Source organism: Manis javanica, chromosome 10 (assembly GCF_040802235.1).
Source record: "Manis javanica isolate MJ-LG chromosome 10, MJ_LKY, whole genome shotgun sequence".
Taxonomy (NCBI): Eukaryota; Metazoa; Chordata; class Mammalia; order Pholidota; family Manidae; genus Manis; species Manis javanica.
This window is the reverse complement of record NC_133165.1, coordinates 101,325,008-101,800,707: the sequence shown is the minus strand read 5'-3', so window position 1 is coordinate 101,800,707 and position 475,700 is coordinate 101,325,008. Positions and strand designations below refer to the sequence as shown.

Below are 475,700 nucleotides of genomic sequence, written 5' to 3'. Positions count from 1 at the left end.
TGGGCCCTATGGAGGGACAACAGTTTCACTATCAATTTATTATTTGGCTCCTCTCAATACACCAAGAAGTTTAAATTTTATTTCAAGATGTGAATTATAAAAACAAATTTTATTCTAATCAAGGACTAATCAGTTCTAGTTTCTAAAGAGAATGCTTGGCTGTTGGCAAGCCAAGACCTAGTTGCAAGACTCAGACATGGTGTGGACAGGGCCTGGCATTAGGACCTTTTGTTTACTGGTGAGGGGAAGAAGTGGAATTTGAAGGGAAAGTGGAGCAAATGTGAAAGGTATCATTTGATTTCAGACTATTGGAAAAGCAAGTATAGATGCCTGTGTTAACTCTTACTGCTCTCTTTTGCTCACTAGAATACTGGACTTAATTCTCTCAGACCATGTAAGGCTTATTTTAAAATTTAGCAATAGGAAGTATGCACTGCACATTTATGGCTTATTCACATGTGAGGAGATATATGACTTTCTTGGTTTTATGACCTAAGAAATGAGCCATGGATGTGCTGTCCCTCTAGAAGATGACATGGTAAAGAGACCACCAGACTAGGGATCAGACACCTGAGCTGAAGTTCCGGTCTCATCATTGATTGACTGACAAAGTCATTTCATTTCTCTGGGCCTTGGTTCCCTCCTCAGTCCCAGGTGGAGGCTGACCTGGATGAGGTCCCTTCCAGCTCCAACATGCCAAGTTCCTTTGACTCCAGGCCATTCATATATTCTTAAATATTGATCCAGTTCCCCATTTTTTATAGGATCAAGGCCAGAGTTTTTCAACTGTTATTCACGGCCCTCTAGCTTCTGACCTCCCTTTAAAGCCTCACCTTTTAACCTATTCCTCCAATGACACATCTTCTTTCCTGCCACCTATTCAGATCCAGTTCATATGTAAGGTCAGCCCAAAGTATGACCTCCATTCTGAGACCTCCTTGACTACTTTTTCTGAGAAAGATCTCTACCCTTCTAGAGCTGGTGGCCATTACTGTGTTCTTGGCTATATCCACTTACTGTAGAATACTCTTAATTTTTGTTTCCCATATAGGTGTTTATTTCCACAAATATACTGGTAAGATCCCTGGGGACATTTTTTTTTAACTTATAACTTAGTAATTAAATGGACATAGAGGAAGTTTGTTAACTGAAGTTTTTTGGTTTATTTGTGATTGAATGATTTCCTGTTGCTTTTAGCCATAATAATGAATTAAGTCACATTCTAACTTGGGCCAATGTATTGATATAGGATTTGTCTATTAGGTAGTTTGTGGAATCAAGAGTAAAGCTGTGGCTATGGAATAGCAACAAGCCACTTGGCTCAGGTGAACCTCTTTAGATGCCTACTCTTGAAAAAAATGTTACCATCTCCTTATTATACCTAAATGTTCTGTGCATTCTATCAGATTCACCAATGCTTCATGAATGTATCTCATTCACTCCTTACAGTCACCCTCTGCATTAAGGATGATTTTATAGATTAAGACATCTTGTCAAAGAGATATTTAAGTAGATTTCTTTTGGTCCACAGCTAGCATATAGCACAGCTGGGATTTGAATTAGGACTTTCTGGGTCCAGGGTCAAAGTTCTTACCTGAAGGAGTCAGCAAGAACACACAATAAGAAAGCTTTATAAGGTACATATCATACCCAATATGCTATAGAAAGTCTACTCAGAATGTTCTGATTTCTAGGATTTCTCTTTAGTATCTGACTGGGCCAGCTAAAGTCTTATTTCATTGGTCCACTGTGGGCAGAGAGTGATTCATAACATGGGAAAGTATCGTTTTCTACTTTGGAAGGCTAAGAGAAATGCTGGTGGGAATGCTGATAACTTCAGTCTGTAGGAATCGGTGTGGAAGGGAGAAGGGATCATTAGAGGTGGCAGGGCTGTACCTGAAGGCTGGTTTTAGGGACACAGTATTACGGCAGAAGAAACCATGTCACAGTGCCCTGCAGTAAGTGATGAGGCCAAAGAAACATCAATGACTGTCAATGTGACCTTGGGCAAGTTACTTAACCTCTCTAAGACTTATTTTCTTCAACGGTGGAATAGACATAGCCACCGTTTTTTGTGTATTAGCTTCACAAATTTGTTGAAAGGATTAAATAATGTAATTCACTTAATGAACATATATGCACTGAGTGCTTATCATATATCAGACCCTCTTTAGATCTTGGAGATTCTACAGGGAACAAATTAGACACAATCCTTGCTCCCAGAGATTGTCCCGAAGAGACAAATGATAAATGAAATAAATAAGTGAACTTTATGGTATGTTTGACACTGACAAATGCTAGGGTGAAAAATTAAGCAGGGAAGTGGAGGAGGGGACGCTAGCAGGTTAGGAAGGCTAGGAGAGGACGGGGAAGGTCATGCTGAGCGGATCACACTGGAGCAAGTCTAGAGGATGTGAGGGAGCAAGCCATGCAGTCAGGCAAAGAAAGGGTGAGCATGAGGGCCCCGAGGAGGAGCAAGGATGCTGGCGTGGCTGAGCAGGCAGGCGAAAGAGAAGAGCAGTTGGAGGTGAGGTTAGACTCAGTGAGACCTCACAGCTGCTTGTGAGGACTTTGGCTTCCAATTTACTCTGAGCCAGGTGTGGACCTTTGGAAGGTTCTGAGCAGAGTCGTGCCAGGATCTGAATGTTCAGCCCTTAGGTCCAGAAACTCAGGTCTGAACAGCATGACTTTGGCTGCTGTGTGGAGAACAGACTGAAGGGACCAGAGGGGAAGAAGCAGGGAGACCATCAGGTTGTGGTAATAATCCCAGCCAGAGGTGGGGAAGGCGTCATAGCAGCCGCACAATGATTTCCCCCACTGTGTTGCGTGGATGCCTTCCAAGCATACCCTAATCTCCACTGGCATCAGGGGGTCTGTGGGGACAGACTGCCCTTCTTGTTTGGCTGAGGACAGATACATAACCCCAAATACCAACAGCCATAGGCCAAATAAAGAAAGTTCTCTGAGCCAGATAGCCATTGTCAAGACATGGTGGCTTCAGAGGCCTCCAGTCAAAGCAGGGAAGATCATGTCATTGTGTGGAGGGACCACACCCAGAGGGAGGCTGGCCCAAGACTTTCTTTCCCTGGGGCTGCGGGAGGGGCTTCAGGTTGTTCCAGCAATCAAGCAGATCACATTATGGATTCCAGGTTCTCTGAGGATCCAGGCTGGCCCTGGTATCACTGATGCAGTGCATCCTGAGATGTCCTGACTCGATCACTCCTGGGAGCATAGTTACTCGACCACAGAAGAAAACATGTGCAAGACGGCTTCCAATGTAATGAAATTCTCTGTAGTTATGTAGACTTGGCTCCTCTGTTTAGAAGCAGGTGTAAAGTTTTTTAATGAAATTATTATTAAAAAATGTTTCAGATTACCTTAAATAAGCATTGGTCGATGACTGGCTCCCTCCTACACTGCCCAGCCATCTGGTCTGACCAAGTCGTTCCATGCTTTCAGCTGGACATACTTTGCATGAGGTCTTTGACATGGCAGCTACGCAGTTGGCTTTGCCAACCCCAAGAGAAAAGCTGGGCAAGCTTACCCTGTGTTCCCTCGGTGAAGCACTTCATTTAAGGACTTTGGTGAGCAATGAAGCCTGTCCCAGGTTATCCTGGACCTAGCAACTCATAACCACGCAAAAACAGAGAGGCTCCCCCAGAGGCTTCCTGCAACAGCTCCATGGCCAAGTGCACTATTGGCACCTAGAATCACAGCGTTGTACTGGAAAAGTTTGCTTGCTACCCACCCTCTAAGAGCTGGGAAATAAGGCCAAGGTTGTAGGGAGGCTATACCCATTGAAAAGCAGCCATCTCAACTCTCTCCCAAAGGAGTGAATGTCCAGGAACTGAAGTCCGTATGGCACAGCCACTGGTCTGTCTTTCCTTTGGGAGCCATCAGTCTCCTATCTCACTTTGAAACAGTTGCCATGCTGATTGGCCCTCTGTAGCCTCTGTAGGATGGGGTGAAGTATGCAGCCCTGTTTCTGGGACAGCAGCTCTTAAGGAAAAAAAAAGCTGGATTGCTTATGTGTCCATGAATGTCACTGGTAAGTCCAGTGGTTAGAGCGATGGCAATACTGTGTTACTCATTCAGTAGAAGCAAGAATAGCAGCATCAGCTACAGGGTTGGGGGATCATTCTAGAGCACGTTTGTTCTTCCTATGGAATTTTGCCCCAATAAAAACCACAGATGACCTCATTTTGAATTCTGCTTTCTGGCTTAGCACACCAGCCTTTAGAAGTCTCACTCTAATGTGCAAAACTAATGCACAATAGTTTTGATGTTGCCCTCTGCTTCTAGCTTGCACACTGAGACTCCTCACAAGGTCAAAGTATGACTAATCTCCACTTCTATAGAAGCCTCTCTTCTGTGCAGATTATGTGACTAAAATTTTTCAGTGTTTCCAATTCAAAGCCCTTGACAGAAGATATGTTATTATTTTTTTTTAGGATAGCTGTTACATATTAGCTTTGCAATGCAGACATTCTACTGAGTAAACTCGAGAGCTGACATGCCCATCTGTCCAAACCCGATTTCCATCCTGAGCTTACCCATTTTAGAACAGAAATGAACTGTGCTTTGATATCAGACAGAACTGCACTTGAATCTTAGCTTCTTCACTTACTACATGGGTTACTTTGATGGTTTATAACCTTTCAGGAACTCCTCCTCTGTATCTTAAGAACAGTAATACCTATCATTTTGAGTTGGTTGTATTAAAATGCTCCATATATGTCAAGTGTTTGGCTGAATGAATGGATAATTAGGTACTCAACAAACCTTATAATAACATCCAGAGGTGAGTGGTCTTTAAGAATTGTTTAATAACCTTAACAAAAATAATAAGTGTGCATATCAAGTTCAAAAGTAATTACCAGAGTATTACATTAGCCATACTAAATTACAAAAGTCCCCAGGGGATTAATAATGAAGAACTACAGATTTGATTATAGAAACCAGTGTCCAAAGTAAGATGATTGATGGATTAATATCAATGTGGAAGCAAGTTTCTAAGGCTACATGCATGTAAATGATTTGATTGAAGATGCAGAATGATAAGAGAATGCATGTTTATCAAATCTATCAATGGCTAGATGCTAGGAGAGAGAATAAATATTTTGGGTAACAGAATCAGAATCAATAAGCACCTTTAAAGGTTAACTTGATAGGCCAAGATGAAATATACTAAGGACCAGTGCAAACTCTCATACTTGGTTCCAAAAAAATTAAAAAGGTCCATCTATGTTGTTGCAATTGGCAGGATTTCCTTCTTCCATGTAGCTGAATAACATTCTACTGTGTGCATGTGTGTGTGTGTGTGTGTGTGTGTGTGTGTGTGTGTGTGTATACCACATCTTCCTTATTCATTCATCTATCAATGACACAGGTTGTTTCATATCTTGGCAATTGTCAGTAATGCTACAAAGGACATGGGAGTGTACATGTCTCTTCAAGAATCCTGGCTTTATTTCCTTTGGATATATGGCCCAAATTGATATATATTTGCTGGATCAAATGGTAATTCAAAACCTCCATCCTGGTTTCTCTAGTGGCAGCACTACTTTGCATTCCCACCAACAATACACAAGCTTTCCCTTTCTCTGCATCCTCACCAATACTTGTTTTCTATTGTCTTTTTGATGGTAGTCATTCTAATAGGTGTGAGATGATATCTTGCTTTTGTTTTGCTTTTATCTCCCTGATGATTAGTGATGTTGAACACCTTTTCACGTATTTATTGGCCATTTGTACCTCTTTTTTGGAGAAATATCCTTTTAGGTCCTTTGCCCATTTTTTAATTAGATTATTTGTGTTTTTTTTTAAATATTGAGTTTTGGATTAGCAAACTTTTTTTGAATCAATTCCTTATCAGATAGATGATTTGCAAATAATTTCTCCCATTCTGTAGGTTTTCTTTGCATTTTGTTGATTGTTTCTTTTGCAGTACAAAAGCTTTTTAGTTCGATGTAGTCCCACCTGTTTATGTTTGCCTTTATGGCTTGGGCTTTTGGTGTCAAATCAAAGAGCTTTATCCCTTTGTTTTCTTCTAGGAGTTTTACATTTTCAGGTCTTATGTTTAAGTCTTTAATCCATTTCAGGTTACTTTTTGTGTATGGTGTAAGACAGAGGCCCAGTTTCATTCTTCTACTTGTGAACATCTAGTTTTCCCTGCACCAGTTATTGAAGACACTATACTTGCTTCACTGAGTATCCTTGGCACCCTTGTCAAGTATTAGTTGACCATACATGTGAGTGTTTATTTCTGGGGTCTTGATTCTGTTCCACTGGTCTCTGTGCTGATTTTTATCCTAGTACCATACTGTTTGGATCACTGTAGCTTGGTAGTCTAGTTTCAAATCAGTAAGTGTGATTCTTCTACCTTAGTTCTTCTTCCTCAGAATTACTTTAGCTATCCAAAGTCTTCTACAGTTTCATAGAAATTTTATAATTAATTTTCTATTCCTGTGAAAAGTGCCATTGGAATTTTGAAAGGGATTGAATTGAATCAATAGTTGGCTCTGGGTAGTATGGATATTTTAATAATATTAATTCTTCCTATCCATGAACATGGGATATCCTTACATTTACTTGTATCTTCTTCAATGTGGCATTATACTAGGTGAAGTAAATCAGGAAGAGAAAGGTGATCACTGTATGATACCACTTGTATGTAGGATCTAAAAAAGTTAAACTCACAGAAACAGAGATGAAAAGGCTGGTTCCAAGGTTGATGGGGATAGGGGAAGTGGGAGATGCTGGTCAATGGGTACAAACTTACAGCTATAAGAGAAATAAGTTTTGGAGATCTAATGTACACCGTAAGTATTACAGTTAACAATACTTTGTTTTAGATTTGAAATGCTTGGAGAGTAGATTTTAAATGTTCTCACCACAAAAAAGAAATAATAGCTATGTGATGGAGATGTTAGCTAATGTTATGGTGGTAATCATTTTGCAATATATAGGTATATCAAATGAATATGTTGTACACTTTGAACTCATATAATGTCAATTATTTCTCAATAAAGCTGGGGGAAAAGGGCATTTGTTACTGGAAAACAAAACATAAAACAATGAACAAAAAGGGAGAGGATGATAAAACAACATGTGGATAAAATAAGGCTTAAGGATGTTAAGGACCAGTGAACTCTTTAGAAATACACACAATAGCTTGAGTGCCAGGAAAGCTAATGAAAATACATATTGTATTAATAAAATCAAGCATATACAATGAGAGAATTTTATGAGACTGGCCTCCTCAAATCTAAATAGACATATAGACAAGTTGGTAGCAAATAATCAGGGTAGTAAATTAATTTTACATAATGTTAGATGTTTGAAAGTATTGAGATGCTGGTTCTGATGAAAAATGTGGTTTTTTTTCAAGTACTATATATAGTAATCCCCTCTTTTCTGTGGTTACTGTTACCTGAGGTCAACCTCAGTCTTGGAAGCAGATGATTCTCTTTCTTATGCATAGTTAGGAGGTCAATAATGTCATTCACCTCACTTCATCACATGGGCATCTCACCAGAAGGGTGAGTACAATACAGTAAGATATTTTGAGAGACCACATTCACATAAATTTTATTACAGTATATTGTCATAATTATTCTATTTTATTATGAGTTATTGTTGTTAATCTCTTACTGTGCCTAACTTATAAATTGAACTTTATCATATGTATGTATATGTAGGAAAAACATCATAATATATATGGGGTCTAGCAGTCAGTGGTTTTGCAGTTTCAGGCATCCGCTAGGGGTCTTGGAATGTATCCCCTGTGACTAAGGGAGATTGTATAGAGAAGGGAGATGTATGATATTTCCCAAAATGAGATAGCCATACCACCATTAATATACTAATCAACATTAATAATAATGTTGATTGATAATATATTAGAAAAATAATACATATAATTAATAATACATTGGTAATAGAATTACTATTTATTAGAAAAAATAGAACTAACACATCAAGCCTATGATTTCACAGATATTATTGCCAAGTAAGTGTGTGGTACGACAAGTATTATAAGAGCAGTATGACTACACTAATCATGTGAATAGCAAATCAGATTTCTGGGTGACACCAAAATTAAAACCAATGAGGAGAAGCTTCCTGAAGCAGGTTTCAGCTCAACATATAGTTGCCTTTCCAATCAGTTCATTCTAAAGAGCAACTTGGCTTCCCCAAGCATGAAGGAGTCCTCCAATGCTAAGGGTGTGGGAGTATAGGCTAGTGGGCATGTGGGATGGAGTAGAAGGTAAATAAACAGTGTCAGGTACACAGTAGGTGACTTTCAGGCTCCCTCTGGCCCTGTTATTGTATGACCAAGTTCTGCATCAAGTCCACTCAGCACAAACACTCTTGGCCTTTGGGTGTTAAGGAAATGTGTTGTTTGTTCCTCTTTATTCGGAAAATGTTGGAAGGAAGTCAAGACTGCATTATCAGGGATGCCCTGGGTTCACATTAGGCTGGTGCTGCTAACGATTGCACTAATTTCAGCTAATAGTCATGGTACCCATCTCCAGCTGCAACACATTAGCTAGAACTCATCCCCTTATTCATTCTCACTTAGTGTAGTCTGGAAAAGAAGACCATGTTCCCCAATAATGAAAATGGGATCTGTGGAAAGAATGAAATTTCCCTGTAAAGGAGAAGGAAGGTATGAGTGCGTCCTCAAACCACTTGTTCCTTTACTATCTGTGCTTACAGTTTGAAGCCCGGGACAAGTTAATCTCCCTGAACTTCATTTTTTCTCATCTCTAAAATGGGAATGTGATACCAAATACTCTGTTGCTGGGGGACAATGATTATAAAGTACACAATGTCATATTTATCATGTAACAGGAACTCGTTGATCCCCTACTTTTCACTCATGGTTACCATTTATAGAGCAAATGCAATTTCAGCAATAATACTTCTAATTAATTCTTCCACCCATTAATCCATTCAGCAGGCATTTCTGAAGGTGCCTATGAAACCAGGCACCATGCCAAGTAAACACAACATTATTCTCCACTCTGGAGATTGGAGGCCAAGTTGGACAGTAGCACTGTTGATGAGTTATTAAATTATAATAATTCTCTATGTTCACCAGCCCCATGTGTCACAAAATGTATTCACAAATCATAATTTCATTTAAATCTTCTCCCACATCTTCTCCCAATCTTTCTGTGCCCCCTCTTTCTGGGACACAGAAAACTCCAGAAGGGCAGAGACCCTATCTATCCTTTTTATTACTATGTTCCCTGTCCCTAGCACAGTCTGGCACATAATGGAAATTCCATAATACTGGTTGAATGAATGAAGGAAGGAATTGATGAATCAATGAATTCAGCTAAAAGGAGAGTTATTGGTAGCATTGTTTTACAGGTAGAAAAACAAAGTGCTGTTGGCTTTGCTATTTACCAGTCATTGAGTAAAGGAGTAATTATACCAACTAAACTACTCATGGGATAGAGGCCATCTTACCCTTCTGTTTTCTTGGACAGCAAAATGAGAATAAAGTTTAGTCTGGAAAAGAAGACCATGTTCCCCAGTAATGAAAATGGGATTTGGGGAGAAAATGAAATTAAATAAATGTAAATAAATTAATTAATATAAATAAGTAAATTATATTAATGTAAATAAACAAATGTAATATGTAATAGCAATAGTAGTCATAGCAGCCACAACAGCAGCTAATACCTATGGAGTGTTTACAACGAGCCAGGCTTTGTTCTAGGAACTTCACGTGGTCATGTGAGAACCCTGTTGGATGTGTTCTACAAGACGACATATCCCCAGCCTACTTTGTCTTCATCTGTTGAGGTCTTTCTCAGAATGGAGCCTGTCTGGCTCCCTCTTCACATCTGTCTCCCGGAAAAAAGAACTCTTTGTTTTTTTCAGATGTGTATTCCTAGCACTATGCTGTGCACATAGCAGGTGTTTAATACACCTTTGGTCAATAAATGAAAGGGTGATCTAATTGAAGGTCAGAACAGGAGACACTAAATGGGGCCTAGAGTCATGAGAAAATTTGAAGAAGGGGACATTTGGACTAAGCCTCAGTTTCTCAGCTGACCTTTGATAGAGAGTGAGATGGCCCTTAGGAGAAGTGTGCGAAGGTTATGTGTCCTGCGTAAAGACTGCAATGGGGTGTGGAGCTGGGTGGGGTGGGTGACCTCTCTCTTCTCGTGGGATCTTCCAGTCCATGGCACCATAGACCAGCTATTGGTTTCAGTCATCACCCTGTTCTTTTGTCCATGTGTGCCTTAGTCAGCTCTGTTGGTTTACTCTTGAGTTACTCTTGCAAGTCAAGCAGAGCCATCAAAGCCTATGGGACAGGCCTTCTTTCACTGTATGGGGAAACTTACAGTAAGAACCTTTGTATTTTTTCCTTTAGCATTGTCCAAAGTATGCTCCACAAGCAGTTGTCCCAGGAGATGACATGGATTTATGGGAAAACAAAACAGAAAAAGTTCAGTGGTCAGATATGTGTGAGAAACGGAATTTCATTGCTGCATAACTTCCCAGATCTTTTACTCTTCAAGCCTTTACTAAACACTGTGATTCTGTAACAGGAGCTTGGGGAACATGGTGTGCAGAGGCCTCCTAACTTACTTAACCGTGGGCCCTTGGAAGGGCTGTGTGAACAGTTATCTCCTGGGACTGGGGCTTAACAGAAACGTATATTCTATGGGAAGCACCGTCTTAGACCTTTTTATCAGGGAAGCATTTTTGTCTATTTCTTAGGGAACATGGATATTCACTAATTTATGGGCCTTCTGCAGATTTAAGACTTGAGTTTCTTTCCTTTCACCTTTCTTCTCCAGTCTTCAGCGGGCGTTGTCACGAAAGCTCTCGGATTCCCGTCTCTGCCATTTTGCCCACTAGAGGGTAGTGTTGAGCTATTGAGAATTTTCCCACGCGGGACTGAGACTAACTACGATGAAACTGCCCTTCTTTTTACATAAATCAGGGGGACTAAGTACCCAGAAACTGTTCCTTTTACTGTAAAAACCATTCTGATGGGCAGGATTTTGTTCAAAATTCCTAAATGCAGAAGTTCTTGAAAACCACAGGCCAGTTCCCCTCAGAAATTTCTCTGTACTTCTGTGCCTCAATTCAGGAGGAAGGCCTGCATCTGGCTCCTCTAGGAGTTTGTGGGTGCAAAATAGTGACTGAGTATGCAAAACCAAGAAAAAACAAAACAAAAAGGTATTTCTCTGTTTAGACCTGTAAAGGTTGTATTACAAAGGTCGGAATGAAATGAAAACATCCAATAGCGTTCAGTCACATAGATGCTTCTAAGCCTCTCTTTGGCTTCTGCACAAACTCTTTGTCTTTCTGTAGCTAAACCCAATCCCAGCCTTCCCATCTTGTACTCAGTCTTCAAGACTCAGCTCAAACTCCACTTCCCTTTCAAAATATAAAACCTTGAGGGAGTCACCATCTCTGCAATCAACCCTAGATTCTTAAAGTCTTTGCATGATCATTTAAGAGTTTTCATATATTTTCTTTTTTTCCATCAACTATATCATGAGGGTCTCAGCAATCAGGGCTATCTATTACTCTTGCCTATATTCCCCAGGAAGGCTTCAGATGCCTGACTGCAGGACACAGTCATCTGCTGAGTTCCTGCCATGGAGAGCAGGCACTGGGCTGCGAATTCAACTCCCACAAAGTCGGCTCCCTTTCACGAAGTTGTAGAGTGTCTCGGACATAACAGAATACTTAGGTTAACCTTATGTCCTAGTTTGCCTACGCTAGTCCTGGTTTCTGTCTGTTGTCTAAGCATAATTATGAATAGTGTCTCACTCTCAAAAGTGTCCCAGCTTGGTCCATGAAGACTATGGGCCTTGGAGTCATACATTTTGGGCTTGGAATCTGGCTCGGCTACTCACTAACTATGTGTCTTTGGGCAAGTTATGTAACTTCTCTGGGCTTCAGTCCCTTCATGTAGAAATCAGGGGTGACAATGCCTTCCTAAAAGGGTCACAGTGAAGATTAGAGTTAATATGGTATGGGCTTAGGTAAATGGCTGGCACACAGTAAACACTCGAAATGACAGTTATGATTGTCACAATGGAAAGCTCCGAGTAACTGCTGTATGAAGTGACTGGGGAATGCAAGTGAAGCTAAGGTCTAAGTACTGCTCTAAGGAGAAAGAAAACATGGTAGAGAGTGAGCAATGCACTATAGCAGTGGCTCTCAAAGTGCTGACCGGCCCTGGACTGGCAGCATCAGCACTGCCAGGGATCCGGTTAGAAGTGCAGATTCTCAGGCCCTACCTCAGACCTCCCAAGTGAGCAACTTTGGGGGTGGGGCCTGGCCATCTGTTTTAACCATCCTTCTGGGTGGTTTTGATGTGTGCTAAAGGTTGAGAGCCTGACAGCAATGAGGTTCCCCTTTATTAGAGCTGGAGGGCAGTCAGAAACTTTGGATTTTCTGGAAAGGAACAGGAACAGCAGAGAAGCTCCAACCAGTGACAAAACAACTATCAAGCCAGGGAGGTTGAGTGTCAACATATCCCAGAATCACTATGCTGTAGGCAACCCTAGCGATCCCTAGTCTTAGTCTGGAGGTTGCAAATATGGACTCATGGCCTGAATGGGACCCCTGCATATATTTGGCTTGGCCCCTTAATAAAGTTTTACCTGGAATTTAAAAACCAGAAAAATTTACATAAAAATCCAGATTTCTGGCATTCCTGAAAAATTCAGAGTTATTTGTCATCTCAGGGTGGCATGCCCACCCAGCCACAGTTGACTGTGACAGAGAAGCAGCTGTCCCCTTAATCAGAATATGCAGCCTCTAGCCTCCCCTAATTTCCACCAGGCTGGCTAGTATGTTACCTATACCGTCCCTGTTCCCATTACTGGCTTAGGTGCTGTCTCCTGCTTTTAGATGAGAAAGTGTATGGCTGGAGAGTTGCAGTGATATGTGTCAGCATATGGCCGAGGCTCTGGACATGACACTATGTGTTGAGGGTGGGGAGTGTCTGATCTTTTGAGCAGGGTCTTGAAGAAGAAAGAATTTGGGAAGCCTGAAGCGCTGGCCTTAAGTTCTCATACTGTCCTGTGGATCAGAATCATCTGGGTCAAGGGCTCAAAATTTTAGTAGCTTTCCAAAGCTATTTTAACATGGGATCCTGACCTTGGATGGAGTGGGGAGGGGTCAGAAGCACCGGATGAAATCTTACAGAGAAATGAACAGAAGGCAGAATCTTAAAGAGTTTAAGTGGGGCTCTAATAGCCTCAGAAAGCTTTTCTTTTATTGAAATTTGACATCTAACGTTACTTTACTGTTAAGTAAATCACTATAATTACTATACATCTTAAATTTAAGTTGCACAGTGTGTTGACTTCAAACATGTATATACTGTAATATGATTGTATTGTAGTGATAATTAGTACCTCTACCTGGTCACATAATTATAATTTCCTTTAGCCAAATTTGTAAAAACAGAGAATAAGCTGGTGGTTACCAGGGGTTGCAGGTGGGGGTTAGGACAGATGGGGTACAAACTTGTGATGAGCAGTAAGTGAGTGTGAGAGGTCTAGTGCATAGTGGAGTGAATACAGACAATGGTATTATAATCATCAAACTTGCTCAGAGACGAGATCTTAATTACTCCAACCACTGAAAAGTTGTTCCATAAATTGGCATTTACCATAAATTACCATAAAATGGAAGCGCCCCTGAGCCAGACTGATGGAAAGTGAAAGAAATACTGGGGCGAGATTTCATGGTGAGAGTGGGCAAGGAGTTATTAGGGGTAAAGGGTGAGACCAAAGGTGTTAGTTATGTGCTTCCTATAGGACGTAAGGGGGGTACTTTGTAAATACTCTTTGAAGGGTGCTTCCACCATCCTTGAGTATAAGGAACCAAAAAGAAGGGTGAGGTCTGACCTGGGGTCCTACTACCCTCTATCCTTGCCTGACTTTCCACCCTGCTCTTTTCCATTTACTTACAATTGTATTTCTTTTTCTTCTTCTTTCCCCTCTTTCTTTGTTTCTCTGTGTATCTCTCTCTGCTTCTTTCGTGCTCTCTCTCGGCTCCTTTCTCTCTCCTGATCCCCTCCCAATATGTAACTCACAAACCACACAAATAGTCAAAGTATCAAAAAATATTCAGGAAGAAAACATCCATCAGCATGCAGGGGGAATCCAGGGGAAGAAACCAAACCCCTGAACAAAGTTCCTGAAGTTATAAGTCCTTGTCAGATTCCAACCAGTCTGGGCCTCCCAATGGAGAGACAGAGGTATTTTTCCCCTGTTTCAAATGCTTAAGCAGCAGCCCAGAAGCCCAGAGAGCAGAGCTTTTTCCTTTGACCATTGCTGGCAAATGTGCTTTGTCATGTCATTTTAGCACCAGGCCTGGCGCATTTCTGTATAGTAAAAGCTAATGAACCGTTAAGGCTTTTGGCAATGTTGGACACTATACCTGCTCCATTTGGAGCACGGGAAGTCCTTGGAGTCTATAGCTGCATGAGCAACCTCGGGCTATCCCCTGTGCGCCATGGGTCTGTAAGTATCATAGCTGTGGTCAGTGCTCAGAATTATTAATATTCCAGAGGCCTGCTTCGACTCTACCCCCTACAGAGCAGGCTTGGGTAACACACAGCTTCACATTGGACCCCATCCAATTGGAATTTATGACTGGAGGTGGCAGAAGGCCGGCATTATAGCAATGTCTCACCTTCAGTTTCCTTCACAGCTTGCACCCCAAGGACAGCATGGTATTTATTAAATTCAAAACCCTTTTATTGTACTCCTAATATACTGGACACTGAGTTGAGATAGAGAATTGACAAAGACCCAAACCTGCCCTGAAGAAAGTGACCTGGTAAGAGGAGAGGGACTTGTAAATAAGGTCCCCGTCTGCTGGTAGATTTCAGGTACAGTCCTTAGCAGATTTTAGAGAAAGGCCACCCATTCTTTCATTTGTATCCCCTGAACCTTTGCTACCCAAAGTGTGGTCCCCAGAGAGCTACAGAACCTTGGAGCTTTTTTGGAAATGCAGAGTCTCAGGCCCCATTCCAGACTGAATCAGATTAAAGTTTGAGATGTCCTAATCTACAGAAGGGTTTTCCCAACCTGAGTAGGTTCAAATATCACCTGGTTTTACCATTTTTATTTTTAAGTGCCAGGAGAACTTCTTTCAGATACCATTCTTGGGCCTCACCCTTAGACATTCTGACATACTAGGTCTAGTGTAGGGCTGGAGATTACGTTTTTTATTATTATAGTATAATTGAGATACAACATTATATTAGTTTCAGACATACAGCATAATGATTTGACATTTGTATGTGTTACATAATGATCATTACATGAAGTCTATTTATCTTCTGTCACCATACAAATTTACATGTTTTTTTCTTTTGATGAATAAATAGGACTTACTTTCTTAGTAACTTTCAAATTTGCAATATAATATTATTAACTACAGTCCCCATGCTGTACATTACATTTCCATAACTTACTTATAACAGGAAGTTTGTACTCTTGATTTCTTTCACTCATTTTGCCCACCCCCAACCCCCTCCCCTCTGCCAATAACCAAATGTTCTTTGTATCTGTGTTTTTTTTAAGATGTCAGATGTAAGTGAAATCATAGATTATTTGTCTTTTTCTGTCTGACTTATTTCACCTACCATAATACTCTTGAGGTCCATCCATGTTGTCACAAGAAAAAGATTTTATTCTTCTTAATAGCTGAGTAACATTTCAGTGTGTGTGTGTGTGTGTGTGTGTGTGTGTGTGTGTGTGTGTGTGTGTGTCCCACATTTTCTTTATCTATCCATCCACTGGGACTTAGGTCATTTCCATATCTTGGCTGTTGTAAATAATGCTGCAATGAACATAGAGGTGCAAGTCTTTTTAAATTGTATTTTTGTTCTCTTTGAATAAATACCCAGAAGTGGAATTGCTGGATCCTATATTTATTTTTTTAATTTTTTGAGGACCCTCCATACTGTTTTCTGTCGTGGCTGCAACAATCACATTCCCACCAACGGTGCGCGAGAGCTCTCTTCCTCACAGCCTCTCTGACACTCGTTACTTTCTGTCTTTTTGATACTAGCTATTCTGACTGGTATCTCATTGTGGTTTTGATTGCATTTCCCTGATGATTTATGGTGTTGAGCATGTTTTCATGTGACTTTTGGTGATTTGTATGTCTTTTGTTGAAAAATGTCTGTTTAGGTCCTCTGCCCATTTTTTAACTGGATTGCTTAGTTTTTTTGTTATTGAATTGTTTGAGTTGTTTATATATTCTGAATATTAACCCCTTAATGGATAAATGATTTGAAGATCTCTTCTCCCATTCAGTAGCTCGCCTTTATATTTTGTTTACTACCCTTCACTGTGCAGAAAGAAGCCTTTTAGTTGGATGTAGTTCCATTTGTTCATTTTTGCTTTTGTTGTCAATTATTTTGGAGTTAGATCCAAAAAGGTATCACTAACAACAATGTCAAGGCGTCTACCACCTACCTGTGTGTCCAGTTTTCCCAACACAGTTTATTGAAGAGACTATCTTTTCCCCATTGTATATTCTTGGCTCCTTTGCTGTAAATTAATTGACCATATACGGTTATATTTATTTCTGGGCTCTGTGTTCTGTTCCATTTATCTGTGTCTGTTTTTATTCCAATACCATACTGTTTTGACTACTACAGCTTTGTAATATAGTTTGAAATCAGAGATCGTGATGTCTCTAGCTCTGTTCTTCCTCAAGACTGCTTTGACTATTTAAGATCTTTTGTGACTCCATGCAAACTTTAAGACTGTTTGCTCCATTTCTGTGTAAAATGCCCATTGGAATTTTGATAGGGATTGCACTGAATCCATAGATTGCTTTGGGCATTATGGACACTTTAACAATATTAATTATTCAAATCCCTGAACACAAAATATCTTTCCACTTATTTGTGATGTTTTCAATAACTTTCATCAGTGTCTTAATAGTTTTCAGTGTATAGGTCTTTTACCTCCTTGCTTAAACTTATTCCTAAGTATTTTATTATTTTTGATGCAATTTCTCTGAGAGTTCATTTTTAGTGTATAAAACCACAACAAATTTTTGCATATTGATTTTGCACCCAGCAACTATTGAATTTCTTTATCAGTCCTAACAGTTTTTTGGTGGAGTCTTCAGGGTTTTCTATTTTAAAAAATCATGTCATCCATGGCAGCGACAGCTTTGCTTTTTCCTTTCCAATTTGGATGACTTTTTTGTCTTTTTTCCTACCTAATTGCTCTGGATAGGACTTCCAATACTACGTTGAGTAAAGGTTGCAAGAGTGGGCATCCTTGTCTTGTTCTTGATCTTAAGAGAAAAGCTTTCACCTTTTCACCACTGAGAATGACGTTCACTGTGGGCTAGCCATACAATGGCCTTATGCTGAGGTATGGTCCCTCTATGCCCATTTTATTGAGAGTTTTTATCATGACAGGATGTTGGATTTTGTCAAGTGCATTTTCTGTATCTACTGAGATGATTATATGATTATTATTTTTCAATTTACTAATGTGATTTATTACATTTATTGATTTGCATATGTTGGGCCATCTTTACCTTCCAGGGATAAATCTCACAGAGCCATGTTTGAGTCAGAACAAAACTGGAACCAGCATCTTATATTATGAAGCAATAGCAATCAAAACAGCTTGGTACTGGCATAAAAACAGACACATAGACCAATGTTACAGAACAGAGAGCCTAGAAACAAACTTAGTCATATATGGTCAACTAATATTTGACAAAGAAGCTAAGAGTATTCCCTGGAAAAGGATAGTTTCTTCAATAAATGGTACTGGGAAAACTGAGTATTTATATTCCAAACAATGAAATTGGACTCCTATCTTACAGCACACAAAAAAATTAAGTCAAAATGAATTAAGAATTTAAACATAAGACCTGAAATCATAAAACTCCCAGAAGAAAACATAGAGAAAAAGCTCCTTGACATTGGTCTTGGCAATTTTTTTTTGGTTTGACACCAAAAGCACAAACAAAAAAAGTAAAAATAAACAAGGGAGACTACATCAAACTAAAAAGCTGCTCTTCAGCAAATGAAATCATCAACAAAATGAAAAGGCAACTTATGTAATGAGGGGAAATATTTGCAAATTGAGTATATGGTAAGAGATTAATATCCAAAATATATAAAGAACGCATACAACTCAGTAGGAAAAAAAACCAAATAACCAGATTAAAAAGTGGGCAAAGAATATGAGTAGATATTTTTCCAAAGACATTCAAGTGGCCAGTAAGTACCTGAAAAGGTGCTCAACATCACTAATCATTAGGAAATGCAAATCAAAATGACAATGTGATATCACCTCACCCCTGTTAGAATAGACAACTATTGGCAAGGACGTGGAGAAATGCAAACCCTCATGCACCATTGGTGGGAATGCAATTGGTGCAGTCATGGTGGATAACAGTAGGGAAGGTCTTCCAAAAATTTAAATAGAGCTACCATATGATCCAGTAATGCCAATTCTAGGTAAGTACAGGTATCCCCAGCTTTTTGAAAGTTGGTGTTATGGCACTTCACTTTTACAGAAGACCTACATAATGCCTGTAGTTGCTAACTGAAAGAAATCTAAAGAGGATTTTCACTTTTATAAGAAAAGGTAAAACGTGAAAGTAGTGATCAGCATTTTGTTTTGCAGTGAGCCTTTACAGAGACAGTGCCCCGCACCCCGAACAGTGGGAGTGGCGCCACCAAGCTCCTTCCCTGGGACCTGCACTCAGCATCTCAGCACCAGGCTGCCATGGCTTTGAACTGGGGTCTGTGAGCATCTGTTCTTTATCTTGATTTATTCTGTGAATCCCTAATGGATGTATCCCAACGTGTCAGAAAAACTGAAGACAGGTTATTTTTTGGGGTCTGGGAATGTTAAATATTTTTTCCATGTAAATTCATAGCAATTGTTTGCTTTATGTCATTTTGGCATACAAAAGTTTTCATAAGAACATTCCACTTTCTGATAGCAGGGGAAACCTGTATCCAAAGAAAATGAAATCACTATTTCATAACAACATCTGCACCCTTGTGTTCATAAAGGCATTATTCACAAAAACCAAGATAAGGAAGCAACCTAAATATCCATTGGCAGATGGATGACAAAAGAAAATGTGGCACATATATACAATGAACCATTATTCAACCACAAAAATGAAGGAAATCCTGCCAACATGGATGAACCTTGATGTCATTATGCTAAGTGAAGTGAGACAGAGGAAGATAAATACTATATGATCTCACTTATATGTGGAATATAAAAAGCTGAAACTCATAGAAACAGAGTAAATTGGTGGTTGACAGGGGCCGGGGGTTGAAGAAAATGAGGAGAAGTTTATCAAAGGTTGGAAATTTCCAGTTACAGGAGGACTGATTTCTATGGATCTAATGTACAGCACGGTGACTATAGTTAACAATACTGTATTATATACTTGAAAGTCACAAAGAGAGTAGATCTTAAATGATCTCACCGTAACAAGAAATAAAAATGGTAATTCTGTGAGATGAAAGATGTGTTAACTGACTTCCTTGTGGTAAATATTTTATAATAGGTGTATCAAATCATCATACTGTATACCTTATGCTGACACAATGTTATATGTCATTAACATCTTATTGGGGGAAAAAAACCCACACACAGAGCCCAGGGTGCCACCATAATACCAATTAGTTCAGAATCTCTGGGAGTGGGCTCTAGGCATCAGTACCTATTTAAAGATTCCTGGGTGATCCCAATGTGTATCAAATGCTAACCTCTCTCTCAGAAAGGGGCAGGGCACTGTGGGAGAACAATGAATAGGTGTCTGTTGGTCTTGAACTTTCTGCATGAGAGACTTTCTACCCGGAACTTCTTCACCTGGGTAACTACTAACAAAGATTCTCTCCTTGACCAAACTTTAAAATGGCTCTTCTGAGGCCTCTGTTCCACCAGGCCTGACTTGAGCTTCTGTCTCTATCTTTATAGAATCTGCTTTCAGCAAGAATCCTGCCAAATCAGTTTTGCCAGAACCCTTCACCCTCAATACCTGATCACCTCCCTCAGCCCCCACAACCCCAAGGTGATATCTGATCACCTTGGCCTGCCTTTGGCAAGAATCCCATTTGCTTCATTTAGTAAGAATTATCCTGCCCTCCTAGTGATTTTCCATCTACTGACCCCCAGCCTGCTCCTTGGCTATAAACCCCCTTCTTTTGGGAACTCAGATTGAGCCTAATTTCTCCCCCCTACTGCAAAACCATTTCTTTCGAGAAAAGTCTTCCTCACCATCTTTAACATGTGCCAGAACCATTTTTTTCTTTAACACTGCTACTCACCCTTAATGTCTCCTCTTAAACCTTTAGCTTCCTTTCCTCTAGGAAGTCTGAATTAGGTGCCCCTCCTCTGTGCTAGCAGCACCCTCCTGTGCTCCTTCTAACAATGCTAATGTAATTTCCTGTGTGGTTTTCTTTGGGTCCCATTTGACTCAAAATGTTATGATGCAACACGGCATCCACCTTGTTCAACACGAACAGCAGCAACAGCCATTACCACCCATTACATCGCATACAATGTGTCACTCTCTGTGCGTATTATCTACACCACTCTTACCATCTCCATTTTACAGGTCATAATCTGAGGATAGGAAAGTTAATTAACTTGCCTCAGGTCACACTGCTAGGAAGTCCACAGTGCCATAGCAAGGTGTTCAATAAAGATTTGCTGAGTGAAAGAATAAATACACAAGTTCTCTCCTTCTCCAGTCTGCCCACACCCTCTCTGGAGGGACTGAAGCCACACTCCTTCCCCTGCTCCCTCCCCCTACCCCATACTTACTAAGACTCAGCCTTGACTTCTTCCAAGTGCTTCGCTTCAAAATAGATGGGCTGAGAGTCCCGATCTTCATATGGCTGATCAGCAGCGACTTCTGATGAAAGAGCTGGTGTCCCAGCTTGTTCAACAGAGCATATTTAAGTGAAAAATAAAAAGAGAGGAGACCCCATGTGTATAATATTCACGAAGGGTGTAGTTTCAGCTTATAGTCCTAAACTGTTTCCCATCCTGGAGGCTGAGGGCCCAGTGTGGGAGGAGCCGAGCCTGGGGTTGTAAAAGATCCTTAAATCCTTAGACACGTCACGCTTTTTCTGAAAATGGAAATAAGCATTAGTCTCCACTTCCAGATTGTTATTGGATTGTAAGCTGTCATACCAATAAAATTATTGAATCCATGCATGCTTGGATGCCCACTCTCACAACTCCTATTCAGCATAGTACTGGAAGTCCCAGCCAGAGCAATAAAGAAGAAAAAGAAATAAGACATCCCAATTGGAAACCAAGAAGTCAAATTGTCTCAATTTGAAAATGACATGATATGTATATACACATATATTTATATGAACTCAGTAAAGGTTTAGGACTTAAAATCAACAAAAAATCAGTTGTGTTTCTATACAATAACAACGAACTAGCTGAGAAAAAAAAAGAAAACAATCCCATTTATAATAGCATCTAAAACAATCAAATACTTAGGAATAAATTTAACCAAGGAAGTGAAAGATTTATACACTGAAAACTATGATAGTCATGAAAGTAATTGGAGAAGACACACATAAATGAAAGATAGCCTTTGTTCATGGGTGAGAAGAGTTAAAATTATCACAATGTTCATATTACTCAAAGCCATCTATAGATTCAATGCAATCCCTATCAAACTTCCAATGACATTTTTCACAGTAGAAAAAAAAAAGTCCTAAAATTTGTGTAGAACTGCAAAATCCCTTAATAGCTCTGGGGTTTTGGAAAAGCTTCCCAGGTGATTCCCATTGTGCAGACAGGACTGTGAGCCACCAGGTCTGTTCACACCTAGGATGGGACCTTTGCCTTTAGGATATCAAGCTTTTACCAACTTGACATTCATTACCTCCTGAGGTACTGAATTATTATCTCTTTTGGAGAGCCAATGATAATCATACTGTCGTGGCAGAGTCTATGCTCCTTAGATTTACAGTGCATAGGATTTACCTGGTCATCTTGTTAAAATACAGATTTCTGATTCAGTAGGTCTGGGGTTGGGCCTGAGATTCTGAATTTCTAAAAAGTTCTCAGGTGATATTGATGCTATGGACCTCAGACTGGAATTTGAGTAGCAAGGATCTACTATCTAAAGCTTTTCTAGTTTTCCTAAATTTGAAATATTATATTTTTAACTATATAGAAAACATAACAGAGACAGAAAATTCCTAATGAGTGCTGGAAATACAAAGACAATGGAGTTTGGTACGACTAACAGGGTTAGATTCAAAGACATGCTTTATTTTAGAGAGGCCACTTACTAGTAAGTTGGCTGTAAGATGAATAGCTCTTTAACAAACGTGGTTTGGGTTCTTGGTTTTCACTGAAAAGTGAAAACATACGCTTCAGGGAATAGCTCCCCACAGAATGTTTTGCACACTGCTGAAGAAGAAGGGGTCATAGTTCCAGCCACAGGGAGACCCATATAGCATAATTAATACAAAATTTGTCTCTAGAGTCAGACTCCCTGGATTTAGAACTCCTTCTACCATTTTCTAGCTATGTATCCTGGTACAAGGTAATAAACCTCTCTGTGCTTTAGTTTCCTCACTTAGGAAATGAAGAAAATAACCTATGGAGTTGTGAAGATTGATGACATAAACGTCTGCTGGAAGCTGAGAAGAGTGTGTCTCTGTCACGTACTGTATGATCACTAGAAGTCAGCCGTGACTCACTGGCTCAGCCTGGGTGTATTTTCACTTTGGTAAGTAACAAGGCTGTGCATTTTGTGAGTTCAATGCTGGTTCATTCTGTCTTTGAGACAGCACTCTGCCCGAGCACCCCTGTATTGTGGCTGCTTCACTCTCCCCTTCTTCAACTCTTTGCCACATAGCTTTTCATTCAGCTACTACTTTGTGCCAATCACTGTGGTAAGCCCCAGGCTACCAAAGACACAGCTGGAATCAAGAAACTCAGATGGGGAAGGTGAAATGACAGCAAGAATAATCATGATGATTACCTGGGATGAGAGCTATCAAACAGGAATGGACAGAAGGTTGAAAGACCACAGAGCAGCTACTCTTTCGACTGTATTTAAGGATTGCCTTTGACTTTCCAATTCAGAACTGCAACAACACTTTATTATAAATGTTTGCCATTTGACCTGTAAACTCCCTTTATTTGTAGTTTTGGGTTAAGTAAAACTAAACAGTGTCAAATTTTATTAATACTATACCATTGAAGTCCTGTATTTTTAGTCTACTGAAAATGATGGATATAAGCGAAGACCCACAGTCAGAGCATAATTATATTTTCTCACTATCAGATAAGTCAGGGATCAGCAAGCCTTTCCTGTAAAGAGTCAGATAGTAAATATTTTAGGCTTCGTGGGTCGTACATCTATCCAGCTCTACTCACAGACAATCCATAAATGATTGGGTGTGGCTGTGTTCCAATAAAACTTTACTTACAAAAGCAGGCAGCTGGCTTACAGATTGTTGACCCTCCCATTTAAGTCTCATATTCCTTGACACTTTCTTCAGTTAAGCACTTAAGACAAAATGGTCCTGCACTTCCAAAGCTAAAATGATCCCACTGCTTCATTTACATTTGTTATCTTCACTTATTCATCAAATGTTTATTTACATGAATCTATAAGTTGACTTATCTATAAAGTGGTGTTTTCATCATTATTTTTAGTGCTCTAATTTTCTTTAGTATCTACAGCTATTTCCTACAGTGGCCAGAAAAACTGCAGAAGGAAAACCTGAAACTGTGTAACGGAATTCATTTTTAACTTAAATAAGGAAGCCACAGAAAGATCACTTACCCTGACAGGGCTCAGAAAACAGTGGCTAAGAATATGAACTTCTGCTAGACAACCCAAGGTCAAGTCCTGGCTCCACTGTTTACTAGCTCGTGCCCTTGGGTGAGTTTTTAACCATTCAGTGCCTCAATTCTTCGACTACAAAATGGGGACAGAAATAGTTCTTACTTCATAAGGTTATGGTGGAGATTAATCAGATACTGTGTAATATGAAAGGAACTGTGAAAGTAAGAAGCACTCAACAAACGTAGCTATTGCTTTTGTTCTTTTCACTTCTGCCCAGGGAGGGCAACCGTTCCTCGTGCTTGTTTTTCTGCCAAGAAATATGCTCTGAAGATCAAGAGGACCTTTGCAGCGTGCAGCATAGTTGTGTTGGACTCAGTCTAGAAAGCCAAAATGATCCTCAAACAAATGAAAGCAAATTTGTGATTAACTCTGCTTTGACCTTGAAAACATCTCTTAAGCTTCAGCTACACATCAGGGCTAACTTTCTTCTACTCTTAGATTTTTCCAAGGCACTTAAGTGAAACATTAGAAGGGTCATTTGCATGTTAGTAAAATCCCACTTACACTCTTCCTCTTTAAAGAATAAGTCCTTGATGGCTGTCCTTAGAGGCTTGTCCTTGATTCTACCTCATTTCTACTTTCATTGTTATCTTTACTGAGATGGGTTTTGTGTTAGAGTCAAGTCGTGTCACACATGAATTTGGTGTCTCTTAACTAAAGGCCCAGAAATCCTCACTTTTGTACACCCTCAAATTTTCCAGCAATCATCACTCTTTGTAGACTCGAGCCAGGTTAGAACACTGTATAAAGAGATAGTCTTGTCCAAGAGACTGTGAAAGGTTGTTCCAAGAGTGCTGGATAGACAGCCCCTCAGTGAAGTCCTATATGTGAAAGTGCTTTGAAAACTGTGAAGCAGGAGTCAACAGTCATGTTAAAGTACCTACTTCGGGTCTGGCATATTCAAGGATGGCACTAGTCCACATGAATGGAAGTGTTCTATGTCTTATGTCTGTGCTGCCCAATACAGTAGCCACATGCCCCATGTGACTACTGAGCCCTTGAAATGTAGCTCATGTGAATGAGGAACTACAGCTTTAATTGTATTTTACTTAATTCATTTCATTTTAATTGGCCACCGTGCAATTACAGGGCATGTTGTATGTGTTAACAAAACAACATTGTAAAGCAAATGGCATACGCTTGTCCTCCTTTATAAAAGAGGGAGAAATCTTAGAGAAGTTATGGAAATTTCCAAGAGTCTCAGACTAGCAAGTAGCTAGTAGTCAAGCAGGATCTATTACCCACCCACTTCTGATGCCATGGCCAGGGTTTTTTCCTCCATACCAAACTGTATAGCACTCTGTTGTCTTATGATAATATAATATAAAACCATTATTATATTATATTATATTATATTATATTATATTATATTATATTATATTATATTATATTATATTATGTTATGTTATGTTATGTTATGTTACGTTACGTTACGTTACGTTACGTTACGTTACGTTACGTTACGTTACGTTATGTTATGTTATGTTATGTTATGCTATATTATATATTGCTATTATTCTTTTGAAATCTATCATTATGTCAACTAAATACAGAGAGAATCACTCTCACCTGTTCTGTCCAGTAGAACAAGGTTAGCTAACATGACTTACTCCTATGGGGAGAATTCACAGTTGCCTATGGATAATCCTGCATCCTCTCCCCTTGCAAGACACTTCAGAGTTGGTCTGACCCTTGTTTTTCCATCCTCACCACTGAAACAATGGATGAGGACCTCAAAAGAACAGTTAGTTATCACAGCAAGCTGGTAGTTTGGGGGCATCAGCTCATTTCTTCCAGCAAATTTACACTGAGTTGATTTCCCAACTCATGTTTATAGATGTGCTCTCCTGAGTTCCACACACACAGAGCCATTTCCCCTTTCAACAGCTTGTCTGGTTACATCTTGTAGTAATTTATCTGCGTGATCCCTGCCAACTGGTTCATAGGGAAAACATGTTTGATGCATAACAATAGATCATTTGGGGATAAATCACACTCTTAATGAAGTCCTGTTTCTCTTCAGCAAGGCATTTTGCTCAGAAGAGTCTCTCTTGGGCTCCAGTAACTTGAGGAAAGGGACTGTAAGTGCCCTAATCTGCAAGATCAGTGAGGTGCCTAGAAAACTGATTTTCTCCAAGACTAACGACATAGCATCCCTGGGGTCTTGTCTCATGGAGTCCAACTGAAACCACCGAAGTTGGATTGGAAACTAGAGCCTGGAGACAGTTCAGATTAGACCTATGTTTGGAAGAAATGAGAGATCTATTTTGCCCAAAGCCTCACACTTTCCTTGGAGGAATGCCACGGCCGCCCACACACCCTTGTCTTTCCCAGTTCCTGTAAGGAAAAAGAAAATTACAAGGAGATAGAAGGTAGAAAGAAAAGGAGGAAAGAGAGAAAAATGGACTGAACAGAGAATCTAAAAGAAAAAGGAGGAATAAAAAATGAAGTAGTAGTGGGGAGTCAGTGAGTGAGAAGAATGGAGAAAGAAGAAATACATTAAAAGTTTCTACTGAAAACCATATGTATCATAAACATTGCTACTAATTAGTTCTGGTTGGAATCCCTGCCATGTGCCAGACACTCTTCTAGGTGTTTCTAAACACTGCTAAGAGCCAAGGGAGGCTTGGAAAGCTTGAGAAAGCAGTAGTCAATTCCGGCAAACCCCTCATGTTGACAATCTACACCACACATACCACACGTGCTGCTAAGGAAGTAAACCATCTGTCTGTCTGTCAGCCATTTGACCCTGGGTGTCCGGAAGAGGAGGGGCTGGAGGCTGAACAGTGGAATGAAAAGGCACAGTGACAGAGTCAGAATAACTGATATAAAAGTTTTAATCATATCGGTCTGTCCTTATTTGAGGACATGCATCACCCACATGCATGCTTAAAAGCCAAGTAAAACACATCTTGTGCTTTGAGTCTGAACTTGTGAACTCCCTGTGGGAGTCTTGCAGGGGCTGGTATAGGCTTTTCATGGAGTTGGGGGTGCATTGAAAGCTAAATTCTATGCTTGTTTTCTAAGGGGAAAAATGAGCTGCGCTGGTGCTTTTCTTTAGCGAGTGAGGAACTCTTTCAGCAAGTCAACCCGTTTCCCCGATCTTCTCTGGCTCCTACTGCCTCCAGGATCAAGTCCAAGCTCCCTGTCCTGAAATGCAAGGCCTTCCACTGGCTGGCTCCAGACAGGCTTATCAACAGTGTTTTTCCAGCACTTTCCACTGTGAACTATCAGCTCCAGTAAGGCGGGTCACCCCACTCCCCTCTCCCGGCACACACACACACACACTGCCCCTGAAAGGGCAGACAGGCTCCTGCACTTTCCTGTGCCTTTGTGCACATGGTTCCTTTCCCTGGGAATGCCCTCACTGCCTCTCACCCTCTTCCAAATCCCATGTAAATGTCAAAGCCCCACTGCAGGCCAGTCTCCTTGGGAGGGATTCCCAGACCACACAAGTCCAAAGTGACGTCCTCCTCCTCTGCCCCTTCGTGACATTCAGTCTTGGTGTCACTGTGATGGCCCCGAGTCTCTTTAAAGGGATTATTCTCTCTGCCTGCTGTGCTTCCAGTTCTCTTGTACTCCTTGTCCATCTCCTTCCTTCATGTCCATCAACACTGTGCTGTTGTCAGTGCCCCCTGTAAATTGCTCTCCATCTATCACCTCTCTTTCTCATTTGCTAGGAAACCAGATTACCAAGATGTCTCAACCCCAATTAGAGAGAATTGCTTCCTCCCCTCTCTTCCCAAAGGACTATGAGGATCAGCAGGTGTTTACTGTAGTGTTTATTTCATTCTGTTGTTACATTATAGCAATTCAAGTACATTTTCTGTCTTCTCCATTAGATTGTAAGCTCCCTGAACATGAAGATCGGGTCATCTTTGTTACCCTTTCAGTAGATCGTATACAGACGATACTTACTAAATGCTTATGAAGTGTGTTTTCATCATCATCATTATTGCATTTCTTACCTATGCTTTAAATATGGGCTAATATGCTGAACAAAGGCTTAGAGAGCAATCTTTTGAGTACAGCCATTTCTGAAGAAAAGGAAATACCTGGAAGATTTAGGGTAGGGGTCTTCTCTCTCCCTTTCATAGGCTTCGTTCTCAAATGGGCTTCGTCCCCATGGTGGGCCAGTTCCCTTAAAGAAATTCAGAGTATTATTTCCCTAAGAAGAAGGGTGGTTATAGGACAAATGGGGCAAGTGTCCCCTAGTTTGTGGACATCCAAGGATTAGAAACCCAGCACATCAGGTCTTACCAGGACTAGAATTGAGGATGATATTCAGGGGACAAAGTGAAGTTCTCAAGCTTTCAGGGACACCTGGTGTCTAATCACTGCCTCTTTCAGTACACAAGACATTCTCCTCTCTCAGTGGGTTTTCTCTACCGCACAACTCAGCTTGCACAGGGCTTTGTCTTGCTGTGATGCTAAGTGCATTTCACAATCTCTCCAGTTTTCTCCTACACTAGCTGGCAGCCGTTGCTTAGTTTTCTAATTCCAGCATTCTCAGTGAAGAATGTAATTACCCTTGCTCACTTTCCTCGCCAAGCCAGAAGTCCCTGGCATGCTTCAGGATGGGCCACCTCTGAATCGGCTGCCATCCCTGGTGGAGTCAGCCATGCTGACAAGTAAAGGGCTGGAGGGTGAGGTAACATCACCAAAATTATGGCTGCCTCGGCCCATCCCATCAACGGGGCCCAGGGAAGGTACAACCTCCCCTTCCACTGGACTTGTCTATGAAGACATTCCTAACAGTGCAGAAACACAAATTCCGACTTCAGAGAGGCGATGCAAATGAGTACAGCAGGCTGATGTCAAGTGATGGGGAATGGTGGTTCAGGCAAATGTTAACGTGTGGAAATGTTGCCAGATCTTTCCGTTTTTAAAGAGAAGCCATAGTAGGGATTTTAGTGTGAAGTTCCTGAGTTTTAAAACATTTTGCAAGCCAAACCAAACTTCTCTGAGGGCCCTAGGGGGCCTCTGGACTGTCAGTCTATCGGCCCTACTTTAAAACTGAGGTGCAGGCTCAGGTCTCCTGAAAGTAAGGTAAATGAAGGAGGAGCAACTGGCCCGTTACTGTAATCAATTTCTTTTCATTATAGTTAGTTGCATATTGATCCCTCAGTTCTTGGCCTTGTTGACACAGCATTTGAAACAGAATCCAGTAGGCCTCGACCTGAACATCTGAGGAAATGCAGAGCCAATGCTCCTGCCCTTGCTCAAGGGCCCACCTCTGCCCTCCCTCCCCCAGTCCTCTTCACACTGTCTTAACATTCCTCCAACTCCCTCATTATTTAAAGATAAACTCCATCTGCTCCCGCCCACTCAAGCCTTTCTCGATTACGCACCCCTTGTTTACAGTCTGCCCGTTGCAATTTCTATAGCACTTCCTTGGTATTAGAGGTCACCTAAAGTACTTGCTAAAATTAAAAATTTCTGGACCTCCCCCCTCCTGGGAGGGGTTCTGGGGATGCTGTGTGGTTTCCAAGTGCCTCAGTTGTTCTGATCATCCTGGGAATTTGGGGAACAGCCAATACCATAAAATTTAAGAGAAATAGATAAAAGCAGTCCCATGTTATGACTACTCCAGTTAGGGATAATACCAAAATATGACTGGTCCCTCATTCAGCTCCGCTAACTATTCTCCCCCTGCTAATCCCTCCTCCTGTGCGCCCTCAGCCCCAAGAATTTCACAAGATGGAGGTCTTAGACATTTCACCTGTCAACCACCCAACTGGACAGCTAGTTAGCCTCGTTGCACAAAGTGCAGTCCCTGGACCAGCAGCATCAGCAATGCCTGGGGACTTGTTAGAAAAGAAGAACCTCCAGGCTCCCCCTGGACTTACAGAACTCATGTCTGAAGTCTATCAAGACCTCCAGGTGATTTGTATCTACACTGAATTTCAAATATTACATGTCCCAGAGAAACTACACCAAATGGCCTGGCGGAAGCCCAGGACCTAAGCAATGGAGAAAGGACAGGAGTCTTCAGTTGGAGTCCTAGCTCTGTGGCTAACAGGAAGGTACTTAGTTTCCATATCACCTAAGGTCATCTGTAAAATGGGCTAATAATCCCACCACATGGAGATGTTATGAGAAGTCATGAAGTAAGTCAAATAAAATACCTGCTCCATGGTAAGTGCCTGCCCACCGATAGCAATTTGCTTCCTACAGGCTCTGGACAATAACAAATGCTTGAAATGCTGTTACTACTGCTGGTCTTGGAGGAGGTGGTCTAAAAACATTAGGATTATTATTAACTTCACAGATCCCATTCTAGGAGAAGGAGACAGGCAAACACATAAAATGTTTAAAGAAGATGAGAGATTATTATTGCAAAGGGATCCTTCTCCAAGTTAGAGGCCCTAAAAGAATTAGAATTTTAAGAATGTAAGCATTGAATATATTTCAAAACAAATCCCCTAACATATCTAAGCACTAAGCTTTTGCCAAACATAGATTTAACATTATCTCATTCCTTATCTGTACTCGACTATGAGATAGATATTATTAAAATGACCACCCCCCTTTTACAAATGAAACAATTGAGCCCCACTAGTCTAAGTTAACTTGCCCAAAGTCACCCAAATGTTAAGCAATGGAGCCAAAATTTGCTCCATTAAATCCAGAACACATACTCGTCATGTTGATGATGCTGAACAATTTTCTTCAAGTGACCTAAGTTTCTTCAAAGGCAAGAGAAACCACTCTGGCTGGAGTGAGTTGAGGGGCTTCACAGAGGAGACTAGGATTTATCTGGAGCTGTACAGATTTGGTAGAATTGGACAGACAGGTGTTGGAGAAAAACACATACTTAAAACACTGGCAACACCTTAGATACATAATTATATCTTAGTTCACAAGCACTCATTCAGGGTTAAAATGATGGAATATAAACAGTCCCTGCCTTGACAATCTTAATGTCTATAGCTTCTCATTTAATCCTGCAGCTACCATATGAGGTTGGTATTACCTCCATTTTGCAGATAAAGAGACCTTCAGTGATTCACGTAAGATAATGGGCATGGTAGGTGGTGATGCTGGAACTTGAACTCAGTCTCAGTTGTTCCATTAGAAAGATATGAAGTGACCAACCGTCATGGTTTGATTAAACCAAAAGGTTTACTGTGCTATGGTGGAGCATGCCATTCTCACCAGTCAGAGACCCAGTACCCCACACTGTGCCCATGACCTGCTGCCTACATATTCCCCAGTCACATGACGTCTACAGCAACAGGCGTTCCTCTTCTGAGCACTGACTGCATTCCAAACTTTTCTTGCTACTCTGTTCTTCCTTCTGAACTTGCTGCAGTAGGCATGTAGTGAGGGTAGACCAGCACTTCTCGATCTGTAGTGTACGGACAGACCATCTGGGGGGCTTGTTGAAAGGCAGATTCTGACTGATTGGCTGAGGTGAAGACCCAGACTGCATTGCCAATAAACTCCTTGATGAGAATTCCACTGGCTCACAAACCACACTCTGCGGAGGAAAGAACACCCAGTTTGAAAAAGGGTCCCTCAGTCTTATGTAGTGTGTAAGTTGGGTGAATCCAAGTAAAGAGCTGATTTCACTCACCTCTGAGATCTTCCCCTGGTGCCCTATGAGCACAAGCTCAGTATCACAAATCTGGATGCGAATCTACCACTCACTCATTGGCTTACTGAGGCAGGATATTAATTTTTCTGAGCTCCACGTCCCTCACCTGTCAAGACAGGTTGTTATTTTTCTCATGGTCTTACGTGAAGAGTAAAGATACTGTCTAATAAGTATGAACCACATTCCCAAATAAACATAGATTATTCTTCACAAAAAAATTGGTGGTTAGTGTTACTATTATAAGTTTCCTGGGTCAGAAGGATGAAATAAATTTCTAAAGTCCTTAGTGCCATGAGCTGGGAAGGTCAAAAGTGTTACCTATTTCTCAGGGATTATTGCCTCAAACCTCCAATGACTCAAAGAAACACATCTCCAAATGGGAGCATTTCTGGTTCCTTCATCCATATTCTGCAAATATTTTCTAAGGCATGTGAGGTGCAAAGAGAACGTTGAGGAGAACAAGGAAGATCTTGCTTTCACAGAGCTTACTTTTCTTAGCATGGCTTTAAATTTTTCAGGGGTGTGAGGGACTCTGGGAGAGGGAAAACGCCTTCTGTCATATTACAAAGGCTTTCTGAGACCTGCAAGTAAATGCTGGGTCTAAGGTTGGGGAATCCCTTGCATAAAAAGGCATCGTCCTTGGGCTGCTTCATGGCCTGACTACTGAACGCTCCCACAGAGAGTCAATAGGCCAAACCTTTACTTTCACCGTAGATCACAATAAGTGTGAGGAGAGTATAGCATCTTACCATTGCTGAAAAGGGCCTGTGTCTAGAGAATCTATTCCTTGGGAGCGAATTCTTTTCTCAGCCCTCACTGGACAACCCAGGTGTACGGGCATAACAGCTCTTGCTGGCTGCGCTTCTGTGTGGGAAAGAGCGGGCTAACTAGTTTACATGCTACATGTTGCAGGTAAGCAGCGGGTACAGGCAGGGCATGGTGATAAGAACCCAGCAGAGAAGTCAAGCTCCCTTGGTTCCTCTGCCTCCCCCAGGAGCTCTGGGCTTAAAAATATGAGTCCCACTTCTTCATGGACGAGGACTGAATGGTCAGATTCACACACCATGGGCAGCAGCATGAGCAGACATCAAAAAGGACTCATCCCAGCAAACAGGGACGACCCGTTTCAAGTTCCATGACCAGCTGAAGCTTGGTGCTCCCTGACAGCTGCATTCCAGCTGGTTGTGATTCACCAGACACTCGTGTGTGTGTGTGTGTGTGCCTGTGTGCATGTGTGAGCACGTGTTTATGTATTCGCATGTTAAAGAAAATGCACTAGGCAAGCAAGAGAGCTCGATTTCCTCTTCCTTTAGCTGCAGACCTAGTTCCAGAAGAGAAAGATCCACTGAATGTCAGAGAAGACTGTAACTACAGGCAGTCCAAGGAAATGAGGTAGGTAGCTGGCTTTTGCACAAGGGAATTTAGAAGATTATCAGAACACCTAATTAGAAGAGATTCTGTTAAGTTTTTCTTGCCAACTTTCCTATAGATAGTGGTTAAGCTGTGGGGCCCTCCTCCAGGCCACGAGGGAAGCAGGCGGACATACACTTCTCTCGGCAGGACACGTCCTTGAAATTCGTGGAATCAAAGTAAACAACTGATTTCGCTCATCCTGGAGGCCTCCCTCAGTGCCTAATAAGCACAGGCTTCCTCTCAGCTTTTGCCTCTTGTCCACGGCTCCCTTATGAAATGTGATGCTGGCTGTAGAGTTGGAAGGACAAGGGACTGAGTATGTGTAATTTATTATCCAGGATTGTTTGCAACCTTTTTCCAATTATACACATTTTTCTTTTGGCTTTGGCAGACCTGGGTTTATGAGGCTGTTCTTCTGGTCACTAACGGGCTGAAAAAATGGGCCCCAACTATTCCTTAAGGGATGTGTTTCTGGCCTTTAGAAATTTGCCACAGCATTAGCTCTGTTGAATGGAGTTAATTAAAGCGAAAACCTAATACTGACTCCTGCTTCTCCCCCGCCGTCTGCCCTCCCACTCTCCATGTACACCAAGGCGTAACATGGGATCATTTCATTTAGGGACCAGAAAGCTGTCAGGCCTTGGTTGCTGGAAGCCTGCACTGGCCTGCAATGCTTTCCCAGGGCCTTGCTTGCTTGTTCTCACCTGCTGGGGAGAAACTAACGAGCTTAGGGAAGACAGAGGGCCTGCACCATAAAGCTGTAGGGCACAGGGCAATGGACTGGGGGGACAGGACCCTGGCTCATGGCCCAGCCTGGATGCTTGTTTGATGTGTGACTTTGAACAGGCCACTTGTCACTTTGTATTTCAGGTTCCTGACCTGTAAAGGCGGGGGTGGGGGTGGAATGACACCCACCTCCTGTCTGTTGTATTGGTTGTGCATCAGATGCTTCTTTCTTTATCCCACCCACTTTACCTACGGGCATTCTCCAGGATTCCGGGTGTGCGCTCCATTCTCTCTGTGTCATTTCTCAAAGCTCTCATTCCTCCTCACAGCTTTAGATCTGGCACCTATGCAGGTAACCACAACATCTGTATCACCACTTTTGAATTCTCTCCCAAGTTCCAATATTACACAGAAAACATTAATTGGACACTTTCTGAAGAGAGGTGTCCTGTGTAATTTATTATCCAGGATTGTTTGCAACCTTTTTCCAATTATACACATTTTTCTTTTGGCTTTGGCAGACCTGGGTTTATGAGGCTGTTCTGGTCACTAATGGGCAGAAAAAATGGGCCCCAACTATTCCTTAAGGGATGTGTTTTGCTTTATCAAATTTACTCTTCTCCTATCTGAACTCACCCAGGCTGCACTTCAATCTTTATGTAAATACCACACATATGGCATGAACAGGTTATAGGCTTTGAGTTCCAACCTTATACTCATAACTTATACTTCTGTGACGTGGGTGAGCCATTCCTGTATACCAAGCTTGAACTGTGATGGTCACACTACTGTGTGTGGAAGAGCCTTGGCAGACTACCTGTTATATCACAGACATTTAATAAGTAATACAAGTCTTTCTATTCTTTTGGAATTTCTATAATGTCTTTAACTCTCAAATTATCTTTTATGTCTATCACACAAATTTTCCAAGTGCAGAACCCTGAAGTACATAAAAAGTTGACTTTGTAGTAATGTTTTTGGTATTGAGCCTTGTTTTCTTATGAAGTTCTATCATTAATTTGAAAATAATTTCTTTTAGAGACAAGAATAACTTATCTCAAATCTTTATGTAAGAATGCAACAGTCTTCACAAGCACAGAAGAACCCTGAATGTTTTATGATAAAATGCTAGTATTAGCATTCAAAAATTCATCATTCCCATAAAAGCAGATGGCAACTTATAAAATAAATAAGTCCTGGGGATGTCATGTACAGCATGGTGACTACAGTTAATCAAACCATATTGCACATCGTAAAGTTGCTAAGAAAGTATACCTTAAAAGTTCTCATCACAAGGAAAAAAATTTTTTACTATGGAAGGTGACTGATGCTAACTAGACTTACTGTGGTGATTATTTTGCAGGGTATACAAATACCAAATCATTACTTGGTACACCAGAAACTAATATAATGTTATATGTCAATTATACCTTAATAAAATATATATAGAAAGAGAGAGAAAGAAAGAGAGCAATTAAAAAGACCAGGTCTAAATTGTGGAAAACAGTGAGGTGTAGAAGGTTCCTTCTGATCAGATTTGGGTAATTTTCCTATCAATTTTAAGGTGGTTTAGCTCTGCTGGTTTTATAGCTAATCAAGGAGTAGTTTATTGATACCAACTTTTCCTTTAAGGCTTCCTTAAACCTGTCAGAGTAATAATGGCCTCTCTTCAGAGACTGCATTTATACTTTTGGCCACAAGATGCAATAAAGCAAGCAAACAAACAAAGCAAAAATTAAGGACCCCTGAGAAATGAGTTCAAGAAAATCAAAATGCAGAGTCAACTGGAATTAGTCTGTAAGGCTTGGAACAGTTGCTCAAGTGAAATTAAGTATTAATTCCTAATTCTCACCTGTCCTTCCTAGAGCCACTGCTGGGAACAAATGCCTGTCCAAGTGCTCTCTGTCTTTGTTACTATTGTCCCGTTGTGTTTTCAGAACTTTTCTTTGCAGAAGCTCAGTAATTCAGCATTGGCAGTAAAATGAGGGTGAACTTATTTCTTTCCAAACAGGCTCTACTCTCTATTGTGTATGCCATGTTATAGTAAAAATATAAGTCCTGAGATTTATATTTTATGTGAACCAATAAGAGATGCTGATATCATAATCTTTGAAATATCTCTATGGGAACTAGAGAAGATACAAATCAGTCCTTTTTAGAAAAACTATGAAAGGCCAGTTATATTTTTTATTCACAAGAAAAATAAACTTTATGAGGCCTCCTTCAGGATTGCCTTGTCACTAGGCTTGACTGGGGCACAGGGAGCCATAATTTTCCTGTGAGAAAGAACAGTACATGGTACACCCCCCCCCCTATACACACACACACACACACACACACACACATTCCTAATTTAGTTATGATGGCTTAAAGGAAGAACTGATGGGACAAAGCAGATCCTCAGTTTGTGGTAGATATCTTGCTTCTCTAAGAGATGAAAGAACTTTGTACACTGGAATGTTCTAACTTTAGAAGTTCTATGCAACAGTGGGCACAAGAGCCATTCAGCATACTGCAAATAGACTGGAACCTCTACATCAAGGCAAGAAGATGGGTGTTCACAGATTCTGCAGAGTAGTGGCTAGCCAGACATTGTTAACTCTCTCTTTCTCTGCATTAATGAAAAAATGCACCTTTGGAAATTTGTACTAAAAACCTCCTGTTTCTCTTGGATATGGTTACCATTGCCAGTACTTTCTTATATTCTGGAAGATGTTTCAAGAGTGGCTGGATATTGCCCAAGTGGTTCAAGCGCCAGGAAAGTGACTGGGTTAGATGAACTTGAAGGTCTTGTTACCTAAGTCACTGTGATTCTAGGACTTCCTCTACTTTTTTCATACAGCTGTGATGAGAGCCTTCGTACTTCCACAAATGTCTTTCCTTTAGCACCACAGCAAGTGAGAAATGTGTGTGCATGTGTGCGAGCTGGTGTGTGTGTGTGTGTGTGTGTGTGAAAGTCATTGAGGGGAAAAACAACTAATTTTTACATTCATTAGAAAACATTTGACTAATAAACTAATTTCACTTGATATTAGAACATTCAACTCCATAGGACACTGTGTAAACCTAGCCCGGTGAGCACTACCAAAAACTATGTGTCCAGTAGAAGATGGCCAGAATCCTGTGCAACTAGAAAAACAAAAACTAGAAGGGAGAGTCAAAGGTGAAGGTTATATGAGGTTTTTTTGGTATTTGTGTTCCACAATTTTCTCAGTAAATTCCCTTTTCTTCATGTTCCACTATATACCGGATTTGTTGACAAAGAGCATTTAGGGCCAAAATTTCAGATTTCATGGAATGGTCTTCTTGACAGCATGTGGGGAACCAGGACAAGATAGATGTTCACTATAATTCACAGGAAGGTAAACAGTCTTTTGAGTATATTTCAGTGTTATTTATATTTTGTCCACAAGATGGTAGCGTACACTTTCCATTTAATGTAAAGTTAGCTTGGGATCCTAATTTCCTGTAGAGAATAGTTTGTGTTGAACCAAAGTCAGCCACTCTGGATATCATTCAATATTCTTTTTTACTGTGATGAATTGTTGATTTGGAGTATATTTAGCTCTGTTAGAGCAAGGTGGGGATTCATCTGAAATAAAGAAAACCCAGAAATGCATTGCATTCCAGCTTCTTAAAGGGAATTTGAGAAGTGGGAATACTTTGGACATCTAAAAACCACACATCAAGGATCAGATGCTGACATTTTTCAAAATAGTACCTTAGTACATCATGCAAAAGACATTCAGGATGTCAAATTCAATTAATCTTGGGTGAAATTTTGCACAGCAACAAAGTTCCTTCCATGAAACTAGTTCAACTAGGCTATAGGTGGTTTTCCCTCAAATCCAGGGGGGTAGTTAGACCTTAGATGCTTTGGAATCTTCATGAGCTAAATAAGAGGGCAACGTCAGCAAATTAGCTTGCTCTTCCACTCCAGGTCTCTCTCCTTCATTTAGCCCCCATGCCGAAGGGAGGAGACACAGATGGGAAAACCATCTGGCTCCCTCTGCCTCCACTGACCAGACGGCCTTCTTTGAGGTTCAGGTCTCAAGCTAACATTGTTTTCTTTATTGAACTCTTTTTAAAATGAGGAGCTCAAGTGGGATTTCTTTTCATCTTACTACATTATTTTCAAATTAGGTCTAATGCTCTGTATCAGAAGCACAAAAGCAAAGCTCTGGGGCCTCTAAGTGGTTTCCCATTCTGTTATCCAGGACAGCTGGGCTCCCCACCTCCGGGCACAGGGAGATTAGCCAGGGCAGAAGTTGGGACATGATAATGGCAGAAGGGCAGGAGGGAAGTCCCTGCTGTTGTCACTGTGTGGTTGTGTTTCTGATGGGCTGCAGACCCCAGTCAAGACTCCTTGGCCCTCCACTGTCCAGCCCCATCCTAGTTATCCATTTTATACCCTCTACTCTCCAACAGGCCTCCCGTGATTTACCCTAGAGAGGCCACCTCACTGTGTCTGATTCTCACTAACTTCATCATCGTTTACAGTCTTTTTGGCTCCAGTAACTTTGACCTGAATCAGAAACCCCATGGCTCCAATGTGCACAGGAGAGATAATACATCAAACTTTCTCTAGAAACAAAACAAATGGTGAAAGTGATGATTTTTTTCCAGGAGATAGGACAGTATAGAGTGCTGAGTAAGGTAGAAAGAGAAAACAGTAAGACACAGAAATAGGCCACTTTCAGACTAACCAGGCTAATGACTAACCCTTCTGTTCTCCTTAAAAACCGGGTATCTTCTCTTCTAGGTTAACCCCTTTCATCATTGCATCTACTCAATTTTATGGCAATCCAATGTAACCTAATGGAGTTTTCTGTTCTACTTACTCTTAATGGGGTGTTTTTTTTTTAAGTAAAAATAATATCTTGAAGTATATGTGATGGACTAAATATTGGCAAGAAGATGATGCTTCACTTTCAATTCTCGGGAAGCCCTAAGTCTGCTCCTGTGGAGGATTGTAAGAATCTGTTAATGTCAGGGTAAAACTGGAAAGCTGCAGAGATGTGTAAGGGGATGGAAAAGCAATGGAGAAAAAGAGGAAAGAAAGGGGGGGGAACCAAAGGAAGCAGGGCTGCCAATGACTCTCAGTGACTCAATGCATGGACTGAAGGGAAACAATGGCGTTGTACATTATGTGAATTCCTGCACTTTTGTGTTTGAGTAATAGTAGGATTGTTTTCCTTCTAGAAATGCACTATCTGCTTGTCTTTCTAGGTAGTATAAGGCAAAACAGGCTATGGAAACACAACTCTTCAGGGTGGAGTTAAGTGTGTTGAAGCACTCATCATCCCTCAGGCTCTCTCACCCTGTATCTATCTATCTATCATCTATCTATCTATCTATCTATCTATCTATCTATCTATCTATCTATCTATCTATCATCTATCTATCTATCTACCTATCTATCTATCTAATCTATCTATATCTATCTATCCATCTATACCTATCTATCTATACCTATCTACCTATCTTTATCTATTTATCTATCATCTATTATGTCTATCTATCTAATCTGATTGTACATATATCTTCTTACCTCCTCTTTATTTGACTGAAGTTGTTTGAAGATGGAGTAAATCATCTCAAAGAGAGTGTCATCTCCTTGCCCATGGAGAAGTGAAAACATAGGCTAGATCCCACATTAGCCCTGGAGGGGTGATGAGGCCACACCTTCCGACTCCAAGAATCTGAGACTCCAGTCAAGTGAATGAGTATCCACTTGCCCAAGCTGGAGCACGGATGGGGAAAAAGCAGACAAGCAACTTGACCGAGAGCTGTTGTTCAACCCTTCTAAAATTGTGGACTCTTTCCCATTGGAAAGGGGATCTTGGTTTTATGCTCAAAAAGGCAACATGCACTTGGTCTTATAGTCACCTGTGCAGGCAAATATCAGATGAACTCAAATTTCACGCAAAATATGTATGTGTGGCAAAGCAGTACTACATGAGGCCCACATTTAAGATTCACAGATATTCTGCACATAATATCCTTCCTGTGTGTGGTGGAAATGAAGAAAATGTTCGTTTCTTAACTGAGAGTCTGGGTGGAGTCACCCAGCAGGAGGACTGGTCCAAAGAGAGCCGTGGATGTGGGAGGTGGCTGGTGCCCGGACCGAATCACTTGTGTAAAATAATGACAGCATAATTAGGCTCTTTGTGAAGGTCAAACAGATTCTAAATCTTATTACTATTATTACGTGCCCTCATTCACTCTTGCACCTTAAATTCTGCCGTTTTCATTAAAATATCATTTTCTTCTGTAGTTCTTGAGGTGAGACATGAAACAGGAAATCATAGATTCTCATTGGTCCATCCTGCCATTTCCCTCAAGCTTCGTGCTGAAGTGGGACAGAAGCAACTTAGAAAGGTTCAGGTAGGGACTGTTTGCACTCACTCAGGAACTGGGAGGGTGGGTTAAAGTACCAAGAAGAATGAACCAAAATGTGCCTCCTGCCACCACCACCAGCCTCTAAATCTGAGCTCCAACTCAAATCAGTATTTACTAAGTACCAATTCCACGTCAAGGACTGCTCCTGACTTTATATTTTTCTTCCCCAACCCCCACAAAATTCGTATGTTGAAACCTCAGACCCTAATGTGTTAGGATTTGGAGGTGGGGCTTTTGGGAGATACTTAGGTTTAGATGAAGTCATGAGGATAGAGACTGCATGGTAGGATCAGTGACTTTGTGAGAGGAGAAAGATCAGAGCACGCTCTCTCGGTCTACCATGCAAGGATACGCCAAGAACACAGCTACCTGCAAACCAGAGGGAGGGCCCTCTCCAGATGGCAAATCTACCAGCATCTTGATCTTGGACTTCCCAGCTACCAGAACTCTGAGAAATAAATGTTTGTTACTTAAGCCACCAGTCTATGGTATTTTTATCATAGCGACTTGATCAGACTAGAACAAGAACTATGCTAAGAAGTGATCATCAAATGATAAATTCATTTATGTATTCAGTCTACAGATATTTACTGATTGCCTATTGTATGCTACGCACTATAATGGACATGGGGGAGAAAAGGTTGGAACAAACAGATACAGGATCTGTGCTTTTCATGAGCCTTTCAGTCTAGCAGGCAATACAGATGTTAGAGTGGAAATGCCTCCACATAACACCAAGTAAGAGCGAGCTAAACATACTCCTTAAAACTATGCCGAGTCCTTCAGATGGGGAAGCCCACCTATCAGGTGAGAGAACAACATGGAACCTAACTTATTCCAGAGGTGGGGGTGTGAGCAAGGCAAGATTCCTCATCTCAGGTCATTTGCAATTTCACTAAGAGGAAGAGAGAATCCTAATAAAACACTGAGAGTAAATTCTGTACTAGCAACACAAGTTAGGTACACAAGGGGCCTGGGGGGGTGAGCAATTCATATTTGCTCACCATTGTTTCCTGCTCTTCTAAGTACATCTCTTACTCCTGTTTTCTATAGTATTAAGAAACAACATTATGCAGAGACTGTCTATTGAGAATAAGTCAATTATAATGTAGAGATTTCACTCATATAAGGGACAAATTCCAAGTCTGGGTATTTGGCTTCTTTTGCTTATTTAGTGTTTTGTTTTTAGATTCCTTGGTTGCTAAGAAACCACCAAATCAACTGAGCTTTATAACATCAGGTAAACAAAATCCTAAATCTACCCAAACATGCAAACACTGCTGAAAATAGTTCTTAAGATCAGTTTTTTTATTATAAAATCAGTATGTATTGGTTAACTATTTTAGAAAGTGTAGGAAAGTTCCATCATTCAAACTCATCCATGGCTATCACTTTGATGTATGATTTCCTTTGCTTTTATTTATTTTTTCTTGTGCACAGTTTATTTTGCTTTCTTAGTGGTTTTGTTTTGTGTGCATAACCACTCTCAGTTATCCTCAGTGGATCGACTGATTTTTGGATTGGCTATCATTAAACCTATGATAAGTAATCTATGAGAAAATATGAAAGCCATCACAAATCAGTGAAAAACTTTATTCAACAGAGAGCTACTGAACGCCTCTTCTGTGCCAAGCTCCTAACTGCAGAGGGGTGAGCTGGCACGCATGACCCTAACTGCCCATCTCCCCCTCACCTACCTGGGGAGAAGCCAATCCTGGGTAGAGGCCCCTCTGCCCCCACACTCCTACCCAACAAGGGTTAATGGCCCAACAAAGGAAACAGAAGAGGCTCTGCTTTTTATAAATGCAAGGCTGGAGATGCAGGGGTTAGGTGAAAAAGAAGAGAGAGGGACCATACCTCAATCCCACTCCAATATGGACAAAACACAGATAATAATCCCTTTATTTCATTGGGATTCACTCAATCCCTGACCATCCCCCCACCACCAAACAATTAATATGACATGATTCTCAATTTATAACTTTAAGCATTTCAGATAATACCTGTTGAATGGTAATTAGATTCCTAAATGTGGAATGGAATTTTAACTAGATAAATTTATGTTTAGTCCATTTTGTATATTCTGTGGCCAGTGTAGCTTCAGCTATGATTTGAGGGATCTCCATGAAGTGCTTTCCTAGAGCCCCAGATGTCAGGGTTATCGGGAGCTGGCCACAGTTTCAATTGTTAGAAGAAATTTTCTTTTTTTCAAAACAACTTAACAGTATTATGACTATTTAAGATGCTACTAAGGTCTCTTCCTAAATAATTAAAACATAATGTTAACATTATTTCTGGTACCAAGATAATATAGGCTCATTATAGGTAATTTTGGAAAATACAGATATAGTGATCTGTCTGGTGAGGTGGAATAAAATTAACTTTTTATTAAATGCTATTGTTTCTCAAGTGAAAAATATTCCTGTTTAGAGGCTGAAGATTAACGAAGAGGGAAGAAAATTTGTAAAGGGTCTTAATGTAAAGATCAAGATTTCAACCCCTTCTCCCAGAGATTATAATTTATCAGTACAGCCCAGGGAGGCCCAAGCTGGCCCCAGAGACCCAGAAGTGGTCCTGGAAATGGGACTCCACAGGGATTCCAAGTTAAGGAGACTGTGGGTGCTGATGGATATCTCAACAACCAGTAAGATTTTTGCACTCTAGTTCACTGTTAGGGTCATTTTATTAAATTGTTCCCCCCCTTCCCCCAAAAATCTCATTTGAACTTTAATCTGATTTATATGAACTCTATACACTGATTTGTAGCATTTTTTTCCCAATATTTACTCTATGACCCTTCCTTATCCAGAATACAAACTCTTAATTTATTCACATCTTTTCATGCCTCCCAGTTTGTGTTTGCAGTTTTCTTTGTCTAAATCCCTCTTGGTTCATAATTGGTATTTTATATAACTAATGTTTTATAATTATATCTATATAGCACATTGAGATATTATATCCTATATATACATGGATATATACGGATATCATATTCCCTAATGTGTACATTTATATATTTATATGGAACAACTGATACATTCTTCATTACAGTTTCAGATTATTAGATATTGAAAGGAATTTTGATTATGTTATATCTACTTTTTAAGCTACCATTTTTCAATTAAATTTTTTGTGATTTTTTTTAGGTACAGTATCAAATCATCTGTAAATAACAGTAATATTCTTTGTAATGCCTCTGCCTTATTTACTTCTACTTCAGGTCTCATTTCTTTGACTAGAACTCTCAATATAGAATAATGATGGTGATAAAAATATACCCCTTTTGATCTTAGTTTTAGTGAAATACACTGGTATTAAGTGCTCTTTGGTTTAAGGCAGTTATTCTTTACCATGTTAAGGAAATAGTCTTCTGGTATTAGTTTTCTAGGTTTTAACAGAAATATACATTATCATTTACAAAATACATTTTTCACTATTGACTTAATGTTTTGTTTTTTGATTTCATGTATTAATCAGATTTATAGTATAAATGATACTTGCAATTTTTGTATAAATCCTACTTGGTCAAAGTGGAACAGTGCTATAGAATTAAATAATACTTTATACTTATGTACATTAATTATATATTAATTTATTATTTATGTATTTATAGCATCATTTGTGAATTATAATTTATAACTTAATTATAAACTATGGTTAAATTTATAATTATTTGCTCTAGTTGTTATATATTAATTCTTCATATATATACCTGCTCCATATTTATAAGAAGTTGGTTTATAGTTATTTTTCACTGCATTGAGATCAGTTAAACAGTGGGTCAATTAAGCAATTATTTTAGACAACTATTTTAAATACAATTAACTGCAGTGTCTAATTGGATACCTCAATTACTTTTATTAATTTTGGGCACCAGCTCATTAAATTGTACAGATCAATTGGGAAACTTCCCACTTTCTTATATGCTTAGAACTTTTTTTTTATAATAAGAGAGGCATTATCTTTTCTTTAAAAGTTTGAAAGAACTTATTAATAAAATTAGTTGGCCTTTCAGTCTTTTGTGACAATTCTTTGATAACTTCAAAATCCTCACAGATATTAATCTCTGAATGATTTCTATATCATCTTGAATCAGTGTGTTAATTGATGTTTTTATGAAAACATTGTTTATATTTCACTAAGGTATTTAATGAGACATTGCATTTAATTGTATTTAAAGTAGTTGTTTAAAATAATTATTTGATGAACTTACTGTTAAACTGATATTAATTTTTATCTCCAGTGCTTTCTATCGCATTTAACTCAAGATTGTATTTTTAATTTTGACTCACCTCTCAGTCAGTTGACATCAGTTATTTGGGATTTTTTTTTAAGAAGTGTACATAGGTGGTATATTTTATAAACACTGATATATTGGACAATGTCTTTTGTTGCATCTCATCTCAATTGTGACCTCACTATGTATAAAATTATAGGTTACTTTTTTTACTCAAAAATTTAGGGACATTTTTCCGTAGACCCCTGTTATTTCACACCCTAAAACAAAGCCAAATGTCAGTATGACTTTTGCAGATTTATAGATGTAGCACATACTGCCGATTTCTGACCCAATACTCATTCACCTATCTTGCTGACTGACCCCTGATTGAGTTGGGTGTAGAAATATTCACAGCGAGAACTACATTTGCCAATCTATTTTGCAGAGAGGGTAGCCATATAATATGGTCTGGCCACTGAATTAATTATAGGTGGAAGTCACCAAATGGGGGCTTCTCAGAAAGGTCCCTGAGGGGGAAAGAATCAGCTGACCTGTGTCCCTTTTGCCTTTTCCTGTTTTGCTGCCCCCACACAATGGCTGGAGTCCTGACAGCCATCCTGAGAGGATTCCCTTAAGGATTACAAAGGGAAAGCTAGAAGATGCCTGGGTCCTTAAGTGATATCACGGACTGCTGTTCCAGCTCAGAACTACCTATCACCAGACTTCTTTTACATGTGAGCCAAATAAACCTTATCTTTGCATTAGGCCATTACTACTTGGATTTTTTGTTTTAGGTAGCTTAACAAATCCCTAACTAATCTTGGTTTTATTGTCATGTTCCTTGCCAGATTTTTATTTGTACTTGTATTTTTCCCCCAAATGTTCACAGGCGTATATTATAAAGTTCCAGTACCAAAATCCCAAAGTAGCCCCCCACCACCCCCTAAATCTGAGGCTCTCTATATAGGGAACAACTTCCTTCTGGCACCCAGATTCTTTTATCAAAGTCAACTTTCTGGAAGAGAGCCAAAAGTAATCATCGTGAATGTAACACTGGCTGAGAGCTGATAGTTATTCTTCCATTCCTTCTTCTTATATCTGCATTTTGATGGCAACAATGTTTTAAACAAAGGGATTGGATCTTTTATCCTGGGATTTCAAGGCTTCCTGGAGAGTTTGTGAGTATATGTAGGTCAGGCAAGAATTCTTTCTGGCCCTTTCTCCATACCTTTCCCCCTTTCCTGCTGAATTCCTATCATACAGACATCTATCAATAATGCAGACAACTAAATTTGAATCCTGGTTCATCCATATTGCAAGAAATATGTTTTCGACAAATTATTTAACCTATCTCTGGACTTCACTTTGTGCATCTGTGAAATTAGTAAAAATTAAACTAAGTAAATATGAGATAGGCATATCCAGTCCCTAATGCTATTCTTCATCTTGAGTGATAAGCATTTATTTTCCAGAAATGAATCAAATGATTCTAATCTCTGTCCTGCACCCAAAATAAAACCATGCTTACAGCCCTTCATTTGTTTCCCCTCCTGCAGGCACCAACAGTTTGCAACATATTTTAAATTGCCTATTGCAAGAAATGAAAAGTGATTACCTTTGGGATATTAGGCATAACTTTAAAAAAATCATGATCTTGGATTATGTTTTATATTTGTTTACTTGGAATTTAGTGGGCCTTTTGAAAAGATGGTTGAAGACTTCCTAGGCAAAGAAAGTTTTAATTATTTTTGGTTTACCAGTTCTCTCCTTCCATATCCATCATCTTCGTTTTAAAGCATAACAGGAGTGCATTTAATTGGCACAACTTCCAGCCAATGTCTAGAAGGAATGCCTTAAGGACGGTTCTCCTGTTCATGATAAAAATGTGTCCTGCCTCTGCTGTGTAGTTCTCTGACAATACTCAGAAGAGATAAAAGAATGAAGTAGATCCATTCTGCAATTCTTTACTAAGAAAATGATACTATTTTCAGGATCAGTTTGTAATAACAAACAATTAGAAATCATTGCAAGAACCAGTCAAGTATAATTCAAATACAATATGCTGAATCTTTGTAAATTACTACGCTTATGATTCTATTGAGATCGAGCAGGGAAATGGGACAGGGTCATGCCATTGTAAAGTCTACTTGGCCTGTGAAAAAGACACAGCTTAATCTTTGACTTAATCGATAGGCTGTTCTTCCTCTTCTTCCAGCCTCTTAATCAATTGACTTTGTAACCATGATGAGACAGACCTGCAGAGTGTAAATGAACCTATATGGGTAAAGAATGCTAAGATCCAGATCAACACAGTCACCTAAATAGCCCTATTCTTAAGAGAAAACAATTATTAATTACCTATATACATTATGCCTTATATTGATCCCTACCCCAAAGACCCTATAAAACCCCAAACCCTGCACCCTTAAGTGAGCCTCCTCTCTGAGGTCACTGTACTCCATCTGAGTACATACTGTCTCATCAAATAGACCTTGTTGCATAAGCCCACTGCCCTTCATCTCTGAACTCTTCCTCGTGATAAAGAGAAGAGCTCGCCAACCTCCACCTCCAGTAGTAAGTGTCTTTACCACTTTGCCACTTCTTTCAGCTTTCTACTCTTAAGGCAATCCTTTTCTCTCTCCCTGTTTTATTTCAGGCAGGTAGGGAAGTAGAAGTTCTCCGAACATAATCTCACTCCATCCAGTGCTCCACAGCTCCCCTAAATCCTGGGGTGGTAAGGAAAAAATTCTGGCACCATGCAGATCAAGCAGGCACCGGACACCAGGTGGCCTTGGCCTTAGGAGTTAGCAAGGGATCTGCCCCATTTTAAGTAGTTCAGTGAACTCCCCTTTTCTTCCTCTGTTCTTCCTTACTCTCTGCTGCCTGCATGGCTGCTGCCATTCATGACATTCAAGGCGTTAATGAATTCCTTTCTTGCTGGCACTTGTTTGACCTGATGGAGAATTCTTTCCCGATCAGAGGCAAGAGCCCTCCGCATTCTGGGTTAAGGTTTCACCTAGGGCTCAGGGAGAGACCTCCCCAGATGCAGCTGCCCAGCAACACTGTACCAGCTCATAGAGTTTCTCCCAACTTTTCTGAGTGCCCTCCCCACCTCAGCTTTCTTCTGTCAACAGAACAGCATGGAGTTTGCATTCATCCATGACCTGAGTTCAGAGTTCAAGGAAGGAGCAGTCAAGAAGACAAACTTCAATGAGAAAAGAATGCTGAGAAGAAGAACATCTTTTCTGTGAACCATGTGAGGGGCTTGTTGCCCAAATTTCCCCAGTAAAAAATCTGTTCTTGGAATATCCCTTCCTACAAACAATTGGTGTTCTCATCTTCTATTCAAAATTCACTTACTGGTTATTTTTGTATGACTATTAGGCGGGTTTCAAGACATTTTCCCCCTTATCTTTGTATTCTCCCTTGTGTTGTCCACACTGTGCTTTGAAACACAGGATTTCTGTTGCAGTGAATGGTGAACAATCCCAGAGGATTTTTCATAGTTCCCCAATTATAAGACATAATGTGGGATGAAAACATTTTTACAAAGACATAAATTAGGAGGCTAATGTCACGATGACCCATCCACCTCCACTCCTCTCCCCATCTTTACATGGTTAAAGATAACAGTATCAGTTGTAAAAAAAAAAAGTGAGTCATCCAGAGAGCTGCAGCAGCTTAGATGAAAGCTACAAGATAGAAAGGGGTTCCCACATCATCATTAGAGGTTGGGTTTTTCTCTCTCTCTCTTTCTAGGACCCACCCACCATTAGCCTAACTTGCTCCTTCTGTTCCCCCCACTCACCAGATGCTTCAGCTGCATGGGGGAAATTAATGAGTGATTCCCAGACTTTCTGCCTATTTTCCTGGCTTCTTTGATCACACTAAATCTTCATTTGAAATACCTTCTTCCTATTCACAGAGCAAAATCTTACACATTGTGATACCCAACCTAAAGTTCATCCCTTCAAAGCCTTTCTGAAAACCTGATAGAGAGAATTAACCATTTCCTCCTTTATAATCTCATTCTCATAATCATTTACACAATTAGTAGAGAAATGTGTCCACTATATGGGGTTATTGTTTCCTCTTCCATCCCTCACACTCGCCTGTAAACTTTTTGAGAGTAGGTGTAATGAAGTAGGCATCTTTGCAGCCTAAACAAAGGGTCAGCAAACTTTTTCTGTAAAGGGCCAGATAGTAAATATTTTAGGTTCTGTGAGTCATATGATCTCTGTTGTAAGAGATGAGTATAACTCTGCTGTTATAGTACAAAAGCAGCCAGTATGTCAACACAAAAGCAGCCAGTATGTCAACAAATGGGTGTACTACTTAGAATTTTGTAACAGCCTGGAAAATCAAGCCAACTTATATGCATCCTTTTTTGAAATTGTGAGTTCTAACTTAGACTAGACTATCCAGAACAGGGCTGATAAAAAGTCAACTTGAAGATGGCATTCTGTCCATGTTACAATGCTAAGATAGATGATTTGAAAGTTCATAAGGAGAACATTTTGGCATTGTGGAGACCAGCAACCATTCCTGCTTGGTATAGGAAACCAGCTCCCACATCACTGAATAACAATAATGATATTAATAATTATTGTGGCTATAGGAAACAGTTATTGAGTGCTTACTACATGCCAGGCACCATTTAAGCACTTTGCATGCATTAGTTCATTTCATCCTCCCAAGAAACCTTTGGAAAACATTTTACTTTGATTTCCATTTTACAGGTGATATAGGCTCAGAGCGGTTACCTGACTTATGCAGGGTAGTACAGTTAGCAAATGGTGATTCTGGCAATCTGAAATTGAAGGATCAGTGCATGCACTATGTTGTGTTCTTAAATGCAGTTCCTTGGCCTGGATGTATATATAAGAATCACCTGAAGAACTGATACAGACACCTAAATGCCACCCTTATGAATGCTGAGTCAGAAAACTCAGGGTAAAATTAGGATCTCTTATTTTTTAAAGAGCTACCCCTATGATTCAGATGTGTAGCAGTAGTGAGATGAATGGTGGTTCCCAAAAGGATATGCCCGTGTCTTAGTTCCTGGAACCTGTGGATCTTACCAGACTTGGGAAAACAGTTTTGGCAGATGTCTTAAGAATTTTAAGAGAAGAAGAACCCTATAGTATAAAATTGGCCCTCAATCCTATAATAAGTATCCTTATAAGAGGCACACAGAGGAGACAGAGATAGAAGAGGAGGAGGCAGGGTGGCCATGAGGCAGAGATCAGAATGATGTGGCCACAAATCAAGGAATGCTGACAGGCATGGGAATCTGCAAGAGGCAGATAATGGATTTTTCCCCTAGGACCTCCAGAGGGAGTGCAGCCTGTCAACACCTTGATTTTGGACTTACAGATTCCAGCACTGTGAGGAAATAAGTCTCTGTTGTAAGCTACCCAGTCTGTGGTACACTGTTATCATAGCCCTAGGAAACTAATACAGAGCCACTCCCACTTTTGCTTCTTAATTCCTGAACCATGTATGTGGACAGTGGGGAAGACCGCACACATAATTGTTCTCTGATTTGAAGAGTCTATCACATCATGTAAAACAGACCCCCATCCCTTCAGGGTTGTCTCTCAGTTGGTGCTGAGTCTTCAGTAAGCTGACTATCTTTCAATCACACCAGCTGGTTCCAGATGATAGAAGTATGCAGCGAAGTAGTTAATTTCATGAGCATGAGTCCACTGCTGCATTTTGTTTTTAGTTTTGCTGTGAAATGAGGTTCTTTATCAAACACCATGCTATACAGAATACCGTGATAGTGGTAGATAAGGCATTCTGTCAATTCATGGATGATAGAACTGATAGAAGCTGAATCCTTATCAGAATATATGTGTGTTCCAGTGAAGGCAAGTCTCTGCCATTTCTGTGATGTAAGAGGTCCAGGGAATCTATCAATCTGGCATCAGGTAGCTCACTGGTACCTCTGGGAAGGTGTCATATCAGCAACTCGGTGTTGGTCTCTGCTGTTGGCCGACTGACACAACAGTATGTTATCTAGGTTAGCCTTGATAAGGGGCAGTCCATGTTATTAAGGCCTATTCCTGTCACCATGATTACTTTGTACTCAGGTCCGATAAGTAAGCACTGGGACAGTGGGAAAAAATCTGACTGATTTACACAGTATCATTTTGTCCACCAGATTATTAAGCATCTCTTTTGCAGTGGTGACCTGTAAACATTCAGATGGAATACAAATATCTTCACAGTCTGTGCCCATTCAGAGAAATCTGTCTATATACTTTTTCCACAGCCTTCCTTGTCACTACTATTTTGATCCTTTTCCTTCTAAGTCCCTGACCATCCAACTGCCCATGACTCAATATAGATCCATACTTTTGGCTATTTCTCACTCTGGGCTGGTAGAAAATAATCATACTGTTCAAAGTTCTTCCCACTAGTGGGATTTTTCTCAATCACTGCCCTATCATAAGAACTGTAAATTTTCTCTTTTGGTAGTGGGGAGCCACAGAGAATTTTAAACAGGGAAAAGACTGAGCCAATTATTTTATGATAAAATAAAACTTCCTGGTATTTCTAGGAAGAAACGGGCCTCATCTAAGACATAATTCTGTAAAAAGAAAGCATTTTTTGGGGCTGTTTCTTGCCCCTTCTGGAGCAGTAGACCCTGTGTACAATACCAAGCAAAGTCTGCTTAGTTTCAAAAATATAGAAAACAATGCATTAAAGTTTATATGGCTGGAAATTTTGGAGCGTAGAAAATTCACTAGGAATGTCTAATACCACCACCAGTAACAAGAACTCTTACGCAATGAATTATAACAACATGGCATTCAGAATGCTCTCGCAGCACCGTTTAGCATCTTCTTATGATGCAGCTTGTTAGAGGTCTTAGCCAGTGTGGTTCAGGGGATAGTTCTCCAGGATTGGGTCCTTTTCTTCTATGTGTTCTTACTGTAATGTTTGCTTCTTGTTTTAGGGTCCTTATAATAGTTTCCTACTGATGTTATAAAAATTATCACAAATGTATTCACTAAAACATCATAAATTTATTGTTGTACAGTCCTGTAAGTAGTCAAAAGTCAGTCCCACTGAGCTAATGTCAAGGTTTCAACTTGTCTCCAATCTTATTTCTTACTACTTGTCTTCACATACTCTTTGCATCAATACACAGCCCGCCAGTTCCTGTCCCTGTACAACTTGTCACACTGTTCTCTCTTCTGAAGGCCATCCTCTGTATCCACTTTCCATGTGTCCTAATCCTATATCCATCTTAACACCTAATACAAATGTCACAATCCCCCAGCTGAAAAGAATCTTTCACTCTTCCCAGCTGTCACTTAAACCTTCTCTAGGTCTTAGATTCTAAATCTCTTGAGGGTGGGAACTTCACCTTATTTATATATCTTGTGTCCCCTAAAGCTGGACTACCACGGATGGTCATGCAAGTTTTATGTGGTGGCTCTGCCATGCAAAACCTAGCATACTGCCTTTTACGTGAGAAGCACTCACTCAATAATTCCTCATAAGTGAATGAATGACTGTGAATTAATTGATATTGACATTATCCTCAATTACCAATGTAATGAACTCTGAAACATTTTAAGGTGTTGATACACTGAAACATTTGAAGTTAGAATGTAAGGAGAAATGTGAAAGAGAGATAATATTAAATAGGGCTGAAATCCTTCGCCAGATGAACTCTGGGGTCTGGACTTTCTTTTGAAAGAGAGTCTGATGAGAGCACACCTCTGTCATTCACACACACACACACACACACACACACACACACAGAGCACATAGTTCCTCCCTAACCTTGCAGATTCCCTGCTAGGAGGACCCCTGTGAATGCTTATAGCTGTATAGCTGTGCATTGCTGTGTCTGCAGCAGCCTCTGCCTCACCCTTCAGTCATCCTGCTCCCTAATCTACCCCACCCACGCTCCCCTGCCAGGATCCCTTTGGTGTGTGTGCATCTTACCATTCAGTCCCTATAGCCAGTACTGGGAAAACTGCTACTGGAAATGACATCCAATGCCAACACCATGGCTTCTTTTCATGGGAACCTGTAAGAAGAGAATGAGTTAGAACATATCATAATAACGATAATGCTGGGAGTCCCCATTGCCAAGAGATCAGATCTCAATACATGGGCTGTTTTGGAGCTGGATGGCTGCCTTGAAACACAACTTGCTTATTCAACAGAACAGAACTCTGCCCATGAATAGGTATCACACTCAGCAGGGGGGGCAACCTAGGTAGATAACAGTCCAGTGCTCTCCAAATGAAACCAGACCCCTGACCACTTTCATTAGCATTTATGTAGCCAACCAAAGAGTAAACAAACCAAGGAGCCCTGATGGAGTATGGGTGTCACTTCATATCCAGATGGCCTGAGTAGTTAGTGCCCCATCTCACTCATTCACTTGCCGGCCTCAGTGCCAGAATTTGGGGCACATCTACCCATGGACACAAATTTTGCAGAACCCAGGAGATGTTGCTTAGTATTGCAGATTGCCGGTGTGGCAGCTTACAGACTTGGGCCTGAATTCTGATCCACTGCTCATGGGGAAAGCTAACTTCCACTCATCCACATTCCACCATTTGCGGTGTGCAATCATGTCATTCGGGGTAGGCACTGAGCTAAATTTTCCTTCGTACTCACAGGACAGAGTGTGATTACCGGTACTGACTCTGAAGCCAGACAGGCCCAAGCTCCAATCCCAGCACTGTCACTATACACCTTCTCTAAGCACCAGTTCTCTCATCTGTAAAATGGGACTGCTTATGAGAGCACTGAATTCAGAGGTTTCTTGTGAGGGTTAAATATATTAATGTTGGCGAAGTATTTGGTACAGAGTAAGTCCTCAGTGAATAATAGCTACTATTAAGGAGGAAAAATGACATGCAGTTAAATAAACTTCTTTTCCTGAATGCTACCAAATTACAGCCTACATTGATTTTTCTCCTTAACCCTTTTCAACTAGGTATTTTTATTTTAAAAAGTAAATAGTCTCTGTCTTTTCTAAAATTCCTTTTCAGCTCACATTTCTTGTGTACCTGCATACCTACTATGCACTTAGTCAGGTAACACATTTAACATGTGGAATCTCTTTTAGTCTTTACTGTGGTTATAGGTCTGTGAGGCAGCTATTATTATTCCTACTTCACAGTCGGAGAAACTGAGGCTCAGGAAGCCTAGGTGACTTGCTAAATGCATTAAGGAGATAAATTTGAATCCAGGGGTCCTGACTTTGCTGTTCCCTCATAGCCTAAGACTAACATGTTCCAGCAGACGTAAGGGAGCCAAAATATTGACCTTATCAATGCCGCCAAAAAGCGGTATTGAGGGTACCCGGTAAATGGCATTGGGGAACCCAAAATGAGTCTTCTTGCTCTCTTTCTAAATCCAGACCTGGACACTTCCTGTAGCAGGAAGTGGGTCTACAGGTAGCCCCAACTTACATTTCTAGGCAGTCCCAAGCCCACCTTGCTTCCCAGCCGACCCCAGGAGACAGGTCATTTTGCCCGTTTCTCTGCTCTCCACATGGGGATAGGAAGCAAGGCTCAAAGGCTCAGTGCTTGCTGCAACATCAGTAAGAAACAGCGCATGATCAAGGACCTTGGACAGTCACTCTACCCACTTAAAAAAGGTGGCCTAGGTTCTCTTCAACCAGATTTGCCACTACTCCCGTGGGATGCGGGTGGGTGTATGAACAAGCAAGTGCAGAAAACAACCAAACAGTTTAGCCAAGACTTGTCATTTCTGTGGAAATCTGTAGGAGAAAAAAGGGAGGTGAATAAGGATCTTTCCTAATGATTCCACTTCCAAAGCTCATTCTTCTGCCATCACATCTGCCTATTATAGGAATATATCCTTCTCACCAGATGCACCACTTCCTTCTTGATATTTATACAGCTGGCAACCTAGCTGTCAAAGAAAATAAAGCCCCATCTTGGTCAAACCACTCCATGGGCTTGCCATCAGTCTCCTGACAAAATGTGTAAAGAGAAGAAAGGGAAAAGATGATTTAGAAACACACACACCCAACAGTGTTTCCATCCCCCTGGATTCACCAGATGGGAGCCCTGTTATCTCAAAAATCTGAGATCTAGATTCCTCACCTCAGATTATGAACCCTTCAGTATGGTGGCTAAACGTATGGACTTTGTTATTAGAGAGAGCTGGGTTTACTCTGACCGTGTTGCTTAGCCATGAAGCGTCATTCTTTTTCACTGCTACTATTTGAAGTCCCTTTCAATGGTTGGAAAATGCCTTCTGTACATGAGTCTCCATAGGAGGTAAGGCCTACCTCCCAGGTTGGAAGCCAGATTCCATCTCCCCAAACTCCCTTACAACTGCACTGGGATCAGGAAGTCTAGGATTTGTATCACCTTTAATTTCTGACATCACTGTCTTGAAATATTCAGTGTATAGATCTTCCACATTCTTGGTTACATTTATTCCTTGAGGGCATTATTTTAAGTGAAACAAGTCAGACAGAGGATGACAAATACTATCTTTGATTTATGATCTCATTTACATGTGGAATCTAAAAAACCCAAATTTACAGAAAAAGTGAAGAGATTGGTGGCAGTCAAGGATGGGGCAGGGGAAGGAAATAGGTGAACTTGGTCAAAGGGTACAAACTTCCAATTTTAAGATGCATAACTTCTGGGGATGTATGCATAGCATGGTGACTCTAGTTAACAATACTTCATTGTATATTTGAACATTGCTAAGACAGTAAAACTTAAAAGCTCTCACAATACACACCAAAATTGTAACTATGTAAGGTGATGGGTGTATTGAGTAACCTTATTGTGGTGATCATTTTGCAATATATACATATATCAAATCATTATGTTGTCTACTCCTAGGAGTTTACCCAAAGAATACAAGATCTCAGATTCAAAAAGACATATGCCCCCTATGTTTATTGCAGCACTTTTTTTATAATAGTCAAGATATGGAAGCAACCTAAGTGTCCGTCAGTAGATGAATGGATAAAGAAGATGTGGTGCATATACACAATGGAGTACTATTCAGCCATAAGAAAGAAACAGATCCTACATTTGCAACAACATGGATGGAGCTGGAGGGTATTATGCTCAGTGAAATAAGCCAGGCAGAGAAAAACAGACACCAAATGATTTCCCTCATTTGAGGAGTATAACAATGAAGCAAAACTGAAGGAACAAAACAGCAGCAGACTCACAAACTCCAGGAAGGAACTATTGTTCATGAATGGGAGGGATGAGGGAGGGCAGGTGGGAGGGAGGGAGAAGGGGATTGAGGGGTATTATGATTAGTACACTGGTGTGGGGGGAATCATGGGGAAGACAGTGTAGCACAGAAAAGACAAGTAGTGACTCTGTGGCATCTTATTACACTGAAGGACCATGACTGCAATGGGGTGGGGGGGGGCTCAATAATAAGGGTGAATGTAGTAACCACATTGTTTTTCATATGAAACCTTCATAAGAATGTATATCAATGAAACCTTAAAAAAGAAGAATCATTATGTTGCACACCTTGTAAGGCTGAGAGCACTGACAGGAGGAGCAAGCACGTCGGGCCCTGATGACGTGTCAAAGTCCCCGGCTGTTGCCCCCTCCCAACCTGATATGTTAGCCAATCCTCACACCGCTGTAAATCTAAGCTCTGCCTCCCCCTACCTTCTTTAAAAACTCGCTGCCTGTCTGCCTACGTGCGTGAATTCCCCAGCCTCTATTTCTGTAGACTGAGGAAATCTTGCCCGGGTGTTTGCGTTCAAATAAATTACCTGGCCCTTTGTTGCCTCTCTTCGCCTGCTTATTTTGGCTAGAATTTATCTTACATTTGGCACCGAAACCTGGGAAAGAGTGTGAGTGCGGGGCCCCGACCGGCCACCGGCAGCCCCGCCCCCTCCTTCCCCGACCTGGGACCTCAGCCTGCTCTACACTGCGTGGACTATTTTCTGGTGAGTCCCTCAGTTTCCCCCAGTCTGCTTCCCTTCCTAACTCCATTTCACCTGGTCCGTCCGAAATCGTAGCTACGTCCAGGTCTGGGCATTCAGCCCATCTGTTGTGAGTACCCGGGATACTCGCCCCTGGCCCTGCGGTGTGGGAGTCATCCCTCACACAGGCTCCCAGGCCGCCTCCCCTGACTTGGTGTTCTTGGGACACTGGGTGCTCCTCTCAGCGGGATTTTTTTTGGGAAGTGGGAGCGGACATGGGGAACCAGTCCTCCAAAGCAGAGGCTCAGGCCCCACTGCAGTGTCTCATTTCTAATCTGGCTAATCTAATTTGTCCCGGGAAATTCGCAAACGGAAGCTGGTCTTCCTTTGCTCTCAGGTCTGGCCTCAGTATCCCTTGGACAATCAATCTCGCTGGCCCCCTGAGGGAACTTTTGATTTTATCCTCCTCACCGACTTAACTAATTACTGCCACCGGGGCGGAAAGTGGAGTGAAATCCCATATGTGTAGGCTTTTTGGACTTTTCACACCCATTCAGATCTATATGTTAAGTGTTCTCCTTCCCAAGTTTTGTTGGCCCAGGCCTCCGCCAAAGACCGCCGAGCTCTACCACTCCTATTACTGGGAGGCTCTTCTCTGGTGGACTTGGCAGAGGATCTCGGCTACCCCCCTTTCCGCTCCTCCAGGCCCACCACGGGGGCCAGCTCCCTTCCTCATTGTTCATGTCCTCCATCTTGTTCTCCTTCTCTCCCAGTCTCTCCTCCACCTTGCTCTCCTTCTCTTCCAGTCTCTCCTCTGCCTTGTTCCCCTTCTCTTCCAGTCTGGACACCATTTTACTCCACAAGTGCTGACTCCACTTCAGATAAAACTCCCCCATATTCTAGTCTCCTGCCTTCAAGTTCTACACCAATTCCCAGGTTGTATCCCCCACTACCAAAGTCGCCTCCTCTATCCCCTCCTCCAAATCCACCACCGTCTTACTCTCCGCAGCTGGCGCCCAAATGCTCTAGCCCTCCTGTAACTCGCTCTAAGTCACAGTGGTCTCAAGCTCATGTGATAGCTCCTCTGAGAGAGGTGGCAGGAGCTGAAGGAGTAGTGCAAGTTCATGCTCCCTTTTCCCTGGCAGACTTGTCCCAAGTAGAACAGTGATTGGGATTCTTTTCCTCCAACCCCATAATGTTTGCTAAACAGTTTAAATATCTTATTCGAGCTTACAAGCTCACCTGGCACGATGTACATGTAGTCCTCCGGTCCACTCTAACCACGGAGGAATATGACCGTGTCACGGCAGCGGCACAGCACTGTGCCAATGAAGCCCATGCCACGGATGAGCGGGAACCTATGGGCAGAGAAGATATTCCGCTACAAGAACCCCTGTGGGATTATAATTCTCCCGAGGGTGAAGCATGCCAAGATCACATGATTCGCCACTTATTGGCAGGTATGAACTCTACTGCCCAAAAAGCTATCAATTATGATAAGCTTAGAGAAATTACCCAGAAACCTGATGAAAACCCATCAGAATTCCTCAAGCGCCTCAAAGAAACTCTAGGAGCTTTCACTAAGATTGACCCAGCCTCAGTGTTAGGTTCCTGTCTCCTAGCCATGCATTTTATAACTCAGTCAGCTCCTGACATCAGGCGCAAGCTTAATAAGACTGAAGATGGTCCCCAAACCCCTCTAGGAGACCTAGTAGATTTGGCATTTAAAGTTTTTCATGCCCGAGAGGACGAGAGAGAGAGGAAGTCAACTGCCTGAATGGCAGAACAAACTCGTGCCATAACAGCTGCTCTGCGGCCGGCTCATAGAGTTCATCGGGGTGTCCCTGAAGATTGACTCGAACCTCTGGGCCCTTGATTTCCATGCGGTAAAGACGGGCACTGGGCACGGAAGTGCCCCAACCCACGCAAACTGACCAAACCATGCCCCAGCTGTGGTAAGCGAGGTCATTGGAAAGTAGACTGTCCTCTAGAGGGTGGTCCTCCCCCAGCGGAAGAGTCCAGTGGGGGGCAGACACCCTCAAAGGACTACCCTTCAGACCTGCTAGGCATCCTTGAAGATTGAAGACGCCTGGACTCGGACACCTCGATCACCCTCGCCGAGCCCAGGGCTAAGCTGTGGGTAGTGGGTAAGTCCATCTCTTTCTTGGTGGACACGGAGGCTACCTACTCTGTTCTCCCCTCCTTTAAAGGGCCTTTATACCCTGCCAAGGTCTCCATAGTTGGAGTCATGGGAACCTCTTCCAAGCCTTTGGAGATGGGCCCAGTAGCCTGCACTTTTCAAAGCATCCCGTTTACTCATTTCTTTCTTGTCATGCCTTCCTGTCCTACCCCTCTGTTAGGACGAGATTTGCTCTATAAGTTAGGAGCCTCTATTTCCCTCCCACCTTTTAAATGCTTACAAAATTCCAGAAACTCCCTTGTTGCTTTAGTCGGCGAAGGAGAGTTAGACTACAGAGACCTAAGTCTCCCAACTCCCTGGACTGCTGTCAATCCAGTTGTGTGGGACATCTCCATGCCCGTGGCGGCAACCCACCACACCCCAGTTTTAATACGCCTTAAAGACACTTCCCGCTTCCCCTCTTGGCCTCAATTTCCTATTTCACAGGTTCTCCAAAGGGGAATACAGCCTATTGTTAATTGTCTACTCTCGTAAGGGCTTTTAGTGCCAACTAACTCTCCATGCAATACTCCCATCTTGCCGGTAAAAAAGCCTTCTGGAGCATATCGCCTTGTTCAGGACCTTCGAATAATTAATGAGGCTGTTATCCCTCTACACCCAGTAGTGCCTAACCCATATACTCTTCTGTCTCAGGTCCTTCCGGTACCTCTCATTTTACTGTACTAGACCTTAAAGATGCCTTTTTCACTATACCCCTCCACTCAGAATCGCATGTGGGATTTGCCTTCATGTGGGAAGACCCTGATATCTGTTGATCTAGACAACTGACCTGGACAGTTCTACCTCAAGGTTTTAGAGATAGCCCCCATCTTTTTGGACAGGCCCTGGCAGAGGACCTCTCATGACATTCAACGGGCAAGAGTACTCTCCTCCAATATGTGGATGATCTTTTACTTTGCAGCCCCTCAAAGGAGGCCTCGGTCCTAGACACCACATCCCTTCTCAATTTCCTAGCAGACCTGGGGTACAGGGTATCCCCGGCCAAAGCACAGCTGTCTCTACCTCAAGTTACATACCTTGGGCTGACTCTAACTCCCACCACTAAAGCTCTGACGGTGGACCGAGTAGTTGCGATTAAAGCTCTCCTGCCACCTACTTCAGGAGCCGAGATACTATCCTTTCTAGGATTAGTAGGGTTTTTCAGACACTGGGTGCCTAACTTTGCCCTTCTGGCCAGACCGCTCTATGCGGCTGCTACAAAGACTCCTACTGGGCTACTAACTTCACCCACTGAAGTAGCTTCTGCTTTCAATCAGTTGTGGAATGCGTTGCTCTCATCCCCCCTATTGATGCTCCCCGACCTAACCAAGCCCTTTACCCTATATACAGAAGAAAGGGCAGGAGTGGCCACTGGAGTGCTGGTATAGCCAGTGGGGCCAGGGTGCCGTCCCATTGCATTTCTCTCCAAACAGTTAGATGCCACTGCCCGAGGGTAGCAGCCTTGCCTCCGAGCCCTGGCAGCTGTGGGAAGTCTGGCCCGAGAAGCCCTGAAATTAATGCTCCAACAGCCCATTACTGTGTATTTCCCACACCTGTTACAAGATCTTTTGAGTCATAAATCCCTAGCCTCCTTGAGTCCTTCAAGAGTACAAGAATTTCACCTCCTGTTCATTGAACATCCACAGGTAACCCTACAAGTCTCTCCACCCCTTAACCTAGCTTCCTTGCTTCCCGTCAGTGATCAGGCAGATCAGCCCACTCATTCCTGTGGAGAGATTGTAGAAGCTCTTAGAAAACCTAGAGAGGGCCTACAAGGCATGCCCCTTGAAAACCCTGACTTGACCTTTTTCGTAGATGGAAGCTCAGTGAAGGAGCGTGATGGGGTGTGAAGGGCAGCCTATGCAGTGGTAACTCTGTCGCAAGTGATAGAAGCAAACCTACTCCCATCTGGGACCACCTCCCAGAAAGCCAAATTAGTAACTCTTACCTGAGCATTACAGCTGGCAGCCGGGAAGAGAGCCACAATTTATACTGACTCTAAATATGCCTTCTTGATTACACACACTCATGCAGCAATTTGAAAGGAAAGGGGCTTCCTCACCACCAAGGGAACCCCAATCATCAATGGCAGGGCTATTGGCCACCTGCTACAGGCCCTACAGGACCCCAAGGAGGTGGCCATCATGCATTGTAAAGGACATCAAACTGGAAACGATCCAGTAACCAGAGGTAATGCGTTGGCAGACACCATGGCCCGACAGTTTACATCCGGGTCTAGCCCACCCTCTGTGTTTCTTTCCTCCTCTCTACTGCCCCAATGCCCCAATGATGAATAACAACTGCTCCTACATCAAGGGGGAGTGTTAGGAGATCAGGGATGGATATATCTCAGGGGATGAATTGCCCTCCCCCAAGCCCAAGGCAGGGATGTCATATCCAAAATTCATCAGTTTCTACACATTGGGCCAGAAGCCATGCACCAGTTTCTCTCCCCCATATTTGCCCCTTATGGTCTCCGCAAGGCCATAGATGAGGTATACCAAGGCTGCACTATTTGTCATTGCATCTTGTCTCAAGGTGCTCTAAAAATCCGGATGGCCCTCCACCAGATGAGAGGAACCATCCCTGGACAGGACTGGCAGGTTGATTTCACCCACATGCCTAAACATAAAAAACTCAGGTATTTACTAGTTCTGGTTGATACCTTTTAAAGATGGATTGAAGCCTTCCCCACCAACCCAGAGACAGCTTCGGTGGTGGCACAGACATTGGTAGCACACATCATCCCTCATTTTTGCCTGCCTGCCTCGCTACAGTCGGACAACAGGCCTGCTTTCGTCTGTCGGTCACCCAGCTAACAGCTGAGGCTCTCAATATCACCTGGAACCTCCATATACCTTAACACCCCCAATCGTTGGGTAAGGTCAAAAGGGCTAGCGGTCTCTTAAAAGACCAACTAACTAAGTTGTCTCTAGAGGTAAAGCTCTCGTGGCCCAATCTTCTCCCCATTGCTCTCGCTGGGCTGCATGCTGCCCCCCGGGGACCAGCTAGACTAAGTGCATTTGAGCTGATGTATGGCAGGCCCTTCTTACTGAACACAGGCCTGCCCACTACCTCTCCTCCTTTGGCCTCCTATCTTCCTTACTTTACACTGTTGAGGCATCTTCTTAGGGAACACGCAGACCAGCTCCTACCCCAACCTACGTCATCCAGCAACCAAGGAGACGTAGTGATCCTTCAGCCAGGAGATGAGGTACTCCTAAGAGAACTCCAGCCAAAATCTCTCCAACCCCACTGGACAGGGCCATATGCAATAATCCTCACTATGCCCTCAGCAGCCAAACTACATGGGCACTCCTCCTGGTATCACCTTTCCAGGCTCAAACGGGTACCCAGACATGATGAGTGGGTGTCTTGTGAAGTGGGTCCTCTTAAGCTACGGGTTAGTCGTGTCAAGTACAGCCAGCCAAATAGATGACCCTAAAGTCTCCAGGCAGAGCTATTTGGCATGGAAATTCAGGCTTAACCTAACCCTTCCTCATGGAACTGAGGCCCAAGAAGTAGGCACTCAAAGCTGCCTGCGTGCGGGTTGTCAGGCACCGGTTCAAATACCTATATACACAGACATCTTAAATACCTTCTCAAACCCAACGCTATGCTTCCCTTATGACCAGACCTCTAGTACATGTGTATTCCAGTCCAACATGTATGGAGGATGCCATCCTGAAGCAAACAAGTGTAAAGTCCATACAGTAGGAGACACGACAAGGGGAACCAATGACAAAATGTTTACCAAGATACAAAATAGGCTATACATTACCGTTAGTGACCCATGGGACCAATGCTGGGAAAAAGGAGTACAGGGCAAGCTGTAAGAAAGCGGTCAAGCCTTTCCATGGGGCACGATGGACACCAAAAGAGAGTGGACTACTGTAAACCCCACTCTCATGGAGGTCTTAAACACCCAGGCACAGGTATCAAGTAATATTTTAAAAACAGAACAGGCACTAAAACAGAGGATCCAGTCAGGCCCCTACCCCCACTCTCTACGACCAACAGGAACACAACTTACCTGGGCCAGAGTCATTAGAGAAACAGTGCAGTTTCTTAATGCTTTACATATCCTCAGCAATGTGTCTGATTGTTTCCTCTGCACCTCCCTCCAACACCCCCCGGTGGCTGCAGTTCCCATTAGTTTTTTCCAGGCTCAACCAGTAAACTCTGAAAAAGACCACGGCCTCCCTTTAAGCGAGGTACTGATGTGGAAAACAAGCCTTGAGCCCAAAGCTCGGCGTAAGTCCAGGGTCACCAGAAAATGGCACAAAAAGCCATCGTCCCCGCTAACCTGCTACCTGACCTAGCATTCCACTATCTCAGAATGGCCATTGGGAAGCCAATGCTGACAACGGGTAACTGTAGACACTCCAATTTCCCTTCAAGGAGGCGGATTCTTCTCGTGCAATAGCACGCTTACTCAATGCATCAACAGCACCACTGTAGGACCCTGCTTTTCGGTAATGCTAGTGCCCCAACTAACTCTGTACAGCAAACCTGAGGTAAGACAGGCACTAGATGAATGGTCTATATATCAAAACACTAGACAGAATAGGGCAGTTTTTCTACCAGTGCTGGTGGGAGTGAGCCTAGTTACTTCAGTGTCTGTGGCCGCCACAGGGGCAGGAGCGTTAGGCCATAGCTTAGTCAGCTCTCAAAGTCTAGCAAGTCAATTGGCAGCATTAGATGATAGAGTGAGCCTAACCTTAGGAGAAACCTCAACCTCCCTTATTTCCCTCCAGCGACAACTTACTTCCCTTGCCCAGGTTACCCTTCAAAATCGGCGGGCCTTAGATCTGCTTACTGCAGAAAAGGGTGGAACCTGTATTTTCTTGCAAGAAGAATGCTGCTACTATATCAATGAGTCTGGGGTCGTAGAGCAAAGCGTAAAAAAACTGCAAGAATTACAAAAAGACCTCCATAAAACACGAGTATCTGAAGGCAGCCCTTATGGGTGGCTTCAGTCTCCCATAATGGCCTGGCTAATGCCTCTGCTGGGTCCCTTAATAACAGTTTGTGGTTAACTCTTAATCGCCCCATGTGTTTTCGAGTTCCTTCAACAGCGCATAGCAGAAATTTCACACAAAAAAGTTAATCAACTGTTTCTGCGCAACTACTCGCCCCTCCTGACTGAGCCTCCAGCCATCAACCAGCCTTAAACCCCCCCACATTGCCCCTCCTCAGCCGGAAGTAGCCAGATCGAGTCAGCGTCCATTATAACCAAAAGGCTGAAATGTAAGGCTGAGAGTACTGATGGGAGGAGCAAGCACATGGGACCCTGATGACGTGTCAAAGTCCCCGGCTGTTGCCCCCTCCCAACCTGAAAAATGTGCCATATGTTAGCCAATCCTCGCACCGCTGTAAATCTAAGCTCTGCCTCCCCCTACCTTCTTTAAAAACTCGCTGCCTGTCTGCCTACGTGCGTGAATTCCCCAGCCTCTATTTCTGTAGGCTGCGGAAATCTCGCCCGGGTGTTTGCATTCAAATAAATTATCTGGCCCTTTGTTGCCTCTCTTCGCCTGCTTATTTTGGCTAGAATTTATCTTACACTCCTTATACAATGTTATATGTCAATAATATCTCAATCATGCTGGAAAAGATAAACAATAAAATTTTAAAATAACAATAATGACAAAAAAGGCAAATACGTATTTGGCTAGTTTCATATGGCATGACCCTTGTGTTTATAATTTTGGGATAAACAAACCCCAAAACTTATTTTGCTACTATGTTCTGGGACTATGTCTCTTACCAGTAGTTTATAAATGTACATATTGTTTCATTTTCCTTTCATTTTTATGAAGCATCCAAATTTACACAAAGATTTCCATATAGATAAAAATAATGGATCAACTAAAATGCTTTCTTTCTGCTGCAAGCAACAGAAAACAGCAGCTTTAACCCATGAACATATGCTCTTTCTCATACTGAGATGCCAGGAAGAAGTTTGTGTAGGGTGATATAGTTGTCCAACAGAGCCATCGTGAGTTTAATCTCTTCCTATCCTCTGCAGCCCTGCCCTTAAAGTCATGGTATCATGGCTGTCACCTCATGGTCATGAGTTAGCTGCTGCACCAACCAGAGTAAAACCCATCTGCATTTCACTTGGTAAGCAGAAATTGGAAAGAACTAAATGCCAAAGGTGATATATGAGTTATAAGAAATACATATTGGTCATTCACATGACCAAATATATATTTCCCAGGTATATTTGGTTTTCATCCACAGTTCCTACAAACACTGAAGAGTCTTAAAAGTGAAACAGGTGTCTTGTCATGTTAATAAGAGACTTTTGGAACCCCACCCAAGGGCAGGGACTGGAGACTGAAACAGCCAATGGCCAGTAATTTAGTCAATCATGACTATGCAGTGAAGCCCTCACAAAAACCCCTGAGAAGAGCTTATCTTTCTCCACTTCTGGATCCTGCTTCTCAGGCAAGAAGAACTTCTATGCCTGGGGAACCAGAACACCTCCACATGCCTCCGAGCCAGGCTCCAAGCTCCGTGAGGATAGAAGCGCCCTTATTTGGGACCTTGCCTCATGTATTTCTTCATTTGGCTGTTAACTTGTATCCTTTAGGATATACTTTATTAAACTGGTAAAGAATAAGTGTTTTCCTGGGTTCTGTGAGCCACTCTTGCAAATTAATCAAACCCAAGAGGGAGGTCATGGGAAACTCCAATCCATAGCTGGTACGTCAGAAGCACAGGTTAACTGCCTGAGGCTTGCAACCAGAGCCTGGAGTGGGGGAGGGAGGCAGTTTTGTAGGACGGAGCCCTTAATCTGGGGAATCTGGTGCTGTCTCTGGACAGATAGCATCAGAATTGAGTTGAGTTCTCCAACACCTTGCTGGTATTCAAGAACTGCTTGGTGTTATGTGTGGGAAGACCCCCTCCCACATACTCACACATGCTGGAATCAAGTCTGGGAACCTGAATGAAATGATACTATTATTACTAGTGTGCATAATATAATTATTGTTTTATATATAAAAATAATATATATATATAAACACATATATGTGTGTATATGTGTGTGTGTGTGTATGTGTGTGTGTGTGTAAGAAAGGAACACATCACACCAAAGAACCATGTTTTCTGGATACAGTTCTTTGAAATAGCTTTTCTTAAGTCCCATCTAGTGGCTTCTACTTGGAGCTCAGTCACATGTACATACCTAATCAATCTGCTGAGAGCTTCTAGGACAAAGAGAGTTGCATATGGGCTGTATCCACAACCCTTCACTGTCTGCCATGGATGGTAATATGGTTAAAACTGAGCTACATAAATGACATAAATGGTGTGAGAAAATATGTGTAAGGGAAGAAGGTTTGGAGCCTCCATTTATAACTAAGAAGGCTAGGTACCATGTATGAGAAATAATAATAATAAAAATAATGTACTATAGCTAGGAATGACTACTATTTCACCAGACACTGTTTAAAACACTTATATGCATTACTTCATTTAATCCTTGAAACAACTTTATGAGGTAAATACAATTAGTATTCATTTGTCTATGAGGAAACCAAGGCCCAAAGAAATTATATAACTTGAAGAATGTCCCTCAGTGAATAAGTGCACAAGCTGCAATTCAAATACAGCGAGCAAAAAGTCTAACCCCGTTTTGCTAAGAGATAAAAAAGAAAGGGATCTTTTGTTTCTTTTATCTTGTCCTTTTAAGATTTTCTCTGGAAGTCAAAAAACATTTAACAACACATGTGAGTCTGAAACTTAAATTTCCAAATTCACATGACCTAAAATCTCAGAACAAGAATACCAGCCAGTCTATTATTTAGCATAGAACCTGTCCAATTTGGTGTTGGTTTTCCTTAATAGTGGTCTCGGGGTTGATATTTGCCTTGATAATAAAATTACTACTGCTACTAATATTAGTAATATTCCATGCATGGGCCCTTTATATCTACAGGTGTGAGGACATTTTGGAGCATAGCAGGTGCAGTGAAGGAGATGTCTTATGGAAGTGGTCTGGAGTGTGTGGTCGTCTGTTCCGCCAGAAGAAACAATCCACATACCCCAGGGAACCATAACTCCCTTCAAACACCACCAGCAACAAGAAGTCCAGATACAAGCTCACCTCTCATTAGTTTAAAGCAATGTTTCTTAACCTTTTTTTCATTACTGATCCCTAAAGAGCTTATGTGACATTTTTTCCTAATTGTCTCCACTATGACATTTAAATACCACAAATATATCCTATATATGCTTATATAGTGTGGTTCTTAGGAGGGCTAAAAGATCTCAATTTATTCACCCAGAAAACCAATTTTCATCCCCTTGGGATAATACTGTCCTTGTTGAAAGTGATTGATCTATGACTTTAAAAGTCATTCTGAGAAATGGAGCTGCCTCTTGGCTTCCCCAAAATTCTAACAATGGACAAGAAGCCCTAAAAGACTTCAACAAAAGCCTTGCTGTTCTCAGTGTGGTAGTCATTATTTCTATCAATATTTCTGGAGCACAAAGTAAGACTGCACACCTACCACCAGGTGGTTTGGGGAGGGCTACAAGTCTAGTTCTGTCCAGTGACTTGTAAGTGAAAGGGTCACCTATCACTTCCAGGCCAGAATATTTTATTGGTATTGGGGAACCTACAACTCTCTTTTCCTCTCTCCATTGCTAAGCAACATTGAAGATGGTGGCTGCTTTGCCAGCCTGGGTTCCAAAGTGAGGAAACATGGAACAGAGCCCCTAGCTGATCTGCAGTGCATAAGAAATACACCACTAAGATTTGGAGGGTGCTTGTTGTTGCAGCTCAACCCAGCCTATCCTGACTGATACACACAATCATTCATTTGTTCACTTAAATGAATGAGAACCCATTATGTGCCAGACACTGTCCTAAGCACTCGTGGTAGAACAATAAACTAGACAAGTGCTTGCCTTCATGGAACTTATATTCTAATGGAAGAATCTAGTAAAACCACATTCAGCAACTCTAAAGCCCAGGAAGGAAGGGAAACATTGTACAAAAAAAATTAACCCTTCCTCTTTAAGAGAAAGCTAAAATTAGAACATTCCATGCTGTGGATCCCCTCAATGATCTTCTCAGAAATAAAGCCAGATCCAGAGGCTATGGATCCTTCTGCTTCTCCCCCAGGACACCAAGGGGATGTTCAAATCTATTTTAATTTTGAATTTTGAAGTTAAATGATATAGGAAATTATTTACAGAAGGAAATCTTTGGGGAAAGAGTAGGATTTGGAAAGTGTAAAGTTGTGAAGAGGTTGTCTAGACTGCAGAAAACAAAAGGTACAAAGGTGAAAGTAGAAATACTTCTTGCTCAGACCAAATGGACCACAGACGCACCGAGTTACAGGATGAACTAATTCATCAAAACATCAACTTGAGCTCTTCAAAAAGTGATTTCATTTTGCCTAAGACCCTATATTACACAGACATGTTCATTTCCCACAGGATGAAGCCCATTCTTCCTTGAGAGGAATCCTGAGCAGATACACAAATAATTAAACTGAAATAGACCATTTTAACCCCCGCTGCAGTTCAAACACCCCAGCCATCAAAGCTCGCCAGCCAAAACCAGCTGCTTAAGATCATCCTTTGAGGTTCAATGAACTAGGGCTTTGTTAGACCAGGAGTGAGAAAGGATTTCAAAGACAAGGGCCCTCCTTGGGAAACGATTTCCTGATGACCTCTTCAAATTACATGCTTTTTCTCATAATACAGTTAGGCCCCTAATCCTTATTCCCTCCACTGTGAATCTCTCTTAAGCCCCTCAGCTAGTCTAGAAGAAAATGATGAGAAGAAGGCCACATCTCCCCAACCCATGACAACCCTAATGAACCTTTCATAATATAAAATGTATAGGAGACACATTTTCCTGTTTCTGACTCTGCAAGTTCTGGATAACCTGAGTCTGTGTGTTTATATAATGGTTTAACTTGAAAAACAAAAAGATGCTAAATTTTAAACCTTGTAATTATATCATTTCCAGACACCAGCATCATCATTACTGTCTACTTCAATAGCTCCGTCTACGACTACTTCTGAAGACTTCTAATACTTTTGTAATTCTGTTTTGATTTTTCAGCTAAAAACAAACATACATATCTGAGTTTTAATATTAGGTATGGCTTTTTTTTCTGTAAAGTTAAGATAATTTCTGAAAGGATACACATGCCATAAAATCAGCTGCCTCATTTGACTAACTAATATTATTGCTCAGAAGTTTATCAAAGGGCCTTATACCTGAAGAGTTCATGGTACAATACCAGAAGAAAAGGGAATAGAAGGAAATGAATATGAATCGGTTCCTAGAAGCACACACATATACTAGGAATCAAATATCAATTATGTGAAGAGTGTTCATAATAATCTGTTATTTAAAAAAAAAGTGTGCCTAGAAAATAGGATTGGGAGTGGAAAATCTGTTTTCTGACATTAGCTAAATTGGGTGACCTCAGAAAAGTAACTCTGTGCACTGACTGTCTGCCAGGCATCATACAAAGCATTTTTCTCATGAATTAGCTCATTTACTCTTCATGTGCTAACCTTTGTGGCAAGTATTATTATTATCCTCATTTATGAGATAAGGAATATGGTGCACGGGGAAGTTAAATAACCCAAGGTCACAAGTTTCAAAAGCAGGTCCTTGCTTTTAACTCCCTCACCTCTAGATGTTCTTTAAAGTTTCATACAGATTTGGCCCTTCTAAGCTTCCAAAATCTTCAGTTCTAAAGCCCCACTCCACAGCTTCATCTCTAAAATTATGTATAATTCTAGCAGTGACTCTATGTTTTACGTGTTTTTTCTTTTAAAACATTTTATTTTGAAGACTTCAGCCTAAAACCTTAAATGAAATCTTCGGCATGAGTTAAAATATTAAAAGAGAAGATGAAGGATGAGGAAGGGAGAAAACTCCACCAATTATTTCTTGAGCATTTGGCCACAAGGAAGTCACTTTTAGCTCTATGGTTAACTGTCATGGACCTTATATTTTTGGGGTGGGGTGGGAAGGGGGCAGATACATCCTGTCCTCAACTACAATACAATAGGATAAGGAGATATTTGAGTTGAACAATATGAAATTGTCATTTTTGTAAGCCAAAATAGTTAAAGAGAAACAATTTTATATTATATGGATTAAAATGCTCAAAGAACATAGACAAGGGAGCAATCAGTTTTGCTTGGAGAAGTAAAGAAAAGCTTCACAAAGAAGCTGAACCTGATGGAGCCCTGCAGGGTGAGTTAGACCATCACTGATCAGAGAAATGGATAGATGATATTCAAAGGGGAGAAATACCAGAGCAAAAGCAGTAGGGCCTGAGAAACCATGACTAATAGACTCTTATGGTCGAAACTCAGAAACCACTGGGGGGATGCCAGAACTGAGACTAGAAGGAACCAAATTAATAGCTACCATATTTAGCTTGTTCACATTCTGACCTCAACGTTGCAAGAGGAGATATTAGTGGTTTTTAAAGAGTTAAGAAGGCATATGGCATAAGGAAAAGAGTACACATGGATTTTGGTGCCACATAAACCTGGTTTGAATCCTAACTCTACTAAGTGAGTGAACTTGGCCAAATCACTTATCTCCCATGAGCCTCCATTTCCTTATCTATAAAATGGGTTCAATAAGACTTACCTTGAAGGATGATTGTAAAGATTGGAGATGATGTATATAAAGCATTTAGCAGATTAACTGACACACTAATGATTTTCAATTAAAATTCACCCTTATTAGAAGTATTATTAATGTCTTAGAGGGCTCAATGTTTTATAGAAACATTTACTGGCAACTTGCAGGGACTGGTAGCACTTATTATAGCAAGTCCAGGAAATTAAAAGTAAATACTGCAATTCTCCAACCAGAAGACTTTGAAAAGGCCAAAAACTATTATGCTCAGAAGATGCCTAATCCAGAAAATAACTATATCAATTAATATTTGCAAAGCAACTTTCCATATGTGAAGCACTTTCCTATGGATTAATTCATCTGTTCATCTCAGCAGCCTTGTGAGACAAGTTGATCCTAATGCCTCCATTTGAGAGGAAATAAACTTCAGAGTAGTCCTTGCTCAAGGTCCCATGATGGCAAGTGTCAGAGTTGGGAGTCTCAATATAATTGAAAATGTAGACTGTGTCTTTGTCCTTTCCTTAAAAGATGGAACACAGAAGTTGTTTTGAAAGCTTAGGAAGTTGAAACCTGATGGTCTCAATTAAGAATGATAATGTGGGAGATTATACAATCATAAAATTTTGTGTGGGGTCCATCAACCATCATCTCTCTTAGCCTTCTCGTTTTACAAAAAAGAAAATGGAGAAAAGAACAATTAAATGACTCTTCTGTAGTCACTTTGAAAATTCATGGCTGTGCTTCTAGTTAAAGATGGCAGATTTAACATATGCTTTGCATTATATTCCATATCCAAAACCCACTAATAAACAGTAAAATCGATTTTAAAGACATTAACCTATAAGGACAAAAAGAATGAGAGGGAAAACAGCATTTTGTTAAGATAGAAAGCAGACAGTTGAGTGGTAACTGGCTTAGCAGACCCATGAAGCTGAAATTCAAATTGACAATCGGGAAAGCCCAGAAGCAAGCTGATTTGCACTGCAAAACCCCAAAAAGCCTCAGCAATTGACAACCAGAAGTACCTCTGAAAGTGGGGGTGCAACTGAATCTGAATCTGATATAGGATTTGCTAAGTCTGTTTGAGAAGCAGTAAAAGAGTGAAGACTTGCTCTCTGGAGAGGGCATATCAGAAAGATCCTAGACAGAGGGATGCCAGGCATTACAGAGGACAGAGGCACTCTACTGAAAATAGGGAGATTTGTTAATAGCATGCATTGTAAATGGTGAGAACCCCAACCTCCTGTCTCACATTGGGTCCCAGAATAATGACAGCCAGCCATGCTTTTAGGCTGAAGATTGAATGATTCTGGTCTGGGTACTTTGACTAGCCCAATAATAAGACATAAAGATGCTAATAGCAAAGCATTCCCTAAAGAAATGCCTCAGCCAGGTGACCTTAGTGACGCTTAGGAGTCAATAAGTCCTATCTGTGCACACAGATTTTCTTCAGCTGCTTTACGCTCCTATCTTAAGATGGCCAGATTTAGCAAATAGAAATATGATTATTTGGGACATACTTATACTAAAACTGTATTTATTGTTTATATTAAATCTAAATCTGAGTGTTCCATAACATTTCTGGCAACTTTATCCTCCTTAAATACGAATGACCATCCAGAAACACCAAACATTTGAGAAAAGCTTCAACATAAAAGACAATGACTAAAACATACTAATGTGAGACAAGGAACATAAAGACAAAAAACATGTGAAATAATCTCAAAAATAGTATATTTTCAGAGAAGACAAGTAGTAACTCTATAGCATTTTACTATGCTGATGGACAGAGACTGTAAAGGGGTATGTGGTGGGGACTTGATAATGGGGGAGTCTAGTAACCACAATGTTGCTCATGTGATTGTATACTAATGATACCAAAATTTTAAAAAGATTGTGCATTTTGTTTTCTCAGAAAGTTAAGAAAGGATACTCTACCTCTGAAATAAGATTAGTTTGTTTTAAAAAGAAATAGAGAACATTAAAGAGCTATTGTTGAAGTTATGATAGTAGAAATGAAAAACTCAATAGAAGAGTTTGAAGGAAAGCAGAGTTACAGAAAAATAAAACAGGAAATGGAGGAAAAGAAATGATAGGAAACAGTTTAAGAAAACTTCCCAGAAATGAAGAGTATAAGTTCCCAGCTAGAAAAGATCCTTTGAGCATAAAGGATGACAAAATGACCTCAGTAAAGGAAGAGAAGGAAGAAGGAAGGAAGGAAGGAAGGAAGGAAGGAAGGAAGGAAGGAAGGAAGGAAGGAAGGGAGGGAGGGAGGGAGGGAGGGTGGGAGGGAGGGAGGCAGGGAGGGAGGGAGGGAGGGAGGAAGGAAGGAAGGAAGAAAGAGAAGGAAGAAAAGGAAGGAAGGAAGGAAGGAAGGAAGGAAGGAAGGAAGGAAGGAAGGGAGGGAGGGAGGGAGGGAGGGAGGGAGGGAGGGAGGAAGGAAGGAAGGAAGAAAGAGAAGGAAGAAAAGGAAGAAAAGGAAGGAAGGAAGGAAGGAAGGAAGGAAGGAAGGAAGGAAGGAAGGAAGGGAGGGAGGGAGGGAGGGAGGGAGGGAGGGAGGGAGGAAGGAAGGAAGGAAGAAAGAGAAGGAAGAAGGAAGGAAGGAAGGAAGGAAGGAAGGAAGGAAGGAAGGAAGGAAGGAAGGAAGGAAGGAAGGAAGGAAGGAAGGAAGGAAGGAAGGGAGGGAAGAAGGAGTTGAGCTGAAATAGATGTCTATTTTAGTTCTAGATCAGGTTAAAAGCAATTTGGTTATACTAGCCCTGGTCTAGGATTAATATGGGAGTTTAATAAATGTACCAAGTTTTAAGAAATGAGATCTTATAATAATAATGATATACAAGAATAAGCATGATGTAGTAAAAAGAACTCTAGATGAAGACTCAGAGGTACCCATTCTAATCTTGTTTCTGCCCCTGTATGACCTTAAACACACCACTTCATGGTCCCCAGTTTTATCATCTGAAAGCTGAGGCTTTAGATTATAAAATTCTATTTAATAATTCTATTTAATTTAATTATTATGAAATATATGACATTAATGTAGTTGAGTACATAATTAATTTTAAAACTCCACATTCCAATACTTGCTATGTACATTAACCTCCTCTTATTCAAACTGCATTTCCTCCTATTTTTCCTTAGATATATCTTATTTTATTTTTATATAAGAATACGTTTACATTTTTTAGAACTCCACAGGTTTCATTCATTCATTCATTCATTCATTCTCAAAATTCTAATTGATGATATTTACAAATTCAGGGTATAGTGGTGAATTATACAGTCATGATGTCATGATATGGAGCTTTCATTCTAGAAGACAGTTCAGAAAATTTAAACAGTAAACAAATAACATTTTATATGGGTTAAATGAATGAAGGGAAATAAGTTTTTAGTGAAAGAAAAAGCAAAGGGAATTATTTTTAGAGATGGTGGTTAGCAAAGAAATTTTTGGAAAGTGGATTTTAAATAAGAATAAATAAGAATTAGGCAGGTGAGGAGTAGGAGAAATTGCTTATCAGGAAGAGGAGAAAGTATGTGCGAAGACCTTGAGAAATTGAACTTTCAAGGATATGAAAGTTGGCCGGTATGGAGGCATGGGAATCGTCAGAAGGAGAGGGGTGTGAGATGAGACTGGCTGGGATGCAGAGGCCAGATTACGCTGGGTCTTTGAAAAAAGGCTGGATTTTAATTTTAAGAGCAATGGGAAGCTGTTAAATTATTTTAAGCATTAAACTGACCTCATCTAATTTACAACAGATGATCCTTTTAGCTGTTATCTTTTTTGATGTTTGATACTATGTTTGAGATAAGAAATGCAGATCTATACCTCATTGTTGAGGAAATGAAGTACAGAGAAGTGGTTGCCTTGTGAACAGGTCCAATGGTTACTTAGGATTTTGCAGATTCAGATCATGACTTTGTGTTTTCCGACTCCAATTACTTAGTACTTGGTCTGACAAATAATAGAAACTCAATAAATATTTGTTAAATGAATGTACATCATATTAGGACACTCTAGTTACGGAGATCCATGTGTCTTTTGGGAAAGAAAAATGTGCTAAATCAGCCACCAGAGGGAGTGTATACTTCCCCCATGTAATAGAAACATTGACCTTGGCAAAAACTACTGGCAGGAAAAAAAAAAAACCTTTAACTGAACAAAGTGCTTTCTCCAGTTTATACCAAAAAAGATTTCATGAAATAGAATTGGCACCATCACAACAGACCCTTTGTTATGTGTTTGAGCCGGCCATCTGTCCGTGAGGCTCAGCTATGGACAGCCTCCTGACAGAGTATTCCTGACTTTGTTAAAAAGAAAAAGAAAAAGAAAAAAAAAAGTGGTGCCTCCAAAGAAAAGTCTAATAAAATGGAAGTAGCAATATTTTCTGACACGATTCAAACTGTACATGCTGAACAAAAGATTTCCTATTTTTTTCACCCAACCCTGCTGTTTTGAAATTTCTTGAACTTGCTTAAAATAAAGGTTGGGAAGAAGAAAATTCTGCCTGTGGCACAGAAATGGTCCAAGATGGCTAGAGGAGCCTGCCTGTTGAAGAGGGCTCCAGTCACACTAAGTGAGACAGGGCTGCTTGCTTCTGTTCTGAAGCCAATGCAAAATGCATACAAGTGCATCTGGAAACACACACACACACATGCACTGTAAAAAATTGCTTTAAAAACTTATATCTCACCTACCAATCACGTTCTTTCTCATTTAACAAAGCATGAATTCTGCCAAACCAGCTGTTCAACAAAATGTGGTGTGGTGAGGTCTCAGCCAATACGTGGCTCTAGATACAGATTTGGTCTGCACATGTTGTCAGCATTCACCTGAGTTGAGGGATCAAGGAAAATTTCCAAAAGAGTCCCTTAAAAAATATATCAACTATTAATAATCAATCAGTGAGGACTGATTGGTCATCACAGTGTGCTCAGAAATGGATTTAATCCTGTGGGAGAAATAAATAAGGTATTGACACGTGGTCCCTGCACTCAGTAACCAATTTTATTTTGGTTAGTAGTTGAGGGCATTTTCCAAATATTTCTTCTTTTTAAATATGAAGAGCCAACATCTAGGGATATATAGGGTCATGAAAAAATATACAAACATCAGTAGGTGACCCTGTTAAGGTTCTGTGGTCAGGTGTATCACCTTGCTATTTGTCTTTCCCTGCATCCTCTTACAGACAGAACATAGGAAAGGAGCCTTGAGTATTAGGAGAGGGTATAGGGGACTTTGCACTTAATACCTTGAATGTCTCATTATTATAAAGCTTCGGGCATTTTTTAAAAATAAGTACCAATTCCATAACATCATGGTCCAGAAACTTCTGAGTGTATTACAATCAGATATTTATTTTCTTTTCCACTAAGTTATCTAAATAGGAATTCATGATCACTCTAAAAATGTTGATGAGAACAGCAATCTTTGAGAAAAAATTAGTTTGTTGTGAGAATGTTTAGGTGAGGTGACTGGTTTCTAGTATTTTCCAGTCATTAATTAAAATAAAAAGTAAATAGAAGAAAAATTGTAAAACCTTTCTACAACATAATGCAAGAAAGTGATTATAAAGTTTCTAAGAATATATACTTTCATCCAACATTCAACATTTTAACCTCAACATTCAAAAAATATATTGCAGTTGACTATGTAGAAGGCACTAGCCCAGGTGCTGTGCAAGATTCTAAAGAAATCTATGATATACTCTTAAACCCCAAGGGTCTTACAAATTGGAGAGGAGAAAAGGAGAGAAGTCAGGCACTCAAAATAGTCAATATTAAGCTGACAATGGTCAGGGTCACAAGGAAGCTTAAACTAAGTTTCGTAGGGACCAAGAGAAGGGATATTTGCATTTGAGCAAAGTATGTTTGGGGATGTTAAGCGAAAGAAAGAATATAAACAAAGAGACAGAAACTGGAAATCACTGGGCATAACTAGGAAATTTTGTCATGTCATTTGACTAGAAAATAAGTTAAATATAGGACAGTACTGCGAACTAAATCTGAGAAGATCTTTTAGGACCAACATATGGAAAATCTCAAAAGGCATTTTGAAGACTCCAAATTTAATTGAGTAGAGAGGTAAAGCCATAAAAGACTTTTATTGGAAGTAGGCTTTGGGGAGACTGATTTGGCTGAGGCGTGTGAGTCAAATAGAAAAGAACACAAAATCATGGAAACAACCACCCAACAGGCTATTGCAGGAATGTAGACAAGAAGAGCACATGCAAATTTGGGTGATAACACATGCAGTGGGAAGGGGGGGTTGTAACCAGGAGATAATTCACAACCAAACAGAACAAGCGAGTTAAATAAATGGGGTGAGGCAGAACAAAGAATCAATGTGTTTTGTTTGCACGACTAAGGTAATATCTGCACCATTTACAAAAACTAAGAGACCAGGAGGTCGAAAAGGTTTCAAGGAGAACAGAATGATTTTGATATTGAAAACTCGGTGCTAAACTGCCAGCAGGTTATGTAAGGAGAAGTCCCACAGGTTGTTAGGATTCTGGGTGTGGAATCTGGGAGGCAAGAAAGTTCCAGAGGAAAGGATTATGGGAGTCGGTTCTGTAGAGGTAAGGGGAAGCCACTGAGGCCACGGCAGTGGATGACATTGTTGAGAGAGATGAGGAGGGTGTGGGCAGGAGAGGGGAAAGGGGGGTGGCAGAAAGAGAGGGAGCAGAGGAAAGGAATCTTGGGAATGCTTTTCTTTGTCAGCCAAGGAGAAGCCATTAAGGAAACTTGAGAAAAACTGTTCATTTTTGCTGTACAAGAACTACTATTTCTGTAGAGTACAGGGGACATTTCAAGAAGAAAGGGGATTTAGCAGAGTCATAAGCCCTGGACGGGGTAAGGGAAGGGTCCTTCTTACAATACGGGAGAGTTGCTATTGGAAAGGATGAGACTGCCCAAGAGAGGAGAAAATAACCTGACAGGTCATCGGGAGGCAGTCTGTCATCAACCCAGGCATAAGCCCTTCCTCTTGAGGCCTGAAATAAGGAAGAGAGAGTGGCTCAGGGTGTAAAGGGACCACAGGACAAAGCTGAGGTGGGGAAGAGTGGTGTGTGAGGAAAAGGGACTCCCAGTCAAGTGAGTGGGGAGGGCAAGTCTGAGGATTTGAGGATCACAGAGAAGCGTTGCTTCAACCCCCAGGGTGGGGTCGGCGACACAGTGGAAGTAACAAATGTGACAATAAAGGACTGCTGAGCAACGGGGGATATTTTCTTTCTGGGTTTCTGGACCTCTGGCTCCTGTGGGCCTTGACGTTCAGACCTGCGACTGCTCACACCTGCAAAGCCACAGGTTGGCACTCTTAGCTCCGTAATTCTGGGCATTAAGACCATGCATGACACCTGAGACTGCTGTGAGGCTTTCCCAGCCCCTTCTGCAAGAAAAGGGACGCCAGGGAACAAGGCAGAGATGTAACATTGAAAACAGGATTGGACCCCAGCCATCTCTTTACCAGTAGCTGCGCTAACACGTCGGAATCAGGGGGATGCCTGACCTTGTTTCTTGGGAAGAGTGAAGTATCTATCAAAATACAAAGATCCTACAAAGCTCATTGTGAAGGGTAGAGTCCTAATAATTTGTCTTTTGATTGCTTTTAAATATTTTTAAAGCGAGCGCTTCCAGGGGTAAAGTAAAGAGTCCCATTTTGCGGGGAATTTGATTAAATTCCAAACATATCAATGTTCCAGGGTGTGCCCGAGTCTCTGATACCTTTTGGCAGGTTTGCCAAGAAAGTGAAAATGGGAGAGGAGCCCCAGAGAAACAAGGAAACTATTCTCCGAGTCACAGGTTGCAGGGCAGTGCACAGCAGAAATGCTCAGACTTTCGTCTCCACGGTGAAGAGGAGATTAGGATGGAATAAATTAGCGACGTGGGCAAGAGCTGTTACTATATAACAATAACACTTTGTGCTGCCTTCAAAGAACGCCAAGTCCTCTGACAGGGCTCTTTGGACTCCAAGCAGGCACTTGCTAAGTACATCGCACGTGGGGAGAAGTGTGTCTCCCTGCCCGCTTATCATATTCTCTCTCTCTGCTCCCCAACTTCTTGCCCTCGTTGCTCTTCCACCCATCTCTGCCTGCCCTTCATCGCTGTGGAGTCTGCTTTTGCCTGCAAGGAGACAAAACTATATTGAGCCTCCACTGTACAAGCAGCCAAGGCATTTCCTTATTGAAATCATATCTTGATCATCACAAAAACTGTACAGACAAATGATGGTCAAAAATATTTAGCAGTTGGTGGATTTGAGGCACGCACTGTGCCAGGCATTCCCCCCTAGTCGCTAAAGAGTGGAAAAGGTCCAGCAAATATGGACAAAAGTTAACATAATTAGAAAAATGAAAGAACATGTAACTGATGATCTACCAGATACTTGGAGATTCGTGAGGGAGCCATGGCCAACAGGAGACCTAGGTCTTACTCTTCCTTCCTGCTGCTTACCCCAGGCCCACCCCGCTCCACGGGGTCACCAGACCCATGGAAGCCTCTCGCTCCTTCAGGGCTCAGCCACATCACCTGCATGTAGCGCCTCGTTGTCTCTTTTTGTTTTTTTAAGTGAATGCCTGCAGGGAATAATTTTTGTGGCGTATACCATCTGGCACAGGCCTCTCTCCCTCACTGAGTTCAAATATAACACTTAAAGGACAGAAAAGACTAACGTCCATCCACCTAACTATGGAGAACGCCTGCTCACCAGCTCCGGCTCTGAGGCCTAGGGAAGGTGCGGGAATTAGGTGATCAGCTGATCAGTTGCCATCTTTTTTCCCCTCTTTTTACCTAGTAAGTTCCCCAAGGATGGTTTCTGGAACAGCAACATAGCATCACCTGGAAACGTGTTAGAAATGATAAGTTATTGAGTCCCAGACTCATTAGAATCAGAGTCTCTGAGGTCCAATGGTCTGTGTTTTAAAAGCCCTCCAGGTAATGCTGGTGCATGCAGAAGTTTGAGGGCCACTATTCTGTTACATCCTATTGGTTTTCTACCTGAGCTAGAGAGTCCCCTCCTGTAGCAACTCAGGCCTGCAGGGGCCCCTCTGCTCACTCAGTCCCCTACTCCTTCTTCTCTCCACATGAAAGCCTGTAGTCTTTTTAATGGCAGTATTAATTTACCTCCCTGGAGTAAGGGCTGGACTTGATGATCTACTGACATTCTTTCAAATCAAGAAGCTCTGATGTCTCTAAGTGAGACACAGCTAAGCTAATGGCCTTAAAGGAGGCACAGGCAGACTTTGGCCCAGTGAGCTTCCTTTTGCTGCAGGCTCCAGGGCTGGAGTGAAGTGAGGACATGGGCCAGTTGCCAACTCTTAGTTACAGCCCAAGGAGAGCTTTGATGTTCTCCCCTTGCAGTCTGGGGTCCCTGTTTTCAAGAATTTATCAGAATGACCCGGACTTAGCAACTTGCTCTATGTATCTTGGACAAAATAACCGCTGAGTCAATTCTGTGAGGAGTCCCTGATGGTCAGCCTAAAAACCTGTTCATAGTTGACTTCCTCTGGCAAACTGCTATCAGATGCAAAAAATAGTGCCATCGGTTTGGCATATACTGGCTCATTCTCAGCATTTGTTTTAGGTAGATAGTCAATGTCAGAACAGGCAGCAAATATAAAAAAGAAATAGTCTGGTCCTTGACTCCGTATGTCCCTCATCGCAATGCTGCCCTTCTTTCCAAATCCCTACCCTGCAAAAGACAACCTGAGGACTCAACAGGAGGGTGATTTATCCACATTCTGGAAATTCTGACACAGTTAAAGAACTCAATCCCTGTTCAGTTGCTGGGTTCTGATATGCTTTCTTGTTTTAAGCTTCTACCATCTACTGCTCATTGGTCCATCTTGTCAAGCAGAAAAAAGACTTAATTCCAAACCTTCGTAACTTTACTGTCCTGCCTCTTCTGGGTTCTTCAAGTTAGGAGAGCATAATACATGAATGGAGAGATGGTCGAATAAGATAAGGCAAGAATGTTACAAACTTCCAAGTGCGTAAAGGTCCTGGAACTGGATTCACAGGACTCAAGTCCCAGCCAGGGACTAGTGAACAGGGAGATGGTGGCAGGTTTCAGCCCCACTGTCACTGCAAAACAAGGGGCTTAAGCAGAACAGATCTCGATGCTGTTTTTCAACTTTTTGATGCTGGGAGAAGGCAGGTGTGACATAGGTACGTCCTATTTAGGGATTTTATTATTCTTGTCTAAAAACAGCAGGTAGGACAGCAGGTAGACTTCAACTAATATGCCAATTTGATCAATGGGTATTAAATGTCTGGAATGGGGGAAAGGGCGCCAAGACTGACTGAAGGTTCTGCCATGGGCATGATAGGGAGAGATGCGAGGGCCAGGTAGTTACAGTCCTGGGGTCTCGCTTACTTCTTTCATAGCTCTTCACAACTAGTGATCATTTTACATATATGTCTGTTTAATTGTGTCTTGGCTTCCTAAAATATCATCACATCATAGAGTACGTACCTGTATCTGCCTGGTACAGAACCTTGGAGGTGCTAATATTTTTTGGAACAAGTGAATGAGTCTAAATAATTTAAGGGCATAGCGAGAGCAATTGAGCAACAGAAGGAAAGGATGACATGAGCACTGGACACAGGGAGTGAGAACAGCCCCTTTGCATGTGTTTTCTAGGGAGCCTTCCTAACTCCGATTCTTATTTTCTCTAAGCCGGAACATCAGTCTTTCAACTTGATAGAGGAAAGGCTAATGGTGATGAGAGGAGGAATTTTACTGGCATTCAACAAACACTTCTTTCTGATATTGCATCTTCTTTTTTTTTATTGTTTTTATGGAGAGTTTGAATAGGTAGCAATTAGCTTGAGAAGAGATTCAAAAAAGAGTCTAGCTATTCCTTATTGCTCTGATTTTCCAACCACCAGGTGAATTTTTCCTGAGTCTTGAAGACCTCACTCTGCTTCCCTTCACTCTTCATTTGTGTTGAAGGGTACATTTTATTATAGTTGGGTATTAGACTTCATAGAAGCCTGGGAGAGAAAGAGGCTTTCTTGGTAAGCTTGGCTCTGTGGCTTGGCAGTTACACAAAAAAATGATTTTATCCCCAAACCAGATGTTCAAGTTGTTTTAATAATATCTTATGATTCTCTCCTCTAAATAAAACAAAACTCACTTTATCAGAATGTTCTCTGGGATTAGAAGTTCCATCTCTGCTATATCTGGTTTTACCCACCAGAGTAGCACCAAGACAAATTTGCAATAAATCCCTGGAAAAAACTCAGACTTGGTTTGGGATGATATGCTCTGGATTCCATGTAAAAGTACCTGAGAACATCCAGGTAAGTCCCCAAAGCCCCCCTGAAGTTTCTAGGTAGACACTGGTCTCTATTAGCAGGAATAGTGTTGGGACATTGTACGAATCTTCATAGGCTGAGAGTGATTCACATTTTCCTTGCACAGTTTACCTGGAATCTTAATGTGAGCTTTTCCAGTGCATGGAAAGCTAGATTCAGTGGTTATCAGGATCTCTTTAACACAAGGATTCCAAGACTTTTTAGAGAATAACTTACTGACTTGTGTAGGCTTTCCAAATTTGCATTCAATCGGCCTATCATCAGTAGCAATTGACTCAGGAGCACACCCTAGATAGTCAGAGGAGGACCCACTTGACCCTTTGGGAAGATTGTGGGTTTCCTCTGGGACCCAAGGACTCTTCTGCTCAGTTTTATATTTTCACAGGGTGCCCTGTGCCTTTCTCCCATAACAATGTCCTGACTTGTAATGAGACGATTCTGATTAATATCTAGACCCCTAATAGTAGACTGTCAGCCTGTCAAGAACAGGAACCATGTATGTTTTCTCACCACTATGCTGAACACATATAGATCCTTAATAAATATCTATTGAAAGAATGAATAAAACAGTGAATGAAAAAAAAAACAGAGCAATAAGCATTCTTATGGTAAGGCTCTTTAGAAGTAAATCACTAACTTTTTCTTCATTAATTAGTATATTAATTAAATACATATTTCCTGAGCAATAGGCTTAGGTGCTAAGAGATGAGTTTCTGTCCTTCCAGAACCCCAGACTTATGGAGGAGGCAGACAATAAATTGGTGACACGTGAACCAAAGAGCAAAAGGTTTTATAGAAATACAGAAAGCAATATGTGACTCATTCTGGAAGAGATCAAGGGTGCCCAGAGTGGGGATGCCCAAGCAGGCAAGAGACAGTCAGTTCAAGGAATGTCTCTACCAACAGTTCTTCAACACAAGAGGTGAAGCATGTCTACCCTTACTTGTGTGTACACCTCCTGCAAGATCAATAGGCAAACAGGAGAGATGAGATAGCAGGCAAGTTCAGAGCACAATTCCTGGAGGCAGACTGCCTAGGGGGAATCTTGCTTCTACCCTACCTGTTAAGTGTGTGACCTTGAGCAAGTTTCTTCAGCATTTTGTGCCTCAGTTGATTTCAGAAGGTAGTAGTATTTAGTATTAGCCTCATGGGATTGCATGAGGAACAAATGAACCAAAATATGCAAGGCACTTAGAATAGACCTTGACACAGGGAAGGACTCAATAAATATTAGTCATTATTATTATCATTGTCATTGCTGTGGAGTACTTCCTGGATGTGGTGTATATTGAGGGCATGGTCTGGGGACAATAGGAGAGAGAACAATGAGTTAGGAAAGGACCACACCAATTAAAAAAAAAACTGTATCAACTGTGTCTAAATAATGACCATGAATCTTGGCCCAGCTGCCAGTCCTCCGTGGAATGGTTCTCATGTCATTGATTGTCTGGAGAATGGGTCTCAATGTATCACTTTCAAACCTTCCTCCTCAGTTCCTGAAATAGATTGGGAAATTTAATCATCATCATCATTGATAAATATGTAAAAAACAATCTACCTTTTCCAAATTAAATATATGTTGTCCAATTCATTTAATCAACCTTTATCAAGCACCTTCCATATGCATAAGAGCCAGAGATGATTGTGACATTACCCCTGTCTGCAGAGTTCAGAACCTTCGAAGGCAGACAGATGTGTACACAGAAAATGAGAATATCATAAATGCGGCGAGTGCTGTAGGTGAAGTCTGCATAAAGGGCTCCCGAGGCACAAAGAGCAGTATGTCCGCCCAGGAGTCAGGAAAGTCTCCAGAGAAGATAAGGAGGGATATGTTGAGAAAACATGGGAAAGACACTGTTTGAATTCACTTTGATAAACCCACTAAGCTTGGGGAAGTACCTTGTCAGAAAGATGCTTAGTAAATAGTCAGAACATCACTGAATGGATGAATAAAGAGGTTAGTTTCTCCGCCTCCTCTCAGCCACATCTTCCCATGCGTGCCTTTCAACCCCACGGGAAACCTTCATTTCATTACTCATCCCTTTCACTGCCTGGTCTTTTGCAAACCTCTCGAACGCCTCCTCTATTGTTGCTCAACAACCACAGGTGTCCTGGGTGAAGCATACAGCATTTAAATCATGAGGAATGCCTGATACAAAAGAGCATTTCCCACTAATTTTTCACTGGAGAATGTGAATGCCAAATCACGGGAGGACAGCATGTACTGTGTGGTCATTGCAATACTCATGCCACGAACCCACCTGGCCTTTTCTCCTGAAGCCCCCCTGTACTGATGAGTGTCAGGTCTGCCGGGTTTCATGTGTACATACACAGACACAAATACAAGTGTGCCAAGAAGGCTACACCCCACTTGCCTTGTGTCTCCACACCACCTCATCAGAAAGAAAGGAGACCCTAAAGGAATCTAGGAAAATGAGACCTCCAAACCATTTCACAGCTGCAAGCAATGTAATGCTTCAGTCAGGGCCAGGCCTTGCATCCTGTCTAATCCATCCTTCTACTTTGCATCAGTCCCAGCCCCTCTCATCCTTTCTGCACCCAGCTTTTATTCTCAGCACTAGACAGCCAACAGTCTAAAAGGTCTTCCAAACGAACAAATCACATTTCCGCCTCTTTTTATTCCCAGAGCATGGTGTATCCAAACCACGTGGCAACGTCACTCCTTACAAATCAGTTGTTTAACTGACAGAGGAAGGCATTTGTTTAGATGCTCATAGAACTCAAAATTTCATATGACCCATCCTCCCCAAATGCCCAGAAGACCTTGATAGCCTATTGTTCTTCCCCAGGAACTTTGCCATTTCCATGGCCTGGAGAAGGGTCAAGTGCCTGCGCTTCAATTTTCTCCCTGTTTCTCTGGCCTGAGAAGACAAGATACCATCTGGGATTTGTGGTTGAGTATAACCTGTGTGGCCTCTTTGCATGAGGATGAGATGGAATTTTTGGATGAAGAGTTTTTTTCTTATCCATAGATTGCCCACAATCCTTGCAGAGGACTCTCCAAGTTTTGGAGTAAAAACACAAAACAAAAAAACTTTCAAATATTTGAGGAAGCATTTTAGAAAGTGCTGGGGGAATAGGAAGTGGTAAGATTACAGAGAACAGGAAACAGGGAGGAAGAGAATTGAAGCAGAAAGAGGAAAAGGAGAACATGAAAATAATGAGAGGAGGCTAATTCCAGAAGCTTCTTGCTTTGAGCCGATTGTCCACTGAAATGCAATTCTAAGTTCAGGAGTGGGGAGTGGGTAGCCAAAATATGTGCACTGATTTCTGTAGGACTTTTTAGAATGTCATGGAGTGAGAGGGCATCTAAGATGTGAAAGGCAACATGTTTTTGGGAAAACCCTGATATCTTATAATCAGAAAATGTGGCTTGTTTATCAATTCTGCTGTTTAGGAGTTCACCTGGCTGGTCTCACCTGCACATCTTGTATTCCAGCTCAAGTCCAACCACATCTCACCACCTCCCCTGGGTTCACTGTGGTCTTCATCACTGTAATCTTCCTCCTGGGAGATGGCAACAGCCTCAGAAAGGACTGGAAAGATTGTTGACCCAGGGTTCTCAGTCCTGGACACACAGAATAACTGGGCAGCTTTAAAAAATACCAACACCTGGGCCTCACCCCGGCCCTGTGAAATGGTTAAATGGACATCTCTGGAGCACGGCCCTGGGCACTGCATCTTTGAAAAGTCCTCTGGGCAATTCTAATGAGCCTGCCTGGGCTGAGAATCACTGTTTCAGTCCAGTCTCTGAGAAACCACTTATTCATGTATTCAAAAGATATTCCTGAGTGCCTACAGGGCACCAGAGACTGTGCTGCGTATTTAGCAGTGAACATGAGAAAGTTCAAAGCTGTTTTATATTCAACTGGAGGAAGTAAGATAATGAAGCTCAGAAATAAACCACATCATTCCAGGTAATGATACATGGTAACACAATGTAATAGAAGGTAATGAGAGGGGTACCTGAGTGGGCAGAGAAGGTTGCCCTAAAAGATGATCTTTGGGCTGTGAATTGAATGAGAAAATGATTCTGCTAGATCCTAAGGAAAGAACATTCCCAGAGGAACTGCCAGTGCAAAGGCCCTGGGGTGTGTGGTCAAGAGACGCAAGGCCAACATTGCTGGAGGACAGTCCCTCCATAAAACAGGGATGGTGCTCCCGAATTATCACATTGCTATGTGGCAAAGATATGTTGAAGTGTCAGGAAGCATTTGGGAAAGAAAAGCCCAATAAAAAATATACAAAGGATGTATTCATGTTATTTTAATGTACTCAGTGGCCCAGATACCAGGTGACAGCCGGTGCTAGCCTGATGACTGAGGGTGGAGCCCAGTCATTGCACTGTGATAGGACTGCAGAAGCAGGCCTGGCCTCTTCTGGGAAGTCCTGGACAGATTTTGTAGGTAGGCAGCTATGTACCAGGAGTCTGTGATAAAATGCCGGGACAGGTTTCCATTAATTAGTCTCTACTCTCCTGGCATAAGAAAAATGTTCAGAGTAAAAGCTGGAAGTCCTTAAAATGTGCCCAAGGAACATGAGTCACCATGCTGTTAAACTGAGTAATGGTAATGAGTTACCCAGAAGGCCTCGTCCCAGGGCAACCTGACGTCTTGCCTTTTGTGACATTCTACCTTCACCCAGAGATGGGAATAGAGGAAGTCCAATCACATTATCCCTTTCTACTACCCCTGAGAAAGGTGCTTTGGAAAAATAACCTTAATTTTTTTTAGTTAAAATATGTTTCACTTATGTTTTTAATCAACTTTAATCACACAAGAAATACATGCTTGCATTTGCCTTATTATAAAACTCAAATATTATAGAGAAGGCAAACATGTGTTTGATCACTATCCATGATCTCCAGAAGTAATTACTATTAACAGACAGTCTCTACACATTTATGTACCTCTAAACATGTGCCCTTGCTATGGAAAATGTGAAGATTATTTTTCTTTTGACATTAAGTGGCATGACAGTGAATGTTTCCAAGGAGGCCTGCACAGGATGCTTATCACACACTGGCTGTCAGTAGGGGAAGAGTCGAAAGCACTGTCGTATATTCAAATTACAGCTCTAGGCAGCTGTTTAAAAGAATGATGCAGCTCTAAATGCACAATTAAAGCTTCAAGAGGTGTTGCTGAATTTCTTTAATTTCTTTTGGACTCGACGTGCTGTTCCTCCTGTCAGGACTTAGGACTTAGGGATGTTTGGCCAGCATCTGTGGGAGGCAACAGGAACAGGCCCCAGACTTTCCCAGAGAAGGGAGGTGGGGAGACATACCATCCATTATTGCATTTATGTACATATATATGTATTTATCATCAAACATCACCTATGTGTTAAGCACCATTCTAGGTACTGCGGATACAGCAGTTAATAACTAAGACACAATTCCTGTCATGATATAAACACACAAATAACATATTTTCAGAGAGTGATAGGAAGGACATTTTTGTACTATCTTTAGTGTAGTTCCTCTCAAACTTTAATGTACAAAATAGTCACCTGGGGTGGGGGTGGAGGGTAAATAAAAATTCATGTTCCCAGGTCCTAGTCCCCAGATCCTCTGAGAGGCAGTTCTAGAGTGGAGCTTGGAATCTGTATTTTAAACAAGCACCTCAGATCGTTATGAAGCAGATGATCTTCTGCTTCGTACACACATGTAAGTCTGGGGAAAGGAAATCCTGGGGCAAAATACCTCTAAAAACCAAAATCAATCAAAGGGAGAAATACAGTTTAAAATCTGTTTATTGCTCACAAACTGCAGTCCCAGGATGCCTCTGTTCCTGCTCCAGCAGAAGCAAAATGGGCCCTTCCCCCTCACTTCTTCCAGGTACAGATCAGCCCTCTGTTGCCCAGGTAATTACCCATTGACATGGAGATGAGCTTCTCTCCACCCCTGAGGAATGATGCAAATGCACTAAAGCCATACTTCTTTGCACCTCTGAACGCCTATTGATATGCAGATGTACTAAAGCCAGGCGAGATATTCTGGAAATATTACAATTTTACCTACAACACAGAAGTAGGGTTTCAAATATTGGGGAGCTGAGCCATAGAGGGAAGGCATATCAAGGGTTCCCAAGAGCAAGGTGCCTTCTCCGGAAAACACAACCCACAGTTTAAAGTAAATGTTGCATTTGCTGCTTTGATTCATCCTGTCCTTCTTGATAGTACCCACCCCCACTATGTATTATGGGTGGGAAATGTTATGGAGATAAAGATCTGGAATTGGAAGATGATTGTAAAAGATGGTTTAATTTGGACAGAAGCCCAGTCTAGGTACAAGTGGGCTCTGAGATGGCAAGAGGCAGCTCGAATTCATCAGAGTCTTCTAAGACTCAAGCCACACTGGGTTCTGTCTTTGCTATATTCCCCCCAGCTACTCCGTGAAAACAGAGCAGAGTAGATCCCAGCAGTGGTAATGGAGCCCAAGAAAGGAACGAAGCAGAAAGTCCTACTAAGTGCACTGTGAGAAAGGAGATTCAGGAATGGGGCTGGGGCTCTGTTATTCAATCTAGGGCTTTAAGGTAAAGTTGGACAGGCTTCCTATGACTATAGCCACATTATCCTAGCCTCCGTCTTGTCAACCCATTATCCATCATAATATTACTCAAGGGATTCCTTTCTTGTTCAGTCTTAAAGAACAGTGATCCTCTCCCCTGAAACACTTGTCTCACATCTTTTTAGTGTGGTTAATTGATTATTGTCCATTCCTGCCTAGCAGGTTGAAAGCTCCATGAAAGCAGGAGGCTGTCTGAATTTTACTTCACCTATTTATCAGGCTGCTTCACTGGCGTTACAATAATAAGGTGCAAATCCGCAGTTACATCTAGATGTGAATAGGTCACACCATGTCTGCACGGGAAAAGAGAGATCAGGTTTGAAATGTACAGAACCAGAAACCAGTCTGAAGGCTTTTTGAATCATCACACACACAAGACTGTAGGATTCAGTGGTCATAAATCTACTAAAAAAACTTGAAAATGCCACATGCATTCATTATTTTTCTTTTTTTAATGGAAAAACGCAGGAAATAGAATGTATCATTACACCTATGTTTATAGAGTGCAAACCTGTATTGGTACTGTAAATAAAGTTTGATACCCAAAAAGACATTTTCATTTCTCTTCGCAGAAAATATTACTAAACTACTGTCATACAAAGCAGAAAAGAATATTCAGTCAAAAATTTTAGTTAAAAAAGATATCAATGTGCCAGAGAGCTAACAAGATTTTTATTTTGTGGGATATGTGTGTTATCAGCTTTAAAAAGTCTGTAATTTATTGTGATTTATTTTCCTATAATCACAGTTTTATATTCTTTTTCTTAATGAGGATCCCCCAAAGCAGAATCTACCTGTGGGCATGCTCTCATCTTGTGCACACTTGTACAAATATTTATACAGTTATATGAAGTTGAGAACATAATCTCAGTTCAGAAAGTTTAACGAGAGTCTAGGATATTATTAAGAAATCCCAAATGAAATGAAAACTGCAGTCAGAAAGGGGAAGGTTGGTTGATTTCTTCTAGGTTTTTCTACCTTCTGCTTTTCTTCTTCACCCCCTCCCTAGCTGGCCAGCACTCTCTGACCCCTCCGAGGTCAGAAGCGGGGGTGGTGGTAAAGAAAGGTCTTAATGGAATCACATCGGCTGGTTTCCTATTCTCTGAGCCTGGCAGATTCTTTCTGCGGGGGTATTTTGATATGCTCTCAGGAAGTTCACCACTGGATTCCTCTCTTCAAAGATCCCTTGACCTAAGAAGATGTGGATACATGTGTCTTTTGAGTGGTTGCTTTTGTCTCTTTGCTCATCCAAGGTATTTACCTCCAGATTCTTATTGCGGGATCCCTCTCTACCTCAAGGATCAGAAACAACCCATCATCTCTCCCTCCCTCTCTCGGTTGGTCCACATTTGATCCTTAAGAAATCTTTTTGCATCCCTGGCTCCAACATGTCCTGGGAGTACAGATCGGTCCCAACACAGCGGCTCTCTCCTGACTCCAGTACCAAAACACTGGCTGGATCTTTCTGTTACAGATTCCCCAGGCAGGGGTCAGACTCTGCTCCCACCTGCACAGTGGTTTCTTCAAAGTCTTCTCATTAGACTAGAGGTAAAGGAATAGTAGATGATCTCTACTCCTTCCTTTAAATAGTCTTGACTTGGATTAGGAGTCAGAAATTCATCTACTTGTTCTTCAAGATCATTTCCATTGATTAATATGTAGTTGGTGACTTGGTACCTCTCTTGAAATTTCCTATCAAATATATTTTTAAAGCATGGTCATAATGTCAATTTAACATCCTATTACACTCTTAATTATCTTCACTTCATTTCTTGGTATACTGATCCTTTGGAGAAGTAAGTTGGCTAACTGTGAAGAAAGGCATGGTCTTTTAGAAATGTTAGATATTATGTGTTCAAATTAGCTCAAATGTCCTCTCACATTTGCTCATTTTTAATTCCTTTGGAAGGAATCTAGTTACACTGAAATACTTTTGCCTGATGGCCTATATAAATACAAAATTAATTAGCTATTTCCTTTAATATCAAATATACATTGAGTGTTTTTTTGGTCAAAGCACTCTGCTAGGCACACACACAAAAAATTCAACACACAATGGAGATTGTGTGGAAGCAGACTGTGTGACTTATTCTACATCTTATTATCACCTCAACTTCACCATCTTTTCCTGCCCACAGTCTTCCAAAACCCAGAGAAGTTGAAGCCAGCCTGGTAGGAGGATATTGCTAATGACACCCTTCAATGTAGTATTAGCCCTGAGTAGAATGGCACTGAGAATCTGTCTCCCACATGTCCCCAAAAGACATTTCCCATCTTAGCTTTTGTTTATCATCTCACAAGCACTAGATTCCAGTGCAGTGGCCCTTTTGCCCAGGAGGGCAGCATTACACATCCCATGTGAATTTCCATTTCTCCCTCATACCTGAATCATCTCCTCAGTCTCCCACCTGGACTCTCATTTTGAAATTGGTTTTTTATGAAATTTGGCCCTTTAGTTTGCATGATTTGATGGGATTCTTCACAGGTCTGATTGCTAATACAAGTTGGCGACTAATCCCCAGGTCTTAGAAAAAGGACTTTTTCTGTCTTGGGGTTGAGTTTGGTTGGCAAGGATCCTTTACAAGAGCCCTGAAAGAAGACAGAATCCTTTTCTCGAAGTGTTAACTTCCTCAATCAAGACAAGCTCTGTTGAGAGTTGGACCTCTTCCCCAATACTTATTGCTTTAGATGGGGGTGGAAGGGAAGGGGGGAGGAAATAGCTTTCCTGGAACCCAGGAGAATAAGGAGTGACCTTGTATGTCTCCTCCCAGAGACTTCTGGGAAGAAGTTGCAGCTGCCATTTTAGTTTTCTTACAGACAGTATCCTGTGTCTTTTTTCTTTTTCTTTTTTTAATGGTTTCAAGGAGTAAAATCAAATATATCTTCTTTATGACCATGCCAGGTTCTGTATTTTGCTAAGCACTAAAGGTTTTCTTATGTCTTAAAACAAGTGTCAGGGGTTTTAATTCTATAAAAAAGAAAGAACTGGATGTTCTGAAGGCAGACCACATGGTCACCACTTAAAAGTACAAGTTTATAGCATATGGCTGAAACTTTCTAGTAATGCTGAAATGATTTTGTATAAGGGTACTGTTTCCAAATATTTTTCAAGACTCATTTGGGAATGATTAAGCTAATGTTACATCTTTTCAGTGTTATGAAAAAGATGATTTTCAATTGGAGAGAAATTTCAGCATATCACTAAGGAAATAAAACCAACCTGGTCTTCTTCTCTTCTTGGTATATGGAGGAAATGGGCTTTTGTTGTTAGGGCACCTCAGGACACTCTGAATGTCTGCTATGTATCCAAAAGAATGAAGAGCATGCACTCTCTGGGGCTCCCTGGGGAGCTCAGTAGTTAAAGCAGGGTATTGCTATCATGCCCATGACAACCTTGGAACTCTCAGAAGGCATGCCACCAATTTGCTCTGTAGTGCCAGCAAAGATATGCTTCATTGCATTATACAAATATACAAATGAAATGAAAAGGACTGGTCAGAACCATCTGGGAATAGGTCAAGAGAGGAATCTGCAAGGCATAGCCAGCCAACAGCTGACTGGGTGTTGTGAGGACAATGTGCCTATTGGGGGGGACCACTGCATGCACTTGGACAACTCCATGCTGACAGGGAGGTCTCCTGAATGTTTTATGTACTGGCTACATTCCCGTGAATGCTAGCCTGAAGTCACTGATACATGATGGAGAGACACAGCTCACCTAAGGTAAGATCCAAAAGAGGAAAAAGGAAAGCAGATGCTGATAAAGGAATTTATAAATCTCTGGACTGGTGCCCTCATTGGTTCAAGGAGGGAAGGCTGGAGAGGAAGGTCCTGGATTGCTGGAAAACAATTTTAGGTTAGTGTTATTTACTATAGTAATCCAATTCCAACTTAATATGATCATATAACTCTTAAAGACATGCTACTTTATAAATCATATAAATGTGTGTGTGTGTGTGTGTGTGTGTGTGTGTGTGTGTGTGTGTGTGTGTTAAGAGATTTATTATAAGAAGTTGGTTCACACAATAATGGAGGCAGGCAAGTCCCAAGATATGCAGGGTGAGTGGGCAAGACCCAGCAAAAGCCAGTGTTTCCGTTTGAGTCCAAAGGAAGGAGGAAAGCCAACATTTTAGTTTGAAGTTAGTCAGCCAGGAAGAATTCTCTCAGAGGAGGTCAGCCTTTTTGTTCCATTCAGGCCATCAACTGATTGGATAAGGCCCACCCACACAGAGAGGGAAATCTGCTTTACTCAGTCCATCAATTTAAATGTTAGTCTCATCCAAAAACACCCTCATAGAAACACCCAGAAGAATCTTTGACCAAATATCTGGGCACCCTGTAGCCCAATCAAGTTGACACATAAAATAAGCCATGACAACTTTACCTATTGTCAGCTTTATACCCACATTCATCTCCTGAAACCATACTTAATCTCCAAATGAAGACAATAACAAGGTCATAATTCCACTCAACATGATACACCTATTCTTTAAACAACTGGAATGGCACTAACTCCTTCCCAAGAATAGGAGGTAAAATCCTTGAATGATGTTTACTATTTCCCTTGATAGACCATAACTTAAATACTATGGCATAAAGATAACAATACTTAAATACTATGATACAAAGTCAATACATCTTCTGTTACATGATAAGGGAATAAGAGAAGAAAGAAAACAAATATATTTAAATATAAATATACAAATACATGCACACATAAACATACTCATGACAAAATAAGGAGTAAATATGCATGATACCTCATTTCTGTATGTGGACACATAGTTGTAGCTGACATGTGTAACTACCATCACCTACTACCTATTTCATATTTCCTTTGCCTTCAGCAAGCATCTCAGCTGATCATGGTTCTTTACCTGGTGGGATGACTCAAACTATTATTCCAAAGGTCTGGGCCATCAGCAGTCCTGCTTGGATTGAATTGCTGTAGTTTTCCTTTGACCTTAATCACAGGGCATGGTAATACTAGGAGATGCCCTAAGGGAGCTCCTCTATTCCAAACATACCCTCCCTTACCTTCATTGTGGAGGAGTATGCTAATTTCCCCTCTGTAGTTGAGATCAATCACCAAGTCAGCCCAGTAACTCCAGTCTTTGCCTCTTCATTCAGAGGCATGAGGAGCCTAAAGTGGCCAGGCAGCAGTCTTCACTTTTAGTTGGATAGAATCATATTTATGCCTCCTAGTAGAGGTATTTCTCTCTTTGGAGCTAAGACCTGTAGGACAATAGAGCATGAGATCACAGAAATAGGAAGCAAAAATTTTGCTAGTGTCACGAGGGGTAATAGTCAGTGGTACCACTCCCATTCCCACCCTTAATTCCTGGACCTGCGAATCCTGGCTATCAGAGAAACAGCACCCTATATTAGGTGCTTATTCAAGGCATATACAACCTTCTAGAGAACCTTGTTCCAGCCCTATTAGTATTCCCAGCTAGCTCTCACTGTAACTGAGTCTTCAAAATGCATTCCACCATTCTATCAAGACAGTTGTTTCAGGATGGTGGGGAACACTAAGACCAGAGGATGCAGAGCATGGGCCCATTGCTGCACTTCTTTTGTTCTAGAGTCCCTTGATCAGAGGCACTGCTGTGCAGAATATCACAACGGTGGAGGAGGCATTCTTCAAGTCCATGGGTGGTAGTTTTAGCAGAAGCATTGCATGCAGGGAAGGCAAATTTGTATCCAGAGTAAGTGTCTATTCTAGTCAGAACAAAATGCTGCACCTTCCATGATGGAAGGGGTCCAGTGTAATCACCCTGCCACCAGACAGCTGGCTGATCATCCTGGGGACTGGTGCCAGATCAGGCATTTAGCATTGGTGACTTCTGCTGACATACGGGCACTCAACAGCAGCTATAGCCAGGTTAGCCTTGATGAGTGGATGTGCATGCTGCTAAATCCATGCATAACCTCCATCCCTGCCACCATGGCCACTTTGCTCATAAGCTCATTGGGCAATGACAGGGTGGCTGGGGAAGGAGGCTTGCTGGTATCCACAGGGTGGGTAATCCATCTACATTATTAAAATCCTCCCCCTCTGAGATTACCTTTTGGTGAGTGTTCACAAGGGACACAGATTTCTTCATGGTTTTTGCCCATTCAGAGAGGCCTATCCACATATCTCTTCCCAAGATTTCCTTGCCCTAATTTTCCAAGCATTTTCTTTCTAAATCCTTCACCATCCAGCCAAGCCATTGGCCACAGCACATAAATCAGTACATAATCGCATGTTTGACCATTTGTGCTTCCAAGCAAAGTGATCAACCAGAGGCCCTGCGCAGAGTTCTTCCCAATGGTAAAATCTCTCTTCAGAGACATCCCAGAGAGGGACTGTAAGGGTGCAGCTATCCATTTTGGGGTGGTGCTGGTCTATCATGCAGAACCATCTATAATCCAGGTCCAAGTCTTTTCTTCCTCTGTCAACTGATCACAGGGAACTCTTTTGAGGTATAGGTTCAGGCTGGGAAAGCAAAGGTAGTACAGCAGGAGTGGGGACCATGGGCATTTGGCCCACTCTTTTATATAACTTACTCGTGTTTTCCAGGCCTCTTCAGGCCTGATCACATACATACCACTTCCATTTGATGCTGGAGTGCAGTCTGTGCATGTCCAACCTTATGGCTTGGTGGGTCAGGTAACATCCACTTCGTGATGGGCAGCTCAGATGGCATGGTAATTTGGTGGCCCATGGTTAAGTGCTCAGTCTCTACTAAGTTAGCGGGCCAGGAGCTGTTTCTCAGAGGGAGAGTAGTTATCCATAGAAGATGGCAGCGCTGTACTGCAGTTCACATAGAGGGGTCTGCCAAGGGCTCCGGACAGCACCGCTATGTACAGCTGACACCTCAAACACCACTGGATGGGCTGCATCACGTGGCCCAAGTGGCAGAGCAGCATGCACAGCATCCTGAACCTGTCGCACAGCCTTCTCTTGTTCAGAGCCCCATTCAAAACCAGCAACCTTTGAGGTCAATCCATAAATGGGCTGAAGTAGTAACACATCCATGAGAAATATATTGCCTCCCACTTACCCTACACCTCCAAGGGGTATCTTGACATGCTTCACACCTTTGGAGCCCTAGAAATTCCACCGAGGTAGACAGCCCCTGAATATTAGTCAGATTTACTTGCCATCCTCTGTCTTGTGAGCATCTTACCAATAAGTCTAGAGTAGTTGCTACTTGTTTCCCTCTAGGGCCAGTCCACATAAGTCATCAATGTAATGGGTCAGTGTGATATCTTGTGGAAGGGAAAAGTAATCACAATTCCTTAAGACCCAGTTACACATAGCCTGGAGAGTTGATGTGCCCGAGACATGACAGTGAAAGTGTATTACTAGCCTTTCCAGCTGAAAGCAAACTGCTTCTGATAGATGTATGGACAGGAATGGAATAAACGACTTTTGCCAGATCAAGAGCTGTGCACCCAGTGCCAGAGGCTCAAGTGATGACAAACACATGTGGTACAACAGTGTGATTGGGGTCATCACCTGGTCAAGCTTATGGTGATCCACTGTCATGCTCCAAAATCCATGTCTTCTGCACAGGCCAAAGAGGCAAGTTGAATGGGGATGTGCTGAATTACCACCCTGCATCTTTCAAGTCTCTGATGGTGGCACTGAACCCTGCAATCCCTCCAAGAATGCTGTATTGCATTTGGCTTACTGTCTCTTAGGTGGAGGCTGGACTGATAGATTTCACTTACTCTCTTCTACAATAATAGCCTCACTGCGCAGTTCAGGGAACCAATGTGGAGATTCTGCCACCTGCTGAATATGTCTGTTCCTTTTATGCACTCCAGAACTGGGGATGAGTTCAGGGACCCATCGGGCATACTGTTATCCAGATCTGAGCCAAAACTCCACTAACCACCTCACCTACATAAGCCCCTGCTCTGACTGCTGGGCCACAGTGGCATTTTGGGTTTCCAGGAGTCAATGTCAGTTCAGAGCCAGTGTCCAGTACTTCACCAAAGTTCTGATTATTTCATTTTCCTAAAAGAGAGGTTACCCTGGTAAAAGGCTGTAGGTCCCTCTGGGGAAGATTGAGAGAAAGAGTAACTGCATAAATTTTGGGCAGTGTACTGGGTCTTCTTCACTACGACCCAGCCTCCTCTTCATCGAGGGTTCTATAAACTGATTCAAGTCATGGAATTGATTGAGGGTCTTCAATTCTGTGTTTTTATGATTCAAGCCAGACTTTTATTCACTTGACATTGCATCATTCTTGGTGAAACCAAGAAGTTTCCTTTTTATATATTATACATCTTGGTGTTTTTCTCCCTATGAGTTGTGTTTGCATTTAACATCTGGTGATCCTACCAGCTTTCCTAGTATCACAGGAGCAAGCATTTATTCTGTGCCTACCACTGCCAGGCTCTGTTCTGAGTGTTTTACCTCTGTATCATTTATTCCTCACCTGTGTCTATAGAGGACATTGGTAGTGTTGCTGTTACATTCATTTTGCAGATGAGGCAACTGTGGCACAGAGACATGAAGGAAGCTGCCCAGAGCTGTAGGGGCAGTAAGTGGTATAACTACCACATGAAACCAAAGGGTCCGGCTGCAGAGCCCAGGCTTTTACCCAGCCTCTTTAGGCTGGGCAGGATAGAGGACAGAGGGAGAATTAGGAGTCCGTAGTTCCTAGGACCTTTTGTTTTTTTCTGGATAGTGTCAGAAAGGCCATCTACTATAAGGCAAGTTGGCTGTTTAAATTTCAGTTAGGTTGCTTATTTGTATCAGCTCCCATCATGCCCTCATGCCCAAAGGAGGAAGGCTTCTCCTTCTATCCAAGGGTAACTCCTTTCTATTTTACTAAATCCCATCACCTCGCTCCCTCAAAAACAAAACAACAACCCTCTTGCCTGTATCTTCACTTTCCCTGTCTCTCCTAATTGTTTTCCCTTCTCACAGGTCTGCTCTACCTTTAAAAATGAAACAAAACAAAAAATTTAGCAGAATGCAAACAACTTACCTCGAGCTGATATATCTCTAAGTCCCAATCTAGCTTTAGCACTCCCCTTTGCCAACTGAATAGCCAGAAATAAGGGTATACACTTCCTGTCTTCACTTTATAACCTCCCATTTCCTCTGTAACCCACTGAGACCTGTCTTGTGCCCCTGCTTAACCACCAGAGTAATCCTGCTCCTGCATTTACAATTTCTTAGTCCCTAATCCAATGGTCTTTATCTTCACTTGGCACTGTTGAGGGCTTTCTCATTCTGGAAACCCTGCTCAATCTTGGCCTATCACACTCCTTTTTCCTGGTTCTTCCCTTCTCTCTGCCTGATGCTTAAGTCTTGGTGTTTTCTGGGTTTCTGTTCATAAGCTTCATTTGTTTCCATTCTTCCTGGTAAACCTAGGTAATGTCACCATTGTTCTGGTCTCCCTCCAGTCAGCGTCCCCATTCCACAGCTCTTCTTGACTCTGGACTTGGGTATTCAAGTGCTTCTTGAACATCTTCGACTAGATGTCCCACAGACACCTAACATCAAATCCCTCATCTTCTTGCCAGCAAGTCACTTCCTTCCCATTGATCTGCGTGCCCAAACCAGTAACCTAGGAGAACCTATGAACTCTTTCCTCTCTTTTGGGCTCAAGTGATATAAATTTTACCTCTTAAAAAATACAGCAAGCCGACAGAGATGCAGAGAAATACGCAAAAGAAATGGGATGAAGTCGGAAGGGAGATCACAGATGCCAGAAAGGAGATCACAGAAATGAAACAAACTCTGAAGGATTTATAAGCAGAATGGATAAGATGCAAGAGGCCATTGATGGAATAGAAACCAGAGAACAGGAACGTATAGAAGCTGACATAGAGAGAGATAAAAGGATCTCCAGGAATGAAACAATACTAAGAGAAATATGTGACCAATACAAAAGGAATAATATTCCTATTATAAGGATACCAGAAGAAGAAGAAAGAGGAAAAGGGATAGAAAGTCTCTTTGAAGAAATAATTGCTGAAAACTTCCCCAAACTGGGGGAGGAAATAATCGAACAGACCATGGATTTACACAGAACTCCCAACAGAAAGGATCCAAGGAGGACAACACCAAGACACATAGTAATTAAAATGGCAAGGATCAAGGACAAGGAAAGAGTTTTAAAGGCAGCTAGAGAGAAAAAGGTCACCTATAAAGGAAAACCCAATAGGCTAACATCAGACTTCTCGACAGAAACCCTACAGGCCAGAAGAGAATGGCATGATATACTTAATGCAATGAAACAGAAGGGCCTTGAACCAAGGATACTGTATCCAGCACGACTATCATTTAAATATGATGGTGGTATTAAACAATTCCCAGACAAGCAAAAGCTGAGGGAATTTGCTTCCCACAAACCGCCTCTACAGGGCATCTTACAGGGACTGCTCTAGATGGGAGCACTCCTAAAAAGAGCACAGAACAAAACACACAACATATGAAAAATACAGGAGTAGGAATAAGAAGGGAGAGAAGAAAAGAATCTCCAGACAGTGTATATAACAGCTCAATAAGCAAGCTAAGTCAGACAGTAGGATACTAAATAAGCTAACCTTGAACCTTTGGTAACCAAGAATCTAAAGCCTGCAATGGCAATAAGTACATATCTCTCAATAGTCACCCTAAATGTAAATGGACTTAATGCACCAATCAAAAGACACAGAGTAATAGAATGGATAAAAAAGCAAGACCCATCTATATGCTGCTTATAAGAAACTCACCTCAAACCCAAAGACATGTACAGACTAAAAGTCAAGGGATGGAAAAACATATTTCAGGCAAACAACAGTGAGAAGAAAGCAGGGGTTGCAGTACTAATATCAGACAAAATAGACTTCAAAACAGAGAAAGTAACAAGAGATAAAGAAGGACACTACATAATGATAAAGGGCTCAGTCCAACAAGAGAATATAACTATTCTAAACATATATGGACCCAACACAGGAGAACCTGCATATGTGAAACAAATATTAACAGAACTAAAGGGGGAAATAGACTGCAATGCATTCATTGTAGGAGACTTCAACACACCACTCACCCCAAAGGATAGATCCACCGGGCAGAAAATAAGTAAAGACACACAGCACTGAACAACACACTAGAACAGATGGACCTAATAGACATCTATAGAACTCTACATCCAAAAGCAACAGGATATACATTCTTCTCAAGTGCACATGGAACATTCTTCAGAATAGATCACATACTAGCCCACAAAAAGAGCCTCAGCAAAATCCAAAATATTGAAATTCTACCAACCAATTTTTCAGACCACAAAGGTATAAAAGTAGAAATAAATTCTACAAAGAAAATAAAAAAGTTCACAAACACATGGAGGCTTAACAACATGCTCCTGAATAATCAATGGATCAACGAACAAATTAAAATAGAGATCAAGGAATATATGGAAACAAATGACAACAACAACACAAAGCCCAAACTTCTGTGAGACGCAGTGAAAGCAGTCTTAAGAGGAAAGTATATAGCGATCCAGGCACACTTGAAGAAGGAAGAACAATCCCAAATGAATAGTCTAACATCACAATTATCGAAACTGAAAAAGAAGAACAAATGAGGCCTAAAGTCAGCAGAAGGAGGGACACACTAAAGCTCAGAGAAGAAATAAACAAAATTGAGAAGAATAAAACAATAGCAAAAATCAACGAAAGAAGAGCTGGTTCTTTGAGAAAATAAACAAAATAGATAAGCCTCTAGCCAAACTTATTAAGAGAAAAAGAGAATCAACACAAATCAACATAATCAGAAATGAAAATGGAAAAATCATGACAGACTCCACAGAAATACAAAGAATTATTAAAGACTACTATGAAAACCTATATGTCAACAAGCTGGAAAACCTAGAAGAAATGGACAACTTCCTAGAAAAATACAACCTTCCAAGACTGACCAAGGAAGAAACACCAACATTAAACAAACCAATTATGAGCAAAGAAATTGATGCAGTAATCAAAAAACTACCCAAGAACAAAGCACCCAGGCTGGACGGATTTACCTCAGAATTTTATCAGACACACAGAGAAGACATAATACCCATTATCCTGCAAGTTTTCCAAAAAATAGAAGAGGAGGGAATACTCCCAAACTCATTCTATGAAGCCAACATCACCCTAATACCAAAACCAGGCAAAGACCCCAACAAAAAAGAAAATTACAGACCAATATCCCTGATGAATGTAGATGCAAAAATACTCAATAAAATATTAGCAAACAGAATTCAAAAGTATATCAAAAGGATCATACACCATGACCAAGTGGGATTCATCCCAGGGATGCAAGGATGGTACAACATTCGAAAATCCATCAACATCATCCACCTCGTCAACAAAAAGAAAGACAAAAACCACATGATCATCTCCATAGATACTGAAAAAGCATTTGACAAAATTCAACATCCATTCATGATAAAAATTCTCAACAAAATGGGCATAGAGGGCAAGTACCTCAACATAATAAAAGCCATATATCATAAACCCACAGCCAACATTATACTGAACAGCGAGAAGCTGAAAGCTTTTCCTCTGAGATCAGGAACTAGACAGGGATGCCCACTCTCCCCACTGCTATTTAACATAGTACTGGAGGTCCTAGGCAATCAGACAAAACAAAGAAATACAAGGAATCCAGATTGGTTAGGAAGAAGTTAAACTGTCACTATTTGCAGATGACATGATATTGTACATAAAAAAACCCTAAAGACTCCACCCCAAAACTACTAGAACTGATATCGGAATACAGCAAAGTTGCAGGATACAAAATTAGCACACAGAAATCTGTAGCTTTCCTATACACTTACAATGAACCAATAGAAAGAGAAATCAGGAAAACAATTCCATTCACCATTGCATCAAAAAGAATAAAATACCTAGGAATAAATCTAACCAAAGACGTGAATGACCTATACTCTGAAAACTACAAGTTACTCTTAAGAGAAATTAAAGGAGACACTAACAAATGAAAACTCATCCCATGCTCGTGGCTAGGAAGAATCAATATTGTCAAAATGGCCATTCTGCCCAAAGCAATATACAGACTTGATGCAATCCCTATCAAATTACCAGCAACTTTCTTCACTGAACTGGAACAAATAATTCAAAAATTCATATGGAAACACCAAAGACCCCAAATAGCCAAAGCAATCCTGAGAAAGAAGAATAAAGTAGGGGGGATCTCACTCCCCAACTTCAAGCTCTACTATAAAGCCATAGTAATCAAGACAATTTGGTACTGGCACAAGAACAGAGCCACAGACCAGTGGAACAGACTAGAGACTACAGACATTAACCCAAACATATATGGTCAATTAATATTTGATAAAGGAGCCGTGGACATACAATGGCGAAATGACAGTCTCTTCAACAGATGGTGCTGGCAAAACTGGACAGCTACATGTAGGAGAATGGAACTGGACCATTGTCTAACCCCATATACAAAAGTAAATTCAAAATGGATCAAAGACCTGAATGTAAGCCATGAAACCATTAAACTCATGGAAAAAAACATAGGCAAAAACCTCTTAGACATAAACATGAGTGACCTCTTCTTGAACATATCTCCCCAGGCAAGGAAAACAACAGCAAAAATGAACAAGTGGGACTACATTAGCTGAAAAGCTTCTGTACAGCGAAAGACACCATCAATAGAACAAAAAGGAACCCTACAGTATGGGAGAATATATTTGAAAATGACAGATCCAATAAAGGCTTGATGTCCAAAATATATGAAGAGCCCACACGCCTCAACAAACAAAAATCAAATAATCCAATTAATACATGGGCAGAGGAACTGAACAGACAGTTCTCCAAAAAAGAAATACAGATGGCCAACAGACACATGAAAAGATGCTCCATATCACTAATTATCAGAGAAATGCAAATTAAAACTACAATGAGGTATCACCTCACACCAGTAAGGATGGCTGCCATCCAAAAGACAAACAACAACAAATGTTGGCAAGGCTGTGTGGAGAAAGGGGAACCCTCCTACACTGCTAGTGGTGGGAATGTAAATTAGTTCAACCATTGTGGAAAGCAGTATGGAGGTTCATCAAAATGCTCAAAACAGACCTACCATTTGACCCAGGAATTCCACTCCTAGGAATTTACCCTAAGAACGCAGCAATCAAGTTTGAGAAAGACAGATGCACCCCTATGTTTATCGCAGCACTGTTTACAATAGCCAAGAATTGGAAGCAACCTAAATGTCCATTGGTAGATGAATGGATAAAGAAGATGTGGTACATATACACAATGGAATTCTACTCAGCCATCAGAAGAGGGCAAATCCTACCATTTGCAGCAACATGGATGGACCTGGAGGGTATTATGCTCAGTGAAATAAGCCAAGTGGAGAAAGAGAAATACCAAACGACTTCACTCATCTGTGGAGTATAAGAACAAAGGAAAAACTGAAGGAACAAAACAGCAGCGGAATCACAGAACCCAAGAATGGACTAACAGGTACCAAACGGAAAGGGACTGGGGAGGATGGATGGGTAGGGAGGGATAAGGGGGGGGGAGAAGAAGAGGGGTATTAAGATTAGCATGCATGGGGGGTGGGAGAAAGGGGAGGGCTGTACTAGACAGAGAAGACAAGTAGTGATTCTACAGCATTTTGCTATGCTGATGGACAGTGACTGTAATGTGGTTTATAGGGGGGACCTGATATAGGGGAGAGTCTAGTAAACACAATATTCTTCATGTAAGTGTAGATTAAAGATAACAAAAAAAAAAAGAAAGAAAGAAAGAGAAGGGGGATTACTCTCTGATAGGATAAAACTAACTGTAAATCAACGATTAATGCATGCTTTAAGTATCCTTAATTTTGATCACTTAAAGGGTGTCAGATAATTGGCTATGGATGTACACTTTCTTGATAATATTCCTTTCTCTTAAAAAAAAAAAAAAGCAGTTCCTGTGTGGTGACCTCCAATGAGTTCTACATAATAGTATAAAGGGCATATCAAAGTGTGGGAAAAGGGTCTGTTTGTGTTTATACAGAGGATCAAAGCCTAATTTGGCTACCCAGAAAATGAACTAAGATATGATATGAAGAAGAACTTCCAACATCACCACTCTCTGGAAAAGACATACCAGAAGATGATCATCAAAAAATCTCAACAAAGATCCAGGTGATGCTGCAGTTGTAGCTGCATTCATCCCACTGGTTCCTGGACTTGCCATTGCAACGAAGAAGGAGATATCTAAGCTGGCCTGTGCATACAGTAAAACAGCAAATTTGACTGGATCTATACTGGTGGAACGCAACCAAGAATTAGGAGAAGTGCAAGTTGTAGCGCTGCAAAATCTTACGACTACAGACTATCTACTGTTAAAAGAACATATGGGATGTGAACAGTCCCCAGGAATGGGTTGTTTTAATTTGTCTGATTTCTCTTAGACTGTTCAAGTACAGTTGGACAATATCCATTATATCATAGACATATTTTCACAAATGCCTAGGGTGCCTAAATGGTTTTCTTGGCTTCACTGGAGATGGCTGGTAATTATAGATCTGCTTTGGTTATGTAACTGTATTCCTATTATGTTAATGTGTGTGCACAATTTAATTAGTAGTTTAAAACCTTTACATGCTTAAGTTATTCTACAAGAAGATATGTCAAAGAAATAATCAATCTTCCCATGTTTTCTTCCATCTGCTACCTCTATAGCTTTTCTTCTTCCTTCCTAACTACAACCCTTAAATAGAATTTGTGCCTCATATCGAATTCACTGAGAATCATAACTCCTCCAAGTGGTAAAGGTACCTCAAGACAAATGCTGGGCATAGAAGCCAAAGGGCATAAATCTGCAAAGAAGTAAAAAGCTAAGCTTTTCAAACAGTATGGCTTCTCTCTCACTTACCAACTTTACATTTCCCTGTATGGCCCCGGAAGATGGCTGGTTAGCCAGAGACGGGTAAGATTCCTCAAGGGAGGAACAACCTAAGACAGGCACAGTCGCAGGGGGGCCATCAGGTGAGAAATTGGGGATCAACAGAGGTGAGGCTTAGAACCTCACCCCCCCTGTTTTGAGAGAAATCTTCTGCATCCATGGATGTATTATTGCCCTTGTCTAGCTTGGATTAACACATAGTCTACAGGCACACACCTGATCATCTACATTTGCTCTCTTACAACACTAAACTATGTTTTCTACCTTTATCTTGCATCTACCTACCACTTCAGCATTTTATTTAAAAAAATAATAATAATAATAAAGGGAGAAATGTGGGATTCACATATAAATCAAGTATAAAAATCAAATGAATATTCATATTTGACCTGATTGTTTATAGTTCATAATGAGTGATCAAAACCAAAAGTTTTTGTGATGACTGCCCTTGTACTGTTCACCATGTAAGAACTTACTCACTATGTAAGAATTCGTTCACCATGTAAGAACTTGTTCATTATGCTTCAGAAGATTGGAGACTGACGAGAGTTAGGCTGGGGGTCGATTAATGATTGTGCATTGAGCATTGACTCCCCTATACAGAATTTTATTGTTGTTAACAACCATTTGATCAAAATTTGAGATGCCCTCTCAAAAAAAAAAAAATACAGCAAGCCTACCCTTTCACATTCCACTGCTCTGCTGTCTCTCCTCTGTCATTCACTGAGCCACGACAATGATTTCCTTGTCTTTCCCTCTCAAATCTGTCCTTTAGAGGAACTTCTCTAGAATATATTTTGTCACCTCCTTGTTTGTAACTCTTCAGTGGCTCACCCATTGCCTGTAACATAAAACCTACTCGTTAGTTAAGTCATCCAAAGTCATTCATGATCTGTCTTCTACCATTTTGCCTAATCATTCCCTACCAACACCTGCCATCCTCAACTACTTACAATTCCTGGAACATGCCATGCTACCTTACCTCTGTGTCTCCTTTGTCATACTAGTTCCTCTGTCTGGAATTCCATCATTCATGCATTCATTTGAAAACTCAAGCAACCTTCAAGCCTCCACTCAAGTGTCACCTCCGTAGTAATGACTTCCATGGCTACGTCAAGCTAAGGCCTTCCTTCTTCCATGCTTTCCTTTCTCTCACAGTTATTTTTACATCTGCAATCTGAGAGGGCTGTACAATTTTCTCATTTATTGATTCAACAAAAATTTCTTAAGCTAGGTACTGGGTAAAGTACTGGGGCCACTGCAATGAAACAACGATTTGAAGCCTGTCCTGAATGCTTACATTCTAGTGGGCTGGGAAGATTTACATTTCAATAACTGGCTGCTGAATGAAGGATCAAACATTTCCACAATTTCACTTTCAGAGCCTTCCATAGGAGATGCTACAGATCTCAGCAATTCATCTGAGTGTTTCAGTCTCCCTCATTCCCAAGAAGAAACCCTACAGAATCCTCAAGAACATTTTCAACTTGGAAGTCTCCTGGCTTAGTCAGGTTTCCAGATACTTAATAATGTCACTGAATGTGATAAGGACTAGTGACCCTGGTGAAGAAATTAACCAAGTAGTTGTGAATGTAGTAATATGAACTCAAAGCCACTCTGCCTGAAAAAGACTTGAATTTTCAGAATTCTCCAAAACAGGGAGGTAAGGGTGAGAAACAGGGAAGATGATCCACATGATAATATTGGCCAGTTGTGAAATATTAATAAAGAAATAATATGTGGTATGCAAGTATAAGTAATACAAGGAGGGTCCGTTTTGTTGCAATGTGCCCTGCTGATAGGCTTATATCCTGGACCAAAAGAACATGGTAAATCAAACAGCCAAAGGAAGACTTTAAAAAATAATCTTGATCAAGAAGATATTGGTGTGTCTATCGTGAGGTGGCTCCACTGTAGGTCTGATGCTCTGAGATGAGGGAGAGATGTTCCTGCCCAACAGGAGCCTGTGGAGCTCAATTAGCAAAAGCAAAGATCCCAACACAAAACAATTGAGAACCTACATTCTATCTAATGCGTGACACCTATACTTTCCCTTGTTACTGGAATATGAGGTAAGGATCATTTATGCTCAATTTACAAATGATGACACAGAAGTTCATAGAGATAAGTAACTATTTGGGGTTCACTTCTTTAGCAAGTGGCAGAGCTTGAATTTAAACCCAGGCCAACCTGACTCTGAACAAAATCCACGTGCTGAGTCATTGGTACAGTCTGGATAACTTGAAGGTTTGGGCATTTCCAGACTTGAGAGTGTGGTGGTCCATCTTCTCTGAGCAGGCATTTGAGCCTTCTTTCTCCCAAAGGAACTAATTAGGCAACTGTGAATTTCTGGAGATAAATCCATGACCAGAGTCCCTTGTTTACTTAATTCACCTAATGTGCATTCAATTGTTTTATAAAGAATTTGAACATGCAAAGACTTTGAAAACAATAACAACAAGAAAAAGTCCTCCAGCCCACACTTACACTTGGCAGACTGAGCCCTGGTCTCAGGCAAAATGAGAGAAAAAATATAATTAGCATCCACTCAGCCATAGATTCTCAGGACACAATTTCTTACCCTGGTATTCATCAGTGCGCATTTAGCTCTAGCCAATGTACACAACCCCAGGCTCACAGCTTCTCCCTCTTCTCCTCCCACCCTCTGGCTCAGACACACAGTGGAGCTAAAAAGAGCTTTCAGGTAGAGCCCTGGTACCATTAGCTCACTTCATGGCAAAGGCAGGGGAAAGTGTTTGGAATGGCAGGTTTTCCAGCCCTTGGGGAATCCAAATCCAGACAGACACCCAGAAAACAGCCAAGCATTCTTTGGTGGGGAGGGTTCCAGCAGGAAGCTTCCTAGCTTGGTAATTGCACATGTACCACAGGAGGCCCTTCTGGCTGAGCTGGGGCTCCCTAGCTACAGCCATACGGTGATCTCCTCCAGTCTAGACAGAGGGAGCAGACAGTCCCTCCCTTGGGGTGCTCTGGGAACGCAGCACCCACAGAGCCCAGCCACAGGCAGAGGTCCTTAACTTTTTTGTCCCCTCTGGTGACAATGTTTTTAAATGCTTAAAATAAAGTACATGTGATTACAAAGAAAGCCAGTTATATTAAAATAATTATCAAATTTTTGAACAATCTAATTTGTCATGTAATGATATATGCACTTAATTATGTGTTTAATAGTGAATTAAATAATAAGATCACCCAATCCTTTTTTATTTAAACCAGGATTAAGTTTCAAGATCAAGGAAATTAATCTCAATAAACATAACTCCACCCAGCATTGTGTTTTATGGTGGTAAGGTTTTAAGCATTTCACTGTCTTAATGATACATAGTTCTGTTCTTCCATACTTATCCTTTCATTTATTCATTTCCTATTACTCAAAAACATGTGCTGAGCAAGGCATTATGATCATTTCTGAGGAGGGAAGGGTCATCATCCTCCAATGTCAACAAAATATTCTTCTATGTTACCTTCTAGAAAGGTCATTATTTCACCCTTCACAATTAGATCTACACTGCTCCTGGAACTGACATTTCTATACAGTAAGAAGAGTGAGAACTTTATTTTCTTCTCTATGGATAGCCAATTGATCCAGTGACATTTATTGACAAGAGAAAGCTGCAAGGGAGAACCCTGGAATGCTCATGTTTGGGAGGTGGGGGGAGATCCATGATTTACAATGGGGGGAGCGGGACAAGGAGACTAACTTTCATTAGCTAATGCCCATGCCAGGCAATAGCTGGTGCATTGTCCACACATTATTCCTCTAGTCCTTTCAGAAATGTATAAGGTAGGCATTACTATTCTCACTTTATAAATGAAGACATGAGTCTCAGTGATGTGAAGCTTTTTGCACAAGAGTACAAGTCCAGAGAACCACAACTCTAACCTAGAACTACTTAACTCCAACCTTCGAGCTCTTCCTACTGTTTGGAAGTGGAGATGTGGGAGTTTTACACTATGAAAGACTTTATTTTTTTAAATGCTGTCAATAAAGACCAGAATTACAGCAAGCTGTGAAATTCACCAGTATCCCCATTTCTAAAATAACTCACTCCATTGGAGGGTTATAGAATTCTGGGTTTGAGTCTTACCCACTTCCATCAGTAGACTCTCACCTGAAAGTCTATGACAGCATCCCTGGTACATGTGGCAGGACTCCAAAATGACAACAGGATGTCAACAGGATCGTAGCTAGTGGATCAGTTGTTCTGCTCTGATTATTTATAACTTTATAGTTACCCCATAAAACAGAGATTTAAAATTCAGCTTGCCAAATGGGCCCTCAGACAAAATTTTATCTTTAGGAAACACACATGCCCCATCTACCTTCATTCTCCACTTCCCTCATTAATACAATAATACATTATAATCTATTCGTACATTAATAAAAGCCTTCCCTCATTAATGTAAGACTATCTACAAAACATCTACAAAAATGAGCTATTGGATTATGTCTGTAGAATACTGAGCACAGGGCCACTTCATTCATTCATTCATTCATTCATGTATTACATGCATGCATGCATGCATGCGTCCACACATTTGTTACTTCAAGACATTTATTAAGCACATATAAATCAGGCCCACGATTAAGTGATGGGGAGACCCCAATGGGTAAGATGCAATCTTTGTTTTGTAAAATTTATCTGGAGACGTGCAAGCAACCGTATCACTAATCATGACCCAACTAATAGGTTCTCAAGAGAGGAGTGTGCAAGGGGCTAGGGGAACACTGAGAAGGGACTGGTTATACCAGCTTGTGAGAGGGAGAGGCAGTATCAGGAAAAGTTTCACTGAGTAAGTAACTTTTAATTGGGCCTTGAAGAGTGAGGATGATTTCATCCATTACCTCTTACCTGAAGGTCTTGACCAACCCTTGCCACTCAACGCCATCCACACAGCAGCTGTGTGATCTTCCTAAAACAGCTCAAACTGTGCCTTTTTTGCTCAAGCTCTTCAATGGCTTCTCAGTGAATTAGAATGAAATCGATATTCCTTAGATAGTCTTCCAGATCCTACATGATGAATGAAGCTCTCAGCTGCCTCTTTCTTCGTTTCACTCCAGTCCCACCCCCTCCACCCTCAGGACTACATTTCAGCTACTCTAGTTTCTTTATCTGTTCATGTATGAGTTATTTCTGGATATCATATTTAGACTAAAATAAATCTTTAGGCCCTCATAATATTTATTGTTGAAAAAAGGATCCAACACCCATAACATGAAGTCAATGCTTTCCTGCTTCTTGTCTTAGGGCTTTTATACTTCCTATTTCTTCCACTTGAACTTCTCTGCCCCAGATCTCTGCAAAGACCTCTGAGGAGTTTTCCCTAATCATCTTTGCTAAAATACCTGCCCCCCAGTTGCCCCATATACACACAAACTTCTCTGCACTTCATTGCCCCATTTCTCTTCTTCATGACCTTACTCAATACCAGAATCATTGTATTTACTTATTTTCTACACCCACTCACCTTCACAATTAGAATGTAAGCTCCTTCAAGTTAGGGACTATGACTATTTCTCTTTGCTTTTTCCCCATCACCTAGAATATTCTTTGGCAAGTAACAAATCATGAACATTAAATGATCAAGTGAAGAAGGGAAAAGTATACAGTAAGAGTTCTTAAAGATGTTGCTCTTATTATCCAATCATGCAACACATTTGTTTTGTTGGTAGAAAAAGTTTTAGGGAAATAAGTGCTCAAAATATGCAAACTGTTACACAAGCCCTTCAGGCTTTACTGTTTTAGATGACATCAGGTAACTGGAATGGATGGGGATACAGGAAACATTTTCCCCTGTAGATCAGTAAAAATATCAAAGGTAAGTCTTGACTTTTTGGTCAGTTTTTATTGAAATTCCTTGATTTTAACAGCCTTCCTACAAAGCATTTGAGGACAAGAGTATGATGTATTTAGGGAACTGTCAAAATGTAAATTGATTAAAAAATATATAAATTGATGTTGTCGTAGGTTTTCAGCAGTCAATCCCTATAAAGCAGTAAAAGCCATGTTCACAGTTTAGATGTCAGAAACTCCAACCAATACTCTGCTGTGTGTCTTGTAAACCTTAAAAGGTCTTCTACCAGCTTTAAGTATGACCCTATGGTCTTATAATGTTACTATATGATCCCCAAAGAAATCATAAATATGGTGAGCTGCCCTCCATCTGCTGAGATTATCACAGGGTTTTCCTCTAGTACTGGTCCTTTCAAGGTTCCTAGAGCTGTTTATTTTCCCTTATGCCCCCATCCACAGGAAAAGGTTCTGGTGTCTTTACAATCTAGGCAACAGATAGCTTCAAATTTGGGGTAAAGGGGAACAGTGTGAGCACGGATTTTGGTTTGAAAAATATCTTCCCAATGGTGTCTCCAGTTTCACTCATAGCTCAGGGGTAGAAAGGAATTAACAGATAAAGCCATTCATGAGAAGAGTAAATGACTAAGCTATAGAAAGTGATCGGCAAAACGCTGGGCATAGTAAGTTGTGGGATTCACATATAAATCAAGTATAAAAATCAAAGAAATAATCAGTCTTCTCATGTTTTCTTCTGTCTGCTAATTCTATAGCTTTTCTTCTTCCTCCCTAAATACAGCCCTTTACTAGAATTCATGCCTCATACTTGAAATTACCAAGTATCATAATTCTTCCAAGTGGTAAAGATACCTCAAGACAAGTGCTGGGCATAGAAGCCATGGAGCATAAATCTGCAAAGGGGTAAAAAGCTAACCTTTTCAAAGAATATTGCTTCTCTCTCACTTACCAACTTTACATCTTCCTGTATGGCCGCAGAAGATGGCTGGTTAGCCAGAGACGGGTAAGATTCCTCAAGGGAGGAACAACCTAAGACAGGCACAGTCACAGGGGGGCCATCAGGTGAGAAATTGGGGGCCAAAAGAGGTGAAGCTTAGAACCTCACCCCCCCAGTTTTGAGAGAAATCTTCTACACCAGTGGGTGTTTTGTTGTCCTTGCCTAGCTTGGATCAATACGTAGTCTATAGGCATGGACCTTCTTACAGCACTAAATTATGCTTTCTATCTTTATCTTGTGTCTACCTACTATTTCAGCATTTTATAGAAAAAATAAGGGGGAAATGTGGGATTCACATATAAATCAAGTATAAAAATCAAATGAATAGAGGGCAGAGCCAGGATGGCGGTGTGAGTAGAGCAGTGGAAATCTCCTCCCTAAAACACATAGAGCTATGAAAATATAACAAAGAAAAATCTTCCTAAAATAGAGACCACAGGACACAGGACAACATCCAGACCACATCCACACCTGCAAGAACCCAGCGCCTTGTGAAGGGGGTAAGATACAAGCCCCGGCCCAGCGGGACCCGAGCGCCCCTCCCCCCGGCTCCTGGCGGGTGGAAAGAAATTGGAGCGGTTTTTTTTTTGGCGAGTGCTTTTTGGAAGCCTTAAAGGGACAGGGACCCCGGGGCTAGGGAGGCAGGGTGGCGGGACCGGTGAGCAGGTGCCGGGGACCGGCGCCTGAGGACAAAGAATATCCCGCGTTTCTCCCTGCGGGACCGGTGGGCGGATGCCTGAGACCGGGGCCTGAGGACGGAGGAAATCGCGCGTTTTTCCCCTTTTTTTTTCTCTTTTTTGCGAGAGCTTTTTGGAAGCCTAAAAGGGACAGGGACCCCGGTGCTAGGGAGGCAGGGTGGCGGGACTGGTGAGCGGGTGCCTGGGACCGGCGCCTGAGGACAAAGAATATCCCACGTTTTTCCCTGCGGGACCGGGGGGCGAGTGCATGAGACCGGCACTTGAGGACAGAGGAAATCGCGCGTTTTTCCCCTTTTTTTTTCTCTTTTTTGTGAGAGCTTTTTGGAAGCCTAAAAGGGACAGGGACCCCGGTGCTAGGGAGGCAGGGCGGCGGGACTGGTGAGCGGGTACCTGGGACCAGCGCCTGAGGACAAAGAATATCGAGCGTTCCTTCCCTGCGGGACCGGTGGGTGGGTGCTTTTTGGAAGCCTTGAAAGGACAGGGACCCTGGTGCTAGGGAGACAGGGCAGCAGGACCAGTGAGCGGGTGCCTGGGACCGGCATCTGAGGACAAAAAAAAAAAAAAAAAATCGCGTGTTTTTTCCTTTTTTCTTCTTTCTGTTCCCTCTTTCATTGTTGCTGTTGTTGTTTTGGTTTGGAGAGTGCTTTTTGGAAGTCTTAAAGGGGCAGGACAGGTCACTTAGACCAGAGGCAGGGAATCTGGGGATCTCTGGGCACTCTAACCCCCTGGGCAGCAGGGAGCACAGAGGCCCCTTACAGAGATAAATAGCCTCCCGGCCACTCCCCCTTCAACGGGGCTCCACCATTTTGGAGGAACAGCCCCAGCCAGGCCAAGCCCACAGCAACAGCGGAGATAAACCCCAAAGCAACTGGGCAGGAAGCAGAAGCCCTGTCTGTGCACAGCTGCCCAGCACAAGCCACTAGAGGTCGCTATTCTCCCAGGAAAAGGCCACAAACCAACAAGAAGGGAAGCTCTTCCAGCAGTCACTTGTACCAGCTCTGCAAACTATCTCTATCACCATGAAAAGGCAAAACTACAGGCAGACAAAGATCACAGAGACAACACCTGAGAGGGAGACAGACCTAACTAGTCCTCCTGAAAAAGAATTCAAAATAAAAATCATGAACATGCTGACAGAGATGCAGAGAAAAATGCAAGAGCAATGGGATGAGATGCAGAGAAAAATGCAAGAGCAGTGGGATGAGATGCAGAGAAAAATGCAAGAGCAGTGGGATGAAGTCCGGAAGGAGATCACAGATGTCAGGAAGGAGATCACAGAAGTGAAACAATCCCTGGAAGGATTTATAAGCAGAATGGATAAGATGCAAGAGGCCATTGAAGGAATAGAAGCCAGAGAACAGGAACGTATAGAAGCTGACATAGAGAGAGATAAAAGGATCTCCAGGAATGAAACAACACTAAGAGAAATATGTGACCAATACAAAAGGAATAATATTCGTATTATAAGGATACCAGAAGAAGAAGAAAGAGGAAAAGGGATAGAAAGTCTCTTTGAAGAAATAATTGCTGAAAACTTCCCCAAACTGGGGGAGGAAATAATCGAACAGACCATGGATTTACACAGAACTCCCAACAGAAAGGATCCAAGGAGGACAACACCAAGACACATAGTAATTAAAATGGCAAAGATCAAGGACAAGGAAAGAGTTTTAAAGGCAGCTAGAGAGAAAAAGGTCACCTATAAAGGAAAACCCAATAGGCTAACATCAGACTTCTCGACAGAAACCCTACAGGCCAGAAGAGAATGGCATGATATACTTAATGCAATGAAACAGAAGGGCCTTGAACCAAGGATACTGTATCCAGCACGACTATCATTTAAATATGATGGCGGGATTAAACAATTCCCAGACAAGCAAAAGCTGAGGGAATTTGCTTCCCACAGACCACCTCTACAGGGCATCCTACAGGGACTGCTCTAGATGGGAGCACCCCTAAAAAGAGTACAGAACAAAACACACAACATATGAAGAATGGAGGAGGAGGAATAAGAAGAGAGAGAAGAAAAGAATCTCCAGACAGTGTATATAACAGCTCAATAAGCGAGCTAAGTTAGGCAGTAAGATACTAAAGAAGCTAACCTTGAACCTTTGGTAACCACGAATCTAAAGCCTGCAATGGCAATAAGTACATATCTCTCAATAGTCACCCTAAATGTAAATGGACTTAATGCACCAATCAAAAGACATAGAGTAATAGAATGGATAAAAAAGCAAGACCCATCTATATGCTGCTTACAAGAAACTCACCTTAAACCCAAAGATAAGCATAGACTAAAAGTCAAGGGATGGAAAAACATATTTCAGGCAAACAGCAGTGAGAAGAAAGCAGGGGTTGCAGTACTAATATCAGACAAAATAGACTTCAAAACAAAGAAAGTAACAAGAGATAAAGAAGGATACTACATAATGATAAAGGGCTCAGTCCAACAAGAGGATATAACCATTCTAAATATATATGCACCCAATACAGGAGCACCAGCATATGTGAAGCAAATACTAACAGAACTAAAGAGGGAAATAGACTGCAATGCATTCATTGTAGGAGACTTCAACACACCACTCACCCCAAAGGATAGATCCACCGGGCAGAAAATAAGTAAAGACACACAGGCACTGAACAACACACTAGAACAGATGGACCTAATAGACATCTATAGAACTCTACATCCAAAAGCAACAGGATATACATTCTTCTCAAGTGCACATGGAACATTCTCCAGAATAGACCACATACTAGATCACAAAAAGAGTCTCAGTAAATTCCAAAATATTGAAATTCTACCAACCAATTTTTCAGACCACAAAGGTATGAAAGTAGAAATAAATTCTACAAAGAAAACAAAAAGGCTCACAAACACATGGAGGCTTAACAACATGCTACTAAATAATCAATGGATCAATGAACAAATCAAAATAGAGATCAAGGAATATATAAAAAACAAATGACAACAACAACACTAAACCCCAACTTCTGTGGGATGCAGCGAAACAAGTCTTAAGAGGAAAGTATATAGCAATCCAGGCACACTTGAAGAAGGAAGAACAATCCCAAATGAATAGTCTAACATCACAATTATTAAAACTGGAAAAAGAAGAACAAATGAGGCCTAAAGTCAGCAGAAGGAGGGACATAATAAAGATCAGAGAAGAAATAAACAAAATTGAGAAGAATAAAACAATAGCAAAAATCAACGAAACCAAGAGCTGGTTCTTTGAGAAAATAAACAAAATAGATAAGCCTCTAGCCCAACTTATTAAGAGAAAAAGAGAGTCAACACAAATCAACATAATCAGAAATGAGAATGGAAAAATCACGACAGACTCCACAGAAATACAAAGAATTATTAAAGACTACTATGAAAACCTATATGCCAACAAGCTGGAAAACCTAGAAGAAATGGACAACTTCCTAGAAAAATACAACCACCCAAGACTGACCAAGGAAGAAACACAAAAGTTAAACAAACCAATTACAAGCAAAGAAATTGAAACAGTAATCAAAAAACTACCCAAGAACAAAACCCCGGGGCCGGACGGATTTACCTCGGAATTTTATCAGACACACAGAGAAGACATAATACCCATTCTCCTTAAAGTGTTCCACAAAATAGAAGAAGAGGGAATACTCCCAAACTCATTCTATGAGGCCAACATCACCCTAATACCAAAACCAGGCAAAGACCCCACCAAAAAAGAAAATTACAGACCAATATCCCTGATGAATGTAGATGCAAAAATACTCAATAAAATATTAGCAAACAGAATTCAACAGTATATCAAAAGGATCATACACCATGACCAAGTGGGGTTCATCCCAGGGATGCAAGGATGGTACAACATTCGAAAATCCATCAACATCATCCACCACATCAACAAAAAGAAAGACAAAAACCACATGATCATCTCCATAGATGCTGAAAAAGCATTTGACAAAATTCAACATCCATTCATGATAAAAACTCTCAGCAAAATGGGAATAGAGGGCAAGTACCTCAACATAATAAAGGCCATATATGATAAACCCACAGCCAGCATTATACTGAACAGCGAGAAGCTGAAAGCTTTTCCTCTGAGATCGGGAACCAGACAGGGATGCCCACTCTCCCCACTGCTATTTAACATAGTACTGGAGGTCCTAGCCACGGCAATCAGACAAAACAAAGAAATACAAGGAATCCAGATTGGTAAAGAAGAAGTTAAACTGTCACTATTTGCAGATGATATGATACTGTACATAAAAAACCCTAAAGACTCCACTCCAAAACTACTAGAACTGATATCGGAATACAGCAAAGTTGCAGGATACAAAATTCACACACAGAAATCTGTAGCTTTCCTATACACTAACAATGAACCAATAGAAAGAGAAATCAGGAAAACAATTCCATTCACCATTGCATCAAAAAGAATAAAATACCTAGGAATAAACCTAACCAAAGAAGTGAAAGACTTATACTCTGAAAACTACAAGTCACTCTTAAGAGAAATTAAAGGGGACACTAATAAATGGAAACTCATCCCATGCTCATGGCTAGGAAGAATTAATATCGTCAAAATGGCCATCCTGCCCAAAGCAATATACAGATTTGATGCAATCCCTCTCAAATTACCAGCAACATTCTTCAATGAATTGGAACAAATAATTCAAAAATTCATATGGAAACACCAAAGACCCCGAATAGCCAAAGCAATCCTGAAAAAGAAGAATAAAGTAGGGGGGATCTCACTCCCCAACTTCAAGCTCTACTACAAAGCCATAGTAATCAAGACAATTTGGTACTGGCACAAGAACAGAGCCACAGACCAGTGGAACAGATTAGAGACCCCAGAAATTAACCCAAACATATATGGTCAATTAATATTTGATAAAGGAGCCATGGACATACAATGGCAAAATGACAGTCTCTTCAACAGATGGTGCTGGCAAAACTGGACAGCTACATGTAGGAGAATGAAACTGGACCATTGTCTAACCCCATATACAAAGGTAACCTCAAAATGGATCAAAGACCTGAATGTAAGTCATGAAACCATTAAACTCTTGGAAAAAAACATAGGCAAAAACCTCTTAGACATAAACATGAGTGATCTCTTCTTAAACATATCTCCCCGGGCAAGGAAAACAACAGCAAAAATGAGCAAGTGGGACTACATTAAGCTGAAAAGCTTCTGTACAGTGAAAGACACCATCAATAGAACAAAAAGGAACCCTACAGTATGGGAGAATATATTTGAAAATGACAGATCCGATAAAGGCTTGACGTCCAGAATATATAAAGAGCTCACACGCCTCAACAAACAAAAAACAAATAACCCAATTAAAAAATGGGCAGAGGAACTGAACAGACAGTTCTCTAAAATAGAAATACAGATGGCCAAGAGACACATGAAAAGATGCTCCACATCGCTAATTATCAGAGAAATGCAAATTAAAACTACAATGAGGTATCACCTCACACCAGTAAGGATAGCTGCCATCCAAAAGACAAACAACAACAAATGTTGGCGAGGCTGTGGAGAAAGGGGAACCCTCCTACACTGCTGGTGGGAATGTAAATTAGTTCAACCATTGTGGAAAGCAGTATGGAGGTGCATCAAAATGCTCAAAACAGACCTACCATTTGACCCAGGAATTCCACTCCTAGGAATTTACCCTAAGAACGCAGCAATCAAGTTTGAGAAAGACAGATGCACTCCTATGTTTATCGCAGCACTATTTACAATAGCCAAGAATTGGAAGCAACCTAAATGTCCATCGGTAGATGAATGGATAAAGAAGATGTGGTACATATACACAATGGAATACTACTCAGCCATAAGAAGTGGAAAAATCCAACCATTTGCAGCAACATGGATGGAGCTGGAGAGTATTATGCTCAGTGAAATAAGCCAAGCGGAGAAAGAGAAATACCAAATGATTTCACTCATCTGAAGAGTATAGGAACAAAGGAAAAACTGAAGGAACAAAACAGCAGTGGAATTACAGAACCCAAAAATGGACTAACAGGTACCAAAGGGAAAGGAACTGGGGAGGATGGTGGGCAGGGAGGGATAAGGGGGGGAAGAAGAAGGGGTGTATTAAGATTAGCATGCATGGGGGGAGGGACAAAGGCGAGGGTGGGCTGCACAACACAGAGAGGACAAGTAGTGACTCTACAACATTTTGCTAAGCTGATGGACAGTAACCGTAATGTGGTTGTTAGGGGGGACCTGATATAGGGGAGAGCATAGAAAACATAGTATTATTCATGTAAGTGTAGATTAAAAATTTAAAAAAAAAAAAAAAGAAAGAAAGAAAGAAAGAAAGAAAGAAAAGGGGTATTACTCCTTAACAGGATAAAACTATTGGTAAATCAAAGATCAATGCATGCTTTAAATATCCTTAATGTTGATCACTTAAATGGTGTCAGATGATCAGCTATGGAGGTACTCTTTTCTGATAATATTCCTTTCTCTTAATTAAAAAAAAAAAAAAGCAGTTACTGTGTGCTGACCTCCAATGAGTTCTGCACAGTGGTACAGAGGGCATGTCAATGTGTGGGCAAAGGGTCTGTTTTTTTCTATGCAGAAGATCAAGGCCTAGCTTGGATACCCAGAAAATGAACTAAGATACGATATGAGGAGGAGCTTCTGGCATCAGCACTCTCTGGAGGACTCATGCCGGGGGGATGATCATCAAAAAGCCTCCACAGGGATCTGGACGATGCTGCGGTTGTGGCTGCATCCAGCCCACCATCTCCTGGACTTGCCATAGGAATGAGGAGGGAGATGTCTAGGCTGGCATGTGCATACAGTGAGACAACGAATTTGACCGGATCTGTACTGTTGGAACTCAACCAGGAGTTGGGAGGGGTGCAAGTTGTAGCACTCCAAAATCTCATGACTATAGACTATCTATGGTTAAAAGAACATATGGGATGTGAACAGATGCCAGAAATGGGCTGCTTTAATTTGTCTGATGGTTCAAGTACAGTTGGACAACATCCATCATATCATAGATAAATTTTCACAAATGCCTAGGGTGCCTAAATGGTTTTCTTGGCTTCACTGGAGATGGATGGTAATTATAGATTTGCTTTGTTTATGTCACCGTATTCCTATTATGTTAATATGTGTGTGCAAATTAGTTAGTAGTTTAAAACCTATACATACTTAAGGTACTATACAAGAAGATATGTCAAAGAAATAATCAATCATCCCATGTTTCCTTCATATGCTACATCTATAGCTTTTCTTCTTCCCTCCTAATTACAACCCTTAAATAGAATTCGTGACTCATATCGAATTTACCAAGTATCATAATTCCTCCAGGTGGTAAAGATACCTCGAGACAAGTGCTGGGCATAGAAGCCACAGGGCATAAATCTGCAAAGAAGTAAAAAGCTAACCTTTTCAAACAATATGGCTTCTCTCTCACTTACCAACTTTACATTTCCCTGTATGGCCCCGGAAGATGACTGGTTAGCCAGAGACGGGTAAGATTCCTCAAGGGAGGAACAACCTAAGACAGGCACAGTCACAGGGGGACCATCAGGTGAGAATTTAGGGATCAACAGAGGTGAGGCTCAGAACCTCACCCCCCCTGCTTTGAGAGAAATCTGCATCCGTGGATGTCTTGCTGCCCTTGTCTAGCCTGGATTAATACTTAGTCCATAGGCACACACCTGATCATCTGATCATCTACATTTGCCCTCTTACAGCACTAAACTATGTTTTCTACCTTTATCTTGCATCTTTTTATTCATCATTTTATTAAAAATAAAAATAATAATAATAATAGGAGAAATGTGGGATCAACATATAAATCAAGTACAAAAATCAAACGAATATTCATATTTGACCTGATTGTTTATAGGTCATAATGCATGATCCAAACCGAAAGTTTCTGTGATGACTGCCCTTGTACTGTTCACCATGTAAGAATTTATTCACTATGTAAGAATTCGTTCACCATGTAAGAACTTGTTCGTTATGCTTCAGAAGATTGGAGACTGACGAGAATTAGGCTTGAGATGGATTAATGATTGTACATTGAGCGTTGACCCCCCCTATACTGAATTTTATTGTTGTTAACAACCATTTGATCAGTAAATATGAGAGATGCCCTCTCAAAAAAAAAAAAAATCAAATGAATAATCATATCTGACTTGATTGTTTATAGTTCATGATGCATGATCAAAACCAAAACAGTTTCTGTGATACGACTGCCCTTGCATTGTTCACCATGTAAAAATTTGTTCACTATGTAAGAATTTGTTCATTATGCTTCAAAAGATTGCAGACTGTTGAGAGTTAGGCTTGGGGTTAATTAATGATTGTGTATTGAGTCCCCTATACAGAATTTTATTTTTGTTAACAACCATTTAATCAATAAATATGAGAAGTGCCCTCTCAGCACCACTCTTGCGTGGTTAAGCCTCAAGTCCCCTGGCTGGTCCTTTCAGATCTTTGATATCTCATCATGTCTCCTCCCTTATCTGCAGGTCAGAGGCAGGGAGGGACCGATAGTAAGTTCTCAACAAATGGTAACAATTAGCTGTAACTGCATCTATATCCTGCCACTTAAGCTGTGGTGTTTAAATGTAGTTATGTGCCTATCTCCCATCAGACAGGAGACTGAAGGTCAGGAGATTTATTTCTGTGATCAGAATAAAATATATTAGTCACTCAACTTATGTTTCCTAACCTAGTCAGAGCACTGTTTTCTGGGCCCCACTCTATCACTGATTAACTGTGGAACACTGGGTAACTGCTTAGGCTTACCAGGTCTCACTGTCCCATTTGTAAGAGGAAGCGATTGGATTTTATGGTCTCTAAGGCCCTTTCCAATTCCAGCATTCCATGGCTCTACTACTAAGCTAAGGAAGGTTATTAGGAACTGTTGGTGCCAAGTTCCATTTCCCTTTGCCTGTGCTGACTACATCCTCTACAATGATGACTTCCAAGCAATCCAAGTGATTATGTTGCCATTATTAAGATTCCATGCTAGACTTTTAGGGTTTATTCCAATCCAGAAAATATGGCAGGAGGTGGAGATGGATGAAGCAAGTGTTGCCTGGCCACTCTGCCCCACTCTACTTCCTAACAGTTTATGTACGGTTCATGGAAGCCCATGGTCTCACTTAGCAAATAATTATTTAATAGTTTAAGCAATGGTTTAATTTTTTTAGATGGTTTCAGTTCAGCAAATAATTGTTGTATGCCTACTGTGTGCCAGGCCCTGGTTAGATTCTATAAATACAGAATAAATGAGAGAAGTCAAATGTATTATGATTAAAGAATGCTATTTGCAAGACTGATACTTACTCACAGCCAAGTTGGACATATTTTATTTTTTTCATATAAAGAATGCTAGATGCAGAGCTCCAAGGCCAAACAAGTTAAGTGATACAATGAGGGAAACATAAAAAAGACAGGTCTCCTAGGTTCCAGATGGTCACATGTGTAAATGATTAGTACAGAACCTAGAGTTCAATAAATGTTATTTTCCTTCTCCACTTTGTGCAAGTTGACACCCAGAAGTCATTCTGCATTCCTCTGCCACTCACCCAAGTTGTCAAGTCTGCCTTATTAATATTGCTGGATTTAATCACTTCTCTACATTCCAATCTAAAACAGCCTTCAAGCTTCTACTCTCTCTTTCCTTGAATCAACCTCCTAAATTTTTCTATTTTTGTCCCCATTAATCTACTGTCTACACTGAGGCTGCAGTTGGTTTTTCTGGAGTTCAGATGTACATTCCAACTGCTTAAATGAGAGAGAGTGAAGATGGGACAGAACTAAGAAATATTTAGAGATGTAGCAATTAATAATTGGTAATTGAGAGCATTTAGGACAAAGGGGCAAAAGTTATGGAGAAGGGGTTGGTAATGACTTACACTTCACAACTTCATGGCATAGATGGGTGTCTGTGCCACCAAAACAAAAAGAATGAAGGAAGAGCACGTTTGGTGTGAATGATGATATGGTGAATGCACTGCCCAGAATTTAGACTTTCTTTCTCCCAGTTACAGGTGGAGCAGCTGCTGCTGGCTCATTCTGAGACTCTCCCCAGGAACGGCCATTGTCAATTATACCAGTACCTCTCACTCATCTCACACCTGTGCCTTCATGGGAATTCCTTTTGATCAAGTAATGGAGGAAGAAAAATGCCAAACTAGGTTCGTAGATGGGTCAACTCAGTATGTGGGTGCAAGCCAAAAATGAAATGAGTCAGGAGCAGCCCTAAAAGATAGTGATGAGGGAAAATCAGAACATTGGAGGTTGTATCTGATCATCCACTTTGTGTGGGAAGAGAGGTGGCTTGAGAAAAAGGTATTTATGGATTCATGGATAGTGGTCAATAATGTGTCTGGTTGGTCCACGACCTAGAAAGGGAACATCTGGAAGATCAAGAAAAAGAATGTCTGGGGAAGAGGTATATGGAATGATTTATGAAAGTGAAAACAAAATGTAAATAATTTTTATCATATGTTAAAGGCCCACTGGAGAATATCCATAATAGATTTGTTTAAACAAACCAAGTAGACAGGATGACTCAGTCAGTTGACATCAGCGATTGGACATTCAAGTGATGGCCCAAATAGGACCATGAAGAGTACTTCTGCCATGGTGACAGGTACAGAAGCTATGCACAAGCTAACAGCATGGGGTTGCACGCACAGTCTGATCTAGCTATCATGTTGCAAATGCCCAACCTGCCAACACTCGAGCTCCAACACTAAAGCCCCAGTGTGGTACCACCCCTCGAGGAGAACAGCATGTTGGTGGCAAGCCAGCTACATTGGATTCCTTTCACCCTGGAAGGGGCAACAATTCATTTTGACTGGAATTGACTCATCTTCCAAGTATGAAAATGGAATCTGAGGAAAACATCAAAAAAGAGGGTAAGGAGATAAGAAGAACCAAGAGAGAGTCTCAGGAAGAAAAAGGCTGGGAAACAGTGGAATTTTGAGGTCCCTGGTGACCTTAGCAAGAGTTATGGCAGTGGACTTGTATGAGCTGGACACAAAAGTCTGGTGAACCAAGGGAAGGATGGGAGGTGAGGAGGTGGTGATGTTGAGTAAAGACCAGAGGTTGGAGATACAAATACTCAGGTGGGTCAAAGAAGTGGAGTGAAAGGGTAAACTAAGATAGTGCATTCACTAATATGTGTCCAGACCTCCATGTGTCAGGCACTAAAATACACATAGGGGTTTCCAGTAGTGATGGGAGGGACAACAAAGTAGTAGTAATGATGATTTTAGAATTCTTTGAAAAATGAAGAAAATAAGAGAGGGAAATGGAGCAAAGAGTAGTAGCAAAGTGAATGGGTGGGATTTTAGACTCTGAGGAGACAACATTGACACTCATTCCTGAAATAGAAAAAAGCCAGCTGTGCAAATATTTAGCAATTCTAGGCCAAGGGAACATAGTAAGTACAAAGATCCTGCAGCAGGAATGAGTTTGGTGTGATGAAGAGGGACAGTGCGTCTGGGAAGTGCTGGCAAGGAGAAGAGAATTGTTAACAGATAAGGTAGGCAAGCTAGACAGGAGGCATTTCAATGCAGGCTAGTTGGTCCTGGTAAACACCAGGATGAAGCGCACCTTGGAAGCCATGTATCAACAAGAATGAATTGTGCTGGAGATGCTAGAAGGTCGTGTGGACTGTGGCCGAGTGGGGAGCTATTGTCTACCTTAAAGGACAGCACCTGGTCCACATCCACATCACCTCCTCAGCTCGAGAACATGGTCTCAGTTTCCCAATCTCCCAATTAAAATAAAAAGTAGAAATCTAGATTCTTAAATAGCATATTGCAATTTCTAAATGATGACATTAAATTCTGGTCTTGTTTTTTAAACAATGCTGTGCAATATGCTGATCAAATGACAAATCTGAAGGTCAGGCCTAACCTGCAGGTTTCCAGTTTGCAGCTCCTGATTCTCTACACTGTTCCAGCATTAGATGAGAAGAGGAGACAAAGTGTGGGCAGCAGCTAACAGGAGGATATGGGGCCAAAGGAGGTTCCATTTAGAGTTGAGTTTACAGTCTGTGGAGAGTCCAGAGTGAGCAGAGCAGGAAGCCACAGGAGATAAAGGGTGTGGCAGGGTTAGCGAGACTCCAGAAGCAGCAGGAAAGGACAGGGTCTCGGAAGGACTGGCTTTGAACAGGAGGAGGATTCTCCCACCTTCTAGAACAGGGGTTCACAAACTACCACCCACAGGCCAAACTGGTGTTGTATGGGCTCTAGAGCTAAGAATGGACTTTCCATTATTGTATGGTTGAGAAATAACAAAGAAGAAATAATATTTTGCAATACATGAAAATTATACGAAATTTTAGTATCCATAAATAGTTTTAGCAGCACACAGCCAAGCCAGCTCATTAACATATTATGGGGGCTTTCCCACTGCAATGAGGGTAATGGGCTGAAAAGTCTAAAAAACCTACTTCTTTAAGTTCTTCCTTCCATCAGGAAGGGTGTGAACAAAGGCACGTTGACAGTATGTAGAGTGCTTGTGAGATGCGGCACGGGCCCCAGGTAGGCTGCAGCAGCTGAGCCTGCTGGGAACCGCACCAAGTGTGCTAGGGAAAGGGGCTCCCACGAGGGCTGAGGGGCAGCACTGACCCCTCATGAGATACTAGCAGCAATACTGGAAGGATGTCCTATGTAGGAAGGTGGGTCAATCAGAGATGTGGACCCAAATGAAGTACAGACACCTGTATGTTTTTGCTCATAAAGAAGTCTCAAAAAAAATGCAAGAAAAGTCAAATTCACATGCTCTGTCTTTAGTTGTTTGTTCATCATACAGAGAGGGGGAAAAAAGGAGGAAAGGATAAAAGAAAAAGAAAACTACAGTCCAATCTCTTAGTGGGTACCATGAAAAACAGTGCTTCTCAAAACACAGCCTGAAGACCATATGCATCAAAGTCACTCAGCGGTGCTTCCAGGTCTACTGAACTACAACTCCCACGGCTGGGACGGGAATATGAACTTTCAACAAGTCTCTTCGGTGATTCGGAGATACATTAAAGTTTGAGATTTATTTGTTAGAATAATAAATACAATGAAAAATGGAGCAACGATAGCAATATTCAATCTTAAAAAAATCAATCCAATCAAATCTGTTTGAACATATAATGCAGGGTGATGTAAGTTAAACTTATATCTAGGAAATCCACTGAACTGGAGAATATAACAGTCTATAACACCATTTTAAATGGTCTATCCTACATGTGGACAATCATCATAAAATTCAGCGGGGTGGGAATGAATTTGAGTAGAACAGGAAAGACGAGGTTTTCTGATCTGATTTAATTCAAAATAATCAAAAGAATTGAAACAAGCCAGATCTTCAGAAACCAGTCTTATTTAAAAAAGGAAATGATTTTTTTCTCTTCATTGTGCACCCAATAGATTTTTCTATTCTGAAATGAATTCAAAATCATTTCATATATTTTAACTGAAAAAAACTAAAACCTCCCCAAAAGGATTCATTTTGCATTGCCTACTCAATTTCCACACTTGTCAGAAATAACTTTCCAATTATTTCATAACTACATATTCTTTGATGACAGCTATTATAATGGCAAGGGAAAAAAAACAAATGGTTATTTCTGCCTGAATAAATTATTATTGTGATATCTAAGAGGCAAATTACATTATAACCCTCCTTTAAGTGGCTTAGAATTACAAGGTGACTTCATGACCCAGTAAAGTCCTGCAGCCTACTGTATATCGCTGGTCAATGTGTATGAAATGTCATGAAGCTATTAGTCAGGGCTTTAAACACTTTGGAGGGGAAGCACAACGTAGAAGCAATACATTAACCTTCAGCCTCAGTGCAATTGACATTTTCCTACTCAAGACTTTTTTTGTTCTATTAGGCAGACAGATGTTTTCAGTGAATGACACAGAATTAGAAAGTGGTAGAAACCAGAGAATTGGCAAAAATAAGGATAGCAAGGGAGAGTCTACAATGATTGACAGACTAAGGGAAATTAAAACTGGCCTTAACTTGATAAGCATGGGACTTCTTAACTGCACAATACTGATTAGAATTTGACCTTAGCTGGATGGTGGTCCTCAGAAAATCCTGTGACAAAATTAACAGTCAATATTAAGAGAAATAAAAGAGGACACTAACAAATGGAAACTCATCCCATGCTCTTGGCTAGGAAGAATTAAATATTGTCAAAATGGCAATCCTGCCTAAGGCAATTTATACATTCAATGCAATCCCTAGCAAAATACCAACAGCATTCTTCAACGAACTGGAACAAAAATTCGTATGGAACAACCAAAGACTCCGAAAAGCCAAAGGAACCCTGAGAAGGAAAAATAAGGTAGGGGGGATCTTGCTTCCCAACTTCAAGCTCTACTACAAAGCCATAGTAATCAAGACAATTTGGTACTGGCACAAGAACAGAGCCACAGACCAGTAGAACAGAATAGACTCCAGACATTAACCCAAACATATATGGTCAATTAATATATGATAAAGGAGCCATGGACATACAATGGGGAAATGACAGCCTCTTCAACAGCTGGTGTTGGCAAAACTGGACAGCTACATGTAAGAGAATGAAGCTGGATCACTGTCTAACCCCATACACAAAAGTAAATTTGAAATGGATCAAAGAACTGAATGAAACCATAAAACTCTTAGAAAAAACATAGGCAAAAATCTCTTGGACATAAACATGAGCAACTTCTTCATGAACATATCTCCCCAGGCAAGGGAAACAAAAGCAAAAATGAACAAGTGGGACTGTATCAATCTGAAAAGCTTCTGTACAGCAAAGAACACCATCAATAGAACAAAAAGGCATCCTACAGTATGGGAGAATATATTCATAAATGACAGATCCAATAAAGGCTTGACATCTAAAATATATAAAGAGCTCATGCACCTCAACAAACAAAATGCAAATAATCCAATTAAAAAATGGGTAGAGGAGCTGAACAGACAGTTCTCCAAAGAAGAAATTCAGATGGCCAACAGACACATGAAAAGATGCTCCACATCGCTAGTCATCAGAGAAATGCAAATTAAAGCCACAGTGAGATATCACCTCACATCACATCAGCAAGGATTGCCACCATCCAAAAGACAAGCAACAACATATGTTGGCGAGGTTGTGGAGAAAGGGGAACCCTCCTACACTGCTGGTGGGAATGTAAATTAGTTCAACCATTGTGGAAAGCAATATGGAGGTTCCTCAAAAAGCTCAAAATAGAAATACAATTTTTGACCCAGGAATTCCACTCCTAGGAATTTACCATAAGAATGCAGCAGCCCAGTTTGAAAAAGACATATGCAGCCCTATGTTTACTGTAGCACTATTTACAGTAGCCAAGAAATGGAAGCAACCTAAGTGTCCATCAGTAGATGAATGGATAAAAAAGAGGTGGTACATATACACAATGGAATATTATTCAGCCATTAGAAGAAAACACATCCTACCATTTGCAACAACATGGATGGAGCTAGAGGGTATTATGCTTAGTGAAATAAGCGAGGCAGAGAAAGACAAGTACCAAATGATTTCACTCATATGTGGAGTATAAGAACAAAGAAAAAACTGAAGGAGCAAAACAGCAGCAGAATCACAGAACCCAAGAATGGACTAACAGTTACTAAAGGGAAAGGGACTGGGGAGGATGGGTGGGAAGGGAGGGGCAAGGGGGGTTAAAAATAAATGGGGCATTATGATTAGCATGTATAATGAGGGGAGGGCACGGGGAGGGCTGTACAATACAGAGAAGATAAATAGTGATTCTACATCTTACTATGTTGATGGACAGTGACTATAATGGGGTTTGTGGCGGGGACTTGGTGATGGGGGAGTCTAGTAAACATAATGTTTCTCATGTAATTGTAGATTAATGATACCAAAAATAATAATTAATTAACAGTCAATAGTCAAAAGTACAAAAAATGCATGTGCACTGTGCACTCAGATTACAGTGAAAAGCTGGCTTGTTGGTGGCCTTAGGTTAGCCATGTTTACCCTGGTTATATACTGGATCTGTATTCTAATAAAAAAGAAAAGAAAATTTGCCTTTTTGTAGATGTGCAGAAAATTAATAGATGAATAAGAGGCAACCTCTGCAACAGGTTTGCTACAGGCCAGGCACTGTGTTGAGAAGTGTGCTTGTGTTGTCTCATTTATTTATGCTACTATTCTATGATGTCAGTACTATTATTATACCCATTTTTTAAGGTAAGAAATCAGAGGTTTAGAGAATTTAAGAAACTTTACCAGTTTACTGGCTAATAATAGCATAACTAGACTTTAAACTCAGGTCTGTCTGATTCTAGAACTTTCTCTGTAAATCAGTATGCCAGGTGATTATTGGGACAAGTTAGAATTCTCTAAAATCCCCAACAGACTTAAGATAAATTTCTGGACCCTTAAATCCTCTCCTCCAATTTACCATTTGATATATACAGGAAAACCTCATGTGCCCACTATTCTTTACCCAGAATCCCAGTGATTGGCACGTCCATGCATATATCTTTATAGTTCAGCAGTAAGCACCTATGAAGCCTCTAAGAATCTACCAAGCCTTTAAGAATCTCACACCTGTATTATGAAGATTAATTGAATGAGCAGATAAATGGGGAACAATACAAAGGAGTTATGTGACCGAGCTTAATTAAAGTCATAGATGGCTTGGTTAGTTCATGAACTAACACACTGCTATTTCCAACACATAGACATGTTAGTCAAAATATAAGGAGAGAAAATAAAAAATATTTAGCCAAACCATTAAGAAAACTGAGAAACACATTTCAGTGAACTTGAAATGGAGCAGAAACACTAAATAATAAATAGACTCTCTAGGCTTTGAGTCTAGAAGTAACTGACTAGAAGTGTGACTTGTGTGGGCTAATGAGGAGAAAAAGGCTTCATGTGAGATGAGGAATGAAAATTAGCCTTCTACTCATAAGCAATTTTTGAAACAATTTGCTGTCATCTACTATCTAGTGCACTAAGCTTGTAAGACATTGAGGTCCAAGGCAAGAAAAAGGGCATGGGTGTGACTTTACCATAAGAGGTAAAAAGACATCCAAGCTTGAAGGCTAGATTGAGGGGGGGGGGCACTAATACCACAGTATTAAAAACACTGCAACCTCACCAGCAGACCTACTTCTTTAAGTCAGGAGCTGGAAAGGACTCCCTTGATAAGAAGGGGTGACTACATAGGGAGAGAAAGATAAAATACTGCCACTCAAAAGGAACCTGCAAATCAATATTTCAAAATACTTAAAGAAATCAAATGATGTAAATATAACTGTAGAAAATACTATAGACTGACTTCCTTAACATCTATTCCTAACCTCTCTTTTACTTTCCTCCCTCTACTATAGAAACTAGAAAAAGAAATACCCACTATCCCAGCTTCACTTGCAGCTATAAAAAATGGGGATCACAGTTCTAGACAGTGAGATTAAAGCAGAAGTTCCTGGGGAAAACATTAATTTTTTCCTGAATAAAAAGACAAAGCCTCGAGAGCCAGGATGGTGGCGTGAGTAGAGCAGCGGAAATCTCCTCCCAAAACCACATATATCTATGAAAATATAACAAACACAACTCTTCCTAAAATAGAGACCAGAGGACACAGGACAACATCCAGACCACACCCACACCTGCGAGAACCCAGCGCCTCGCAAAGGGGGTAAGATACAAGCCCCGGCCCGGTGGGACCCGAGCACCCCTCTCCCCGGGCCCTGGCAGGTGGAGAGGAGTCAGCAGGGAGGGAGAAAAGGCCCAGGACTGCTGAACACCAAGCCCCAGGATTCCGGACCAGAGCGCAGACACAGTGCATGCGTGGGGTCCTGGATACTAGAGAAACAGGGCGGCAGGACCGGTGAGCGGGTGCCTGAGGCTGACGCCAGAGAACAATGAAACGGGAGTCGTTTTTTTTTTTGGTGAGTGCTTTTCAGAAGCCGTAAAGGGACAGGGACCCCAGTACTAGGGAAACAGGGCAGCAAGACTGGTGAGCGGGTGCCTGAGGACAAAGAAAATCACGCGTTTTTTCCCTTTTTTTTTTTTTCTCTTTCATTGTTGCTGTTGTTGTTTTGGTTTGGAGAGTGCTTTTTGGAAGTCTTAAAGGGGCAGGACAGGACACTTAGCCCAGAGGCAGGGAATCTGGGGATCTCTGGGCACTCTAACACCCTGGGCAACAGGGAGCACAGAGGCCCCTTACAGAGATAAATAGCCTCCCGGCCGCTCCCCCTCCAACGGGGCTCCACCATTTTGGAGGAGCAGCCCCAGCCAGGCCACACCCACAGAAACAGCAGAGATAAACTCCAAACCAACCGGGCAAGTAGCTGAAGCCTTGTCTGTGCACAGCTGCCCAGCACAAGCCACTAGAGGTCACTATTCTCCCAGGAGAGGAAGGCCACAAACCAACAAGAAGGAAAGCTCTTCCAGGGGTCACCCATACCAGCTCTGCAAACTATCTCTATCACCATGAAAAGGCAAAACCCAGGCAGACAAAGATCACAGAGACAACACCTGAGAAGGAGACAGACCTAACCAGTCTTCCTGAAAAAGAACTCAAAATAAAAATCATGAACATGCTGACAGAGATGCAGAGAAAAATGCAAGAGCAATGGGATGAGATGCAGAGAAAAATGCAAGAGCAATGGGATGAAGTCTGGAGGGAGATCACAGATGTCAGGAAGGAGATCACAGAAGTGAAACAAACCCTGGAAGGATTTATAAGCAGAATGGATAAGATGCAAGAGGCCATTGAAGGAATAGAAACCAGAGAACAGGAACGTATAGAAGCTGACATAGAGAGAGATAAAAGGATCTCCAGGAACGAAACAACACTAAGAAAATTATGTGACCAATCCAAAAGGAATAATATTCGTATTATAGGGGTACCAGAAGAAGAAGAAAGAGGAAAAGGGATAGAAAGTCTCTTTGAAGAACTAATTGCTGAAAACTTCCCCAAACTGGGGAAGGAAATAATCGAACAGACCACGGAAATACACAGAACCCCCAACAGAAAGGATCCAAGGAGGACAACACCAAGACACATAATAATTAAAATGGCAAGGATCAAGGACAAGGAAAGAGTTTTAAAGGCAGCTAGAGAGAAAAAGGTTACCTATAAAGGAAAACCCATCAGGCTAACATAGGACTTCTCGACAGAAACCCTACAGGCCAGAAGAGAATGGCAGGATATATTTAATGCAATGAAGCAGAAGGGCCTTGAACCAAGGATACTGTATCCAGCATGACTATCATTTAAATATGATGGCGGGATTAAACAATTCCCAGACAAGCAAAAGCTGAGGGAATTTGCTTCCCACAAACCACCTCTACAGGGCATCTTACAGAGACTGCTCTAGATGGGAGCACTCCTAAAAAGAGCACAGAACAAAACACACAACATATGAAGAATGGAGGAGGAGGAATAAGAAGGGAGAGAAGAAAAGAATCTCCAGACAGTGTATATAACAGCTCAATAAGCGAGCGAAGTCAGGCAGTAAGATACTAAAGAAGCTAACCTTGAACTTTTGGTAACCAAGAATCTAAAGCCTGCAATGGCAATAAGTACATATCTCTCAATAGTCACCCTAAATGTAAATGGACTGAATGCACCAATCAAAAGACACAGAGTAATAGAATGGATAAAAAAGCAAGACCCATCTATGTGCTGCTTACAAGAAACTCACCTCAAGCCCAAAGACAGGCACAGACTAAAAGTCAAGGGATGGAAAAACATATTTCAAGCAAACAACAGTGAAAAGAAAGCAGGGGTTGCAGTACCAATATCAGACAAAATAGACTTCAAAACAAAGAAAGTAACAAGAGATAAAGAAGGACACTACATAATGATAAAGGGCTCAGCCCAACAAGAGGATATAACCATTCTAAATATATATGCACCCAAAACACAGGAGCACCAGCATTTGTGAAACAAATACTAACAGAACTAAAGAGGGAAATAGACTGCAATGCATTCATTTTAGGAGACTTCAACACACCACACACCCCGAAGGATAGATCCACCGGGCAGAAAATAAGTAAGGACACACATGCACTGAACAACACACTAGAACAGATGGACCTAATAGACATCTATAGAACTCTACATCCAAAAGCAACAGGATATACATTCTTCTCAAGTGCACATGGAACATTCTCCAGAATAGACCACATACTAGCTCACAAAATGAGCCTCAGTAAACTCCAAAATATTGAAATTCTACCAACCTATTTTTCAGACCACAAAGGTATAAAACTAGAAATACCAAAAAGGCTCACAAACACATGGAAGCTTAACAACATGCTTCTAAATAATCAATGGATCAATGAACAAATTAAGATAAAGATCAAGGAATATATGGAAAAAAATGACAACAACAACACAAAGCCCCAACTTCTGTGGGACGCAGCGAAAGCAGTCTTAAGAGGAAAGTATATGTTGATCCAGGCACACTTGAAGAAGGAAGAACAATCCCAAATGAATACTCTAACATCACAATTATGGAAACTGGAAAAAGAAGAACAAAGGAGGCCTAAAGTCAGCAGAAGGAGTGACATAATAAAGATCAGAGAAGAAATAAACAAAATTGAGAAGAATAAAACAATAGCAAAAATCAACGAAACCAAGAACTGGTTCTTTGAGAAAATGAACAAAATAGATAAACCTCTAGCCAAACTTATTAAGAGAAAAAGAGAATCAACACAAAACAAACAGAATCAGAAATGAGAATGGAAAAATCATGACAGACTCCACAGAAATACAAAGAATTATTAAAGACTACTATGAAAACCTATATGCCAACAAGCTGGAAAACCTAGAAGAAATGGACAACTTCCTAGAAAAATACAACCTTCCAAGACTGACCAAGGAAGAAACACAAAAGTTAAACAAACCAATTACGAGCAAAGAAATTGAAACGGTAATCAAAAAACTACCCAAGAACAAAGTACCCTGGCCGGACGGATTTACCTCGGAATTTTATCAGACACACAGAGAAGACATAATACCCATTCTCCTTAAAGTGTTCCACAAAATAGAAGAGGAGGGAATACTCCCAAACTCATTCTATGAAGCCAACATCACCCTAATACCAAAACCAGGCAAAGACCCCAACAAAAAAGAAAATTACAGACCAATATCCCTGATGAATGTAGATGCAAAAATACTCAATAAAATATTAGCAAACCGAATTCAAAAGTATATCAATAGGATCATACACCATGACCAAGTGGGATTCATCCCAGGGATGCAAGGATCATACAACATTCGAAAATCCATCAACATCATCCACCACGTCAACAAAAAGAAAGACAAAAACCACATGATCATCTCCATAGATGCTGAAAAAGCATTTGACAAAATTCAACATCCATTCATGATAAAACTTCTCAACAAGATGGGCATAGAGGGCAAGTACCTCAACATAATAAAGGCCATATATCATAAACCCACAGCCAACATTATACTGAACAGCGAGAAGCTGAAAGCTTTTCCTCTGAGATCAGTAACTAGACAGGGATGCCCACTCTCCCCACTGCTATTTAGCATAGTACTGGAGGTCCTAGCCACGGCAATCAGACAACACAAAGAAATACAAGGAATCCAGATTGGTAAAGAAGAAGTTAAACTGTCACTATTTGCAGATGACATGATATTGTACATAACAAACCCTAAAGACTCCACCCCAAAACTACTAGAACTGATATTGGAATACAGCAAAGTTGCAGGATACAAAATTAACACACAGAAATCTGTAGCTTTCCTATACACTAACAATGAACCAATAGAAAGAGAAATCAGGAAAACAATTCCATTCACAATTGCATCAAAAAGAATAAAATACCTAGGAATAAACCTAACCAAAGAAGTTAAAGACCTATACCCTGAAAACTACAAGTCACTCTTAAGAGAAATTAAAGGGGACACTAACAAATGGAAACTCATCCCATGCTCATGGCTAGGAAGAATCAATATCATCAAAATGGCCATTCTGCCCAAAGCAATATACAGATTTGATGCAATCCCTATCAAATTACCAGCAACATTCTTCAATGAACTGAAGCAAATAATTCAAAAATTCATATGGAAACACCAAAGACCCCGAATAGCCAAAGCAATCCTGAAAAAGAAGAATAAAGTAGGGGGGATCTTACTCCCCAACTTCGGGCTCTACTACAAAGCCACAGTAATCAAGACAATTTGGTACTGGCACAAGAACAGAGCCACAGACCAGTGGAACAGATTAGAGACTCCAGAAATTAACCCAAACATATATGGTCAATTAATATTTGATAAAGGAGCAAAATGACAGTCTCTTCAACAGATGGTGCTGGCAAAACTGGACAGCTACATGTAGGAGAATGGAACTGGACCATTGTCTAACCCCATATACAAAGGTAAACTCAAAATGGATCAAAGACCTGAATGTAAGTCATGAAACCATTAAACTTTTGGAAAAAAACATAGGCAAAAACCTCTTAGACATAAACATGAGTGACCTCTTCTTGAACATATCTCCCCAGGCAAGGAAAACTACAGCAAAAATGAGCAAGTGGGACTACATTAAGCTGAAAAGCTTCTGTACAGCGAAAGACACCATCAATAGAACAAAAAGGAACCCTACAGTATGGAAGAATATATTTGAAAATGACAGATCCGATAAAAGCTTGATGTCCAGAATATATAAAGAGCTCACATGCCTCAACAAACAAAAAACAAATAACCCAATTAAAAAATGGGCAGAGGAACTGAACAGTTCTCTAAAAAAGAAATACAGATGGCCAACAGACACATGAAAAGACGCTCCACATCGCTAATTATCAGAGAAATGCAAATTAAAACTACAATGAGGTATCACCTCACACCAGTAAGGATAGCTGCCATCCAAAAGACAAACAACAACAAATGTTGGCGAGGCTGTGGAGAAAGGGGAACCCTCCTACACTGCTGGTGGGAATGTAAATTAGTTTAACCATTGTGGAAAGCAGTATGGAGGTGCATCAAAATGCTAAAAACAGACCTACCATTTGACCCAGGAATTCCACTCCTAGGAATTTACCCTAAGAACGCAGCAATCAAGTTTGAGAAAGACAGATGCACCCCTATGTTTATCCCAGCACTATTTACAATAGCCAAGAAGTGGAAGCAACCTAAATGTCCATCGGTAGATGAATGGATAAAGAAGATGTGCTACATCTACACAATGGAATACTACTCAGCCATAAGAAGAGGGCAAATCCTACCATTTGCAGCAACATGGATGGAGCTGGAGAGTATTATGCTCAGTGAAATAAGCCAAGTGGAGAAAGAGAAATACCAAATTATTTCACTCATCTGAGGAGTATAGGAACAAAGGAAAAACTGAAGGAACAAAACAGCAGCGGAATTACAGAATCCAAAAATGGACTAACAGGTACCAAAGGAAAAGGAACTGGGGAGGATGGGTGGGCAGGGAGGGATAAGGGGTGGGGGGGAGAAGAAAGGGGGTATTAAGATTAGCATACATGGGGGGAGGGAGAAAGGGGAGGGAGGGTTGTACAACACAGAGAGGAGAAGTAGTGATTCTACAACATTTTGCTATGCTGATGGACAGTGACTGTATTGTGCTTTTTAGGGGGGACTTGGTATAGGGGAGAGCATAGTAAACATAGTATTCTTCATGTAAGTGTAGATTAAAGGCTAAAGAAAAAAAGGAAAAAAAAGAAAGAAGGAAAGAAAAGGGGGATTACTCCTTGATAGGATAAAACTATTGGTAAATCAAAGATTAACACATGCTTTAAATATCCTTAATTTTGATTACTTAAAGGGTGTCAGATGATCGGCTGTGGAGGTACTCTTTTCTGACAGTATTCCTTTCTCTTAATAAAAATAAAAAAATTAATTAATAAATTTTAAAAAAAGCAGTTCCTGTGTGCTGACCTCCAATGAGTTCTACACAGTGGTATAGAGGGCATGTCAAAGTGTGGGCAAAGGGTCTGTTTGTTTCTATGCAGAAGATCAAGGCCTAGCTTGGCTACCCAGAAAATGAACTAAGATACGATATAAGGATGAGCTTCCAGCATCAGCACTCTCTGGAGGACTCGTGCCAGGGGATGATCATCAAAAAGCCTCCACAGGGATCCGGGCGATGCTGCGGTTGTGGCTGCATCCATCCCACCGTTTCCTGGACTTGCCACTGGAATGAGGAGGGAGATGTCTAGGCTGGCATGTGCATACAGTGAGACAGCGAATTTGAGTGGACCTGTACTGTTGGAACTCAGCCAGGAGTTGGGAGGGGTGCAAGTTGTAGCGCTCCAAAATCTTACGACTATAGACTATCTACGGTTAAAAGAACATATGGGATGTGAACAGATCCCAGAAATGGGTTGCTTTAATTTGTCTGATTTCTCTCAGACTGTTCAAGTACAGTTGGAAATATCCATCATATCACAGACAAATTCTCACAAATGCCTAGGGTGCCTAACTGGTTTTCTTGGCTTCACTGGAGATGGCTGGTAATTATAGATTTGCTTAGTTTATGTCACCATATTCCTATTATGTTAATAGGTGGGCGCAAGTTAGTTAGTAGTTTAAAACCTATACATGCTTAAGGTACTCTACAAGAAGATATGTCAAAGAAATAATCAATCCTCCCATGTTTTCTTCCATCTGCTGCCTCTATAGCTTTTCTTCTTCCTTCCTAATTACAACCCTTATATAGAATTCGTGCCTCATATCGAAGTTACCGAGTATCATAATTCCTCCAGGTGGTAAAGATACCTCGAGACAAGTGCTGGGCATAGAAGCCACAGGGCATAAATCTGCAAAGAAGTAAAAAGCTAACCTTTTCAAACAGTATGGCTTCTCTCTCACTTACCAACTTTACATCTCCCTGTATGGCCCCGGAAGATGACTGGTTAGCCAGAGATGGGTAAGATTCCTCAAGGGAGGAACAACCTAAGACAGGCACAGTCGCAGGGGGGCCATCAGGTGAGAAACTGGGGATCAACAGAGGTGAGGCTTAGAACCTCTCCCCCCCTGTTTTGAGAGAAATCTTCTGCATCCGTGGATGTTTTAATGCCCTTGTCTAGCTTGGATTAACACAGTCTACAGGCACACACCTGATCATCTACAATTGCTCTCTTACAACACTGAACTATGTTTTCTACCTTTATCTTGCATATACCTACCACTTCAGCATTTTATTAAAAATAAAAATAATAATAATAATAAAGGGAGAAATGTGGGGTCCACATATAAATCAAGTATAAAAATCAAACGAATATTCATATTTGACCTGATTGTTTATAATTCATAATGCATGATCAAAACCGAAAGTTTCTGTGATGACTGCCCTTATACTGTTCACCATGTAAGAACTTATTCACTATGTAAGAATTCATTCACCATGTAAGAACTTGTTCGTTATGCTTCAGAAGATTGGAGACTGACGAGAATTAGGCTTGAGATGGATTAATGATTGTGCACTGAGCATTGACCCCCCTATACAGAATTTTATTGTTGTTAACAACCATTTGATCAATAAATATGAGAGATGCCCTCTCAAAAAAAAAACTTCATAAAATAAACATTTTAGATATGTAAATAAGTAAATATGAATAGAAGTTCAAAAAAAAAAAAAGCCTCACTGGGAGAAAGCCTTTTGACCATCACTGTTTTTCATGTCTGAAAAGCATGCATGATGCCTGGAGGCACACACCCATCTTGTGAAAATGAGGACAAAAGATTATGGCATAGAAAGACCCAGTAGAACTGGATCATTAATGGCATTTTTGAGCAGCTGCATAGCCCTTTACTGGCTTCCCTGAAACTTCTCATTACCGGGAACAAAACTGTTCTATATACCCTCTTTCCACAAATACACATACACAGCCTCCCTGTCAACATCCTACACCAGTGTCATATATTTGTTACAATAAGGGAAGGTGACAGATCATTATTGCCCATGATTTACATCAGAGTTCACTTTTGGTGTACATTCTTTAGGTTTTGAAAACTATTTAGTGACATGTATCCACCATGATAATATCAAAGTAATTTCACTGTCCTAAACATCCTCTGTACTGCACCTATTCATCCCTCCCTTCCCCCAACTTCTGGCAGCCATTGATTTTTTTTTTGTCTTCATAGTTTTGCCTTTCCCAGAATGTCATATAATTGGAATCACATAGGATGCAGCCTTTTCAGATTGGCTTCTTTCACTCAGTAAAATGCATTTGAGTTTCTTCCATGTCTTTTCCTGTCTTGAAAGTTCATTTCTTTTTAGCACTGAATGATATTCCAATGTCTGAATGTGTACCAAGTTTAGTTATCCACCACCTACTAAAGGACATCTTGTTTGCCTCAAGTTTTTGCAATTATGAATAAAGCTGCAATAAGCATCTGTGTGCAGGGTTTTGTGTGGACATAAATTTTCAACTAATCTGGGTAAATATCAAGGCATACAGGCACTCATATAGTAAGAGTATTTTTAGTTTTCTCAGAAACTGCTCAGCCATCTCCCAAAGTGCCTGTACCATTTTTCATTCCCATCAGCAATGAATGACAATTCCCGTTGCTCCACATCCTTGCCAACATTTAGTGTTGTCAGTATTATGGGTTTTGGTCAGTCTCATGGTTATGTAGTAGTATCTCATCATTGTTTTAATTTACATTTCCTTTATATATGGGACCTACAAATCAATATGATGATACAAGTAATTTTCATATATTAATTTGTCATCTTCATATCTTCTTTGTTGAGATGTCTTTTGCTCATTTCTAAATCAGGTTGTTTTCTTTCTTATTGTTGAGTTTTAAGAGTTCTTTGTACATTTTGGGTAAACTTTTTATCAGACATGTCTTTTGCAATTATTTTTTCCCAGTCTGTGGCTAGTTTTCTCAACTTCTTGCAAGATGAGAAGGCTTGACAGGGGGGCCCCACTAACACCCCCCTATTTTAAAATGGAAAATGTCATTGAAATTAAACACACACACACACACACACATACACACACAACACAATGGATGGCTAATCAATGGTAGAGACACAGTAAACACAGCTGAAAACAGTACTAGCAAATTGGAAGACAGATCTGAGCCAATAACCCAGAGTTGGAAAACATGTAAGTGCTATTAAAATACATGAAACAAAGAGTGAAAACTCAAACAAATGTCTAACAAGAGCTCAATAAAGAGAGAACTGGGAAAATGGGCCAGAGGTGATCATCTAAGTAATAATAGCTAAGAAATTTCTGGAATTGAAGGAAGACATAACATAAAATACTCATCTCAACGCACTGTGGGAATCTGCAGTATCAAAGACAAAGAAAATACTAAAAGAAATAAAAGATTTTCTACAGATGAATAGGTTCTATAATTGACCTGTAAAAACTTCTTAGCCCTAAAATTTGTCAGCCCTAAAATGAAGTAATGTCTTTGAAGTGATGAGGAAAATGATCTGTGAGAGTAGAACTCTATATTTAGCTAAACTATTATTCAAGAGTATGGGTAAAATAAAGGTTTATTTTTAACATGTAAAAACCAGAAAAGCTACTAATCACATTCCTTAACAAGAATTACTAAAGGCTACAATGCAGTGATTAGAAACAGAAACTAGAAAGGAGTGGGAAACCAGACACAATGGTAAGGAAAGACATAAGCATTAACTTTAGAACAATATCTTGCTTATTTGGGGGAGAGGGAGGTGGTGAGAGATGTTAAAGATCTAGTGGAAATATTCTTTTTTCAAACAAATAGCTAAGTTTTCTAACACTTTATTAGATATATTATGTTCCTGATAGAACTGAAATATCCTCTTCTTCATATATTAAATTCCTACATAAATGATTTATTTTGGACTTCCTAGTATCTTCCCAGTGAGCAATTTGCCTTCTGGCAACCCAGGACCACATTATCTTGATTATAGTAGCTCTATAATAGATTTTAAAATCTGCTTGAGGAATTTTATCCTTTTTTATTTTATTTTTTCAAAATTTTCTTGGCCACTTCTATTACTCATTCTCTAAACCAGAGGTCAGCACTTTCTCTGTAAAAAACCAGACAGTAAATATGTTAGACTTTGAGGGCATACAGTTTCTGTCACAACTACTCAACTCTGCCACTGTGAAATAAATCATAAATAATATGTGCATGAGTAGACATGCCTAGGTTTCAATAAAGTTTTATTCATAAAGCAAGCAGCAGGCTAGATTTGGGTGGTTGGGATGTAGTTGACCATTAACTGCTCTAAACCATTTCTGACTTTCAATTTGTCTTCAGTACTAATCTGGCTTTACCAAATGCCTTCTGAGTTCTGCTTTCAGGGTTTGTTACTTTGTCTAAGTGTCAGTTTTCCATGCGGTCTTGGATATCTTACCACAGTTATACCATCATATACTTTGGAAGTCCGTGTATGGGACTTAACTAGTTGATGGCAGGGACAATCCCTCTCTAGTCTTTATGACTTCAAGATCTAATAGAGTATTTAATACAGAGCGAATACTCAATGAACACTGTCTGAAGAAGGTAGAGAGAGAGAAGAATCTGGATTCTGTTCTAACACTCGTTTGACTCTGGGGAAACATACTTGCTCAGATATTTAAAATGAATGAATGACAAAGTAGAGAGACAAGTGAAAAACTCATTGAGGCATGGAAAAATAAGGTATGGACTGGAATTAACAGAAGTTGTATGAAAGCTTATGATTGGCAGGTGGAGAACAAAGAGAAAATCGTGCATAAGCAAAAATCTGAAGGATGAAAGGAATTCACTAGGCAAGAAGGAAAGAAAAGAAGAATGTTCCAGAAGGAAGGGGAGGCACACATAAAGGCCTAGAGGTGAGAGGGAGCATATGGCTGATCTGCAACAGTTCAGTGGGGCTGGAGCCTGGGGAGAGAGGTGGGTTGGAGAGGTTAGCAGAGATAAAATAATAGATTCGTGTGAGGCAAAGGGTAGGGAGCAACCTGTAACTGAAGTCTGGGCTTAGGAGGCAAGCTCTTTTACTTAATAGACATTTCCCAGGTTGATCAAGAGAAGCTGTAGATGAAATAAAGGGAATGGGTGTATCTAAGCAAAGAAAAATACTAAAGTCGTGGGCAAATTGTGATGAGCCTGAAGCAGAGGAATGGGATGAAGCACTGGAGTAAGGGGCCAGAGAAAGAACAGCCAGTCAGCCAGTTGAGAACATCTGTTCACAAGTGTAGTGGGAACAAAGGGAGGAGGAACGGACACACACCCAGGAGCTCTCCTGCCAAGCAGTCATCAGCATGTGAGTCTCTCCTTACTGCTCATACTCTCCTGATCAAACGCACAGCAGCAACACAATGTGTTCTCTGGGGCAGAGAAAAGTTTCAGCAATTGGGGAGTCAGGGGAGTGGGGGATGAGTGGGAACATCTGCTCTGTGAAGACGCTTGAAAAGTAATCTTCTAATTGCTTGGGGAAAACATCTGGGCTGCACACCCCAGACCACCAGTGACGCGGTGAGCAGAGAAAGGTTGAGGGAACTGATGAAGAAGGAGGCCGAGTGGATGCAGAGTGAGCTGCCAGCTAGAGAGGAATGACGTGGGCTCGGGGACAGTGATGTGGCCTCTCTGGGGAGGCCAGTCACTTGGAGACTCTGTTACGCAAGGACCAAAGCCAGATGTTTTCACCCACCAAGCTCTCTGAAATGGCTCATGAGGTCCAGGCCACTTGAAAAACCATCCTCAATGCTTCAGTCTTCAGAGTGTAAAACATCAAGTGGCAGACAGCTACCACGGGAAGGAAAAAATAAAGCTTCTAAAGGCCTCACCTTTTAGGAAGGTGTGTGTGGACAGGGAAGAAAAGAGCCAGAACAATTTTTGAGATGAATAGACAGAGCTCCTTGAATTTGACATGTATCTCATGTATTAGCCTCCATCTCCAGTCAACCAATTAATTTGGGAAATTCAACCTGAATTACTTAAGGTGGGTTATTAGAACATCATAGCCTTTCTTCAATTCACCTAATGACAAACATATTATTGATTTCTATCTTTTTTTAAGGTCATGCAAGGCTCTGAAACTAATTAAGAGGAAGAGCTTTTAATCACTAGGAATTATATAGAACTTTTCAAGTTTTAAAATCTGGGAATTGAGGAAAATGACAGAGAAGTCAAATTACTTTCAAGGATCATATGACTGGTAAGGACTAGTTCCTGGACTAGATAGGCTAGGTTTTCTAACTTAAATTCTGGCATTCTTTCTATGAGTCCATATTTTCTTTCCTATGTGGAAAGGCAAAACAAGGTCCTTTCTTATTGGAAAGGTCAGATAGCCAAGTAGGGAATAGCTAGACATAGCAAAATCTGGAAGAGTGTTTTAAACCACGTGCCCATTTGACACTGAGAAAAGAGAGAGACCAGTGGGGAGATGAGAAGGGAGGAAAAGTTCTGCTTAGGCTACAGAACCAATTAAGAGGAAGAGCTTTTAGTAATTAGGAATTATATAGAACTTTTCAAGTCCTATATAAACCCTGGAGTATTTAATACAAGAGTATTTCAAGTCCTTGCATAACTGGATGAGGGGAACAGGGACGGTCTTTCCCACAGGTGATAAGCTCCAGTTCAGACTTTGTGCTCCTGCACAACAGGGCACCTCCACACACCTGGGGCCAGCTGCCGTCATGAGAAGTAAATGCTACAAAAGAAAATTGTGAAAGGCATTGGACAATCACTGCGGGAAGACACTATTTTAGTTTCTTTATGTTTTCCTAACAACCCTCTAAGGTGGGTGTTAGTTCCCTCAGTTTATGAAAGAGGAAACTGAGGCTCAGAGAGACCATACATCTAGTGAGGAGAAAGGGAAAGCTAGAAGACAGCTCCAACCTTCTCATGTTATGGATGCTTCACACGACCGGGGTCTACAGTTGGGGTCCACCCTGCTGGAGTTCATTGTATATGGCTTATTACAGAAATGCAGGCTTGAGCCACTTCACATCATGTTGCCCACATGTTACCATGTTACCCCTATTTCTCTACCCAATATTTTAATATGACAAATCAGATTAAAGTGAGGCAACGAAGGGCAGCAGAAGCAAACATATCCCCCAAGGGCAGCCTGGTATGTATCTGAGCTGATCAGCATTGCCCTGCTCATTGCAGCTGGCGGTACAGATAGGTAAGCATGCAGGGACTTGGAATCAGAACCATCCTATTTGAGGAGAGCAGGTAGGAAAACAGGTCCAAGTGTAGGTGCTGCAAGGGAGTTCAGTTGCACGTGCAGAACAGCACCTTGAACGAATGGCAACAGACATAGGTGGTGGATCAGTAAAACAGTGGGCATCAGAGAGGTCTGAGGCAAAGCACAGCATGTCCTGACCCACAGAAGGAACATTTTGAAGGGGAATGTTGGGCATATGCAGGCATACATACTTGAACTTGCTTGACTAAAGGATAGATTTCTGCCTAGGCACGCACAGCTTCAAACGAGACACATTTGGAGCAGGGAAGGAAACAAATTAGCAGAATACAAAAACAGGCTACTCTAGGAAACTCAAGCAAGTGGGCAGAGGCGGCTGGAACCTGGAGAGCAGAGGCCCACCCCCAGAGAGGATGGTTCTAGTTCTTGGAAGCGATTGGCACAACACTGCAAGGCCTGCAGCATGGATAGATTAGCAGGGGAGAGGTTCACACTCTGGAACAGAATTCAGTTCCCTAGATGACAGTATGAGCCTGCCACTTTACCTGAATTTAACCCATTCCCAAAATCCTGCTGGAAATCAAATGGTCAGGTAGTGAAGACATTTACTGTCTTACTTTAAAAGAGACTAATAAGAATAATAACATATTTGTGTCCTACTTTAAACTCCAAACAACATCTCTACATGTCACTAAGCAGCCATATTGCAACCCATTAAGGATTTCTGCACAAATATGCCAACAGTATTTTTATAATTATTATAATTTTCTCATGCATAGGAAAATATGGTATGCATAGTAGATGAGGACAAAGTTATGATAATCATATTTTTTAATGCAGTCACCTTTCTCTCTATATTTTATATCTTCCCATCTTTCTTCCTATAAATGGACTTTCCAAAGCATCTCAGGCTTTTCCATCTTCTGGGGCAACACTGTCATGTAATGACAGTAATACTGCATAACATGTTGAAATCATGAGATGCAATTTTATTAGAACAACTAAATACAACTGCAACACACTGTGTATGTTCTCTCACCCATAATCACAGGTAACCAAAGCAATTTTGCTGCTATATTTATGCTGACGCTTTTTGCTTGATAAATATTTGAGTTGTAAGAGTTCAGACAGCAAAGGAGTCCTGAAAAAGGGAGAATGTCTTAGAAAAAACAACAGTAACAGATAAAACTGTGATTTACAATTTTTGAGTCCTTTTTATGTGCAGGACACAGTAAAAACACTAAAATCTTATCATTCGGCTGTAGTAGAGTCCAGAGGATTTGTAAAGTGTTTCAGTGTTAGAAAGAGCCTTATGTAGCCAACTTGAACTCCTATGTCCAGGAATCAATCCCCAAATATCCAAACTCGAGTGTGGCGAGTAACCATGGGCTTTTGCCATGAAAAAGACACTTTACTGTCTCCATGTTACAGGTGAGAAAGCAGCGGTCAGATAGCTAATAAATGGCAGCACCTGGGTGTAAATGGTAGGGCCCAAAGTGTGCACTTACGTGAGTTAATAAGCATTAGGTAATAGTTAATAAGCATTTTATTAACTCCAATTAGTAAGCTTTTGATGGCTGTATCAGTGTTACTTAAACTTGAGAGATGGAAAGCACCTTGAAGACAGGGATTGCCTAGTTTTTTGTAAAGGTCCAAATATTAAAGACTTTAGACTTTGTGGACCATTTTTTTCTGTTAAGGCTACTCTGTCTTTGTAGCCAGAAAGTAACCACAGAAGATACATAAACAAATGGATACAACTGAGCTCCAATAACACTGAGCTTACAAAAGGAGAGGTAGAGTTGGGTTCAGCCTGTGGACCAGTGTCTGCTGCTTTCTCTTTAAGGGACAAAATTTCTCTCTGATACCCACAGATTTATTTTAGGATCGTCAGAGTCTATGGATTTGAGGTTTAAAAATTCTGACTTGAGAGAATTCTTATCTATGAACATACTTTTGATTTATCAATGAAAAAACAATATTTTTCTAACTGGTAAAATAGTTTTCTTCAAGGTTATCCTTGAATGAAAGAAGCAATTAGAAATTCTCTTATAATCCATGTTCCCACAGTCCAACTGACCACAGCTAAAGAAGCACTGTTCTAAGTTATTTCCATACTCCTACCCTGAAGGGGAGGCAGGTGGGTGGGGACACATAAGACTGGCTTTTGATACTATTGGGAGGCACAAGGCTTGAGATGGGAACCAGAGGATACAATACGCCGATGGGAAGATCAGAGACTTTTCCATTTATCAATCGTCGTTTACTTACCTCCACCATTCACCACCCCCATCAGAGCTGAAGACCTCTCACAACTGTCAAGTCCAGATGCTAAAGACCAACCTTCTAAAAGGAACAGGAACTGACCCCGTGGCAGGACTAAGGCATTAAAATCTTAAGTCCTCCAGGAGAGAAGCCTAGCCTCAGTCTTCGATTGCCTTCTGATGCCCATTATTGCCCCTTTTGCTGTTCCTGCCAAGCCACATGCTTCCCACTCATGAGGGAAATACTGATAATCCTCTGCCCCCTTTCATATATATCATTCAGGTTATGGGTGTCACGCCTTGTCTGGTACCCTCCTTTCCTTGTGTCTCTATCCACTCTTCCACTGTCATGTCTAATTTTGCCCAGTTTAGAAAAATAAGTGACTAATACATGCTAATTGTCATGGTGGGAATGTCTCTAAAGCAAATAGGACTCCAGACTCCTTGGGTGGTAAACAAAATTTCTCAATCTTATCTTCCACCCCCTTGGGCCTCAAATTCCATTGTTCTTTTACCATCCTTCTTTTCTTCCCCACTTTCCCCACACATTTTATCTGAAGATGGTATTACTGTTGTATAACTCTTTGATTAGGGTAGGACTTTTTACCATTGTGGGCCCTGGGATACGCTGCTTTAGTCTAGAATGCCCTTCCCAAACCCTCCTGCCATTTTTTCCTTGGCCAACCACCACTCATTCTTCAAGATACAGCAGGTACTGCTTCCTCCCTAAAGTATCCCTTAGGTCCTCGCACTTCCTACACTGCACTGCAAGTTGTTGGTTTACTGTGAGCTCCCAGAGAACAGGGATGTGTCTTACTCATCTCTGTTTCTTCCAGTTCCCGGTGCCTGCTAATACGGAGTAAAGATTGCCTGATTGAATGAATGGATATGTTGTTCACTCGGACAGTGTTGATATGAAAACCCCATGAAGGTCCCCAAACCAATATTCCACTATTTATCTTGGAGTTGATCCCCTCAGAACATCATTCAGAAGAATCATTGCGTGTGGAACCCTTTTCCTTCATTCATCCATACTTCTGGCATCCGTTTGGAACCCTGATGAGCTTAAGGGTGCTCAGGGCATACTATCTCTTCCTCCAGGAGAAATTTTTTTGGACCTCTCATGGCTTCCTCAGGCATACCTTCTCAAGAGCCGTAAAATGCTCTGGTAACAGGTAACAGATTCAGTCAGCCAGTTACTCTGCTCAGTACACTTAAAAATTGCAACCACTATTCAAGTGGTCCTGTTTTCACATTTTCTTCCCCAGTTCTCATTTCTACTTGTGAGTGAGTGTGCGTGTGTGTGTGTATGTGTGTGTGTGTGTGTGTGTGTGTTTTGTCATTTAACAGCACCATTAATTAAACTTCTGTCTTTGAAGGTCAAAACACAAAGATGAACTTTATGTCCCCTAAGTAGTTCAATCATTGCTGAAGAGTGCTTTTCTCCTACCCCTTCCCTGCAAAAGACACAATAAACAGACAAATACAAATATCACTGCTTTAGTTTTAAAATGTTTGTAACTTCTGGCTGGTCTAGACTACCTCTTTTCTAACTAAGCATTTATGAGGCACCTAGCACTTTGCTACCCCAGGTACTGGGACAGAAGTATTATATTCCTTCTCTTTCTTGCAAAGAAATTGTATATTTATTTCTAATTTGGCAACACACATACACAACAATGGACCTTTTACACACAGGCACAGGCTGGTATACTATTTCTGATCTGTACTTTCAAAACTGCTCCCACAGACGTGGCAAAAGCATACAAAGAGGACAAACAGATGATAATGAAATCAGTTAAAATCACCTTCTATCAAATCCCATGATTAGGGTTGATTTCAAACCTTGGTATTCTTTATCAATGAGACTCATTAGAATATTAGATTCATCAATTCTTTAAAGGCATAATGGGTACCTCTTTTGTTCCAGGCATGCTACTGGCACTTGGATACAAAATTAAATGAGACAGTCAAAATCCTTGAAGAGTTCTCAGTCCAGTGAGAAAAATAGCCAAGAAAAGAGGCAGTTACAACCCCCTGGGGCAAGTGCTGTAGTCCAGACATGCTCAGAATGCCACCGAAATGTGGGAAATTACACCTAAGCCTGACTCTGCAACTGGGAGAGTGAAGGAAATTTTATTTTATAATACAAGAAATGTAGTTGAGACAAGTATACTAGGAAAGAGGGTATATTTGACCTCAATGGCTGAAAGGAAGTCACTACTGGTAGCCTTTTCATCTCCCCAAGCTTTCGTTCAAATATTATGTCTTAAATAAGTCCTTCTGTGACCACCATACCGAATTCTAAAATCCTGCCTCACCACCACTCTTCAACTCCCCTTAACCTGCTCCACATTTTCTTTTTATTGTATAAAATACTTTTCACTTCCTGCCATATTATATCACTTGCTTTTATATTATGTTTCGTGTCTGTCTCCTGCCTTCCCTTTGCCTCACAGCTAGAGTATAAGTTCCACAGACAGGGCTATATTTTCATTCACGACGGTATCCCAAGTACCTAGAACAGTTCATAGCACAAGTAGGCATTCAATAACGAACATTAGAGAGGGAACTCACTGAAAGAATACGAGAGTCTGGTGCTTTGTTCTGGGTGAAAGTTTAAAAAATACCATGCTGTTCTATAGCTTAACAACCTCTCACTGTCATGGAACTGAGGAATTCCAGAAAAAGAAAACTTTTCCATGATGAGCAGCTCTGTGTGCCCCTGCTTGTCAAAAATAACTCTAAGCACCTTCCTAGCTGGGCTGTGTGGCTCCTCTGTTTTTGCCTCATACCCTTCGATTAATTTGACCCCTCATAAAGCTAACATCTTAAAAACATTTTTAAAGTGTCCACTTTCTCCATGCAGCTGCCATGAGGTCTAAGCCATCACCATCTTTTAGTAACACTAATAAGCAGCTCACTAAGTGGTCATTCCAGCTCCAGCCTTGCCCACCTCCAGTCCATTCCTCAGTCTGAATCATTGTAAGTCACAAATCTGTTCCTGCTTAAAAACTTCAAATGTTCCCCATTTTCTTTATGATAAAGACCAAATTCTGAAACATGGGTTGTGAAGCCAGCTTCCCCTGGCTCATGAGAGCTATTTGTACATCTCTTCCCGGCTCTGTGATTAGTAGCTTCACATGGGTAGCTTGAAATTTGCCATGGTGGGAATATGTTTACACCATGGAAATTGGCAAATGCAACTAATCAGAGCTTTTTTTCATCCAAACAACAGTTAGTTAAACAGCATACCACTAGACAGAACTCAATATCCTTTTTTGAAAAACAATAAGGCTGGATTTGATGTGCTAATATTTTGTTGAGGATTTTTGTACCTATGTTCACAAAAGATATTGGTTTATAATTTTCTTTGCTTGTGTCTTTTCTGATAAACTAAAGCAATGTTGGCCACATAAAATGAGTTGAGAAGTGTCCTGTTACCTTTGGTTTTCTGCACAAGTTTGCATAGAATGGGCATTCTGTCCTCCTAAGATGTTTGGTAAAATCTGGCAGTGAAACCATCTGGCCTGGAATTTTCTTTGCTTGAAGGCTTTTAATTATAGCTTCAATTGAAAAAATAGATATAATATTCATGTTATGTATTTCTTCTTGTATGAGTTTGTGTTTTCCAAGGAGTTGGTTCATTTCCTCTAAGTCATCAAATTTTGAGGCATAGCATTTTTATTAATGCACTATTTTAATGCCTTAAGGTCTGTATTGATACATCACATTCTTGATATTGGTAATTTGTGTTTCTCTTTTCTTAACGTTTATTTTTTCAGTTACTTTTTCTATTTTTTCCAATAATATTAATTTTTTTGGTCACTTTTTCTATTTTTTCCAATGTTATTAATTTCTCCTGTTAATCATTTCCTTCATTTTGCTTTCTTTGAATTTGATTTGCTCTTCTATGTTACTTTCTTAATGTGTTAGCTTGGATTATTGATTGAAAAGTTGTATTTTCTAATATAAGCATTTAATATATATTTCTCTTAAAGTACTAGATTCAGCTACATCCCATAAATTTGGTAAGTTGTATTTTCATTTTCATTCAGCTAAAAAATATTTTATAACTTCACTTCAGGCTTCTTCTTCAACCCAAGTGTGTTCTCTAATTTCCAAATATTTATAAATTTTCCATCTATCTTTATGCCATTGATTTCTAATTTAGTTATTTTATGGTCCCAGAACACATTCTGTATGATTACAATTCTTTTATATATGTTATCTTGCTATTACTGTTGTTCTTCCAATGGCTCAGAATATGTTCTTTCTTGGTGAACGTTCCATGTGCAGTTTTCCACTATTTTGGAGCAGATTGTTCTATTAATGTCAGTCAGGTCAACTTAACTGATAGTGTTGTTTGAGTCTACTATATACCTGCTGATTTTCTAACTGTTTTATCAATTATTGAAAAAACATTAAGGATTCTTATAATTGTGAATTTTTCTATTTCTCCTTTTAGTTCTATCAGTTTTTGCTTCATGTATTTTAAAGATTTGTTTTTGGTGTATGCACATTTAGGATTATTATGTCTTCTTGAGTAATTGACTCTTTTTTCATTATGTAATGTTCCTCTTTGTCTCTAGTAATTTCCCTTCTTCTAAAGCCAACTTTGTCTGATATCAATAGGTCTCTCCCGCTCTCTTTTTATCTGTACTTGCATAGTATATATTTTCTATCCTCTTACTTTTAACCTATATATATTATTATATTTAAAGTGAATTTCTTATAGATAGCATATAGTTGTATTGTTTTTTTAAAAATTAAAAAGTCCATCTTTCCTTCAATAAACTTGGAATTAATGCAATTATTGATATGGTTGAATTTACCTGTCATTTTATTTTTGTTTTCTGTTAGTCCTCTTTAGTTTTTTGTTCTGTTACCTCTTTCTTGCTTTTTTAAAAATTATTTGAATACTTTTTATTATTTCATTTTAATTTCTCTATTGGCTTCACACATATTTCTCTTTGTATTATTTTTTAGTGGTTGCTTTAGAAATATTAAATATTGCCCTAGAAATATTATTTATTATCTTTTTTAGTGGCTGCTGTAGAAATTAGAATTAATATTCATTCATAACCTTTCACAGTATGCTTAGAATTGACATTTGACCATTTCAAGTGAAATATATAAACCCTTCAACCAAAAAGATCCCTTTACTCTCCTCTTTCATGTTACTGTTGTCTTTTGTGTTACATTCTACATATATTGAAAATCCCATCAGACAGATACTATATATTTTCCTTCCAACAGTCATACAAAGTTTTAAAGAATTTTAAAAAGAGAAAAAAAGCCCATTTACCAGCTATTTACAATTTCTGTTGCTTTTTCTTTCATACTGAGGTTTCAAGTTTCTAGTATAATTTTCCTTTAGCCTGAAGAATTTACTTCAGCATTTATGTTAGAGTAAGTCTGCAGGTGACAAATTCTGTTTTCCTTCATCTGAGAAGCTTTTACATTGTTTTCACTCCTGAAGGTATTTTTGCTAGGTATCAAATTATAGGTGATAGTTCTTTTCTGTCATCCCTTTAAAGATGTTGTTCCACCCTCTTCTAGTCCCTATGTTGTCTGATGAAAATTCTATAGTCATTTGAATTGTTGTTCTCATAATCTTTGTATTTTAAAGCCACTGGATTTCGAGGTAGTTTGTTAACCACCACCCTCTTCTAGTTGTTAGACCCTCTTCTAATCTCTATGGTGTGTGATGATTATTTCATAGTCATTTGAATTGTTGTTTTCCTAATCTTTGTATTTTAAAGCCACTGAATTTTGAGGTGGTTTTTACAAAGCAATAAATAACTGAAAGATCCTGAAACTCAATATTCTAGTCACTATGAACTTCATTTAGTTCTTTGAAAGCCACTCCCTCTTTCTTTGCACTTTGTACATGCTGCTCCCTCTTCATGGGAACTACTTGTGTTTCCACATACACACACACACACATGCACTCCACTGCACTTACCCAAATGCGTCATAATATCCCCTTATCTTTCAGGTTTCAGATTAACTGTTTTCTCCTCCAAAAGGAATTTCTTTGATCCCCCAACTCTATAAGTCTAGATAAAAAGTCCCTCTTACACATTCCAATAACACAAACTGTGCTTTCCATATCATTGCTATAAAAAAAAAGAAACAGGTATTGAGCACTAACTATATACTAGGTCCTGTTCTAAATGTTTTGCATGAATCTATGAAACCACCCTGTTATTGCTTCTATTCTCCCTATGAGGAAACTGAAGAACAGAATGGATAGTTTACCTACCCATAATCACAGAGTACAGTTAATTAGTGGCTGAGCCAAAATTTGACCCAGACAGTGGCTTCAGAGACATGTCCTTAGCCACTATTTTAAGCTGCTTCCAACTTATCCTACTGTATCATAATAACCCTTATACTGTTCTGTATAGCCAACAAGAGTCCAAGTTTAGTACAGAAAAGAACTATGCCTATCTTGCTCATTTTTTGTATCCTTAATGCTTAGCCTAATCCATGACACATAGATAGCAATCAAATATCTATCAACTGCATGGCATCAAAACAGTGTTTTTTATTTCTCATGTGATGTGTGTATGTTGCCTCTGTACTATGAGATTCTAGAAGTTAGAAACCATCAATTTTCACCTATCTATCTCTAGATTCAGAAGCCTATAATGTGGTAGATTCTCAATAAATATTTCATGAGTGCATGATTATTGAGTGAAGAGGCAATATGCGGTGCAGAGGGTTAACCTGTCCATGGATCAAAAAAAGGTTCAGAGACCCTACTTAGGGAAGCCAGGAACTCAACATCAGTAGAATATAAATAAAGATACAAAAAAATAGGGACCAGGATTTCTGGAATCATTTCTCTATCAAAAGTAATAAAAGTCACATTAACCCAAGAACATACCATTTTTTTTATTTTGGTATCATTAATATACAATTACATGAGCAACATTGTGATTACTAGATTCTGCCCATTATCAAGTCCCCACCACATACCCCATTACAGTCACTGTCCATCAGCGTGGTAAGATGCTATAGAATCACTACTGGTCTTCTCTGTGCTATACTGCCTGCCCTGTGCCCCCCACCCCCACTACATTATGTGTGCTAATCGTAATACCCCCTTTCCCCCCTTCTCCCTCCCTTCCCACCCCCACCCCCAGTCCCTTTCCCTTTGGCAACTGTTAGTCCATTCTTGGGTTCTGTGAGTCTGCTGCTGTTTTAGAACATACCATTTTTGATCCACTAAAATGTTCTCAAATTTACTTACTAAAATATTATCCAATTGAAATTAATGATATACAATGGGAGCAAGGATATAGTGAAATAACACTAGCATCATACTTGTGGAGACTTAAATGGGCATTTTTGTATCAATAATCATTAAAAATATTTATATGACAGAGACTCTAATTTCTTACATGAGAATCTATTCCTTAAGAAATATGAACTCAGATTCAGGTGCTATATTATTTAAGTCATTAAAAAAGTCAGAATCAACCAAAATTATATAGCCATTTTTTTTTATTTAGAAAGATACAGAGATATGCTTACCATGTACATGCATACCAAAAAAAAAAAAAAAGAGGCCTGTGAGAAAATATTCTAAAATGTCAACAGTGATTAACTCTGGGTGATGGAATTATGAGTGATTTGAATTTTCATTTTTTTATATTTCCCTATATTTTTCTTTTTTTCAACCATTGGCATGTATTTTTCTTTAATCAGATGAAAACAATAAGTGTTACCAAAAAACTGCAAACTAAGTTTGCAGCTGACCACAAGGCCCATCATATAAATAAACAATCTAAAGCAAGCCATTTCAAGAAAACAGACGTAATAACTGACAGGGTGGTGGGAAAGCATGCAAGCCAAAGGCCCTTCCCCTTCAGCAAAGATTATGTTGCTAAAGACATCCTGGGAAAGCAGCGCAAGCATCAAGGAGCACAAGGATCCAAGAGTTGTTGGAAGGAGAACATATAGGTTTACATCTGCCTATTAAATATGTCTTGGAGGAAACTTTAAAGCAAATAAACCCCAGCTCTCCAGTGGTCTAAGTGAACTGCCAATCCACAGCCAGAGCCAATTCAAGCTTTGAACCCTTGACTAGAAGGCTCCCAGTGAGAAAGTAATTGGAGACCCTAAAAACTTAATTCAGAGCCCACACCTTTTCACTGCACTTTGCTTGGCCAGCACTCTACTTTGATGGCCTGCTTGGGTAATAGTTTCAGGTTGTTGACCTCCCTCTCCAATGCTCTGATTGTGTCTTGTCACCAGACATGTAGGAACTGATGCAAGAGCTCTCTCTAGTTTCCATCTTTGCCTTTGAATTGTTCTGCAGGAAACATATTTCCACACATCAAAGACTGATGCATGAAGGAAAGTCAGGATTTCATCTCTTCTTGACCCTGTACCACAGTCTGACTAAACCATGGATATAATTCTCCACAGCTATATTGTAAGAACAATGTCTAATATTTTAGACACTTAGACATTTAGACCTCTTCATTTTTCCTGTGATGTCAAGCCCAACTCTGGCAATACTTCATCCAAGTGATAGAAGAGGATCAATAAGTATTCATTGATTGACTGACTGATTTATAGTTTTCCATTTTTTATAGATGGGGTGGCAACTGCATTCATTGCACTAGAGCTACCATTCTTCCTCCAGCACCATAAGTAATATCAAAAATCATTCACAGTACTGTCTCTGAAATGCAGAAGGGACCTTATAAAGCTCCCCACATGGAACTCCAAGCAGATACTACCAATGTACTGACAGACAGACAGAAGTCTATTTGTCATCCATTCTACAGGATAATGTCCAAACTTCTTAGGCCCCAACAATCTGACAAAAGTACGTCTCCCACTGCAGGACCACATGCCTCCTGACCATCAATCCATCCCCTAGTAATCATCACATTTTCTTCCCTCTCAGTCCTAAGTCAAATTACTCCTCCTTTTCTGCACTTAGCAGTTTACTTTTAGTCCACTTACAGTATTTGCTTAATTCAAACTTGAATAGTCTTATCCATAATAGTACTCATTTTTGAGAATCAAAATTCCTTTCTTTAACAACAAAAACTTTCAAAGGCTCCCTCATTATAGAAAGGCAGGGACTTTATCTGTTTTAACCACACCTGTACTTCCAGTATGCAACATAGTACCTGTCTACCACTAGCTGTTTGGTGAATATTTATTAATGAGCAAATGATATCCATTAATTGAAAATTACATAATAACCAAAAGCTACTATGAATTAGTTTTCTCAGGAATTTTCATTTTATAAATTACTTCAACACCTACATATCTTTTAAAGAAAAATAACCAGATTTGAAATGATAAATTTTCTCTTGAGGAAGGGGGTGGTTCTGGTTATTAAAATACTTAAAATAGCTTAATGTATCTATGTGACTCAAAGATTACTAACATCCAAAGATTTCAAAGACAATAAAACAGACTTAATACTAAACTTAGAGTGAATGTAATTTCAATTTTCTTTGATGATTCATAAGGTACTTCATGACTGAGCAATACTCCAGGGCCATCATTATGGATCAATTACTCTTCCAAGCGATAATTGTTGATAGAAGTTTCTGGTAGCTAAATGCTAGAGTACCAAGCTGTGCCTGCCTTTGGAGCCCATGTGAACACAGACTGTCAACCCCAGACTGAATGACTTATTTCTTGAATCTATCTCTATAGAGTTTTCCCAGTAGAGTAATTCAAAGTCTAATTGCACTGGGGATCATGTCAGTTGGTCTCCAGCATGCTCAGTTTCTACACCTGTCTCCAACTAAGATGTCATTGACTTAGCAAATCACAATTGGCATTGGATTCAAATCCCAGGCTCTACATTTTGTGACTGTGTAGCCTTAAGAAAGTTACTTAACTCTCTTGTGTGGTTCTCTCATTTTTTTTAATTTAAAATTCTTTATTATTGCTATTATAATTGTTATCATATCATTCTTTTATCTTTCAATAGGGATAATCCTAGTACCTACCTCTTAGTATTATAGTAAGGATTAAACATTTTGAAAACACTTGTCAGATAATGATAGCACGTAACTATTATGATCATTGTGATATTGTTTATTCTCTGCCCAACACTGAATAAAACTCTCAACCAAAAAGCACTATCTCCTACGCACCCAGGAACACCTATTTACTTGTTCAACTTATTCAGCATTTGAATACCTCCTGTGTTCCTGTCTGAGTCAAGTATCAGGAAAATAAACAGAAAAGAGATTTAGTATCTGCTGTAAAAGAGCTCATGGTCTAGAGGAAGAGACAGACATGTAACCAGACAGTTCTAAAATAATGTTTTATGTACACCCCCCAATAGAGACAAGGCTAGACTGATCAAGCTCAGGAGAACTTTCTTTGGAAATGACACCAGCAGAGGTTCTTAACAATAAGACAGGAGGCAGAGGGAGTGCAGCAGGGGATGACCAGCTTTTACTGGGAAGAAGCCATTTCAGTCAGAAAGAATACAAACGAAAGCAGAGAGATAAGAAAAAGCAGGGGTTGGTTTGGGGAGAATGGGGTCATCAAATGGCTTGAAATTGGTGGAATATAAAGTACAAGGCAAGGAGTGGTAAGAGTGGCCAGCAGGGACTGGATCACAGAGGGAATTTTAGATCACAGGCCACTGAAGGCTTTAAGCAATGACTTGAGTCAGAACTGGCACCTCCCACAGCACTGTTGTCAGAGTTCTCCTGTCCTTTACCAGGGTTCTGAAGACAGTTTAAAGTTGAACCAGGGCAGCTGGCCCAAGGCATAAAAAATAGCTTGCTCCTTGACTAATGAGTACTAGTAGTAAGTCTTTGTGAGTAGACTGGGTTTAGGCTAAAACTCTCAAGAATGGAGGATTCCAAAAATGTCCATTTGACCTGGACTATCTCCCTCTTTCCTGAGTTAAGCCCAAAAGTTGGTCAAATAAAAGTGTGTAGATAGTTGAGTCTCTAGATCTTTGGAGAAGTCCAGAAGAGACTCTTTGCTTCATGGAAGCTATGAGTGAAGGCATGACCTTAGTTTACCTACCTCAGTTGTACTTAAAAGCCACCAGAGCCTCCCCTGGGCTTAGTCTGTAGTCAGTAGAAAGCCAGGGTTGTGTGCTTACAGACTAGCATGGACATCGTGCTCACAGGTGCTTCACAGGCCTACATCCCATGGCTTATAGCTTTCTGTTCCAAGAAGTTCAAAATACCCACAGCTCAGCCAACAATGGTCATAAATGTCCCCAGATCAGCAAATAAATTCTACACTGTGGTCAAGCCAACAGCAGCTGCTTCTGAGAATATGATGGGTAAGGAAGAGACACAGAGTGCTTTGCGAAATTCTGTTTGTACAGGAAAGTGGAACAAAAATGAATTAAAACTCCAATGCTGGGTTTTTCATGGTTAGTAACCCTTAACAAAAGATATATACACCCTGTATTTATGCAAAGTAATGTGGAGAATTGAGTTCATGATCTAGATGATCTCAGACCAAAATTTTTTTAACACATTCACCAAAACTATTTGAAAAATTGAGTTAAAACATGATTTGCCACTTGAATTATTTGAAATTCTCCACTCCACTGGGCTATATAGACACAGTTCTGAATTACATTTTTCCATGAAATTCTGCCTTGAGAAAAAAGCTTGACATTTGAGGGGAGGAATGCTCCTCCTTGAAGCAGTCCAAGACTTTTTTTCTTTAAAACAGCTTCAGAAAAATCAACAGGCAAGAAAAGGGTGATATGAAATGCTTTAAACTTTACTTTCATCTTTGAGTATGTACAGATCCCCCATCTCCATGAAGTAGAAACATGCTCCCTCAAATTCAAAGCAGACTACCTGAATGATCACAGTTAAATCCTATTTAATCTGGAAGAATGTGAGCAATGTGCCTGCCAGGATAACAATAATGAATTTGGTCACTTGGGCCTAGAGTAAGAAAATCATGCAAAATTGAACAAGGATGGAGTCTTTGAAGGTAGCCCTGATGGAGCCCATCACAGTGTCTTAAGGATCTCAGAAGCATTTGTCTAGAAGAAGCCAAAGCACAAAAGAATTTGAATTTTCAGAGAACAAATAATCCTACAACTGACTGACATCAGCTCAAAGTCTGTCAGGATGAAAGCCAGGATGGTAACCATTCTTCTCTTCTTTTTCAGTGTCATTCATTTATCCCAACATTTAAGTAACCTTTCGAAGCCTCAAGCATATGCATCTTAGACACAGAGTTGTCCAGACACCAGGGAAGTATCCTTATGGCAAATTCTCTGGTCTTATATCTCTTCTATACTTAAACTACCCCAGTAATATATTCACTTACCCATACACGCCAGGAAATACTAACTCTTATAAGTCTTTTGAAGCTTATTAATGGATTATACCAAAGTATAACTCTATGCTTTTGCCCTCCAAAATCTGGAGGGACAGTCAGATTGGGCTTTCAGATGCCTGGCAGCTTCACAGTTCTCTACATATTAAATCTCAGGATTGATTAATTTTAACTGATCTATTTGTCTCTTAGAGTTAAGTTTCTCCAACCATACTGGAAGTTCCTGGAAGACAGAGACTGCAGTTCTATCCTTTGCTTGTTGCCACCATAGCAAAGCAATAGTCATGGACTGGGCTTAATGAATATTATAGGTATTGAATTGTATTGAATTGTAATTGAATTGATAGGTAATGAATATTGATAGGTATTGATAGGTATTGATAGGTATGAATGTGAATTGATAGGTACGCATAGAAACACATTTGTTTATGACATGATCAGACCAAAGAAACTAATTTAAAAAGATAAAGGGTTTAACAATGGCTTTTGTAACTAAGGAGTTGGCATTTTGAGAGTAATTACACATCCTTGGTGATGAAGGGACGTGGCTGGGGTCACTGTAGCTCTTAGCCCCAGTATAGTTCATGCCATACTTCTAGCTCATAAAGACATGGAGCTCAGAGCTCAACTTCTAGGAAGTGAGTAGAGGGGCCCTCTCAGTTCTAAAGAGCCGATTTATATTTCCTATCTGTCAATTTTGGCACATGTTACTATGAGAACATAAGTTCTGAAATCCCAAAAAAGCCCAGAGGATCACAAGCTAATTGACAAAGCAGAGCTGGCTTTGGTACATATAAAGGGATACATCCCAGGGAATTTTGCAAAACTTGAATATATGGAGTAAGCAGCTCTGGTGATTTCAAAGAGGCCAAGGGAAACAACTGAGGCTTTATTTGGGGTTGTATAAAATGAGACCATGTCAGAGACATAAATCACTGGAGGAAACATTTCAACTCCAAGGTAAACCATAGCTAAATGTTCTCTGTCTGGACAGCTTGCCCTGCAGGAGATCTGAATATATCCGAGGTCAAATGGAGACCAAGGTCAGACGCAGGACCTGGACTACAATCCTTATTCCCAATGTGCCGGCTACAGCTCCAATCCCGGGCTGAGGATTATATCCAAGGCTGAAATAAGCATTATATCAGAAATGTGTAAGCCTTGAGAAAATGAAAGGAATTCACTGAAATCATAGAAATCCATCTTTGAACAACTGGCCTAGAGGGTTTGATGAGCTGGCAGGGTAAAAATGAGGTTACATCATGGGTGTGATGTGTGCGACCCCTGCTGAGGTGTCTTTGCAGGGAATTCCTCAGGAATGGGCAAACCACCTGCGGGTATGATGGACACCATAGCTTAGGATACTCAGCAGCACACGTAAGCCAGGCAGATCCCCACGCTGATCTGAAGAATGAACACTGAACAAAATACATGAAAATGGTTTTCCAAGTAACTGAGTGATACCTGGATTTACTGCTCAAAGCTGGAAATGACGAATGCTACTGAAAAAGAGGTTTTTGTTTTTTCTTTGTGAAGACCTCAGAAATTGCCTCATCAAGTGAACCTTAATGGTCTTGACAGAGCCCATCTTGATCCTAGACCCCCCTTGGCTATTCAGAAGAATCTGTCTTAAGAGACACTGCTGAAAAGTAGAAGGAAAGAATATGGACCCCCTGCCTTTGCAAAGAAAAGGAGCTTAGGGATGATGTGAGCAGGAAAGACACGCAGTCTGATTAAAAATGAAGGGAGTGAAGGGAGGCCCTTTCCAGATTGAAGACAATTGATCACCTAAATTATCCCAAATATTGATTATCTATAATAGCAGCCTTTAACAGTCTATGTTCTAGAAATCTCTCATTCCGTGGTCAAATAATTTGGGAAATACTGAATGCTTTACTCTCCTCCTAAGGGCTCACAATATACTTTAGCATATTAAAAGCACTGAGAAATCTGCAGTATGAGGACCTGTGTCACTATTACAGCATTTAAATTGGCAGAACTGGAATTCAAACCTGGTCTCTTTGAAATGAATTCTCTTAATTGTATGCTCATTCTAGATAAGTATTGTGTTTTTTTCTTGACTTTGAAAAGCTTAAATAATACATAAAAAGAGCAAATAATAAAACAAACATCCATGTGTCTACCAGAAATTAACAAATCTTAACCTGTTGTCATGTTTTTTTCTTATTTTTACATAAGGGGAAGATTACAGATAAAACTAAAGCCCTCTTTGCTCTCCTTAGTTCATCTCCTTCTTCCCTAGAAGAAAACTCCATGTTGAAATTGGTATATATCCTTAGAGTCCATGTTTTTCTATTTTATAACATACACATGTTATGTATATTTGCTAGATAAATAATATCTAGCATAAATATGTATCTAGATAAATAGTATCTGGTATCTATTAGCTGTCTAATATCTAAATATAAAGCATTGAGCATTTCACTTTTTAAAAATGCTACATAAATGCTATCGTGCAATGTATATCATTCAAAAATTTCTTTTTTCACTCTGTATCACATTTCTGAGTACTAACCTATTATTTTTAACTGTTATATAACATTTAATCTTATGAAAAGAACATGGTTTATTCATTGATTCTCCTACAGGGGACATTAAGTTGCTTCTAATTTTTCTATTACTAAACAATGCCCCAATAGACATTCTTGTTCCCGTCTTTATGTACCTGTAGAGAGATCCCCCAGAGCATATGCCTAGACATAGAGTTAGTGGTTTCACACATTTTCAGTCTTGCACAGGATATTGCCAAATTACTCTCAGATAACCTTCTTATCATTACTCTGTTTAGTCCACACAGTCTCCCAAAGCACCCAACACCGTGAGAAAAGGAATTGGATTTTACAAAAAGTCAGCAAAACCCACATTCTTAAGTTCTAACCGTGGCCCTAAAGCAGTTCCTAAAAATTTCTGAGTCTTGGTTTCCTCAGCTGAACAAACAAAACAGTGATAGTGAATGAGCTTTGCAAATTAGGAAGTACTGAATCATGTGAATTGTTTGTTATAATCACAAACACATAAATCAGTCACCTTCGTTCATTTAATATCTGAGTATGTATTGTGTAACAGGCACCAGCTGAAGATTTAGTCCTACTCAAAAGAACATGTAGGTTAGTAACTATATTTAATTTTTTTCAAATTTGTAAGTACCATGATGCTAAATATTTTATGGTCAACTCCTGGTTGTTTATGATTCTAAATTCATTTGTCAGCTGATTGTATGAAATTCTAAGTTTTCGAAGGGATACTATGATCAAATGATCTGTATCGAAGCTTGATTATAAATTGCTTAAGTATGAGGGAACTGACGTATATGGAGTACTGGCTACATGTTACACAAGTCGTGTTAAATAGTTTTGTATATATTATAAAACATGTTCTCCTGAATAACAGTTGGATGTAAGCTTTAATAATGGCATCTCACAAAGAGGGATCTTAAGATACAGAGAACTTAATTAACTTGCCTGAGGTCACACAACTAATAAACAGTAGAGTCAGGATTTGAACCCAGGAGTGGTGGTGCTACACGTTCGTTTTACTACTTCAATGTGTATGTGGCACTACTCTACCACATATAACACGAAGTCTACAGGAAAGTGAATGACAGTGAATGGCAAGAAAAGATGGTGGTAGCTCAGAGAAGGTGTGCGACCCTGGCCAGAGCCACCTCAATCTCCCACTAACTCATGAGCAATAAATGTGGCAATTCAAACAGTTCTCTTTCCAGCAATGGTCCCAGAAAGCATTGGTAGAGAAGGAGTTGTAGAGAAAACATTTCCCTGAGACCAGAAACAAAACTGTTTCCCAATCCTGGAAAAGCAGATTGACTATTCTTGTAATGACTAACATCTGTATAGTTCTTTATAGCTTACATACAGAGGTATCTGTAAAATGTAGAAAGATGAAAGGGAATCTTGATGTATGATGGTTGGGACCTCAGAGACTGTTTTCTCATCCTTTTTTTTTTCTTTCCAAATAAGACACTCATAAATCAGGGTATATGTCTACACTATAAAATTACTAAAAACCTGAAGCTATGAGAGAACTATTGAAATCAAGCATGAGACTAAATAAATCTCTTCAAGGACAAAGTCCCTTTCTATCAAACTCCATTAAGTTGTGCTGATGTCAGAACTATTTTAAATTGTTAGAATTTTATTTGAAGTAGTGATAACCAATTAGAACAAGTAATAGGAAGAATGTTCCCATTCACATTCACAACAAAAACTATAAGCTACCTATGAATAAAATTAACACAAAAACAACAAAAGGAAGAGTTTTCAAACCTCACTTGTGAACATAATTTGGTTTTGATATTGTTGTTAAGTTAGCCTTACAAAAGTGTTGGGTAGCTTACCACCTTTTATATTATTTGGAACAGTGTGCATAAGATGGGAATTATTTGTCCCTCGCAGGCTTGCTGGAACTCACCCATAAAGTTATCTGGGTCAGGTGCCTTTTCTTAAGAAAAATCTTTGGCTTCTGTTTCCACTTCTTTTATGTTTATTGGCTTATGTTGTTGAGTTCATTTTGATGATTTATATTTTTCTTAAAATATTCTGCTTATTTAAGTTTCAAATTAATTGGAACAAAGCTGTTCATAAAACTTTTATAATTTCTTTTGATTTTTAAGCATTTTTTATATCTACGTTTTCATTTCAGGTTCTATCTATTTGTGATCTATCTTTTCTTATTAATGTTTTCCTAGAATATTGTTTATTTTAAAGGATGTGTCAAAGAATCAGCTTTTGGTTTTGTTAATTGACTCTGCTTTTGGTATTTGTACATTTTCCTAATTCATTAAATTTGCTTTTATCTTTATTTTCTATCTTCTATATTCTTTGGGGTTTTTGTAGATTTCTGGGTAGAAGCTTTAGTTTATTTTTTAACTTCTTGTTTTATAATTAGCCACTGAAGGATATAAATTTCCCTCTAAGTGCCACTTTGGTTAACACCTTATAATTTTTATTTTTATTTAATTCCAAATGTTTATTTCCATTAGATCCATGAATTAAATTGATGCATTTTTGTTTTAATTTCCAGATATGCAGTCTTTTGGAAACTATATTTTTGTTGTTGATTTTTAGTTTTATTTTTCTGCAGTCAGTGAATACGGCTAATATAATATCAGTGTTGATGAGGCTTCCCCTATGACATAATATTAATCAGTTTTCCACCTATTCTGTCTGACCAAAAGCTGTGTTTCCTATTTATTGAATTCAGAGTCTATTACTTGGTACTGAATCAATCTTGTTAAATGTAACTTAAACTACTACATACTTCATTACTAGTATTTTTACATTTTGTTTTTCTTTTACCATGTCATTGTATTATACAGAATAATTAAAGTGGAAGAGAGATACTATTTGAAGAACTCACCAATTGAAAACCCAGATAGAGAAGAGAAATTTACACTTAGATTGTTATAAAACTTTAGAACAATGAAACATCGAAAAACAATTTCTAACAGCTGATAGAGAAAGGTCAGATTACCTGCAAAGGAATAGCTATTAGTTTAGAATCACTTTTCATTAACAATATTGGAAACAAGAAGACAATGGAAAATATTTTCAAACTGCTTGAGGGAAAATATTACTGAATCTGGAATTTGATACACATGCAAACTTTCATTCAATAGTAAGGATAAAATAAAGACATTTTCAAGCAAGCAAGGACACATAACGTTTACCAACTAAGGACTCCCTTAGTGAGGTGGGGGAACCACTAGGACAGCAAGAAGAAAAACGAATCTAAGGAAATAGTAGACTAAGTGTTGGAACTTTTGGATCCACTCTCTTGAGACTCAACATTTCTTTCCTCTTTCTGCCTCTTTTTAATTTTCTATTGTATTTTAGTTTCAACAATTTATTGATCTCATCATCTCCTTTTCTCATTACCTTCTTTATTCTTTTTAATTTTTTATCATATCCTATTATATTTCATTTTATCCTCGTAATTTCATTTGGTGCACTTGAATTGCTGCCTGCTCTTCCCGAAGGATCTTCTTGTATCTCTCTGCATAGAGCATGATAAGAGTTACCAGTTTCAAGCATGACAGTGAGGATGGACCACTAACATAGTGCTATTCAAAGTGCGATTTTTCATGAAACTGGGGCACATACTCCTAAAATTTGTATGGAACCACATACAAATTTGAATAGCCCAGGCAATTTTAAAAATGAAGAACAAAACTCAACACCAAAAAAGCCCCCAGTAATCAATACCACAGTGAGATATTGCCTCGTAGCAGCTAGAATGGCTGCTATCAGTGAGACTAGAAATAACAAGTGTTGGTGAGGATGTGGGGAAAAAGGAACCCTCATACACTGCTGGTGTGATTGTAAATTGGTTCTGCCACTATGGAAAGCAGTACGGAGGCTTCTCAAAAAAACAGAAATAGAAATACCATATGATCCAGTGATTCCACTTCTGGGAGTTTACCCAAAGATAATAAAATCACTAATCAAAAAAGATACATGAACTCCTATGTTTGTTGTCACATTATTTATAATAGCTGCAATATGAAAACAAATTAAATGTCCATCAATAGATGAATGGATACAGAAGATGTGGTACATATATACTATGGAACATTACTCAGACATAAAAAAGAATGAAATCTTGCCATTTGTGACCACATGGATGTACCTAGAGGGTATTATGCTAAGTGAAATAAGTCAGAAAAAGACAAATACCATATGATTTCACTTACATGCGGATTCTAAAAAAAAGAACACCAAAAATGAAAAAAGCAAACAAAAGTTAAATAGACTCATAAACACAGAGAACAGTTGCCCTACAGGAAGGGAGTGGGGGGATGGTTGAAATAGGTGAAGGGGAAAAAAATTAGAATGTTTGGTATCTTGATCTGGATGATGGTTACATGAGTGTATGTATACACATGTCAAAATGCATCAAGCTGTGCGCTAAGATTTATGCAATTTATTATATGTACCTCAGTATAAAAATTTTTTTTTAATTATAAAAAAACACAAAGTGTGGTACATAGGTACAATTTCAAAACTGTTACTGGTCAGTTATAAAATAGGTAGTTTACCTCCAAAGTAATTCACTGTTATCAGTGCACAATGAGACAAGATAAACACTGTCAATTTCTGTACTTGTCTTATTGCTGACTGGTGACAAGAAGTCCGAAGAATAGTGCTTGTCTGAGCCACCCTTTGAGTGGCATTGCTCTAGATGATTGCTGAGCAACAAGGTAGAAGGCCTCTCTCAGAGCTGCTTTCTCATCCTTGACCATCCTGCCTCTAGACCATTAAATGAAACAATAAACTTCTACCACCTTCTTTGAAACACTGTATTGGGATATCTTTTTTTACAGCAGTTTTGTCTGTACTTTATCCAGTACACTGTGTTAGATTATTTTCAGAAATATGTTCTTCCCTTGAGTCTTCCAATACTTGTCCCTTTCCCTTATTCTATGTTTTTCATAAACCCTGTATTGGCTTTTTCCATTTTTTTCATTTTTAATCATCCTTAAGCATAGAAAAATGCTTTCAGACAGAGTTTGTCCACAGAGGGTGCATAGATTGCTTTGGGCTTATACTCTGTTGTATGATGAAAAGCTCTTCTGTTCAGCTGTACAGCGTGGCGGGGGGAGGTGGTATGCGGGGATGAGGTTAGGCGCGTTTGCGTTACTCCAGTTCAATCCCCAGATTCTTTTACAATTTCACTTAACACAATGTTTCCTATACATCTTATTCTCTGACACTCAGATCTGATAGCATTTATCAAAACTCAGTTTCTGTCATCCATTGCTATTGGAGCTCTTTATTTCAGAGCCTGCCTCTTATAATACACACACTCTCACATACACATGCCCACAAATGCACAAAAAGGCTTTACATTTTGCAAGGACCTGTGTGTTGGATGGGGGAAGGGTGTGAGTTCATAAGGATTGTGAAAGAGGACACAGGAGGTAGAGGAAGCTTAGAGGTTAATGGCGCTAAACCAAATTTCAATAGGGGCCCCAGATATTTTCTTCCCATCTTCACAAGAGGACTTGGTGACTGATTAGATATTAAGGAGAAAGGAGCGGGAATGTTTCAGCATAATTACCAAGTTTCTAGTTTGAATGACTGGGAAGATAGAGAAGGTGGTATTTATTGAAGGGAGGGCAGATTTGGCTGCAAAGAGAATGTTTTGTGTTACCTATGAAATGCTATAATAACATCCTAGTAGAAATTTACAGTAGGCAGATCTCTGTATACTATGGCAGGACTGAGCATTTAGACTTCGAAATCATCAGCATATGGGTAATAACAAAAACCATGGGTATGAATGGGTCCATAGTGAGTAGAGTGAGAGAGAAGGTGGCCCAGGAATAACCCTAAGGAAACCACTAAAGAGTCAAGCAGGGAAGGAGGAACAGGAAAAACAGACAAAGATGTTGCTGGAGAGGTATGAACACTATCAGAAGAATATAGTCATGGGAGCCAAAGAAAGAAAATGCTTCAAGAAAAAGGGACCAGCTCACAGGGATAAATGCCATTGAACGGTTATGCCAAATAAGTACTGACACTATCAACTCCCTTGATTCTGGAATTAGGCTGATTACCAGCCCAAATTTTCAATGTTATTGTCAGTTGTTCCTAAATCTTTTAATTTGTGTCTATTTTTGTGGGAAATCAAGAAATTCTACAGTAGAAGCAGTGCTTCAGCTAACTTTCAAAACAGAAGTCTACACTAGTCTTGGTGTTTTGTTTTGTTTTGTTTTATGTATTCTTGTAATCCTTTTTTGGTCAAGGACCATTTGGTTGCAAATAATAGTATCCCATTCAAATTAGGGTAAGCCAAAAGTGGAATGTTTTTAAAATAATACAAGTGTAATTCATAGAACCCAAAGTCAGGAAGTCTAGTGAGGCCTCATGGGAGACTGGAATGAGGAACTGGAAAGTTGTCAGGGACCAAGATAGCTACTTTCTCTCTGTGTGTGTCTCTCTCCAGACTCTGTGGTCTCTAGTCTCTGCTTTTCTTTGTTCATCTTCTTACTTCATTCCTCTCTGCATTCTAGATGTCTTTCTCCATGAATAGAAAGAAAATGACCCCAGGGCATTCTACATGTCCTTTCTCTGACAGCACCATCCAAGCCTGTAAAGCATTCCTGGGCCCCTGTTCTAATTTTCTAGGAGAAAGAAATTGATTGGCCAAGTTTGGATCATGTGTCCACCCCTGGTCCAGTCAACTGCAAGCAGGCCAAATCTTGTGTCCTCCCCCTACTCTGAGAACGAAGAGTAGGGGAGCTGACTTTGAGAAAGGGGAGAGCAGGTAAATTACCAAACTGGCTGCTGCATCTTCCTTATCTCACCCAGGTCCCTTTTCTGCTTAACTTATTGTCCTCACATTTCATCCTGTTGTGTTTTCATTTCAGAATGTTCTCTTCTCGTGATTCTCTGTTCTTATCTTTAAAAAGCCTGTATCTATTTGTATCTTATTAAAAATTTTTCTGGCTCCCATTAAAACATCATTTTTGAACATAATGATCTTCACCTTCCAATCCTCAGAAAAGTGTTCCCTTTTTTCTACTATAAATTTTTATAGGCTTAGAAGATTCCTCTTTTACAGAGTATATTTTCATACTCCTCAGAGGTTTCGTTCTTCTTCTCCTGGAAAGAGGAGAGATTTATAATTGATGTTTGCTAATAATAGGATATGTGACTTGCATTTGTCTTCACTCACAAGGCTTGGAAGAATCCCCCTATCAAAATACCTTGTGGCAGGGAAGGAGGGCACAAATTGATATGAACAAGTTCTTGCCCAAACACCGTTGTCTACCAGGAGTCCTTTTGATGTTGCTCTAATGGACTGAAAGATGAATTTCTCCACTCTGGTGCCCTTATTCTCTAAACTAATCAAGGGCTAAAAAAATCTATAATCCCCAACATGCACTCCATTATAAGTTCCAAAAGATTAGAGCTCTCAAGATACTTTATCTTTAATCTGTCAGATCTTCAGAGTGTATTATAGATATTCAATAGAGATTTGAATTTGACTCTTTCTAAAATGCATATTTGATTACATCAGTTAGCTGCCTGCCTGTAATCGTTGACTGTGTCTCTGAATGCAGAGAGAGTTCAAGTTTCTTAGCTGGCAATTCCAAGTCCATAATAAATTGGCCTCTGCTACTCCCACTCATAGGAGAGAAGCTCTAGCTATAACCTCACAGGCATCCTAATGGGTCATCAATCGGCATACAATTCCACTAGACACAGTGCTCTCTCATGCTTCCTGGTCTGTATTGCTGGCATCATTCCCTCTGCCTCGTCTTTCTCCCTTCCTCATTCTGCCTGCCTGATAAATGCTCACCGACCCTGCCAGCCTCTGGTCCATCATAACCTCCAAACGCTTGGGGCACATGTTAGAGTTAGACTCCCACCCTCCCTTCCCTCACAGCACCTGCCCCTCTGCCTCTATTAAGGCACCTTCTTGGAATCACTTTTTTATTTTGCTAACCAGATGGGGAGCTCTTTGGAAACAGGGACCACATGTTTTTTATCTCTGCATATTTAGCCTTTATTTAGAAGCAGGTTGTAACTTCATGAATGGTTAATGAGCAAATCAATTCATGCCCAGATATTAAGCTTGAAGATATAAAAACAAAAATACCTAGGTTGGGAAAACAACCCTAAGTCATTAGTCAAATATTAATTAATTGACTAGTTTTCAAGAAGCTTGAGTAGTTATAGAACCTCTTAATCCTAATCCACAATGACACATCTGGATCCATGAGCACCAGCCAGCTGTTAACTATGTGCTCAGAGACAGGGAGGCATATGTAATGCGCATTCACTGGCAAAGCTCTACAGCCTTCCCTTTGTCACATGATCAAGACAACAGTGTATCTTTCTTGCAGTTCATAAGAGAAATACTAATCCTCTGTCCTTTTGTATAATATTTTGAAGCTTACAAAGTGCTCTCACATCTCATGTGACCCTTAAAACAATCCTGTGAGTTAATTAAAGAATCATAAGCCAACTTCATAGATGTGGGCATCTTCAAGGCTCAACAGGCAAAAATGGCGTACCCAAGGGCACTCTGCCAAAAGGCAATGAAAACTACTCAAACTCACATCTTCCTCCCCTATGTTTAAATCAGCCACTTGTTTCATATACTCACTGGAGAGACCCAAGCTACATTCAACAATTTGGTTCCCATACAACAAAACCAGTAACCATTTTTTGGGCTCACAATATACATGCCATTCAGAAGGTTTCAAGTCCTTTCATTCACCTATAAACAACCTTGCAAAGTCGAGTGGACAAATACTCTCACGCCTGTGTAGTCGTGGAGAAGCCTGAGGTCCAACAAAGTAGGCGATTTTCAATGGGTTATTCAGTGAGTCAGTGACAGACCTAATTCCAGATTGTTTGCCCTATCCATGCCCCTTGTTCACCAATCTTGATATATTTAAAAGGCTCAACAGTTATTAGAGAGTTAACTCACTTGGAGAAATCAGGAGAGATAAACAGAAATAATTAGCTCATGCCTAGACGGCTCTAGACTCTTCTCAGTGGCAGTAATGGCCTATGATGCAGGCCCTTTTATACTGATTCCTGAGGGGAGGGTCCAAAACAGATCTGTCATACCTCCAATTATGCTTTATTCACAATAGCTTAATGTATATGAGACTCATTTCTATTTGACTGGAAGTCCTATACCACCAGTCTAGGGGAAATTTAAGTTGTTTATCTTTTAGGGGATGTATTTTCAGCTCTGGGAATTCACACCTTTCCCTCAATTGAACTTTAAGCCTGGGATTTAAACATTTCTTCCTTCCTCCCTGAGTACATGTACTCCCCCAATTTATGTGCTCACTTCTGTGATTACACACACAGACCATAAACAAATACACACATGACTTTGCGTGATTATCTTATGTACACACAAACTTTATTTACACACACACACTCCCCTTCCCCAAGAGAAGAACACACACAGACACTTAAAACACACACATATTCCTTCAGATAATGTCTCTCCCCCTACTCATACCCTATCCAACACTCATTTAAGTCAACATACCCAGGCATGTGTACTCACACACAAACTGTCTGGTTTCACAATGATCAAGAGTCAGGTGTCAAGTTTCAGGCCCTGAAAGTGCCTGATAAATTCTTTGAACTTCACCCTAGGGACTGAGATTGCTGTTTGGGCTGGACAGAAGGGAAGATTTACAGACTGGAGTATGGAATATTAGGGCAGAACAACTGGAATGTGAGATGGGAGACTTCCCTATCAATAAAGTCAAAGGCCAGAAAATAGTCCCAATCTGCAAATATCTTGCTGATTCAGATGTCACAATACTCTAGAAAATTCTCCCAATGAGCTCAGTTTGGACATCCTTCGGGTTCTCGTTTACCCCAGAAAAAGTCCACGTAGAGTACAGAACGGACAACTGAACATTGGAAACAGAGACTTAAGTTTGAAGCCCAGATCTGTCTCTTCAGCTTCTGACCTTCACTTTCCTCAAGTGTAAAGAGGAAATGAAATACTGACCACTTAGTGGTGTAGTGTGAATTAAATGAAATGCAGCAATATGTGGAAAGTACCACTCATAGTCTGACAAATAGTAGGCTCTCAATTAATTATAGGTCAAATGTTGTACCCTAAACACATGAGATGCTACACAAAGCCAAGTTGTCTAAGGGATACATGTAAAAGGGGTGCTTTTATAACGAAATGGCATTTCAGCTGAATTCCTCCTTGCAACATTAACAAACTTGGGAGGAAAAAACAAAATTTGGATTCTTGATAAAAACTAGTCAAGGATTGAGGAATTCTTCGCATGAGGTTTTGGTTTCCAAATGGCTAGAAGAAAAGATTTTTGCCTTGCAGGGAGAGGTTCAACTTAATCATGTAAGTTTTGAAAGAAAGAAAAAGCCCAGATTTCCCAGCAGAGATGGCAAGTGGAAACCAAGAATCTGGAAATGTGAGCTCTTTTTTAAAAAGGTAGTGACCTGAAGATGAGCGTAGAAAGAGTATTCACAAGGCAAATTGGAGTGTGCCAACAAACAGCCAATGTGATTATAACCTCAGAATGCATATTCTCAATAGTTCTATGTTGTTTATAAAAAAATAAGAAAAAGACCATCAGATCACCTGTCAATGAGATCCCTGTGACACAGTGAGAAATAAATTGGACTTGGAATCAGATGCATGGGCAACTTATAAGTTTTAGTTTCCCCATCTATAAAATGGGGTTTACTGTTACTACTAACCTAGTACCTTATCGTAAGGATTAAATTAGATACTTCGTGTTAAGTGCTTAGAACAAGGCTTACAACACCTTGTAATGGTAGTCATTCTTTTTATCCATCTCACAGGTTTATTGGAATGGTGAAAGAAGTACACAATAAAATATTATTTTTAGTTTTAAATCATATTTAATATCAGTTAGATGTATTCTGAGTGAGAGGAAGGACTCTTAACTCAATTGTTAACTTTTACCCAAAGTGGACCTCTATGAAGTTTTTTATTTTAACTTATCTTTTGCATCTAAAAATTAGGATGTGGAGCATGTTCCTTCTGCTAGTCTCCACTCCCTTCCCCTCATCCTCACCCAGCTCTACTGTGCTTCATTACAGAAATCCACTCCCCACCTACCTCCACAGAATGCCCAAAGGAAACATGATTTTACCCAGAAACTGCTTACCAGCAATATTTGCAAAACATTTGTACTCATCTGTCAGGCTTCGTGGCCAAACATGGCCATTCCTACAAAGATGTAATAAAACATGAAATAAACCTTTCCATAAAACATTTAATAAAGCTATAAAAGTTAAATAGCTTATAATAAGCAACCATATAAAAGTATGCAGCCCAACTCTTGATCATTAACTTTCATTAGGGCTTGGAGGAAAACCCAGGCCATTCTTCTGAACTGCCCAATTTACAGTGTGGAATTGAATCAAGGGTATTGTTCCCAGAATTCCCTCCGCTTTGAAGCCAAAGGGATTTCACAATTGTTTCACTGAGTTGAATCTAGGATGATCGAATTCCTCTCACCAAGGTAAAATTCATTTGCAAAAGGACTTATTGAATTTCTTGGAATCCCTGCATTAGGCTTGAGAAGAGAATGGAATTTTTGTTGCTTATTTCTCTAAGGGTGGTATTAAGCAAGAAGTGGATATTGGTTTTGGCTGCTCAGAATCCAGTTCTCCCTCTTAACAGTGCCCTGCTTCCTTCAAGTAGATGCCATTATATGGATTGTTGGAGGTGTTGGGGAGCCCCCAAAACAGGCCCCTCCTTTCCTCAGCCATGGAAGAAGCATATGACCAAGCTATGCGAATAAGCCCTTGCATCCCAGATCTACCACAAATCTGCTCAGGGTGATAGCACAGGAGGAAGAAGGGAATAAACGGTTGCTGCTCCCTGCTTGTCTCACTCCACAGCAGCACGCTGATGGGTCTATTCAATCATTCCTGCTCCCAACCCCACAGACTGGCTCAGATTCCTCTATTAATGAGAGCCTAATCCTCTAGCCCTCTCTTTGATTTTGTAAGTACCCAGTAAATTGTTTTCCTGCTCAAGTTTTCTAGAGTTCTTTACTATTGCTTATGCCAAAGGATCCTAACTGTTACAGAATATCAAGTAATACTTATCATCGATTCTTATTTGTTTTCAAGAAAAGAAACACACATGGTGCAGAAAAAGACCACCAAAAGAATTATGCAGTGATAATTTGTCTACCTCACCATTCTCCCCATCCAAAAAAAAAAAAAAAACAGAACAGCAACGAAGGTTCATCTATTACAAATTTACCTAAACGAAATTAAATCAAATTGCTGTCAAAATTACAGAAAGTATTTCGACAAAAGTAGAAGCATAAAATTCATATAAAAAAATTCAACTGAGATATAGACAAAAAATTTCTATTCCACACAAAATGACTTGAAATTCCCTAATAACTGAGAACTTCATATAAATATTTGCCTAATGGCCTGAAAGGCACTAAGAAATGAAATCCCTGTGAGTGGAAGCCTTATAGATTACAGTTGGTGGCTCCAAATAGTTTGAGGTTAAAAGGATTTATGATTTATAAAAGACTAGTATTGTTAGCCCTTGCATAAAACAGCTACACCTCACAGGCTCATTTTTACCTGGAGCAGCTCCCTGGAGCCAAAATGATATACAAAATGGAATGCCAGCTTCTATACTTTGTTCGAATCCCTTCATCTTTCAAGCCAAGTTATCTTAAGTGAAAAATATCAGAAACTTGGGAAGTAAACTGGTAGTTCATACAATGCCATCAGATCCTTTTCTTTTTCCCTGAAGCCTTACTCACTGAAGGAATCTTAATTAAGAAGAAGGCAGGGAATTGTTCTAAATTCATATGTGATGTATTAAATACCTGATAGACTGTACTCTGACCTCCAATGAGACAGGGGCACAAGGCTGTAACCAGGCTCAAGGGCAGTTTGAAGCCATCACTGGCGAATCATGGCTGCTGTCTTTTTAAAACTCTCAGAGGTTCACACAGCAGATTGCCTTCCAGTTTCCAGTGGTATGAGAGACACCGCCAGTATAAATCTTGTTGTCACAAAAGAACAAGTTATAGTATATATTCAACCACACACACAAAACAACTTTCAAATAACATTAACTTAAGCCCACAAAACCAAGGAGAGTCAGAAGCAAAGCTGAAACTCTGTCCTTAAGTCACCCTCAGTGTGTTTAGATCTTGAAGAATACCAAACTCATCATAGGGTATCACCAGGGCTGTGTCTACACAAATTGAAGATAATAAGTCAAACTGGCTTTAAAGAGAAGAAGAAAAGAGAAGACAAATCTCATAGTTCAGATCTGTTGACAAAGAAAATACAAATCAGCCTCCTTTTATGAATTTCCACCTCAATGTGTGGACCTAAACAGCCTGCCCCACTGCCGCAGAGTAGCAGATGCTGGAAGACAGGAAAGATGACGCTGCTGATGCTGTTTGTTGGTTTCTTCCTTGGCAACATGGGTTCTAAACAGAGCTTTTTACAAAACAGGTGTTACTAATATTTGGTTCAACCATGTATATCCGCTTGATTCAATCATGAATCAAATCTTCTATTTTATCAGGGTTACAAGATCTGAATCAGGTGGGACAGTTGGGAATCCACCCTGGAGAACCACAAGTAAATCTGGCAAATGGTGTTTGTTAGGCAGGAAAGCTTGGTGGTTAAGGGCCCCAGCTTTAAAGCCACAGAGACCTTGATTTAAAACCCATTCCAGCAGTCGCTTAACCAGCTGTGTGACCTGGGGCAGCCAGTAGACGTAGGTACTCTTATTGTGATGTCAGTCTTTGAGAGGAGAAGACCTGGGCACAGAAATGAAGTGACTTTCCAAGTTTGCCCAGATAATCAATGGCAGGACCAAGATGCAGCTCCAAAGCCCATGTTCTTAACTGGGTTCAATACACTGAGCTGCCTTTCAAAAAAATATTTCCTATATGAGTGAATAAAATAGTCATAAATGGTCAAAGGCCAGCATGCTCGATTATGTTGCCATAATTTCACCCCCCATCATTCTTTACTGAAACTACTGCCCCACTTTGCAAGTAATACCCCTGTTTCTACTTTCTTCCTTCTCAAGTCACCCTCCACATGGCCTCCAGATGTGTTTTCAAAACACAGATCTGATCATCGTATTATAGGTCTTAAACACTCAAATTCCCACCTTGGCACAGCAGCCAACATCCTCCACCCTGGACTATAAGCTCCATGTGGGCAAGCTGTACCCTTAACAAACAGGCCCTTAGTACCCTCAAAATTCATCGTTAACTGAATGAATGAAAAAAGGAAGGAAGGAAGGGGGGATCTGGGCCAACTTTCATTCCCAGAGTGAGCTCCTGCTGCATCCCCCGCAGCGCTGCTCCACCTCTCCCCCTGCCTCACCGCCCATCTGCATTTTCAGTATTGTTGGCAGCTCCCAAGATGAACCCAACTGACGCGCTTCAGTGCATTTGCTTAGGCTGTGCCAGGAGAATCACAATCACCCCCCAGGACCCAGCTCCAACCTCCTCTCCCTAGAAGGTACATTTACACACACACCGCACACACCTGATACACATAAATTGCTTTCATTCACAAGGGCACCTTAGAACTTTGTGATGTCACCCACAGTGCGTTTAGTTTGCTCTAGGACATCTTGTTGTAAAAGGCATTTTCCTAACTCCACTTTTGAGAGGTCCTTGGGGCCAAGAGCTGTGTCTTCTGACTGATGTCTATCATCCGTGGCTAGCACGGTATGCTTATCAGAGAGTGGACACTCCATAAATGTTTGCTGGGGAAATGACTGAATGTTAATGTGTCAAAATAAACAAAGCTTTTATTTCTATTTTGACTAAGGCTGGACTATGCATATGCAGAGTCTAGTTCCCAAATGATGAGGCAACTTCTTGGCTTTCTGAACTACCCAAGCACAGATGTCACACAGTTCAGAGAAGGCTGAGGCTGAAGTCTTGGTTCCAAAACAGACATCCTAGGGGCAAACGTGAAGCTGTTTTAAAAGGCCCCTGCCACTTCCTGAATTCCAGTTTGTCTATGTGATGGTTAAGTGAGGTGAAGAGATGAAGAAATTGACAGTGTGATGCCAGCCCTGAGGATTTCCTTTATATAAGTGACATAGCTTTATGGCTTCATTGCTTGTAATCACATCTGGAGTCTATTTCAAAATTAATAGGTCTATTTACTCACTTCCCATTTAATGTAATTATGGGAATAGTATGGCATAGAGGTTGAGAGCATGAGCTTTGGAATCAGGGAAACCAGACATGCTCTGTGTCCCTGTACAAGTACATGAGCATGGAGGAATGTCGCTGTGCAGGTATGTCCCTCCCAGGGCCACATATCCTCCTCTTTTTACAAAATCCTTTTATTTCAACGATCTCCTTCATAGAAAGACTCTCTAAAGAGTTACTTACATAAATTTATATATATGCCCCACTTCCTCAGCTCACATTCTCTCCCAAACCCCAATTAGACTTCTATCCCCTCACACTGACAAGTTCAACACCGTCCTCCATGCTGTCCCCTCCCTGTCCATACCTTCCTTGACCTTTCAGCAATCATCCGTGCACAAGGACCACCTCCCTTGTGTGAAGTATTTCTCTCCTCTCCAGCTATTCCACTTTCTCCTAGTTCCACCCCTGCTTTGCCCTATCCCAGGCTACCCACCTGACCTCAAAATTCTGGTGTGCCCCAGGACTTAGGCTGGACTTATCTTTGTCTCTCTGCTATTGGGTCCTGTCCAGGAGTCTTAAGGCCATATATATGCCAAGCACTGCCTGTCCGGGCTCTTCCCCTGGACTCCTCACTCATCTAACAGTTCTTTGGCCAGAGAGATTAGTGTAGAAGTAAGCATGGGCTCCACAGAGCCAAAGTGCATGAGCTTGAATCCTTACTCTGCCACTTACTTGCTTCAGAACATTGGGATTTATAGAATCTGTGTCCTCATCTATGAAATAGGGATAATGCCTCATAGGATTCTTTTGAAGATTCATTAGGTTGATATATTTAAGGAACAGCCATGTGTTCCATGAACATGGAGGGCACTCAACAAATAATAGTAGCACTTGTAGTATGTGCTCTTAGATACCAAAGAGGCATCTCAAAGTTAATGTTCCTAAAATAGAACTCTCAATGCGCCTATTAAAACTCATTTCTACTCTAGTTTTCTCATGTCCCTAACATACTGATTTACCTTATCTTCTTCATATAATTTCTTATTTTCTGAAATTTCCTTCTTAATGTCCTTAACTGTTCACTGTCTGCCCCACCCCAGCTAGGGAGCGAGGATTTAAGCTTCATGAGGTCAGGGCCATGTCTGTCATGTTCACTGCTATAATTCTACCATTTCAAACAGTGACTTCTATTAACACATAGTAGGTGCTCAATAACCAGCTGCTGAATGAATGGATGGATGAATAAGTGAATGAACAATTTGACTCAGATTTGGTTCTTACATTTAGCACTTAACAGTTACGAGACATTAGGAAAATATTTAAGCTTTATGAGCCTTAGTTTGCTAACCTGTTACATGGGATAGCAGTGTTTCCTTATATGGTTACAGTAAGCATTAAATGCACTTAATATGCTTAGTACAGTGCCCCGCCCAGAGTAAGACTTCATTATTTGATAATGAAAATAATCATTCCAAAGAACTACAGTAGAGCCTTTAGTAGGAACTGGAATCCAAGGAGTATAAATTGAGAGATTGCCAGAAAATAGAAAATATAGTATATAAAATCATGGACTTTTTAAAACTGGAAGAACCTTCAACAAGAAACTTTTTAGTGCATTTCATCTAACAGATATGCAAACTGATGCCTGGACAACCAGGTGATTTGTTCAAGATCACACACATAGAAACAGAACTAGAATCCAGGTCCCCTGACTCGCAGTCCCTTGAACATAACATTGCTATACCTTTTCTCTATTATTTCTTCATTCATTATTTGGTCGTGTACTCTCTGATCAATACTGTGCTTGAAGTGGAAGACACAGTCCCAGCTTTCAAGGAGTCATTGCACAGAGTGATGGGGAAGACATTTATTTATGCTGCCTACTCAAAAGATTCAGCTGGTTGCCCAATAAATCTATGTTAGGCCCAGGTTCTGTGCCAGACATTTTGCTAGGTTCCAGAAATGCAGTGGTGAGTTAGAGTCTACTCTAACAAAGAGAACCAGACTAATTAGTGGTTCAAAGAAGATTCAAGTGCATTTCCTTCTCATGTAACAATGTTAGGTAAGATTCAGGTTAGTGGATCTTCTACACCACTTGGTCATTTGGAGACCCTTTTCTTCCCTCACATTATGCCATCCTCCAAAAGCTTTGCCACCCATTCTTTTTGCATGGTGGACACTGGGTCACAATGGGGCCCAGCTGGCAAGAACAGAAAGGAGAAATAGAAGTGACATCCATCTTTTGTGCCCACCATTCTATTTGCAGAGATTATTCATACAACTACACATAACTACAGGGCAGGCTGGGTGATGGAGGTAGCTGGGTGCCATGTGCCTGGCTGTAATTCCATCCTCTGGGAAAAAGGAGAATGGGCGTGGAAAGGCAGCTACCCATTTTCCCTCAATAAGCAAAAACTTCACAATATTCCAACCTTTGTGTGCTCACAATTGGGTGGGGAGATAAAAAGCAATTAAATCCTTATGAAGTTTTGTGAACCTCATGAAAGTATGTGGCCTGAGAGTACAGAATGGGGAGGCTGATCTGGTCAAGTCCAGAGCATTCAGGAAGCAGGACTAGCCTACGCAAAGGCCTGGCAGCAGATGGAGAGGACAGTTTAGAGTTCAGGCTCTGGAACCAGACTTCTGAGAGGGAGTCTGTGATAACTGTATAATCTTGGCTGAGTTATTTAACTTCTTGTGCCATAGTTTCCTCATTTGTGAAATCATAATCATATTACAGTAATGATTACTATCACCACTATTATTATATCATAGGTTCCTTTGTTCTCAGGATTAATTGCAAGTGCTGTGCTACAGGTGCATGCTAAATACAGCTGACACTACCTGGAGGCTCGGGAAAACATACATGAGATCAGAAGTTTAGCAAGTGGTAGTTATTTAGGATTTTCTAGGAAAAGGCACAGGTGTTTATTATGCAAAAAAATTCAAGTTTCTATATTTCCATCTTACAGCCTGTGAAAAAGCCTGAGCTTGACTAAGTGTGCTGATATCTCTGATGACGAGAAATGTATAACTAGTGGTTTTGACCTGCTGCCTCCAAAGTAGGTACAAATAATGTTATTGGCACATTATACATTTGTATGGGAAGAACCAAGGGCAGCAGGTAGGAACCCCAACTATACACTCTTATAGGTGGATATTACTCTTCCTCTCGGCTGATTCCTTTTTATTCTACAAAGCAACTAATTTCAGTTCCAAGTCCCCATTACACTGTGCAGCTGGAGTATTCAACCATGATCATTCTGGGGTTTCCCCTCACACCCGGCATTCTATCGCTTCCTGGGTCTTAAGTAGCACCCTGAAATGGGAAGCCCCTTTATTCTCCGATGACTGTCAAGATCGGTTAGTTCTGATCTGTGTTTTCTCTGTTCAGAAGGTCCCCTCAGGTCATGGGATTGTGCTGTGCCTCCGGGGAGCTCCGTGTTTACTCGTGGCCTCTTCTGCCGCTGTCCCCCTGGGACCTGGCCGCCTTGGAGCACTGCCAGGAAGTGATGGCAGGGAGAAGGATGTTGTGCACCGCTCTCAAAAACCGCAAACCTCTGCCCCTTTCCTACTGTCTGAGAATTATTTTTTTTAGTCTAGAAGAATGTCATTCTTTATGATTTCTTCAGGGCCATTCCCTCTCTCCTCAACCTCTCTAAAGATAGCCCTTGAAAATTTCCCCCAGGGCATGGAATTGTGAAAACAAAAGCCAGTAAAGGTAGTTGTTTGCATCCTTTGTTCTATGCTACATACTTGCCTGAGACAGGGAAGCAAGACAGTTGCCTGATTAATTGGGACACCAAGAAGGAGAAAATTCAGGAAGAAAAAAAGGTTTGTGGAAAATGGCCCTTGCTACTGTGGCACCTGTGTTTCACGGAGGAGTCTAGTCATCAGAAACGCTACCTCTGTCAAAGATGATCTTTTTCCTCTCTGCCCCATGACATCAGGACAAAGTGCAGGACTCCCAGGCAGCAAGCCGGAGAAGAGAACAAGAAGCTAGATTGCAGTGTGTTGTGTGTGTTTCTTCTAGTTTGCATTCATTTGCTTCTGTTAACAGTTGAGTTAGTTGTCAGTGATTAAAATTCTGGGGTTTTCACGTGCAATTAGGATAGCTGGCATTTCTTTTGAAAAAGAAATGGACTGAAAATACTGAAACTGTTGTAACTGGCAAGATGGAGCTGAATAGTGGTGCCCCCTTCAGATCAAGTGCTTGCCTCTGGTTTCCCACAAAGCCCAACATCCCTGACTCCCTAAAATCCAGGTGTGGTGTCAGATATAAGGTATCATTGTAAATGTGGTATAATTTTCTAACTGTAGAGTGAAGAAAATAACTATTTTATGGACTCATGCTCCATGTGGAGAAATTAAAGTTAGTCAAGACAGCATCTTTCATTTTTGGAAAAGTAGGGTAAGGATATTTCCTTTCCAGGGGAAAATAATCCTACATGTTGATATGCACATGAAGTGTGTCTGGGTCCAAGAGCGCAACTGAAGAGTAGTGCTGCCAGATAAAGCGAAGGATGTGAGTAAAACCTGAATCTCAAATAAATAATGGATTTTGGTTTTTAGTGTATGTTCCAAATACTACACTTACACTAAAAAAAACACACAAATATATTTTTTTCCTAAAATTAAAATGTAACTGGACATCCTGGGTTTTTGTCTGTTAAATCCAGCAGTCCTTCTTAGGAGTCCATCAGAAAACAAATCTGTCTCCTCACTCATTTTCTTTACCTGTCTTGTCCACTTCCTTCTATGGTTGTCCAGGGAAATGGGAGGAAGAGGCCCTAGAGAATCAGGAGCTGTCACACAGCATTTGGCAGAAGGCTGGAGAAAAACAACCCCCTTAAACGTAGATGATGAAGACTCTATTTCAAACTTGGACATGGGCATTGTACAAGAGCAGACAAGGAAAATGAGACTTATTTTCCATAGGGACCTTAATATAAGAGGGAATGAGTTTTATGTGAAAACATCAGAGACCGTAAGAACACAGGCTCCATACAGGATCAGCAGAAGGTAGACAATTAAAGGAAAAACACATCTGGACCAGACCAGGACAGAGACAATTCCCTAGTCACACCTGGCCAAGGGATTTTAGCAGATTCTTAATGAGGAGCAATTAGAAATTAATATCTGCAATATACCCTTCATGGTTATATATGATTTTGTTACTTGTTATGCAAATTACATGAGGGCCCCACTCAAAAGAACATACCCATTCATTCTTGATTAAACCTGCATTAAAGAACACTTCACAGGGACTTTTTTAGATAGATTTCTGGGAGTGGTGTGTGTGTTTTACCTGAGTACTCTAGTCAAGACTTGAGTTCCCAGAGTGAATAATATTTGGGAAATGGCTCCCTTAACAGAAGGCTGGTTCACAAGATGACTCCCATGTTGCATCCCTGCCATCCCATGACCTAGTGTCAAGTGGGCAGAAAGGGCCATGTGAATAAATTGTTGCAATAAGGTGTGGTAAATCTGTGATAGAGGTAGGTATGGATACTAGAGGAGAGAGAATTCTCTCCAGGTTTGAGATATTCTTGGAAGGCTTTCTTTAACAGGTAAACCTGAGCCAAATCATCAAGAATAATTGCAGCTAATCAAGTGAGAAAAGTAGAAAGGTACATTCCTGACAGGGAGGTCATTTTGAGCAAACCGTGAGGCAAGGAGAGACAGCTGATTAACTGACAAGTGCCAGGCAGTTAGAGATGACAGTAAGACTTGGGGAAACAGTAAGAGCAAGTTACCAGGGCCTTGCATAGCTACTATGCTCAGGAGCTTCCTTCTATGGTTGTCCAGGGAAATGGGAGGAAGAGGCCCTAGAGAATCAGGAGCTGTCACACAGCATTTGGCAGAAGGTAGGGTAAGAATATTTCCTTTCCAAGGGAAAATAATCCTACATGTTGATATGCACATGAAGTGTCTCTTGTAATCACTAGCAAGCCACCAAAGCATTTGACAGGGCCTAATGTGGTTTAAGTCAATTGTAAGGAAAGAACAGACAGAGCAGGTGCAGGGAGACGATACCTTGTAAATTATTGCAAAGGTCAAGGTTGATCAGGGCTTGAACTACAGCAGTGTTAAAGAAAGGAAATGAATGAATGGATTTAATACATTATTAGGAGATAAAACCAATAGGATGTGGCGATCAATTGAATGGAGGAATATGAAGAGTCCTGGATGAGATCATAAAGCCAAGGATGATTTCCAACTTGGGTGGCTGGGTAATGCCAACTAAAATAGGGAATACCAGAGAGGGAAGAAGATGGATTTGGCCTTGGACATGCCAAGTTTTAGATGTTTGTGGAATATCCAGATGGAGATAATACAGGAAGTGGGGCTGTTTGTAAGACCTTCAAAGTCCCAAGCATTCTTATTTCTGGAAGCACTAACCCACATCACAGCAAACATATTAAAATTTACCCACATCCCACATTAAATCTAACTCTTGCAACAAAAATGTGAGAGGATTTTTATAATTTTGAATTCTGAAATTCTTTGCAACTCATTTAATTTTTGATTAGTTATGACTCTTTAATTGTGTACAAATTGAACTTTTGAAATAATATTTATTTTTGTGATGAAATTGACATAATGTTGTGTTTTAAATAACACTTATTAATTTAGCTTTGGGAGGATTGTTTTCATATTTTGGAGTTTGTCATTCATTTATTTATGTCTCGCAGGTGTTGGTAGGCCCTTGAAAAACTCACAGGCTGTAGCACCAAATGCATGATGCCTGATGTAAAACTACCTTCGGGGCAGACAGTTGAATATATAAGTCTGATGCTCAGGAAAGACTGATTTTTATGAAGCAAAAAATATATAAGTTCTAAATAAAGCCGTAAGAGTGAATTTAATTGCGAGAAAACATAGAAATTGAGAAAAGAACTGGACTAAGGAAGGAAGAACACTAATATCTAAGAAAAGGTTGGAGGAATAAGGAATCATCACCTTAGGAGATGGTGAAAGTGGTGATAAAAGTAGGAAGGGAATGAGAGCAGAGAACTAAGGGAGCAAAGAGTATCAAAGAGAACACAGATGGTCACTGAAATGGTGCCAAACGAAGAGGACCGGTCCATCCAATAAAACAAGGACAGAAAGATCTAGAAGACTGGCCTAGTGATCTTAGCTGGTGTGGGGAGGCCACCAGACAGCTTAGAACATCTTCAGGGAGAGAGAGTGGTAAGAACTGATGGTTGAAGAATCAAAGACAGAGGAGAAAGTAGGAGTGGTAACTGTAGAAACTTGATAAGACCAAGGAAGGCAAGCCAAGAGCTGGGTGAGACATTGCTCAAACGAGGTAGATGCTGTTTGTTTACTTAGAATAAGAAAGTTTTGAGTGCCCTTCTGACCTAAGGAGAAATTTCTAAGATAGTGGAGATATTATAGTTAATAAAGTAAGGATGCGATTGGTGGCATGATGGCCTGGAAGAATGGAGTGGAGTGGAGCAAGAACCCCACGCCAGGGTCTCCCTTGATGAGGTGTCTTGTCTCCTGGGGCTACAGCATACAGGCATGCTAATTGTTTGGATTTCAGCATATGCTCGTTTGTACCAGCATTTCTCCCTTTCTTAATGTATCCCATCCCCCAACAGGATGGTGAAGCCCAAAAAAGGACTGTCTCTTAACCCAGCCCTTTGCTCCACGTGTAGTAGAAAAGAGGACTTTTTTAGGGTCAAAGGAACTTAGAAAACATGTAGAAAGTTCTCGATCTTTTTTATCTTTTTTTTAAAGAAGAAATTTCAAAGAATATATGTTAATGTGTTTTAAGAATGTAAGAGTGGAGGAGATTCTCCTAATTCCAGGGGTGAGGCTCTCCAGTAATTCACAAAGTTAGAAGAGGAACAGGAGAGGAAAGAAGGGGAGGGTCTATAACCTAAAAGAAATTAAATCCCCTTTCTTTATCAGTCACATATCAATCATGTTTAAATTAATCCAAACCTGGTTTAGTTCTATTCATTTCATTCATTCATTCAACAAACATGTGTGGGCCAGGCATTGAGGCCCTAGGTTCCTATGAGGGGTGACAAATTCTGAATGTATACCATTCAATATATAATACTGTTCTCTATTTTTTTGCCTTCAAGTGCTTCCTTCCGACTATGAAGGGTGCTCCACTGCTTAACAGTTCTAGAATTCTATGAACCATTCTCTGCCTACCCTTTCTCTTTTCATTCCCACCAAAGAGCAGATACAAACAGCTCACTTTGAAGACTTGGGTTGGCCTCGGATGGGAGTAGGTTTGGATTAGTTCTGTAGCATGAGCTGTAGAAGATGAGAAATGAGCATACTGACGTGATCCTGTGTGAGTCAGGAAAATTCTAAGAAACTGTTCCCATAAAGAGGTGGTAAGAGGATTTTTTCTCCTCTATTAGACTTATATAACTTGTAAAATAACAGGCTGCCATTTTAGAATAGTTGGTGTTGGCATGCTGTTGTGAAATTACATGAAACTATTCTTTTTAGAAAATATTACTTCAGGTTTTAGGTTAAAGCTTGAGGCCAAACACAGATGAGTAGTTGGTTTACACAATTATCGCCTTTTTTCTTAGAAGTAAGGGCAAAACCTCAAAACACGCCACAGCAGAAAAGCTATTTCTGTCATTGGCTAACAATTGAAGGACATCCATAAACCTTTGGAAATTAATATCCCCCAGGAAAATCTATCTGACAAAAGTCACAAGGAAGTTATTAACTAGAGTTAAGTCACCGGCAAGAGATATTATTAATGACCTCATCAAAATTTCAAGTGCATTTAACTATTACATTGCAAGACTTATTATTGACGACTCAGAGAATATTAAATTATTCTACAGTAGTTACTTGGCTAGAGATCAAATGAAAAAAGATGAAAAACTCAAGTTCTAGGTAATTCCATAATTCTTCAGGCTTCACACAATTAAAAAGTTAGAGTCATTAGTCTTTCTGTCTCCTTTTCCCTCAAATCTACTGACTACTAATAGAGTTGGTTTCTTTTCATTGTTAATTGTTCCCCGTTTCTCTTCCAAATGCTGACGCAGGCAGAATGAAAGTCAGAAAAATTCTCCAAACCTTAGTTTTCCAAAAGCAATTCAGGAAGCTTAGTTTATTTTCAGATTGGAAGAGACACTTTCAAGTACACTGGGTCTTAATTGTCATCCCTCAAAGGCATTTTCCACAAGGGAAAGAGGTATCCTCCTTCCCACTCAGTTCTCTCTCTGAGATCTTCACCAAACTTCCAGGTTGACACCAGGTTAAACTCCATGCTTTGCCTTTGTTAATGTCCTCCATGCGCGCCAGAGCTGGACCAAGCACTGATATGAGGTAATAAATTTTATAAAGATATAGCTATAGATACAAATTGCTTAAAAAGCTTCTCAGTTCTCAGAAATAGATTATTTTATAAGGCTTTTCTAAATTGTAAGTTTATCTGGTTACCTAAGGCAACTTCCTCCTCTCTGAAGTGCCCCTAATTCAACAAACATTTACTGAGTTTCTATTATTCATGTAGCACTGTGCTAGAGCTGGAGAGACAAAGGTCAGTGTAAGATGGTTCCTAGCATTCAAGGAAATGCAGAAATAAAAACAAGACATTCAGTGCTGCGCAGTAAGGACGATACAGTGGTAGGCCAGGAAGTCAGAGCACGGAGAGGAGTGCAGTACCCCATCCAGCGCGGAAGGAATGAAGGGAAGTCCAAGGAAAGCATACTCGAGGTGCTGAGGCCCACGCTGAATCCCGAAGAGTGTGTGGGAATTAAGAAGGAAACTTGTATTCGTTGGTGTCCACAATGGGCAGGTGCTTTACTCATGGCTTTCCATTGAAATCCTTTCATCAACCCCAGAACACTGTTTATATGTTCTCCTATTCGTAGATGAGGAAACTGAGGCTTAAAGAGAGAAAATATAACTTCAGTCAACTTGCAAATGGCACACTTGGGATGCCAAGCTTCTGCTCATAACTACTGTAGTCCACTGTCTCTGATATTAACCTCTCCATTCTTGCTACCCCCGTCCACCTTTCTGTTCTCTGCAGAACTTTTAGGCAATTCCTTGATACATGCAGCCTTGGCAAACCATGTACTATGGTTTGCCTCGGCCAGCACCCCATGGGCCACTGCGGGTGGCCACAGAACATCAAGTGTCGTCAGAGGCAGAAGCCCCCCTACAGACTCAGGCACCCGTCTCTCCCATGACGTATGGCGTTGGTTGGAGCACATCCTTGGGCACTTCATTAAACCATTCCTCTCTCACTCAATGGCCCATTCATTCATTTGTAACAAGGTGGAGGACATTTATTTATTTATTTTTTCCCTCTAAGCAACTTGTCAGAGGATTCTTTCAGAAGGAGGACCATCCTTGGCAGGAAAATGTCTTGAGGTCGTCTAGGGATAGGTGAGTCTTCCTGGGGTACACATGTGAGCTGGTGCGAAAGTTTTGCAAATTCAAAGGAGGGAGCTTTGAAAATTCATGTAAGACAAAGAGAATTTAGTTGCTCCTGAGACAATGGAGGAGGAAGCAGAGGGGAAAGTGAGGGGAAGTGTAGGTGAGAGGGGCAAGAGAAACACGTGGTGTGATGTGGCTTTTCTGTGACCCTCTACTTCCCAGCTAAATCTCTTGTCACACTAAACGCTTAGTGAGATTATTGTACTTTTTATGAAAGCCAGTGAAGGAGTAGCTTCTGTATGCAGAAGCCCAAGCAGAAGGGTCCCAAAAGGGAAGCCACGGTTCTCAAAGAGACAGCCAGGAGGAAGAATGTGTTTGATTTATAGAAGTATGTGTTTTGATCCATCACAATATTTTCTTGCTATTGTCATTGCTATTTTTAATCTGAATGAATTTGACATTGTAAAATTTAACAGATCACACTTTAAAAATTCATACTTTCAGCTTTTCCTGAAAAAGAGTAAATAATGTGGCAACTCTGAACCCACAGTCCCATAGGGAAATAACTGACAGGAGTTGGATGGGGTTGCTCTGTTAGATGAGGCATACACTCTCCAATTTGTCACAGTCCCCACCACTCTATATTACCCTGCATAATTGAGTGAATGTAACCAGTTTCTCTCATGTACATGATCTAGCCCCAGTAAGCTTTCAGGTCTGTGACCTTAGCTGTAAGCTATCACAAATCTCTTGGTGGTGGGAATTGGGGCAGCCAGCAATTTCTTCTTGAAGACAAGGGTTGTACAGTTAGACCGTTTCTGTGGCTAGGGAAGGATGATAAGCACTATCAGTTATTACTTATTAAGTAGGTAATGTAAATATTTTGAATCTTCTAACCCTCATAAAAACCCTGGTATGTAAATAGTATAATTGTTTATATTTTACAATTAAAGAAACAAACACAAAAAGGTTAAGAAATGTGCCCCAACCCAGCCTTCCATAGACAGGAACTAAGATGTGAATCTGGAACTCCTAAGACTCCACTGTTTCCTCTGTCTTAGCCCTTTTCTGGACTGTGAGATCCACTGTCTTTTGTACTCCCCACACTGCCCCAATTAATTGCCTGATGGGTAGACAGAGGTTCACCTTTTTGAGGCACCTGGTGGCACACTGTATAGAATGCTGCGGTCATGCTCAAGTCTGTTGGGCTCTGAGGCAACTGGTGGTGGAGAGTTGGCAAATTCTGGTACTTTCTCCAGGGTCTCTTTCCTTTTAGCTTATGGTATGTGCCTCCATATCCATGTTTTTCCGTAACACACCCAAGATTTGGAATAATGGTGGGACAGAGTAAGGATGCGGAGCATGTGATGAGCTGGGGGAGGCATGGTTAGGGGACCAGCCTTTGAAAGTCACATAGTTTTAAGAACAATAACTGAGGAGTAATGGTTGAAATGGAATAAAGAGACAAAGAGGGCAGGGAGAGATGGGAAATATTACTGGATAAGAAGAGGAACAGCATAAAGAGCAAGAAGCAAAAAAAAAAAAGAAAACAGAGGAGAAAGAAAGTATACACTGAGAGAGACAGTCACCTTGAAAATAATATAAAACCTTCCCCTGGACAAACAAAGACTTTCTAAGAGAGAGAGAGATTCTAGCTTAGGCTCAGACCATCTTGCCCCATATCTTCCCATCATGGTGCTACATAAATCCTTTCCTCACCTCATTTACAACACCCAACTTTGACGGGCATTCTGTACCTCTTTCCAACCCAGGACTGGATAAATCTCTTCTTTGCCCCCTTGTCACAAGAGACAATCTCAATTTTTTTTTAAAAGAGTTCCCCTAAGAACCAAAGAGAAACAGAAAGGAATACACAAAAGCATGGCAACTGGCTAAGCATACCAGTATAATGTTAAAACGGCTAAATCTGATCTGCAAGTTGCCTGATCCAACCTGAATTCTGTCTTTCCCTTACTCAACTGATATTTATTGAGTGTCTATTATATGCCAACCATTATTCTAGGTTCTAGGTATAAATCAGTGAGAAAGACAGGGAAGGTCCTGCCCAGACTCCTCTCTCCTGTCATCTTTTGGCCAGGCATCCCATATGACCAACTCATTGCGTCTCCTTCTGTCTATACCTGTTCAAATATTTTGTTTGCAAGTGACTAACCAGTTTAAGCAAAATTAGGAATTTATTGGCTCTTATAATGCAGGTTTTTCTCACTATCCAAAAGTTCACCATGAACCTTTTGTAAGCTGAAATGATGTAAAGCAAAGAGTATCCCTCCCCTTATGAGAGTTCTCATTGCACCATGTTACTTTTACAGAAGACCTACATTAGCATGGGAACAGCTTTTTTAAGAAAAGCTCAATTCTTTTTCAGATTTCTTTTGCTTAACAAAAACAAGTACTGATAGAGGTCTTTTATAAACATGAAATGGTGTAATGTGAACTTTCAGAAAGTGGAGGATACCTGCAATGGATTGGCTTCAGGTGTGGCTAGATCCAGCATCCCAAGGCTTCCTTTAAGGAGTCCTCTTGTTTTTCATCTTAATTCTAGGGACCTCTTTTTGGCTTCATTTTCAGAAGGGCATTCTTCATATAGGAGCAAGATGATTGCTGGCAGTCTTAGCCTACTGTTCTCAAAAGAAAGAGGAAGCATCTTTATTGATAATGCCAATAAAAATCCAGTGTAAATCCCTGATTGGACTGGCTGGGTCATAGCACCATCCCCGAACAAATTAACCAGTTTCAGTCACATATTGTCCTAACTTAAACATACAGTGGCAGTCACAGACATGGAGCCAAAAAATAATCCATTCACAATAGATATCCTCACAGTCATCTCTTCCCAATTAATGAGGATCTAAAAATCAAAATTCACACTTGGAAATCAAAGGAGAGAGGGTGAATTCTTAAGCCAGACTAGGTTTAGGACCCGTCCCAGGTTCACTGACCCAACCCCCATGTCATCCCCTCAATGGTTCGAGGTCTCCTTGGTTGACATTGATGTGTCTTCTTCCTCTTTGAAGGCATTGTAGTTTTCCTACAGCAGGCACTCCAGAAACATTGGCTGAATTACCCTGGTAAATGCAGGAAAGAGGGAGAAGAAAAGAGGAGAGGAGAGGAGAAGTGAGAAGTAGAAGAGGAAAAGAGAGATGGGAAGGGATGAGCAGTAGGAAGAAGTAGGGGAAAGAGAAAGAACGGAAAGGAAGGAGAAAGGGAGTGCAATGCTGCGTTCAGAGTCCGCACCCTGAAGTCGAACACCCTAGTATTCAGATCTCACATGACATTACACTGAGAACAGGGACGAGATATCAAATCCTATAAGCCTTACTTTCATCCTAGTAGAATGAGCACAATCACACTGTATCAGAGGAAATGACGCACAGTGATGGTTGTAAACATGCTTTAGCTCAGTTCCTGGTATACGACAATGACAACCCTAACGTTGCCCTTTTTTAATGCCCAATGTTCCTGTTGCGTGGGGCTATTGAGAGGGGCAAAGTGAGGACCACCAAGGCCTCAGATGCCTCTCAGAGGCCATGAGCAGCCCTCTGAAGAGGTTCAAAATGTGTTCTGGAAAAAAAAGAATGCAACCAAAAAAACTCAGACCATTTCTAGAACCCAATCCAAACCAAACGTTCTTGAAGGTCATAACGTGTTCTGAGGTTTCATTCCACTATTTTTCACTTATACAGTCTTCAGCTCTGCCAGGGCTGAGCTAGGATTTGAGCTCAACATAGCCAAATACCACACAGAGAAAAAAAAAACTCAAGCCCTTTGACCTGAATGTACTTCCAGACTCGCAGAGAACTGAAAGCCCTGGGAAGCTCCAGGTAGCCCAGCGACCCCAGAAAGGGGTCCCACCTTTTCAGAGGAGCTTCGTATCACAATCTGGGAGCCTGGGGGTGCTGACTGCAGCCCCAGCTTCCTCTGTCACCTCCATGGCTGCAGATGCAGAAAGGGCTCGCAGCAGTCCTTGGGCTCCAGCAACCCAACCACAGCCTTGGTAAGAAAGGAAGCCTGCCAGAAGTGGGATAAACTGACTGCATTTTTCCAGAAAGGATCTTCCCTCCAGCAGGGCCAATGTAGAATGTAGTCACAGAAATGATCCATGCCCACTTTCCTTATGGAACAGAATTTCCCAGCACTTGGTACACTGTGTATTCAATAATTCACTTTTTGCAGAAGTAGCTGTGTGAAGGGTAAAATGTGATGGGTTCATGTAACAAACTGATCAAGACAATTGCTTAGTAGAAGAGGTGGGTGGGTGGGGAGGAGAGGCAGAAAGGGAGGCTGGGAAGGAGGGGGGAAGAGAGAGCACAAGAGAACACTGACATCTGTTGGGGTGGAATGGAATTCAGTGTGTTGTCTTGAACACCTTGTGCTTTCCAGTGCCCCGCATGGACTTTGCTGGAAATGTAGAGAGTAGCTGTGGGAAGAAAGGGTTCCAGGAAACAGCCTTTCTGCACCTAAGATGAGAGGAAGAATAGATGAACTAAGAGACAGGAATCTTTTACTAAGATGGGTAATAGCCATTGATTAGGCCAATGTTTAAGTTGCTGCTAAAACTGTGTGTGAGTTTGGGGGAAGGCATTTTTTTGAGAGTTTAAAGCTTTCCTTATATATTCAGCACTATATCTTTGTGGTTTAAGAGTCTAGAGACAAACAAATCTCAATTTGAATCTCAACACTACCACTTACTGACCGTGTGACTTTGAGAAAGCTATTTAACCTCACTTTTTAATCTGGAAAATGGGCATAAATGGAAATCTACTGATGAGGATTAAATGTGATCATATATGTAAAGTATATGGTGCCAAGGACATCATCATCATTCAACAAATAACTGTAATAATAAAAGTATTATTAATAATTTTATTCTCAAAGAGGTCTATGACCCCAAAATGTTAGGAACCACTGATCTGGGTGGTCATCAAGGCTAACTTCAGTTCTTCTTTCTATCCTGCCCAAGGTCCTTCCCACTAACCAAGAAGAGGGGGAAGACAGAAACCACATGTTCCTCCCCTCTCTGGGCTTCCTTTTTGTACCCCCTTCTCTAACCCCTACACTCAGATATGCACACTGTTACCAACAATCATTTATTGCATGGCTGTGCTAAGCTGTCGGATCAAAAACATGAGGAAGATCCCTAAAGTGATGTGGTAACAGAACAAGAGCATGACAGTCCTGGTCCAGAGAAGTGGGGCTGAAACTTGAGTGAGCATCGAAGCCACACGAAGGGCTTGGGAAAACACAGAGCATGCGTATATACCCCAAAGAATTGAAGGTAGGGTCTAGGACGTATATTTGTGCACCCATGTTCATAGCAGCACCAATCACAACAGCCAAGAGGTGGGAACAATCTAAGTGTCCATCAACAGGTGAAGTGATAAAAACAATGCTGTCTATACTTTCAGTGGAATACTATTCAACCTTAAAAAGGAAGGAACTTCTGAAACATATTACAGCACGGTTGAAACTTGAGGACACTATGTAAGGTGAAATAGGCCACTCACAAAAGGAGAACTATTGTGTGATTTCATTTATATGAGGTACTTAGAGTCATCACATTTATAAAGACTGAGAATAGAGTGGTGGCTGCCAGGAGCTGAGGGTAGCAGGGGTGAAGAGTAGGTCAAAGGGTCAGTTTTCAAAGAGGAACAGAGCTCTGCAGACTGGTTGCACAGCAGTGTGGGTGTACTCAGTACACTGGGCTGTACACTTACAAACGATTAAAATGGTATATGTTATGTTGTGTGTATTTTTCCATAATTTTTTTTTAAAAAAAGGGAAAACAAAACACAGACACTGGGCCCTATCCTCAGAGTTCCTGAGTGGGGCCCAAGAATTCACATCTCAAATAAGTCCTCAGGGATACTGATGCAGCATTAGGGACCAGGCTGAGAACCGACGGTCTAAGGATTAGAAGCATTGTCCCAGCCAACCCCACAGCCGCTGCTGGGGGATGAGATCTTGACCCACAGTCAAAGTCCTCGGAGATTCTGTTCCATATGCTGGATTAGCTGTGAGGCTCTTGAGATGCTAGGACATGGAAGGACAGAGATTGCTAGCTGATGTTTCTACTATAGCCGCTTCTCTCAGCACTTAGCCTGGGAGCTCAAGAGCAGCTACTGTCCTAAAATTCCAGGGAACCCCTTGCTCCTAGCATCAGGTTTTTAAACAGTAGCTGTTAATTAATAATTGTTGATTCAGTCAGAGGACGGACATATCTGCAAAATGGGCCACAGAAAGCAAAATGCACTCAATCAGTGTTTATGGAACACCGACTCTGCATAGGCAATTTTAAGAGGATCTAACCCCAGCAATCATTATTGATTTTTACCACTGCTATAAAGCATAAAGTCGAGCACAGAGCTTAGCACATAATGAGTTCCCCATGAATGGAATTTTCCTTCCGTTATCCTGTTTACCAAAAGGGCTGTTCCAACCTCCAGTGTTTTATTCCAGGCCCCTAGCGTTCTTCTCCTCCTTAGGCAAATAACCTTTGCTAATACTTCTTAGAGATTATTGTGAAATTTCCCAATCTCCTACCTCAGCCCCACCACTACAAATATACTTATTTCTCTGAACATTCTTTTCTTCCCTCCTGTTTCAAAAGGAGAAATGCCCTCTAGGGTTAATCCTTCTACCTGTCCGCTGTCTTCCCCTGCCTTCGGTCTACTCCAGCACTTACATCCTTCAACCCCTCTTCCTCATAAATCTTGAGCCCATCTCTCTCTTCCCTCTGATTCCCTCACCTAGAAAATAAACCCATTCTTTAAAACACACACACACACACAAGCAAATGGGCCAAAACAAAATGCTCCCCCCTCTCAAGCCTCCATTTCTATGTAGTCACTGCTCTATCCCTTTCCCTCCCTTCCCAGGCAAGTTCTTGGAAATCTAGGCCACCCCTTGCTGATTTCACTTCCTCCTTTCTTCACCCACAACAGTCTGGCTTCCAGCCACCTCTCCACTTACCCTGTTTTTTTGTCAAGGTCACGCTGACCTCCATTATTTACAGAGCCAATGGTAGCTCCACATGCCTCACCTCACTTGACCTTCCTAATGTGTTTGGCACTAGGATGCACGCCCTCCTTGAAACTCCCTCTTCTATTGAATCTAGCCTATTTCCACCTCTGTCCCGCACATCTCTGCTCGGTTGTCCTAGGAGCCCTTCAAAATAGGTGTCAGAACTGAACTCTTTCTCTTTCCCTCCCAACTCAATTATCTTTTTCTATTTCTCTGGATAATGGCACTGCCATTCATCAGCTCACTCAAAGTAGGAACTTGGAAGTCATCCTCAGTTTTTCTTTCTTTAATCTCCATAGTTGTTCATTGAATCCCATTATCTGTGTTTCCTTAACAGCTTTGAGATTCATTTGTGTCATTTCTTGCCACTATTGCTACCTTTTTCCAGGATGTTACAGCACTCACCTGAATTATTTCAATGGTTTCCTAAGGGGTAGAAATAGCTCCAGCCACTCCTAACACCAGTCTGCCACAGGTAAGTGGTAACATATTGGTTAATAGGACAGACTGCCTCTGTTCAAATTTTAGGCTCAGCTCTTAACCAACTGTGTGATATTGAGCAAGTGATTTGGCTTCTCTATGCCTCAGTTTCCTCAACTGTAAAATGGCAATGATAATAATGGTAACCTTCCTTTTAGGGTCTCCATGGTAACAAATGACTTTAAAGTACTCAGACTAGGGCCTGGCAAGTAATAGTTTGTTATTATTATTGTTACTATTATTTACTGCTGCCTGAGCAAACTTCCAAAAAAAAAACTAAATTAAACCTTTCCCTTATTTTAAAATACATCCATTCTACAGCACACAGATGAGGTCCCCCGTGTGTTCCCTCCCTGCTCCTCCATTTTCATCTCCCATATTCCACACAGTTTCACACTCCAGTCTTAAAGTACAAACCATGCATTCTTATATTCCTGAAACTCTAGATGATTTTCCTGACCCTGGTATGCTCTAGCCCTTCTTATACACCACAAAAACTCCTATTCTTCCCTCAAACCCTATATTGTCTGTGAAATCTGGCTATTTTCTACCACCTCCAAGTAGAAAAAAAATCACTGATTTCTATATAAACCTCCATATCTGCATATACTTATGTGCAAATATATGTGTGTAAATATATAAAATTAAGCTGTATTGCATTTGTGTATTAGCATGCCTATCTCTCCTAGAATTTAAGTTCTTAAGGAAAGAAAGTATCTTACTTAACTCAAGGGAGACATGCCTGGCATGTAACGGCCCTTACAGCATTAACATTTTTACATCCCTATGTGCCTTATAATTTACAAGATATTATTTATAGTAGAGAGTCTCCAAAGATGGCCATCATCAATTTCTTCCCTCATTGCACGGGCACGCGGCTCCCCATTCCCCCATAAAGAGTTAAGGACTCTTTCCTTTCCTCTTAAATTTCAGCTGGTTTTGTCTCTGCTTTGACCAAAAAGCAGAGTAACAGTTTTGAACTTTCAAGCCTAAGCCTGAGGAGAACTAGTGACTTCTGCCTTCCCCCTTTTAAAAAGTCACCATATCAGAAGTTCAACCATTCTGGGACTCCCATGAGGCAAAAAAGCACAGGCCATGAACAACCGCAGGAGGCTCCTCCCCACCCTCATCACCACCACCGACCACAGGGGAAGCCCAGCCATGTTCCAGACCCAGGCTGCTCTCTCCGGTAGGCAGGTTAACCAACTGCCCCCATGTTCACCTGGGACTGTCACAGTTTTTGCACTGACTGTTCCGTACATATCCCAGGCAAACCCAGACAGCTGGTCACCCTGCCTCCTGGATTCCGACCTGTCACTCTGCTCTCCTGGGTCTCTGGGGTGAGTCATTCAGCTATTGCCTCCAGAGTCTCTGGGTTGAAAAAGGGCATTTATTACCTCCAAGACCAACCTCCTCATAAGCCAAAGGCTCACGCTCTGTTCTATTTCCCATCTCCAGTCATGCCCAGCCACACGGTCCGATAGAGCTCACCAGAGGTTATACAATGAACCCAACTAACACATTGAGGACTACTGCAAAGTTACATAACAGAAACTTCCTCTAATTATTCAATTCCCAGAGAAATCAAAGCCTGGAAGTCAAACCCCAAACAAAATCTCTGTTTAAAGCTCAAAGTACAAAAAGTTAAATACATAAAATAAAAAAATCCTCTCCTCACCCATTTCTGTCTCTGCTCAGTCTCAGCCAGATGGAATCTGCGTTCCTTCAGCATCTCCTGCTCTCTCCCTCAAGAACTGATAGACCTCCTCCAGGTCCTCAGGTGCACGGCTTTCCATCCCACCAGCCCCCACATAAAACCTCCCCAAGCACATCTGAACCCTCCAGCTCCGACTGCATAGCTTGGTGTCCCCTCAGCAGCCATCAGTAGGTCATCTAGACCTACAATGTTGTCTTCCATGAACCATCACAGAGACATGGTGTCGTCTAGGAGAGGGGTTAGAGAGAAAAATATAAATGGACCAAGACAAGGAAACTGAAATGTAGCTCATTTCATCCAACCCAAGGAGAGATGGAAGGAATTACCCAGGGGTCATCTTGTCTTAGTTTGTGACTCTCTAGTTCCAATGTCCACGTAAGAGGAGTCTACTCATTTCCTGTCTGTGGAAATCCATAAAATTTCCACTATATTTGAACTGTGAATTTTTGTTCTCTGCAGCAAGAAAACCTTGACTGAAGCACCATTCTTGATAAATTACTTATTAGGGTAAGTATTTTTCCCAGCACCAAAGATCCCATTCATTTACTGCTCTGAATTATCACCTTACATTGAAGAAGCTATCAGTAAAGTACATGTTAAATACATGAAAATGAGTTCTGAGAACATAACTGAGTTGGATAAGAAGCATGAGCAGAATTTGTTAAATTTTAATGACTAAATCGCATTTTTACTCATTTATCAATTTAAAAAAATATTAATGCTGTGGGATCTATAACAGCATTTCTATTTTAGGGGGAAGCTTCCACAGACATGTATCATTATAGTATGATTTAAGATTTATAGAATTCCAGAATGCTCAGAAATATATCTGCCCAGAAATATAGTTATTATGGTTCCCAAACTGCAAACACTTGAGCAGATGAATATACAACAGACAGATGCAAGGACGTTAGATGTCTTTTTAAAAAATAAAATAAAATAAAACCCTAGATGCTTCAGAGATGCCAGGGAAGAAAGGATTTCCATATTCAATTGGGGGTAAGGAAGTTGGACCATATAATCAAGATGTTTGTCCCCGAAATCCACCATTCCCACAAACATCTCTCACTAAGAACAACTGCCATTACTGTGCTAGCCTCAGGAGGTGGAGAGGGGTGCTTCTCCCCCGTTTCACTTTCTGGTCCAAGTGTGGACACATGAGCCTCCCCTTCAGAATCCGCACTACAGCTTGAGACCAAGCTGGAATGTTTAAACAAGACTTTTCTAAAGGCTCAGAAATAACAAAAGGAAAGAAAAAGCAGATGTAGGCTAAAGTCCTCCTTATCCTTTGTTCTAGAAGAAATTTCCTTTAAACCACCTGCTATGCGCCCTCCGGCACCAATTACCATGACCTGGGAAAGGCCAGAAACTTGTCAGGACCCTATAGCCTCAGGTCACTTTTGCCCCAGGGCATCCTGTTCACAGACACTGCTTTATATTGAATCAAACAATACATGGAAATCAGCATCGATTCAAGCTCCCAAAAGAGCAGTGTGCACGCGTGCACACTCCCACACACAACACAGCACCTGAGGGATCTCCATAGGAGCTCAGGGGAAGCGAGGGCTTACATCACACACACCAGACAAGTGAAAAATCCCTTCTTGAACATTTGCTATCCCAGAATCCTGCTGTGGACAGCTGGCACCTCTCTCCCTCGTCCTTCTCCTTAGTAATGCCCATGCCCTCCTGGGCTCTCTCAACCCCTCAGCCTGCCAGGACCCTCACACCTTCCTTTTTTTATGTTGTGCATGGCAGTTGTGCAACCATCTTCTACTATTAAAACAGACCCTTGGGAGTCTCACCTTCCACCCTTAGAAATTTGTCAAGAGTTTCTTCCACATAGGTACAGTGTACTTCTAAAAATAATTCTGCTGGATAACACTTTGTCTCTGCACAGAAATAAACCTGGAGAATAACACAAACCTAGAGAATCTACTTTACAAATATTTCCTGCCTCAGTGGTCCTGGACCTGATCCTGTTCAAGCTTTAAGCCCGCCTTGATGTGGTGGTTATCATGTGGAAATCACCGTATCTAGTGGCACACGTTCCTTGATGTCTAGATCCAAGGGGCTACAACTGGGACAAAGACACTTAGGACCTATTTTTTAGTATCTGGCTTTCTATCTGAGGGTCCATCTATTATTCACTTGTTTAACTCAGGCAACCTCTCTTTTCTGAGAAAAACCACGCTTTCTCAAGTGGGCATGACTTTATCCAGGAGGCTACACATGGTCACAATGCAGCATCAGGGGCAGCTTCCCAGGCAGGTATGCGGTCACACGGGGCCCCATGCTTGTTTAATGTTCTACAGTGGCCACTACACAATTCTTAGTTGTCATTAAACAAAGGGCCCTGCCCTGCATTTTCATTTTGCACTGTCCCAGGCTCTTCATCAGAGGAACATAAAGAACAGTTGTGGGTTTTTTCCAGTGGCCTTAGAAACAGTGGCAGAAATGACATTAGTGGTCATTGCATACAAAGCCTCATCATCGCAGGAGGAAATGGAATCCCAGAGATGTGAAGTCAATGGTCCCACACCTCACATCTCATTGGTGGGAGGGCCACTGCTTTGCACAACTCCAGGGTGCATCAGCCTACTTATCTCACAGCTGCAGAAATCACCATCCACTTATTCCCTATGTGAACCGTGGTCCCTAGAGACGTGTGACACAATGACTCAGAACTAGGTCTCCAAACCAGCGTGCTCTCCCCCAGCACCACCAGGGCCCCGGAGCACGCCCTGCCCTCCAAAGCTTTTGTTCTCCTTCCTGTGCACACCAGGACCATGCACGTGGGGAAAGACAAGGCTGCATTGTAACAGGACATCTCTAGGAACAGGTGCCCAGAGAACTGGGGAGCATTCTAATTGGTGAAAGGAAACCAGAAATTCGTAAAGTAAAGGAGGTTCAGAGGACATTTTTTGTTATAAATTAAATTTCATAATGCTGGCAGGAAGATGAAAACGCTAGAAAGGCAGAGCTGGAGTGGGTGGCTGACGGCTGTAGGCAGCTGGAGGGGAGAAGGAGAATAGGGAGACCATTAACGCACAGCAGTGGGAAAAGGACCTGGAAATAATGAACGTGAAACCCTACTGAGGAGCGAGGTGACACAATTAGGGACACATGATGGGCCAGTAACACAGTTATTTAGTGCCTTTATTCTCTGCTAAAGGAGTTTTAATTTGCCACTAAAAGTTTTGATGTGTTAACATGTGCTGCCCGGGGAAAGGAACACACTGTTCAAATCCCAAGGTCATTTGATCTGGGCTTAGAGGCTTCATCCAAATAGGGCATCTCTGAGTCCACGTCTGGCAGGAGGTTTGATTGAGGCAAGACTTGCCTCAGAGCACAAGCCTCCTGCACTCGTGTGCAGTCATTGCCTGCCCCTGTGGTTGCCTCTGGTGTTTGGGAACTCTCTCTCTGTTGAGAGATTAAAAGAAAATATGAAAAACTTATGAACTACAACCCAAATTAAAGCTCAGCCCCAGGGGGTAGTATCAGATGGGAAATGTGAATTTAGTGAAAAAGCATCTGAACATTTGGAGTAAATTTGAAAACAGAACCATCTGTTAAATAATCTAATCCCATAGACTCCACACTTTGTACCACCAGCTGCCGTCAAATAGGAGATTATGAAACCTTGTAATAAATGCTCCACTAAGCCTGTTTTCTTGTTGCAGGGTTAACTTGGGGCAGAGCTGCAAGGCTGTAGGGATGAAACTGATGAAATCCTGCAATGCTTTAATATACGCATTTCTTCCAGAAGCACATCTTCCTTTCCGTTCAGTCATCTATGATGGATACCGAAGTGACCCCAACCCCAACTCGTGAGGTTGGAATAGGGGCGTAGGAAGCAAAACCCACTGAGCCTCTGCTCCTTCTTTACTGTAAATTCTGACTTCTCTCTACTCCTCCCAAGTGTTTCTCCTGTGGTTTCCCGTCTCTGCTTCCCCATGGCTCAGCCTGATGGGAAAATCTCAGAAATGATGTGAGAGGAGAAGTAACAGCCAAGATTGAAATGCATGTACAGATCAACCTTTTTAGGGCTTTCTTCTTTACTTCTGGTTTGCTCCCAGACATGAGGGGAGTTACTGGGGCAGAGGAGAAGTAATAATAATCTCAAGGGAAAGACAAAAGGGAAAGAAGCTGGACCATTCTTCTCACTTCAACTCCACAACTTCTCTTGTTTGTTTGGTCTATCTCTAGCTCCCAGAACTCTTGTTCTAGTAGGTCTTGCTCACTTTGATGACTGAACAGCTCTGGGTGTGGACAGATGAAAGGTCCCTGCTGATTACAGACTCACCAGAGGATGCAGACCTGTGAGACTCTGGAGCAAAGAGCTTTTTCCAAGAGCGTCCTTATATCTGTTCAAAACTTGGGAATCTTTCACAGTTGCTCTTTTTCTCTCATTACATCTAATCCATCAGCAAGTCCTTTTGCCTCTATCCTCAAAACATATCCCACACTTCTCTCCACGCCCTCATCACTTCTGGCCTGGCTGACGGTCTCCTAACTGGTCTTGTCCTGTCCACATTTGCCCCACCGCCACCCCCCATCAAGCCTGTCTCAGCCAGTGGCAAGAAGAGTCTTTGAAAAGAAGCTTAACTCACATGATATCATTCTCCTGCTTCAAATCCTCCCAAGGCTTCTTACTGTTCCTAGAATAAAGTCAAATGATACCACGTTCCTATGTGACCCTGTCTACATAGTAGGATCACTTCCACCTCGTTTGTTATCGCTTTATCCCTCACTCACTACTAGACTCTGGCCTTCTTGTTTCTTGGATGGTATAGACTGGTTCCCAGCTAACGGTCTCTACACTAAGCTTAACTCGGTTTTTAAGCTCAGGTCTTCCTCCCGGGTCTTCCCATAGCTTCCTCCTTTCTGCTCTGACCACAGGGAAAGCAGCCACCACCTCCTACTCCCCAAGTCACTCTCTCCCACCACCCTGGCTGCTTCCTTCATGATACTGAACACAATCCAAAAGTAAATAGCTTAGTTATCTGACTTCTTGTCTGTTTGCTTTTGCCTGTCTTCCCTCACTAGAATGCAACCTCACTGAGGCCTGGGAACAGTCCTGAATTGTTCGCCTCTGTGGCCTGGCCCGTGCTTAAAATACTAGTGAAATGAATGAGTTCCTGGCTGAAGATGCCACAGAGACACTTAGAACTGAGCTCACTTAATGCATCCTACCTCTTTTCAAAGATTAAAATTCAATGATTTCAGACCATCATTTGAAAATTTAGGCTAATGTAGTGCTTTTATTTGCCAATTACATACATGTTATGAATGGAAATGACTTGCCTAGATAATATGCACTCTGTGTAGAGCTGTTTTCACACTGGCACGTACTTGTGGTCATAGCAACAACTCCTGTGTTTGTGAAGTGCCCAGCCATTTTCAAAGTGTATCCTCCCAACAAATTCCACAGCAGACCTCTGAAGTCATTGGGGCAGGAATGCTCCCATTTCACCAGTGGGGAAACTGAGGCTTGGTGACATTAGCTGATTTCCCAGAAAGGTTCAGAAACAGGGAAGGAAGTTCAGCCCAAGCCTTCTGGCTTCCCACTCCACTGGGCTGCCTCTCATGATCTCATTTCATGCTTACAGCATCCCTGGGAGGCTGGGAGGGCAGGGTCATGATCCCTGTGACATTCCAGTGAAGTCTTTTCATTACACATATGTGTGCCAACTCCATCTACGCAGATCAAACTGGGAAACAGGATTACAAGGGGTCCTCTAAATGTCACACAAGTGGCTGGGCAAGGTCTTCTAAGTTGCTGTCCTGTGTGCAGCACCGACAAAAGATGGACTCATGCTTTCTCCAGCACCACCTGCCGCAGGGTCCCAGTCACAGTCTTCAGTGACCCTCTGGTTTATTTGAACCCCCACTAAGTCACCACAGAGGGTCAGTTCTCCCTCCAAACCACCGTCACCTCCTCTCTCACACCGCTATTCATTCCCCAATCATGAGCCAGATTGCCTGGATTCAAATCCCTGCTCCTTACTAAGTGGCACATGGCCTTGCTAAGTTACCTAACTTCTCTATGCCCCAGTTTCCTAATATGCAAGATGGAAGTAGTAGTAGAACTGATCTCAGAAAGTTTTATAAGGATTAAGTTTGCCAGTATCCATAAAACACTCAGAACAGGGCACAGAGGCAGTGCCATGGAGCTGTGAACTTAATTATAATTATTAGTCTTTCTAGGTCCTTATTAACACTCTTTTCTGTTCTCTTTTCAGTTTCCTAATGGGATCCCTAACTTCTTTCAGTCCCACATGCTCATCTCACCTTGGAGTTCCTTAACATATAAAATGGACCATATCACTCTTTGGCTTAGAACCCTCAGTGGCACTCACTGAACTTTGGGTGAAATTCTATTGTTTTACCCTAGGCTGCAAAGTCATGGTCTGACCCCTTCGTCTTTTTCCCACCTCACATTAGCCACCTCTGCTTTGCTCATCTGATTACAGACTTAGTGGACTTCTGCCAAGTTCTAGAACACACTAAACTTTTTTACACCCCAGGCCCTTTACACATGCTGTTCCTGCTACTATAGATTCTCTTCTTCTTGTTCTTCATTTCCTTCTGGTCTCAGCTCATAGCAGCCTTCTTTGTCTGCCTTATTTGAGAGAGGTCACCATGTCCATGACTTTCTGTGTAAGTCTTCAAGTTATTTCTCTTTGTTTTTTTTTTAATTTTTTAAAAAATTCCTGACATTACAGAACTAAACTAAAATGTATTAATATTCCACTCTTTTTCATTTCCATCTCAAGTTATTTCTTAACAGCACTTATCACACTTACTAATTACTTTGTTTCTTTGCTTATTTTTGTTGCTCTTTTCTCTCTCCAGAAAAATTAAAACATGAAACCAATGACCATGTCTATCATCTCATAGCAACGAACTTGGAGCAATGCCCAGAACATAGTAGATACTCCATAAATATTTGTTGAATAAATGTTGAGTCTGTATGATCATGAACCCAGTACTACTTTCAGCCTACTTCTGGACAGGTGGATTTGATTGCCAAGCTGAGAACTTTTATAAATATTTGAACCTGTTTGAACTTACGGACATGATATACATAAATGTCTGTATATGCTTATAGCTAACACTATTTCTAATACCATACATTTTCTCTTATAGTTTTTGACCACTGCTTCTATTTTAGAAAAATAAGTAACAAGGGAAAAGTTTCAAAGATGCTTTAAGAAACAGCTTTCAAAAATTCATTAATTGTTTGATATTATACACACACACACACACTTTTATGAATAGAAAATAAAGCTTCCCAGGGGAAGAAACAAAAATACAGGAATGATAGTTATAGACATATAAGTGGGCCTGAATAATTCAAATGTTAGCTATGAGTTTCACTTTCTGCCAATTTCTGTTTCACATTTCCTTAGCAGATTTTGGAGAAATTAAAGGAGATTTCATTGAATTTCTCTAAGTTTTGAAGGAAAGGAAAAGGAGGCCTATTAAATTGACCATTACTCAAAGGTGAAACTGTGGCTCTGGGTGTGTGTGTGCGTGTGGTGGGGAGGGTGGCCGTGGGAGGTGACCAGCCTGTTAAGCCCTGAACATCATCAGACCGTGGTAAAGCCCTGCTGACTGGCACATACACATATAGATTTCCTATAAGTTTGTAAGTACAGAAAAAAGCTACCTAATTTGGATTCTTTCCTTCTTCCCTGCCTTTCTCCCTCCCTTTCTTCCACACATACACATAGGAATTAAATCAAAGGTGATAAAGAAATAGTCCTTGCACTCAGAAGACTCATGTATCTGTAGAGAAATCAGATGTGTAAAATAAGCAATGAGCCCAAACACCACAGTTATGAAAGCAGGTGTAAACTATGGCAGCGGGGTGATGAATTTTCTTTAAGGGTAACTAGACCATAGGCTTATGGTAAGGAAGGCTTCCCAAGGGCGATGAAGTTCCTGTGGGAGTTTGGTGCATGGTCCGGTCAGGACAGGCATGCCAGGCGGAGGTGAGAGCCAGGGTGGAGATCCTACACTGTGCTCCTGGATCCTTCAGCTCCACCATCTTTGTTCAAATAGTCCCAGGGCAGCTCTGCCCTGCCCAGGACTGGGAAGGATACAAATGCCCTTCGAGACTTAAAACCTGCTAAGGAAATATGAAAGAGAAATGGCTTTACATTGGTGAGAAAGTGTGGATAAAATGAGAGTTCCTGTGGCCAGGATTCTCACCTGGCCCTGGTTGGCTAGCTCACTGCACACCTGTGGACAATACATGGCTGTTGAACTCTATAAAAAGAGCTCCGCCCAGTGCTCTGGGCATGACACGGTGGCAGGGCTGCAAGGCTGCAGGAGGACAGAGGCCCAGAGGATGGCTGTGTGGGACGACTGTGCAGAGAGGCCCAGAGGACAGCTGTATGGAACAGCTGTGCAGACAGAGGGACCTAAAGGACGGCTGTGCAGTCAGAGGGGCCCAGAGGCAGAGACTGGCTTGCTGCATGCAGACTCGCTCTCAGTGAATGAGATTCTAGTGACTGACCTGCCACCTGGAAATAAAGTTGGGTATAACCCTTTCACTCCAAGAACATATTACTGCCAATTTCTTTGGTCACATTGAATCCACAGTGAACTTGCCTGGGGCTGAAATCCATTGGCAAGACAGAAAGTAAGCAAGCAAAAATAAATAAACAAGAGAGAGAGAAAGAGATAGATCAGAGGAGTATAGAGTATTAAAAGAGAGCTTAGCATTCTCCAAGCCCTTTATTTTCCAGATGAGGAAGGGGTTTGACTAAAAGAAGGCATTAGCACCAATTTCCTGCATCACTTGGCCCCTCCCCACCACACCCTGCTCTGAAAAATAACCCACACATCAGCAGTAGAAGAAAAGTGCACCATCTCCACCACCAGGGAATTCAAGTTCAAGATGTCACCGCTTCTTTGCAGGGTGACTCTCACCAAGCTACCTGACTTCTGCAAATCTAGTTGCCTCATTGGTAAAATGAGAACAAGGATATTATTGGCCTACTTTGTGAGATTTGGTGAACAGAGCAGAGCAGACAGCCATGTGTGTAAGGCCGCACTTGCACTTGGCAGGTCTTATAAAACACGTACACTCACAATTGTAAAAGAGCAACCAGGAGTGAAGGTCCATGGGGCCACAGGTAGCTGACAAAACTGGGCTGTTCCCTCCTCCAACACTGGAAGGTCTAACACCCGGAGTGCCCTTGAGAGATGCTTGCAGAGAGAGCCCTTGGCTCATGCCTGCGCTTCCTTCTGACACAGACTTGCTGTGGACCGTTGGTCACGCTGCCCTGGAAAGGCATCTGCCCAGGATCACAGAGATGTCAGGGGAAGCTGCTCTGACTTGGTCTCAGGCACAACCTGACACTGGAGATTTCTTGCACCAGCCAGCAAGGAAACATGTGGGATGAATTAACTAAGCCAACCAGAGAAAGCAGCTGCAGATGAACAGGAGCTGGATCCCAGACGGTGGAGTAGGGTGGGTCCACCACTGCTCAGCACTGTGAGGGCCTCAGCGCATACCCGGGGATATAGGATTTGAATCCGGGCAGTCTGGACCATGACTAAGGAATTGACAGTGGCAACAGAGAGGGGTAATAGCAGGACAACCACAGTCACAACCTCATGGGAAGAGCAGACTCAGACCTCAGCTTCACATTTACAGGTCAGGAACACTAGGGAGCCAGGCCAGCAGGAAAATCAGAAGCCATACAGTTCATTCTAATAGTCTGGACAAAGTTAAGGCTGGGAGACCCGGCACAGTCAAGGAACAGGGCAGCAGTAGCTGTAAATGTCCCATTACACTTGGAAGTGCTTTGTTTTCCACCTACCCCTTGCCCATAGTTAAGTCCTTGTCCCCACAATCTAAGCAGTAGCTTCTTTCCAGCCATACCTTCCCCAGGGGTAACGGAACTGAGTTCCGGATTTGCTGCTAGTCCATCCTCCTCCCATCTGCTGAAGCATCCTGAATCTTCAGCACCAACCCCTCTCTCCCACTGGCTGCCCTGACCATGGGAAGTTCGCATCACTTGGCAGGTGCTGTCTGGTTTGAAAAAGACTGTCTGTGCTGACAGGCTTCGGCAGACGCTCACACATGCCTGATCCAGACCAACCTCTCCTCTCAAGGAACACGGTGCAAGGGGCTAACTAAGGAGAAAGGAGGGTGAGAAACACGATGTCCTGAGCCCAGAAAGGTACTTGAAATGGAAATGAGGCGGGGCGCCGGCGGGTGTCTCTCCTAACTGAAGAGGCGGTCTTAAATCAGACCGGCAGACAGCCCAGCTAAGGTGCTGTTGTGACATCCCGCTGCTTCCAGCCAAGTGAAATGAATTTCTCTCCTCCTTGGGGAGAAACGTTTACAAAAGATGGGCTTAGAAGGTAAGAAGTTTAAAAGAAGGTTAGATGTAACTGACACTGACGTGGAGTCTTGGGTAACTTTAACAATTACAGCATGATTATTACCTCAGCTCCCACTTGAGTTCCATACCCCTCTTTCCTGACAGAGTGTGCTTCTAGCATTTTCCCGGCTCCACCAGTTTCCTTCTGAAGGTGAGGCTTGGCTACAAGGCCACCTTCGTGGTCTCATCTCAGTGACTGATGGTCGCCAGCACCCATCCTCCCCTAGAAGCCTCCGTATCTTGGCACACTGAGTCTGCTGTGAGGTCAGAACAGGCAAAGTAACACCAGGGGCTCTGCCAGCTCACTGACGCTATGTAAGGTGGAGCACAAAAGCATTGGTCCCACGTTATAAAGGGTTCCAAGACAGGGCAGCCACAGGCTCAGGTGTGTTTTCCCTGATAAAATCTTCAGAGGACCCTGGCCACTGTGAATATGGGGTTTTCATTCCCACAGCTTCCTTTCTTCCTTTTATTTTTCTTTTAAGTGTCAAAAAATATACCTAACACAAAATTCACATTTTAACCATTTAAGCTCACCCTTTGGTGGCCTAAAGTGCACCAGATTCACATTGTGGTACATCTATCACCAGAATTTTTTCGTCATCCTATCCTAAACTGAAATTCCATTCCCATGAAAGACCAGCTCTCTATTCCCGGTCTCCCTGGACAGTGGAAACCAACATTCTACCTTCTGTCTGTGTGAATTGGACCCTGTAAGAACCTCATACCAGTGGAATCACACAATATTTATTCTTTTGTGTGTCTGTCTTATTTCATTTCACATAATGTCCTCAAGGTTCATCCATGGCATAACATATATCATAATTCCCTTCCTTTTAAAGGCTGGATAATACCCCTTTGTATGTACGGGCCACACTGTGTTTATCCATTCATCCCACATAGATAATCGGGTTGTTTCCACCTTTGGGCTATTATGAGTAATACAGCTATGAACCTGGGTGTACAAATCTCTCTTCAAGACCCTGTTTTCAATTCTTTTGGTTATATACCCAGAAATGATTTTCCATAATGGCTGTACTGTTTTACATTCCCACCAGCAGTGCACAAAAATTCCTATTCCTGTACACTTTCACCAGCACTTGTCATTTTGTGTTTTGTTTTAGTTTGTTTCTCATAGTAGGGCTACCTTTTTTTGGTTTTCCTTCCAAATGGGCAATTCTTGTTTTCCATGAATTTCCAGCTCACCTCCTTCCACTTGCCATCGGGGTGCAGTTTTATCTCACCAATAATATTCTGCTGAATGGTGCAGAGACCCTCTGTTTCATGAAAGCCACAGTCCATGAAGACCTGAATTCAGGACTCAAGTGTGTTTCCAGAGTTCAGAAGTTTCAGGAAATCTGTTACCTCCTCATGGAAAATCCTCAAGGTGACTGCTCTTTCCACTTCTGCTAAGTGAAGTTATTCCTGGTCTTTCCTGAGCAGGTAAATAAGGTGCAGGAATGAAGAGCACAGGGAAGAAGGACAGACTGAAGAGTGAGACCTCTGGGCACTTACTCATCCTATGCAGATGATGAAGGCCTGTGGCCCTGGGCAGCTACTACACTCACTGAGCTTCAAATTCCCATGTGAAAGTGAATAGTCATGCTTGTGTCACAGGGCAAATGCCAGTTATATGATAATTTCTTCTTATAGATATACAACATATACACATATATACAATGTATACCTACAATGCATGGGCACCCACACATGGTTTTTCCCATAAATGCTTAAATGATCAGTTCTGACACACTGCCATTTTTTTAAGAGCAATTATTATTTTTTATTTATTTATTTATTTTGGTATCATTAATCTACAATTACATGAGGAACATTATGTTTACTAGACTCCCCCATCAACAAGTCCCTCCCATACCCCATTGTAGTCACTGTCCATCAGCGTAGTAAGATTCTATAGAATCACTACTTGTCTTCTCTGTGTTGTACAGCCTTTCCTGTGCCTCCCCCCACCTACATTATGTCTACTAATCATAATGCCCCCTTTTCTCCCTTCTCCATCCCTTCCCACCCATCCTCCCCAGTCGCTTTCCCTTTGGTAACTGTTAGTCCATTCTTGGGTTCTGTGAGTATGCTGCTGTTTTGTTCCTTCAGTTTTTTCTTTGTTCTTATACTCCACAGATGAGTGAAATCATTTGGTACTTGTCTTTCTCCACCTGGCTTATTTCACTGAGCATAATACCCTCTAGTTCCATCCATGTTGTTGCAAATGGTAGGATCTGTTTTCTTCTTATGGCTGAATAATATTCCATTGTGTATATGTACCACTTCTTCTTTATCCATTCATCTACTGATGGACACTTAGGTTGCTTCCATTTCTTGGCTATTATAAATAGTGCTACAATAAGCGTAGGGGTGCATATGTCTTTTTCAAACTGGGCTGCTGCATTCTTAGGGTAAATTCCCAGGAGTGGAATTCTTGGGTCAAATGGTATTTCTATTTTGAGTTTTTTGAGGAACCTCCATACTGCTTTCCACAATGGTTGAACTAATTTACATTCCCACCAGCAGTGTAGGAGGGCTCCCCTTTCTCCACAACCTCACCAGCATTTGTTGTTGTTTGTCTTTTGGATGGTGGTGATCCTTACTGGTGTGACGTGATATCTCATTGTGGCTTTAATTTGCATTTCTCTGATGACTAGCAATGTGGAGCATCTTTTCATGTGCCTGTTGGCATCTGAATTTCTTCTTTGGAGAAGTGTCTGTTCAGATCCTCTACCCATTTTTTAATTGGATTATTTGCTTTCTGTTTGTTGAGGTGCATGAGCTCTTTATATATTTTGGACGCCAACCCTTTATCAGATCTGTCATTTATGAATATATTCTCCCATACTGTAGGATGCCTTTTTTTTCTATTGGTGGTGTTGGAGCAATTATTTTTTTTAACTTGGTGTTTCCTTTCCGCTCTCCCTGACCCTTGCAGAAATTATCCCCTCATAACTGCGAAACATCTAGTACGTATCTCCCCATAGTTTTCCCCATGCTTATGTATCAATAAGTATATGTTCATACTGCTTATGAAAAGTTATGAAAGCCAATATAAAAATTGCATGGTATACGTGCTTTTCTGCATTTTGGCTTTCTCACTCAACTTTTTCCCAGTAATTCCCTCCAAATCAAGCAGCACGCTCTAAGTCAATCCCTGTAATAGCTTAATCCGTGGTTTGACTGTGCTATAATTTATCCAACCACCCCCTCTTGGTGAGCAGTCAGTTTTCCTGTGCTCCACAGGGCAGCCTGAAGGCTGTTCATGAACTGTGACTCGGCTACTCAGCGCCCTCCGGAGGTGCCCTTTCTCACTCACAATGAGATCCAAAGGCCTCACCATGGCCTTCAAGGCCCTCAGTGATCCTCCACGTGCACTTCCCCATCCTCTCTATCTCCCTATCCTCTGCCTCACTCGCTCAGCTCCAGCCACACTGGCCTCCATGCTGCACCTTAAGTCTGTCTTACACACTCCTACCTCGGCACCTCTCACTTGTTCCCATCTTGGATCTAGAATATTTTTCATGGATACCTACACAGCTCAGTTCCTCATCTCCCTCAGGACTCTGTCTCAAGACTGTCTCTAAAGCAACTCACCTTCGCTTTGACATTCCCCACCTCCCTTCCCTACTTAATTTTTCTCCCTAGTACGTATCACTCATTTATTTGTTTATTATCTGACTCCCCATTGGAGTGCAGACACCACTGAGCAGGCATATAACTGTTTTGTTCACTGCTATAGACCTGGTATCTACGACAGTGCTGGTACTTAATAGGGTTCAAAAGATATTAACTGACTAGGTAAATGAATGTGAATGAATGAACAAACAAAAATACATAGGTCAATGTGAAATGTGGGCCATCACGGGACCCAGAAGGGCATCTAATCAGAACCAGAACAGAGACAAATTTCATGGCCCTGTGCAATTAAAGTTTCATTAAAAAATTCTTAGTGAGGACACGACACTAGAATGGCATTGTAGCTGAGACCTATGTATCAATCACAGACACACATGTACTTTGCTACTCATTAAACTACAGACAGCTGATTCCATGCAACAGATTAGCCAGTACTGTCTTTGTTAAATCCAGACTCAAACCCATTTGGTCTCATTATAGAGAGCTGTGTATGCAGTACTTTAAAAATGAATAAACACCTGATAGTATGGCACAGTAGCTGAAAGGAGTCTAACTCCCTGGGTTTAAACCCCAGCTCTTCCAGATCCCTCTGATCCCTCTGTATGAGTTTGAACAAATTACTTAAGCCCTTGGTGCCTCAGCTTCCTATGTGTCGAATGATAATAATAGTACCTCCATCAAAAGTTTTCTTGGGGCAAATGAGTTAAGACATGGAAAATACTTAGAACAGTACTTGGCCCATAGCTACTACCCATATTATGATTATTATACAGGTTAACAAACTCTGGGGACAGATAACCTGGAGTCAAACCCAGGCTCTGGTACTTATGAGCTGTGTGACCTTGGGGGAGTCACTTCGCCTCCTTAATTCAGTTTCGTCATCTGTAAAACACGGGTAATCATAGTCTCTCCTCTCAGCAGTGTTGTGAGAATTAAATGCATTGATATATATACAATCTAAAATAACATCTGACCCCCTGTTAAGGGCCATAAACCATGCAGATGTTTGCCGTCAAAATCACCCTCACCATCATCATTATCATTTGTGTAGCCCAGATTCTGAATTACAGAGAAGACAGAACAGATTAAAAAAGAAAAAGAAATGAACATGTCTTGCTCCAGAGCACCCGTCTCTTGCCTGCCACACCTCACATCACACAGAGAGTCCTGTGTCTTGCCCAGTATCCACTCCTCCTCCTTTTCCTCTGCATCAGCAGAGTTAATCGAGTCTTCTGGGCCCCAGAGAACCCTGTCTTTGTCCCCAGTCCCCTGGCTGCATGTACTGCAGATGGCCCCGCCTCCGAGGTTCCCAAAGCAGTGACCATCTCTCACCAGAAGCTGTGGAGGAGACTGAGAGCAGGAAGGCCGGTGGAGGTGGGGAAATCAGGAGGGGTCACCGCAGGGCCAGAAGCAGCGGACACGGGCAGGAACTGAACAGCTAGCTGTCAACCTCTCTACCTCAGGGTCTTTCTCTGTGAAATGAGATTCATAGCAGCACTGACTCCATAGAGTCCCTGTGAGGACTACATGAGAAAAAGGATGGAAAAGGCTCAGCCCAGTGTCTGGCATATAGGGAGCAACGATGGGGAGGAGGAAGCCCTGGGGAAAGATGAGTGTGCCTGGGACACTAAGGAGCACAGAACACGAGCTCGGTGGGGGCAAGAGATGGCAAGTGAGCTGCGGCAGGCTGCATTCAGCTGTGTTAGCTCCTTCTCCTCCCTGGGGAGGACCATCCTTGCCTGCTCCACGGAGGCATTCTTGGCTATGTGACGTTTTAGCCAGTGAACCGTGAATGAATACTGTGTCACCTCTGGGAAGCAGCTTTAAGAGTCAGTGTGCGGTTTGCTCTAGTCTCTTTACCCTGCCTGCTGAGGAAAGAACGTGGAGCCTGTTTTGAGATGGAGCTTCCGTCATTCTGGAGGTCTCACCTTCTGGGATAATCTGATTCCTTTTGCTGGTCTACTATTGACATGTAACATGCACGAGAAATAAATTTTGCTTTCATCCACTAAAAAATGGAATTGTTAGTTGCCACAGCCTGAAAGCATCTTGGAATTGCTGGAGCCTAAACTCAAGGAGGAAATATCAAGAGATGCATCTGGTGGGAACGTGGTAGTCAAATCAGATTCAGCGTGCTAAGGTGCTCAAAGTCTGTCCTGCAGATCATCTGGGGAGAGGCATTAGCCAAGCCCCCCTGCCCTTGAGGGGCTCACAATCCCATGACACATGCTTTGCACGGTACCTGGTCAAGGGTCACAAAACAACAAACAGCTCTAAAATCAATGGTTCCTTCTGTGCCAGAAGATAAACTCACAATCCTTCCATCTGGCATTTAAAAACCCAGGTAAATGGCCCTCCTGATTCCACCTCTTAGCAACGTGAATTGCTCACTGTAACCACAAGGGTCCACTTCACTGTCTACACAACAGGTTTTGGCAATCCTCTTTTTCAGCCTCTGTTCATGACTTTCTCTCCCTCCTGTATTGATCCTCTTCTGCCAATTTCTCAAAGCCGCAGTGGAAAGTTGTAGACCTTTGAGGGACTGGAGCCCTGGTCCTGGTTAGTTTAATAGTACCCATAGGAATCCTGTTGCCAGCTTTTGAAAAATTCTCTTAACCACCCTGCTTCTTATCAGTAAAATGAAGATGATGGGACCACATGGTCTCAAAGGTGCTTTTCAGCTATAACACTTAGGATTTTACATTCCAGTTCCACCAAAGCAGCTTGTCCCACCTCCAAATCCTTTGCTCCTTATTTTGCACACACAAGATGCTGTCTTACATTATCTAGTGTAAATGTCTCTCCCACTTCCTGGACCTCTGCCTTTAACCCACAGAATTCACAATCTTTGATGCATTCCTATTTCTCAGGCTCGGGAGATCCTCTCTTCTCCGAGTCTCATACTTGAATGAGGAGGGGCCTCCTCAGTTAACATTCCTAGTCTCTCTTGGCACCTCCAGTCATTTCTCCCCTGGGATATGTGACTAACCTGACTGGCATTTGAAATAAGGAACGGGATCTCAGTGGCTCAGCCCCTTTGGAGTGGCTCTTTTTTGTGATCTGTCTGCAGTGGATATATTTGGCTTTGTCTCTGCCATTATGTCTGGAGCTGCCCCAGTGGGAGAGGCTTGCCACTGCCAGTCTTAATTTTCCTTAATCTTCATTAAGATTAAGTTTGGCTGCAAATGACAGAAAACCCAAAGTGACTCGGGTTTACGTCACAAGTTTATTTTTTATCTTATATTAAAGAAATCCAGAGTTAGGCAGTTCAGGGCCAACATGGCACTCCATTACCACCTCAGTCAGCTCAAACTGGCATACCAAGATACCATAGGTCGGGTGGCTTAAAAAGAAGGTTTGTATATTTGGACTTGAAGTCCTGATAGTCTGGACTGCAATGAGCAGACTTGGTTACCTAATACATAAGAGAAATCTTGGCAAGCCCCCTTAGCCATGGCTTAGAACCATGTTTTCAGTTTATCAGTCATGAAGGAGAAATTTAGATCTCCTTTGGTCTGTCTCCCATGTGACTCTCTCAATTGTTTCAGACTCAGAAGTAGAAGAAGGTATTTATTTATTGAAACCCAATACCTTCAACATATCCCAGCAAATCAGGAGAGATGGTGAACTGAACACATCTGTCTTAGTTTTGCTCTGGAAACGAGGTACCGATACACCAAGGAAATACCTTCCATCCCCCTCTTCCAATAAAAACACTGGAAATAATTATAGATAATAGGAGTATGAAAATATGAACATTTTGTTATATAAGACAAGCAGCTTGTGAAAATACCACTTAGCAATACTAAGAGACTGCTCTGGATGGAGATAAATGGGAAAATATGGTCTTCTTATTTCTATCCATCCAATTTTAAAAATCAAAAAAAAGAAGTTAGCCATACATTCTCAAACAGCAAGGGGCTGATACCTGAAAACTTATTTAAGCATCGTGTAATTATTTTTTTTATTAAGGTGAGAACAGACCCAACTTAATAGTTGAATTATCATGACTTTTCTTACAAGAAGAATTGTATTCATTTTGTTAGATACCTGTGTTCTTTTACATATTAGATACATATTAGATACATAAGCATTAAATACATATTTTATGTTAGATAGCAACAAAGCTATCCATCGTTTTTGTCTAAGGGCACACATTATTCAGGAGAGAGCATTACTGCTGATAAAACACATTTGAATAAGTAAGTCCTCTTTTTCACAGAATGATTCATTTCATGTCACACACACTTCATTTTTGACTCATAAAGTACGTCGCAACAGGCTTTGTAAGACTTATAATTATTGAGGCTATTTTTGTGCCGCTATTCACTCCCTTTTTCTAGCCTCTGCATTAATAACCAGTTCTTCCCTTCCCATTATTTTGTATCCGACTACAGAGAACTGGAGTCAGCCAATCAGCATCTTGGATGATGACTCATTTGCATTCAGAAGCTTAAAAATATTGGGTCCTTATCAACAAAAATTAAGCCTGCTGCCACACACTAGGCACTGAGCGAGGTCAGGGGCTATGGTGGAAATAAGATCTGGTTCCTGCTCCAGCCCTCTCCTGCTGAAAATGTGAATGCTAGATTACACAGCCACTAAGATCCTTTCTGGGAGAGATTTGTGTTTTAATACGAAATAATAACTGCCCCTGTCAACTAATAAACTGCCTTCATCTGCATTTGAACTCATTTGAGCCGCACAGCAACCTCAGGATAGCGCCATCTCCATCATTAACCCCCTTTAACAGACCAGGAAACTGAGGCTTGAGATGAAAAACTACCCTCCCTAGAACTGACTTTCAACATCAAAATTATCTTTTAAAATCTCACTCCATGTGTTCTTCAATTCTGGAATTCTTTCCAGTAGGTCTGGTTAAGAGAGTATAAAGTGTTTTTAAAAAGAAGCCCCTGAATTTCCAACAGAATCGTCGTGAGGACTTGTCTAACAGGCAGACTCCTGGGTCCCCTCCCAGACCGACTGAGTCAGAATCCCAGAGGGTCCAGAAGAGTGGCGGTTTAACAAGTCCCACAGGGGATTCTTCAGCCCACTACTGTTTGAGCTCCACCAGAGGAGCCCCTCCCCAGGCAAAAAAGGAAAGGTGGAACATGTCAAGCAGGAAAAAGCGTGCTAGCCAACGTCTGGTGTTATAGATGCTCACGGCAAACTCAGAATCCATAACAGACAAAAGTATCTATTGCATCAATTTCTAGATGATGTCATAGACTAACCACTGAGTTGCAAATCTTAAAGGGAGCAGCTGAAACGCTTTGGAGCCCTCAGAACCTGGGTCTCTGCAACACCTTCAGCTTCTTCAATCAGGCATGGGCTGCAGCAGCTGGAAGGTCAAAAAGTTTGCCTCTCTTGAAACCAGGGACACTTAATTTAATCATAGGCACAACCTGCCATTGGCTGCAAAGATCTGCTTTCTTCCTCTGGGAGAAGATTTTTCTTGCTAAGTTATATCCAGGTTCTAAACAAACTGTGTATGGTCATAATCAGACTACTGCTTGGGGAGCCAGGGGACTCGGGTTCAAACCCTCTCTCAGCCACTGTACTCATTCTATGTCTTTGTTTGCAAGTCACTGAGCTAGCTTAAGCTAGCAGGGGAATTCACTGTGAAGACATGCGGTGGTCTCATGGAGCCCAAAGGCAGATCCAGGCCTCTGGAAAGACTATTCTTTCTCTATGATTCTTCTCTACTTCACTCAACACATCTGTTCATTTTTATTTCCTTTTCCAGTCTATTTTTCTGCTGCCCTGTTTATGGAATGGATCACAGCTGCCCATCTTCTCCTGGTAATAGCTAACAGTTATAATTCACTTGGGCCAGACAATATTCTAAGCTCTTTATAAGTATTATTCTGTTTAATCATCACAATGATTCTTTGTGGTAAGGATGCCAGGATTACCTCCTTCGCACAGATAAAGAAACAGACACAGAGAAATGAAGCAACTTGCTCAAAGACACATAGTTAATTCTGTTAGGGACTCCAGGCAGGCTGCATTCAAAGCTAGAAGATTTGTGTCCCTGCCTCATACTCTCTCATGCCACATATAAGGGTTTAATGACTGTCTCTCTGTCTAATTTCATATTTCCAGGTAGAATCAGATTGCCCTGCTATAGCTGGGAGCTGGGGTCACACAGCACAATTGAGAATGAGAGGGCTGTGCTCACATAAGAGAGCCCAGGGCAGTCCCTGTGCTCCCTACAGAAGTGCCCTCCATACCTGCTCATCCAACCTACTGATTTTCTCAAGTTTCTTCCCATCTGGGGGTTTCAGGTTTTTCTACCATAAAATGAAGCTGTGGTTTCAGCTCTGCATTTCCCAGAATGTGTGCTGTGAAACACTGGTCCCATGAGATGCGGTGCACAAGGATCTCTGTGGTCCAGTGGAAAATGCTTTACTCTCTCCCTTTCTTGGACACTTATGAGAAACCCTTGTGGACTAAAGGTTCTGCCACATCCACTGGTGAAGATAATTGCTTAACCTTAACCCAGAGTTTCCCAAATATATTTGACTACAACAACTCTCCTCTACCCTCCACATACACACTGAGCTTCCTGCTTCACAATGACCATGGAGTTCAAACTGGAATGCCATCAACCTGCTACCACAAACCCCCCAAGCAGCCCGCAGCCATGTCCCTTCTCTCCTGCTCCTCTCCGGTTACAATAGCAGGGTGCACCTTCTCCTTCTGGATCTGGATTCCGTTCCCTTCTGCATTTTCAGTAATCTTCTACCTCTCTCTCTCATCTCTAGCTCTAGCTCTCCTATACTTTCAAACCTCCAATCCTCAGAACCCACAAACCATTTAAACATGGTAAAGTGACTTTCATCCTAATGAAAAATTCTCCCAGGTCTTCCCTTCACCCTCCAGCTAGCTTTTCCTTCCTTTGTCTACAGCCGAACTTCTCCATGAGGGATCTACTCTCTGTCCCACATCTTCTCCTAAGCATTGCTCAGGCCTCTCCAACCTGGCTTCTGGTTCCAACACCCACCACTTCTAAATGGTTTTTGCCAGGGCCACCATGTCACTAAATACAAAGGACAGCATGTTGGTGCTTACCAGCTATCTTCTCTCCAAGCAGGCACCACAGCTGATCAAGCCCTGTCTCTCACAGTGTTCTTCCCCATGGGTTAAGGAAGAAAACCCTCTCCTGGAGCCCCCTCCTAGCCCTCTGACCACCCCTCCCAAGACTCATGGATCTCCGTCCCATCTTTGGGTGCCGGAGTCCCTGAGGCGAGCTCTCGTCACACCACAGCTCCAGCTATCGTCTCCAGGAGAGTATTCTCCCCGGACACCAGACTTGTACCTCCTTCTGCCCACTTGACATTTCTCACACAGGCCTCAAAGTCCACACATCCAGAACGCAGTCTTCCCCTCACGATCTGATCCTCCTCTAGTGTTCCCCACTCTGGAGAAATAACATTTTCACCGAAGTGAGCAAACAAGAAACCACGAGTCATCCTTAATATCTCCCTTTCCTCACCCATTTCTACTCCAGCACCAAGTCCCACCTAGTTTGGCTCCTAAATAACATTCAAGTAGATCCGTTTCTCTCTGTTCCTACTTCTACCACTGTACCGGGAACTGCCACTCATGTGTCACCTGCTCCTACTGCGTTCTTTTCCTTCCTAGTGTTCCCCTATTCTTTCTACAAATCCCACACAGAATTAACCTCTATCTAAAACTCTTCAGTAGCTTCCTGGTGCTTTTAGGATGAAAATCAAAGTCTTTACCATGGATCCTGCAAGATCCTGCCTTATCTAATCCCTGCCCTCCTCCCAGCCCACCTCTCTCCACATTGCCCCTTGCTCTTGGCACTGGGTGGGTAGAGATAAGAAATGCTGATAGACAGTCTACAGCGCACAGGACAGTCCCCACGATAAAGAATAATTCCCAAATGACAACAGAACCAAGGCTGAAAAACCACAGTCTAAGCTAATCATTTCATCCCCCTTGCTAATGATTGGTTTAAAATTCCTGCAACATGTCATCCGTCTGGCCGCCATTATAGATCCACGAGTGGGCACATCCCCTTACCTTGGCTCAGTCTGACGACAGAGAGAGACTTTTCTTTCCATGGTTGGGGGAGAGGTGCTCGTTCTCTCGATCCCCCACCCCCATCCCCCAGTCTCACTCTCTCCCTTACCCTCTCCCCCTCCTTGGTTGGAAATAAGAAAGCAGGTTACCCACCTGCCACCAACACCTTACGACTGCGTGAAGACAGCAGTCAAGAACATGTTTACATGCCGCGAGTGGTAAAGCAGAGAAAGAGAACCTGGACTTTATGGTATTTTTGAGCTACTGAACCTTAAGTCCACCTTATCGCTAAACTCCTGATTACATGAGGTAAATAAGTGTCCTAGTCATATAATTTAGTTTGAATCGTGTTTTCTGGGACTTGAGATACTGTCCACATTGGTCTGTAAGGATCTTTCGGTCCTTTATGACTCACTGACTTTATGATTCTAGGTGTGGGTGAGATCCTTGTAGGCCTGGGCATATGCAGGGGAAGGTAAATAATTCTCAGGGGTCCTGACAGAAGATAGCAGGGAAGACTACATTTTCCCCAAATTAAAGAATGTTCCTTTCCTTGCTTACCACTTGAGTCATTCCACATTATCTATTCCTCTCAGATCTATCTCAGATAGAATCAGGGCATGATGAAAGGCAGACAATTTATTTTACTAAGATGATAACAGGTGTGTTTGTGACCCCATCAACCTTGCCTTCTGCCTGTTTCTGTGGCTCCAATCCCAAAACAGCTGCTCCTTTCCCTGCTTCTGATGGGCTGGACACTCAGGAACGATCTATCCACCACCACCACCATCCGTCACAGCCCCAGCTGCTGCAGCTTATCATGGGCATGAGGTCCAGTCCTTAGCCTCAGTCGCTGCCTCCTGTGTCAGGATAGCATTCGAACAATACCAGTGATAGCTGGGACGAGTGAGTGATAACCAGTGCTTAGCACTTTGCACACATCCCACTGAATCCTCCCAGCTGCTCCATGATGCAGAACTATTATTAACCCTATTTTCCAGATGAAGTAATGGGCCAAGGAAAGGTTCAATAATTCGCCAAAGTCCACGCAGCTGGTAAATGAAGCCCCCTTTTTCCTGGATCACAGAAAATAAAGGTAAGTAGATGAAGTCCCTGTGTTCAGTTTGTTTTAATTCAGTTACTTTCTAAACCTTGATTTAAAAATAATAGATTCACAAGATAAGCTCACCAAAGACTGGAGAGTGATAAAATAGAAAGCAGAAATCTCCTTCGCCTGGTTGTCACTTTCTAGCTGTTCCAGGCAACTCTGCAAGGGTAACAAGTCCTCAAAGTTCCTGGAAGATATTTTGCAGCAAGTCCCTTTGCATATGCAAAGAAGCAGTTTCTTCCCTTTAAATCATCTTTTCCTACTGCCCACCCCTCACCCCCCACAGCCCATCTTTGCCTTTTGTGGGGGGTGGGGAAGCACTCTCTTGACACAAACCATCCCTTGCTTTTGTCCTGTGTCTTTCCCGCCTCCCTCTGCCCCCTCCCAAGTCCCCCTTTGCCTGAGGGCAGGAACTGCCTGCTGCCAACTGCTGCACAGTCAGATCATTTCAGGAACAATCACAGAATGAAAGAATGAGAGCTCAGTGGCCAGCATCTTGTGATGAGAGAAAGAAAAAAAGAAAGATCAAAGAAGAAAAATCCTGAAAAGCAGGATTTCCTGAATAGTCTTCCTGCAGCGCTGTTGGGCAGCAATCCTTTTCCATGTCTGAGTTATCAGCCTCAGTCCACAAGCTCTGCCTTGTTGCTGAAATGTCACTGTAAGCCCTCAGTAGGTCAGTTAAATAGACACATGAGGTCACTGGCAAAGAAAGACATTCCCAATGTTCTGTGCTCTCCTGGAGATCCCCAGGTTAAGACAGTCCCAAGTGTTAATTTGAGGCTCCACCCTTTGTTCTACTTTTACTATGAGCTGTTTACATTTTTCATTGGTGTTTAAGTTAAAGTGCAGCTCTCTCAGAAAGGTGCTGAGGAATAAACTTTCCGATAGGGCCTTCCAAACTCATGCTCTTGCAAATGATTGTTCTGTCAGAAATGGCACATATTCTTACCAACAGCTAATGCCAGTTCACTCTCCATCTCTTCCTACCATTAGCCTAAATATTAGTGAGTAACAAACATTTATTCCTTAGAAAACCAAGTGGAAATTGGGCAATGGGCATTGGGTCTCTCTAGGGCCCAATCCATGCTTCTCATGTCTTAGAAAGATGTGCAGCTATGGCTCAGGTAAATGGAGTGAGAGCTCTGAGCCCACACCTGCGGGATTCGTTCAATGGTATTGGTGCTGGGCAGTGACTGTGAGAGGTACCCTATTCCACAGGGAAGAGATTAGACCCTCTGGTAAAAACAGAAATACATTAAGATGCCCCAAGATTATATATATATATACCATAAGCCCATAACCTACCCTTTGATTTTGGACTAGCTAACTAAGGTCATGCCTTCCAAGATAAGGTATAAAATATAAAGATCCAATCTTATTTTAAACATAGCTCTAGCTCTCATTCAGTGCATATTTCCTCCACCTTGACACTATCTACATCCTTACTTATACTCCACCCCCCAGGTTACTGCCAGACAAGGCAACTGATACTCTGTTTATGTCACCCCTGGGCTGATATCCCAAGTTTCATCTCATGTGCAAAACTAGAGCGTAAATTTCTAATCTTTGTATACCTTCCATTAATTGATAGTGCCCAGCTGTGGGCTTCATCCAGCTCTAAGAGGAACCACGGATGCTTCTGTCATGGGTGCCTAACTGGTGAGCTGGAGTATTGGGTTTGTGGACTTGTGACCCTGGCAAATCCCTCCTCTCCTATCAAACTGACCTACTATTCAGCACCTCTCAGAAACTGTACGAGGCTCATTAACTAATGAATTCCACACATATTGAGCACCTTTCATAAGCCTAACACTATTATTGACACTTGAGATATTTTAGTAAATGATACAAAGATTTTTTTCCTTATGCAGCTGACATTCTATGGGAATGTAAAGGGGAAACAAGGGTGAACTTGGGGAAAGAGAGTAAACAATAAATGTGATAAATTATATCATGTAAGAAGTACTATGAAAAAAAGAGAAAATTGGAGTAAAAGATATCAGAAGTAATGGTGGAAGGGGAGTCTGATTGCTATGAAAGTAGTGTTTAGGGAAGGTCTCAGTGAGAAAGTGACCAAACAGGTGGCACAGAGTCCCTAAGACAGGTGATCCTTGAATGTTCATGTGTGAGCAAGATGATCAGTACAGCTGAATGGAATGAAATGGGGGAGCGTGGCAGGACAGGAGGAAATGAGAGTTGGGAGGGCAGATGCTGTATGATCTTTTACTCCAGGGAAAATAGGCAGCCAGTGGATAGAGACATCTGTTCCTTTGTTGCCTGCCCAGCACTATTTCCCATCTTTAATCACCCTTCAATTTCCCCACTCTCCCACACTCCCAGTCCACATGGTTTAGGTGGGGCCAACCACACCCCAAGTCTGTCAAATGAGGATCCTGGTCATAGGGACTGACTCAGAAGTAGACATTTGACCCTCATTGAGCCTAAAATTCAATTACAGGATTTTTACTGAACTAGAGAAAAAGAGTAATGCTCTTTCTGCCTAGGTTTACAAGTGGAGAGAGTAAGTCTGGAGTTTCAGCAATCTCTGTGGCATCATGAAGCAGCAGCTTGCCTCAGAACAGTGCCAACTCAGTCTGGGAATGGAGAGACACAGAATTCTGTTGACATCATTTGAGCACCTGGATTCAGCCCTACCTGAAGCTAGAAACCCCAGCCTTTTTTGTTATGTTAATAATTTCCTTCTTTAGCTTGAGCTACTTTAATTTGGGTTTCTCTTACTTGAATGGAAAAAGTGCAGCCTACAACACTGATAGATGTAAATTAATTGTCATTTTATAATGCCCTTAATGTCTTGCCTCTACAACCAAAGGAGAACGACTGGTGGGCAAGATGGCAAAGAGTACATGTGAGTTGTGGATAAAATTTAAGAGAACTTCAGACCATATACATGTCCTCTGACCTTTACAGCTGAGACTGTTAAATCCCAACCTGTATGCTCAGTCTCACCTCAGTTTGTGAGAATTTTTCTAGGCAAACATGGAAATACTGGAATCAAACAGGCCTAGCATCTGGATTGCTCCAGCCCTTGGAGACCAGCTCCCCAATAACTGACCTTCTCCCTCCCCCTCACCTTGTGTCGGAGTCTTTTTTGGTTCTGAAGGGTCCAGACGCTTCACTTCCTTCTCCTGAACCTCAGTCTCCACATGCCTGCCTGTGGTAGATAGAATTCTTCACTCCTCCTGCATTCACAACCTTGCCGTGGCCTCTTCATGGGTGATATGTACTTCCCTACCCCTTTGACCTTGAGTTTGGTCATATGACCTACTTTGGCCAACGGCATGTGGGCAAAAAAAACAGTGTGCTAGTTCTAAGCTCAGGCCTTAAGAGGACTCGCATGTTTTCATTTACACTCTCATGACTTTGTTATCACCAGAAGTTATCCCACTGGTCCCAAGAGAATGATGAGAGATTTGTGACAGCCTCATCTGCCGCAGCCCGAAGCTCAGCTACCCCAACCCACACAGACCTGTGTTTAGAGAAAGAGCTGCTCACCCAAGCCCAGCCTCGATGAACAAACCACACAGCTCCCCAATCTACAAAAACTCCTGCAGTAATAAATGATTTTTATTTTAAGCCACATAATTTTGGGGTGCTTTGTTATATAGCAATTCCTAACTGATATACAATAACCTCCTTACACTGGCTGCCAATATCACCTTCCTGGCCCATATTCTGGGATATTTACTGACTACCTGCACCTCCCAGACATCCTAGACATCCTGAAGTAAGATACTTAGACTGTATGGATGAGAGGACCTCTCTTTTCCTCCTTGCAGGGATGCTGGAGAAAATATCAGATGCCCTGTTTAATTTGCATTTTAAACAAAAACTGAATATTTTTTAGTTTAAGTATACACTGAACAATATTTGTAAAGATTTATTTGAAATTCATATTTAACTGGGCACACTGCATTTTTATTTGTTAAATCAGGCAACACTAGTCCCCTATGACTGACTCTAGCTGGCTTTGAAAAGAGAAAAAACTGTCTCCCCCAGCCCACTTCACCCCCACGACACACACACTTAAGGCTTAGGATCACTTGTTCTATCACCTCATGGAAGTTATTTGCAGAGAAAGTTTAGAGCATTTGTTTTTTGTCAGTCTGTTTGAAGTGATTGCCCTGTGGATATTCTCTCCAAATTCCAAGGTGCAGAGGTGAGAGAAGAAAGATATGTGGAGTTGTTTACACTCCACATTGAGTTAACTGAATCCGGGTAAGGACTCCATTTCTCTATTATGAAAATCTGTCCATTCTCAACAGATCAGAGGTGAAACATAGAGTTAAATACCAGCAGCCACGTACTGAGATTGCAAATGGCTGCTTATCATTCCTCAGTTCATAGAAGGACCATATCTTTTATTGTCAATTTGATTAAAGGCTTCAGCTTCAAAATAAAATTCGTGTCCAAGGGGCTTTCATTTTCCCTTTGATAAACGGGCGTAATTCACTTTTCTTTAATGTTATTCCAAAGAGTGTTGTGTTACAATGGGGTTTTTGTGATGCCCCAAAAACATTTTTGAAACTGTTCTTATCTTTCCAGACTCTTGCTAAGAGCCACCATAATATTCTCCAGGGCGTAGGTGTGCCCCCCCCTAGCAAAGTCTCAAGAAACAAGTTTATAGCCTCTGAAAGTTGGATCTCCTGGGTGGGAGACAAAGTTTGCATATAAACTCTTTTCCATAAAAGGTTTTATCAAATAACTGAAACACAGCATACTAGGTAACTAGTTCCAGATACATTTTCAATCAGCATTTTCTGAGCACCAACTAGGTACCCAATGGTTTATAAACCACTGGTTCTTAATGTTGACCTCGCATTACAATCACATAGAAAGTTTTTTAAAAATACTGCTCCCTGGGGCCCACCCTCAGAGGTCCTAGCTCAGTTGATTTGTTGACTTGGGGTGGGGACTGACCATTCATATTGTTAAAAGCTCCCTAATAATTCTACTGTGGAAGCAGCAGTAAGCAGTATGGATATATACAATTTCACTTACCCTCCCCGACAATCGACAAGGGCAGTGGGAGGACTGCGTATAACGGATGGGAGGACCGCCGACTCTGAAGCCATCTCCGCCACCTCCTCTTCAAGCGCAGACCAATTTCTGCTCAGTTTTATACCATGACAGCTCAGGACACCAGGGGGCTGCAGGGGATTTTTTTCTTTTCAGTCTTCTGAAAGGATTATGAATGCTCAGTGCATCTCAGAAAATTAAACTCAGCTACCGAAACAGGATATATTTTAAACTGTGTGTTATCAAATACTTAACATACATAAAAGTAAAGGCACAGCGTAATGAACCCTCACTACCCATCACTCAGCTTCCAACAATTACATGTATTTTCCCAGTTCCGTTGCCTCTCTGTCCTCCAGGGTTCTTGTTGATTTTGTTTTACTAGATTATTTTAAAGCAAATACCTCTTGTCTTTATTATTCACCTGTCACTACTCCAGCATTTATCTCTGACGCCTGGCTACTTTTTGTTGTAGTAAAATAAAAATGACAAAATTTACTGTTTCAACGATATTTATGTGAACAGTTCAGTGGCATTAAGTACGTTCACGCTGTTGCAGAGCCATCACCACCACCCATCTCTCGACTGTCACCCAACTGACACTCTGCAGAATTGCTCACGGTAGATTTGGCTGTATTCTCACTCCCTTGGCAGCCCTCAACATGCTCCTCTATCCCATTGTTTCCTGAAAGCTGGTGGGTAGGTCCAGGGGCTTGAGAAGATGACTGTCCAATTTTTTGGCAAGAAGACTTCTCAGGGAGTGTGACATACATTGTATCATGCCATTTGAGAGGCCAGAAATGTCTGACTGCCCTACTTTGAGTGATGCTAAGATTGCTCAGGTGATGTCACCCTGATCCTTCCATCCAACTTCTGTATGATAGGATTTCAACACTCAAAGAAACCTCTCTGAGTTGATGACTCTCTACCCAGCTTTTCTCATTTGCTCAAAGGAAAAAACAGGACCAGAGAAGTTTAATGATTTGTTCAACATCATTTGCTTGTCAACCAACATTTATCAAGGTACCACTCATTGGAGAACCCGAGTCCCTTTCCACATACAGTTTCATCCCTATGTTTCCATGTGGCTCAGTTCTTTACAAACTTAGTAGACTGTGAAAAAACTGCCTAGAGGAGACCCCAGGCCCCAAAAGGGTAGACATGTTATCTATTCATTCCCCACTGAGCTCTGTGGACACAGAGCAGGGGGCTGAAAAATATTTGTTGTAGAAATGAACAAATGAATGATTTAATTAAAAGAAGCATGAACTTTTGGGGCACTTTTCCAAACATATGTTTCTCCATCTCCTTTACGTACATACATCTTCATAAAAGAATGTCCAAACAGTTCTTATTAGATTCTTCCCATGATTCCATCTCTGTATGAATTTTAGATATTTGTAAAGAGCAGTGTGATCCTTTGCCAAGTGCCTTTTCTGGGAGATCTCACAAGGAGTCAAGGACTGGCTTTGATTTCCCCAAAGGACTCTGAAGTCTCTTACCTGGATGCTCTGTTGCCCCTCTACAATTTCCAGCGAGCAGCCAGGGAGAAATTTTTCAAGTGCAATTCTGATCCTCTCCTTCCACCAGTAAAAACCCTCCAAGGTCCTTTCATTGTGCTCAGAATAAAGCCCAGACTCCCAGCTGGGACCCTCCAGTTCCTGCCCACCCTACTTCAACGCCCGTCTCTCCAGCCTCATGTCTTATCAGCTCTTCTCCCACACTGGTCTCCTTTCATTTCCCAGACCCCAGGATCTGCAGCCCTGCAGGACTGCACCCAAGGCCCGTGCACCTGCTTTTTCATGGCCTGACTGCTCGCGTGCAGCTCTTCTTAGGGTGGTGTATCATCATCCTTCAGGCCTCTGAGCAACTGCCCTGGGACAACCCGATATAAAATGCATCTCCTCTGGTTCCTCTCTGTGCCATTACCCTGGGTATTACCTTCTCAACATGGTCACTGTATGTAACTATCTTGTTTATTTGTTCCCTCATTTATTATCCCTCTCTTCCATTAGAATATTAAGTCCATGAAGAGAGATGATTTATTTCTTATTCACTGCTGTATTCTCAACAACTACCACAGTGCCTAGAACAGAAAATGAGCTCAATAACTATTTATTGGGTGAATGAATCAAGACAAACCCTTAAAAGCCTGTGAATGCAGAATGCCTAAATCCTCGCATCAGCCTGCCTACTGCCTTACCCTAATCCTCACCCCAGTACATGGCTAAGCCTTTTGACACACTCTAGCTCAGTTTAGCCCCAGACTCAGGTTGAAAGAACCCTTAATCACTTACATCCATATCTATCTCCCTTAATATTAGGCCTGCTCTCACCTTGGATCTGAGGCATAACTCCTAAGATTGTGGCTTATTCCTGGAGCTGAACATCTGTATTATTTCTCAGGTCATACTTAGATGCTGCCTTGTTCTCCCTGCTTCCCCTCCACCTTCTTCCTATGGACTCTCCTCCCACCCTAGGAGCTAGAGTCCTAGTCCTTTTCCCAGTCCCTGTGCTGAGGCCATGCTGCTGCTGGCCTGGTGGGATTCCTCTAGATTTGTCCCCTTATCTCCCATCAAAGCCTTTCACCTTCCCCTTTATTCCAACCTTTGCCCTAAATAGCCAACACCAGGGTGGCGGACCATGTCAAGTGCTGTTACACCTAGAACAAGCAATTGGTTTGCCCCTCCACTATGGAACCAGAGAAGGGTGTCCCCAAGATCTTGAAAAGAAAGAGGAAGTGGGCCCATTTTTCTCATAAACACCTAGCATAAAAAGAAACATCAGCAGTTTAGATTTGAACTATTAAGCGGAACCACATGAAATGCCCGGTATGCTAATCACCAAAATTAGAAAGTTCACATCACTCAGCCTAACATCTCCTGGCCGGCCTCTCCCATCTGGATATGGCACAGATAGCTATTGTCGGCTATCTTGGACTAATTTAGAGTGAAGGAAGTATGGACCATAATTAAAGGGTGAAGTCTGGGACCAACCAAATCTACCGAGGAGAGAGGCTTCTCAGCCCACTTGCCATTGTTTGAAACACTTGAGGCCAAGGACAGTAAGGTAATATCAGTCATTCACTCACTCCCTCGGTGCAAATGTATTCGAGTCCTACTGTGTGCTGGGCACTACGCATTTAGCTTAACATTATCCTTACACTTTATTCTTCCTTTCCTGAAAGGCCCTTGTGAAAACAGAAACAGCACTGGTTTGGAGTCAGAAAAACTATGGTACAGCTCCCAGGCCTGTTCTTACTTAGCTGTATGACTATGGGGGCTATTTCAGACTCTCTGAGTTTCCTCACTGATAAAATGGGTATAAAAAAATAGCCACACTATGCTTTCAGGATGAAATAAGTTCATCCATATGAGAAAGTTCCCTTTATTCCTCCTTTTTTCATAAACACTTCACTTATTCTCAAACTTCCTTGTGGCAGCCATGGCCTCTGGTTTAAATAGGTTTGTTCAGACACTTACAGTAAGTGGGGAAGAGTCTGGAGGGTAAGGTTCATAGACACAAAGTTAAGGATCCCTCAATGTATGTCTAGATGCTTCAGTACTCAGCGCACGACTCTGACCCCAAGCGATCAATGTCACTCCTGCTTTCCTAATCTACTTTTGGATGTTTTATAAACACACCAATATCATAGAGCAGTATCAGAATTCGGCTCTCACACTGAACTTTGTCACTGCCCAAAACACTTGTCTAATATGATCATGGCTCATGCATGACTGATTGCTGGCAAACTGGGAGGAATTAGCCACTCTCATACCCTGCTAGGGGAAGTAAAAGTCTTGGAAGACAATTGGACAGTCCATATTAAAAACACCAAAATATATATGACTTGTATCTAGAAATTCATCATTAAGAATATCTGTTGAGAAAGTAATTCACTAGGTATTTGTTTTTAAAAACTTGGAGGGAAACTCCTCAATATCCAACCAGAAGCTTGATTAGGTCAAGTATTGCTACCCATAAAACAATTGAGCCATTAGAAATCTCATGATGAAATGAGAAAGTACAATCTATTGCTAAGTGAATAAACCTACTGCTGTTTATAAAACAGCAGAATACAATGTTTATCTTTTTTATTTTTTACCAAATATACCAAAAGTTTAATAATGATTATATTTGCATAGAGGAATTATTAGTGATTTTTTTTGTCATCCTCTGTGCTTTTCCACATTTTCCAAATATTTTTTAACTCAAAAACAACTCTTTAAATAGCATCCCACAATGATTATTCAGGATGTGTAAACCTTTGGACTTTTGTTTCCCTTTTACCTAAAGCCCTTTAGGTCAACCACTTCCATCATTCCTATCAAAAGTGTAGGTAAGAAAATAAAAAGAAAGTACAAATCATTCAGGATTTTGCATTCTTAAGAAGCTCCAGAGGGAAAAAGTTTGATGGGGAAGGAACTGTAATATATGCCTAAAAGATTGTTCATATTTTGTTAATGCAAAAATCAACAAACAAATAAATAAACAGCATCCCACCACAGGGGAACAGAGAGAGCAGGAATTTCTGAGAAAGATAATGTTATGCAAGATTTAAGGATCAACTTTGTTGCTATTTCCCTGTTCTGTGCTGTTACATGTTTAAAGGATAGTGTCAGTTTTCCAGGCTTCATGTAAGAAATTGCCTTGACCAGTCACATTCAACTCAGTGAATAATACAACGGAATGTCAGGGCAGGAAGGAATCTCAGAAATCAATGTGTTTTACTCCTTTTCTTGGATGAGACATCCAAGCTCAGAGGAGCCCAGTGACTTGTCTTAGGCTGCAGAGCTACTCATGCCCGTGCATATGGTGCTGTGTAGCAAGTACATTAGGGTCCATATGATAAATGGGAAAGATTATCACAGATTAGAAAGACCCTTCACAAAACTATGGTAGGATATGAAAAACACTAAGAAGACAGGATGAAAACTGTGATTGCCAGCAGTCCACCTGAGGAGAACACAGTGTTTTTGTCAAGGAATGTTGTGATCAGCTTACTTGGACTAGAAGCTGAGGCTTTGGGGCCCTGAAATGGTTGGTGCCAAGACTTTGGGAAGGGGGGCCGAACCCCTCTGCCTAAGAAGAGAGAATTGTATTTATCCCTTAAGAGGAGAAGAATGAAGAAAGAGATGAGAAATGTTGGTCATGAAATGTTGGTGAGTCGATGGTTTTTTGGGAGGTCCATAAAATAGCTGAGTTCTGTATCCAAATTGGAGCAACCACTGGGCTGGCTTGTCCCAACTCATCCCAGTTTGACTGGGATTTTCCTAGTTTTAACAGCGATAGTCCCATGTCTCAGGAACTCCTTGGTCCTGAGCAAAACAGAGTAATTAATCACCTTAGGGCAATATGCATAGTTATGAGTTGGAGACTTCATCTGACATGTAGATAGCAAAATAAATTTTAAAATATCTGAGAGTCTGTCAAGTTTTGCAACAGGTTGAATGAGCAAAATGGGAAAGAAAAGATCTCTTCCCACATCCAAAGAATCTATAATTTTTCAAAAGCCACTTCCTAGTTTATAACAATGCTTTAAATAATTTGTAAATGTGAGAATCTTAATTAGAAAGTTTCTCTCTTGCCATTTTTGTGCCCAAAGACCAGGGATTAAATTCCTGCCAGCCAATGGTGCAACTCACAGACCTCTATGATTTATGTAGAAATCATATTTCTTGTAAAGAAAACCAATCTCCTATTTATATAAAATGGAGATATAATTGTTACTACTTCAAAGACAGAGGTTTAAATAAGTTCATGTGTCTAATGATGACTTAAAAATTGTTAGTTTCTCTGACTTTGTTAGAGCTGCTGTTTGCATTTCTAATCCGTTTTTAGACTCTCTGCAACTATGCTAATATGGAAGGCTGAAGAAAGGTGATTGCAAAAGCTCAGCATCCTAGTGATGAGTCAGAATCTGCTTTCTACCCCATAAAAGCTGCCACATTTTCCTCTCCTAAGTCTCCCCACTTTGTTTTTTCTAGTCTCTCTAATTCTCTGCAGCTTCTCAGGTAATTCCAATTTTATGTCAGGGTTGAGAACCTTGAATATAGCATACATGCAGAGCAATGGGTCTCAGACTGGGTGTCTCTGAGGCAAGTGGGCTGTAGTCTGCCTCTGAGGAAGGCTGCTGAAGAGGTTAAAGGCACGGGTTCTGGAGTCAGGAAGACTTGGGTAGGAGTTGCCGCTCTGTGCCTATGTAATCAAGCAGTTACTTAACTTGAATTCTCATTTTCCTTAGGCATAAATGGGGAATGAAAACAGAACTTTCCTGTTAGATGAAAGGAGAAAGTGTTTGTAAAATGTTTAGAAGCACAGAACAAAGTGCACCGTAAATAGAAAAAAGAGTCATTACTCCACTTCCATTAAGTCACTTGACCCCCTCTGAGCCTCAGCATCCTCATCCATAGGACAGAATGCATCCAGATATAGATCATCTCTAAGGTGACTCTCAGTTCCAACTCTCTATGACTGAGTAGGATGTAAAGCAAACATTGGCAAACTTTTTCTCCAAAAGGACAAATAGTGAGTATTTTTTACTTTGCAGGCCATGTGATCTCTGTTGTAACTACTAGACTCTGCCATTATAATGTGAAGGCAGCCATCACTGACACATGAATAGATAATTCAGAAGAAGGACAAGAGTCAGAGGGTAGAATCAAGAACTGTGGAGAACTATTCCCAGAGAGTAGGATGAGCCCTAACCAAGGAACTAACAATATATGTCTGGACGGATTCCAGAATTACCAGGGCCCTAAACAGCTGTGCGTTTCTTATTTTCCCTCTCTTTGGGTGACAATGTCTATGACATTATTCAATGCCTGTCCCAAATTATATGTTGGGTGTGAGGAGAGCAGATACCTTGCCTCTTTTGTTAACAGGTCTTCCAAATGGTATGCAAATGGCTGTACCTGAAGCCATAGTGGGGTAAGACCTGGACGTCTTGGAGGGTCCGCATATATTTTGCATAAAAGATGAATATGAATTATTGTGGCCAAAGGATGGATTACAGAGGATTTTATTCTCTAAAAGTAGCCGTAACGATAGCCCCAATCCCACATGCTCTTCTTACTTTACAGCACTGACATTACTCCATCAAAATGTGATGCTCTGTGACGTTTGAGGTTAGGTCATAAACGGTGATACCGCTTCTGCCTAGGTATCCTGGCATGCTCGTCCTTGGAATCCAGCCACCACGCTGTGGCTCAGGCTCCCTCGAGGAGAGGTGCAGTGTTGAAACTGCCAGTCATGAGCCATCTTGGAAGTGGATTTTCCAGACTTCAGTGAGCCATCCCAAGTGACACCAGGTAGAGCAGAGATGAGCTCTGCCCACTAAACCCTGCCCACACTGCAGAGTTGTGCTCTGAATAAGTGTTGGTTTTAGGCCATTAAGTTTTGGGGTAGCATATCACTTGGTAGTAGATAACTGAATACTTAGCAAATAGTGGAGCCTGCATTTGATCACAGGCATTCTAACTCTGGAGCCCATATTTGCTGTTGACACAGAGTGCTGCACTGCCCAGATCCCCTCAGGGCAGAAAGGCATATTCATTCAAATGCTGGGAGTGTTGCCCACCACAAGCTCTCAGCTCGGAGGCCTTTACCGTAGTTGCTTTTGGCTGTAAAGAGCCCCCTTGCCCAAGGTCATGACTCCCTCCAAGGGCAGCCTGCATCCAAAGTCTGGTTGATGCTGTGATATAAAAGCTTAGCCTCCTTTCCCCAGCTGGGGCCAACTCTTCAGGGCTTATCCCATCCTCAGAACTCTCTGTGGGATCAGCTAAGGCCTTGTTGCCACTGTACCACAGCCCAACTTCTCTCTTTTCCCAATCTGCTTCTTTCACTTCCTCCACAGGTGCTGATCCTGAGAGACCTCCCCCAATCTCCATTCCTCCTTCCTCTTGGGGAACCCAGTCTGCAACACTATTCTTTACATCATTAAGACAGAGTAGAATGAGATATCTACAGAAGTGGTCCCCTGGAGGCATTCAAGCAAAGGCACTTGGCAGAAATAGGGTAGAGGGGAGTTGGTCAATGTAAACAACTTCTAGTGAATGCCTGCTATATGGGACTATAAAGTTAAGAGACAGTACTTATTTAGAAAAAGTTTACCATCTAATAAAGCATAAAGACAAAGAAATCTGAAATTACAATACACTGTAATAAGTACTATGATAGAGAAGGGTTCTAACCCAGAAGGCAATAAAAGGTATATGTGAGCTTAGAAATACAGAACACAAACAGCATATAGGGGTCCATAGGCAGTGCTGAAAATACAAAAGGATGGGAAATGGTAAGTGATGCAGTTAGAAAGGTTGGCATGGGCTGGACCTTGAAAGGCTTTGATGACCTTGGTCAGTGGGATGTATTTTACTTTATAGGAAAATAGGGTTTCACTGAAGGGTTTCAAGAAATGGATCATCAGAGTTATACCCACATTCTACACATTCTAGAAGGATCCCTATGGCTACATCTTGGAAGACGATTTTGAAGTGGCAGGACTGGAGACAAGAGAGCGCATTCAGGGTTCACTCTTGCAATGCTCCATATGAGGAATGATGATCTTATTATTATTATTTAATGGCACTGACTAAGAAAAATGGGGAATTCTGTACCTTCCCCTCAACTCCTTGCCAAAAACTAAACCTCTAATCTGGGCAGTCTATGCTAAATGTGGCTGCCTGTACTGATTAAATTGAGTAATTAGCTGCTTAATCCTCTTCTCCACAGATAGGCTGAGAAAGCAGAAGAGCACAGGTCCCCAGTTTCTTTAGGGCAAATTAGTTCCTCTATCCCCCAGAACTCCAGAAAAAGCACCAGTTCCTCAAAATGAAGACTTTTTATGTTAATTAGACACTTCTGTGACATGCCACTGCCCAGCCAAATGTTGAGACATTCTGGGCACCCCTAAGGAGTGGCTTCCCTGCCCGAGAATGTCATGACCACTCAAGGGACTTTCCTCAAAGAAGAGCACACTTCTGCTGGTGACGATGTATCAAGAACATCTAATCCAGCTTGTGCCAGAATTTATTTGTTGTTTGTGTTTATCTTTAAAACATTCTTCAGCCACCATGTCTCTGGTTCACAGCAAAGCCACCTCTGGAAGCGGGGAAAGAAGCATGCAGAAGGTCACGTTCATGGCACCAAATGAAATAATCCCAATATCAGAAAATCTAAGGGCCTCAGAAAATTGCTGGAACCCTTTGAGATTCAATCCCCTGGGGATTAGAAGGTAGGCATGGAGGTAGGGGAAGAAGTTTCTATTATTAACTATAATTTACACACACATACACATCCAACTACTCCAATTACTTAAATTTTTAAATTCTTACAGATTATACAGGAACATATTTAAAAAATAGGCAGCACAACAGATTACGGTAAAAATAAAAATGTTTCCCTTCCAACCTGTTTGCCTTTTCTCTTGTTCTCAACTTCCATGCCAGAGGAATCACTGTTTCCAACTTGTTTTGTATCCTTCCAAGTTTAATCCATGCAAACCAGCTTCCTACCGGTAGACATTGTGTCCCAAATTTTGCCACTGCCAATAATTGTGTAGTGAATATACTTGTGTGTGTATTGGAATAGATGTGAACATTTGTCAAGTGCAGACATTTATAGAAGTGGAATTACTGCACAGAAGAGTATGGGCATGTAAAATTTTGAAAGATCAAGTGCCTCTGCTTACCACCTTTGTAGACTGTCAAATTGGCCCTGTAGCTTGGTTTTTAATACTCTGCTATATCCCTTCCTCAGTCACTACTGCAAGCACCTGAGGGAGTTTCCTGGCTGTAAGAGTGTTTTATCCATCCACAGGGTGAGCTAGATGTGGGGAGCAAATATATCAAATAGTAAACATGACCAATCCAGTAGTCATTCAACATTAGCAGTTGATACATAAATACCACACACTCTTCACTCTGATAGGGGACACCCCCACCCAATCTCTCTGAAGTTCCCAGTGGAATTGAGCTTCAGCTGTCCACAGTGGTAACCATCTCATTCACACACCCTTTTATTGGCTTCCTTCCCTTTCCTTTTGCACTTCCCCACTCCCTTACCAGTGCTAAGATCACCTTCCAAATAAACTACTTGCCTTCAAATCTTTATCTCATGGTTGACTTCTGAGGAACTCAATTAAAAGGACCCTTCTACAAAGGTTGTAACAACTTGCACTCCCACCATCTGTGCTCCATCCCCACCCCAATTCACTGTTACTTTTATTGTTTCTTCAATCAGTTATTCATTTGTTCATTCTTTCAATAGATACGTTTTGAGCATCTTCTGTGCCAGGCACCTTCCTAGCCTCTAGAAACAACACAGAACACTGGACATCAGACACACCATCTCCCGTAGCTGTGCTGCTGCCCCGTTAAGTTGATGCCTAAATTTCTTTTAAGACAGGCAAGCCCAATAGTACTCCACAGTTAGAGCAAAAGCATTTAAAGTACATAATCTTGACTAAAGCACCCCATGAGTGAGGGATTTCAACAATCTGTAATCAGCAACAATGAGACTGATTTTCAAATCCTTCCTAGGTTTGCTAAGGGATGGGGTTGAAGGGAATAGGAGATGTCAGACCCTTGAAGTAGGTCAAGGGGACCTGGGACAGAAAATATCCTTCAGAGATTTCACATGTTGATCTAGACTAGGGTCTGATCCAGGACAAAAAGAAACTGTGTACGGAGCATTTTATCATAAGGCTACAAATGTTCTGCTTTTGTGATTTATGGACATGTTTTTGTTTTTAAGACTGCCTGTTTTCATAGTAAAGAGCTTTATTCCCAGAGCACTAATTAATGGAGGTATTATTGTTCTTAAAAGAACAAGAAGAAAAGTCACCCTCTCCTGGACAAATGCCACAGTCTGCCTTCTCTGCTTCTAAACCAGAGCTGCCAAGCTTTGCTGGGAAGAAGTCCCTCCGTTCTATAATCATGGACTCCAACCACAGCTGGGCCCTTGATGCTCTGAATAAAACTTGTACTTGCCCATGGTCAGCTTTACCCCATTCTTCCTAGCAGCTCTCTCAAACTTCCTCCTTTCTCTTTAAAACCCCTGCTCTTCTACTTTTTCCCTTGCTCTAAGCACATGAACTTCTTTTCTCTTTTAGGGGGTAAAATATGGGCCACCCACACATGGGCTTCTCCATCCACAAACTTCTCCATATCTGCTTCCATTCCCTGCTGTGTTACTGGCCTCTCCACCTGAGGACCTTACCTATCCCCTCCAACTCATCATGCTAGGGCTCATTTCCCTTGCCTGTTGTATCTTCAGCTTCTCAAGGCTTCACTCTAGCCCTTTATCTTCAGCAAATAAACATGCCCAAATCTTTAAGTAAAGATGTGGGCTGTCACTCCCTCTGACTCCCTCTCTCTTTTCTTTGATCATTTGCTATCTTGAAAGAATGGTTTATCCTCACCACCTGGGCACTTCTCCTCCTCCCAGTAAAGCTTAACTTCCTGCATCTCCTTCCACCCTCTGAGCACAGACACTGTTCTTCTTTTCAACATTTTCACATCCCATCTAACCTTTTAAAGCCTCACCTTATTCATAAACTCTATAGTGGTGGTAAAACAGTCCCTACACTGGAAAAAAAGAAAAAAAGCATCACTTGGGAACTTGTTAGAGACTTAAATTCTTGGACCCCATCCAAGACTCACTGAATTTGAAACAAGGGTGGGGCCTGGCAATCTGTTTTGGCAAGCAAGGTGATTCTGATGCACTCTCTGGGTCTGAGTTCAATACTGCTAACCTTTCCTCTTCCTTTGCCAAATTCGTTCTTCATTTCATTTCTAGATGTGAACTAGATATTGCTGGTTCTTCTTTTAGATTTTAAGCTGTTTCTTTTTAGTCTCCTTCCTCTATTCATCCATAAATATGATTATTGCTGATGCTCTATTCTCACACTATCTGTTCTATGTGATGTCATCTATTTACAACCCTTCAGTTACAACCTGTATGAGTCAGGACTCTTGCTTATAAATGGCAGAAAGTGCAACTCAACTTAAGGGAAGTTGAGCAAAGTAAAACAAAGGATAGAATTTATTATCTCATGTAATATGCTTGTCTTAATGCAGGATCTTAAATAATGTCATCAGGATTTAGCCTCATTTTCTGCCTCTCGTCTCTGCTTCCATCTGAGTTGGTTTTGTTCCCAGTCCAGGTTCCTCTATGAGGTCCCTTAAGGCTCCAAAAGTACCAGCTGACAGTTCCAGGGCCATATTGGTTTATGTGTCCACCCTAAACCAGTCATTGTTACCAACAAAGTAGAATATGATGATTTTCTTACACCTGAGCAACATCACCATCTCTGGTAATAGGAGGTCAACCTTACCCAAAGTGAAACTCATTTATTTAACACACATTGAGCACCTACCATGTTCCAAGTACAGTTCTTGGTTCTGGGAATGAAACAGTGGACAACAGAGTCAAAGTCCCTGGGCTCATGGAGCTTATGTTCCAGAGGGAGATGGGGCAATAAACAAATAAAACAAACAAACAGATAAATGTAACCATAAAGGGATGGAGAGTGATGAGGCTGCTTAAGGGGGCCAGAGGTAACTTCCCAGAGAACATCAAAATGTTAACAGAAGGATTAATGAATTCTAGATGTATAAAAATAATAGAGACAATTCTCAAGTCTCTATCTTTAACAGTAACATCCCATTGACTATTGAGCCTGTCTGTCACTTCATAGGGAAATCAAAATGTCCCAAACAGGTATTAGCATATTCTCTGTTTATAACTTCCTACTCAGTTTTCTTTGAGTTTATTTTTCTTTTTAAATAAATGATTTTTTAAAAACTATCAGGGTCAGTATCTTCTCTTTACCTCCTCATTATTGGAGATAAAACTACCAAGGGGTAGTAGAATGTAAGTACAAAAAGAGGAATGGAGAGAAGCTACAAAGACTATTTTTGAGAAAAGTGAGATAGGAAAAAAGGAAGCTTATTGATGGATAATCACAGTGGAAAGAAATTACCTTCCTAAGAAGACCCCTCTGATACTCCCATGAAATATTCTGGGTAAAAATCTTACATTTAGAATGACTTCATTTGTCAATTGTCTCTAGCTTCCACCTGATGGTACATGAAATGAGAAAAGCTGATTATCCAATTGTCCAAGCCCAGTTGCACTCACCAAATCATGTAAATTCTGTCTCCTAAATGCTTCTGGAAAGTATTCTCTGACCTACACTCCTGTAACTACTTCTGTAGCCCACAGTCCATCATCCTTTTTCCAAACTTCTCATCTGAATCCTACCAGTCGTCTTGCTTGTAGTCTTGTCTCCGCCCCCAACATTCTCCACATCATTTCTGTAAAGGTCTTAGATTTCCAGGCAGTGCTAAAGGTCGACTTGATGTTTGTGGTCAAAAGTCTAACAAAAGGCACTCAGCCTGATTATGTGTTTTCTTAAGCTACAGGGAGTTGACAGAGATTCAGATTGGGGTTTTGCCTGAAAAGTATGATGAAGAGAGGAATGGACAAAGTATGCATATATATATGCATATGTATATACAAGGGGATGGATTCAAGTGTTGGGTCATGGAATCTAAGTTGGGTAAAGAAGGGAAACAGTGGGACAATAGACAGGGAGATAGGGTAGAATCAAAGAGCTGGAGATCCCCATGGGGACAAAGAATGGTTAGAGGAAGAGTAGTAAAAGAAGTGGGCTGAAAAGATAGAAGATGGTATGTAAGAAGCATGATACTTGAAATAAGGTAACTTTTTTTCTTCCCTGAGAACATGTTTATTGCGCATATTCTAAAATCGATGAAAAATGAATTAAATTTGATTTAAAGTAGAAGCACACTACACTGCAGCATTGGAATTTTGGACAGATAATATTTGGTAATCTACGTAACAGGCAAAATCCACAACTGCTGGAACAAGGACTTGAACCCCAGACCTTCCTGCCCAGTGTCACCTTCAGATGAAACGTCTGATGCTATTCTGTCAGGTTAAGGGTAATTCAGTTAACAATTCTGTAGTGTACGAAATATGACAGGAGAAAAGAAAACAGTCCCAAGAAAAGTCTGGGAAAAATCATTGTCCTAGAGAGGCAGATGGGTTTCAGTTAGAGCAAGAAGGGGAATCAAAAGAAAATGAAGAAATGGGGGATTTTCATGATGACATGTCATGAGCTCCAGAAGGCCCACTAGAAGAATCTGAGGAAAGGAAAAGTTTAAATCAGATTAAGGGATGCATTGAGCAGTACAGAGAGTCCGCATGATGAGATGTGACCTGGAATGTTAAGACAGAGCTTGATGGGGTTAGTCCATGTGGTCTTTAAGACAGAAGTCAGTAACCAGCTCTGACTGCAGCCTCCTTTTTAAACCTAGTCTCCAACGTAGTTTCAGTCATGAGGTGGGAAGTACTAGAAAGTAACAGGATCTTACTAAAGATCCCAAGAAACTCTGTTAGCTTCTTGTAACTCCAAGCCATGACAAATAGGATGCTCAGGGTAAACTGTAACATTTCCAGGGACTATTTATATTTTTAAGAGAGGATGTTTTCCTGAAGCACACAGAGGGAAGTGATTTTGACCTCTGCAACTTCACTCCTTGAACCTACAGTTAGGTATCCTCCCCACTTCATCTGGGCTAATTGTCTAAAGTTAATGTGGCAGAGCAAGGATTATAGCTGCAACTCTCCCATTATCATCAAAGCATAAAAATCAGATAAATACTAATATTTGATGTTATGTCTCCCTAAATTATAGCTGGTAAATCTGGCAGAAAGATAAATGTGAAGCACTCGTGGTTTGAATGAACTTTCAGAATCTTAAATTCTTTGGGGTGGCTATTTAAGTTGAATATTTAAATTTGTGTGCACTGTGAATTAATGATAGGGATGGTACATTTTACAGTTCATTATACTTCTAAGGGCTTTTCAATCATTTGTGTTAGCTGGCTTATTACTCAAGACTTAAATACATATGAGAATAGACAAATCAGTTTGAAACAGGTCACCTTGACTTTGACCCAACTTTTCTACCAAGGAAAGGCCATCAGGAAATGCTGTATGAATATACCACAAAATAGTTTCCAACTGGAGAACTTCATATTGGTGGTTTATAATAAATATAAACAAAGATCTTTGTACTACTAACATCTACTGTATTAGCACTTTTTTCTGTGCTCAGACATTGATGTCCTATTTTATAGGTAAATAGTTTCCCAGGGAATGAGTACCTTGCCCAGTGTCACACAAGCAGTCAGTGATGCCGCTGGTATTTAAGTCCCCATGTGTCTCAACCTGCAGTTGTAGATAGGAAAGCTCAGAGAGAGTGAGTAACTTGCCCAAGGTCGTAAAACTATTTAGTGATACTTCCAGGATTTAAACTCAGGTCTTGTCTCAACTTCTGTGACACTTATTTCAGGGAACAAGTAGTTATTCTCTCCAGCACAATGCTTCAATCCCCCTACTTGGACGATTCTGAAGCTTGGCCTAGCCACCTGAAAATCTGCTTCTACACTTCCTCTCTTTCCTGAGGCACACAAACCTAGAAGAAATGTTTTTCCCAACTGCGTACCCATCAATGCATCTAAAAAGCCATCCTATTTGTCATTTGCCTCTTCTACAACGTGCCACACCAGTAAACATATGCAGCAAAAAATACACATTTCTTCCTTCTTGTTCTCTTGTCAATTTGGAATCACTGTATCTCATTATTCTGTACATTATCTTTATCTCCCATCAGATCTCACGTTCTCCATTTTCAATGAGATATCAAATGAATAGGCAGTTAGACCTGAGATGGCTCCTAATGTCCCATCCCATTCTAAAATTCCATGAATCAACAATGCATTTCTGAGTCTTGTCTTCAAATATGGTACACTAAGTACTGGTAGTAGATATGTACTTTTGTTGCCATGTTCCCCCTGTATGCCAGCAAAAATATGCATAAAAATTATTTTAATTGTTGCATTTGCATTGCTGCCGTGTCTTCTATGATATCAAGTAATAAGGTTTGAGCAAGAAGAGGAGATATGGTCATGGTTTTCTGTGTTTGCCATCCAAGTTTCCAAGTACTCAGTAGTGAGATGAGAAGATAACATTGATTGGCTTGCCTTTGAGGCTGAGGATAGGTATGTATTTTTCAAGTGGTTCATGTTCTTCATCTCGATGTCTACAGATCGACTCCTTTAGAAACTGTCTTGGTAATTTGCCAGTTGAGCTTATTACAGTTTGTGATTTTTCCATGCTTTTCTCAAATAGCTATCCACCAATACCTAACACAATTTTGGTACAGTTGTATAAGATAGAGTAAATTATAACCTTCCAATAGACTAAAATGATCATAGTTATAATTAAGTTATAAAAGCCACAGTACCTAATTCACCAATGATTTTTGTTCTAAATGATCACTGACTTGAGAAAATCAGAACTCTATGAAGAAACTGAGACCTAGGGACATTAATCTATTGACTAGACTACTGGCTATGACTATTATTACTACAATATACAAGTCTTTACTTTTATCCTATTTTCTTTTTTACTGTACCTATTTTTAAGAGGTGCTTTCTTTTTTTCTTAAAGAAAATACTTTATTTCTATCAAGAAATCAGACCTTTAGAAATCTTTAGCACTAATAAGCTGTGACTTCCCCTCCTCCCCATAACAATAATTTTAAAAAACTAAGTGGAAAAAAGTTCAGCAAAATAATGCTTGCAGTAAAAGAAAGGAGAGAAATGAGGTGGCAACTAGCTGGGGAAATAGAATAAAGATGAAAAAAGAGCCAGTATATATATGTCGATGAGAATGATGCAGGAGGGAGAGCTAGCTGAGAACGCAGGAGAGAGGAAATGAATTTCTAGAACGAGGTCTTTGAATAGGCAAGAGGCGATGCGAGTGGAGGTTGGCCTCAACTGGAAGAAAGGAACTTTATATCGGCTAACAGGAAAGAAAACAATATATGTGGTGAAAAATGGGTGGGTAGATGAGCACTGTGGGAAGGGCTTGCACAAAGAATCTTATGACCGCCTCTATATGTCTTTGATGAAACAGGAGGTAAAGTTTTCAACTAAAAATGAGAATAACGGTAGACATGGTAGAGGATTCAGGACAGAAGAGAAGATCTAAAAGAGCCATTTATAAGAGAAGATGAGTGAACAGACAAGACAAATGAAGTGTGACTGCCAGGCAACGGCAAGGGCTCATTCTCCTTTCTCTGCCCACCATAACAACAAACATGTAACCATAATCACAGAATTTAGTAATTGATCACCTGTTCAATTTAATACTTCATGGTTATATGCTCTAATTTTTGTGTGTTCAGTATCTCTTAAACAAGATACTGAGTTCCTAGATGTCAGAGCTCACATCTTGTATGTCTTTGTGTCCCTACAGTGCCTGTCAAAGTTGCTGAGCATTTAGCAGAGGTTCCATGAATTACTCATTGCATTCAACCAGAATCATAACTGCTGTTTCCCTAGAATCAGAAACTGACCTGGTGTGGCCGAGCTCACAAGCCTGATGCTAACACCAAAAGACAATGTGGTTCAGGATGGTTGATTTTGAGCTACTTGGCCTTTTTTAACTTGGAGGTTTTGGCTTAGGGGTCATGACTAGGAAGGCACCAACTGAGACAACAAACATCCACACTGGAGAGTCGTCTGCTCTGTGTAGACTTTACAGAAGTTGCTTTGGAAGACTTATGTGTTCCTTATGATGTCACCATTATATAGGCAAACATGTCAAAACCTCATCTGGCCCATGGAAATATAATAAAACCTTTATCTGAAGCACTTAGATGAGTTAACAGATTTATTCTTAATCCATTTGCTTGCTCAGTTTTCAAGAACTTTTGGATATTTGTTTCTAACCTCTGAGCTTTCAACTTCTAGAAACTATAATTTCAAATGAGAACATTTGATTCAGCTTGTAGTAGTAAGCTTATTCTGCCAGCTAAGAGATTTGAGGCAACTTGAGATTTTAGGTTTTTTTTATTGCTTCTTTAAACCACGATTGCTATAACAGGTAATTTTTACATGTTCATTTTAAAAAAAAACACCTCTAGATTCTTATATTTCTAATCTTATTTCAACTCTAAATTATCTACCACCTCTCAAGTCCAGCCTATTTTCTAGCTGCACTAAAAAAAAATTACTTTGAGTTCATGTTTCTTTATTTAAGCCCCTAGTCAGTGCCCACAGCACACTTCCCCTTTGTGTTTCCAGGAGACCTCTTTTCAAAGTGTATGATGCCACAATCAATTAATCCAAGTACGGGGTAGAAAAATACAAGTAGAAGAATATAGGTGGTTGTATTTCTAGTTCTTAGCATGTTGCCTGTTATGCTCAAAAACTATTTCATTAATGAAGGAATAAATATATGAATACATGTCTATACATGTACATAAATGCACAGAAAAGGAGACGGCATGGACAAAGTGACATGGAGTTCATAGGAATAAGTGATCACTTCTGGCTGATGTGGGGTGAGGATGAGGGAGTGGTGGCAGAAGAATCAAGGAAAGACAGGTGGAAAACAGGACAGAATTTTCAGTCAAAAAGGCTGGGGCTGAGGGGGGGATGAAGATACTTTGGCAGGAGCTACCAATGGGATAAAATGTGCCTAGAGCGTACTAAATAGTTCAGTTTAGCCAGAGGGACAGATGAAGTTAAGAAATGCGAGGTACATTTGCTGGCACAGGTCAGTTCAGGCAGAATTGCAAAAGGCTTGGGAGTTGCATTGATTCCATAATAACTTCAACAAAAAAGTTGGTGTGATTCAGTACGTTACCCTCCAAGATCAAGAACACTGTGAAGCAGATATACACAGTCTAGAAGCCAAAATACTTTTTAAGAGGACTCATTAGAGGTTGCTTACAATAAATTCCTTTTGGAGGAGATGTTGAAATTTAAGCAACAGATCAAATAAAAGCATCTTTTTTTGATCTTGCAAGACATTGAATGGTCTGATTTTACAAAAGCCAGTTACTCAGTGATACAGCTGAGCTGATCCTACATCTGCATTGACTTTTCATGCCCCAAACCTTTCCCGCGAAGGCTCTGACAGAAGAAAAGAGCATGACACAATGAGACTGAACTGAGAAAGAAAGATCTCAGATGATGAAGTCCCATCGTCTCTTCCTTCCTTCCCACTGCTTCTCACACGTTTGTTTTGTTGTGCACACATACACATACTTAACGGGAACTATGGGATTTAGCATTATTCCAAACATATCAGATTTCAAGTACATCTCTGTCCTAATTACTAAAATCAGACCTCCCGGGCAAGGAGAAAGCCTCTACTTTGCTCCCAGCAAAGATTGGGACATAATGAACATCTGGAATGTATACTCGGCTCCTTCACATGATTACTGATAGACCCAATCAAATCGTGTTCTTCTAGGGCCTATAAAAATGTGTTAAAGTGTTGTAGCTTAGGGCACCCATGTCAGCTCAGCCCTGGCATTTCCTGCCCATTTTATGGACTTAATCAAATTGCTTGACACTGCACTGTGTAAACTTATTCTCCAGGCAGTACAGTTTAGTAGTTCCAAGACAATGAAGTTTTCTCCAGTTTGGGGTGACCTTGGCTTCAGTGCGGGTGGTTGGACTGCCCCAACAGATGAGTCGCATCGTCCAGTCATGCATTTCAGAAATGGCTTTCCCTTTGCAAAGAAAATGCCTCTTGCGTAGGATGACACAGCCCTGGGTTTGGCATGCTTCGGTCACAGTTGCTGTCTAATTTTTTCAAAAGGGCTTCACTGAAGATCCTGTGGAATTGCTACTTATAAACTGAAAAAGAGTTTATTGATCACTACTGGTGCTAAATGCTGACGATTGCTATTGTCTGGCTATTCCTGACTACACGTGGTTCTTTTCTCCCACTGAAAAGATTCCCTTCATTTCCCAGGAGTGTTGGGTTTTATGTGTTGTCTGTTTTCTGTTTGGGTCCTCAGAGTTGGTCGAGTTTGGATCACAAGGGTTCCTTACCCCACCGATGAATTGTCTGTGGTTTGAACACACTTGCTCTATCTGCAAAATCCACAAATGGGAGTGGGTAGGGAAAGTCCAGATGTTGGCAGACTTGCCCTAGATAGCCTCGTGGGGAACACAGATGCCCTCACCAAGCAGCCCCAGCCTCTCTCCGAACTTTGCAAATACTACAGCTGCCTCTGGATGTCTGTTGCTTTCCAAAGCACTGGCATGGGTTTAACAACCTTGGCACCCTGCAGAGAACTAGCCAGTCCGGGATGTGGGATTGCTACCTTGATGAGAACGCAAGCTGGGAAGGAGCCTGCCAGTTGGATTGGCAGTGCTCTAGCCCCAGCAAGATCCAAATCTGAAGTCACCATTTTCCTTGTGAGGAATCAGGGACATAAAGCCGGAGAGCAGCTGATGAAAGGGAACTACTTCAGCTAGTATTCATTAGCCAGGGGAAGAGGGGAGAGAAAGGGGGGCAAAAAAGAGCACAAAGAATAACTGGGAGCAAAAGGCCAAAACACCAGTCAGTGAACAAACAATCTGGTTAAACCATCATACCTTGGACTGTAGGAACGGCAGCAAGACTTTAGGAACTGCCCCAAATCCATCGTGAGCTCCATTTGGGAATTGTTAGATAGGAAAAGAACTTTCTGAGAACCCCCAAATTGCACTGATCCTAAGGCAGATTGAGGGGGATTGTTATGTTATCCATCTCCCAACAACGTACAGATGCTTCCCTAACCTTAGAAAGTATAGACACCAAAGACTGAGTTTGCTTTGACCTCCAGTACTCTAAGAAGTAGAGCATAAGTCGTCTTACATGGGAAATGTTAAGGCTTCTATCTCATCAGAGCAAAGTTTCTCTAAACCAGAGCGGCATTCAGTAGGTAGACGTTTTGCAGTATGAGTCACTTTACCGCAGTTGCCCACATCTAAAGCTACAGTAAGACTGCACCTCAGGAAACCTCTCCTCTGTTCTTACTGTAACTGGAAGGGTATAAGTGTAACTGACTTCCTGTCTAAGGCAGGCTATGCCTGAGCTTCTGTCTTAGACTCTTGTGCCCCTTGTTTCTCAAGAATAATGGTGTATTTCTGCAGCTTCGGTTGCTTATTTTATTAGAGGCAATATAGCATAGTGAAAAATCTGTAGGGACGTGCTTCTTCTCTGAGCAGTAACTCGGACTGGAAGTGGTGGCCTAATAACCACAATCTTTCACTGTTACTCTACCCTAAAATGCTCCCAACACGGTGTACCAGACTCCATCCTAAGTTATCTCTGAACTTCTCAGATTGACTATTTTGGAAATGGCTATTGCAACTATTCTAAACTCATGTCTAGAATTAATTATCCCTTTATTGAGCACTCATGATAGTGTAAGTTTGTACTGTGGGGAGTGTAGGGATTATACAATAAAATATTGAAAGAGATCATCCATCTACTAAACTGTGTGACCATGTAGTGCTGTGTATTAGATCAACCTTAATTTGAATCCTGGCTCTGTAATTTACTAGCCATGAGACATTAAGCAAATCATTTAACTTATCCTAGGTCTGTTTTATCTTCATTTATCCAATAAATATTTTTGAGAATCTCGTATGTTCCAAAAACTGCACCAGGCATGTTGAAATGAAAGTGCAGGTAGACTAGTTCATCGAGGCATGTGAGAGTTAGGTGACATAACTAAAATAATATGAAATACAGAATAGCATATAATACTTAATAATGCTAGTGGTTATTATTAATTTACAAATATTCATTGAGAGTCTATTAAAAAAAAAGTACTATGCTGGGGCTAGGGACATGCTGGCATCATAAAAGTAACAGGTTATGAAGGAACCATGATGGGCATTAGCAAGAGGGAAGCCTGTTAAGGAAGGGAGTGTTTTGAATGTAAGGAGAGAGACTTGGAAGTGACCAAGGGACTCTGAGGAAGTGTGAAACATGTAAACATGGCATTTGAGGAAAGTGATTCCAGCAACCAGAATTGGCTAGATTGCCATGAAAGAAGCCTTTGCAGTAATCCAGGAATTCACCAATCCAATCTAGAACAGTGCTGGACAAACTGAGAGGAGGAGGCTGAACTTTAAAGACATTATAAAGGAAGGTGGGAGAATGAGAGCAAGTTTGAAGAATGTGTGCATCTAGATGCCACATAAGCAAACCAAGACTAAGAGAATAACCACTGAGGCTCAAAGCTTTGAAGAATAAAAAGGTAAGCCAAGTCACTAAATGCACAAACACATGAACACATACACGCTACATTTTTAGTCAATGCTGAAGACGAATAGTACCAATGATGTTTCAAGTAACTGTTTTGTGAGACTTGCCCTGACTACAAAAGTAATACCAGCTGAATGTGAAATACTATTAACTTGAAAATACAGAAAAGTATTAAGAAGGTTAAAATTACTCGTTACACTGTCACTCAAAGGGCCATGCCCCACAACTCCTCATAAGGCTAGGCATAGAGTCAGTTTCTCGAGGCAAACGCATGTGGGAAATCTCGCTCTCCATTTTGCCAAAGGGGGGGGGGCCATCGCCCCACCCCAAACACCACCTTAGGCCTGAAACATCTCTCTATTGATCTAAACAGCAATTTTTTAAATAAAGGAATGAACGTACTTATTACCTAGAGAAACTAAGCAAGCTGTTTAAATGTGAGTTGCCTGTGTTTGAGTGCTGTGATTGTGTGTGTGTTATAGGCACAGTTGTTCCCCTCAGTGGAGGGAAAAACAAGACACTGTTTATTTTTCTTGCCATTGATGAGCAGCATCTTTGTCAAATATTAATGATACATCCAAGGCAGGCACCCTGTGGCTTCCTTTTGGCAATGACCAGGGAACAGTTAGTGAAGGAGCCAAAGGTTCAAGAAAAATGTATGGGAGGAAAACTTAGAATTGGGAAATGTAATCCATTAACTTGAGTTTTCTTTTCTGTAACTGGGAAAAGACTATTATAATTGTTCAGTTTTAGGGAGGTAACACCAGTGAGTGGACCTTTTGAGAACTGCTAGTGTGATGGTTGATCATATGTGTCAATTTGGCTAGGCCACAGTACCCAGATATTTGGTCAAATATTCTAGATGTTTCTATGAAGGTATATTTTAGAGGAAATTAACATTTCAATCAGTCGATTTTGAGTAAAGCAGATAACCTCCATTAAGTGGGTGGGCCCTGTCCAATCTTTTGAAGCCTTAATAGAAAAAGACTGGCCTTCTGCAAGAAGAGGGAATTCTGCCAGGAAACCACCTTTGGACTCAAAAGAGAATTCTTCACTAAGTTTCCAGCCTGCTTCAGATTTTGTACTTGCTAAGCTTCCACAATCACATAAGCCAATTCCTTAAAATAAATAAATTGATAGATAGATGATAGATGGATGATAGGTAGATGATAGATAGATAGATAGATAGATAGATAGATAGATAGATAGATAGATAGATAGATAGATAGATAGATAGATCCTGTTGGCTTTGCTTCTCTGGAGAACACTGGCTAATATAGTTGGGTTTAAATATTTATTTTGAGCTCTAAAAAAACTGAAGCCTTCACCAAGGGGTAGTGAAAGGGAGAAAAGTGTGTTGTGGGTATGCCTGGACATCTGCCAAGATAATCCCCAGCACACTTCCATTCCGTCTCCAAGATCTGTCTTGGGCCAAGGATGAGATGTAGTCTCCATGGGCATATGCCACCAGATGGGTCACCACTAAGGGGTCCCCTAGATCTTGTGTCTCCTCTTCAGTTGATTACCCAAACTGCTCTTTATGTAGGGAACCACAACAAGAAGTCTGAAATGTCCTCCAGCCATCACTTAGAGTAAAGAACTGAGGCTGAAGGCTATGTGTTCTGTTCTCAACAAGCACAACAGAACTTCCTTAATTGACCCACATGAAGAATGGGATGCTCTGATGAGCCACTTTTTCTAGGAAGCCCAGGGCTCAGAAACAATACTTTTCTGCCTCAACCCTTATTGTGGAAAATTTTTATCACATGGAATCGTTTCATTTTTCCATTAAAATCTACTTACCAAAGTATAAACACCACAATTAAATCTTTCAAAACAGAATCTCTGGCAAGACCGTTCAGCAACCAATTCTTACCCAGCATCGCCCAGTTGACCTAGATTATAATGCAGTCTGGATCCGTTGTTACATATTTACCTTGAGGCGCTATGCCATTTCTGGAGTTAATCACAGATTCGGTTACATACAAATCTTTGTATACAAAGGAATCACGAGAGAATTGAGTCTGTTTTCCAGTCTTGCAGCTATGCGAAGTCTACTGATGGGGAAAAGAGGAGATTAAAGGGCTTCCACAGAGCTGGGGTCTGAGCACATGGCCAGAGCCTCACTCCTGCATCCCTGTGACGCCAGGAACCCCTTCTTCTTGTGCAACTTTGGCCATGGTGTTCCCTCTGCCTAGAATGGCCTTCACAGTTTTCTCATCTTACTGGTGAACTTATGCCTCAACACTTGACTCAAATGTTTTTCACTCTACCAAGACTTTTTCAACATCTCCAAGCTTTATGAAAGACTGGAATGAAAAACTAATGGGAGCTTAAAGGGAATCTAAATTATCCAGACACATAATTAATACATTTATATGGTGGCAGTTTTTATATCCAGGGTCTTTGTTTCCTGATTTTTCATTCTGGTTATATGTATGTGTGTGTATATATATCTATATATATGTAGATATATATATATATAGATATATTTCCCCCTAACATATGGCATGTTATCTGCAGTGATTTCCAAATATCAGACATTCAAATGTCAATTACACATTTTTTGTGTCGCAACTGTTGACTGCCTGTAATATTATTTGCTTGCTTTAAAAATATTTATTTCTTAAATTGATTTTTAAAAAGCAAGTTATGTGTATTTTTAAACTAAGCTTTAAAATATGAATTTCAGAAAAAAAAGCGTCATTTGTCCTACATAAGTTATTCTTTAAAACAAAACAGTATTATTAAATTCTAGATGAAATCATTGCATGTAAAGACTTTGGCCTTAAAGTCTGTTTTTGTTTGTTTTGGGGGAATCTTTTTATTGTTGTCAAAAAGGGAGATTAGCAAGTGTTAGTTCGAGGCACTGAAGACAGGCTAGTACCAAACCAAGACTTTCTTCTTGGTAAATGCAGAATCTAAAGAAAATCGAAAAGGGAACTACTGCCACACTTCCGTGATTCTTCAGTGCTGTGTCTTTGGCCATCAGTGTTAAGGCCTACATTTTTGAACACTGATGCGGTAGAGAGAGTGAAGAATGGACAAGGAGACTGAATTTGTGATCCAGTTTCCAGCACCTAAATTTGTTTCATGGAACAAGTCACTTTTCTATCCCCTGATGCCACCCCCATGAAGAAGGTAGACATTTCACATTTGGAGAGTTTATTTTTTTTATATGAAATCGTTTACCATTATCGTCATTTATTTTCCAGATTTTGATTGAATGGATCATAATGAAAGATCTGATGAATGAGCCCGCACCAGGGGTTAAGCATTAGGACTACAGCCACAGAAAAGAGATCCACACCCCCATGAAGTTTATCATCATCTTTCTCCTCTTGGCACCCTTCCCCCTATAAACACTACCGTGAATCAAATACCTTGCTTATCTATTTTAAAAGGATTATTAAAACTAAAGATAAATGCAGCTCGAAATGTATTTGAATTGAGAGCTGTTCCAAACGCCCCACTCCTCCCGAACTCACACACCTGCGATTCAGATAGCGCCGGCGGTTTCCCTATAGGCCACTAGGGGGCGCGCACATTTTTCGATTCCAAAAGAAAGCGCGGACGTGGGTGCTACCCCTGACGTTTGGAGCTGGTGTTTTCTTTCCCCACTTTATATTCAACTTGGGGCAATTGTGGTGAGCCCTCAGGTTCCCTCATTCCACGAATCCATACTCTCCCCATGCAGTGACTCCTCGTCTGCCATTACGAAGAATTCTTTTGCTCCCAAAACCACAACGGTTTTGCTTCTGACTGTTTTCAGTATTTGCCCTTTTGACATTTTTGAAGAAATAAGATCCAAGTTTGATGTTGAAAAGAAGGCATTGATTTCTTTAGTGAGAGGATTTCTTCTCCCTATTACTGTTTTCCCTAGCTGTGGGGAAAATGCTCCTCTAAGGATTGAAAGCAGCTCCTGTGAGCTATAGAAGATCTTTCTGGGGACTAACAGAGCTCTTTCTGAGCGGATCTTTTGGAGCTGACATTGGCGCCCTTGTTCAGCAGCATATTGTACTTTTGAGCTCCAGCCTTTTCCTCTGAGTTTCACAGTTGACAAGCTCTTGATCTCAAGGAGAATATACTCCCAGACCAACCCTCCCCACTAACCATGATCCAAGAGACACATCCAGGAGTTCTTTGCCTGGTGGGTGGCCCTAGAACCTTAGACCGTACCCTTTACTTGATCCCAAAGTCCCCTTACCTCCAAATACCCATTCGGAGCTTTTCCTAGGGGTAGGCAAACACATTAATGAAATAAATTGTAAATACACCCTATTGCAAACGGGTGTATGAGCTTCTCTGCTGTTGGCAAGGGGAAGGCTGGGAACATGGCTTGAACAAAAAGAGTGGGGACTGGGACTTGCCCACCCCTTCCTATAAATCTCAATCTGCCTGTTCTTTAAGATGAACAACTTTTTTTTTTTTTAAGAAAGGTGTCAGAAGTCTTGTGAGGCTGCAGCTTTATGCAAATATGTTACTCAAGAAGAAGGTTTTAGGGGAGAGTTATTTATATCCCATAGGCATTACACATGCAAAAGGTGAAACTGTGAATCTCTGAATTTCCAGGAGTGGATGTTCTCATGATGAGCGCATCCTTGCAGTTAGCTATTTTGGTGGCACACAATTCCCATAGCTAACTGTCAGATTGTTCCCGGCAGGAGACTACATAATCATTCAGTAATTTTAGAATGACCCTGTATCTTTCTCTCCAGTGGGACTTCATGACCTGAACTTTTCCTGGGATTAGGTTTACTACCACCTTGGACTCTCTAGTAATAAAAAGCAGCATTCATTTCTTTTTTCCTAAACAGGTACAGCCCTCAGTTATTAAAAGGAAATCATGTGGCACATTTATTGCCATTTCACTTTCATATTGACTCCTGGAATTAGCAAAGAAAATAGCCATTTCTCTAGGAATTATTGCCCTGCTCTGTGGCTGGCTCACCCTACCCAGAAATATAGACCATTCTCCACACTGAAGTATACAGTAATCACTTCAGGAAATTGCTTTCCCTATTGGAAACTGAGAGCTCACATCAGAATGTTTCCACAGCACAGCTGATGATAATTACGACTCACCGAAATTTCAGTTTTCTTTGATTGTGACATAAAAACTGGGACATACATTAAAACCCAATTATCCTTTAAGGGTAATTGGGGCTATAAAACCAAGAGACTATGAGTCAGTGTGTCACTCTCGCAGGAGCACAGGGTCTGATGGAATGCTTTATGTTCTGTCTCCCAAGCAGCCTTTCACATGAAAGGGTTGGGGATAAGGTGATCTGTGCACAGTGCCTACCAAGAGAGTCCGTCAGACTGGGTTACAGCCTTAGAGAAATGCAGGGAGCTTCTAGGACATCTTGGAACAATTACAATATGCTAAAATTGCCATGGGAAAGTCCTGGCCTTCACCTGTGAAGATGCGCAGCTGTGGAGCAAGGCAATCAGCACCAACACTCCAGCCGGTACCTCTGTGTGCTTGGAAATTGCACTTCTTTTACCTGGAAGACAGGTGCAGCTCTTCGGCTCAATATACTCTCCATCATCAAAGTCCATGAAAGGAGGATGGACTTTGTTGTTCACAAAGGGCATGATTCACAAAAGCTGTAGAAGAAAAAAAAAAAGATGTTTGGTAAATCAAGTCATAAGTTAAGTGCAAAAAAGGGAGCTCATTAATGGAAGTCTTGGGTTATTCTTCAGGACAGGAATTGCCCACACACCTGCAGCTGCCTACTGGGCCACCTCTTGATGCATATATGTATACTCTTCAGGTCAAATCATATCCATTAAAACTTCCCTAAAGCCTCTCATGACGTGTCCCTCTGCCCCTATTCTGGATTTTCAGAAGGCTTTCACTTCCCTGTCTTTCTAGATAATCTGTCACTCAACTGAAGGCTCCTGTGGGGCCTTGACCGTGCTGCCTAGAGTGGGCCATAGAGCAGACAATCACAAAATAACGTTGAACGTAGCCCACCACTGAAACAGTGTAACTCCAGATTTCTAACTTTTCTTTGTGGAGGGTAAACATTGCCACAAGTTATTAAGCACACAAAAGACTTGACCAGACCCAACCCCCTTTCAAAACCAACCAGGTTTTCCTTTGAGGGCACTCGCCTCTGCAAACAGCTTTCTGGCTGCAGGACCAAATAAAGATCCAGACTAGGGTTTCCAGCAGACCTCTTTTCAGCTGATGCGTCTGTGTCATCGAGTCCCCTGAGAATCACGAGAGAGAAATGCAAGGTCCAGGTTACTTCCACCATCTCTGGGAAACCACACCTGGACAGACATCTAGGGAAAGTGGTATGTCTGACCTGGGCTTTTGCAACCTCATTTCATCATCCACTTTCTTATCTACTATCTCGCAAAACCAAAGAGAAATTGGTACAGACTGTATCAAGAAAAGATCAAAACTTGATTGTCAATGGCAAAGGCAAGTATTCATTATAAATAGCAAAACAGCTGGCTTGGACCATGTTGCCGGCCACTCGTCCAGTGGAGGGATTTGAATGACATCATAACCCTTGAGAGGGTATTGCTGGCCAGCTGGTGTTATTTAAAATACACAAAAAATGCACACACACACACACACACACACGCAGGTTCAAATTATGCAGAAAAACATGACAAGAGGAAAATGATTTGCTCCTGAAATGCCCTTCCCCTGGGGGATGATAGACAGCCTAGTAGAGGAAGGAAGAAAAAGATTTTATTTTTTCAGTTTGCTTTACAGCTCAGCAAAGTCTTTGCCCTGTTGTGGGCAAAAAGCATGAGACAGTGTCCTAAAGGGAGCCAGTTGCAATGCTGCCTGCCCCTTTTCTAGGTTCTAGGAAATGAGATCATTCCCTTTGCTTGGCAACTAGGACAAGGAGTGACCCCAGCACTGCCTTCCAATTTATTTACCCCAGTCATTTAGGGGTTAAAACTGTCAGGTTTGCCTGAGATGGTCTTTTCTTCATTTCTTTGATTTTTAATTTTGCATTTCCTAGAATATAACATTGCACACCCATCCCCTATTGTGTATTCCTTTAATACTGGTAAGGTGCATTAGCAACTATGTGTGTCTTCATGCCTAGTAGAAAGTTAATCAAAGAACAGATCCTTATTTTCTATGGCAGCATCAGTATTTTAATGTCTGCTAACCCTGTCACTAACACACATTCTTTTAAGGGAAAAAAATGCTTCAGTGCTCTAGTTTTAAAATGCAAAGGTATGATGTTATTTGTCACCATGCCCAAAAAAGTCCTTACTCGATAACTTTGCCAGAAGAGGGAGAGAGAGAGAAGGCAAATGTTCCCCCAGCTGTTTCCTGTCTACAGTGTCTGTGTTTTGTAGATAAATGTGAGGATTTTCTCTAAATCCCTCTTCTGTTTGCTAAATCTCACTGTCACTGCTAAATTCAGAGCAGATAGAGCCTGCGCAATGGAATAAAGTCCTCAAAATTGAAATGTGACATTGCTCTCAACATCTCCCATCTCTCTGGATTTCTTTTTGCTTCATTATTCCTGCTAACCAATTCATTTCCAGACTTTGCACTTCAGAAGCAATGGGAAAAATCAGCAGTCTTCCAACCCAATTATTTAAGTGCTGCTTTTGTGATTTCTTGAAGGTAAATATTTCTTACTCTTTGAAGTCATTGGGGAATTTTCTTTAAATTGTGTACTGTTTGCTTCTGCCTAGAAATGTTATTCACTTTAGAATTTTCATTGTTTCGGAACTGGGAGTTATTTATAAATTGCTGAATATGCAATTCTGTGGGATTTGAAAAAATAGCTCCGGGAGATGGATGCCTTTGCACAGATATCTGTGTGAGTAGAAACTATTGCAAGGTACTTACACTAAATCCTCCACTTCTGCAGAGCTTCAGTAGTGTCATTACAGAAGATTCCTTTAAATCCTGTCTGTGGTTAAGGGCTATAGAACATGGTTATGAACTTTTGGATTTTTTTTCTTTTTTTGCAGGTGCAGATGTTTTATTTTTAAGACCATGTCTGTGTGTGCATGAGCATGTGTATGTGTGTATGTGTGTGTGTAACGTGCCAGGACTTTTATTATAAGGCATGCCATATATGAGGAATTATATTTTAGATGATATTAAAGCTTTTAAATATGATCTTTGGAGCTAAGGTCCCAGAACTCTCTACACTTATGCCCAGAGAGTCAAAGTTAGAGTGAAGTTTAATTTGCTCTTTGAAAAAAGAACTCCTTGATAACTCTTGCTGACCTTGCATATTCATATAATTTAAACAAATGCATACTGTATATGGAAAAGGAAACTTTCTAGCAACTGCTTGTCCAAGTTGTCTCTTTTGAAGAGGACTTTCATGGTTGAAGTTTGGACTTGGGGTTTTGTGCTGTTAAACTGATTTTATACTGAGTGTTGTGAAGTCTCTTTAGGTGAATTTGGCTGCCATTGTCAATGCACCGACTTCTTGTTTCCAATCACTGGCCCTAGTTCAAGTTTCCATTCTCAGCAAAATTATATCCTTCAAGACTTGTGTTTTTCCAATTTGCAAGCACATTTAAGCTGCTGTCACTGGTTCCAGATGCAATTGCCTGAGAGCTCAATTCATAAAATGTCCCTGCCACTGAGGACAGTATTCATTGACTGCTTTCAAATACTCCACCACTAGGATTTTTCTTAGTCAAGTAAGTGGCTAAGGAGTTAAGGACACATCCTTGTCAGGCACCTGATTCTGCTGTGCTTGAGATGCCAAGACAACATGCTGTCTACCTTGCTTTTAAAAGAAATGAAGTCAGTATACACATACACTATGTGGTCTGATAGCTAGGGGCTTTGTCTCCCTATTTTTAGATGATCATAAGCGAGGTTGTAGAGTACTGTCTCTGCATTAGTTACAAGTCTGGAAAACTGTCTCCAAATGAACTTTTTTGGACTGTTCAGAAGTAGAGCTAGCAATCAGTTGTTACTTTTTCCTGTACTTGGAGTAAGAAATGGTTTGAGGGAGCTGCTTGGTCTTTTAAATGTCATTCAGTGAGTAAAGGTGTCCTGCCTAGAGGCAGAACTCCCAAGCTGATTGTATTGTGAGTCTCAAGATATTTCCAAGTGTTTGAGTCAGAGGAAAAAGGGTAAGGGAGAGGACTGGAGCTTGAGTTACTGCTCGGACAGCTACAATAGACACACAATGGAAACTGGTGGCTTGACAGGGTGGGGGGGTGGGAGGGAAGATTGACTCAAATCCCAGCTGTGCAATTTGTTCATTGTTTGAATGGACAAAAGGCAGTTTACCCAGGCTCATAGCATACCTGCCTGGGTGTCCAAATGTAACTAGATGCTTTCAGCAAACCCCACCCACAAAGCAGCACATGTTTTTAAGTCCTCAGTTTTCTATTCACATCAGTCTCATAATACCCACCCTGACCTGCTGTAAAAGATCTGGAACAAACAAAAATGGTTACACCTACAGTGAGTATTTTCTTATGACTATTGCCCTCAAATTTTGCTGGCCATTTTCATTGTAGCCCTGACATCTGGAATCAGTTGATATTCCATTTAAGATAAAAAGAAAGGTCTTTTAAATTTTGGATTTGTGAATGATATTTGAGAAAGAGTGCTCTGAAATTTTTTTCTTCTTCTTCCTCTTCTCTTTCTGGCTCTTCCTTCCTTTCTGTCTTGTCTTTCCTTTCTGTCTCTTCATTTCTTATGTGTTTGGCACAATAGAAGGCCAAGGACATGAACATATGGGGCCACTTATTTCAAAGTTTTAACTCCTAAGCAAGTTCGTTATTGTTTTTGGGGGAACATAATGTAATAGTCTCTGGTTCTCTGTAAGTGGAAGGGACTGTTCCCTGAACTGAAGGAAAATGCCCTCGAGGTTCTGACTTGTCCTAGAACTATAAGTGCTGATATTTATCTGGCAACATAACTCAGGGGCAAAAAGGAAATTTGTAAAAGGTAAATCTTACATTGTTAAATGCTGGAATTCATATGTATTGCTGGGTTTAAATGTGTTACATCAGACTTAACTATTAAAAATACAGTTTTGATATCTAATGAAGCTCTCAAGTTCAATAATGCTGTAAGTTAAGTACTGGGTTTCATGAGAACTGAAGAACTTGAAGGCATTTACAACAGCAGGCACTTGACCTTCAGCATTACTATACACTCAACAAAGAAGGGAGGGATGGAGAAATAGGGGTGGTAGAATATCATACATTCTAGAGCTGGCCCCTTGCCAGAATGTGGGGTATGTTTTCTAAGATCAGTTACGAATTTGCTCTTTTGAAAAGGGCAGTTTAGTCCACTTGAGTTGGATTTGTTGAGGTTTCCACTGGAAATACTGGAGGGGAAAACCCCCCACTGATTATTTTATAACTAAGAAAAAATGTGGCTTGGATAATAACTTGTTTCTAGCAGTGCCAGTGGCTTCAGCTACGTGGGTGTGGAGGAGTTCCATGCAGAGGTCCTTTGAGAAAATGGAAGAAATGTCCAGCTGAGCTTTCATCTTGATTTCTATTTTATGTCCATTATTTATGATGATTGAAAATAGAGGGGTGTTTCCATCTTCAAGTGTTTTATAAGCATTAACTAAGTATGTATGTTGTGTTACGAGAATCTGGGTCTTAGGATTTTTTACCATTTGCTAAGCTGAAGGTCTGGCCACAAAAATGGAGATCTTAATTGAAATAATGGAGCAAACTTGGTCACTGATGTAAAGAGCCATTCAGTTGAGAGTTCATGAAGAGCGAAGAGGGTGGTCAGAAAATAAATTACTGAGTCTGTTTCTCTGAAAGCAGTGGGGTTGAATGGGCCTGCCACTGCTGGGAGGTTCAGAAAAGCCTGTCTTCATAATGATAGCTTCCAGCACAATTCCATGGCCCTTTTGATAGCATCCCTCACTTAACACCCTGTCAGGGACTCTCCCAATGCCTCTGACAGTAAATACATCTGAGAGATGAAGCTACTCACCTTGGGGGGCTTCCTGGAAGAAACTGTACCTTTGTGCCACAAGTAGCAATATGGAAAAACTTCATGACCACCTTAGTGTTATTTCTCCTGCTTAGTATTAACAAGGAGGCTTGAGCCACAGGAAGCCTGCTTGCTGGCAGGGCTGTCTGTCACTGGCTAAGTCAAGCCAACCAGCGGCCCTTCGGTATGTTTTGCTATAAAATGGATATAGTGACACAGAAGTCCCTACAAGAGATTAAGTCAGAATTCCTGTGACTGAAGAAAAGGCTCTTGCAGGTTTTACGCCCAGTGGCCTGTTCACGGAAGGCACCATCTGCACATGTGTTGATTTGATACTGAGCTTGACACAAGGGACTTTAGGATGCAGGAGTAGGGTCTACTTAGCATGAGTCAATTTCATGCCTAAATCCTCCCATTTTTTCCTGTTTTTTTTTTTTTTTTACTTCACTTGTGGTTATGGTAACTGCTGATATCCCCCAGGTAAGAAATCTGTCTGTCTCTCATTAAGTGAAGGGGAAAAAGAATGAACAATATGTAGTATCTTCACAAGTCTTTTTTTAGCCACAGTAAATTCTCTTTAATCAGTAGCTGGGGATTGATGTTCTGGTTAATTTAATATTCTGGTCCATAAAGAATACATATGCCATCTGTAGATGGCCAATTTTTAGAGAATTTAAATTGATAAAACACATTTGGTCCCAAATCTGGACTGAGCATAATTTAACCTTTGATAATTCCAAAGGTTTACCAGAACCTCTAAGCAGTGTGGATCCCACTGCAAGAGCATCTTTTCTTTCCATAGTAAATATTTCTAGATATTTCCTCTCATCGAATTGTAATAGGAACCCATAAAGAAAGAGTTCAGGGAAGACTTCTCCAAGACTCCCCAGAAGCAAGAGCACTAAACACAGGTTGCTTGATGCCAAGATGTGCTCAGTCCGTGCCCCCTGCAGTCTCCCACATGCCCAGTGCTGCATTTCTGTGCAGGGTGGCTCTGATTGATGACGGTAAGGGAATACCGGGGGTAAATACACCACTGCCTCACACCCGTTGGCCCTGCCAGACCCAGGAGGGAACATGACCATCCTTCCATTTCCTCGGCAGGTGGAGACGCACATCATGTCCTCCTCGCATGTCTTCTATCTGGCCCTGTGCTTGCTTACCTTCACCAGCTCTGCCATGGCTGGACCGGAGACGCTCTGTGGGGCTGAGTTGGTGGATGCACTTCAGTTCGTGTGTGGAGACAGGGGCTTTTATTTCAGTAAGTAGCCCTCCCTCTCACTGTTCTGTGGATTTACAACTGCAGGGAGTGTGTGAATAACTGAACGGCTACCCATGACCACCCGTCCTCAGCCTCTGGGAGTCCCCACCTTAAAGGAAGCCTAGTTTTCAGCGGCGCTTGTCGCAGGTTTTACAGATTTAGGATGGAATTTTCCTCCTTAGCAGTTTGTCTTTTAACGACATCCTGCTGAGCTTTCCTTCATCTATTGTGCTCTACTCTCACTATTCCACTCCTTTCACTGAAAGGATGGGACACAAATGACCCAGGGGATTGAGGTTGCTGTCTTCAAGAACTGCGGGTGCACATACTGAAACAAGTAGGCCTGTTTTAAGTGCTAGGTAATTTGGAGGGCAACAGTAAGGTGGACTTGGAAAAAGAAGGGGCACGTCCCAGATGTCTCCATGCAAAGTGGAAGCCCCAGGAACAGGCAGGAGGTGAACTTCCCTCAAAGGCACATTGGCAAATACACAGGTTCTCTCTAAATGCAAACTGAAATGCTGTATTAATTTGCCCTCTATGCAAATTGACCTTGATTTTTTTTATTGCCTTCCTTTGATATCTCCATCTGGGAAAAGATTTCTGACAAGTACAGGGCTAGTTACCCCATAGGTAGGTCTCCAGTGATTAAAAAGTCGACAGTCAATAAAATGTAGGCAGTCAAGTCAGTGTTTACAAATAATAACCACAAACAAGAGTCAGAGCTGCTGAAGGAGAGATCACTTCAAGAATCTAACTCAGAGGCATCTGTCTCATTGTATATTACAGGGCAGTGAAAGAATTAGAGCCAGATGCTCATTCTCTATAGTTCTTTGGAATTTTAGTGAGTTCCAGGATACTGGCGCTCAGGTTCTCAGTGAGCGTGAATCACTTGCAAAGGTTTGTATCGCTCAAGTGTAGACAGCTTACCTCAGTTACTCACTAAGCTTTGAATAGCTCCTGTGATGACTCACACACTCCAGGTCTCTCTCACCTTCTTCCCAGGGTAGGTGGTGTGTGTGTGTGTGACCCCGGGAAGGGGTCTGCATATGCAGGTTGGGATGAGTAGGGGAGATGGGAAGGAAGAGGCTGGTAGGGGGACTAGGGATCTGCACTCACCATAGATTTTGAAACAAGCCTTTAAATAACTAGTAACAGAATGAGAAGTGCTTTCTACATCTTGAATGGGCAAATTTCCATTCTATTTCCAGCCAGTGCTTTAATTGAGCGAATCCATTTGTCTGTAAAGCAATTCTACCCAGTTCTCTGTTGCAGTGCAGATGAATGGGTTCATACAGCGGGTGCATTTTAAATAACAGACGTGTCTTACCTTAAAAATGTCCAGCGGAAGGGAAATGTGTGACATCAGTATCAGCCAGTGATGGAGCGCCATTATTCTTCACTCTGCTGCTACTGGTCTACATTTTTAAAAACGAATAAATGGTTCTCACTTATTATGCCCAAGAGGATTTTTTTTTGCCTTGATAATCCACTCATGCGATTTCCTTTGATCCAGTTCACTAGGTGATCGGAAAGCCTAGAAGTGTCTTCTGTTATGTGCCAGGTTGAATAGTCTTGTTCAACCTGACATGCTCTAGGATTTCCATGCACAGTGCATAGAAACTGGACCATTCAATGTCTGTGATGTTTGCATTAGATGATGCAAAATCGGAATTGAAGTAATGATTTTGGTTGTAAGTAACCATGTGACACATACATGTGCTCAGAGACAGCTGAGAGTATTGGACAACTACGATGGGAACCAGCTTAAAGGCACCAGAAGAATCCTTTTATTGTTACTACAATGATCAAATTTTAGCAAATGTTTTTAAATTCTCTTTTAATGACTTAAAAAGGAAAGGTTATATATAGCAACTCTTGATGTTTAGAGTATGACTTCAGATAGAAAGTGGTTTTATAAATTGTATATTATTGTTGTCACTGAAAGTCTATGTTTCATAAGTTCTGCCTTATAGAATTCCATGACTTATGGAAATCCTTTGTCTGACATACACCCTCATGCCCAAAAGTATTCTTGTTCACTTTTCAGTCCACTGGACAATCCTTTATGCCAAAAGAAGTTAACCCCTTTAAATTCCTTAATTCTAAACATTGATAGAACATCTGCTATGTAAAAGACACTAATATACACTGCATGAATGAGATGCTTAGAAATGAATGAGAGACTGACTTGGTCTTCAAGGAGCTCACAGTCGAGTTGAGATGTTAGAAAAAAATGTCCATAACTAATATCAAGTATCATGAGAGAAAAATAATCAAGAGAGGGTAGATTACAGTCCTTCATCCTTTTCCTGAATATGTTGTCCCATTGTTAAAATCACCTAATCAGGATCTACTCTCTCATCGGTCTCCTGATGCCAAAGGCCACATTTATCATTGAATCCCAGTGTCTAGGTCAATGACTGACTGATACAGAAGCAACTCACTGGCTGATTGTTGAACTGACAGGATTGAATTGAATGGAATCCAATTGAACGGAATGGAATTACTTACCTGGTTCCTTAGTATTCAGAACCACCAAGAATTAGGTTTGTCAAGTATGTTGGATAATTATTCTCATCTCATATTTACCCAGTGAATTGATCAAACTGTTTTTCGTTTTACACCTGAATACAGTGTGTACTAACAATGACTTAGAGGCTGCATTTTGTCGCCCCCAAGTTTCACTGATAGTCTGTTTTGTGTCTGAGCCAATTATTCTTACGGGCATTAACTGTTGTCAACAAATTTTATTGAGTTTCCTTTTTGTCTCCTGAGATTTACTGTGTGTGGAGAAGTCAGCTTTAAGCAGTTATAGTCTTTGAAATACTTCTTAGAGGAATGCAGTCTTCCCCACCTCTATCCCCTGTCAATTGACTCTTACTGTTTTTACCCTTATTTTCAAAGTCTTCCTGTGGCTGTGCCTTTTATTTTAAGCTGCTTCCAATCCATTTTGAAAGTATAGGGGTGTTTTAAATAATGGAAGGCAGGTTTCTGATCTTAGTTTGAAATTCAAACATCTAAAAGAAAATTGCCTCCATATTTATCTTTTTTGTTGGGCCAGAATATTTAACAAGTAGAGCCTTTTTCTAAACCATATTAGAAACAGAAGAGCTCTGAATAAAATGTTTTTGTAATGTTTACTTTGTGTAGATTGAGCCAATGTTGTGAATGAGCTTATATTTTCTGTCCAAGCACAAGGTCTCCTATAGCCCAAGGAAACAACCTTCTGGATTACTTGTTTTGTGAACACCTTCCCAGTATAAGTAGAACAGTTCCTCTATAATTAATGCAGCTTCCCCAGACATTTTATGAAGTGGGAGTTCCAATGAAGAGCTAATTACTGATTCTTCCCTATGCTTCATAGGAAGAGAATGTATTAACCAATCTTGCACATTCATAGTCCTGTGAGAAAAATGGTGGCCTAATGGAAGTGGCACGTTGGGAAAGAGCTAGCTGTTATCTTACCAGATTGATGGGGCCCTCAGAGAGGGTGGTTTGCTATAACCTCAATTTGCATGAAACATAGCAAGAAGAAAAGAATTTTAAGTGAAATAGGAGAAGTTAAGCTCACCATAGATAAAATTTTTGACAGCCATGGTGATTAATCATTTTAACATGTTCTTTAGTGGCTTGTGGAACTTCTCTCCTTGGAGATACTTAAGAAATTGATGGACAACCAATCATCTTGGATGGTTTTAATGAAGAGCAATGAAAAGAAAGCAAGTTTCTGGGGTCCTTGTAGTCTTAGGAGTCTATAAACAGTCCCTTAAATAAACTGCATATGGTTTACCTCGGCGGTCTGGGAAAAAGGAGAAGTAAATCAATTAGAAAAGAAAATTGGGGGCCTTTTCAGCTATTCCAGACTTACAGCTTTGGTAAAACATACTTCCAGCGCATAGTTATTAAGAACAGGTCTGAATAATCAAAAGGCATTCTTCATGTGTTAAAGCATACTGTTTTATAGATTTTAAGTGAAACTTTGCAACGAATTTCATGGTTATTGATTGCAACAACCTTCCTAGATCTAGGTTATTACTATTAACTCAAGCTCCTTTCATTTGAAATGCAGTGCTCAGAAAACTGCTCCCAGACCTGTCATTCATTAGCTGTATGACTTTGGCAGGCATTTAAACTTCCTGGGCCAAAATGTCCTTGTCTATAAAACAAGGGGATTTTGTTAAAGTAAATGACCTCTTCTAACTTTAACAGACTCATAGTCTAGGTTGTAATTAACAGGGATTTGGTGCTATTCAAGAAAGGAGAACCTTGGATTTAAGTAGTGACCAAAGAACATTTAGTCTCCTTTATCTTCTGTGCATAGTTTCTTTTCGTTCCCAAAGACAGGAGATTACACTTACTTAAAGAAAGAGAAGGAGCTTCTTTTTTTTGTTTTGTTTTAAGCTGGGTCTTAACCCCTAAAGGGATGGAACAGAAGCTCAGACATGATCAAGCATACACAGGTCATTTGGCCAAAGGAGACCACACCTCATGCAAACAGACTGCCATTTTTCTTTGCTAGGAAGTGCTAACTGACAGTTCTCATCTTGACATTTTCTCACTCGCTTGGATGTGAGGACAAATGACTAGAACAGTTTTATCCACCGTTCATTAAATTTGAGAAGATAACTAAAAATTTAAAGACATCTAAACCTTGACCAAAAGCCTTTTCCTACCTTTCTGATAATCATCACAGTGAAAGAAGAGAATGTACAATTCAGGGCAGGAAAGATACCGTCACCCACTATTAGCATTGCTTTGAGTGGGGCTGGATCTTAACTGCATAGTTTTGCATTGCTTGGCTTGGTACCCCTTAGACCTCCAGCCATGCATTTGTATAGCAGCTGGTCGAAGTTAAGGGGACAGTCAGTAGCTGTGGAAAAGCTTTTCTCTTTGAAGCTATTTGGCACATGTGGGGTTTGACCTTATGGCCCTGGCCTCATTAGCACCACTAAGCTAACAGGCCACAGATATTCTTAAAGAAAAACAATGAGTTTTTATAGAGACCCTGAATGTTTTCTACTACCCTTTAAATAGACCCAAGAGGACCAGTCTATGCAACCAAAGACCACTAAGAAAGCGAGGGTTTCTGTGAAAAATTAGAAAATAATTTGCATTTTTCTGACATTTCAATGCTCTTTAAAACCATCCCCTCCCTGAGGGAGAATTACAAGAAACAGGAGAGTGAAGGGTTCGAGACCAAGAGCATGGTCTGTATTGCCAAGAATCCAGACTTTGAATCCCAGCTCTGCAACTTACTAGGTGGGTGGCCTTGAGCAAGTTACTTCACCTCTTTGTTCCTCAATTTCCTCATTTGTAAAAGGGGGCCAATCTCATAGAACTGGTGTTAGCATTAAATGAGTTAATATGTTAGAGCATACTAACTTCAAATAGTGTCTGACACATAGTAAACACCATATCCATGTTAGCAATTATACTTATTTATTCTCTCCTGGCATCATTTATAGAATATATTGCAAAGGTTGAGGTATCTATACAGACCAATTAATAATATATTCATTTTCTCTTGTTAGGGCAGGTCATAAATCTGCTTTTAGTTGAAGTTACAGTTTTATGTAGTCATATCAATAAAGAGAAGAATGTCTTACCTTTGACTAGTATATTGACCTTTTCAAAATTCAGCTGAAACAACTCTCTCACTTTGTCTTTACCCCAGTCTCAGAAAGCAAGAAGTATTGTTTCTTTGGTCAAATGAGAAATGTGAGACACCAAGATTTTGCAACTTACCTCACTGGGTGGATGCGGAACCAAAGTCAGGGTCTCTTTTCTCCAGGGAGCATATTCATTTGGCCATTCACAGTCTTCATGTTGTAGCATAGAGAGATGCTTCCCAAATCCCAGTCCTCCTCTAAGAGATAAAAAGCAGGAAACCTGGGGTAACTTAGTCGATTCTGAATAACTCTTTGAAAGAAGGAGTGCGGGTGACATCCATGTAATGACCCTACATTTTATCTTCTAGAGAAACTTAGGAAATACTAATAGAATTTCCTTAGGGTGCACAAGAAAAGCGTTCTCTGATTCAAGTCTGCTGCTCCTCAAGACCCTTCACAGATTGGTCCCACTCAGGCAGAACAAAGCCACTTACCTGTGAGCACCAGGAGATAGTAATCTGGGGGATCCCCTTCTTTGGACAACTTCAAGTTCTCTTCTTCCTCTGTCAGCAAACCTTAAGTGCTTCATTTCTTGCCGTTATTAGTTCTGTTGCTTTTTCTCAAAGAAGAAGGACTATTTATCTGGACCAAGGATGTTTCTCTGAGAACTATGAGAGAGGTGGGAAAGGAGAGGTGGTCACAGGCACCATAATCCAGATAGTGAGCCAGGCAGGAAGAGACTTCCCCAAGCTGACTCTGAACGGAGCTGTGGGGGCAGCCAGCAGTTTGGATGTAAGGCTTCCACCCGTGCAGGTATCACTCAACCAGTTGTAAGGCTTCCACCTGTGCAGGTATCACTCAACCAGTTGTAAGGCTTCCACCTGTGCAGGTATCACTCAACCAGTTGTAAGGCTTCCACCTGTGCAGGTATCACTCAACCAGTTGTTTGAAGACATCAGTATTGGAGTGGCTCATATCTTTAACAGCTGGTAGGTTAGATGCTATGTATCCAAAGGAGAGTTTTGGCATTCTTCAAATAATCTGGGTCTCCATATATCCCGTCCAGACGTCAGGTACCATGCCAGTATTCCTCAGAGCCTCTGTTAGGAGCCCACCTCATCTCTCTCACAGCCTTCCTTCCGATTTCACAGCCCACACCAAAGAATCAGACACACTAATTCGAGACCTCTTCCAAGATTTCTCATTACTCTCAATAATGGGCTAAAAAGCCTTTGCTCTTGTATGCAGCCAGACGTCTTTGACAACCATGGTGGCAAGAAATTGTTTTTGCACTGAGCTGCTGCCCTGGCAGAGGTCCATCCTACACCTCTCCATGAAACATCAGCATGCTCTAAGATCACAAAAAATTACTTTCGGTTGTCTGGAAAGTTCAAATCCCCAGGCCTTATTAGCTGTGAGACTAAGATGACAACACAGCATTTTGTTTGTCTTTATATGCAGGATCATGTTTAAAACGTAGCAAAGAGCTGTTATTTGAAGTGCAATTCCTTAACTGCAGTAAGTTCTATGCCTATTTAATGCATTGTTTAGTCTCACATTGGCTAAAGCCACTTAAAGAAGCACTTGGCAAGCTCTGACTTTTCATTCTTGGCATAGCTGCCCCTCTTACTTCTTCACTGAACCTTAAATACCAAGAAAAACCCTTCACTTACTTTACATCTGGCATATTGCTTTATGCAATCGGCCAGAACTTTTGCACGTGGCCCTCTGCGTTAGTCCTAAGGTAATGGCTTTGCAGTATTTGATCAGCAGCAGCATGGACACAAAGAGAAAGTATGATACCAGCAGAGGCCACACAGTCTTTTAAATTAAAACCTTCTGCATTAAATGCTCAAGTGTAATACAGGATTAAGAGTTTCCATGCCAAGAAAAAAAAATCACACTGAAGCCCCTGGGAAGACACCAAAGAAACTATTGACTAAGTATGCGTCTCTCTAATATCTCCCTCTTAAAACTACCTAATCATTCAAAGGAAGTAAAATTGAGACTGCTACAAGCTTGGAAGCCCTAGAAAACAATCTAATCAAACCTCAGAGAGCAGTGACATGCCTGAGGTCACACTGCTAATTAATGGCAGGAGTAGAAACTTTCTGTTTTTTAATTCCGAGGCAGTTTTCTACCTTCTGTATCAGTGAGCCACGCCCATGTCAAAGTTCCCCCAAAAATTTAAATGACCAGGAGAGAGGCTTCCAAAGAAGGTCACCCAAATGAATGTAGATCTTGGTGGTTCTCTAATTCCAATAAACTCACCTGAGACTTAACCTAACACTTTTGTTCCCTTGCTGTAGAAATTCGCATGAACTAAAGTGATTCCCTGCCTGTTTCTTATACAATACACAGAGCCTTCAGATGTGCTTCTGACATTCCAAGTCCACTTAAGGTCATAATTTAGACTATTATTGTATATTATATTATTCTGACTCTTTGGTCACTCTCTCCAATGTCAACTTGGGTAGAACTGCTTTGGAATGACTTAGCAAAGCTGTGCTCCTGGAAAATCTGAAACAGTCTGACGAGTTGTTGGATGCGGTCTTTTTTTTTTTTCTGGAGATTTCTCTGACGGCCTCAGGCCAAAAGAAATTTACACCTGATTTTTTTTTGTGTGTGTGAACTTCCAAGCAAATACGCTATGAAATTCTTACTTTCTTCTTTCATCTGTGGTCTCTTTGAGGTACTAGAAAGGCTATTAGAGTGGTCTTCTTAAACTTTGAAAATGTATTAGTCATGAAGTCAATTCTGTGAACATTGCTGGGAGGATGGGATTACCTCTGTACCATTTACCCTGATGAAATGGGTCTTTCATCAGAGGCAAGTGATTAAGAAAGTCTTCACTGAGCCGACCCACATGCAGCCAACTCCAGATGATCTATGGAACTAGGGAAAGGAGCACCAAAAATGAGAATTTTGGATTCAACTGATTTCAGGACCCTGTAGCTCTCAGCCTCCTCACTTCTCTGTCTTCCCTACCCCCAGCCCCAGTCCCTTTGTGAGACCAAGTGACACGTTTTTAAATCCTGCTTGGTTCTCCTACTCCCACCTACCTCCCCCAGTGGTGTCATGGGCAACAGGGATTCTCGCCCTCAGCAATCTCAATGACATGGGGCCACATAATTTTTTTATTGTGCCTTTCTGTGCATTGTGAATGTTTAGCACCATTCTTGGCTTGTACCCTCCAGATGCCAGGATTCCCCTCCTCGTAATCATGACAATCAAATATGTCTCCAGACATTGCCAAATGTTCTCTGGGCATGGGAGGTTGGGGAGCAAAATCAACTCTCGTTATGAACTACTGGACTAGAGAAAGTCTCCAGAAAAGAAACAACTAGGGAGATAGGGAAGCCATTAGTGAAAGTAACAAACTAATTATCTGTCATTGGTTAATCAGGAGTCTATGGTCCATTGTCCAAAGTGGGAAGAGGTCATTGTGGTTTTGAAAGTTTTGCTCTAAAAATAAAAAACTCTCACTTTAGTCTATACAAAATGGTATTTGTTGTTCTTCCCTTTCATCTTATGCCTATGGAATTCATTTATTTTAGTAACAGCAATAAGGGAAGGTAGAAATGGTGTAGAGCAAAACTGTGTGCTTTGAAGAATGATTGTGCCCACCTGGAGCTGATGAAATAGAAGCTAGTTATCCCTGAGCTCAATATTTGTGACTGTTCCCTTCTTAGTCACATAATAAATTAGCTCTCCATTCCTCACAAATGAAAAAGCCTGTTGGAGAGACAGTGGTCACAGGTTTTCTCCTCACTTCCTGTATCTTTCCTGAGGATTATCACAGTCATTTTATTGCCCAGAAACAACCCTGCCAGAAAGTCAGCGAAGTATTACTTTGGAAATCAGAAGGTCTGTGTTTGGGTGTCACCCGACTCCCCTACTTAGCTCTGTGACCTTGGAGGAGTCACTTAATATGCTTGGAACTTACATTCCTTATTAACAAAAATGAGAATAAAACTATTACGTGTCAGAGTTGTTTTGAGGTCCAACTATAGGAGAGCTCTGGAAACTGAAAAGGCAGTTCGAGTACGTTGCCATTAATGGATTGAATGGAATACCTTGCCTTGTCCTTCCAATCACTACTCACAAGTTAGTTCAGTGGTGCACCTTCAACCATTAATGAAATTGAACCATTAGTTCAATGGTTCTGCACTAATTATAATCTAGAAAAGTTAATTTGGTACTGTATCTTCTGAAGCTTATTAATTAAAAAGAAGAGCGTGCTGGTATCTCCCTTTCACATATCATTTTTGCATTTAGACCACCTAAGAGTTCATTAATGAGTCTTCAGGATGCTCCCTCAATAGTACTGTTTATGTCCTCACTGGAGGGAGCAGAAAAAAGATGGAGCCTATCATTTTACACACTGAGCTTGCTTACAGAGTTTCTCTGGTTAGGGAGTCACTGAAGTATCACATGTAGGCAAAAGATTTTCATTCTCCCAAGTCAGCTATTGGTGATTTCTGCTTAGCCTCAAAAAGCAGTGTTCAGTGGAGGGAATGTACTCACTAACCAGAAAAGTATCTTTGTGCTCTCAGGCTGCCCATCCAAACTGTCCCCTATCACAGCCTATCTTAGGAGAATGAATTTGTTCCTTTGAGCATGGCTTTGATGAAATCAAAATGTGAGTTTTATCACCATGTGGACCAATGGCCATGTGCTGCTTCTATCCCAGAGGCTTCACAACCAACAGCTCCCAGAGCTACAACATTTGACATAGCAAAGACACTTTTGAACCACACTTTTGAACAAATGCTGGTTACTGCTGCCATGAAGTTTTGTCCTCTCTATTTTGAGCCCTTTCAGAAAAACAAAGACAAAGTTTTAAAAGTTTTCTCTGTTCTCCACAGCATTCAATGTTGGGCACTTAATAAAACTCCTTGACTTGATGTTGTAAAAGTCATTCCAACAGCTATTTCCTTCTATCAGTCCCCAGACCCATTCCCCATGATTTTCCATTTTGGATGCTATTTAAGGTAGAGAAGAAAAAAGTCCATATGAGGTGTCATCTCTTGAGACCTCTTCACTGTTGTTCCTGTCAAACTTCTCCTTGCTCAACAGTAAGCCAATTCTAGTCAATGAGGAGTTTTCAAAGGCTCTAGGAGACCCTCACAGGTAGATTTCACCTATGGAAGTGGTTTCGGGAATAGAACTTCCATCCAATTCCTCTCTTATTTTTCCTGAGATATTCACACTAAAAGGGGTAGTAGATGTCAAGGAAAGGTATGGAACAAATGGTATATCCCTGGCACACAAGACCCGAGGTAGGTATAACAGCTGGAGCACCAGCCCTCAGAAAACACTTTGGCAAAATGGTTTCATTCTGCAAAAGTTTAATTGAAGAATTGGAGAGCTAGAAAGAGCCATATAGAACAATATGGTCCCGTGCTCTTACTTCCCAGATGTGGGAAATAAGGTCCAGAAACAACATTATGTGCATGAGGTCAAAAATCATGCTAGTAGGAAAGCCAGGACTGCAATTCAGCCTCACTCTCATCCTAAGGCTCTCTGCACAGCAGAACACTTTAAACTTAACCTTGATAAACTCACATGAAGATAGCACTAGGAACCACAGTCCATAAACTCAGAGGGAACTGCTATGTCATATTCTTCTGGTATAATGCGTCAGAATAGCCTTTGAAAATTCAAGCCCTTAACCATTCATGAGAACTTTCTTTTCCAGTTTCTACCATGTATTGGATAACATCATCAAGTCTATTCAAGGTGTCATCTCTTGGCACCCCTTACTGTTGCCTTGGGGAAAACTTCTCCTTTCTCAACAGCAAGCCAATTCTAGTCAACAGAGTTTTCAAGGGCCATCATAGGAGCTTTCACAGATGCCTCTTGAAATAGTTTCGAGAACAGAACCTCCACTCAATTCCTCTCTCTTCTCCCAACTCTGATCAGCCTGACCTTAGGACTATGGATCTTTGATGGACTGAAGGCTTAAAAATAAATCAGTACGTAAGATACAATTCTTTTTTAGAGAGAATTTTAATTTGAAGTCATGTCAGTCGATTGACTAGTTTACACATTTTGTATTGCATGTTAACTCAAAAGCTACCCAAACAAAAGATATTGTCAATGCACTTCTGTCTCCACACATTCCTGACTTGCTAGTCTTCCATGAAGGTCTTCCATGAGGAAGCTTAAATTTTCCTACGTATTTTGAGTTTTATGTTTCTTTCCATTAAAGTTTCCAGCCATTCATAGACATATTTAGTTTGGCAGAAGGTAGTGGTGACTCATGGAATGAAGAAATTTGAAAGCAAAAGCTACTGAAAATGGATCTAATTTCTTTTTGGGGTAATTTGGGAGCAAGCAATTGATAATTTGTCTAATTTTTCCTGGTTTCATCAGCTACCATACTGCCAAATATTTGTTCCATATGGATGCTTTGTTATTCCTGAAACATAACAAATTTCAGCTGCAACTATATCTAATACGGTCAAAGGGTAAGACTATTGTTGGCTCATTTTCTCATTATTTTTGGCTGGACATCCTCAATCAATGGCTATTGAGTGAAAAAACAGGATCATATTGAAACCATTTTCAGCATGTTCCTTCCTATGGATCCAGCCATTTCTCTACAAGTTTGTCAAGCACAGCAAATGTTCCCTATTAAAGGGATGATCATATTTTCGGCACAAATGTGACTGCCAGCTAATTGCATTCACCTTATAATTCCACTTGCTTGATCTGGTGTAGAGATGTTTTTGGCTCTCCAAAGATCCCTTCTTCTCTGCTGATTCTTGCCCCCCACTATTTGGGTATCGATTCTCTAGAGAATCAATGACAAACTCATACAATAGGCATACTTTCAGTCTTCCCTTAAGATAGACAGTCTGTGGTCTGAGTCATATGAATCATAAGACTTGTAAAAGGTATTAGTGCCACAAATCTGACTGATATTTCTGTAGATTACTAGTGCTTTGCATGCAATTATAGAAATCTCCCTTACCAAGGAAACCAGGTTAGGGTTCCATAACATTGCACAAAAACACCATGATGTATCAGCTAAAGATGCAGAAGTTCTTACTTCTGGCTGGTTTTGAAATAGGCACTAATCACTTATTGTCTTAAAGTCATTCAGTGAGTGATGAATTTTAATCAACATAAATGATTTTGATGGCCCCAACAAAAAAAATAGCAATAATAAAGAACAGAGAAATCTCTCTCTTAGAAGCAGCCAGATTTTGTAGAAGGGCATGGAAAGTGTTTTGTGGAAAGAACAAATCTCTTGTTTATAATGGGAAAATCTGGTTAGAGTAACAAAGGTCTTAAGGGACACACATCGATGTCCCATCGCAAAAATACAGTTTAGTTTGTGAAGACAGATCTAGAGCCTTGCTACTCAAAGCAACCTGAGACCTTGTTAGAAATGCAGAATCAGGGGCCCCACTCCAGACTAATTAAAGCAAAATCTGCATCTTAACCAGATACCCAGGAGGCCTGAATGCACACTAAGGTTTGAGGAACCCTTGTCTAGGGAATGGCAGGAAATAATAGGTACATGTTGATCGGTGGATCTCATGTGTTCAGAGAGAAATCATAAAATAGGGCTGAACTTTCACTGAAGATTTGAAAAATGTTGTTGGGGCCAAACATGCCTGTGGTTGTTCATTAACAATATATATGCTGATTCAACCGTATCAACTCCTGATCCTCTCAAGTTGGTGAAGCCTTTCCTCAGAGGAAGTATAGAACTGCTCCAGGGATAACCCCACAGTCTGACCTTCCGTGAACTGGAAATTGGAACTCCTAATTGCTGTAGCTGCAATTTCCAAACCCATCACTGGGGCCAGGAACTGAGATCCAGTCCTTAAGATCTTGCCAGTTTCTTTTTCAATAGTTACATTTTTTTAAGAACAGCCAAGCAATAGTCTTTAAAAAAAATTTTCTAATTGCCCTGAGTGGACAAATGTGTGTTTTATTCATATCAAATTGCTTCCTTTGTCATGCTCGGCCGGGTTCTAATATTATTTCTTCTGACTTTGAGTCGATTAGTTCCGTTAGGTTGCTATTGGGATTTAAGAGAAATGGTTTTAGGCTAAGAAAAGTGGGTTTATGTGACCTATTGGAAGGTGAAGGGTAAAACTTTAAAACTGCTTTTCAAAGAGTCAGCTGACTCCCCAGTTGAAAGCCTTCACTAGACCCATTCCCCAACCTAAGCCCTTTTATTGGAGGTCCAGGTATCTACAGGATATGTCTTCTTCAGAAACACATTATCCCACAAAAGAGCAGGGAAAAGGGAGAGAGGGCCAGTTTGTAACTTCTATTCCTTAAATTACAATAGAATAAAGGGGAAGACTTTTAATTGGGAGTTAGGGAATCTTGGATTTGCTCAGAGTTTACTACTAAAAAGCTTGGTAAATTTGGCAATTAGTCTCTTGTGTCTCAAAACGTGCTTCCATTGGACCAATGATATTAAGACAAACCATGGTATTCCACTTCTGAAATGGGATCGCTGTGATTTCTTTTTGCAATTTTCCAGGGCAAAAAGTAAGTCATAGACACAGTTTTCACATATATTTGCCTTAAACTTTAAGTACCTGCCACTTTTTGCTTGTATTCAACTCTAGGATAAGGTGGTATCATATGTAGCTCACAGTTATACATTTAATCTGTTTAGACTTAATCGATAGCATTTTAGTACAATAATACCCCTGACTCCTCTGCAGTCCACCCATTGAAAGAATGTTGACAAGATAATTTCTAAGACTGTTTCTAGAACTAACATTTACTGTCATTTCATGAAAATCTCTAATATCCTTTACAAAATCAATTGACTATGGAGCTTATTGTTGTTATTTTTAGATTCTTTCATTACTTTTGCTCAGTACTTTAGTAAAATGCATGGAAGTAAAATTATAGTGCTAGCTAATTTAATTACAGCATTATAGGCTGGGCACATGCTCTATGCTAGCAATACCCAAGGGGAGAACGAAGCCATGCCTTCAAAGAGGTTTCACGCTAGTCTATGAGGACCCATTAAACATCAACTATACAACCCCAATCTTGAGTCAGATAGGAATATTTGTCCCCTATATTATTCCAGCCACAATATTCATAGAGTGCCTTCTGGTTAGAAAAGCACTAATTATAAAAGGAATTAATAAAGCAGAGCCCCTACCCTCATGGAGTTAATACTAAAGAGCAAATGTCACACACAGTTGTGCCAGACCCTGAATCCAGCCCAAAAATATTTTTTGTTTGGTCAACATAACATATTTTTTAATTTGGAATTATAAAAATCAAGAGATTTTAAATGAAAACAAAGATTAACATTTCTTGAAAAACATGGGTGATGAAGCATTGCTGGCCAGCACCTAAGTGGAAGCTATTGGCTGGAGCCTTTTAGGTGGGAATGGGGCCCTCCTATTCACCACAGTGCCTCATAGGCTTGCTTTATTCATCTATATACCCATCTGGCTTCAGCATCCATGGACCTGTGCCACCTCTGCCCCACATATGCAAGATCTCTTTGGATATTAGCCATATACCTCTCTTAATTCAACCCTCATTTATTGCCTTTGTACTATCATCCAGGCACTAGGCTAGCCACTGCTGATTCCTTTTAATCAGACACAAACCTTGTCTTTAAGGAAGTCTATAGCTCTCTTCAAATATAGCCAGGGTACAGCTCAGATAGAATTTAAAAGACAATTATGTCTTCCTGGTAAAGGAAGAACTCAAATCTGAAAAACTGAACATTCAATACTTTTGAGATCATCAAAGGGATATTTCTTCAAGAGCAAGGGGAGTTTTTGGCCAGTGACCTTGTGAAGCCGGAGAGATCAGGTTCCCAGCCAATGCAATGGACAAGTTATGTAATTCCTCAGAATGTTTAGGACAGTGGGGACCATCAAACCTAACTCTTTAGACAAAGCGAGTTGTAGCATTGTAGTTTGTTTTGCACCGTGATCCAGAACAGCTGTTACCAATTCACTGGAAGATTACACATGTGTCCCTCCTTCCCTTCCCATCACTGTTTCGGTCCTCCGCATCACTCAGCAAAACTATTGCAACAGCCTCCTCAGTGATCACTCTGTGTCCAACATGCTTGACACCAGCCATCCCACCCATGAAATTAATCTTTCTAAAGCACAGTTCTAATCACTTTATTCCTTTTCTAAACAACTTCCAGTGACCATCCGTGGCTAAGTAAACTGAATCCAAACTTCTCCATTTGACAGTAAGGCATTTTATACAAAGCCTCTATGTAACTTTCCAATTGATTTCCTAATATTTCCCTACAGCAAAGCTCACAAACTGGCAGTCTATAAATCATATCCAAACTTCAGAAGTGTTTTGTTTGGCAAATACAGTGTTTATATAAAACTTTGAATTATCTGTCAATATAAATGACTCTTCCTTCTAGATTGAAACCAAACTCTCCACTACTCTCTATTGCACTACTCAGGCCCGCTCTCTCCTTTGCATGACTTGCCTGGCTCTGATAGGCATTTGAGTTTACAGATGTCTGCGTATTCCAACATCCAACTTAGATGACTTACTATCAGATGTTTTATTTTCCTGGACTTTCTTCCCCTTCTTCCAAATGTCACCTCCTACCAGATGTCGACTTTCTTTCCCCTAATGGCAATAGTATTACTCTTACAACACTTATAATCTATTCTATATTGTGTTTTTTGGTGAATGTTCATACTTTATAGCATCTGGTTGGCTATAAGCTCCTTGCAGGTGAGAGCTACTTTATTAATATCTATAAGATCCCACATAGTCCTTTGTATACAATACAGTCAATGTCTGCATGGAATTAATTAAGCTATCCATTTTTCTTTGACTTTCCAGACCTCAATTAGTTGTGTGTGTCCATAAGAAGGCAGTAATTCATTTGAAATGCAGACATGGCTGAATCGGAAGGCCCCCATGGACTTTTAGGCATTTTCAAGTAGGTAGTGAGAAATGCTATATCTAAAGGAAACTACTGAGGGAATTTAGACAAACAGAACATGATCCTTTTTGTTGGAAGCTGGCTGTGATCTTCAGATTAAATCACTATTGCATGTCTCACAAGGAACATCGGCAAACCCTTTAATATGTTCAACCTGTGTCAGAATCAACAGGAGTTAGTCTATTCCTGGAGGTCCAGCTAAAACAGTGAATTGAGCCAGCGCCAGGTAGAGCACAAATGCCCTGGAAAAAATGAAACAGAAAGAGCTCTGCCTACTGCATTCAAAGTGTCCATTTCCAAAGTCACTGAATGCCCAGAAAGGAGGTCTCATTCCTATTTGCCCTGAGAGAAGGGTGTCAACAAGTTGAAAGGTCATACAGTGAAAACTCAGTGGCTCCAGAAATGGATCTGGATCAAAATGACCAGTTGTAAAATATGGACTAAAAGAAAAAAAGTCACTCCTCTACAATGTTATTCAATTCAGCAATGTTTTATTGACCACTATGTACCAAGGAGAGTGCTAGAAACTGAAAGAAGCCAATAGAAACAACTAAATGCAGTGAGTATCTACTATGATCTCAAAGGGTGGCATAAAAGCCTGATTTATGTTACCTTCAATCTGGTTAAGAATGCAACCCTTACCCACATATAGGAATTATCACCAAAGTAAACTGACAGCATGAAGATAAATAATAATATATAAAAATGACACTTTTCTTCCTGGACAGGTCAGATGTTTACTTTATATCTAAATGAATACCAAGAATTTTCACTCTCCACTCTCTATATACAGCCTTGTGAGATGTTCCACTGATGTTTAAAAGCAAAGTGGAATTTGTTACCTTCATGCACTTTTTCTCTGCCTGGGTCATTGACTAGATAGAGGTACAACTACGCTCCCGTGCTTGCAAGAGTTACACCCAGAATTACGGGGTGAACCAAGTTGCTTTGAATTTGAGTTGAGGGAAAGCTCACGAAAAAACCCCTCCTTTTGTGAAGTTGCCAGGCCAGGCTTTCCAACTCAAGTTCAATGATGCATCTAAGTCCCACCTGGAGTCACGAGGTTCCCCTCCTACCTGACCCTCCCATCATATCCCCCAGTCCAAATAGGACCTGATGCAGAGAACATGGGCATCATTGGTTGGTTTTCTTTCAGCAAAAATAATTCCTCAAAACAGAGATTTTTCTGAATTAAATCCAACTGTGAATATCTGGGCATATTTAAATATTTATTTTGTCACCATAGAGACCATGTTATCTCTCTGGTATCAAAAGGGGCTTGGTTATGAGGTGAGGAGACCTGGACACCCCGAGGAGACTTGGCTTTGCTGGTTATAAAGCTGGGTATCTTTTGTTTGTAAAATGGATACACTTAGCACTGCCCGGCCTCGCAAAGGGGTTGTTGTGAGTGCCAGGTGAGACAGTACTTGTGGAATCACCACAGAATTCTCAGGGAATCGAGGCCGCTACAAGCTCCTAGAGATGATCTGAATGAGATGTTGGAACTGCAGGATGGCAGGCCAGGGCACATTCTGAAGGTGAGGATGGTAGGCACACATCTTTCTCCAGAGATTGGGGGCTGCCATCCCTCTTTGGGCCATGTAAGCTGTGTGTGACCACACTTACAAGGGCAAAAATAGGCATGGCTGGAGTATTGGTCATTGCTTCCTGTATTCCATCAGCCCCTGAGCAGGGATGAGAGGTTAATTAAATACATCTCTCGGGCAACAGAAAAGATCAAGGCTGTCCCTGGAACACAGTTGTTTCAAAAAGTAGGCTTTTGTTTCAGGGAAGATCTCCCACAGAGAAACATGGAACGCCAAAGAGAACTATAAATAGGACTATCATTTATGTCAATTATAAATAGATTTGTTCCCTTTTGATTAGAAGATTAATGCTAGCTGAAAGTCTGTAGTTGAGCAGAAAGGAGAGAGAAACTCCTGACAAAATATTATTACATGCTAACGGTTAGATTTGATACCTTTTCCTCCCTGAGGTATTTTCTCTGATTTTCCCTAAATGAAGCTGTTTGAGTTGAGAATTCAGTTTTTAGTCTTTGATGTACATTTGTTCACACTGCCTCAGCTCCTTAGGATCTCTTCTTATCTTGGAGATTAGAACACACACACTCACACACACACACACACTAGTTTTTAAACGGAAACATTGAATAAACTGAGTATCAGTGTTAGGAATTCAAAAGGGGCAAAACTTTCTCCTCAGATACTCCCAAGATGGTCACCGTGCCCTATTACAAAGTTCTCCTGTTCGGGAAAGAGATGCTTCACCAAATTATGATGTACGTGTGGGTCCTTAAGAAACACATATTAGCAGTGAACATAATGACTGAAGGAATAAAGTTAAAGATCAGCAGAGGAAGAGCCACATCCCCTAGGCTGTTGCTGCTGAGCATTTGTCAGATATGCAGCCATTTTACTTCCATTCTGGAGGGAGCATTACTATCCAGAGGGACCCCAAATCTTTACATCTGGTTAGCCAACTCCCTGTCCTTCCTCTGCTTGTGTTCCTGACTCATATCTTCCCAGGGCCAGGGAGAGAAATGGCAGCTTCCCGTCCAAGCTGTCTGCTAGGTTCATCCTGGGACGAGGGTTTGCGGATGCAGCCGCAGGTGCCTCGGTTGTGTACCCAGCACGATGGAATGCATGTCTCCTGCCTGCTAGGGTGAAGGGATGGCAAGTCTTACCTGGGTCTACCTACCTTGCCTCATGGAGGCTCTTAATTTCCTCGACCCCAGACTCAGCATTAAGAAAAGAGGCTGAAGGTAGAGGTAATTGGAAGGAAGACCAAGACAGATGCAATGAGCAGGGACCGTTCTGGGAAATTTCTCCCCCACTGGAGAGGTCCTTCTCTGGTTTCACTGCAAGGTATTTTTTAATGAACTTAGCTTGTCAATTGTAAATTCACTGCCTGACCCAAGATTCAGAAGAGATTTCTGGAAAAACACTAATCAGGGATTTGGAAGGCCTGAGTCCCAACACATAAAGAACTATATTGAATATTTTTAAAGATATAAAATTCTGAGAACCGCTGGACAGGTTTTTGTGTGTGACCTCTCTCTTCCAAGTGGCATTGCTCAACAGCCTAGCTCTCATCAGGCTGACATCATGCTGTTGTGCAACTTCCAGCCGTTGCAATGTCACTTTGCTAACTGCCCTTGCTGTGCATTCAACTACTGGGAAGCTGAACAGCTTTAGGTTTTGAGTCAGAAGTTCTGAGCAGGATCATTCCTGTGAAACCTAAGCCCTTATTTTTTCCAAAAAGTCAAAATACATTTGCATCTTGAAAATCAGGAATGTCAGAGCCAGTATTTTCCTCTTTAATCAAAACCCGGGAATAGCACAGTGGGTGGCTGGGCCCTGCCCTCTCTTCCTCTTGCCCCCTTCCCCCACGTTCCCAGCTGACTTTCTCCAGGCTTGAGAGACCTAAATGGGAAAGAAGCTCTGGGTCTCGCCTGTTCAGTCCTGACCCTCTCTACCAAGCACTGCAGTATGGTGGATTCTGACACCGTCGGATATAGAAACACGAGCCTGGTATCATCAGTTTGTTCTTAGACTGACAGGCAAACATTCCCCCAAAATATGTGGGATTCTATCCAACAGCCCAACTCTACCTCTAATGTGGGCCTCTGAGCTGGGTGACTCCTTGATGGGGAGTCTTCCCTCCAGTTGTATCATTCATTTGGCCCAGTCTGTGAGGCACTTTTAGAGATTGAGATGAGATCCTTCCCCATTCTTAAGTAGGCTGGTCCAAAGCTTCTTGGATGCATCATGAAGAGCTCTGAGTCTTGGCTTATTCACAAAGGTAGAAGTGGCTTTCAAATTAGGTTAAGTGAAACACTGGCATATGCAGGTGACCAGGTTTACACTGTTATTTCTGTGCTGCTGTCATCTTTCAGGGAAATCTAGGAGTAGCAGACTGAGGAATCTGTCCTTTTGCCTAGTACATGCAGTTGCCTTTAAGGAAAAGGAAGGGAAAACCCTGACCTGCCCCAGGCATCATGAATCACTTCAGAGAGCGGGTCATAGCCTTGGTTAATGGCAAGTTTCAGAAAGGGGGCTCCCAAAAATTTGCCATGATGCCTGTGAAGGAGAGTGAGGGTACTTGCATCTGTCTGGAAGTCACATCTGTTTAAGGCCTTGAATAGATAGGATTTTGATATGTGGAGAAATTCTGGGAAGAGAAACAAACGTAATGGAAAAACACATGACGGCAGAGCACAGGGAATGTTTGCTGGTACATGAGCCATGGTTACTGGCACATAAGCCACCTCACCAGTTGTTTGGGTAATATGCTAGTGGAGAGTGGGGCAAGATAAGCCCAAAATGATAGGCTAGAGAAACATTTGTATTTAAGAATAATAATCACTACCACTTTCTGAATGCGCTTCTCATATGCTTGGTACTGCTCTAAGTACTGATATGTATTAACTCATTTAATCTTCACAAGAAATCTGTAAAGTGGGGACTATCATTATCCTCACTTTACAAGTAAGGCCACTGAGGCACAGAGAAGTATATAATGTAACTAAAGGCACATGGCTTCTATGTGGGACAAAATCAGAGTTTTAAGTCAGGTAGCCGACCTCAGAACCCAGGATACCCGGTAGCCTTTAGAGCATACTGCCCATAGCATGCCTTTACTCTTTGCATTTCCTCCCATCCCTTCTTCCATAGTTGGGGAAATACTAGGTAACCTCCAAGGCAAAGCTTATATAATCCTTCCTTAGTGAGACCCCTTCCAACTCCATCAGCCAGACTTTATCTTTCCTTTTCCAGGTTCCTCTTTATTTGTACCTACAGCAATTTTTCCGGTGTTCCTCAAGTTAGAGTTTAGTATTTGCTCAGTTGCTAACTTCTTCAAGCCATAATTGGCATCATAGTCCCCTTGATGGTCTTAGAACCTGGGACAGGGATGCATATAGAAACTGAGCATGTAGAAAGTGCTCAATTAACATTGTCTGAATTGAATTAAATATCAGAGTCCACTGGTTGAGGCCTGAAGAAATGTCCCCTAATCCCACCACAGGGCTTTAAGATCATCTTTCCAAATTCAAAACAACAAAACCAAACAAAAAAACGAAGTGTTGAGTTCCACTCCTGCAAGCCTACAACCCACCAAAAACCATTTGGAAAAGCACAATGTGGACAATCCCACAGACCAAGAACACCATTCCAGGGTTAGCCCTGCTTGGCTGCAAAAGAATGTTAATGGTAACAGTGTTTCTAAAGGCAAAAATGTGGCCACACATGGATGAAATCTCTCACCAAAGGCTGTGGGGTTCCAGGATTTCTGAGAAGGCTCCCTTTATCCTAATAAAGTTCTCAGTTTTTAAACCTCCAATTCCCAACTCCCTGCAGGAGACTCAAAAACACCCAATTTAATTAAAACCTCTCTTTTTCACATTGAAGTCACAAGTTTTCACAGGGTGCAACGTGTTGCTAACCCAGCAATTTCCAGACTAAACTGCTCAGAAAGGCAGGTGCTGCTTTCTTTTTAGGTCCCATGTCCTTAAATTGCTTTGCTGCTTAGATATCGCTGAGGGCCAAGTTGCTCTGGCAGATTCCAACCCAAGTTCTCTGCTTTTCCCCCAACTCTTTTCTGACCTGGAAGAGTTCCTTCTCCCACAGGTGAGGTTAGCCAGTGGGAAGAGATCATCTTACCTTTTTAAAAAAATATTATTTTAGTGTTTGTCATTAGTTACTTCCAAGCTCAAAGAGTCAATCACAGCAGTAAGCACAGTGCTGTGCCTCTGGGCGGATGTCAAACAAGCGTGTGGAATGGCCTACAATCAGCAAGACCAATACGACGCAGGTTGAGCATTATAGATCTGCCAAGTTGAGTGCTAAAATGTGATTGATAAGTGTGTAGACATTTCCTGAGCATCTATTATATGCCAGGCTCTGTAACAGGTGCTGAGGATACATAGTGCTGAGCCCCAGGGACAGGGTTCCTGCCTTAGATGCTCGGAGTTTAGCCAGAAAAGTCCAGATGGCCAGTGCTAAGAGAGAATAAGAAATGGTGAGACATTTTTGCCTTGGAATCATCTGGGAGGAGACTATATAGTGTATTCTTCACACTTTCTTTCCTTTCCAACTGTTGGAATATCTTTCTAGTCAATCTCTCATTTTTCTTTTCACTTTCTCTTATTATTATTGCCCTCTGCAACATGTACTGGTACACATCCATTGTTACAGGCACTGGTTTAAAATTCCTTGTGGCAAAGAACCTTCACTTCACTTTGGGCTCTTGCTCTTTCTTCTTCTTATCTCACCAGTCAAAAGAGGAAACTTAAATCGTGTGACTTGATAGTTTCCCTTTGGAGTCCGACTCATTCTTCCTTTGTTTTCCTACACATATGGAGACCATAAAATATCCATGGGTCTATATCTTGTCACTTTGACTCAAGCTTCTAAAACTGCTGGCTTTCTGAAAATGTTTTACCTATTCTGTGTAAACAAACAAAACAGAGAATGATAGAAAACCTTAGTTAGTTCTCAAATTACTTGTTTGAGGCATAACCAAGTGCTTTGCGCAAGAGAGAGCAATGGTCTCTGATCCTTGAAGATCAAGTCCATAAAGAAGCCACAGGTTTTAACTGATAAACACAAGCCTTATCTAGGAGCCAACTGGTCTACCTGGGAGAGTTCTGGGAATAAACAAGCTAGACACAGTATGGGGAATCATCATCAAATTCCAGATATGAAATTGTGATTCACTTAATACAGGTTTCAAATATTTTGACATTTACTTATTTTTCTCACCAGCAGCCCTTCTGATTTTCCAAAATCCTTTTCTTTGCTTACCTCTGATATTATCAGAATAACCTTCTCTAACAAGATGATCTGAAACCTCTTTCAAGGCTGAACTTCTATGATTCCATGTCCCTGGACCCCAAATCCTGCAACTGACAGACATTTAAAATGACCCAAGACCCTTCTGAAAATCTACTCATGGTATTATTGGAGTCTTAATAGAATTGGAAAGAATGAAATCAAAGTTAGATGCATAGGTAAAAGGATAGAATATTGATAAACAGCACACAGATCTTGAGAAAATGAAGTTTAAAATAGCAAAAGAACTTGTTTAAGTGCATCAAATGAGTTTGAAAGAAAGAAAAGCAAATGTGTCCTTCATCTGTATTTGCCAACATAGAATAATAACCTTAATCTCCAAGTTAGATGGTGCATAGCCTTGGCCTTCAAATGGGGGGTGAAAAGAGATTGAGAAGTCCAGAAAAGCACTGTTTTATCAGGTTTAATTTAGTCTCACAGCTATCAGGAATCCATTTGTCTCTTAGTGGGGCATTGCCTGGTGTCTGTGTTTCTGTTCGGGGCAGAAAGCTGCCGGGGCCTTCAGAGCAAGAGAGACTTCACAAAGAAAGTCAGCAAGCAGCACCGAAAGGCAGACACGGTTCCTGTCACAGCCAAAATGGTTCACTTAGCTCTTTGTGCTACTCTCTTACGCTTTGTAATGGAGCGATTTCTATGAGAGTTGTGTAAAGTAAGGAACTTTTTAGCATTGAGCAGCTAATGAGGGAACTAGTCAAGAAAAGCATAGCATTTAGTAAAGGAAAGACAGAATGATAGGGGAATAATATAAAAGCCCTGGAAAAGAGTGCTTCCTCCTTAAAGAACCTACTATGTGAAAATCCACACTGGTAAAACAGATAGACTGTGGATGGATTTTCTCAGTTCAGAAGAATTCATCACTGTTCTCAAACATTTTTAAGTCTTCCTCTCATGGCCTCACAATTAATGTGGTTTGGGACTCTCTCTGTCTCCCTTTCTCTTTCTCTCTCTCTCTCTCCTCTCTACCTGTCATCTACTGGAGATGAAAAGGAGGATCTGTGAGGTGGGGTCCCTTGGAGGTCTCTGTGTCAACCCATATTTGTGCTTCACTTCCACAAAGTGGATATAACATGACAAGACGTAGAAACTAGGTAGTTTAGAGGTAAGAGTTACTGTTAAGAATAGAGATAGAAAAATTGTGGAATTATAGGATTGGAAAAGGCCTTTAAACTCATAAAATCCCTCTGCTGGGAAAGCAATCTCTTCAAATTTTGACAGAAGGCCTCTGCTGAAATCCCCCAGGGGTTGGGGTGCTCTGCAAGCAGAGAACCATAAAAATGAGGTGCTACACAAATCCATGAGATGGCCATCTCTCCCAGGAGTGGAAGTCACCCCTCTGTGACTCACAAGGTTTCTTCTCCGAACCTTCATTGTATCTACTAAGTCATTTAATCTTATTCTACTTTGTATCATGGTTATTTATGGGTTATACCTCATCCCCCTGCTGGATCATAAACTACTTGGAGGTTGGGGCTTTGCCTTACCCAATTATCTTTATATTCTCTACAACATGTAGGGCAGTGCCTTAAAAATGACAGGGAGCCAATAGATTTGTTTGCTTTTTAAGTGGCTTGTTTTTAAACTGATGTGCAGCTTAGTTTTGCAGGAAGATTATCTAGCTTAGAAATTATTTTGTCATAGACTTAAATGTCCTTATTATTTAATTAATAGAAAGTATGCCCAGCACTAGACGATATACACATTTGTTGAGTGACTTTATGAGTCAATAAGTCAATGAAAAACTGTTCTTGGAGCATGCTCCTTTTTTCCGCTGTGAGTTTGAGGCAGCATTGGAAGAACTCTTCATTTGTCTGACCCTAACTCTCCTGTTTGAGTCTAGTATTGCTGATACAAAGGTGTCATCATCACCATTAAGCCAATACTGATGTAACCTGAACTTTTGTTCTGTGTAATCACAGATCTGGGTGAATTTCCTAGAAGAGAACAGTCCCTGAACTAAACTGTTAAGTAGACAAAATATAAATTGGGCCTCTTCCATATTGTCAAGAGCAAAGGGGGCCCTAATTCTGCTTTGCCTCTTATAACTCTGTGCTCCCCACAGCAGCACCTACACTATCTGCCACAGGATTACAGGCACCTCAAGCTTGTCTATTTTGTGCCTTTTCCTGCTCCTTTCATGCACCCTAAGTAGTCTTTTACCTTCCTTCCCAGAAACTTTGAATAAATGTACCCTAACCAATGAGACAAAGCTGTAAGGGAGACATTTGAGGCACCAGTAACCAGCCAGTGACCTTCCATGAACTTTTCTCATTCAAGAAGCAATTATCAAACATTAAGGTTCTCTGTATTAACAGAGTTCCAGGATTACACTGGCTTAAACAACATGAAAGTTTATTTCCCTCTCATATGTATCCCAAGGTACACAGTTCAGGACTGCTGAACTATCTGCTGAACAGAGCATCTCTGTTTCACAAAATCCTCAGGGATCCAGGCCCCTTTTAGCTTTTTGTTTTACCGTCCTTACATTGTGACCCTCAACTACATGGCTCAAGATAGCTGCCAAAGCATCTTGGAACAACATTCCAGCCATCAGCAAGATTTAAAAAAAGCAAAGGGTGAATTCCAATTGTCTTTTGGAGAAGGATCCCAGAAGCTGCTGTGGCACTTTCACATGTATTTCATTGTCTAGAATTTGAGCACATGGCCACACACAGCTGCAAGGGTGGCTGGGAAATATAGTCAAAAACAAAGTGATATTTCCATTATTGTGAAAAGAGAGAGAAATGTATATTGAGCAATAAAAAGGAATCTTTGCCAGGACAATCCCAGAACTCTTTAAGTCACATCACTTAGGTGCTCATCAATGTACTACAAAAATCTAGTGTCAGCCAGATCCAGAGGGCAATCCTGGCAGTGTCACTTGATCAGCTGTGTGATCTGTGAACAATTTCTCCTACTACCAAAGAATGGAAATACCACCTCCCTCTTAGGTTCCTGTAAGATAATGTGAGATGACTCATGGTGCCTAGCCCAGCACCTGGCACATAGTAGATGCTCAACCAACATTTGTTATTATTATTATCATTCTTCCTTCATATAAGACTCTGCTCTGCCCCAGGCTTTAGATGAATTTGGGCATGAAAACATTAATAAAGTTCCCAGGGGCCATGCTTCTTGAGCAATTTTACACCCTACCCATTAGCTAGGTGTGTTAGAGCAAATAAGCAACTGCCCAAGAGAATGCCTTTATCCTTACTTGCTATTCCTTTCTTTGCTGGATGACATCAAACAAGACAAAAATAATTAAGACTTCTCAGCATTGTAAAAGATGACAATTAGTATCGGTAAAGCTCAAAAAAGGAGCCTAAAATGATGGAACTGGTTGTGGACTTTTTAAAAAATGCCAAGAGCATTCATTGTCACTTAGCTCTGTTTTTCAAGCCAAGCAAACTAATATATGAAGTCACTCTGGGAAATGGTAAAGAAAAATCTCTTTTGGTACTGTCCACTATGCCACATTAAGTAAATGGGTGAAGAGGTGTACTGGGATTTCTTTCCTCCACTTTTTCACTCCAAGTTCTTCTTAGAAGATGCTCTAAGATGCACTAAGCTCTTCCCATCAGTTTCTGTCTGGACAGGAAGTTTCTACTCAAGTTGAAAAGCATTGTAGTAGAATGATTTAGTGTTTAAGCAGACCTGAATTTAAGCCTGTTTAATAGGTGGGTGATCTTTAGATATATTTTAAAAACTTTTATAAGCCTTTTATAAGGCTCAGTAATTTCAACTGTAAGATGAGGATAATAATGTGCCTATCTCATAGGATTGGCATAAGAATTGTAGTGTATGTATAAACCAGATGTCCCCAGGCTTTCCAATCTCCTTGTATCACACTTTTATCCAATATCTATATAAAATGACTGTGACCCCTTTCCACATACCATGGGAAGTCCGTGTACTGCCCAAAAGCTCTAGAGATTTGGGGGTCTACACTTCTTAATTGGTCTTTTCCATATTCTGCTTCCCAGCTATTTCTCAATCCCTGTTGTCCCTCTCAATTCTTGAAACTGCCATCCTCTGCCACCCTTTGCTATATAGCTTGTCCAAAAGATGAATCAAGGGTATGAAAAAGCTGGAGGCAGGGGAGTCATGAGTGCCTGCAATTTTGCAGGAGCAAAGTGATTGGGCAAGAAAAGGGAGAACTGAGAGCTATAAAAAAGGAAGGCTTGATGTTGTATGTTGCCCACCCGGATAAAGGGGAAAAGGAGCAGAAAGCAGTCAAATCTAATTGTAAAATTTTGAGTCTGGGAAAGCAAAAAGATGATGGTGCAGACACGAGCAAGTCCAGAGAGAGTTGACTTTGGTTGACTTTAGTCAATGGCAAAGATGTTGACTTTGGTTTTAGAGATAGTGAATTATAATGGTGCATTAAGAAGACAATTCCCATAACTCATTAATGGTACTGATCCAAACCTCAGAGAGAGGACAGCCCAGAGGAATAGGTGTGGAAGCTTTCTTGTACAGAAGATAGACAAAGCATGAACCCCCTGTACCCCAATATTAAAATTTTAAGTTATTTTTCAAAATAAAAAGAAAGAAAAGAAAAATGCCATTTTGGAGTCTCTGAAAGGACTAGGCATCATCCAATCACATCACAAATTATTTCCAAGAAAACTCATTCATTTAGACCAGCAACTTAGTTTCTATTCATTATTACCTTTGTAACTAAAATTTAGAATCACAGAATCCTAACATGTTGCAGTGAGATCAAGCCTTAAAGTGTTGCTGACCCAAAAGCCTCACTTCCGTATGGGGAAATTGACCAGAGAATACAGGTGATGTATCCTTGCTCATTCAAACTGAACACCGACGCCAGGTATCCATAACCTACTAGAAGAATTTCTAACTCTTCCTTATTTTTCACCTATAGTTCAGCTACTGAAATTACATTTATAGACATCTATCTGCATTAAAAATGTTACTTCCAACTCAAGTACAAACACAAGTAGTGAAGAGATAGGGTGGAATAAGGAGCCAGAAAGCCTGGATTTTAGTACCACGCAGAAAGATTCCTGGCTTTAGGGCTCTGAAAGAATCATTGAAATCTTTCAAGATCTCAGTTTCCTCATTTGAGCAGCAAGGGGACTGCTCTGAATTAGCTCTGAAATGCCTTGCAGTTCTGACTTTTCTTGATTCGTGGAGGCATCAGCTGTCTCCAAACTGGTCCACATCTTCCAGTCCCACACAAGATGGAGTGCAGGCCCATCCCAGGATTCGGGGAGGCCATCAGGACAAGAGCTGGCCTTCCTCTGTGGGGGCTGGAGAAGGGAAGCAGCTGAAGCAACACTATCAGTTTCCTTCCCATTCAGAAGAGAACAATCCAGCTCCTCCCAGGGGAAGCCATTCGGATTTTGACAGTGAGAGGTCTGTCCTATGACGGGAACGGAGGATTACCGTAGGCTCAGGGTGCTTAGTGGCTGGGATGCTGAACACAGTACTGAGCATGGAAGGAAAGCCAAGAGGTCCTTAGGTCCAGTCCCCTGTTTCTGACGAAGGCTTCCAAGGCAGATGGTTGTCATCCTACATTTAAGATCTCCAGGGCGGCTTCCCACGGTGCCCTGGGTCAGCATGCTTCCCCCTTATAATCAGAAATTCCTCCTGATGTTTAAGTGAAAACACTTTCAATATAGCACCAGTCTGTTGGCCATTATCTAGTCCTCAGTGGGGATGAGAAAGAATGCTCTTTGTAATGATAACCCTTCTTATACGTGTGATGGTGATCAAGTCACCCCCTGGCCTTTTATGTTTGGGGCTAAATCTTAACTCCATGTTTCACCCAGTTAATCACTTTTTTTACTCCTACCTGGATCCTCTCCAGCTTCTCCAAATGAGTCTTAAAATAGGAGGATGAAATCTGAGTTCCCATTCTAATTAAAACCTCAGCAATGCCAAGTTTTATAGAAGGATTACTCTGTAGGCTTTCATTTCATAATTCTCGGCATACACCCGCCTCATATTACAGTTCTGTTGTAGAGCTCTCCCGTGCACTCAGGGCCCTTAGCTGTTTTGCTATAGTACTTGTCTCTGCCAGTTGGAGCCCATTTTTGTCCATTTTAAGCATCTTCCTGTTTTGAATGGCCTTCCCCCTTTCTAAATTGTTAAAGGTCATTTTAAATTCTAATTCTGCCTTCTATTATTTGAAGGTGTTTTCTTAGTGCAATCAGAAAAATATTCTAGTCTATCATTTCGGTCTTCGAGGAAGGAGTCTCAATTTATATGAAATCCTAGAAGGGCCAGCATATCACTCATTTCTCCCAATACCCACAAGCATAGTTTGAGCATGAAAAGCAGTGCAGGCCACCCCCCTCCATTCATTTATTGAACAAATTTCTTTCCCAGTGCCCATGATAGGCACTAGGGTTATGGTAATAAAAAAAACAAAACAAAACAAAACAAAAAACATAGTCTCTCTATACATTCAGTAATGTGTCCATACAAATGTATACAAAATGCATTCCTTAAGCACTTATTCTTTGCAGACCTGTGGTGGGTGTTGGGGCCGCAGCAATGAACAGGACATTAAGGATCTTGCCTTGGTGGATCTCACATTCCAACCAGGGTGGGGAAGGAAGGAGACAAAGTACGAATCAGCCAATACATAAACCCTACTATGTCAAATCTTGATAAATGTTCTCAAAGAAACAATGGAATGACAGACTTCAGGGAGGCAGCTATCTTGGATGGGATAGAGGAGAGACCTTCCCAGGGAGGGAGCTCTGAAGACCTTACAGCTTAGCAGGATTCTGTTATTCTGAACCAATCCCCTTTAGCAAACCAACCTTCCTCATAGTCTCTTCTCCCAGACTCAGAACTCACTTCTGCAGGGATGTTAATGGCTGACAATGGGCCATGTCTTAGTTAATTATTTACAGTTCCAAAGAACTCTTTCATGCTCTTTAATCAAAATAAGTGATAAATGGAAGGAATTTCAGGATACAGGCGCCTTAGTTCCTTAGGAAGTTAACAGATATTCCTGAAAAACAGGGGTCCAGTGGTCTACTGTGTGTGGAGAGAGTGGACTTCAGTACCATCATACAGATTTCTTCACTGAAGAAGTTCCCCCAACCTTGAATAGGCCGATGATCTTTAAGACTCTCCAAAACAAGTTAACATTTACAGCTGTTTTCTATGATTTTTGCATGGAACCTGTGAAAGAACACTGGTGAATGCTGGGCTGAGGACAAGTTTTGATCTTTTGGTGTCTTTTGACACTGGATTTGACATTTGGGAAATGATTCCGAATCACAAGCAATCAGTGTGCAGGCAACCTGGCTGTTTCTGAAAGGTGTGGTAGAAACCAGATGAGCTTCTCTAAGTCTGGCCTAGATGTCTCTAGGTTCCCCAGATCATGGAGGCTTTTGAGATCTTTTGAGTGTTTGGATTTCCTCTTTCCAGGAAAATCCACAAACACACAGAATTACACATCATTGCAAAGGCCTCATACCAAAACTCATGCATGGATTGGAGGATTTTTAAGGACCTGTCCAGCACTAAAGTTCTAAGTTTCTGCTCTCAGATCACTGACCTTTAGGTCCATGTGTTTGATTAGCCTATGGGTTTCTTGGACTGAGTGTTCTACCTCCACCCAAGCTCCTTCAGCCACGGTGGAGTGCTCAGCACACAGAGGGTGCTGCCAACTATCTGTGTGTCTGTGGCCACCTCTCCAGAAGGTCCTTTGGTGGTTTCTGCCTGTGAAACAGCCAGGGAGGGTGGGGAGACCCCCAGACAGAAGTATCAGCCAACCCCGGGGATACCCAGTGGGCTTCCCAATTAGTAAATAAGGTCATTTTCCCTCTGATTTTGTCTAGAAATAGATCTGTGGAGGAAGCATGCACTGAAATGACCTAGCTTGGCAACAGGAAGGAAGTGACTAGAAAAGGAATTATGAAAAAACCCAACTTCTTCTTTAAAGGGAAATGGAAACAGGGACCCGGAGGAAGGTTATGATTGCCAAGCCTGCAGTGGTCCCAGCTTTTCTCCCCATGCTCCCAATGCGGACTTCCTGCCTCCAGGGCACCATTTGATTTAGAGCTAGAGGAGCCTCACACACACTTTCATAAGAAGGTGTTGGAAAAGAAAGAAAGCAGCATTTTCCCTCTTCCTGCCACTTCTGTATGGAAGCAGTGGATTAATGAACCCTGATTTCTCAGCAAGCTTGATCCTGACACTTGCTTGAGAAATTCTGATGATTATGTGCAGCCTGAGTGACAAATAACAAGTTATGATTTTTCTTTTTGCAAAATTGAATGCCTTCCAGTTTACATAAGTACTTTGGTTGTAGAGGCGATCATCAATGGTCCATATCCTTTCAGTCTCCTTCGCCGTGAGTTTTCAATGATCCATGAAAGGGTGTTTTGATGATGTCCTGAAGGTGTGCCAAACACCCACGCCACCTGTTTGGCTTCTCTGCATTACCCTGGGAGGTTATAAAGGGTGAAGGCATAGAAAGGGTAGATTTGGGTCCTTGGGAAGTCTGTCTTCTGAATTAAGTTTTACAGTTGAGCAGATTGGCTTGAATACCCACCTGACAATTTTGAACCTGGTACTTAGAAAAGGTGGCTTTCAATATCAGAGGACGTCCCTGTGTTTCTAGCTTTCCATTTGGCAGGGACATTTGTTAAGGCTCTAATTTCCTTCCCTACAGCCTGGCGTGTTGTCTTCAGGTGCTCGCTGGAAGTCAGAGTGACATAGACTTCCAGCTAGCATGTGCAAAGAAAAAAAACACAAGGAAGGGGAAAAGGTCAACATGTGTTTTTCATTTTAGTTTAGTTTCTTACCTTGGAGGGTTATGATTTCTTTTTCCTTTTTGCAATAAAAGTAGTTCTGCTACCAGACTACCATATGGATACCTTTATTAGGCAATTACCAAAAGAGATATGAAAGCTTTCTGGAGTTTTTAAAGTGACAAAGGTCTTTCTCAGGCTGCCTGTCCTCATTGGCCCTTCCTCCTTGTTAGGGCTCTACTACTTAACCATGTCTGATACACGCGTATTGGAAATCTGCATCACATAGAGGCCATGGTATTGGCCTCATCTGAGAACTTGGATATTCAAATTCTCAGGCAGGACCACAGACCTATTGAAACAGAAACTCTGAGGGTCAGGCCCAGTGATACTGCTTCGACCAGCCCTCCAGGAGATACTAACACAGACTAAAGTTTGAGAACTACAAATATGTATCATTGTGTAACTAACCACCCATGGCCTGTAAATCGTATCGGGCTCTGTCTGCTGCTTCGAGAACTCCTGTGGATTTATGAACTGGTGATGCATCCTTCCATGGGGTTAGGAGGGGCAGTATGTGGGTAGAGAAGTTTTACCATTTGAAATCCAAGGAACTCCCAAGTTCTTAAGTCACTTCAATTCTGTTTTCTCATTTATAAAATGGTAATAATTCCATCTGCCTCAGAAAGTTGTTGAAATGGCTGAAGGACAGAACGTGTATGAAAGTGATTTGCGAACTGTCAGGCACTCTAGGCAGTTAGTGCTGCTGTCAGCTCTGCAGACCAATCAATAATGCCCAAGTTCATGGTGAACTGCAGGCTCCTGGAGAGCAGGGGCAAAGCAGGGTAGGGGGAAGGGATTGTGTCTCCTTTGTCTTCATCTGTATTCTGAAGCCCAAGTCCAGGGATATGATAGCCATGCCATGACTCTGCTAAATAACTGTAACTGATATTTGGTAAGTGTTACTCATGCATTCATCACAAATGCCCTGTGTGGTGGGTACTATGTGCATCCCCCTCTTTGGATGAGAACTGAGAGGTTAAGTAACTTATCCATACGCACATGGTTAGAAATGGTAACACCAGCATCTGAACGTAGGCAAACCAGCTCTGGAGCCTGTGCTCTAACCACTTCACTGCATAGACTCACAATTAATTAATTAATGGTGATGCGAAGGGTGGTGAGCTCTGTGCGACTCGCTGTTCCAAGCTCTCTGTGTGACTTAGCTCACCACAGCGTGGTAAAGGCAAATAATAATTATCATCTCCCTTTAATAAGAAATAAAACAGAGACACAAAGACTAGCCCTGATGTTAGGTTTGTTCTTTTCATGTATAAATTCCTTCATATTGCATCTTTCTGTGTTCTGTTTATATGCCTGACTTATCGGTCCACTGATCGATGAGCATTTTTGAAGCACCTGATAAGTACCCAATGCTGTGCTTCTGACAAGGAAATATGAGACACGATTTCTGCCATTACAATGCTTCAAAACAAGTTGGGTAAAAAGGCTAATCCTCATAAAACAGAAAATAAAGGCTCACAGATAGTTAAGTGCTAGTTTATGATGCACAAACTAATCATTTTACACCTTCAGAAAGGTTAGTGAGATATAGGTTAGAGAATAAAGTCCTCAGACAAGAACTCTCATGGGGGCCTGAAAGAAACTATCCTTGCTAGACTCAGATTTCAGTTGCTCTGGGCAGTTGTCATTAACTGTTGAGTTCAGCACCCCTGAACTACAGTTTTCTTTAAGGTCATAGTAATCAGGATTAATAAGGGGATGGTGACCTGTTATCCAACTTTTGTCATTTTTGTTCATTTATCATCAGTACTGGGAGCAGTGCAGAGCATAGCAGGCACTCAATAAACATTTTTAATTTGTAATGGTTATAAGCAGGAGAGGAATAATATGGTGAAAAGAGGGCAGATAAAGGCGGCCAAATTTTGGGTTGGATGGGGAGACATATTGTCAGGGATATTACACCCTGAAAAATAGGTTGAGAGGCAGCAGATTGGCAGGAGCCTGTATTCTAGAGAGGACTTGGGTCCAGAAAGAGCATGGAAGCAGAGCCATTGTCAGTTAGAACACAGAGTCCCCCAACTCTGTACAGTGGGGTGGGTGCTGTCTTGGCTTCTTGAGCTCCCCTTCACCCCACCTAGAGAAGAAACCTCATAGGTACTTGGTGATTCTGAAAGGTGAGAACCAGGGACTCTTGTCATCAATTTCATTTTCCCTGGTTTATCTTCTACTTAGTAAATCTTTGGATGCCAAGCCCAAGTCTTGGTTACACCCCATGTTTCCTTCACAGGAAACTGTACTAGTAATTGAAACAGAAATTGGTCCTTTTATTCTAATCCATGGGATGCAGGTAAGATTCCTGTTTGTGCTCCACCTTGGCTCTGTCCTTTCTAATCCTGGTAGAAAATCTGGATATAATTCTCTGCTTTGGTCCTTGAGTCTTCCCTTTTGGTTCTAATGCAACACTGTGGGCTTTCATCAAAACAGGATTGTCTGATAATATCCTTTGACTCATTAATTCCATTCCTGGGAACTTATTCTTATAAATGATCTCAAAGTAGAAAGTTATATGCACAAAGACTTAACTCTACGTTAGCTGAAGTCTTCACTGGAAATAGCCTGCATGTCTCGTAACAAGAAAATGGTTTAAAAAAATGACAAATCTTTTCAATAAAATATTCTGCAGCTTTAAAATTATAATTATGAAGATTATATAGCAATATGAAAAATGCCTCAATATAATGTTACAATATATATACAATATAATGTTAAGTGAAAAAACACAATACTGCATTGGATTTAGGCTATGACTGGAGCTATGTCAATTATGCGTACATCTGGATAAGAACTAGAAAAAAAATTTTTAAATGATGATAAAATGATTTGCTGGGATACCAAGGTTATGGGTAAGATTTCAGTTTTTGCTAAAGTTGTTACAACTTTGTGCAATTCAAAGGGATTGGTAACAAGGTGTTCTTCTGGCTGCATGACAGAGCTGATTGCCCCTTCTGAAACTGGAAAGAATCACAGTGTACTGGGTGAGATGTGAGCATCTGATACCAAGCCATGCCCACTGCAGGATTGCACAAATTTCTCTCTCAAGGGTGAAAATCAGACATGGCATTGCTTCTAGCACTCTCTGGATTACCTACTATAATGTCTCCTGCATGTGCTCAAACCCTGGGATTGATGGGTTGACTTCAGTGACCTCGCCCATTCCCTTCATGGGTATTAGCATCACATGCCTCTGAGAATCCCAGTAACAGTAGCAACTTCAGAGTTTTTCCTCACCTGGGAATTCTCCCACTTCCAAGTTGAGGTGAACTGCCTCTGCAACTTACTAGCTGTGTGTTTGCATCAAGTTACCTAACCTTATAAACCTCAGTTTCCTCATATGTAAATAGATACAGTAATAATTTCTACTCCATGTAGTTGCTGGGCAATATAAATGAAATAAGACATGAAAAATAGTATTTACTACAGCAGTATAATAGAAAGCACTCAACAAAGGAAAGCTATTTGCAGTGTATTGTTCTAAATGTCAAAGAAATAAGTTTATATCCAGAATGTACAAAAGAATGAAATGCCCCCTTTCAACTTCAGGAGAAACTTGTGTTTAATGGAAAGGTTTCCAACCTCATTGGATTATATCTTTGGGTCTTATTATAGCTCCTTCTCTTCCAGTAGCTAATCAGTTTCCTTTAGGTTGGTGTCTTCTCAAGGATTCGTGCTGCATGGAGGGTTGTCTGCACTGCTATGTTTAAATCATGTTAGGGAGCTTAACTAAGCACCAAACCAAGTAGCATGGTCTACACAGTAACTCTGACATTTGAAGAAATGAATAAATTCATGCCAGATTGAAAACTAGGAAAAAGAGACACTACTGGTGATGCCACAGATGACTAACCCAGATGGGGAGATGAGAAGCTGGGAAGCCAAAAGCCTCAGCCAAGGACAAGAGAGGAATTTGGTTTGAAAGAAGAGTGCTAGGACTTCAACAGCCTGGAAGGAGAAGTCCAGGGTAATTTGTGGCCTGTTGAGTACCAGGAAAAAAGATGTGGCAAATGAAGGCACAGATGTTCTGAAGAACGCAAGGAATTTATTACAGTTCCTAGTCTGACTGCGGGAAATGCCTGCCGAGGACAGATCTCAGGAGACGGTGGGAGCACTGGTGTAGTGAGAAGATCTGGGAAGACCAGGACTTCACAAGCGACCTTTACCAGAGTCTAGCCTTGAACCAGAAGTGAGAAAGGACAAGAAGTTGCTCGAGAAGAAAAATAACTAGATTAGCTAGTCTTCAGAAGTAGATTAAAATGTTTCTAAACCAACAGCTCCCTTTTCCCTTTCATTCTTTTCCTTAAAAGTCATCATCAGTGACTTGAATTCTCAGTTCAGAAATGAGGATTATGTGTAGCTCTCTCCACACTCCCTGATCAGAACTCCTAACACTCAGAGTCAAAAAACTTCCCCTCTCTCCTCCGACCCCTGATACGGAAGCTGATACAAGACCCAGTATCATTCATTCTTCTCATCAACCTAAAGGCTTATATATGCGGTTTTTTATACAAATACGCATCTAACTGACAACAAATTATGAAGAGCATACCCATTAAGACGTCAACGGATTCGATATTTTCCTTTCTCACAGATGTGAGAGGCACTGTATGGGGAAATAAGGAAGCAGGTACTTATTGGAAGGCTGGGAAGAGAAAAGGGAGACTGTTCATCAGACGAGAGCATTTAGCCCCTGAATTGGAGCCCTCACTTCCTACTCAAGTTAGGACAAAGCTGATTATGCTTCAGTATCAGCATAAGCAATGTCTCAGTGCAGACTTCCCAAACCCAGATCTGAGCCAAAGAACACAGACAGAGGCAAGGGCTGAGGGAAATGAAATGTCCCACAAGCAGCTATCTTGGCCCAATGTCCTCGTACGAAAGGAGCCTCCCCAGCTGTATGACACATTAGGCCCCCATTGCTTACTCCCAATGAGGCCAACTAATTCTGCAACCATGGATAGGTTTTGGGATTCATTGGAAAGTGGATTCTGAGACAACTGTCTCTCATTCTCAGAAAAGAAATTCACAAAAGTGTGTGACTATCTAGAAGACCAAGAAACCATTGCCTCAGAATGGGGTCCCAGAGCAAAGTGATGTGGACATTCACGGCATGTTGGACCATGTGAGAAAAATAAAAATAAAAAAGTTTGATTTCTATGGCCAATATCACATTTTTCTTTGCAGAATTTAGTAAAGTGAGTAAAAGAATCAGACATTTTTCTTGATTGATAATAAAATTTACTAAAATGCCTTTAATGAGGTTTGGAGATGTGGGCCTGATATCAATCCCAGATGAAATAAAGATGAGAACAGGATAGAGCTTGGAGGCAAGCTACAACTTAACCACAACTCTCTTTCCTTATTCATAGTTTACTTCTTCAGAAAAATAATTTACAATTTACAGTTCAGAAAAATAATATTTGGCAGGCGTAAGGGAAAGGGAGTTTGGGAGGAGTTGGGTGGCTAATAGCTGACAGACTCAGTACTGCCAAATTACAAGAAACCTTTTCAGTTGATCTTGAGTTTGCTGTCATCTCCAAAGATATATATAAGTTCTAAAATACAATAATTTGAGGAAAGTGCTTACAGTCTCTAGGTCACGTTTAAGCAATCAAATATTAAGGGAAAAGGGAGAACTATTATAGCAGCAAAATTCCAAAGAAAAGAAATAAAGGTTGGTCTGATGAGTGCAAATTTCAGCTGAAAGTTCCCAAAATAATGTAATCCCTCTCTAAACGAACCATTCAGCCTTGGTCTGCATAACTGCTTAGTATTTTGATGAATGACACTACAACTTGCATCGGAAGTCCTTGTATAGATTTAAAAAGTTTAATAACTGTAGTATCAAAAAGGGGTGGCGTTTGAAAAGCCATGTTTATAATGGTCATCTTCTAATTTTGTCCTCTGGGTGGATGTTGGGTAACAATGGCAGAAGACGGTGACCTATGCGGAAGCCCACTGACACTGTCAGGGATGAGATGATATGTAGCTGTAGCTGGAGTTTTCCAGGGAAACTCTGCATCTGTCCCACTGTAAAGAGCTGAGTATTGCACAGAGGATTCATGGACCATCGACAGACACCAAGGAAACAAGTGAAATAGGACGCTGGCCACAGTGAGCTCTAGGAAGCTCAGCATTCTGGTCGCAATATTAACAACCCTCCCAGGGCTTGTCACTTACTCATCTCTTGAAGATGCAGCCTGTGAAGAGTAATGGTAAAGGCCATGCCAAGGGATTTCTAGGAAGATTCTTCTTGCATTAATTCTCCTTTCTAAGTGTCCACACAAGTGAGGCCCCATCCCTGTTCCTTATTCCTCAAAGCCTTTAGGGTCCTGGTTTTCAAAATGTAATTTGATTCTTTCTGTATCAAGAGCTCCAGCAAATGACTCTTATCTTTCTTATCCTCCTTTCAGTTCACTCCTCTGTATGCCTTAAGTTGGTTTCTGCAACCCCCATAAATGGTCTTGTCCCCTCCCCTTACCCAAACCCACCTCTGTGCTGGACATTTCCCCTATTTTCCTCCATCAGACCTAACACTGATCCCTGCTTTCCTTAAATTCAGACCATGAATTTTGTTTTCATCTAAAATTAAACTCAACAAAGAGAAAACTCCTGGTTCTCTCACCAAACTTCTCTTCACTATATATTTCCCTATCATTAGGGAGAAGCAGTGATATGCCATAGACACATTATTAATTAAAAAGTGGATGGCATAGCCACCTAGATAATCCACAGTGTCATACTGTTAGAAGAAGTGCTTTGATGTGATCCAGAACTTCGATACACGTACTGAATCTCAGAGAGCTTGGGTAACTTGTGAGTTCGCACAAAGAATTTGGGCTGCGGTGGACTCAGACTCTGAGAAGTGACTGGTGGTGACCGTGGGGGAGGGGCAGGGATGGGTGGGTGAATAGGTGAAGGGGATAAAGAGGCACAAAATCTCAATCATAATGTAAGTTAGCCATGGAGGTGAAAGTACAGCATAGAGACTATAGTCAACAGTTCCGTGACATCTTTCTATATTGACAGCTAGTAACTACACTAGTTGGGCGGTGAGGATTTAATAATATAACTGTTGTATATAACTGTTGAATCACTATGTTATATACTTAAAACCAATATAATATTGTATATCAAGTATACTTCAATAAAAATAAATTTTAAAAATTTAAAAAGAGTTTGAAGCTGAAATCCAGTGTTATTTTCAATATACCATATTGCTTTCTTTCTATTCCCTCTCAGCATATGGCACTGTGCTAGGTGTTATAGAAATACTCCCCAGGACCTTTCAGTTCAGGAACAACACTGTTGGCACCCCGGCATGAAAGGGACATCGTACACAACACAAATGGCGCTGCAGTCCACACCCCATGCAGCTATTTATACCATGTAACAGCCTAACCCCTTCTCCCCCACTCCCTTCTCCTCTCCTGGGCTCAGTCTGTCGCTGACTGTGGCTGTGCCAAGGGCTCTCTGCTGCTGTGGAGGCTGCTTTCCAACTGCTCACTCCCTGATGCAGGCCTGGATGCCTCTCCTTCCAGGGCCTCCTCCTCCCAGCACTCTCCTCTCACACATGCCAGACTGCCCTGGCAGCCGTCACCCCTTCACCTGCCATCCTGACCGTGTCACACCCACCCCTGGGAAAATCTCCAGATGTGCCCTGAGCAAAACACAGAGCGGCCTGAGTGAAGAGACTGACAGGCAGCAAGGCCCCTGAGAATGCAGGGCAGGTGCCAAGTCGCAAAGAGAAGAGAAATGATAGACTTCAGAGTGAAACTAAAAATAAAGAGAATGTGTTTTAATACCCTGCTGGCTGATTCATCTTTCTATGGCACCAGAAAGAGGGGCGTTACCCTCTATTCACCAGGGCCTGATGTTTTGCCCACAAGGCCTCTCTTCCCACATCTGAAAGAGTAAACGAACAATAACACTGTCAAATATGGGAGATAATGCTGGTGGGCATGGCTACAATCTCCAGGTTGGAGCCAGACTCTTCTTACAATTTCCATCACAGTCTTCCTCCAAAAAAATGAGATAACTAAGATCCACATAGGTGATTCCCCAACATCCCTTCTTATTCTTTCTCTTGTTGTCTGTTTTCAACTCATTCAGGAGTGGGTCCAAGATGGAGTAGTGATCAGTTGGGGCTGGTGACACTGTACACTTGGGGACCACTCATTCCCAAAGTGTGGCTGGCCAGAGAGGGAGCCCTATTTTTCAGCCATTCCAGGGAGGGAACTAAGCTCTCATTTCTAGCCTCATGTGAACCCTGCACAGCATCAGCTTTTGCCCCAAAGTTCATCAATGAGTGAAAACAAGGTCAGTAGCTACCAAAAGCAGGAGAGGAGAAGATACAGAGGAAGAAGAGAAAATAAAAAGATGAGGCATGAACCGAGGAGAGAGGAGATAAACACATATGCTGATTGAAAGTGATTGGGAAACCACTTTTGACTGAATATTTTGCCCACACTCATCCCAAGCCTTGCAGCATTGTTTTGAAATAAGTGGATGGATACTAACACTGAAACACCAACTATTTCAGAGAAATCAGAGGTATCAGGTGATCAGGACAGACCATGTGACTTTGCCTTGTTTGACTAGATTGGACCAGCCATTCCCACAGTGTCTGTTCTCATTAGAACATTCTAGGCAAGCTATACAACGTACGTTTAGATGTCCTTTCAAAGGAACAGTTACCCATCTGTTTTAACAGAGAACAGTCCTCTTTTATCTAGAAAGGCTCTTTCTCAACCAAACTTTGGAAAGGAAGCATTTTTAAGAGGAAGAGAGGAAGACAATACTAGCCCAGTTAGCTGTGTTAGCCAAATCAACTCCATAATAATAATAATTACACTAGCTAACATTTATGTAGAGTTCACTGTGTACCATACAAAATGCAAAACATTTTACATACATTCTCAATCTTCACAACAGTTCTGGGAGATGCTTTTTTACACATGTCCATTTTATGGAAAAGCGTCTGAGTCTTAGTGTCTTGCCCGAGATGAACAGTGAATAAGTGACAAAATCCAGGTCTGTCTGATTCTAAAACTTGTGCTTTTAACATCGTATATCGCCTCCTTCATTGGTATGATAAATATCACAGATAGTTCATACTCAACTCCTGCAATATGTTCTAAATAATTAAAACTATATAACTAGAAAATGGTAGCTAACTTAAATAGTAGGCCCAACTGAAATAATTTAAACATAAAAATTGGCATTTGGTTATCGTGGCATTTGATTATCTTTTACCTTAGACATTGATAAACCAAACCATTCCCTTAGGACAACATTTCTGTCCAGCAAAGCATTTCTTTCGCCAAAGTATAATTTTTTTGGCCACATCTATCTCCTCCAAACTCTGGAATCAGACCTAAGCTAGTAAATTGTGCTGTCCTGGCAAGACGCTCATCCTCCAGGGCATTGTATCAGGCTAAAGTAATACATCATGTCGCTTCCCACTCTGTTGGCCCATTTGTCCAAAGAGTCCTAAAACGGTAATGTTTCTGCTCTGAATCTCTAGGTCACTTGCCTGTAGGCCTTGTGCTTTAGCTTCCTGGCCTTGGAGGAAGAGATGGACTGAATAGCACTGCTTTTACACCTGCCCTTGGATTGGGGCTTCCAAAAGAAAGGAGGGCTTGAAGAAAGGGGCAGCCTCATAGAGCTCTGCTTAATCCTTTTTAGACTCAGAGATACATAAACATTGACTTGATTGGGTAACGGGAAGACTTTGCTCTTTTGGGTTGTGGGGATTTGGTGGCTGAGAAAGAGTTGCTGAGTGGTGGGGGTGGTAGCAGGTCAAATAGGGCCATGATTCCTAGAAAAGATGACCTCGTCCAATTGAGAAGTAATGGAACCAGCAAACACTGGAAATTAAAAATTAACATGGGCCAAAGTGAAATCAATGCCTAAATTTGATAGGTTTTCAAGAAAAGTTTATGACATGCACTTCATAGAAAAGAGGACATTTTCTTTTGTAGATGCCAAAAGTCAATCCTACTTGGAAAGAGCCTTCTGTAGAAAAGCAGAAATGTACAGAGTCCGCTAGCAACATGTAAGGGAGACAACAGGTATACATTTTAGAAAAACTTCTTCAAAAACAATTCTAATTTCAAAAGGTTTGACAATAGTTTTGATACTGATGGTAAGTCACTTAATTCCCCAATATGTGCTTGAGTATGTGTGTGTGTACATACCCGCATCATTCTCAGTGAATAGTGATGTGCTTAGTTTACAGTTGTGAAAGCTGCTTCCTGCATCTTTACTAAGCACATGACTACATATGTATCAATCATTATTTTAATTCAAGTGTGATTCCCACAGAATTTTTTAAAAGACAAAATATTGACTCATTCACAAAGCTTTAAGTTAAATGCAAATCCTGTACATTCAGGAAATATCAACCATTCCATATATTACATTTTGAATTTGGATAATGGATATATTAGGATTTGGATAATAATAGGACATGGATAAGATAATTTTCCTTATATTAGGAATTCAGAAAAGGAGTCCGGTTTCCATATAAAGCCATAAAAAGTGTAGGAAGGACTGAGAAGTGATTCTCACTTTTCCACAAATGAAAATAGCAATTAAAATACTAAAATAGAGACAATTTTACGATTACTCACATTTTACCCAACTTGCCTACTAGTATCCCATGCAAAATTATGTCAACTGAATGGATTATTATTAGATGAGGTGGCCTATAGAGCAATGTTGCCTTAAGAAATTAACCACTCTGAGTTATTCTAAATTGCCAACATGTCTGGAGGGTTTGGGTAGTTGGTGTAAGAAACCTAATTTCCTGGCTTCTGCAGATTCTTACTGTAATTTTTTAAATTTATTTATTTTAATTGAAGTATCATTGATATGTAATCTTATAAGTAATATTTAATTGTGTGATCAATCCTCAGTTTATCAAAGTTTAAATGCAAATTGTTTATTAGTTAATAATCCCATTTGTGTTTTATATCAGACACGTAATTGGGAGTTTACTAGAAAGAGCCCTTGAAATCTAATGTGAATTGTCTTCTCTTTTCCTTCTTTCAAAATATAATTGACTTTAGAAACTTCTCCCGTGAACAATTTCTAGAAAACAGTTTTACTCCTCGAACCCAAAGAGGAGCCAGTGTCTTCAGCCCTGGCTATTTCCCTATTTGGAAAATGTTTGCATTTTTCATCATTTAAATACTGAGTCTTCAGATCAATGTCTCCTCTTCCAATGACAGAGTTAACATAATTAAAGTAAATCTTTCTCAATAAGCAAGAGGGGAATGTCAAAGGAAATTAAAGTTAAATACAGTATCCCAACTACATTTCCAGGAACCTATAAGAAATATGAGCCATGCAGCACCAGTAGAGATAGTTCCATTTTTACCAGTGATAAACAACCACAGAGCTCTTTGCTCTAGTTAAATCTCAGCATTACACCTTCTCCTTCAGAGATAAGGGAAGCAAGTTGCTTGCATCGATGACAAAATGTGAGACTCAGCTAATTGGTGTGGTTTTGATGATGCCACAATTCTGCTCAAAACCCTTGTAACTAGCAAGTTTGTCCTGAAGATTATTGAATTACTCCACTGACCATGCATTATTTAAAGGGAAGTGCTATTATTATAGAAGCCAGCTGCTTAACCATTGGAATTCGGTCTGTTGGCCCACTTTCAAGACACAGCAGTGCACTGCGACTACACGTTATGTCTACTTATAGAGGAGTCAAGGCCTAAGTTAGGTGGTGGCCAGCTTATCTGCTAAGCAATATTTGGTCTGCACACTCTGAAACAAAACCACTGACAAGCTAAATATATAAATATGTAAATTTTCAATGTTGAGACTTTATCAGCAAGAGAAAATCTGAGAAATTTTATGCATGCCTGTTCACAGTAATGGCTGGGTGAGTATATGTGTGGACAGTTCATAACCCCAGTAGCACAGAACTCTGGGAGTGTACCTAGTTGGGGAAGCGATTGTCCAGGTCACCCTTCTTTTGCTGTATTATCAACTAAGGAAAAGTGTTTGAAGCATCTTGAGAAAATCAGATGATAAATAGAAAACAAAATCTTCACCTTCTAAGTAGGAATATTTAAACCTTTCTTTGAAGACAACTGTACTGAATATTTGACCCAAATAAGTTTTCTCCTCTTTTCTTCACTTGTTCTAGAATTTTTCGAACAGAAAAGGCCATAACAGTCACACACTGGGTATAAAACAGGAGTATGCTTCTAGAATCTCTGACAGGTGTTCATACAGCTTTTAGTTAACTGCTTCTGGAAATGAGTTCATTACCTTTGAAAGAAGTCTGTCCCACTTTTAACACTTTTGAGTTCAAATTGTTATAATTTTTTTTCTTATATTAAGCTAATATTTATTTCCATTCACCTATCAATTTGGATTCTGCCCACTGGAGCAGAGTTGCACAGTGCCTAATAAGGGGTTTTGTAAGGCAAAGATGGAATAATTCATTCCATCTCATTTAAAAATTAGCCATAATGACAATAGCTGCAATTTAGAGGTCATTAAAAATCCCTATTTGTCTCAAAATTGATGCAGGAGCAAATTATTTTACTGCCTTTCTAGTGAACCACATTCTATCAGGCTTTCTCATTTTAGCCCATAGCAACAAATGTCTTTATTTTGGTTCTAGAAAAAGAAGTAATATAAGGCATTTGAAGATAAAGGGCAGAACATTGACCCTTAACTGTGGCCTCTTAATTAGGGAAAAATAATTTTTTTGTTAAATATCTTGACGTAGAACCAAAAATCAAGCCTATAGGATACTTCAAAGGATGAATTAAACCTTAAAAAGCATTAGGTAAACACTCGTTATATTCATATATTCCCAATGAAGTACAACTAGTCCATTGTAGACATTATGAATAAACAAAGAAAAGCATCTCTCTAGGACTGTGTAGATAGAGATAGCTGGTAGTTACATTTATGGTAAAATCTAAGTCTGTACACCACTATTTCAAAACCATTAAAAAAAAAAAACCAGATGTGGACTGAAGGTAAACTTTCTTATGAAGCATTAAGCATTAAAAAAATGTCCTAAATTCCTCTGTTCCTAAATGCATTGATCTAGGGACTAAAACAGCACAGCTGTTTTTTAGACTGAGCTGTGTCAAACTCTTAGCTCATCTAAAAGAGGTGATAAACCAGTGTCTGGTGTGTGCTGTTATTTTTTTCTGCGCTGATGATTACTTTCTATTTCACAAGAGAAAATAGAACTATGGTGAGTTTCATGGCTGTTGATAGTCACTAAGAAGGGATTATGCAATACACACAACATTTACCACCATCCCAAGATGAAGGTTGGGTTCTTCCTCTAGTAGCAGGCAAGGAGCTCCAACACGTAGTCTCAAAAGGAGGATGACATTAGAGATGCTTGAAATGGGAATGCTAAACAGGTCTTGGAATTGCAAAGTGTATCCCTCCCCATCTTCAACCCATAAGCATGAATTTTGAAATTAGTCATTTCTGAATTAGCCAAGTTTGAAGGTTTCTGGAACCGCTCTTTCGACCTCATCTCCAAATAACCCCATTCTAGTACGCCCCATTTAAAAATTTATAATTTTGACAAACAATTATCACTACCTGTGTGGACAACAGAAACAGTTACCACAAAGTAAGCCAAGTAACTTCTCCTTCCTCCCCACCCTGACCGAAAAACCAAAGTGCATCAGCGACTCTCAACCGGCTAACCCCTTCAGCCTCTTGAAATAGCTACTTCGCAAAAAAGTATGTCCAAGTCCATTGTGGATTACAAAGAACCATGTAAGCCTATTTGTGACTTTCCTCTAATTTACAGTCCCAGGAAAAGATTACAAAAACAAAAAACAAAAAACATTGTTTACATTGCCCAAGGGACTGGCCGAGTCTCGGCTTGCCAGGGCCCGGCTGGCGAGCAGAAGCAGAGTCTTCTGCACTAGCCAACCCTCCAAGGACGAGTGAAAGCTCTGCTGAGGCCCCAGCTGGGGACAGCTGCCTGGTGGCCCCCAAACTCCTCGACCCTGAGGCGCCCACAGGGTTTGCCCCCTGAGCAAAACAGCAGACCCCACCCAAAGAGACCACAAATGAACCCTCCCTGAGTTACTCCCCCTAGCTGCCCTAAGAATGACAATAAACCTGCCTTATGGGGACGAAGCATCCTCAGGCTCCTGTGCCAAACATCAGGAAAACATTTGGGCTCTCAGAGGATGCCATGAACAGTTGGCCCTTCAAGCAGCAAGGCAGCCAAACTCATTTGGTAGGAGGCCATTACCGTGGGTCTGATCTTCCCCAAACAGGGAGTTCACAATATACAGCGGGATTTTAATTTTCAAAACTCCATCCGGAAGAATGGGGTCATTATTATGTGAATGTAAGACTTTTTTATTTAGCATATAATGCTGTTGTCTCTGTCAGGAATTAAGACGGAATATATGTCAGAATGATTAATTGGAGTCTTCTGAATCAGTGGCTCATAAATTTTCTTCCATGCAGCCTGGAGATCAGTGCAGAAGACCCAGGCTCCCTACCACCCCAGGTTGGTAAGGGAGATGAGAGAAAACCAAGCTCAGGCGCCCCTGCTCTTGCCTGAGCCACAGCACTTTCACTTCTGTCTGCTCTATGTATGGCTGTAAGCGAGACTTGGTTTAGCAAAAAGGGCTACTATGACAAAAAGTACACAAAGAATTCAGGTGCATTTTAAGTTCCTGCAAGAAGTTCATGTAAGCCTGTTTTGCCCTCTGTTTTAATTCTAGGGCCAAAAAAAGTAGGTCCAAATCAAAATAAAACAAAATAAAACCAAACCAAAACCTACTTGCCAAGTAAAGAAGTCTAACTTTTTTGCAAATATCAAAAGAAATTTGACACATGGTGTACCCTCTGGGCCATGTCACAGGACAGATAAACATTTAGTTCATTTTCTGCCTCAGTTTAGTAGTTATTCTATAAGAAGAATTGATTGTTCTGGTCTCTCCAGGGTGTTAGGAGAGGGAGTCCTAGCATGGCGGTATTGTCAACAATTCTAAGTTCCAAGGCTTTTGGATGTAGTGACACTATTTCTTCATAGTCCTTATAAAATTCTAGAAAAGAGTGCTCAGAGGAGGCAAACCAATACTTATTTAGGACCTACTGTATGTCAGATGATATGCCAGGCACGTCTCACACATTATTTCATGTAGTTTTCAAACAATCCTTACACAGAAAATACTGTTATCCCCACTTTACAAGTGGGTAAACTGAGAGCCAGGAAGACTAAGTGACCTCTCTAGAGTTGCGTACCTGGTCTCCTACATCTATAAGGCACTTGGACTTTGCAGAGAATAGGTCTGAGTTTGAATTCTGGCTCTGCCACTCACTGCATGAATGACCTGACTCCCAACTCTGAATCTCAGTTTCCATATCTGTACAATGAGGAGTCCTTTCCAGACTTCAAAGCTCTTTGATGCTCAATCTGATGTTACAATGGAATCAGTTAATCAAAAGAGCAAACATTTGAGCCATCTTGCACATAAAACTTGTGCAGATTTGCAAAAAAGATTAAGAAAACCTAAAACATGATATTATTTTATTTAACATCTTAAGCAGCCTCTCAACTAAGCCAATATATAAGAAAAGGCTAGGGTTGGGCATAGACAAGGTCCTTGACTACAGATTTCTGAGAACCAGAGGATTAGTACAAAGTGTGTGGTGCATGAGTTAGTGCTAACAAGTGTGGTCGACTCCAGAGACACACTGGAATCCAGATGGACCTGTGGGGTCTGGAGCTGTTGGAGAAGCTTCAGGAAGAGTTGAGAGTGTGGTCAACTAGATATGGGGAGAGGAGAGGCTTCAGGGGGTTGGGTGAATCCGTGAAGGCAGCAGATTGCTCTCTCAAACCAGGCCACTTCGTGTTTGATTTTACAGACAAGCCCACAGGGTATGGCTCCAGCAGTAGGAGGGCGCCTCAGACAGGCATCGTAGATGAGTGCTGCTTTCGGAGCTGTGACCTGAGGAGGCTGGAGATGTACTGTGCACCCCTCAAGCCTGCCAAGGCCGCCCGTTCAGTCCGCGCACAGCGCCACACTGACATGCCCAAGGCTCAGAAGGTAAGTCAGCCCATGGGGGTATGAGAGGGGGACATCCTCAAGAGATCAGTATCTTTCATCTATGGGTGGGCCAAACAGATATTATGCCCATAGTCTCCTGGCTTATGGTCAAAAAAATCTCCATTTTCACCCTAAATGCCATCCCTTCCAACACACCACATAGCAAATTCTGCCTTCCACTGCTCTCAACAATCTGATAAGCTGAAGACAGCAGAGAACAGAGACTAAACATGGGCTGTAACACCAGACAAAACTGAAGTCCTAGCTTTGCCAATCACCAGCTGAGATTTGTTGGTCAAATAAAGTAATTTATCTAAACCTTAGTTTCATCAGTAAAAAGTAATGATGATATCTACTGTGTCAGGTCATTGTAAGACTTAAGTCGATGCACCTACAGTCCTTTTCATGTACCTGCACAGATTAACTGGTGGACAAGTGTTAAGGTCTGCTTACATGTAATTAATAACAAAGCATGTAGCCTTTCAAATCTTGGTATTCTGCAAAGCTGCAAAGAAAAAAAATAACTCTAAAATAGAAACTATTTGAAATTCACATTCAGTGGCAAACATAATTGAAGGGAAAGAAAACATTAAAAACAGATACTGCTGTTTGGTTCTAAGAATACCTAGAACTTTCTAATCATGACAATGTCCAGGTGTCTTTTTCTAAAAGCTAGACTTTAAACAAACTTTAGAGGTACTCTCTCTGCCATCAAAAGTACAGAGATCATCTAATGCACATTAGTCACTGGATAAATTTTGTTGAATGAGTGTGTGAATGAGTGAGCAAATGAATGTAATTGATTCAAATTTAGTCATTAAGTAGAAAGAATAAGAACTAAAGAGTAGGTGAAGGAGGAAAAGGAAAATGAAGAAAGATGAGTAAGGAAAGTAAAAGCTCTCACTTAGGTCTCCTTGGGGACTCTTTAAAAACAAAACAAAACAAAAAGGCTGTGGTTTTAATCTTTGGAGCCAACACTAGCATTGTACGGAAAGCACAGGATGAGAGACCAAGAAGTTCACAATGACACCTCAGCTGAGGCTAGAAAGGAACAAGGGGCTTAGCAGAGATGTGACTCAGGAGCCACCTTGAGTGATGCAAAGGAACTGGGCCCAGCCTGGTGCACAGAAAACACAGTAGCCAGTGGGTAAGTCTGGGAGCAGGCACCACAGAGGTAATTCTTAAGTGACTGCTGGAAAGTGTGCTTAAGAGGGTGAAGGTAGGTTAATTATTTCTCTTCCTAGGTAACCCAGTACCTCTCAGTTTCTAGCTGGGGAGGGAGTCAGGGGTTAGAGATGTGTCCCCGAGTTCTGGAATGTTGTGTATTGTGGCTGAGGTCTAGACATCCCTCCAGCATCAGTGCTGTCTCCTACATCGTACGGAGCCCAGGCAGCCTGGGCTGACCCAAAGGTACTGTCTTCCGGGACACCAAGGGAACCGCCTGTTCTCAATGCAATTATTTTTGTGATGTTTACAGTATCATCCCCCATCTACCAACAAGAAAACGAAGTCTCAGAGGAGAAGGCAAGGTGGGCCAAAGACACACCCAGGAGGGGAGCAGAAGGAGGGGACGGAAGCAAGTCAGCAGATGAAAGGAAAGAAGAAAGAGCAGAGAAGGGAGACTGGAGCTAGAAACTGAACACAGAGGCATAAAAGGAAAATGGAGGAGAGAAGGAGTAAGCAGACAGGCAAGGACCGGGAGAGAGAAGCAGACAGCAAAAAGGAAAAGTGGGGAATGCTATAGAGACATGAAGAAAAGTAGGCCCGGTGAAGCTAGCTAATGCCTGTGATGGAAAGAGAAGTCACCTGTTGTAGAGTTTGGCGTGGAGAAAATGCAAAAGAAAAACATAATGCCCAAGACAACCCAAAGAGAGACTGGCTACAGGGAAAAAAGAACAGAAAGTATAAAAAAGCAAATAAGACACAACATTCCCCTCCCTGCAAAAACATAGTTAAGTAAGAGCAAAAGAGTTAAGATAAAAATCAAGGCCTTGATACACATTTAAAAATTTTGTGCATATGTACTATGGAAGAACTGTCCATATGCCAATAAAGGTCCAAAGTTAAATATTAGCCCGAAATTCTCAACAAGACTGAATTGTGTCATAGAAGTTCCCAGATTTCCTTTCCTGCAGTGTCACTGGAAGCTGCACTTCTTAGTCAAGTCCAGGTTTGGGCCAAAGGGCATCCACTATTTGCCTAAAGGCCTGTGAGGCCTGTGAGGTAACCTATGAAAGGTCACTGACCTTTTCTTTTTTTTTTTTTTTTTTTTTTTTTTTTTTTTTGAGAGGGCATCTCTCATATTTATTGATCAAATGGTTGTTAACAACAATAAAATTCAGTATAGGGGGGTCAATGCTCAATGTACAATCATTAATCCATCTCAAGCCTAATTCTCGTCAGTCTCCAATCTTCTGAAGCATAACGAACAAGTTCTTACATGGTGAACGAATTCTTACATAGTGAATAAATTCTTACATGGTGAACAGTACAAGGGCATTCATCACAGAAACTTTCGGTTTTGATCATGCAATATGACCTATAAACCATCAGGTCAAATATGAATATTCATTTGATTTTTGTACTTGATTTATATGTTGATCCCACATTTCTCCTATTATTATTATTATTTTTCTTTTTAATAAAATGCTGAAGTGGTAGGTAGATGCAAGATAAAGGTAGAAAACATAGTTTAGTGCTGTAAGAAGGCAAATATAGATGATCAGATGATCAGGTGTGTGCCTATGGACTAAGTATTAATCCAGGCTAGACAAGGGCAGCAAGACATCCACGGATGCAGAAGATTTCTCTCAAAGCAGGGGGGGTGAGGTTCTGAGCCTCACCTCTGTTGATCCCCAAATTCTCACCTGATGGCCCCCCTGCGACTGTGCCTGTCTTAGGTTGTTCCTCCCTTGAGGAATCTTACCCGTCTCTGGCTAACCAGTCATCTTCCGGGGCCATACAGGGAAATGTAAAGTTGGTAAGTGAGAGAGAAGCCATATTGTTTGCAAAGGTTAGCTTTTTACTTCTTTGCAGATTTATGCCCTGTGGCTTCTATGCCCAGCACTTGTCTCGAGGTATCTTTACCACCTGGAGGAATTATGATACTCGGTAAATTCGATATGAGGCACGAATTCTATTTAAGGTTTGTAATTAGGAAGGAAGAAGAAAAGCTATAGATGTAGCATATGAAGGAAACTTGGGAGGATTGATTATTTCTTTGACATATCTTCTTGTATAGTACCTTAAGTATGTATAGGTTTTAAACTACTAACTAATTTGCACACACATATTAACATAATAGGAATACGGTGACATAAACAAAGCAAATCTATAATTACCATCCATCTCCAGTGAAGCCAAGAAAACCATTTAGGCACCCTAGGCATTTGTGAAAATTTATCTATGATATGATGGATATTGTCCAACTGTACTTGAACCATCAGACAAATTAAAGCAGCCCATTTCTGGGATCTGTTCACATCCCATATGTTCTTTTAACCATAGATAGTCTATAGTCATGAGATTTTGGGGTGCTACAACTTGCACCCCTCCCAACTCCTGGTTGAGTTCCAACAGTACAGATCCAGTCAAATTCGTTGTCTCACTGTATGCACATGCCAGCCTAGACATCTCCCTCCTCCTTCTTATGGCAAGTCCAGGAGACGGTGGGCTGGATGCAGCCACAACCGCAGCATCGTCCGGATCCCTGTGGAGGCTTTTTGATGATCATCCCCCGGCACGAGTCCTCCAGAGAGTGCTGATGCCGGAAGCTCCTCCTCATATCGTATCTTAGTTCATTTTCTGGGTATCCAAGCTAGGCCTTGATCTTCTGTGTAGAAACAAACAGACCCTTTGCCCACACTTTGACATGCCCTCTATACCACTGTGCAGAACTCATTGGAGGTCAGCACACAGTAACTGCTTTTTTTTTTTTTTTTTTAAATTAAGAGAAAGGAATATTATCAGAAAAGAGTACCTCCATAGCTGATCATCTGACACCCTTTAAGTGATCAACATTAAGGATATTTAAAGCATGCGTTGATCTTTGATTTACCAATAGTTTTATCCTGTTAAGGAGTAATCCCCCTTTTCTTTCTTTCTTTCTTTTTTTTTTTAAATTTTTAATCTACACTTACCTGAAGAATACTATGTTTACTATGCTCTCCCCTATATCAGGTCCCCCCTAACAACCACATTACGGTTACTGTCCATCAGCTTAGCAAAATGTGGTAGAGTCACTACTTGTCCTCTCTGTGTTGTGCAGCCCACCCTCCCCTTTCTCCCTCCCCCCCATGCATGCTAATCTTAATACCCCCCTTCTTCTTCCCCCCCCTTATCCCTCCCTGCCCACCCATCCTCCCCAGTTCCTTTCCCTTTGGTACCTGTTAGTCCATTTTTGGGTTCTGTAATTCTGCTGCTGTTTTGTTCCTTCAGTTTTTCCTTTGTTCCTATACTCCTCAGATGAGGGAAATCATTTGGTATTTCTCTTTCTCCGCTTGGCTTATTTCACTGAGCATAATACTCTCCAGCTCCATCCATGTTGCTGCAAATGGTTGGATTTTTCCACTTCTTATGGCTGAGTAGTATTCCATTGTGTATATGTACCACATCTTCTTTATCCATTCATCTACAGATGGACATTTAGGTTGCTTCCAATTCTTGGCTATTGTAAATAGTGCTGCGATAAACATAGGAGTGCATCTGTCTTTCTCAAACTTGATTGCTGCGTTCTTAGGGTAAATTCCTAGGAGTGGAATTCCTGGGTCAAATGGTAGGTCTGTTTTGAGCATTTTGATGCACCTCCATACTGCTTTCCACAATGGTTGAACTAATTTACATTCCCACCAGCAGTGTAGGAGGGTTCCCCTTTCTCCACAGCCTCGCCAACATTTGTTGTTGTTTGTCTTTTGGATGGCAGCTATCCTTACTGGTGTGAGGTGATACCTCATTGTAGTTTTAATTTGCATTTCTCTGATAATTAGCGATGTGGAGCATCTTTTCATGTGTCTCTTGGCCATCTGTATTTCTTTTTTGGAGAACTGTCTGTTCAGTTCCTCTGCCCATTTTTTAATTGGGTTATTTGTTTTTTGTTTGTTGAGGCGTGTGAGCTCTTTATATATTCTGGACGTCAAGCCTTTATCAGATCTGTCATTTTCAAATATATTCTCCCATACTGTAGGGTTCCTTTTTGTTCTATTGATGGTGTCTTTCGCTGTACAGAAGCTTTTCAGCTTAATGTAGTCCCACTTGCTCATTTTTGCTGTTGTTTTCCTTGCCCGGGGAGATATGTTCAAGAAGAGATCACTCATGTTTACATCTAAGAGGTTTTTGCCTATGTTTTTTTCCAAGAGTTTAATGGTTTCGTGACTTACATTCAGGTCTTTGATCCATTTTGAGTTTACCTTTGTATATGGGGTTAGACAATGGTCCAGTTTCATTCTCCTACATGTAGCTGTCCAGTTTTGCCAGCACCATCTGTTGAAGAGACTGTCATTTTGCCATTGTATGTCCATGGCTCCTTTATCAAATATTAATTGACCATATATGTTTGGGTTAATTTCTGGGGTTTCTAATCTGTTCCACTGGTCTGTGGCTCTGTTCTTGTGCCAGTACCAAATTGTCTTGATTACTATGGCTTTGTAGTAGAGCTTGAAGTTGGGGAGTGAGATCCCCCCTACTTTATTCTTCTTTTTCAGGATTGCTTTGGCTATTCGGGGTCTTTGGTGTTTCCATATGAATTTTTGAATTATTTGTTCCAATTCATTGAAGAATGTTGCTGGTAATTTGAGAGGGATTGCATCAAATTTGTATATTGTTTTCGGCAGGATGGCCATTTTGACGATATTAATTCTTCCTAGCCATGAGCATGGGATGAGTTTCCATTTATTAGTGTCCCCTTTAATTTCTCTTAAGAGTGACTTGTAGTTTTCAGAGTATAAGTCTTTCACTTCCTTGGTTAGGTTTATTCCTAGGTATTTTATTCTTTTTGATGCAATGGTGAATGGAATTGTTTTCCTGATTTCTCTTTCTATTGATTCGTTGTTAGTGTATAGGAAAGCTACAGATTTCTGTGTGTTGATTTTGTATCCTGCAACTTTGCTGTATTCCGATATCAGTTCTAGTAGTTTTGGAGTGGAGTCTTTAGGGTTTTTTATGTACAGTATCATATCATCTGCAAATAGTGACAGTTTAACTTCTTCTTTACCAATCTGGATTCCTTGTATTTCTTTGTTTTGTCTGATTGCCGTGGCTAGGACCTCCAGTACTATGTTAAATAACAGTGGGGAGAGTGGGCATCCCTGTCTGGTTCCCGATCTCAGTGGAAATGCTTTCAGCTTCTCGCTGTTCAGTATAATGCTGGCTGTGGGTTTATCATATATGGCCTTTATTATGTTGAGGTACTTGCCCTCTATTCCCATTTTGCTGAGAGTTTTTATCATGAATGGATGTTGAATTTTGTCAAATGCTTTTTCAGCATCTATGGAGATGATCATGTGGTTTTTGTCTTTCTTTTTGTTGATGTGGTGGATGATGTTGATGGATTTTCGAATGTTGTACCATCCTTGCATCCCTGGGATGAACCCCACTTGGTCATGGTGTATGATCCTTTTGATATACTGTTGAATTCTGTTTGCTAATATTTTATTGAGTATTTTTGCATCTACATTCATCAGGGATATTGGTCTGTAATTTTCTTTTTTGGTGGGGTCTTTTCCTGGTTTTGGTATTAGGGTGATGTTGGCTTCATAGAATGAGTTTGGGAGTATTCCCTCTTCTTCTATTTTGTGGAACACTTTAAGGAGAATGGGTATTATGTCTTCTCTGTGTGTCTGATAAAATTCCGAGGTAAATCCGTCCGGCCCCGGGGTTTTGTTCTTGGGTAGTTTTTTGATTACTGTTTCAATTTCTTTGCTTGTAATTGGTTTGTTTAACTTTTGTGTTTCTTCCTTGGTCAGTCTTGGGAGGTTGTATTTTTCTAGGAAGTTGTCCATTTCTTCTAGGTTTTCCAGCTTGTTGGCATATAGGTTTTCATAGTAGTCTTTAATAATTCTTTGTATTTCTGTGGAATCTGTCGTGATTTTTCCATTCTCATTTCTGATTATGTTGATATGTGTTGACTCTCTTTTTCTCTTAATAAGTTGGGCTAGAGGCTTATCTATTTTGTTTATTTTCTCAAAGAACCAGCTCTTGGTTTCGTTGATTTTTGCTATTGTTTTATTCTTCTCAATTTTGTTTATTTCTTCTCTGATCTTTATTATGTCCCTCCTTCTGCTGACTTTAGGCCTCATTTGTTCTTCTTTTTCCAGTTTTAATAGTTGTGATGTTAGACTATTCATTTGGGATTGTTCTTCCTTCTTCAAGTGTGCCTGGATTGCTATATACTTTCCTCTTAAGACTGCTTTCGCTGCATCCCACAGAAGTTGGGGCTTAGTGTTGTTGTTGTCATTTGTTTCTATATATTCCTTGATCTCTATTTTGATTTGTTCATTGATCCATTGATTATTTAGTAGCATGTTGTTAAGCCTCCATGTGTTTGTGAGCCTTTTTGTTTTCTTTGTAGAATTTATTTCTACTTTCATACCTTTGTGGTCTGAAAAATTGGTTGGTAGAATTTCAATATTGTGGAATTTACTGAGGCTCTTTTTGTGAGCTAGTATGTGGTCTATTCTGGAGAATGTTCCATGTGCACTTGAGAAGAATGTATATCCTGTTGCTTTTGGATGTAAAGTTCTATAGATGTCTATTAGGTCCATCTGTTCTAGTGTGTTGTTCAGTGCCTGTGTGTCTTTACTTATTTTCTGCCCGGTGGATCTATCCTTTGGGGTGAGTGGTGTGTTGAAGTCTCCTACAATGAATGCATTGCAGTCTATTTCCCTCTTTAGTTCTGTTAGTATTTGCTTCACATATGCTGGTGCTCCTGTATTGGGTGCATATATATTTAGAATGGTTATATCCTCTTGTTGGACTAAGCCCTTTATCATTATGTAGTGGCCTTCTTTATCTCTTGTTACTTTCTTTGTTTTGAAGTCTATTTTGTCTGATATTAGTACTGCAACCCCTGCTTTCTTCTCACTGTTGTTTGCCTGAAATATGTTTTTCCATCCCTTGACTTTTAGTCTATGCTTATCTTTGGGTTTAAGGTGAGTTTCTTGTAAGCAGCATATAGATGGGTCTTGCTTTTTTATCCATTCTATTACTCTGTGTCTTTTGATTGGTGCATTAAGTCCATTTACATTTAGGGTGACTATTGAAAGATATGTACTTATTGCCATTGCAGGCTTTAGATTCGTGGTTACCAAAGGTTCAAGGTTAGCTTCTTTAGTATCTTACTGCCTAACTTAGCTCACTTATTGAGCTGTTATATACACTGTCTGGAGAGTCTTTTCTTCTCTGCCTTCTTATTCCTCCTCCTCCATTCTTCATATGTTGTGTGTTTTGTTCTGTGCTCTTTTTAGGGGTGCTCCCATCTAGAGCAGTCCCTGTAGGATGCCCTGTAGAGGTGGTTTGTGGGAAGCAAATTCCCTCAGCTTTTGCTTGTCTGGGAATTGTTTGATCCCACCATCATATTTAAATGATAGTCGTGCTGGATACAGTATCCTTGGTTCAAGGCCCTTCTGTTTCATTGCATTAAGTATATCATGCCATTCTCTTCTGGCCTGTAGGGTTTCTGTTGAGAAGTCTGATGTTAGCCTGATTGGTTTTCCTTTATAGGTGACCTTTTTCTCTCTAGCTGCCTTTAAAACTCTTTCCTTGTCCTTGATCCTTGCCATTTTAATTATTATGTGTCTTGGTGTTGTCCTCCTTGGATCCTTTCTGTTGGGGGTTCTGTATAATTCCATGGTCTGTTCGATTATTTCCTCCCCCAGTTTGGGGAAGTTTTCAGCAATTATTTCTTCAAAGACACTTTCTATCCCTTTTCCTCTTTCTTCCTCTTCTGGTATCCCTATAATACGAATGTTTTTCCTTTTGTATTGGTCACATATTTCTCTTAGTGTTGTTTCATTCCTGGAGATCCTTTTATCTCTCTCTATGTCAGCTTCTATACGTTCCTGTTCTCTGGCTTCTATTCCTTCAATGGCCTCTTGCATCTTATCCATTCTGCTTATAAATCCTTCCAGGGATTGTTTCACTTCAGTGATCTCTTTCCTGACATCTGTGATCTCCTTCCGGACTTCATCCCACTGCTCTTGCATTTTTCTCTGCATCTCATCCCATTGCTCTTGCATTTTTTTCTGCATCTCTGTCAGCATGTTCATGATTTTTATTTTGAATTCTTTTTCAGGAAGACTAGTTAGGTCTGTCTCCTTCTCAGGTGTTGTCTCTGTGATCTTTGTCTGCCTGTAGTTTTGCCTTTTCATGGTGATAGAGATAGTTTGCAGAGCTGGTACAAGTGACCGCTGGAAGAGCTTCCCTTCTTGTTGGTTTGTAGCCTTTTCCTGGGAGAATAGCGACCTTTAGTTGCTTGTGCTGGGCAGCTGTGCACAGACAGGGCTTCTGCTTCCTGCCCAGTTGCTTTGGGGTTTATCTCCGCTGTTGCTGTGGGCTTGGCCTGGCTGGGGCTGTTCCTCCAAAATGGTGGAGCCCCGTTGGAGGGGGAGCAGCCAGGAGACTATTTATCTCCGTAAGGGGCCTCTGTGCTCCCTGCTGCCCAGGGGGTTAGAGTGCCCAGAGATCCCCAGATTCCCTGCTTCTGGTCTAAGTGACCTGTCCTGCCCCTTTAAGATTTCCAAAAAGCACTCTCCAAACCAAAACAACAGCAGCAACAATGAGAGAGGGAACAGAAACAAAGAGAAAAAAAAAAGGAAAAAAAAGGAAAAAACAAGCGATTTTTTTTTTTTTTTTTTTTTTTTGTCCTCAGGTGCCGGTCCCAGGCACCCGCTCACTGGTCCTGCTGCCCTGTCTCCCTAGCACCAGGGTCCCTGTCCTTTCAAGGCTTCCAAAAAGCACCCACCCACCGGTCCCGCAGGGAAGGAATGCTCAATATTCTTTGTCCTCAGGCACTGGTCCCACGCACCCGCTCACCAGTCCCGCCGCCCTGCCTCCCTAGCACCGGGGTCCCTGTCCCTTCAAGGCTTCCAAAAAGCACTCGGCAAAAAGAGAGAAAAAAAAGGGGAAAAACGCGCGATTTCTTCCGTCCTCAGGTGCTGGTCTCAGGCACCCACCCACCGGTCCCACAGGGAAAAATGCGGGATATTCTTTGTCCTCAGGTGCCGGTCCCAGGCACCCGCTCACCAGTCCCGCCGCCCTGCCTCCCTAGCACCGGGGTCCCTGTCCCTTTTAGGCTTCCAAAAAGCACTCGCAGAAAAGAGAAAAAAAAAAGGGGAAAAACGCGCGATTTCCTCTGTCCTCAAGTGCTGGTCTCAGGCACCCGCCCACCGGTCCCGCAGGGAAAAACGGGGGATATTCTTTGTCCTCAGGCGCCGGTCCCAGCCACCCGCTCACCAGTCCCGCCACCGTGCCTCCCTAGCACTGGGGTCCCCGTCCCTTCAAGGCTTCCAAAAAGCGCTCGCCAAAAAGAGAGAAAAAAAAAAGGGGGAAAAACGCGCGACCTCCTCCGTCCTCAGGCACTGGTCTCAGGCACCCGCCCCCAGGTCTCGCAGGGAGAAACGCGGGATATTCTTTGTCCTCCGGCGCCGTTCCCAGGCACCTCCTCACCGGTCCCGCCACCCTGCCTCCCCAGCAACGGGGGCCCGTCCCTCTAAGGCTTCCAAAAAGCGCTCGCCAAAAAAAAAAAAAAACCGCTCCGGTTTCTCTCCACCCGCCGGGAGCCGGGGGGAGGGGTGCTTGGGTCCCGCCGGGCTGGGGCTTGTATCTTACCCCCTTCACAAGGCGCTGGGTTCTTGCAGGTGTGGATGTGGTCTGGATGTTGTCCTGTGTCCTGTGGTCTCTATTTTAGGAAGATTTTTCTTTGTTATATTTTCATAGCTCTATGTGTTTTTGGGAGGAGATTTCCACTGCTCTACTCACGCCGCCATCTTGGCTCCGCCCCCTCGACCTTTTCTTTTTTTGAACTTTGTATTCAGACATAAAAGATGTGGTAGTCTGCTGGGCTGCCATAAAAAAGTACCACAGACTAGGTAGCTTAAAGCCAGAAATTTATTTTCACACAGTTCTGGAAGCTGGATCCAGATCAAGGTGTTGACCCCATTTTAACAAAATTACCACTATAAAGACCCTATCTCTAAATATGGTCACATTTTAGGTACTGGGGGTTAGGATCTAATACATGAATTTTTGGTGGGGTTGGGGCAGGTGTTGCTGAGGGTGGACACAATTCAACCCATAACAGAAAACTTCTGAGGTCTGATTACTGCCTTGTGATTCCATCTCCTTTAAAATTCTCTTTCTCTCTCATACACACATAGAGACACACATACACACACACACACACACACACACACACACACACACACAAATTTAGATTTTTAGATATAAAAGCCTATGAGTTTCTGCTTCATGGAAATACTAGGATTATGTTATATCAGAGCTGCAAAGGGGCATCAGAAATTAGTCAGTTCAATCCTTTCATTTTAAAGACAAAGATACTAAGATCCAGAAATGAGTAAATGTGTGCTTGAGTTCTAAGCTGCCCTACTCCTAGCCAGCAGAGAACAACACACAATGGACTAAAAAGGAATCCAAAAGGAAAATATGGGACAGAAATGGTCACATGAAACCTTCCATTCATTTATTATTTTTCCACCAGAAGAAAGGGCATGAATGAGAACAAGGGTGTTGAATTTCCTTCAGGATAAAAAAAAAAAGCTAAGTAGAATCACAGAATGTGGATCTTATAAATCTTCTCCCTTAGCTTCTTTGATTTAGTCAGTAGGGTTAGAATCTTCATAGATAATAAAACAAAAAGTCTTAAGATCATCGAAAGTGTGAATTATAAGAGTTGAGAAAGGTAATAAAGGGAGAAGTAGTCAGACAAGCAAATGATGACACTTGGGTAAGAAGATGACTAAACCAAGATGTGTTTCATCGAAGTAGCCTGCTTTGAAGATGTCACGGTATAAGAGTCTGCTTTCAGCCTGGTCCTTCATGCCCCTGCCATGCTTTCTACTTTGGGGTCATACTTCCTCATGGTTCACTGGAAACTTGGGATATATAATATAACAACAACAACAACAACAACAACAACAACAATAATAATAATAATATAATATAATATAATATAATATAATATAATATAATATAATATAATATAATATAATATAATATAATAATATAATATAATAACAAGGAAATGCCCACGGCTGAATCCAGGAGGAACATGTCCAGTCAGAAGCATATGGAAGCCCCAGATGGAAGCCAAGCCATTGCTGCTGAGGTTGCAAAGTGGATCCTGGCTTATCAGAACAGAAAAAAGTCAGTCTGGTGCCTGAGCCCCTCTAGCCAACCCCTTATTCAGGAGATTCTGAGTTCTTCAGCTAAGACATCCATGGTTTGACACCAGCCTCAGGAGCAAGTAGATACTTACTGTAACCACCACCGGAGAGAAGCCTGCAAACACAGGTGGCACTTCAAGGGACTACAGTTTGGTGGAAGAATTAATAGTTCATGTCCTTTGGAAAGGTTCCTTAGAAGATTACCTCTTCCCTCTTTCATTGATTCCTGAGTAAATGTCGATTACGACTCAAGGGTTTGGATAAACTATAATTACTGAGTGACAAATTTCATTCAAAAGAAATAAGGCATAGACTTTAAAAGAAAAAAAAAGCAATAGAACTCTCTAGCTGAAGAATGCTTAATTCCCAGACTATGGATTAAAACACATTTCTTTATGGAATGGCTTTTATCAACTCTAAAGCAATCATCTTGAATGCCTGTATGCGATTTCTGAATGGTATGAACTGAGTAAACAGGGAGACCGATCATTGTCTTTCCATTTCCTTCTTTCTAGTATTAATACTCAGCACCTAGTGATACATGGTATATAATGCTAGATGGATGGATGAATGGATGGGTGGATAAACAAATGAATGATATGAGCAGCTGAATAGTGGTAAAGACCATAAAAGTAAGTAGCACTACTGAGATAAAATGATTCCTCGTCTTGCCTAAGATAGTGAGGCAACTGTAGCATAAAACAGGGAAGGCAAAGCAATCATGCTTATGTGAATCTTGCATGTTTGAAATTTTCTTCTCCAGCCTAAACTGAAATCTTCTAAAGGTAGCAACTGACTGAGAACTCTATAGTGAATGTTACGTACATATTAGTCCCCTTAATGCTTTGTTGAAGTAGGCAGAGTATTAATCATCATTCAGAATTATAGTGTTTCATCTGTTTCCCTCAGGGCAAACTGACGGTTGTGTACGAAACTAATGGAAATATGTAAGGAATCATGACCCTGAAATAAAATTACTGAAAAATATTCAGTACCTGCAATGTGCAAACCTCTATATTAGCATAAAGGAGAGTCATAAAGATTGGAGAGGCAATAAAATGTAGTGGCTAAGAGTACAGATCCTAAAGTCCCTCACCCTGCCTGGGTTCAGATCCTGGCTCTCACTTACTGGCTGTGTGGCCTTGGGAAAACCATGTAATTTACATGTGCCTCAGCTTCCTTATCTGTCAAACAGGGATAATAACTGAATCTACCTCATACAGTTGCGAGGATTTATTGAGATAATACATATAAATGTCTATGTGAGCATGTGGATGCACAAATATATATTATAGTGCTTAATAATAGTGTCTGGCACACCATAATCACTACGATAGTTTAAGTTAATATTATTTTATCTCCTTCTAAAAATTAGAGCCATCTGAAAAAAACAGATCTCAAGTGGAAGCAAATCTCCTATTACTAAAGACTTCAAGCCCAAGTGTGCCAACACTTTTTGGCAATGTGCTCGTAGAGTTTCAAACACATGATAGGAGAACAGAACTCAATGACCTGAGACCCCTTTCAACACAGAGAACCCCAATTCTATGAATAATTCCAACTTAAATGGAAGCTCTGCTCTCCCACATGAGGAATTGTTAATTTCTATTTCAAGGTCATAGAATGAACTTTCTGAAAACCACCATTTTTCTCAACCAGTTAAAATCAAATGCAATACGTGTTTTATTTCATGGTGCCTGAGGAAAATTTAATTGTAGCATGAATTCCAGCTCTTACTAGTTTTAAGTAAAATTGCCAAAACAAATAGAAATGTGGGATGTTTCCGGGCTCACACAGCTTCCGGGACATTTCAGTTTCTAGGGCTGCCGATCCAGTGCCTTTCACAAGCATTTGATCTTCTTTCAAATATCTCTTGAAAACAAACAAAACCTCATACAGCTTCTAATGTGTGTTCTGTTAGGATGCAATGGTGGAAAAGGAGGGGAAAAAAATCGCTCCTAAAGAGACCCTCTCCATGGCTCCTCTCCATGCCTGCCCACCTCCCTCCCATCAAGCACCAACAGGAAACAATGTTCTCTTTAAGTAATACATTTTGCAGTTTCTCAAGTCTGTTAGCATGTTAGCATCCGTGAGGGAAAATGAGGTTTATTCTTTTTGCTTGTGTATCTGAAGGGACTAGAGCTTTTGGCAATATTTACTAGATAACAGGGAGCTAATTTTAATCCAAGGGCAAAGTTGATAGTCTGAGTTTAAGTGAAAGCCTTTGGTAGCAATGAAAAGATAAATCATTTTAGATGAAGCAGAAGGTTCTTTTATGAGGTTTGGAATATCCACTGTAGAATTCCTCAGGCTGTATGCTCATCTCAGTGATCAAAAGCCCAACTACTGATTCTCTTTGAAAATCAGTGATGGTATTTATTGACCTCAGCTAGACAAGTCCACTAAGGAAGGAGCAGATGAGGTAATCAAAATTCTTCAGTGGCCACTAAACTTCCAGATTTACAAGGTCAAAATCAGCTTCTGCATCCTCAAAAGCCTAGTTGAAATCTGAGCACCTTTTCCTGATGCCCACATATTTGGGGTTCATCTTTAATGGGACTCCTTTAAAGCCTTTTTTGCTACCTTACTCTTACTTTTATCCAGCAACCTTAAGATATGATTTAGAAATATAGACTTACATTACACTCAAGCAGAGAGAAATGGAAATTAAGAGCAGGGAAATTAGGAGAGATATGGGGCAACAGGTCTATGAGTCCATGTCTAAACCTTCTGGAGAACAGCTAAGAAAGTTCTCACCATACAAGGAACACAATTACAGCTCTAATGGGCTATTGCTAGATAAGTAACAAGAGCTAGAAAACATTCTGGAAAATTCCCATCTTTATTTTATTAACTAAAATGGTTCCATTGGTCAGGAAACTAACCCTTTTGAAAAAGTGAAGATTTGATAGAAAAGAATGCTAAAGGTGTATCTAACTAATTTTAATTCCAAGTATCATTGGTAATAATTTGCAATCTACAATTAATTACAGCAAATATTTTTTGGAAAAAGGGCATTACTTTCTCTTCCTTGTGTGTGTATGAGTGTGCACATGTGTGTATGTGTGCATGTGTTTGTATAGTTTTGTGTTCTAGCATCATTGTAACCCCCTAGGGAATTGGGGTGAATCATTTTCCAAACTTTTAGGTAAATACAGTTTCCTGGCTTTTCTTTCACTGAAGGTAAATTCTTGTGTAAATTAATCATCATTCAGGAGAAACTGCATTCCTTTGTCTTCTCGAAGGTCTGGTTCCAGTCCTGAATGAATTATTCAGGAAATAAAGGGGATGTTATTGAAGGAGCAGAAAGAAGTTTTGTTGTTTTGTTTTGTTTTCTATTGTATCTTCTAAGAATCCGGGGACTTTAGCCACTTCCAATCTGATCTACAGAGAGTGGCTCTCCAGGTCAGAAACCAGTAACTATCACGTAGAACCAATCTGCAATTTCAGAAACTTTCAGGTCTAACTCCTGACCCAGCACAAGCAGTGGTCAGTGCATCTAGACAGCCGTCCTTCCAGCATGTCCTGCCCCTACTTCCGTTGGAGATGCGGATCACTGGCAAAAAAAACCAAGTGTCTTTTCCACCACTGTTCCCTTCCATAACAATAAATCTCTAACTTCCTCTATTCACTCTCGCATAAGCTTTTGCTCCCACTGCATCGAAAAAAGAAACATATATTTATTTGAGCAGGTGTAAGTCACTGCTGCTCGGGAAAGGAGGAAGCAGTGGTTTATACTATCCTCCTTGGCTCCTTTAACTGGCAGGGTCAGAATTTTTATAGAAAGGTGGGAATGTAAAGAGCAAGACACGTAAGAAAAGCCAGGCATGGTGGCAACTCTTCTGTGGTAAAATCACTCCAAAGTTCTCAATGGAAGACCAAGATATTTTACCTCAAGCCCAAACTGGCCAAATGGCCCAGGTGTCATTCACATGCCAAACGTTCTTACAAAACTCTGTGTCAAACATATGAATATTCACATGGGGCTTTTGGTCTGGCCAACATTAAGAGGTCACATAATCGAAGACCAAGCAGCCTGCCCTCTGAAAATATGATGTGCCATTTTCACAGATGCAGATAACAATTATGGCAAGACAAAAATTCCAAATGATTAGGAGCAAGACCATGGCAGGTTGAGGGTTAGGTACAGATTCCTCATCAGTTAGTTGTAGACTTGGGAACATCTGATATTCATGTCATGGTATGCATGTGACATGCTTGGATAGTTCACGAGGCTTTGCAGGACTAGGAAACATGAGATGTATAAATGAATCAATGAATACACAGCTTTATTATTATTACTTTGTCGGTATTGGTTGACTTAGGCCACCATTGGATGCTCTGGTTTGTCTCTCTGCAAATGACATTTGTTTCCTTCTTCAAAAGAACACTAGAATGAACATAGAAGTACTTTCAGCCTAATGCAACGAGTCTTGATTTTTTAAAACTATAGACATGTCTGCATTGTTCTTGCACCACTTTCTATCTTGGAAAAGCACTGGCTGGCAGCAGGCATGTTTACTTTCAAATGCTGAAGGCTCCCATCAACCTCAAACAGATGCAAAAAACTTTAACTTGTCATAGTGTTATTCTGTTCATCCTAAAAGTTCAGAAGAGCCTTCCACACTTCCAAAATTTCTCTCAATTCAGTGAGGAGGAAAATTTAGAACACAGCATTTGAATGTTCTGCCCAGGTTTGCCACACACACAAAGGAGTGCAAGACCCTTTCCAAGTAATCCTGTAAACTCATCACTACTGCTTTAAAATGACACTAAAAGGTGAAAACCCTGGGCCCACACTCCCAAAAACACTGTAACATAAATTACTGCATTCACTAGTTGAAGTATTCCCGTATAAGTTGTACATCAGATAGAACAATGGCATTTTGGAGGCTTAAGAGAAAAAAAATTATCAAATACAGTTTTTAGGTAAAAAATGTGCTGAATCTTTAGCACTTATCAGTGCAATTGCTAGAATCTGGTGTTTCACTATTTTAAATACCACAACATTTGAACCTTTCAGCAATTCCAAAATCAACTCCTTCTGGGATTGATAGTGTGCTTACACATTTTTTTTTGTATTTAAAAATGTAACACAAACACAAACAGCTAACTAAACAAACTGCCATAAAATCAACAGTCTAAGCAACCCTGAACACTGAAATATTTTACTACATCCTTAAAGACTGTTAAAGGTAGAATAAATACCTCTTGCCAGCGAGGGAAAACACCCTTCAGAATTTTTTTTTTCCTTTTCTTTTTCTTTTTTTCCAGACTTTCAAACCACTTTGGTAGTGATTTCTTACATCACAGACAGAAATATTTGAAAAAGAGTCCAGATGTATTGTATCCTTTGCAGAGTAAGAAACTTGCTAAGTCAGGATAATCTGTGAATAAATATGCGACAAATTCAAGTTCCCTAAATCCTAGGGGTGTGTAAGTCAGTAGAAGAAAGAGCTATACATGTGCTGTCGCAGCCCTCAGGGGAGCTCTGGGCACCCAGCAGGAAGTTAGTCTTTCTCAAGCTAGAGAAAAGGCAGCACCCAAGGATGGGATGTGCTTTGATAACAGTAACTACAAAAAAATAAATAATTAAGCAATAATAATAGCTGTTATTTATTAGACACATACTCTGTATAAATGCTAGAGTTAATCACCTCATTTAATCTTCACTATTAGCCTAGCCTTTAAATACTGTAATTATCCCCATTGTATAGATGAGAAAACTTGGATTGAGTAAAACTAAATATCTTGCCAAGGTCTTGTTCTGAGAAGTGGCCAGACCAGAATCCAAACTCAAAATGGACCCCAGTATGTTAACCATGAACTGTGCTCTCTTTTCTGCATTTCTTTGCTAGTATTTATTATACCACAACCTGGCAGTTGTAAGTCCTGAGACGGAGGGGACTTTGTGCTATTTGTCCTTGTACAGAGCACAGCAGGCAGCAATACAAGGCTTGCTACTGAGCCAAACTCTACCACCCCTTTTCCACGACTCCTTTAGAAAGTTTAAATCAGTTTAACAATTCCCAGTTTGCTCCCTGGCTCAAAGCACCATGTGTCTGGGGAGGATACAGTGATGAAGGCACATGCTACCTGCCCTCAAGGAGATTAGTTTTTAGTGTGGAAGTGAACAGGTACATAATTTACTCTACGGCACATCAATGTTCTAACAAAGGCAGACGCAGCGTGGACTCACCCAGCACAGAAGCCCAAACAGAGTGATGTGACTAATGGGTTCACAAAATGACCCTCAACCAAGGCCCCGTGAAAAAGTAGACTTTCTTGCCCACAGCTATGCCAGGTAAACATGAAAGGGTGGTCACATGCAATCATAAGGTGGGTGCTCGTAGCCTACCCTTTCATCTTACAGAAGTGGAAACTGAGATGGAGAGAACAGCATAGTAATTGTCAAAGGTCACACAGTTCCTGTGTGGGGAGCTGGGATTCAAGCCAGGTGGGCAAGCCCAGGTCATCGGGGAAACAGAGATGAGACTGAGTTAAATGAGGAAGCATTTTATTAGGGAAAATGCCTCATGAAAGGGGAATAGGAGAGGATGCAGGAAGTCTGGGCAAGCCATCGTAACACAATGCAAGTCTGACCCCGGGGAAAGGAGATGGGGAGAAAAGGTTGGGTGGAGGCATCCTGGACACTATACGGTCCAAGGAAAGTTCAGCAAAGCCACTGAGAAGTCCTTGAGCCAAAGTCTCCAATAAAGGACTCTTGTGTTTCCCAGGGATAGGTCTGCCTTGGTATCCCTATCACACTTGGTCTTGGGTTGGGGGAGGGGCCTGCTCTGCGACAGTTCACTATGGCCAGAGAAGAGGGTCATATTGAAAAAAGTTCATTTTCACCATAACCACAGAAAAGGTAGCATGAGGTCATTTACAGAAAAATATAAGAGGCTGGGCAGACCAACACTGTGTTTAGTCTATATACCTCTCACTTTGTTAAAAAGGCAACCTTACTCCACCAGGAGCCCAAGTCTCTCAAAATGTGCACCTTATCCTTTGGTTTTAAAGGTCACATCCCAAAGCTCTGGGTAGATTGCATGACACTCACTGTGCTTGAGTCCCAGAGAGGAAAGGCTGACCTAACACTTCTGGAATTTGAACTTGTGATTCCCTGTATCAAAGTTGTTACTGAGACATTTAAATCATCCTCCACAATTTCACACTTCTCCAGGCGAAACAGTAAGACAGCTAGATGACATCCTTCCCAACAGGTAAAGAGCTGATCTCTGGCCCATCTCTCCAATCATCTGCTCCTCTTTCCTTCCCCCCATTCTGCCCTTTTTAAGAGAAGGTCAGTGTTCAGTTAGGACTTCATGTTATATAATAAGCTGCTAATTCCATGCTGGACAGTATTTTCCCAGTATTTTTTATAGGGTGCCAGGCTTTTCTTAGACTTTATGTCATACAATACTTAACTTGTTTGGAGTGGGTGGAGATGGAAACATAGAGGAAAACATCACTGCTTCCTCTCTGAAATTTAAAGAGCCTATTATCATCTTTATTTTAGATTCTGTCTCTCAGGCAAAATCTCATAAAGATAGGGAGAAAAAAAAGGATTTATAATATCCGCAGGGTTAACTTCTGCTAACTGAATACTGTGCTACTAGATCTCTATCAATAACCACACAAAAGGGGCCCAGCTCAGACTTCCGTAAGTGAAGGCACCCACCTGCTCACTTTAGAGTCTTGCCTTATCCTCTGAGCCAGCACCTCCCACCATAACATTATCAATTCTTGTCATTAGCAGGAGATTTGGATCTTGAAGCAAAAGATGCTGTTTTACCAAGTAGGGAGGTAATATAGCAGAGTGACTAATTGATAAGCTCCAGAATAAGAAGGAACTGGTACAAATCCCAACCATAGTCATGTTTTCACTGTAAGAAATCAGGCAAGTTGTTTAGCTTTCCTAAGCATCGGGAATTTACCCTTAAAGGTAAATTGGGCAGGATATTAGTATCCACTCCCAAGAGAACTATGAGAATTAAATAAAAAAATATGTATAATTAACATACATAATACAGTGTCCAGCACATAATAAATGTCCAAGTGATGGAATGTGATTTTATTAAAGTAATAATTTGTTTTATTGTTAGTTCTAGGTCTATCAATTTGTCTATGTGACCTCAAGCCACTAAATCTTAGTGAGTCTTAGATTATAAATGACACTGATGCAAATAACATTACCTCACTTGAGATTACTATGTAAACTGTAAAGTGCCTGAAAAGGTTCATCAGGATTTTTTTTATTGCCATTGTTATGAGTTCTCAGAGATCTTTTTAATCAAAAAGTTTGTGGCTAGCTTTCCTTTGAAAAGCTAGAGCTAGGATAAGAGCCAAGAGATAATGGGAGAATGTGAATTACCTCTTCAGGGCCAAATATCTGTGTATGATACACAATGTATAATAATGTATATTGCAAATTAAGCCCTTCTCAAACTTAATCCCTTATGAGTTGATTAACCCTTCCTTCACAGGGACACTTTTCTTCAACCATCCCCGGTGGGCTAGAGGACCAACATTTGCTTTTGTTTTTGTTTTTTAATAATCTTACCTTCCCTGGTGTCAATAGGAAACAGTATTTACTCACTACTGTTTTCCTTTCAAAAATCTGTCTAGTTGCCTACTAGAAACAGTTTCAGCTGGTTTGTTTGTTTTGGACAAGCTGTTGAAGTGAAAAGTTTTTGCTTGGCTGAATGTGGGACAGTTTCATAACACTTCAAGAAGCATTGAAGGTGGGTGCCAGCTCTGGCTGCTTCTAACATGCCTCTGCTTGCCGCCCATTGTCAAGGGTGGCCAGGGTAATTAAATTAAGACAATGAGCAAAGCAACAGATGCAACTGAGACCAAATCCCTGAGTGCTTTTGTTTTGTCACTGTCATTGTCTGCAACAAAGAAGTCACATGTGAGAGTCTGGGAAGAGAGCCAAACGCAAACCAGACGACATCCCAGCTGGTTTTGAATGGCCTGCACCGTATGCGTGTGTGCCTGGGAACCATGCTACTTGGAGCAGCATTAAGGCTCTACTCAAGTGAGTTTCTGCCGGGGGCTTCACTGTGATGCTGACACAGACCCAGAAGAAACAGGCCAGAGGATTCCTCTACTCAAACTTTACACTTTACACCTCTGCTGTGAGAGAAAATAAAAAGAATCTCTGCTGGGGAAAAGGATAAGATCTGTATGGCTGGCCAATCTAACCTCAATCCTTTCTGCTACAGCTCTCATGAACTTGAAGAGTGAAGTATACAACACACCTGATTTTTCTTTTCTGGAAATTTGGGGTTAATTTGGCTGGGGAGGAAAGCTACAGATTAAGCACCTCATGTGGCTTTCTTTCCATTTACCATTTCATTTTTGAGCATTTTCCTAGTTTGGGCATTATGCAGATTCTTAAAAATCTTTTTCTAAGCTGGTATGTGTCTTAAGCAGAAAAAAATGGTAAAACTCAAATTAGCATATTTTTAAACCTATTAGTTGATTCGGTTAGTACTTTGGCAGAGAGGTGCCTAAATAGCTACTTGAGGGTTTTGATGAGCCACATACCTTCAGCAGCAGAGTCCACTGAATAATGAGCAGAAATATTGCAATGAGTTTGAGACAACAGTGATCCCACTCTGCAGCCATATGTCTTTCTTTCATTTTTCTGGAGGACTCCCTTAAGAAAGCAGAGTAAGATGTAAGATTAGGAACACAGATTTATTGGTAGCTTAATAGCAGATGCTTTGTAGAGCAACAAATGTATGTTAAGTGGACATGGTAAAAGTAGTATGATATTTGGGAGAAAAGTGCCAGGATTTTAAGTAGATGGCATTTCAAGATTTCCTATACAAATGCCCAATTTCTCCCCATGAGCTTTTTTTCAGTGGCCACTGAGCTAGATATCTTAATAAACATTTTTACACAATGATGCCATCTTCCTTCTATTCCGTCCGTTGGCCATCGACTTGCTAACTACCTTTATGAAGGCCTTGGTGACCAACTCTAATGATCCAGGTAGAGCTGAAAAGCACATGTAAAAAAAATTACCAAATCCCCGAAGGCCTAAGCCAATAGGCATTATCTCTAGGAACTGGTAGTTTATTCTGCCCAGGTTCTCACCCTCTTCAGGTCTCAGGTCCAAGTGATATCCAAGGTCCCTTACAATGATCTCCAAGCTTCTAACAATAATTGGGTGAGTGTTGATTGGAGATTCTAGCCACCATAGTGAGAATTCTTGTTTTTGGTCTTGTTGGAAACATGTTCTAAGGAAAAGAGACCACTGTGGATCCTTGAACTTTATTCTGTACCAATAATTAATTATCCATTACATAAGGATCTTTATAAGGTGAAACCAAAAGAAGCAGAACCTTAGATTCATGCACGCAAATGCCATTCCCTCCTGGATTTCATTTCTCATGTTCTTATTTGTCCAAATAAACTTTGCTGTTTAAATATACTCCACGGTAACACAATTATAGGGAAAGTATAATGACTTAATTCTGCACATTATCAGAGGGTCTGTGTATTCATTCACTCATCCATTTAAGTCATTCTACAGCTATTTATTGAGCACCTACATTATCCTGGGCACTGCTCTAGATACTAGGTTATAACAGTGAACAGACAAGCCCCAACTATCATATTCTAAGGAAAATTCAATATTCCATGGATAACAGCATTGCTTGTTGATGAGAGAATGATAGCACCAAGGCAAGGAGCTGAGGATTTTTAGTCCAGGGATAGTTACTTTGCAATAAAAATGAAATAATAATAATAATAATAATAATAATAATAATAGCTAATACCTGTATAGTGCTTACCAGGTGCCAGACCTATTGTAAGTGCTTTTATGTAAAAATTATTTAATCCTTAATCCTATGAGGTAAAAACTACACTTATCCAAGTTTATGGATGAAACTGAGGAACAAGACATTGTCACTTGCACAAGTTCACATAGCTGGAAAACAAAGAGCTAGCTAGGATTTGTGCCCATCTCAGTATGTCTGTGATATCACATATTCTGAATCAGTTTTAAAACTTTGCAATTTTCTACTTCTAAAATGCTCCCTCTCTCCAAAAGAAAAAGAAATCTCTTTTTACAAAACTTAAAAAAATGCAATACAACAGAGGATGATCCCAGAATGTGATCCTTTTACTAGGAAAAGATGCACAGCCCAGAAGACTGGATTTCTCAGGATCTTCTTCCTATCAATGAATCTGTGATAGCAGCAGATGCATAGAAACATTTCCGTGTGGTTATAAAGCAATCTGTGGTCCCCAGGCCACCAGGGATGCATAGAAGCAGCCTGAGTGAACTTGTATTATGTCTTTCTCAGTAAAACCAGGCCCAAGGTCTCTATTAGACTGACAGATAAAGCATAAGATATGAATGGTTGAGAGTCAGTATTAGAAATAGGTGGGTAGGGTGCATAAAACTTCATCACACTAATGTTACTTTTTCTCCTTTATTTTTAGGAAGTACATTTGAAGAACACAAGTAGAGGAAGCACAGGAAACAAGAACTACAGAATGTAGGAAGACCTCCTTGAGGAGTGAAGAATGACATGCCACTGGCAGGATCCTTGGCTGTGCACAAGTTACCTGTTCAACACCAGAAGACCTACCAAAAAAATAAGTTTGTTAACATTTCGAAAGATGGGCATTTCCCCCCAATGAAATACTCAAGTAAACATTCCAACATTGTAGGAGTGATTGTTAAAAGCTTTGCACCTTGCAGAAATGGTCCTGGAGTTGGTAGATTGCTGTTGATCCTTAATCAATAATGTTCTATAGAGAATATATATATATATAAATATACATATATATATATATATATATATATATATCTTAGTCCCTGCCTCTCAAGAGCCACAAATGCATGGGTGTTGTATAGATCCAGTTGCACTAAATTTGTCTCTGAATCTTGGCTGCTGGAGCCATTCATTCAGCAGCCTTGTCTAAGTGGTTTATTAATTTTTTTTATTTGCACTTCTTTCTACGCAACACAGGCTGTTTGTTTTACAGTGTCTGATCATCTTGTCTAGCCCAGCTCCTTTTCGTCACCTTTATATTTGCCAGTTTGGCCTCCTCAATAGCAGCAGCAAGCAGTTAAGTAGCACATCAATTTTTAACCCACAAGATTCCATCTGTGGCATTTGTACCAAATATAAGTTGGATGCATTTATTTTAGTAGACACAAAGCTTTATTTTTCCACATCTTGCTAAAAAAAAAAAAATGCAAGTAGTTGCAACCTCAAGGCCAATCATTTGTAGCTGTGTTTTAAGCATAGAAAGTCTCAAACTATCAATGGTTCCTTCAAATGAGTTTGTGTGCAACCTGATTAGTAACTTCTCTTTTAATTTTTTCCATATAGAGCACTATGTAAATTTAGCATATCAGTAATACAGGATGTATCAAACAGTATGTAAAACTGTTTTTTAGTACAATGGTGCTATTTTGTAGTTTGTTATATGAAAGAGTCTGGCCAAAACGGTGAAAGGTGAAAGCAAAAGAGGAAACCTGGAGCCAAAGATGATACAGAGGGGAAGGAAACTAAAAATCCATCAATTTGGGAAAGAAGGCAAGGGTTCCCCAGTTATGCCTTCCAAGAGAAACTTACGACACAAAGTTCACTGACACAAATTTGACTGGCGAGTCCAGAGAGGAGTGGAAAAAGCAGAAGGCTAGGAACTTAACAGTCCTGATTTCTTTTTCTCACTAAAGAAACAAACATCTGCCGACTCTGCCATGGACTCACCACTGTGTGACCTTGGGCAAGTCACTTCACCTCTCTGTGCCTCAGTTTCCTCATCTGCAAAATGGGGGCAATACGCCATCTACCTACCTCACAGGGGTGGTATAAGGATTAAAAAGATAAAACTCCAGATTTTTATCCTGGGTTGCTATGAGGGCAAAAGATCAGAGCCCTTGAGTTGCTGGGATGCAAGGAATTCTATGAACAACCCATTCACAGCATTGCTGGAAAGTTGATTAGCCAAATGCTCTTGACCAGCCAATTCTTATCAATGAAGCTATACAACTACCTAGTTGTTAAAAGTGAACAGCTCAGTCTTGTTTAAAACACTTTTCAAAATAAATTCAAAACATTAAATTTACAATTTGATTTTGAACTCTACATTTGGATTTATGAATGTGTATGAGAAGAGAGAAAGGAAAAAAGAAAAGGAGAAAAACAGAAAAAGAGTCCTGCCAGGAAAAGGTGCTTACTCCATTTGTTAGCATTCACTGACTCTTCCAGGCAGTTACTAGAAATCTAGGAATACTTCTTTTAATATAAATGATACTTTATTTATTTTGGAAAACACAAGTTTTTCCTTCTCTTCAGGCAATCTAAAAAATGGTCCAAGAGTTTAAATATTGAAGTAATATCTAATAAAGAAATTAGTTACTTTTTAAATGAATTTTGCTCTTATCTTTGGCTATATATAAATATACATATATATTTAAATTTTTTTGTTAAAATATACTTGACTAAGGTTACTAGTTGAGATGCAAAATTTTCCTTCACAACTAGAATTCCCTTATTTCTTCTTAGAAGAGTCCTCCTAGCTCTCTGTGAATGTGTCTTCCCCTTTCAACTGAAAATCAATATCAAGAAAATGAAATGATAAGGATATGCCCACAGTGGCCTAGAAAATATTTCTTGTCTCTATATCAAGATTTTCTTGTTAGAACAATGAATTCGTCCATCATTCAGATCTTTCTATCTGTCTTAGAAGCTTTTGATGAAAAGCAACCAGGCCTGATTATTTCATGCAAATTATATCCCTTTTATTCTTGGAAAGTATATATGGAAAACAAAAATAAGCATCTTAAGTTTTCATCCCACTGGTTCACCTCAAGATTTGGATGCAAGGAAGAAAAAAAAAGACTTCCTGAACCTTGGAACATATGCAAAAAGAAAGCCTATTTAGTGGGTGCCCCTGCTAAGACAACAAGTATTTTAACCCTCTGTCCACAGTATTATTGAACTGAGCACCTCTGACATGCTGATCAATGCTCCGATCACTAGGCACAGATATAAGTCATTTTTGCCCTTCATCTGTTTTTCAGAAATATAGGTTCTGTGGAATGAGATGCTGGACCCCTTTTCCTGAAATGGCACTTCTGATTTTTCTTGTTCCTAGACCTTTTAAAATCACTGTCTCCCAGTAGCACTTTACATGCAATCTTCTACAGACCTATGGATTTCCGACCTGGTTGGATATGGAAATTCTAACAATGTCTATGACCTATTTGATTCACTTAATAATTCTATTCACAGCCAAAATATGCCCCAGTAAGGAAAGCTTAAATATGCAAAGCCGTATTATCTTTCCTAACTTTTTCTAACACATAGTCTTCTCCAACTGTATCATAAACCAACTAATTGAAAATTAACCAATTATATGAACCTGCTATCTTATTTTCAAATGAATTAAAACTAGAAGACAAATTGATGTAAACTATAAAAATCAGCCAATCACTATATATTACAGCAGAATAACCCAGGATCAATAGAAGGAAGTACCTAAAATTTCACAACTCAAAATTTCATCAGCTTTGCTGTAGAATTTTAAAATGAGTCAACTTCAGGATGTTTATAAGAAAACTATAAGTACTGGTAAGAATGAGCTTTCAACTTACAGGCTTATTTACTATTTAATTGACAACACTGCCTGCCTATGTCAAATTTCTGTTCCCACTTCCCCAGATAGATACTATTCTAAGGTGAGAAGGTTCCACAGAAAAGTTAATGCATGTTTCCATTGGAATCCACTCTTCTAGAGATAAGGAAAAACTCTTCCACACCTGGCCTACATACACACACACACACACACACACTCATCCTGAGTCCAGTGGAATATGGAGAAGAAACAGCTTCCTTGAAAAATCTTATTAAAAAGAAAAAAAAATGGCCTGGCCTCCCTTGAAAATCCTTCCCCTCCTTGGAATGTCTGTGTTTGTGTAGATGAAACCATCGCATGCACTGTGGCTCCAGGGTTTCTGTTACCAGTTTAAGCACTTGGGAGACTGCTTAAACGGAAGATGTAGCACATTTTGCTTTCCCATTTATTGTTTGGCCAGCTATGCCAATGTGGTGCTATTGTTTCTTTAAGAAAGTACTTGACTAAAAAAAAAAAAAACAAAAAAAAGAAGGCATAGACATATTTTTTTAAAGTATGAAAACAACAAATCTATAGATAGATGGCTTAATAAAATAGCATTAGGTCTAGTTACCACCACCTTTCAAGTTTTTATCATTCACAAGTAGAGTACTGTTCACCAAATTGTGAGTTTGGGGGTGTAGAAGAGGAAACGGAAATTTTCTTCAATTTAGAAGATTATTTTTGTTGGCTCTCAAGCTCAGCAAAAATGAGCAATATATTATCCAATCTGAACACCTTGACCAAGAGCATGGAATATATATAAAGGGGGAGAGAAAAGACCTTAGAGGCAAGTGGCAGAACTAAAAAGATGACTAAGTTACTGATTTTTGTACTCTCTGCTTAAAAACCCAGATATTCAGCAAGTGGAGACAATAAAAACAGAAAAAATACATAGATTCACCAACAAAAAATAGCCTCTGCCACATCCTCCTTGAGTAATTCTTTGGCGTTTATTGGTTTATAGAAGATATTCTCCCTTCATCTAAACATCTCAAAGAGCAGTAGCTCTCATAAAAAGCAATCACTGATCTCATTAGGAAGTGTTAGAAAGTATTTCCTTATGAGATGGGGGTTATCTACTGATAAGGAAAGAGAAGAATTTATTAGAAATTGTTAAAAGAGATGGCTAACAATCTGTGAAGACTTTTTTGTTTTTGTTTTTGTTTTTTTGTTTTTTTACTTTATATAGTCTTTATGAATATCTTAATGTTCAAAAATGACTTGGTTCTTTCATCTTTTTTTACATTGGAATGAAGGATGATAAGCCTACATAGACTCTTTGAAACTATAGGCTAGATAGAAATGTATGTTTGACATGTTGAAGCTATAATCAGACTATTTAAAATGTTTTTGCTATTTTTAATCTTAAAGGATTTACTAATTTATTAGAGACAGATCCTGTTAGGCTCTCTTCATAAAAAAAAGAGTATTTCCACTCATCACCTGGGCTTTCCCATCAGTGTTTTCAAAAGATAAATCTGATTTATGCATCATTGTAGCATCACTGTTTTAAAATTTTTAAATAGAAGAATTTTGATTCTTTATGCCCCTCTTCTTCAATGATCATAAAGTCCAGAATCTGAGGGGGCAGAAGCAAGAGGAAAATCTTGTTGATTCTATGTTTTTGGGTTTTTTTGTTGGTTTGTTTTCAATGCTAGTGTTTAATCTTATAGTATATATTTGCTTATCGCTATTTTAATATTCTAAAAGACTTTCCTGTTAGGTATTAGAAATGGATACATAGATATCTTTTTTGTGTGGTTTATATTTTTAAAAAATAGAAATGAGAAGACTGTCTTTAAGTACATATGATATAGGATGAAGATACTGATTGAAATTACCAAGTCCTATCTGGAACAATACTTTTTTAGGAAACCTCACATAGGTAAGACAGAGGCCCAGGGAATTTTTGAAACTGTCTTTATTCCTCCAACTATCTCTATTCATTTACCATGTGCTTCAAAATTTTATAGAGGGTTAACCAAGCTGAAATTCTAGAGCTAAATGGATCTCTTTAAAAACATATATTTCACATGTTCCCTCTTAATTTATGATCACACACTGATCTGACACGTGGTCCCTGTCTTCCGCTATTCTTTGGTTGTCATTGATAAGATCTTCCAAGGAAAAAAAATTTATTTAAAAAAGGAGAACACGAAAGTCCAAGTGTTACAGCCCAATTGAAATAAGAGATGAAATGGAGATGGAGTTTTTCCTATTTGACCCCTGCTGAATCGCCTGTCATCTTCAAAATGATCTTTTGCAATCCTTAGAATCTCCTTTCTTCTAATTGCCCAGGCTACTGTATCCTAAAAGTAAACATTACTCATTTTCTTTTGTCCAAAATGCACTGATGTGAAAACCAGAAAAATTAAAACAATTCAAAAATCCCTTACAAAGCCACCAACTGGCCCTACTCACCCACCCACAGCAAAATTATGTTAATCCCTTAATCTGATTTTGTTTGGATATTTATCTTGTGCCTGCTACTAAACATACTTCAGGAGGGACTCTGAAACCTCAAGCCATCTACTTATATCTCTTATCTGTGTCTCTGCAATATTAAAATGTCTATTCAAAATATCAAAACTTTCAATCATGCAGCTTGTATTCAGTTTACATAAAGGCCCCAAATACCATGTCAGATCACTTTTTCTAAGAGAGTTAATGAACTAGAGTTATAGGCTAAGTGTAATAAGTAAACTTACAGACACTGAATTAATTTCCCTGCTATTTGAAACCAGAAAATAATGATTATTTATTATTTGGTCTTCATTCAAAAAAATTCTTTCATTAAATTAACTCTGATTGTATTTGAAATTATTATTCAATTCATTTATGGCAGAGAAATGTCAAATCCTGATGACTCCTAAAAATGTAACTAACTGAATCATTATCTTACATTTACTGTTTAGTAAGCATATTTTGAAAATGTATGGCTAGAGTGTCATAATAAAATGATATATCTTTCTTTAGAAATTACATTAAAATTAATGTTTGATTAATTAGTTCTTTTGGACAATGTTGGTATAATGTGTCATTCCTTAAAAATCCTATTGTTACATTGCACTTTTATTAATTAGCATCATTGCAACAAATAAACATGAAAACTTACCCAGAAAAATAAAACTAATCATACATCAGAATGGAGATATCTTATAGAATTATAGATTATATTTAAAGATAAATGTTTCAAAGAATTTGTACAAACTATGTAAGAGATGTATGAATTGTACAGTATATGCAGTAACAATAAAGCAGATTTAAGTAACTGACCCCCTCACTGTAACTCAACAGTGAGTTCTAATCCACAACAAAAAGCATTGGGAAAAGACTGTCTATCATATAGGACACAAAATATACAAGTGATATTTAATCCACCCTTACATTGAGAGATTTTGTAAGAACGTGATCTCTCAGTATTGAGTTTTTGTTTTAATATATCTTTCTAATTCTTTACTGGATAGATACTGTGAAGAGCAAACTCACAAAAGAACAAGGTGGAAAGATTAGTCTCCCTCTTGTTTAAAAACACCTCACCTCGTTTCATTTTCCTCTTCTTAAACCTTCTATGAACTATTTGGAAAGTTACCTAAACATAAAAGAGGCTCATAAGCTTCGTACTTGATTTTAAGAAATGAATAATAATACTGAAGTTTCCTTTATTATTTCCCCACAGGCAGCTACCATTACTGTCACACACCCCAGTCCCATGGCTGTCCCTAGCACTAACATTCTCCAGGCATCCATGTCCTGCTTGCATATCTTGCCTTCTGTGGCTCTGAGCTTCTAACTGTATTGCTTCTCTCCACCACGTACCCTCCCTTCATCCACACTAGGCTAACCTGAGTACAGCGTTTTACTAAAGGTTTTGTGGATGATGAACTGCGAGACAACGAAGCACAAGACGGAAAACAGCTGCCAGTGTCAAAGACCATTGTTAGTAAAATCCATTAAGGAATTTATGGCTGTTCATGTGCCTTCTATCATTTTAGTAATCCCCTCCTCTCTTCTGCAAACTCTCCCGGGAGTTACTTTCTACCCAACCCTTCATCCTCTCCCCGAGGAAGAACCTGCAAAAAAATTCTATTGACGTTCTTATGCAGAGCAATCTTCCTCTGTCACAGCGTCTGCCTACCCTTTATTACTGAATATGCCCAAAAGGTATTTTTTCCTAAACAAAAGAGCAGTTCTGTGCCTAAGAGTAATTCTATCTTCCTTCAAGGTCATCCAGGTCAAATTACAGCCTCTTTTCAAAAATGACATTTTTTCTTCCTGTAAGATCTGAATGAGTGATAATAGCCACCCCCCCCCACAATAACATGGTTCATATTTGTTGAGCACTTAGTATGTGTCAGTCACCATGCCAAGTTGTTTACCTATATTACCTTATTAGTCCTTATAAAAATTGAGCCCTATTTTACACATGAGGAAATGGAGGCTTGAAGACATTATTAACTTACTGAAGGTCACAGAGAGGCAGGGTGTGCTTGAATCTGAGTCTGACGACATCAAAATCTGTGTTTTTGCCATTTCACCATTCATGCCCCAATCCAGACACAAGGACAGTTCCATATCTGACTGATACATTCTTGTTCAAATTTGGTTTTACATGCTACAGGCAGAAATATAGTTAATTGCATCTAAGCTATTTTTGAGTGTGATATGATTAAGATAAATCAGCATTTCTGCTCAATAACTAATGTATCTAGTGGGCTTTCCACCTTACCATTCCTCTATTTGTTCACACTGCAATGTTGGTCCTTGATAGCCCTTCACATTGTGTATGTAACACTCAGTGGCAAACCAATTTTAGGATACCTCAGTGAGGAAGGGTATGTCTGGGCCTTTACACAGACCAGGAATAAACCATGTCCACATAAGTAAAACTAGAAGCTGATAATAAAGAATCTTGCCAAGAGCCCTAGCAAAAATACACCTACTGTTCTCTTGACAGCTTATCTAAGTCAGCATGGTCTCAAGGAACATGGTTGAATCAGGGCCTCTACAGAGAAGAATGTGGAGTGAGTTTCATGAGATCCAACTACCTATATCCCTGCCCTTTAGAAAGGCCTTAGCCATCCCACTCTAGGGATTCCTGGTGGTACAGTGCCAGCCCTAGTGGCATTCTGGAAACATGCAGGGACACCTGGCGTTGTCACTCATGACGATTAAGGAGGGATGTATTGGCGTCTGTTGGGCAGCAATTAGGGCTCCAGACATTTCATGTAGATGAGAAACCTAATCACCTGATATAATTACCAAAGCCTAGACTATATCTCAAATTTATTTATAAACTCAAAGTATTTTTGCATGATTTTAATATAAGATAAATTTTCCAGGAATGCAATTACCAAGTAAATCAAGGGGAGGTGATACTTCACGTCATTTGGACTTCAGCATGTTGTACCCTGTTTTAGAAAAACATCATCGATGGCAATGCTAATTGTGCTGTTTTAATCTCTCTACCTGCATCAGTCTGCTTGCAGCTGCCACACTCATGGTTCACCACATACGTATAAACATCTAACCACTTCATTATATTGTTAAATAGAGTCGTGCCTGAGCATTTCTATCTTGTAATGCATGTTATTTTATTATAAACTGTTTTCATTTTAGTGTTCCTTTACATTACAGTTTAGACATCATTTTGATTTTTGTTGAAATTGTATACATTGGTATTATCTATGAATTTCACTTGGGGACATTAAAGGATATATCATAAAATATGTGTTATAAAAAGGGGAGCTTTGAGTCTGATAGGGCTGAACCACTGTCTGGTCTCTATGCACCAATTATAATTCTCCCTGAGTCACAGGGCCAGATGGATGGCAGAGCCTGTACCCTCTTCTCGATGAGACATCTTGAAGTGTAAAGCTGAGATGAAAACTTATTGTCTCCCTCACCTGTTTATGGATAGAGATTAAATCTCTTTGGGATCCAATAAAAGATAATGGTTATGGTTAATACAACATCTGGCTTCTAAATGTTCTTTCTTTACCCTGTGATGGGATGAGATGATTTCAAAAAGAACAAAGCAACCACTAAACAAAGAAGCCAATGTAAATTGGATTTGAGCCAATTGCAGCATTACTATGCCAGACGTGAAATGTGACCTTGGGTTTCAGATAGGAAATGTGGCCTAGAAGGAAGATTTCTCTTTTCAGTGGTTGCTACCACGAAAGCTAAAGATGGAGTTACTGTCCTATAATTTCCTAACTCTACTTCATTCACTTACCCCTGAGTCTCCTACTTAGGCCCCAGCCTCCTCCAGAGGGAATGGTGGGCGAAGTCTCTCTCTCCCCAAAAGGAAATTTGATGGAGGTGTGGAGGTTGCCGACGATCATTGTCTCCATTCGGGCTGAATCCATCATTCTACCCTGCAAACGTGGAACTCTCCTTCCCAATCCCATATCTCTAAAAGATGAAAGAGAGCATTATTTTTCCTTTAAAGAAAGGGGAGACAACAACAGTAAGAGAAGCCGAAATAACACACAGGATTTTGTGCTCCCCCCTTATTTGGCCCGGAATTTCTAATTCAGCCACCCTTTTAGAACCTAAAATACTCAAAGGTAAAGTTACCTCTAGACCAAAATTCTCTCCTTATTTCGTCTCTCATTGCTCTCACGGTCACTTGGAAATGAAAATATTCCCATTTCCTTCCTTCAGCCAAATAAATTCTCTTAGACTATGAATATTGAGAAGTCTCTTCTGGTATCTCTAGACCTCAGTGACACAGTACAAGGCACAGTGAAATAATTAAATACATACTTATGCTAGTAAAGTACATATTGTGCTATGTACTGATTGTTTACCTGTTTGCTCTTATGTCCATTTCCCAATGTTCCCTTCATCGGCTCTATTTCACAAGAAATTACATTTTCAAGTCCCCATGTTCTCAGGTTTCCGGGTAGGTTTTGCTAATAGGATACACTAACAAAAGACTGGAGGTCAAAAGGAAGGAAGAAATCAGGGTATTTCTCCCTTTTCTCTCTTTAAAGTAGCATCCTCAGCAATAATTGCAGTTCTTCCCTCCATGGTTGCTACTCCCCACCTAGAACGGCATCCTGCCCCTCCAGGGAACATGGACGCATCTGGGAGGTTTTTCTCAGATGAAAACACCACCTCTTCTCTGCATCTCTCTAATCCGAGGTATGGTAGTGACTTCTTGATATAGTTAATTTCTGGGTTGACTCCCCCTCTTATTTGGCTACTTATCTTTCCATCACCTGCATTAAATACCTGTTTAAAATGCCTAGAATAGTTTCTGCTCATTGGACTCTAATACCCACAGGAGCAACAGAGTGGTAAGAAGCATGAACACTGAAATCAGGTGGCTGTGGATTTGTGCTGTGGCTCTGACACTTCTAGCTAAGTGCTTTGCACAAATTAAAACAACTTCTGTGAGGCTCAGTTTCCTCCTTTGCAAAATAGCAGTAATAGTAATAATAATATCATCTGCATCATATTGGTATTTGAGAATTAAGCATTACCATTCAAATTCTTCTACAGTTATCCAAAATAGTGATATTTTTCCAAAATTAAACGTAGAAATCGACATAAGGTGGCGAAATCTTTATTTGGCTAAAATAAGGACATTTTTGTATAAACACCAATCACTACCATTATGTCATCCCAAGGAAATTCATTTAAAAACATGGAGATAATCTCAGAATAAAAGGTTGTTTCTTAGATTTAACAAATTAAGCTTAATGGAAACTCATCACATTGTCTTAATTTGTTCTTTTTGTCCATTCAATTTCTCTATGGCCAGATGAAAACACTGGCACATTGCACAATTACTTCTATTATCACCACTTCATTGTTATTACTAGGAATGAGAATATTAAGGATCTATGATATCCTAGATAAAATTCTCTCCACTGGGTATGTCCTACCCTTTTCTGTGTACATGCTGATTCATGGTCTCACCTTTTCTGACACTGACCAAGTGACCACCTTTTTCCCTAATTTGATTCTAACTTAGCAAAATCAGGTGAAGAGTACTGCTTGAACCTCAAAATCCTTGCAATACAAAAAGGCAAATGCAAACTCCCTGGTATAAGCTTTTCTTGCTGTATCAATGGTCCTTTCTCTTCCTCCACCCCAGCTCGACCCAGCTGGCAGAGCTACAGACTTGCCATGTGATGATTCTTAACTACTTATATAATATCAAGCTCTCTTTATATATATACCAAAATAATTACTCTTGTCAATATAATCCATTCAAGGAAATCGTGCAAGTAAGTCAAGTGTTTATAGTTATGCATGACCCAAAACACCAGCATATAACTTTATTCTGCCTATTACTTTTAGTCATATTTTTTCCAAACATTATTCTTCAAAGACGTTACTGTTATTCTTAGCAATCTATTAAATGACATTTGATGGTCTGGTCTCTTATTCCTCAGCCTTCTAAGTTTTCCATAATGTCAAATAATAGAAATATCTCTGGTGTGGCAAACACAGTCCCTGAAAGAAAAGTGAACCTATTTTCAAGTCCTTCTTAAGCTGTAAGAATTTATTTTGAATCTTTGAATATGTGGATAATGTCATTCCAAATCTTCTTTGGGGTGGCTCCTGCAGAACCCAGGGGTGTATCAGTTAACTGGGAAAGCAATTTGAGAAGGTCTAGGATTGATTTTTGAATATGCAGTATCCACAGAAACACACTTGAGATGCTATCCCAGTAACTTCTGGCAACTCTGCACTTGTGTGGAAGGTGCCTTTTGTGGGTTCGTCCATGGCTGTTCTATGGACACCGTTACTCTTTTAAACACAGCACATTCTATGCTGTATCCTTGTATGACTATTTCACAAGAATTTTGAGTGTAGACTTGTATTTCCCAGTAAGAATATGCAGCAAGCTAAAACAACTTGATAAGATAAGGAAAATTTATCACTGAAAGGTTTGCTTAGTGAGTTTTTGGGCATAGTCATGCTCTCCAGGGTGTATTTGCGCAACATTAGTAAGCCAGTTCTCAAAATCAAACTGATAATATTTCAACACTTTCAAGGAGACCCTTGCACCAAAGAACCACATGCTCCTGGACCATCACCCTGTCTTTTCTCTGAGAAGTGAATGTGGGAACAGATGTAGGCAGGCATGAACATGACAGTTTCACATCATCATCCGGTCATGATGTTGTGTCTGAAAATGTAATCTCTTGTCTCATGAGCTAATGGAGTGAGGTAGACAAAGCTTCTTGAAGGAGCAATCCAAATAAACCCATGCAGTGCCATTCTTCTAGTAGTTCTAATGAATTGCCCACAACTACTCATACTTTCTCGCTGAGGCCTCTTGAGAATAGTGCTACATCGTTTAGAGACAAATAGACAGGATTAGAAGTCTGTGAACCAGGGAACACAGTTTTCCTCTCCGTGAAACTAACTGCCCCTTCTGGCGATCAAACCCATGATCTTGGGCTCGTTAGCACTCTGCTCCAGCCATGCCCAAAACAAATGCAAGTTTGAAGTCAAAGGAGCTTCAAACCACTCATAAGAATGTGATCAACAGAGCCACCGGGAAACACACAGAGTAAACACTTTCTATATAGGAAAAAGGACAGAAGATTTGGGAAGAGACTACATTCTCTGAATCCCTGAGTCATCTGAAGGCTTACTGGAAGTTTCCACTTAGATATCTTCCCTCACTTTCACTTCAACCCATTTTCACCTTTGCTCCCACCCCTGAAAAGAAGTTTCCATTTGGAACTTTCAGACTATGGCACCATCACCCAGTCAACGAAGGTCAGAACCTCGGAGTTGTCCTTGGCAACACATTTGACCATCCAATTCATATTCAGTCCAAAACAAAAATTTCACTGAGGCTTTTATTTGAATATGTTTTGTCTTCTCCTCCTGTCTCTTCCCAGAGGCATCACCATAGTGCAACCTTCATCACCTTCTGGACAGTTGCAATAACTGCCTACCAGCTCTCCCCTCTTCAATCCATTTTATATTCCATTCTTAAAATTGCGCTTAGCATGCTTTCTCAAAAACCTCAGGAGCTACTCTTCCAACCTGATAGCTTACATTTTCCCAATATCTATCACAACTAAACTGTTCACATGCATCTCCACCTTTGCATAAGCCATTCACCCTACTTCAAAAGTATCCCCCTTCTTTTCCAAATATCCAAAGGCTAGCCATTATTTAAGAAGTAGCCCATGTTATAACTCTGTTTTTCTAGGCTACTTCAAACCCTGTGGATTTCTCTTTTGAACTTCTGGACCCTTATTAGCAATGCCATTCATTAGGAATCAAATTCTCTACTAGTCCATCATTAGTTTATTTTTCCTCCATGTAATAATCATATTGTACATTCTCTCTTTACAATAAAAATTAGCTTGGAATTTACTGAAAGAAAACAAGATCCCAGATTCAAGAAGATATATGCACCTCTATGTTTATCACAGCACTATTTATAATAGCCAAGACACTGAAGCAATCTAAATGTCTATCAGTAGATGAATGGATAAAGAAGATGTGGTACATATGCACAATGGAATATTATTCAGCCATAAGAAGAAAACAAATCCTGCCATTTTCAACAACATGGATGGAGCTAGAGGATATTATGCTCAGTGAAATAAACCAGGTGGAGAAAGACAAGTACCAAATGATTCATTCATTTGTGGAGTATAACAACAAAGCAAAAAATGAAGGAACAAAGCAACAGCAGACTCACAGACTCAAAGAAGGGACTAGAAGTTATTAAAGGGAAAGGGGACGAGTAAGGCAAGCAGGGAGGGAGAAGGGGACTAAGGGGTATTATGATTAGCACACATAATGTAGGGGGGTCACGGAGAAGGCAATATAGCAGAGAGAAGACAAGCCGTGACTATAGCATCTTACTACACTGACAGACAGTGACTTGATAATTTGGGTGAATGTAGTAACCACAATGTTGCTCATGAGAAACCTTCATAAGATTGTTTATCAATGAGACCTTAATAAAAATAAATCGGCTTTTTTCTACAGGGATTTATTGAGTCTTAATGTGTGAGAAGTATTATTCTGGGCATATTACCATAAAAAAACAGACTTACATTATAGTAAGAGATGGACAATAAACAAATACATGAACAAGGTACTTGGAAATAGAGAAAATGAGGGCAATATGAGAAAACATTAATTGAATCACTACTATTAATTCACCTCTTTTCTGAGGCCATACAAACCTTCACAAAATGAGTTATTACCCCATTCTGTTGTGGGTTTGCTTCTCCTCTAGCATTCTTTTTCTTATAAATTCCATCCTACATCAGGTTCCCTCCTCCATGCAGATGATGCTAGACTGATCTCTCTTCAGAAATTTAGTAATTATAATCTACTGCCTGACAGTCAGCACCAACTAGAATTGTACTGTCCAATACAACAGCCATTAGACACTTGAAATATGGCTATTCAAACTGGGATGTGCTATAGGTACAAAATACATACTGGATTTCAAAGGCTTGACATAAAGAAGACTACAACATAATTAATATTTTTATATTGACCTACATGTTGGAATAACAGTATCTTGGCAGTAGGTAAAATGTATTACTACAATTAATTTCATGTTTCTTTTTACTATTTTTAATGTGACTTAGAAACTTTTAAACAGATAGGCACACCCTCATTTTTTTTGCTAAACCTACCTGCAGCTGCAATTTTTTTTTCTTCTTTCCTCCTATTACCCTTGAGGAAGTACCCTTTCTTCTATCAAAGACCATTTTTTCTTCAAGGGTTGGATCTTATCCTTTCTCATATGTTCAAGGACTTTGTTCTTTATATTTTGCCTTTTCCCTCTTTTTCATCTTTACCTTTTTACTGTGTCATTTCTGTTAGCATGCATACCTTCTCCAGTATCTCCCATTAAAAATAACTCTTGGGTCTACATCCTCCTATGTTCTGACCCCTTTTTGATCAAAAGTTCGTACACATTTTTCTTGATTTCCTCACCTCTCACTCATTCTTCACTTCTGCCTCAATACGGTGTTTGCTAATATAAAATTATTGAAGAAAAGCCACCAATATCTGCTATTCTGCAAAAGTAACTTACTAAATATTTTATCACTTTTCAATGTAAACACTGACTGTCTCTTTGTAACACTTTGTGGACCTGACTCAGTGGCTCCACAATGTTCTGGTTCACTTCCTACCTTTATGACTACAGTTTTTCAAAACCCACTTCCTTAACCTCTGAGCAATGGAGTTCCTCTGGGTTTACTCCTGGGTCTTCCACTCTCCTCTCTCCACACTCTCTCCTTCAGTGCCCTTGTCCATTCCTTGCTCTAAATTATCTTCCTCCCTTCCTTCCTTCCTCCTTTGCTCTACCCTCCCACCCTCCTTTCTATCTATCATCTATCTATCATCATCTATCTATCATCTATCTATCTATCTATCTATCTATCTATCTATCTATCTATCTATCATCTATCTATCATCTGTCTATCATCTATCTGTCTATCTATCATCTGTCTATCTATTATCTATCTATCATCTATCTGTCTATCTATCATCTATCTTACCTACCTATCATCTATCTATCTATCTATCATCTATCTATCTATCTATCTATCTATCATCTATCTGTCTATCTATCTATCATCTATCTGTCTATTTATCTACCTACCTATCTATCTATCTATCTATCTATCTATCTATCTATCTATCTATCTACCTATCTATCTATCTATCTATCTATCTATCTATCTATCTATCTACCTATCTATCTACCTACCTACCTACCTACCTACCTATCTATCATCTATCTATCCATCCATTCATTTCTAGGTCTGAATGTGCCTTCCAGAACTTCATATGTGAGATCCTAATAACCCTCATGATGATATTAGGAGTTGGGAACTTTGGGAAATGCTTACAGCATGAGGGTACAGCCTTCATGGGTGGGATTAGTGTTCTTATAAAAGAGACTCCACAGAGCTCCTATTTCCTTCTGCCATGTGAGGATACAACGAGAAGTCTATAACCCAGAAGAGATCCTTCATTCAACCATGTTCACAGCCTGATCTTGCGCTTCCAGCCTCCAGAATTGTAAGAAATAAATTTTTATTGTTTATAAACCACCCAATCTGTGCTATTTTGTTATAGCAGCTTAAATGGACTAAGACTTTCCTTTTCTTTTTCTTTCTTTGTTTCCCTCTTTCTTTTTATCTATCTATACTTCACTACGTAATGCCCATCTTTATTGTCTTTTATTAGTCTTTGTTTTAAAAGTCTATTTGCTGATATAAGTAGAGCTACACCACTTTTATTTTGGTTTCCATTCACATGAAACATGTTTTTTCCATCCCTTTGCTTTCAAAGTGCATCCTTTAGATGCACCATCTAAATGGGTCTTATTTTATTTTATCCATTCAGCCATTCTATGTGATTGGAGAGTTTAATCCATTTACATTTAAGATAATTATTGATGGGTATGTACATATTGCCATTTTTTTCATTGTTTTCTGGTTTGTAGTTCCTCTCTGTTCCTTTCTTTTTCTCTTGCTTTTGTCTCTTGTGGTTTCATGACTTTCTACAGTGTTATGCTTAGATTCCTTTCTCATTACGTTTGGTATATCTACTATAGGTTTTTGCTTTGTGGTTACCATGAAGCTCGTGAATAACAGTCTGTATATATAAAACAGTCAATTTTAAGTTGATAGTGAGTTAAATCTAAATGCATTCTAAAACTGCATTTCTATATGCCTCCCCCTCCCCATATTTTGTTTTTGATGTCATATTTTGTGTTACTTTGTATATTCCTAAACTACTCAATTATATTTTACTATTTTTGTCTTTCAACCTTCATACTAGATTTATAAGACCCTTTATCAGTAGTATTTTTATTTTCCTGTGTTTTCTTGTTCCTAAAGAGTGTCCTTTCTTTTCAGCTTAAAGAAGTCCCTTTAATATTTCTTCAAAGGCCTTGAAATGTTAGAGGCAATGAACTCCTTTAGCTTTTGCTTGTCTGGAAACTCTTTACCTGTCTTTAATTCTGAATGATAACCTTGTTGGGTAGAGTCTCTAGGTTGGAAGTTTTTTCCTTTCAGCATTTTGAATATATCATACAACTCCCTTCTAGCCTGTAAAGTTCTGCTAATGATCTTATGGAGGTTCCCTTGTACATAACAAGTTCTTTTTCTCTTATTGTTTTTAAGGTTGTTTCTTTAAATTTGACATTTTAATTATAATGTGTCTTGGTGTGGTTCTCTTTGGGTTCATCTTGTCTGGAATTTTCTGGGCTTCCTGGACCTAAATATCTGTTTCTCTCTCCGGGTTAGGGAAATTTTTAGCTGTTATTTCTTCAAATAAGTGTTCTGCCCCTTTCTCCCTCCCTTCTTCTGGAACACCTATAATACATAGGTCTTCTAAGCTTTCTTTACTTTTTAAATTCTTTTTTCCTTTTGGCTGCTGTTTAGGTGAGTTCCACTGCCATTTTCCAGATGACTGATTCTTTCTTCTGCTCCATCTAGTCTACTGTTGAAGTCTGTAGTGTACTTTTCAGTTAAGTTAATTGTATTCTATAGCTCTGTGACTTTCCTTTGGTAATTTCTTATATTTTTCTCTTTCTTTGTTGAAGTTCTTAATGAGTTCAATCATTCTACCAAGTTCTGTGACCATCTTTATGACCATTACTTTGAACTCTTTATCAAGTAAATTACTTATCTTCTTTTCATTAAGCCTTTTTCTGGTGTTTTATTTTGTTCTTTCAGTTGAGACATATTCCTTTGTTTCCTAATTGTGCTCAACATTCTGTGTTTTTTCTATGTATTAGGTGAAATGGCTATCTCTCCCAGTCTTGAAGGAGTGGCCTTGCATCATTTAAGTGCCCTAGCTCATGACTGTCTCATGAATCTTTGTGATTATCTTAGCAGCCTGATTTATTCTTGATAGGGCCCAGCTGTTGAGAGTGTGCCAAAACTTGTGAGTGTTCCAGAGGGAGGGACCTCCAAAAACACTGACTGGTAGGTAGACCCTCAGGCAGCAGCTTCTAAGTATGCAAACATGTATAGCCCTTTGGGACTGCAATTATAAACACTGCTGGCCTCCAGACCAGATGATCTAGAGGTATCCTCTTTGTGACAGTTGCAAAAACTGGAGCTCCTGATGAATATAGGAGCTCACTTCCCAAAGGTACTGATAAGCTGTCATTAGGCCAAGGAAGAAAACAAAGATGGCATCCCTTAGCCTACATTCCCTGAGAGCACTTCCATAGCCATTAGATGTGTGTAAGCTTGAAGCCTGTCTATCAGGCTGAAGCTTTAGGACAAGTAGACAGACCTTTTTCATAGGAAGACTGGGGGTATGTTTTGGTCTATGTGTGCTGCCCTGGGGATGGTAACCTGACAATCATCTCTTTTATCTATTTCAGATCCATGGGTCCTAAAAATGCAATTATCTCCTGGCCACCAGAGCCAAGCACTTAAGGTGCATCCCCTGTGTGAGCCACATGTGTGGCTTTGGCAGGGCCATAGGCATGGTGGGGGTGTGAAGCACTCAGCCGCTGACTTTGACAGGGCCACAGGAGCAGGGCTGTAGAAGTAGCATGGGAGTAGGGTGCACATCCTGGAGCTAGCAGCTTATGAAGGAAAATACAAAAATGGCACTTGCCATCGCTGGTGTTAGCAACGTACAGGGAGGACCTAAAAATGGTATCTGCCCCAGCACCTCAGTCCTCAGAGAGTTCTAACATGCTCCTTCTCACCCAGCAGATGCTTTAAGATAAGCAAATTCATCTCCTCCTCTGGCCTAGGCACTTTTCAAACTGCTGCTTTTAAACTGGGTCCGAGGGTGAGTGAATCTGCTTGTGATCCCTTTAAGAGCGCACTCTCCAGTGGCTACAGCCCGGTGGTTCTCCTGGATATAAACCCTGTTGGCTTTTCAAAGCCAGATATTTTGGGGACTCCCCTCTCCGATGCAGATACCATGGGTTGGGGTGCTAATGTGAGGCAGAAATTCCTCGCCCCTCAGGGGGAAGTTCTTTATTTGTGAGATCCCTCCCAATTGTGGGTTGGCACACTGGAAGTTGGGTTTTTGGTGAGACCACATCTCTGCCTCTCCTACTTATTTCAATGTGGCCCTTTTATCCTTTGTTGCGGAGGAGATGTTCAAATTGTTTTCAGGTCTTTTCCAGAGGGAACTGTTGCATATGTAGTTTCACTGTATCCATGAAAGGAGGTGAGTTCACGATTTCAGGATCTTCCTTCAGGGCCATCTTCAGGTTAATCTCTTAAAATATCCATTTTTAACAAGTTCTTCAAGTAATACCTTCTCAGTCAACATCTCTCTATATTTTGAACATTGTCTACTATATACAACATGTATTTTTGGTGTCTTTTGGTCTTCCTGACTTTAGAAAGAAGCACCTCAATCAGAGAAACAAGTCTTAGGAAGTGAAAAGAATTTCCATGTCTGAACATTAAGTTGACAGCTTCAGTCTAAAGTATGCAAGGCCATTTTGTGTATAAGAATTAATGTTTGTGGAATGAATAAAGGAACAGATAACAGTTAAACCCAAGGAAGGGATGAGGAAATGATGCATTCAGAAGTAGTCTATAAGGCTGGACAAGAACTTTGCACACCCTGTGTTGAAGAGCTGCCAGGGAGAAGAAATGCCCAAGGCCAAGGAAAAGTTGTGTAAGAGGAAAACTTAAAGAGGGGTATGAAGCTTGGAAGAAGCCATATATGAAATGAAATGTCATTTATTCTTTTCTAATCACAACTCAGTTTAGTGAAGAGATTTGGCAGGGAGGGGGCCCTGGTTGGAATAAAGATTCTCTGTTAACCAGAGAACCCAGTGGAGATTACATAGCCAAATAAACTGTACTGGCCTTCCCTAATTTACCAGCTGTTTCCTTTCTGTTGAATGGAAATAGAAAAATTAAACCTTCTAAACTCAAAATGAAAATAATTCAGACTCTAGAGCATGATCAGGTTCTTATAAGAGAAACTGTTTAGCGGTGACTTAATAATGCATCTCCAGAATACAAATTCAAGGGACCAGACATGGGATGTTCATCAGCCTTTCTAATGACATTCGCAGAGTTATTTTTATGCTTAATCAAATGAGTCTCAGACAGCTTTTGAATATGGAAAGCATGATACACAAATGTTTGTGCCAACTTCTGGGTATGCACTTTGCTTAAAAATGGACTTGGGACTAGCTGAAATTTTGGTTTGCAGGTTTTTTTGGTGAGAACACAGTAAAATATGTGGGCACTTCACCCAAGTTGAGGAAGGTGTCACTTCACTTTGGGTTTCAAGGGTTGTAAAAGGTCAGCTAGGTGACAAAGTGACAAATTCTCATTACACTATTTAACAAGATTTTATAGATTACATGTTGAAGTAGGCAATTTCCATTACCATTTCCTGGATGGGGAATACACTGAAATTTTCTATTAAAAGGCTAATAAATGACTCAAAACATAAAAATTAGAGCATGTCCCCTTCATTTGCTTTTGCCTTGGAAATAAAAATTTGTAATACTTTAATTTAGAACTAAAAGAGACATAAGCATCTAACTCAAAACATTTGTTTAACAAATAAAGAGAAGCTGTCAGATTTAGTTCAAAGTCAGAGCACCTGAGAGTTGATTGGATTTATGACAGCACTGCCAACTTAATATGAAAGAACCTTGCCTCAAATTTCAAAATACATACCAGAAGTAAGACCAGGGCTCCCCACCTAATACCTCATGAATGGACAGTTGTCATTTCCCTAAAAGTCCTTGTCTTTATATCTTTTCCACAATGTGGTTTCTAGAAAACACCTGGTGGAATAAAGCAGAGAAGGGAAAGGAGACCCCTGCAAAATCTTACCAAAACTACTAATACATGTGGAGAGAAAAAAAAAATCATCTTTTCCTTGGCTAAAGTAATTTGGTCTGGCTTTCCACATGACCCAAATTCACCAGATAATTACCAGTTCTCTGTTTCTCTTCATGCCATTCTGGTCTGGCCTTTGAATCCTGAGTGTACCCACAGTCCAAGGGATTAACTGAAAATTTCCCCTGACATTATTAAACCCATATACCATGCATTTTATGGCCTGCTGCAGAATCCCAGATTGCCAACACTAGGAAATTCACTCAAGGGACTGGCCTGAGTCCCCAGATCAGATAAACGGAAAGGAGTTATTGGAAGAGACTAGTTGGGGCTGCCAACTACATGAAGGCAGGATACATGGGGATGTCTCCTAAATGTCATTTTATCTCAGCACCTTGAACAGTGCCTGGCAGGCCTGTAGAACAGACTCAATAAATATTTCTTGAAAGCATATACAAATGAATGAATTTAAAAAATCTAGTGAACAACCTAGAAAGTCGAGATAGTGAAAATGGTTATTGTAAAAAAAATTGCTAAAGTTTGTCAGCTCTGTACTCCTCCCCCCCCTGCTCTGCTACTCCCACCCCTGCACACACACACACACACACACATACACACACACACACACAGATTTGCCCTGGTGTGGCTGAACATGGACAGTAAGAACAACTATAACAATTATTGAATTCTACTATGTACCAGGCGTTGTTTTAACTAAGCCTTTCATGTGTATTGATTTGTTTAATCACTGCAAATCTACATGGCATATACTGTGCTTACACCATCTGGAAACTAAGAGGTGAACTATTTCCAAATTTCTTCAAACTTTTCAAATTTCTTTGAACTTTTCCAGCTTATAAAGGAAGAGAACCAGGATATAAGGTATATACTCTTAATCACTATGCTCTGTTAACTCCTAAAATTAAAGTTAAATCTAAGTAATGAAGATGGTTGGTACATCCATCACAAGGGCTAGGGGCCTACCCTCCATGTCATCACCCACCTTCTGGGAACTGAGGCTACGTTTCATGGCATTTATTAGTGTATTTGGCCATTAAAATGAGAAATATGCAAGCAGGTGACTCTTATGAGGCTTCACAAAATCTTGGGACATTATGGGGTATCACTTCTGCTGACAGCTATGGGTGACATGCAGGCAGCTGTTTTACAGAAGGTTCTCAACAGAAAAGTTTGAGAGAAGTAGCTAACACAGCCCTCTCCTAAAGGGCAATGCATAGTCGGCAGGGCACACCATCTGTCTGCACTCACCAGCTCCTCTCCATGTGGTCCTTTTAGGGCTAGCCTGTTCATTGCCACCCTTAGCTCACCACTTACCCTCTCCCTCTTCTAATCAGGTAACCACCACCTATTATCCCAAAGTGGGGGCATGGTAACCTGGTTCTTTCCTTGTTCTGTCACTTGATTTTACATCATAGATTTTACAGGCTACTTCCTTAAAGACAATTCTCAAGGACTCCTTCTTTCAACAAAACCTGGCTCTTACAAATCAAAAGCTTTGGCATTTAAATCCATGCTTCTGCTGTGGGCTGCAAGAACCTATTAGTTTCTTTTTGCTTTTCCTGGTCTATCCTAACCCTCAAAGCAATATAGATGCCTCTGGCTGAACAGGGAAAAAAATGTTGAAACATAAAGAGGCATTAGCATTTCAAAAATAAAAATAAACACAAAAAACTCTCGCATGTCAGCCAACTACAGCCACTCAGTTTGGTTATTAATAATTCACCTTATTGAAGTGCTTTGTTTCATTCTGTTTTGTTTTGTTTTGCTTCCTTCCCAAACCTGGATAAGGTCCCCTTTACTCCAGAGTGTTAAAGACCTCTCAGCCTTAGCTTTGTCCTAAGTCTGCTATTAACTTACTGCAAACTGTGGACTGGCCACTTGCCTGCACAGGGTGATCTGTCCCAGTTGCACAATCTATCAAACAATTTCACCCACTGTTTATGAAGCAATTATTGTGGGCTGGACCTATCTGGGAAGGTGTCCGAGCATTGCCTCTCTCAACCTCACAAGAATCCTGAAAGCAAGGAAGATATTTTTATACCTATTTTACAGATAAGGCAGCTGAGGCTTATCATCCAGGTAGCATGATAAATCCAGAATTGAAACCCAGGTTTTCTGGACTCTGAAACACTTTTCACTCTACAACTATAGTACTTAGATTAGTTGTGTGTGTGTGTGTGTGTGTGTGTGTGTGTATGTATGTTTATATTACTACAGAACTGCTAAGTCTATCATAGGGAAAACACTAAGGGGCAAATACAACGTCTGAAATACATCTATGCATAGTCCTGGAAAGGGAATACCCGAGAGTTAGAGTTAGTCACCCATCAAGGGGCAGAGCCATGGGGATATCCTGGTCCAAGAAGATACAGGCAGCAAATGTGAGTGAACAAGCAAATTCCCTTTGGTTGACCAATCTGGGATGATTACATTGTTGGGACAATTTCTCACCCTGTTAAGGGAAGACCAGAGTTGCAAAATCTTTTAAAAGGGCACAGAAGAGCCCACAAGCATTCCGAAAAAAATCTGGTTGCATTGCTGACTTACTTCTGCTGAAATGATAAGGACCCCAGGCAGGCTCTTTGGGCAGGAAACACCAGTGCCTGGGGAGGGAGCCTAACTGGGAAATGGACAATGAGCCATGAGCAGACTCTTGTATCCCTGACACAGCATAACACTCCCTGTATTCTGGATGGCAAAGCTATTTTCCCACTATGTGCGTGGGAGAGATGACGCATTCTGTGACAGTAACTGTGAACAGGTGGGGGGAAAAACAAAGGTCACGTCCAAGAGGTCTGTTAAAACTTTCCCTTTTCACAGTCTGAGGAAATAATAATGTGGCTGCCCAAGTGAAAATCTATCTGTCGCTATGCGTTCAATGTTCACCTTGCTTATCCACTCAAAAGGCTCAATGAAAATCACAGCTGTTATTTGTGTGTTAGGTTCAGACACTCTCCCAAGGCCATGGCAAAGGCACAAAGGGAAACATTCCTGTTGGTTGTTACACCTGCAATTGGGATGAATGGTGTTTGATGTCAGCTGCATTCATAGTGTATCTGAAATAATAATAATGCCTTTCATTTGCAGAAAGCTTTACAGTTTGTGAAGCCCTTTTATGTACATTTCATGCATTTGCTAAAATTAAATATGATGTCTCCCTTGCAGAAAATACAAAAGGCTACTTCTTTAAAAATTAGCTTCCACGGTATGTAGATGACCAAATGTCCAAATGTTCTGAATGTTTAAATACATTCATTAACATGATCATGGCATCCCATGATTTCCCATTCAACAGATTTCATCTCCATCATGACAACAGTAACACACACACACACAGCATATTTCCTATTTTTAGGTAAGTTAAAAATCTTCTGTTGACTGATTTATAGGAGTTCCTTATACATTCTTGTTATGAGTTATTTGATACGAGCTCTTGATGAGTCAGATACATGATTGTAACTATCTTACAATTGCTTATTGCGTCTGTGATTCATATATACTATTTGTTGAACTTTAGGATTAGAATAATTGCAACTGATTCTTTAGCCCAACATCTTCATTCACAAAGGAGGAAAATGGGCTCGGAGAGTTTACATAACTACTTTGTGGCAAAATTAAGATTAGAACCCAAGTCTTCTGGCTTCTTCTCCTGAGCTGTAGCTAATATTCTTCAAGGCAGTAGTCATACAATGTGATATAGTCATAAAAGTCACATAAAGCAATTAAGAATAAAAACTTACTGACATATGAAATAACATGGATAAGTCTCGGGCATTATATTGGGTGAAAAATCAGACATAATAGGTTATATTCTGTGTGATTCCATTCATCTAAAGTACAAACCTATCTATGGTGGTAGAAATTAGACCTCTCTTCCTTGAGAAAAGATAGTGATTATAAGAGGGCACGAGGGAGCTTTCTCCAGGTGTTGGAATGTTCTGTATCTTGATGTGATAGGTAGTTGCCTGGATGGATACGTATGTAAATATTAATCAAGCTGTACATTTAAGATTTGTGCATTTGATTGTATGTAAGTTATATACCAGTAGAAAACAAAGAAGAAAACCAAAGCAAAGTTAACTATTTCTCATTAACTTGATGGATATTGAGCAGAAGAGAATAATTCTGGCCCTCAAATGATTTCTAATCTGAATTATTCTTTTTGGCTGACTTTCACTATTACACAAACCACAAAGTTGCCAAATCTCCACTTCTTTGAATAGTCTGGCTCTGCCTTGAACAAACTGTGGGTTGGGCTAGTTGACCTTCAAAGTCATGCCTAGGTCGAAATTTCTGAGCTTTTTTGAAAAAGAGAGGCCAATATATAATGTCTGAGTGGGAAGGAACAATAGGAATTGTCTGGTTCTTGTTTGTTATTTTGTAGGAGAAAAGAGTGAGATTGGAGGGTAGAAACGACTTGTCTAAAGTTGCCCTCACAGTAATTCAGCGCAGCTCCACAAATTTCATCTCAACTCAGTTCAACAAATAAGCCTTGAATGTCTGTTACATGTCAGGCACTGAGTCAGACATTACGTTGTGTTCCCAGGTTCCATAAAGCCACAGCCAAAGGCACCATTGTGTTGCTTTGTGTGAGAAGCAATGAGTTCATTTCCCACATCCTCATGTAAGGCACCAGCAAACAAAGTCAGAAGACTTAAAAAGAAGGGAAGACAAAGGTCAAAGCACCAAAGAAATGTAACCACATCATGTCTTTTCCTACACTCAACCACAGAACCATCAAAGCCTCTTCTTGTCCCAGGGTAGTGGTTCTGGGGCTCTAAATCATGATAATGGCAAGCTATAATTCTAGAATCCACTATATGAAAATTCTAATCATATGGCCTAAAATTATGTGAACCTGAAATTCCCTATATTCTATATTTCTATTTCCTTTCTGGTAAAACTTGTATTTTTAGGCAAAGTGTTTTTCTTCTTCAGTAGACTTAGCAAGCATGAGGAACTAATTGCTGAAACCTTCTTACAAAGTAGCTATAGGAACCAAGCATGATGAATATAAAATTTACCACTCAAAGCATGCAAAATGTAAGAATTCGCCATTGCAACAACAGCTTAGAACAGCAGACACAGCTCAGAGGGAAAGTCAGAAGACATGGGTCTGTCTTCTACCACTGACTAGCTATGTGATCTATCCCCATGATGTAATGAGACATAAATAGAACTGTGAGCTTGTAAGAGCTACCTCTCCCGTTCTCTCTCCATCACCTATAAAATCAAACTAAGCTCTCCAAACTAGCATGGAAAACTCTTTAGGAACTTCTTACATGCCTGTCATAATTCACAGCAGCTGTGCATGTGCCTGCTTCATCTGGAATGTGAATGCTCTGGTTCTGCGTGACTCAAGTTGGGTGCAGTGGTTCTCCGCATTAGAACTACAAGGAGCACTTCAAAGACCCAGATGTCCAGGCCACACCCCCAGATGCATTAAACGAGAATCTCTGAGAGTGAGACTTAGGTATCAATATCAGCACCCTACCCACAACCCAGTGATTACAGCGTACCAAAGTAGAGAACCACTGCTTTAATTGGTTTAAAAATCATCTAGGAGGCTTGTTAAGAATAAAGATTACAGAGGCCCCATCCCTGAGATTCTAAATTAGTTAAGTATGAGGTTGGAGACTTGAAATGTGCATTCTCAATAGGCTCCCCAGGGAACTTTGGTGCAGATGGTCTGAGGACCACGTTTGGAAAAAACACCACTCTTGGTCAACCAGGCTACTCAGTCCAAGTTGCCTAAGCACAGCAAGCACTCCCACTCTTGTTGGCTTTGCTCTCTGCCAGGGATGCTTCCCCTCACCCTGACCTCAGGGTCACCTTCCAAATGTACACTCTTCTCTGTGACTTTTCTTGACCTTTCTCAGGAGGAATTAATCACCCCCCAACCTAAGTTTCCATAGCACTTTGTACATGTGCCTGCTAAAGCATTTATCACATGGCATTGTGGCTGTTTCGTTAGGTGTCTGTCATAGCCTTTAAACTGTGTTTTCCAGCTCTCCAGTACCTAGCACAGTGCCTGGGACATAACTCGAGTCAGTAAATGTGTACTGAATCAAGTTAAGTTTTTTGTGGAGTTGGTCAGCATATTTCATATCCATCCATCCATGTGTGGCAAGACTACAGATGCTGGGATAGGACACAGGAAAGATTCTAGTGCCAGGGAGAATGGTTGGCCATTACCCGGACAGCAGGGTAGGACAATTACCAGCCCCAGGAGCAGGGCTAGGGCATCACACTTCCAACACAGAGGGCACATAAAACAGATGCAGATTTGCTTCCTTATACCAGCAGGGACAAAGCAAATACATAGGATGTTAAATGTAAGTTAGAAGTAGACATGAAGCAAAAGTCCAGGCTCATGGATATGGTCAGTGATCAGAATAACAAGGACACTTACTATATAAATTAAAATAACACAGATTCCCATTTCAAAGCCCAGACCTACTATCAAAATCTCCATAAGATATGCTAAGAGTCTGAAAGTTTAGCAAGCACCGCAGCTGATTCTTATGATCAGTTGCATTTATAAAACACCTGGCTAGCAATGTCAGGAAGTGCTGAGATGGAAAGAAAAAAGTTTTTAATGCAAAGGAAAGGTATCATCCCCAGGCATCTAATGGCCTGGCCTAGTGGCACTAAGTTCATATCTGATAGAGCGTGAAATTGGGAGAACAGTGACCAAGGGTTATCCCTGGATCCCAGGAGTCCAGGTCTGGTGGCTAGAGAATCCTAATAGTGAGCTGAAACAGCTGAGGGGCAGCTGTTCTTATCTATCCTACCTCTATCAAGCCTGAAGCTGGGCAAGGCTGAGTGCAAGGAGACAGACATTGTGGAAAGAGGAACCAGAAGCTGAGAAAGGCTGTAAAAATAAAGTCAGCACAGAGTGGGCGGAAAAATAAATCAGAACACGAGCAAAGGTCAGCTCTGTCCTCCCAAACTACAATGATGTAAAGTTGTGATTCCAGTCATATTTCAAACTCTGGGAAAGGAAGGGAATGTGGGGGTGTCATTACTGGAGTTAGCCAAACTGCAAAGTCTCAGGACACAGTCTCCCAGGCTCCCCTCACTTCTGACACTAACGGTAAGTTGAGGGAATTTCCGTCACCACCACAGGTTTGACCATTCGCCAGGAAGAGTCACAGAGCTCTCTGAAAACTGTTACATACAGTCATGGGATTAGGACAAACAAAAGGAAAATTCACATAGGACAATTCAGGAGGGTTCCAAATGCAAAGCTTCTGTCGTTTTCAGGATGCATTACATTCCTAGCATCAGTGTGTGACCATAAGAACAGAATATTGCCATCTTGGGAAATTCAGCTTCAGTGTCCCATGTATTTATTGGGGCTTCATTATGTAGGCTTAAATGTAAGGCAGAAACTATGTATGTGAAATGAGCTCAAAGGGAAAAGAGTGAGTCCTGAAAGAGCAATAGGAGTTTGGACTGATCATGACAGCAGGATGGTTTGGACAGAACAAGTGGGAAAAGAAGGCCACCTCAACTGCCCTGATGGACAGCAAAGAGTTAACACATTAAAATATATGTATTTCACTGAAGCCAGCCATCTGAGTGGCAGTGTGTACATTCTGACAATAAAAGTTCCAAGTAAAAGCTACACAATAGCTTCAAAAACTGTTATACAAAAGCAAATGTCACATTAATCAGGATGCCAGGCAATAACAAAGATATAAGGCCCTTTCCTACCATACAATGAAGCAGCTACTGGATAATCAAGATACACCACTTGGAGAAGAAAAAAATTTTTTTATAAATAGAAGTCAGTAGTTTGTTAGGAAAGGAATTGAAGGTGCTCAGTAGGCAGATGTGGGGGGTAATTATTGAAGAATACGGATCAACATAAAAGTATCCTTAGAGCAGAGGAAGCCACTGCTACTGTTCTAACTGCTAAAGGACTTGGAAGAGAGCAAAGGTCCCTAAGCAATTTCAAAAACTCTCTACAACTTCTTCTGTTTTATGCCTTTAAGCTACCTGAATTTTTGAGAGGTCCAAACATCTCATCTGGTTTCCAAGGCTTTCCATGATCTGCTAATAAACCTTATCTCTGTCATTACTTAAATCACTTACTCAACTAGTATTTGAACACCTCCATTATTCCAGGCTCCATGGATACAATAATAAACAAGAAGTCTCTGTCCTCATGGAGACTATATTCCACTGGAGAGGGACACACAATAAACACATATATGTCTATCATCTACTATGCAATATAGTTACTAGTTCTACAATGGGAACTAAAGCGTGGTAAAGGAGGTGGAGAGAGAGAAAACGCATAGTCCAGGAAAGAGAGGTGGGCAGGGAGAGTTTCACTGAAAAGGGGCATTTGAGCAGAGATCCAAATGAAGTGAGAGGTTAAGCCATGTGGGTATCTAGGGGGAAAACATTCCAGGCTGGGGGGGAAAGAAGTACAAATCCTTGAAGCTAGAATGAACTTCACCCGTAGGTTTTAACATGGTGGGTAATGGGGCGAGTGGAATGAATGGGGGTGAGAAAGGCAGGTAGTGGCCAATTCACGGAGGCTTTTGTAAACCAGTATAAACTTTGGATTTTATTCTGGTTGCGAAAGAAAACCTTTGGAGTTTTTCAAACTATGACATCCCCTTGTAAGGAGACCAAGGTGAATATTATTTCCACCCTCCATTATTCATCCTATGTTCCCTTTACTTTCTCTTCAGAGGCTTAGTGTTCTTACTATGGTGTAACTCAAAACTTCATTTCCTAAGACATCTGAGCTTTTAGTGGTTCCTGCTTATAGAGATTTGCTATAACAATTATGGGACTTCCCTTAACTTATGACTGAAGAGGGAAGTCCTAGGAGATTCCTCTGGCTTTCATTCATATTCCTCTCTGACCCCACTGTATATCAGAATATATGTGAGAAACCTTTGAGAACCAGGCTCAGTCCCGCCAGCCAATACCATGGCCTATTTATTCCTGACCCAGGTGTAATGGCACTATGGCAGTCTCTGCTGTTTCCACTGGTGGAAGCATATCTACTCCAAATACTAATGTTGCTTTGCAAGTAAAATCCAGAGTCATGAGTATGATATTAAATGCAACAGCGAGGCGTGGCACTCCAATTGCCTCACCTTGGTCCCCAAATCCCTGTTTTCGGCAAGGGCCGGTGTCATATATTAAACACAGGTGAACTTAAGTTGTCACCTCTAGGATGACACCCCAAACATTCAAATTGTTGACTTCAAGTTGACACCATAACAGTCTTGTCTCAGTCATTCCATTGTTTTACAAAGCCAGCTACTTCCAGGACAGAGAGTTTATGATAAGACCACTAATTTCCATGGGCATCAACCCAGTGGCTTCCTCTCCTAAACTGTGAGTTTCTTGATGAGAAGCAACATTAAGAGGGGTACTGTGGTACTGAATAAGGCATTTAAGTATCTGTAGATGATGGCTTTAGCAGAAGAATGGAGAAAGGGAAGCAAACCAAATTCAAACATATTTTTTTTAATAAGGGACATACTGCTGCTCTCTCTACAAAAGAAGAAGTCAAATGGAAGGAGATGGCCACCGCATGAATGACTGGTCTTCTCGGAATGGTGTCTGTTAGGAAGGTCAGGGTTGGCCACTAGAGCTGGCAAGTTGGTGATGCTAGGAAAGCCTTAGTGAAGGAGAAACCACATACCTGAGCTAGCAGGTCAGTTCCTGCCACCATGGCCACTTAATTAATGGGCCCACTGAGCACCAGTGGCACAGCTGAGGACAAAGACCTACTAGCATTCAAAGGGCAGATCATATTAGTTACTTAATTACTGCTGGCTCTTTTGGGGTGAATATTTACATGGAACTCAGATATGGTGAACCCAATTTGGGAGCACACCAGATTACAGAGTGCACCTGGATACACCTGAATGTATGGTTTGGTGAATCCTAAAACACTGTGCGTGGTTTCAATTTCTATAACTATTATTTAGTTATAAGCATCAGAAACAAAGTTCTAATGACTTACCAAAAAAAAAAAAAGTTATATTGAGCAGGTCACAAAATCTCTAAGAAAATCAGCAGAACAGACTCAGACACTACACATTCAGGAATCATGTTCAGAATCATGCTATAGAACTTAGTCGGTGAAGACACCAATGCCAACGTTAGATGACTCACACTGCATCACTGATAGCTCTGCAGCCAGTCCCTAGAAATCAGGTGTAGCTGCTGTCACTTTACTGAATCTGTGTGGTCCTTGATGCTTTGCATCCCTAGCTTTTATTTGTATTTGTTTTTTTTGAAGGCTTGTCTCCAGCAGCAAATTCTAGAAGAATAGCATACAGTGTATAACATAAATCAAAGAAAGGGGAAAATGGGTGATGAACTAAGCAATATTTTGACCCCAAAAGAAATTAGTTTAACCAATCAGCAGGAAGACAAGGACAATCTCAAAAGGCTTGACTGGTGTAGGTATAAAGAAGGCCACTAAGAAATGACAAGCACCTTGTTTCCCTTATAGGGTCAAAAGCACACAGAGGTAAGTGAAACCTGGATATGTTCAGGGAAACCTAACTGCTGAAAGGAATTAGGGCCTAATTACCCAGTGAACATCCTGGAAGACAATAAACCTCACAAGAAAAACTTGAAGGTCAAACATGAAGGTCAAGTAGCACTGACTAAGGGAGGTGTAGCAATGAGTGTAGCTAGACCTGAGACATTTCAAACAGAAATAATTTAATATAGGGAATTAGTAACATAGGCAAAGAAAGAGCTAAAAAGTCCCAAAAAGGATGATGAGGAAATGCAGATACTAGCAAGAGCAGAAAGCTGCCACCACACCTACAGATGAAGGGACACAGGAAGATGTGGCACTACCGAAGCTGAAGCAGAAACCATCTGGTGAGAGAACTGCAGCAGGGGCCGCTGCACAGGAACTGGGAACACAGAGGATGGAGGTGGCCCACAGGAGCTGGAACTGCATAAACGAACAAGCAAACAGAAGCAGCCAGGACTGGAAGCTTCATTTAAAGCAAAAAGGTGGTGAAATATTCTGGATCATCCTGCCCTCCCACCTGCCACTAGTACCTCCCATTGGCAAACCTATTTGAAACCAATTTGCAAGAGGATCTGGAAAATGTATTCCCCTGCCATGCAGATGGCAGGAACTCTTCAAGGAGTCCACCAGAAGTTGTGGGATACCACACAATGCAAATATTGAGCATGACCCTCTGAATCACAGAAGCCCTCAGCACTAACTCTGCAGTCCTGGGGAGGTCACAGGCCCACAGGAAGTGCTCAGTTTCTCCGAGGTCTATGGCTGGAAGATGAGCTATCATTACAATTGTACCTGTGTTCCCTTTAAGTTGACCTCAGTGAAGTTTAATCACATTAAACATATGTGTACTGGTGCCATTTCACCAGTTCTCGTACCCAGTCCTCTGTTCGACTCATGGAAGGGTTAGTGGTTGAACCCATCAGGCAGCCACGGTTCCAAGAAGAGGTCTGTAGCTGGGGAATGAAAGAAACAGGGGACTGTTCATTACTTATGCCCATTTGGCTGTTTAGGAGAAAGCATGTCTCTTTGGAGCAGTCTTTGAGACGACCCTCCCCCATCCCCCAAAAAACTGGCCTGCTTTTCTCTGAGCAGGATCCTCCAAGATTATTGGGGCAAACAAGACATACTAGATACCCAGCACTCTGAGAAAAGAAGGGAAACACTTATCAGAGGACTTCTCTACACCTGATACAGCCTTTGCTCTTTTCAAATCACCATGTCATCAGTCCTACAACTCCTCTGTGTGGTAGAGGCGGTGCTCCATTTTACAGATTAGGAAGCTGAAGCCCAGATAAGTAAAGTGCTTTCATAAGAACATGTAACTAATGAGAACCAGAGTTTGAAGTAATAGCACCCAAGGCCATCCTTCCAGAAGACATTTAAGAAGCCCCCTTAGAGAGAGGCAAGTCAAGGGATTCTTGGTGTCTAGTTATCCAAACTGAAGGAATCAAAGTCCCTTAAGACTAAATCAAATCTCATTCGACTGGGATTCACAGAAGTAGAAAGGAAAAAACAGGTAGGGGTTCATGACACTGAATTGACAGAGGTTTCTGGAGTCCTGCATAGTACTGGTTATTTTCCAAAGTCTTCCCATACCTTCTTTGGATTATCAGTGGCCACCTAATGTAACCTAAACAATGGAAATGTTAAGGTAAGTTATGCACCATAATATGAAAGCAACCTTAGAGTGATGGATTTACCAATCAGAGTTCCCTATTAGCTAATCTGGGGGCTGGGAGAAAGGAAAGACGGTATTTCCCCCATTTGCACTTGTTTTCCAGCACAAGACACCTCTCCTGCCCTTTCTCTCTACCCCTACTCACATCTGCCTCCGCTTCTGGAGTCTCTCTCTCACACAGTATCCACTAGCACTTTACCACCTGTGAGAGAATTTCAGGGGCTCAGCTTCTAGCACTGAAGTTGAATGCCATGCTGCTGGTAAGCTCGGCTCCAGTTCAATGCTCCCCACTCCACACACTCTCTAATTCGATAGAAGAATGCTTTTAAAGTGTGATACAAGCACTTCCTGGCATGGCCTGTCACTGCAGTCTCCATTAGTGTGCTGACCTTCCTGCCAGGCCTTCCCTGACAGTCCCCTGGCTTGGGAACTCAGGTTTTCTCTCTCCTTTCAGACAGTTTGTTCCGTTTTTACCTTCCAGCCAATAGTTAAGTCACTGTCTTCTGAGAAGGGATAGGGTAGGGATAAAGGGAGGGGGGAAAGAGGGGCAGGCCTTGCTTTTGGGTCCCTAGAGAAGCTGGGTTCTTTCTTGTTATCTATCTTCTCCCTCCAGCCTGTAACCTAGGTCCTTTTAGAGGATGTCCTTTTTCCTGTCTCTGGACTAAACAAACTGGGATTCTCTCTGGCTTTTGGTTCTGAGGGCTTTGTCTGTAGTCCTGCCTTTATTCTGTATCCTATCTAATCCTGTCCCTCTTCCTGCCTCAGTTTTCCTCCCGTCCCACCTCCAGGCTCACTTTTCCTGCCCTCTGCTCTTTCCAGTTCCCTGATCTCTCAGGCTATTGTCCCAAGAGCTTAACCATCCTCCCCCATCATCACCATTTCTACAAATAACCTTGGCATTACCTGCTCACACCTGACACGGGTCATGGCCTTTTTCCTCCATCCTAGACAATGTCATTTTCCTGCACAATCCTGTTCACAACATCACAATCCACACCTGCATTTCAAAGCAATAGTCATTGATCCCAATCACACTAATAAAACAACTGAGGCTGCACTTTTCTATTTTAACAAAACATGTCTAGCCAATGATGACTGCTTTTTCAGGGGAAAGGGCATTCCATCCTAGAGAGAGCACTGGCAAATAGACATAGCAAATCTGAAAAATTCCTGTAACTATGTGCATATGAAATGTTTTGGTATGACGTTCAAGTCAGTATGTACCTAACAACAAATTTTTCTCCTCTCCCCTTTTCAACGTCTACACTAAGCATCCAAAACCCCCATAGTTTCTTGGGGAAATTTCTCTGACATATTCCTGGTCTTCTTTACTATATATGTGGGCAAGTCTATAAAAAGCAAAGTATACACTGTCCAATGTCAAAGACAAAAAGAAAAATATACCTCAGAATAAGAAGGAAGTAAGCAACTAGAAAGTGAAATAGAATTCTGGAGCAAGAAGGAATGATGAAGTAGGGCAAGCAGGAAAAAGCTGAGGCAGAATAAATGGATTTTTTGATACTGTTGTTAGATGGATTTCTTGCTAAGCCAGAGAAACTGCAAACATCAGTTCCCACAGGTACCACAAAACTCAAACACCAACTGAACCTACTCTAAGGAAAGGTAGGGACCAGAAAGCAAGGTATTTCATGGAAGCACAAAATTTTAGAGGTGGGAGGGACTTGAAAGATCAGCTACCCAAACAATTAGACTGTAAAAAATAATAAATAGGCTCCATAAGGTCAGTCTCAAAAGGTACTGGATAATTAACATTTATTTTTAATGTTAAAAATAATTTGAATGATAATTAACATTTATTTTTAATTATTAGTGCAGAAAGAACATGAGATCACCCTCTTAACAGATGTCTAGGTATACAGTACATTATTGTTGTCTGTAGGTAAATCTTGTACAGCAGATCCCAGAGCTTATAAATCTGGCTTGACTGAAAATTACATCTGTTGATTAGTAACTCTTCATTTCTCCCCCTCTCCAAGACTTGACAAAGTGTTACCCTCCATGCTAAGTGTTTCTATACATTATTTCACCTCACAATAGCCATGTAAGTTAGGTACTACTATTATCCTCGTTTTCCAACTGAGGAAATTGAGATTTAGAGAGATTAAGTCATTCATTCAAGTCTTTACAGGTAAAAAGCAGCAGCGCCACTATTCAAATGGAGGCAGCCTAACTGCATGGACCTCTTAACCTCTATGCTACCCAATCATCACAGGATCTGGTCAGTTCAAACTGCCAGGTAAATCACCCATAATGGAAGCAGATATTATAGGAAGGATTTTTTTAGGTTTCTGCTTTCTGAATGGATGTTGCCTATATTAGTTAGAATTACTTAGGTTGTGCTACAGTAACAAACAATCCCCAAATTTCATTGACTTATAACAAAAGTTTATTTCTCACTCATGTTACATTGGGACATTAGGGAATTTGGCTTCACGTTATCCTCATTTGGGACCCAGGATCCCCCCTCTGGAATGTTATTGGTCACTATAGCTGGAGGATAAGAAGATGGCAGTTCTTGAACTGGCATTAAAGGCTTCTGCCTGAAAGTGATACTCACCAATTCTGCTCCCACGTTATTGGCCAAATCAAGATACATGGCCACACCTAATTTAAAGGGTACGGGGAAATACAGTCTAACTGTGAGGATAGTCAGCTAATACATTATGAGTGCAGTGCCAAAGGCGGAAGCTTAGAAATATTGATGAATGGGTAGTCCCAATAACTACCATAGTCCCAAATTAATGTAATTTCCCTGTGAGCTCATCTGGCTCTAGTTGTGTTGACTAACTCTAATTCTGTTATTTAAATTTGTTTGTGTAATTTTAATTTATTTGTATACTACATGAACAAGTCTAACTCCAAATTATTTACTACCACTGTTGCTCTCTTAGAGCACTAAATACTTTCCCTCCGGTACAAAACTACACAAGTAACACTTCACACCAAGTTAATGAAAATAATGTTTGAATAAAATTAAATAAAACCAATATTCCAACTAATAGAAAAATTGGGACTTTATGACATGAGATAATACACACAGAAATTCATAGGATATTGCCTGACACAAAGTAAACACTCAATATTTGCTAACTTCCCTAAACATATCAGATGCCAATTAATTTTTCTTCAAGGGACACATTTATTTCAGTATCTGCCAAAGACCACTGAAGGCTGGCAACACCACTGGTTCTAATGCTGATTACCAGACACACAACATACTAAAAAAATAAAAGACAAAGATGAATGACCTGGAGAGATATTGTCCCAAAGCTCCTCCCCAGGAGAAAATGTCAAAGAGAAGTTAGTTCTCTGGGACACAGTTATTTTCACATAAACTAAATCTAAACCATAGCTCTTTCTAAATCTCCTAAATCATAGTTCTTTCTAATTAACCAGAACAACTTTCAAACATGTGTGACATGTGATCATCTTCACTACCATCTTGATGTGCAATTACACATTAGTGCAGAATAATGGAGATAAAGGCTGGTGGAGGAAAATAGAGGTTGCTTTCTCAGGGAAAAAGAGAAAAACCACAATTGGCACAGTGGAATTTTTCTATTAGCTGCCAGAAAGATAGAGAATGTCCAAAGGCAAAAATGCAGAAAACACCACACAGAATTGAACCATGGTAATCAGAATTGTGTATCTTGAGGGAAACCCATGGTATGAGAGCAATTTTCTTTGAGAGTTTAGAAAACAAACAAGGGCAGTGCCAATCACATAATTCTGCTCATCCCTTTTCTGATTAAAACCAGGGTCGAAGGAATGCCAGTGTACTAGAAAAAAAAAGAATGGATTTTTTTACTGGTCTCGCCCATGATAAAGACATTTTGATGATGGGAGATCTCCCCAGCTTCAATCTACCTTAGTTGACCCCAGATATGAACACCTCCAACTGAAACCTTGCTTCCTCATTTAGCAATATGAAGAAATGCTTTCTGGGGGAACTTTCTAGCCGGATACCCTTGAATGCACTTCCTGATGAAATGGGAGATGCGCCAGCTGCCACTACAGATGCTGAAAGAACTGGGAACAAGTGGAGCTGATTGTAATAATACGCTACATGAAGCTGAAGGAGCTATGGTGGTGGAGAGCCCCAGTTCAGTGGGTGGGCACCTTCCAGCTAGACAAAAGCCAAGGCCCATTGCTTTAGCAAAACTATGAGGATTGCTTGCTAATATGTTATTTGGCACCAGAGGGCCGCAGAATATATCTTAAAAAGAAAAAAGAAATAGTAGCATCAGGGGGAAACTGAAAGTCTCCTGTTCCTAGAGATTATGATTGCCAATTTAAGTAAGCTGTATAGGCTGTGATTTCAGAGACACCAAGCAGGCTCTCAGCCAAGAAATATATCATTTCACAACTTGCAAATGCTTTAATTTTCATCATTACATATGTATTTCTTTGGTCTAAGTCTTGTTCAGTTGTTAAAATAAAAACCCAGGCCGTAGTAGATCACCATCAAATCATTTACACCTTACTATGAACTAATTAATATATTAGAATCCTATCCCAGAGACCTGTCAACACTTCCTAGTAACAAAATGGGGGAGAAAGAAAAAGAAAAGGGTGTTACATATCTCAAACTCAACATGTCTAAAAAGAGTCTCCCTTAGTCTTTCCCATATCAGTTTTCGCTTTTAAGTCTGGTATCCTCAACCAGAATGACCTTTAAAAAATCTGAATCAGGCCACGTAAAACCTCTAAGGACTATCATCACCTTAAAATTCAATCTTATTGTCACAGGGCACAGTCTTGTGACCTGGCCTCCTCCTCCACTCAAATAACTCTACCCTTTATCACTTTGCTCCAGTACCTCTACCCTGCCTGCTATTCCCAGAGCCACTGAGCTCATCATAGATTCAGCCCTGTAAACTTTTTCTTCCTTCTGCCTAGAATTCCCTTCCCCTGAATTTTCACTTCTACTTCCTTCTCATCACAGGACTCTGTTCAAATGTCATCTTCTTAAAAAGATGTTTCCTAATCTATCTAAAATTTCCCTACTCTAGTTACTCTCTACTCCCCAGCTCTACTTTATTTTGTTCATAGAACTAATCATATCAGAAATCATTATTTTGTTGTTTGTTTGGCAATTCCCAACATCTAGAATGTCACTAAGTACCATGAGGATAGGAACTTTGCTTAATTTGTTTATTGTTAGCATTTAGAACAACACTTGGTATGTAGTAGGGATACTATATGAATGAATGAATGCATGTTCAAGAAACCGTAGAAATAGTATGGCAGTTCTAAGAAATATTTATGATCATATTGCACTCTTGCAAAGGTGAATAACTGCTAATGTAGACAGTGGCCATCAGATGTGTAAAACAAGCCACTGGATTTAGAACTAATGATTCCACACAGGCTTGCCTAGGTTACTAGTTGTGTAGCCTGTATTTAGTATAAGGTCACAAACAGAGTATGTATCATTTCACACTATCTTCAGATTCTTTGAGTACTGTATAAATGCTACCTTGCGTATGTGGAAGATGACTGGAAATAAAGGAATATGTATATATTATCCTGGCCAGCTCTGACAAAGTACAGAGAATGACCAATGCTGGCATTGACTGGCTGTCCTTCTATGCTCTTTCTTTTTAAAGTGTGGAGCCTGTTGAAAAAGAAGCATTATAAGAATTCCAAGCATTATCTCATCAAATCCCCATAATTATTTTAACGATGTGGCATAATCTGTGCACAGCCAGTGATTAAGATGTGCCACAATTAAAACAATATCGTGAAACTAATTACAAAGAGCTAGACAGGCTGTGCTATCTTTCTGCTTGGTGTCTGACTGTCACATAGAAGAATGTAATTTTACTCTGCAGACATCATTAAAATCCTCCAATGCAGTTTTAAATCCCTGGCTGTCTGAGGGGTGAGTGAGGATCAGGGAACGATGGGTGATGACAAAGAATGGTGAAGAGTCCTGAATGAAGCTTGGGCTTTTGGATAAATCTTTCATCATGAGAGGAGGAAATAATTTTAAGTGATTCCTGGGAAAATATTTTTTTCTTCTTTATTAAAACTGTCTAATCAGAAAGCCAAATAGTTTGGTTGGACTCCAGAAGCTATCGGGAAGACAGAAAGACCTGGCCAATATGTCCCCATTTAGACCAATACTACAATTATTTCCCTAGTCAGAGCAACTGACAGAAAGAAGACTCCAAGGGCTCATGTTAAATTCATCATTTCACATAGTTATTCACACAAGGCCCATGGCACCAGTAAACTATGTTACATGTATGCATCCCTTTGTTAACAATGGATCTATGTGTTGTTTTCATTGATACCATTATTTGTATTCACAACCAACAGCAGGAGAGGCTGCTTAGAAGTACATGGGCAAATGGCAAGAGGAAAATATCCAACATAAAAAAACTACCCCAGGGAACTACGAAATGGCTACAAAAATAATTCAAACTGATGTTTTTTAGCTTGGCCCAAGACTACCTTGAAAAATCATAAATAGAATCACTCTGGGGGATTATACAAGAGAATGGGAGAATAAGACTCAGTAGAAGTACTGGGGCTTACCTGAGAGCGGCTGGTCCTTGACCAGTAGAATCTGACTGTGTGGGAACTTACTAGAAATGCAACTTCTGGAATCCTAACCCACACCTACTGACTCAGGAACTCCGGAGCTGGAGCCCAGCACCCTGCACCTGAGTAAGGCCTCCTGGTGATCCTGGTGCTTGCTCAAGCTTGAAACCACTGCCTTTTTGCTGTTACTATTGATGAATTTTTTTTCAGCTTCATTGAGATATAATTGACATGTAACATTGTATAAGATGAAGGTATACAACATGGTAGCTCTCCACCACTTATGCCTGAGAATTATAAGGACCCAAACATGCAATCCCATGGGTGTTCCAGGCACCCCTGCTCATCTAATCCTGACCTTCCCATATGCTCTACATGTGAACAGAATACAAATAAACTCCCCTCTGTCCCCAAAGAGAGGAGTGTAGGTAGGCCCACCTACAAAACAAAATCAGAGAATGGGAGCTAGAATTTCATGTCTTTTCTCTGGGTAGAGCTATATTATTAGGAGGAAAAAAATTATATTATACCATTATATAACATTATACCATGATATACGATTATACCAATAACATTATACCATTAGATCTTAGAACTGAAGAGTAACAGATTATAAGCTGTTTGATTTCTAATTGCCTTGACTATTCTTTAGTACCTGGCACTAAAGCTTTGGCTGTTTTGGCAATCTGTACATATTTGGCCAAATGAATGAAGTATTATTATTTTTTAACTCCAGTTACCATACCTATGGGAGGCAGTTATACTCAGCTCTATTTCCTCTCCATTGTCTTCCAGAGCACAGTCTCAACTACTCATGTATATCATCCTGAAAAATAGGAAGAAATGGACATATACCAGGCTCTCTGACTTAAAAGTCAGACCTTTTCGGAAAGGTATGAATTTCATCCATTTGTACCTCTGTTCACTCAACAAATGTTAACTACACACCTGTCATATGTCAGGCACTGGTCTACAAACTAAAGAAACACACTCAGGTATAACATTACCCCACATTTGGGAGCACAGAGTTTAGTAAAGGTAGCACATGTGAATAATTTAGCACAAAAGGAGATGCTAGTTGCTATGATGGAATTGAGCACGGGACATGATACAAGACAAGAGGGTACATTCACATCTACTTCTAGGAGTGTGGCAGGTAGCATCATGCCTGAATATACTCTGCATATACTTCTAACCCAGCAACTTGAATTAAGTCAACTCTGCAGAAATTAAAACCTTGTTCTGCAGTCTAAGAGTGGTAATGACCAGGATTCATCAGTTTAGAATTGGCTGAGGACATGAAGATTTGAAAAAATAAAACCTTTCCTAACACAGAATCATCTGAATATTCTTACTGAAAACTACTTTTGCTGGTCTGTACACCAAATCTGTGTGTCAGTTCATTTGTGCCTCCTTGACAACTGGCATCAAGGCCTAATGCTTGGCGAAAATAGCTTGAGCAGCATGCCACCCACTCCCTTCTCTGCTGCCACAGTGATTCTAGACTTTGTGCAAACCTACCCTAAGCAACTAGGGACCATAAGGAGGGAAACTGACTTCCTTAAAAAGCAAAGGGAATGGAGTTGCCAGAAGAGTTTCTAGGAGGATATGCCTGGAATCTGGGATTTTTGATTTGTGTTTCTACAAACCCTGGGCAAGCTGCCCTACTAACATTACCATTAAGTTGAATTTATGACCAAGTAAAGGTACATTTCTCTCATTAAAGACAGATCCTCTCTATCTGTCTGGGCTGAAGAGTGACCTGCACGGGAAAATAATAAATCTCCAGCCCCTCACTGCTCTTTTGTGTGCCTTGGGAGTGGAGGGGGGATGCCAAAGCAGTTAAGGTCAGCTTTGTGATTTGTGTCCCAGGAGGGCAGAAAAATCAGTTTGAGGATTTGCTAAGGGATCAACAAAATAATTGATAACCAGTGCACTGGCATGATTCTGCAGTTGGAATGCCTTTGAAACCATTCCCAAATGGCACCAGGGATTAGGGAAGATTCCTGAACAGAGAATGAATTATGTGACCTGGGGCATACTTGAACTCCGCGGTTAACCTGGGTGTCGTTGTGAAGAACACTTAACCTCGGTGACCTCTTCATCTGTCAAGTAGGTAGAATAACGGCTGTAACCCAGGTGGAGCACACAAAGCACCAGAGACACCAAGTTTCTCCAAGAGTGGTCAGTTATTCCTGGGAGCTTCCTCAATTTTTTTGTATTAAAATCAGAGAAACAAAAACAGATGAAAATAAAACCTGATTTCAACTCTCAGTCCTAAATTATGGGATACTGACAGGTGATACTCTTTGAATTTTCCAGAGCTGCATGTCTGCCTAGAAGAAACAATGATGGTTGTAATATTTAATATTTCAGTGTTTGGAACCTTGGGCTAGGCACTGCATTAAGCCCTTTCCCTGCATTTCACGTCATCTTCACCACCACCCCATCAGGTGGGGGTTTCTAGCTCCCTTTTACGGACAAGAGCCCTGGGATTTGTGAAAGCCAACCCAGTCATAACGCTAGGACTCAAACGCAGACTGAGCTGTTCTAACGCCCATGCTCTTAAGCACTCATAAGCTATAACAGAGGAAATAACAATAAAAGAAGTTCTACCTGTTTTTAAATTTTAGATCAAATATTTCAAATGATAATTAAAAATTTTAATATTATGAGGCTTAATAATTGGTTGCTTGGGAATATCCTTTTTAATTTCTGCCAGCATACAGGAATCCATTCAATAACTATTCCTTTCTCACCTACAATTAATTGTATCTTTCTATTTGGATACTTCAGAATATTTAAGTCAGAAGCATTTTCAAGATTAAACTCTCTACCTTAACTCCAGTCAGTTCTCTGACTCCATTCTTTGCCAGTCTTGTATGTTTTATAGCCTCAGATCATATCACAATATAAATTATTTTATATTATCAAGGATTTAATTATATGTTCCTCAAAGCTTTGTTCCCCTTAAGAACTTATCATTTATGCTAAGCATTTCTGAAATAAATTATTATAAAATAAACTTTTGATGACTGAAGGTCCTCTGGAGAATTTCATGCTTAGAAGGCTTTCTGCGGCTATACAAAATAAATTCAGACTTATGTGCATTGTAGTTTCTGGATCTGTATTTTATCTCTTCTCCCACCATTGTAAACTGTTATTCCACATGCTGTCAGTGTGGCCTCACTGCTTATAATCTATCTTGCTTTATAAATAATTGTCTGGACAAAGGTCTGAGGAAAGACCTTTTTACTGAGGAGTAAAGTGCATGGGCTTTGTGACATGTATTTTCATATTATCATTTAGTTTACCCCTAAATTCACAACAGTGCTCCCAATAATAGTTATCTGACCAAAGACATCAGTTGAATGTGAATGCAAGTTGGATTTTGTTTTGCACATCATACATACATATATAGAAATAGAAACAGTTATGGACGTAGATGATGATACAGGCATAGATATACAAATAGCATGCATGGGAGTTTTAGCTTAGATTGCTTGCAGATATAACACAATACAAGGAGAACCAAGAGAATAAGGGCTTTCTCTAAACTGGAGGCCATTTAAAATATTTGCTTTGTGCCCAGAATTTATGTTTAACATTATTTATCATGATACCTTTGTATGTTACAATGCTTTCTACAGGAAAGTCACTCAAAAATTGCTAACAAGAAATCATACAAAAACTCATTCAATGACAAACCACTGAATTGTTTGCTAATACCTTTTTCTTCCCAGATCTACCTATGCTTCTCTTGTAGCTTAAAAGAGTTTGTAGAATAACTCACCTGTGTTAAAACTCTCTTTTAAGAATATATTAAATTTTAAGAGAATGAAAACATAAATCACAGAGAGGATATTTGCAAACTACATATCCAACAAAGAATTTTATCAAGAATATAAAACGAACTCTCAGAATTCAATAATTTAAAAGAAAGACAGAAGATTTGCAGACATTTCACCAAAGAATATAGACAGATGGCAGATATGCCCATGAAAAGATTTTTAACACCATTCATTAGTCATCAGAGAAATATAAATTTAGATACCACTACATGAGATACCACCACATACTTATTAATGGCTAAAGTTAAAAAGAATGACCAAACAAACTATGGAAGAATTGGAACTCTCAAGACTGCTGGTGGGAATGTAAAATGGTACAATCACATTGGAAAATGGTATCTTGAAACATTAAACATGGAACTACCATATGATTCAACCACTCAACTCCTAGATATTTACTCAAGAAAAATGAAATTATGTCCATACAAGGATTTATACATTAATGTTCACAGCAGATTTATTCATAATAGCCCCAAACTGGAAACAATCCAAATGTCCATCAACAGGTATATGGATAAACAGTTTGCACTGTATCTATACAATAGGATACTGGTCAGCAACTAAAAGAACTATTGATCTATGCAATAACATGGCTGTACCTCCAAATAATTATGCTGAGTGAAAGAAGCAAAAATATATATATACATATGTATATACTTTATAATTCCATTTATATAAAATTCTGGAAATGCAAATGAATCTATAATAACAGAAAGCAGCCAACTCAATGGTTGCCTGGTGGCTAGGTTGGGGTAAGGGTGGAAGGGAAGGCTTACCAAAGACAATAAAGAAATTTGTAGGGATGATGGATATGTTTTCTACTTTGATTATAGAAATGGTTTTATGGGTATATAAGTGTGTCAAAAACTCACAAATTGTACAGTTTAAATGTGTGCAATTTATTGTCAACTACACCTCAATAAAATTATAACAAAGGAGAAAAAAGAACATAGCAAAAAAAGGGAATGAAAACAGTTTCAGGATAGAAATTTTAGATATGAAAGAAATTTAACAAATCAACCCATCTACTTATTCATTTATAGAAGAGGCAATTAAGAGCTAAACAATGGTTTCCCAATAGGTAGATAATCACCTTGGGGAAAATCAGAATTTCATTGTATTTGCTTACAGTTACATCTGGGGTCAAGGTGCCATGGGACATTCAATGCTTAGGGCTTCCAAGCATTTAATCCTGCCAATCCACCCAGGAATGTCAGAAGATTTGACTGAGCTCAGAGTCAGTGGCAGAGCAACAACTCACATCCTTAAATTCTCATCCCAGTCCTCCATACCTTAAAAGAGATGCACAGACCTGGAAGAAAAGTCCATACTTAAAGAATGAGCAGTCAGATGACCTGACAATCCCCAACCAGAAAGAAAAAGGAATCATGCAATCCAACACTTTGCATCTCAATTGCCAAAAGCAACCCTGCATAAATCACATGTCTGACAGACGTGCATGTGCAAACTTCTACCAGTGTTGAAGATGCTCACTCCCAATCCCTACTTTAGCTTGTCTGCTACAGATACCAGTCAGGAGGAGCCCGGCAGAGAGCAAGGAAACTTTCCAGAAGGAAACAAACACAAGAGAAATCTTTATACTACATCCAAAGGAATGATTCACCAAGTAACAGGAAAAACAGATGCCTAGGCACTGAGAAGAATCTACTAGCCTCTTCTCACAGCTAGAGGGATTACTAGGCATTCCATACTTCTATTGCTGCATAACAAGTCACCCCAAAACTGAGTGGTTTAAACTATTATTTATTTGGCACAAGAGTCTGCAATTTGGAAGGATTTGGTGGGAAAAGCTCATCTCTGCACCACGTGGCCTGACTGGGGTTGGATTATCCATCTCCCAAAAGGATCACCCACATGGCTGGTAAATTGCTTACCCATTTGTTTCCATGTGGGCCTCTCTATGGAATGCTGTGGGCTTCTTCATAGCATGAAGACTGGGTCCTAAAAGCAAGCATCCCAAGAGATAGGGAGGAGAAGTAGCTGACTTCTTACCATCTGGTCCTGGATCTTACCAGATGAATTGCCAGTTCCTACTCTGGCACAGCAATACTTCTGCCATGTTCTATTGCTCAAGAATAATAGTCCATGAGAATTCAAGGAGAAGAGACACAGACCTCCCACCTCTAGAAGGAATGAGAGTCAGGAATTTGGGGGCCAGTATTGTAAGGCTATTACACAAAGATGTCACACTATCATTACAGGTAAAGATCACCTGGACACTTCTGTTAGTTTCTCTTTATGCCCTTGTTCTCTCAAATAGCAATATTTGCAGTGCTCTGAATCTGAATACTCAGTAAAGAAATACAGGAGTCACAATGGTGTGCTACAGCTGGCTTGTACTGGCTATGAGTCAATTGTGCACCTCTCTTTTCAACTCTGCATTCTGTAACCTCACACTGGTAGCTCAAAACTAGCCATGGTGGGAACATTTATTTACACAACAGAAATCAGCAAAATGCTATAAATCAGAACTCCAGTACTCCTTAGAGATGGTTGTTAAACATTTACCGGCACATTACTATAATTCACAATCCCCACAGTATGAATTAAAGTTAATTCACATCATAATATTAATTTTGGAGTATTTTAGAGTAACGTATTAAGAGGTTACTTTATATTATAATAAGAAAGTATTCACTGCTTAAATTAATTATTGCATACAGTTCTTATATTTAAATAAGTACCTAGGGGTGTATGAGGGTGTATGTGTGTGTATGCATGTGTGTATGTGTGTGTGTTGAATGAGTAGGGAGTTGTTTGTCCAATCTTACTAGCCCATTATATTCCAGGAAGTTTTCAGTGACATCATATTGAATAGAATATGAAATTGAGTAGAATAGTAATTGATAAGCAGGGTTAAATATAAGGGCTTTTATAAGATTATCCCCTCATACTGAAGACTAATATAAAATAGAATGACAGATATTAATCCAATTTTTATTTTATTTTCACTAAAATTATGATATACTAATCTGAGATATGACTCACAATTTTATGAGCAGTCTGATAAAATAGACCAAAGTTCAAGTCTTAAATTTAGCACATACTAGCTGTATGACTTCAGACAAGTCATTTCTGAGCTTCATTTTTCTCATCTATAAAATGGGGGTGATAAAAATGAGAAAATCCATGTGAAACATTTGCAATTTATACAATGCTACAGAACATAGGCAATTATTACTAAAGTGTTTCACAAAAAACTAGTTAATAACAAGTTAGGATTAGACCCGGAATGCACTCTTCTTTCCTTAATGAGGTATAATAAAGAATGCAATTAAATATTTGAAAAGAACTTTTCTGTCAAAATTTAAGAGTAACAAAGCCTGACCATAAAACTATTATCAGGCACACATACTTGGATACACTGAATGTCATTATTTTCTTTCGGTGCATATAGGATGCTCTAGCTGAGGCTCACTGCCCTCAGAACTGATTCAGGCCACAGAATTCATTGCCTGTCACCATTCTTGCATTATAGTGTTTCACCAGTGAACTAGATCTTCACAATTTTCTTTCTTTTTACTACTTTATTATAAAACATCCTCCCTATATTACCCCAACACACATATATATACACACACATTAACAGGGGGGAAAAAAAGACTTTGATGTATCTGTGACACACACTAGACATAGCCAAGAAAATAAACGATGAACTTGAAGATAGACAGAAACTATCCAAAGTGAAAAGCAAGGGGAAAAGTGGGAGAAAAAAATAATTATCCAAAAATTTTGGAAGAAAACCAGTCTAACATATATATATGTAATTGTGTTCCCAGAATAAGAAGCGAGAGAGAGAGAAAACAAGAAATATCTGAAAAGTTAAGAATTTTCTGAAATTAATAAGGGGCAAAAACAAAAGCAAAATGAAAAATTCAAAAATCCCAGAGAGCCTCAAGCAAGATAATTATAAATTACAACAAAATTTATATTTAAAATTTTTTTTAATTAAGGTATTATTGATATACACTCTTATGAAGGTTTCACATTAAAAAACAATGTAGTTTCTACATTCACCGAAGTTATCGTGTTCCCCGCCCCCCCATACCCCATTGCAGTTACTGCCCAACAGTATAGTAAGATGCCACAGAGTTACTATTTGACTTCTCGGTGCTACATTGTCTTCCCCATGATCCCCCACGCACCATGTGTGGAAATCATAATACCCCTCAATCCCCTTCTCCCTTCCTCCTCACCCACCCTTCCCCACCCCTCTCCTTTGGTAACTACTAGTCCCTACTTGGAGTCTGTGAATCTGTTGCTGTTTTGTTCTTTCAGTTTTGCTTCGTTGTTATACTCCACAAATGAGGGAAATCATTTGATACTTGTCTTTCTCTGCCTGGCTTATTTCACTGAGCATAATATCCTCCAGCTCCAACCATGTTGCTGCAAATGGTAGGATTTGTTTCTTTCTTATGGCTGAATAGTATTCCATTGTGTATATGTACCACTTCTTTATCCATGCGTCTACTGATAGACTCTTAGGTTGCTTCCATTTCTTAGCTATTGTAAATAGTGCTGCAATAAACATAGGGGTCATATGTCTTTTTAAATCTGAGAAATTATATTCTTTGGGTAAATTCCTAGGAGTGGAATTCCTGGGTCAAATGGTGTTTCTATTTTAAGTTTTTTGAAGAACCTCCATATTGCTTTCCACAACTGTTGAACTAATTTCCATTCCCACAAGCCACGTAGGAGGGTTTCCATTTCGCCACATCCTCGCCAGCATTTGTTGTTTTCAGACTTTTCAATGCTGGCCACCCCAACTGGTGTGAGGTGATATCTCATTGTGGTTTTTATTTGTATTTCCCTGATAATTAGTGATGTGGAGCATCTTTTCATGTGCCTGTTAGCCATCTGAATTTCTTCTTTGGAGAATTATCTGTTCATATCATCTGCCCATTTTCTAATCAGGTTATTTGCTTTTTGGGTGTAGAGGCATGTGAGGTCTTTATATATTTTGGATGTTAACCCCTTGTTGGATATGTCATTTACAAATATATTCTCCCATAGGATGCCTTTATCTTCTGTTGATGGTGTCCTTTGCTGTACAGAAGCTTTTCAGTTTGATGTAGTCCCATATGCTCATTTGCTTCTGTTTCCCTTGTTCAAGAAGATGCGTTCAGGAAGAAGTTGATCATATTTATATTCAGGAGATTTTTGCCTATGTTATCCTCTAAGAGTTTTATGGTTTGATGACTTACATTCAGGTCTTTGATCCCTTTCAAGTTTACTTTTGTGTATGGGAATAGAATATCATCCATTTTCATTCTCTTGCATGTAGCTGTCCAGTTTTACCAACACCAGTTGTTGAAGAGGCTGTCATTTCCCCATTGTATGTCCATGGCTCCTTTATCATATATTAATTGATCATATATGCTTGGGTTTATATCTGGGCTCTCTAGTCTGTTCCATTAGTCTGTGGATCTCTTCTTGTGCCAGTACCAAATTGTCTTTATTACTGCGGCTTTGTAGTAGAGCTTGAAGTTGGGGAGCATAATCTGCCAGCTTTATTCTTCCTTCTCAGGATTGCTTTGGCTATTCAGGTTTTTTTGTGGTTCCATATGAGTATTAGAACTATTTTCTCTAGTTCTTGAAGAATGCTGTTGGTATTATGATAGGGATTGCATTGAATCTATAGATTGCTTTAGGCAGGATGGCCATTTTGACAATATTAATTCTTTCTATGCATGAGGACAGGATGTGTTTCCATTTATTGGTATCTTTAATTTCTCTCATGAGTGTCTTGTAGTTCTCAGAGTATAGGTCTTTCACTTCCTTCAATAGGTTTATTCCTAGGTATTTTACTCTTTTTGATGCAATTGTGAATGGAATTGTTTTCCTGATTTCCCTGTCTGCTAGTTCATCATTAGTGTATAGGAATGCAACAGATTTCCCTGTATTAGTTTTATATCCTGCAACTTTGCTGAATTCACATATTAGACTAGCAGTTTTGGAGTGGATTCTTTAGGGTTTTTTATGTACAATATCATATCATCTACAAATAGGGACAGTTTAATGTCTTCTTTACCAATCTGGATGCCTTTTATTTCTTTGTGTTGTCTGATTGCCATGGTGAGGACCTTCAGAACTATGTTGAATAAAAGTGGAGAGAATGGGTATCTTTGTCTTGTTCCTGATCTTAAAGGAAAGGTTTCAGCTTATCGCTGTTAAGTATGATGTTGGCTGTGGGTTTGTCATATATGGCCTTTGTTATGTTGACGTACTTGCCCTCTCTACCCATTTTTTGAAAGTTTTTATCATGAATGGATGTTGAATTTTGTCGAATACTTTTTCAGCATCTATGGAGATGATCATGTGGTTTTTGTCCTTCTTTTTATTGATGTGGTGGATGATGTTGATGGATTTTCTAATACTAAACCATCCTTGCATCCCTGGAATAAACCCTACTTAATCATGATGGATGAACTTTTGGATGTGTTTTTGAATTCAGTCTGCTAATATTTTGTTGAGTATTTTTGCATCTATGTTCATCAGGGACATTGGTCTGTAATTTTCTTTTTCTGTGGAGTCTTTTCCTGGTTTTGGTATTAGGGTGATGCTGGCCTCATAGAAAGAATTTGGAAGTATTCCCTCCTCTTCCACTTTTTGGAAAACTATAAGGAAGGTGGGTACTAGGTCTTCACTAAACGTTTGATAAAATTAAGCTGTGAAGCCTTCTGGTCCAGTAGTTTTGTTCTTAGGTAGGTTTTTGATTACCAATTCAATTTCATTGCTGGTAATTGGTCTGTTCAGATTTTCTGTTTCTTTCTCGGTCAGCCTTGGAAGGTTGTATTTTTCTAGAAAGTTGTCTATTTCTTCTAGATTATCCAGTTTGTCAGCATATAATTTTTCATAGTATTCTCTAATAATTCTTTGTATTTCTGTGGTGTCATAATGATTTTTCCCTTCTCATTTTTGATTCTGTTTGTATGTGTAGACTCTCTTTTTTTCTTGATAAGTCTGGCTAGGGGTTTATCTATTTTGTTTATTTTCTCAAAGCAGAACCATATCCTGCTTTCCTTGATTCTTTTTATGGTTTTATTCTTCTCTATTTTATTTGTTTCTGCTTTAATCTTTATTATATCCCTCCTTCTACTGACTTTGGACCTCATTTGTTCTTTTTTCTTAGTTTCGTTCATTGTGAGTTTAGACTCTTCATATGGGATTGCTCTTCTTTCTTAAGGTAGGCCTGTACTGCAATATACTTCACTCTTAGCATGCCCTTTGCCACATCCCACAGATTTTGCAGTGCTGAATCATTGTTGTCACTTGTCTCCATATATTGCTTGATCTCTGTTTTTATTTGGTCATTGATCCATTGGATATTTAGGAGCATGTGGTGAAGCCTCCATGGGTTTGTGGGCTTTTTCATTTTCTTTGTGTAATTTATTTCCACTTTCATATCTTTGTGGTCTGAGAAGCTGGTTTGTAAAATTTCAATCTTTTTTAATTCAGTGAGGCTCTTTTTGTGGCCTAGTATATCATCTATTCTTAAAAATGTTCCATGTGTACCTGAGAAGAAAGTGTATCCTGCTACTTTTGGATGTAGAGTTCTGTAGATGTCTGTTAGATCCATTTGTTCTAATGTGTTGTTCAGTGCCTCTGTCTTCTTACTTATTTTCTGTCTGGTTGATCTGTCCTTTGGAATGAGTGGAATGTTGAAGTCTCCTAGAACGAATGCATTGCATTCTGTTTCCCTTTTTAATTCTGTTAGTATTTGTTTCACATATTTAGGCACTCCTGTGTTGGGTGCCTAGATATTTATAATGGCTTATATCTTCTTGTTGGATTGACTTCTTTATATTACATAATGTCCTTCTTTGCCTCTTGTGACTTTCTTTGTTTTAAAGTCTATTTTATCTGATATAGATCCTACAACACCTGGTTTTTTCTCCCTATTAGTTGCATGAAATATCTTTTTCTACTCCCTCACTTTTAGTCTGTGTATGTCTTTGGGTTTGAAGTGAGTCTCTTGTAGGCAGCATATAGGTGAGTCTTGTTTTTTTATCCATTCAGTGACTCTATGCCTTTTGATTGGTACATTCAGACCATTTACATTTAGGGTGATTATTGATAAGTATGTACTTATTGCCATTGCAGGCTTTAGATTCGTGGTTACCAAAGGTTCAAGGGTAACTTCCTTACTATCTAAGAGTCTAACTTAACTCACTTAGTATGCTATTACAAACACAATCTAAAGGTTCTTTTTTTTTTCCTCCTTTTCTTCCTCCTCCATTCTTTATATATTAGGTATCATATTCTATACTCTTTGTCTCTTACTTTTTATTTCCTCTGGTGACAGCTATTTAACCTTAGGAACACTCCCATCTATAGCAGTCCCCCCAGAATACACTGTAGAGATGGTTTGTGGGAGATAAATTCTCTCAGCTTTTGCTTATCTGGAAATTGTTTAATCCCTCATTCAAATTTAAATGATAATCTTGCCAGATAAAGTAGTCTTGGTTTGAGGCCCTTCTGCTTCATTGCATTAAATATATCATGGCCTGTAAGGTTTCTGCTGAGAAGTCTGATGATAGCCTGATTGGTTTTCCTTTGTAGGTGATCTTTTTTCTCTCCCTGGCTGCTTTTAACAGTCTGTCCTTATCCTTGATTTTTGTCATTTTAATTATTATATGTCTTGGTGTTGTGTTCCTTGGGTTCCTTGTATTGGGAGATCTGTACACCTCCATAGCCTGAAAGACTATCTCCTTCCCCAGATTGGGGAAGTTTTCAGCAATTATTTCCTCAAAGACACTTTCTATCCCTTTTTCTATCTCTTCTTCTTCTGGTACCCCTATAGTACGTATATTGTTCTGTTTGGATTGGTCACACAGTTCTCTCGGTAGTCTTTCATTGTTAGAGATCCTTTTTTCTCTCTGTGCCTCAGCTTCTTTGTGTTCTTCTTTCCTAATTTCTATCTCACTTCTTGTCTCCTCCACCATATCTAACCTGCTTTTAATATCCTCCATTGTGTTCTTCAATGATTGGATCTCCACCCTAAATTTGTTCCTGACTTCTTGAAGATTTTTTCTATACCTCCATGAGCATGTTAATGATATTTTTTTTTTTTTTGCATTTGCGAAAATTTATCTATGATATGATGGATATTGTCCAACTGTACTTGAACAATCAGACAAATTAAAGCAGCCCATTTCTGGGATCTGTTCACATCCCATATGTTCTTTTAACCGTAGATAGTCTATAGTCATGGTGTCTCCCTTGTTTTTTTTTTTTTTTGAGAGGGCATCTCTCATATTTATTGATCAAATGGTTGTTAACAACAATAAAATTCAGTATAGGGGGGTCAACGCTCAATGTACAATCATTAATCCATCTCAAGCCTAATTCTCGTCAGTCTCCAATCTTCTGAAGCATAACGAACAAGTTCTTACATGGTGAACGAATTCTTACATAGTGAATAAATTCTTACATGGTGAACAGTACAAGGGCAGTCATCACAGAAACTTTCGGTTTTGATCATGCAATATGACCTATAAACAATCAGGTCAAATATGAATATTCGTTTGATTTTTGTACTTGATTTATATGTTGATCCCACATTTCTCCTATTATTATTATTATTTTTATTTTTAATAAAATGCTGAAGTGGTAGGTAGATGCAAGATAAAGGTAGAAAACATAGTTTAGTGCTGTAAGAAGGCAAATGTAGATGATCAGATGATCAGGTGTGTGCCTATGGACTAAGTATTAATCCAGGCTAGACAAGGGCAGCAAGACATCCACGGATGCAGAAGATTTCTCTCAAAGCAGGGGGGGTGAGGTTCTGAGCCTCACCTCTGTTGATCCCCAAATTCTCACCTGATGGCCCCCCTGCGACTGTGCCTGTCTTAGGTTGTTCCTCCCTTGAGGAATCTTACCCGTCTCTGGCTAACCAGTCATCTTCCGGGGCCATACAGGGAAATGTAAAGTTGGTAAGTGAGAGAGAAGCCATATTGTTTGCAAAGGTTAGCTTTTTACTTCTTTGCAGATTTATGCCCTGTGGCTTCTATGCCCAGCACTTGTCTCGAGGTATCTTTACCACCTGGAGGAATTATGATACTCGGTAAATTCGATCTGAGGCACGAATTCTATTTAACGGTTGTAATTAGGAAGGAAGAAGAAAAGCTATAGATGTAGCATATGAAGGAAACTTGGGAGGATTGATTATTTCTTTGACATATCTTCTTGTATAGTACCTTAAGTATGTATAGGTTTTAAACTACTAACTAATTTGCACACACATATTAACATAATAGGAATACGGTGACATAAACAAAGCAAATCTATAATTACCATCCATCTCCAGTGAAGCCAAGAAAACCAGTTAGGCACCCTAGGCATTTGTGAAAATTTATCTATGATATGATGGATATTGTCCAACTGTACTTGAACCATCAGACAAATTAAAGCAGCCCATTTCTGGGATCTGTTCACATCCCATATGTTCTTTTAACCATAGATAGTCTATAGTCATGAGATTTTGGGGTGCTACAACTTGCACCCCTCCCAACTCCTGGTTGAGTTCCAACAGTACAGATCCGGTCAAATTCGTTGTCTCACTGTATGCACATGCCAGCCTAGACATCTCCCTCCTCATTCCTATGGCAAGTCCAGGAGACGGTGGGCTGGATGCAACCACAACCGCAGCATCGTCTGGATCCCTGTGGAGGCTTTTTGATGATCATCCCCCGGCACAAGTCCTCCAGAGAGTGCTGATGCCGGAAGCTCCTCCTCATATCGTATCTTAGTTCATTTTCTGGGTATCCAAGCTAGGCCTTGATCTTCTGCATAGAAACAAAGAGACCCTTTGCCCACACTTTGACATGCCCTCTATACCACTGTGCAGAACTCATTGGAGGTCAGCACACAGTAACTGCTTTTTTTTTTTTTTTTTTTTTTTAAATTAAGAGAAAGGAATATTATCAGAAAAGAGTACCTCCATAGCTGATCATCTGACACCCTTTAAGTGATCAACATTAAGGATATTTAAAGCATGCGTTGATCTTTGATTTACCAATAGTTTTATCCTGCAAAGGAGTAATCCCCCTTTTCTTTCTTTCTTTCTTTCTTTCTTTTTTTTTTTTTTTTTTAATTTTTCATCTACACTTACATGAAGAATACTGTTAACTATGCTCTCCCCTATATCAGGTCCCCCCTAACAACCACATTACGGTTACTGTCCATCAGCTTAGCAAAATGTTGTAGAGTCACTACTTGTCCTCTCTGTGTTGTGCAGCCCACCCTCCCCTTGTTCCCTCCCCCCCATGCATGCTAATCTTAATACCCCCCTTCTTTTTCCCCCCCCTTATCCCTCCCTGCCCACCCATCCTCCCAGTTCCTTTCCCTTTGGTACCTGTTAGTCCATTTTTGGGTTCTGTAATTCCACTGCTGTTTTGTTCCTTCAGTTTTTCCTTTGTTCCTATACTCCTCAGATGAGTGAAATCATTTGGTATTTCTCTTTCTCCGCTTGGCTTATTTCACTGAGCATAATACTCTCCAGCTCCATCCATGTTGCTGCAAATGGTTGGATTTTTCCACTTCTTATGGCTGAGTAGTATTCCATTGTGTATATGTACCATATCTTCTTTATACATTCATCTACCGATGGACATTTAGGTTGCTTCCAATTCTTGGCTATTGTAAATAGTGCTGCGATAAACATAGGAGTGCATCTGTCTTTCTCAAACTTGATTGCTGCGTTCTTAGGGTAAATTCCTAGGAGTGGAATTCCTGGGTCAAATGGTAGGTCTGTTTTGAGCATTTTGATGCACCTCCATACTGCTTTCCACAATGGTTGAAATAATTTACATTCCCACCAGCAGTGTAGGAGGGTTCCCCTTTCTCCACAGCCTCGCCAACATTTGTTGTTGTTTGTCTTTTGGATGGCAGCTATCCTTACTGGTGTGAGGTGATACCTCATTGTAGTTTTAATTTGCATTTCTCTGATAATTAGCGATGTGGAGCATCTTTTCATGTGTCTCTTGGCCATCTGTATTTCTTTTTTGGAGAACTGTCTGTTCAGTTCCTCTGCCCATTTTTTAATTGGGTTATTTGTTTTTTGTTTGTTGAGGCGTGTGAGCTCTTTATATATTCTGGACGTCAAGCCTTTATCGGATCTGTCATTTTCAAATATATTCTCCCATACTGTAGGGTTCCTTTTTGTTCTATTGATGGTATCTTTCGCTGTACAGAAGCTTTTCAGCTTAATGTAGTCCCACTTGCTCATTTTTGCTGTTGTTTTCCTTGCCCGGGGAGATATGTTCAAGAAGAGATCACTCATGTTTATGTCTAAGAGGTTTTTGCCTATGTTTTTTTCCAAGAGTTTAATGGTTTCATGACTTACATTCAGGTCTTTGATCCATTTTGAGTTTACCTTTGTATATGGGGTTAGACAATGGTCCAGTTTCATTCTCCTACATGTAGCTGTCCAGTTTTGCCAGCACCATCTGTTGAAGAGACTGTCATTTTGCCATTGTATGTCCATGGCTCCTTTATCAAATATTAATTGACCATATATGTTTGGGTTAATTTCTGGGGTCTCTAATCTGTTCCACTGGTCTGTGGCTCTGTTCTTGTGCCAGTACCAAATTGTCTTGATTACTATGGCTTTATAGTAGAGCTTGAAGTTGGGGAGTGAGATCCCCCCTACTTTATTCTTCTTTTTCAGGATTGCTTTGGCTATTCGGGGTCTTTGGTGTTTCCATATGAATTTTTGAATTATTTGTTCCAATTCATTGAAGAATGTTGCTGGTAATTTGAGAGGGATTGCATCGAATCTGTATATTGCTTTGGGCAGGATGGCCATTTTGACGATATTAATTCTTCCTAGCCATGAGCATGGGATGAGTTTCCATTTATTAGTGTCCCCTTTAATTTCTCTTAAGAGTGACTTGTAGTTTTCAGAGTATAAGTCTTTCACTTCTTTGGTTAGGTTTATTCCTAGGTATTTTATTCTTTTTGATGCAATGGTGAATGGAATTGTTTTCCTGATTTCTCTTTCTATTGATTCGTTGTTAGTGTATAGGAAAGCTACAGATTTCTGTGTGTTAATTTTGTATCCTGCAACTTTGCTGTATTCCGATATCAGTTCTAGTAGTTTTGGAGTGGAGTCTTTAGGGTTTTTTATGTACAGTATCATATCATCTGCAAATAGTGACAGTTTAACTTCTTCTTTACCAATCTGGATTCCTTGTATTTCTTTGTTTTGTCTGATTGCCGTGGCTAGGACCTCCAGTACTATGTTAAATAACAGTGGGGAGAGTGGGCATCCCTGTCTGGTTCCCGATCTCAGAGGAAATGCTTTCAGCTTCTCGCTGTTCAGTATAATGCTGGCTGTGGGTTTATCATATATGGCCTTTATTATGTTGAGGTACTTGCCCTCTATTCCCATTTTCCTGAGAGTTTTTATCATGAATGGATGTTGAATTTTGTCAAATGCTTTTTCAGCATCTATGGAGATGATCATGTGGTTTTTGTCTTTCTTTTTGTTGATGTGGTGGATGATGTTGATGGATTTTCGAATGTTGTACCATCCTTGCATCCCTGGGATGAACCCCACTTGGTCATGGTGTATGATCCTTTTGATATACTGTTGAATTCTGTTTGCTAATATTTTATTGAGTATTTTTGCATCTACATTCATCAGGGATATTGGTCTGTAATTTTCTTTTTTGGTGGGGTCTTTGCCTGGTTTTGGTATTAGGGTGATGTTGGCTTCATAGAATGAGTTTGGGAGTATTCCCTCTTCTTCTATTTTGTGGAACACTTTAAGGAGAATGGGTATTATGTCTTCTCTGTGTGTCTGATAAAATTCCGAGGTAAATCCGTCCGGCCCCAGGGTTTTGTTCTTGGGTAGTTTTTTGATTACTGTTTCAATTTCTTTGCTTGTAATTGGTTTGTTTACCTTTTGTGTTTCTTCCTTGGTCAGTCTTGGGAGGTTGTATTTTTCTAGGAAGTTGTCCATTTCTTCTAGGTTTTCCAGCTTGTTGGCATATAGGTTTTCATAGTAGTCTTTAATAATTCTTTGTATTTCTGTGGAGTCTGTCGTGATTTTTCCATTCTCATTTCTGATTATGTTGATTTGTGTTGACTCTCTTTTTCTCTTAATAAGTTGGGCTAGAGGCTTATCTATTTTGTTTATTTTCTCAAAGAACCAGCTCTTGGTTTCGTTGATTTTTGCTATTGTTTTATTCTTCTCAATTTTGTTTATTTCTTCTCTGATCTTTATTATGTCCCTCCTTCTGCTGACTTTAGGCCTCATTTGTTCTTCTTTTTCCAGTTTTAATAATTGTGATGTTAGACTATTCATTTGGGATTGTTCTTCCTTCTTCAAGTGTGCCTGGATTGCTATATACTTTCCTCTTAAGACTGCTTTCGCTGCATCCCACAGAAGTTGGGGCTTAGTGTTGTTGTCATTTGTTTCTATATATTCCTTGATCTCTATTTTGATTTGTTCATTGATCCATTGATTATTTAGTAGCATGTTGTTAAGCCTCCATGTGTTTGTGAGCCTTTTTGTTTTCTTTGTAGAATTTATTTCTACTTTCATACCTTTGTGGTCTGAAAAATTGGTTGGTAGAATTTCAATATTTTGGAATTTACTGAGGCTCTTTTTGTGAGCTAGTATGTGGTCTATTCTGGAGAATGTTCCATGTGCACTTGAGAAGAATGTATATCCTGTTGCTTTTGGATGTAGAGTTCTATAGATGTCTATTAGGTCCATCTGTTCTAGTGTGTTGTTCAGTGCCTGTGTGTCTTTACTTATTTTCTGCCCGGTGGATCTATCCTTTGGGGTGAGTGGTGTGTCGAAGTCTCCTACAATGAATGCATTGCAGTCTATTTCCCTCTTTAGTTCTATTAGTATTTGCTTCACATATGCTGGTGCTCCTGTATTGGGTGCATATATATTTAGAATGGTTATATCCTCTTGTTGGACTGAGCCCTTTATCATTATGTAGTGGCCTTCTTTATCTCTTGTTACTTTCTTTGTTTTGAAGTCTATTTTGTCTGATATTAGTACTGCAACCCCTGCTTTCTTCTCACTGTTGTTTGCCTGAAATATGTTTTTCCATCCCTTGACTTTTAGTCTATGCTTATCTTTGGGTTTAAGGTGAGTTTCTTGTAAGCAGCATATAGATGGGTCTTGCTTTTTTATCCATTCTATTACTCTATGTCTTTTGATGTTTGCATTAAGTCCATTTACATTTAGGGTGACTATTGAGAGATATGTACTTATTGCCATTGCAGGCTTTAGATTCGTGGTTACCAAAGGTTCAAGGTTAGCTTCTTTAGTATCTTACTGCCTAACTTAGCTCGCTTATTGAGCTGTTATATACACTGTCTGGAGATTCTTTTCTTCTCTCCCTTCTTATTCCTCCTCCTCCATTCTTCATATGTTGTGTGTTTTGTTCTGTGCTCTTTTTAGGGGTGCTCCCATCTAGAGCAGTCCCTGTAGGATGCCCTGTAGAGGTGGTTTGTGGGAAGCAAATTCCCTCAGCTTTTGCTTGTCTGGGAATTGTTTAATCCCGCCATCATATTTAAATGATAGTCGTGCTGGATACAGTATCCTTGGTTCAAGGCCCTTCTGTTTCATTGCATTAAGTATATCATGCCATTCTCTTCTGGCCTGTAGGGTTTCTGTTGAGAAGTCTGATGTTAGCCTGATTGGTTTTCCTTTATAGGTGACCTTTTTCTCTCTAGCTGCCTTTAAAACTCTTTCCTTGTCCTTGATCCTTGCCATTTTAATTATTATGTGTCTTGGTGTTGTCCTCCTTGGATCCTTTCTGTTGGGAGTTCTGTGTAATTCCATGGTCTGTTCGATTATTTCCTCCCCCAGTTTGGGGAAGTTTTCAGCAATTATTTCTTCAAAGACACTTTCTATCCCTTTTCCTCTTTCTTCCTCTTCTGGTATCCCTATAATACGAATGTTTTTCCTTTTGTATTGGTCACGTATTTCTCTTAGTGTTGTTTCATTCCTGGAGATCCTTTTATCTCTCTCTATGTCAGCTTCTATACGTTCCTGTTCTCTGGCTTCTATTCCTTCAATGGCCTCTTGCATCTTATCCATTCTGCTTATAAATCCTTCCAGGGATTGTTTCACTTCTGTGATCTCTTTCCTGACATCTGTGATCTCCTTCCGGACTTCATCCCACTGCTCTTGCATTTTTCTCTGCATCTCATCCCACTGCTCTTGCATTTTTCTCTGCATCTCATCCCATTGCTCTTGCATTTTTCTCTGCATCTCTGTCAGCATGTTCATGATTTTTATTTTGAATTCTTTTTCAGGAGGACTAGTTAGGTCTGTCTCCTTCTCAGGTGTTGTCTCTGTGATCTTTGTCTGCCTGTAGTTTTGCCTTTTCATGGTGATAGAGATAGTTTGCAGAGCTGGTACAAGTGACTGCTGGAAGAGCTTCCCTTCTTATTGGTTTGTAGCCTTTTCCTGGGAGACTAGCAACCTCTAGTTGCTTGTGCTGGGCAGCTGTGAGCAGACAGGGCTTCTGCTTCCCGCCCAGTTGCTTTGGGGTTTATCTCCGCTGTTGCTGTGGGCTTGGTCTGGCTGGGGCTGTTCCTCCAAAATGGTGGAGCCCCATTGGATGGGGAGTGGCCAGGAGGCTATTTATCTCCGTAAGGGGCCACTCTGCTCCCTGCTGCCCAGGGGGTTAGAGTGCCCAGAGATCCCCAGATTCCCTGCCTCTGGTCTAAGTGACCTGTCCTGCCCCTTTAAGACTTCCAAAAAGCACTCTCCAAACCAAAACAACAACAGCAACAATGAGAGAGGGAACAGAAAGAAAGAAAAAAAAAGGAAAAAACAAGCGATTTTTTTTTTTTTTCCTCAGTTGCCGGTCCCAGGCACCCGCTCACTGGTCCTGCTGCCCTGTCTCCCTAGCACCAGGGTCCCTGTCCTTTCAAGGTTTCCAAAAAGCACCCACCCACCGGTCCCGCAGGGAAGCAACGCTCGATATTCTTTGTCCTCAGGCACTGGTCCCAGGCACCCGCTCACCAGTCCCGCCGCCCTGCCTCCCTAGCACCGGGGTCCCTGTCCCTTCAAGGCTTCCAAAAAGCACTCGCCAAAAAGAGAGAAAAAAAGGGGAAAAACACGCGATTTCTTCCGTCCTCAGGTGCCGGTCTCAGGCACCCACCCACCGGTCCCACAGGGAAAAACGCGGGATATTCTTTGTCCTCAGGTGCCGGTCCCAGGCACCCGCTCACCAGTCCCGCCGCCCTGCCTCCCTAGCACCGGGGTCCCTGTCCCTTTTAGGCTTCCAAAAAGCACTCGCAGAAAAGGAAAAAAAAAAGGGGAAAAACGCGCGATTTCCTCTGTCCTCAAGTGCCAGTCTCAGGCACCCGCCCACTGGTCCCGCAGGGAAAAACGTGGGATATTCTTTGTCCTCAGGCGCCGGTCCCAGGCACCCGCTCACCAGTCCCGCCACCCTGCCTCCCTAGCACTGGGGTCCCCGTCCCTTCAAGGCTTCCAAAAAGCGCTCGCCAAAAAGAGAGAAAAAAAAGAAGGAAAAACGCGCGACCTCCTCCGTCCTCAGGCACTGGTCTCAGGCACCCGCCCGCCGGTCCCGCAGGGAGAAACGCGGGATATTCTTTGTCCTCCGGCGCCGTTCCCAGGCACCTGCTCACCGGTCCCGCCACTCTGCCTCCCCAGCAACGGGGGCCCGTCCCTCTAAGGCTTCCAAAAAGCGCTCGCCAAGAAAAAAAAAAAAACCGCTCCGGTTTCTCTCCACCCGCCGGGAACCGGGGGGAGGGGCGCTCGGGTCCCGCCGGGCCGGGGCTTGTATCTTACCCCCTTCGCAAGGCGCTGGTTCCTTGCAGGTGTGGATGTGGTCTGGATGTTGTCCTGTGTCCTGTGGTCTCTATTTTAGGAAGATTTTTCTTTGTTATATTTTCATAGCTCTATGTGTTTTTGGGAGGAGATTTCCACTGCTCTACTCACGCCGCCATCCTGGCTCCGCCCCCCCAATGATTTTTATTTTGAAATTTCTTTCAGGAAGATTCATAAGGTCAATTTCATTTGACTCTTTCTCAGGTGTATTAATGATTTTGCTTTGAACCAGGTTCCTTTGACATACCATAATTTGTCTGTGGTGCCCTCTAGTGCCCAGAAGCTCTACTCTCTGGAGCTGCTCAGCCCCTGGAGCAATGACAGGGGTGGCAGGGGAGCGGTGTTGGTGCTTGGGGGGAGGAAAGTGCTGTTTCCTTCTTCCCAGCTGCTATGTCTGCCTCCACTGCCAGAACCAGTGGGCCAAACACATAGGTGTAAGCCTCTATGCTTTGCATTTGTAGCTGCTGTAGGTGGGGCTTACCTCTGGCTGGCCTGGTGCCAGGGCAAGGTTTGCCAGTTTCAGAGCCAGGTGCAGGCTGGCTGGAGGAAGGCGCAGCAGGCTGCGTATCACAGTGGGGGGCCTTGGAGCTGCATAGCCAGCCAGGGGGATGGAGCGCCTGAAGATTGTGAAACTTCCCAACCTGCTGGGAAGAGTGCACCTGGAAAGTTTGGTCTATCTGTCCTTTCACCTGAGGAGTAAGCTCTGTGCAATCCTTGCCCTTAACAGCCTTCTTGCTTTTATGAAGTCTCTCAGACTGCCCACCCAGATCAACCGGATATGGATCCCTGCTTTGCACAAGCTGGAATCTCAGTCTCTCCAGGTATTCTGCCTGTCTTAGCTTTCCAAACCCACTAATCATCAGAGCACCATGCAATGTAGGTTCATGCTCTCAGAAAAGATCTCCAGGGCTAGGTGTTCAACAGTCCCAGGTCTCCTCTCCTTCCCCACTCTGTTTCTCTTCCTCCCGCAAGTGAGCTGGGGTGGGGGAAGGGCTTGGGTCCCACTGGGTCACAGCTTTAGTATGTTACCCTGTTCCGTGAGATCTGTTCTTTTCTCCAGCTGTATGCAGTCTGGCACAGCCTTCTTTCCTGTTGCTCTTTCAGGATTAGTTGTATTAATTATATTTTCCTATTATATGTGGTTTTAGGAGGAGGTCTCCATCTCACCTCTCACGACACCATCTTTTTGAAGCTGCTCTGCTAACAAAATTTATTTTTAAGAAAACACAACTTTGGAAATTGTAGACAAACTGCTGAAATTCAAAGATAAAGAGAAAAATCTTAAAGCAGAAAAAGAGAAAAACATTTCTTACAGAGGAAAATAAGAATTACAGCAGACTTTTGTTAAACTATACAATTCAAGAGATAATGGAACATCTTAAAACTGATGAAACAAAATAGTCACCTTAAAATTATATACTCAATGAAAATATCTTTCAGAATAAAGGCTCAAAATAAAAAAAATAAAGATTTTCTCAGAGAAACAAAAGTGGAGAGAATTCATTGCCTGCAGACTTGCACTACAACAAATACTAAAAGATTTTCAAGCAGAAGAAATATACAAGATAGAAAACTGAATGTACATAAAAGAATAAAGAGCATTTGAAATTGAAAAAATGCTATTAAATATAAAAGACATTTTTCTTCTTTTTAATTTCTTTAAAATATAATTGACCCTCTAAAACTATGAGAATAATAATATATTCATGTAGTTAATAATACATGCAGAAGGGAAATACATAACAATAGCTACAGATCAAAAGAGAGGACATAGAACCAAGATAGACTATATTCTGGGCCACAGAGCCACAGACTTAAGATGATTAAATCAAATAAAGTATGTTCTCTGAACACAGAAAATGAAACTTGAAATTAATAAGAGGGATCTAAAGATTCCCCAGACAACACATGTGCAAATAACCTACAAGTCAAATAATAGATCAGAAAATATTTTGTGTTGAATAAAAATGAAAATACAACATATCAAAATTTGTAGAACACAGTGGCACTCGAATTCTCAATGTTGAAAAACAAAAAATATCCCCACACACGAATTTAAAATAAATAAGGCAAATAATTTGAACCAACATCTTACTAAAGAAAAAACATCAATGGCAAATAAGCACTTGAAAAAACTTTCAATATCATTATTCATTAGGAAAATTAAATTAAGTCTACAATGAGATATGATTTTACACTTATAAATATGGCCAAAAATTTGTAAATGAATATGTTCATTAATAAAATAATTGATATGGAAATACTATATATTTTTATTGTGATGGTGGATACATATTGTTTCAAAATTCATAGAACTGTACACCTATAAAAGGTAGACTTTATATATCTCGATAAATCTGAATTAAAAAATAAAAAGCATTATGCTGAGTGAAAAAACTAAACACAGAAGACTGTATACCATATGATTCCATTATATGATATTCTAGAAAGGTCAAACCATGGGCAGAAAGCAGACAGTGGATACTGGATACCACAGGCTTGGTGTGAAGAAGTGATTAGCTTCAAAGGACCATACAAGGCCCTTTTGTGGTGATGGAAATATTCTATATTTTGGTTATAGTAAAGGTTACATGATTTTACTTATTTGTCAGAAATGAATCAACTGTGCACTTAATAAGGCTGAAGTTTTATTATGTAAATTATACCTCATTAAATGATTGAGGGAATGAAAGCCACATAACACCCGTTCGTTTCATTGGTTCAACAGTCACCTTTGATTTACTATTAGGATATGCAAAACACTGGTCTTGGGATACGAGGAATCATAAGTAAACAAAAAAGATTTATTTGAAGAAGTTTCACTGGGAAGGGCTCCTGAGAGTAACACCTGTGCAGGAGTAAAGGAAGCAAGATTGGGCAGATGGCCATATAGCCCTGAAAAAGGTTCCTGCCAATCCCACTGAGTGTTCATAGAGTGGTTCTAAATGAAGCAAAGGGGTTGGGCCTTTGAACCTCTGCCTGGGCCAGGAAGAGGTATAATCCTATATGAGGATAGTTCCCAAGAACTCAGCTATGAGCTGCCAACAGCCAGTATTTCCAGCATCTAGGGAAATAAATGCCTTGACCCTGAAGTGGGGTTGCTCTCTGGATGGTGCAACACAAGTATTCCCTACAAAATATGACAACCTCAAGGTGAGTTATGTGTACATGACTAGTTAGACTCTGAAGAAGAAAAAGATTAGGGCTATTATAACAAAAACAGACAGTGTGTTATTCGAGTCAGAGAACTAACACCTTGGTTCTAACCAGGGGGAAGAACATCCAATAGAGTGTCACTGGGACAACTTATGAGATATCATTATATAAAACAGCACACAAAATGGTATTGGGAGCTGGGAAGCAACCTAAGGGCGGATTCTACCGGAGTCACTATCTAGGCTCCCTTGTCCTCTGGCAGCCATTGGTTTGGCCAGTATTAGAGGGCAGAGGTAGCTGAGTTTGGAGTATTTGTTCTTGGCTCCCTCCCTGCCTTCCTGTAGCTCTGACAGAAGCTATGTTTTTTTTACAACCCCCGATCCTAAACAGCTGTTCCTCTTCCTCCATGACCCTAGCTCTCACTGGGCTACAGTGCCACCATTTCCTCCCCTCGCCTTCAGATCCAGGAGTAGTAATGGCATCCCTGGGTGCTTAACCATCCTTTTTGGTTCCCTTAACTTGGCCCTAAAATAGTCCCATCATAAATCAGTGTAACTCTTTCAATTATGTGATGTTTCCTGCCATGACTCCTGACTAATTCACTGTTCCTTGTTTGTGTTCTAACTGAAAGTCTATTTCTGCTTTCCCATTCCACTTCTCCATCTTTTGGGACCTCTCAGGCAATTAATCTAAAGATCTCTCTAATGATATTTCTGTCTTTTCTTGGATTGGGTTACTTATCCTACAGGAATTAAAAGAAGTGATGGATACAACATCATCTACCACATCAACACAAAGAAGGACAAAAACCACATGATAATCTCTACAGATGCTAAAAAGGCATTTGACAAAATCCAACATCCATTCATGATAAAAACTCTCAACAAAATGGGTACAGAGGAAAAATACCTCAACATAATAAAGGCCATATATGACAAACCCATAGCCAACATCATACTTAACAGCAAGAAGCTGAAAGCTTTTCACCTAAGATTGAGAACAAGGCAGGGATGCCCACTCTCCCCACTTTCATACAACTTAGTACTGAAGGTCGTAGCCACAGCAATCGGACAAAATAAAGAAATACAAGGCATCCAGATTGGTAAAGAGGAAGCTAAACTGTCACTATTTGCAGATGACATGATATTGTACATTAAAAACCCTAAAGAATCCACACCAAAACTACTAGAACTAATATCTGAATTCAGCAAAGTTACAGGAAATAAAATTAATACACAGAAATCTGTTGCATTCCCATACACTAATGATGAACTAACAGAAAGAGAAATCAGGAAAACAATTCCATTCACAATTGCATCAAAAAGAATAAAATACCTAGGAATAAACCTAACCAAGAAAGTGAAAGACCTATACCCTAAAAACTACAAGACATTCTTAAGAGAAATTAAAGAGGACATTAATAAATGGAAATTAATCCCATGCTCTTGGTTAGGAAGAATTAATATTGTCAAAATGGCCATCCTGCCTAAAACAATCTACAGATTCAATGCAATCTCTATCACCAACAACATTCTTCAATGAACTGGAGAAATAGTTCTAAAATTCATAAGGAACTATAAAAGACTGCAAATAGCCAAAGCAATCCTAAGAAGGAACAATAAAGCTAGGGGGATCTCAATTCCCAACTTCAAGCTCTACTACAAAGCCACAGTAATCAAGACAATTTGGTACTGGCACAAGAACAGACTCATAGATCAGTGGAACAGAATAGAGAGTCCAGATAGTAACCCAAGCATATATGGTCAAATAATATATGATAAAGGAGCCATGGACATACAATGGGAAAATGACAGCCTCTTCAACAGCTGGTATTCACAAAACTGGGCAGCTACAAGTAAGAGAATGAAATTGGATCATTGTCTAACCCCATACACAAAAGTAAACTTGAAATGAATCAAAGACCTGAATGTAAGTCATGAAACCATAAAACCCTTAGAAAAAAACATAAGCAAAAATCTCTTAGACATAAACATGAGCAACTTCTTCATGAACATATCTACCCAGGCAAGGGAAACAAAAGCAAAAATGAACAAGTGGGACTATATCAAGCTGATTAGCTTTGTACATCAAAGGACATCATCAATAGAACAAAAAGGTACCCTACAGTATGGGAGAATATATTCATAAATGACATATCTGATAAAGGGTTGACATCCAAAATATATAAAGAGCTCACACACCTCAACAAACAAAAAGCAAATAATCCAATTAAAAAATGGGCAGAGGATCTGAACAGACACTTCTCCAAAGAAGAAATTCAGATGGCCAACAGGCACATGAAAAGATGCCCCACATTGCTAATCATCAGAGAAATGCAAATTAAAACCACAATGAGATATCTCCTCAACACTAGTTAGAATGGCCAACATTCAAAAGACAAACAACAACAAATGTTGGTGAGGATGTGGAGAAAGGGGAACCCTCCTACACTGCTGGTGGGAATGTAAATTATTTCAACCATTGTGGAAAGCAGTGTGGAAGTTCCTCAAAAAACTAAAAATAGAAATACCATTTGACCCAGGAATTCCACTACTAGGAATTTACCCTAAGGATGCAGGAGCCCAGTTTGAAAAAGACAGATGCACCCCTATGTTTATCGCAGCACTATTTACAACAGCCAAGAAATGGAAGAAACCTAAGTGTCCATCAGTAGATGAATGGATAAAGAAGAGGTGGTACATATACACAATAGAATATTATTCAGCCATAAGAGGAAAACAAATCCTACCAGTTACAAAAACATGGATGGAGCTAGAGGGTATTATGCTCAGTGAAATAAGCCAGGTGAAGAAAGACAAGTACCAAATGATTTCACTCATCTGTGGAGTATAAGAACAAAGAAAAACTGAAGGAACAAAACAGCAGCAGACTCACAGAACCCAAGAATGGACTAACAGTTACCAAAGGGAAAGGGACTGGGGAGGATGGGTGGGAAGGGAGGGATAAGGGGGGAAAAGGGGCACTATGATTAGCACAAATAATACAGAGGTGGGCACAGCGAAGGCAGTACTACACAAAGAAAACAAGTAGTGATTCTATAGCATCTTACTATGCTGATGGACAGTGACTGTAATGGAGTATGTGGTGGGGACTTGACAATGGGGGGAGTCTAATAACCAAAATGTTGTTCATGTACATTAATGATACCAAAATAAAAAAAGAAAGAAGTGAGGGATAATGTATTTAATAATCTAACTTGTATAGTTCCCCTCCAACTCATGCTTTTCCCTTTGCCTGTAGTGCCTGCCTTCTCCTACTCAACCTATAAAACATACTTTACGGTCAGTTCTTTCACAGAGCCTTCTCTGACCTGTCCCTCCAATCAAAAGCAGATCTAAATACTTTCTCCTCTTTACTACCATAGCTCACTACAGATTCCTTTACCATAACACATCACATTGTCCAATGACTTCACTCACATTTCTCTCTATTAGATGGTAAATTCCCACAAGATTGTGTCCTGTTCGTTTTTCTATCCTCAGCATCTAACACATGTCTGGTACATAGCAGTTGCTCAACAATTCTATGATGAATGAGTTAGAAACCAGGTTCTTTTATAACAGTTCTAAGCATAATCCAGGCATGCTATGGATTTAAGGCCACCAGTAACCAAAAAACCCACAGGTTGTCAGGGTAAGATGTCAGAAGCAGCCTTCTTCAATTCCACTTGGAAACACATGCATTTGCAGGTTTCCAGTTTCATTGTTTAATCCACACTCCTTAACATAAGCTTGACCAACATAGGACCACAGAAACCCTCCTTTACAGAACTGAATCCCAAGAATCTCCTGCACACATGGAAAGGGTCATCCCCCCAGCCCAGACAGAATTAGAGCAAATCAAAAGGAGGCATTCTTTCTTCCAGCTTCTCCTAACTGGAAACATAAGCAAAGGCAGTGAAATTGCATACCTTCTGTCATTTGTCCTCTCTGTACCTTTTCCTGTAAACTTTGGAATCTTAAGCCTTCAGGATAGACCTTGAAAATTAGATACCTCTATGAGGGTGCTATTTAAAAGTTTTCCAAGGTTATCCTCTGAGACGGTTAAGTTTCTGTGCTTTCAGCTTCCACCAAAACCTACGTCAACCTACTGTTTTCTACTCCATATAGTCTGGCAAGTAACTCCTCCATTTCCCACTGCAGGGAGTTAACCCCACAACACAAACAGTAAGTCACAAGGGCAAGAACCAAATGATGTGGATGACCCCATCACAATCATTTAGCTGGTGTGAACATTCTAACCTGCCATGGGGATTAGACATAGTACGGTTCTCCTTCTTTCTAGACCTGAGTCACCTTTTTCTATGGATTATATACAACAGTAGTCAGCGTTTAATTGAATTCCTCAGAGCAATGGCATATATTTTGCCTATTATTTACAGAGCAGTTTGTGTCAAGGAAGATGTTGATAGAACTACAAAAAAAAGGATGCCTTCTTATGTGCAACCACTCCTCTTTAGCCTGCTATGCTCTAGCTACTCTGTACTAGTTAGTAATTGATTATTGAAAGCTCTTGAATGTGACATTGGTTTTCTTTCATATACAAGTGGCTTATGCCAAGAAAATCCTCCTAAACCAGAAGATGACTAGAAACTGGCCTAGAAAAATGCAATAATAGTAGAATTTAAATGATGCATAAGGGGATATAGGGAATTTCCATACACTCTGATGGCACTGGAATTAAACTGAAGTCAAGGAACTGAGTGAAGAGGGATGCTAAAGTGTGAGAAATCTACTTAGCATCTTCCTTTTAGTATTGCATCTCATTCACTCCTTATAGCATCCATAGCTGGTAGATATGATTAACTCCATTTTACAAATAAGGAAACTGAGGTTTAGAACGCTAAGTAAGGAACCAAGAGGCTTTACTTCAACTCGATGAACCGCTCAGTTAATAAGACTGGCAGAGGGATGGGAGGGTTTCCGCTCCAAACAAACTGATCTAATCATTGCTCCCACGGCCCTGCCCCACCCAAACATGCACTGTACACTTTCTTCTTGGTGCCTTTACTTCTTCCCTCCCTGAAAATTATCTCCCCACTGTTGTCTCCACTAATCCTATTTCAAATATTAACTCAAATTCCATTTCTTCCAAGAAGCCATCTCATATTATGCTGTGTATAGGGATTATACCCTTGCTGAACTTAAGTCCATGACACTTGTCATATTTTGTCAGATATTAGTAGCTATTTTCCCAAGTGTATGTCTTTTGTTTCCACCTAGATGATAAGCAGCCCAAGATCAGGTACTTGATCTTAACATTCCCCACCATTCTTAAAAATAATTCTAAGCATCCAGTTGACTACCAATATATAATAAGCATTTAGGATTAAAGGATGAATCCATTTTTATAGAAGGAACATTTAAAAACATGTCTTGTGCAAGTCCTATCACTTACTTATTGCCTACCTTTTATACATTTACATTGCAACACAAGCATGATTCTCATTTGCCATAAAAAAAGCAAATTTATTTACTAATGTAGGAAAATAAATAAGTTCTTCTAAATAAGAGTTTTCAATAATAGTTGAAACAAACAAACAAACAAAAACCCCATAAATTACCATGACCCGAGTTAATTGGGTTTGGGTTAGCCTACACTATATGCAAGCTGTCCTTAATGGCTTCATTTTTCCTTATAATATACTCTTTTAAAAAGGAATTAAGAGGCAGAGGGCACTTGGATGGTCCTGTATTTGGATCACAAGCCCTAGGAAGAGTAATGGGGTTAGGGAAGGTAGTCAGAAACACTCAAGGTCTCAACTGGGCCAAAGTGAGGAAAACAATAAACTCAGAGAAAATCAACAGTTTCACTGGGAATTGTGGATCCTTTCTGTCTTTCTTTCTTTGTCCTGCTAACATGACTAAGTCCTCTAGTTAATGAGAAAAACATTTGACTTACTGATGCTCAATAAATTCCCAAGGAAAAGATGGAAATTGGAAACATTTTCAAGCTGAGAAGCATTTTTTAAAAATTCTAAAGCGTCCATCAAGCCACCCTGCACCAAATGGAGTCACTTACATCATCTTGGGAACCTGAGTCATATGCCTTGCCTTGTCCACTCAGCAAGAAGTATCTAAGAAACCACAGGAAACTCACCCCAGGCTCCTCCAGTAAGACTCCTCATTCTCAGATAAGGCCCAACCACGGCTGGAATGGAGCCTTAGAACCAGCAGACATCTCAGACACAGAACTTGGAATGTAACCTACATATTTTCTTTGGTTATTAAATTATTTTTACTATTAAAGCCTCCTTAAGAAAAATTTAGAACCGAAAAATGAAGAAGAAAATAAACAGTCACCATAATTATACCTTCTTAAACTAGCAAATACTAACAGGGCTTTTGACTTTCTCCCTTAAATCCTTCCCCCATCTCAGCCATCATTCTTATGTCATTAAATGGCATTACCATCCACCAGTGAGGTTACATAGGCCACAAATCTAGCAATCAGCCTTTATCTCTCTATATATTCAATTAATGGGCATCTTTCTAATGGCTTTCATATTTAGGTTTATAAATTCCAGCTTCATTACAAATTTAATGGAATTAATATTTTGTAAATTCTTTTTGTTGATCTATCCCATTACTCTTGTTTTCTGATAGTCATCTAACTATTACAGGCCCCAAGAACTCTCCCTACAGCAAGAAGACTGTGACTCAAAGGAAGTTCCAACAAGATAGGAAGACAGAAAGCCTACTCCTCTAGCTCCTAGTGAGTTGTGAAGAAGGGAATGGAGGCAGGGGAAGGGTTTAGTATAAAGGAGAAATAAACTTCCTAGGTTGTAAGCTATGGAGATTTGGGAGTGCTCTGTTACAACAGCATTATCCGGCCTATCCTGACTGATATACTAAGTTATACCCAAACCAGGAAGCCCTGATAGCAGACTGATGCTACCTTCAAAGTTACCTAGAGCCACTCAGAGACGACAATCTCTCTGTCTTTTCTTTATCTCCTACAGAGGTAGCACAATGCTGACCATTAATGAGAACTTACGGAATAGCTATGGTTACATGTTTGGAATAAATGAAGAGCATATTTCTCAAGGCTTAGGTGAATCATAGGTAATAACTAGAGATCCAAGTCTCCCCACTGCCCAGGTATACTCTACTCCTCATGGACTTGCATTCTACTTATGACCAGAAAACATACCTCTTGTGGCCTCCAGAATATCACCTCAAAATATCTTTCCCTGCAAATTGCTTTTTTCAAAGCAGTACATGGTATTTCTAGAATTTAAGCTTCCAATGTAAACAGCTACATTTTGATGGATATAAATTTGCCCCTTTCACTACTGTGCATAAACTGCAAATGACAGATCCCCAGTTTACCATCATTAAGTTTTAACAGTCAATCCACCTTCTATTAGTGATGATTGGATGAGCCATATAACAATGGGACAAGCCTTGCAACAATCACTGGAAGATCAGGTAACTTGACAGACAAGGTACCTAATTCCAAGAGTAAGAAGAGAAGATGGATTATCCTCTCAAGGTTCATTTTGAGCTTGGTTGTCCTTTGTTATGCAATAAAGCTATTCTAAGGACACTTAAGTCAAGCTAAAAGCTTTTTTAGTTAAAAATTCTACACTCACTGAAATTTTTTAATTTAGAGCCCACAAGATTAAAAAACATTTCCAGTTTCTTTGTATATCAGAGATAATTTTAAATGTTCACACATAAGAAGAGAGGGAAAAGGAGTTTTCATTTCAAACAAAAGCACAAATGTAATTAATTCAAAGTAAACCAACTGACTGATTTTAGAAGAAATAATTTCTTTAAAAAAATATTTAGTGTAGCTTATTATGTACATGCTCTTAAGTCTTATAATTCTGTGAGATAGATATCAAACCTGTTTTACAGATTACAAAACGGAGGCACCCAGAAGTTACGTACCTTGTTCAAGGTTATACAGGTGGTAATTAGCAAAGCCAGGATTCAATCCCAAAGATCTGGTTCCAGAGTCTGTGCTCTTAGTCACTAAGCTATAATGCACTTAAGTAGGAGATATCAAATACAAATTTCGGGTTGATTAGAGACTTCTGGAAACCTAGGCATCTTAGGGTCCAGAGGGACTTTTAGATTCAGTTATCTCACCTGCAGACCAACCAACCTATGCTAGAACACTTCCACCAGTGGGAAATTCGCTACTTCCCAAGGCAACTCATTGAACAAATGTAATTAAAAGAACTACAGACCAGTATCTCCTGTGAATATGGATGCAAAAATCCTCAACAAAATACTAGTGAACAAACTCTAGCAACACATAAAAGAATCATATACCATGACCAAGTGGCATTTATCCCATGAATAAAAGGTTGTTTAACATCCAAAAATCAATCAATGTACTGTACTACATCAATAGACTAAAAAAACAAGAATCACACTATTAGCTTAATAGAAATATAAGCATTTGACAACAAACACCCTTTCGTGATTAAAAAACACCTAAAGAATTAGGAATAGATGCGAACTTCCTCACCTTCGTAAAGGTCATCTACAAAAAATCTGCAGCTGACACCAAACTTAATGATGAAAAGCTGGGTGCTTTCTCCCAAAGATCAGGAACAAGACAATGATGTCCATTCATACCACTTCTATTTAACATCATACTAGAGTTTGTAAGCCAGGGCAATCTTCTGGATGCTGTACTGGCATTTTAACAGGTTTCCCTGTATCCTCTTTTAACTAACTCCAATGCATGGTTTCCATTGGAATTTAGAGAGATCTTTTAAAAAAACTAAACTTTGAACATGATAATCTCCTCTTCTGTCTCTTCAATGACTCCCTGTTCTTCTCGGAGTAAAGTGGCCTTGTGCACCACACCCTACCCTGAACAGTACAGTACATTTAATGGAGCCTCCGTAAGTCCTTAAATGGGTCCTACTCTCTTCCCTGTGGAACGTTCTCATAATAACCCTCTGGCTACTTTGCTTGAAGCTCATTCTTCCACCCCATTTGCTATCACATGGCAAGCCCCTACCCATCCTTCAGATGTCAGCTCTGACATAACTTAGTCCATTACAACTTTCCTGATCTCGTTTGTCTGCGTAAGGGGGCCTCCATTAGGCCACTATGGCACCCTACATTATCCTATCATCGTGATTATCATAGTGTATTGGAACGACATGTGTATTTGTCTAAGTCTTCCAATAAACTGTAAATTCTGTGAAAAGAGTAAATATGCCTGTTTTGCTCATTGCAGAATCCCCAGCATTTATAGCACAGTATGAGTAAAAAATAGGTGCTTAGTAAGTACTTGTTAAAAGTAAAAGCTAACATTTGCTAAGAGCAAGCCATGTGCTAATTCATTTAATCCACAAATATTTACTGCAAACTCCCAGTTTATAGTTGAGAAAACTGAGTCACAAGAGTTTGAATAAATTGCAATGGTTATAGAGCTAAATAAAGGTTACAGAACAAGATTTGAACCCAGGCAGTCTAGCTGCAGAATCCAAGTTTTTAATTACTATACTATATGCTTAGCATGTAAACATGCTGTCCTAGATATTTTGAGGAACACAAAAATGAGATGGGGAGTGGAGTAAGAAAGTACACAGATAAATAAAATACCCGATGAAGTACTGTGTAATATGAGGCTTTCTCACTTTTAAAATACACAAACATTAACAAAATCTTTCTGTTTGGTGAGATGAGATTTGTTCACAGAGACATATTTCAGTCTAAAAATTCTTGAATTCAAATGTTTGTGACTCAGTTACACAGCGGCAGTTGATATTTATGTTAAAAATGGAAAGGAAAAAAAAAACCCCTGAACAAGTTATTCTGGGCACTAAGCCATGTTTAAAACAGTTGCATTTATGCTTTTGAAATATTTTTCTATAACTACTAACCTTTCCAACAGGAGTGACTCTTTGACATTTCTTAAGAATTTCCATGCAAGGCCTATGTTTTCCTGCTGTAAGAGAAACAGAGATATTATGACTGGTACTGGGGTCTACAAATAATTAAAATAAAGGAGACTTCACTCACCATCCCCCAAAATTAAGTTAAAACTTAGGGAAATGTTTTATAAGCATATTTAGTAACAGAAGTAGTTATCACTTAAGCATTATTGTCTGCTTCATAAAAAAAGTTACTTCTCCATTGTAAGAACATTGAATGACATTTTAACTAGTTCCATTATAAGGCTGTTCAAAGTAGATAATCAAACATATCAAGAATAAAAAGCCACTTTGCACATTCAATCAAAAAAAATTCAGCTGCTCTCATAATTTGTGAGTCTCTGAACCTAGTTTAAGTAACTTGTGGTCAAAACACACTTTGTAGGTGCCAGAAATGGCTTCCAAAAAGAACAATGTCCATTTGCTGATGATAATCCAAAATGCTCCTGGTTCTTTCAAATGTAAACAAGTGCAAAATATTGCTACCTGCTTATTTTGACAGAAAATGTTAAAATAGTGGTCTGTATGCATACTCCATGATAAAAGAAATGTGAATTCCTCTCTGAAAATTAGTGAGTTAAGTGGACTTAATGACACTTAAATAATATTCACAGGACAGTAAATATTAGAACAGCCTGCAGAGGAACTATGCATAATCTCATTTTCTAAGAAGTATTTAGAATTGGCCCAACAACTCAAGAGTAAAGGAAGGCTTACCTTTGGGATTGAATTGGATGACTATCTTTGAAGCTGTAATGAATATAGCAAGCCATTAAAAGCATATTTACTAGAGTAAACCTCCAACTTGGACCTAGTTAGGGAAAGGTCAGTTTGAAACAAAAGGCTGGACTTTAGGATAATTCAAAATAGAGTGCTATTATTTTTAAGAAATGTTAATAATTGGATGAATACATTTAACAAAATTTGGCAAACAGAAATTCTTAGAATCAAGACTTAATAAAGAACGATAGCACCCATAATTCCTTTCCTATTTCAGAAGAGTTTATTCTCAGGTTTAAAATGCCCCATATATTTTTGTTTCGATAACTATTTCCTGAGGAAACCAATTGTTCATATTTGGCCCAAAGTTAAACTGTCATTCTATCTTATACAAATAATTAGAAGTTCTTAATTAATAGAATTCCTCTGCAGTTTAAAGATTACCATGTGATCATTTCAATATTCATGAATGTAACATCCACAAAATAACAAACCACTTTGTGAATATGTGATTAGTTCCAGATAGTTCAAGAGTATTATTCTCTAATCCCAAACTTCAGTAAAAATTTCAGTAAAAATTAAAAATTTTCTTAGGGAAAGAGAAATGGCTGAAAGAGAAAACAAAATGATCAGGAATAAAAATAAAAAAATGTAAATGCTACTGCCTATGAGTGTTAAACTTGGACAATTTATTCATTAACTTCGTTAGCTGAAGAGCAAGTGTTTTTAAGCAATTACTGTAAAAGGTCAGATGGAAAACAAATTTCCTCTATGTCAATAGGTTAACAAAATGTTATGCTTGCTGACTCTGTATAAAGAGGGCAACTCAGAGAACACTTGACCTGATCATCAGCAGCCCATTAGGAGGTTTTTCTTGGAAAAGAAGTGGGGAACCCATTTGCACCATTTTTATTACCTTCCACTTTTTGTATGCTATTGTGTAGCAGATGCTTAACTACTAGTGGGCAACTGATATGCAGTTATTAGAATATCTGAGTTCTGGTTTAAAATTTCAGAAATCCTGATGGCTTCTGGGTTTCAGAGGAAACTAAAGGGGCAACATATTTCACATAAATATTACCTTTGTTACCACCTTACTTTTGTGCATACAGATGCTTCACTTTCCTCTGCACATTCCCAAGATATATGATATTTACAGATAAATCATATAAACAAGTATATAATTATAATATCATTTGTATAAATTATTCTTATGTATACCAGGTGGGGAAAGGGGCAGAGAGAGAATAATACCACATTATAAATATTTATTTAACTTTGGTGCTTATCAGCCCCCAACTAGACTCTCAGTTTCTCAAGCAGAAACTTTGCACTCCAAGTTCTAACACAGTGTCTGACACATCATAAGTTCAATAAATATTTTCTGAATGTATTTTTGCTGAGATATTCACAAGTACTTTCAGAAAGAATTTATCTTTCTGAAAGTGGTATTAACAGCTATTCACATGTGGTCACAATCTTGCTCATTTATATACATTTCTCTACTTTTTTAATGAAGAATTAATCAGAAGAGCAGAAAACATCTAAATATCTACATTCCTATCATTTGCCTTCAGCATTTCCACTTCTGACTTCTTTGTTAACCCAAATGATAGTTCACATTTATATATATTGCTAAAAATGTCTGTGTACAAATAAAGAGCTAAGACTTAAGTATCTTCTTTCTTACCTTCAGGATCCAAAAAAATATATCATTGAATATGTTTGAATGTTCCAGTCAACTGCTTTGCCTTTTATTATATGGTAGATGCTTCCATTTCCTTTCCTTGGTTAATTCTTTTCAATGGAATTGAACATTTAGATGTTTGTTAGTGGTATCAGTTTTTAAATATGAATATTAAAAAATTGAAAATGAAAGGGGAGGGGTGTGGGAGGGCGGGTGGGGAGGGAGGGAGAAGGGGACTGAGGGGTATTGTGTTTAGTGCCCATGGTGTGGGGGTCATGGGGAGAACAGTGCAGCACAGAGAAGGGACTTAGTGGATCTGTGGCATCATCTGCTGCACTGATGGACAGTGACTGCAATGGGCATGGGTGGGGACTTGATAATATGGGTAACTGTAGTAACCACATTGTTTTTTCATGTGGAACCTTCATAAGAGTGTATATCAATCATACCTTGATTAAAAAAATTTTTTTAATTGAAAAATGAATAAATAAAATCAGTGGACCAATACAAAGATTTTGCAATAAGGAAACACGTGAGTGCTGTGATTAGTAATAAAGATAAAATTATCTTCATAAAAGATTTAAAACATGAAGTGGTATCCAAAGAATTACAAAAACCATAGATTCTTTAAGTATGTAAACAAATGTGGCTTGCAAACAACTAAATACAAAAGAGAAGTGGAAAATAAAGAAAAGCTATAATGAAGTAAACATTACTAGTATGTGTACTAGTAAAGTACACATTACTAGAAGTAGAATTGGAGAATATAAGTCAAAGTCTAGACCTTATCTGACCTGAGGAACCATTTGGAGATAAGCACATTAAAGTGAAGCTCTTCAGTAAATACATGTACCTTCCTAACCACAACCTACATGCAGGGAACCTGAGGAGGGTGGGATTTCATGCTGAGGGGAAAAAAACAGAATAAGAAAGACCTGTCTGTTAAAAATGGTAACCACAAATGAGCTCTTGCATAGATTTTCAGCCCTAACTCACATCAGTGGGGTGGTCCAGGAAACCTCAAGCTGTAAATTTAGTTTAAAGTGGTTTTGGACTGTTTATGCCTCTAGAGATCTGACAGGAACAAATGCAAATCCTAACTGGAGAAGAAAACTTCACCCTAGCCCTAGGGAATCCCCACAAATAATTTTTCAGGGACAATTGGTAGTATATAATCAAAAATAATCAAGCCCACAATGAAACATGATACCATGAGTAAGAACAGAAACACAAACAGCCAACAAAAAGAGATCCGCAAAAATGTCACATATTGGATTAATCAGACACAGATTATATAACAAATAGGCTTGCAAGGTTTGAATAAGTTCAAGATTGAAAATATCTGAAGGGAAATGAAAACTATAAAATATGACTTATAAGATATGAAAATACAATACCTAATTTTAAAAACTCAATTGGATGTGTTTAGCAACAGGCCAAACAAAGCAAAAGAAAGAATTACTAAACTGGAAAACAGATCATAATAAGTCACCCCAAAAGCAGCATAGAGAGAAGGATAAATAGAGAAAAAATGAAAGACAAGTGGACAGACAGAACAACATAGAAAAGGGCAAACATTAATTTGGAGAAGGAGAGATGTGTAACAAAGCAATATTTGAAGAGATAAATGACCAATAATTTTCCAGAAATGATGAAAGATACCAATCCACATGTTTTGTAAAAATCCAATAATCAATAAAAAAATAGCTGTAACACAAATAATACAAAAGGGATTACTATCTGGAAGAGCATAAAGAATTCTAACAATGCTATAAGAAATTTAAAATTGGGATTTAGATGCAGCCCAAAAGAAAAATGAGCAAATTATAGGAACAGGTAATTTATAGAGGAAGAAACTTGAATGGCCAATATACATACAAAAAGATAATCAACTCAGTAGTAATCAGTGATACGCAAATTAAAATAATAAGACACTAGTTCACATTCACCAAATTAGCAATAATTTTTAAAGTTTGACAAAATCAAGTGCTGAAAAGATAATGGGGAAATCAGTATTATACACTGGTTATGGAAGCATGAATTAGTATAGCCACTTTGGAGGATAATTTGACAATTTCTATTAAAACTTAAAATGCTCATACACTATAACCCCAAGATTCCAATTTTAGAACTGTTTCCTAAAAAGAAAAATTATTGGTGCATAAGGAGATTTACAAGCATACTTATTGCAATGTTATTCTAAATAATGAAAAACTGAAAGCTGCATGTGCATCAATAAAGGAATGTGACTGTATGTGCATATATTTGATGGAATTCTGTGCCACAGTTGAAAGAAACTAAGATCTAAATGCTTCAATGTGAATATATCTGAAAAGTATATTGTTGAGTAAAGAAATAAATCTCTGGGAGCATAAACACCAAAGTTACAACAGTCTGAGGCTGGGTTGTAGAGGAGAGGAAAACAGGTGAAGGGATAGAGGCAAAAGGGATTTTAGCTTTATCATTATATATATATTTTTTCAAATGTGAATGTATTCATATTTTGTTGTGTAAAAGTTAATTTTTGTAAAGCTTAGCAATAATTAGTAAGTACTAGTGAGTAATTAAACTAAAAATCAATAAAAGTAACAATATAGAGTATTTTTGCAACTGAGGTTTCATCAATTGCTAAATTTAAATTCAAAGTACTATCTTTTGCAAAGTCATACAGCTTAAGTCTTTTATTCATATCAGAGTATGTTTGTCTTTGCCCAAGGTCTTTGACTCAGACTTTATTAAAATAATAGTTCTGGTGATAGCAATGTATTTCAATGCTATTTAATAAGAAACTTTGAGTTGTTAACATAAGTGCTTTTAAAAATGCAAAGCACCGGGCTAGCCATTACCCTTTGTTTTAGCTAGATAATGAAGGAGTTTAGAAAATATTTATATACCAGTTACCATAAAATTTAAATTAAACCTACACTTATTCTGTATCATGTTACCTTAAAGTTGAATTTCTGCCTAAGTTTACAGAATAAGACAGTTTTCCTATAATATTCAAAGGTTTGTTTTGATAATTTCAAGGACTGTTGACTTATAAAATGTTGAGAATATAAATTCTTGTTATAGGAAACTACATTTTTTAGAATGTTGACCCTAGAGAACTGTCTTTGTTCACATAAAACTGTAAACCATGTTTGCCATAGTTTGCATTTGCTCAGTAAGTTTACAATAGTTAAACACTCCCTCTGACCTTTTCCCCACTCCAGTCTTGTTACAATTGACTCACCCAGACTGGATGACTTTTTTTGGAGTGTGAAGAAGTATACTAGAGACTTTTTTTTCTTGCAGAACTTATTTTTTGCAAATAAACAAGTGATTCAAACAGATTATTTTGAAAGTATAAAGTAGAACCGTATTCTATTGCACATGATTCATCAGGAACTTAAAATAAAAGTTATTATTGGAACATCATAGACATGGCAATTAACATTTTGCTTTTTGCTTTACAATAAATTCCTCGTTGAGAAAGATTTAAACAGAAAAATTAAAACAGAAAAAAGTACTAAAAGAAAGCACGAAGTTTAAAAAGAAAACTTCTTGAGTGGGGAAGGTCTGACTAAACCCATTAAAGACTGATGAATTCAACTAGATAAGAATAAAAAGTCTACATTGTCCAAAGGAATAAACAAAGTCATAGCATAAACAAAAAAGGGGAAGAAACCATTCCTAATACAAATTAAAATGGGCCAATTTCATAAAATATAAAATTCTATGCATTTTATGAATATATAAAACACATAAAAATCAATAAGAAAAGTGAGCTAAGATCACGAACAGATAACAGAAAAAATATAGACAAAAATACAAATTAATTTTTAAGTGAAAAGAAAAACTACAACGAGATGCTAATTTTCACTTACCAGATGAGAAAAAAACAAGTTTGATAGTAGAAGGAGATGGTATTCATATACTGATGTGGGAATTTCGCTTGGCAGAATCCCTATGAGAGGCACTGGGCAATGTCTGATAAAATTTTAAATGCACATAATTGTCAGTCCTACGTTCTACTTCTAGTATTATCATTCAGGTATATTCAAATAATGTGCAAAGAAGTATATACAAACAATTCATTGTAGCACTAACTCTTAACAGCAAAAATCTGGAAACAACCTTAATTCCCATCAATACAGATTGCTTAAATACATCATGGGGCATATCTAGAATGCAATGCCTAATAGAACCACGGAGTAATAGCCAAGACATCTTGTTACATGGAAAAGGCAAGGTACAGAGCAGTGTGTAAAATACGACTGTGGGACTGTTTTTAGACTATGTATGCATATGAGAATATGTACAGTGCTATCTAGGAAACATAAAAGGCTACTATCAGGGGTAGGACTGAGGGGCAAAGGTAGAGGGGAGACTTATTTTTCATTGTCCATTAGCTGTTGTCTTTTGAATTTTTTACCAAGAGCACATATTACCTGCTTTAAAAAATAATTAATTAAAATATGGGGTGCGGAGATTTGTAAATGCTTGATAAACTAGTCGGTGTGGGCACAATATCATTTTCTAGAAGGATTAACTAAAGAACAGCCTTAAAACATTTTTAGAGACTAACCATTATAGTAACTAGGGTTATTAAAGGACACACCTGGATAAATAAGACTACATACATTTTTAAGGATAGCAGAATTTTATAAATCTGGAACTGCAGTTACCTTTGTCTGCTGTGGGTTGTGTCAAAGTTCTGAAGAGCTTACAAAGTACCAAGCTACTGGTCGCAAGGGAGGGAATATAGTAGATCTAGTGCAGGAATCCTCTTCCTACAAAGATGTCCACTGAGAAATCCACTGTATCATTTGGTCTTAGTCATCAGTCTACACAGCTTAGCTAGAAGCGGTTCTCATTCCTGTCTAAATGGCCACTTCAGGATCTGTAGTTCTCGCTGCTTGTTCCATGCTATACTGAGAACTGAACAGGATTTTTTTCCCTCCTGTTTTCACACCACACTAAGGAACATGACTGTCTCTGAGGTTGGCATGGTTTTATCTTCTTGGATAACGAGCGCACAACACCCAAGTTACTCAGCTGTCCTGTCCCCAAGCCTCTCTGAGGTGTAGCACTTTTGCACCTGCCAGCCTGGAGAACAGGAGCAGCAGCCCTCTCTCCCTCTCTCTGGAACCCCATAAACTCCCTACTTTTACTAACTGTCCTCCATATAATCTCCCTCCTCTCAGCCCTTTCTTGTCTGGTAAAACAAGAAGCCAAGTTCTTTCTTGATGTTTCTTAGAAACATTTTGTCTATACCCCGAATCTCCTAACTTCACATCTTAGCCTTTGAGAATACATGCTTTTCCCATCATGTTACATCATTTACCTGTGGAAAGGATCTCAGGGCCAACTTTTCTCTTGATAGCAGAGATTCTAAGAGAAAAAGAACATAGGTTAGTAGTTCAATATTGAATACTAACCCACCCCACCCCCGAAAACAATGGGAGACATTCAAAGTGGTCGGATGGGAATTGAAACCAAAACAATCTGGGTCCAAGGCACTTCTCCTTTTACTATGCATTTTTTTAAGTGACAATAGCCTTTCAAAGCCCCACGTCATCTAGTATTCTCATTAACTCATGAAACCCCAATGTGTAGCACCTCTAACTTAAAATATTCTTCTCTCATGGTCATTCTAGTTTCTGCCCTTTCTTTCTACAGAAAGGCAGCAAAACATAGTGGTTACAGTGTGGACCCTGGAGTTAGATACCCAGGTTCAAATTCTGATCTTCCACTTACTGGCTGTGTGACCATGGCCAGGCTATGCAACTTCTCTATGTATCAGTTTCCTCACATGTAAAATGGAAATAATAACAGTACCTACCTCACTAGGGTTGTTGTAAAGAGCTGACAAGTTCCTGAATGCCTGCTATTTAGTATGGGCTTAATGTTAGCCACTATTATTAGTAGTAATAATAGTAGTGTCATTATATAAAATCATTATTGTTACAGTTTTCACAGGCTTACTCACAAAACACCACTGGTTGTCCATTGGCTCATACAGTGCATTATGGCAAATTTTCATCTCCCAATAGCCTTAGAAAGTACTACTTGATAGAGAGAAAAGACAGAGATAGAAATAAAGACTAATGCCCTGGTTAGTTTTAGAAAACAGATATGGCAGACAGGATGCAGAAAGCACTCTCTTATTCATTTTTAGTCCATAGTCAGTGAAAACTCCCTCTCTCCGAGGTAGATGACATAGTGAAAATGGGTAGACATATCCTGCCATTTACCAATTCAACCTCACTTTCCATCTCAGGAACCTTTCTACTATTTGATTATTGGAAATACCTCCTGGTATGGGCCAGATCTTTCACGAACATGTTTGGAGGTTAGTGCTTCTATAACTTCATATTTCTTCTTTGCCTTCATTAATATTTTTGGAAGAGTTGGAATATGAGTTCCCTACCCTTACCACCACCCCCATGCTCCCAGTTAGGAGGATGTATGCGGTAATAGTAGCTAGAACCTGAAAATTTTCACTAATGAACTAGACATCTATGAAATCCATTCCCACATAATACATTAATATCTATTCTCATGGAAAGTCAGACTCAGCATTTGAAATCACAAAACAAGTAGAATGAAAATGAAATTTAGGTCTTGCAAAATGAAAAAGACAAGATAGTCACCTCAAAGAGGATGATCTGAATATAAAAGTATGAAACAAGGTCATTGGGGACTGTGCTGAAGCCCTTGTTTTTGCAAAAAAAAAAGACTGTAAATAATCACACTAAGAAAAACCAAAAGTGTGAAGAAAAAATGTCCTATCTTCCTATCATATCATTTGTCAGAAAATGTATGCCCAAAACACTTGATTCATTCCTTGCTTTTTTTTTTGGTATCATGAATGTACAATTATTTGAACAACATTATGGTTACTAGTCTCCCCCTATTATCAAGTCCCCACCACATACCCCATTACTACTTGTCTTCTCTGTGTTATACTGCCTTCCCTGTGACCCCCTCACTACATTATGTGTGTTAATCATAATGCCCCTTGTTTTAAATCAATGCAGTTTTAAACTGTATTTTGTAATCTGAAACAAAATAAATTAGAAATTTTATTTCTTTTTCAAGCTAATGATTTAATTAAACCTTTTTCACTATCTTGAAATATTCATCACCATTTAAAATAGATTCGTCTTAAAAGCAGTTTTCTTTCTAGTACCCATTTTATACTGATCATGAGGACCTTCTGCATAACGGAAGTGGAACCCAAGGACTATCAAACTCAAACCTTAAGTCTCTATTCCTTGTTCTCAGGTGAGAATTTCACACAAAATGAGAGTTTTCATTACTTTTCCAAACCTCAGAAAACAAGGCACATGGAGAACTAGGTACAGTGTGTTCAACTTTTGAACAAGGTGTTCAATTTTACAATTTCAAATTACAAGAACGACCTCAAAGCCAGAATATTTAGAAGAAATATTAGATCTAACATCATAAAGCTACTTTTCATTGAAATGGTTGTTACTATATATAGCTCAAATATACATACCTTAAGTTTATGTTTGGAAAACTCAACACAGATTATAGGATTAGGGTTCACTACAGCTTTCCGACTGAATCTAAGCCCACAGCAGAAATAATCTTTTTTCCCCACACACACTATCTCCATTAACAAAAAAAAAGAAACTAAACAAATCCAGACTAGTTGCTTTGAGTAAAACCATAAATTCAGGCTCTGTTTTGCAGGATAGTTCTGTTGGGCTAACTATATCTTTGGAGGCCAGACATCACACCATGTGTCTCTGATTCAGATCCTTCCCTGTGGTTAACAAAGAAAAAGGCTCAACATAGAAGCAAAAATGGACTCAACTTTTCTCAAGCCCTGAAGATAAAAGCAGGGTAAGTTTGTTCCTAAAGCAAGTCACTTTTCAGATCTGAAAACAACCAGACTTCATGGTTTCTGGTCTAGTTCATGTTTCTCAGATTTCATCATCTACAAACATCTTCGCCAAAAACACCTTCTTCAAGATTCAATACCAATTAAACTAAGGCACTAAGGAAGAGAAGGAATTGAGATAAGCTCCAATGTTATTTTCTAAAAATATATGACTAATATAGTAGAAGATCATGAGTGAGACTAGAATAAAGAACCTAAGGCAAACATGGGTAAAGTTTGAGGGGTCTGTGATTGCGGGTAAGGGAAAAAATTATATCTTTTCTTTTTCACTAGACAAACTTGACATTTCCCTCAAGTATAAATACAGGCAACAAAAATCGCAGCAATCTTAGCAATATTTATCTAACTTTGGCCCTAATAGAAATCACAAATATTTTCATATCACTTTATTGTTACAACAGATAACTAAAAATATCATTTACAGTTACCACTACTTCAAAATTATTGGTAGTGGCTCACTCATTGCCAGAACTGCATGTGATTAGCCTTCCTACCTATGGATGCTCAGCGTGCAACATGGATAACCAACTACAGAGCATCTCTGGATTTCATACATTCAGCTATCATACTCTCGCAAGTTCACACATTAAAGTCTCATGTTCTTACTCAGGGGACTTAGACCCTTGTTGCTTTCCACTAGTCCCTATGTGTAATTACTTGCAAGTCATTGAAAGAGATGAGTCAGAGACTACCCCAGAGTCTAATGTTTACATTTAAGCTAAGCAACAAAAGCCATTATACTCATACAATCCTTAGTATATAAAATTAATTTTACCTTAGCTATATTTTAAATGCATTTTATAATTTTATTAAAGTATATATACACAGCCAACATTATACTTAACAGTGAGAAGCTGAAAGCTTTTCCTTTAAGATCAGGAACAAGACAAGGATGCCCACCCTCCCCACTTCTATTCAACATAGTACTGGAGGTCCTTGCCATAACAATCAGACAACACAAAGAAATAAAAGGCCTTCAGATTGGCAAGGAAGAAGTTAAACTGTCCCTGTTAGCAGATGACATGATATTGTACATAAAAAACCCTAAAGAATCCACTCCAACACTACTAGATCTAATATCTGAATTCAGCAAAGTTGCAGGATACAAAATTAATATGCAGTAATCTGTTGCATTCCTATACACTAACAATGAACTAGCAGAAAGAGAAATCAGGAAAACAATACCATTCACAGTTGCATCAAAAAAGAATAAAATATCTAGGAATAAACCTAACCAAAAAAAGTGAAAGACCTATACCCTAAAAACTATAAGACACTCATGAGAGAAATTAAAGAAGATTCCAATAAATGGAAACATATCCTGTGCTCACAGATAGGAAGAATTAATATTGTCAAAATAGCCATCTTGCCTAAAGCAATCTACAGAATCAATGCAATTCTTATCAAAATACCAACAGCATTCTTCAATGAACAGAGCAAATAGTTCTAAAATTCATATGGAACCACAAAAGACCCTAAATAGCCAAAACAATCCTGAGAAGGAAGAATAAAGCTGGAGAGATTATGCTCCCCAACTTCAAGATCTACTACAAAGCCACAGTAATCAAGACAATTTGGTACTAGCACAAGAACAGACTCATAGACCAGTGGAGCAGACTAGAGAGCCCTGATATAAACCCAACCATATATGGTCAATTAATATATGATAAAGGAGCCATGGATATACAATGGGGAAATGACAGCCTCTTCAACAGCTGGTGTTGGCAATACTGTACAGCTACATGCAGGAGAATGAAACTGGATTATTGTTTAACCCCATACACAAAAGTAAACTTGAAATGGATCAAAGACCTGAATGTAAGTCATGAAACCATAAACTCTTAGTAGACAACATAGGCAAACATCTCCTGAATATAAGCATGAGTAACTTCTTCCTGAATGCATCTCCTCGAGAAAGGGAAAGAAAAGCAAATATGAACGCATGGGACTACATCAAACTAAAAAGTTTCTGTACAGCGAAGGACTCCATCAGCAGATCAAAAAGGCATCCTACAGTACAGGAGAATATATTTGTAAATGACATATCCAACAAGGGGTTAACATCCAAAATATATAAAGAACTCACATGCCTAACACTCAAAAAGCAAATAACCTGATTAAAAAATGGACAGAGGATATGAAAAGACAGTTCTTCAAAGAAGAAATTCATATGACCAACAGACACATGAAAAGATGCTCCACATCACTAATCATCAGGGAAATGCAAATTAAAACCACAATGATATATCACCTCACACCAGTAAGGATGGCCAGAATAGAAAAGACTAAGAACAACAAATGCTGGCGAGGATGTGGAGAAAGGGGAACCCTCCTACACTGCTGGTAGGAATGTAAGCTAGTTCAACCATTGTGGAAAGCAACATGGAGGTTCCTCAGAAAACTAAAAATAGAAATACCATTTGACCCGGGAATCCCACTTGTTGGAATTTACCCAAAGAATACAACTTCTCAGACTCAAAAAGACATATGCACCCCTATGTTTATGGCTGAATAATTTACAATAGCCAAATATGGAAGCAACCAAAGTGTCCATCAGTAGATGAGTGGATAAAGAAAATGTGGTACATACACACAATGAAATATTATTCATCCATAAAAAGGAAAGAAATCCTGCCATATGCGACAACATGGATGGACCTGTAGGGTATCTTGAGAAGTGAAATAAGGCAGGCAGAGAAAGACAAATACCATATGATTTCATTTACATGTGGAATCTAAAAACAAAACAAAATGAACAAAACACAGACACTGTGAAGTGACTGGTGGTTAGGGGTTAGGGTGGATGGGTGTAATAGGTGAAGGGGATAAAGAGGCAGAAAATGTCAATCATGATATAAATTATTCATAAGGATGAAAGTACAGGATAGAGAATATAGTCAATAGTTCTGTAACATCTTTCTATGTTGACAGTAACTACATTAATTGGGGCGAGGATTTAATAACATATGTAACTGTTGAATTACTATGTTGTATACTTGAAACTAATACAATATTGTGTATCAATTATACTTTCAATAAAAAAAATTTTTAAGATGTCTATGGTTGAAAGGGCTCTGAAATCAGAGCAGTGGTGAAGGTAGTCTTATATAAGAATAAAATGTAAACTAGTCAACTTAAAAAGAGATGATAGATAGAGCTTAATGTTCATCACAACTCACTTCTGAAACCTCACTCAAGTAACATTAGATGACTTTGTTTTAAGACAGGAGCTCATAGGTATACAGAGAATAGAAGAGATGAAAGCAACACAAATTTGGAAATAAAAAAGCAGATGGACAAGTAGAACTGACTAGCAGACCAGAGAAATCTGAAACCAAACTGGCCATGAAGGCAGCCTAAATTTAAACTGATTTGGGCTGCACAATCCAAGAGAGCTTCAGTAATTGGAACCTGAGGTGTATAGGTGGGACTAAATATAGGTGAACTGATTGACAAGAGGATTGCTGGATCACCAACTGGGTGGCTACTCTGCTGACCTGGAATAATGTTGAAGGCTTCTTCTCTTACATACTGAACCAGGTGGATCCTGGACTTACGAACACCAGGCTCATGGAGAACTGGGGTAAAGTGCATTACTTAAAGGAAAAAAAGGGAACATTATGGAAATAACATACCAAATGGTGATATTTGGGAGCCCCCATTCTTTACTTGGTTCCCAGAATACTGGTAGCCAGGCTTTTACATCTCTAAGGCAGTGGATTAAAGAAATTTGTTCAGGGAAAACTGCCCACTGGAAAACAAAATAAAACAATACCACATACAGACATACATGGATTCTTTCAAAGAAATGACCCATTTCTATCACCAACCATGAACATATTTAAAACCTACACAGAAGCACACAAACACAGAGCCTTTTAGCTCTTAAATATGATGGGACTACCAAGATCAAAAGACATTTGAGGAAAAACTATAACACTAAAGAGAAAAACAAAGGCAAACCAAAAGGTAGAGGAGAAATTTAGAGGAAAAGAAGCAGTACTGGAAACAAAGGAAAACCTCAAATATATAATTAATTTTCTTCCGTAAGATTATATATTGTATCCATGATCAAAAACAAGATAATAGAAAAAAATTCTTGGAAACTAAAAATATGGTAGGATAGCTTGATGTAGTCTCTGGTTATTTTTGCTTTTGTTTTCCTTGCCTAAAGAGACATATCTAGAAAAAAATTGTGAATGATGATGTTCAAGAGTTTACTGCCTGTGTTTTCTTTCAGGGGTTTTATGGTCGTATATTTAGGTCTTTAATCCATTTCAAGTTTATTTTTTGTGTATGGTGTAAGACAGTGGTCCAATTTCATTCCTCTGCATGTAGCTATCCAGTTTTCCAAACACAATTTAGTGAACAGACTGTCTTTTCCCATTGCATATTTTTTGCCTCCTTTTTTACCTATTAATTAATCATAAAAGCATGGGTTTATTTCTGGATTCTCTATTCTGTTCCTTTGAGCTAGGTGTCTATTTTTGTGCCTGTGTCATACTGTTTTGATTACTATAGCTTTGTAATATAGTTTGAAATCAGAAAGCATGACACTTCCAGTTTTGTTCTTCTTTCTCAAGATTGCTTTATCTCTTGGGTCTTTTCTAATTTCATGCAAATCTTAGGATTATTTGCTCTAGATATGTGAAAAATGCCATTGGTATTTTGATAGAGATTTCACTGAATCTACAGATTGCTTTGGGTGGTACAGACATTTTAACAATACCAATTCTTCCAATCCATGAGTATAGAATATTTTTCCATTTATTGTGCTGTCTCTAATTTTTTTCTGTAAATTTGTACAGCCACTATGGAAAATAGTATGGAGGTTCCTCAAAAAATCAAAAATATAAATACCACATGACCCAGTAATTCCACTTCTGGGTATTCACCCAAAGAACCCAAAACTAAAAATTTGAAAAGATATATGCACTCCTATGTTTACTGCAGCATTATTTACAATATTCAGGATATGGAAGCAACCTAAGTGTCCATCAATAAATGAAAGGATAAAGAAGAAGTGGTATACAATATACAATGGCATATTACTCTGTTATGAAAAAGAATGAAATCTTGCCATTTGTAACAACACAGATAGACCTAGAGGGTATTATGGTAAGTGAAATAAGTCAGACAGAGAAAGGCAAATACTATGATTTCACTTATATGTGGCATCTAAAAATATCAAACAAATGAACAAACAAAACAGAAATAGAATCATAAATACAGAGAAGAAACTGGAGGTTGTCATGGGGAGTGGGGCAGCAGGTGAAATAGGTGAAATCAATAAAGATATACAAACTTCCAATTATAAAATAAATAAGTCATAGGGATGAAAAGTACAGCATAAGGAATATAGTCAGTAATATTGTAATAACTTTCTGTTATTTGAAAAGATATATGCACTCCTATGTTTACTGCAGCATTATTTACAATATTCAGGATATGGAAGCAACCTAAGTGTTCATCAATAAATGAAAGGATAAAGAAGAAGTGGTACACAATATACACTTATCATGTGTATACACTTGTGTAATTACACTTATCATGGTGACCATTTTTTAATGTATATAATTGTTGAATCAGTCCTTAAATATTAAAAAAAAGTAGGATAAATGAAAAAGTTGGGTGATCAGAAGACAAATTTGAAGAAATCTAGAAAGTAGACCAAAGACAAAAATTTTTGCACTGTTTTCATTTTAGTCTTTCTTTTGGTCAAGCAGCCTTTTTTATGTAGAAGGTTTTATTCTATCTTGTTTGTACATCTTATATAAGCACATGAAAAGACATTTCCATACCTATACTTCCTGATATCATGTAGTTTGTTTCTGATGGAACGGTTATGAAGTAGAGCATCATATTTCTACCTTTAGCAAGGATTTCTTTTATATTGTACTATGTTATAATTACTTTATTTTCACATAAATGAAGGGCATAAACAAAATGTTGCATATTTGTGATTCCTAATCACAGCCTTCATTATATTTTCACCATTGCCAGTGACAATCTAATAAGACATAAATGAAATAGATAGCTTTTCAGGAAAATATAAATTGTTAATATTAATTCAATAATAATTAAAATAAAAATCTTAATAGACCAATAATCATATAATAAATTGAAAATGATGACCAGGCACCCAGTGACATGCTGAGCTCTTGAACATGGTTCATGTGTATCTCTTCCCAATTCCGTGTTCAGTAACATCACATTGGTAGCTTTAAATTTCCCATGATAGGAGTATTTACATCACAAAAATTGGCAAAGGCTACAAATCAGGGCTTTTTCCTTTCAGAGAGCTGGTTGTTGAACACTTACCAGAATATGCCTGGAATTACCCCTCTATCTAAAGTAGCTCAGGTGTTTCCGAGTAAAGTTCTATTAAACATTCAAGGACAAGTAATTACTGTATCATTTTACTTACTATCTATATTGACAATCCTTTCCTTATAATTTTTATATTCTTAATTCTATAAGGTATCCATATTCTGTTACTAATCTTTCCCCCATATCTAATTTGAATCCTCTTCAGTCATGCTTTCATCTCCACCAATCCATTGGAACTTCTGGTGTCAAGGTCATTATGACCCCAGTGCTTGATAAATCCAATGGTCAGTTCACATTCTTATCTTACTTGTCTAATCAGCACTGGTTGACACAGTTATCATTACCTCCTTCTTGAAATATATTCTTCACTTGGTTTCAGGTCATCCCACTCCACAAGTTTTGCTCCTACCCATTAGATATTTCTGAATTTATCGATTCTTCCTCATCCTTCTGATATTTTAAAGTTGCCTGAAGGCTCGGTCCTTCTATATCCTTTCAATGTATACCAACTCTAAGATATCTCATTTACTTCAAAACTTGATATACAGTATATATGCTGATGAATACCAAATTTATGACTCCAGCACAAACTTCATTCTTGAACTCCAAATTCATGCATTCAGTTGGTTACCACATTTTACTATCTGACTTCCTAACAGACATCTGAAATTTGACATGCCTAGACATTTAATTTTTGCTATGATGATGTAATTAGCATCATAGCATCCCACATTAAACAACTCAAAAACTGAATAACAATCATTTCACAATATACAAATATCAAATCATTATGCTGCACACCTGAAACTAATATAATGCAGTCAATTATACCTGGATTTTTAAAAATTGAGCAAAAGTAAATGAAATTCTTTAGGCATTGGAAAAAATAATGCAGGTGCTATTCTTGAGAGCAACAAAAATGCCTGAAGTGAATTTTATATTCTCTCTGGCTTTCTGCCTGGGTGCTTTTTACGAATAGCAGCACAGAGAAAGGATCACAAATAGAGAGCAGAAATCCTGCTGAGTAGAAAAAGCAAAAGTGAAATTTGTGAGGGAATGTACCAGAGAAGGGAGGGCTACATAGAATAATATCCCCATATATTTGCACAGAGATTCCCTTTAGTCTCTGGATGAATACTGAGCTGTTCATGCACACAGTAAGATTCTAAGAGATCTTATAGGAAACTACTCAAGTGCCATAAAATTAATGTAGTGTCCAAAGTTCTCACAATACTGAGAGATGTTCATGTTTTGACTAGCCAAATGAAGAGACTTGGCTGAATACCCCAGGAATGTACTTGGGACCCTAGAGAGGTACCATCTGAGGTAAAGACTTACTCTATCTATTTTAGACCTACCCAAACAAAGTTTTAAAAATCATTTGGGCACAGGGGGTGCACGGGGAGGGCTGTGCAACACAGAGAAGACAAGTAGTGATTTTACAGCATCTTACTACACTGATGGACAGTAACTGTGAAGGGGTATGTTGGGGGGACTTGGTGAAGGGGGGAGCCTAGTAAACATAATGTTCTTCATGTAATTGTAGATTAATGATAACAAAAAAAACCAATTGGTTCAAGCTGATCAAGTAAATTTCCTGCCAGCCAAAACAAACTTATTGTCAACCAAAACAAACTTCAACACCATTTAATGGAAGAGACAATCTCAGACAAAATCTCATCAGATTTTTCAACAACACTGGATCGTGTATGTCTAGCATACAATAAAAAATCACTAAACTTAAAGAAGCAGGAAAAACACATGAAGATCCAAACCAGAGATGCTCAGAGATGGCACTAATGTTGGAATTAACTGACAAAGACTTTAAAATAACTATTGCAGATATGTCCAAGAACTTAAAGAGAAAGATGGCTGTATTGAATGAATAGATGCAGAATATAAAAAGAGACATACAAATTTGGAGAAAAAAGAAATGGAAATTCTAGAATTGATAAGAACTACTGGAAATGAAAAACTCACTGCATAGGCTTAACAATTAACTGTTCATGGCAAAAGAAAAGATTTTTTGAAGACTGGACAAAAGAAACTAAACCCAAGCACACAAAGAAGAAAAAAAATGAATACAGCCTCCATGGCCTGTGGAAAATATCAAGTTGTTCAACAAATATGAATTGGAATTCTAGAAGAGGAAAAAGATATTGGAACAAAAAGAAATTAAAGAGACAATGGTGACAAATTTTCCAAAAGGTTCAATTAATTCTAGCCAGATAAGCATAAGAAAACCACATCTAGCCACCTCACAGTTAAATTGCTGAACACCAAAGCTTAAGAGAAAATCTTAAAAGGGACCAGAGGAAAAAGGTTCATTAAAAATAGATAAAAAAGAATGACTGCTCACTTATCTTCAGAAACAGTGAATGCCAGGTGACATTAAAATGACATCTTTAAATCACTTAAAGGAAAATATTGTCAATCTATAATTCTATGTCCAGCAAAAGCATCCTTTGAAATCAAAGGAAATCTGAGGAATTCATAAGTAGAACTATACCTCAGGCTTGAGGAAAATATCAGACAGAAATTTAAATCTGTAAGGAATGAAGAATGCCAAAAAATACACAGCCAAATATAAATAACTTTCTCACTTTTCAGTTTCTTTAAAAACCTGATTATTTAAAGAAAAGATAATAATGTTTGTGGAGTTTGCAACACATATGGAATAATTTTTCAGGAAGACATAACTATCTGAATGTGTATGCAACCAATAAAAACAGCAAAGTTGCGAAGTAAATGAAGCAAAAACTAGTAGAACAAAGAAAAAAAGTTGACAATATAGAAAACAATTTGAACAATACTTAATAAATTTATTTTCCAAACCTATCCTCAGCAATACTTATAGCCTTACATGCTATGCTAGAACCTGCCACATCCAAGAGGTGTGAGTCTACTGACTCTCTGACAGGAAAGACAGTATTCTGTGACCACCACTACAAACAGATCATTGCAGAAGTGAGCTGTGACTTCCAAGGCTAGGTCGAAAAAGGCAATACAACTTCTACCTGACATTATTCCTCTCTCACAAATGCAATTTAGTTGCTGTAAACCGACAGCTTCCCTGAGCCACTATACTGCAGAGACCACTCACATTGAGACCACATTAAAATAGAGAGAGATTGGGCCCGCTCAAAAAAAAAAAAAATAGAGAGAGACATTTAAGTAGTTTTAGATGACACCAGCTTCCATCCTTCAAACCATCCCCAACTAGTGGACACTGAGTGGAGCCTGCCTTTCAAATGCCAAGGCTAATGCTGAATGGAGCACAGATAAACAGTTTCCACTAAGTATTGCTGAAATAGCAGAGTTTTGAAACAAATATATGTTGGTGTTCTAAGCCACTGTTGGGGGACACTGTTATATAGTCATAGATAACTTAAACTACCATTATCAACTAACATGATCTAATTGACATTTATAGAACACGACATTCAAACAATTATTCATCGTACTCGTGGCACATTCATCAATATAGATTATATGTCCAGCATAAACACAAATGAATGATTTGGAAGGATTGAAATCATACTAAAGTAGAAATAAACAAAGAAACTAAATTAAAAATAAATAACAAAAAGATACCTGGAAAAATTCCTCAAATATCTAGAAAGTAAGCAACACAGTACTAAATGAGCCAAAATCAAAGAAAAAAAGCACAGGGGGAATTTGAAAACACTTTGAAATAAATGATAATGCGAACAAAACATACCAAAAATTATGGGAAGCATCTAAAGTAGTTTTTAGAAGGAAATTTATAGCTTTACTAGCTTATATTTTTTAAAAAGAAAGGTTGAAAATTAGTTATGTAAGCTTATACCTTAAAACTATAGAAAAGGAAGAGCAAATTAAACTCAAAGTATGAAAATGTAGAGAATTAATAAACACATAGCAGAAATCAATAAAACAGAAAACATTCAACCAGTAGAGAAAAATCAATAAAACACAATCTAATTCTTTGAAATGTTTAATAAAGTTGATAATATCTTGCCAAGAATGATCAAAAAAGAAGAGGAAAAAAGAGAGAAAGAGGGAAAGAAAAAGAAAGAGTGTCTGGAGTGGAAGCGGGCACATCAAACAGAAATATTTAAAAACTTATAAGGGAATATTACTAACAGATAAATCCAATTAATTCAGCCACTTAGGAAAACTGGGAAAATTCCTTGAAAGATATAGATTACAAAAACTTTCAGGAAAAAAAACAAGAATACCCATTTATTTGTAATAGTTATTGAATTTATCATTTAAATCCTTCATATAAAATAAACAAGTCCATATTGCTTCACTGGTGAATTTCATCAAACCTCTAACAAAGAATAATAGCAGTCTCACATAGGATCTTTCAGAATATAGAAGAGGATGGAATACTTTTTAATTCTTTAAATGGGACCAGCATAACCTTAACACCCAAACCGGACAAGAGCCTTGCAAACAAGAATATTAGGAATCCATATGCCTCATGAACTTAGCCTCAAAATTCTTTAACAAAGTTTTAACATGTTAAATCTAAATATATATAAAACACATTGTGAAGAGCTTAAGCTACTCATGGCATTGCTGCCTCTGGATCCATTTTGTTTGGCCAACCAGCCTATGGGGACCTTAAACTGACACAAGCCCCCTCATATAAGCCCATGCCCCAGATAACAGCCCACAGAATCACAAACAAATGTAAGTGCCTCATATGACTTCCCCAATAGCCCTTGTGATCAACAGTCTCCTCAGCCTCCCAGGCCTTGTGTATCCTTTAGATAAAACCCCCTTGGAGTTTATCAAAACCACACATTTTTTTGGTTTGAATTTACCAATCCAGTCTTAGTGTGGAAACCCCAAAGCACTCTACCTGTCATGGGCCATACTAAAGACATGTGCCCCAGATCATGTCTCCTTGGCCTGAACCCTGCCTTAACCTCCCTGTGTACTTCCTCCAGGACCTGTAAGTAAAATCTTTTCTATTTCAAGTTCTCTTGTGAATGCTTGTTGAACTATGGCTCACCATCTGGCACCCTGTGTTACACTTAAGAGATTTTAATTTAATAAAGTCATAACAAGGATAAAACCTCATCACCATGTGAGGTTTACCCCAGGAATGCAAGGTTGGTTTAGCATTGAGAAAAAAATCAGTACCATTCACCATAATAACAGAATAAAATGATTACCTCAATAATTATCCCAGAAGAAGCAGAAAAAGTATTTGACAACACAAACACCTTCTCACAGCAAAATAGTAATAGAAGGAAACCCCTTATATTTTGTCCTATATTTGCAATAGACTCCATATTTTAGCCTTTGTACCCCTAGAGTCTATTCTTAACAGAGCAACAAAATTATTTTATTAAAATACAATTAGATTAATTTCATTATTTTGCCCACAACACTCTGTGGCTCCAAATTTTGCTTCTGCATTTTGTTTAAACTGGACAGATATTAACTTAGTTGTGTATATCATAATCTCTAAAGCAAGAACTAAAAAAAAAAAAAAAACAGAGAGCTACAGAAAACGAGCTAATAAAATGAATGACCAAAAAAGGAAGGTAGGAAAAGGAAACAAAGTAACAAAACCAGAGGGGACAACCAAAAAGCAATTATAAGTGAAGGTACACTTAAGTGCAGCCATCAGTATTCACACTCATGATAAATGATCCACACAACAATTAAAGGATAGTGATTGTTGGATGGGAAAACAAAAATATTTTAATAGACCCAATCACACATGTTCTACAAAAAAGCCACTTTCACAGTAAAAGAATATATGTATTCCTATTATAATCAAGAACAAGTAAAGTACACCTGCAAGTTCTATTAACCAACATTGTTCTGGAAAAGTTTGCCAATGCAATTGGGTAAGAAAGCAAATTAAAAAATGCAAACACTGGAAAAGAGGAAGAAAACTAACATTATTTGTAGATGGCATCATTGTCTAGGTATAAATCTCAAAAGAATAATCTGAAAAGCAACTAGATTTATAAGAAAGACTAGTAGAGTAGTAATTACAAAATAAATGATGCTCAATATTTTCCTACATTCCAGTAATAATGAATTAGAGATAAATTACATTCCCAATAGCAAAACATTATATATCACCTAAGAGTTAAACTCATGAGAAATGTGCAGAATCTCTGTGAAGAAAACCACAATATTGTTATTGAAGGACATAAGGAAAACTTGTCTAAATGGAGAGCTGTATCATATTACTGGCTAAGAAGACTTAATATTATCAAGATGTCAATTCTTCCCAAATAAATGAACTCAGAGAAGTCCCAGTGGGTTTGCAGATTTTTTTTTTGGAAACTCAACAAATGATAACCAAATTTCATTTGGGAGGATAATACATGCAACTAAGTAAGAGATTTTGAAAATTACAGTAATGATAGGATATTGTCCTCCTAGAAAATAAAACATATCAGTACATAAAATTATTGTAGTATAGCTGTAAAAATAAGCAAACAGTAGAATAAAATTTAGAGTTTAGAACTGTTTCTGAATAAGCATAAGATTAATGAGCTAATAGTGGTATCTTAAATCAATAGGAAAATAAATTAATCTGTAAATGGTGATGGAGCACATGACTACAAGTTGTGGGGAAAGTAGGCTAGATTAAAACTTTATACCATATTCAAAACAAATTCCAGACTTATTATAGATTTAAATATAAAAATAAGATCTATAGCACTAAGGGAATGTACGTATTAATGTATAAACTTGATGTAGAAAAAAAATGACACCTAAGGTATAAGGGAAAATATTAAACTTGCTATAAAAATATATTTGATAAAAGATTACATTAAAAAATAGAACCAAAATATGCAAATGACTAAGAAAAATATATACCTTTAAGAAAAAGCTCATATCAACCCATAAAGAGTTGTTGACAAAGGCACCAAAAGAAGACAAAAATCACTAATGGACAGTAATGGAAAATTTTCCAAAAAGATATAATTATTTTCCACCTAATAATTAAAAAGATAAAACTTAAGAGATATACCATGTTACAACATCAAACAGGCAAAGCTGTATATATGTACTAGTAACTAGTTACCAGTAGTTACTAGTATAACCATGGGCTTCACTGAACCCCATAGAATAGGAAGAGGGGGTGGGACGAAACAAGGAAACACACATTTTTAGAGAAGCATGTGTCATTGTGGAAAGGTGAGGGAAACTGATCTTGAATTATGACTGGTCCAGAAAAGCTGATTTCTTTGAACGAGGGGAAAATGAAGGTTTAAACTGTCATATACTAGTGGAAGACTATAGATATCTATAGTTGTGTTGAAAAGCAGATTGGAATTCTTAAACTTTTCGAAGTACACCACTTAAAGGAATGAATCCTAACAAAATAATGGATGTCTCTAAATGGATATTCACAGTACCTGATTATAAAGTACCAGACAAAAGACTCTACCCAGTGTTTTCTAAAAATTCAAATCATTGCCGACAATGAAAAGAAAGAGAATGATTTTGATAAAGCCAGAAGGCACCTGTAACCTTGAACTATAATATTTGAGACAGACCTGCCAGAAGCAGGGAAACCCCTGATGGGATGTCTGTGCTGGCCATCTCAAACTAATCGGGCAAAGCACACTTATCCAGAGCGTGTGGCACAATACAAGGGGCAAAACCACAAATCTCTTCTGAAACAGTGGGAACAGGATGCCTGGGTCTTTAGAGGGAGTTTCACTGGACCCCACAGAAAAGGCAGAGGAAGTGGGACTAAACAAAACAAGGAAACACTCATTTTTAGAGAAGAAATGTCATTTTGGAAGGGTAAAGGAAATATATATTGTATTATGACCGGTCCATAAATTGCTGATTTCATTAGCCTGGAGAGTTCTCTCTCTCTCTCTCTCTCTCTCTCTCTCTCTCACACACACACACACACCCCACTGAGCCATTAAGAGCCTCAGTCTGTACCAAAGAAAGTTACTGCTTGTCTGGAACACTGCTCTAGTCTCACCTGAAGGAACCTCTCACAAATAACTGGGAGAATTCACCTTATTCACAAAAGTAATAAGCAAAAAAGAACCAACCAAGTATCTATGCAAAGCTACTTTCAGGAAAAGGAAGAAAAATGTGCGGAGAAACAAGTGGCAGGTGATGAACACACACCAGAAAAAATGGCCACAGACCAAATAAAAATCATGACCAAATATATGGTCATGAATAGAAGGCACCTAATGAATCAAAGAACTCAAAGCAGAGAAATGGAGGAGATGAAGCATGAGTTGGCAGGCTTAAGAAATAAACAGGAGAAAAAAATTAATTCATCTAAGAAATCAAGGCCACATTATGTAGCACAAAGGGCCACCACTGAAATCACACACACAGAAGAACAGGATTGAGAAAATCAAGCAAAATGAAAGGTGTGAATTACATGAGTTCCCTCAACACAAGAAAAGGATCAACACAAGAGAAAAAAAATAAAGACATTATTTTGAAAACGAAAAGACTTAACTCTATACTTTGAAATAGCAATTCATATCAAAAACTAAAAACAAAATGTCCTTCAATACGATCAACACTAAAACATATCCTAGTGGTAGTATTGGACTTCAAAGATGAAAAGAAAACAAAAAACTTTGTGCATTCAGGCAAAATGAGTAAGTAACCTACAAGTTTATGGCAGACTCCTACTTGGTTCCCCTACATTTCTTTTACCTCTGGCTATATAATCACCCAACTAGACACTGTGTTTCCTAACTTTCTTTGCAGTTAGGGTGGCTACATGAATAAGTTCTGGACAATTGGAGATGCACTAAAGTGTGCAAAGTCATCTGCAATTTAAAGAAAAGCTGTTTGTCTGAATTTTGCCTTTTTCTGTTTTGCAAGCTGGAATGTAGATGAGCCAGTTTCCCACCTTCAAACTAGGGGGTGAGAACAATGTCCTAGGGGATGGTGGAACAAGAAGATAGAAGAAATTGCTCCCTGGATTAAGAATCAGCAAAGTATTCTTTTCTCTGGTAACTTAGACCAGCCAGACTGACGTATGAGACAGAGAAACATGCTCAGTCTTACTGAAATCACTTTATGTTGTTGCACCTTGTATCACATCCTTTCCCATATCTAAAACAAAGGGGAAAAATTAGGCTGACCTCAGACTTTACAATAATAATCAGTGCTATTAAAAACAGATATTTTACTTATTGTCTTAATCAGTTCAGGCTGCTATAACAGAATATTGGGTGGCTTTTAAGCAACAGAAATTGATTTCTCACAGTTCTGGAGGGTTGAAGTCCAAGATCAAGGTGCCGGCAGATTTAGTATCTGATGAGATCCCATCTCCAGGTTCATAGGTGCTGTCTTCTCACTGTGTCTTCATATGGAATTAGAGGCAAGAGAACTCTCTGGAATCTTTTATTAATGAAATAATCCCATTCATGCACACTCCACCCTCATGGCATAATCACTTCCCCAAATCCACACCTTCAAATATCATCACTCTGGGGATTAAGTTTCAGCATATTAATTTTGGAGGGACACAAGATTCAATCAAAAGCTATTTCAAACAAGACAATTTAACAAAATGCCTAGGTTCAAGATTAATATAAAAGTACTTCCACTTACAGCTTTGATAGACATGCTTGTATCAAACCAAAACGCTCTACAAAAAGAAAAAAGAACTAGAAAACTTGGATAAAATAAAAACAACATCTGTTTGAAAGCATTTGAAACTATCAAGGAAGCCAGAGCTTTTGAGAGGTAAAGCTATCCAAGAGCCAAGAAGTGTACTGAGATAAACCCATGTTCTGCTCCATTCTCCCTCTGAATGCGTTTGCTTATTCACAATCAGTATAGGGACCAGCATCTGAGAATTAAGCAAAAAGGCGCGGCTATGAGGCTGAGAAACTGAGCAGAACTTTATGTAGCCTCAAAGGACTGGAGAAAAAAAACCCTAGAATTTAACAAGACCATCAAGACTTGAGAATCCAACATTCACGGAAATGGAAGTGTATTAAGATGAACCCAACATTTAACTACGTGATTAACTTCTAGGCATTTGCTAATTCACAAATAACATGGAGCTGACAATACAAGATGCCAAGCAGAAAGTTACAACTAGGATCCTGTATCAGTTTGCTAGGACTGCCAGAACAAAGTACCTCCATCTGGGTTGCTTAAACAACAGAAATTTATTTTCTCACAATACTGGAGGCTAGAAGTCCAAGATCAAGGTATCGCAATATTGGTTTCTTCTGCGGCTTTTCTCATTGTTTGGCTTGTAGACTGCTGTCTTCTGACTGTGTCTTCACATGTTCTTCCCTCTGTGCAAGTCTTTGTTGAAATCTCCTCTTCTCACAAGTCATATTGTATTAGGGCCCATCATAATGACCTCATTTTAATAAATTACCCCCCTTTAAAAGCTTTATCTCCTAATACAGTCACATTCTGAGATATTGGAGATTAGGATCTCAATATAGAAATTTGGAAGGACACAATTCAGCCCATAAAAGATCCTAAGAAATAAGGCAAAACTTTAGTCAGTTTACTGGAGATAGACAAAAATTGTACCTGAAGGCCGATCAAGAAGGAGGAGCTCTAATAAACATGCCAGCCACTTAGGTCACATGAAAGATTATATCTTAAAGCCAAACTGGAAGTGGATTAGCCTTTATATACATTGGAATCTATACTTGAAACTAGTTCATTTCCAGACTACATTGAGTAGCCTAGACTGAAACAGACTAGCCTGTCAGAAGCAACTGTAAATCTTCTCTAAAGGAAGGAATAGTATTCAGATCCTCGAATCATCTCTAAAATATTTTCATTTGCAATTTTTGCCATTCAATAAAAAAATTAAAGAGCATAAAAGGAAATAGAAACAAATTGCTGAAAACCAAAAGGAAATGAAACAACAGCAGCTGGAGACCTAGAATTATTATTCTAGATTCATTATGCCAGTTTTGAAAAGGACCTCAAAGATATCAAATGGATCTGAAAGTAAACTAACCATCTGTTGAAATACAGCCTAATAGTAAAAGGAAGACAATAAAATAAAGACACTCAACAATGTAAACCACAAAATGACCAGCATTTCACACAAAATTACTGGGCATACCACAAAGCAGAAAAATGTGACCCATAAACAAAAGTGTTAAAAAATAGATATTCAGAAATGACAGAGATGGTGGAACTAGCACACAAGAGTGTTAAAACAGCTATTGTAGCTATGCTTAAGTATTCAAAGCAAAACACTTACAATGAGAAAAGAAAGTCTTTGAGACAATTTCAAAGATAGGAGCAAGCTGAGCATATCAGAAATAAATTTCTAAAAACGAAGAAAAATATGTGATGAACAGAGAAACAAATAACTGAAGACTATGCATAACTGTGCAAACCAGAGGAGAATGAAACATCCTTAAACTGCCAAAAGAAAGGGAGAAACCTGTCAATCTAGAATTTTACATCCAGTAAAAATATCCTTCAGAATAAAGGCAAAATAAACATTTTAATTAAAGATATGCAAATGTTAAGAGAATTTATCACCAGGATATCCATATTAAAAGAATCTTAAATTTTTTCAGACAAAAGAAAAATAATACCAGATGGAAACCTGGATCTATGCAAGAGAATGAAGAGTACATAAATGGTAAAAAAAGATAAATCTAAAGCTTTGTCACACTTTAAAATTTTTCTTTAAAAGATAACTGTTTAAGGCAAAAATTATAATAATGTATTGTGGAATTTATAACATGTAGATGTAAAGTATATGACAACAACAACACAAAAGAATAGAGGTGATCAGAAGTACACTGTTGTTTCTTACATTATAGGTGAAATGGTTAATATTACCTGAAAGTAAACTCCTAAGTTAAAGATGCATGTTTCAAACCCTGGAGCAACAACTAATGTAATAAAACAGAGTTTAGCTAATAAGAAAATAATGCAGATATAATAGAATTCAAAAAATGCTCAATCAAAAAGAAGTCAGGAAAAGAGGAAAAAGTAACAAAGGGAATAGATGGGACAAATAGAATACAAGAAGCAGGATGGTAGGGTCAAATGCAATCATTTCATTATTACATTCAGTTTAAAGTATTTAAACATCCCAGGTAATTTTCAGACACTTCCAGATTGAATCAACATGAAAATATCTTAAACCTCATTCATAGTAATTTTACAAATAAATAAAATAAACAAATAAAATACAAATTTGAACTGCAATCAGAGGTAATTTTTAACTTTCCAGGTTAGGAAAAAAAAAAGTCTGCCAACACTGTCATCATGCACATGTGGGGAAACTACCACTTTCCTACATTGTTAGTAGGCAGGTAAATTGGTACATCTCATGAAGATCAATTAGCAACATTTATAAGGACCTGACCAGGAATAAAACTAGTAGGTATTTATGCTACAAGTGTCCTTGCTCATCCATGAAATGATACATACACAAAAACATTAATTGCATAATTGCTTATAACAGAAAAGGACTGGAAGCAATCTAAATGACTATCAAAAAGAGAAAGGCTAAATAGAAGTTAAAATTATGAACAAATATGCAAATAGAATACTGTACAGCTAGTAGTAACAATGAAACTGTTCTAGGAGGCTCCACAGAATGTCTCCCTGGTTAATATGTTCCTGACAAAACATCATTTAAATTTTAATAACCAAACTTCTTGATGTGTGAATCTCCTGATAAAACACTTTACAGTCAAAGTTTATATAGGAATATTTAATATTTGCTTCATGAAAACACAATACATTTTTACCAAAATAAGCTGGAAAAATCTCAGTTTGCATTTCAAATGCAACTGAACGACTGTCAAAATAAGGGATAGTGTGAAAATTTCAAGAAGTGTCAACAAATGGAATGTAAATCCCTGAATGTTGGTGTTAAGAGAGGCATCACACGAGACACAAAGTTACGTTGAAAACCATATGAACTGTCTGATACTCAGAATGTGATATCTTAATCATTTTACATCCTAACATGATAATAGTCTGTTACTCATACAGTGGTGTTTTACCAAGTAAGACATGGTCCCAACCTTATGGTTCTCTGAACTTAAAATATGAGATGCTGGGTGTCTTTTATTCTTAACTGTGAGATTTATCAATCCCCAGAAAGCAAAAGACTCCAAAGACTGTCTTGTGAGTTTTAGTGTAGGGGAGAAGAGATCAGGCAGGGAAAGCAGCTCATAAGAAAAACATTATGACGATATTTGCAAAGAGGTCCAAGGATGATTTTAAAGATAGAGACAAACTTAAACAAACTAGTACTCTCAGGTGAAAGAGGCAGTCAAGAATGAGAGTTAAAAATCGAGGATAAAGAGGAGGCATTTATTGGAGAGTAAGGCTGCTGAAGAGGTGGAAGAGATAGAACACATTGGCAAAGAATGAAATTGAGCAAGAGGCAGGTATTGAAGCAAAAGGGAGAAGGGAACAAATGGGTACATATGGAAAGAATGTTGTAGCTGACAGTAAATGTTGTGGAGTTACTCACTGGATTTTATTTATTAATTTTTTTGGTGTGGTCAAGTTTAGAAATACAAGATTATATTTTAAGAGGAGTCCTGTGTGCATATGGGAGGGATAATGGAAGAGAGAAAATGCCTGGAGGATTCACTAGCAGTGTTGAGAACATGGTTGGATTAGACACCATGAAGTTGTAAGGATTCTTAGTTTCCTACATAAGTGCTAATGTGCTACTATCAGAGGGGGACTGGAATGATTGGATATTGTTTGGTTCTGACATTTTTAGGGCCAATAGAACAAAATAATAGGAGGAAACACTACTGAGGGTAAAGGGGAGAGGAGAACTCAAGGAATGGATTGTGGGTCAAGGATAAATATAGAAAAAAAAAAGGAGCCATAAATGACCTAATCTGTTGGGACCGGGACCAAATGAATTAGAAAGGAATTCATATAGTGAAGAAAGCATTGAGAATTGGGGACATGGAGAAAGGGCCTCCTCTGACATCTGCAGGGAAATGGCAAGTGCACAAATGGATCTATTTACAAATTTAAGAGTAATATGAGGTGTCTGATATTGCAAATGTTCCTCTGGCCTCCATAGGCAACTATTGTGAATATTGTACTAATCTGTGTCTCCAGAATCACAGATTGGAATATGAAAGAAAATATGGTATTGGCTTAGAAACCTGTCTTTGGGTGGTGATAAAATGTGTAAGAGGTTAAAACTATTTACTAACATTTGGTAACACTATTGCTTGTAACAACTTGTTAGACAGATCATGTACTACATGAACTTGTAGCCCTAGGAAAAAACATTAGAAAATGGAAAGTGAGTAGGATGTCTTAGTTGCTCTTGGTGTGTTTGGCAAATGTTGTGGGTTAAATTGTATCCCCCCTCCCACCCCCAAAAATGATATGTTGGAGTCCTAACCCCAGTACCCCAGAATGTGACTTTCTATGGAGATATAGGTAATTGAGTTAAAATGAAGCCATTAGGATGAACCATAATCCAATATAATTGCATCAAAATAAAAAGGGAGAAATTTAGACAAAGAGACATATACACAGGGAGAACACCATATGGAGATGGAGAGACTGGGTGATACATCTCCGAGCCAAGAGCACCAGGAATAGCCAACCAAGCACCAGAAGCTGGGAAAGAGGCATGGAACAGATTGTCCTCACATCCCTCAGAAGGAGCCAGCCCTGCCAACAACTTGATCTTTGACTTGTAGCCTCCAGAACTGTGAGTCAATACATTTTTGTTGTCTACATCATCCAGTTTGTAGTACTTTGTTACATCAGTGCCCCTAACTAAACTACCGCAGCAAGATAATTCAAGAAAGAGGTGAGCTCAGAAAAGAACTGGCCAATGTACAAACAAGAATAAAAGGGAATAAGTCCAGGAATCTGGGGCCTTACAGGATTAAAGAAAGCAGCTTTTCCATCCCAAAGAGTAAAATATACAAGTGAGCAACAAATGCTGATTAAAATTCAGCCTTGAGGCAAGGATCAAATCAAGAACATGGGCATTACATTCATTGTTAAATTCACTGAACAGGTTAAGCTGTCCCAGAGCAAGATTGTGATATCCAACAAATCTTTTCAGTTGTATGAAATGGTGCACAAAACAAAAAATATTTAGAACAGGGATAATCATTACCTGAAAAGTAGAGAGACAGCTCAAAGAATGCTCACCTTTCCTCACACTATAACCTAGATTCAAAGGGCAGACATCCAAACCTTCAACAAATGGGTAATTTGGTAAACGACAGCAACAAGAAAGAGTATTTTTACATATGGCCTAAGTTTCAAAGGAGGTATTTTTCACCAACGAGTTAAAATAAAGACCAGATAGTTCCACAAGACAGACTCTCTCTGTGTTGTTCGCGGTTTCATTCCCAGCACCTAAACGCAGAGCACCTAGACTAATAGCCGCTCGACAGTTTGCTGATTGTGAGAATAAATGATTAAGGGACAGCCAGAATACTGGGCTTTTCTATGCTTGCTCCTCCTGGTCGCATGATGCTAAGTGAAGGGGAACATGAGAAGCCCACTTACGCAGTATTCTCCAAGGGATCTGGATTTTGCTGGTAGTAAGAAGGTGGAAGGAGCCTTTATTTGAAAAATTTGTGTAAGACTGTGTAGGGGTTCTTTAGCCCTAGCCTATCCATAGGCAGTCTTGTCATTAATATATAATAAGCCTCCCTAGCTTGCTTCTCCCAGATCTAGTCCAGATCTCTCTTGTAAATCCCACGAACTTCTAGAATCCTAACCCTTATTCTTCAGCAGATGATGCTAATTCCCTTTCTTTACTGAGAGGATTGAAACAATTCAACATAAACATTCCCGACAGATCTTGTTGTCTTGTCCCCTAAACTGTGAACACATTAGGACTCTCTAGTATCCATGCCACAGATGAGGACACGGCCTTATTTTTAAGCTACATATCTGGGCTCACACTTCTCTGCAGAGGACATTTTTGCTCCTTACATTCATGTAAAATGTCTGTTCTTTGGTGAATTGGAAATCAATACCTTGGTGCTGCAGCCCTTTGCCTTGCACCTCCTGATCCTCTGCTCCTTTAGGACAAGAACTCTTTCTCAAGATCTAAAGGTAAATATTTCCACATATAGAAAATTTCCAATTTTTTGGCTCTGGCTGATAGATTAAAAGCATCAACAGTCCATGGGAACTATCATGACATACCACATAGTAAAGGGAATGAAGGTGCTAGAACTTAGTTAAAAGCATTCTGCAAACTAGGCCAAAACTGGAACTTCATCTCAAAGTTCTTAATCTTTCACCAACTCTAATGCAGACGTCCTTGTTCACATTCACTTTCTTGATGTGCACCTTTCTTATGAGATCTTAATCACATTCTAGATATTTAAAAAATAATATTTTCTACAATGTCTTCCTGTTCACTATCATATATGCACCCAGATGTTACCTGATCACAACTATCCCATGGATAACGAGGTGAAAGGGTTTAAGCCTTCAATTGTGGACAAATCCAAAGTTCTCCCCAAGACTTCTGTAAATGCCCGAGCTTCATGTTTTTATCACCTCTTCTGCTCAGTTCTGCTTTGTCAGCCACAATTAAAACACAGCCTCTTCATTAATTCCCACAGAAAAGCCTCCATTCACACAAAATAGAGACTTTACTGAACATATAGGGATCACAGGAAAGGATCATAACCTGTACCACAGAGCAAACATCTTAAAACTCCTTATCAACCATTCCTCTGCTCCAGAGCCCCTTCTGGCCATCACACCACTGGGGATTCCTCTGTCAGCCCTCAACTCACTTAGCATCTAACTTCATGTTTTATCTCTATTCTTACTCTCCTTCCTCTTCAGAAAACCCAGACCTTGGAGGTTTCATTTTCTATCTCGTATTTTTGCTAATACTGTTTCTTCCATAAGAGGAATTTCGATGCAATCTGCTAAGTTTAGATTAGAATCCATTTTCATTTCTGGAGATAATTTAATAATTAATTTTAGTCTTGTTTTCCTTTGTTTTTGAGTGAGGAAACTGAGGCTCAGAGACCCTGAGTGCCTTGTTTACTTTAGCTCTTAGAACAGTGTTTACATAGAGTGCGTGATTCAGAATCACATGGGTATTTTTTTTAATGTTGAATTTGGGGCTCCACCTTTGATCTACTGAAAAAGGTCCCCAAATAACTTTTAGGTACACAAAACCACTGCCTTAGACTTATAGTTTAAGGCAGTGGGGGAAAAAAAAAACCACTAAAGGCTGTTACAAATTTAATTTAAATGCAAGCTGTAAGAATGACAGTTTGGATTCATATAGCACCTGAATAGATGTTGGACAACTTTGACCCAGGACAAAGTAAGTACTAGTGTTGTTTTGGTGGAAAGAATACCAGACTAGGAGTCAAGGCTAATTGTGTGACCTTGAGCAAGTTACTTAACATCTCTGGACCTCAGGCTCCTAGGGGAAAATACCGCTTTCCTTACTTAACTCCAAGGACTATTTGAAGGATAAAATGAGATCATGTATGCGAAAACACTTGTGGGAGGAGGGGAAAATAAATAGCTCTCTACAACTGCTAGGTATTATTTCAAAGTCCTGCTTGGGCCTGGAAAATATCAATCTTCTGCATGTTACCAGTGTGCTAGGCAGCCTGTGGAGTTTTTCAAGAAGCCGGTAGGATCCAAGTTAGGCAGCTCATTGCTCAGGCTGAGTAGCCAGAGAGGGAAATTCTTGATGCAGGGCAGCATCTGTTAGTGATTAAGGTCTCAGAGGCATGTGCCTGAAGTGTAGCAATGCTACAGAACTGGTCATAGCAGCAGTCCCAGTTGTAAAACAGATTCCCTCTTTAAAGTGGCTATGAAAGGTAAACATGAAAGCATTATTCTACAATCATATGAAACAAAATGATGCTTGTTTAACATCCCCCACAACCCACGCACAAGCACACACAAAGGAAAACAGCACCAGGCAGAGGCTTTTGTGAAAGAGATCCCCAAGCGACAATCCCTAATCCCCACCATCAAACTCAGAAGAACTCACTTGTACTCTGCTAACTCCACAATGTATTTGCAGAGGGGGCCTCTTTGGCATCCACTCCCTGGCATGTTCTTCCTTCAAAACTGAAGTTTGCTCAGTTTCTATCCTTGTCAAAAAGAAAATTCCTTATCCAAAAATCACTATGAATTCTGTCTGTGTCAGAGATCTCGCTCTAGTTAAAGTAAGCATGTTTATTATAACTCTGAAGACATAATGGACCTGGAACAAAAACCAAAGATCTGGGCCTGGTGTGGAGAAGAGTGATCCTTGGACTTCCAGGTGGGCCAGGCAAGTGAGACGTTCTGAGTGGTTGGGGTAGAGGTAGAATGAGACCCCAAGGTTTGTAATAGTGTTCCTCTGTGAAAGCACACATTTTCTATCTATGAAAGAGGATGTATGGTGTGTCCTCAAATTGAATGCAGAAAGTCTGGAGAAGGGTCTGTTTAAAATTGTAAAGAAAAAAGGCAAGATTAGAAGTTGAAGGAAGGTCAGAGTTTCCCATCAAAGCTCCAAGTTTCAGTTGAGGATACATGAGTCAAAAGATGATGAGTCAAAAACAGTGATGTCCCACTATCAGGGGAGAGTCCAGGTGCTTATAGGGAACATCTAGAAGATAACCAGAAAATGAGCCACTCGAATGGTCTGCCTAGTTTAAGCTCCATCTGTCTAGAAGCACTTGAAGAGAAAGCAGGGCGGGCTGTGCTTATAACCAGTAAGAAAAAAAAGAAGCAAAACTGTCTGTGTGATAGATGTATCCAATCTTAGTGCGAGAAAGCTGCTCCAGTACAGCAGAGCACTGGGCCTGTGGGCCAGTCACTGAGGCCAAAAGATGAACTACAGCCATTTCTAGTTGGTCAGAAGATTGCTTGTTTGTTTGCTTGTTATCCTTCTGGAAATGAATGGTCACCTCATAAACTAAATCTAGCTACAAATCACTTAAATCCATGTTACAGAAACTACTTCTTTAGGGCATGAAACAAACTAAGGAAATAAATTGTGGGATGCAGTAGAATGGTCATTTAACTAGGCGTAAAAGAGATGTGGGTTCTAGTCCCAGTTTTGTCAGTTACCAACTGTCAATTACATTTAGCCTGTCTGTATATCTTCCAGAAGCCTGCAATGTGGGGACAGTGGAAAAGGGTGTGGAGAGATGGAAAGATGATCACCAAGATCTCTTCCAGTGAAAACAGCCTATGATTCCAGTTAGCATATAAAATAACTCAGGAAGTCTGAAAGGCTATATATCAAAACATTACCAGAGGCTACCTCGGGGAATGGGATTAGGGCAGGGGCAGAGGGACAAAAGAAAACAGTTAGAGAACACTTTCAGTGGGGGGAAAAAGCAAAGGCAGAAGGGATTTTTACGTGAAATATTACACAAGAAATGTTCCAGTTAACCTATAAAATACTAGTGAGTCCAGAAGGCCACATACCCAAACAGCACTAATATTCAGAGTCTAAGCATGAAGCAGAAGGATTAAAAGGACTTGGGAGAGCCAATAGTGAGATTATTTGCCCTCTCTCTCCCCTGCCCTTGCCTGAGAAGCCCATGGTAAAGCCACTAGAGGCCACTCAGTTCCATCTACCTCCTCTGGACCTGGGCCCACCTCCACACCCAGTGACAGGAGGAAGGAGGTGTGGGAGGGGGTTGCCTGGGACCCTGCTCTGCAGCCTTCTGTCCACCACACCATCTGACGGTTCAGCAGGACGTGAAGAAAGCCAAGTGTCTTTTGCCCCACATGGACAGAACTACCTCTTCTAGAGATTTCAGCAGCATCACTGTGACTTCTTCCATCATCTTGGTTTTTCTACTTTGTCACCATAAGCTTCAGGGTCTGCAAGTTTGTCTTCCAAACAGTACAGAAATCAAAAGAGGGCCATGCAGTGAAACTATTTTCAGAAGCTTTCCAAAATTATGAAAGTTACCCCATCATCAGAACCCTAAAATTCATCAAGTGTCTCTTTCTGGTGGAAGATCTGGCTGTCTTCATGTGGCTGATGACCTACGTTGGTGCAGTTCCAATGGAATTGCCCTTCTGTTCTTTGCCAAATTGTAAATTTTCAGCATTACAGTGCAAAGTACAAGTCCCAATTGATGATTACATTGTGTTGTGGGGATGAGACCAAGTCAATTATTGAGGGACTCAAGCAAAACTCTCTGGCATTCCAAAGAAAAAAAAGCAGAATAAGCACTTGGAAGTAAAAAATTCAACAGTTACTAAATCACCATTGAAGAGTTGTAACATTATGCTTGTACCATGAAGAAATGCCCAGTGTCTACTTCCAAACTTTCCAAATCTGATACTTTCTCACCTTCTTTCTCTTTATTTTCAGTACCAAGTTCCAGAATGTGTTAGACTGAAAAACAATTGATACCTTCAAAACTAAAAGAATGAGAAAAGGCTCAAATTAGTAGGATAACCAGAACCTCTAAAGGTGGAGCCTTTGCCTGGAGCTTGAAAAGGCAAAGAGTGAAGATGTAAATAAAGATAAAACACATCTTCCAGTTCTTCGGTCTAAAACACAAGTATTGGTTTTAAAACAACTTCCCACCACTCTCCTCTAATCTCATCTCCCTATTCCATAATATGAGCAGTTAACTCCTATTATCATCTCTCTTCTTCTCTCACTGCTCAAAATAACTTTCAATATTCTATTCATGGCTCATCGGTGATACCGATCATTGTTGAGTTCTAAAATACCATCTGATAAATGAGATTGGAAACTGAAAGTCAGCTCGCTGCGGTGACCACAACTCCCTGCCCTGCTTCCCCTCCGGATATGAAAGACCCCACCATTTGGGAAGGTGGTTTGTTTTATTTCCTGTGGACATGAGTTCTGAGTGTGAGTATGAGAAAAGTACTTCCCACCTTCTTCCCTACCTACCTCAAGGTTAACAGACAAGGCTGTGCTTTTCTTATGAAGTTAAATGTCTATAATTTGTACAAAAATAATACTAGTAGTTGCCTGTGGGTAAACAGACATGCAAGTAGTTCACTGCAGTTATTTGAGTAGGTATATGTTAATAAACAATTATTGTTAAAGTGATTCAAAATTTGGAAAGGGCCTAAATATGATTAGTAGGGAAGAATTTCTGGATGCTATGTCTCTGATAAAGGAAAAATACCTACAAAGTATGATTTATGTTTTGCTACATTTTAAAACCACTTAAAAATTGGTAATTGGTTTAAATGCTATCCCTATGACCCAAAGAGAAAAAAAGGTTTATATTTGGCTCAATTATTGCTCACTGGTCACCAAAATTCACTTGATAGGATCAGTGCTTCAGTCAGTATTGTTAACAGTGTCTCCCCCAGTCTCCACTGTTTTCATGGAATAAAAAGATAAATCAATAAAAATATGTAGAACAATGATGGAGTAAGATAAAATAAGTAAATATCTTATTCACAGCCTCTTTGACTTGGTGATAGCCATATGCCTAGTTTAAACCTTCATTAGCTTGGAAGGCCAAATGGTGAGAATAAACACAAAAGACAAGGTGAGCTTTCTGGCAGACAGCAACACTAATTCTGAGTCTAATATATCATATTGTGTTGCTTAACAGGAGACATAATTTTAAAATATTAATCCTTAAGCTTCTCGAGTCCAGAACAACAATTAAATAGATGTTTTGATACACTCAGAAGAAAAATATCACGAAGCCCCTGTAGCTGAGCACTGACCTTATCTAACTTTGTTTTCCTTTTCACAGGGTCACAGAACCCACAGAGGCAGTAACGAATGAGTTTTGTATAACCCTGGCCTTCTTCTAGAGCCTAATTATTTGTTCTCAGAAACTCAAACCACTTCACTATACCCAAGCAGGCCAGAAAGTTTGCAGGTAGAGCCGAGCCAAAGAGTCTGGTTTGGCCATATGAACCAGAACACGAGTCGACCCATTTGAGCTGACTAGACACAAGCAAAAGAAAATACAAAAACGTGTGTGTGTGTGTGTGTGTGTGTGTGTGTGTGTGTGTGTGTGTGTGTGTGTGTGTGTGTGTGTTGGTCTGTGTCATGTTTGTGCGAATGGTCACTGGGGCTGACAGGGAGTAATGACAGAGTATTTTCACTGGCTTGTCTTTTCCTTGGCTCATCTTCACTAATAGAGACAGAGCAGCAGGGCTCTTAGATCCTGACTGGCTTTAATTTACCCATCTCACTTCTTGACAAGCATGAATAGAAACTGTAGTACTCTTTGTTATTTCTGCAGCTGATAAAGCTCTTTAAGAGGTTCCCCACCCCTACTAAAGCATCCTTCTAAACCCAAATATGCTTCCAAGATTCCACGTAGCAATTGAGGTAAGAGAGAAAGCTATTATTCATTTACTCAATAAATGTTCGGCCTTTTGTTTGCATGGAACATTGCTAGGCACTGTGAAAAATAAAATAAGTAAATAGAAAAACAAAGCATAGCACATAGTTTTAAGATCAAACTGTAGGGTAAGAAAATGTTAATAGTGCAATGTTCCCTTTGAAAAGCCACAATACAAATTTCTATCAATATATGTAGATCAAGACATACGTATATGTACAGATACAGATAAACAGATATAGATGATAGCTATATATAAATAACTACCCCTGCTACAGAAGGATTTTCTTGCTGCATCCCACTTGGAAAATCTTCCACATGTAGTGTGGCCCTGGACAAAATAGTGAAGTGGATGGCCTTCACCTTCTGGGCTTCCTGACATTCCTGTAGCTTTTCTGTCCTTACAGGGTTCATTTCATTCATGATCATTCTGACTGCCAAGGGTCCCCTACTGTGCCCCTTCACTCTACGGTCCACTCTGGTTCTTGCAAGTTCTCATTCTTCATAGCTCTCTTCTCTGACGTTTGCTCCTCTCTGAGGATGGCCATTCAGATACACCAATTCTGCTAGATTACCAGCAGGCAGCATAGTATGCTGGTTGTAAGCACTGGTCTTGGATTGAGCTAGACAGTGCTGTGGAATCCTAGCTCAAACACTCACCTGTTCTGTGATCTTGAACAACTTACTTAACTTCATGTTTCAGTTCCCTTTTAGGTAAGACTGGATAAAGGGGGATGGTGGCTAATGTTCTATTTCATCTAATACATAATGCCTTCTACTGTCAGTTTCACAATGACTTTACATGCTGCTAGGAAAAAAGAGAATGTTCTTAATTATGCTTATAAGATGCTACTGATTTTAAGATGTATCCCAATTTCAGAGTGTTAAAATGTGAAAATAAATGTGCACCTTACAAGTGACTAAATACAATAGTATCAGTCTTCCAAGGTTATTCTCAATATTGACTAAGATAACCAAAATAGCATGCTTAGCACAATGCCAGGCACAAATTAAGCACTTGAATGTTAGCTAATATTATTAATGTGTTTCACCCACCAGATAATATAGTTCATCTTAACAAGGGTTCTTTAAACACAATGCCTTAACACACAGAGTCACTGGGGCCAAAGTATGGAGGCTTAGAGCCAATGCAAACATACCTTTTGGGTGGCTTAGATTTTCCATGGCCTCATGCCGGTTACACATCTTGAGAGTTATTTGCAGGATTGCTCCTACTCAAAACCTGGTGACATTATTGTAGGATCAGAACTTTTATCACAGTTTTGACAGATTTATCCCTATATTAAACAATCAAACTTTTCAAAGGCTTTCATAATTAGCTGAAGTTTATATCCCAACCCACTCCAGTCCAAAAATACTTTCTGGCTTATTAGCTTTCTTACACTCTTTAAACCTGAACGTTTTATTCAAAGCACCTACAATTACTTATCCTCAGTGTTCTGATTTCTGTCATTTGATGTGTTAAGTCGAAAAAATGTACAAAGACAAACAGGAAAGAACACCTTTCAGCACTCGAAAACATAGTGATCTTTCAGATGAGTGACAATGAACAAGAACACTTTGGCAAGCACTTTGAATGACATAAATGCCCTATATTTAGATATCTACTCTTGTCACCTTTTTGTTAAATTCAACACAGAAAATCTAAAAATGAGACTCATCCAGAAATCAGATATGATGTACATAGCAAATGCAATACCCACAGAATGTGTGTAAAGCATCATTCTTTTATAGATCTTCAGTTTAGTCTGCAGCTTGATAACTTGTTTATGCCAGCATGCCTGTCTGCTAAGGAGTACTCTAACTCTGTTGATGTGATTTTCTAATGATTTGACTACTAGTGCAACAGTTGACAATATGCTGCCACAGTGGCATAACTTCATAAAAGCTTTCATCTCAACCCTGCCAAAAATTTCAACAATCTCTATTTATAACCAATCAACCATTTTCAGTAAGTCCTTTGTGCAGCTCTTGCATGAACAATATGCTATATCTAAGTTGGCTAATGAGATAGAATAAAACCCTTTGTATACATTTGCCAAGGACAGGCAGATCAATTACTTTACACCCAAGACCTGAGTGACACTCACTAACATTTACCTGTCCAGGCAGAACTTAGGAATGTTACGTACCAGAAGACAATTTTTCAAATTTGCAACTATGAGTACAGAATTGTACTCATCCTGTGCTCAGTGCTTCTTTCTGCTTATACTACCCTTTTCATGTACAACATGAAGTAGTTGTTTATACTCCAGTCTCCCCTATTAAACAATATACTTCCTTAAAAACCGAAATTGTACCTTATTTATCTTCATACATTCTTTACCCCATTCTTCTTCCTCTCCACAATACCTGGTAGAAGCTTAAAATTTGTTAAGTTAAATTATATATCTCTAATCTTCTACAAATTGATTATGCTTTAAAAATATAGAAAGAGTCATTAGTCTACAAAACATCTTGAAATCCAAAGCTTAGAAAGATTTGACAATGAGTCTCTACATGTAAACTTCTGGTAGAGGAAGTGCTGGGTAGAGAAGAAAACATACCAAGTAAAATAATGAATTCATCACAAACAGCTTTCATTAACTCAAAGATATTTTTTCTTAATACCAAGCTGTTGGAGATTAGAGAAGTACCCTAAAAAGATTGTAAATGAAATGTGTTTTCCAAGATAAGGTGGGTCTAGGAATGCTACTCAGAATACCCGCTAGACCATCAGTCCTTTAAGGAGATAGCTATGCCCTCAAGAAACTGTGGAGGAGTCTGCTCCCTGCTGGTAAGATTCAAATCAATCAACTAAATTAGAGAAGGACTCTAGAAATTGACAGTGGAATCAAGGAACTGGAAGGGAACCTCAGAGATCACCTCATGTCAACACCACATTTTACAAATGAGGGCTTCAAGCCCCAGACTAGCTATATGACTTCACCAAGATTAGAAAACCTATAGAGGAGAACCCAGGTGTCTGAATTCTTAAAAATGTATTTACTGGGCTTAATTAATCAGGACAAACTGATCGTTAAATTTGCTTCCGGGACACTGTATATATCACAAAAATAATAGACTCTACAAACTTGGATCACAGAATAACATACAGACCCCGGCTTTACATATAAACCTACTCACAATAACAACGTTCAAGGAGACATACCCTCAAATGTTGCACTACTTGTGCTGATCCTGCTTTAAAATGTCCTGACTCCTCCTCTCCAGCACCACGGACTTTGCCTAGGATTCTATCACCTTTCTTGGGTCACTGCAACAGGCTCTGAACTGCTCTCCCTGCTCTCTGCCCTTCAAGCATTCCAGTCTACTTTCCCTCTACTATACGGTTATCCAGCAAAAAAAAAAAAAAACCTGGCTCTTTACATAATCCCTTGTTTTAAAACCTTCATAAAACCCAAACACAAAGAGGTTTTCACACTCCGGCTTCAAATAGCTACCCCTTACCTCCTGACATCTGAAAATACCCAGAACTTGTTCTCCTTTTCTGAACACCTGACCTCCTACCTTGGCACATGATATTGCCCAACCTGGAATGATCTCTGTCACCCTCACCCCCTAGTTTACCCTAACACTATTCTTCACTTGCAAACTCTTATGGACAATTCATATGCCAATTTCTTAGCGAGCTTTTCCTAATTCCCCCATAGAGTTAGTTGCTCCATTCTAACAAAGTTGCTTGGTTTAAAGAAAACAAAAGGCCATTGGAAGGTGTTAAACAAAAGGGTGACAGCAATCAGATCTGCAAATTTAAAGAATCATCCTGGCTGCTATGGGTAGTAAGAGCAGATGCAAGGGGACTACTTAGAAAGTTATAGAGGTAGTCCAGGTAGTGATATCAGAGGTGATAGTGGCTTCCAGGAGGGCAGACAGTGGACATGCAGACAAATATGTCCACAAGATTTGATGATAGGTTAGCTGAAAGGAACAAAGAGAAGAGGGTATTGAAAATAACCCCAAGGTTCTAGCATAAACAGCTGGGCAGCGTTATCATGTCATTTACTCAAATACAAAACACTGGAAGAGGATCTAGTTTTTCATTTAAGTTTATTTCTATTTTGCTTTGTTTTTGTAGTTGGTGGAGGTAGGGCAGATCATGAGTTTAGTTTTAGATGTTGAAATGTCTATTTGATATCCAAGTGGTTACTGATAAATGGGAGTGAGGGACCAAAGTCTAGAGTTGAGATATAACTCTGGAAGGTATTGACATATACTTGGAAATTCTATATGACAAACATTGGATCTCCCTGGGGCAAGCCCGTGGGTGAGAAGAGGGCCTGGGACTTGTCTTGCTAGTACTTTTTTTTTCCTTTCTTCACAAGTCAAATTATTTAAATGGGCTATACATACTGCTGCCTCCCCTTTAAAAGCGCCACTCCCTCTGTATTTCTCAATCTGGCTCTGCTATTTCTGCTTTATGAAAATGATTCTTAATTGGCTCCAAAGACTCCTAGTTGTCAAAATCAATGTCTTTTTCTTCATTGCCTCTCTGTTGCATTAGATACTGCCAACCACCACCATTCTTAAAACTTTACTTTTTTTACTTCTGTCATTTCACCATATTCTGATTCTCTTCTCTGCTTTTTTTTTTCTGTCTCCTTCACTGCCTTCTCTCTGTGTTTCATCACCTAAATGTGAGTCTGTCCTACAGGTCATATCTAAGATATTTGTTCTTCTACTCCTAAGCCCTTTGGTGATCTTATATATCTCCCCAACTTAATTCTTCAACTATTACTTTCATACAGATGATCCCAAAATCTTTATTACTAGTTGTGATCTTTTACTTTCCTCCCCTCGCTCTCCCTCTCCCTCTATCCGCTTTCCTCCTTACCCCTCTCTCTGTCTCTCTTATAAAATCAAGTCCTGCACTTTCAATTGCTTATTAAAGGACATGCCATTACCTCAAGAGCAATTCACCTAAAACAAAAACTATTTTTTCACCCTAGCCCCAAACCAATTGATTTGCCAGATGTCTCATATACAATCATGCTATGCAACCATTCTCCCTGCATTCTGGTCCTAAATCATGCACAAAACCAGAATAGGTCATCTTAAGGTATCCCTCACTTCCCACATCTAGTATCTCGATATTATATTGATTCCTCTTCCCAATGTTTTTCTTTCCATTACTGTACCCACTACTGCATATTAGACTTTTCTCATTGTTTTTCAGGCATGTGAAAAAGTTTTCTAATCAATTGTTCTATCTTCAACCACTCCCTTTTCCCTCTATCTGGACACCATTTACTAACAGTGTTTTATCTTCCTGAAGCATTACTTCACCATTTCATTCCCTATCTCAAACACTTAGAACAGCTCTTCTAACTACAGGGTAAGGCCTTAATTTGGCTTAGTCTTCCAAAATCTGGTTTAGCCTAACTTTCAAGCTGTGATTCCTATTACTCTCCTACACTAACTTTGTGTCCCCCGTACAATTTGTGCATTTTTTAGTCTCTGATGCATCAGTCTCTCTCATGTGAAACAACTTGTTTTCTCTTCTCCAAATCTGTATACCCTCCAACGGCCAACAGAAATCTCACACCCTCCTTGAATCCTCTCACCATCTCCATCTGGAAATGATTATTTCCCTGTTTGGAATTGACTATCCCTTTCACTTAGCAGGCATTTAACACTCAAGTTTCTTTCTTTTCCTCAACCATTGGTTCACTCTTTGAGTATAGGACTCTACACAGAGTATTTATTCATTGACTATTAATAGCTTTAATAAACATTCAGAATCAAATTTAAAATTCCAAGTTATTAAAGAATGTTATTCTCCTATGGTTCCACTGTTAAATGAAACATTATGGCAACATTATCAGTTCAGAAAAGAGTTCTAGGAATCTCCAAGATTTGGAAAGTTAACTAAATGTATTTATATTCTAAGAAACAAACTTACTTTCTGTAGTTCTAAAGTACAAACACAGAGAAGTAAAGGAGTTAGACATTTATGTCATTAAAACATAATATTTAAAATAATATTTTAACAGAAATATTGTTAAAAAGAAAAATTTCAAAAGTCATAACAAATATTATTAACTACCATTCATTGGTTTTTGATTCCATGTGAATTAGTTCAGATTTCACAGTAACACAATTTCATGTAATAGCAGAAACAATCACTTAAAAGGATAGTGAATGCTGGACATAATCCAACTTAAATCACTAACTAAATATATTCCCAATCACAGGAACCAGCAAGTTTGATAAGAACATGGATATTTTGGAGGAATATTTATGCTATTTGCCACCTGGAACTTCATCTGCTTTGACACTTCCATCTATTATGGGGAAAAAAATCAAAGTTGCTACCTACATAAGAAAATGTGTGCAATATTAAATTCTCAGTAACTCTGAGTGCTCTGAGGCCCCAGATCTTTCTGAAATCCTTTGAGAATGTGTGCTTCAGAATTTCAGCAGGCCTCTGTGATTCTTTGCCCCTCTGGGCTGTCTTCCACATCTGCAGAGCGTGAGGCTTGACCTCTCTTTGCTTTGCAGTATTTGATAAGTGAACAACTGTAAATGGGGTGAGATAATCTATTGGGTATGTTTAGAAATCAACTTAAGTTTTCTACATTATTTCAGAATGAGTCCTTTTTGTGTTTGTTTTTGTTCTGAGATGTTTCCACTGTTGATTACAGACTGGTCCATAAGAGCTTTGAGGACAGCTTTTTTTCTGTGTTGTATACTCCTGCCTGGAATCTATTCTCCTGTGCCAGATATAATGAAGCCACTCAAGAAATAGTCATTAAATTGAATTCTTATCCCTGGAACAAATAAGTGGTATCCAAGGAGGATAGGGTCTAAATTATTGGGCTCTCTTTGAAGTGGAAAATTAGTTTCAGAAGTCAACTAGGTAAGAACTCCAGTTGTTCTCCTGGGACGACTTTTGAAAAGAAAGCTGACCACGAGGGAGAGTACTATGACAGGCCTTAACCCTGCTGGATTTAATCACCTATGAAAGATCTTTCCCTGTTGTGCACATCAGGAGGCTTAAAAATTGGATGCAGACAACTCAATTGCTTTCAAAAGTCAGCTTTCTCCAAAAAAACTGGAAAGAATGGTTTCATAATTCCTATAGTAAGAGAAGCTGCCACAGTAGAAAAGCAGTGATTGGGGTTAGGTAGGCCCCCTTTCCCATGCAGATTCCCCAGTAGTGTTTTTGTTTCTTGGTTTTGTTAAAATAAGATCCAAGTTATGGTTTCATAATTTCCCCATCACTAGCTCTGAAATGAAGTTACTACAGCCCTTAAACTGGAATGACTCCACCAGCTGCATAGCAAACCTTTGTCCAAGATTCAAACCAAACTGAATGTTTGAGGGTTTGGGTTGTTTTGAGTTTTCTAAATTTCAAGCTTAAGTTTTCATGAACCTTATTGCACTTCCTGATCTTTTCTGGGAGAAAGAATGGAAAAACTGAACTTTTTGGTGCCAGTGTTAGAAGAGGCCCTCCAAGTGTAGTCACCAACTGCATGGAGAGAAGATAGGCCTAGATAGGGCTACAGTAAGATGGGCAGTTCTGAAACTACAGTTTAAAATTCTCTCTCAAGGCTTCTCTTAAATTCTGTTCTTCTAATATCTAACACTTAATTAAAACATTCAGTGGCAAAAGAGAGTGCAATGTTCCTAAAAACCACAGCACAATGAAAAAAAAGCAAACCAGCAATTTTAGTTCAGAATTGAAATAAAAGTTACTATCTAGCATAACAATAATAACTAAGTATTAATCAAACATGGCAACAGTCTCAGTACCATCTTGGAAAAGGAACTGGATGGAAGAGACAGGGATGCCCAGATTTAATCCTTTGGGCTTGGAAGATTCATTGAATTCTACAGTCCATGGATACAGAGAATTGTATGAGGAAAAGTAGTTCTACAAGAAGTAAAGGAAGTAGGTGAAGTAAAACCTCATGACAGAGTTATTTGATGTGGTAAAGACAATCTAAGTAATGGACCAAAAGTAAAATCAAGAACTGTGACATTCTCAGTAAGGGTACTGCAGTCTATTCCTAGCTTGCGTAGATGCCAGCTCACAGACCACTCCATCAGTGAGAGCTTCAGAGTCCCATATTGGTAGTCTATGTCAAGAGGGAGTATCAAGGAAGACAGACCCCCCAAAATCAAGGATGAAAGGGGAACTGTAACCACATTACTAGCACTGTCTCATATTTCATCAATGTGATGGATAAGTTGCTCATACAGAAATCCACACCGAGGCTAAATATGAAGGCAAATCATTTGAAGATGCTAGGCATGAACATATGCTTAATAAACAAATACCATATTGACCCAGCCAGAGCCTTTCCCTTAGGAAATGCCTTTCCCTTAGGAAACCTAAAGGGAGTCATTTGTAAGCAAGCCAAATTTTGAAAGAGATTCTCCCAAGCCTGCGGAACCTTGTTATCTTTTAAGTACTAGGACTTAGGACTCCTCATTTTTACGGATAGAACTTCCATAATGAAACATAACATGGACATTTCTCTAAAGAGTTTAACTAAGGCTTATACATCAGATTTTGATTCTTAATCTCCCTCTAAAAATGTTTGGAGATAAAACATACTTGTATTCAAATCTTTGCAACTTTTGTCGAGCAGTCATAACTATCCACAAGTACTCTCTGGAAAGGAGCGTGCTCAAACAAGACTGACCACAGGGAGTTCCAGAGTCATGACCAAAGGGAAACTGCTAGTCACAGACAAAACAGGAAGTGAAAATTAAGGAAGTAGATCGAATCACGCATAGGTGCAAGGGAAGGGCATTCTCAATCCCTCACAGTGGAATCCATGAGAAACAGTAACAGGATTACCAGGAACAAAATAAACTATGAGAGTTACAAATCATTTTTTTAAAAGCTATTCTCCTATCAAAGCATATCCCCCATATGAATGAGGGGTGGGTTATTTTTAGTTAATTATTTTTTCAATAACAAGGTTCAATATAGAAAATTCACAGTACAGATAAGCACAAAGGAAATATATGTATTTTAACTACTTAAATCCTACTACCCAGAAATAACACTGTTGTAATATAATCTTTGACACATACACACACAAGTGTTTAGTGTTTTTAAAAAGTATCCTAAAATGGCTTTGTAGCTTTTTTCAATATGTTAGAAAAGTCTTTACATGTACACAAATATATACCTACATCATTCTTAGTGACTACACTGGATGACTGTACATAACACATTTAGCCAGTTCCCTATTTATGGTCATTTGAATAGTTTCTAATTTTTCAAATATCATTTTTGTATATACCTCTTGGCATGTTTCCTGATTATTCCTTTAGAAAGGATTTCTAGATGTGGAATTAGTTGGTGAAAGATATGTATTTTGGTAGATTTTCAAATTACCTCCTAGATATGTTTTGTCAATAAATACTTCTATTAGCTGCATACGAGTCCTTATTCACCCACCTCCTCACCAATCCAAGCTTTTATCATTAGCCTAAATCTTTGCCAATCTAATAGTAATAGGAAAACTATAGGAACTTATTGGAATTTAACTTGCATTTCTTTCTTAATGGGATGTCTTTTTTATGCAGTTTTGTTGTTTTGCCAGACAAAAGTTAGATTTGAATATTTACAAGGTTTAAATATATTCTCAAGTAGTATACCTTTGCAACTTTATATAGATCTTTCTACCATAAGATTATCTAACCATTTTCTTATGTTTTCTTCTAGTCCTTTTGTAGTTTGGTTTTTCATAATTAAATATTTACATCTGGACTGCAATTTTCTATAAGGACCAATAGAGTTCTAACTTTATTTTTCCCCAAATGGCTAGCCTATTTTCTCAGTACCAGTCATTGAATAAAGCAACTTTTCCTCATTGATTTGAATACAATCCTTTGCTTATAATAAAACCTAATAAATATTTGGGTATATTTCCAGCCTTTCTATTAAATTCATTTATCTATTCCTGGTTCTGTATGTACCAAACTACTTTAATTATTATAGATTTTTTTTTTGAGAGGGCATCTCTCATATTTATTGATCAAATGGTTGTTAACAACAATAAAATTCTGTATAGGGGACTCAATGCACAATCATTAATCAACCCCAAGCCTAATTCTCAAAAGTGTTCCGAAGCATAATGAACAAGTTCTTACATAGTGAACAAATTCTTACATAGTGAATAAGTTCTTACATGGTGAACAGTGCAAGGGCAGTCATCACAGAAACTTTCGGTTTTGATCACGCATTATGAACTATAAACAATCAGGTCAAATATGAATATTCATTTGATTTTTATACTTGATTTATATGTGAATCCCACATTTCTCCATTATTATTATTATTTTTATTTTTTATTTTTTTAATAAAATGCTGAAGTGGTAGGTAGATGCAAGATAAAGGTAGAAAACATAGTTTAGTGCTGTAAGAGGGCAAATATAGATGATCAGGTGTGTGCCTATAGACTAAGTATTAATCCAAGCTACACAAGGGCAACAAAACATCCACGGATGCAGATTTCTCTCAAAACAGGGGGGGTGAGGTTCTAAGCCTCACCTCTGTTGATCCCCAATTTTTCACCTGATGGCCCCCCTGCGACTGTACCTGTCTTAGGTTGTTCCTCCCTTGAGGAATCTTACCCGTCTCTGGCTAACCAGTCATCTTCCGGGGCCATACAGGGAAATGTAAAGTTGGTAAGTGAGAGAGAAGCAATATTCTTTGAAAAGGTTAGCTTTTTACTTCTTTGCAGATTTATGCCCTGTGGCTTCTATGCCCAGCATTTGTCTTGAGGTATCTTTACCACTTGGAAGAATTATGATACTCGGTAATTTTCAATATTAGGCACGAATTCTACTAAAGGGTTGTAATTAGGAAGGAAGAAGAAAAGCTATAGAAGTAGCAGACGGAAGAAAACATGGGAAGATTGATTATTTCTTTGACATATCTTCTTGTAGAGTAACATAAGCATGTATAGGTTTTAAACTACTAATTAAATTGCGTACACACATTAACATAATAGGAATACAGCTACATAACCAAAGCAGACCTACAATTACCAGCCATCTCCAGTGAAACCAAGAAAACCAGTTAGGCACCCTAGGCATTTGTGGAAACTTATCAATGATATTAATTATTATAGATTTTTTAAAATTAATTTTACTATCTGGATGTAAGGCCCAACTCAGAATGCTTTTCTTCAAAATGTATAGGCTGTGTTCTCAGGTGATCAATTTTTTTTAAATTATGGTTTTAACTAGACTTATTTTAAAATTTTAATGATCTGGGAGATTTAATATTTTTGTAAACCCTCTCCATTTATTCAAGTCTTCTCAAATTTCTCAGTATAATATTTTTATCTTTTAAGTCTTCTAAAATTTTATTAGTCTTTTAAGCCTTCTTAAAGTTTTTTTTCCAAGTATTCTGTAGGTAGAATATATGTTTTAGGTATTCTATTTTATCACTCTGATAAATGGGGTCATATTTTCTATAGAGACAATCCTACTATATAGATGTGTCAGGAGTCCCAAGACCATCCTCAAGCTCGGTGATTCACTAAGACTCCTACGTATGACTCAGAAATTATTATTCTCAGGTTATGGTTTATTGCAGTAAAAAAATAGAGAGTAAAAATAGCAAACAGAAAAAACGTACATGGCACAGTCCACAGGGAATCAGTCTCAGCTTTCAGATGTCTGAGACTTTACCTACACTCAGGCCCTATAAAGGAAGCAATCACCCTAAACTACATTGTTAGCAATAAACAATCTGAACAAACTGGTGCAATATGGCTCAAGGCCTCAGGCGTGAAAAAAACATTCTTATTAGATGAAATATTCCAAGAGCTCAGCTCCCAGGGGCCAGCCAAAGCCTGAAAATGGGCCTTTCTTGGTAATGTGCAGGGTTTGAGCACCCAGGCCTGCTGAGTCAATCCTTTCCTGCATAATATGAGAGCTAATGATTTTGTATGTAGACACTGGCTCTAGTCATCATACTGAACATATTTGTTCCTAATTATTTTTTGTTTTTTGTAGTCTTTCTAGCTAGATACTTATAATCATCTGTGAATGGTGGCAATTTTGTCTCCACTCTGGTAAACACCAGAATATATTCTTTTCTTGTTATTAATGCATTTTCCAGAATTTCCAGAACAATGATGAAAAACAGTGATAAAAATGGGCATTTTGTTCCTGACAACAGTGAAAATGTTTCAATGTCAGTTACTATTTATTGGTGTTGGTTTCTGACATATGTTCTTTTTCATGTCAGTCCAATTTATTAAGAATATTTTATTTTCATGAATAGCCGTGGAATTTAATCAAATGCCTTTGTCAAAATAATTCTAAGATACTCAAGGAAATGTGAGCTCAGAATTTTATATCCAGCAAAACTGATCTTCAATGATAAAGGGTACAAATGATTAACAACATGCAAAAACTCAGGGAATATTGTTCCCAGGAGCCTTTGCTGAGCAATCTACCAGAGAATCAGCTCCATATAATGAAAATGACTAGAGAGACATTAACCTAAGTCGGGGAATGAGCATTAAATATATAGTTGCTTGTAAAACTAATACTAAATGAGTGTTAAGATGACAGAAGGTAGTGTGTAATGGTTATATATCAGATAATGGTCAACTCTTCTATACCTCAAAAAATGAAGTGGGCATATGAAAAAAACAGCAACTTTTTAAAACTCTCCTCAATAATAATATTAGTAGTGTAAGTATTTATAGTAAATTAATTATTTTGATATATATTGCATGCAATGTCAGACAAAATAAATGAGTGAGATATTCTAATATTCTCTGTGTCCTTGAGAAGTAGGCTTGTCAGTAGGAGGGGAAAAAAGAGATACAGTTATAATACAGAAGAAGTTAAGCTAAAAACCCCTATTGTTGAATTTGAACTGGAAGCATCAGCATGAATTCATCAGGTCTTTAACTAATACATATTTTTGTTTGCTCTATCCACTGAAGAGGCTTAGAAAAAAAGACCAGCCCAGTAACAATGATATCTCTGCTACCCAGATTGTGGCACTGAAACCCCAATTCTCATTTGAAGACTTTTTGAAGAGATGACAAATTTCAGGTCTAGGGAAAGAAATATACAAGATGAACCTGGTACATCGTGTCATACCAGATAGCAAGAAGTCATAACCTATTATCAAGTCCCCACTACATACTCCATTACAGTCATTGTCCATCAGCATAGTAAGATGCTATAGAATCATTACTTGTCTTCTCAGTGTTATACTGCCTTCCCCGTGTCACCCCCCCCCCTACATTGTACGTGCTAATCATAAAGCCCCTTTTCTCCCTTATCCCTCCCTTCCCACCCATCCTCCCCAATCCCTTTCCCTTTGGTAACTGTTAGTCCATTCTTGGGTTCTGTGATTCTGCTGCTGTTTCGTTCCTTCAGTTTTTTTTTCTTTCTTCTTATACTCCACAGATGAGTGAAATCATTTGATACTTGTCTTCTTCCACCTGACTTATTTCACTGAGCATAATACCTTCTAGCTCCATCCATGTGGTGGCAAGTGGTAGGATTTATTTTCTTCTTATGGCTGAAAAATATTCCATTGTGTATATTACCACCTCTTCTTTATCCATTCATCTACTGATGGACACTTAAGTTGTTCCCATTTCTTGGCTATTGAAAATAGTGCTGCGATAAAATAGGGGTACATATGTCTCTTTGAAATTGGCCTCCTGCATTCTTAGGGTAAATTCCTAGGAGTGGAATTCCTAGGTCAAATGGTGTTTTTATTTTCAGTTTTTTGAGGAACCTTCATACTGCTTTCCACAATGGTTGAACTAGTTTACATTCCCACCAGCAGTGTAGGAGGGTTCCCCTTTCTCCACATCCTCGCCAACATTTGTTATTGTTTGTCTTTTGGATGTTGGTCATCCTAACTGGTGTGAGGTGATATCTCATTGTGGTTTTAAATTGCATTTCTCTGATGATGAGGGATGTGGAGCATCTTTTCATGTGCCTGTTGGCCATCTGAATTTCTTCTTTGGAAAAGTGTCTGTTCAGCTCCTCTGTCCATTTTTTAATTGGATTATTTGCTTTTTGTTTGTTGAAGTATGTGAGCTCTTTATATAATTTAGATGTCAACCCCTTATCAGATATTTATGAATATATTCTCCCATACTGTAGGATGTCTTTTTGTTCTACTGATGGTGTCCTTTGCTGTACAGGTTTTTTAGTTTGACATAGTCCCACTTGTTCATTTTTGCTTTTGTTTCCCTTGCCCGGGGAGATATGTCCATGAAGTTGCTCATGTTTATGTCCAACAGATTTTTGCCTATGTTTTTTTCTAAGAGTTTTATGATTTCATGACTTATATTCAGGTGTTTGATCCATTTTGAGTTTATGTTTGTGTAAGGGGTTAGACAATAATCCAGTTTCATTCTCTTACATGTAGCTGTCCAGTTTTGCCAACACCAGCTGTTGAAGAGGCTGTCATTTCCCCATTGTATATCCATGGCTCCTTTATCGTATATTAATTGACTATATATGCTTGGGTTTATATCTGGGCTCTTTATTCTGTTCCATTGGTCTATGGGTCTGTTCTTGTGCCAGTATCAAATTGTCTTGATTACTGTGGCTTTGTAGTGGAGCTTGAAGTCAGGGAGCATAATTCCCCCTGCTTTATTCTCCATTGGCTTCTTTAGATGGATATCTAAAGATGGAACAATCTGAGCTCCAAGTTGGGTAAAAATCTCAACTGATTGGAACAGCAAATATGTTTACACCCATAAATTCATATTGAGAAAAGAAAGTAAATGATCAACTTTTGAGGATGAAAGGGAACCAATTCAGATTTGAACACTGTAAAGAAACGAAAGGTATCAAGCATTTATCCTGAATTTCTTATGGACACTGGGTACCACTGGGTAACAGAATAGTAGGTGAGGGGAAGCTCCTCTTATAAAAGTATTCCAAATAATAAATGAAAAATGTTAAACCAGAATTAGAATTTCACCATATTTGAACCCCCTCTTGACTATAAAAAAAAAAAAAAAAAAAGAAAGCCTCATTCTTGCCAAAGGTATCAAAACAGAGTATTATTCAGTCTCTGGATCCTGTCACTTTGCATGAAATAAGGAGGGCAAATACATACATTCAACTTCAACATAATCAACAAAATCCTCACTGTGGGAAATTTTACAAGTCAAATATCTTGGGTTAATTGACAGATAAACTGTAAGAAAAAGAAAAAGATAGAGGGGAAACATATATATTGAAAAAGACTTAAAAGACATCAATTTTTTTAATGGACAAGATGATAAATTATTGTGTTAGCATGCATACTTATGTATTCAAAATACACAGAAATTCAGGGAACTAGTTACATACAATAAAAATAACAATAGTAGTTACTTTTAGTGGGTACCTGTAAGATTAACATTCAGACTGGGCACACAGTGGTTTGAGGGATATATGGAAAAGTTATATTTCTTTTCCTGGGTAACAATCATTTTATTTTACAATAGTTCATTAAGCTATACATTTGTGGGGGGTTTTCTGTATTTGTATATTATTTTACATTAAAAATTCCACTAAACATTTATTTGCATATATTGTATTGATCAAATATGAAATGCTTTATTAAAATAAATAGTAAATGTTGCTGTCATATTTTAAAATGAGGAAAATGAAGTATAATAATGAAATAATTCTAGGTTTCATGATGACATCTTTCATCAAATAGCATTAATCATTCATGCTAGTGTAACATTATCCTATATTAGTAAGGAAACCACATGATGGACTTCTACTAAAGAAAGATCAACATGATTTATTTCAGTAAAATTTATTGGGTGCCTACTATGTGCTTGATTTTTCTTTCCTGAATAAATGGTACTTCAGGTCACAGGAAATACTTGACAAGCTGTGGTCAAACAAAATTTACCAAAAATACTTCATTGCCTTAACCAGTTTTTCTTTTATAAAAGTATAAAGTATATTTTTCTAGCTTTCTGTATAGCTACATTTAAGTCACATTCATGAAAAAGCTGATACATCAGCAATTTCACACTCTTAAAACAGCAGTTTTTCCACTTGCCCACCATTCACCAGTATTTGTTGCTAGGCAGTGGGCAGGACAGTACTGTAATACTCATTCTCCTATTTTTTTTCTTACTAGTAGACTACCAGTACCATTGGGGGTACAAACTGGATCTAGCTAAAAATTACTTCCTGGCCTCCCTTGCAATAAGGAGTGACTGCATGAGACATACACAGACATACCTTCTGGAGCTTTCAACTGACATGTGCCATTTTGCCTTTCCCCACAACTACCTCCTTCTAGCCAGAAATACAGATGTGATGACTGAAGTTGCAGTAACTACCATGGTGACCTTGGGGATAGAATCCAGCACTAGATACAACCAGGAAGAAAGAAAGAACCTGACTTCTGGTGACATCATGGAGTCACCACTCTGACCCTGTTCTGATTACTCACAGACTCCTCTTTCATAGAAAACTAAATCTCCCTATTTATTTAAGAGCCTCTATTGTAAATCTCTGTTACCCAGCTAATTATTAACCAATGCAATAATCCCTCTGATTACTGTGGGTATCACCAGTACAGTGTCTCACAATAAAAAAGCACAGACATACCACTTCAGATAAATCCAAATGAAATTGTATATATCAACAAAAAGAAAATAATTCTCAGAGGTGGCAATTCATATCTCCTTCTATATTAAAGAAGAGTTGCTAGGACTTAACATCATAAGCAAGATTTGATGATTTGAAGAAGAAAAGAAATTAATAAACAATGGCAAAGTGCCAGTCTTCATGGTTTATCTTCTAGAACTTTCTGTGGAATGTCATTGGCAACATCAGCAGCATCAAAAATATTTATTAGATATCTGTATAACTGCAAATTATACCAAAGTAAGTACTGTTTGAATTAATCTGACAGCATCTCTGCCTCCTAGGGAACATTCATATATGCACATGTCACAACATATGAAAAGCTTCAAAGACATAATGATTGCCATCAAAAAGAAAAACATACTTTTTTTGGCAACTGCCAGGACACATCATTTCTTTCCATCATTGGCAAGACCTTGGCTGGAATTCTTCTGAATCAGCTACTGCTCAATGATGGCAACTGTTTACTTCCAGAATAACTGTGGCTTTAAACCACAGGGTAACTGACATAATCTTTGCTCTTTGTCAGAAAGAAGAAAAATAAAAAACACAGCCTGAATGTTACTAAATTTATGGACAGCCCTGAAACTTTTGATGTTGTCTGTAGACCTGAACTATAAATTACTATGTAGCTTTTAGTGCCTATTTGTCAGGCTCTAAGAAGCAGGTAGGATTGTGCACATTAGTTATTTAGTCAATAATCATTTAAGCAGCTACTATACACCCAGCACTATGTAGATTGTAGTTAATTAGTATGATTGTCTATTTAATGACTATCTTTCTCATTAGAATATAAGCTTCATATAGAAGGGCTTGAGGCTATCTTGTTCACTACTGAATCTCCAGTGCCTAGCAGTGTCTGGCACATATTATTAGGTGCACAATAACCATTTGTTGAATGGATCAAAGTACAAGAGAATTACAAGAAACTTTTTGATGTTGTCTGTAGACCTGAACTATAAATTACTATGTAGCTTTTAGTGCCTATTTGTCAGGCTCTAAGAAGCAGGTAGGATTGTGCACATTAGTTATTTAGTCAATAATCATTTAAGCAGCTACTATACACCCAGCACTATGTAGATTGTAGTTAATTAGTATGATTGTCTATTTAATGACTATCTTTCTCATTAGAATATAAGCTTCATATAGAAGGGCTTGAGGCTATCTTGTTCACTACTGAATCTCCAGTGCCTAGCAGTGTCTGGCACATATTATTAGGTGCACAATAACCATTTGTTGAATGGATCAAAGTACAAGAGAATTACAAGACATAATACTACTATTGCCCCACTGGGGAAACAAAACTTAAATTAATTACATCTTATTATGTAGATTAATCTTCACAGTTCTCATTGTCCAGGGCAGTTCTTCCATAATGACAATGTTCTGTAACTACACTGTCCAATATGATAGTTACTGGCTATATGAGGCAAGTGAGCACTTGGAATGTGGCTAGTGCACTGCACTATATTACCCTACCCTCATCTTATGCTACACAACCTTATTAAAATTTCAATTAAGAATTTCTTGGAGGGGGAGATTCTCAAGATGGCGGCATGAGTAGGGTGGTGGAAATCTCCTCCCAAAACCATATATATTTTGAAAATACAGTGAATACAACTTTTCCTAAAAGAGTGACCAGAAGATACAGTACATGAGCCAGGATACATCTGCGAGAGCCCAACATCTCACAGAAAAGAGTAGGATACAAAGCCATGATCGGGCGGGATCTGAGCACTGCCTCCACCCCAGTTCACCGGTGGGAGGAAGGGAATCAGAGTGGGGAGGGAGTGGAAGCACAGGACTGCTAAATAACCAGCCCTGGTGGTCCACCCCAGGAACACCAACACACATCGCATGGTGCACTGGATATTGGAGGAGCGGAAAAGCAAGGTTCAAGATTGAGACTGTGAACAGGTTCCCACAGCCAGCTCCCCTGGAACAAAAGAAAAGTGAGTGCTTTAGAAGTCTTAAAGGGACAAGGACTTAACAAGTGGACAAAATCATAGTGGCACACTCAGCCCAGCAGGCTGGGAACTTTAAGGAACTTCAGGCACCCTAACCCACTGGGTGGAAACACAGCTCCAAAGCCCATCACGGTGATAAGCAGCCTGCTGTTCCTTCCCCCCAGCCAGCACTGCAAGAAAACCAGCTGCCCCGCCATTGCTGCGGAACAGCCAGGGAGCAGCCCCGCCTACAGCAACCACACAGCTTAGCAGAGGCTTCTCCCTGCACGCAGTTGACCAGCACAGACAGCAGAGACCAGCACAGAGTCTGGGGGGCACAAAGGGGTTTTGTTCTCATGGCAGAATATGCACCACTAGCCTGCAACCCCTGCCAGTACCCTAGGCCATTCTGAGGGCTGCCCCACCCACCGCAGCTCAGGGGATTAACCCAGAGGCTGCTCCCTGCCTGCAGTTGACTGGCACAGACAGTGGAGATGGGCACAGAGCCCAGGAAGCACGAAGGGGCTCTGCTTTCGCAGCAGAACATGCGCTGCTGGCCTGCAATCCCCACCAGTACCCTAGGCCATCTAGAAGGCTGCTCCGCCCATGTCAGCTTAGAGGATTAACCCAGAGGCTGCTCTCTGTGTGTGGTTAACTGGCACAGACAGCAGAGACAGGCAAGGCAACCAGCAAGCAGGAAGGGACTTAGTTCTCCCAGCTGACACATGTGCCACTTGCCAGCGACCACTCCCATCACCATGAAAAGGCAGAAGAACCTTGTTCAGTACAAAATCCTTCAAACACCAGAGAGAGGGCTTGTTGAAACTTAAATGACTAATCTTCCTGAAAAAGAATTCAAAATAAAAGTCATAAGCATGCTGATGGAGCTACAGAGAAATATGCAAGAGCTAAGGGATGAATTCTGGAGGAATATAACAGAAATGAAACAAACAATGGGAAGATTTAAGAGCAGACCAGATGAGGTGGAAGAGACTGTCAATGGAATAGAAATAGAGAATAGGAATACAAAGAAGCTGAGGTACAGAGAGATAAATGGATCTTTTGGAATGAAAGAATATTAAGAGAGCTGTGTGACCAATCCAAATGGAACAATATTCATAATATAGGGGTACCAGTAGAAGAAGAGAGAGAAAAAGGGATAGAAAGTGTCTTTGAAGAAATAATTGCTGAAAATTTCCCCAATCTGGGGAAGGAAACAGTCTCTCAAACCATGGAAGTCCACATATCTCCCAACACAAGGGACCCAAGGAGAACAACACCAAGACATATAATAATTAAAATGGCAAAGATCAAAGACAACAACAGAGTATAAAAGCAGCCAGAAAGAGAAAAAAGATCACCTACAAAGGAAAACCCATCAGGCTATCATCAGACTTCTCAGCAGAAACTTTACAGGCCAGAAGGGAGTGGCATGATATATTCAATGCAATGAAACAGAAGGGCCTTGAACCAAGAATACTGTATACAGCAAGATTATCACTTAAATTTTAAGGAGGGATTAAACAATTCCCAGATAAGCAAAAGTTGAGGGAATTTACCTCCCACAAACCATTTCTACAGTGTATTTTAAAGGGACTGCTCTAGATGGAAGAAAAAAAAAGGAATTTCTTGGAGTTTGACACAGAGAATGCTGAATCCTAACTTAGATTTTTCCATTAAAGTATCCCTTTTCCCCCATTACCACTGTCCAAAAAATATACACACCTAAAAGAAATCCCAGAAAGACAGTAAACAGGTTGTTTGTCTGGAAATTCTACTCTACATAGCTGTAACTAAAGAAAGGGTAGAAAAGAGTTTAGCCATCTTTAACTATATAGAGAACTAAAAGCATTTCAAGCACACAATGCTAAAAGTTCAGATAACAAAATCAAATGTTTAGAATACAGATAAACCCACAGAAATAACACCTCTCTAAGAAGGTTAGATAAGCAAGCCATAACTCAGTTCAAACAATGCTGGATGGCTAACCAGACTGTCACATTGCAGAACATTCATTCAGTTATTCAATATATATTTCTTAAGTGCTTACTGTGTGCCAAACACTATTTAAAGCACAAAAGATACAACAATGAGTAAACTGATAAAATCCCTACCCTCATGAAGTCTACATTTTGCTGTGCAGAGACAGCCAGACAGCAAAGACATAATTAAAATACATAGCATGTCAGGTGGTACTAAATTCTATGGAGCAAAAGAAAGCAGGGATGAAGAAAAGTTAGGGAAGACTTTACTGACCAGATATTTGAGACAGGACTCGGAGGTAAAGGGGTGAGGAAAGAAAGTAATAGGCAAGGAAACAGCAAGTTCAAGGAACAAGAAATAGCTCAATATGCCTGGAGCTGAGAGAGTAAGCTCAGGAGTGCAGAAGAGATCAGAAAGCCAGAGAGGGCACCAGACCAAAGAGAGGCCTGCAGACAACTATAAGGACCTTAAATGTGATTCTAAGAATAATGGGAAGACTTTGGAGGGTTTTCAGTCAAGTGACGTGATCTGCCTTGCATTTTCAAAGGTCTAGTCTGGATGCTACATTGAAAAGAGACTGTTGAGGGGATGGGAAAGTGGAAACATGGAACAAAAGCAAACAAAATCCCTTGCCTTCAGTTAGCTTACATTCTAATAACCAGAAGTAGGTCTCAGTCTCACAAAGGCCTATTTTACCTTCAGTTGTTCATATAATACACTCAACTTGTAAAAAGCTGATGTCATAGATATCTGCCACCACAGCAAAAAGTAGATAAGCAGGTTCCTCTGGTGGAAATATATCAAGTGATTCTGCATTGAGCAAAACAGGAAATAGCAATAAGCTTGCTAACTTGTTTTACATACATAAATCTCTAAACTTAATCTGCAAGGGCGTCTCCACAGTCTACTTTGTTAAAAAGGTTTCACAAAAAGATCTTGACTAATAAACTATTATACTACCAAACTTAAATCAAGGCTACAAAGATCCACCCATGATTTCTACTCTGTGATTCACATGTCATGTAGAAACTTCTGGTTTTTTAGGAAATGTTAGTAGCTAAAAGAAATCTACATCAATTATTTTAAAACAACAGCAGCATCACACAAAGCAGCTATATATGAGGTGGTTAAGAGCCTAAACTCCTGAGACAGAGTGTCTGGGTTTGAATCTCACCTCTATCACTTGGTAGATGTATGACCTTGAGTAAGGGCTGTTGCAAGGATTCAACCAGCTAAGGTATGAAATGTGCTTGGGACAAAGCCTGGCACACAGGGAATGCTCAGCAGATACTGCTTTACACGTGCAATGACATTTATTGAATGCTTACTATGTCCCAGGAACCATTTCTGAGTGCTTACTTATTAATTCTCACAACCTTAAGTAGGTACTATTGTTATCTGCATTTTGCAAGAGAGGAAATAAACACAGAGAGTGTAAGTTAACAGGGACATACACATACAGTAAGAGGCAAAACTGCCATTGAAACCCAGACACTCTGGCTCCACAGCACAGGCTCTTAAACTATGCTACTCTGCCTCCCACATGATAGAGTTGGTCATACCTACACCTGGGTGAGGCAAAAAAAAAAAAAATCCCAAAAGGTATCCATGTCAAATTCCTGGAACCAGTAAATGATCTTATTTGGAAAAAGGATCTTTGCAGATGTGACTAATTTAAGGACCCTGAAATGAAGAGATAATCCTAGATTATCCTGATGGGCCCTAAATGCCATCATATGAATCCTTATAGGAAAGGGGCAGAAGAATATTGGGAACAGACACACAGAGGTTAGACACAGAGAAGAAGACCACATGAAGGCATCTGAAGACCAGAGAGAGATGCAGCCACACTGACAGATGAATGGATAAAGAAGATGCAGAACCTATACACAGTGGAATATTACTCAGCTCTAACAAAGAATAAAACCTTGCCATTTGCGACATGGATGGACCTAGAGGGTATTATGGTAAGTGAAATAAGTCAGACAGAGAAAGATAAATACCATATGATTTCACTTATATGTGGAATCTAAAAACAAAACATAAATAGATGCATAAACACAGAAAACAGACTGGTGGTTGCCATAGGGAGGGAGTGGAGACATGGGTGAAATGGATGAAGGGGAAAAAAAATTAGTGAGAATGTTTGATATCTTTATCTGGGTGATGGTTACATGAGTATATACACACATCAAAATTCATCAAACTGTACACTGAGATTTGTGCATGCTACAGTACCTCAAGAAAAAAAAAAATGAAGTCCAGTATGGCTGGAGAGTGGTGAAAGAGGGAGAGAATAATAAGAAATAAACTTAGCACGGAAGGCAAGAGCCAAGCTATGTAGGGCATTTGTATCAATTACCTAGTGCTATAATAATGCTGTGTAACATACACACACAAAACTTCATGTTTGCAGCTTGTGCTTCTGGAGTCAGCTGGAAGTCCCCTGGACAGCTCTGTTAACCTTGACTGAACTTGATCTGTGTCTGCTGTTTGAATGGATGTCTGCTGATCAAGGATGGCCTCAGCTGTGGCCCTCTCTAGCAGGCTAGCAGGAGAGTGTTCTCCGATGACGGCAGAAATTCAATGGGGTATCCACAATGTGCAAGACTGGTTCAAGACTCTGCTTTCATGATACCTGCCTGAGGCCAGAGTCAAGTTGTGGGAAGGCAAAGTTACATGGCACAGATATAGAGAACAATGAACAGCTCAAGCCATCAAGACAAGAATCTGTAGATATGTAGGGCCTTGATAAACTGATGAATGTAAGAAACAACTATTTTCTAAATAGGAGGATTATTGTAAGTGTTGTAGGAGTCCAAAAAAAGTGATTTGGCTATAATACTCAGGGAAACCCACAAAGAGAAGCATCTTGAAGGCTATTTTAGATTTAGATAGGTGGAGGGACAAGATGAAAGAATTTTAAGAGTGAAGAATAACATGAACAAAGTTCTGATGGCAAAAAAACAGAGAACTGTACATGCACAGAATGAAAGATTGGAATGAACACCAATAACAAGATGCTTCCGTCTAGTCCCATCTTTTGTCCCAAACACAAGAAAATGAAATAGAATAACTGAATCTCATATTCATCCTACATAGTAGGTATCACTGCATTTCAAAACATTTTGAGAGTCTGGAGTTCTCAGTATGATAATCAGGAATGCCTGAGAGCTGAAGACAGCCATGACTACAAACATAAGATTCCTAATATGTGCAACAAAGACTCGATGAAGTATTTACCAAAACAGTGAAGAACCCTGAAATTATGAATCAATGTATATTATATAACAATCCTTTATGGTAACCCAGTGTTGCAGTCATCAGATTGTTATTTTGGAAGCATTACTCCAAAACTGCTAAGAATCAAAACAATACCCAAGGATCATCTTTGCAAGGCAATTGAAAATTTTGGTAAAAGATATAATTTCAAGCATGTTCATATAACTCTTGATGTTACTTACATGTTGACTTGTGGCATTAAGGTTTAGGCAATTCTCAAGATATCTGTCTAAGCTTTAAAAATTGGTGATTCACCAGAATTGGTTCTACAATTGGCACTTGAAACAATTTTATTAATTCTGCTTATATGACTAACAACAACATACCATCCAGTAATGAGATTCAGGGAAACAGCCAGTCCACTAGCATTCAGAGACAAAGATAAATTCAAATCCTTACATAATGAATTAAAAAGAAGAAACCATAAGCAAGGCAGGCTCATAATTCAAATACATACTGTACCAACATAAGTATTTACATGTTAGTAGCTGCAACAGTGGAACAAAACTTGAGGATACCAATGTTCCTACTCACCTGGTCTCATATTCACTGGACTAATTCCAGTAAAGCACCACCAGCTCTCCCACATCTTCCACCACCATCCCACAAATTCACTGCATAAAGCATGACTACAGGATACCCTACCCACCCCATTGTTAGAGCAAAACCATAGTGCTTTATGGCCTCCACAACTCAGCTGAGCCCCAAATCCATGAAGAATCTCTAAGTACTTTCTACAAGACTGAGTGTTGGAAGCCTTGAATTTCTCCTCTGAGCCCTCAAATTGAAAATGGACCTAAGCTGATTCTTCCCTAAAAGACCTGAGTCAATTCATCAATCAGATTCAAATTCTCTCAGAAGTGTGATCTAATTCCACTGCGGAGGTACTCTTCCCCATCTCCTACATAAGACCACACACACACACACACACACACACACACACACAACCACGCCCATTTAAAGAAGTGCCAAGATTCTCTTGCCAGCCAAATTCACCTTGCCATATACCTATTGTCCTGGTTCCCCATCCAAAGATGAACCCCCTAGTCATCTATCACTGTCATCTCCAAACACTTCTGTGCTTCCTCTCTGGCCTGCACAATCATTTTACTATGCCTGCTAAAAATAAACAGCCTTACATAGCCTTCTCCATTTCACTGATCATTTTACCTCTAAACATTCTTAAGAGTTGGGAAAAGTATGAATGTCCTTTTTATTTCACACTGTCAATAGCATATAAAATCTTCTGTTATTTGAATCTCACAAATTCAGCAATGTCACTTCTTTCCTCTTCATTAGCATGCTTTATCTTCCATTTTAAAGAGAAATCTTCCGTTGGTGCCATATCCTCTTCTGTCCATAGCTCTGTTTTCCTGCATTCTTCTGCATAAAATGTTTGCATATTCTCTTTCCATTCTTTCTTAAACCTCTCCTACAGAGGTTTAGACTTTACCAGTCATTGAAACTTCATCAAGGTCACAAATGACTACCACATGGTCACATCAAAGATGATTCTCTGTTCTTATCTCATTCAGCCAGTAATATTTGGCACAGCTCATCACTGTGCTTTTCTGTTTTTATTGAAATGATCATGTTTTTTTCTCCTTCATTCATTTAATGTGGTGAATTTAATTGATTTTTTTAAATTGATTTCTTAAAGTTAAACCACTTTACTGAAATAAACCTTACCTAGTCATGAAATATGATCTCTTCCATATAAATGGGTTATACTTGATAATATTTGGGATTTTTTTATTTGAGAAAGATTGGTCTATAATTTCCCCTTTTTGTAGTATCCTTACCAAATTTTGGTACCAAGTTTATGCTAGACTCATGAAAAAAGGAAATGTGTCAGGATTCAATCAGAGAAACAGAACCATACACACACACACAAACATATACACAACTTGTTACAGGGCCTTGATTTCATGCATTTAAGGAAGCTAATTAAGCAGTCTCCATATGATTGCTCTATCTGATGCTGGAGTTCTCAGGGCAGGCAGTTGGGAAGGAAAGATGGATGTAAGTAGGGAAGGGCAAGGTAGAATCCACAGGCATGACTTAAAACCAATGAGGACAGACAGAATTCATATTCAATCTTGCTGCATCTGACATCCATAGTGTGGACGTCCTGCAGGAGAGCGAGTGCGCTACAGAACTACACACACGCAGCTGTCCCAGGAATCATAGAGAAACTGAAAGTGGATGCAGGGAAGGTGAAACAGCTGCAGGCCTGACTGCTGCCCCACACAAACATTTTGACTTTGGAAGTTTTCTATTGCATGATTGCTTTCTACTGATCCCTGTTCTTACACTTAGTAACTTTTTCCTTCTATTTTCCTTAGGTTTATTTTGTTGTACTTTTACTAATTCCTTAAGATGTAGGCTTAGATCACTGATTTTTCTGTTTTTTATTTTCTAAAATACGCATTTTAGAGCTATGTATTTCCCTATAAGCACCACATTAACTGAATTCCACAAGTTATGCCACATTTTCACTATTTTCAGTTCAAAATATCTCCTAATTTCTATTGTGAATGCTTCTTGGACCACACACTACTCAAAAGTTTATTGCTTAATATCTAAATATGTGGATAGTTTCAGCTATTTTTCTGTTGATTTCTAGTTGAGTTCCTGTGTGATGTAAGAATATACTCAGTTTCAAATATAAAAAATATAAAATTTGTTTAGACATAGAATATACAACGTAGTCTTGAAAATGAACCAAGTTGAGCCATTTACATTCTTGACCCCAGTATTACTATAAAATTACAGTAATCAAGATAATGCACTGAGATTAAGAACAATAAGTTCAACAAACAAAGCAGAGGGCCCAAAAACAGGTCGCACTTTTGGTCATTCAATTTTTGACAAAATCACCAAAGCCACACAATGGGGGAAGAAAAATCTCTTCAATAAATGGTGCCTAACTAGCTAAATACCCAAATGAAAAAGAAAAAAAAGGACAAAAACAAAAACAAAAAACTTAATCTATACCTCACACTCCCACCTTATACAAAAACTAACAAGTGTGAATTATAGACATAAATGTAGAAGCTAAAACATAAAGCTTTTAGAGGAAACACAGGGGAATCTTTATGTCTTGGAGGTAAGCAAAGGTTTCTTAGGACACAGAAAGTGTCCTATGATAAAAGAAGGAACTGACAACCAAAATTAAGAACTTCTGCTCATCAAAACCCTTAAGTAAGAAAATGAATACTCAGGAGATAGACTAAAAGATAATACACATACACACACACAAAGCAAAAGACTGGTACTTGGGGTATATGAAAAACTCCTATAACTCAGTAATAAAAAGAAACATTCCTTCCTCCAAAATGAGCAAAAGATTTAAACATACACTTCACAAAAGAAGCTATGTTGAATAGCTAATAAGCACATGAAAAAGTATTCAACATTATTAGTTAGCATGGCAATGCACATTAAAGCCACAACTGAGATACCACTATGTATCTACCAAAATGGCTAGAATTAAGACTGGCATTAAATGTTGGCAAGGATGTGGAGCAACTGAAGCTGTAATACATTGTTGGTAAAATGATCACTCTGGAAAATAACCTGGAAATTCCTTATAAAATTAAACATATATCTACCCTACTGTCACAAAATGCAGGTTCTTGGTCTTATCTGGAGAAAGAATTCAAGGACAGACACAAAAGTGTTTGAGCTTTAGTTTGTTAGAAAATAAGAGCTTAATGAAAAGCAAAAGTACACGGAGAGTTGAGCAAGGGCAGACTCAAGAATGAGTCGCCCCAAGGATACAATCTGAAGCTCTTATGTGAAGAGAAATGAATATTTAGTATGTGGGAAGACAGAGAACAGGCAGAGTCACCCAGAATTTCAGCTTACTGCACCCTCATGCAGGGCAGGGGAGTTTATGACTATATTTGGTTCTCACTGGAACTGTCATGGCAGTTGTCCCCAGCAAGGGGGATCAAAGCCACAATGTCATGGTCATGAGGGTATAATAAGCGACCACCTCAGTCTGGATTCATTCCTCTCCCTTCTCTCAGTCTTGACCAGTTTTTGACCAGTTTAGGCTTGTTAACAACCAAATCCAGTTGCTGCTTCCATGTCAGCTGTTCTAGTCATTTCCCTCCTCCCTGCTCACATCTGGCTTCTATCTACTCTACCACGATGACCCAGCAATTTCATTCCTAGGTATTTATCCAGGAGAAACAAAAGCACAGGTCCACAATAAGACTTGTACAAAAATTTTCATAGCAGCCTTATTTATAACAGCAAAAACTGGATACAACTCAAAAGTCCATCAATAGAAAAAGATAAAGCAATTGTAATATATCCATACAATGGTAATAAAATGGAACTATTAATTCACACATCACAGATGAATGTCAAACATGCTGAGTGAAAGAAGCCTTACAAAAGAGACTTCATATTGCATGATTCCAGAACAAGAAAAACTAATTCACAGAGGAAAAAATCATTAACAGTGTTTGCCTCAGAGCAAGGGGTTCAGGTTAGGAATGGAGGCAGGAAATTAATGGCAATTAACTATGAAAAGGCAAGAGATAACTTTCTGGGCAACATCTTATCTTAAAAGGAATTGGGGATACATACATGTACACATTTGTCAAAACTTGGCAAATGTACACTTAAGATTTATACACTTTAATTTTTAAATAGATTTTACCTAAAAAGAAAAATTATAAACAAAGATTAAATTCCAGTTGATGCATTTAATGGACAGTGTACTGATATGTGTAATACATTTTGAAATGCATTAAAAGATGATTAATGGAAAGATAGACAACAAATGTAGTAAAATATTACTGATAGAATAGCTGGAGATATATGGGCTATTAACTATAAATTTGAGAAGGAATTCTAACTTTTCTTAATCTTTTGATCATTTAAGTGATAAATCTTGGCTTTTCGACTCACAAAATTAGCCTTAAGAAATTAAAGATTCTCAGTAAAACAATGATCAATCCCTATTTCATCCGCATTGAATTTACTGGCATCACACGGCAAAGATATGTTAATTGGAGAAAAGAGAATGTCGATAAAGTGATCTACAAATATTTGGTGTTAGTAGTAGTTCTTTGGAAAATGACAATCACATATGATACAAACCTTTTGCCTTTCCAAGGTTTTCTGAACCACCCATGCCCATCTGGCAATAGTTTTCTTCATCAAAGTTCCTTTCTGCCACTTGGGGACACTTAATTTTCAGAATCAATGGAAAAGAAATCTCTGCTCCATTGCACATCAGAGAAACCAATTTTTTCTTTAAAAGTTATGATTTAAAAAAATTGGGAACTATCTCCATAATTAAATGGTTATGGGAAAACCTCATAATGTTCAAAGGCTATGACAATTTAAGAAAAATAAAGGAAAATATTAACTAACTTTTCTAAGCTGTCAAAATGGTTTAGATTTGGTCCCAATTTTGGATGAAGATCAGCCAAATCCAATTCATCCAGTGGAAATGTAAAACAAAATACATTATTACAAATATTTATTACACTTGCAGAACAGCAGCAAATAAGAAAGCTTACAATTAACAAGAACTTTTGTTAATTGAACAGCCACATCCAAGGCAGGTTCAAACCCTGGGAAACAAACCACGGCACAACATCACAAAGATAAAAAAATCTCTAAAAGGAAAGAAATCAGAGGATTTTAGAGCCTTTTATTCATAAATACACTCTCAGAAAACATATGCCTAATAAGATTTAAACAGTCCCTAAGAGAATCAGCAGCTAACTATGCCATCTCTGATAAAATATACTTTAAAGAAATCAGAATATTAAACAGTACCATTTAAGTACCTGAAATATATAGCCTCAAAACACAAGAGTTTAAAAGAAAACAACTTAATACACATGTGGGTAAAACTGTTAACATTTCCAGAATATCTCACCTGGCTTTAGTACATCTGCATATCAAATAGGTGTTCAGTGGTGCAAAGAAGTATGGCTTTAGTGCATTTGCATCATTCCTCAGGGGTGGAAAGAAGTTCATCTCCATATCAATGGGTATTTACCTGGGCACGGGAGACCTTATCTGTACCTGAGAGGTGAGGGTGAGGGCTGGTTTTTGGCTTCTGCTGGAGCAGGAAAGAGAGAAACGGCCCCAGACTGCAGTTTGTGAGCAATAAATGGATTTTAAACTTTATTTCTTCCTTTGACTGATTTCAGTTTTTAGAGGTATTTTGCACCTCCCCTGACACACAGGCTGAGTCCGAGCTGCTGACCCCCAGGCAACTTTAGGTATTGCTTATATAGGATTTTCACAGCCATTACACCGAAGCCCGCGCATTTCTACAACCAATAATTTTGAAGCACATTCTATATTGTAACCAATGGGAAACATTGTAACCTTTTAGGGAACACGCCAGTTGCCTGACCACTTCAATTGTTATCTCTTGCTTACCCAAGCATGTCTCCATGACTTATCATGACTTATCACAGATCACGTCCCCAGGATTTCCTCTCCCTGGACTTACACCTGACGTAGTTGGCATGGTTACTCTGAACGTGAAATCTGTCATAATGGGTGTGACCTTTGGGAGAGCCGCCCATAGAAATGATGGGGAGAAGGGGCGCTCATGCCAAGGGACATGTGTCTACACTCGTGTGGTCATGGAAGCACCACCACTGCTGCTGGCCGTGCTGACCCCAGCCTGTGGCCCGAGCCTAAGGCTACTGCTTCTGCCACTGCTGTCAGCTGGAGCCTGGTCACAACTATAGAAAGGAGCAGAGGTCCAGGTCACTTTGATAGAGAAGCAACTGGCTGCTGTATACCACGCCTTGCTGATTACAGAGCACATCACCGGAACAGCTCCGACCAAGGTAATAACCACCTGTCCCATCACAGGGTGGGTGAGAGACTGGACACAAAGACCACAGAGTGGTGTGACACAGGCATCTACCCTATGTTACTGGCCATTTGCCTTTAGCATCCCCAGGGAATGATGAAGCGGACACATTGGCCCAAGTGCACTGGCTAGAAGGAAAGTGTGCCTCTGATGTGGCCCAATGGCTACACTAGCGTTTGTTGCACACGGGGCAAAAGACAATGTGGGCTGTAGCCTGTAGGTGGGGCTTGCCATTGACCTTTGAAGAAGTCAACTGATCCCGGAAGGAGTGCGCTGCATGTTGTGCAGATCAGCAAACCACCAAGAGGGGCCTAGAGCGTCTCTTTGCAACCTATGGCCTGTTGCCAGTGATTGAGAGCAATCAAGGCACACACTTTATTGGACATGCGTTGCAAGGATGGGTGCAGCAATTAGGAGTAAAATGGACATGGCCCTGGACATTCAACATATGGACCAGCGATGGCTGGCTCTTCTGGTACCTTGGGGAAAAGGCCTGGAAGCTGGTCTCCTGTGTATACCTGGAATAACCAAAAAGTGGCCCCCACAATCATGGTTATTTGCTTCTACAGTCTTTGTGTCCTGGATGCACCCCCTGGCTGCAGCTGCTGCATGATGGCTGGAATGGACTGTTAGGGTCCAGGACTCTGGGGTTTCCCCAGAGAACAAGCCACACGGATACGGAGATGTAAATCCAAGCAAAGTCTTTATTCAGCCAGCAAGCTGGGGCCAACAGCACCTCCCCTGACACGCAGGCTGAGTCCGAGCTGCTGACCCCCAGGCAACTTTAGGTATTGCTTATATAGGATTTTCACAGCCATTACACCGAAGCCCGCGCATTTCTACAACCAATAATTTTGAAGCACATTCTATATTGTAACCAATGGGAAACATTGTAACCTTTTAGGGAACACGCCAGTTGCCTGACCACTTCAATTGTTATCTCTTGCTTACCCAAGCATGTCTACATGACTTATCACAGATCACGTCCCCAGGCTGTTGCCCACTTCTAGTTATCTAACTTAGAGCAGGCGCATTTCTAAGCTTAGACTCGGGTAGTATATATAAAAACTGGGTGGCTCTTGCCCTAGGCAGTCAGGTTAAGTGTTATTAGTTCTTTTTCCTGACTCTTGATGCTCTCTGCACTCTTTTACAGGACAAGCTTTGGACTTAATCTGCTTGGGACTTTGAACCTAGCTGAATCCTCTGGCTTGAGAATTATCATGATTGTGTCGTTGTTGTCAAGAAAAAAATGCTTAAAGAGAGGCTTGACTTTGTCTAATGTTTGGTTAAAGTTTTGTGAGCAATCTAGCATGGTTGTTATTAGGAATGAGTAAACAAGTGTAGAAACATATTTTGTACTTAGAGATTGTGCTGTAAAGCACATTTACTCAGTCTGCATGGGCTGAATCCTCTGGCTTGAGGATTATCAAGATCTTACTGCTCTTGCTATTATATGTTATTAGATAGATCAGAAGAAGGGGAATGAGTAAATTTTAAGGTGAGATTTCTGAAGGGGTGGCTTGTGGGTAAAATTGTAACATTTCCAGAATATCTCACCTGGCTTTACTACATCTGCATATCAATAGGTGTTCAGTGGTGCAAAGAAGTATGGCTTTAGTGCATTTGCATCATTCCTCAGGGGTGGAAAGAAGTTCATCTCCATATCAATAGATAATTACCTGGGCAAGGGAGAGCTTATCTGTACCTGAGAGCTGAGGGTGAGGGCTGGTTTTTGGCTTCTGCTGGAGCAGGAAAGAGAGAAACGGCCCCAGACTGCAGTTTGTGAGCAATAAACAGATTTTAAACTTTATTTCTCCCTTTGACTGATTTCAGTTTTTAGAGATATTTTGCACCGGGATTTCCTCTCCTCAGACTTACAGTACAATACATATACATTTTCTACAGATGAATTCGAATTCTTTTACAGAGAGAATTTTCCACTAAAGAATGAATTGAGACATTAGTTTCCAACAATATGAGAGGTGGAAAATGCCTCTCAGTAAGAAACACCTTTAAATGCTAGATGAAACAACTTCTATAAAGTATAGCTGGCCAGATGGTAAAATAAGGGAAACCATAGGAGGCCAGAAAAGAAAACTTACAATATTCTACAGGGGTTAACAAGGGTTAGAGCCAGCATTTGCTTTGAGAGATTCTGTGAATTCCTGGTGGCCTAGCACCTGGTTTTAATGATCCACATGTGTTGGGACAGAAGACAAAGCTAAGGACCCAGATCAAGAACTCCCACGTAAAGCTAGGAACCCCTATAAGGAAGTAAATTAGAAAAA

General features: G+C 40.0%; 1 protein-coding gene and 3 long non-coding RNA genes across 9 annotated transcripts in view; 2 read left to right on the top strand and 2 right to left on the bottom strand.

Moving 5' to 3' along the window:
• LOC118970312 (uncharacterized) overlaps positions 1 to 15,134 on the bottom strand; it is a 22,030-nt gene extending 6,896 nt beyond the window's left edge. The window contains exon 1 of the long non-coding RNA XR_005058219.2: positions 10,365 to 15,134. This is a non-coding gene — a long non-coding RNA (uncharacterized lncRNA). The remainder of the gene's footprint in view (positions 1 to 10,364) is intronic.
• LOC140843633 (uncharacterized) overlaps positions 1 to 47,573 on the top strand; it is an 89,632-nt gene extending 42,059 nt beyond the window's left edge. Inside the window, exons 4-6 of the long non-coding RNA XR_012121543.1 lie at positions 22,618 to 22,779; positions 32,821 to 32,899; positions 47,402 to 47,573. This is a non-coding gene — a long non-coding RNA (uncharacterized lncRNA). The remainder of the gene's footprint in view (positions 1 to 22,617; positions 22,780 to 32,820; positions 32,900 to 47,401) is intronic.
• A 4,657-nt stretch (positions 47,574 to 52,230) lies between these two features.
• On the bottom strand, positions 52,231 to 448,559 carry LOC118970314 (uncharacterized). 2 transcript variants are annotated; one of them, XR_012121541.1, is made up of 14 exons: positions 443,853 to 448,559; positions 429,643 to 429,740; positions 411,503 to 411,549; positions 410,043 to 410,145; positions 404,487 to 404,519; positions 403,719 to 403,783; positions 363,317 to 363,410; positions 361,611 to 361,688; positions 338,603 to 338,781; positions 327,259 to 327,956; positions 258,327 to 289,130; positions 250,901 to 251,024; positions 250,313 to 250,415; positions 52,231 to 52,317 (listed from the first exon to the last, which is right to left on the bottom strand). It is a non-coding gene; the product is annotated as an uncharacterized lncRNA (long non-coding RNA). The 2 variants fall into 2 exon arrangements; XR_012121542.1 differs by lacking the exons at positions 52,231 to 52,317; positions 250,313 to 250,415; positions 250,901 to 251,024; positions 361,611 to 361,688; positions 363,317 to 363,410 and having other exon boundaries at positions 257,013 to 289,130.
• IGF1 (insulin like growth factor 1) lies at positions 251,878 to 338,336 on the top strand. 5 transcript variants are annotated; one of them, XM_073213724.1, is made up of 5 exons: positions 251,878 to 252,417; positions 256,843 to 256,999; positions 305,127 to 305,308; positions 306,786 to 306,984; positions 329,170 to 338,336. In XM_073213724.1, exons 1-4 carry the CDS (start codon positions 252,355 to 252,357, stop codon positions 306,945 to 306,947), a joined length of 564 nt encoding a protein of 187 aa, XP_073069825.1. In that variant the 5' UTR covers positions 251,878 to 252,354; the 3' UTR covers positions 306,948 to 306,984; positions 329,170 to 338,336. The 5 variants fall into 5 exon arrangements, with proteins under 5 accessions (XP_073069825.1, XP_017536867.1, XP_017536871.1 ...); XM_017681378.3 differs by having other exon boundaries at positions 252,029 to 252,417; positions 306,786 to 306,837; XM_017681382.3 differs by lacking the exon at positions 306,786 to 306,984 and having other exon boundaries at positions 252,063 to 252,417.
• Positions 448,560 to 475,700: the final 27,141 nt, after the last annotated feature.

Bases quoted from the DNA above. Each gene is read 5' to 3' on its own strand.
- IGF1 (XM_073213724.1), top strand. From the start codon at position 252,355: ATGGGAAAAATCAGCAGTCTTCCAACCCAATTATTTAAGTGCTGCTTT. The intron at 257,000-305,126 runs GTAAGTAGCCCT...TTGATTTTACAG, and splicing joins AGACAGGGGCTTTTATTTCA to ACAAGCCCACAGGGTATGGC. The intron at 305,309-306,785 runs GTAAGTCAGCCC...TGATGTTTACAG, and splicing joins ACATGCCCAAGGCTCAGAAG to TATCATCCCCCATCTACCAA.